Here is a 576,716-nt window from a genome sequence, read left to right as displayed (position 1 = left end):
GGTTCTGTGTCAGGTTCATCACGCTATTTTTAGGTTTCAGCGTGTGCTAAAGCGCAATTGTTTCCACTTGATTGATATCGCCGAAATTGCAGTGTTGGGTTTTAGAGACAAACAATTTTACGGTATAAAGCCGACCACAATGCCATCTCTAAAATTTTGTACGCCTGTGAGCCCTAGCTACGAAAAGTTAATCCTAGTTTTTGACTGAGATTTCTCGAAGATACTACTTCACAAGGCCACAAAAACCTTTCTAGTCACTCACTGTACCATTAGGCTGTGAATCCTATCCATAAAGTATAAATGAAAAATATTGTCACCTCATACTCATGTTTCAAGAAGCAAGAATAGACTTTCGCACCATATTTTTCCATATTCGAAGTTCACCGTCAGGTCATTTGAAGCGCTACTATAATTATCTACCTCCATATCATAACATGGGCAGTGTACTTCATATTTTGGTATTCTGGGGTTTCCAGGTGATTCACACTTGACATCAACGCAACGGAACGCAATATGGTGGTGTGTTCACACTATACCAAAGTGTATATGTCAATTAGCTTAGCCTGGTATCGAATGTTGAAAGTGAAGTTAACGTGCATCCACACGATACCTTTTTTCCTACATTTCCAGCAGTGCAAGCCCAACTAAACATCCCTATTTGTGCATGCACAATTTCTTGGAAACAGAGGTTGTGCGTAAGATTACGTTGCTTCCTGGGTTCTATGGGAATTTCATGTGCTGCTCAGCAGGTAACAGATCGCTGGGACCCTCGTTCGTTTCGTTGTGGAGTGTGTTGAGATTATGCTTTAAGGTGACTTGTTTGCAATGATGTATGATGACTGCAAAGGAAGCGTGGTAGAATTTAAGGTGTGTCCACAATTACCTGGAAGTGAAGATTGTGCATTAAGGGCATTACTTTCTACCGTTAATGGGAATCTTTATGCTTTTTAGCAGATGACACGTGGCTGGGGCCCATGTGTCTCTGATTGTGTAGTGTGTTGAGGTTATACTGTTAAGCGATTTATTTGCAATAATGTCTGTTCACATCAACAGACAAAGGAAGCAAGGTTAAATTTATAGGTGATTACAGGCAAAAAAAGGTATATAGAATGCTGCTTCTAAATACTATTTCAAAAAAAATTGAGATGTATGCCCTGAGTCTCAAGGATTAGATAAAAAGTTTGCACTTATCTTACTATAAAGAATTAGATTTTTGCAATTTTCGAAGTAGGAAAACAAAGAAGAATAAGTAAGAAATTTATGAAACGTGTGCATCAAAACTGTGAACAAATACTCATGCTGTGGCGAGTTAATAGTACAACTGAGTAGCCTTACATCTGAACAAAAGAAATGATGTGTCTATCCTCAACAGGCTACTAGAAGTAGAATACTGATTACGCAAAAAATACAAAATTGGAAAAACAACCTCTGATCTGATGTATTCTAGCGTCTAAGAAAATCCCAAATTTGTCGAGTCTGTGGATGTTACTCTACATATAATTTTTCGTAGTTAAAGTTGTATAAACAACTTTTTTTATAAAATAAAATACAAATGACACATTGGAAGTTACGTACACATTCCAACTAAGAACCAGCCTTACGCATTTCTCAGGGGCCTTAAGTATTTCTCAGTTTCAGGAATAGGGTAATCACTTAAATGTTTTATTTTGAAATACGAAATAAATAGTTCAAACTAGTATACAGGATGAACATTGATAAAACCGACAAACTGCAGGAACGGCTTCCAGACTGGTAATGGTGGAAATGTCCTATCAACATGTGTATGGAAATGTACCATTGCCACTGTAGATGGCGCTAACGATTGACAGTTCCTGTGACCATGTGCCACGTGTTCCTTTTATGTAGTAGGCTGTGTGACTGACACAGTGTACTGTGAGCAGCAGAATGGTCTAGTATTCATGTCAGGAACAAGCCGAGATGGTGTTTGTGTATGGCCAAGCAGACAGAAACAGTCGAGAGGCAGTACAGCTACACCTAAACAAGTACCCTCACAGACAACAACCACAACACACAACATTTCAAGCCCTTTTTGAGAGTTTGTGTGATCATGGGTTCTTTCTGACTGGTGAACATGCAATGAGGCACAGAATGTGCATACCCCAGATTCGGAGGACTATGTTCTATGTACAGGATATTTAGACAAACCCTAAAGCGAGTTTCATGCAAGTGGCCAACCAAGATAGTGGAAACCAAAGTAGGATTATGAGTATCATGCATAACATCCGCTAATATCCCTATCCCCTGAAATACATAAGGAACACACAGCACATGGTCAGAGGAACTGTCATTTGTCAGCACTATCTACCGTGGCAATGATATATTTCCATTCATAGGACCTTTTTTCTTGGTTGGCCGTCAGGAATCCATTCCTGCAGTTTGTTGGTTTTATTAATTTTCACCCTACATTAATTGTTTTAGTGTTGCATGTGTGAACTGTATATGTAAATCTTGATGATTCCTTGTGTTGTTTGAATGGACATTTTGTTTTTTTGAAGCAATCTTGCTGTTGTTATCTATGATTTTCCTTATAAACATTATTGTTTCTAAGATATAGAGGGATGGTAATGGAAGAATATGAAGCTTTTTTAATTTATGTTTTGCATGAAGATCGAGATGGTGTGCCTTCCATGGCTCTTATAATTTTTTTGTGCAATGAAACAGCTTTTGTTGGGTGGTGAATTTCCCCAGCAAATTGAACCATATGTTAATAGCGTTTCTACTTGGACATAGTACACATTTTTATGACTTGCATTGATGTTCATTCAGCAATAGTTTCAATACTATAACAAATGGCATTAAATTTACTACATATGTGTTGTGTGTGATTCTGCCATCTTAGGTCATCTTGCATCAAACTCATACAAATTTGGTGCTAGCTACAGTTTCAAGTCTTTTGCCTAACAGTTCTATGATTGCAGTTAGAGGATATTTATTCTGCACTGTGTGGTAGATGCATGGTGTTTCTTTGCTGTGTGTTTATTATTAAGTTGTTCATTGCGAACCATTCCGATATATGTAAAGTGCTCTTTTTTATGTCATTTTGGATCTCTTCTGGGGTCTTTCCTTTGATAAGAATATTTGTATCTTCAGCATATTTAATGTACTTATAGGTAGGGCTGGGTTGTTCCACATTATTTACAAACAGCAAGAATTACATTGGTTGGAGTACAGAACCCTCTGGCACACCATATTTAACACAGTGTTGCTCTGAATGATACGAAATTAGGTACGGCTTTATACACTCATGGGCTTGACCTCTGATACCAACATTGTGTTTGCTTTTTCTGTCACCTTTCGTTACACAGAACAAATTGTCAAGCAAAGCTATGGATGCATAGCAGACTTCTTGCACAGTGAGGCAATGTATAGACACATCAACATGCTTGGGTAAGTTTGTTGTTTCTACTAATTTTTGTGCTTGCACATTTGTTATCATGCATCAGCGATTGCATAGATGTAATGAGGCATCGTGTGGACATACCATAGAGTATAAATACTCCATTATACTATCCATGACACTAAATGTCAACTTGAGGTATTGTGTGGACATACCATAGAGTATAAATACTCCATCATACTATTCATGACACTAAATGTCAGCTTATACTTCATGTAGTATCAGAGTTAAGGAGTTAATAAAGCTTGAGTTTACTAATGGACAAAGCATGATACATAACAAACATTCTCGACAAAGCTTCTTTGGTAAGTTTCTACACTGCTGAGAGGTGAAAGAATAGAAAAAGAGACATACAAAAACCTCAAAACATCGGAGTTTATACATAAACACATCAGTCAATATATAGAAGGCAATACGTACGTTGTATACATACATAGTATACATGCCCAGATAGCTACATGTGTTAAACCACTGCAGCGAGGATGGAGAGATGTGTTGGCCCTGGATAAAATCTGCTCAGCAGATGAATGTTGCAGTTCAGTGTACCAGCCAGCTTGGATGTGGGTTTTGGGCTGTTTCCCACATCTCAGTAGGTGAATATTGTGCTGGTACCCAGGTCCTGCCTCAGTCACATGATTCACATACATCTAGAGAACTTCTGCTCACTTTCAAGTGAATAACACTACACTACATGCGAACCTGAGCAGTTATGGGGTGGCGACAGGATGGGCATCCAGCCACCTATTAAATTAACAATTTCAAATCCGTTGATATACATAATGATTTGGGACAAAGGCACACGAAAAAGAAGACTACAGAGCAATATAGATACTCTCTGATAGTCAATGTTAATTGAACAAAATGATATGCCATTACAATTCTTGCATGGGGGAATGTTATTTTATGTAATTCTTGCATGGGGGAATGTTATTTTATGTGTTCAGATTGAGCCCCTTTAGCAGCTTAACAATGCCGATGCTGCTGAACTGTTGACCAAACAACAGTTGTCAGCGTTTCCAGTGTGATAGTCACTCTGGATTCCTTGATGGTTTCTCATAGCTCGTTCAGTACAGCTGGCTTCTGTCGATGAACTCCATTTTTTAAGGTTCCTCATAAGTAGAAGTCAAGAGGTGTAAGGTCTGCAGACTGTGGTGGGTTCTCAACAACTCCCTTATGTCCTATACACCATCCAGGTAGATTTTCATCCCAGTGGGCTCTGACATCTCTGTGGTAGCGAGGTGGAGTGCCAGCCTGTTGTAGGTAAAATCTTTCATTTCCAAACGCATCTGAGACGGCAAGAAAAACCGGAGTTTGCAATATATTAAGATACACTTCACCAGTTACAAGACCTTCAAAGAAGAATGGGCCAATCAAACTGCATGGTGACAGACCACACCACGCATTAACACCAGGTATCGATTAACATGCTTGTCCATGTGAACATGAGGATTTTCGGGAGCCAAGTACATGCAGTTGTGGTGGTTTGCAGTTGTGGCGGTTTACAGTAACATACAGTTTGAATTGCACCTTGTCAGACCAGGTAACCATCCCTGCAAACCGTTCATCCTGGCGAAGCATGCCTTCAAACCATTTGCTGTACTCTATTCTTTCATCCGTGTAATTCTGGTTCATAGTGTGCAGCTATCGTGGAATGTACACTTTCCACTTTGCAGCCATCACAATTCGTCGTATGCTTAATCGGCTTACCTCGCTTTCATGTGCACCATGCTTCACAGAGTTTTGAGATGACCCAGAAAAATGTTGCAACACAGCAGCGCGCTGGAAGTTGGACTTGTTGATGTTTATAGTCAGCCAGGCTTTCCTTATGCACATCCTGAACAGTACCGTTGGCTTCAAATTTATCCCAAATACGATAAATTGTTGTACGTGTTGGTGGCTGAGAGCTGTACATATTGCTCCATTGCCGTTGTGCCTCCATTATGTTTTCATAGTTCCAATGCCACTTCAATATGGCCTTGCGTCGCTCAAACGACACTGGTCGCTCAAACGACACTCTTACTTGGGCGCTGATGACCACGCTGCTTAGCGCCCGAAAACCTCAAACCACACACACACACACTCTTACTACATTCATTGCTGCACTATCATCTGCTGGATAAAGTGCGCAGAGATCTGTTGAGAAAACAATTGGCTACGCTACCAACCTAAATTTCAATCAAAGACATTGTAAAAAATAATTATTTCAATTAAACGTCATTTCCATCCAAAGATATTAAATTTCAAAGAGTGTCTACATTTTCCTTGACCCCTATATGTGCTACTCATGCTAGTACTTGTTAGAGTTGGGCAACTCGATTCTTTTTCCCGATTCGATTCCTACGATTCAATCTCACATTGCGAATCGATTCCTGCGATTCGTTCACGATTCTTTCACGATTCATTCTAGTCTGCGATGGCACGATTCGTACGGAATGCAAAAAGTTCTACATCTTACTCGCAGGTGGCAGGACATGTCTGAAATTGTCAATGGGGTTAGAATCGAACTGTGTCATGATAAGATATGCCAGAAATAGTTTTACGAGATGGCGTTATAAAAAATGTGAAATAGCGTTTTTATAATATTAAATTGCTTTTTTACGAATGGAACTATGAAGTATATATATACTGTAAAACTTGACTTTTTACGAAAGAATGGAACTATGTAAGTGAACTCAAAAAGCAAAAACCAGTGTAAATACAAAATTTCATCCAAATCGTTGGGGCCGTTTTCGAGATACGCTAAATATAATACATAATTCAAGTGCTATTGCTCGTGTGTAAGAGAAGATGCGTTTGTTTTGCATTGCATCTGCAACAAATAAGAGGTACATATTTATTCATCATACTTGGATTTCTTGATTTTAATCGTGTGTATTGGGAGCTGTGTACTCGCGGTATATCGTTTGTGTCATCACTAGTTCGTGCATTACTCACGCAAACTAAGCTGACGTTGGCGTGGTAGCGATAGTAAATGGGAAATACCTTTAAGCTCATTCCTGTCAGCCACCGCCAAGTGTCAGCTTGGTTTTCACGAGTAATAGTGGTGGGCAGGAAATCGCGTATCTGTTAGAAATCACAGTGACTGAGAAGTCACAGATATCACAGTAGCAACTTTACAGAATCTAACTGCGATTTCAGTCACAGTTGGCAGTCGCAAATAGTATTTCACATTCAAAGACGTGAGCCATTTATTGGTCGAATTTAGCACTGCTTTCTGCGATTTCAGTGACAACTCGCAACTAAGAGTCGCAAGTAGCAACTAAAAAGCGCGGTTAACAGTGGCATCTGTTGGCCGAAGTTCGTACTACGTCCATCTCTGCGGTACGCTATGGAGTCCAACTGCGATGTCCGTGACAAGTCGCAACTATAGTTCAATTCATTTATCTTGGCGGCTCGCGCATGCCCGCCCAGACACGGGAGATTGCAGCGTTGCCAGTTGTACGCGCCAAGAGAAGCAGCGCCGTAGCAGTGTAGTTCTCAAACTTACGTTTAGGGGGGAGCGCGCAGTTTATGAAGTAAAGCCACCACGGCTGCATTAAACCTTTCGCTGCTACAGAGACGTGCTCCCCGCATTCCACGCCATGCGCGATTTTGTAACCACTGCACTGCTCGCCTGTGCAGACACATAGTGTTCCGACTGCTTTGACACACTTATCATTCGATTTCACAAAAACTATTTGGCCCAAAAATTTGATTTTGACACATCTTCTTGACTGATACCTTCCCCCCATAAATGACTTAATTTTGTTTCGATTTTCAATGCAGTTATATTGCAGCATTAAATGTAGTAAACCATTGCACGAAATTTTGAAGAGTTTGCAGAGGTAAAGTTCATAGCGTATACTTTCCGTATGTTCGATTGTAGTTATCACAATGTTGAGAATGAAATGTGGACAAGATACCTAAATTTCATATAAAATTTACTGTATAACAACATCTCATTTAATTTAAGTACCAGATTGATGTTGTATGTAATATTGAGAAATATTCCGTCTTTCGCGACTGTAATAAAAGTTTTATTTACACCGGGCGCGTTTGACTTTATTTTAAAGCACTTCAATCAATCAAAAGGAAGTACACAAAATACGTTAAACAAAACTGTAGACTTACAAAAACATTAGGACTTGAATATACTGTATATCAGTGCTCTGAGCTATGTCAAATATAATTTTTGTGTGTGGCACACACAAAAAGCATTTATTTGCTAAAACACTGATCGGCCGACACAAACGTTGAATATTGTGTTACCTCAGCACAAAACTACGAAAGGCGACTTGGCAATGGAGGAGACAAAATGCTGTCCAATGAAGATGCTTCAAAAGAGAAAAACGCGTCTGGTCTAAATAAGATGCTTATTACAGTTGCAGAAGAGGAATATATTTCAATACCATTGGTAAAATTGCAACTGTGGAACAAAAACAAGAAAGAGAACATGAGTATTATTGTGTATGTGCCTTACCCTTCATTGTTGTCAATCGCTGCGATAGTCTTCTGCATCGCTGTAGTCAGTGTCGCAGTCCGAATCATCAGGTCTTAGAGTTATGACGATGGGTTCAAGCAGATTGTAAATTACAATTTCCCTGTCCATGTCCCCCTCCTGTAGCCTTTGTGCATGCCGAACACATTCAGCCCATGCTGAAGAAGTAATTCTGTCAAGTGCTTCGTGCAGAAGCCTTTCTGTATCGGCAATTTTAAATGTCACGTTTCGTTCTGCGACATACCCTTTCACTTGTGCCCAATTTAACTCTATCGGATTGTATTGGCAATGGTACGGTGGCAAACGCAAAACTGTGTGTCCATGTTCCTGTGCAATACAATCGATTTCATAAACTTTTGTGCGAGGCTTATGAAGCACTACAAGATTCAACATTTCGGCACGAGTTTGGTTGGCAGTATGTGGAATATTTTTACTTGCAAGCCATAACATGATATCGGCTTTTTTTGTACTTGTTGTGGGTGTCTTGTCAACAACAACAGAGTGATAACTCGCATTGTCCATTACAATCACCGAGTTTGCAGGCAAGTAAGGGAGAAACTGATTCCTAAACCACAATTTAAATGTCTCAGAGTTCATTTCGGAATGATAATCCCCTGAATTTCTCTTTTTTGCCCGGAACACTAATTTGCTTTCTGGAATGAATCCAGAAGCAGAACCAGCGTGAAGCACAATTATTCGTCCACCTTTACCAACTGGTACTTTAAACCCACCCGAACCATCACTCATTTTCCAACACGCTTTCCTTGTGTGATTTTGGTTCACCCATGTTTCGTCCAAGAAAAAAATGTTCTTATTCCCGGATTTTCTTACTTCAATAATACGTCTTAAAAACTGTGCCCTTGAAGCAGCGATATCACTACGTTCCATTAAAAACTTTCTTCCGTCATTTGTATGTACATATTTGAATCCAATGTTTTAAGTATTCTATTCATTGAAGTCATGCTACCTTTAAAATTTATGGTTTCACGCATTTTCACAGTGATTTTTTTTACAGTAGGAAATTCGCCTGTGTTGTACATGTTGAGCACTTCTCGTCTTTGTCGAAATTATCTAAATTAGTTACAGTCCTCTCACGAGTGCGATATTTCCCTGGCGATCTGAAAAGTGGGCTTCCACAGGTCTCCGTAGATAACTTTCCTTCATTGGCAATCCGCTGAACGGTTCTCAAGCTAACGCCTGTCGCTTCTGCAGTGCGTTCCTGAGATCTGGCGACATCCGTGATAGGTCCACCGTTTTCTGCTTCGCGCTTGAAAAAAGCATGAATCCGGTAAATTATGTCCCTCGCCTGTTTATGGAGAGTTTGTCGCTTACCACCATTATCAGCCATGACAACTTGCAACAAATGCGATAAAAATTCACCAAAGAATAACTACAATCACATTTAACACTCGCACTCGCCAAGACATTCCCAGCAGACCGTTCAGAAAACTACTGAACACTCATTGGCTGTCAGCGGATGCGTGACGTCAGGTGCGTAGAACCGCAGTCGTTCATGGTTCCAGCTATACAGAGTGTTCATTTTAATTGGAGACATTGAAATATCCGCAAATCTACACATCGGATCAAACAAATTTATAACTAAATTTTTTTTGTCTCAGAGGGGGACATCCAATGATACCAAATTCGACGAATTTGTAGTCAAATTTGTTATAATTGGATGTCCCCTTCCGGGAGGAACTAATTTTCATTAGGATTTCTTTTGGCTCTGTGTGTCGTTTTCAAGAGATTTCAATGTCCCCATAAAATGAACACCCTTTATAACATAAACAGTGTTTATAAATTGGGAAATATTCTATCTTTAGCAACTGTAACAAAACTTTCTTTATACCAGAGTCATTTCGCTTTTTTCTAAAACGTTCTGATTAAAACGAAGTTGGCGAAGTACACAAAACTGAATTTTGGACGTAATAAAACATAAAACTAAAATATATTGCCAGTGAGGCACAGTGCGCAAACATTTTGTTTTTGTCACAACGGACAGCAAATACTTGCCAAAACACAGATCAGTCGACGAAACCATTGAATATGATGTTGCCAAAGCAGCGAAGCAAAGAATTCCGTCAGACAATCAAATAGCTCGGCAACGTACGAGCCGAAATTCTGCTCTAAGTAATACTTTTAATATTGCCGCAAAAGAATATATCTCAATATGAATAGTAAAACAGCGACTGCGGAAGAGGCGATATACAAACAAAACGGATAACATGAATATTGTATGTGTGCCTTTTCGTTGTTTTTAATTGCTGTGAAAAGAAATATTGGAGGAGAAAATTACAAAAACTGAAAACTTATTATGATTATAATGAAGCACAGGAAATTTCAAAACATTACATTCAAACGAATAAAATTCATTAAGTAAGACACTTCGCTATTGTTTTTAAATAAATAAATAAAATACTTAGTATGCAACAAGCCTTGAACTCAGAATCTTCCGATTAACTGCCCAACACCTTAACCATTACGCCAACGCAGCTACTCATTACTGGCATCTCCTGGAGCACTCTAAACGTTTGCAAAATACCGACAAACACTGTTGGGATGACTCTGAATTACTCACGTTGCGTCGAAGTACAATAGGAAATAAACAATTACCGCTGTTCTTTATTGCGAAAAAGCGGTTCGTGAGACTGATACAAACACCTTTCCTTGCTATCGCCTGAATTAGGAGGCTTATTGTTTGTTTGGTTTAATTAATTAATAGAATATGAAGCAATTGGTATAAAGAATGCTTTTTCCAAACTTTCTATAAAAGAAAGTCTGCTATCAAGACATTGCTTTTGTTCAATTACTTTATTTATGACTGAACGTTTCTAAAATTGAAGACACTCGTCCGTGCTCTGCACTGCAGTCGAGATCTGGCAACGTCGTTCTCTGTTCATTGGCTGACTGTGATTTGTGACGTCAAATCCTGACTTGTATCAATTTCTAACGTATGAAAAAACCGGACCTTGAAAAAACCTGTAGTGCAGTGTGCGCAATCAGTTGTCACGCGAACGGCTGTGAGCTGACAGACAGAAAAGAGTTGGACATGCCAGTACAATACAGTATCTCATCTTTTTTTCCCCTCGCAAGCAATGCGTTCGATATGGAATGTGAAGCCGAATTAACACAAGTACAGTGAAACTGAACGAGAAAAACCCCCTTTCGTAAAGGATCACAGTTTGTGATTGTATACCAGCCTTGTGCGTCCAGGAGTTGTACAGTGATAACACGTAATCGGTGTCACGGGGTAGATAACATGCTTTTAATGAACATGCGGCGCGTTAACGTCGCAGGATGCACTAATCTGTTAAGGAAGCTCGTTCAGCTGAGAACCATGATGGACAGCACGAAAGCAAGCGACGATCCGCATCTCTTGCATCTGTTCGATGGAGGGCCTGTTAATGTTTATTCTAAGGATCACGATAATTTGTCCGTTGGTGCTCCAGGCCCAGATCTCCTGAGGCTTTGTGTGGAAATCATGCAAAACGCGACACTACACAGAATGGTAAGACTTCTTGCAGCGAATGGTCTTTGTGCGGAAGATTTTTGTTTCACAGTTTTTTGTATTTATTTCTGTGTACATGGCAAAATGTAGCACTAGGTATGGCACCTTTTGCTGCCATTTGTTTGCTTGTTATTAAGGGTAAGGCAATACATATAAGAAAACTGTTGTCTCTTCAAGTGAAACAATGACAATAAGCATGACAACAGTCAGCTTGCAGGAGCAATTTCTAATACTTCAATCTGCTATGCCATTTTACCTAGTACTACTTTCAGATGTTCCGCATCAGTAACAGAGGTGTTTTTTTTTTTTTTTTCATGGAGAAATAAAACAGCAAAAATATCAGTCAGGCTAACATTAAATTTTCGACTTTACCGATTTCAAGAAACGAGCGTACTGTGTGTACTAACAAAGAAACGTGTACTGGTAATGTAAACGGCCAAATTAGTCTCATGCCAAATAATATAACGAGGAGTCCAGGTGAGATGGCTCATGATTAGTTCTTGGTTGATTGCATATTTAGGGTCTAGTGCAGCAGGGGATACAACCCGTCGGCTTTGGACAAGGACGTCACAAGCCGCCAGAGAGCAGTTTACCATTTTCGCTTTTGCTGTTACGTTTCAGTTTCGTTTTTTTACTGATTGCTTAATAAAGTGGATCTGTTTATTCTATCTCGTGAGATTTTTTTTTAAAAAGCCAAAAAACACTTATCAGCCACTGAAGGAAGCTACAACACTAAGAAGAATCGCTTCTCGATTGGCCACTTGTGACGTCATTGTCCAAAGCCGACGGGTTGTATCCCCTGCTGCACTAGTCCCCATATTTATGGCCAAGTTGCAAACATGTATCTTCAGCAGGCAGACACAAGATATTTGTGTTGTATCATTAGGCCTACTGATCAATATAACTCGCATTACTGCTAATAGTCTGCTGAGAACCCATTGAAGCATTATTATGAAATGAAAACATTTGCCACTTTGTTGCAGAAGAGGCTAAAAGGGTTCAAAAGGTTCCTTGAGCCCACCAACAAATTGCAGCTGATGATATTGGGGTTTGGGGGGGGGGCTAAGTTCCATAATTGACTAATAAATACATTAGCATTGTCTACATAATATATAGCATGTAGAATTATAATATATTTGCATTTGACAATGTAATTTTCCCTATTTAATCTAAAATCCACTCTGTTTGTTATCTCGGTGTTCACTGTTCGCCTGCTGTATGCTGACATAATTCGAACATTCTTGTGTATTTCATCTGCTGACTGTGCCAAAAATCCCATGTCACCACCAAACACAGTTTCCCCACTGTAATAATGCCACATTGTATTTACCATGGTTGTAGATGAGCATAATGTGCACCAGCTCGTGGGAGATAAGATCTCCATTATATAATACTTTCGCAGCTTATTCTGTTGTGGCAACTACTGTTTCCAAAGTTTTGTAATTTCTGAATTCATGACTAATGAACTGTACTGAGTAATTTCTTCATTGTGAATTTTGGTACTGTGCGCTAATACCAGGATACTGAAGTCTGTTAACACTGTTAGTGCAGCCCAATTGTGGTGACAAGTAGCACTTGGTTCATTAGTTGTGGGATTTGGAATGTGAAAACCATTAAGAAATACAAACAGTTTGAATAGCCAAAATCATCACAAGCTGTATACACTACCCTTCACTAAGCCACAGAATGGACGCTTATGCACCGTAGCAGTTTTGCGCCCTAAAACCATAATAAAAAATAATAAAGCTGTATACACACAACTCCACACCACTTTACCACAGAGCCATGGGGAAGCATGGTTGTTATACTGCATATCATACAGCTCGAGACAGAAAACTTCATGAGGAAACAGCAGCTGGTTTGTTCCAGCACATTTGTCGGAATTACAGCACACTGTTGAGTATCTACCATGCCCCTGCTGACATGCTAGTGTTGCTGTGTCCAGGCGGGCAGTGCATGGCATCTCTTTGACAGCAGCTTGATCTGACCTGCTATCATAGTAGCTATGCTGCAATAATAAAGTAATCTTATTTAATTGTCTATATAAGGGAAGATTGCTCACAGACTCATTAGAATATTTGTTTCTAATATAATAGAGGGAAACATTCCACGTGGGAAAAATATATCTAAAAACAAAGATGATGTGACTTACCAAACGAAAGCGCTGGCAGGTCGATAGACACACAAACAAACACAAACATACACACAAAATTCAAGCTTTTGCAACAAACTGTTGCCTCATCAGGAAAGAGGGCAGGAGAGGGAAAGACGAAAGGATGTGGGTTTTAAGGGAGAGGGTAAGGAGTCATTCCAATCCCGGGAGTGGAAAGACTTACCTTAGGGGGAAAAGAGGATTGTTTAATGCTTATTGTAACAAGGAAAAATATCAAGCAGCTTGTGTCTGAATTTCACAGCAGCAAGAGTGTGGCCTATCAGGATTGCAGTTTATCATTCTGCAATATTACTGTTTGTGCCGGTCAGTATCTCGTGACTCCCATGTAAGTATGAAATTCAAGGGGTTAAAAAGGGCCACACACAACAATGTGTGGGAATGTGCAGTCACACTACATACATAGATGTTTATCAAATCAGCTGTCAGGGATCTTATGACAGTGACTTGCCAATAGGATATGGTATTGTTTACAACAAAGGAAGTATTCACACAGACAATGTGATGTACTTGGAGTGCCAAGGGCTGTCAACACTGCAGTGATTGTTATGGCTTCCCTTGATGCAGCAGACACACCTGAGTGGTGCATTCACCAACAACATTGGACTCAGTCACAGAAGTATATCATCTTTTCAGCCAAATCTTGATTCCACATACAGCATCACAATGGACATAATCTGTGTGCAGGCTGTGAGGAGACTTAAACTTTCCGATTGTGTTCATAATTGTTGTATTCACCCAGGACTCTGCGTGATTATATTTGGTGCCATTTGACACACAACACAATCACCTGTGGTTCACTTAGCTGGCAATTTGGACAGCAGCTGTTAATACAAGATTGTATGTTACCTATGCTGACATGACTTGCAGTAATATAGAAGGCATTCAAGTATTGCCTCCAGATGTCTTGAAAACGTTTGTTGTCACTTCTCAACTGCTATGATCAGTGAACTCTGCCATTGAGTTGAAGCAGTATGGAATGACTTGCTTCTGTCATCCAAGATCAGTTTGACTCAATGCTCAGCTGTGATAGAGCCACTGTTGCTGCCAGGGATGGCAGCTCTGTCCAATAACTTTCACTACTTCCCCCTCCCTCCCCCCCCCCCCCCCCCCCACCGCCACACACATACACACACCATATACAAATTTAATTATGTGTTCTCCCTACTATATCATGTATGCACAGTGAGTAAAATTTTACCATTTGCTGTCTTTCTCAGCATTGTAATTTTAGTGGTAGCATACTACTACTAGTACTACTGTGTCTTGAAAAATTTTGATATTGGGGTTCATAATACTTCAGTTAAATTACTGAAATATTCTTCTGCAATCAGTGTAATGTTGTCACTTAGGTTATTCTAATACTACTGAGTGATGTGGTACATACTGAAGTCATTAGACAAGGATTTGAGAGGAATGCAGTTTTCGAAATACTGCTGTGAGCCCTGTAGTTGATATGCTGAGTGGCAGATTGCTCCCTGAAACTTAGTTCTTAATAAAAGCTAAGTGCTCAGTGGATCTGACTGATGCAATCAGGGGAAAAGGAAGTCAGTGGCACTGAATTACAAGTACAGGTAGTCCCATAATTTACTGTTAACTAACTTCTTGAAAGGGATTTACTAATTACAAATCAAAATCTTGGTCCAGATTAATCTTGGTGTGCACAAATTTATAAAGGACAGTAAAAGATTAAGATTAAAAATTAGATATGAAACAAGGTTATAATAAGCAGTGATACAGTTGGCAAAGATAATTTAATATGGAAACTGGCTTCAAGGTATGTTTAAGACCATACAGCATTTATACAGAATGAAACCAGTGATTGCCTGGTCATGCTGGAGAAATAACATAAAATTATATGGGTCATTCCATGTCAGTTCAACCAATTTGAGAAAATGTTCCAGCTGATAGTCTCAGATTTGGCTGAAATTTAGCACACCAATGCTACCAATTGTGGAACACTCGTGTACAAAATTTTAAGTTCCCCTGCCAATTAGTTCCAGAATTATGGCTTGTGAAAGAAGGTGGCGTGACCCGGAAATTACAACCTGCATCTGGTAATCTATCTTCAGACCTAACTTCAGGTCTTAATGACTTTGGAACTATTCCAAACAGTCCAGTGAAATTTTTACAACCCAGTAACATCCACTTAGAGAACACACTCTAGGAATCAAAACACTAACAACATATTTCTGAGGGAAAATAAAAAATTCCAAAATGTGATTAAAAAATGTAATATGTTAAAAGGTACATATTGTAGGTGCCCTCTGTGCCAAATTATAATTCACTCAAAAAAGGTATAATTTTGCAAATACGCTTCTCGGGTTTGCCGCCGCCTTGTAGCAGGCGCGCCTTGTAGCAGTGACAGCAGCAGCTACCACCACCTGATGATGTCGAGCAGTTGCATCGAGGAAATATTGTACGATTTACACAATACGATCCGGCGGCAAACCCGAGAAGCGTATTTGCAACAGATCCGTCGGGAAAGCATGAAAAGTCAGGTATAATTTTGTTTGTGGTAAGCTGAATGTGGCGTAAACACACACAGAACTCATCTTGCCCATATCAGTCACACAGACAGAGTTACAAAAATTTGAAAAATTACCTGAAAGACATGGGTTTTCTAAGTGTGGTAGCACAAAAGGGACAAGTGATATCCAAGCCAAATTTCAAACACTGCATAAGTAGACCATAATATATTATTTGCAAAATTTCAGCATGTTATTGCAAGGCATTTGTGTACAATAAAAGTTGACAGAGATGTATTTTGTTATGTTTCTTTTAACACGATTTAGCAAGTAATAGTGATTATGCAGACAGCTTGTTTCAGATAAAGCTGCAGCAATTGTTGGGAACCATTAGGCAACAGAAAGCTAAACAGTGGTAGTTTTCAGGGACAGAATGTGTCATTGTTTGGCAGGAACAATAAAGGAAACAAGCAACAATTACAGGTTACTCATGTTTTTAAGATTCTAGTTCAGACTGGTCAGTACTGTTGTGGAAAGTCAGTATGAAGGCAGAAGAGTGTACTAGTGGTGCTTTTGTTCAAACAAGTTGCAGTATTGGTAGAGCACAAGCATCTGAATGTCATAAAACAACATATGGAACAACATGTGGCATTCGCTTTGTACTGTATGATCTGGATGAATCGGACCAAGATTTGTTGCTATGGAGATCCGGGATACACCCTGTGGGCACAAGAAGTACAGTTTGAGGAAACTTGAGTGTTTGTTATCATCATATGAAAGTGTTTCTGGATAAGTATTCTTTCCTACAAAGAAGTTGTTTTGATCCATTTCGGATTCATAAGAAGACAGTGAAGTATAGCCTCAGAGAAATTGATATAAAATCAGTATTGAAAGTGAATCAGTGCATGGGACTTAACATGAAACCAGGACAAAAGTTATGTTCCAGGTGTGTTACACTGCTAAAAAATGAAGAATATTCTGATAATTTACATGACAGTGACAAAGAGTAACAGCCACCTACAACCACAGCGGATGAGCAATTAAACACTTCAGTGACTGGTTTTGGTTTGTCTCCCATGAAGACACACAAAGTTGGGAAAAGAGACAGGCCCAGCTATGGTAGAAGAAAACTACAAGAAGCTCAAATGGAATTAAAACACAAAATAGCCTACACACCAATGGTGGATGAGGAAGAACTATCTGCTCCAAAGGAACAGAAATCATACCAGAAATGCTCTGATTTGGACAAAATTTTGCATGATTTGAAAGAAAAATGTGCCATATTCACATGCCAGAAAAAAGTAGCTATTCTTACCCTTGCACCTTCCAGCTGGTATATTGACTATACTGCAAAGGAATTCAATGTTTCTACATATATGGTAAAGCAAGCTAGGAAAATGAAAGCAACCCAAGGAGTGCTTCCACAACTTCAGCAGGCTCAGGGTAAGCAATTGAGTTCAGAAATAAAGGTGCTAGTATATTTTAACTAAAGTTCAGTCTTGATCACAACACTTATGTCTCAATAACATAGGTGACTGAGGAGAGCTCCGCCTTCCATCCTCCAAGGAAGCCATGGGTCTGAAGATGGTTATATAAATATAACCGAAACCAGTCACCTATGTTATTGAGACATAAGTGTTGTGATCAAGACTGAACTTTAGTTAAAATATAATACTCTATTGATCACTGTTTCCAAAAAAGTTTACCAAAATTGTACAAAGGTGCTAGTGTCAGAGTTTTATGAAAATAATGACTACAGCCGAATAATGCCTGGAAAAAAAGACTATGTAATGGTGCAAATGGGAAATGTACATGTACAGATGCAAAAAAGACTTTTGCTATGAAACATATCAGAACTATATGTAGAATTCAAGGAAATATTAAGCTGATGTTTGCTGCTATAAAGAATTGTGGTCTGGATTACAAAGGTGCAATGAAGCTGCTAGTGTGCGACATCAGTTCCTACCAGTGCATAATACACAGTTGTGAAAAGTGTCCTGGTAAGGCAAATCTTGCAGAACACATGACTAACAAACTGTATGGTGAACTCCTTATGGATGACGATGAACTTGTTTCTTGCACAAATGTTGAAACAAAGCAAAGTACAGTGGAAGATTTTGTTGAAACGTGTTGTCAAAAAATGGACAAACTGACCATACACAGCTTCACAGCAACAGCACAATCGGCTTATCTCCAGTTTTGTAAGGATAATTTGAAACAAGATGAATTTATAGTAATACTAGACTTTTCTGAAAATTATGCATTTATAGTTCAAGACGCCATCCTAGGATATCATTGGGACAACAGTCAAGCAACTCTCCAGCCATTTGCGATTTACTATAGAGGTGAACCAGGTGATGTGTGTGTCATGAACCTGTGCGTTTTTAGTGACTATTTAATTCATGATGCCATTGCAGTTCATGCCCACATTTGCACTGTCATGGCATATGTGAAAAACAAGCTGCCTCACATACATTTTGTGTAATACTTCAGTAATGGGGCAACTAGTCAGTACAAAAACTGTAAAAATTTCAAAAATTGATGCATGCATTACCATGATTTTCAGATTCATGCAGAATGGAATTTTTTCGCAACAAGTCATGGTAAAAATGTGTGTGATGGTATTGGTGCTAATATTAAAAACGTGGCATCACGAGCTAGTCTGCAGCACCGTACAGTCTAACACCTCTTCAATTATTTACCTGGGTACAGAAAAATATCTCTGGTATACAATCATTCTTTGTTTCAAAAGATGAGGTGAAATCAGCTGAAGAGTTGCTAAAAAGCAGATTAGAACACGTTAAAACTGTTGCAGGCACAAGGAGCCATCATCACTTCTCTCCAGCAGACTCTGACAATGTGCAGATGAGCAAGACTGTCCGATTATAAATATAGGTTCATGCACAACATGTGTCTTCACAGTGTGTCTGACTCAGGATTCAGAAGCAAAAGCAGCAACATATGGCCAGGTTGCTATGTTATTGCTGTTTATGATGACAAATGGTACTTAGGATGTGTTGCAGAGTGCTGTGAAGCAGAAGGTGATGTATTTTGTGAACTTCATGGCACCAGCAAGATCATTTCATTGGCCACGTTTGGCAGACAGGTGTTGGATTCCTTTTGAACATATTCTTATGACAGTTCCAGTTCCTACCACAGTGTCAGGAAGACAGTACAATTTTCCACTCACTGTACAGACTACAGTAGCTGAAGTGTGGGAGAACTTCTGTTCGAAGCACAGTCAACTGGTTTTTAGCAGTTAAGGCGCAGTAAACATTAATGATAGGTTGTGTTAATCTGTCTATATGTTGTTGCTTAGTGATTAAACAGTTGTGGGAGAGGATAAGAAGAGGCAAAACAGTTTACGATATGTTTTTACAAAATTTTGTTGTGGAACAATGGCCACATCACCAAATACATCTCTCAACTTCCATTGTACACAAATGTCTTGCAATAACATGCTGAAATTTTGAGATATATATCATTATGGTCTACTTATGCAGTGTGTGAAATTTGTCTTGGATACCACTTGTCCCTTTTGTGCCACCACACTTCAAAAATCCATGTTTTTCAGGTAATTTTTCAAATTTTTGTATTTTCATGTTCATGTAACTCAGTTTTTGTGAGTGATATGGGCATGATGAGTTCTGTGTGTGTTTAGGCCACTTTAAGCTTACCACAAAAAAAAAAAAAAATAAAGAAATTATACCCTTTTTGAGTTAATTATATTTGGCATAGAGGGCACCTACAGTATGTACCTTTTAACATATTACATTTTTTAATCACATTTTGGAATTTTTTATTTTCCCTCAGAAATATGTTGTTGGTGTTTTGATTCATAGAGTGTGTTCTGTAAGTGGATGCTACTGGGTTGTAAAAATTTCACTGGACTGTGTGGAATAGTTCCAAAGTTATTAAGACCTGAAGTTGGATCTGAAGATAGATTGCCAGATGCAGGTTGCAATTTCCAGGTCACACCACCTTCTTTCACAGGTCATAATCCTGGACGTAATTGGCAGGGGAAACTAATACTTTGTACACGAGTGTTCCACACAAGGTAGAATTAGTGTACTGAATTTCAGTCAAATCTGAGACTGAGCTGAAGCCCCTGGTTGAACTGACATGGAATGACCCATATGCAGTTTGCCTGTTCACCTAGTCATGAAAAACTAATTTGAATTTACTGAAACATTAGTATATATTTAATTCCATTCCACCCTAAGTGGTCAGTGCTGCTAGATATTCTCGCTATTATGTGGATGTGTTTGATTGTTACTGATAGATTTCCACTCCAGTCTGCTTTACAAGTGAACTTCATCTCCCTACTTCTAACCCTGCAATCCAAGAGCAAGTCTGCCGTCAGAGAAAATAGCTGTTACTCAAATGAGTTGTAAGAAAAAGCCTCTACTAGATTGAAATCTGCCACAAGAATGTTACAACAGTAATCAGGCCACAAGTCTCGTAAGCTTGCTTTGCTCAGAGTTTCCTTCGATAAACATCACTCACCCCTGAGCTTGAAATTCACTTGGTGCTATCCTATTGTGTAATTTTTAATATTGTTAACTTTACCCACTATGGATTGCGTAAAAATCGTCCTCCACTCATCCATTCTCCCACTTTAACCATTTGGAGAATCACAGGGAAGCAGGCTTACGTCAGAGGCTCATGTCTTCAGTTACCAATATGTGGTCTCCTCTCAAAAAATATTTCGAAAATCAGTCTGTGACCTCAGTTTCTTAGCTGTCGTTTTGAGGACTTTCAAGACATCACTGTCAGGACTATAGGACAGAAGAGTTTTCCCTCGTCCCACCTGTCTTCTGCAAACTTGCCAGCCAAAGTGCAATGCCCTATGTTGAAAGCACTCAGCCAGAAAGGACAGATTGTAAAATGTCCATTAAGTGGGAGACAAGTGGCCACAGGCTATCTTTTCCGTGTATTTACCGAGTCTGTGTGCAGTTCTCTGCGTTCCAAATTTCACAGTAGATGACTGCTGCATCTGCCTGCAGGACAGCATGTTTCCAGTTACCTGCCTTAGGAAGGACCAGGAGGTCCTCTACTCTCATCTGGTGTCCAGCCTTTTAAGTTGCCAACTAGGGTCCATGTGAGAACAGCGTGGCAGGGAGTGCTCGATACTGCCCGTCATTTTCCGTTAGTGTTGGCTGTTCAGGGCTTTGGCTTGCAAGTGAACATTCTACACATGCACAAATTCCCAATTGCTAGATAGAAAATAGATTAATACAGATGTAACAGTATTATGAAAAGGATAGATGCTACTCACCATATAGTGGAGATGCTGAGTCACAGGTAGGCACAACAAGAAGACTGTCAGAAAGTGAGCTTTTGGCCAACAAGGACTTTGTCAGAAATAAACGCACATGCAAATGCAACCGCAACTCACACACACACATAACTGCAGTCTCTGACTGCTGTGGTTTTTGTGTGTGTGTGTGTGTGTGTGTGTGTGTGTGTGTGTGTGTGTGTGTGTGAACATGCGTGCACATGAAAGGTTGTGTATGCGTGAGTGAGTGACTCAATATCTTCACTATACGGTGAGTAGCAACTATCCTTGTAATAATGCTGTTACATTCAATCCTGGGTTTCCCACTGTTGATTAATAAAGATGGCTTGATCTACACAATCACTGCCTTAATCCCCATCATTTGAATCATAAATTATTAGTTGAGTGGCCTATAAGTGACTTAATTGGTGTCAGATGTGATTCACTTATGAGAAAAAGTGAAAAGAGATAAGTTGGAATGGTTTGGTGCTTTACAGGTTCAAATCCCCAACCAGCCATTTACTTGTAGGCTTCCCACTGGCACTTGACAGGGTCTGGTACTGATACTAGGCAGTTGAGTAGCATTTGCCTTCAGGTTAGTTTAATTCCTGTAAATACTCCAAACTGCATTTGTTTTATTCTTGACATTCTGAATTTTTGTGTATGATTTCTGCTTTTTTATAGCAAGATAAAGAATGATGTAGTGTTGTCTGTAGTGTACCTTTAGGGTTTGATTGCAGTTAGTCCTTTGTATTAAATAAAGGTTTCTCTTCTTGGTTCTAGATGCTTTGATCCCAAATAGTAGTAACTCTTTTTCTCAGATTCTGGTGTTAATTCTTCCTATCCTATTGAAAAAACTGCCTTCCTAGTGCTATTAAGCATATGCATATCTGTTGCCCTTGGTAAATTTCTTCCCATTGTCAAATGCTCTCAGAATAGTGTGACCAGTATTTCTTTATTTCTGAAAAGCATTTGGTTCAATACCACACCCACACTTATTGCCAAAAGTACAATCATATGAGGGTATCATGTGAAATTTGTGATTGGATTGAGGACTTTTTGTCAGGGAGGGCACAGCATGTTGTCTTAGATGCAGAGTCATGATCAGATGTAGAAGTAAGTTCGAGTGTGCCACAGGAAAGTGTATTGGGACCCTTGCTGGTCATATTGTATATTAATTACCTTGCAGACAATATTAATAGTAAAACTGGGCTTCTTGAAGATGATGAAGTTATCTATAATGAAGTAATATTTGAAAGAAGCTGCATAAATATTCAGTCAGATCCTGATAGTATTTCAACATGGTGCAGAGATTGGCAACTTTCTCTAAATGTTCAGAAATGTAAAACTGTGCACTTCACAAAACAAAACAAAAAAAGAACATGGTATTCTATGACTATAATATCAATGAGTCACTGTTGGAATCTGCCAACTCATGCAAATACCTGGGTGTAAAACTTCGTAGGGATATAAAATGGAATGATCACTTTGGCTCAGTTGTGGGTAAAGCAGGTGGTAGACTTTGGTTTATTGGTAGAATGCTGGGAAAATGCAAACAGTCTACAAAGGAAATTACTTACAAATCAGTTGTGTGATTTGCTCTAGAATATTACTCACGTGTGTGGGACCCATATCAGATAGGACTAACAGGGCATATTGAACGTATACAGAGGACAGCATTAATGGTCACAGGTTTGTCTGATCTGAGAATGTCACAGATATACTAAAGGAACTAAATTGGAAGACTTTTCAAGGCAAACGTAAACTATCCTGAGAAAGTCTATTAACAAAGTTTCAGGAACAGGCTTTAAATGATGGCTCTAGGAATATACTACAGCCCCCTACATATTGGTCACATAGGCATCTTGAGGATAAGATTAGAATAATTATTGCACGTACAGATGCATTCAATCAATCATTCTTCCTGTGCTCCATATGCAAATGGAACAGGAAGAAACCCTAATAAATGGTAGAATGGAACGTACTCTCTACTGTGCACCTCATAGTGGTTTGAAGAGTATAGATGTAGATGTAAACTAGATGTTGTGGAGTTACTGAAAATTTGAAAAGCTCCAATTAAAGACAGTTTTACAGTAAAGTAACAAACTGAAGTATTTTAAGCAGAGTTGAAAGTAGAGTACAAACAAAAGTAATGCATATGTGATGCTATAAAGTAGTAGTATTCCTTGCTCTGAAAGCTTAAAGACAAGGGAACAATTTATTATGTGTATAAGAGAATAATGTTAACTTTTTCTTTTCAATTTGTTTATCATGGTTTTTTTATGGGCTTCCTTCCACAATTTACCTGAACATTGTTTTGTTTGTTCTTTTTTTTTTTATTTGGTTTCTAGTGTGGCTTTGATTATAAAATCATTGACACGAAAGTCAAAGCCAAGTTATTAAAATAGTGTATTAACATTTCCCATTTTCTGTTTAATTGATTTCCTTTACTTTATGATTTATTTTAATTTTTATATGGTATCTCACATTTTTCAATGATTTTTCTCATTTTGACCTGAAATTCCAGTGAACTGATAATACACAGAGACAGAGCCAAAAATGTACTCTAAAACTGCTGCTAAATAAGTTTGTGCAGTGTGAATGCTTTTTGAAGGAGCAGTGTTGAAATCATCATCTAGCCATCCCCATGTAGATTTTCCATTATTTTGCTAACCTGCTTAAGCCTAGTGTCAGGGTGGTTCCTTTGAAGAGAACACGACCCATGTCGTGCCCCACCCTCATTTATTCTGTGTCTCTGTTACATCTCTAATAACCTTATCAACAGTGGGACTTTAATCCTTATTTTCCCTCCTTTCTGTCCTGTAATGATACTTTCTTAATGCTTGTATGAGTTGATAGACTTTGTGTGTGTGTGTGTATGTGTGTGTGTGTGTAAATTATCTTGAGAGCCTTAATGTGGTGTGCTGCCTTAATCTTACTGCAGTCTTCTGAACCTTCATGTTATATGAAATGTACTGTCCGTGGTTTTCTGAAGAAAGGCTTAGTTGTAGACCAGTTAGTTGAAAAAAAAAATCTTCAATTTTTCATAAAGTTACAGAGAACAAATAGGTAAATACATAAAGTTACAGAGAACAAATAAGTAAATAGTGCTGTTCTCCACAGTTATTGAAGGATTCAGTAGATTTTTGTAAAACTTGCATGGCATCATTTGGACTTGCTAAAGAGATTAATTTTACTAGTTGATTCTGCAACCTGAGTTTTCTTACTGACACAAGATCTCACAGTGCATGTGGTTCAAAAGTTCCCTTTTTTCATGTACAGGTTGAGCATAAAATCTTCCTCTAATTATAAACTTTTCTGGGGTTGCAGTAAGGATAAAGTATTTAGTTTGGCAGTTCCTGATGTACAGACTCCTAGAGCATGAATAAAAGATGCAGCAGAGGTGGTGATGGAAGAGATATTGGTAAAGTCATGAAGAGAAAGTGAGTATCTTTAGACATTCTGCAGACAACAGAGCACATGTGGAAGTGTATCCATAGAATCTTTGAATTAAGCTGCCGTCTGCAACAAAACACATAGCTTTCTCTTGCATAGCTCCTTATGGAAAAAAGTGGTCAGAGAAAATCTTAGTGCTCACACTGGACATAGTCGTACTGTTCAGTGTTTATTGTTGCATACCACTAGTCTGTCAGCTCTTTCACACACTAGCCATCTTAAAATGTTTTTTTGGCAAGCATTATATATTGCTTTGAACATATTCTAGTTTTGTCACTTTCAGAACATTTTTGTGTTCCAGGAAAGTGAGAAAGAAAATCCGTATCTTTTCCAATATGGTATTCCTTGTGGACTTTGGGAATTTAGAGAAGATCTTTCTCATTTTCTATCAGAACTTTATGGTGGAAATGTGAACAGGTATTTGATATTAATTGTATTTTAACAATTAAAAGTAAAAAAGCAAATAAAAGAAAAAAATAAGAGACTGGATGTTGATCTGAATGCAACATTCAGTATTATCTTGTCTTTATGGCATGTGGGATAGTATGTTAGAACAATACAACATATAATTTTACATATGTTTAAAAGGTGACAATTAGGTTTTTAATAATTTATATTTAAAAATGCAGAGTAATAAAGCTCCAAAAGCATTATGACCATTTTATACAAAACAGTAAAATTACTGAGATATATAATATCAATACTCATTGATCTGAAACAGGAAAGTGAATAGAATCAACACAAAATACAAGGGTTTGTTTATTGAGAAGTAAGTACAGGTATGGCTGAAAATGTCTCATGCCAACATTGCCACCATTATTCTGTTTTGGGAGTGTATTTCTTAAGTTGTTACCTGTAGGCTTCTGCAAATTTTTAATTTCTTGTGATTTTTAATGTACACTAGTTTTCTTGTAGTATCTCAAACTGGTGTTCATTAGGCCCCCGTATTATGAGAAAATAAGCAATCAATATGTGTGGTTCAATATTGAATCATCTAGTGAACCTTAGAGGGTATATTGTATGAATGTATTGTAAGTTACTTCTTTCAAAGGCAAGCTAGATCTCGTAGGAGTTTCCTGCAGAGGCAAAAGTGGACATCTATTTTTGCAAAAATTATAAGAATCATATGTACCCTATACCTGCTGTGTCATCTCCATTCCATGATTTCTTTCGACCTTACGCTTATTTTGAATTTGCACCTTGAGATGGCACCATATCAAAATAATATTAGCAATTGCTAAATATGTATACAAATTGGATACACATTCCAGTCTCCTTCTCCCCTCTCCCTTTGTACAGCTCCTCCTCTTCCACTGTCCCTTTGCCCATCTCCTTCTCCCCCTCCCTCTCTCTTTATCAGCCTCCTCTCCCCCTCCTTCCAACCACCCTCTCCCTGTTCATATGCTTCTCCCCCCCCCCTCTGCCCATCTCCTTCACACCTCACTCTGTCATTTCCTCCGATCCCTGTTTGTTGTTCTGGTTTTCCCGTCCTCTCTGTTGGTCTGCTCCTCCACCCCCCCCCCCTCTGTCGATCTCCTCCTCCTCCACCCCCCCCTCTGTCCGTCTCCTCCTCCTCCACCTCCCCTCTGTCGATCTCCTCCTCCTCCACCCTCCCTCTGCGGTCTCCTCCTCTTCCACCCTCCCTCTGTCGGTCTCCTCCTCTTCCACCCTCCCTCTGTCGGTCTCCTCCTCCTCCACACCCCTGTCAGTCTCCTCCTCCTCCACACTCCCTCTGTCAGTTTCCTCCTGCTCCACCCTCCCCCCGTCAGTCTCCTCCTCCTCCACCCCCCCTCTGTCGGTCTCCTCCTCCACCCTCCCCCTGTCAATCTCCTCCTCCTCCACCCTCCCTCTGTCGGTCTCCTCCTCCTCCTCCACCCTCCCTCTGTCGGTCTCCTCCTCCTCCTCCTCCACCCCCCTGTCAGTCTCCTCCTCCTCCACCCCCCCTCTGTTGATCTCCTCCTCCACCCCCCCTCTGTTGGTCTCCTCCTCCTCCTCCTCCACCCTCCCTCTATCAGTCTCCTCCTCCTCCACCCTCCCCCTGCCAGTCTCCTCCTCCTCCTCCACCCTCCCTCTGTCGGTCTCCTCCTCCTCCTCCACCCCCCCTGTCACTCTCCTCCTCCTCCTCCCCCGTCAGTCTCCTCCTCTTCCCCCCCTGTCGGTCTCCTCCTGTTCCACCCCCCCTCTGTTGGTCCCCTCCTCCTCTACCCCCCCACTATCGGTCTCCTCCTCCTCCACCCCCCTGTCAGTCTCCTTTTTCCTCCACCCCCCCCTGTCGGTCTGCTCCTCCTCCACTCCCCCCCCCCCCCGTCGGTCTGCTCCTCCTACACCCTCCACCCTCTGTCGGTCTGCTCCGCCACCCCCCCTGTAGATCTGCTCGTCCTCCACCCCCCTGTCTGTCTCCTTCTCCTCCTCCACCCCCCAGCCCCCTCTGTCGGTCTGCTCCTCCTCAACCCTACCCCCCTCCCAGGTCTGCTCCTCCTCCTCCTCCTCCTCCTCCTCCCCTCCCCCCCTCTGTTGGTCCACAGCTGCCCCTCTTCCACCCCCGCCCTCTGTCGGTTGCGCACCTCCTCCTCCTCCTCCTCCCCCCTCTGTCGGTTGGCGCACCTGCTCCTCCTCCCCCCTCTGTCGGTCCATTGCTGCTCCTCCCCCCGTCTGTCAGTCCACTACTGCTCCTCCTCCCTGCTCTCTGTCAGTCCGCTGCACCTCTTCCTACCTCCCCCCCCCCACAGTCAGTCACTGCTTCTCCTCCTCCTCCTCCTCCTTCTCTCCCCTGTTGATGTGCTGCTCCTCCTTCTCCCCCCTCCGCCGACCTCCTCCTCCTGCCCCCTTTTCGAAAGTGCTTCTCCTCCTCCCCCTCCTCCCCTCCCCCTTCTTCTCCGACCTGCCCCTCCTCCTCCCCCTCCTCTGATCAGCTCAGTCTCCCCCTCCTCCCCCTCCCCTCCCCCTTCTCTGTTGACCTCCTCCCCCCTCTCTGTCGACCTCCTACCCCTCCTCTCCCCCTCCTCCTCCCCTTCCTCTCCCCCTCATCTCCCCGTCCTCCTCCCTTGATCTACTCTTCCTCCTCCTTCCCCCCCCCCTCCTCTGTCGACCTGCTCCTCCCTCTTCTCTCTCTGTCCATCCCCTCCTTCTGCTTCGATGTCAATCCATGCCCTCCTCCCTCAATCTTACTGTGTGTTGTCATGCTCGCCCCAGTAGGAAGCTGGTGGTCCGAACCCCTTCTTCCAGATTGTAACTAATATGTGTATCTAATTTGGCTGTGATCATTCCAGGTTTAGGATGAGCTTTCAACCCAGTGGTATTGGTCGCATATGCACATGTTAGATATGTTTCACATATATTGATTATATGTCTCACAAATCACCAGCGAATTTTGCCTGTAGTTTCATTTTCACGCAGCTTAATGTTTATCATATTGTGTCTCCTGAACTATGTGGTTTATAATGATATAATATTGCAGGTGCATCCAATGGTATATGTGGCTACTGTCTGTTAAATGTGTTGTGAACAGAGTTACTAGTAAACAAGTAATAAAGTGCAGTGTCATACATGGTGCCACAAGTGTTTCAAGCATCTCAATGTTTGACATCATATCTCCTAAATTATATGTTGTACGGTGATATATTTTTGTAGGTACATTCAACAGCTGATGTAGATACTGTCTACAAAACGTGTTGCAAATAAAGTTGGTGGCACCTAAGTAATAAATTTAAACATTCTGCAAGATGCAGCAGTTTTTCACACATCTCTGTTCATAACTTCAATCTCCAGAACTGTGTGTCATACAGTCATATAATTCTGCTGGTACATTCAGTGGGATATGTGAATACTGGTTGCAGAATGTGTTGCAAACACAGTTAAAAAGTAAAGATTTAGTACATTGAAACATCATGCTTCATGGAGTGGTTTTACTAATTGGACATTGAAAGTGTAGCAAGCAATAATTTTTTTTTTTTTTTTTTCCTTTCAATATGGATTGGGGCTAAGAAATGAAAGAGGAAGCCGTCTGTTAGAATTTTGCACAGAGCATAACTTAATCATAGCTAACACTTGGTTCAAGAATCATAAAAGAAGGTTGTATACATGGAAGAATCCTGGAGATACTAGAAGGTATCAGATAGATTTTATAATGGTAAGACAGGGATTTAGGAACCAGGTTGTAAATTGTAGGACATTTCCAGGGGCAGATGTGGACTCTGACCACAACCTATTGGTTATGAACTGTAGATTAAAACTGAAGAAATTGCAAAAAGGTGGGAATTTAAGGAGATGGGACGTGGATAAACTGACTAAACCAGAGGTTGTACAGAGTTTCAGGGAGAGCATAAGGCAACAATTGACAGGAATGGGGGAAAGAAATACAGTAGAAGACGAAGGGGTGGCTCTGAGGGATGAAGTAGTGAAGGCAGCAGAGGATCAAGTAGCTAAAAAGACAAGGGCTAGCAGAAATCCTTGAGTAGCAGAAGAGATATTGAATTTAATTGATGAAAGGGAAAATATAAAAATGCAGTAAATGAAGCGAAAAGGAATACAAATGCATCAAAAATGAGATTGTTAGGAAGTGCAAAATGGCTAAGCAGGGATGGCTAGAGGTCAAATGTAAAGATGTAGAAGCATATATCACTAGGGGTAAGATAGATACTGCCTACAGGAAAATTAAAGAGACCTTTGGAAAAAAGGAACCACTTGTATGAATATCAAGAGTTCAGATGGAAACCCATTTCTAAGCAAAGAAGGGAAAGCAGAGAGGTGGAAGGAGTATATAGAAGGTCTGTACACGGGCAATGTACTTGAGGACAATATTATGGTATTGGAAGAGCGTGGAGATGAAGATTAAATGGGAGATATAATACTGCATGAAGAGTTTGACGGAGCACTGAAAGACCTAAGTCGAAACAACGCCTCGGGAGTGGACAACATACCATTAGAACTACTGATAGCCTCAGGAGACCCAGTCCTGACAAAACTCTACCATCCCGTGACCAAAATGTATGAGATGGGTGAAATACCCCCATATTTCAAGAATAATGTAATTATTCCAATTGCAAAGAAAGGAGGTGTTGACAGGTTTGAAAATTACCAAACAGTCAGTTTAATAAGTCACGGCTGCAAAATACTAACACAAATTTTTTACAGATGAATGGAAAAACTGGTAGAAGCCGACCTTGGGGAAGATCAGTTTGTATTCCGTAGATATGTTGGAACACATGAGGCAATACTGACCTTACGACTTATCTTAGAAGATAGATTAAGGAAAGGCAAACCTACATTTCTAGCATTTGTAGACTTAGAGAAAGCTTTTGACAATGTTGACTGGAATACTCTCTTTCAAATTTTGAAGGTGGCAGGGGTAAAATGCAGGGAGCGAAAGGCTATTTACAACTTGTACAGAAACCAGATGGCAGTAAGAAGAGTCGAGGGGCATGAAAGGGAAGCAGTGTCTGTATATTGAGCAAGCAGTAAAGGAAAGAAAAGAAAAATTTGGAGTAGGTATTGAAATCCATGGAGAAGAAATAAAAACTTTGAACTTCACCGATGACATTGTAATTCTGTCAGAGACAGCAAAGGACTTGGAAGAGCAGTTGAATGGAATGGACAGTGTCTTGAAAGGAGGATATAAGATGAACATCAACAAAAGCAAAACAAGGATAATGGAATGTAGTCAAATTAAGTCAGGTGATGCTGAGGGAATTAGATTAGGAAATGAGACACTTAAAGTAGTAAAGGAGTTTTGCTATTTGGGCAGCAAAATAACTGATGGTGGTCGAAGTAGAGAGGAAGTAAAGTGTAGACTGGCAATGGCAAGGAAAGCGTTTCTCAAGAAGAGAAATTTGCTAACATCGAGTATAGATTTAAGTGTCAGGAAGTCGTTTCTGAAAGTATTTGTATGGAGTGTAGCCATGTATGGAAGTGAAACATGGACAATAAATAGTTTGGACAAGAAGAGAATAGAAGCTTTCGAAATGTGGTGCTACAGAAGAATGTTGAAGATTAGATGGGTAGATCACATAACTAATGAGGAGGTATTGAATAGGATTGGGGAGAAGAGAAATTTGTGGCACAACTTGACTAGAAGAAGGGACCGGTTGGTAGGACATGTCTTGAGGCATCAAGGGATCACAAATTTAGCATTGGAGGGCAGCGTGGAGGGTAAAAATCGTAGAGGGAGACCAAGAGATGAATACACTAAGCAGATTCAGAAGGATGTAGGTTGCAGTGGGTACTGGGAGATGAAGGAGCTTGCACAGGATAGATTAGCATGGAGAGCTGCATCAAACCAGTCTCAGGACTGAAGACCGCAACAACAACATTTTGTAGGGGTTGTCAGTGAGAAAAAGTTTCATAGAGGTTCGAAATTGTGTGTAAAGTTTGTTGCATATCACTTAAGTGCTCTCATTCTCAAATACACATCATGGGCTACACTGCTTCTTCAGCCCCACCCCTTTGATAGATGGTTCTTACCAGCACAGTTATGATTTCCAGATGGTGATACATTTACCAAGTTTGTTTGAAATCTGTCCAGTGATTTAGGAGGAGATGTAGTGTGTACATAACATACATACACAAGTATGTACCTACATACATACATAATACATACATACATACAACAACTTTTATAAAATTTTAAAAAAGTGCTCTACTAGGTATATAAAAACATGCATAATCAAATGTGCACCATTGTATTAAAATTTCAAATCAGTCGATGAAGAACTGCCGCAGGTTTAACATTTTGAACAAACAAACATTTACATTTTTACCTATATAGATATAGAGTAACAGCCCAGCATAACGCGGTTATTTGGGGACTTGCTTTACTCGGACGGTATAGAGAGCCACTTGTATGAATATCAAGAGCTCAGATGGAAACCCAGTTCTAAACAAAGAAGGGAAAGCAGAAAGGTGGAAGGAGTGAAGAGTTTGACAGAGCACTGAAAGACCTAAGTCAAAACAAGGCCCCGGGAATAGACAACATTCCATTGGAACTACTGACGGCCTTGGGAGAGCCAGTCCTAACAAAACTCTACCATCTGGTGAGCAAGATGTATGAGACAGGCGAAATACCCTCAGACTTCAAGAAGAATATAATAATTCCATTCCCAAAGAAAGCAGGTGTTGACAGATGTGAAAATTACTGAACTATCAGATTAATAAGTCACAGCTGCAAAATACTAATGCGAATTCTTTACAGACGAATGGAAATACTGCTAGAAGCTGACCTCAGGGAAGATCAGTCTGGATTCCGTAGAGATGTTGGAACACGTGAGGCAATACTGACCCTATGACTTATCTTAGAAAATAGATTAAGGAAAGGCAAACCTACATTTCTAGCATTTGTGGACTTAGAGAAAGCTTTTGACAATGTTGACTGGAATACTCTTTCTCAAATTCTGAAGGTGGCAGGGGTAAAATACAGGGAGCGAAAGGCTATCTAGAATTTGTAGAGAAAGCAGATGGCAGTTATAAGAGTCGAGGGACGTGAAAGGGAAGCAGTGGTTGGGAAGGGAGTGAGACAAGGTTGTAGCTTCTCCCCGATGCTATTCAATCTGTATATTGAGCAAGCAGTAAAGGAAACAAAAGAACAGTTCGGAGTAGGTATTAAAATTCATGGAGAAGAAATAAAAACTTTGAGGTTCGCCGATGACATTGTAATTCTGTCAGAGACAGCAAAGGACTTGGAACAGCAGCTGAACGGAATGGACAGTGTCTTGAAAGGAGGATACAAGATGAACATCAACAAAAGCAAAACGAGGATAATGGAATGTAGTCGAATTAAGTCAGGTGATGCTGAGGGAATTAGATTAGGAAATGAGACACATAAAGTAGTAAAGGAGTTTTGCTATTTGGGGAGGAAAATAACTGATGATGGTCAAAGTAGAGAGGATATAAAACGTAGACTGACAATGGCAAGGAAAGCGTTTCTCAAGAAGAGAAATTTGTTAACATTGAGTATTGATTTAAGTGTCAGGAAGTTGTTTCTGAAAGTATTTGTATGGAGTGTAGCCATGTATGGAAGTGAAACATGGACAATAAATAGTTTAGACAAGAAGAGAACAGAAGCTTTCGAAATGTGGTGCTACAGAAGAATGCTGAAGATTAGATGGGTAGATCACATAACTAATGAGGAGGTATTGAATAGAATTGCGGAGAAGAGGAGTTTGTGGCACAACTTAACTAGAGGAAGGGATCGGTTGGTAGGGCATGTTCTGAGGCATCAAGGGATCACCAATTTAGTACTGGAGGGCAGCGTGGAGGGTAAAAATCGTGGAGGGAGACCAAGAGATGAATACACTAAGCAGATTCAGAAGGATGTAGGCTGCAGTAGGTACTGGGAGATGAAGGAGCTTGCACAGGATAGCATAGCAGGGAGAGCTGCATCAAACCTGTCTCAGGACTGAAGACCACAACAACAGCATAGAGAACCCGCAGTATATCGAGAGTGAGCCATGCAATGACAAACTAAGCATGGAAAGATAGGAAGAAAACACAGTGCAATATTCCAGAATAAAATTTTCACTCTGCAGTGGGGTGTGTGTTGATTTGAAACTTCCTGGCAGATTAAAACTGTGTGCTGGACCGAGACTCAAACTCGGGACCTTTGCCTTTCGCAGGCAACTGCTCTGCCAACTGAGCTGTCCAAGTATGACTCACGACTCGTCCTCACAATTTTACTTCCACCAGTGTAGTTGTGAAGATGAGTCGTGAGTCGTACTTGGACATCTCAGTTGGTAGAGCACTTGCCCATGAAAGGCAAGGGTCCCAAGTTCGAGTCTCGGTCCGGCACATACTTTTAATCTGCCAGAAGTTTCAAATCAGCGCACACTCAGCTGCAGAGTGAAAATTTCATTCTGGGAACATCACCCAGGATGTGGCCATGTCTCCGCAATATCCTTTCTTCCAGTAGTGCTAGTCCTGCAAGTTTCAGAGGAGAACTCCTGTGAAGTTTGGAATGTAGGAGATGAGGTACTGGTGAAAGCAAAATTGTGAGGGTGAGTCATGCTTGGTCAGCTCAGTTGGTAGAGCACTTCCCGCGAAAGGCAAAGGTCCCGAGTTCAAGTCTCAGTCCGGCTCACAGTCTTAATCTGCAATATTATACATACTGTGCTATGCTGTACTCAAATTTAAAGAACAGTAGAATTAAAGCACTTCAGAAACTTCCCAAATATGATACAGCAATTAGACAAACTTCACTCAATTGTCAACCAAACAATAACACAAATTTACACTGGCTGTAAGCTACAGTGCATCACTATTCTGTTGTTTTAAAGAAGTCAGTTAGCTTTATTTGGCATTTTATTTCTCACAGTTGCTTTAGTGTGTATTGTTTTAGAATTGGAATCAGAATTTTATTGTCCAACAACATACATACATAAATCATTGATGTAAAGTATAGTAGGCTCGTCAATATAGGTAATGTACTAGGGATACATGCAGTGTGTCAGACAAAGAACAAAGACTATTTTAATTTACAAAAATCATTACAAATTTGGTCAATACTCTACCAAAAACATTTTCATCATCATTTAAAAATTCCATGAATGAATAACATTTTTGCACTAGTTTGACACACAATCTTATCTTCCGTAAACTTAGTTCCATACTGTGAAAGTTTTTCATTTTTCACTAGTTTGACACACAATCTTATCTTCCGTAAACTTAGTTCCATACTGTGAAAGTTTTTCATTTTTAATTATAAACTTTCATAGCCATGTAATGAGGAGTTTGGGAGTAGAGCCTTAATCTATGAGACAGCAGCATGAAATTCTTTCCAGAATGAGATTTTCACTCTGCAGCAGAGTGTGCACTGATATGAAACTTCCTGGCAGATTAAAACTGTGTGCTGGACCGAGACCTGAACTCGGGACCTTTGCCTTTCGTGGGAAAGTGCTCTACCAACTGAGCTACCCAAGCGTGACTCACGACCTGTCCTCACAGCTTTACTTCTGCCAGTACCTCGTCTCCTACCTTGTTAGAGCACTTGCCCGCAAAAGGCAAAGGTTCCGAGTTCGAGTCTCAGTCCGGCACACAGTTTTAACCTACCAGTTTGTTCTTGGTCTTCTTTTGGTTTTTCAGTAATTATTTTCACCCATATACCTCTGTGGTCTGACAGGTAATTGACATTAAATAAGACTAGCTCAAAATCACACTTGTTTACGTTTGTTATTAGATTGTCAAGAAAGGAGAAATGCCTTGTAGGACTTTCATTAGCACAAAGGAGATTGTAAAACCTTAACATATTTACTAAATTAACATTTTTCGCTGTCATTTTCCTAATGTCTATGTTTAGATCCCCAAAAATTAATATTTTGTATTTAGCATACTTTTGTATACTGATTGCAAGTTTTTCTAAACATTTTATAAATTGTTGTACATTACTTCCAGGAGTGTGATATAAAGAAACAGTTATGAGCTGTATACTAGGTATAATCAAAGCAGCTGCTTCAAAAACACCTTTAATGCTTAGTAACTTCAAGAACAGAAAACTTTTAAGTCTGCATCATTGCTAACATATATGGATGAACCCCTGTAAGATTCACTGGGTCTGCAGTAGTATGTAGCTAATTTGAAGGCTGATGGTACATACAGTTTTTTATCTTCTTCCTTTAACCAATATTCGTTTGTACATAAAATCATTCTTTTGTTGCTTTTTAATAGTATACCAAGCTCATCAGCTTTGTTTTTCAGAGACCTGACATTTAAGTGCAGAAATAGAGTTTCTGTCACAGGAGGGGAGGAGTACAGTATTATGGGGCAATGGAGAACATTTAATTGTTTTTCCAGCCGTGGAATCTATGTAAGGTGGCAGTTGGACTTCCTTGGAATAATCCATAAAAAAGCTTCATTTCTCTTTGGTAATTTTTTGGGTTTGCTTGAAACACAGTTGGAAGTTTCACTTCATTGTCAACAAGTTTTATAAGAACATGTTTTCCCAAATCATTTGGTACCACTTCATCATGAGACAAAGATGATACTTTACTTACTGTGACTGGTCTATTCTTTTCTGCTACCTCTGAAGATGATGGGGGAGCAGCTGGTTCTGTTTCTGCTGGTGGAGTTGTAACTTCTGCTATTACTGGTAAAGGAGTTTGTTCTGCCACTGCTGGTGAAGGAGATGGTGTTGCTGCTGTAGGAGTTGGTTCTAATGCTGGAGGAGTTACTTCTGCTGTTACTGATGGTGGTTCTTCTAATGCTGCTGTTGATTCTACTGCTGTTAGTATTTCTGCTTTAGGTACTTCAGCTGTATTTTCTGTTACTTTATCTGATTCTGCATTAGTCATTCCTGGAGGTACTTTCTGTGGTGGTGATACAGGTACCCCTGATGATGATGTTGGTAAGTTGTTTGATGTAATAACATCCTATTTACACTACTTGCATGCCCCAAAAGATTATTCGATATCTTACAATGGCTTCAAAATAGCTGTGGTTAACCACTTTCCTAGTGTCAATGTCACTTGCGTAAGACAGTATTGTCATTGCAAATGCAAGACTGTTTAGTGTGCCAGGTAACTTATATGTGAAGACCAAGATAAGGTTCTTTTTCCTAGAAATAGCCCCAGGAATTTGATATATTCTGCTTCCTTAAGTTCCTGATTTTTATGGATAATTTTGAAATCTCTTAATTTTGACTGTTTGGTTTAAAAATTTGTAGTTTTTTTTTTAAATATAAAATCAGTGTTCAAAACTATATCAAATTCTTGTCAGGTTTCCAGACAGATCAAACTGTCATCTGAACACAATATTTCAGTGGTCCACCTGGCCGCCACCCTCAGGTGAGAAAAGCTGCACTGCTGTTGCCGATCAGTTATCGGCAAGAGCAGCATAGCTTTTCTCACTGATGATGATAGCCAGGTGGACGCTGAAATATTGTGTTCAGATGACAGTTTGATCCGGCTGGAAAACCAACAAGAATTTGATATACTAATACGCCGGGAAAGCCTACACAGTCACAGAGTTCAAAACTATTTGGGGTATCAACAACTCTTTGGGGAATTTGTTCTCTGGTCTCATTTTCAATAAGTACAAATGTATCATCTGCAAATAAAACTCAGTGTGATGTTATATTGAGCAGTAAATCATTTAACTAAAATAAAAACAGGATTGGGCCTAAGATGGAAGCTTGTGGGGTGCCCTGTGAAACAATTTTCCTTTCGGAAAATTTCCTTTACCTTACATTACAGCTACCCTTTGCTTTCTATCTGTTAAATATGATTTGAAACATTTCAAAGCATTACTATTTATTTTGTATATCTTTCTAATTTATGTAAACAGTAGAGAATGGTTTACACAGTCGCACACCATTGTAAGATTGAAAAAAATTCCTGTGACTTTTTGGGATTTGTCCAGAGATAAGCAAATTTTCTCAATATGTTTGATGATGGCATATCTTGTACTCGTGCCTTTCTGGAAGACGAACTGGTGATACTGTAACATTTTGCCATGAAATAAAATATTGAGATGAGACTTGCTGGTTGGTTGTGTACTACATCTTCCTTTGTGCCTTTCTTGATTAATGGCTTCACTATTGCCTACTTTAGAGCATATGGGAAACATTCTTTTTCAGATGACTGATTTATTGTTTCAGATAAGGGTGCTGATATTATACTAGAAACTGTATTAATTACTCTGGTGGGAATTTCATCGCATGAAGTGCAACAACTCAGTTTGGTTTCATTCACTTTGTTACTCCATCCACAAAATCATTTTATGTATGTTATCCTGTTTTTCACACATACTGGGAACCTCATTTATATTTTATTCTTCAGAGTCATCATCCTCATCCTCTACTGCTTCACTGTTCTCAGTCCAAACAACATCAATAATGACCTTGTCATCTGTGATCTCCAAAATTGGTTCTTCATTGACTCTACAAACCAGAGTAGTGGAAGAAGGGTTTATGCAGTAATTAATAATGGTATGCAGTCTTATGTGGAACTTAGATGGGTGTGGAGAATAGCTGTAAACAGTATGTACCTGAATATGTTGTTGTAACAGTGATATCCAAGAGATATAGCTTGATGTTTTGAAGCTGTTTCATTGTGTAGCATCAGATTATTTGTTTTGATTGACCCTAAAATACCACATGGCTTATGATAACATTTTAGGCTGTAGCATGGTTCCCCACACAATGGCACCAATTCGGAATCGAACCTTTCCCATATTGGGATGATAAGTCTTCTGTACATGAAATGCAGGCTATGGCATCATAATATGAAGAAAATTGAGTGGATCTGTTGAATTGGTGTGTTCAAAACTGCAACAACACATCTGCTGAAGGTCTTTGGGATAAAAGAGAAATCTGTCATGTGTCATGTCAGTTTGTCAAAAAGGTTGGCAGCTACTATGTCCAATGATTACAGAAAAATGAAAATTGGAATTTGTATGGAAAGCCTTTCCCTGTTTAAACACAACAACAGCTGCAAAAAAGATTTGCTGCTTGATGTGAGTTTTGGTAGAAGGCTGACAATTTTGGAAAGTACAACCACGTGCATCCGTGGATTTTTTTTTTTTTTTTTTTTTTTTTGTAATCACATAATGTAGTTCCCAAACGCGATAAACATATGTAGTTGTTTAAATTCTTCAGTAACTTTGTTGCTTATAAAGGCAATCTAAAACACAAGGGTTGCCTTTTTAAGTTTTTGTAAATGGCCACTAGATGTGAGATTACTGTTTTAAAAACTATCATTTGTTGTTAATAAAATAATGGCAGCTCAGGAATTTACCATGTAGTTTGTGTACTGCGAGTGTTTAAAGAGACAGCATAATGAAAAAAACTGAAATTTCACACACAAATTTTCATTAGAGGTTTTTTTACAATTTTTGTACCAAACTAAGTTCTTTCTGCAGAACTTCACCATAGTCTTGTCTCATAATGGTGAATTTCATTGTTCCAAAAAACATCAATGATGTGTGCAACATGACTGAAAAGGATCAGCAAATAACTTACCCTGATATGGAATCCTTAGATTTGTCAAAGACTGTAGCATATATGATTTTGTGTGAACATTTAAGTATGAAAAATATTTGCTCACATTGGATTCCACACAATTTGACTTTAGCTCAGAAACAAGCTTATCTCAATTGGTGTGAGGAAAAAATATTGACAGAGGAAAATTAAACTATGTATACAAACATTGTAATAGAGGATGAAACTTGGATATATTCACATGAGCAATAAATTAAGCAGCACTTCACTCTTTTAGTGTCCCAAGATGATCCAATCTGACAAAAGTTGTTTGTTCACAAAGCACTTGTGAAAAAATAATTGCTCATATTTTTAGTTACACCAGTCATGTCATGACCGTCGGTGTATAGGGTCGACAAACAGTTAATGCAGAATGGTATACAATAATTTATGCCACAGTTTTGTCAATAAAATGAGGTAAAATGCAGAAAATGTTGCATCATTCTTCATCAGGAAAACTGTCACACAACATGTCAAACAAATCATTATTTGATGGAGAAAAACATGGAATTAATATGTCAGTGTTCACCTGATCTTTTGCCTAATGACTTCTTTTTGTTCCCGATTTTTTTTTTTTTTTTTTTTTTTTTAAAGTGGACGGTGATTTTCATCACCAAAGCTGTTGAATCTTTACAAAACCTTGTTTTTTTAGGTTATAGCATCAGAGTGCATAATAAAATGTTTCTAGAATTTGTCTCAACACAAATACAAGTGTGTGAATTTAAAACCAAATATTTTGATACTGGTTAAAATGACTTCTTTCATTGCTTCTGTAAAAACATAAAAGATGGCCCTCATAGCTTGTGGCAGAGTAAGCAGAAAACTGGAAGCTGGTCTTTGAGCACCTGTTCCAACAAACCTAATTTAAAAATTTGTATACTATATAAAAATAAATTTCAGCCCAAGTTGTTGGGATTCCGAAAGTGACTTTAGGTCAAGCACTATTGATAATATGATTTTCCCAATGATAATAATATCAAACAATTGCATACTTTATGCTCCAAATGCATGATTTGAAAATTAACTTTGTCCATTTGATTAATTTTGTTCATATATTTTCAAACATTTTAAGTACACTTTAAACTCTTCAGCATGTAATGTCCATATTCCTGAGGAATCTAAGTACATTATTTTAGATTGTGTAATGTAATTTAAAATTTTAAAAAATTGTGAATTGCATAGCAAACCCCTTATGTAGTGATTACGTTGTTTCTTTTAGTTAATTTGTGACATGCTAATTTGATAATTTTAAGGAAAGATCTTGTGCTAACATGTGGGGCAACACATGGTCTTCAGCTGATACTGGGGACATTCCTGTCTCCAAATGCTGTTATATTTGTTGAGGAGGCTACATACATGATTGCATTGTCAGCTTTCAAACAGTATCCTTTGATGAAAATAGTTCCAGGTATTTATATAATGCTATACATTCTTGTTTTATGTACCACTTAAGTGTGTTGGCTGAAATTTGTCTTCAGGACAACTCACAGTATTCTTGTGTGCCCAAGAATTATTTTGTGCTATTTTTATATGGGCCATGCTTTGCGAGTGTCCCTGAAACTGTGGAAATCGTAATGAAGGATATAATTATAATATGAAGTTGTTCATTTGTTGTCTGTAGCATTAGATAATGTAGACATTACAGATGAAAGAATACTCTTTTTATACCCTAAGAATTCAGTGAGTGTATTTAAATTTAAATTCTTGTACAAAGGAAATTTATTGCATCATCTTAATCCAGTCCTTGATTGTGATTTATTTTATTCACCTGGTAAGGTGATTGCTTAATGCAGAAGTGCTCTGCTTGTTTGTTGATATGTATGGACAAGTAATTCGCATAGAACAGAATCAGGATTGACACTAAATTTGAGCTTTAGTAGTTTACTCAACTAAAATAATTCTGTTGTTGGCTCTAGTTAGAATAATAATTTACAGTTAGTTTAAGTGGCAAGCAACCTTTTTATGTTCTGCTTATATGGTGCAAGCCATTCCTGAGACTTGCCCTAGTCCCATATTTATATGATTTATAGAGAGCAAGGTGAGCTTCATTGACCGGATGCCTTAATATTAATAATAATAATAATAATAATAATAATAACAAGGTCGCTGCACTACGCATACATTGATTACCAAAAAGCTTTTGATAGTGTACCCCACTCATGGTTGCTACAGATATTGGAAACATACAAAGTAGATCCTAAATTGATACAGTTCCTAAACATAGTAATGAAAAATTGGAAAACCACACTTAATATCCAAACAAATTCAAATAATATCACATCACAGCCAATACAGATTAAGTGTGAAATATACCAAGGAGACTCATTAAGTCCTTTCTGGTTCTGTCTTGCTTTGAACCCACTATCCAACATGCTAAATAATACAAATTATGGATATAATATTACTGGAACATACCCACACAAAATCACACATTTGCTATACATGGATGATCTAAAACTACTGGCAGCAACCAATCAACAACTCAACCAATTACTAAAGATAACAGAAGTATTCAGCAATGATATAAGTATGGCTTTTGGAACAGACAAATGTAAGAAAAATAGCATAGTGAAGGGAAAACACACTAAACAAGAAGATTACATATTGGATAACCACAGCGACTCCATAGAAGTGATGGAAAAACCTATGCCTATAAATATCTAGGATACAGACAAAAAATAGGAATAGATAATACAAATATTAAAGAAGATCTAAAAGAAAAATATAGACAAAGACTAACAAAAATACTGAAAACAGAATTGACAGCAAGAAACAAGACAAAAGCTATAAATACGTATGCTATACCAATATTGACCTACTCATTTGGAGTAGTGAAATGGAGTAACACAGACCTAGAAGCACTCAATACACTTACACGATCACAATCCCACAAATATAGAATACATCACATACATTCAGCAACGGAAAGATTCACATTAAGCAGAAAGGAAGGAGGAAGGGGATTTATCGACATAAAAAACCTACATTATGGACAGGTAGACAGTTTAAGAAAATTCTTTATAGAACGAGCAGAAACTAGCAAAGTACACAAAGCAATCACTCATATAAATACATCGGCTACACCATTGCAATTTCATAACCACTTCTACAACCCTTTAGATCACATAACATCAACAGATATGAAGAAAGTAAATTGGAAAAAGAAAACACTACATGGCAAGCACCCGTATCATCCAACACAGCCACACATCGATCAAGACGCATCCAACACATGGCTAAGAAAAGGCAATATATACAGTGAGATGGAAGGATTCATGATGGCAATACAGGATCAAACAATAAACACCAGATATTACAGCAAGCATATTATTAAAGATCCCAATATCACAACAGATAAATGCAAACTTTGCAAACAACAAATAGAAACAGTAGATCACATCACAAGCGGATGTACAATACTAGCAAACACAGAATAACCCAGAAGACATGACAATGTAGCAAAAATAATCCATCAACAGCTTGCCATACAATATAAACTAATAAAACAACAAGTTCCCACATACAAGTATGCACCACAAAATGTACTGGAGAATGATGAATACAAATTATACTGTAACAGAACCATTATAACAGATATAACAAATCTGACATCATACTCACCAATAAAAAGAAGAAATTAACACAACTAATCAAAATATCCATACCCAATACAACAAATATACAGAAGAAAACAGGAGAAAAAATTGAAAAATACATCCAACTGGCTGAGGAAGTCAAGGACATGTGGCATCCGGATAAAGTTGACATTATACCAATTATACTATCAACTACAGGAGTCATACCACACAATATCCACCAGTACATCAACGTAATACAGCTACATCCAAACGTATATATACAACAGAAATCTGTAATTATTGATACATGTTCAATTACCCGAAAGTTCCTAAATGCAATGTAACATATACTGTACAGTTAAAAGGAAGTCACGCTTGATCAAAGTCTGCATCACTTACCATTTTTAACCAGACATAACGTCTGAGAAAGGAAAGAAATAATAATAATAATAATAATAGTAATTATAATAATAATAATAGTAGTAGTAGTATACTTTGCAGTATAATTTGTCATCTATATTCTCAGATACTTCCAATAAGAGTGAAATAATGGAAACAGAATGGCAGTTTATCATGTCCACCCTTTATCATTTCCCAAACAGATGTTTCACTTCTGCATAGATTAGATTAGACTAGATTAATTATTCATTCCATTGTCCCATAAAAGAGGGAATCCTCCCGGGTGTGGAACATGTCAGATAAACACATTACAAAAATGTAGTTAGAAAAACTTGAGTTTCATTTTTAATGATCCTCAGTCAGTAAACAGTAAAATTATGTATATGAATTAAATTTAAACTTCTAATATTTACAGGTTTAATACTTACATCTGCTTTCATTAAATCCATCATTCAGACATTTGCTAGTTTCTTGGCTATTACAACCATACTTTAACACAATGGGAAAGCATCTCTGTTTGAAAAGAATGCTTGATTATTAAAGTTGGCTGGGAGTGGGGTTGCCTGTGTTACACGTGGCTTCAATATCCTTTAGTGTGTATCCCATCCACCCCACCCTGCAAATGCCATCTTAGCGATTTAACATTTACGGCATCCTGTTTTATATTCTTTAAAACTGTTTGAGGCACTCAGGTTCTTGCTCAAGTCCAAAAGATATATTTAGCCCAGAGCATTTACTTTGAAATAGGACTTTGTGCAAAAATAATTGAAGAACTCTGGTGTATTTTTTTTTCCCACTGCCTTTGTCTTAAAATAATTCTGTTGTTTGCTATTTGTTTTGTTACCTTCACACCTTAAACATTTGACATTCAAAAATGTCCAAGCAACAACAACAACAGTAAACACAGAAAATGAGTTCAGTGTCCTGTATTTTGTATTTTATCACTTCTCAAGTGTCTAGGGCCGGTATTTCATGCAGATCCCAGTAGAATGGCTTTTTGTAGTGGGCATATGGATATTCTATCAATGCTAATGGTTTTTATGTGCCTTCTGAGATGTTTTGGCACTGCGTATGGTGTGAAAGAACCACTGGGACAACTTTAACTCGTTTTCATGAGAGTCACTGCAGTTAGATTTTCAAGTCTTTGTACCTGGTAAGTTTTTCTAGTTGTTTCTCTTTGATTCTGCTATCACTTAGGATGACAATGTCTGTGAGCCACGCTTTCTTTTTTCCACAATTGTTATTTGTGATGTATTACTTTGCAGCATTCAATCAATTTAAGTCTGAAGTCCCACATTAATTTGGCATATTAGTTTTCGACGATCTTTTCTGGCTTGTGATTCACCAATTCCTTGCCGCCCACAGGTGGTAATTTTGGTATAAGTTCCAGTGGATCTTTTGAGCCACATCTTTACATCCCTGCTTGCAATCGGTCTGAGTGATCATCATGCAACACATCAAGATATGGTCAGTTGTTTTGTCAGCTTCTGTTCAGTGTCTGTACTCTGGGATTTTGCGGATTTCTCGATTCTGGCTTTGATAGCATCAGTTGTGGTGGCTTTTTCCTATAGAGCAAAAATTAGGCCTCAGTTTCCTTTGTTGAGGTTCTGTTGGTCATCCAAGACCAGGACTTCTCTTTATCTATTTGCCTTCAGTGTTGTCCACACAATGCTTTATTGCGTACACTGTCAGTTCGATATTGGTGTACACTTTTTGGTATTTATTCTTGGTTTTCTACACCTTCAGAAGCTTTCTGTTGTTGATGTCAATCAGAGCTGATTCTTTGCTATCTTTCCTTAGTCTGTCAATGCGTATTTCTCTTATCCACTGTGTGCCTCACTTGCAAGAATCCTCTACTTCCTGCTTTTCTGGGAAAGAACAGTCTGTCAACATCACTGTGAAAGTGGAGTGCATGGTGAATGGGCATGATTTTCATATTTTCCTGTCTGTATTATTCACCTCTGCTTGTGTCCTGTTCACAATGCCTGCAATGATGGGCATGACCCATGTATTTATTGCCTTGATATTATTGTCACCATTCAGTTTGCCATACAAATTTGTTCAAATCCTTTGGGTGTACTCTTTGCTGGCCACTTTTGTACATGCCTGTACTTGCTGTTGCCCATCTGCAAAATGGGTAGGTGTTCGTAGGCTTGTGGCTAAAGGAACTTTCTGGTTTGTCCATTAGGCATTTTGATGGCTTCACTTTCATTGCCGAAGATTCAAACTGGATTTCAGTGTCAAATTTTCTCTAGATCTTCATCATTCATGTGCAGTAAGTGGGATGTTATCTTAGAATTTTTTGCTCTTTAATAGCCTAGGATTTTTTTGTGAAGATGATTGACAGTAGAATAAAGAAAATGAACAACAGTGGTGAAAATGAGTGCCCCTGGTAATTGTGTTTCTTGATGTTAGCTAGTCTGTAACTCTTTTTTAACAAATAATTCTGTTTTCCAGTGTTCCATTGCATTTTCTGAAAATTGATTCTGATGATTCTGCTGACCCCCAATAGTTCCCATGCACCTAATGATGCAACTGTGTGACAGTGAGTCAATCTTTTTTGCAATCAGTCCACTTCATATACAGATTAGTTTTCCAGTTTTTGCAATTTTACACAATCATTTTATTGACCAGGAGCTGGTCTTCTTTTCCCCTGCTGCTTCGTTTGCTACCTCTTTGTTATATTGGTATGATGTTATATTCTTCAAGAAAGTCCTGACTTCTGTTGGCTATGATGTCTGTCAGCAACTTGAACATGATAGTCAACAGTGTTATTGTCCCTTTAGCTGAGTCGTTCTGTAATTAAAACAGTTTGCCAGTTAGCCATTCACTGATGTTTTGTGTTCTCAGCACTGTGTTACAGATCAGTCATTTTCACATACAGACTGGCCAGGAGCTGTGCCATTAATCATTGGCAAGGGATGTCCAGTTCCTGACTTTCCTCACTCTTTCCTCAATCATTTCAGGTGTTACCTTGAGCTGTTACATTTTCTTAGAAAATTTATTTTCAAAGTCCTTTATCCACCCAACAGTTTTCTTGTGGTCTTTTTCAGTTTCCCAGAGATCTTTTCAGAACTTGGCTGTTGCATTTTCTCTGGGTTTTCAACTTTTCTTGCAGCTTGTCGATTCAGTTTCTGGTAGAACTGCGTGTGATTGGATTGGAAAGTATGATTTTGCCTGTGCTAGATGGTCCTTGTATCTTCTGATTGGACTGAGTGCCTGGCCTTGTATCTTTAAATTTTCTTTACTGTTGCTGTTATTGTTATTACATTATAGTTTATTGAGTATCATGACACTAGAAATTCTTATACTCAGAAGACAATTTGACCTCACTTGTTACTGAAGATGAGCAGTTCCTTGATTAAAGTTGCATTTTTTGTACATTAAATTTCTTTGCTTGGTTTTGGTAGTTCAAAAGTAATTAAGAGTGAAGTTATATACTGTATTAAATCAATGAATTTCCATATATCTCTCCCACTTTTGCTACAGAAATCAGCTGCTGTAGCAGGCTTTTCCTCTTTTCTTTATTGAGGTTTTCAAGCAGACATTGAAATTTAGTGAGGGAAATATCTTTCCTGAGAGTTTGTAAATCAAATCTGCTGTAATATTTAAATCTTTTAACCCTAACAAAACCAAGGAATTTTCCATAACATACATTCCCAGGGGAAAGGGGGAGATTCCTTAATGCTCACCTTCCAAAGAAATAAATAAATAGAATTTGTTAATTGTTGTTTAATTATATTTACAGCATTATTTTTAAAGAGGTACTGGAGTGAATGTACGGTCTGGAACCTGAAAATACCTTCTAGCACGCACTTGACAGTATCAACGCCCTTTCAGTAACAAGTACTATTGATTTTATGACCAGCACCTATAAAAATTTTTAAATGCAAATTTCATTCATTGTTGTTGACTTTTACTTTCAACATACCTTTTAAAGAGCTGCTGATGTGCAAGTAAGACCCTGAACTTAGAAATATTGAGTATGCCATTCAGTGGAAAAAGTGACATCTGCTACTGAGACTTAAATTTTCAGAATAAGTTTAACATATTTTTTCATTATTTTAAAATATAAAGTAAGTGACTAGATTACAATTTTCTCAAAATGTGGGCATAAAGTAAATCCCCCCTCCTCCACCCTTGGTATTGTGGGGGTTAACTCTGCACAGAGTCTCTCAGATATAAACACTCTGTCATTTCCCATGTCGTAATTAATATTTGAGTAAAGAAGTATGTCTGAAGCTATGTGTGATTTGTTTTATGTACAAAATCTGTTCACTACATTGGAGTTTTGAATTTTCCTAGTAATTTTAGTCATCTGTAATTTTTCCTCTGCAAATCAACATTCATTGAGACAAATAACTTACATGTTTATTCTCAAAAGAATAATTTAAAAATCATTACCTTATAACTCTTGTTTGAAAACACAGCATTTATACCATTAACATTCTAGTGCATAATATACATATTTAACTTGTTTTTATCATTCCAAATTCATTTTTTGTAGGTAACCTGTAAATCGTACTGTTTTTATGGCTGGAGTTTGTCAACCTTTTTGCTATGCAGTTGAGAATTTTGTTGCAGAAATATTACTTACAAAAGTTTCACATTGCATTAATGCACAAAAGAGAACCACAATGTATGGACATTTTCTTACAGGATGCACTAGTCAGACAGTCCTCCTCATATGAAAAATGGAAGAGGTCCATATTTAGAGTGAAAATGTTCTGCGGGTGAAATAAAATACTGAAAAGAAAATTGAATCATTACTTTATTGGAACATAAAAATACTGCAACAACAATGACTATTTGTACAAATGTAGTCCATGCACAATCAGTATTCACAAAGTGTTGCAAAGCAGTAGAAAAAAGAGTGTATTAACAAACTAAAAATGCTGGAAAAAAGAAATACAAAAGAAGCATGGATCAAAGACAGGAAAGATATGATAAAATCTGCAGGGAAGTACAATGAGCTTTAAGGTAGTGTAAAAAGAAATACCATAACAAACTATATGAAGCACGTTATAATATCAAGCAGATATATAAAAACTTGAGAGAAATCTCCTACAGATTGGAAAACCACTGTTATTTGTCCCATATTTTAAAACAATGATTCTCTTGTATGTGATAACACTAGAGTAATTGAATTACTCAGTGTTACTTCTAAAATCTTATTGATATGCCTTATGAGCAGACTTGTGCCCAAAATGGAAGAACTGATTGGGGATTACCAGCGTCGCTTATACAAAACCGGTTCCACAATGGATCATTCTACAGTCTGCCAAAGATAACTCAGAAGGCTCAGGAGTTTCATACAGATGTCCACACATTGTTATCCCCCCACATCATGAAATACTTTGAAAATTATTCAGATTAGTTAATATATGTATGGAAGAAACTCTATGCTAAATAAAGACACTGCTAGAAAAAGTGGTAAGCTTTACACTGGACTAAGTCAAGGAGACTCAATTTAACCTTATTTTAGAGAAGATTGGTATAATATTTGTGAAACCTGACCCCCCAAGGGAATCAGACTGCAGAATATAAAACTGTTACTAGACACCATCTATGCAGATGATATAGAGTTGATAAGAAGTTCAAGGCTAAAAGAAACAGAATGAAGTAAAATTGTCAAGGAAACAGAACTATGTACTAATGAGGAGAAGACAGAGTACTTGGTGAACCAAGACAACACTTTACTGTGTACCAAAATCTTAAGAAAAGAATGTTCAACAAAACTTCAAAATTCATTTTAATCCATTAATACTATAATGACAGCATAATTATATAGATTTGAAGCTATAATGATTAAGAAATGTTACTACAATTTGAAAATAAATATATAGAAAGATTTTTAGACCTGATGGATGGAATGAGGACATAGGCTCTGTTGTACTGGAGGCAGATGGCAGATTTCAGTTCTTTGGCAGGACACTGTAGTTGGTCTATGAAGGAGTCTACTGACGAAATACTTGAGTGTCCTATCTTAGAATAATGCTCAAATGTGTGGGACGCATACCAAATAAGTCGAATGGGGATATTGAACGTATAAACAGAAAGGCAGCACGAATGGTCACAAATCTGGAAATCTTGTATAATACAGTAAGGGTGAGTGTCAACACCAAATAATGTGCTAATGCATTAGACAGAAAGAAATGATAAAGGCTGTGGAGATGATGTGTGGCCGCTCTGAGAGCTGCACCGCATCTCATAACTATCATTCTGTGTGTGTGTGTGTGTGGGGGGGGGGGGGGGGGGGTATTAATATTGTAATGTTGTAAACTGAAACCTATTGTAGAAAAATGCATATGCAATTACGTATAATGTTAATATCTTTTATTCATAATGACATAGTAATTTTCTTACAGTTTCTTTCCTGAAAGTCATATGACATTTAACTTGAATTGTTAAAGTTCCTTTGAACAACGATGGTGTTGATACAGAGGCATTTAAGAAAATTGCTCTTGAAGAAAAAAGTAAAGGGAAATGGATGACAGATGAGCAAAGACCATTCTGGGCTGTGTTCTACACTATCCCTCTATTTCACAATCCTACTGGCATAACTATGTCGGAAGGTATGTAAAAGTTTTCTCTTTTTTTGTACCATTTGAGTGCCAAGTGTATTTGAAGTGATAAGGAGCATTAAATCTTAGAGTGTGGGATAAGATGATAAATTCTCCACAGTTGTTTTACATGTTGTTTTCTCTTAATTTGCATCTTAATCTCTTAGATAGTTCCCATTTTCATCCTTAACATTCTTTATATTTGAAATTTCCTACTTGTTGTGACAACAGTGAGCCAGTATTCTACAAAATTATTACATGTTAAGTGATTAATCCACAGTATTTATTTCAGAAACTACGTACTCATTTTTCTTGGTAGATATTGCTCACTCCTCCAGCTTTAAACAGCTTGCCAAGTGTAAGTTTTTAGGCTTTTGTGACTGTTGTCAGTTTCCACAAAATCCTTCACAGTCTGAAGTAACTTCTGCAGAGCAAATAAAATTTGATCATGTTCATTTTCTACCAGAGAGTGGTTAGGGAACTTGATTCATTATTTGATGATGCCTGCCTTATGCAATATGGTAGCTGTGTAAGATTCAGCATTGCCTTTATGGCACAATGGTGTAGGGACCAAGGCAAAAATAATTGGTCAACTGCTTGCATGAACTCCTCAAAAGCCGGCCGGTGTGGCCGAGTGGTTCTAGGCGCTACAGTCTGGAACTGCGCGACCACTACGGTCGCAGGTTCGAATCCTGCCTCGAGCATGGATGTGTGTGATGTCCTTAGGTTAGTTAGGTTTAAGTAATTCTAAGTTCTAGGGGACTGATGACCTCAGCAGTTAAGTCCCAGAGTGCTCAGAGCCATTTGAACTCCTCAAAATAGCACTATGCTGTGAAGAAACCCAAAATGAATGCCAGTAATGACACCCGTCACTGAGGTGGATCTCCAGTTCAACATTTGTGAGGAAACCGTCATTTGCTGTTGCACTGGGTCATTTGACCAGCCTCTGCCATAGGGGAGCGATCTTATAGACAGGATGAGCAACAGTATGTGACTGTTGATGACATTGTAGTGTATGGGGAAAGTTAAGTTGTTGAATGATTGTTGGGCAATACAGGATGATCTAGACAGGATTTTTACCTGGTATGAAGAGTGGCAGCGTTCTCCAACTGTGAGAAAATATACGTTAATGTAGATGAGTTGGAAAACCAATCTTGTAATGGTCAAATACAGAATTAGTGGTGTGCTGCTTGACAGTCATATCGATTAAATAACTAGACATAATGTTGCAAAGCAATATAAAATGGAACAAGCATGTAATGATTGTAGTAGGAAAGGCAAATGGTCGACTTCGGTTTGTTGGAAGAATTTTAGGAGAAAGAGCAGGCACATGGGAGGAGAGGTTTACTAGTTATCAGTAGCTCCAGTGTTCAGCACGTTGTGAGCCCTCTTAGGGAAAGAGTGTCAAGGACTGGAAAGAATTCCAATGTTCACCCAGTATGTCAGCCAAGGGAGATGGAGCTGGGAGCTTCATGTGAGATATGGAGGAGGCCTTGCCTGTGGCTACAGAGCTTGGAGGTTACAGTAGTTTGCAAGTTGTTGCTCATGTCAGTGCCAGTGACACCTATCACTTGGGTTCTGAGGACATATTCTGTTTCTATGGGTGGCTGGCAGAAGTGGTGAAGACTGCTGGTCTTGTTTGCGGGGTTCATGGTGCAAGCAGAACTTATATTTTGTAGCATTTTACCCAGAGTCAGTTGGAGTCCTCTGGTTTGGGGCTGAGTGGAGGCTCTCAACCAGGTCTCTGTTGATTTTGTGCATATTTCTGGACCTGAGTTATGGGGTGTAGATGATAGGTCTGGGGTGCATAATACAAAAGAAGCAGCTACTTAGGTAGTTGAGTACTTGTGGGGTGCGCATGGAGGCTTTTTGGGCAGAGACACTTAGCCTGTTAAAATTCTAACAGTAAATTGTCAAAGTATTCATAACAAAGTTCCAGAGCATACTGCCCTCCAGGAAATTTGTCGCACTCAAATTATTTTTGGAAATAAGAGCGGCAAAACCAGAAGTGGTTAACTCTGAAATACGAGGGTCACTCCAAAAGAAATGCACACTATTTTTTTGAAATCCATCTTTTATTCTACATGTTTGAAAGCTTTACAGTGTGTAGATACATCCTTTAGGAACAATATTTTCATTTCTCAACATATTTTCCATCCGTCTCAACTGCCTTACGCCATCTTGGAACCAGCGCCTGTATACCCACACGGTAAAATTCTGGACCAACCTGTTGGAGCCACTGTTCAGCACAAGGGAGTGCACAAGGGAGTCATGACCTTCAAACCTTGTTCCACGAAGAGAGTCTTTCAGTTTCCCAAAGAGATGATAGTTACATGGAGCCAGGTCAGGACTGTAAGGTGAGTGTTTCAGTGTTGTCCATCCGAGTTTTGTGATTGCTTCCATGGTTTTTTGACTGACATGTGGCCGTGCATTGTTGCACAACAGCAAAACATCCTACTTTTGCTGATGTGGTCGAACACGACTCAGTTGAGCTTGAAGTTTCTTCAGTGTCGTCACATATGCATCAGAATTTATGGTGGTTCCATTTGGCATGATGTCCACAAGCAAGAGTCCTTCAGAATTGAAAAACACTGTAGCCATAACTTTTCCAGCAGAAGGTGTGGTTTTGAATTTTTTTTGTTGGGTGAATTTTCATGATGCCACTCCATTGATTGCCTCTTCGTCTCTGGTGAAAAATGATGGAGCCATGTTTCATCACCTGTCACAATTCTTTCAAGGAATTCATCTCCACCATTCTCGTACTGTTCCAAAAGTTCGCTGCATACCGTTTTTCTTGTTTCTTTGTGAGCCACTGTCAACATCCTGGGAACCCACCTGGCACAAACCTTTTTCAACGCCAACACTTTCAGTATTCTGCAAACAATTCCTTCCTCTATCCCAACGTAGCGTGACAATTCGTTCACTGTGATGTGTCTGTCAGCAGTCACCAATTTGTTAACTCTCTGCACATTGTCTGGAGTGTGTGCAGTACGAGGTCTGCCGCTGCGAGGACAATCCTCAATATTGCCATGCCCGCTTTCATCAAGTAACCTGCTTGCCCACCGACTAACTGTGCTGCGATCAAAAGCAGCATCTCCATACACCTTTTTCAACCTCTTGTGAATGTTTCCTACTGTCTCGTTTTCACAGCACAGGAATTCTATAACAGCATGTTGCTTCTGACGAATGTCAAATGTAGCAGCCATCTTGAAGACATGCTGTGACGGCGCCACTCACAGGAACAGGTTGAACTAAGTTTGAAAACAAGCAGGAAGGATGTATCTAAACACTGTAAAACTTTCACTCATGCAGAATGAAAACTGTATTTTTACAAAAATAGTGTGCATTTCTTTTGGAGTGACCCTCGTATGTAGCAAGGTATGGAACTTACATTGGAAAGACAGGTTAGACATTATAAGAGGAGTGTTATAGCTGTCACCAAAGATATTGTATGCACTTAGTTTGAAATTGAATTGGACTTTGAAATTATCTGGACACCATTTACAGGCCTAGGTGAGCTCAAGTTAGTTATTTGATGTGTTTACTTGCCACGTGATTCCACCATAACAGTTGTAGAATCATTCGAGAAAAATCTATGCTCAGTAGTGTGTTAATACCCAGATCATGCAGTATTAGTTGCTGGTTACCGAATATAGACAGGCATGTCTATGGATTTACTGTAGGTGGTATGGAAAGACAGTCTTGTGAATTACTTTTGAACACATCTTCCAAAAACTGCCTTGAACAACTAGTTGGATGACACATACACAGACGTTTTGGCTGCAAACAGCTTGACACTATCAACAGTGTTAGTATAGACACAGGGATTAGTTATCAGGATGGAATCATAGTGATGATAGGTACTAAAAAATTAACAAATCTGTCAAGATAGCTAAGAGAGTATTTATGCCAGAAAAAACAGATAAGCAGTTATTAGCATCTCACTTAGACAACGAATTGACATCAGTTAGCTCCAATATGATCAGTTTAAACTGGTTGTACATCACACTCTGAAGACATACTCTATGACAAGTAAATGGATTACGGATGGAAAGGATCCTTTGTGATTTAATACTCAGATTCGGAAAATACTGACAAAATGGACATTGTTGCACTCTTGATTAAAAAAGAATGCACAAATGTTGATAGGCACAAATTTCTATTAAATTCTGCCTATGTAAGATAATGAAGGTGTGAAGTCTACACCATCTTCCACGATCATACCTTAGTGAAAGATCTTGCTGAGAAACCAATAAGATTCTGGGCACACATAAAATCACTAGGCAGGTTGAAGGCTTCTATCCAGTTGCTTGTCGACCAGTCTGTGGTGGCCACAGAAGACAGCAAAAAGAAAGGTGAAGTTTAAATTTCACATTTTAGAAATCATTTATGCAAGAGGATTGTACTGACATACCACTGTTTCATGGCCATACAGATTCTCACATGTAGGATGGATCTATATACGGGCATCCGTGGCATAGAGAAGCAACTGAAAGAGTTGAAAACTAATAAATAACAGGTCCAGATGAAATCCCTGTCAGATTTTGCAGAGAGCTCTGTGACACTGGCCCCTTACTTATCGTGAATATCTCACACAGCAAAAAGTTCCAAGTGAATGGAAAAATGGGCAGGTGACTCCTGCATATAAAAAAGGTAAAAGAATGGACCCACATTATTATAGACAAATATCCTTAACATCAGTTTGCTGCAGAATTCTCGAACACATCCTGAGTTCGAATATAATGCATTTCCTTGAGACGGAAAGCTTCTGTTAACAAATCAGCGTGAATTCAGAAAGTGTTGCTTATGTGAAACTTGACCGTGTTCGCTGTTGGTGAAGGTGCGAGCATTCAGTTTGGGTTCTAAGATATGAGAGTGGCTCGAAGACTTTTTAAGTTACAAAATCCAGTACATTGCCCTCGGTGGTGAGTACTCATTAGAGACGAGGAATCATCAAGAGTGCCCCAGGTAAGTTTGATAGAACTTGCTCTTATTCTCTATATACATAAAAGATCTGACGAACAGGGTGAGCAGTAATTTATAACTGTTTGCTGATGTATGGGAAGGTGTTGTCATTGAGTGATTTTAGGTGTGTACAGTATGACACAGTATTTCTAATTGGTGTGATGAATGGTAGCTTCCTGTAAATGTAGAAAAAAGTAAGTTAATGTTGATGAGGGGGGAAAACAATCCTATAATGTTCAAATATAGCATTAGCAGGATGCTGTGTGTGACAGTCACATCACTTAAATATCTAGGCGTTATGTTACAATGTGGTATGAAATGGAGTGCGCACATCAGGTTGGTAGTAGGGAGGGCAAATACTTGACTTCACTTTACTTGGCGAATTTTGGGAAAATGTAGCTCATCCATAAAGGTGTTGGCATACAGAACACCAGTGTGACCCAGTGTTGATTACTGCTCGAGTATTTGAGATCTGCACCAGGTCAGATTAAAGGAAGATATCAAATCAATTCAGAGACGTGCTGCTAGATTTGTTAACAGTTGTTTCAAGCAGCATGCAAGCATAACGGAGATGCTTCATGAACTCAAAAGAGAATTCCTGGAGAGAAGACGCTCTTTTCATAAGGCAGTAGTGCAGAAATTCAGAGGCCGAGGCTGGCTGCAGAACGATGCTGCTGCTTCCAGTGTGCATTTCTAATAAAGACCACGTAGATGAGATGTTAGAAATTAGAGCTCTTACAAAGGCTTTTAGACTGTCATTTTTTCTTCACTCTGTTTACAAATGGAACAAGAAAGGTAATGACTAGTAGTGATGCAAGGTGACCTCTGCCATGCACCACATGATGCCTTGTAGAATAAGTATGTAAATGTAGAGAAAAATGGATACATTAGTGAACACATACTACCAATGCGATTCTATTCTAGCAGTTTCTTACATTGCTAGTTAGACAGGGCAAGGTAATGTAAAGGCCAGTGGAGGAAAACTGTGAAAAGATATTTGAGAATGGTACAACAAGACATACAGTAGTCCATTATAGGTTACACAGGTCCCTTTTCCTTAAAGAAAGACAATGGTTTTTTCAGAGCCTGTTAGAAGTTTCAAGGTGTAGTCTGTTTAGGTTTCACACATATTTCATAAATAGAGTGAGGTTGTCTCATCTCCTGCTTTGGACATATACAGTGGTTGTATTATCTCCACTCACAAGTTCCACAACAAATCAAAAGGAGCTATAAATTTCATATGGGTCCATTGCAGACCTTTCCATTACTCACTTTATAGCTCCTAGTCTCACATGTTACCCTTTTCCTAGTAAAATACACATTCTGAAGCTGCTGCCACAATTAATGCAGGTGTAGCAGTAGCAGATCCATAATAAATGGACTTTTATAGCTTTCCAGACTAAATGAACATTGCAATGCACGAGACACTGAGGTGTCAGACATGGAAGTGGGTGTCCAGAATGGCTATTTTGGGAGGAGATTACAGGCTGGATGCCAGTCTAGGAGATTTGAACCAAAATACAATTGAATAGGAAGATGGAGATATGGTGTTTTACATAAAGTTCTGGTGGAGGCCGGCCATGGAACACAGAGCTGGAGGCTCTATCTCCTAAGAGTGTCATCTGTTCTACTTGAAAGCTGGATACTAAAAGAGAGTCACCTCTGTGCTTTGCTCTCCACAACCACCCAGTGATCGTATACATAACTCCCCTCACATCTCCCCATTGGCTAGTCAGTAGCATGGGTATGCAGTGTGTTCAGCAGAGGGCTGGAAGGGTGAAATGATTCTAACTTCAGCAACTAAAAAAATATGTGGCACAGTGCAGCATTACACAGTTCTTGGCATATAGACACTGTAGAGACTGGTGCTTGGAGTGTGTTTGATAGTCCTAATGGGAAGCAATAGTATGAAATAAAAAAAATAAAAAATAAAAAAATGTGACAAAGTCTCTAAAATATTTTTGACTGGCTGGCACACTGTATGATGATGACTCTATACTTTTCAAGTTTGTATCAGAGATATGAACTCCCAGTTCAGCAAACCAATAACATCTCAACTTTCCAAATATGATTTATGTATCTAAAAGTGTTGTGAAAGAACGTTAAGTTTTGGTACACATCTGCAGTGATGCAAACTTGAAGTTCCTGTGTAGGCTCATTCATGCTGAGTCTGGCCTTGAGTATTTCTCCATACAGACACCTTCTAAAAACAATTCACAAAATACTTATTTTTCTCCATACAATGTAGAACTGAATATTTATTTCTCATCATAATAACTCACAACAGAAGAGCTCTGCAAGACAAGAAAGTATCTGAAACAAGCAACAATCTTGTTGCATCCTTGAGACCTTGAGAAAAACTGAGATAACTGGCATGAAACAAGTTACTTACTTGTTGTGTATTTGACAGTTAACAAGCAACTGAGATACAGTCAGCACATATTTCAGACTTAACATACAGGTAAAGAATAAAGAAATTTAGTTGAAAATAAGAATGCAGACAAAGTTAGAATACCTAGAAGCTTCCAGTTTAAATGAAAATTTTATCGGAAAAACTAAAGCTGACTTTTTACATTCTTATTTTTAACTATATTTTTTTTACATGGATCATTTATATTAAAGTTTCCCACTTAATTGCCATCAACAAAATGAATACAAGATGGTGCACAATAAATTATCATTTTTATCTTTCAAATAAGATTTTTTTCATTTTGTGTGATTTTGAATTTTTCAGTCCCTGTGTCTTGGAAAGCATAAAACGAAAAGCCAAAGCTATTTAACAAGGTTAGAACATATTTCTTCCAATTGTTGTTGTTGTTGATTTATTAAAAAGTGAAAAATAAAATGATAGGCTTTAATGATAAATATGATGTTTACAGGTATTGGAAAACTAATAACTGAAAAGAATCAATTTTTGACAGACTAATTTAATTGGACAGATAAGAAATGTAGTCACCAAATGGTGGCAGAACACACACATAAAAGAAGGTTTTAATGAAGCAAGCTTTTGGAGGCAGTGGCTCCTTCTTCAGGCAGAAGGGTTGACAGGGAAGGAAGAGAGGTGAAGGAAAAGGACTAGAGGTCTAGGAAAAGGGGTAGATTTCAGGAAAGTCACCCAGAACCATGGGTCTGGGGAGACTTACCACATGGGATGAGTCTTTCTGGTTGACTTTCCCAAAATCCATCCGTTTTACTAGACCTCTCTAGTCCTTTTCCTTCACCCCTCTTCATTCCCCTTCAACCCTTCTTCGTGAAGAAGGAGCCACTGGCTCGAAAAGCTTGCTTGATTACAACCTTCCTTTATGTCTATGTTCTGCTGCCACTTGGTGAGTAGATTTTTTACCTATCCAGTTAAATTAATAATTGAAAAGTTTACTCTTGAATGAAGAGTAGTGTTGAGACAGCAATGTTCCAGATGTATTAAGCGATTCCTCAATAAAAACATATCATGAATTAAAAGTCTGAAACTGTAACAAATAGTGCCAGTTTTCAAACAGTTAGTCAGAAGTTTTGCTTAGCTGCTTTTTATGTCAAGGAGTGTCAGTGGTTATAGAATTTTGTCAATGAACTATAACAGATTTTGTCAACATAAGTGGAAAATTCTCTGTTCATAAATTACTGACAGGGAAGCAAAGCTTGATGAGAAGTTAGAATGGTGTTTTATATTTTCTGTTATATTTCTTTTGCGCAGGCTGCAGTCAATCCTTAATACATATGGCACGAGAACTGGACATACTTATTGCCTGTGATGATGTATATAACTTACTATATTATGGCAGTAAAGAGTATCCTCCTAAAAGATTGTTTGCTTATGATACTGAAATTGATGGTTATGGGGGAGGCCATGTTATATCAAACTGCAGTATTTCTAAGATTATGGCTCCAGCACTGAGAGTTGGCTGGCTTGAAGCTCCACCTAGACTGACAAACATCTTACGAGAATCGTAAGTTTCCACAGCATCTCATTTTATTTGGAATACAGTATGACATTTCTTTTGTTAGATTTAGCAGTTGAAACAATAAAAATGTGTTTGTGTTAACAGTTTATAAGCATTTAAAGCTTTCTTTACAGTATAGCTTGTTCCATGAAATCTTCAGAGGATTGCAAGATATCTGTAACTTGCTGCCCTAAAATGTCATTGTAGCAAAACAATATCCAGCTTCTCTATTTAATACCATGCAGGCACTTTTATGATGTAAAGTATTTGAAGACCATTGAGTAGTGTTACTTGAGCACCTGCACTTCCGTTGCAAGTCTCTGTTTCTCCAAGTGCATTCTGCTGTGAAGCTCATCTTATCAGTATCAGACTGATTATTTGTTTTTGTTAAAATCACTGAAAGATGATTACACAGAGCATTAAGTTTCCTAATGGCAGGTGGTACCCAGCCAGAAACCACCATTCAGATTGATCTGGTCCTCAGTAAGTGACATTTGCTTTTATTTTACAATTACAGAACACCAAAAGTTCATTTTATGAGCCACAATTTGCTTCTTAGCTGTGTCGTCTGTAAATATTACATCCTTTTGCCAATCACATTTTTTTGCTAAAATCTGTTTCTTCAAAAATTGTTTTAAATTAATTTGTAATCTAAATTAATAAAACTTCTGTAATTGAATTCAGACTGCATGTTCTTCGTTCATGTTTCTGGAAGCAAAGTTTTAAATACACTGTTGAAGTGTTAAAATTTCTTGTACTAAAGTTACTATGAAACTTCTGGTCACTAACCTCGCCCTTAGGTTCTTTATTATAAAACAAAAATGTCTGATAGTACAGCTTTATGAGCTTCTGAAATTAAAAATTTGTTAAGTCAGTTGTAAAATTTATTCTTCTAAGTGACTTCAAAATTCTAATGCTCAATTTCTGAGTTATCAGTTTCCAATAAATCTTTATGCACTTCATATATAACTGAAATAAATAAATTCTCTGCTGTTGTTTGATTGTGTGTTGCAATACAACTGAATGTATTATCTTGAAGTTGCATATGTAGTTTTCACAATATTGACTATAGCCAAGCTCAAAATATCCTGAATGCAAAATTATTTTGAGGTTGTTTAATGCTATGGATTGCAATGAAATTGTCATCTTCTCCGATTTCTTTAGTGGGTTTTCTGTGTCCACTGCTTCTGTCATTGCAAGCAATAATTATTTTCTTCTTCTTCTTCTTCTTCTTCTTCCCCAACTCAGCTTACCTCTATAGTGGTATTGGCTGTCTTTGGTGAAGTGATTTGTCACAGTTGTCCTAAACACATTGCCTCTGAAAAGTCATCAAAGCATCAGCCAATAAGTGTGTTTTCAATCACGTGGCCAAATCTTCATATTTAATGTTTTTTGAACTTTAATTACATAAAAATAACACATTTTGTGAGAATATTGACCATAAATGCTTTTTAAATGTTATAATCAATCAGAATAACAGTAATCTGAGCTATATTTGTAGCATAGGAAAATAGCCTTATTGTTTCAGTGAAACTGACTGGACTTTTCTTTCAGTTCTGAATTTCTCACTATCCTGATTAAGTCTGATTAAGTATTCTTCTGTATACTAATATTATCAAGGGATGTTCGTGCAGATTTTGTTGAAACTGAATGAAAATCTATCTCAGAATTGATGAAGCCCAAGTAGTGGTAATTTCAGTTGTGACTTACAAATGGTCCATTTTGTTATATCCTTATCTACAGTCAGCTTGCTCATTTGCTGGATTAATTTTTTTCATGTTGTTGTTGATAGATTACATGAATATGTTGAACACAATGGAGAAAAGGCTGTAGGGTCTGTAGTTTCTTAATGTCTTCTGCCTATCCTTTATTATGTAATTGGATAATTACAGCACTATTCCTATTTTGGGAATTTTCACTGTACAGGCATTCTGTAAATGATTTTGCAAGTTCCTCTAGTATTACATTGCCTGCAGCTTTAACTGTTTCTACTGAAACACTAACTCAAGGCTCAAATGCCTTATACACTCCATCTAGCATTATTTCCAGAATGTCTTATTATTATTATTGATTATCTTTGTTTCTGGTTCATATCTTGGATTAGTCAGACATTCAAAGAAATTTTGGAATGCTTGAACAATTTTCTCTCTGTTCTTAATTACTTAATTGAAGAAATGTTGACCACCCAACATGCAATCCTGTTTTGTCTTCACTATACTTTCATTGGTTTCAGTAATATTGTCTCATATTTGAATTGTCACTTCCACATCCTCTTGAAATATTTTTGAAGAGTTTTATTTGATTCAGTGTATTCTAGCTTGTTCTTACTATTATTTGGCAGAAAGCCTCTTTAGTAAGTGCCTTGTTCCATTTGACAGTTTTCTTTTCTTGTACTGTCTTTGCATCTGCAACATCTTTTATCTGCTTTTGCAAGATGCTGAACATGTTGTTTGATATAGTCCAGTATACCTTCATATTCATAAATTAATTTATATAATCGACATTTGTGATTTCCTGCATAATCAGTCTTTTTCTTTCTTGCTTTGTAAGTATCTTTTTTCTGCATCTTACAAGTCTTAAAATAACTCAGAGTACTATAGTGGTTTAAGACTGCCACATCCTATACAATTTATTAGATGGTAGAATATAGTTAGTTTCATTTTTAATTCCATTTGGTTCTCTCCAGGTCCAATTTTATATTTATCATCTGAAGAGCTAATTCTACAAATTGCATTAATTTGAGTTAAATATTGTGGAAGCATTCTTTAGCTTTTATCCTTCTTTTGCAATGAAATCGCCCCTCATCCTGTAGTGGGATTTTTGTGTCATTTATCACCATCTGTACATCTTCGCATATAGCTTCTGCCTACTCATCAAAACAAAGGAAAGGTGGTACATGTTCCCATGGTAGATCTTTTATTTATTTTTAAAATAGGTGTTGCTGTTTTATTAGATTCCTTCGATATCTGTGATATTGTTTACAATTTGACACTGAATTTCCTCAGTGCTCTGTTTATCTCTAATAAAACATGTGACCAGATTTCTACATATAATTTTATTGTACTAATGATAATCTCCCTATATTGCAGTTGATGTCATTTATCTCCTCTTGCCACTCCACTAACCGGACTGCAGATCCTAAAGTTCTGCAGTTTATTGTTAATAAATAAAATATAGTGAAAGCTGTTGGATTTCTGAGGTATGTGTTATGGTTTATTCCCCCAAATTCCATGTAGCAAGAGGCAGGCACAGTAATAGCTGGGCTTGTCCCATGGCTTGAAGCCATTGCCTGAATTCTCTCAGCCCACCACTTCAGATATTACTTCACCTGGGCTGAAATTATGATGACACAGAAACTTGTATGTCTTAGCAAGGTCTGTGACAGCCCTGCAAGCGATACTTTAACCTGCCAGTGCCCACAGAGTTTGATTAATGACACATGAGCAGTGTTAAAACTCAACACTGGTATCAGCTTGGGCCTGAGCGTTTCTGGAGATGAGCCTGGGATTAACGTGACCATTCCCTATACTGATTATGTATCTTGTCTATATTGTCATTTGGCATTGAGTCAACCTTTATGCCATACATAGTATATTTGATTGAGAAGGTTGCAAACTTTCGACTCAACACGTTTTCAAACTAAAGGCAGGAATTGTTTTGGAGTGTCTCAAAATGTGTTGTGAATACCTAAGTTGTAATTTTAATATGATATATGCACTCTTCACTATGTAAGGTGTTTCAAAAAGAATGATCTGATTTGGACAGTAATAAATATGAAACATGGGAAATGTGTCATCTCAGGTTGCAGTGAGAAGTTAGATAGCATCCACTCAACAGAAGGTGTTTTGTATGCTGCAGTTTGCGAAGAGTCTGTTTATTTCAGTCCAACGTGCTTCTCATCAGCATTTTGGCAGTGATCCACCTACACCCAAAAACATTCATCATTGTTATTGCCAATTTCAAGAGACAGCATGTTTGTGTAAAGGTAGTCCAGATTGACCTCACACTTCTGATGACATAGTAGAAAGAATTCAGCAAATGCGTAAGCAGAGTCCAGAAAGTATACTTGCCATGAAAGTGGGGAATTGACGATGCCTCGTACGACTATCTGGTGAGCATTAAGGTGTCGTTTGGTTTATAAACCATATGGACTACAGTTATAAGCTGAGGAATGTGCAGGGATGAGACGGTGAGAGGATAGGCCAGCTAGGTGCAGTCAGGAGGTTAGACGGAAGGCAGTGGAGATAATATTGTTACATTTCTGCCACAGTTACTTTTCAGTGACAAAGCAACATTTCATGTCAGCAGTTAAATAAACCTATGTAACATATGTATATGCAGACTCCAGAACCTTCGTGACATTATTGAGAACAAAAGAGACACCTAAAGGGATTTTTTTTGTGCCATTTCTCGTAGAAAAAGGATATGGTCCCTTCTTTTTTGAGGAAAACACAGTAACTGGGACGAGCTATCTTAACATGCTGCAGAATTGGCTTCTTCCATAACTTCAGGACTCTGACAACTTCTTTTTCCAAGAGGACAGAGTTCCTCCATACTGGCACAACAGCGTATGTCAATTTCTCATTGACACACTGCCCCAACACTGGATATTGCGCATGGGACCTCAAGACACTGCCTTGCTTTCTTAGCCTCCAAGGTCATCAGACGTGACCCCATGTGTTTTTTTCCTATGGGGATATGTGAAGGAAAGTGTGTTCATCTTCCCTTTACCTCATGACATAGAAGTAGTGAAGAACAGCCAGATGTTTGTGCTGCTGCTGCTGTTAGACACACAAAGTATTTGTAACAGCATAGCTAAAACTTTTAAGATGTTGTGAGTATTTTGCAATTTATTCCATGTTTATAGTATGTTTTTATCAGTAAATATGGAGGTTTGAAATCGGGCCATTCTTTGTGAAACACCCTCTATTTTATTATGACCATATCTTAGGACTCATTGATGTTTGATAATCCCAAAAAGTTTTTGTATGGGAAAGAAGAAAGGGAAATTTCAGTAAGAATTTACTCTAGTCAGTTGCAATATTATTATTTCATGTCTCTCTTCTGTTTTCAAGTGGTGTGTTAGTCAGTGGTGGAGGAGTCAATCAGTATATGGCGGGATTAATCACAAGTGCTATTAAACTTGGTACTCTAAAGAGTCATCTTAATGTACTGAAAAAGACATTTCAAGTAAGTATGTTCTCATCAGCCATCAGACATTAATATCTCATTACTAAAAGTATTTTTAAATTTTCAGAATGATATTTCTGCATGCCAAACATTTGTTAATGATCACTGCTTTTATTGAAAACATTTATCACAAATAAGATCACAAAAAATTTACTTCTTGAATAAAAATTATATAAAAATGTTGTGCTCATATTATGAAAAGGACAGTTGCTAACACACACACACACACACACACACACACACACACGCACACACACACACACACTCTTGCACGCGCTCTCACACAAATGCAACTTGCACACACATGACCACAGTCTCTGGCACCTGAAGCCAGACTGCAAGCAGCAGGAGCAATGCATGACGGGAGAGGCAAGTGGGTGGACATAAGGAGGAGGCTGGCGGGAGGGGGGGGGGGGATGCTGAAGTGTTGCTGGGGAATGTGCAGGTATGAGACGGAGAGAGAATAGGCCACCTAGGTGCAGTTGGGAGGTTAGACGGAGGGTAGGGGAGATAATATTGTTACAGTCCATCCTGGATTTTCCATTTTTCTCATATTAGTAATATAAAGCTTTTAAGTTGTTGCCCTATTACCCTTTCCTGTCGCTTGTGCCCCCCACCCCCCTCATTTTTTTAATGTGTGGGGTGCATAGGGAGTGAGCTCATAACCTTTGTTGGTAGAAGGCTATACTGCCAGATTCAGCAAGCTCTGTGTCTGTCACACGTTAACTCTGTAAGTAACATATACAGAACAGAGACTGAGTATTTTATTTGTTCTACAAAGCATCATTGTGACAATTATTAATTTCTTTAATGACTGTGTGCCACTGCTGTACACACAACCATGCACGCAATACATATCATACTACACAATAAACACTCCAGCATGCAAGACTTGTCCCACAGCGGCTCACTCTGACATGTACTACTGCACAACACTTGTTGCATGCTGACACATGCCAAACCATTATTGAGACCAGAAATAGAGCAATGCACTTCCACATAATTCATGAAATTGACACAAACCTGGAACACACATCGCACAAAACCCTGGAAATGTCAAGTGTGCTTTCCTTCTAGCATGTAATATTCAACAAAATTCCATTGGACAGCCAAGTGATAGCAGTGTTTTACTCTTAAAATTACTTTGCACTATTTACCAGAACTCAATTATTTTATGTTTTCTTACTGTTGATGTAATGAAAATTCTTTGTGCGCATTATGCCTGGCACCTTAGCAAAGACACCATCACAGTCAACAATGACACCAGAGTGGTATTCCATTTCTAAAACAATTGTAAATTGTGTCATTCTAATGAAGGTATATATTGGAATGAGTAAACTGTATAATTCAGGCTTAGTTACATTGTAATTTATTTGAACAGATTTAACTGAGTGAGGTTAGTTAATGACCATGTTACTGCTTTTGTAAGATCTGATGATGGCTGTAAAGCTGGAAACAGGCACATGTTCAAATAAACTGAAAAGTGATTGCACTTCAATTAAAATAACTTTGCAGTTAACAAATGTATTTGGTGGAGAGTGGGGCTTCTGGCTTGTACACATTGTGACACCTACCCATGTAGTCAACAGTTGTGCACAAACCATAAAACACTTTGGAGCATGTATCTACTGCCTGTTCTTGTTCAGAACAGGCAACACAGTGAAATGTGGAACCCAAGAGATGACTGTGATTGGCACATGCGCAGCCCCCACTGCTCAGTTCAGTGAAACGCAATCACAAAGTTGTTTCAGTGACACTATAAGACTGCAAATTCTACCATTTTTTCAGATACCAATGTTACAGGTCTCCTGCAAATGTAAAAGCAGCTCCATTTCATACTGGAATGAGTTTTCTAACACAAAATTTCATATTTAAGAAGTTGTTCATGTAGGAGGATCATACAGACATACTGTTGTTAGACCATCACAGAATCCCTTATGAGGACATGGTAATAGACATTCCTGGCACAGAAAGGCAACTGCAAGAGTTGAAAACAAATAAGTCATCAGGTCCGGATGGAATCCCAATTTGCTTTTCCAAAGTACTCCAAGACATTAGATTAGCCTCCCCCCCCCTCACTTAGCTCCTATTTATTATGAGTCTCTTGCCCAGCGCAAATTCCCAAGTGACTGAAAAAAGTACACAAGGCTGAGAGAGAGACTTGCAAAGTTACAGAAAAATATCCTTAATGTCAGTTTGTTGCAGAGTTCTTGAGCATATTCTCAGTTTGAATATATTAAATTTCCCTGAAACCGAAAAGGCAAAACTTGGCTTGCCCTTTTCTCACAAGATATACTGCGAACTATGAGTGAAGGGCAACAGGCAGATTCTGTATAGATTTCTGACAAGTGTTTGACTCAGTGCCCCACAGCAGACTGTTAACAAAGATATGAGCATACAGTGTAGGTTTCCAGATTTATGAGTGGTTCAAAAACTTAAGTAATAGAACCCATTATGTTGTCCTCAATTGTGAGTATTCGTCGGGTACAAGGGTATTGTCAGGAGAGCTCAGGGAAGTGTGATAGGACTGCTGTTATTCTCGATATAATGAATTACCTGATGAATAGGATGAGCAGCAGTGCGGGGCTGTTTGCTGATGATACTGTGATGTGCGAGAGGGTGTCATCATTGAGTGACTTCAGGAGAAGGCAAGATGACATAACTGTTTGCTGATGGTACTGTGATGTGCGGGAGGGTGTCATCATTGAGTGACTTCAGGAGGATGCAAGATGACAGACAAAATATCTAATTGATGTGATGAATGATAGGTAGTTCTAAATGTAGAAAAATGTGAGTTAATGCAGATGAGTAGAAAAAACAAACCTGTAAAGTTCAAACACAGTATTAGTAATGTACTGCTTGACACACTCATGTTGATTAAATAAGTAAGCGTCATGTCGCAAAGGTATATGAAATGGAATAAGCATGTAAGGGTTGTAGTAGGGAAGGTGAATGGTAGAGTTCAGTTTATTGGGGGAATTTTAGGAAAGTGTGATTCATTTGTGAAGGAGATCACATATAGAACACTAGTGTGACCCATTTTTGAATACAGCTAAAGTATAAACCAGGTCAGATTAATGAAAGACATTGAGACAATTCAGATGTGGGCTACTGGATTTGTTATTGGTAGGTTCGATCAACATACAAGTATTACAGAGATGCTTTGGGGACTCAAAAGAGAATCCCCAGAGGTAAGGCAATGTTTTTTTTTGAGGGGCAGTGTTGAGAAAATTTAGAGAACTGACATTTGAAGCTGACTGCAGAACAATTCTTCTGCCACCAACGTACATTTCATGTAAGGACCACAAAGATAAGATGTGAGAAATTGGGGCTTGTACAGATGCATATAGATAGTAATTTTTCCCTCGCTTTATTTGTGAGTGGAACAGGACAGGAAATGACTAGTTGTGGTACAAGGTACTCTCCACCACACCCTTTTGGTGGTTTGTGGAATATGTATATACAGGTGAATCAAAACGTTATCACCTGCTTTGTAGTGTTGATCCACCTTTTGAGTCCAGCATGGCATGGATTATGCAGAGAATGAACTTAGCAACTGTTGGTAGGTTTCTGGAGATATGTTGCACCTGATGTTTATGCACAGGCCACACAATTCCTGTAAATTATGAGTCAGTGGTTTCTGGGCATGGAGTTGGTGCCTAAATTGTGCCAGATGTGTTCTGTCTGGTTCATATTAGGTGAATTTAGTGGCCAAGACATACAAGAATTCACAATCGTACTACTTAAACCACTGTAGCACTATAACACAAAAATCTGTTGGAAGATGCCATTGCAGTTGGGGAAGATATCAAGCATGAAGGGATACGTACAGGTAGTTCAAAATACAAGGTGTACAACTTTGCTTCCACTGTTTTTTTCCCCAACATTTGGGGCTTTAATGAAACAGATTGGTTATACATGTATCATTCAAAGTATTTTCCATCGCTGACCACTACTTTCTCCCATCTTTCGGGCAGTGTACAAATCCCGCATTGAAAAAATTGTTCATCTTTTGAAGCGATCCATGAATCAATCCAATTTGTGACTTCTTCATGAGATCGGAAGTGTTGGTCAGCCAGGCCAAGCGCCATTGATGTAAGCAGGTAATAGTCAGAGGGAGCAATGTCTGGAGAATACGGTGGGTGGGGTAGGACTTTTCATTTTAACGTTTCCAAGTACATTTTGACCTCTTTTGCAACGTGGGGTCGAGCGTTGTTGTGCTGCAAAATCACTTTATCATGCCTCTCACTGTATTGTGGCCGTTTGTCTTTTAATGCTCTGCTCAAACACATTAATTGTGTTCGATAACAAGCACCTGTGATTGTTTCCCTTGGTTTTAACACCTCATACTACATGGCGCTGAGCTGGATCCACCAAATGCAGAGCATGATCTTGGAGCCGTGAATATTCGGTTTGGCTGTCGATGTGGAAGCATGGCCGGGATATCCCCATGATTTTTTGCATTTAAGGTTATTGTAATGAACTCATTTTTCATCCCCCGTCACAATACGATGCAGAAATCCCTTCTGTTTTTGCCTCTAAAGCAACTATTCACAAACACACAAATGCCGTTCAACGTCTCTTGGTTTCAGCTCACACGAGATCCAAGTTCCTTCTTTCTTAATATTGCCTATAGCCTTGAGACATTTTGAAATGGCTTACTGTGTAACTTCCACTAATCGTGCCCATTCTTCTTGAGTTTGATGCGAGTCTTCACTCGGCAATGTCTCCAATTCCGCAACTTCGAAAACATTCTCTCTTCCACCACTATGCTGGTCTATGACATTAAAATCACCATTCTTGAAGTGTTGACCATTCACAACACTCTCTTTCACTAATAGCGCCCTTACCATACGTATTTGGGAGCATTTGATGAGACTTGGCCACTGTTTTCTTCATATTAGAACAAAACAGTAACACTTCCCACAAATGATGAGAATTAGGCTCGTAAATTGACATTTTCAATTAATGATGCAGACACAAATCAACTAATGTTTGAATGAGGTTATGTTGACAGAGGTCCAAGCTAAATGCCTGACATCTGCGATCTGTTTCTTTCGACTGCTACTTACCGTTGTCGCCACCTATCGGCAAATGGCGGAAGCAAAGTTGTACACCTTGTAATATCCATGTAATCCACAGCTGTTGTTGCACATTTGATTACTACCACACATCCCATGGAAGCCCAAGTGAATGCCCCCCTAGCATAAAACTGTCCCCCATCAATTGGCATCCGTGATGTTGTGCATGTTTCGAGCAACAGTATACCCAGACATGACTGTCGACCTAGTGTAACAAGAAATAAGGCTTATCCAGACAGGTGACAAATTTCAATTTATCAACTGTCCCAACCTTGATGATCACATGCTCACTACAGTCACAATTGGCGATGTTGTTAGGTCATCGTGGAAACATGCAGGAGCCATCTGCTGCAAAGCTGCATTTTCAATCATAATTGTTGAATGGTGTGGATCCAAAATACTTACACCTGCTCCAGGGTTGCACCCTGTCAGATCCGCCAGTATCTCCAACTATCCTGCTTTACAAAGCATCCATACCTTTGTCCTCCACATTCTGTGATGAGATGTGGATATTTAAAACCTTGTCACCTATTTGTGGTTCCACCGTACTTCAACTTTATAGATGCACGCAAGTAGCATGGAAGCAGTCAATGAGGTCTGCTATTTCCAAGTTGCACATTTCCATGTATGGAGCCGTAATAATGTACCTTTTGTCAGAGCTGCTAATGTCAGTGCATTTCCCCATTTACCACCCCTATCATTGCTAGAATGATCCCCATTTCCTTACTGTGTCACGTACCTGTAACACCATCAGCTGGCATTCAATCTTATGGTGGGCATTGCTCATAATGTTATGGCTCATCTACATGTATAGATGCAACGCTAAATTGATGTGCTACCAGAACACTTTCTTAGTTGTAAATTACAAGTACAGGATTCAATGAGCGTAGATAAATATCCTTCTAGATTTATCATCAGTTGACAAGAGTTGCTAGACATCAATAAAGCATAGCTATGGTTTATCTAAGTGAATGGCAGACAAAAACATTCATTGACCAGAACAAATCATCAAAGATATTAAAATAAAAACTCAGAACTCCTATTTTTCACTCAGGTACAGTCGGTTTTTATTATATTATTATTATTATTATTATTATCTTCTTTCCTTTCTCAGACCTTAGGTCTGGTTAAAAATGGAAAGTGACATGGACCTTCATCAAGCGTGACTTCCTTTTAACTGTACGGTATATGTTACATTGCATTTAGGAACTTTCGGGTAATTGAACATGTATCAATAATTACAGATTTCTGTTGTATATATACGTTTGGATGTAGCTGTATTACGTTGATGTACTGGTGGATATTGTGTGGTATGACTCCTGTAGTTGATAGTATAATTGGTGTAATGTCAACTTTATCCGGATGCCACATGTCCTTGACTTCCTCAGCCACTTGGATGTATTTTTCAATTTTTTCTCCTGTTTTCTTCTGTATATTTGTTGTATTGGGTATGGATATTTCGATTAGTTGTGTTAATTTCTTCTTTTTATTGGTGAGTATGATGTCAGGTTTGTTATATCTGTTATAATGGTTCTGTTACAGTATAATTTGTATTCATCATTCTCCAGTACATTTTGTGGTGCATACTTGTATGTGGGAACTTGTTGTTTTATTAGTTTATATTGTATGGCAAGCTGTTGATGGATTATTTTTGCTACATTGTCATGTCTTCTGGGGTATTCTGTATTTGCTAGTATTGTACATCCGCTTGTGATGTGATCTACTGTTTCTACTTGTTGTTTGCAAAGTCTGCATTTATCTGTTGCGGTATTGGGATCTTTAATAATGTGCTTGCTGTAATATCTAGTGTTTATTGTTTGATCCTGTATTGCAATCATGAATCCTTCCGTCTCACTGTATATATTGCCTTTTCTTAGCCATGTGTTGGATGCGTCTTGATCTAGGTGTGGCTGTGTTAGATGATACGGGTGCTTGCCATGTAGTGTTTTCTTTTTCCAATTTACTTTCTTCGTATCTGTTGATGTTATGTGATCTAAAGGGTTGTAGAGGTGGTTATGAAATTGTAGTGGTGTAGCTGATGTATTTATATGAGTGAGTGCTTTGTGTATTTTGCTAGTTTCTGCTCGTTCTGTAAAGAATTTTCTTAAATTGTCTACCTGTCCATAATGTAGGTTTTTTATGTCGATAAATACCCTTCCTCCTTCCTTTCTGCTTAATGTGAATCTTTCACATTATCATTATTATTATTATTATTAGTATTATTATTATTATTTTAAATTGAGCAACCTTCCTTTCAGTGCAATGTGCAAAATTTCCATATAATGCCTGGTGTCCTACACAGAGTGCATTCCCATAGACATGTGCCTCAGAAACACTGGTTTCTTCTGCAAACACATGCGCTCCCTAAAACAGCTCAGATGATCGTCCTGTTCGGCCAATATAGTACTGGTCGCAATATTTGAAATTACCGTACATTATACCCTCCAGAATTGGGATACACGTTATACTAAAACTCTTTACTTAACAGCGTTAGTCAATGAAATTTGAGTGAAGTTGATTACCCTATCTTAGAACTTATTTCTCTTTCATCCTGCTGCGCTGTGTGTACAGATTGTAAATAGTTTCAAAACTTTTAGCCACACACTATTGAATATCTTGTATGACAAGATTAAGTTGATACTTGGTCGAGACACTACGAAATGTTGGCATTATGTGTGAAGCATCTGTCTTAAGCAAATCTTTAATTTTATGCAACTGTCATATTTGCATGTTCAAGTAACTGTTCACTTGTAGCTTCAACGGATTGTGCTGATAGGGAAGTATTGGAAATGTTAATTTTAGGATATGTGACAGTGATGCCCAGAGCTTTTATTAAAGGTAATTTTAATGTCTTCTTTAGAAAATATCTGTCCAATTTTCAGAAGATTACAAACATCTACATTTGTCTGAGACTGCATTTCATTTGCAAGCTAATACAGTGACATGAAATCCATAATCGTCTTGATCACAATATAAAGAAGCAGTTAGGCAACAGGGTTTGGTTGTTGACCAACCTTTTTCATATTTAAACTTTAAGACATGATAATGTGCCCTAATTCCTAATCCAAATTGTATCATAAAGCCCATTGTCAAACAAATAACAAATTGCAACACACTCAAAATGTGCCCAACGCACTGCCAGCTTGATAGAAAGCCACAACATGACTGGCCACTTTACTTCCCTGTACACCTCTAGCAAGAGTTTCCAAACTAAACCAAATTGCATGCTTAAAGTCATGCAGTTGCAATATAAGTATAATAGGAGAAAGAATAGTTAGTATAACAGTTTAAAAAAATACAGAAAAATCCAAGTAACAAAGACAGTATTTTTAAAATCCTAATGAAAACAACCTATCCGAAACTTGCATGTGAAGCCGCTCTTATTATGGTATGCAATAAAAATTTCTATAACTTAAATACCCAGAAGACAGTAAAACATGGAAATATAATTGTTCCATAAGTGAGGGAGTAAAAACATACCACCAAAGACACTTTTAGAACTCAAAATTAAAACTGACTGCAAACACTAAAGTACGTAAATGTAATTACAATTTTATTAAAATTTATGTGAGTGAGTGGAGGGAAGTTGCCGGCATGTGCTGAGTGCACAAACAGGTGGCGATAATGCCATGCCCACCTTAGTTCATGGTTGTTAGCTGGCCACCACACAAACATTCCTTGGCAGTAAATAAATGATAATACTGAACAGAGCAGTTAGATCAATGAATCTTTGACATGTACATGTACAGTGTAAGTGGAGCATCCCCAAAGGAATAATCATCACAGTCCTCTTTCTCAGGCCTGGAACTGGTTCTTCAGCTGACTGAAACGACCTTCTCTTCAATCTGTTCATCCAGCAGTCCTTCACGAATCCGTGTCTCCTCGACTACCTTCTTGATATGACAAACAGCTCAAGACCAGTCCTGTGGCTAACATTTGCAATGGCTTCTTTTGTCAGCAGTTAATCCTCACTGAGTGTAAACTACTTGTAGTTTTTTGCCACATTACATTTCGCCTGGGTCCGTACATTCTCAAGCAGAATTAAATGAACTTATTGAGTAAGACTGATGTCCTTTAGTGTTTAGCTAGTTTGTCATACAAGAAGTATGGAGTTTTTGGCTTTTACAGCGCTACAAGTTCCATTATCCCCACCTTATTCATGCCAGGTTCAACTTTATCCAATGGAACATTTCTTTATACCCAGAGCAAAATATCCGCTGTCTTCAACTGTATTGTCAGAGCTTTATTTATCATAACTGAATGGTATGGCACATTGTCCATTACTGTTGTTGAATTCAGAGGAATTTTTTTGCAGCAGAACATTAGAAAACCACTCCATAAAAACTTTGGCATTCATTTCCTCATGATATTCGCCTCGTTTCCTGGACTGAAACAGCAATAAAGAGTTTGGAATGAAGCCTCAAGTACAGGCAGCATGACAGATGATTACCCTGCGACCCATTCCCAACAGTGCTTTCATCATTCCTTGTGCTGTGCAGTCCACCCCATTGTCAATGTGTGACACACATTAACACACATCTTCTCCAGCCACGCAGTGTCATCAAACGAAATGCTCCTCACAGCCCACAGATATCGGCCTCCTCAGGCTACTATGTCAGTTCTCTTGGTGATAAATGTCAGAGACAAAAACTTTTCATGCCAGAAACCAAGTTCATGGAGACAATTTTGAAGTGACAACCTACTCCCATTGGAACAGCTCCACTTCTTTGAGGCTGAAAAAAGTTTATTTAAAGTTGGATATTCCATTTGCTGATAATAAGCATTTACATATCTGTGCATTGCATCATGCTGGAATGCGTCCATCATGGTTACCTGTCTTTCGTAACTTCTTTTCTTGCCTGGAGTTTCAGATAAAGAATGTGCTGGTGTCATTTCAGTTTTCATGTCTCTTTCCTGATATTCAGCAACATAGGTCAGTGAACATTAAGCATAGCAGCTGTTCTGTCCACCACTCTTGTAACATATGAAGTCAGATCACAACCAAGTTCAATAACTACACACAGAGTACACACATTTGTAGTCTTGTCCACAGACCAGAATTCCACCTCCTATACACTATATCCTCGCAGCCGGTGAATGTGTTCTTAGACAACCTATTTATTGCAAATCTTGTGTTCACGTATGCTGTAGTTTTGTTGTTAATTAATGTACAGCCAACACAAAATACTAGTTCACAATATCTGAAAAACTGCAGAACACTTAAATGCCAAAAGAATACCACTTCACAATGAGTGTGACAGACATAGATGCATTTAATGTGTGACACCATGCGATACTATTTACCCACCACTTGGCAGCAGGGATGTTCTACTAACTGAAATGCCAGTGGCACAATAGAGAAAGCTGGATTACCATTCGTATTACCTGATAAGCAGCATCATGTCTTCTCCAGTGAGCCAAACTTCAAAAGTTGCTACAAGTTTCAAATGCACTATAATGAGGAAAATTACATGGGAGGAAGTAAAATAGGAAAATAAAAATGCTCTAAGGTGCGAGACTAGCATCACAGAAGATGAAGATATTTAACTTTTGAATATTTACTATTAAAAACAGTCTTGATCACGATTTATTTATCAAGGTGACCGGTTTCGACCACTACTGTGGTCATCTTCAGACCTACAAGTTGTATACAAAGCTCTAATTAGAGGGCTACATACATTAAAGAAAATACATAAAGTTATAAAGCTATAAAACGTTGAATTACCATTGAGTAGGAGCCTCTTTCTGTTGGAAAATCACTACTGGAGAAACCAGTGCACGTCTTACTATATATAATGGAGGCTCCACCCACTTCTGACTGCATGATGTCATTACTAACCAATGAGTTATAAGTCGAATTACAGTTTAAAATTTCTTAGTTAAAAGAACATTGTCAAGAATTAGAAATAAGTACACACTAAACTTAACTTATTAAACAGCTATTGTCAATTAAGAAGCGTTAAAAATATTTAAATATGTAGGACAATGAACTTCGGTTTGGCGATACATGGGTTGCCCTCTCAAGCCCTGTCAGTGAACCATTTGGAACCATTTGGAACCATTGGTTGCCATGGTGAAGTTGGATGCCGTTGCAAAGATGAGGCAGCAGGCTTTTTTCACTGAAGTTGTTGTAAAGTCGATAGTCGAACTAGTGGTTGCCATGGTGAGGACAAACGCCAGTGCAAAGATGTGGCAGCAGGCTCCTTTCCAACGAAGTTGTTGTGAAGTGGAATGGCGAAAACTGTCGCGTCAGCCGATGTATTACTGAGCAGCAACATGTCTTCATTGAAACGATTTTTAAAGAGTAAGCTACAATAAACTGTAGCTGACATGTATACTACACGCTGCATAAATATGATACAAAGTAGTTGTCCGTATATATGAAATATTGTCTATGAAGTTGATATGTAGATTACATGTGCCAATTATTTTAAAGGCATTGCTATTCCTCAAGTTATATCCCAGTCTTATAAGCAAATAAAAATGAAAGAATTTAAAATTATAAGCCATAGTGTCAAAAATAAAAGGATGTGAATTAGCAATATGCAGTCTAAAAGCATATAAGCAAAAATTCTAAAACAGATAGTCAATCATAAAATAATGTTTTGTAAAATACAATTACAATGTAAAGGTAAAATATTTGCTAAAAGTCTTAATAATTAAAAAAAAAAAATTTTTAAGAAACCTTTTAAAACAAAACACAGAAGAGTAAACATTCTAAAGCAGATCATTGAAAAGCTCAAAGAAATGTTTGTCTTTGAACTGAAGTTGTTCGTTTAAAACAGATAATGGATTACTTTTATGAAGTGAAAAGATTTCAATTTCTTCTAAGGTATTTAGCAGTGGTCCTTTTGGCACAGTATGAAATATTTTCAAATTGCTAGAAATGCAACCCTCAGAATGATTGTATCCATCAAGATGTTGACCAAATATTGATTTGGTACATGCAGTACCAGTAGTATGTTCTTTGAAACGTGTTAAAAAGTTACGGCCAGTTTGGCCAATATACTGTTTCTCACAATCATTACATATTATTTTGTAAATGCCTGACTTTTGGTATATATTTGAGTCTCCAATTGTGTGTTTCAGTTTCATCTGTAGGGGGTTACTAGTTTTAAATTCTATTGTCACGCTTGTGTTCTTAAATAATTTATTTATTTTATCTGAGATAGGTCCCATGTATGTCATTTGTGTAAATCTCTTCTTGGAATTTATAACAGCATCATTTGTTTCTTGTAATTTTTGATATAACAGATCAACCTGATGGGAATTATAATTGTTAGCAAACTATTTTTTGTTATTTTTGACACTATGGCTTATAATTTTAAATTCTTTCATTTTTATTTGCTTATAAGACTGGCATATAACTTGAGGAATAGTAATGCCTTTAAAATAATTGGCACATGTAATCTACATATCAACTTCGTAGACAATATTTCATATATACGGACAACTACTTTGTATATCTAAAAACACAGATGATGTGACTTACCGAACGAAAGTGCTGGCAGGTCGGTAGACACACAAACATAAACACGAAATTCAAGCTTTCACAACAAACTGTTGCCTCATCAGGAAAGAGGGAAGGAGAGGGAAAGACGAAAGGATGTGGGTTTTAAGGGAGAGGGTAAGGAGTCATTCCAATCCCGGGAGCGGAAAGACTTACCTTAGGGGGAAAAAAGGACAGGTATACACTCGTGCACACACACACATATCCATCCGCACATACACAGACACAGACAGACTACAAATGTCTGCTTGTGTCTGTGTATGTGCGGATGGATATGTGTGTGTATGCACGAGTGTATACCTGTCCTTTTTTCCCCCTAAGGTAAGTCTTTCCGCTCCCGGGATTGGAATGACTCCTTACCCTCTCCCTTAAAGCCCACATCCTTACGTCTTTCCCTCTCCTTCCCTCTTTCCTGATGAGGCAACAGTTTGTTGCGAAAGCTTGAATTTCGTGTTTATGTTTGTGTTTGTTTGTGTGTCTACCGACCTGCCAGCACTTTCGTTCGGTAAGTCACATCATCTGTGTTTTTAGATATATTTTTCCCACATGGAATGTTTCCCTCTATTATATTCAACTACTTTGTATCATATTTATGCAGCATGTAGTATACATGTCAGCTACAGTTTATTGTAGCTTACTCTTTAAAAATCGTTTCAATGAAGACATGTTGCTGCTCAATAATACATCGGCTGATGCGACAGTCTTCGCCATTCCACTTCACAACAACTTCATTGGAAAGAAGCCTGGTGCCACATCTTTGCACTGGTGTTTGTCCTCACCATGGCAACCACTAGTTCGACTATCGACTTTACAACAACTTCAGTGAAAAAAGCCTGCTGCCTCATCTTTGCAACGGCGTCCAACTTCACCATGGCAACCAATGGTTCCAAATGGTTCACTGACAGGCCTTGAGAGGGCAACCCATGTGTTGCCAAACCGAAGTTCATTGTCCTACATATTTAAATATTTTTAATGCTTCTTAATTGACAATAGCTGTTTAATAAGCTAAGTTTAGTGTGTACTTATTTCTAATTCTTGACAAAGTTCTTTTAACTAAGAAATTTTAAACTGTAATTCGACTTATAACTCATTGGTTAGTAATGACATCATGCAGTCAGAAGTTGGTGGAGCCTCCATTATATACAGTAAGACGTGCACTGGTTTCTCCAGTAGTGATTCTCCAACAAAGAGGCTCCTACTCAATGGTAATTCAACGTTTTATAGCTTTATAACTTTATGTATTTTCTTTAATGTATGTAGCCCTCTAATTAGAGCTTTGTATACAACTTGTAGGTCTGAAGATGACCACAGTAGTGGTCGAAACCGGTCACCTTGATAAATAAATCGTGATCAAGACTGTTTTTAATAGTAAATATTTATAAGACATTGATCACTGCTGTTCCTGTAATGCATTCAAAAGTAATTCATTTAACTTTTGAATTTTAGTGGCACCTGCAGTCATGTGTTTTCATTGCTTTTCCTTACTGCATACATGTTACATCTGTTCTTACTGCTTTCCCTCATTACATACTTGCTAGTGAAATTGTGATTGTTGTAGTATTACATGTCACACAGTGCTTTATGACACCAGTTGCATTTAACTGTTGCTGCTTTATATTATAATCAACAAATTTATTGTGATATATTAACATGGTTATTGGTTGTCATGTTAATTAGAAAAAAATATGGGTCGTAGTGGTGTAATGAGTTGTAGAATGAAAGAAATGAAAGTAATGATTTGATCGTACTTAATAAAGTGCAACAGACTCATAATATTTGTTGATGGAAAAACTGGACAGAAAATTGGTTTATGGAATTTAGTTTTCTCTATATATTTACTCATTGTGGTCTTTCTTTTTTAGAGTAAGCAATTACCCTGAAGATAATTACAAAGGCAGAAAAGTGGTACATTTATTTTATAGTTTAAAAATTTGATGATGAGCAGTACGCAAACCAATATAGTTTTTCTCACTTTGTTCACAAGGGATTTTGAATATTTTCTTCCACCTTCCATATTATGTCTTCCCCTTTTCATTAACACTAGTTGAGTTAAGAGTAGCATTTCCAATGAGGAAGATATAAAATCCTGTTGCACGGTGCATCCATATCTATGTTCAGTTACTTTTATACTACAATATTGTAATTACTCTATTACGTTTATTTTGCAAGGATGCACAAATTTCAAAAGCTGGATTAACAAATGGTGGAATTATTTTACAGGATCGCATGTTTTCATTGTGCGAGGTGTTGTCCAAAAATCTTCCAGATGGTTGCAGTGCAAGAAGACCAGATGGAGGCTATTTTGTGTGGATTGTTTTGCCAGAAACTGTAGATGCAAATGATTTTCTTCCATGGTGTAAAGAAAATTACAAAGTTTCTGCTTTACCTGGGAACATATTTTCACCTGTAGGAAAATTCAGAAACTGTATAAGGCTTGCAATTTCTTTTCATGACAAAGAAAGATTAAGTGCAGCTGGATACAGACTTTGTCAAGCTCTTACAGAATACTTTAAAATCAATTCTATAGTTGTTTAGCATATTACAAAAAACATTATGTTGACTAACAATTTTGTCAAGTACTTAGTAACATCTGGTAAGACTTACTGGGAATGTTGTGAGTGGAAATTATAAGTGTGTCTGCATATATAATATACAACAGCATGGGCAGTACAAGGTAAAGGGTATCATATATAGAATAAAGAAAGCTACTAATATGCGTGTTTTATTTACCTTATCCTTTGAATCCTACAAAACCATTCACTTAGAACTTCATGTCTCTCACTGAATGAAAAGTATATGCAAAGTACATGGAAATAAAATAATAAATGAGAATAGCAGATTTGGCTTCTTGTCAAGTAAAAATGAACTGACCCACACATTACATTTTTCCACTATGATATGGTTACCCCCTATAATACTATTACAGTTTTGCATAAAGACATTCAGTGAACGTGGGTATTAAGTATGAGGTAATTTTAAGCTTTATGGGAACACCACAGGACAGTTTTTCAGATTACATTGCAAATGACAAGGACATAATCAGAACTTCATTTTTGTTCAGAGCTGTCCTGTTGTGTCATTTTTTTAACAATTATTTCTTGGTTTAGTTTATTATGTTCCTTGGACTGCGTCCATGATGATTGTTACATTGTAAATACATCAGTGACAGTTTCTAAGAATTTCTATGGCTACATGCCAGCCATTAACATATTTTTCCCATTATTATACAAGGTGTTTTGAAAAGTTTAATCAGATTTCACAAAACTGTCTGCTACATGTACAGTGTATGACCGAAGTATCCAGACACCCCTTTGTAATGTGGAATTGACCACTAGATGTCATAAGAGAGGGACCATTAGCACAAAAGAAGCTGGGGAGTGTTGTGTTGTCAGTAGAGAAGCAGTAACAACAGAATGGGTCAGTCAGGAGAGCTCAGAGATTTTAAATGTGGACTAGTCATTGGATGTCACCTGAGTAACAAATCAATCGGGGACTTTTCAACAGTTCTGAAGCTGGCTAAGGTGACTGTTGACATGACTGTGAAGTGGAAACATGAACAATCACAGCTAAGCAAAGACCAGCTGTACCTCATGTCCTGATGGACAGGAACTGTTGAGCATTGCAGGGGATGACTGTAAAAAAATCACATGAAATCAACGGAAGGAATCACTCACGAGCTCTATAGTCTACCAGCTGTCAAGCTGTCATAATAACTGTGCGTACGGAGTTAAAAAGAATGGGATACAGTGGCTGCACATATCTGTGCTTGAGCTGGAGTAAAAAGCTACACAACTGGACTGTGGAGTGGAAACAAGCCCTGTGGCACCTGATAGAAGGGTGTTGAGCTCACTAGTAGGTAGGTGTGAACACCACATTAAGAACTCTGCAGATTTCTTACGTCGATCGGAGGGATTGCGTTTGAATGACTCTGATATTTTAGTCAGTTTTGATGTGGTTTCTCTTTTCACTCATGTTCCTCTCTCTGATTCGTTGCAGCTAATTGAGGTTAAGTTTGGTGTCAAGTTAACAAATTTGTTTCGACATGTGCTGACTTCTTCCACTTACTTCTTATTCAATGGTCAGTACTACGAACAGACTGATGAAGTTGCAATGGGAAGCCCGTTGTCACCTATTGTGGCCAATTTGTTTATGGAGGACTTTGAGGAACGTGCATTTGAGTCAGCGACCTTGAAACCTGCGTGTTTTTTCAGATATGTAGACGATACTTTCGTTGTTTGGCCTCATGGTAGTGAGAATTTAAACCGGTTTTTGGAACATCTGAATTCAATCCACCCAAATATTCAGTTCACTTTGGAGGTGGAAAAGAATGGATGCCTTCCCTTCCTTGATGTGTTGGTCAAAAGGAAGACTGATGGTACGTTGGGACATTCTGTGTATAGGAAGCCCACCCTTACTGACTTGTATCTGCGAGCTGATAGTTGTCACCATCCAGCTCAGCGTGAAGGAGTACTTCGCACCTTGGTTCACAGGGCCCACATTATCTCAGACCCTGAAAGTTTGGCAGCTGAGCTAGCACATATCGAAGTCACCTTTTGTCAGAATGGTTATAGTGAGAGGCAGATCAAATGTGCATTGCGCCATCAGCCTTCTGTGCAACGGGTGAGTGACGGTAGCAACGAAGTGGCACCTAAGTCTACGGCCTTTTTGCCTTACGCAAGGAGCATTTCCATCAGGATTGGCCATATTTTGTGGAAATTTGATGTGAAATGTGGTTTTCGACCACCTTCTAAGATTAAGGCCCTGTTGGCGTCCATAAAAGATGATCTTGGTTTGCGTAAGGCTGGGGTCTATCGTATTCCCTGCAGTTGTGGCATGTCATATATTGGTCAGACAATCAGGACTGTGGAAGACCGGTGTATTGAACATAAGCGTCACACACACTTACAACAGCCGAGCAAATCTGCTATTGCAGAACATTGCTTTGACACCAGTCATCCTATGGAATACAACAACATGGAGATTCTGGCTTGCACGTCCAGCTATTGGGATAGTGTTATTAAGGAAGCTGTTGAAATCAGACTATCAAGCAACCTTATTAACAGAGATGGTGGATTTTGTTTAAATGCTGCTTGGAATCCGGCTCTGTCTCTCATCAAGAAACAGAAGGACAGAATTAGTGCTACCTCACCTGTTGATTAATAGTAACTATCGACATTTCTGATGTTGGTTATCTTTGGTTGTGTTGACACTTGTTCTGTGTGTGGTGTCTTTCTTGTTTCTCCTCTGTGAACCGAGGTATTAAATTTGCTTGCACATTTTTTCTTCCTTGCATTTGTGCCTTGAGAATGGCAGGGTGTGCTCCTATCGAAATATCGGCGGTGTTCGACGATGTCACCCGGCAGCAGTTCTAAATGACAGTGGTGCACTCTACACGCTAGATTAATCAACAAGTCAATATTTTCAGATTGCCACCACTTTGGAAGCAAGCACTGTGCCAAAGGGAGAATGTGCCAAAAGAGCTTACCACACCAGCCATCCATTTATGTGCCAGGAACGATTCTCTTATCAAACTTTACAGAGCTTTCTCATACAGAGCTTGGCTTACATGAAGAATTTCCAGGGCAGTTTTTGGTCACTATTGCTCAAAAACCACTCTTAGATGCAGATTTTTCTCTGTCACTTTCCTCTGTACCCAGATCTGACTAGAGAAATTCTTACACATACTAGTAACAGAGAATCTGTACCTGGCATCACAATTAGTTCACCACTATGTGTACACTCGCCTTCAGAGGGCATTCGGTGGGTGTCTTTCCACATGTCGTACAAATGAGACAGCAGCTGTCAAGGCATCAGCACACATACATCTGAGACAGAATGCAGTGGCTGATTCATGACAGACTTAAGTCAGTGCAATGAGTTTTTCACACAGTGTGCATATGTCGTCTGTGTGTGACCTCCCTGCCCCTCAGGACTCAAGTGTGATGAGTCAACAGTCAGGTATTCAACATGAACTGTATATAAAGTCAATACTGCAGTACATATAGCTGAGACAGAATGCAATTCCTGACCCAGCACAGACATAGCTCAGTACAAATACAGTTTTTCTCACAGTGTGCACACATACACTTCTTGTTGTATCTTCATTTTAAGCAATAGAATATGTGTGAATTCCGTTCATCTGCATTTCACTGTGAAAATTTCTCCAAGAAACTCCCGCATACAGAAAAGGTCCCATTTTTATGTAAGGTTGCAAAACTTTGTCCAGAAACTTTCCAGAATTTATGGCTGTTGTGTGCACATTCTGATGTTCTACTAATTTGTTTATGTTTTGATGGATTTGAGGAGCAAATTTGTCACTGAATTCTTCAAGACAAACAAAAACGGTTGGTAGCAGTTTTCCAGAAGGTGTTAATCCATATTAGTTTCGATGATAAAATCTATTTTTAAGCCTGCGGCAGGCGCGCTTAAGATTGTTGCGTCAGCGGGCACGTGTGGCACTCAGTGCCGCCTACATTTAAATACATAACAAAAGCAGATTTTATTTTTTTGGTGGAATTAATTATTTATTGTTTTATAACATCATTCTTAACAGCAACTTTTAATATGATCTGTATACATATATCTAAGGTGCATGGGAAAATTAAAATTGTTACAGAATATCTGACATATGTTTCCAGGATATTTCCTAAGTGCTACTGTAATAACAAATTCTAAATAAATTATAACCGTAGATATGATTTGATTGTTTACCATTGTTAAAGCAAGTTTTATAAAACATGTAATATGCACAAAAACATTGTAGTAATACCAAAGAATAAGGCAGTCAGTAAATACATATCAAGAATCACACGCTTTCTTCCTCCGGAGAAACTCTGCAATCGTTACATGTGACAACATTGTAGCAATGTTGCTTGCAAACGAATCTTTTGCAGCTATTGCAAGTGACAATAATCTTATTATTTTTTTTACCACGACATAGATGGCACCTCCCACACCTTCTTACAGTCTCATCGTGATTGGTGGGAATTGATTGTTGAGGTGACAGAAATCCTTGAATATCTCATGGTAGAGAGCTGAGCCCTTTCATTCAAATGGCAGTCCATCAGAGCCAAGGCCAGGTTTGTTAGGTAGTTTCTTCTTCTGAATCTTTTCTCTGGATTGTTTGCAAAAAACAAGACCTGGGAATTTATCCCAGCAATATCCATGGTCCTTCATGTAGAGTAGGATGTACATATATAATCCACAGTATCGACTCCACCTTTTGTTGCATTGTAGTCCAAATTTACAACAGGCTTGCCTGTAGCGGTGTCGATTTCAGCAGTTTCATGCATTGGTGACAGGAAAAGTACAGCCTTGTTCCTTTTTGTTTGGCACGAAACAAGACAGAAGTCATTTTGTAATCCGAAAAGACAATTTCCAATTTCTCGCGATCTGTTGGGCAAAAATTCTGGAGGAATTTCCTTCTTGTTCTTTTTCGATGTTCCAATGAACGTTTGCCCATTTTGTAAAAGATGCTGGGCTACAGGGTAACTACTGTAGTAGTTGTCCGTAGTTACGTTCCTGTGAGTTCCCTTGATTGGCTCAACCAATCTCTTCACAATATCCATTGGCTGCTTAGATGCAACATATGGTCCAGGATTCTGTCTGCTGCAGTATACTTCAAAATTAAAAGTATAAAATGTCTTGCTATCCCACAATGCATACAACTTCAATCCATATTAGCAGGCTTATTGGGCATGTACTGAACAAAACCACAATGTCCGCGAAATGGGACAAGCATTTCGTCTATGGTTTTGAACACCCCTGGACTGTACTTATTTCTGCAGTTGTTCAGAAATGCTGAGTGGAGATTGCGGATGGCAGCAAGTTTATCAGTTGCTAGTCGTTCTTTTCATGTAGAAGTATCATCAAATCCGAGTGACCGGAGCAAGAACAGAAAGCGCTTGTAGGTAAATGCTGCCCTTAGAATAATCATTCCTGTTCCATTTGATGCCTACAGTTCTAATACATTTGTGCGTCCTCCCTTTTGTACAGGAATGAGAAACAGTGCTCCTAAATGATCCGTTATTTCAGAAGCATAAGTAGTTTAGCAATCTCTAGCCCTTGAGTAATTCACAGATGATCTCTTGTTATTTATGTACTTGTATGTGCTTGCAATGACATAATCAATTATCTCAGGATCAAACAATTTGAGAAAACTTTCAATTTCAGTTTTAGCTTCTCTACCATTGCGTTTCGGGCCAGGTAGGACTGTGATTATATTCCTATGTTTTGGATTCCCTGGTAGTGTTAACAGATTATTTATCGACAAAGTTTCTTGGTCCTTACCAATATAAAAATGGCAGTCATAATGTGGCATTCCTTTTACTTCATTCCCATCAACGCATGACTCCTCAGAATCGCTGGAATGATCTGCAGTTTCAATTATTTTTGCTTCCTCATCACTGTCAGAGAAATCTGCGTAATCTTCTTCATCAGATGATTGCAGAAGACGACGCTCAATTTCTTCTGTTGTTAGTTCTTTCTTTTGTGCGGACCTGGGAGACAATAAAATAATTCTGATGCCAAAGTAATGTTAATAACTAAATCGTCATTCACCCACAGAGTTGTAAAACAAAGCTTCTAATCATCAAAACATTCGACAGTGGTACAGCTACATGTACTTACATTACCGGGCGGGTGCGGTACGCAGTGCCGTCTTGGTGCAGTCGCCCATTTCACAGGTGAGTCACAGCTGGTACGATGGGTATATTGATGGTGCATTAATTCAGTTTGGCACGTGACTAAACAATCAAAGCATATCTAGCACCACTGTTGTGTGCTCGGCGCGCTAACGTAATTATTGAACGAAAACAAAATTGGTGGCACTGTATGCCGCCACGCGCCCGCCGCAGGGTTAATAAGATTTGAAATCTTTATTTATTTTGGCATTAATTACATTGTATTTCATGTCATACAAAATATTAATGTCACATATTTCCGCAGGAAAGGAGGGGGGGATGGAGAGAGCGGGCAGGGGAGGGACCGCAAATAATGTTGGATTTGAACATGGGGTGCAACATTTTGAAAGTGTGCTCTTAGCCACTGCGCTGCCGAGTCACTTGGTTTTATACCATTCTGAATAGCCTGATGAAATCACATTGAAACTTTGACCATTTTCTCAGAAGCTTTTGCATGCTGACACCTAAGCCAAAATAAATGTCCCTTTATTTTTATCCTACTGTCACCCTTGCAGGCTTTGACTACATCAGAGAGCAACTTATAGCAGGTTCCCATTGTAAGTCATACTGCAGTAAAATATTCAGTTATCCATACCATTTGATTAGCAACATTTCCATCAAAACTACATACATTAGAAGAATCGGTACATTAAAAATAATAATCTGAACAATTAACCTGAGTGGAATTCAGCACACATAACATTTTCAAATATTTATGCATTAATTACAAGAGTAACTTTATTAATACAGAATAAAACTCAGAAAAGTAGTTATCATCAGAAGTTGAAATCACAAAAGATGGAGTAATTTTAACTTCCTGTTTCACACAATATTACCCCTCCTTTAACAGCTTGGAGAGTTATCAGTAGATTCCGCTCAACAAATGCAAAAACTTCCCTGTTTCCTAATTGAGGTTCAAGAATATATTTTCAACGTAACTGAATTGCCAATATTCCAACTGCTGACAAAGAGTTGCTTAGGCTGCTATATCCTCTGGCTAAAGATGGGTTCGGTCATGACATTTGTGACACTGCTGCAGTGGGGAGTAGTTTAGATCAATTCCATGATAAAGTACATGACTTTTATGCACCAAATAGGCTTGGGCATGAATTGATGGGTAAATACTACTCGAGCCTCCAAGGTGAAAAAGGGTCATTTTCTCATCATATGACAGAAATTCTGATGAGTGTAAAGCCCATTTGAATACACATTACAGAGGATCAGATTATCCACAACATTTTCGAAGGAATGAAACCTGCTGATCAGTCTAGGGTATTGTTCTTGCCTCAACTGCAAAGTATTAGTGAACTGGAGAAAGTGAAATCACATATAGAGAGCATTGTGTTCTGTGACACAAAGCAAAGAGGGTTTGGATCTTGGGGTTAAAGGCAATGGTAGTGACACACAGTTGGGGCAACACACATCAATTAGCACTGCTCACTTGGCTAGACAATGTAGAGGAAAAAGGCCAATTTCACATAAGGGTGAGTGACATTAACTGAGGCACACTCATGCAATGCAACTGTGTGGTGGTTTCGAATTTTCACATCTCCCCTTTGTTTGTGCTTGGGTCATTGAAGAGCCAATCTGCATTTAGTAGACTCCAGGAGTGGAGTGTCAGTTGTGGATGACCACTGGTATAACTGTTACAAGTCAATTTTTAGATTGCTGAGTAAGTGCCTACCAGTCAAGTATGCTTCACCTAACTCCCACTTGCAGCTGAAAGGTAGTTTGCACATAAAAATTCAAATACAAGGTTTTACGTGAAAGGTTCAAATTTTAGTGGCAAGTACTTTACTCATCCCTTTCATTTTGGGTTACAAATTCATCCAGGAAGAGGGTATATTGTTAGAATGGGCTGGTTGTAAATATTCCTTTAATTTTTGCCCTGATCAAAGTTTTGCCTTGCGTCTGCATAAGTTGCAATGGGTAGTCAATAATATTGTAGGTGATGTTGAAGAGACCCCAGAGGATGTTTCATGAAAGCATTTGCCAGAAGAACAAAAGCAAAGCTCTTGCATGATGTTTGCAAGTGGTACCCAGATGTTCTAACTAACAGTTTGGGCATGACTCACCGGATGGACTACTGGATACAGCTGAATGATCAACAATCATTTAGGCAGGTGCCTTATTTGCTATATCTGCTTCAGATGGAAGGCTTCAGCAGATTACAAATAAGCTCTTAGATCAGGATGTAACTAGACCATCAACTTCTCCCTATTCACTGTCCAGATTTCTTGTCCCTTAACCTAAAGGTAGTGGGTTCCTACCTGTGTTGACTTCCACACTTTAAACAAGAAGGTTGTTTCACAATTGGTCTCATTGCCTAATCTGCATACATGTTTCTCATGATTCGTGGAGCCCACTATTTCACTGTTTTGGATCTTGGGCTTATCACCAAATTTCTTTGGTCTAAGAATAGTCTGTACAGATAGACTGGAACCTCTATGAATTTAATCATGATGTGTTTGGTTTATCTATGGGAGCCACTGTATTATCACAGTTGTTATGTAATACGTTTGACTCTATGAATCTGAATTATTATATCATTCATAGCTGATGTAATATTTTTTAGGAAAACATCAAGGGACGTGTGAAGCATATCAGGGAAATATTGCAGCATTTATGGGAGGCCAAATAAATGGTGTGACCATCTAGAGTTAATTAAGCACATTGAGAAATTCAGGGTGAAAATTATTGAACTATATGAAAAAAAGTAAGTTAGTTACAATCTATGGCATGCACACACTTTATTCAACATGTAAACATCACAGATATTTGGATTTAGGTTATGACATGTTTGACATGCCTGCCATCATTGACGATGATATGGCGCAGACGAATAGTGAAATTCTGTTGGACCCGTTGAAGATGGGAACATCAATGCTGTCAATGACATCCTGTATGGCTGTTTTTAACTCAGCAATGGTTTTGGGGTTATTGTAGTACAGCTTGTGTTTAATAAGGCCCCCCCCCCAAAAAAAAAAGAGTCACATGTGTTCAGATCTGGAGAATATGGTGGCCAATTGAGGCCCATGCCAGTGGCTCCTGGATATCCCAGAGCCAGAATTCAGTCCCCAAAGTTCTCCTCCAGGACATAAAACACTCTCCTGCTTCAGTGGGATTGAGCTCCATCTTGTACGAACCATGTCTTGTCGAAATCAGGGTCACTTTGGCTAATGGGGATTAAATCATCTTCCAACATCTTCATGTACCTTTCACTAATCACTGTGTCATCAAGGAATATCACACCAATTATTCCGTGACTGGACACTGCACACCACACAGTAACCCATATAGGGTGAAGAGACTTCTTGATCATGAAATACAGATTCTCAGTCACCCAGATGCGCCAATTTTGCTTATTGATGACCCATCCAAATGAAAGTGGGCTTCGTTGCTAAACCAAACCATACAGAGCATACTAATTCCCATCATGCCCTATAGCCAACCATGCAGTTTGAACATCCTAACACAAATTGTTCAGGCAATATGATGATTTTGTTTCATATAGTTCAATGATAGTCACCTTGTATCTTTCATCCGCCATATCAGAAGATGGAAGAAGCCTGGAGATACTGACAGGTTTCAGATAGATTATGTAATGGTAAGACAGAGATTTAGGAATCAGGTTTTAAATTGTAAGACATTTCCAGGGGCAGATGTGGACTCTGACCACAATCTATTGGTTATGAACCGTAGATTAAAACTGAAGAAACTGCAGAAAGGTGGGAATTTAAGGAGATGGAACCTGGATGAACTGTAAGAACCAGAGGTTGTACAGAGTTTCAGGGAGAGCATAAGGGAACAATTGACAGGAATGGGGGACAGAAATACTGTAGAAGAAGAATGGGTAGCTTTAAGGGATGAAGTAGTGAAGTCAGCAGAGGATCAAGTAGGTAAAAAGACGAGGGCTAGTAGAACTCCTTGGGTAACAGAAGACATATTGAATTTAATTGATGAAAGGAGAAAATATAAAAATGCAGTAAATGAAGCAGGCAAAAAGGAATACAAACGTCTCAAAAATCAGATTGACAGGAAGTGCAAAGTAGCTAAGCAGGGATGGCTAGAGGACAAATGTAAGGATGTAGAGGCTTATCTCACTAGAGGTAAGATAGATACTGCCTACAGGAAAATTAAAGAGACCTTTGGAGAAAGGAGAACTACTTGCATGAGTATCAAGAGCTTTGATGGAAACCAGTTCTAAGCAAAGAAGGGAAAGCAGAAAAATGGAAGGAGGATATAGCGGGTCTATACAAGGGCGATGTACTTGAGGACAATATTATGGAAATGGAAGAGGATGTAGATGAAGATGAAATGGGAGATACAATACTGCGTGAAGAGTTTGACAGAGCACTGAAAGACCTGAGTCGAAACAAGGCCCCGGGAGTAGACAACATTCCATTAGAACTACTGACGGCCTTGGGAGAGCCAGTCCTGACAAAACTCTACCATCTGGTGAGCAAGATGTACGAGACAGGCGAAATACACTCAGACTTCAAGAAGAATATAATAATTCCAATCCCAAAGAAAGCAGGTGTTTACAGATGTGAAAATTACCGATTTATCAGTTTAATAAGCCACAGCTCCAAAATACTAACTCGAATTCTTTACAGACGAATGGAAAAACTAGTAGAAGCCGACCTCGGAGAAGATCAGTTTGGATTCCGTAGAAATATTGGAACACGTGAGGCAATACTGACCCTACGACTTATCTTAGAAGCTAGATTAAGGAAAGGCAAACCTACATTTCTAGTATTTTTAGACTTAGAGAAAGCGTTTGACAATGTTGACTGGAATACTCTCTTTTAAATTCTGAAGGTGGCAGGGGTAAAATACAGGGAGCGAAAGGCTATTTACAATTTGTACAAAAACCAGATGGCAGTTATAAGAGTCGAGGGACATGAAAGGGAAGCAATGGTTGGGAAGGGAGTGAGACAGGGTTGTAGCCTATCCCCGATGTTATTCAATCTTTATATTGAGCAAGCAGTGAAGGAAACAAAAGAAAAATTTGGAGTAGGTATTAAAATCCATGGAGAAGAAATAAAAACTTTAAGGTTCGCCGATGACATTGTAATTCTGTCAGAGACAGCAAAGGACTTGGAAGAGCAGTTGAACGGAATGGATAGTGTCTTGAAAGGAGGATATAAGATGAACATCAACAGAAGCAAAACGAGGATAATGGAATGTAGTCGAATTAAGTCGGGTGATGCTGAAGGAATTAGATTAGGAAATGAGACACTTAAAGTAGTAAAGGAGTTTTGCTATTTGGGGAGCAAAATAACTGATGATTGTCGAAGTAGAGAGGATATAAAATGTAGACTTGCAATGGCAAGGAAAGCGTTTCTGAAGAAGAGAAATTTGTTAACATCGAATATAGATTTAAGTGTCAGGAAGTCGTTTCTGAAAGTATTTGTATGGAGTGTGGCCATGTATGGAAGTGAAACATGGACGATAAATAGTTTGGCAAGAAGAGAATAGAAGCTTTTGAAATGTGGTGCTACAGAAGAATGCTGAAGATTAGATGGGTAGATCAAATAACTAATGAGGAGGTATTGAATAGGATTGGGAAAAAGAGAAGTTTGTGGCACAACTTGATTAGAAGAAGGGATGGTTGGTAGGACATGTTATGAAGCATCAAGGAATCACCAATTTAGTATTGGAGGGTTAAAACATAGAGGGAGACCAAGAGAGGAATACACTAAGCAGATTCAAAAGGATGTAGGTTGCAGTAGGTACTGGGAGATGAAGAAGCTTGCACAGGATAGAGTAGCTTGGAGAGCTGCAGCAAACCAGTCTCAGGACTGAAGACCACAACAACAACAACATCAGAACAAGGTGAGCATATACCTCCACCCACAAGCAGCAAAGGGGTCACAAAGCTTTTGCAATGAAGAATTTTTTTCACAAGTTCATTGTGAACTTTGTGCATATGGCAACCCCAGTGCTCCAGTACTCATGGTCTCAGATTTTTCCAAACCAGACATCTGCCAGCCAGACTGATGCGTCTACATCAGGGATTGCTGTAGTATTACTTCAGATGCATGATGGTGAGAGGAGCGCAGTGGTGTATGCCCCCTGGGCATTATTATAGCTTGAAAGAAAATATTATGTCTACTAGTTATAAACCTTAGGTGCTTATTCACACTGGAAAAATTCCATTTTTACTTAGAGCATAAGCCATTCAGTTTGGAATCATACAACCATGCTTTCAGCCGGTTTCTAGGTAGGCCACAGAAAACAGTTATAATAGCAAGGTAGGCTGTCAGATCTTAGCCTTTTAGTTTGATATAAAACATATTAAGTGAATTGAAAATGTCATTACTGATAACCGAGTCAGAAGTTCACTTGACAGGCATGCCCTCATGACCATAAAGAGGGTACTGACAGGTGTGTTAATGAGCAGTGTATCACTACTGCTTTGATTGGGTTGCCACCATTGTCTGGTGATTTGTTTACGTACCACATCTTTGCCATTAAGCAGAAATTAGGAAGTGGACAGCATTTAAAACCATATCTAATTAAAATCAGAATAGTATGCTACATGAATCAGAGGTGTGGGAAGCAGTCATTTTTAAGTAATACTATGAATCAGTAATCAGTGGCCATTCCAATGTTTTCAACACTAGGATGAAAACAGAGGAATATTTCAACTGGGAGGGATGAATGATATTCATCAGTCCCCTAGACTTAGAACTACTTAAACCTAACTAACCTAAGGACAACACACACATCCATGCCCGAGGCAGGATTCGAATCTGTGACCGTAGCAACAGCACGGTTCCAGACTGAGGTACCTAGAACTGCTCGGCCACAGCAGCCAGCGAATGAATGATAACATTAAGTGATTGATTAGTAACTGTGTTAATAAGCAACAAGAGTTGCTCACACCAACCAGAAAACCAGATCAATGGAACATCCATTTATTGACTTTCTGAGCCCCTTGCCAAAACTGAAGGAAAGAAGCAGGTACATATTTGTAGTGGTAGATGCCTTTTCTTGATTCATTTGGATACTGCCTATGATGGGACCAAGTCAGGACTGTATGGTGGTGTAAAGCATTGAAAGATCAGAGTCATTAAGTTAGTTAAAGATAGGTGTTTTGCAGTAATAAAGTTAGTTAGAATGTGAAGAATACTGGGAGCCAGAAATTGCCTGGATCATTCTTTTTATTCTTTTGGTATATTTTCTCTTTATTAATTATAGCAAATTTAAATGTAAATGTCAGATGACTAGGGCCTCCCGGCGGGTAGACCGCTAGCCGGGTGCAAGTCTTTCAATTTGACTCAACTTTGGCGACTTGCACATCGATGGGGATGAAGTGATGATGATTAGGACCACACAACACCCAGTCCCTGAGCAAAGAAAATCTCTGACACAGCCGGAAATCAAACCAGGGCCCTTAGAATTGACATTCTGAGATAGAGATAAATAAGCTCAAAGCAATGGAGAGGGATCAGTCACATCCCAACTCACCCACCCTTGATGGCATTGTTGCGGCATTGGTTACCCCATTTGCAGGGAGACATTGGGAAGATATTATTATCTTTTTTGACAATTTGGGTACGGTCACCAAATTTGGTGGGGGGGGGGGGGGGATGGAATAAGGAGCATTTATTAATTGTTGCTAGACTGAAGTTAATGGGAGATGCTAGAGCACGTGTAATGGGAATCTGAGGGAGGCTAAAACATTTGAGGACTTTCAGGAAAGGTTAATACAGAGATATCAGAAGAAGAACAATGCAAGATTTAGTTGGGAACAACTTACTAGGGTTTTTCATAAGCAGGATGAATTGATTGAAAGTTTCACTAACCATATTCGTAAAATCAATGTAGGTACCTATGAGCTCATGAGTGATGATAGGGTTTACTTGATAATTTTACAGGAAGCAGAGCAGAGGGCTCTTGATACATTTTTGAAGGGGGTTGCAACTGGAAATGTCAAGAAAGGTTTGTTTGGAAACTGCTAAGCATTTGAGTGAAGCAATGGATATTGCATTATTGTTAGAGGAAATTGAGTCATTTGCTAGGCCACATGAATGTAGGACAGTGTTTAGTATGGACATAAATTATTTTCAGTATGGGCAAAAGGGTCATGTATAAAGAGATTGCAGGCAGCAACGCTGCAGGTATTGTAGGAAATTTGGTCACTCAGATTGGCAATATCGTAGCAGGAATCAGCAACAACAGAAGTTTCAGTTGCAGGGTAGGTACTGAGGACAGCAGTTAAACAGTGCAGGGGGCAGAGTGTCCACTGAACCAGGCTCCCAGTTAGAATTAGCATAGTGTCAGACGTTTTTGTGACTGGCTATGAGGGGGAGATAAACTGTGTAAAATGTTGTTGGATATTGATTCTCAGGCATTGGTTGCAAGTAAGCAAGTATTTGGGACAAGCAGGTTAAGTGCACCATGCTGGACCTTAAGTGGCATAAGTGGAGGACGTGTAAATTCACTTGGTGCTGGAGTGTTGAAGTTGTGAGTGGGGGAGATTAGCTTACAAGTGGATGCTGAAGTTTTTCCTGTGGTTAGCAGTAGGTACAATGTGATTCTAGGACTCAATTTTCTGGTTGCACATCTGTCATAATTGACCTGGAATGGTATATAGTAGAACTGGATGGAACTTTGTTTCAGCTAGGCTCTGCAGCCGGAATACCTTCACTGTCGCAAGGTCTATCCCATGGCCAGGGAAACAAATTAAACTGCTTACAAGTTCCCTTCAGTTCAGTTCATGGGATCACATACCAAAAGGTACAGGAAAGATAGTCTGGGTTGATGCTGAATACTGACCTGCCAGAGAACTGATTGTTGAACCTTTGGCAGATAATGAATTATTAGATGCAGGTACTTGTTTTATATGATGCAGCATGACCTATGTTCAGGAGGCAGACGGCATGAGGGTAGTGCCTGTCAGTATTGATAATTTTGGCTCTAAGGAAGTAGAGTTATTGCAGGGTATCCTAGTTGTGAATTTAAAAGTGCTAGGTGAAAATGAACTAGATAGTGATTTTACAGAAAACTACACAATGCCGGGAGAGTCTGTTGATTGATCAGTGCTAAGAGTAAGGTAGCTCACCTGGAAGCACAGGATAGATCGTTAGTGGGAAAACTGTCAAGTGAGTATGTGGAATTATTTGATCTGTCGGGTCCTTTACCCACAACACCACTTGTTCAGCACCAAATTCCTATTGGAAGTAAAGCACCAGCTACAAATTACCGTATCAAGTTACAAGCTATTTTCAGCTGATTATGGAAGAGTTTATAGGTCAGCAACTTAGAGATGGCATCATAGAATCTAGTTGTAGTCCCTGGTCTGCTAACATTGTATTTGTAAGTAAAAAATCACCAAATGATGACAAAACATATTTTCCTGTTGTGACTACTGGTTCCTTAACCAGAAAATGGTGTCGGATGCATATCCTATGCCTAATATAACATAGACATTGGACAACTTGGCTCAGTGTCGGTAATTCACAACACTGGATTTGCATAGTGGCTACCACCAGCTGGAAGTAACACCGGAGGACCAATCGAAAACTGCATTCTCAATGCCAACTGGACATTTCCAATTTTGCTATACCTTTTGGACTTAAAAACACACTGGCAACCTTTCAGAATTTGTTGGATAGTGTGTTACATGGATTAAAACCAAAACAGTGCAAGGTATAACTGGATGACATAACTGTGTATTCAAACAATATTCCTAAACATCTGGAGCATTTGTGGGAAATGTTTGATCATCTGTACACAGCACGGTTAATGTTGAGGGTAGAGAAACATAATTTTGTATTGCAAGAAGTTCAGTATTTGGGTCACATTATAGGGCAGGATGGAATTTGTACCAATCCAAAACTAGATGAGGCCATTCAAAATTTTCCTACACCCACCAAGGTAAAGGAATTGCAATCTTATTTGGGGCTCATGAATTTTTACCAAAGGTATATTCCAAAAGTTGTAGAAATTGCAACGCTTCTCATGCAGTTACTACACAATGGAGTGAAGTTTTATCGGACAGTGAGTGTGAGGTGACAATCCAGAAATTAGAAGATTTGTTGACATCTAGTCCTGTCTTGGTCTATCTGGATACTGGAACACCATTTATTTTTTTCTTGTGATTCAAGCAGTTTTGTGCCACGAGTTATTTTGAGTCAGGAAGTAGATGGACAGGAGTACATTATTGTGTATGCTTCATGCAGCTCAATAATGCTGAAAATTATTTCACTATGGAGAACAAAATGCTCACAGTGATTTTAGAATTGGATACCTTCATTGTTACCTCTATGTTAGACAATTTAAAGTGGTGAGCAATCATGCTGTTCTTGAGTGGCTTTTAGGACATAAAGATTCAACATGTAGGTTGCCGAGATGGGCCTTGCAGTTAGGCAATTTCAATTACTAGGTAGTACATCAACCGGGAAGGTCCAATGCTAACACAGACAGACTCAGCCATAAGGTACACACTATGGAATGCACACACACTGATGAAAGTGAATGGTGGGCAGCACTAAGTGATGGCCCAGACTCTCAGCAATTGGCTTAACACCAGCACATAGGATGGAGTATTGTACTGCACAACACGAAATGGGCCACAGTTAGTAGTACCATAGAGCTCGTATGATGAAGTGTTGTGGCAAGCACATGATTTAATTTTAGGAGGACATTCAGGTCAAAGAGGAACAGAGAGAAGGGTAGCGCAGCATTATTGGTGGGTGACATGTAGGCAGGATGTGGACTGTTACATGAAAATCTGTGTTCTATGTGCTCAAAGAGCAAAGCTTAACCACCAGAAAATTAAACTACAAGGGTTACCAGAAGCTGATAAGCTCTGCGAAATGGTAGGACTGGACATCCTTGGATCTCTAGCACAAACACCAGCAAGGAATTGTTACATATTAACCATTACTGACCATTTTTCTCAGTACATTTCCATGAAAGTTTTACTTGACCAGCAAGCCATGACAGTGGCTCAGGCACTGTTGGCCAGTGGAGACTTCAGTTTGGGAGACCTAAAACCATAATCATGGATCAGAGGGCAAGTTGTATGTCAGAATTAATGCAGCAGCTGTGCAGGCTGTTGAAAATAAAAAACATTTACTGATGAGCACTCTGCATCCTCAAACTAATGGTCACACAGAATGAGTCCACAAGAAAATTGCAAAAATGTTAAGTTTTTACATACATTCCCAGCATAACACTTGGGAAATCCTACTGGCCTACGTCATCACTGCATACAACTCATAAGTTCACCAGAACACAGGGTTATCCCCACGTAAAGTAATTTTTGGACGAATGATGCCATTGCTCTTTGAGTTTTGCACAGTACTGCCACAAGGTGACATTTTGTCAGTGAAGTATGTCACTAGGAGAGTGAAACTTATCTGGAGACAAATACAAAAAATTACTATGAAGGCCTTAGAGAAACAGGAAAGGGCACATGATGTGAAGGCAGTGTTACCAAAGTACCACATGGGTCAGCGGGTTATTTTAACAAACACTTATGTGCCAAAGGGGAAAATGAAGAAGCCTGTGTCATGATATAATGGCCCTTACTAGGTAATAGAGATGATCCCACCAGTTAAAATCAAGTTGCAGCTTCCCCTTCCCTTCAATAGTCCATGTAAGCCAAATTCAGCCACTTAAGGGGGATACAGACACTTTGTCTCATGAGATCCCAGTTTCTGTAGAAGGGGGGAGAGGAACAGCAGTTGAAGAGGAGAAAAGAAAAAAAAACAAAGTGAAGGAAGCAGGATAATATGGTGAATCATCGGTATATGCTAAGACATAGAGCAGGGATGCAGGAGTGACATTAGGATTTTCTTTTCACTTACCAGCTACAGTAATGGGAACCATAGCTGTCAGTAGGGTCCATTCCTTAATTTATGTAACTGACCTTCCTTCTTCAGTTTTACTCCCTGAACACCTCTTGTTCTTAACGATACCATTGATGAGGACCTGCTCAGCTCTCTGGATCAGATGATTTCCACACAAATGGACATGTTACCATGGAACATCTTAGAGCATGTAAAAAGCTAAAGAAGTAAGCAGCAGCAGCAATTGGTAGTCACTATTTCATCAACATCAGCTGCTTGTGTATTTCTTGTGGTGATCAGAGTAAATGTAAATGACATGTGACTAAGGCCTCCCATCGGGTAGACCGTTCGCCAGGTGCAAGTCTTTGGATTTGACGCCACTTCGGCGACTTGCGTGTTGATGGGGATGAAATGATGATGATTAGGACAACACAACACCCGGTCCCTGAGCGGAGAAAATCTCTGACCCAGCTGGGAATCAAACCCGGGCCCTTAGAATTGACATTCTGTCATGCTGACCACTCAGCTACTGGGGACAGACAGAGTAATGTATTTCTTGTTCAATGAAAGAGTCGCCTGAATTCCACCTCTCCCAACCTTCAGCCTATGATTTCAAATCAGTCAGACAGAATAGCATGCCCCCCAAAAAGAGAGTGAAATGAGTGAATACTCATGAAGGCAAAGACTGAGTGTGCTCGGAGGACCCCCCCTCCCCCCCCCCCCCCCCCCTCTCTGTTTACACTGGTATCAGATGTGGCTGTTTATCGATGGCAGTAAACGCATGGTGTCGGATTGTTGCAAATCTTGCAGCACTCGTGTGATTTGGCATTGTCATGCTGAAAGAGAGGGTGCCCCATGTGGAGATTAACTCACTGAACTCATGTTTTCAGTTTTTTGAGGGTCTCACAATACTTTCAGAGTTTATAGTGGTGCCTTTAGGCATGAATTCCAAATGCACCACACTTTGAACATCCCCAGAATGTGTTGAGCATGACTCTGTACATTGATAGCATGGTCTTGAACTTTTTTCAATTGATTGTGATTGGAGCACATTTTCTGTGGTTAGAAACTGATTACATCATGGTGTTTCTCAAGCACTGACATAGCCACACAACCTTTTACAGGTTACACTTCAGAGCCTCTAGCTGCATAAGGTTGCAGCTTGAGTCAGCATAGCAAGAAAGTCCATGCTCCCTAGCATCTCAATATTGTTGTGTATACATTTTTAAAGTTCTATGTACTTGATGTGAATCTTCAGGTTTTGGCAGTGCAAAGACTGCTCCATTAAGTTTTGGGTGTGCAGTTGCAAGAATTCTCCTTCTTCTTCTAATATTTCGGCTGTATAACTATGTACTTGTATTTTTAAACTCACCCTTCAGTCAGCTGATTTGTGGAAACTTTTATGTTTGTTATTTGAAATATTTTCCTTCTTTCCACTTTCCGTTCAGGCTACTTTGATATAGTACATTTTATTATTTTTATATCAAGTGTATGTGCTTGTCATTTAGCCTATTCCCATCACACCAATGAAGATATATATTCTATGCATGGATTACATTTAATATTTATATATTTCATTGTTTCTGTATGGCTTTGTGCATGCACCCTTCGGGCAATGATTATGAAATGGATGTGAAATGTAATTTAAATGCAAGTAGTTGTAAACATGGCAGGTTTCTAAAATAACTTCAATGAAGTAATTTGACTAACTCTTCAAAGTAAACTAATGACTACATAAGATATTTTTTCCTTCCTTCTTTCATAGGAATGTTTTACTTTTACATATGCACACATACAAGCTGTTACATGTTATATTTTCAATGTGATGTTCAATGAATTTTACACCTAACAGACAGTAACACTGATTTATTTTTTAATGTTGGCATAGTACATAGTGACCATTTGTTTACAGTATAATCACACAATTTAAAATCAGTTTCCATAATAGGTGCGGTACTGTCTTCGTTCTTTGAAGTTAAGATTCTTTACACAGAATTTTTTTCTGAATGTAACTCTATCCACAAAACATTTAAAAATGTAGGAGACATATGGGAAAACACTACCTACTCATTGTGTTTATGTAAATACTTAACTAACTTTTTGATGGTGATGGACCACCACAGCAACTGAAGTGCACTTTGCTTGAATGTGGTGACTGCTATACTTCAATTAAAATAACCTTGAGATTGATATTTCAGTGCGTTGAGTGGTAGGTGCCAGCCAACAGCTAATCATAGTTCTTTCTTGAGTGTCTCATGGTCACTGTTTGCCTGTTCTGTAGCTACATGCATAATTTTCTTAAGCATGGCTGATTCCACACCAGCAATGTTGTGCCGCACTACTGCAGCATATCAAACACGCTTCTTTTTTTCAAGGTACATAACAGTTCAGTGTCAATATGGCTGTGATGTGGTTGATTGCTGTAGAATTTGTGAGACAACAAGTTCCTTAACATTTAGTTGCGGTCGAATATGAGGTATTAGACTGCAGTGATTAAGGTGGACTTACACAAGTTTTAATGTACATTGTGTGATCTGCCAAATCTGTATCTTCACACTTCGTTGTGAGACTGCGTTGTTCTTAAGGACTGCAGTAAATAGCTTTGTTGTTGTTGTGGTCTTCAGTCCTGAGACTGGTTTGATGCAGCTCTCCGTGCTACTCTATCCTGTGCAAGCTTCTTCATCTCCCAGTACCTACTGCAACCTACATCCTTCTGAATCTGTTTAGTGTATTCATCTCTTGGTCTCACTCTACGATTTTTACCCACCACGCTGCCCTCCAATACTAAATTGGTGATCCCTTGATGCCTCAGAACATGTCCTACCAACCGATCCCTTCTTCTAGTTAAGTTGTGCCACAAACTTCTCTTCTCCCCAGTCCTATTCAATACCTCCTCATTAGTTATTTGATCTACCCATCTAATCTTCAGCATTCTTCTGTAGCACCACATTTCGAAAGCTTCTATTCTCTTCTTGTCCAAACTAGTTATCGTCCATGTTTCACTTCCATACATGGCTACGCTCCATACAAATACTTTCAGAAACAACTTCCTGACACTTAAATCAATACTCGATGTTAACAAATTTCTCTTCTTCAGAAACACTTTCCTTGCCATTGCAAGTCTACATTTTATATCTTCTCTACTTCGACAATCATCAGTTATTTTACTCCCCAAATAGCAAAACTCCCTTACTACTTTAAGTGTCTCATTTCCTAATCTAATTCCTTCAGCATCACCCGACTTAATTCGACTACATTCCATTATCCTCGTTTTGCTTTTGTTGATGTTCATCTTATATCCTCCTTTCATGACACTGTCCATTCTGTCCAACTGCTCCTTCAAGTCCTTTGCTGTCTCTGACAGAATTACAATCATCGGTGAACCTCAAAGTTTTTATTTCTTCTCCATGGATTTTAATACCTACTCCGAATTTTTCTTTTGTTTCCTTCACTGCTTGCTTAATATAAAGATTGAATAACATCGGGGATAGGCTACAACCCTGTCTCACTCCCTTCCCAACCACTGCTGCCCTTTCATGTCCCTCGACTCTTATAACTGCCATCTGGTTTCTGTACAAATTGTAAATAGCCTTTCGCTCCCTGTATTTTACCCCTGCCACCTTCAGAATTTGAAAGAGAGTATTCCAGTCAACATTGTCAAAAGCTTTCTCTAAGTCTAAAAATACTAGAAACGTAGGTTTGCCTTTCCTTAATCTAGCTTCTAAGATAAGTCGTAGGGTCAGTATTGCCTCATGTGTTCCAATATTTCTACGGAATCCAAACTGATCTTCCCCGATGTCAGCTTCTACCAGTTTTTCCATTCGTCTGTAGAGAATATGCATTAGTATTTTGCATCTGTGACTTATTAAACTGATTGTTCGGTAATTTTCACATTACCGAACAACCAGTTTAATAAGTCATGAATGCAATAGTTTACAAATCACAAATTAATATTCAAAACTCCCCTGGTACCAGTATAAATGCAGACACAATAATAATGCTGGAAAATAGTGAGCATTTTGGAAATATTCAGTACCCAGCATGTGATGAGTTGCATGAAAGCACCACGTGAGGCACAACTACCATGTTGTCCACAGAAGGGAAACAGTTGATATTACTTTTTAAATCTATAAAAATGTTACCACTGAGTTGCTAGAATGAGTTAAAACTGTTCTTTGGCTCCATTAATTTTCCGGAAATAGGTGTCACAACATCAAAATAGTTAGGTCAGAGGTAGTTGCATTTAGAGACAGAATGGTACGTGATAAAGAACATAAAATTTTTGCATTAGATGAAGTCTTTTAGGATGTATCTGTCAGTAAATTAATGCATGTGTTATTAAGCACAAAACTTTGTTAGTCAATTTAGTAACATCTATTCTCACCTGAAACAATACTATAGGTGCATCAACCAATAATGACAAAATGTGGATTAGTTCTGAGATATGCTGTGAATAAAGCAGTTATTATCTTATAGGGTAATGTAGCACCATTTATTTTAGCTGACTTGACTTTTAGAGAAAAATAGTTTGGTACCACTAAGAACATTTCGGGCAATTGTATCTCAGCACTGAAGAAAATGTCAGAAAGTTTCATTTATAAAATGTAGATAAGCATATAAATTAAATAATTTTTAAATGATTTGTTTATTAAGTTTATTTTACATTTATCAAAAACCATAAAATGTGATGAGAGATAGTCTTTTCCACTCTTTGTATTAAGAAAGTGAAGGTTGCCTTTAAGGCTGCAGCTAATAATGATTGGGACAACACCATGGAATTTCCTATTACATATGCTCATTCTTATATATGCCATTAAATCCTTGATAGTAGTGTTAAGCTTCAGCTTTGTATCCAAGAAACAGGAAACTAAAATTACTACAAATGTTATGGCGTTTCTTAAGAATCATGTTGTTGTGTAATACTGAATGGTTTTTTATTAAATTCTATTTCCCATTAACAAATACTTCGCAATAAGGGAAAGTGATAATCTTTTTTCATTAAATAATAAAAGAGGCTCGATACAAGGGCACCGATTTCAAGTTTTTCACACTTATAATTTTCTCTCTTTGCCTTGCTTGAAACACACACAATTTTCTTTTGAAGCATGAATAATTTTGTGTATGAAGTATGCTGCCACCTCCTTAAAATCAGCCTATGTAACTGTTTGGGTATCTACACTCTGTCATAAATAAATTAGGAAGATTTCTTTGACATAGTGAATTATGCCAAAGAATAAGGCAACTCCGCATATAATAAAACAGCAGTAAATACTGCAAATCATTTCAATAACATATAAGGTCATTTATGGATTAAAAACAAATTTAATACTGCACTAGTTAGAAATCAAACAAGTAAACTAACACAAGTGAACTCAATGCAAGTCATAATAGAAAATGATATTTGGAAACACAGTTGGTTGAGAACCGTAATTATAGAGACTGTACTCACAAAATTCAGTAAAGTGAAAGGTCAAGCATTATTATAAAAATTCAGAATAGAGACAGTTAAATGCAGTTATATTAGATAACATAAAGTGTAAACTGCAGATGAAAAAGTTGTGCATCACAAAAGGAGACTATATTTTACCTCTCTTTACCCATAATAATGGTCTTTTTTGCACCCAGTTATAAATACTCATTTGTTTCAGCCATCTCTGTTATGTGAGTCCACTGTTATATTTGTTACAATTATGATTCATTAATGAAAATGAAGCTTTTTGTTTCTGTATTACATAAACATACATGATCAAGTTTGAAGAATGGTGGCTTTATCAGCTAAACCAACAAAAAGCTCATGTGTGATGAATAACACACAAATTTTGTGAAAAGCCAAATGTCCTGACAAAATTCTATGAATCAAAACTATCATGTGGCAGAGAAATATTCATCAGGCAAAGATTCAGTCTTCATATCAGACTTACTTCAGTTTATCACCCAGCAACTATGGTGCAAGATTCACCAGTTAGACAGCATAAACTTTTTCAACACAGGTTTCTGTCATTCGACTGCAACAATATCTGGAAAGTATGTGAATGTACAGCTTCAGTACTCAGATGTATCACTCTCTGACCTCATTTATTACTATATCTTAAACAAGTGTAACTATTATACATCACCCATTAGACTTTTATGGTAAGAGACTCAAATGCAATTTATTTTTCTGAACACATACAGGAACATTATACAGTTGCTGCCCATGTGATGATAAACTCTGCAAATCATCACAATCAAATTTAGTAGTACAGTGAACACACTCAACAAAGGGCCACACTCAAGGCACACGGTTTGGCAAACAAAAACATGCAAGAAATTATACAGGGCCTGAAATTCAGTGATTTTCCTCTTTCCCTTAATGCTTGCACAAAGTGTACAAAGCTCTTGAGATTCAGCATCACATTTTGGGTGTTGCTGCTCAACACATCACAATCTCCTAAAGTTTCAGTGTCATACCCATGCTTTTTCTGAGTCTTGGAGTAATTTTTCATATTTAACAAAAAAAGGTCTGTTTGGATAATTTTTTCAGTTATTTGTTCATTTAAACATATTAAACTTCTTTACACTGTGTGAAACATACAACACAAAAAGTGTCTCAGAAAATACTGTTTCTATCTTTACACAAAAATATTAATATAAATTTTAAAAATGAAGTACTTATGCTAACATCAGTGTGTTTATAATATTCAGCATATCAGACATTAAAATACTGGCCTGCATGTATGTATACAAAAGACTCCCTAAAACGGGCACTAGGTATGAAACATTTTTCAGTTTATGAAATTATCAATTATTTTCTACATAACTATGCACTTTAACATAAATTTTATTATACAGTTCTGTAAATTCTGCAGCAGAGCTGCCCTATGAAATGTACAACTACAAATTCTAAAATATCTTTAGGAACAGTATTTTTATGAGTATTGCATGAACATTTTGAAGGCTTGATAACTTAGTAAAATTTTATATTTTGCTTTCATTATGAGGCAATGAACTTGGTGATAAATTAGAACGATGTTTGTAATACATGTGAACACGTAAACAGCTTTGGTTTTTCACTTGTTTAAAGCAGATGAAACAGACTTGTGGACCTGACCCTTCACCATGTTTATCACGCACATGAATGTTGAGATTTGATTTATTAACAAACTTTTTTTCACATAAGGGGCATCTGAAGTCCTGTCGCCGCATTGGTTTCCATGCAAACATTGCTGGATTGTCTGAAAAACAATTAATTTTGTGATTGAGAAGCGGATAATTCACAAATATGACATTAACAAGTGTTTCTCAGTTTTCATATGATAAAGTGGGAATTATATCATGGCTATCCAGAAAGTAACAGATGTTTGTCTATGGAGGTGGTGGGTGGGGCTACAGCTGCCATCTTGGTGCCACAACATTCTTACACTCAGTATGCATCTAGAGGTGGTAGCAAGTGGTCTGTGTCTATGCCACTTTGTTTTCTGTGATGTATCAAAATGTGCACTGCCATAGTAAATCCCGTAACTTGTGAGATGCATTCTGCGATAAGGTTTCTGTCAGCAGAAAACTGCAAATCAATTGAAATTTATTGTGAACTTTGTGATGTGTACAAAAAAGGATAATGAGTGACAGCTGAGTGAGGCAATGGTGCATTGATTTTAAAAAGGGGCATACCAATGTCCATGATGAGCACCACAGTGGTAGGCCCGGCCCTGTGATTGACGAACTGGTGATGAAAATAACAACAAAACTTCATGAAAACCATTGTATCACAATTACAAAACTTTTGCAATCTTTTCTCCAAATTTCACGGAGTTTGGTGCATGAAACTGTGGCAAAGAAAGTGGGGTACCACAAATTTTGTGCTAGGTGGGTTCCCAAAATCCTAACAAAAGGCCACAAAAAACAAGCTTTCTTGAAGATTACGAGAAAGATGGTAACAGACGTATTGATCATATCGCAACTGGGCCTAGACTTAGGTGAAGCATGTCAGTTGTGTATCAAGTTGATGGAATGGGGATGCACAAATTCTCCAATGAAACCAAGGAAGTTTTTGCAAACACTTTCAGTGAGATAGATCATTCCAAGGGAGTGATTCTTGTTGATTTCCTTGAATGTGGCATAACAGTTAACTCTGAGAGGTAACACTGACAAAGTTAAGGCAGGTGATACAAATCAAGTATTGGGGAAAACCAGCACAAAAGTTTTGCTTTTTCACAACAATGCAGGTCCACACATGGCCAATTGTACCCAAGAGCTCCTATGGGGTTTTGGATGGCAGATGTTTTATCATCCACCATACAGCCCAGATTTGGCACCAAGTTACTACCATTTCTTCCCAGAAATGGATACAAGGCTTGCTACACAGTGCTCTGATACTGATGCCAAACTGCATGCCAGTATAAACCAGTGGTTGCAATTGCAGGTGGCAGAGTTCTACAGAGACAGTATTGAAAAACTTGTGCCACAGTATGATTACTGCCACAATTTGAATGGAAATTAAGTAGAAAAACTACTTAAGATGTAATAAAATTTGTTTTTTCAATATTGTTAATTTTTTAATCACAACAGTTGTTACTTTCTGGATACCAATGTCTAATATTAATATTTGAAATTACTTCACATAGACATAAATGTATTTCAAGCAATAACTAAATGGTAATAAGATATTAGTAACTCTCTGAAAACACAGCATTTGGCTGTGCATACATAGTTATCCATTGAATTATTACCTCTTTTTAAATATAGTTCAAAATGAAATTTCGGGCTGTTTAAAAACACACAAGCAGCTTTGTTTGTTAGGAGAGAATAGCAATCATTACTAAAATGTTCATATCTTAAGAGTCTGGTAACAGCTGTTCTTTTCTTCCCTTTAGGAAGCAGGAAAATGCAGAAGCTGAAAGAGGATGCAGACATTAAGAATTCCATCCAAAGAAAGTAATACAAGAATACTGAAACTGCATTACAAAACGGAATTCAGTAGATGAAATCAGTATATCTGAAATGTTAATGGAATGCTGGAAGAGAAAACTGTTGACAAGTCAGAGAAGTGATGGGATAGATAGTGAAAAAGATGTGAAGCTAGAATGTAAGAACAGAAAAGGATGAAAAATGAATGAGATAATGAATTAACAAAAAAATCAATTTTTGAAAATATAATGTAGCTGGATAGATTAAAAAACCAGTTCACCAAGTGGTGGCAGGAGAATACACATTTAAGAGTTAAGTAAATGTGCAAGCTTTTGGAGTCAGTGACTCCTTATTCTGGCAGAAGGATTGAAGGGGAAGGAAGAGGTATGAAGGAAAAGTACTGGTGAGATGATGATGTTGGTTTGTTGGGCGCTCAGCATCAAGGATGGTGAGGTTTAGGAAAATGGGAGGGACTGAAAAAGTCACCCAGAAACTGGTCAGGGAAATTTAATAGATGGGATGAGAAGGAAAGAATGATTGTTGGCAACTGTGCCACATGAGATGTGAAATCCTAGAGGTTAAAGGTGGAAGATAGGGTAATAAACAAGACAGAGATTACTGACAAGACATCTTTAAAAAATTAATAAGAGGAAACCACCACTATCTCGAGATCACCCCTTACAAGTCTTCCAAGAATTCCTAACATTTAGCATTGCTTCACAAGCCTTTCTCAGGTCCCTACAACCTGACCCTAATCTGTCTTCTGCAGAACTCCACACTCTTTGTTTCCTAAAAACTGATGACTCCGTCATTACCCCCCAAACACATAAGGGATCTACCACTGCAGTGCTTAACTGACAGGGGAATGTAAGTGAGGGTCTATGCCAGCTGTCTGACACCTTTATGTACAGCATATGCCATCAAGATCCCATTCCTGTGATACAAACTGACCTACAGCCCCTCCTTAAAATCTAAGACCCCTCACAAGGAGTGACATCTCAGTTCACAGAACTTCTTACCCCACTCAAACCATACACTCACCAAACATATATCTGCCTTAGTTGATCAACAGCTGCAATCTACTGTACAAAGACTTTCCTCCTCTGTTAAAGACATCAACCATTCCTTAGATCATATGAAATCTGGGTCCGTTACCCTCATTCACAGACCTTGGTTGTCATCATCGATACCACCTCCCTCTACACCAATATCCCCCCATGTACATGATCTGTGTGAGGCTGAACATTACCTTGACCAATGACCACCTGACTACAAATATCCTTCCTGCTCAATGACCACCTGACTACAAATATCCTTCCTGCTCATCTTAATCAACTTTTACTTAATGAAAAACTACTTTATCTTTGAGGGACAGACATATGAACAGATGAGGGGCATGCCCATAGCAACCAGGATGGCTCCTTCCTGTGCCAAACTTTTCATGGGTTGCTTGGTGTGAAATTTCCTGGGATTCATGAACCTTCAGCCCCTGGTTTGGTTTAGATACATTGAAGATATTGTTCCTATAGGGACTCAAGGTGGGACTGATGTGTTACAATTCTTGTACTCTAAATACATTCTTTGAATTAACTGTCACTAGATTCTAATCCAAGTCCTATCCCACTTTCTTTGATGTTGATCTCATCGTCACTGAGGGTGAGTGTTCACATAAAACCTACTAAAAAATGACAGTACTTTCATTTGCACAGTTGTCATCCTTTCCATGTCAAACGTTCCCTCCCTTATAGTCCTGGTATTTGTGGCAAACATATTTGTTCAGGTGTAGACATTTTACAAAAGTACACAACCATTCTCACCTCAGCCTTCATTGGACGTAATTACCTCATCAGCCTCCTTCAGAAGCAGATTTCACAGACCATCACATCCAGTCTTGGTACTTCTAATTCCTCCCAAAAACAGTTTAGAAATACACCTCGTCACACATTATTAGCGTATTTATCAGTCACTTCAACAAGGCAATGATTTCCTAAAATCATGCTGTGGAATGAGGTCCATTTGTCCCATATTTTGCTCCCCACACTTAGAACAGCTTTTTGTCACCTCCACCAATGTCCATAATATCCTGGTCAGGCCCTATACTCCTTCTGCATTCTTTTCCCTACCCTATGGATCCCGCCCCTATGGCTAATACTGCTATAAGACTTGCCTGTGACACTCCTATTACCTACTATACCAGCCCTGTAACTGGCAAAAGATGTACTATCAAAAGGAGAACCACCTGTGAAAAGACACATGTTGTAAACCAACTGTTGTGTAAACACTGTTCAGTTTTTACATAGGTATGACTACTACCAAGTTACCACTTAGGATAAATGGACAAAGACAGAGGGTCTATACTGGCAACACACAATATCATTTTCAAGAGCATGCTTTACAATATGGCAACTGTGATCTCAGTGCCTGTTTCAACACCTGTGCCATCCAAATTCTTCCTCCAGACACCAGTTTCTAAGAACTCCACAGGTGGGAAATGGCACTACAACATGTCTTTGGTTTTCACTATACACCTGGCATTAATTTACATTAATTTCTTTGGCCCTCACATTTCTCCTCCATAACTATCACTTTCTTCACTCAAATTAGATTTCTAAATCTTTTATTTCCTGTCCTGTCTACTTTTCCCCGCCCTTCACCTCTACCATATACAACACACGTAGTTTTCCAAACTTATTAACTCTTTCTTTATGTTCATGTGTAACCTTAATTATTACCCTATCTTCCACCTTTAAGCTCTCAGGTTTTGTGTGATTGTTACTATCTCCTATAAAAGATTTTTCAAAATATTTTTACCCATTCAAAATTGAAGGTGCAGTATTCTGTCAGAAAGCCATGATGAAAATTAGAAACAAACTTAACAGTTATGGTTATGGTATTCTAGTTGTGGATAAATAATTATAAAGTCACTATCATGGATGAGGTCTCTACATCATGACTGTTTAAAACACAAAACAGTTACAGTTAATGCTCAATCATGTCATGAATCATCCTCTACGTAACAACATTCGAAATAAGCAGGTAAATGGTCTGTAAAACACAACTTGGTTTAATGATATATTCAGAGAATGTCATGAAAATAATTATTGTTAGTATCTCCTATAAAAACTGTAAGGACACCAACATGGCAAAGAAAGGTCTGGTAGAATATAAATAATTTAAGAGTATAGTAGACCAGTCACTGAATAGTAGAAGAAATGAGTCATGAACAGGCACACAAGAAAAGAATGAAAATGTGCATGGACACTGGTAGAGAAAATGTAATACTTATTACATATCCATAAGAAGGGCTATGTGTGAAACAAGCAACAATTTACACAGTCAAATCCTGCATCAGAAAATCATGAGAACTTCTGCATGAAATCAACAGACAGATTCAGACTTCCAACTGGTTCCTTGTACATTAGTCTGAAGTCAAAATTGAAGACACCAGATAGAGAGCTAAAATATTAACTGCTGCATTTAAAACTGCTTGTATACATGAGAATCTCAATGCTTTTTGAAAGGCAAAGAACATACCACATTGCTCAGCATTCCTATCAATTTTACACTGAATTCACTGTGGAATTAACCCATTCACTAGCTCTACATCATTGAGGATATCTTCCACAACTAACAGTTCCAAATGAGTGGAAAAAGCAGAAGTCACTCCTGTCCATAAATAGTGTAAACTATGCATACATGGAATTACAAAAGAATACCACAAGTGTCCATTTGTTACAGAATCCTATTCTAAGTTTCACATTATGATGTTACTAGCAAAAATAAAGAATCTGCCGGAGATCATAAAGAAACTTTCATGTAAAACTAAGCTGAATTTTCACACAATCATATAGTAGAAACAGACAGACAGATAGACTCAGTTTTAACTGAATACCCAAAATGTACTGAGTGCTGTACCATACTGGTGACTGACAGCCAAGATATTATTATACAGAGCAGCTCCACAAATACATAACCATCCCTAAGTATTTTAGAGTAACAAAAAGCAGTACTTTATACGACAGACAGAAAGTTCAACAAAAATGACAATTACAGCTGCTGTGCCCCAAGTAAATGCAGTAGGGCAGTCCATGAGATAGGGTCAGCAGCAATACTGGATTGTTTGGAATTGCCCACAAGAAAGAATTATCACTGCATGATAAATGCAGAATTACTTAAGAAAGCATTTCTACTTGGTGTAATTTTTGGCAGTGCTCTTTAAATGTGAATAAGCATAAGGTAATACTAATAAGAAGTAGAAATAACCCTATAGCAGCTATCTAATTAAAAGATTAGTGGTGAACTTCCATTTAGATATTTTGGGGCAATATTACAAAGTAATGCAAAACATGATAAACATGTAGAATCTGTTGTAGGGGAGGAAAATATAAAACTTTTACAGTTGGGAAGATTGTGGGAAGTATGTGATATTTGTGATGAGACAAGATACTGGTGCAACAAATCCTGTAGTACCACTCAATGGAGTCCTTATCACGGAGGTATGACAGCAGATAGTTTACACTTTCAGAAATGCACTGCTGCTCTCATAACAGGTCCGTTGATCCCATAAAATTGTCTAGCAAACTTAATCATGGATCATAGATGGGAATCTTTGGAAGAAAGGTAACTTTGTTCTTGTGAAATCATACAGGGTAGATTTAGAGAAACCATAATCAAGAAATGCTACACAACAATTCTGCTGCCTCCACGATATATCTCATCTATGGATTATGAGAATAATATAGGAGAGATTACTGGATACACGAAGGCATGCAGACAATAATCTGTAATTCATCCTCACTCCACTAGAGAATGGAATAGGAGAGGTCATTAATACCAGTGTAAAGCACCCTCTTTGATTCACCATACAATTGTTTGCAGAGAGTATATGTAGATTAAGAGAAGAAAGGATTTAATGTTTCACAAATAAATTAACAATGGAAAGTTGAGGTTGAAAGATCAAATATATTAGGAAAAGAATAGATTTCTACACACAGGAAAGATGACCCATTGACTTGAAGACAGGCACAACAAAAAGACTGCTACACATTATGGCTTTTGGCCAAAGCCTCCTTCAGCAAATGAAACACTCACACCAGCAAGCATACCTCATGCACACATGATTGCTGCTACCAGCAGCTCAAACCAAGATGTGACTGTCTCATGAATTACAATCTGGAGTGATGTGGGGAAGGTGGTATGGGTGGATAAGGAGAAGAGCATTACTTGGGGGGACATGCAGGTGCAGCATTAGGAGGTTGGGTATAGGAGAAAAAATGTGACTGGAAAAGGAGGGGAGAAAGGAAGGGGAAAGGACAGGCAGATACATTGGCAGAGGATGGCACATAAAGAGGGTGAGGGAATGTGAAGGACAAGGTGGCAGAAACTGTTGGGAGGAGGGGTCAGAGAATGCGTTGTTAGGATAATGCCCATCTGGGCAGTTCAGAATAGCTAGTGTTTGAGGGAAGGATCCAGTTGGCGTTGATTGTGAAGCAACAATTAAAATCTAGCGTGTTACGTTGGATGCACATTGTGCCACAGGGTGGCTGTTAATCCTGGTGCGCACCTGGTTGATAGTCACACCAGTATAAAAACCTGTGCTGTGGCTACAGCAGAGCTGGTATACAACATGGTTACTTTCACAGGTGCCCTGGCCTTTGATGGGGTAAGATAAGATTGTGATAAGACTGGAATAGGAAGTACTGGGTAGGTGAATTGGACGGATATTGCACCTTGGTCTTCCACAGGGAAATAATCCCTGTGACAAGGGGTTGGTATTGTAAGTGGCATAGGGATGGATTGGGATGTTGTGGAGGTTGAGTGGGATATGGAACACCACTTTAGGAGGGGTGGGAAGGATCTTGGGTAGGATGTCCCTCATCTGAGGGCATCATGGTAGGTAATCAAACCCCTGATGAAGGATGTGGTTCAGTTGCTCCAGTCTGGGACGGTACTGGGTAACAAAATGGTCACCCTTTTTTAGCTAGCTCTTTGGGGTGGTGGGAAGATTGGGCATATGTGGGGAAATGGCACAGGAAGTCAGTTTGTGGATTAGCTCTGGGAGTAGTGCCTGTCTGTGAATATCTTGATGAGCCTTTGAGAACACTGGGAACGGAAATGCTTGACACTACATTTATGCTGTTCCTGAGTGGCAAGGCTATATGGGAGGGATTTTTTGGTGTGGAAGGGATGGTGGCTGTCAAAATCTATGTACTGTTGGTGGTTGTTGGGTTTAATGTGGACAGAGGTCCACATTAAAGAAGAGGAGGTCAATGTCTAGGAAGGTGGCATGCTAGGTTGAGAAGGACCAGTTGAAGAGGATGGGAAAGGTGTTGAGATTGTGAAGGAATAAGGATAGGATGCATTGGCTCTGAGCCCAGACCATGAAGATATCATCAATGAAACTGAAACAGACCACAGATTTTGAGTTTTGGGAGGCTAGCAAGGTTTCTGCTAGATGGCCCATATACAGATTGGCATAGGAGGTTGCTATGCGGGTGCCCATGGCTGTGCTGCAGATTTGTTGAGAGGAGAAATAGCTTTGTGTTAGGATAAAGTTAGTTAAGTGAATGAGGAATTAGGTAGTGGCTCTGGAGTCTGAAGGACATTGGGAAAAGCAGTGTATAATTGTGGCAAGACCATGGGCATGAGAAGTGTTGGTGTATAAGGAAGTGGCATCAACAGTTGTGACCTGTAGGGAACCAGGAGGTAAGGGGATGGGGATAGTGAAGAGTTGGTGAAGGAGCTGGTTGGTATTTTTGATGTGGAGAGCTAGACTATGTGCAACTGGTTGAAGGTGTTGGTCAATGAGGCTGAAATCCTTTCAGTGGGGGCACAATAATAAGCTGCAATGGCACATACAACATTGTTGGGTTTGTGAATTTTAGGGAGCATGTACACTCCTGGAAATGGAAAAAAGAACACATTGACACCGGTGTGTCAGACCCACCATACTTGCTCCGGACACTGCGAGAGGGCTGTACAAGCAATGATCACACGCACGGCACAGCGGACACACCAGGAACCGCGGTGTTGGCCGTCGAATGGCGCCAGCTGCGCAGCATTTGTGCACCGCCACCGTCAGTGTCAGCCAGTTTGCCGTGGCATACGGAGCTCCATCGCAGTATTTAACACTGGTAGCATGCCGCGACAGCGTGGACGTGAACCGTATGTGCAGTTGACGGACTTTGAGCGAGGGCTTATAGTGGGCATGCGGAAGGCCGGGTGGACGTACCACCGAATTGCTCAACACGTGGGGCATGAGGTCTCCACAGTACATCGATGTTGTCGCCAGTGGTCGGCGGAAGGTGCACGTGCCCGTCGACCTGGGACCGGACCGCAGCGACGCACGGATGCACGCCAAGACCGTAGGATCCTACGCAGCGCCGTAGGGGACCGCACCGCCACTTCCCAGCTAATTAGGGACACTGTTGCTCCTGGGGTATCGGCGAGGACCATTCGCAACCATCTCCATGAAGCTGGGCTACGGTCCCGCACACCGTTAGGCCGTCTTCCGCTCACGCCCCAACATCGTGCAGCCCGCCTCCAGTGGTGTCGCGACAGGCGTGAATGGAGGGACGAATGGAGACGTGTCATCTTCAGCGATGGGAGTCGCTTCTGCCTTGGTGCCAATGATGGCCGTATGTGTGTTTGGCGCTGTGCAGGTGAGCGCCACAATCAGGACTGCATACGACCGAGGCACACAGGGCCAACACCCAGCATCATGGTGTGGGGAGGGATCTCCTACACTGGCCGTACACCACTGGTGATCGTCGAGGGGACACTGAATAGTGCACGGTACATCCAAACCGTCATCGAACCCATCGTTCTACCATTCCTAGACCGGCAAGGGAACTTGCTGTTCCAACAGGACAATGCACGTCCGCATGTATCCCGTGCCACCCAATGTGCTCTAGAAGGTGTAAGTCAACTACCCTGGCCAGCAAGATCTCCGGATCTGTCCCCCATTGAGCATGTTTGGGACTGGATGAAGCGTCGTCTCACGCGGTCTGCACGTCCAGCACGAACGCTGGTCCAACTGAGGCGCCAGGTGGAAATGGCATGGCAAGCCGTTCCACAGGACTACATCCAGCATCTCTACGATCGTCTCCATGGGAGAATAGCAGCCTGCATTGCTGCGAAAGGTGGATATACACTGTACTAGTGCCGACATTGTGCATGCTCTGTTGACTGTGTCTATGTGCCTGTGGTTCTTCAGTGTGATCATGTGATGTATCTGACCCCAGGAAAGTGTCAATAAAGTTTCCCCTTCCTGGGACAATGAATTCACGGTGTTCTTATTTCAATTTCCAGGAGTGTAGATGGTGGATATGCAGGGTGTCATAGGGGTGAGGAGGGAAATGGATTCAGAGTATAGGTGTTCCACCTTGTCAACCCCTACATGGCACTCAGACCCTGCCTAGTGGACCTTTCAACTTGCTAGATCCACCAAAACTCCCTAGCAATGCTCCAAATCTAGAGCCTAAACAATGCTCCAAATCTAGAGCCTAAACAATCCTGGAACACTGTTCTTAACTTTTTCCACCAAATTCCTCAGTCCCACAGAAGTTTCCGTCCTAACCTAAGGCCCCACTTTTAGTCAAATTTAACCATGTTGGACTTGTCAAAGACCTTCTCTCCTTCACAGACCAGTCACTCTATTCTCATTACTTCACAACTTCAACACGTTGTCTCCCATTTGCTTCATGTCAAAACCATCAGCTACCAACAGTACCTGTGACCTGCATCTTGACAGCTGCTGTCCCTTCCACACCAAAAAATCTCTCCCATACAGCTTTGCCAACTGGGGACAGTGTATCTGCAGTGACAAGGCTCTCTTTCACAGCATGCTGAAAGTCTCATAAAGGCCTACACAGACTGGTACTAAGCCCGGACCTAGTCCACAGACAGATTTCTCATGGCATTTCCCCACATATCCCCAATCCTCTCACCATCCCCAAGAGTTAGCTACAAAAGAGTGACCCCTCCATCACCCAATACCTCCCCACACTGGAGCAACTGAACCACATCCTTCATCAGGGCTTTGATTACCTATCATGATGCCTCCTAAAGTGGTGTTCCATTGCCCACCTAACCTCCACAACATTCTAGTCCATCCCTACACCATTCCTAGCCCAAACCCCTACCACAGAGATCATTTCCCTGTGGAAGACCAAGGTACAAGACCTGTCCAATTCACCCACCCACCACTTCCCATTCCAGTCCTGTCACAGGCTTACCTTACCCCGTCAAAGTTTGGGCCACCTGTGAAAGCAACCACGTTGTATACCAGCTTTGCTGCAACTGTTGCACAGGTTTTTGCGTTGTTAAACCTGCCAACATGATGAATGGCCTCTGTCAAGCTGTAGTCAAGAGCAAATTGCCGGTAGACATCCTGTGGCACAACATGCAGCTGAACACAACATGCTAGATGTCAATGGCTGCTTCACAACACAGGGCATCTGAATCCTCCCCCTCCATAACCAGCTTTCCGGAACTGTGCAGAGAAGTTATCCTTACAATGTATTCTCTGCTCCTGAAATTATCTCGGCCTCAACCTATGATAAGCTATTGTCCCTACACCCTCCACCAAACAGTTTCCACCTCCTTGTACTAGCACCTCCTCCGTTTCCACATTTGCTCACTCTCTTTGTGTGGCACCTTATGCCGATGTACCTGCATGTCCTTTCCCTTCCCTGCTCATCTTGTTTAATGCTCCTCTTTTTCTCTGCTCCCTGTTTTTACCACCACACCCCATCTCCCACCACCTTTCAACGTTGCGCCCAGCAGTCTCTAATCCACGTGTGTCCCACCAGACAGTGCTCTTTTCTCTCCCCACCTGTGCCCTGCTCTTCCTCCCCCTTCCCCCGCCCCAATCCAGACTGCTATTCACCTGAAAGACACATTCTGGTCAGAGCTACATGCGGTAGTGGTCATGTTGTCTGAGGTGTGTATACTTATGTGAATATGAGGGTGTTTTCTTTGCTGAAGAATACTTTTGTTGAAAACTATAATGTGTAACAGTCTTTTCATTGTGCCTGTCTGCAGCTCACTGGGTCATCGGGTCATCTTTAGAGCGAGTAGCAATCTATCCATTTCCTAAGACTGTTCTCAAACATAGAGATTTTAAGTGCACAGTACTCATATTTACTGTCTAACAGTCAACATATGCAGAACTGATATCATCAAAGTAAACCGAGCGAGGTGGCGTAGTGGTTAGACACTGGACTCGAATTCGAGAGGACGACAGTTCAATCCCGCGTCCAGCCATCCTGATTTAGGTTTTCCGTGATTTGCCTAAATCGCTCCAGGCAAATGCCGGGATGGTTCCTTTGAAAGGGCACGGCCTACTTCCTTCCCCGCCCTTCCCTAATCCAATGAGACCGATGACCTCGCTGTCTGGTCTCCTTCGCCAAACAACCAACCAACCAAAGTAATAAAAATGAGAAATGAAAAGAAACACATGCATAATGGTAAAATTAAATTGGTTGTATGCAGCTCTCCATGCTACTCTATCCTGTGCAAGCTTCTTCATCTCTGAGTAACTACTGCAACCTACATCCTTTTGAATCTGCTTAGTGTATTCATCTCTTGGTCTTCCTCTACAATTTTTACCCTCCACGCTTCCCTCCAGTGCTAAATTGGTGATCCCTCAGGATGTATAATTAAATTACTTACAAGATTAAACAAGCTATGTTATAGACACTGACTAGTAACAAGTGTACCTAGAACAAGTTTTCCTAATCCTCAAAACTGTTTTGTCATTTGCCACTCTTCATTTTAGAACTGTAAATGCCAGATGGCTCTAAATGCTGCCACTAGCATTTTACCTTAAGCTTGTTGTATTTTTCTGGTGTTACTAGCCAATGTCAAAAACTACTAAAATATGAATGCAGAAAGTATTCACATGTATATGGACATTACCTTCCCGATAGTAAAATGATATATACAAACTTGCTATAAACTATACTCTCTCAGTTAAATACAGTGTAGGTAATAGGTACCTATTGTAAAGTGTTAGTATTTTTGGTGAATTCTCCCCCCCCCCCCCCCCCCCCCCGCCCCCCACCCCCGTCCTCTCACATACAGACCTCTTCCTCACACTGTTCACATTGGTAGATATTAGGCTAAAATGAGAAGGAATTTGGTGCTCTGTTATGTTCACTGGTTCTGGATTGTAATGAAACAAAGAGTCTGAAATGCTATAATAATATTCATTTATAAAAGTGGAGGTAAACAACTGACCTTTAGTTATAGACCCTTCCCGTCATTCATGTGTTTCTAAAATTTTTTAAGAAGGTAATTGACAACAGAATATTGAACCATTTCTCTGCAAATAACCTTTTCACAACTGTTCAATTTAGCTTCTGTAAAGGCTACTTTTGCTGTGTCATCCGAACAAGACACAGCCAGGGCAAAAGTACCACAGGTGCAAAGATGCGAGCTGGTGCCAGTGTCATAGAGACTCGCCACTTACGCAAGTTCCACCAACAGAATGGGCGGTGCAATTGCCGGCCGATGACGATCCACCAATGACCAGACAACAGCAAACAGAAGCCCACTCAGAAGCTCACTCACTTGGTTACAAATCATCATCCAGGGCTGACTTAGACAGGGTACGTCATTTAGTGAACTCTTAAAAGTGAAGAGACAGTTGTTGTAAACTGCAATTGCTATGTACTGTGAAGTTTACCTATGATTATTTGTACTTAGCCATTGAGGGCGTTTTTGTGTTATATTACAAGTAGTGTTGCAGACCTCTTACTCATCAAAAAACAAAGATAAGTGAACATATTTAACTCATTTGTGTGACTCTGTTACTAATCTATTGGATTGTTGTAGAACCTTCATTCTCCTAGCCTGTTACCTGACCCTGGGGCATAGTTGATTAATAGTGGCAGTGAGAAATTTCACGAACTCACAGACTTGGCCTACTGTAGCAGTGGCAACTCAGCCTGCACAGCAATAGTGATAAGGCCTTTACAAGACTGATGACAAGGGTTTACACAAGCTCTGCTGAATAGGCAGTATACGATCTCACGAACTCAATCCTGATACAACTAAACAAGAAACAATTAACTGCTGATATCTTCTGTGAATATAACATTCTTCTAGACTAACTACAATGACATAGCATTAAATGTGTTTTCATTGTATAGGTAGGGCCATACCTTAACAGCAGAAAATGTGAGGTCACATTAACAAACAATACTACTATGATAAGACTAACCATGGAGTTGGAAACACTAAATATGATGTCAGGCAAGGTTCAGTGCTTGGCCAACTCCCATTCTTCACGTGCATAAATGATTTATGTAGGACGCTGAATAACTCTTCACAAAATATGATCCTTGCTGAGTACACAGGTATACTGATCATGTGCAGGCACAGCCAGAATAATGGAACAAGCTTATAACTAGCTCTCAGCAAAATTCCAAACAGATGAAAATGACTTACAGGAACCAGACGATCAATGACTACACTGGGCTGACACTGTACGTGTAGACTTCCTTGACATCCGTGTAGACATAAACTGAGTTGGCACCAGAATGTGGATAAGTTAACAAAGAAGCTTGGTTCTGCCTGCTTTGCACTTAGAAATATCTCTCATTGTTATGACCTGCAAATTTGACTGCTAGCACAATTTGACTGTCCTATAGCACAGTTATCTGGAGAGTACAGCTGCTGTCAAAAAAGTATTTATTCCTCAAATGCAAGCAATATGGAATTGTGAAATATTGAAACTGAATGACTTACAGGAACATTTTCAAGGACCTATCAATTTTTACACTTACATTCCAAAACAAGCACTCCCCTGCCTGTATATATGGTTAATACCAAGAGTGAATTTAGGACGAAGTCTGTAATTCACAACCAAAACATAAAAAATAAAACTTTTGAACATACTATACATTTCTGTCTAGGGTTCAGAAATAAGTTTCTTCCAGTGCAAATATTATAACAGGTTGCCCATAGACATCAGATAGGAGGCTGATACAGCAAGATATTCAAAAACAAAATAAAAAAGTATTATTATTCACTACCTCTAGAGTTAATTGAAACATCTGGACCTTGGCTCTCTTTTCATTATCTGTGTGACTCAATTAATGCTACTCATTATTTGTCCTTAGTGAGCTCCACAGAAGTAGCCTGCAAAGGCTCTTTCTGCTTGCTAACGTATAACTTCAGTAGTTCGACAAACCCCAAAGGCTTTCCTTCATGAAGAGATTTACAGAACCCAATGTATTAATCAATGAATGAATAAATAAATGAACGATGGCAAACAAAACAATGCTGCAATAATGAATTTTTAAGATAAGAGACACTGGTCACAATAAATTATGGTTTCAAATGTCTATCACAGAATCCTGTACAATGAGGGAAAGGACAAAAGTAAGGCATTACATGCATCATTATACTAGAAGTGCAAGCCTCTCCATCTCCATATAACTATTGCAACTTATGTCCTTTTGAATATGCTTACTGTATTCATCTCTTGACCTTTTTCTGCAATTTTACCCCACCTCCCACCCCCCCTCCCCCCCACCCCTCCACACACACTTCCCTCCTACATTAAATTGATGATCCCTTTATGTCTCAGAATGTGTCCTATCAATCAGTCCCTTCTTCTAGTCATTATGCCACAAATTCTTTTCTCCTCAATTCCATTAATTACTTCTTCATTGGTTACATGATCTACTCATCTAATGTTAAGCATTCTTCTGTAGCACCACATTTCAAAAGCTTCTATTCTCTTCTTCTATGAACAGTTTATCACCCACATTTCCCTTACAAACAAGACTACACTTCAGACAAATACATTTAGAAAAGACTTCTTAATACTTATATCAATATTTGATGTTAACAATATTATACTACTCACCAAATAGCAGAGATACTGAAATGAAGATAGGCACAACAAAAAGACTGTCGAAAGTAAGCAACTATCCTTTTCATAATATTGTCATTATTCCATCCTGGATTTTTCATCGTCTGATTCTAACAAATTTTTCTTCTTCAGAAAACTTTTTTTGCCATTGTCAGTCTACATTTTACATCCTCCCTACTTCTCCCATCACCAGTTATTTTACTGTCCAAATAGGAAACTCATCTACTACTTTTAGAGTCTCATTTCCTAATTTTATTCCATCAGCATTGCCTGAATTAATTTGACTACATTCCACTACTGATGTTCTGCTTTTGTTAATGTTCATCTTTTATCCTCCTTTCAAGTGGCTGCTCATTCCATTCACTTATTCTTCCAAGTCCTTTGCTGTCTCTGACAGAATTCTAATGACCTTGGCAAACTTCAAAGTTGTAATTTCTTCACCTTGTTCTTGAATCAATTCTCCAATTTTTTCTTTGGTTTCCTTTATTGCTTGTTCAAAGTACAAATTGAATAACATTGCTGATAGGCTACAAACCTGTTTCAGACCCTTCTCAAACACAGCTTCTCTGCCATTTCCCTTAAATTGTATAACTGCCATCTGCTTTTTGTACAAGTTATATAAATCCTTCCACTCCCTGTACTTTCATCCTCATACCTTCAGAATTTCAGAAAGCATAATGCAGTCAACACTGTCAAAGGCTTTCTCCAAAGCTACAAAGGTATTAACCTAGGTCTATGTTTCAGTCTTTATTGCCTCATGCATTCCTACATTTCTCCAGAATCCAAACTATTATTCCCAAAGGTCAGCTTCTACCAGTTTTTCTGTTCTTCTGTACATAATTCATGTTAGTAATTTGCAACCATGACTTATTAAACTGACAGTTCAGTAATATTCAATTTGTCAGTACCTGTTTTCTTTGGAATAGGCATGATTACACTCTTCTTGAAGTCTGAGGTGTTTCACCTGTTTCATACATCTTGCACACCAGGTGGAATAGTTTTATTATGGGTGCCTTCACCCAGAATATCAGAAGTTCTGAGGGACATATAATCTAGGTGCCTTGTTTTGACTTAGGTCTTTCAGTGCCCTATCAGATTCTTCTTGCAAATCATATCTCATTTCCCATCATCATCATCATCATCATCTATGTCCTCTTCCCTTTTTATAAAACTGTCTTCAAGGTTGTTTCCCTTGTATACATCCTCTATATATTCCTTCCACCTTTCAGCAGTCCCTTCATTGCTTAGTCCTGGTTTTTTATTTGAGCTCTTGATATTCATAATCTGCTTTTCTTTTCTCCAAAAGCCTCTTTAATTTTCATGTAGACGATATATCTCTTTTCCTAGTCACAGCTGCTTTTTTATCATTACATTTGTCTCAAGCCATCACTGCTTACCCATTTTTCACTTCCTGTCACTCTCATTTTTTAAACATTTGTATTACCTCTTGCCTGTTTCATTTGCTACATTTTCATATTTTATCTGTTCAACACTTAGATTCAATATCTCCTGTGATATCCAAGGATTTCTAGTATTCCTTGTCTTTTTACCTCTTTGGTCCTACACTTTTTCATCTCTAAAATTTAGCCATTCTTCTTCTACTGTATTCCTTTCTCCTGTTTCAGACAGATGTTGTCTAACACTCCTTCCAAAACTCTCAACAACCACTAGTTCTTTCAACTTGTCCAGGTCCCATCAACTTAATTTCCTACCTTTTTGCAATTTTTTCAGTTTTAACCTACAGTTCATCACCAATAATTTGTGGTCAGAGTGAAAACCTGTCCTTGGAAGTGTCTTATCATTATATAATCAATCTGAAACCTTCTGGTGTCTCCAGGTCTCTTCCACATACACAATATGTGTTCATGACTCCTGAACCAAGTATTATTGATGATTAAATTATGCACTGTGCAAAATTGTACCAGGTGGCTTCCTCTTTCATTCCATAATCCAAATTTGCCTACTACTTTTTCTTCTCTTCCTTGTCCTACTGCTGAATTCCAGTCCCCCATTACAATTAACTTTTTCTCCCCTTTAACTATATGAATAATTTATTTTACCATACATTTTTTTCAATCTCTTCATCATCTGTAGGGCTAGTTGACATATAAACTTACACCTATTGTGGGGGTGTTGGCTTTGTGTCTGTCTTGGCTACAATAAAGCAATCATTATACTGCTCATAGAAGCTTACATGCATTACTATTTTCTTATTCATTATTAGATCTACTCCCACATTACCCTTTTTTGTTTTTTATTCTTAACACTGAACTCATGAGCCCAGAAGTCCTGTTCATCCTGCCACTGAACTTCACTAATCCCCACTATATCTAACTACAACCTTTCCATTTCCGTTATCAAATTTGCTAACCTACCTATCCAATTAAGGGATCTACCATTCTACACTCTGACGTGTTGATTGCCAGTTTTGTTTTTCCTGTTGAAAACATCCTCCTGAGGGCTATTTTAACTCTGAAATATTTTACTAAATAGGATGCCATCATCTTTTAACCATACAGCAGAACTGGATGCCATTGAGAATAATAACTGCTGTAATTTGCCCTTGCTTTCAGCTGTTTGCAGTACTAACACAGCAAGGCCACATTGTTGATGTTACAGGGCCAGATCAGTCATCCAGACTGTTGCCCCTGCAATTAGTGAAAAGACAGCTGTGCATCTTTAAGAACCACACATTTCACTGGGCTCTCAGCAGATACTCCTCCATTACGATTGCACCTACAGTACGACTGTCTGTATGACTGAGGCATGCAAGCCACCTGACCACACCGAGGTCCATACTCATTGATGTTGTAGTCACACAATATTATGTTTTTCCATTTTGTGAAGAGCATAATTTTACATTTATTAGTATTTAAAACAAGTTGCCAACATTTGAACCAGTTAGAAATCTTATCAACATCTGACAGAATACTGGCGGCAACACTTTTAAAACGTTACTTCATTATAGATATCTGCATCATCTGCAAAAAGTTTGAGGTTACTGTTAAGTGTCAACCAAGTCACTAAAATTAAACATAAATGGTAAGGGTCCCCACAGACTTTCCTGGGGCTTACTGAAATTACTTCCACTTACATTGATGACTCTCCATCTGATGTAACATTCTCCATTTTCTCTACCAATAAATCACCAATCCTGGCAATCTTGCTAAAACTTGGTGGGTGTGTAAAGGAGACAAAATAATTAAATACATATATTTATTTGTTTGTACCAAATGTAACTTTTAAGGGATAACACATCCCGAAAGCTAATTGACATACTATGTTTGAAGCAAATAGCTTTGAAAAGATGATACTTAGAAAATGTTTCCGATATAAAAGTTGATATGTAATTAACATTCTTGAAAATTGTACACTCAAATTTTGTAATAATTTGAAAATTTGCGAAATATCTCACTACCATTAATTAATTTTGAAAAATGAAAACTTTTGTTACAACATAAATTAAAGAGGCTTTCAAGTTACATACATCCTTGTGTAAAAAGTTGGTTTCTGAAATATCATTTTTGGAAAATAAGCTGTACGCAATGTGCTGTCAGAGTATTTTCAACGTATCTAATTAAAATATCTAAACATTCATTACTAAGATAGTTATTTTCTTTGCTTGTATTTGTTTTATGTTTTGAACTGTTATTTTACATTTTTAAACTCTTTCACATATGTACATTTTGTTAATTGGAAATAATAACTAACTCATTATTATGATACAAAATCATGACAATAATGACAGTCTGTAAATAAATGTTTAAAACATAACAATTTCTTACACCATGCATGTTAAATGTATGAAATTTCTTCACGTAACATACAAGACAGAGAACACAATATAAAACAAAATTCGGCAGGATTTCAAACTGTCATGGGTGATCCTCTAAATATCCTGATTTGTATCAGGCATATTTCAGTACATTGGTAAGCTGTGGTGAAAAGAATTGATTATGTACTAGTGACTGCATTTTAATTGTATTGTTTCTCAAGTGGAGGTAAATGTCATATTCATTTAGCAGAACTAGATCTGAAATTTTTCTCACAAGGTTCTTTCAACATTGAAAGCCATATACGTACCATGTCTGCACCTGTGCTGTCAAGTGTTTCGGGGTCACCAGATGAATAAGTTTCCTGTTCTCATTCTCAGGCATGATGGTTAAACCATTCCTCCCTCAACCTCCACTACCCCCCCCCCCCCCCCCCCCCCCCAACACACACACACACACACACACTGACCACCCGCATTTTCATAGTTTTAAAATAAATTAATGGTGCATTTGGACTGAGAATTTTAGGATCTCAATTTGAAGCCCCAAATGTATATGTACAGCATTGAAATCTGGCAAACAAATGTCAAACTGGGTCAAAAGATAACTGAAAGAAATTTACCTTTATTGTTAGATTCTTAGGGCTGTCTATGTGAAAAAAACACATAGAGCATGTAACACCTATTTTCAACCTATGTTGTATCTGTATCAAAATACCTATGTCAATTTGTAGTGTTGCTTATGTAGAATGCTGTAACTATCATGGAAATTCTTGGATGTCTACAAATTTCAGTTATGTGAACTTTTGAACAATGTTGTCTAAAATGTACTTGTGAATTTAAATAACTACTGGAATTATTTTTTTGTAATGTACTGTAAGTGACTTGGTCCATAGTTAGGGAATGTAGGGTTGAATGTGAATATGTGGGGAAGCCCTGCAGCTACGGAAATAGCCTGGCGGAGTGAAAAAGGTGTGGTTGTCGTGCAAGTGGCAATTTGTCCTTTGTGACAGGTAAGGAGTCTGGGCTGAGCAGTGCTGTGGTTAACACTTTGCTAGCAGTAGCGGATCATTGTGGTTCATATTCCTGGAGTTTTGAGGCCAGATCTTAAGGGCAGTATTTATGGGCCTCAGATGCTGCATTTGGTGATACCGTTATCATGGCATGGTTTTTGGCCCTAAAGATATAATTCTGACGTCAAGGAGATATGTAACGGGTGAGGCCAACAGTATTGCTATGACTGCATCACTGCCAGGTTAATAGCCACTGCAAATTATGCCACCAGTACCATCAGCCTTCCACTAAATTGTCTATATTAGTCACTCTGTAAGTGGATCAGGTATTTGTGAAATTTGGTTGATTTTTAATAATAATAGGGGTGTTGCTAAAAACCCTATCTTACAGTTGTGATTATCCCAAATCACAAACCTGGACAGAAATACTATCCTAGTGAATTTAATTCCAAGTGTCCTAATTTATTATAAGAAAGTGGTTGAACTTGAATTTAATGTTATGTTGTCATTTGCACAACCAATTATATTTTTGAGTAGTTCAAAAGACTGCTTATCAAAGCACATTTGTTATTTAAAGAGTTATAGTTTGTTGTGCTTTACTTCTTTAATAATTAATGGGAAGAATATTTACCATTTCTCATCATACTGGAATAGTTTTGTTAATGAGCATAGTTCTTCAAATGATGAAAGCTTAAGGGCCCTCATGTACCAGGCTAGTTTGTTAATGAAGCAATGCAAAGACTCTTTCAGATCCAGTGTAGTTAGACTTGCATTCTGTTTAATCACTTCAAACTGAATTTAAGAAAGAAATATTTACTGTGTTAGCTATTTTAATGAAAGTTGTTTAATGCACAGGTGTAGAGACTCTGTAGTAAGCAATGAAATTGTGGAGTATGGTCATTAACAGACCCCCTAATTTAAATCAGAATCATTTCAAGCTTCTTTCTTGTTTAGTATTGCTACTTGCTTCATGTGTGTTGGTGACTGGTTCTGTTAACTGCTGCATCTAGTTCATTTAAAGTACGTGTTGTTGAGAGGTGTATGTTACTGTTTACCATCTAACTGGCCATTTGTTTGTCTGACTTACAAGTTAGTAGCACATTTATCTGCAAGTATAGGTTACTGTGTTGTAGTGTGAACAGATATAAGGAAAGAGTTTAGTGTGGCTGTCAAGGAAGGTTAGGTAAGCCTTAGTACTGCCTACATATCATTTTGCTTGACACAAGAATGCCTAATTAGGCTGCCAACCAGTTTAAATATGTAATTTTACAACTTACTTTTGTGCTGGGAGAACGTCTGTTCCTGACCCACTGTTTACTGTTGGTTATATTTTGCTGGAGTGTTTGGAAACAAATTCCAGTTTGATTGTTCTGTTTCCATTAGGTTATATCACAGTCACAATTACTTAAAAATTCCTTGCAGAGGTACAGTGAAACCCCTATACAACATTTTTCAAGGGACCACAAATTCTGAATACTGTATAGAGAAAAACACTATAAAGAGGGAGGCTTTCAAATAATAATTGTAGGGCATTACTGAAGATTAGGATACCACTAATCAGCTTTGACAAATGGTGCCATAGATGACATTTTAAATTTTCACAACACCGTAATATGATATTCATCGCAAATGATCAATGTATCAAATGATTAGTTTTTTGTAATTAAAACATGGGGCCCGGTGGATGGGTGAAAGTAAATGGATCAGTTTGTACTGTAAAAAGTGATAACAGATTCTTAAGATATAACATCATTGCCCAAAGCTGACAGGTCGTATCCTGTTCTTCAGTTGACCCAATTATAGAATATGAGCCACATTTTGTTTATGATATACTGCACATATTACATAAAAACACAGTAAGTGGTATGGATTAAAAAAGAATTAGTTACCAAAAAAAAAATACTTTAAAAATTAAATTATGAAATTGAACTTAAATTTGCACAAAACTCTAGGAACCTATGCAATCTGAAAATCACATGCCTAGGATTTTTTTTTAAATATTCAAGTAAGCATGTTTGTTTTCTATTTCTCCTTGACTCTATGACAATCATTTCTTGCTCATTCTGTCCTCAAGTCTGTGGGCCATCACATATCTCCTGAATGTTACAAAGGCTTCAGCTGCCTTAGTATATGAGGGCACAGGATCATCTTCCTTGTCACTGTCACTTTCACTACCACTATTATTCTCCAAGTTTCTCTCTGCAGTCAGCTCCTCAATACTTCCTACTCCTGTGGTTGCCACAGTGTCATCCACAGCCACAAAGTCCTCAAAAGTGACAGAATCACTCCCTATTAATTCCTGAAACTCTTGCAAATCACTTGCAACATCTTCCACAGGAGCTGCCATCTCATTCTCACAGAATCCGCTTTTGTGTAACAGTTTTTAATAGTTTCAGCAATGGCTTCCCTCCACGAGTACATAATTAAATTCATTGCCTGTAAAATATTCAGCTTCAGTTGTGAGCTCTGCTGGCTACCCAGTTTTCTTTGGTCCATCAAATTCAAGGCGTTATTTTACAAGGGCTGTCCTATATTTAACCTTAAGGGTGTGTATTATTCCCAAGTCCATAGGTTGCAGGTGGCTGGTTCAGTTGGGTGGCAGGAAAATTACTTTCACATTTCTCAGAAAGGATACATCTGGTGCATGTGCCACACATCCATCCACAAACAGCAGCACTCCCCATTTTGGTATCAAATTCTCTGAGAAAACGTAAAAATATATCACTCGTCATCCATGCCTTGGCATTGTTTGTATATTTGCACAGAAACATGGAAATGTTTTTGAAGCACCTCGGATTTTTTGGCTTCCTGATAACCAAAGGTTTCAGTTTTTTCACTGCCATCGGCGTTTGTACACAACAAAATGGTAAGATGTTCCTTGCTCTTCTTACTGCCATGGCAATTTTCCCCACGAAAAGTAAATGTCTTATCCAGCATTAAATTGAAAAACATGCCGGTTTTGTCAGCTTTATAAATGTCACGCAGTCTGTAGCCATGTATCAGATTAGGGAGAGTCTGCATCCCCCGAGTTACAGTTGGTTCGTCCACACTTTTACTTTCTCCACATTCCGCTTTGTATACGATACCATGACGCTGTCAAAATTTATCAATCCATCCATTGGACGCCTTAAAATTTTCCATTCCTAACTGCAGTGATATTTGAAGCTCCTTCTCCTTCAGAATAGTTCACTTTATAGGAATGTTTGCAGCACATGCTTGCTGAAACCAAGTTAATAAAACTTCCTCCATTTTGTCATAAATCGATGGTTTCAAACGCATACATTTCGAATTTCCACAATTCTCAAACCCTTCCATTATTAACGATCTGTTTTTCATAGTAGTGTTGAGGGGGCCAATTCAAATTGCTTCGCTAGCTCCACGCGACATAACAAACCTTCTCTTCCAGAGAAATGTTCTTCCGCTTTTCACTCATGTCCTCTGATAAAATCTTAAAAAAAAGTTATATTGAAGACACTCTATCACGAGACACACAAACTGTTTGCTGCTCAGCTCACACAACACGCTATGAAAACAAATCATTAACTGAAATGGTGCCAAAAAGATTGCAAGCAGAATGTGCGTCACATGTCATGTGACCGGGTTCTGCCATTGACATATGAAACATGCTGAGTGCAGGCTTTAAGAGCTATGCAAACTGTGAATCCACAGAACACGCACGCACACAGTTAGCGTTGAGATGTCGGAGCGAGAGGATGTCCGTACAGCGAAGGGTGTGGCGGATTGCCGTCCGGCAAAGCCCGCTTTGCCTGCGGCCCCATCCGGCCCCCCACCTATGACGACCATGGCAATGAATATGGATACGGAAGTGGCATACGTTTCGGATGCACTGCAAGTTCCACTGCCCGATTCGGATGACGAGTCGACAGCAAGAACTGATGTTCCCGTTGCCGCCAGGACAACGAAAAGGCGCGGGACTACTACCACAGGAACCACCAGCGCCCCTCCTAAGGGCAACAAGGCAAAACAGACCGATGTCGCCGTCAATGACGAAGGGTTTCAACTCATGAAACGGTCAGCCAGGAAGGCTCAGCTCTCCTCAGTGCCGCCGGTCCAGACGGCGAACGCCTTTGAGGAGCTCGCTGACGGTGTGGAGATGCCTGCTCAGATGAGAGAACCCAAACCGCTGCCCATTGTGGTCCAACACAAGGAGGACTACGACGCCCTCTACAGGATGCTACTTCGCCTTGTCGGCCAAGATGACATCATTATCAAGCCGGCTGGCGCCAACCTCTATAAGGCCACCTTAAAATCGGCGGAAGATTACAGAAAAGCTAAGGCTATGTTCGGGGAACACGAGAAGCCATTCTATACTTACCCATCTGCAACGGACAAGACAATCAAGATCATCTTTCAGGGCCTCCCTCGAAACTACAGCCTGGATCACGTCCGGCGACAACTGGAGGATATGGGCTATGGATTTGGCCTCCAGTCCATAACCTGTCTACCCTCTCGTCGCACCCGAAAGGAGACTCCGCTGGTCCTCGTGGTCACCTGTGATATCCCACACAACTGCAGGCTACGGCATGTCACGAAGATCACGGCGACACCTGTCACTACGGAAAAACTGTGCTCGAAGAGGGGCGAACCGCAATGCTTCAACTGTCAAATGGTTGGGCATGTGGCACGGTTCTGCACGCTGCCCCCACGCTGTGTTAAGTGTGCGGGGGAGCACGCTAGTCGAGACTGCACATGGCAGAGGACGGATGGACCGGCCAAATGCACTGGCTGTGGTGGGGAACATGTGGCCTCCTACCGCGGCTGTTCCAGCTTCCAACGGGCTGCGGCACGGACCCGTGGTCAACGACCCGGCTCCATAAAGCGGCCTGCACCAGTCCGACCAGGCATCAGTTTTGCTGCTGCTACTACCTCTGGCTCCTCACCGCAGGCCTCCGTACCTGCGCCGAAGCCGGCCACTGTTGCAACAGCTCCCAACACCATGATGGACTGCCGTCCACGGGCTGCAGCGCGACCATCGGCGTGGCACTCTGCACAGCAGCAGGGTGAAGACCAGGGCCAACATGACCACTCCCAACAGGGACGACAGGCTGACGTCGTGGCGACCCCGGCTCAACGCTCACGAGCTGCAACTGCCCCATCCCAGGCGGCCGATTCCAGCATGGCCGAAATGAAGCTCCTCTTGCAAGAACTTCGGGAGCTTCTCACAGATATCCCACGGCAACTCATTGCCGCTGTCAGTGCAGCCGTTCCCCCTAAGTCAACGAGGCATCACTGTCTGCGTGTGGAATGCCCAGGGCATCCGCACCCAAGATGGCGAATTTCGACAGCTGGTGCGGGATGAGGTCGTCGACATTTGCCTGGTTTCCGAGACTTTTCTCAAGCCTGGTGTCCATGTCCGGGCTGCCAACTACGTGTGTTATCAGACTGACAGGCCAACTCATGGCGGTGGCACTGAAGTCTACGTCTGGACTTCCCTGGTGCACCATCAAGTTCCTCTTCCACAACTACAAGCAATGGAGGGGCCACTGCTGTAGCTGTCAACACCTCGCATGGGCGCATCACGTTTGTTGCTGTCTATCGTCCGCCTGGCTGACAGTTACTCCTCCAGGACGTTGAAGCTTTGCTGGCATTACCTGGACAGGTCTTTGCTGGTGGTGACTTTAACGCTAAGCACACCGAATGGCATTCCCGTGTCACGAACAACCACGCACCAAACTTCTCCGAGCGGCCCAGCGGTGGAACGCCGTCATCCTCAGACCTCATGAACCCACCCACTTTCCCAACAACGGTGGGCCTCCGGACGTGCTCGACATTGCGGTGGCCAAGGGGGTGCCCTATGTTATATCCGCCAGCACCCGCACTGCCTTATCTTCGGATCACGTCCCAGTTCTATTTGACATCGACGTTGATGCCCAGCCAGTGACGCAGAGAGGCATCCCAACCAGGAACACAAACTGGAACCAGTATCAGGCGCTGTTGGAAGAGGGTCTCCATGACGCACCTGATGCAGACAATGTTGAAGTTGATGGCTGTGCCCGATTCCTCCATGACTGTACTCTCCACGCGGTACTCCGAGCCACGCCGCGGCAGCGATCTGACCCCCCTGACCGATCCCGGCAACTACCACCGCATCTCATGGAGGCGATAACTGCCAAAAACCGCCTCTTTCGTGAATGGCAGCTGACGCGCAACGCAGCGACGAAGAGGGCTCTCAACAGGATGAGGAGGGACATAAAAGTTGCCATTGCAAACCACCGCCATCAGGAATGGTCCAACCACCTGGCCCCTCTTCGGGTTGACGATGGTACCGCCTGGAAAGCCACACAGCTCTTCCTCTGCCGGTGTCAGAAGATTCCGCCGTTACAAGTTGGTTGAAACATCGTCAGCAGCCCAGTGGACAAAGCCAACGCCATTGCTGACGTTTTTGAACAAAATTTCCAGCCCGTCATGGACCCCATGGATCCGGTTCATGTTCGCCTGGTTGCTCAACGTCTCCCGGTGTTCCTTGCTGCCCCTACGGGTGACGAACGTATCAACGAGGTGGATGCTGATGAAGTCTCCGATCAACTTCGCCGGCTCAACAAGCGCAAGGCAGGCAGCCCTGACCAGATTACAAATGAAATGCTGCGACGAATTCCACCGGCAGCCGCTGAACACCTGGCTCGCCTTTTCAACAGCATCCTCCGCACTGGCTGCTATCCTCAGGATTGGAAACATGCCTAGGTCATCCCCATTCGCAAGCCTGGGAAGGACCCTCGTCTCCTGAGCAGCTACAGGCCCATCAGTTTGGTGCCAGCTGTCAGCAAAGTCTTTGAAAAGCTGTATCTCTGCCGCCTCCTGCGTCACATCAGGGAAGACGTCTCCTGCAGGACAAACAATGTGGTTTTCGCCCTGGACACGCAACAACGCACCAACTGCTTTGCCTTGTTGAAGAGGCCCTTGATGCCATCGAACTGCGGGAATATTTCGGAGCCATCTGCCTGGATGTTACACGGGCGTTCGATTCTGTATGGCATGAGGGGCTTCTCTACAAGCTTCTGGACCTCGGTGTGCCCCTGCCACATGTCCGTATCTTAAAATCTTACCTCGCCGACAGAAGCTTTCATGTACGCACGAAGGACATGTCGACGCGCCGCCGGGTTTGGGCTGGAGTTCCCCAAGGCTCCGTCCTCGGCCCCATACTGTACATCCTGTATACTGCAGACATGCCGCGAATAGACAGGGTCAACCTCACCCTCTACGCAGATGATACGGTGATGTACATGCGCAGAATGAATGTAGCTCTGCTCCAACGACACATGCAGGCAGCGGCTGACACACTTAGTCAGTGGGCCAGGAGGTGGCGCCTCAGCTTCAATGGGGCTAAGACACAAGCCCTCCTCATCACCAGGAAGCATATTGCAGCCGATCTCCTGCAGATCACCATCAGGGGAACCGCTGTACCTTGGGGCAATACCGCTAAGTACCTGGGTGTGATGCTGGATAGAGGGCTCACGTGGAGGCACCATATCGACAACACCGTCAAAAAGGTCAGGGGTAGAATGTCTCAACTCTACCCCTTTCTCAATCTGACACCTGCGCTCCCACCAGAACTGGGTGTTGCGCTCTATCTTACGCTTATACGTCCGCTTATCGACTACGCCGCTGTGGTTTGGGGCAATGCTGCAGCGACCCACGTCGATCGCCTGCAACGCCTTCAGAACCGGATTCTACGTCTGGCATTGCACCTCCCTCGGGACTTCCCGTCGGACAACCTTACCCAAATCTCGAACATCCCTACTGTTCGAGAAAGGTTTCGTCAGGCTGCACGGCTCTTTTACGAGAAGTCCGCGCAGTCCGAAAACCCGCTCCTTCGAGCCCTAGGCCACCGGGTGCAGCGTCTTAACGCAACCAGATGGCCCCACCTGCTTCGGAACCACTGAATTGCCAGCACGTCCAGAACACCGTCTCAGCAGACTGACAGGACATCACACATAAAGTCAGGCCACTCACACGCTCCATCAGTTTGGAGGAATAGCCTTCCGGTTTAGACTCCACCGACCCACAGGGGCTCATCTGTCCCTGTCAGGCAGCAGCAGCAGCAGCAATTCACACAACAGAAAACGATGTGTCTACATCCAGTCACTGAAACGTTATAAAGAGGTAAATAATTGACCAGGGTTCCAAAAATATGAGCGTTACATGGAGGAAATTGTAATATAGAGGAAATGCAGTAAAGAGGAAAATTTAACATTGTTTATATGGGCTTTTAGACGGGACCGAAGAAAACAGACGTAATATAGAGGAAAACATTATATGGAGGAATGTTATAAAGAGGTTTCACTGTATAACATTAACATCAATTGCCATTTAAGGTGGTTGGTGATACCATTACAAGCACTGTATCCAAAGAGCTTAACAGCACAGGTACAGTCGTGAAATGTGTATGGCTTTCAATGCTGGAAGAACTTTGTGAGAAGATTTTCATATCTGGTTCTGCTGAATGATTTTGACACCAATCTCTACATGAGAAATAATATAACCAAGCTGGAGTCACTAGTACATAATCAGTCCTTAGCTTACCAATTTACTGAAATATGCCTGACGCAAATCAGGATACTTAGAGGATCACCCATTATAGTTTGAAATCCTCCAGAATTTTATTTTATATTGTTTTCTCTGTTGTGTACATTACATGCAGAAATTCCTTTCATTTAATGTGTGTGGTGTAAGGAAATATTATGTTTTAAACATTTCTTTACATACTATCATTATTGCAATGATTTAGTAGCATAATAATGAGTTAGTTACTATTTTCAAGTAACAGAATATACATATGTGAAACAGTTTAAAAAATGTAAAATAACTGTTCAAAATATAAATCAAATACAAGTAAAATAAATAACTAGGCTAGTAATGACTGTTTAGATATTTTAATTAGGCATGTTGAAAATACTCTGACAGCACATTATGTAAAGTTTATTTTTTTTAATGATATTTCAGAAACCAGCTTTGCTACACACAGAAGTGTGTAGCTTGAAAGCTTCTTTAATTTATGTTGTAACACATGTCTTCATTTTTTTAAATTAATTAATGGTGGTGGGGTATTTTGCAAAATTTCAAGTTATTTCAAAATTTTATTAGACAGTTTTCGAGACTGTTAATTACATATCGACCTTTATTTGAGAAACATTTTTATATGTCATTATTTTGAAGACATTCCTTCCAATCCTAATATGTCAAATTACCTTTATGGGTGTGTTTTCCCCTTAAAAGTGAAATTGAAATAGGGCACAAGCAAAGAAATATATATTGCATTATTTTTCCCCTTCTACACACGCACCAGGTTTCATCACGATTGTTCATTGACACTTGTGAATGTTCCCTAGTAAGTTGTAAATAAAATTGCCATTGCTCAGGAGTAGATTTACACATTACTTAAACTATAACATCGAATCAGCAAAGTATGACAGAACAATGATTTAAAAAATGTTTTAAGTTAGTAACTTATGCTACTGTTTATAAAATAAAAGCAGACATTTCTGATATACAATAGGGAAAAATAAATTTTTCTTTATAACTGAAAATGATAAACTGTTAAATTACAAATCATGAAATTTTTCTGTTGAAGCAACTTTAGTGGAGGTTAACCTACAGTAACCATCCTCCATTGCTTATAGGCATCTGTCACCAAAGTAGCCCAACCTCCAGCATGTTAACCACTACTGCACTTATGTTATTGAGGGGTCAACACATGGTCCGTAAACAAGCCAACCTTCCATGACTAAGAGGACAGTCAGTGGAGCCTGTCCACTAGGGTGGTTCTGGCACAAAGAAACAGCCCTGTGGATGACTGTAGCTTCATCACCACATTGCCATTTATGTAGAGCTACCTACAGGGGCTGACTATGTGGAACTCAGCCACTTGGCACTTACCCGTTTAGCAATAAACATATTGGTTGATATATTTTGTACAGGTGATGTCTCACAGCTTCTAAGTATTTGAAAACATCACATTTCAAATTTTCCCAGAACTGCTGACAAAATATTTCTTTATTTGCAACTGATTCCAATCTTCTGATCATTTTACAAGTTTAATAAAACATGAATTAGCATAGAGTGCTACTCCAACACAGGCAGTTGGATGACACGGACTAGTGAAGGTTGAGGCCAGGGAAGTTACAGGAATGAAGGATATGTTGCAGAGATAGTTCCCAATTATGCAATTTAGAAAATTTTGTGCTAGTGAGAAGAATCCCAATGACATGGGCTTTGAAGCACTTGCATGCTCAGCAATTTAGTCATACAGCTGTCTCTTGGCTGTAGTATGGTGGTAACCATTCATGTGCATAGACAGCTTGTCAGTGATAATGCCCATGCAGACATCCATCTTAGATCTTTGTCATAGATTGTTAGGTATCATAAAGTTATTTACAAAGGTCTATACAAAAAAGGTGCTGTCAAATAGGATTAAAGTCATACTGTATCATCAAAAGTGACTATTTTCTAATGGTTTTAGAAGAGAGTACAACCACAATCAGATTACATCTGGTACAAAACTCTTGGAGCCTTGTATCCTGTTATTTTTTTTTTTCTATCTGTATTCTGCAGTAATTCTAGTCTCTCCCTTACTATAGTGTTTCATTCATCCAAGAATATCTAAAAACAGTTTTTCACATATACTATCAATGCTTCCAAAATTTTTCTCTCTGTTTAGTAATCAAGGAAATTAATTCATTTTATCTAGCTGTGTCTCTCATGAGCTGCTGTATTTGGTGACTTTTCTTTTTAATACTTGCAAATTCTTACTTAATGTAACGAGGTTCTGAAAGAGCATGAAAGCATCACAATCATGCAATATTATTGAGCGGTAACTGTATCCAACTGAGTACTGCTGACAATATTATCTTTGGTTTCGCCTGACGTGGGAAACAGCAGGCTTCCCAACAGATGATGTGTTTTGCACTGTTTCAGTTTCAGTGACAGACAGCACCTAACCTTTGTTCTTTGGGAGAATGGGTGTAGTACTTGTAATTCGCCCTAATACAGGGTAATTACACCTACCAATGATACACCACTCACAGACAACTCATGAATGGGGGTAGGTTTTGTATTTCCTGGAGAGGAGATAGTATCCAAGGAAAATTATAGTAGTTGGGGTACGATTGGTACTTTTGTTTCATGTTTTTTGGTACACCACCAAACATATCTACCTGTAGCAACTTCTAATCACTTGGCAGCAATCAGGTCAATATCCAGCTGTTTACAAAAAAAGTATATAACTCATCTTGTGAATGAGAACACCATTCACAATGAAGCTGCATTGTGGATGGTGCAATGTTCTTTGCAAATTAAACAAATAACTTTAAATTTGCTGATTATAATTTATGCTTCTAGGATTACAAGTTCCCTATAACAACTGAAGTGATAATAACTAAAAAAGAAATTGAGATAAAACTTATGATTCTCCCAAGCTACATGGAACACTGAGACTTGAAACTGTGTTTTGATATATGGTTCACTAATAAATTCATGTAACAAACTCAAAATTAGCGATAGTTTATGACAAATGCAGACAATACCATATGCATGGGACAGGAGTCAGCTTGATAAAGACCTATGTTTGGGTCACAGTTATAAACTTCTCAATGCTTCCTTAGAACAAACTGGTCAGTGTACAGAAAAAAGTAGAAATACTGATCATACATATCTAAACTACAGTTAAGGGGAACTTATATTCTAAACCAGATACTACTGCCAACATTTGTAAAATGCACAAATGTAGCTTGCAATTGTCAGTTTATTATGAAATATGTAATGTACAACACTTGTAAAACACCTGAAAGTTCTCAAAAATATGCCTTTATACAAGTAAATGTACACTGAAATTAGTGATGTTAGTTCTGGGTGTTAGTATTTTGGATGCCTTCTTGAATAACACTTACAACAGATTATGGACTCCATTATGATCAAAAGATACAACTTTGGTTGTGTTACCATTAATGTAATATATTTAAAGCTATGTTTCAGAATGTAAAGCACTGCACTGTATGATTGGGAGTTGGAAACATGCGAGTGACCTAGGCTGACAGCATAAATATTCATTGCATGTCAAAGTAGTGGTATTAAAAAAGGTAGTTTCTTCCTAAATCAGAAAGTAAGTGCAGTACAAGTGTTAGTCAAAAAGTATCTGGACTTTTTATATACTATATGTGTACATAGATACCAGCTTCATGCACACATGCATGATGAAGTTTGGTAGTACTGTTGTCACTCTATAAAAGTTTGTTCTCAGTATGTTCACTTGCTGCTGTAGCAACATAACACTGTTTGCCCCACTATCTGTCTGCACAAAGGAAGATCAAAGAGCATTCATTCAATTTCTGTGTTTGGAAGCGCTGTTGCTATCTGTCAACACAGCATGATAATAATGTTCTCTCATGTAATAGTGTACAAATGGAACAAAAAGTTTAAAAATGGTTGACAAACCTTTTGTACAAAGAGGGGAATAGGTGCCTGTCAATGTTCATGGAAGCCAAGAATGTGCAACAACTAGAGAGATAGTACTGGCAAGTAAATATCACTAAGACAGTGAGACGACTGCTGTTTAGTCAGAGTTTTGCCAGTCAAATTAGCAACAATGGGTTTGGTTTCTGTAATTTTTGTTTAATGATGGTGGGAAACAGATCTTACTGCAAAGTGCAAGTGCAAATATGTTATATCTGCTTGCACTTGGTCAACCATAGCAACAATCTAGACGAAGCCCTTCTAAGTGAGACAGATATGGGACATTAACATCGATCCAACACCAATCATAACACCAGAGGATGCAGGGAACACTTTTGGAAGTGCCAACCAGTCATGTTATCCACAATGGGATTGGTTTCTGTAAATCTGTTTCATGATAATGGGTTACAGAGGTTACACTGTAAAGTACAAGTGCAAATATGATGTCTGCCTGCATTTAATCAAACACAACAATAATCTAGATGAAACCTTTCTAAGTGAGACAGCTATAGGACATTGAACATGGATCCAACACCATGTATGATTTCAGACTATGCAGGGAAAACACTTGGAACTGCCAATCGAGGAAACATTGAAAACAAAGCCTTTTGCAGGACTCAAATGACCTATTGGGCTACTGAAAGATAACATTGACAATGGTGATTGTGAAGGGCCCAAGACAATAATATATTCAATGAAATGTAGCTGTGGCTTATACACTTTAACTTTTCTTATTAAAGCATGTGAACTGTATTGAAAACTTACATTATTTGTGAAGGAGAAAAATGCTGTCAGAATATTAAAACCACTGTAAGTATGAAGTAACCACTAATAGTGTTGATTAATCAATGGTTACAGATGCAAACTGTAGTAAAAGATAAAATAGTCTCAATGTTCAGTTGCTATCAAATTTCCAGCAACATGTTTGAGATATCTGATCAATCATAAATGGTTATTCAGAAAAAAGTTTCCTTCTAGTGTAATACCGTATAAAAGTTTGATGGACTTATAGGAGGATGCTAAGCGTCTGGCAATTCTAAAACAATGAAGGAAGCATTGCCAAAGTTCTTAGAACTGGTGTGTTATGGACCACTAGTGGAACAGCAGTTAATCTTAAAATATTCAATTACAAGGAAAACAATGGTGAAGTTCCAAAATTACGTGTGAAATTGTGAAGCAGTGCTTCATTGCTTAGGTGTTCATTTATTCATTCATTCATTCTTCCATTATATTCTATAGATGCCCCCAAGATGAAGAACCCACAGGAATGTGGAATGAGCCAAGGTATTAGATAAAGTGATATTCATGCTACAGTCATCTTCTGGGTATAGCAGCTCTTCATGCAATACATATGAATGATCAGTGTGTATGTATTTTTAGATGATATTAGCTTAACTGAAATCAGTTTGTTATTATGTGGGTAATTCATTTTATTATTAATTCCTGGCTTCAGCATCCATAAGAATGTAAAACTATATGTGGAATGCTATTCTTAAACAATCATAGTCACATTGATATTATGCCATTTCTAAAAGATCCTCAAAGCAACTGCATTTCAAAGCCATCAATTCAGTCAGATTGTTGGTGTGTATTATATAAAATAAATAAAACATGCAGTAGCGTAGAAATGAACACCACACGTGTACTGGTTGACTCACCATTGAAACCACTAATCATTTGGGTTTAGAACTGTTGGACCACCTGGCCAAGTTCATTAAAAGACAGAGACTTTTAAAGAAGGTACTTAGGAAATTCCAGCTTTTGTGTACATAAACAAAAAAGTCCAGATAATTTTTGACTTACCTTCATAGATGTTCATCTGAAAGACAGTCAAAAGAAAGAGAACTCCTACCACCTTTATACACCTGGCTGCCATACACTGCTTTACTGTATCCCTGTGTTTGCTTTCTTGTACTGTGATCTGTGGTAAACTGATAGATGACTCTGCAAACTGTTCTCTGTGCGGAACACTCTATTGCAGTACTGACATTCACGTGCTTCATTTGGCAAATGACGGTCCTTAATGTGTCTACTGAGGTTGTTTTTGTGTATCCTCTTGCCACAGAAACGACACACTGTGTACACTGTAAAAGTATGAGATTTGTCTACAAACACATTGCAATGCAGTGCAGCAGCTGTTACGTCTAATGTCAATGTAAAAGGTGCAATGCAGAAGCAGATACAGAAAAATAATACAGAAAATTATTTTCAGCATTGTAAGAAATCTTTAATTTCATAAATAACAAATAACAAGCAACAACAAACAATGGCGAATCCAGGATGGAATAATGATGATAGTATGAAAAGGATAGATTGCTACTTACCATATAGAGGAGATTCTGAGTTACAGACAGGCATAACAAGAAGACTGTTAAACAGCTGAGCTTACAGCTAACAGGCCTTCTTCAAAAGTAAAGTAAACAACACACACACATTCGCACAAGCAAAGCTCAGACATATGTGACCACTGTCTCTGGCTACTGAGGCCAGACTGCAAGCAACTGTATATAATGGGAGAAGCAATCTGGGTGATGGTGGTAAGGAGGAGGCTGGGGCAGGAAGAGGAATGGATGTTAAGGTAGGGGTTGGGGAAGGCAAAGTGGGTAGGGCAGGGTAGGGCAGTTAGATGCAGTCAGGAGGTTAGACAGGAGTGGAAAAGGGGTGGGGGGTGGCAACAGGTGACTAAGAAAGAGGTTATAGGTTTCTAATCAATCAGGCCTTGGGCAAGGTAGTGTTCAATGGCAGCAAGGCAATGTACATTAGGGATGTTTGCGTAAAGAGAGATGGCATCATTAGCAACGAGTGAAGTGCCATGTGGTAAAGAACAGGAACTGTGAAAAGTCGATGAAGGAAATGGTTGGTGTCTTTTATATAGGAGGATAGGTTAAGGCAATAGGATGAAAGTGTTGGTCTACAACAGCAGAGATTCTCTCAGTGGTGGCACAGTAACCAGCTACAATGGGGCATCCTAGGTGGTTGGGTTTATGGACTTTAGGAAGCACATAGAAGGTTGGAGAGTAGGGAGTGATAGGAGTGAGGAGGGAGACAGGCTTGGAGGAGAAGTTATAGGATGGGCCTAAGAATTTGAGGAGAGACTGGAGATCCTATTAAATTTCTGGAATGGGGTCACTGTTGCAGGGGTTGTAGGTGGATGAATCTGCCAGCTGGCAGAGTCCTTCTACCTGGTAATCCCTGCGGTTCAGAACCAGAGTGGTGGGGCCTTTGTTGGCAGGTAGGATTATAAGGTCAGGATCAGTTTTTAGATGGTATATTGCAGTTCTTTCTGCAGATGTATGATTAGGTTCCATGTTGAGGAATTTATGGAATGATGGTAAGGCAAGGTAAGAAATTGAGAAATGTTAACTGGGGGTGATTTGGGGGCAGTGGGGGTGGATCACAGTTGGAAGGAGGAGTGAAGGGGTTCAAACATTGGTTTTAGGTTGAGTCTGATTGGTAGAGTTGGTGATGAAAAAGTGTTTTCACTGTAGGGACTGGGAGAAGTAGTGAATAAGTCCAGTATGATGAACTTGGTAATGGAGCAAAAGGTAAGGCCTTTGGAAAGGACAGAGACTTCTGTGGGACTTCAGCTTTAGGAGGAAAGGTTCATGATTGTGTTGTGGATCTATTTAGGTTCTGGATTCTGTATGGTGGTGTGAGGGAGATTCTGAGGGGTGTGTAAATGTAGTAGGTCTGCAAGGCAGTCTTTGACTGCTATGGAGGTTGTGGGGGAGGTTTGGAGGCTGTTGTAGAGGTGGTGGATAGTGGTAGCCCAAGGTAACCAAGGTAAGAGTTGCTGCCACAAGCAGCATGTTACTGTTCCCCACCCCCATCTTTCTTTCCCTCCCCTTCCCCACCCCAGCCTCCTCCTTAGCCCCACCACCCTGACTGCTTCTCCCATTGTGCACAGTTGCTCGCAGTCTGTCCTCATTGGCCTGAGACAGTGGGCCTGTATGGGTGAATTGAGCTTGCATGAATGCATGTGTGTTGTCTACGTTGTCTACTTTAGAAAAAGGCCTTTTGACTGAAAGCTCACATGTTTAATAGTCTTCTTGTTATATCTGTTTGTGACTCAACATCTCCTCTATATTATGAGTAGCAGTATACCTTTTTCACAACACTGCCATTAAATGACAAGCACCACATATCTACTTAATAAATTAAAACTTTTCTGCAGTATCTTGTAGCCCAATGATGCATGGTACAGAGATTGTTAAAATATTTTATATTAAAATACAGAAAATAATACACAGAGAAACTTACTATCATCAGGTTCAAGACTGAATAATGCCATAATATACACAAGCGGACAGTCATTCTCCAACTACACAGTCTTGCAGTTTCCAGCTGTATTGTAATTTCAATAATGGACTAAAGCTAGTCATCTGTATTACTCAATCAAATTAAAATCATACATATTCTTAAAGATATTTGTAGAAAACATATATGTGACTGAAGATTTGCCACAGAGATTCAATGCAAGTCTCACTGGGGCCTTCACTCCTTGCCCAATATTCTCCTGTCCTGAAACATATTTGCTATTGTTATGAATTTCTGAAGTCACTGTGCTAAATGAGGATTGCACTACCCTCACTTTTCCCATAGTATCCAGTGTAAGTTTCATTGCTCATCACTGATGATGGCACATTAAAGACAGAATGTCAAATCAAACACCTTTCAGCCATCTAATTTCCAAACTGTCATTTTATTGGGATTTAGTTTTGATGATATATTACACCATCTTCAGGCCTCCTGACTGATGTGTAGGAAGATTCCAACCTCATTTCCGGCCAAAATAGGGGGCAGCATTCAAAGAATGGTATCTGCAGATTTCTGCTTGATGCAGCAATCACTTCAAACATCATGTGCTAACTGTTAAACTCCAGTCTTCCTTCATTGTCCACATAATCTCTGGAGCAGTCTGGCCAAGTACCCTTCTAGGTATTTTCTTACCACATCACTCATATTTTTCTAACTTTTTCCATTTGGGGTCTTTCCTAAAATACACTTCTATCATTGTTTGCCCCCATTCAATCATTGGTAAAACCTAATTCATGAAAATTAGATCAATTTCTGTAAGGAGAAACTGACACCTTTGGATAATAGTCTGAATGTATAACTGATGGTAACTGACTAAAAATGCATGTTGCAGTCCTCTGAAAAAAAATCTTGTGATTGTGATTGTCAGTATTTCTGTTCATTAAATGATATGCAGCATCTTCAGTAATTCTTAATAGAGACACTATGCATATGACATACAGATGGTGTTGAGTTGCAGACAGGCCCAATGGAAAAGAATGCTAGAGATATTAACATATTGGATTAAGTCATCCATCAGATGTAGGAAACTTGCACACATTCACACAACTTACACATATTCAGATGTGGCCAGTGTCACATCTGAGCACTAGCTCCTGACTGCTACTATGCCTGAGATAAGCAGCAATCTGTGCTGGGGTGAGTATCGGGAGCACAGAAAAGGTTTGCAGTAAGGATGGAACAGAACAGTAGGGTACAGGGCTAGTGCTGCCTGTGGATACATAGGGGGATATGGTGCAGACAGTTTAAGGACTGATGGGGACAGCATCAGGGGTGACTGTGTTTGTGAAGAGGAGGGGAAGGGCAGGGGAACAGAAAGGCAGAGGAGAGGTGTGGACAAAGGGAAAAGACTATATAGGTGCACAGGATAGATAGAAGGCACTGGAGTAGGATGAGAGAGAGGGATAAACAGAGGCAGGACAGGAACTTGTTAAGGATGAGGCCATGGGGTTTATGAGAATGAAGGATGCATTGCAGAGAGCTTTCACACCATTGTGGTTCAGCAAAGTTGCTGCTTGTGAGAAGAGCCCAGATGGGATGAGAAGGAGCTGCTGAAGTCAAATAGGCTGTGCTGCAAGCATTCTCAGCAACTGGTTTTCCAGCTGTCTCTTGGCTATAATTCGGTGGTTGCCAGTGATATGTGTAGACAGCTTGTTGATGGTCATATCTTTGTGGAAGCCCATCTCAGATTTTCCACTGAATGAGCACAAATTATTTGAGCATTGCTCTTACTGTAGCATCAAATAAGGTAAAAGCCATCTTGCATCATCAAATGTTAATCAGTATTCTTAACCGTTGATATGCCCTTGTCGGTTATGACAAGTATTACTCACAGTATATGAAGATTGATAAACTGTTAGTGCAGGATCTTTTATTTTATTTGGCAATAAAGTAAGAACTTTGCCATGTAGCCAATTGTAAATAATTTTATGATACCTGAAGATGATCAGAAGCTTGGAACTGGAGGCCAATATTGAATTATTTCATCAATAGCTCTTGATAATTTTAGAATATGATATTTTTCAAATACTTATCAGCTGTGGGGCACCAACTGGATGAAATGTATTTTCTTTTGCCTAGACAAGCCAAACATGCCATCCTAGTATATCAGTGGATGAAAGTAAAATTAACAGGATATGAAAACTGATTAATTATTGATGCAGGAAGCTTTTATTTTATTTTATTTGACACAAAAGTAAGAATGTTGCCTTGTACACAGTTGTAAATAATTTTAGCTGAAATCAGAAGATCAAAACGAGTAGTAAATAAAGATCATTTTGTTAGTAGCTCTTGATGGTTTTGAAATATGACATTTGTCATTTATTGATTGGGTTTATAGTGAGTTTGATAGTTGGACTCTGATACTCTATGTCACTGCTTTGCTACTGCAACACATAGTTGCCATCCACTCTGAGCCGACCAATTTTGGAATACACCGCTGCTCTCCTGCTTCCTTCCAGACAAGTAGGCTTTTCTGCTCCCTTCTGGGCAGGTAGCTATCCTGACAACAATTATAACCAAGAGAGTGGTGTTAGTAGTGGGAATGGACTTTTGAATGAGCATCTAGTGCAGGAAACAATCCCTGACAAATGGAACATCACTAATCCAGGAATAGCAAGAAACCATAGAGAACTGACTGGACTCCATCATAATCAATGAAACTTATAGATGGAAAGGCCTATTAACAATGTAAAACATAGGGCACTAGAACATCTCATGAGTGTAGCATCTTGCTACTCTCTAGGAGTGATGATAAACATCTGGGGAGCTTCAAATCATTTGTAGTGGCTCTCCCTTTTCACCAGGCTCAGGAATTCGAGATTTCTGAGATTTATTTATTTGAGCTTGCTAAATTTCTGCATAACCCAGAAGGTACAGTGAACCACCCAAGCATTAGCATGAAGAAACATAACTAAGTGATGCTGAAGCGGATCCAACTATGGGTCTACCTTTTGGGAGATAATGACAGAGCCCCTTCTTGAACTATAGGAAACAAGTCAAGAAATTATTATAATTAAGGGATATGCAGATGACTTGCAGCTGTTATTCCCAAGTGCAGATGAAATGGAAATGTAATGAAGCTTTAGCCCTGGTGCTGAGCCAGTGCTTGCTCAACAAGCTGCAAGTGACAGTAAATAAACAACTTTTACACTCCTGACATTTGTTGAAGGCCTAGCATTGAAATCTGCAATATTTGCGGAAGGGTTGCACTTCTGTCATATTGAAATATTCTCTTCAGTCTTCATTGGTCCCATTCTTGTAGTATCTTTTTCTGGCTGCAGTGATGTCAGAGATTTGATGTTTTACTAGATTCCTGATATTCACGGTACACTCGTGAAATGGTCATATCAGAAAATCCCCATTTCATTGCTACATCAGAGATGCTGTATCCCATCACTAGTGCACTGACTATAACACCACATTCAAATTCATTTAAATCTTGATAACCTGCCATTGTAGCAGCAGTAACCAATCTAACAACTGTGTCAGACACTTGTTGTCTTATATACGCATTGCTGACCATAGTGCTGCATTCTGTCTGTTTACATATCTCTGTAATTGGATACACATGCGTATACCAGTTTCTTTGGCGGTTCAGTGAATATTCTATCAACAAAAATAATCAATTTTTGAAAATATAATGTAAATGGGTAGATAAAATATCCACTCACCAAGTGGTGACAGCAGAAACCCCCCCCCACATATATATATATATATATATATATATATATATATATATATATATATATATATATATATATATATACATTTTTTTTTTTTTTTTTTTTTTTTTTTTTTTTTTTTTTTTTTTTTTTTACTGCTGAGTTTTAGGAAAAGGGACACAGTCTTGGAAATTCAAACAGAACTCCTGGTTAGGGGGGACATACCAGATGGGACGAGAAGAAAAGACTGACTGTTAGGGCTGCACTGGACCAGATTTGAAAACCTGAGAGCTTAAAGGTGGAAGCTAGGGTAATACACAAGACAGAGATTACTACCAAAGCACCATGTGCAAATAGATAAGAGTGAAAAGCTAAGTGCATTGTATGTGATAGAGATGAGACAGGTCAGAAAATGAAAGATGTAGAAAACAGAAAGGGAGTGAAGAAAGGAATACTTATTGGGAAGAAATGCTGAGACTAAAGAAATCAATGTAAATTAAGGCTAAGTGGGTTGGGAAAACCAAGGAAACATTGTAGCACCAGTTCCCATCTTCAGAGTTCAGAGAAACTGGTGTCTAGGTCAGAGTTCAGAGAAACTGGTGTCTAGGTGGAGAATCCAGATGGCGCATGTGCTTAAACAGGCACTGAAGCCACAACTGTAACGTTGTAGAACATACCCTGCAACAGGATACTGTGTGTCAGCAGTACACACTCTCTGCCTGTGCCCATTCATCCTAGCTGATAACTTGGTTGTAGTCATGTCGATGTAAAAGGCTGAACGGTGTTCACATAACAGCTGGTATACAACATACATCATTTTGCAGGTGTCTCTCCCTTTGCTAGTATATGTTTGTCCAGTTATAGGGCTGATATAGGTCGTGGTAGGAGAGTGCACAGGGCAGGTCTTGCAGAGGGGAATGTCGCAGTGGTAGGAGCTATAGGGTAGGGAGATAGGTGCCTGAAGGAGCACAGGTTCTCACAAGTATGTTGTGGTGATTGGGAGGGTGATGAAAAGCTATTCTAGGTGTGCTGGGCAAAAAGTGAGGAAGAATGGTCCTCATTTTGAACCTTGTTAAAGTAATTGTTTGATACATTCATGACCAGGATAATACTGAGTGACAAATGCTGTATTCCTAAGTTGTTTTTTTGGAGGGATCAGCAGTACCAGGATTGGATGTGATAGCCCAAGAAATTTGCTCTTGAACTAGGCTGCTGGGGTAATACAGTGAAGGCCGAGGTGAGAATGGTGGTGTATTGCTGAAAAAAGAGACTGCATCAGAACTAACACATTTGCCTCAAATGCCAAGGCTGTTTGTGAAGGAACAATTGATGTGGGAGGTATGGCAACTGTCAAAATGTAAGTACTGTTGTTTATTAGTAGATTTAATGTGAACAGAAGTAAGTTGCTGACCTATGACGAAGATGAGATCAGTGTCAAAGAAAGTGGCATAGGATTCAGAATAGGATCATGTGAAACTTAATCAGGACAATGTATTTAGAGATTCTAAGAATTTTAACAGATCAGGATCACTTCCATATGGCAAAGATGTCATCAATGTATCTGGACCAAAGCAGGGGCTGATAGCTTATGGATCCCAGGAAATCCACCTCTGAGTGACCCATGGAAAGATTAGCATAGAAAGAAGCGATCATAGTTCCCATGGCTGTAGCCCTGACCTGCTTGTATGTCTGCCTCTCAAAAGTAAAGTAGTTGCTGGTAAGTATAAAGTTGATTATGGTGAGCAGTAAGAATGTCACAGATTTGGAATCAGGTGAGCACTGACTGAGGAAATGTTCAACAGCAGACAGACCATGTACATGGGAGGTGTTGGTATCAAGGGAGATCAATGGTGACAAGTAAAGCGTGTGGAGACGGTGGCACGAGCACAGATTTCAGGTGGTCTAGGAAATGGTTTGTGTCTTTAATATAGGAGGGTAGTCTTTGTACTATGGGCTACAGGTGCTAATCAACTAAGGGAGACACATGTTCGGTGGGTGCTTAGAAGCCAGGTTGATTGAGTTTGTGGAACTTCGGGAAAAGGTAATAGGCAGTGGGGGGTCTTTGGGTGGCATAATTCTCACCTCAACCTTCACTGGACAGAATTTCCTCAGCAGCCTAGCTCATAAGCAGATTTCTTGGGCCATCACATCCAATCCTGGTACTGCTGATCCCTTCAAAAACCAACTTGTCTCTCAGTATTATCCTGGTCTTGAATGTATTAATCAGCTAGTCTGGCAAGGCATTGACTTCTAAAATCATGCCCTGCAATGAGGTCCATTATGTCCAATGTTTTGCTGTGCACCCTCCTACCACCACCTGTATCAGCCCTATAACTGGCAAAACATATACTAACAAAGGGAGAGCCACCTATGAAACAACACATGTTGTGTACTAGCTGTTATCTAAACACTGTTCAATCTTTTATATCATCTTGAGTACAACCACATTATCAGTTAGGATGAATGGGCATATGTAGAGTGTGTGTGCTGGCAACACACATTATCCTGTTGCAGAGCATGCTCTACAACATGACGGTTGTGATCTCAGTGCCTGTTTCACCACTTGTGCCATTTAGATTCTTCTCCCAGATACTGTTTCTCAGAACTCTGCAGGTGGGAGCTGGAACTGTGAGATGTTCTTGGTTCTCCCACCCACCTAGCCTTAATTTATGTTAATTTCTTTGGTCTCAGCATTTCTTCCCCGTAAGTATCCCTTTCTTCACTCCCTTTTAGTTTTCTACATCTTTCATTTTCTGACCTGCCTATTTTTTGCTGTCCCCTCGCATCTCTGTCACATATAATGCACTTAGCTTTCCACTCATATTAACTTTTGCACAATGTTTTTGCAGTAATCTCTGTCTTGCATATTATCTTATCTTCCACCTTTAAGCTCTCTGGTTTTCAAATCTTGTCCAATGCAGTCCCCAATAGTTAGTCTCTCCTTCTCATCCCATCTGGTAAGTCTCTCCTTGACCCACAGTCCTTTTCCTTCACCCTTATTCCTTCCCCTTCAACCCTTCTGTTAGAAGAAGGAGCCACTGTCTTCAAAAGCTTGCACACTTTGATACCTTTAATACGTGTGTTCTCCTGCCACCAATTAAAGAGTAGATTTTTTATCTATCCAAAATAATATTTTCTGCCATAAAGGTAATAAAAATTATCTTTAGGTATCAGATATAGTGATTAGCAGACACAAGGTAAAGGAAACTCCATGTATGACGTTTCTAGGCATACAGATGGGTAACAAACTGGGGTGGCACTAGTACTTGGACAAAGTTTACAGAAGGGCTTAGGTCTACCTGCCCTGCATTTAGAAATCTGTATTGTTAAGTTGACTTGCAGATTGGATTGTTAGCATATTTATATTCAGTAGCGTCCTTGAAAAAGTATCTTTTTTAAGGAAGCTTGTAGTAACAACTTTATGTAAACTTGATAACTGAACATTTTGCAGACCTTTTTTGGGGACTTTGGGATTCTCATATTTATGTGCCAATCCATTTACATGTAACGCTATTTGACATTAATAATAAGAAGAAATTTTGGATGAATTGAGAGATTCACAACTACAATAGTAGAAGTAAAACAATTTCTATACAGACTATACACCCCTGTCAGGGGTTCAGAACTGAATTTTATATTCTGGTACAAAAGTAATTAACAGGTTGCTGGCTAACACCAGGCAAGACACTGGAAATCCCCAAATATTCCAATAAAGCAAAAAAGTACCTTATTAAGAATTATGGCAATATTTGGACTCAAAGATGTAAAGTCCAAATAACACCGGCATCAATATGAAAAGGATTTTGCCTTTATAAGTACATAAACAGCTGATAGTGTTATGTGTAAAGTTAAAAAAAATGCTTATTTTGAAAGATTTGGTAAAAACATCAGCTGAGTATTGTAATGGGAAGAGCAGTATCCTTTATCTACGTAACATCTTTTTAATTAATTACTATAATTATCAATGTGAGTAGATTAGTACTAGTCGTAAATAGGTGTTTGCATGCTTTACAGAAGTGGCTGTTCCTTCCAAATAATGTCTAACTTGACTTGTTCCACATCACTGAAGGCTCTCCTCTTTGGTGGTGTTTACAGAATATGATGTGTGAATGAATGTTCTGTGCTAATCTTTTCATCCCAACATTCCCAATTATCTGTTTTGAATATTCCAATATTTGACTGATCCTACAATTTTCTTCTCCACTTCTCTTTTGAGAGCCAAATTCATTACTGCCAGATGACAACAGATGCCTTACTAATTTCTCCCTTCCTTCTTTAACACATAAACTAAACTCTTGATGAACAGGCACTGGAAGGCCCAATGGTACAGACTGGTCGCACTGTCGTCCTCAGCCCACAGGCAAAACTAAATGTGGATATGGAGGGGCATGTGGTCAGTACACCGCTCTCCCGACCGTATGTCAGTTTACAAGACCGGAGCTGCTACTTCTCAATCAAGTAGCTCCTCAATTTGCATCACAAGGGCTGAGTGCACCCCGCTTGCCAACAGTGCTCAGCAGATCGGATGGTTAACCATTCTTTAACACATAGGCTAAACAATAATGCTGATAAGCAGCAACCCTATCTTACACAGAGAGAAATTAAACAAAGTGGCAATATTATAGAGAAACCCAAAATAGTTGCAGAAATATTGAACAAACATTTTCCATCAACAGCAGAGAAGTCAATAAAGGAGCTGTGGATGAAGCAAAGATTCTTCTGCAGAAACAGAACCCCACAGATATCCTTACCTCTGGTTACATTAAATGATATTGAAAAAATAATCAAGTCATTAAAAATATAAAGTCTGTTGGTGCGGACAATATTTCTAGTAAAATATTGAAATATTGTTATAAATATATATATGTCCAGTATTATGTAACATATGCAACACATCTCTGCAAAAAGAAATTGTCCCTGACAGACTAAAACTGGCTGTAGTGATACCTCTATTTAAAAAAGGTGACAAAACAGTGTCACAAACTATTGTCCAACTTCCCTTTTAACAATCTTTTCTAAAATCCTTGAAAAACTTGTGCACAGATTGATCATCAACCATCTCAACTTCCACAATATCCTCAGCAATAGTCAGTATGGGTTTTGTTCTGGTTTTCGTACTGAACAAGCAATATTCTCCTTTAATAATGAAGTTTTGGAAGCCATTAACAAAAGAAAATGTATCCAGTGGGTGTTCTTCATGATCTCTCAAAAGCCTTCGACTGTGTAAACCACCAATTTCTTTTGAAAAAGGCAGAACATTATGGCACTGTTGGTTTGTGACATCAGTCATATCTAAAGGACCAAAAGCAGGCCATAATGCTGAATGGCTCTTCTGGAGAATCTTCCTCATTAGAGTGGGGTACCTTAAGATGTGGTGTGCCCCAAGGCTCAATTTGAGTCCACTATTATTCGTTATTTTCATTAATGACCTCCTCTTTGTCCCTATACAAGAAGTAATTTTACTCTTTTTGCAGATGATGCATTGATTCTCACTAATGAACTGTCTGACAACAAAGTTGAACAAACTACAAACAAAGTTTTCTTTGAAGTTTTAAAGTTGTTTTTTGCAAATGGTTTCTCGCGCAACACAGATAAAACCCATTATATGTGGTTCCACATGCCACAAAGAACCCTGAAGAAATTAACATAAAGTGTAGAGATCAAAGTTGAAGATATGAAGTTCCTAAATGTAGTTGGTCTACCCACATCCTTCATCTCTATAAAACACTTAGCTCAGCAATACATACACTATGAATTATTGTTTCTGCGACCGAAATGGATACCATTCAGGCTTCCTACTTTGATTCAGTAATGTCTTATGCTATTATATTATGGGGAAACCAACCTACTACAAAAAAAATTTTCACGGCTCAAAAAAAGATCATCAGTGTTCATAATAGACACTCTTAAAGGAACTTGTTTCGAAAGATGGGGATCCTTACCACCTCCTCACAGTATATTTTTTGCTTGTTGACCTTCGTCTGTAAAAACTTTTGTCTACACATAGACAACAGTGAATATCATGACTATAATATAAGAACCAAAAATAATGTACACATTGAATTGAAAAGTCTAAATCTGGTGCAAAAGGAGTTTATTACTCCAAAGTTAAGCTGTTTAAAGCACTACCACCACATATCAAATGTCTGCATAAACAATTACCAAAATTCTAACAAATTCTAAAGGAGTACCTCATAGAGAAATCATTTTAGATGGTCAATGAATTTATGAGAGAAAATGAATACCACCAATAAATCTACAATTGTTTTACAAATACTTTTAATCTCACTATCATAGATATATAATAATTTGGTTTTCTGTATTCATGTATGTATTTATTGTATTATTTGGCTTACTGTTGCTTCCCCCTTGTATTACAGGTCCTTCCTAAGTGTAACTCAATATTCTGTTAATTGAATGTATGTTCTTTACTTGATATCTTAGGTACATTGTATCTTTTATTGTATTTATGTAAATTAGCCTCCTGCCTCAGTGTACCACAACATTCTGCTAACTGAATATATGATCCTTATTTGACACCTTATTTACATAATACCTTTCATAGTATTTATGTAAGCTATATCTGAAATATGTTCAATCTGACACATTCCATATCCTTGTGGTTTATTCAGTACCTGGAACTATGGAACACAAAATAAATAAATATGTAAAAAAAAATACACTCTGCTTAATATAAATGACTATTTTATGACCTGTCACTGTCATTATGTCGACTTGTTCTTTACAGACATTGTAGATTAATAGTCTGTCTTTGTACTTTTGCCCCACTCATCTCAGGAATATGTACATCCAATTTAAACTTATCATCCAATTTAAACTTATATTGTTAAAGGTATTTTCTTAATGCACAAATGCTAAAAAGACATTCTTATTTTTCTTTATTTGGCTTTGTCTTATTAAACATTTCACTGAAAAATTGCCTTGTTTGAAACCAAAACAAACTGTCCATAATCAGGCTACTCTTCAAATATTAGCTCTAGTCTTTCATATACTGATATCAACAACAGCTTAGATGCATGACATAACAGATCCATTATTCAACAGTTTTCTTATTTAAGCCTTTTTGGTAAAGTGATGATAGTACTTTTCTGTTTTCATGGATTTTTGACAACAGCTTAAATAACTTTCCAGATCCTATAATTCCTACAGGTTTCAGTATACCTTAAGATATAAAAATCACTGCCACTGACTTTCTTCAATTCCTACAGATTTCAGTATACCTGAAGATATAAAAATCACTGCCACTGACTTATTTGAGGTCAGATAATTCAGCACTCTAAAAAAACTCTCTCCATATTATTAAATCATCTGTTTCTTCACAACATTCCCCTTTTCTCCAGTATACAGGCTTTCAGTGTCATTCTATCAACTATATTCTTATGACTTTTTTGGCAATTAATATTTTCAGCTCACAGATTAACACATTCACTTCTGGCTTTCATAAAGTTGGAGTTCGTTTTTAAATGCAAGTGTGGTGGTGGCCTCGGGAGAATCCCATTCTTCCAATAATTTGGAGAGGCATAGTGTTATTATTCCTGGCATTAAGGTGTGGGGAGCCACCGGGTATGATTCAGGCAGACAGTGACTGATGGAACTCATATGGGACAATGGTATGTCAGAGACATCCTGCTTCCTCATGTTTTATGTCTCATGTGACAGTATCAGTGGTGCCATTTTTCAACTGGCTAGTGTTCAGCCACACAATACACGTGTTTCTGTGAACTGCCTGCATGATATTGAGCTACTCACATGGACAGCATAGTCCCCAGATCTATTCCCGATAGAACATGTGAGGGATCAGCTTGGACATCAAACTCTCTACAAGTGACAGTATCTAGGGTACGAAAGACCTGTTACAACAGCTGTGGCCCAGCATGCTTCAGGAGAGGGTACAAAAACTTTGTAACACCCTTTCCAACTGAATCACTGCATGCACCCCGGCCAGAGGACACACAAAGTCATTGATAACTGGGTTCTTACGGCCAAGTTCTTTGTAAATCTGACTTGACTTTGTGATCAGCAAAATAAAATAACATACCCATGAACCCATAAAGTTTAATTTTATTTCCTCCTTCCCTCCTGGGCGCTTCACTTTCTGTCTACCAGGTAGTGTATTTTCTTTTTCCATCTGTGCCCATTGTTCTCGTATCCTCCAGTTTTGCTGTAATTATGGTGTCCTATCCAGCACTACTTATTTCTTTCTTTATTACATTTCCCTTGTCTTCTCCTGACCTAGTCTTGACACTTTTACCTAGACAATTGATCCATGCCTCTGAGAATTTCCATTTCATTTCATCTTGAATTTTAGCATACTTTTCATTTCTACGTGGCTGCAATCTGACTCTGGACCTGGGAATGCTCTGTACTACAGTATTAGACTACTAACTTCTGTCTAACAATGACACTATACAGTTCACAGCTGTTAGCATTTTTTAAGTATGTCTTATTTTCTTGAGGTTTCAGAAGAGAGTATTGCCACAATCAGATTACTTCTGGCACAGAACTCTTGAAGCTTATCTATCCTCTTGTTTCTTTTTTCTATCCACATTATGTAGTAATTCTGTCTCCCAGTCTCTCCTTTACAAGTGTTACATTCACATAAAATGATCTAATAAACATCTTTTCACATTTACTATCAATTCTTCTATTTACAAATCTATTCTCTCTGTTTACTTACTATGGAAATTAACTCATTTTATCAAGCTGTGTCACTCATTTGGTACAGATGGTGACTTTCCTGTTTAACACTTGCCAAGTTTCACTTGGTGCAACCTTATAACCAGGTTTAAAAGCAAATTAAAAGAATTTCTGAATGACAACTCCTACTGAATTCTTAGATATGAAGTAGTAACTGTAAAACAAAAAAAAAAAAAAAAAAAAAACAAAAAACAAAAAAAATTAAATAATTAAATATTTTGTGTAAAGAAAATTTAAGTTAAAGTGGCACATTCCACATCATTATGAAATGTCATATTCATGATGTATGGAACAAGGATTTATGTATGTATGTATGAAAGAGCATGGACATACCACCATCATGCATTATTCCAGAATGAGATTTTCACGCTGCAGCGGAGAGTGCGCTGATATGAAACTTCCTGGCAGATTAAAACTGTGTGCCGGAAGGTAGGAGGCGAGGTACTGGCTGAAGTGAAGCTGTGAGGATGGAGCGTGAGTCGTACTTAGGTAGCTCAGTTGGTAGAGCACTTGCCCACGAAAGGCAAAGGTCCTGAGTTCGAGTCTTGGTCCGGCACACAGTTTTAATCTGCCAGGAAGTTTCATCATGCATTATTAGTTGTAGGCAACTTTGACTTGCTGAATATAGACTAGGACATCTGTGAATTCATAGCAAGCAGTACAGTCAGTCAGTCTAGTGAAGTAGCTCTGAACACATTTTTTGAAAACTGTCTTCAACAGCTAGTTCAACAATCCACATACAATGGAGATATTCTAGATTTTGTAGCTGCTACAAACAGCCATGGCCTTGCCAACAGTGTCAATATAGAGACCAGGACTGGGGATCATGATGCCATCATAGCAATAATGGTTTCTAAAGATAATAAGTCAATCAAGAAAGCTAGGAGAATTTTAATGCTGGAGAAAGCAAATAGGCCGTTACTAGCATCTACTTAGAGAAAAATAAAAATAATGGCCATCATTTAGTTCCAGTATGATGGGTGTAGAGGAATTACAATCTCATTGTAAATTGCACTATACAGAAGTATGTTTTGAGTAAGTAGATTAAGGAGTAAAAGGCCCACCAATGCAACTAAAAAATATTTTGTGGTTATTGTTTAAGAATACTATTTCATTTATTTTCATGCTAAAACTGTCATCTAAAAGAATTGTAGTTATATCAAAAGTTTCCTTTGGTCTTACAAAATATTTCGTTGTAGCAAACTTTTTATGAAAAGTTAGTTTTCTACTGTGACTTCATTTATGTAACGGTCCTAATAACTGTTAATACATCATAAATGGTTACATGACATAGATTACACAGGAAGTTTTTGGACATTGTTCTGTTGGAGAGTGTTTGTGTGAGCAGTTCTTTTAGGGTAGCATTTGAGTCTTGGATGATTTTGATTATACCTTCAAACATATAAATCACTGTGGTCAATGGATCATGTAATTGACCATTTTCAACAAGGTTTTGTATTTCTTTGACAGAAAAACAAAAACGCTAATTGGAATTTGCATGTGAAAAACTCAGCTTTCCCTTTTCTCTCGTGATTTTTTTGTATCTTGGATGAAGGGCATCAGACAAATCCCATATTCCTAGATTTCGAGGAACTGTTTGACATGGTACTCCACTGCAGACTGTTAGCGAAAATCCAAGCGTATGGAATAGTTTCTCAGGTATGTGAGTGGCTGAAGACTTCTTAAGTAATAAACCCAGTACATTGTCCTGGAGGGCAAGTGTTCATCAGAGACAAGGGTATCATCAGGTGTCCTCCACGGAATTGTGATAGGATCACTCTTGTTCTCCTTATACATTAATGTTCTTACAGATAGGGTGAACAGCAATCTGTCTTTCTTTCCTGATGATGCTGTCGTGTAAGGGAAAGTGTGATCACTGAGTGAGTATAGGGAGTTATAGGATGACATAACAGAATTTTTATTTGGTGTGATGAATGATAGCATTCTCTAAATGTAGAAAAATGTATGTTAATGCAGATGAGTAGGAAAAAATCCTGTCATGTTTGAATAAAATATAGTGGTGTGCTGCTTGACACAGTCACGTCAATTAAATATCCAGGCATAGCACTGCAAAGGAATATGAAGTAGAATGAGGATGTAAGTTTGGTAGAAAGGAAGGTGATTGATCAACTTCAGTATTTGAAGAATTCTAGACAAAGGCTATAGAGGTTACCGCATCTAGAACACTAGAGCTACCCATTCTCCTGTACTGCTCAAATGTTCAGGATCCCAACCAGGCTGTTATGTTATGATTTTTTATGTTGTTATGATTTGTTTCTTGCAGGTTATGTCAACATGTGAATATAATGGGAATACCTTCTTAACTCAAATGGGGATCCCTGGAGAGAAGATGATGCTCTTTTCACAAAACAGTGTTGAGAAAATTGAGAAAACTGGGATCTGACTGCAGAACAATTCTACTGCTACCAACATACATTTCACATAAGAACTGTGCAGACAAGGTGCGAGAAATTATGGCTCATACAGAGACATATAGGCAGTCATATTTTCCTTGCTCCATCTGTGGGTAGTACAGCAAAGAGAATGACTAGCAGTGGTACTAGGTACATTCCACCATGCCCCATATGGTAGCTTCTGGATTACCGTATTTACTCGAATTTTCCGGTTTTTGTAATCCAAAAAACCGCCTGCGGCTTAGAATCGAGTGCAAAGTAAGCGGAAGTTCTGTAAAATGTTGGTAGGTGCCACCACAACTAACTTTTGCCGTCGAATATATGTAGCGCTACACAGGCATGCTTTGCAGGCACAAAGATAAATACTGGTGCCAAAACCTCTGCGTCAGTAAATAAATTTAAAAAAAAGGTGGAAGACGAGGTTTTTTCTGTGCCTTGAGTTTCGACCACTGCATTTTCATACATTATCCAACGAAGTAAATCCAAATTCCGTATTGTTCATCTTCGAATGTAGCAACCTTTCAATGTACTACGAAAATCCGACTGGCAAGACTGTTTGGGAAGTATGTCAATATGGCCAACTCTACGTACTGAATTTTTTCCTACCTGTGACAAGAGATGGTTGCTAATAGGAACTTTTATGAATTGTGAATCACATGCAGTATTCTCTTCACCATAAGAATAATACGAATGTAAACATTTTGCCATGTATTCCTTTGTGTTTCATGCTATCTCATTTAAATCCTATCTGCCTAATAAACTATGAAACTACAGTAAGACAACAGCAAACACGGAAGAATATACATATCATGTCATGTTTATATTCATATTATTCTTTGCTGAATAGTGATACAGTCAGAAATGAAGCACGGCAACTGACTAGATTTTCAAATCTAAGTTGACTAATTTCTGTGCAGAATGTAATGTACTAAAGAGGCGTCTGCAGATTTTCAAACGGAGAAAAATTTTTCGCTAAACTTTCCTTCACATTACCTTCTATCATATGCAGTCTATTATTTGGTTCTTGTTGATCATTATCAAAGAAAGCAGCAGTGTAAGTAACAACAAATAGCAGTCTCTTGCCATTATTTCACTAATAAGACGATTCCTCTTTCTTATTTTAATTGGAAGCGGCGATAGCGCATACAAAAGCAAGCCATGCCACGAGTGGCGACAGGTCGTAAACACTCATTATCAGAATGCGACAAACAATGCATGACACAGTACAATAATGCATTTTCAACTTAGAGCAATGTAAACACCTGTAACAAAGAGAACGGCACTGTGAAGGAGGTCAATATAAATGTGCCGGCCAAAAATTGTGTCGAAGTGTGTGATAAAACAATTCAAAACGATTCGCAAATTGTGAACTCCAATAACAGGAAACTGTTTGTGTTTTCAGACAGCCATGGCCGTGGACTTCCTAGTAAACTAAAAGAAACAACTGAAACATTTTCGTGTGGTATAGTGAAACCGGGAGCCCCACTTAGCGAAATTAAAAAAATGACCGAATCCGCAGAGGCAAAAAATCTGCATGATAAAGACTTCGTTGTACTTATGGGAGGCGCAAACGATGTCTACAAAAATGAAACATTGAATGCAACGCGCGATCTTAAACAGTGTCTGAGGAACCTCACTCACACTAACGTAATACTTGTCAATATTCCGCATCGCTATGATCTTGTAAGATGGTCATGTGTTAACAGGGAAATAGAAAGTGCCAACAGTCAGTTTGCAAAAATCTGCAAACATTTTAAAAACGTGAAATGCGTTGATATAAGCAGTATTGGACGTAGATTCCACACGCAACACGGACTTCACCTGAATGGCTTGGGGAAAGAATATCTGACAAGCCTGATAACCAGGGTAATAAAAAACCACCAAAACAAATTCAAAACCAAAACGATAATTGCATTGCCATCGCCTGACTCCATTACTAAAACACTTCAAAAAAATTCATTAGAAACTTCATCAGCAGCAGCAAAACATGTAAAAAAAGACCAAATTTTAACAGAAAGAACAGTGGACATCTATTTCAACAACAAAAGAACTACTGTTCCTCATCAGCCAAGTATTATTTTAGACGAAAATAACAAAAACGAGAAGACTCCAAGTTCACAAGGAAACACAACAGTAGTGGTAGAACCAACATTTGAAGTGTCAGAAATAGCACCACCATCAACAACAACAAATAGAAGGCTGTTGGACAGAAGAAATGCTGAGCCTCCTTCTCATCTCAACGATTTTTTATGTGTGGGCCTGAAGAAAAAGAAGGGACAACAGTAGGTAGTGTCAGGTGTCTCCTCTCTCCTGTCTCAAGGCAGACTCCAATGGATTCTCAGTCAGGTAACAGCACTAATAGAATGAAAAAGCAAGAGGAAGGCATCTCTTTCTTTCATCAAAATATAAGGGGCCTCTTAAACAAAATAGATCAACTCCTTATTAACATTAGTGAAAAGGACAGTATAAATAATGCCCAGATTTTGTGCTTAACTGAGCACCATGTTACTGATAAATGTGCCTTGCCATCTATAGCAAGTTATACTTTAGTAACATACTACTGTAGGGAAAGTAAAGATAAAGGTGGAGTAGCAATTTATGTTAAGGATAGTGTAGCATACAGAGCTATAGATATTAAGAAATATTGTGTGGAACAACAATTTGAGGCATGTGCCACAGAAATAACAACTAAATTCTATCCAATAATAGTGTTGGCTGTCTACAGGGCTCCTTCAGGTGACATAAAAACTTTTCTGCATTCAATGGAACTCCTTCTGTCATGGTTACTTTCAAAAGCGAAGGATATTGTAGTATTAGGTGATTTTAATATAAACTTTTTGACAGAAAATAAGAATAAAATAGACTTTGAGATTGTGATGAACTTACTCAATCTGACTTCAGTAATAAATTTCCCAACAAGAATTACATCCGAGTGCCAAACTATGATAGATAACGTTTTTTTAGATGTAAATAGACATCAGAACTATATTGTCAGGCAGGTTATAAGTGGGCTTTCAGATCATGATGGACAAATTCTCACTATTTATGACGTTAATCTGTTCAAAAACGAATTTCCTCGATGGAAAGTCATAAGAGTAATTAATGAAAAGGCGAAAGGAACTTTCAACCACAGGTTGCAGCAAATGGATTGGTCTTTAGTATATAGCCATGATGATGTTGATACTAAATTTAACTGTTTTATAAATGAATTCTGTGCTCTTTTTGAAGAAATATTTCCCAAGAAATGGGTCAGAAACAGTGCTTCCAATTCTGTAAGCAAGCCTTGGATTACAAAAGGTATAAAACAGTCATGTAAAACCAAAAGGGAAACTTATGCTGCAATAAGATTCTGTAAAGATGTAGAAAAATGGGAACACTATAGAATATACTGTAAAATTTTGAAGAAACTAATACAGAAATCAAAAGCCCTTTATTATGAGAAGAAAATAGATAATTCTAATAATAAAATAAAAGCAATTTGGAGCATTGTAAAAAAAGAAACTGGAAGAGATGCAACAAGTAAAGAAGATATAAATAATATCAGATATGAAGGTATCCTAATAGATAACCCCAAAAGGGTGGCTGAGATTTTTAATAAACACTTCCTATCAGTATCTCAACAGATTGGTTGCAAGCCCGATGTTGATGAAGCTGTAACTCTTTGTCAAGCTGTATATTCTAACACAATTTCAGAAATGCACCTTAATCCTGTCACTGTAGAAGAAATTCAAAAAATCATCATGTCTCTAAAAAGTACGAATTCTGCAGGGGTTGATAATATATCTTGTAACTTATTGAAATATTCTTGTGTGTGGATAAGGGACATTCTCTGTCATATTTTCAATGCTTCCCTTCAGAAAGGTGTTGTTCCCAGTAGACTTAAGTATGCCATTGTGAAGCCCCTGTACAAAAAGGAGGATAAAGCTGAACTAACTAACTATCGACCTATCTCTTTGCTGACAGCTTTCTCCAAAATTCTAGAAAAGCTAATACATGTAAGAATTACTGATCATCTCATGAAGAATGGAGTTCTCAGCAAAAGCCAGTTTGGCTTTCAAAAGGGCCGTTCAACAGAAGACGCAGTCTACGCACTTGCAAATGAAGTTCTAGAAACCCTTAATGAAAAAATGCTAGCACTTGGTGTCTTCTGCGATTTATCCAAAGCGTTTGACTGTGTTGATCACCAGATTCTCTTGCAAAAAGCAAAATTAGTAGGAATAAGTGGTGTTGCAGGCAATTGGCTACAGTCGTACCTCCAAGACAGAAAACAAAAAGTTGTGTTGAATAGCTCGGGTGGAGTATGTGACACTTCCTCAGATTCTGAATGGAGTTCCATTACATGTGGAGTGCCCCAGGGCTCAATTCTTGGGCCACTATTATTCCTGATTTTTATAAATGATCTACCATCATGTACAAGCCTGCCGTGTAAATTTACATTATTTGCTGATGATACCACAATTTTTATGAGCAGTAGAACAGTCAACAATCTTGAGGAACTCAGTAATCACATACTCTCAGATATGGTTAATTGGTTCAAGGTGAATGGTCTCTCATTAAATTCCAGTAAGACCAGCTTTATTCAATTCTGTACAAAAACAGAAAAAGAGAGAGAGATAAGTGTGACATGTGGTAATCAACCAATAGTCAGAATGGAAACAACAAAATTTCTTGGAGTGCACATTGACAAGAAAATGAACTGGTCTTCACATATTATTGATCTCTGTAAGAGGCTTAGCTCTGCTACCTATGCCTTACGGGTTGTCACTACATGTGTTGAACCTAACACTGCAAAAGTGGCCTATTATGGCTATTTTCATTGTCTCATTGAGTACGGAATTATTTTTTGGGGCAACCAGCCATTAGCAAGGAAAGTGTTCATTGCACAGAAGCGAGCTTTAAGAATTATATGTAGATTGCGCCCAAGAGACTCTTGTAGAAATAGTTTTCGTAATCTTAAAATATACACAACTACATGCCAATATATTTTTTCTCTCATGTGTTTTGTTTGTAAAAATATAGATATATTTCAACCAAATAGTAATTATCATGAGCATAACACACGGAGGAAGAATGACATACACAGTGAACTCAGAAATTTGAGCTTGGCACAAAAGGGTGTCCATTACACTGGAGCAAAACTCTTCAATGCTCTTCCTCCCGAAATAAAGACAAAGATTCATAACAATAGCGAGTTTAAGAAAGCACTAAAAATATTTCTGCTAGAAAAAGCTTTTTACAGTCTAGATGAATTTTTAACTAAATAAATTGTAATATTTTAATATTATATAATACAAGTTGACATAATGCCACTACGAATTTTATTTAACCTGAGATCTGTATCTGTGTGTGCTCCGTATCTGTTTTCTGTAGTGTTTTAATAATTCTAAGAAAATATGTATTTTCTTTTTCTATATTGCTGCCCAAAGAATTTACTGTATAAGTTTTTATATAATTATGTACTCAAATTTCTGTATATGCTATAAGATTATCAGACTGTATTTGTAAAAAACTGACTCGTTCCACGTCCTTGTGTATTCAACACAGTTGACCTATGGAACACGAAATAAATCAAATCAAATCAAATCAAATTATCAGATCAAAGAAAAATAAGCAATCAATTCAAACCAGACGAAGCACGTGAAAAAGGAAGGGTACCCTTATAAATAAGGACGGAGCGCCTGACGCATAGCAATGGCTACCTGGTAAAGCTTAACTGCTAAGCTTTTTTATTTATTTATTTATTTATTCATCCGTGGAACAATAAATATTGTATGGATGTCGTCAGATTACAACACATGAGCACACATTTACATTTACAATTAAACAGGTTTCTCATATTTTGTGTAGTTTTTATAACTAGTCATACACATATTTATAATTACATAATATTTTGGTGATAATGTCATATGTTGCTAATAATCTACATCTATGTTAAATATTCTTTTACAGTATAACAACTTTTACTTACTAAAAAGGTTTTAAGCTTTTGTCTGAAAGTGAGGGGCTCATTTATTTCTTTAATTTCTTGTGGTAATTTGTTGTACAGTTTTATCCCATTGTAAAATATACTTTTTTGCGTCTTTGCCTTGTTCTTTCTATCTAGATGGATGTGGTGACAAGCTCTTGTTTCATGGTCATATATTAGGCTGTTTGTGTTGTACATGTTAAGATTTTTCTTAATGAACATTATGTTCTGAAAGATATACTCACAAGAAACAGTTAGAATTCCTAGCTTTCTAAATAATTCTAGACAGTGGGCCCTGTTGTTGCTATTTGTTATTATCCTTATGGCTCTTTTTTGTACTTTGAACACAGTTTGTATGTTACTGGCACTTGTTCCCCAAAACATGATTCCATAGCTGAGGACTGAGTGTAGATATCCGTAATATGTTATTTTAAGGCAGGTATTATTGCATACCGGTGCAAGGATTCTCGACTCGAAACAAACTACTGTAGCTGTATCGTCATTCATTCGACCTAAATTGTGTCTCATATTACAATGGACCAACTTTGTTTCGATTTGGAGGTGCGGCCTAAAACTTCTGTCTCCCCTTGAATTTCGAGTCTTAAATTTCAGGTGCGGCTTAGATTCGGGAATTTTTTTTTCAAGTCTCATTTTTCAGGTGTGGCTTAAATTCGAGTAAATACGGTATGTATGTAGATGTAGACGTAGATTTGAATAACATAAATTCTTTATGTTTTTCCTGGTATGCTAATAGGATTGAGTCAGACTGATAGCTATTGTAAGTATGGCGATCAAAATATTCTAAGTACAGTCTAATTGCAATTTCTTGTTACTTGATGCTCACCACGTTTCACTACAGTATCCCTACATGGGCTCTCAACTACCTTCCATTAAGACTCAGTCAAATAATAAGCAGGCTATCAATTTAGCCACAATTTATTGACCTCCACTATGACTAATAGTCACAGATTGCACACACATTCTGTACTGCTAAAACGTTACAGCTGATGGTTTTTTGTGGTGCATTGGCAACATAAGAGAGTAGATAAACGACACTGGCAGCTCTGGTTCAAGGACATTAATTCCACAGCCTGCTAAGTAAACTGACTAATAATTTTAATCTGAGTATAGTACATTTTGCCATTTATTTTATTACTGGGGCTTGATTTTTCTCATTTCCAACTACCAGGCTGATAATTCTACTGTTATTCAAATTATGGCTATGACTAGGGACCGGAAAAAATTGCATTTTGTGATAAATACGAAATAGATGCTAATTCTGTCTCAAAATGCAAAAGCACAAAGTTGTTTAATAGACACTCTTTCATAGCAAATTGTATACACATGAGCTATTATCAGTGATAGTCTCAAACAGATTTATTTTCTGCATACAATGTCGAAAATGTAAGTAGTTACTGTCATTGTACAACATCAGGCAAAGCCCAATTTGGAAAGATATGTGCACCAGAGCCTATTTGCAAAATAAAGTGTATGAACACAATGGTGTATCAGTGTGCTCAGTGGTCTGGTGCCATATGAATGGTTGAATGGTCTGTTTAAGTTACACATTGCATAATGCAACGTAATAGTTAGCCATAGGAGCTAGCATTTTATAAGAAGGAAATGCATATGTTTGTTTCCGGGGACAGTTTTAACAAGCAAAATTAGGTAGCTGATGTTTTGAACTGTAGTCACATTGAATACTGCTAGAGATCGGGTCTGAACTATGTCGTTAACAATACTCTGCTAACTTCAACAAGGAATTGCGCAGCAGCCACCCAAATGCTATGTGTTGTGCATTGCTCATTGTTTTCTTTTCTTCTTTTGAAATAAGTGAAGTGACTAGTCCTGGTCCATCATGCATTTTGATTACAACTCTTACAACACCAGAAGAGATCAATGATCCCTGTGACATCGTGTCAGTTCTGCTGTAGGCTGCTGACCAGTGAAATGAAATTAGGGTTGTTTGTGTGCACCACTCTTTCCCCTGTGGTCAAAATTCTAGTCTGTTTATGCTCGTGGCCATTGGTGACTATAGACTGTAGCACCCACCCTCTCTGCTACAGCAATTGGGAAACAAAATTGCAACATTTTTCAATGGCACCAAAATTCTTCCCCCAATGTTAAAATCAAGTTGCCGTACATTCAGTTCTACTTCTCCTCTAAGTGCCATATCAGTTCTATCTGTATTGTTGTCAAGCATAGATTGTAGGGCTATGGATGCCTATGAAGGGTCAAACATAGTAGGAATCCGCAGATTTTTTAATCTCCAAATTTGGCAGGAAAAGACAAATAATGACCAGAAATACCTTATATCAGAGATGCATTCACTTAACTGGTGGAAAAATGCTGCTGCTTTCCAACAGAAAAATCATTTTTGAATGCTTAAATGCAGCCAAACGAAGAAAAGAAAGGCCATTTTGGAAGGAAAAGGTGTTGAAGTTTTTGCAGAAGCAAACATTCCAGTCAAAAAGTTCCCAATCAACACTTTTTTTAACAATCCGTTCCAAAGAACTAATAATTTGTTTGTCTTCTCTCAAGTAGCGTGACAAACTTTTAAAATTGTGAGTCTAATCATTTACAAACAAAGAAAATAGATGCGAATTTTGCCAAAAATAGACGCTACATTTTCCAGTCCCTACCTTTGACTGACTTAGTCATCTTTTTTAGGTATTTGGTATTGGTATCAGATACACCATCCAGTCTGTTTGGAGCATAAGAAGGGAGACTTCAGCTTGGTTGTGTGACCTAAAAAGACCTGTATGAGAATATATACTGATGAAGTGGAAAAAAAATAAATCATGTGGACATTAGAGTTATTTGACAATGATAGGGAAAGCAAGAACTCACCACACAGAGGAGAAGCTGAGTCACAGAGGAGTACAATGAAATGGAATACTAGAAATGTTCAGCTTTTGACTGTGACCTTCATCAGAAGTAGACAAGTGATGCACATTCATAGTAGAACAATTCATCCACAACCCCACATATGGCCACTCTCGTCTATGGGGGCAAAGGTCCAACTCAAAAGAAAGAGGGGGTCCTTATATAACAATATTTGTTTATGGTTCATCTAAATTTTGTAACATTTTTCATTAAAATATTATGCTATATTGATACTATATTTTCCTTATATGTAAAGTAGTGTGCTGTACTGGAGTTTGAAGTTCTTTGCATTATATGTGAGTAATGTATGCAAAATACTATGTAAATTGTTTATCACATTAAATAATTTTCTTATGAAATTTTGTATTTAAAGTATTTGTGTGCATAAACTGTTCATGTAGATGTAAATTTGCAAATTGTAAGAAATGGTCACACTTAGGAACAATGTAAGAAAGAGGTGTTCTGTAAAAGCCAGTGTGCTTTTGTTTGAAATGAAAGTGGCTTTGTGGAGTGGAAGAGGTGGCAAGAGTGAAGTGGCATGCTACCTAGAGCAAGTGTGGGAAGTAAGTCATGCAGTCTGTAGGCAGCAGTGATTGAGGCAACACCTTTGTGGAGAAGGAGAAGCTTTGCCTGCAAATTTGCACAAAAATGCCATGGATGAAGACTGCATATGGCTTACGGCATAGCTGCAAGTTGTTGGGCTACTGAATGTAAAACTGAATGATGCCAAGAAGAAAAATTGAGCCCATACAGCAAGACACTTGCAGTCCATATTGTGGATAGTGTAGCTGTCATAATTGTTCATCACACCCAAGCCTACAGCCACCAGATGAGATTTTTTATTTTTATTTTTACTTTTGTACAGGATGAACCATTAATTTAAACTATGTTCTAATAATCATTCTTGAACTTTAAAGAAACTGGTTCACTTGTTATTTCATCCTAATCATACACCAATATAGGGTTCCTTCCTGGTGTTTGATTAATCCGAGTATCCTGTTTTATAGACTTATGAAGTGCCAAGTTAATATAAAGAGGAACCATTTAAATTGTTTTCTTATCTATTGCAAAGTGTTATAGTAAAAGTTTGCTTACATAAAATTCGATCAGAGTGAAGCCAAGTTACTACAAACTGTTAAATGACTATACAGAATTAGTTCAAAGAGTAATGGCTTTTAAAAGTAAATTCCAGTATGAAAAAGGTTTTCTTGAAGTGAAATATACAATATAAAAAGTGTATGCTTTAGTATTTAAGTATTTTAGTATTTAAGTTTGTTGATTATGGAAAGTGCTTTCTAAAGATCCCCTGTGGCCAAATAAACTGGAAAAAGGAGTTAGTCAAGAGGAAACAAAATTTTTAAATGACAAGACCTGTGAAGAAGCAGTAAACTGGTACTTGTTAAAGCTCAGGGAAAAATCTAGTGAGGTAAATCACGATCATTCAAAATTTAAATATGTTTACTATGGTGATTTTGAAATTCAAGTAAAACCACACCCTAATGCATGCTTTCTGGTTTATCCTACGTCCAGAAAACCACTAGGAACAAGAAACATTGTTGACCTAAAGAAGTATATAGCCAGAAATGTGTAAAAATTTGTAAATATTATTATTATCCAATGTCTGTATTATGTATAAATTTTATTGCAACCATATTAATATCTGCCAAGTTTCTAGTTCTGAAATACTTTTGAATAAATGTGCAGTGATGGAAAATTGAAGCAAATGTGTCACTTAGAGTACTGTTAAGTGAAATAATGCAGCCTAAGGGGCAAAACAAACCAATGGGTTTTGACAAAAAAAAAAAGAACTGCCAAAAATTACGTCAAAATAAATGGGGCAGCCTACAAGGAAGAATGCACAAAGTGTTCTCGAAAAAAATGTAAAATGGATTGCTTGTGATCTCATAAAGAGGCAGCCAAAAGGAAAGAGTATGCTATTGGTTTGCAGGAGCCAAGAAGGACTGCCATAATATCCATACTGGGGGCAGCAAATTGTTCTATTAAAATGTAGTAATTTTGTATTATTAATGTTAAAATGTTTATGTGTAAAGTGTGTTTTTATGATGTAACTTGTAACAGACTTAAGCGTATAGTGTTTGTTCAGGAATACAATGCTTTAATGTAAACGAACCTATGAAATCTATTATTTTTGTGTATTTCAATCATGCATACATGTAGGGACACATAATTGAAACAGGGGCATATATAAGAATATTTGTTTATGGTTCATCTAAATTTTGTAATATTTTGCTTCAAAATTTTCACATATTGATACTATATTTTCTGTATATGTAAAGTAAAGTGAGCTATACTGGAGTTTGAAGTTCTTTGCATTATATGTGAGTAATGTACGCAAAATACTATGTAAAATGTTTATTACATTAAATATTTTTCTGATGAAATTTTGTACTCAAAATATTTGTGTGTATAAAATGTTCATGTTGATGTAAATTTGACAATTGTAAGAAATAGTCACACTTAGGAACAATGTAAGAAATAGGTGTTATGTAAAAGCCAGTGTGTTTTTGTTTGAAATGAAAAGTGGCTCTGGGGCGTGGAAAAGGTGGCAAGGGTGAATTGGCACATTATCTAGAGAAAGTGCGAGAAGTAAGTCACACAGTCTGTAGGCAGCAGTGTTTGAGGCAACACCTTTGTGGAGCAGGAGAAGCTTTGCCTGCAAATTTGCGCAAAAATGCCACGGATGAAGACTGCAGATGACTTAAATTGAATGATGCTAAGAAGAGAAATTGAGCCCATACAGCAAGATACTTGTAGGGCACACTGTGTGTAGTGTAGCCATCATAATTGTTCGCCACACCCAAGCCTACAGCCACCCGATAAGGTTCCCCATAAGGTGAATAGTGATTACACGGGAAGAAATGGAAAAAGCTGTGAAGAAGATGAATGGGGGGAAAGCCCCAGGACCTGATGAAGTATCAGTGGACATGATAAGAGCAGCAGGTCCAGTGGGAATGCAGTGGCTATATAGAGTACTAGCAAGAGTGTGGAGAAATAGTACAATACCTGATGACTGGAGAACAGGAGACATTGTTCCCATCTTCAAGAATGGCAATAAAAGACTTTGTAAAAACTACAGAGGAATAACCCTTATGAGTCATACAGCCAAGATTTTTGAAAGAATTTTACTAAATCGAATAAGTGAAAAGATAGAAAAGGAGCTGAGTGAAGAACAGCATGGATTTAGGAAAGGAAGAACCACGGTCGACCTGATATTTTCTATCCACCAACTGATGGAAAAAAGTTGGGAGTATAACAAAAGGGTGATAATGGTTTTTATAGACGTAGAAAAGGCATATGACTCAGTTGACATGGAAAGACTCTGGGAAGAAATGAAGAAGATAGATATAGAAGATGGATACATTAATGTTATAAAGACAATGTACAGAGGACACAATTGCAGAATTAGAACACCATTGGGGAACTCTGAATACTTCGAAATAAGACAGGGACTTAAGCAAGGAAGTATTCTATCTCCTGCACTTTTTAATGTTGTGATGGAGGGAATGATTAGGGCAGTTAAAGATATAGTAAAAGAAAAAGACAAAAAGATGATTTTTGCAGATGATATGGTAATATGGGGTGATAAAGAGGTAGATGCACAGTCACAGCTTGATGCGTGGAAGGAAATAATGAAAAGGTATGGATTAAAAATAAGTAAAGATAAGAGTGAAGTAATGGTATTTGGAAGAGAGAAAGGGATCAACGGAAATATTACCTTGAATGGAGAACCCCTCAAAGTGGTAGAAAGTTTCACTTATTTAGGGAGTGAAATATCTAGGGATGGAAAAATAACTAACAAAATTAATAGGAGGTTACAGAAGGGAGGCAATTTCTACCAAACAGTAAAACACCTGATTTGGAATGGGGGGAATGAATAGGGCAGTTAAAGATATAGTAAAAGAAAAAGACAAAAAGATGATTTTTTGCAGATGATATGGTAATATGGGGTGATAAAGAGGTAGATGTACAGTTACAGCTTGATGCGTGGAAGGAAATAATGAAATGGTATGGATTAAAAATAAGTAAAGATAAGAGTGAAGTAATGGTATTTGGAAGAGAGAAAGGGATCAACGGAAATGTTACCTTGAATGGAGAACTCCTCAAAGTGGTAGAAAGTTTCACTTATTTAGGGAGTGAAATATCTAGGGATGGAAGAATAACTAACAAAATTAATAGGCGGTTACAGAAGGGAGGCAATTTCTACCAAACAGTAAAACACCTGTTTTGGAATATGGAAGTTTCAGAAAGAGCAAAACCCCTTATGTATAAGAATTATTACTTCCCTATTGTCACCTATCGTGGAGAAACATGGACAATGACAGAAAGGGACTGGAGCAGACTGCAAGCAGGGGAAATGAAATTTCTCAGAGCAGTTAGGGGAAAAACAAGAATGGACAGAGTAAGGAATGTAGAGATTAGAAATGACCTTAAACAAGAAAGTATGAGAGAAGAAATTGAAAGAAAGAGATTAAGATGGTATGGGCATGTTAAGAGGATGCATGGACAGAGACTCCCCAAAATTATGGAAGAACTAAAGATGGATGGGAAAAGACCTAGAGGGTGTCCAAGAACATGGTGGAAAATGGGAGTGAGAATATCTGTAGAAAGGAGAGGTGTGACCTGGCAGCAAGTGGAGGAAGAAAAGTGGTGGGAGGGCCGAGCCAAATGGAGAGGACTCGTCAACACCCAGACCCGGCAGTAGCTGGAGCGGGATTCGGATATAGATAGATGGGAGTTTGTGGCACAACTTGACAAGAAGAAGGGACCGGATGGTAGGACATGTTCTGAGGCATCAAGGGATCACAAGTTTAGCATTGGAGGGCAGCGTGGAGGGTAAAAATCGTAGAGGGAGACCAAGAGATGAATACACTAAGCAGATTCAAAAGGATGTAAGTTGCAGTAAGTACTGGGAGATGAAGAAGCTTGCACAGGATAGAGTAGCATACAGAGCTGCATAAAACCAGTCTCAGGACTGAAGACCACAACACAACAACAACAATAGTCATAAGAAGGAGAAACAATCCTATAGTAGCTATCTAATTAGAAGTGTAGTGGTGAACTACCATTTAGATATTTTGAGGCAATATTGCAGAGCAATGCAAAACATAATAAACATGTAGAATCCTTTGCAGGGAAGGAGAACATAAAACTTTTATAATTGAGAAGATTGTGGGAAGTATTAGGTATCTGTAAGATGCCCATGTGCAAGACATTGGTGGAACTAATTCTGAAGTGATGCACTGGGTGATTATGACTAAAGTTAAACTTTCAAAATGCTGTAGAAATAACCACTGCTCATAATGATGTCAAATTGCAATGATATATTAGCACAAAAGGGGGAAAACATATGGTAGAAGAAAAAAATAGTGTGAAAATTGATCAATAGATGGTGCTGTATGTGTCAGAATATGTAAATGAAAACACCTGTCATGTGCATGACCCATTGAAGTTGGTATAAACATGCCAGGTACACAGCTTTTCCTCTTTCGCATCTGTGATATCCCTCACGACTGTCTCAATGCAGGATCGAACTCTGTTTGTAAAGCTGTATTAAAGGAATGATGACTGTGCACTTGTTGCTCTGCAGAAGTTCTGGACACTGATGGGTTTGAAAAAAGGCATTGGTTCTATGACTGCCATGGGTCTGGAGAAAATGATTTGGAAAGACGGGTTCTTTTGGTGTGCAACCTGGTAGTATGGAGGAAACGAATTGATTTGATGTCAGTGGAAGCAGTTGCCACAGCAATGCAGGAGGAGATGAGTGGTGGTGTGCAAACATGTAGCGCATAGAGAATTGCCCGAACATTGGACATACTCGTGAGCACTGTGCATAAAATCGTACAAAACATCCTTCTTTGCTATCCATTCAAAATTACCCATGTGCACGAGTTGCTTCCTGTTGACCTGCCAACAAGAGAGTCCTTTGCTTTTGAATTTCTTGCCCGCATGGAAGTGGACAATGATTGGCCATGGAAGATTTTGTGGACAGACAAAGCCCACTTCCATCTGACAGGATATGCCAATAGACAGACCTGTCAAACATGGGCAATGGAAAATCCACACACAAATCAACCATTACCACTTCATCCTGAAAAGGCCACTGGGTGGTGTGGGTTTACGGCATCATTTATCATAAGGCCATATTTTTTTCAAAGAGACAGGTACTTCCGGTACTGTTACCTGTAACGTCACTGGTAAGCGCTATGAGTGCCTTTTGTGCACCACATTATTCTAGCTCTCCAGCATTTTTATGCAAGATGGTGCACGTCTGCACATTGCTAATTCAGTTAAACAGCTGCTGAAGTGTCATTTCAGAAATGCTAAAATTATCAGCCGCCATTTCCCTACAGTCTGTGTGACTTATGGCTGTGGAGCTATCTGGAAGATGTCATGATCAGTGTTCCGATTGCAAACTTATCTGCATTGAAAGTATGCAGTGCACAACTTATTCTGAATGTGACCCCAGAAACACTTTGATCAGCTGTGGAACATGCTGTTTCTCAATTTAAACTTGTAGAAAATGGTGGACAGCATATTGAACATGTTTTGCACCAGTCACATAGAAATTAATAATCTGATTTGATTTTGATACATGCTTTTTATGTAGTTTTTGGCTTCAGGACAATTAAAACCGATTTTTCCCATGCAACATGATATGACCTTGCCGTGTTGGATGGACTTATGAAGCTAATAGTATCACAGCTGTACACCCATGCACACTGGGTAGTACAGTTTGTTTAGTGTCAAACATACACCTTAGGCATTGTAGTATGATTCATTTGTCATTTGTTGTCGATCACTATTAAATTATGATGATTACAGCTTTTATTTTTAAACTTTATTATTCTCCTGCCATATGTTTCCCCCTTCTCTGATAATATTCCATTGCAATTTGACATCATTCTGACTATTGGTGTTATTTCTACAGTGGTTTGAATGTTTAACTTTAATTATAATCACCCCATATATATGCAGACTGAAGTACCAAATGAAAATGTTGTACCAAGGCTGGGATTTGAACCTGGGTCTCCTGCTCACTAGGTGGATGTGGTAACCACTATGCCACACTGGCACAGTGGCATTGTAAAATTGCACAGACTACCCTAGCATGCCTCCCTCCTCAATCCAAATTACCATTCATGCATCAATCCACTTGGTATTGCCCCTAAACTTGAACAGCATTCCAGAGGTTCACTAAATGTATTGCAGTAGTATTTCAACATCGAACAAAAGAGGGGATCCTGCCTGAAATCTTTTATTAGGTGCTTTATCAATGAAGCTATATTCTTCCAGAGACCTTGTCAAGTCTCAAACACCTATGATGAACACAAGCATATTGAAGTGATGATGATGATGATGAAGTCCCATACTCCGTGACGGAGTGTGAACGAAAATTTGTACAAAGGGCACGTTTCAAACTTAGATCTCTTGCTCAGTAGAAAGATGCACTAACCACTACACCACCCTGACATAGTGGCTTTGCACAACTGTACAGACTACCCAAGCAACTTCCTCAGTTCAAATTCCCATTCATGTCTTAGTCCCCTTGGTATTCCCCCTTAACTTAAACAGCACTGCAGAGGCTCTCCAATACATTGGAATAGTACCTCAGCCAGGAGAGGGGCATGCTAGGGTAGTTTGTGCACTTGTGCAAATCTACAGTGCCAGGGAGGCAAAGTGGTTAGCATATCTGCCTGGTGCAGGAGACGTACATTCAAATCCTATCTTTGGTACAAATTTTCATTTGTCACTTCAGTCTGCATATACACATCACAGATGTCTGAGACTTGGAAATGTCTCTGAAATCATATAGCTTCATTTGATTACAGAAACTACACCTGGGTTTGAGGTTGGATATGCTCTTTCATTCAATGCTGAGGTGCTATTCTAATACCATCGGAGAGCATCTGGAATGCTGTTCGATTTTAGGGGGAATGCCAAGTGGGCTGATACAAGAATGGAAATTTGGATTGAGGAGGACAGTGTGCTAGGGTTGTCTGTGCAACTGTGCAAAGCCACTGTCAGGATGGCATAGTATTTGGTGCATCTGTCTAGTGAGCAGGTGATCCAGATTCAAATCGCGGCCTAGGTACAAATTTTCATTCGATGCTTCAATCTGCTTACACACATCAGAGATATTTGAGACCTGAAAAGGTCTCTGCAGCCATATAGTTTCACTTAATTCTGAAGTACGGTATTGCTCAAACATTTGAAGTCCTTATCGTGGAGGCATGATGGCAGATAGTGAACAAATTCAGAAATGCGCTGTACCCTCATAACAGGTCAGCAGATGCCATAAAATTGTCTAGCAAACACAATTATTGAACTTGATGGGAATCTTTGGAAGAAAGGTGACTTTGTTCTCATGAAAAAATTCTGGGTAGATTTAGAGAACCAGTATTCAAGGAAAGCTATGCAAGAATTCTACTGCCTCCATTATATACCTCATTTTGGGAACAACAGAATAATATGGGGGAGATTATGGATATACCAAGGTATGCAGACAATAATTTGTAATTCATTCCTCTACTCTTATGAGAAAGGAATAGAAGAGAAATCATTAATACTGGCATAAATCACCTTCTCTAATTCATTGTACGATGACTTGCAGAAAGTATACGTAGATTAATAGAAAAAAGGGTATTATGTTTCACAAATAAATAATAGCTTTTAAGTGAACAGTGCTTATGTTTACTGTCTAACAGTCATCATATGCAAAACTGAGTCCATCAAAAGTGCAGTCAGCATATGCAGAACTGAGTTCATTGAAAGCGATGATGAGAAAAATGAAAAGAAACACATGCATAATGGTAAAATTAAAGAAATTATAAGATTAAACAGATACCTACAATCATTTGTCCTAAGTCTGAAAACTATTTTATCATTTTCTCCTCTTCACCCTAGAAGTGTAAATGCCAGTTGGTCTAAATGCTGCAGCAGCAATTTACCTTAAGTATGTGGTGTTTTTCTTGTGTTACTAGAATCTAGTATAAAGTGAATATAGAATGTATTCATCTCTTTCTGTATGTTACCTGCCTGACTGTAAAATATATGACCTTATGTACTCAACTCTGATAGAAGTAAACAAGAAAAAGTACCTGCTGAAATATTCTGTGATCACAGCATTTTTACATATTAACTATATGAATATAATGGAGGGAAACATTCCACGTGAGAAAAATATATCTAAAAACAAAGATGCTGTAACTTACCAAACAAAAGCGTTGGTATGTTGATAGAGACAATAAACACACAAACACACACACAAATTTCAAGCTTTCGCAACCCAAGGTTGCTTCATCAGGAAAGAGGGAAAGAGAGGGAAAGACGAAAGGATGTGGATTTTAAGGGAGAGGGTAAGGAGTCATCCCAATCCCAGGAGCGGAAAGACTACCTTAGGGGGAAAAAAGGACAGGTATACACTCGCGCACACACACACACACACACACACACACACACACACACACACACACACACACACACACACACACACATATCCATCCACACATATACAGACACAGGCAGACATATCTAAATTATTTACATACGTCTGCATGTGTCTGTATATGTGCGGATGGATATGTGTTTGTGTGCGAGTGTATACCTGTCCTTTTTTCCCACTAAGGTAGTCTTTCCGCTCCCGGTATTGGGATGACTCCTTACCCTCTCCCTTAAAACCCAAATCCTTTTGTCTTTCCCTCTCCTTCCCTCTTTCCTGATGAAGCAACCTTGGATTGTGAAAGCTTGAAATTTGTGTGTGTGTTTGTGTGTTTATTGTCTCTATCAACATACCAACACTTTCGTTTGGTGAGTTACAGCATCTTTGTTGTTACATATTAACTAAAATGATAAATGATTAAATGCACTCCCATTGCACAGGTAGGGTCATATCTTAACAGCAGAAAAGATGAGGTTGCATTTAACAATGATACCACTGAGATAAGACTAAACCTGGAGCTGAAAACAATAAGATGTCCTGCAAGGTTCACTGTTTGGCCCACATGCATTCTTCACCTGCACAACTGATTTATGGAGGATATTGGATGACTCTTCAAAAAATATGATCCTCCTTGATGATACAAATACATCGAAAATGTCCAATTACTTAGATGTCAGACACAGTGTGAGTAACGGAACATGCTTACAACTAGCTCTCAGTAAAATGCAAAACAAATTAAAATGGCTTCTAGGTACCAGGAGATCAATGGATACACAATGGCTGAAACTACATGTGCAAAATTCCTTGGCATCTGAGTAGATAATAAACTGAATTGGCACCAGAATGTGGATAAGTTATCAAAGAGGCTCAATTCTTTCTGATTTGCATTTAGAAATATCTCTCTTTGTGATGATCTGCAAATGAAATTGCTAGCATACTTTGACTCACTACTGTACTATGTATGGCACATATATGCAAGTAAGATGAAAAAGTTTTTACTCTAGAAAATTGTGCGGTATGAACATCACATAAAATTAAAACAACCTTCTTCAAGGACTTACACATCCCTAGATTTACATATCAAGACATGTATTCCCCTAATAGCATATTTTGTTAATAGCAAGAGTGAATTTAGAACAAAGGCTGCAATTCACAACCAAAACATGAGAAATAAAAATAATTTTCATATATTCTATATATTTTAGTCTAGCGTTCAGAGTGGAGTTTCTTCAGTGCAAATATCCATAACAGGTTGCCTATAGGCATCAAATAGGAACTTGATAGCCCAAGATATTCAAAATTAAAGTAAAAAAAGTCTTATCATTCACTACTTGTACAGTTAACTGAAACATTTGGATCTGGGGAAGTACATTACACTTACATCTAAGGTATGTATTAAGCAAAGCTGGACTTTGTTTATATACAGGGTGAGCACAAAGTCTTGCCCTGATTGTGTCCTTGGAGTGTTTCGTGATGGTACACATGAATAAAACATTCTCGGTTTTCAAGCTGCGTCAATCCGAATAAAATCCTCAAGCTTTTGATGGTCATCTCCGCCATTGTCGTGAGGAGTTCTCTGACTGCCGGGGCTGATACCGTTTCTCACTTATATAGGCATGATGACAGCGTCAGAAGCCAATCAGACAGACCCAATGTGGCATGCATGGTAAGTCAACCGGGACAGCTAGCGGACCTATTGCCCATGGCAGCACAGGTGATGTCAGGTGGTGCCAGGGCAGGCACCATGTTTGAAACTGCCGCTCCCCCGTCGCACATCTGTCTTTGCTTTCTTTCGATGTGCAGTGCCTGCCCCCATGCCCTACTAAGTGTGTACCCCTGGTCTCTGTTGAAATTGTTGTTGTTCAAATGAACCTCGGCCCCTTCCTTTATAATGGAGTCCCAATATGTAGAGGCATGAGCCAACACTTTTGTATTTTTGAACTGTATTTTATGTCCATTTTCTAGGCAATGCTCTGCTATGGCTGACTTGTCAAGCTCCCTTTGTTTTATATGGCGCTTGTGCTCAGTACAACGCTCCGCAACCATTTGGATTGTTTGTCCGATATACAAGCTGCCACATTCACAGGGTTCACCATACACACCAGACACTCGAAGAGCAATGTCGTCTTTAACAGGGGCCAACATATCTCATATCTTGGGGGCAGGCCGGAACACTGGTCTTAGCCCACGTTTCTGCAGCAGATGTCCTAACTTGCTGCTAGTCGCTCCGCAGTATGGCAGGAATACAGTCTGTTTGGCCTCTTCTACTGATTCACCAGGTGAGTGTACAGGGTGATGGAAACTATTGGCATTCAAGTACCGATCAGTGTGTATTGGTTTCCGGTACACTGAATGACCAAGCTGGCCTCCTGCCTTCTGCTCAACCAAATCTTCCAAGAATGGTAGCTTGCCGTACTTCTCCATCTCCACAGTAAATTTAATCTTGGGATGGACACCATTTATATGATGGACGAACTGCTGTAGGTATCTTCACCATGAGGCCACATCAGGAATGTGTCATCAACGTATCATAAAAAGCAAGACAGCCCTAATGTCACAGTTTGTAGAGCCTGCTCCTCAAAGTGCTCCATGAAGAAATTTGCAACTGGTGCAGACAGTGGTGATCTCATGACTGTGCCGTCCATCATCTCATAATATTCAAAGACAGATGCGTGATGAGGGAGTGGCAGTTTCAAATGTGGTGCCTGCTCCTGGCACCACCTGACGTCACCGGTGTTGCCACGGGCAATAGCTCCACTTGCTGTCCAGGTCGACTTATGCGCAGGTGACACATTGATTCTATCTGATTGGCTGCTGATGATGTCATCATGCCTACATAAGCAAGAAACCATAGCAGCCCTGGCAGTCAGTGAACTCCTGACGACGATGGTGGGGACGGCCATCGAAAGCTCGAGGATTTTATTCGAACTGACACGGCTTGAAAACCGAGAACATTTTATTCTTGCCCTGATTATAACGATTTATAACAGAAAAACTGTTTGACATAATAATTTACATTTGATACCATTACATAGGTTAGTGTTACTAGTTTTTTTTAAGATCACTTACATTAGTAAACCACAAAAAAGTGTGCTCCCTTGATAGCTCAGAGAATGTCAAAGCGATATTCCAGTTCCCGCCAGGTGTTTCGAAACATGTGTTCTGTCACAGTATCCACAGCAGCTTGTGTCCTTGTCTTCAGTTCATCGACAGCAGCAACTCGTGTGTCGAAGACTCTGTCCTTGATATAGAGGCAGCTTTGGGGTGATGTCATAAGCGCGTGACTGCGTGTGAGATCGCTCTCTAAGTTTTCATCTATTTTTAGGTTGGAGATATATATTTTAACGGTTTTTGTGATAATATTTACTATATAAGTGACTTATTAGTGGTTTCTTCATTCACCTCTGCCTTTCTTGTGTTGTGACCTGATATTTGTGAGTGTTTCGTATCGAGCAACTTAACCTCTTACCCGTGTTTACATTCCGCGCTGACCAGTTGCAGCTGTAGCGGCACATCGAAAGCTAAGTACTAATTAATTGTTTGTGTATAGTAGTTTATTTAGGAACTTTAGTAGTCTTCAACCGGTGTTCTTGGTGTTTTCCGGCGAAATAACTTCAGAAGAAATTTTTGCGAACTGCTTTCAGTTTCGTTACTGTCATTAGACATTTGATTTTCTTCTGTGTTAGTATTTTGTTATATTCTCATTTGTTGTTGATTAATACTGTCAATAATAGTAGTTACTTTCCTTGTAGAGCAAGTTTGTGATTATTGTAGTCAGTTTTTAACATCTTCTTATTGTAGTAGCGGAACTTAGATAAAGTTGTTTTCTTGTTTCAATAACTGTAAAATTTTACCATGAGTGAGAAGTGTGGGCTTTGCCGTAGGTTCATGAGTAGTGGATTGCGGTGTGAGACTTGTTCGAAGTATTTTCACTGGGGGGAATGCAGTGGGGAAGCCAGTGGGCATTCTGGTGAGATCTTCTCCTGGAACTGCAGGTTATGTAGCAAGAGTAAGTTGATAGAGGAGCAGAAGCGTAAGATCTGTGCCCTTCAGGTGCAGTTGAAAAATGCACAGGAGGAGCTAGACAGGATGAGGAGGGAGAAGGGGGTTGGGGAATGGGAGCTGGTTGTTGGCAAGAGATCTGCTAGGAGAAGGAGATTTTCAGATAGTTTTACTATTGGTGTTTGTAATAGATATTACCAACTGTTAGAGTCTAGTGGAGAGGAATCTCTAGTACCTGTAGATGTAGGAAGTATGCAGCAGACCTCAGCAGTTATGGTGGCTAGGACAGTTGCAAAGTCTAAGAGAAAGAAGAAGGTTCTGCTGTTAGGTAGTTCTCATGGTAGAGGTGTAGGCCAGCAGTTGCAGGAAGTTTTGGGGAGTGAGTACCGGGTCACCAGCATTGTGAAGCCTAATGCAGGATTGGCTCAGGTGACTTTTAACATAGGGGGGTTATGTAGGGATTTTACAAAAGAGGATCAGGTAGTGATTGTGGGTGGGGCTGGTAATAGTATTGATAGGGATGGGGAGTATGACATAGATGGTGACCTGTAAAAGATTGCCACTCAGACTGGCAACACGAATGTGCATTTCATGGAACTGTTTCAGCGCCACGATCGGCCTCATCTTAATACAGCCATCAGGCGTAATAACATGAGACTTGGGGGTGCGCTAATGACAGAAGGCATGAGTCACATTTCAGTGGTGTCAGTGGAGTCTATCAGCAGGACGGGTTTCACTAGACATGGCCTGCACCTCAACAGGTATAGAAAGGGGGGGTTGGCAAAGCTTATAGGTGACAGCATAGGTGGGGGTGGTGGGATGACTCATGGGAAAATTCCGGTAGTTGTGGGTGTTAGAGCTGTACCTTTTTTAGATTGAAGTCAGCTGACAGGTATTCCTGCTTAAGGGAAGTCTCTCTAACAAAGAAACAACTTTCGACAAAGCTTAGGTATCCGATTAATGAGGGAATTAGTATATTTCATCAAAACATACAAGGCATTAGAGATAAAGTTAGTGAACTGCTTATAGATGTTGACTCTGAAATTATTGGTATATCTGAACACTTCCTAAATAAGGAGATAATTCAGAGGCTTCCTTTACCAGGATACAGGTTGGCTGGCAGCTTTTATAGGAGCTCTTGCAGTGTGGGGGAGTAGCCATGTATGTGAAAAACGGTATCCCATTTGAGTCAATTGATGTTTCAAAGTACTGCACTGAAGAGGTGTTTGAATGTTGTGCAGGTGTGGTTAAATTTAGTGGAGATAAACTTCTTACTGTTGTTATTTATAGATCCCCAGACTCCGATTTCACAACATTTTTGCTAAAGCTAGAGGAAGTTCTTGGTTCACTTTATAGGAAATACAAGAAGTTAGTAGTATGTGGTGACTTCAATATAAATTGTATAAGTGATTGTGCAACGAAAAGGATGCTGGTAGACCTCCTTAATTCATATAATCTTATGCAAACCATATTCTTTCCAACGAGAGTGCAAGGGAACAGTAGAACAACCATAGACAATATTTTTGTTCATTCATTATTACTAGAAGGGCATTCTGTTAGCAAAATGGTGAATGGCCTTTCAGATCATGATGCACAAATTTTAAGTCTAAAAGATTTTAGTGCTGCAACGCATGTTAAATATAGTTACCAACTTTTTAGGAAAGCTGATCCAGTTGCTGTAGAGACTTTTGTAAACCTTATCAAGGAACAAGAGTGGCAAGATGTTTATAGAGCTGATACAGTAGACGATAAATATAATGCTTTCCTCAAGACTTTTCTCGTGCTCTTTGAAAGTTGCTTTTCTTTAGAACGTTCAAAACAGGGTACTAGCACAAACAGGCAGCCTGGGTGGCTGACTAAAGGTATAAGAATATCTTGTAGAACAAAGTGGCAATTATATCAAAATGTTAGAAACAGTCACAATCTAAATGCAATAGCCCATTACAAACAGTATTGTAAGGTGCTTAAAAAAGTTATTAGGAAGGCAAAAAGTATGTGGTATGCAGATAGAATAGCTAAGTCTCAGGATAAAATTAAAACCATATGGTCAGTCGTAAAGGAAGTGGCTGGTCTGCAGAGACAATTCGAGGATATAGAATCAGTGCGTAGTGGGAAAGTCCATGTTACTGATAAGTCGCATATATGTACAGTTAATAATCACTTTCTGAATATAGCAGGTGAACTAAATAGAAACCTAGTCCCAACAGGGAATCATATAGCGCTCGTAGAAAAAGGTGTTCCGAGACTGTTTCCTGAAATGCTCCTCCATGATACTGACAAGAGTGAGATTGAGTTAATAATTAAATCACTGAAGACCAAGAACTCTCTTGGATATGACGGGGTACCTAGCAGAATACTGAAGTATTGTTCCATGTATGTTAGCCCAGTACTTAGCCATATCTGTAACTTTTCCTTTAGGAGTGGTCGGTTTCCTGAACGATTAAAGTACTCGGTAGTGAAGCCACTTTATAAAAAGGGAGACAGGGATAATGTTGATAATTATAGACCTATTTCTATGCCAATCGGTGTTTGCTAAAGTTATCGAGAGGGTTATATATACAAGGTTAGTGCAGCATTTAAATTCACATAATTTGCTGTCAAATGTACAGTTTGGTTTTAGAAATGGCTATAGTCTCTTTTCTCTGTGAGGTTTTGGACGGATTAAATAAAAGGTTGCAAACATTAGGAGTTTTCTTTGATTTAACGAAGGCTTTTGACTGTGTTGACCACAAAATATTACTGCAGAAGTTGGAACATTATGGAGTAAGGGGAGTAGCTTACAATTGCTTTGCCTCTTCCTTTAAGAACAGAAAGCAGAAGGTAATTCTCCGCAATATTGAGAGTGGTAATGATGTTCAGTCCCAATGGGGCACTGTTAAATGGGGCGTTCCCCAAGGATCGGTGCTGGGGCCACTGCTGTTTCTTATTTATATAAATGATATGCCTTCTAGTATTACAGGTGATTCAAAAATATTTCTGTTTGCTGATGACACCAGCTTGGTAGTGAAGGATCTTGTGTGTAATATTGAAACATTATCAAATAATGTAGTTCATGAAATAAGTTGGTGGCTTGTGGAAAAGAATTTGATGCTAAATCACAGTAAGACTCAGTTTTTACAGTTTCTAACCCACAATTCAACAAGAACTGACATTTTAATCAGACAGAATGGGCATGTTATAAGCGAGACGGAACAGTTCAAGTTCCTAGGCGTACGGATAGATAGTAAGCTGTTGTGGAAAGCCCATGTTCAGGATCTTGTTCAGAAACTAAATGCCGCTTTATTTACCATTAGAACAGTATCTGAAATAAGTGACATTTCAACACGATAAGTAGTATACTTCGCATATTTTCATACGCTTATGTCATATGGTATTATTTTTTGGGGTAATTCTTCTGATTCAAAAAGGGTATGTTTGGCTCAAAAACAGGCTGTTCGAGCTGTGTGTGGTGTAAGTTCGAAAACCTCTTGTCGACCCCTATTCAATAGTCTGGGAATTTTGACATTGCCCTCACAGTATATATTTTCCTTAATGTCATTTGTTGTTAGCAATATTAGCTTATTCCCAAGAGGTAGTAGCTTTCACTCAGTTAATACTAGGCAGAAATCAAATCTGCATGGGGAATGCACTTCCTTGACGCTTGTGCAGAAAGGAGTGCAGTATTCTGCTGCATCCATTTTCAATAAGCTACCACAAGAACTCAAAAATCTTAGCAGTAGCCCAAACACTTTTAAGTCCAAACTGAAGAATTTCCTCATGGCTCACTCCTTCTACTCTGTCGAGGAGCTCCTGGAAGAGCTAAAAAATTAAGCAAATTCCAGTGTTACATTCTTGATTTTCTTTATTTAAACTAAAGACGTGTCACCTGAATATGTTTCTTATATTTCATTTTATCTGTTTCTACAATCTACAACTGAATATGTTTCTTATATTTCATTTTATCTGTTTCTACAATCGTGTTGTAATTTCATGTATTGACTCGTTCCATGACCATGGGGACTTCTCCTTAATGTGGTCCCACAGAACAATAAATAAATAAATAAATAAAAGTCAATGGGCCTAATGTCTGGAGAAGGGAGTAATGTCTGGATCAGTGGATTGGAAGGAATGGTCCAATACCCTAGCCACCCTGCTCTCCAGACATTATGACCCTTGACTTTTTTTCTGGGGTGATATCAAGGACAGAGTCTTCATCACACCAGTTGCTGATGTCGATGAACTGAAGGCTAGGATACAAGCTGCTATGGGTAATGTGACAGAACACATGTTACGAAACACCTGGCGGGAAATGGAATACCGCCTCGACATTTTCCGAGCTACCTAGGGAGCACATGTTGAGGTTTACTAATGTAAGTGGTCTTATAAAAATATAGTAACACTAACCTATGTAATGGCATCAAATGTAACTTATTATGTTCTGTTATAAATTTTTATAATCAGGGCAAGAGTTTGTGCTCACCCTGTATATCTGGTAGTGTTCTGTGAGCAGGAGTAGTCTTTTTTCTCTAAAGAACTACTTTTCTCTCAACATACATCAACCTACATAAACAAACATAATCTAGAAGGAATACTCTTAATTATGTATGTGACTCGATTAGTGCCACTCATTATTTGTTCTTAGTAAACCCCACAGAAGTAACCTGCAATGGCTGTTTCTGCTTGCTAATGTGTAACCTCAACCCCAAAAGCTCTTCTTCATGATAAGATTTACAGAGCCCAATGTATTAATGAGTGAATGAATAAGTGAATAAATGATGACAAATAAAACAGTGCTGCAATAATGAATTTATAAGATAAGCGACACTGCCCACAATAAATTGGGACCTTGATAAACTGACTAAACCAGAGGTTGTACAGAGTTTCAGGGAAATCAGAAGGGAATGGGGGAAAGAAATACAGTAGAAGAAGAATGAATAGCTTTGAGGGATGAAATAGTGAAGGCAGCAGAGGATCAAGTAGGTAAAAAGACGAGGGCTAGTAGAAATCCTTGGGTGACAGAAGAAATATTGAATTTAATTGATGAAAGGAGAAAATATAAAAATGCAGTTAATGTAAATGAAGCAGGTAAAAAGGAATACAAACATCTCAAAAATGAGATCAACAGGAAGTGCAAAATGGCTAAGCATGGATGGCTAGAGGACAAATGTAAGGATGTAGAGGCTTATCTCACTAGGGGTAAGATAGATACTGCCTACATGAAAATTAAAGAGACCTTTGGAGAAAAGAGGACCACTTGTATGAATATCAAGAGCTCAGATGGAAACCCAGTTCTAAGCAAAGAAGGGAAAGCAGAAAGGTGGAAGGATTATATAGAGGGTCTATACAAGGGCGATGTACTTAAGGACAATATTATGGAAATGGAAGAATATGCAGCTGAAGATGAAACGGGAGACATGATACTGGGTGAAGAGTCTGACAGAGCACTGAAAGACCTAAGTCAAAACAAGGCCCCATGAGTAGACAATGTTCCATTAGAACTACTGACAGCCTTGGGAGAGTCAGTCCTGACAAAACTCTACCATCTGGTGAGCAAGATGTATGAGACAGGCGAAATACCCTCAGGCTTCAAGAAGAATATAATAATTCCAATACCAAAGAAAGCAGGTGTTGACAGATGTGAAAATTACAGATCTAACAGTTCAATAAGTCATGGCTGCAAAATACTAACACGAATTCTTTACAGACGAATGGAAAAACTGGTAGAAGCCAGCCTCGGGGAAGATCAGTTTGGATTCCGCAGAAATATTGGAACATGTGAGGCAGTACTGACTCTATGACTTATCTTAGAAAATAGATTAAGGAAAGGCATTTGTAGACTTAGAGAAAGCTTTTGACAATGTTGACTGGAATACTCTCTCTCAAACTCTAAAGGTGGCAGGGGTAAAATACAGAGAGTGAAAGGCTATTTACAATTTGTACAGAAACAAGGTGGCAGTTACAAGAGTCGAGGGACATGAAATGGAAGGAGTGGTTGGGAAGGGAGTGAGACAGGGTTGTAGCCTCTCCCCGATGTTATTCAATCTGTATATTGAGCAAGCAGTAAAGGAAACAAAAGAAAAATTCGGAGTAGATATTAAAATCCATGGAGAAGAAACAAAAACTTTGAGGTTTGCTGATGACATTGTAATTCTGTCAGAGACAGCAAAGGACTTGGAAGAGCAGCTGAACAGAATGGACAATGTCTTCAAAGGAGGACATAAGATGAACTTCAACAAAAGCAAGATGAGGATAATGGAATGTAGCCGAATTAAGTCGGGCGATGCTGAGGGAATATGATTAGGAAATGAGACACTTAAAGTAGTAAAGGAGTTTTGCTATTTGGGGAGCAAAATAACTGATGATGGTCGAAGTAGAGAGGGTATAAAATGTAGACTGGCAATGGCAAGGAAAGCGTTTCTGAAGAAGAGAAATTTGTTAACATCGAGTATAGATTTAAGTGTCAGGAAGTCGTTTCTGAAAGTATTTGTATGGAGTGTAGCTATGTATGGAAGTGAAACATGGATGATAAATAGTTTGTACAAGAAGAGAATAGAAGCTTTCGAAATGTGGTGCTACAGAAGAATGCTGAAGATTAGATGGGTAGATCACATAACTAATGAGGAGGTATTGAATAGAATTGGGGGGAAGAGAAGTTTGTGGCACAACTTGACAAGAAGAAGGGACTGGTTGGTAGGACATGTTCTGAGGCATCAAGGGATCACCAATTTAGTATTCGAGGGTAGTGTGGAGGGTAAAAATCATAGAGGGAGACCAAGAGATGAATACACTAAGCAGATTCAAAAGGATGTAGGTTGCAGTAAGTACTGGGAGATGAAGAAGCTTGCACAGGATAGAGTAGCATGGAGGGCTGCAGCAAACCAGTCTCAGGACTAATGACCGCAACAACAACAGCAACAAATTATACTTATAAGTGTGTATCACAGAATCGTGTATAAAGTGGTAAAGAACAAAAGTAAGGCATTACAAGCATCATTATACTAGAAGTTTTACAATGATTTCCATCTTTTACATTTAAATAAGTTAAATTTGTTTTCACAGTATTCTTCAAAATGATGTGATCTGACAGGATTATTAGTTCTATTTCAAAAGTTTATCTTCATCCATACGCTGCAAACTACTATGAAGTATATAACAGAGAGTAATTTGCATTTTACCATGTATTATGTTTTCTTCTTGTTCTGTTTGTGTAAGAAGTGCAAGAAGAATGACTGCTTAGATGCCTCTGTGGCCCTAGTATATTTGTAGATTCTTCACTTAATTATGGTTGCTGAAATTGTGAAGTGGGCTTTTATGGGAGAGCTGACGATCATCTTGAAGTGCCAGTTCAGGTCCTTGAGCACCTTTGAGATGCCCTCCCATAGATCAAACAAACCTGTAACCATTCGTACTGCCCTTCCTGTATATGATCAATATTCCCTGTTAGTCCTAATTGGTTTGTGTCTAACAAATTTAAACAACATATTCAGATGCATCACATGTCTGGTTTGTAAGCAATATCCTTGAAGACTGTTTACATTGAAACCAAGCCTAAATGATGAAGTTACATTAGATCCCCACAAAACAGTAAATGGTTTAATGACTATTTTAGCAAAATAGCAGAAAACCTGATAAAGAAAAACTGCCACAGACCAAATTCTCAACACCGAACACTAATGGAAACCACACCAGTACAGGCATCAATGTTTCTTCACAAAGTCACCAATACTGAAGTACTTACAGCTATAAAAGGACTAAAGAATAAGTACTCCAGTGGCAGTGACAACATTCCTGATTTAATTGTAAAGAAATGTGGAGAATCCATTGTAGAACCCCTAACCCACATAATAAATGCATCCTTTACAAATGGAGTTTTTCCTGACCTACTAAAGACTTCTAAAATTACCCCACGTCACAAAAATGGCCCTAAAAATGATGTAGTCAATTACAGGCCCATAGCACAACTCAGCTCATTCTCAAAAATATTTGAAAAATTATTTTACACCAGATTGGAAGACTTTACTATTAAACTATTCTTATTAACAAAACACCAGCATGGTTTTAGAAAACAAAAGACGACTACCACAGCTATTTATGAGTATCTCAACAAAACCTTAAAAGCACTAGATAATAAGGAAATCTCTACTGGTATCTTTTTAGATTTATCCAAAGCCTTTGATGTAATTGACCATACCATACTCTGTAAAAAGCTAGCAAATAAAGGTATAAGAGGAACTGCAAACAAATGGTTAGAATCTTACCTGTCAAACAGATTAGAAAAAGTTGAAATTAATTTTGAAAAAAAGAATACAACCAATCATCAATGTACTGTCCACTCCTCTGAAACAATGCCTATTAGATATGGTGTGCCACAAGGCTCAATCCTGGGACCCATACTGCTTCTGCTATACATTGATGACATAAGCATGAAGCTTGCTACAGGACATACCACACTATTTGCCGATGACATGAGTATACTAATAACAGGTACTGATACATGGGACCACAACCAAAAAATTAAACCGCTTATATCGTCACTCGGCAAATGGTTCAACGAGAACAAACTGATTATAAATATACAGAAAACAACGTACATCAACTTCAGACTCTCATCACAAAAACAAGAAATGCCCAATGTGATTCTAAATAACCAAGAGCTTACGTGTGTGGACTCTGTCAAGTTTCTTGGCATATGGTTTGAAGAAAATCTTCAGTGGGAGACACACACAAATCATATCTCAAAAAAGCTATCAACGTCTGTAACATTTTAAGGATACTCAAAAAATCAGTCACAAAATCTGTTCTCATACATGTACATTATGCTTACTTCCACTCTACATTACAGTATGGAATCATATTTTGGGGGAACTCTTCTGGGGGTAGATATATTTTCAAAATGCAAAAAAAAAGGCAATACACATAATATGTGGCCTAAGACATAACGAATCATGCAGACAACATTTCAAAAGAAATGGCATTATGACACTGCCCTCTGCTTACATTTATAATACCGTCTCATTTGTCAACTCATACCTGTTAAACAATGACTGCACATTAAAATTCAATGGAGACATTCATAACTATGCAACAAGGCAGCAATCTGACCTACATATGATTCAGGCCAGAACTAACTGCTACCAAACAAGTGTTTTAAATGTTGGGATACAAATGGATAATAATTTACCAAATGAAATTAAAGCAACAAAGAACCCAAGAGCCTTCACACATAAGTTAAAAAAATATCTCTTGGACCAATGCTTTTATGCAGTTGATCATTTTTTTGAAAGGGGTTAAAATTGTAAACAATTTTATAATAAATGTTCAATTAGGTCTGAAAATTATATACTGTGCACGTTTATGAAATATACTGGATTATTATATACTGTGCATGTCTATGAAATATATCGGATTATTTTACTATTACATTTGTATTGGCTGTTTGTATTTTACTATACAACATTTGTATTTACTGTTTTGTTAAAGATAGATAACTTCCTCATTACAAAATAATGTAAATTCAATTTATTAAAAATTACTTGCAAATACGTTCTTTTGACCTGTCCAATATCATATGTACAACCGTACAATTCTAAGATTTGTATTGACTGTTTTGTTTAAGATAGATAATTTCCTCACTACAAAATAACGTAAAAATCAATTTGTAAAAATTACTTGTAAACATGCTGTCTTGACCTGTCCAATGTCATATGTACAACTGTACAATACTATGATAGCATGGATCAATACAACACAATACAGTACAATACAATACATTTTGTTGTTACCTTACCAATGGAACAAAACAGTCTGTCACCTGCTTTACCTATGACTGACCATGTATGATCACTTCATTTCATATCCACACAGACTGTTGCACCCAAATTTTCACTCATTGATGTCGTCGTGATCTTCAGTCCAAAGACTGGTTTCATGCAGCTCTCCATGCTACTCTATACTGTGCAAGCCTCTTCATTTCCAAATAACCCATGTCCTTTCAAACCTGCTCAGTGTATCAATCTCTTCTCCTTTTTCTACAATTGTTATCCCCCAAACTTCGCTCCTATACTAAATTTATGGTATCTTGACGTTTCAGAATGCATCCTGTTGACTGATCACTTTTTTTAGTCAAGTTATGCAATAAATTTCTTTTTTCTCCTCAATTCTGTTCAGTACCTGCTCATTGGTTACTCGATCTACCCATCTAATCTTAAGTATTCTCCTGTAGCACCACATTAAAAAAGCCTCTGTTCTCTTCTTGTCTGAACAGTTTATCATCCATACTTCAGTTTCATACAAGGCTATACTCCAGATAGATACATTTAGGAATGACTACGTAACACATAAATGTACGAGGGTTGTAACTTAAATAGTGGCAACTATTTATTCACAACCGATACAAAAGAGTTACAAGTTGGCACCTGTTACTGTCCTTCAGAGTAGTCAGCAGCATTGTGTAGAAAACATTGCCAGTGATGTGGAAGGCCTATTCTGTTGATGGTGTGAATGGAGCAGTCTACTGCCTGTCGAATCTCTGGAACAGTTCTAAAGCGAATGCCACGAAGTGGTTCCTTCATCTTCAGAATAAAATCAAAGTCACAAGGACTTAAGTCTGGGGATCTTGGCTACGATATTGCATACATTATGCAGCCCATAGTAGTTTACATTCATTCCCATTTTCTTATTCATTATTAGATCTTATCCTGAATTAATCTTTTTGTTTTGTATTTATAAACGTGAACGCACCTGACCAGAGGTGCTGTTCATTCTGCCATCAAACTTCACTAATCCCCACTATGTCTAACTTCAACTTATCTATTTCCCTTTTTAATTTTTTTAACCATCCGCCCAGTTATGGGATCTAACATACCACACTCTAACTGTAGGTTTCAAGTTTTGATTTTCCTGAATATCAACATCCTCATGAGTAGTCCACCCCCTCCCTTTGGGGAACAGTATGTCGGAATACTGCCAGAATATTTTGCCCATGAGGGTGCCATCATCCATGCAGTAGAGCTGCATGCCCTCAAGAAAATAGCTGCTGTTGTTTCCTCTTACTTTCAGCCATTTGCAGTACAAGTACAACAAGGCTATGTTAGTTGATGTTGCAAGGCCAGAAGAGTCAGTCTTCCAGACTGTTGCCACTGCAACTACTGACAAGGCTGCTGCCCCTCTTCAGGAATAACCCATTTTTCTGGCCTCTCTACAGATACCCTTCCATTGTGGTTGCATCAGTACTGCAGAGGCAAGCAAGCAACTCCACCTAATCAAGGTCCACAATTCACGAAAGGGCAGTCATTGATATTATAGTCACACAACATTATGTTTCTCCATTTTGTCAAGAGCATTATTTTAGATTCCTGAATATTTACAACTTGTTGTCAGTATTTTTATCACTTTGAAATCTTATCAAGACCTGATGGAATATTGGTGGCAACACCTTTTAGACACTACTTCATTACAAATAACTGCATCATCTACAAAAAGTCTAAGGTTACTGTTAAGGGTACCTGTAAGCCACGGCCTGTAGTTTTTATTAGTATTTTGAAATTTAATAATTCAAAAACTGTAATAGATATTGCATTGAAACTTTAACCAAGTACTTAGTATATTGTGAACACTATGGGAAAAAATTTAAAAACTGTGGATTACATAGTGGAGTGAATATTGATTTTTATCTTGCATACTAAATTATGTGTAATTTTTATTTTAGGTATACTGTACTTTCATACTATTCCAAATAAAAGGTCAAATTAAATTTTATTTTTTAAATTATTAACTTGTTGAACCAGGAATATTTACTAGTTTGTAGTTATGTGTATCTTAAAAAATTTTTTTAGAAGTCAATTCTTTTTTCTCCTATTAATTTAAGAATAAATGACATGCTCAAGCTTAAAATATTTAATATATTGTTGAATTATGTGGTTCACTTTGCAGGCAAGCACTATATCATTATACATGAAAAATTCTGTTTTTGTACCTAACCCCCCCCCCCCCCCCCCCCAAAAACCTTGCCATTGGTGGGTGGCTTGTGTGCCTTCATGATACAGATAGACATACAATACGTGCAACCTCAACAGGGGGTATCTGTTGAGAGGTCAGACAAACATTTGGTTGCTGAAGAGGGGCAGCTGCTTTTTCAGTAGTTGCAGGGGCAACAGTCCGGATGATTGACTGATCTGTTCTTATAACATCAACCCAAACAGCCTTACTGTGCTGGTACTGTGAAAGACTAAAAGCAAGGGGAAACTATAGCCATGATTTTACCCTGAGCATGTTGCTTTACCGTATGGTTAAAAGATGATGGCATCCTCTTGTGTGGAATATTCTGGAGATAAAACAGTCCCCCGTTGGATCTCCAGGCAGGGACTATTTAGGAGGTGGTGGTGGTTAGTGTTTAACGTCCCGTCGACAACGAGGTCATTAGAGACGGAGCACAAGCTCGGGTTAGGGAAGGATTGGGAAGGAAATTGACTGTGCCCTTTCAAAAGAACCATCCCGGCATTTGCCTGAAACGATTTAGGGAAATCACGGAAAACCTAAATCAGGATGGCCGGAGACGGGATTGAACCGTCGTCCTCCCGAATGCGAGTCCAGTGTGCTAACCACTGCGCCACCTCACTTGGTGGACTATTTAGGAGAATGTCATCATGAGGAGAAACAAAACTGGTGTTCTACAGATCAGAGTGAGGAATGTTAGATCCCCTAACTGGGTGGGTAGCTTAGCAAATTTAAAAAGGGAAATTGATAGGTTGAAGTTAGATATATTGGGGATTAATGAAGTTCAGTGGCAAGAGGAACAGGACTTGTGGTCAGGTGAATGCAGCTTTATAAATACAAAATCAAATAGGGGTAATGCAGGAGTAGGTTTAATAATAAATAAGAAAATAGGAATGGGAGTAATCTAGTATGAAAAGCACAGTGAACACTTTTATCGTAGCCAAGATAGACAGAAGCCCACACCCACTACAGTAGTACAAGTTCATATGCCAACTATCTCTTCAGGTAATGAAGAGATTAAAGAAATATAAGCTGAGATAACAGAAATTATTCAGATAATTAAGGGAGATGAAAATTTAATGGTGATGGGGAATTGGAATTCAATAGTAGGAAAAGGAAGAGAATGAAGTACAGTAGGTGAATATGGACTGGGGGAATGAATGAAAGAGGAAATCACCTGATAGAATTTGGCACAGAACATAATTTAAGCATTTCCAACACTTAGTTTAAGAATCACGAAAGAAGGTTAGGTATGTGGAAAAGACCTAGAGAAACCAGTAGGTTTCTAACTGATTATATAATAGTAAGACAGAGATTTCAGACAAGATTTTAAATTGTCAGACATTTCCAGGGGCAGATGTGGATTCAGGCCACAATTTATTGATTATGAACTGTGGATTCAAACTGAAGAAACTGCAATTAAGGAGATGGGACCTGGATAAGTTGACTGAGTCAGAGCTTGTTGAGAGGTTTGGAGGAAGCATTAGGCAGCAGTTGTCTGAAACTAGATAAAGGAATACAGTAGAAGAAGAATGGCTAACTTCAAGAGATGAAATAGTGTAGGCAGCAGAGGGTCAAATAGGTAAAACGACAAGGAGTAGTAGAAATCCTTCGGCATCACAAGAAATATTGAATTTAACTGATGAAAGGAGAAAATACAAAAATGCAGCAAATCAAGCAGGCAAAAAGTAATACAAATATCTAAAAAATGAATTTGACAGAGAGTGCAAAATGACTAAGCAGGATGGCTAGAGGACAAATGTTAGGATGTAGAAGCATCTATAACTAGTAAAAAGATGCATACCATCACAGGAAAATTAAAGAGGCTTTTGGAGAAAGGGAATAGATGTATGAACATCAAGGGTGCAAATAGAAAGCCAGCACTAAGCAAAGAAGGGAAAGCTGAATGGTGAAAGGAGTGTATAGAGGGTGTCTACAAGGCAAATGAACTAGAAGGCAATATTATAGATAGGGTAGTGGATGTCGATGAAGATGAGATAGACGAATTTGACTGGGTACTGAAACACATAAGTTGAAACAAGCCCCAGGAGTGGTGTGCAAGATTTACAAGACTGGTGAAATACCCTCAGACTTGAAGAGGAATGTAGTAAGTCCTGTTCAAAGAAAGCAGGTGCTGACAAGTTGAATAAAACTGTACTGTCAGTTTAATAAGTCATGGCTGCAAAGTACTAAAAGGAATTGTTTACAGAAGAGTATAAAAACTGTTAGAAGCCAACCTTGGGGAAGATCAGTTTGGATTCCAGAGAAATGTAGGAACGTGTGAGGCAATACTGTTCCTATGAGTTTTCTTAGAAGATAGATTGCGGAAAAGAAAACCTATATTTACAGCATCTGTAGACTTAGAAAAAGCTTTTGACGTTGTCTGGAGTACTCTCCTTGAAATTCTGAAGGTATCAGCAGTAAAATACAGGGAGCAAAATGCTTGAACAGAAACCAGATGGCAGTTATAAGAGTTGAGGGGTGTGAAAGGGCAACAGTGGTTGAGAAGGGAGTGAGACAGGGCTGTAGCCTACACTAAAAATTTGAGGACTGCAAGTGACATTTTAATTCTATCAAAGACAGCAAAAGACTTGGAAAAGCAGTGTCTTGAAAGGAGGATAAAAGATGAACATCAACAAAAGCAAAAAAGAATAATGGAATGTAGACTAATTAAATCAGGTGGTGCTGAGGGATTAGATCAGGAAATGAGGCACTTAAAGTAGTAAATGAGTTTTGTTATTTGGGCACTAAAATAACTGATGATGGCCAAAGCAGGGAGGGTACAAAATGTACACTGGCAGTGGCAAGGAAAGGGTTTCTGAAGAAGAGAAATTTGTTGACCTCAAATATTAATTTAAGAGTTATTTATTCTTTTTTTGGAAGTATTTGTATGGAGTGTAACCATATATCATGGATGATAAACATTTTAAATAAGAAGTGAATAGAAGCTTTTGAAATGCAGTGCTATAAAAAATACTGAAGATCAGATGGGTAGATCACTTAATTAATGAGGAGGTACTGAATAGAATTGGGGTGGAAAGGAATTTGTGGCACAATCTGACTAGAAGAAGGGATCAATTGATAGGCCACATTCAAAGATCTCAAGAGATCACAGTTTAGCATTGGAGGGAAGTGTTGGGTTAAAAATTGTAGGGGAATAACCAGAGATGAATAAACGAAGCAGATTCAAAAGGACATAAGCTGTAATAGTTGTTTGGAGATAAAGAGGCTTGCACAGGTTAGAGAGGCATGGAAAGCGGCATCAAACAAGCCTTTGGACTGAAGATCAGAACAAGAACAAATTGATACCTAAGTATGCAAAAAAGTTGATTACAGGAAATTGAAATTAAAGATTTGCATGTCATTTTCTTCTCAATGGTAACATGTCAAAATATTCCATTTCCATAATCTCATTTATTCTGAGTGTCCTTTTCATCTTCTTTAGTTTTCCTTCTTTTCCTAGTTATTCTGGCCTTCTCTGTTATGCTCCCAGCAGCTTTTTCAGCTTTGGTGACATGCTGCCTGTTCATTCACAGCAGCCCATTTTTCATGCTGCCCCCAGTTTAGATGCCTAGTCTGCTCATGGTTTTTAATCTAAATGTCATTCCATGATTAAGACATATTACAGCATCCATCACACCAATATGAAAAGTTGACAAGTTTTTGGCAAGAGTTGCCAAATACAACTATTAAAGCTATCATTCGGAGTCTGTGTTTTGCCATGTAAATATTTTTCCAGCAGTTTAGCATCTGGCCTTAGTTCTGCCTTAATAGTTCCTGGCATCGGGTGTGCATTTGTATACTTTTGTCCTTTTGCTTCACACCTATTATACCTGCACCATGAAGTGTTCATTTTGGGCAGTGGGCATGCTGTGGATCCTCATCAATGGATACTCTGTGAAACATAGTTGCCCAAATTGCTCTTCTGATGTCATTGACATTTTCACTGTCCTTCCTGACAGCTAGAACATAATATTGTGTGATGTTTTCTATTTCTGATTTGGCAAGTGACTTGTAAACCAATTACTTCCTGTCATGTTCTTGCAGAGTTTCCTAAGCCCTGCTCCCATTCTCTTCTGTATATGTCCTATACATCTCTTTTTTTTAAGTCAATTTCACCATACGGCTTAGCAGTCACAGTGCCACTGAAGCCTTTCGAGTCACCATCACCAAGGTAGTGAGTGTATCACCCAACTTGTCTCACAACTGACCTGCCAAAAATAGAGACTGCCCCCATGCTTTCCATACCATCACTGAAACCTGAAAAGTTTTTGTCACATTTGTGTTCATTTACCCTGTAGGCACACCATGGCAATGTTTTGTCAGACAATCATAGTCCAGCACCTTGCCTGTATCTACAGAAGTAACTGTGACAGCTCCATTCAGCGATCTATGACCTCCCTTCAGTCAGGAACTGTCCAATGCAGCAAAAATGACAGTATATTGACAAATATCTACAGTTTCTTTTGCTGCCTTTTCATAGATGCTTCTGTTAGGGCATTATGCAAATGTTCATAATACCTCTCAAATTTGACAGGTGGTGGTGGGAGATCCATCATAGTGCAGATTATCTGGGCTGCTTTTCTTCCCTTCCCAACACACCTCATGGCATACGCAAGGCAAATGTTCTCTTCACTATATTTTGTGCATGTTACAGGAGATGTCTCCAGATATTTTGTTACTTAACACAGTTGACATTCCACTACAATTTTGCTAGACAGGCCTGTTCTCTTACTTGTCTCCTCACTAAACATAAATGGTTTTTCACAATTACAGTATTTACATTTAGAAACAGCAAAAACAATTCTGAAAGCTTGCACTTACTAATTAAAACTTAACCACTATTTTGACTATTTACAACACCAACACCTTTTTCATTTTCAGTAACATATTGCAACTTGCATTTTGAAGCATTGCCTTATGAGCTTTTAGGCCTAAACTCACTTCACCCTGGTGTAATAATTTATTCACTTTTTAAATGATTTCCAACAACAAGCTTGTGTTGATTACTGTAAAATTTACAACTGTAATCAAACTTTTTGTGTCTGGCATTTTACAATGTAAATGGTTGAAATATGTAGTCACAAGAACACAGGAACACACTTAAAAACATAGGTAAACTCAAATAATATACTTATAATGACAGAAAGATCGAATTCATACATCCCTGCTCATGCAACAGTCAAAATGTTCTTCAAGGATATTACACAAATGATTTGCAGCACTGCCAAAATTAAATAATGAAGCACTGTGGGCATGGTTTTGTGTTTGGCAGTAGTGTGACAGCTAGGTATTCACATGCAGCATCTGCTTTAGGAAGGCATTTAAACACAGAAATGATGTGGTACTATACATAAATTATATATTTTTAGAATAAGGAAGAATCACAGAATTGCATTAAAAAAAAGTTGCCATTTTCTTGGGCCCTCATGGCATCCCAGCCCCCTTAACATTGTATACCTGGTCAATGATATGCAACATAAAAGGGTCCCAACAGACATTCCTGGGGCCTGCCTGAAGTTATCTGCACTTGTGTTGATGACTCTCCATTTTGCATTCTCACTACCAATAAACCATCAGTCTTGTCAAAAAATATTTTTTGCTATTCAAACTTTTGATTTTTGGAAATCAAGGAATACAGTAGCCAACTAATGGACTTGATCCATGGCTTCCAGAGTGCCACATTTGAGGAAAGTGTGAGTTAGGTTTTGCATGATCAGTGTTAATGGCAAGAATGTCATTCTGTTTAAGATTCTCCATCACGTTTGAGCTCAGAATACATTATAAGATTGGACAACACCTGCATGTCAGTGATATTGGATCGTAATTCTCAACATCACTCCAATACTCCTCTCATTTATAGATGATAGCTCTGCTTTCTTCCAGCTATTAGGCAAAGTAAAGTATTCAACAAACATTAATACTAACTGTTTCCTCTACATATTCAGTGTGTGGCTTTCCTCAGCTATGATTGAATGAATATATTTTAAAAGCTCACCCTCAGCAATTAAGAATAAACTATTAAGTGTTACCACACACGAATGCATATGAAAATACTGTTAACTATTGCACACATTAATGCATACTCTTTTATGTGAACACAGAAGAGTTCTACATCTATCGACTTCCTCTATCTCTGCAATTAAGTTATAAATCTGAACAGCTATTGCTTAGCCCACATTATTTGTAACTGTGATGTCATATGAACAAAACATAACAATGATAGAAAAAGTTTTAAGTCAACAACTTATGATATTGTTTATAAAATTACATAATACATTTTTGTTGTGCAACAGGGAAAAAATAAATCACAAATTTTTCTGTTGAAACAAGTTAAGTGGAGGTGAAATTACTGTCTGTAACCATCCTACATTGTTTATGTGCATGTGTCACCAAACTAGGTAAGCCATCATCATATTAACCATACACAACTGCACTTATGTGTTGCTGAAGGGTCAACACATGGTCCATTCCATAAACAGGCCAACCTTCCATGACCAAGAGGACAGTCAATGGAGCCTGCCCACTAGGGTGGTTCTGGCACAAAGAAATAGGCCTTTTGGATGACTGTAGCTCCACCATCAACTTGCCATTTACATAGAGCTGACTACAAAGGCTGACTAATGCAACTCGGCCACCTGACACTTGCACTTTTGGCAATAAACGTATTGGGTGATATACAGTGTATTTCTAAATGAATATTGGCGTTTTAATGCTTTATAACATTTATTACATTAAACTTATAGTTATAAATGATATGTCAAATGAAAGAGCAACTCAAACAGTTGTCTTTGTCACTAGTGCACAAGCGCAGTGCACAATGGCGACTAGTGAACAGAAAGCGTTTTGTGTTTTGCAGACTGAATCTGTAGTTGTGATCCTCCAAGTGAAAATAACATTGCAGATGGTATCATCAATTTGAAGATACTGCTTTTGTAAAGGGAAGAGCACAGGATGACCAAGAGTTAGCGAAGAAACTGTTGAGTGAGTGAGAGAGTCATTCACTCACAGCCCAAAGAAATCAGTCCGGAAGGCCAGTCGTGAATTATAAGTTCCCGTGTCGACTGTTTGGAAAGTTTTAAGAAAACACGTACAACTATGTCCTTACCATTTACAGTTATTACAGGCTCTAAAGCTGACAGATCATGGAATACGTGCCAACTTCACAAATGAAATGTTGTTTCATGACAATGAAAATTTTCTGGATCATGTTGTCTTCAGTGATAAATCAACCTTTGACTTTAATGGACATGTTAACATTCATAATGTGTGCATCTAGGGCTCAGAAAATCCTCACGAGGTAGAAATGCAACAATATTCCCCTAAAGTGACTGTTTTTTGTGCCATATCTCAGCAGAAAGTTTATGGGTCTTTCTTTTTTGGTGAACCTACTGTAACTGGCACTTCTTACCTTGATACACTAGAGCAATGGCGCTTCCCTCAGTTGGAAAAAGATGAGCCAGAGAACTTATTTTCCAGCAAGCTGGTGCACCACCTCACTGGCATAGCGACGTACGCGATTGGTTGATCTTCACTGTACCCAAGCACTGGACAGGCCGCAAGGGGCCCAACGACAGGGCTTGCTTTGAATGGCCTCCATGTTCACCCGGCCTAACACTATGTGATTTTTTTCCTTTGGGGCTTCGTCAAGGATCATGTGTAAGGGCCTCCACTACCAGCAGACCCCCCTGAATTAAGAAACCAGACTGAAGCAGCTGTTGCTACAATCACTGAAGACACACATATCAATGTTTGAGAAGACCTCGGCTATAGACTTGATGTGTGCCATGTGACAAATGGTGCTCACATTGAACATTTATAAGGTTCTTAGTAAAACTGTTTGAGTTGCTCTTTCATTTGACATATCATTTATAACTGTAAGTTTAATACGAGGGCTACGCTGAAAGTTGTTAGCAGCCCGTAAACCATAAGGCGGAGGACAATGGGGTTGTTTTCATTCGAAAGAGCGATGTTTTTCGATCTTGGGACGTGCGCGTGCAGCCCCTGGCTGGCGGTGATCCCCCCACAGCGCGGTAAGAAAGCACAGGCAGTGCTGAGTCAGAGACGGCGCAGGAGTGAGCTGTCGCACCGCGACTTTCGTGCCATGATTTTTTACGATTATAAAAAGGGTTTAAGTGCCAAAGAATTCCATTCCTCTTTGCTGTGTGTTTTTGGTGAAGCTCTCCTTCTAGGGTCACAGTTGGAAATTGGTTTCGCGAGTTTTCGAGGGGTCGGCAGTCACTTGAAGATGAACCTCGTCCCAGTTGTCCAGCAACAGCTGTGACTCCTGAAAACTGCTGTGAGGAAATTGATCAAAGAAGATCCACATCTTACATTTTGTGACATTGAAGGGACCCTAAATATTGGATCAACAGCAGCATAGACCATCGTTCATAGTCACTTAGGCCTTACTAAGAGATGTGGCCGTTGGGTGCCACATTCCCTGACAGAAAGGAAAAATTCAATGGAGGGAAGTCCCAGACACCTACAATATCATCACAGGTGATGAAACGTGGGTCTACCGTTATGACTCTGAAACAAAGAGACAGTCTTCTGTATGGTGCTTTCCAAGGGAGGAACCACCCACAAAAGCTCGACGAAGTCGGAGCTCTGGAAAAAAAGATGGTGGCAACTTTTTTCAGAAAAATCGGGCATCTCACTTCTGTGACCTTGGACACACGTCGTACAGTCAATGCTGAATGGTACATGAATGACTGAATTCCAAAAGTCATCATCACATGGAAGTCACAGCATCCAAAGTCCAAGAGTGGGGACTTTCTGCTGCATCACGACAGTGCATCTGCACACAGGGCTGTCAGAACGATGGACTTTCTGGAGAAGGAAAAAGTGCGAGTGTTACCCCATCCCCCCCTATTCACCTGACCTGGCCCCCTGTGACTTCTTTTTGTTCCCTAAAACTAAGGAAAAAATTCGATGGCAGCGGTTTTCATCAGATGAAGAGACCATTGCAGCATACGAGAGTGCACTAAGTGACATCCCAAAAGAAGCTTGGACTGACACATTTTCTAAGTGGTTTCAGAGAATGGAAAAATGTGTACATGCAAATGGAGTGTATTTTGAAAAGTTGTAAACATTTATTTGCAAATAAATTTTTTTCACACATTCTGCTAAAAACTTTTGGCATAGCCCTCGTATAATAAATATTATAAAGCATTAAAACCCTGATATTCATTTATAAACACCCTGTACTTTGTACAGGTGATGCCTCACAGCTTCTAAGTATTTGAAAATGTCACATTTCAAAATGCCAAGAACTGTTGACAAAATAATTCTTTATTTATAAGTGGTTTCAATCTTCTGATCATTTTACAAGTATAATAAAGGATGAATTAGCATAGATGGCTACTCATCACATATAGAAGATGATGAGAGGCAAACAGACAAATTCAGACTTAGCCTATGCTATTGGGTAAAGTATTCCTTCACAGATTAAACACACACACACACACACACACACACACACACACACACACACACACACACACACACAAAGCCACTGTCCACTCTGGTGGGGGTGCTGAGGCCTGATTGGTAGGTGTTGATTTGGGAGATACAGGAGGTGGGGGAAGCAGAGAAGGGAAACTATGACAGAAGATGTGTGAGTGGCTGGAGTGGGAGCAAAGAAGGGCACAGAGCCAGGTGGAAGACAAGGACTAGTGAAGGTTGAGGCCAAGGCAATTACAGGAATGAAGAATACATTGCAGAGATAGTTCGCATTCACACATTTCAGAAAGTTGGTGTTGGTGAGATGAATCCAGATGGCATGGGCTTTGAAGCAGTTGTGAAGCGAAGTCAAGCACAGCATGTTCAGTAACTCATCCATCCAGCCATAGCATGATGGTGGCCAGTCATGTGGACAGACAGCTTGTTAGTGATAATGCCCATGCAGATGTCCATCTTAAATTTTTAATCATAGATTGTTAGGTATCATTAAGTTATTTTCCATGGTCGATATGAAAACACTCTTAATGTGGTGTCAAATAAGATAAAAGCCATATCATGTCGTCAAACATTAAAACTTTCTTATGGTTTTAGAAGAGAATATCACCAAATCAGATAACATCTGGTACAAAACTCTTCGAGCCATGTGTTCTGTTATTTCTTTTTTCTATACATGTTCTTCTATAATTCTGATATCCAGCTTCTTCCTGACTATAGTGCTCCATTCACCCAAGAATATCTAATTAATAGTTTTTCACATTTACCATCAATACTTCCACAAATATTTTCTCTGTTTAGGTTCAAGGAAATTAATTCATTTTATCTAGCTATGTCTCATAATCTGCAGAATTTGGTGACTTTTCTGTTTAATACTTGCAAAGTCTTACGTAATGCAACCAGGTTCCGAAAGAGCATGGAGGCACCACAATCATGCAATATTACTTGGAGGTAATCTTATTCAACTGAGTACTGCTGACAATTTTATCTTTGGTTTGACCTGACATTGGACATGGCAGGCTTCCCAACAGATGAAGTATGTTGCTCTGTTTCAGTTTCAGGGCAAGACATCACCTAAAACCTATTATTTAGGAGGATGGATGTAGTACCTGTAATTCTTCCTGACACAGGGCCATCACACCTATCACTGATACACCACTCAAAGACAAGCCGATGAATGGGGATAGGTTCTGTATTTCCTGAAGAGGAGATCCAAGGAAGATGACAGTATGATTGGTACTTCTGGTTGGTATCTTTTGGTAGCCCACCCAACATACCTATCTGCAGTAATTTGCAATTGGTGACAGCAATCAGGGCAATTTCCTAGTGTTTATGAAAAGCATGTAACTCACCCTGTACCTGAGAACACCAATTACACTGAAATAACTTTATAAGTTCTAGATTCTTTTTTATGCTTCTAGAATTACAAGTTCCCAATAATAACCAAAGTGATACATAACCAAGAAAGAGATTTCGTGTTATAACAACAGTAAAACTGGAGGTAACATTTAAGGTTTCTCCCAAGATATATGAAACACTAAGATTTGAAATTTTTCTTCAAGATAATGCTCGCTAATAAATTTGTGTAACACATAATTAGTGTAAATTTATGACAAATTCACACAATAACACTGCTATTAAGGGGAAAAATAAATGGAACATAACGTGACAATTACAATATGCGTGGGATACACCATTAAGCTACAAAGTTGACTTCATAAAGACCTATATTGAGATCACAATCATAATTTTTCCAACACTTCCTTACAATTAACTGGTCAATGTACAGAAAAAACGTAAATATTGATCATAAGTATCTAAACTGCAGTAAAGGGTAAATGATATTCTACACCAGATATTACAGCCAAAATTTGTAAAATGCACACCTGTAGCTTGCAGTTGTAAATTTATTCAGAAATGTGTTGTGTACAACATTTATAAACCACATAAAATTCTCAAATATGTATTTTTACACATATTGATGTGTACAATATTTGTAAACCACATAAAATTCTCAAATATATGTATTTACACATATTTATGTGTGTAAAAATACATATTTGAGAATTTTATGTGGTTTACAAATGTTGTGCACAACACATTTCAGAATAAATTTACAACTGCAAGGCTATAGTTGTGCATAGATACACAATGAAATTAGGGATGTTAATTCGGTGTGTTAATACTACAGATACCTTCTTGAGTAACAATCAAAACAGACTAAGGGTAGTATTATTATAAAAAGATGCAACTTTGGTTGTTTGTTTATTTATTTATTTAGCACCCGTATTATCACATTCATGTTAATGGACTTGTCACAGTACAAATCAGTATAAAACATTATATATTTACATCTTGTACAAAATCTTATCATTTGTATCAACACATCTTTAGAACAAAAACATTATTCTGCTTAATTAGATTATAAAATTATATACATACAGACAGATAAAATAGAAGCTAGCAAAATACATTGGTTGATTTTACTAAAACTATTAAATACCGTTACTTTAGGTAACAAGGCATACTAATAGATGACAGACAAGTTAGGTGCATAATTAGATACATACATGGATAAAAGAAGTTTAGTTTTACCTAGGAATGGTTTGATAATAATGAATTTTTGTTTAGAGAGTTATGAAGCAGACCTACAGATTTGAGCAAAATTCCAGTTATTCATTAATGCTCTAGAGGCTGTTGTTTATTTGTAGATTTTTAGTTCTTTCTTAAATGTATTAATATTTGGTATTTTTTTATGTTATCTGTCAATGCACTGTAAAGAATTTTTGGTTTGTGGACAGTGCTGTCCTGATATATTGATTTTCTGTGCGCACCCCTATGATAGTCATCCCTGTTTGATAATTGTGGATCTCACTATTCAAAGCTGAAACTTGATGGTTTTTAATGTAGCAGATACTTTCATATATAAATATAAGACTATGATTTTTAATTCCTTAAAGATATCTCTATATGATGCTCTGTAAGCAACATTACTTATTAATCTTACAGCTTTCTTTTGAAGCTTGAAAGACTTCTTTGCAAAAGAGGTATTTCCCCAGAATACTATACTATACCTCAGTAGACTATGCATGTATGCATGTTGTTGTCATTGTTGTTGTTGTTGTGGTCTTCAGTCCTGAGACTGATTTGATGCAGTTCTCCATGCTACCCTATCCTGTGCAAGCTTCTTCATCTCCCAGTACTTACTGCAACCTACATCCTTCTGAATCTGCTTAGTGTATTCATCTCTTGGTCTCCCTCTATGATTTTTACCCTCCACGCTACCCTCCAATACTAAATTGGTGATCCCTTGATGCCTCAGAACATGTCCTACCAACTGGTCCCTTCTTCTTGTCAAGTTGTGCCACAAACTCCTCTTCTCCCCAATCCTATTCAATACCTCCTCATTAGTTACGTGATCTACCCATCTAATCTTCAGCATTCTTCTGTAGCACCACATTTCGAAAGCTTCTATTCTCTTCTTGTACAAACTATTTATCATCCATGTTTCACTTCCATACATAGCTACACTCCATACAAATACTTTCAGAAACGACTTTCTGACACTTAAATCTATACTCGATGTTAACAAATTTCTCTACTTCAGAAACGCTTTCCTTGCCATTGCCAGTCTACATTTTATATCTTCTCTACTTCCACCATCATCAGTTATTTTGCTCCCGAAATAGCAAAACTCCATTACTACTTTAAGCGTCTCATTTCCTAATCATATTCCCTCAGCATCACCCGACTTAATTCGACTACATTCCATTATCCTCGTTTTGCTTTTGTTGATGTTCATCTTACATCCTCCTTTCAAGACACTGTCTATTCCGTTCAACTGCTCTTCCAAGGCCTTTGCTGTCTCTGACAGAATTACAATGTCATCGGCGAACCTCAAAGTTTTTATTTCTTCTCCATGGGTTTTAATATCTACTCCGAATTTTTCTTTCGTTTCCTTTACTGCTTGCTCAATATACAGATTGAATAACATCAGGGAGACACTACAACCCTGTCTCACTCCCTTACCAACCGCTGCTTCCCTTTCATGCCCCTCGACTCTTTATAACTGCCATCTGGTTTCTGTACAAATTGTAAATAGCCTTTCACTCCCTGTATTTTGCCCCTGCCACCTTTAGAATTTGAAAGAGAGTATTCCAGTCAACATTGTCAAAAGCTTTCTCTAAGTCTACAAATACTAGAAATATAGGTTTGCCTTTCATTAATCTTTCTTCTAAGATAAGTCGTAAGGTCAGTATTGACTCACGTGTTCCCATATTTCTACGAAATCCAAACTGATCTTCCCCGAGGTCGAATTCATTCTACCAGTTTTTCTATTCAACTGTAAAGAATTTGTGTTAGTATTTTGCAGCCGTGAATTATTGAACTGTTAGATCGGTAATTTTCACATATGTCAACACCTGCTTTCTTTTGGATTGGAATTATTATATTCTTCTTGAAGTCTGAGGGCATTTCGCCTGTCTCATACATCTTGCTCACCAGATGGTAGAGTTTTGTCAGGACTGGCTGTCCCAAGGCCGTCAGTAGTTCTAATGGAATGTTGTCTACTCCCGGGGCCCTGTTTCGACTCATGTCTTTCAGTGCTCTGTCAAACTCTTCACGCAGTATCGTATCTCCCATTTCATCTTCATCTATATTCTCTTCCATTTCCATAATATTGTCCTCAAGTACATTGCCCTTGTATAGACCCTCTATATACTCCTTCCACTTTTCTGCTTTCCCTTCTTTGCTTAGAACTGGGTTTCCATCTGAGCTCTTGATATTCATACAAGTGGTTCTCTTTTCTACAAAGGTCTCTTTAATTGTCCTGTAGGCAGTATCTATGTTACCCCTAGTGAGATAAGCCTCTACATCCTTACATTTGTCCTCTAGCCATCCATGCTTAGCCATTTTGCACTTCCTATCGATCTCATTTTTGAGACGTTTGTGTTCCTTTTTGCCTGCTTCATTTACTGCATTTTTATATTTTCTCCTTTCATAAATTAAATTCAATATTCCTTCTGCTACCTAAGGATTTCTACTAGCCCTCGTCTTTTTACCTACTTGATCCTCTGCCGCCTCCACTACTTCATCCCTCAGAGCTACCCATTCTTCTTCTACTGTATTTCTTTCCCCCATTCCTGTCAATTGTTCCTTTATGCTCTCCCTGAAACTCTGTACAACCTTTGGTTTAGTCAGTTTATCCAGGTCCCATCTCCTTAAATTCCCACCTTTTGGCAGTTTCTTCATGTATGAATAATAAGCACTTAACACTGTTTTGGTATTACAGCAATCTTTAACCATTCTTAATATGTAACAGTACTTGCCTAATTTTTTGTTAAGCATTTCTACATGTATTTCCCATCTTAGATGCTCATCCACCCCTAATCCTATAAATATTATGTGATTCTTTTGCTGGATTTGGCTATTCAAAAATGTGAATTTTACATCCTATTTTTGTTCCTTATATGGTTGAAATTCATCCATACAGTTTTCTTGTCATTGACAAATAGACAGTTATCTTTAAACCATTTTTCTGCCACTTCTGCTGTTTTGTTGATTTTTTGCTGCATCTCATAATTATTCTTCCCTTTTATAATGAAGCTGGTATCATCAGCAAATAATATAGTATCAGCAGTTGTAAACTGTTGTGGTAAGTCATTAATAAAAACCAGGAATAACAATGGTCCCAATACTGAGTCCTAGGGCACCCCATAATTAATTCTTTTATATGCAGAATGGTACACAATTCCAGCCTGAGAAATTTGCACTTTTTGTTTCTTATCAGTTAAATTTGACTTGAACCACTTGTAGGAAACATCACAGACAAATAGTTATGTAGTTTTAACACCAGTAGATTATGATATATAAGATCAAATGCTTTGGGAAGCTCCAAAAACAACTCAAAGATCAGTTCCCTGTCCTCAAGAGCTTTGTAAACAAGTTCTAGGAAATTGAAGAGAGCCGTTTGTGTAGATTTGCATTTTCTGAAACTATTCTGTGCATTTACAAGAATTTTATTTTTGTTTAGGAAGTCTATCAATCTGTCATACATTATTCTTTCAATTATTTTCGAAAATACAGATAATAATGATACTGGTCCAAAATTTTTAATGTCGAACTTGTCATCACTTTTATAAACTGGTATTACTGTTGACTGCTTAAGTTTACATGGAAACACATCAGTTTCAAAGGAATTACTGATTATGTCCATAAGTTGAGAGACAACATTATGAGTACTATATTTAATAATTTTGTCAGGGTTACCATCAAATTTGCAGGTAATTTTACTCTTTATTTCACTGATACCAATTTGTACTTCTTTAGGTTTCACAGGATATAGATACATTGGCCATTAACTTAATATATTTGAAACTATGCTTCAGAATGGAAAGGGTCGCATTGTGTGATTGGGAGTTGGAAACATGAGAGTGACCTAGGCTGTAGGCATAAAAATAACACTGAATGTGAAAACAATGATGGTAAAAAGTATGGTAGTTTCTTTCTAAATCAGAAAGCAAGTGCACTGCAAGAGTTAGTCAAAAAGTATCTGGACTTTTTATATAATACATATGTATATTAGTAACAGCTTCATGCACACATACACAATGAAAGTTGGTAGTACTATTGCCACTTCAAAAAAGTTTGACCTTAATTACATCCATTTGCTGTTGTAGCAACATAAAATTGGCTGCCTGACTATCTGTTTGCACAAGGGAAGATCAAAAATCACTCATCCAATTTCTGTGTGTTGCTTGCTTTCAACACAGAATGAAAATAATATTCTACCATGTAGTACTGTACAAGTGGAACAATATGTTTAAAAATAGTTGACAGGAACAATAAGTTTAATGGGTTTAGTTTCTGTAAAGTTTGTTTCATGATGGTGGATAACAAAGCTTACTGCAAAGAACAAGTGCAAATATGTTAATACCAGCCTCCACTTGTTCAACCAGAAGAACAGTCTAGATGAAGCCTATCTATGTGAGACAGCTACAGGACATTAAACATGGATCCAACATGAAGTATAACTTCAGTGTACACATGGGAAACACTTGGAGCTCTCAACCAGGGAAAAATTAAATACAAAGTCTTTTGCAGCACTCAAAGAACCTGTACTGAAAGGTAACCTCGAGAAGGGGAGTATGTGAACAATGCAAGAAAATATATATAATGATAATTATGGAGCTGTGGCTTATGCACTTTAACTTTTATTATTTATTAAGGCACAATAACTATATACGGGAGAATGCTACATGTTTGATAATTTTGAAATTATGAAGAAACATTGCAAAATATATAGAACTGATGAGCTGAGGACCACTTGAGGAATACTAGTTCATCTTAATATATTGAATGACAAAGAAAATGGTGATGAAGATTCAAAAACAAGTGTGAAGTTGTAAAGCAGTACTTCATTGTTTTGGTATTCATACATTTGTTCATCCTTCCACCATGTTCTGTGGATCTTACCAAAAAGGAGAACCTACAGGGATGTGGAAAATGTCATGGTGTTCTGGAGAATGAACACAATAGTATTTGAAACTTCCTGGCAGATTAAAACTGTGTGCCCACCAAGATTCGAACTTGGGACCTTTGCTTTTCGCGGGCAAGTGCTCTACCATCTGAGCTACCGAAGCACGACTCACTGGCAGAAGTAAAGCTGTGAGTACCGGGCATGAGTCGTGCTTTGGTAGCTCAGATGGTAGAGCACTTGCCCACGAAAGACAAAGGTCCCGAGTTTGAGTCTCGGTCGGGCACACAGTTTTAATCTGCCAGGAAGTTTCATATCAGCGCACACTCCGCTGCAGAGTGAAAATCTCATTCTGGAGACAATAGTATTTCATAAAGTGATGCTACAATCATTTTTTGGATGTGGTAGCTGTTCATGAGGCACACATGAATGATTGTAGTGCATGTAATTGTAGTGAAGTCTAATAACTTTTACGGCCAGTAACCATATTTTTCTGTGCTTTGATCAGCTACAGTATATTAATTTAACTGTAATCAATTTATTAGTATATGGGTAGCTCATTTTACTCTATATCCAGGCTTCAGCATTGATGAGAATGAAACACTTTATTTGGAATGCTATTCATAAACAGTTATAATCACATTTCCAAAAGATCCTAAAAGAAATTCCATTTCAAACCAAACAATGGAAAATCCAGGATGGAATGTAACAATATTATGAAAAGGAAAGTTGCTACTCATCACATAGTGGAGATGCTGAGTCACAGACAGGCACAACCAAAAAACTGTCACACGTAAAGCTTTTGGCCAGTAGGGCCTTTGTCAAAACTATGACACACACACACACACACACACACACACACACACACACACACACACAAAAAAAGCGCGCATGCGTGCGCGCGGGAAAACGCAACTTACACATGCGACTGAAGTCTCAAGCAACTGTGCTGTGTGGCTACAGTTGCCTGGGACTGCAGTTGTGTGTGTGTGTGTGTGTGTGTGTGTGTGTTGTCTATTTTTGATGAATCCTTACTTGCTGAACACTTTATTTGTGACAGTCTTCTTGTTGTGCCTGTCTGCGACTCAGCATCTCTACTATATGGTGAGTAGCAATGTTCCTTTTGATAATACCATTTCAAACCCATCAATTCAGTCTCATTGTTGGTGTTTGTTATATAAAATAAATAAAACATGCTGTAGCATAGAAATGTACACCAGTCTATGTACCATTCAAATCATTATTCAGTTGGGTTTAGAGCTGTTGGACCATTTGATGAAGTGCATAAAAAGAAGGTCCTTAGGCAAATACAGCTTTTATTTACACAAATAAAAAAGTCCAGATAATTATTGACTTACCTTCATAGGTGCTCATCTGAAAGACAATCAAAAGAAAGACATTGCCTATCATCCTTATACACCTAGTTTCAAGCTCAGAAGGCTGTAATATACTGCTTTATTGTAGTCCTGTGTTTATTTTCTTGTACTGTGATCTGTGGTAAACTGATATATGATTATGCAAACTGTTCTCTGTGCAGAACATTCTATTGCAGTACTGACATTCACGTTCTTCATTTGGTAAATGTCGGTCCTTAACGTGTCTTGTGAGGCTGTTTTTGTGTAGCCTCTTGCCACAGAAACGACACATTCTGTATGCTGTAAAAGTATGAGATTTGTCTGCAAACAGAGTGTAACACATTACAACAGCTGTCAAGCTTATGTAAATGAGCAAGACAGATGCAACAGCAGACAAAAAAATATTACAGAAAATTATTTTTGGCATTATAAGAGATCTTCAATTGAACGAATAACAAACAACACATTTCTACTAAATAAAATAATGATTTGCTGCAGTACCTTGAAGCCCAATGATGCATGGTACATTGCCTGCTAAAATATTTTATATGAAAATACAATTCATCAAAGGCCTTATTATACATATTCTTACAGATTTTTGTAGAAAATGTAAATGACCTTCAATCACTGCAGTTAACCTGCCAGTTTAATTTATAAGAAAATTTTTCACATTCCCTCTGCCAGCCCCACATCTACTGACTGTGGTACATAACAACAAATAAATATGTCGTTTTCATCCAATATTTTTCTGTCCAGAAACAGCTTAATCATCCTGCTTGCCACAGCTATGAATTTCTGAGGTCATTATACATAAAGAGGATTGTTCTACCTTCACTTCTCCCTATACTACCCAGCATAGGTTTTATTGCTCATTGATGTCGATGCTATGTTAAGCTCTAATCTTCCTTTCTGTCCTCTTCACTTCTAGAACATCCTGGCGAAAATTCATGCTCCCCCTGTAGGTATTTTCTTGACAAATGACTTATATTATATCCATTTTAGTTCATAAACACACTTCTATCACTGTTCACTCCCACTCACTCATTGGTAAAATCTAATTGACACAAATTAGATCAGTTTACTGCAAGGAAAAACTGACACCCCTGAATAATAGTCTGAATATAAAACTGATACTGACTGACAATAAAGGCATGTTGTACCCTTCTGAAATAACTTGTGATTCTTATTATCAGTGATTCTTTTCATTTTTTAATGCAGAATCTTGTTACTAGGTAATGCATACTGAAGACACTTCATGTGTCATGTGAATACATATTTTATGTTAAACAATGCAAAATCCAGGATGGAAAATAGCAACCATGTGGAAAGTATAGATCACTACTCACAGTGTGGAGAAGTTGCACAATGGTCCAGTGAAAAAGAATGCTGGGGGTATTAACCTATTGAACTAAGTCTTCCATCAGATGTAGAAAACTCAGACAGATTCACCCAACACACACACACATGGCCAGTGTCACCTCTGAGTGCTAGTGCCTGACTGTGACTGCATCTGAGAGAAGCAGTAATCTTTGCTGGGGTTACTCGTGGGGGCACAGAAAAGATGTGGGGTGGGGACGAGAAGAAACAGTAGAGTACAGAGATTAGGGGATTACAGCATCAGGTGCAGCTTAGAAAGCATGTATAGCATTGGAGTGGGAGGAGAGAGTGGATAGATGGACGGAGGACAGGGAATTGTGAAGGATGAGGCCACAGGGGTTATTAGAATGTAGGATGTGTTGCATAGAGAGTTCACACCAGCACAGTCCAGAAAAGTTACTGCTGGTGGGAAGAATCCAGATGGCATGGTATGTGAAGGAGCTATTGAAGTCAAATGGACTTTGCTGCATGGCATCCTCAGCAATTGCTTTTCCAGCTATCTCTTAGCCATGATTTGGAGGTTGCTACTCCCATTCTCAGAGTTTCCATTAATTGTTTACAATGACCTATATGGTAATGTCCTTAATGTAGCATAAAATAAGACAAAAGTCATCGTGAATGCTCAAAAGCTAATCCATATTCATATATTGTCAATATGCCCTTGTCAGTTATGACAAGTATTATTCACAGTATATGAAGTAAATGCATAGATAAAAAGTCTTAGGTGTTACTTACAGTACCTGAAGGTTGATGAATTGTTGGTGTAGGGTGACTTTTATCTCATTTGACAATACAGTAAGAACTTTGACATGTATGCTGTTGTAAATAATTTATGATACTTGAAGATGATCAGAAGATTGAAACTGATAGCCAATACACAATTACTCTTTCGTCAGTAGTTCTTGGTGATTTTGGAATATGACATTTTTCAAATACTTATCAGCTATGGAGCATCAGCTGCATGAAATATGTTTTTATTTGCCTTGGAAGTCAAATATGCCACCCTAGTACATCAATGGATGAAATTAAAATTAACATTACATGAATCCTGGTTGTCGATTGATGCAGGATAGCGTCTATTTTATTTGACACCACAGTAAGAACATTGCCTCATATGTTGTTATAAATAATTTTATAATAGCTGAATTCAGATCCATTGATAGTCCTATCTTTTAGAACATAGTAACAGAGCTTCTTCTTGAACTACTTAAAGCAAGTAAATAATTTACTATAACTGTAGCATATGCAGATGACCTGCCAGATTTCATTCACAAGCAAAGATGGAGAGGCAATCTAAAGAAGTTTTCCTCCTTGTGCTGAGCAAGTCCTTGCACAACAAGCTGCAAGTTTCAGTAAATAAAACAATGTACATGAGGTGTGTGAGCAAAGTAATGACATTGACAACGCTGCGGGCAATCTGGCAAAGCTTGTTGTTCTACTTGTGTAGACCAGTGTGTTCATTCTTTCCACATTCTCAGCTGCGTACAGACATAATGTGATTTTGAGACTGCCACCAGTGAATTTGAGTTTCTGTTGTGTGTTAGGAAAATGGAACAGTGGAATTTAGAGCAACATTATGCAATCAATTATTGTATTAAACTTGAGGAATCCTCGAGTGTGATCCTTGAAAAGTTGAAACAGGCCTATGGGAGACATTCTTTAGCAAGACGACAAGTTTTGTGCTGCCACAAATCATTTTTGGAAGAACAAGAATATGTTGAAGATGAACCTCACTTGGGGAGACTTCAACTTCAAAACCTAACGAAAACATCTCTTCAGAGACCTGTCTACATCCGTATTCTGCAAGCCACCATGAGGTGCATAGCTATGGGTACATCCCATTGTACCAGTTATTAGGGTTTGTTCCCATTCTCATATGAGTGTGGGAAGGATGGCTGCTTGAATGCCTCTGTGCATGAGGTAACTATTCTAATTGTATCCTGATGATCCGATGTCAGCAACGCATAGAGGATTGTAGTATATTCCTAGAATCATCATTTCTTGTGACAGTTTTTGTCTATGTTCAAGAGTCTTCCAGTTCAGTTCCTTCAGTATCTCTGCCCCTTCATGTTGCACTTCTCTGAATACACACCTGAGAAATTTTTTAGAACCTGTCACACAAGTGATTTGTAAGCAATCTCCTTTGTAGACTGGCTGCAGTTCTCCAGTATTCTACCAATAAACTGAGTCTACCACCTGCTTTACCCATGACTTTGCATATGTGACCATTTCATTTCATACCCCTACGAAGTGTTCACCAGGTATTTGTATGAGTGGTTCAATTCTGATGGTGATTCAGTGATATTATGGTCATAGCATGCTACATTTTGTTTTGTTTTGTGAAGTGCACAATTTTGCATTTCTGAATATTTAAAGCAAATTGCCAATCTTTGCACCACTTTGAAACCTTATCATGATCCGACTGAACATTTATACAGCTTCTTTAATATAGTAAGTACTTCATTATAGATAATCGCATCATCTGCAAAAAGTCTTAGGTTAGTACTAATATTGTCTGCAAGGTCATCAATATACAGTGTGAACAGCAAGAATCCCAATACACTCCCCTGGGGTACATCTGAAGTTACTTCTACATATGATGATGACCCTCCATCAGAGATAACACGCTGCATCGTCCCTAGCAAAAATTCCTCAATCCGGTCACAAATTTCACTTGTTCCCCCATATTATTGTATTTTTGACAATAGGCATTGATGTTTCCAGCATACGTGCTTGTTGACATTGAGGAAGTCATTCTGTTCAGGGTACCTCGTTATGTTTGAGCTCAGAATATGTTCTAAGGTCCTATGACAAATCAATGTCAAAGATATTGGACGGTAGTGTTATGGATCACTTCAGTTTTTCATTTAATGGATCTAACTTGGCCACAAATTCAGTACAGAATGTGACAGGGGTCCCATTGGACCCTGCAGCTTTGTCCAGTTTTAATGATTTGAGCTATTTCCCAACTCCATTGAGACTAATACTTATTTAATTCATCTTTTCAGTAGTACAAGGATTAAATTGGGGCAATTCTCCTGAGTCTTCCTTTGTAAAGTAACATATGTAACTTTATTCATCCATGAATCATCTAACAATGATATAGGAGTCATCAAGATAATACAGTGCGAATCAGTGGGCCAAAATATACAACACACAGCATATGTAACATGCTTTAAGAGGATATGATAGGTAACCTGAGGGGACAGGACAGCATAGATAGAAACTTACACCTAAAAACAAAATAAAAATAGAAGCATATCTACTTACCACATTGTACCATATTTGACAGATACATACACTTTCAGAGCATGGGATTGCTTAGGACGGTTGACTAACACAAGAAAGTCATAAAGTTGATAAATGAGGGATTACAGCCCCCATAAAAAAAAAATGGGGGAGCTTCCAATATGGCACTGATCAAGTGACACACAGAAGATTAGAACAAGAAAAAAATTCTATTTGTTCTAGACAATCAAGCTTTCAACAGATTCAGTGCTCTCCTTCAGCAAACAGCTTAACTCTTAATGTTTGAAAAATACATATTTCACTATTCTAATGAAATAAAAACTACCTATAGATATCAAATATAGAGATCAGAGGGCACATCTCCATGTATGAAATTTCTAGGCATAAAGACAGATTACAAACTGAGGTGGCACTAACACTTGAAAAAGGTTACTGAGAAGCTTAGTTGCACCTGCTTTGCATTTACAAATTTGTCTCACAGAGTTGACCTGTAAATTGGATTATTAGCATATTTATATTCAGTAGTGTCCTATGGTATCAACACCTGAAGAAATGTAGCTATGTTCAAAAAAGTATTGTAAAGATTCTTGCAGTAACCATATAATGTAAACTTAATAACGGAACATTTTGCAGAACTTCTTTAGGGACTTGGGATTTTTACATTTATGTCACAATCCATTTACATTTGATGGTATTTGTAATTAATAATAATAATAATAAGTGTGGTATTGATAGCTAGGATGCCACAACGTAGGTGCGCTCTGCTAGGTTGGCACTACAACACCAATGACAGCGCCCTCTAGCCAGCGCTGTGCAGCTCTACAAGCGCTGTTCCAGATTCTGCCCAGTTGATGCCGAGCAGACGACCAAGTAACATTGTTTCTATTTCATAGTGGGCAAGCCACTACTTGTAACTTTGTAACTTTATGTACAGCTTTGCACCTACATGCTCTTCTCAGCCAAAGTTAAGTACATAGCAAAACCACTTTCAATTGGGGTACCACGTGTTCTACTTCACCTGCTCCTCCTAGCTTCCTACATTCGGCCTACCCTTCAAGTATTCAGGAGCAAACCCACGTGCTGGCTATCCAGGCAGGATACAAAAATAAGAATAATTTTAGATAAGTTGTGAAATTTGCAACTACAATAGTAGAAGCAAAATAATTTATCTACAAACTATGCATTCCTGTCTAGGGTTTTCAGTGGAGTTTCATATTCTGGTACAAAAGTAATTAACAGGTTGCTAGCTGACACTATGCTAAAAACTGTAAATTCCCAAATATTCCAATAAAGCAATTGATTACATTATTAAGAATTATTGCAATATTTGGACTCAGAGATGTAAATTCTGCTTAGCACTCATCTCCATATTAAAAGAGTTTCATCTTCATCAGTATATAAATAGCTGATGGTACTGCGTGTTAATTTAAAAAAAAAAAATGCTTACTTTGAAGTATTTGATAGAAACAACAGCCGAGTATTGTAACAAGAAAAGCAGTACCTTTTATCTAAGTAGCTGCTTTTCAAGTAAATGCTATAATTATAAACCTGTGTAGCTTAGTACTAGTCATAACTGGTTGTTAGTATAAGTTACATAAGTGCCCTCCAGTGGGTGCTTCTTCCAAATAATGTGTAAACCGACTTGTTCTACTTCACTGAAGGCTCTCTGCCATGATGGTATATATGGAATTGTGATGTATGAATGACTGAATGAATATTCTGTGCTAATCTGTTCATCCCTACATAACTAATACGCTCAAAATTCCCAATTATCTATTTTGAATATCCCAGTATTTGTCTGACCCTTAATTTTCCTCTCCATTTTTCTTTCATTATCACCAGATGACAGTAGATGCCACACTAATTTGTCCCATCCTACATGCTCTTTTAACATATGTATTAAACAATAATGTTGATAAGCAACAATCCTGTCTCACATTCTTCTTAACATAAACTACACTTTTATGAACTGTCACTTTCATTACTCTCACTTGCTCTTTGTAGACATAACTGATTAACAGTCACTCTTTGTACTTTCACCCAATTCATCTCAGGAATATGAATATCCAATTTGAACTTATATTGTTAAATGCATTTTCCAGATGCACGCATGCTAGAAAGACAGTCTCATTTTCCTTTATTTGCATATGCATTACTAAGCACATCTAAGGAAAATTGCCTTTTTTGAAACCAAAAGAAACTGACCATAACCAGGCTACTCTTCAAATTTTATTTCTATTCTTTCATACATTATTATCAGCAACAGGTATCATGCATGACAAACCAGACAAATTAGTCACAGTTTTCTCATTTGAATCTGTTTAGTAAAACGATGCTAATACTTTTCTGTTCACATAAATTTTTGATGCCAGATTAAACAACTTTCTAGACCCTATAGTTCCTACAGATTTCAGGATGCCTCAAGATATATTAACAGTTGCCACTAATTTATTTGTTTCTGTTTCTTCACTATATTTCCCTCTTCCCATACTATCATGCTTCAAGGCAGTTCTTCTCCACTGTGCAGCCTTTCAGTGTGCTTCTATCCATGTCATAGATGAACACCTTTACTTTTGGCTTCCACAAAGTTGGATTTCATTTCCGAATGACCATTGTCAGCAAGTATTGTGGTGACCTTGGGAGGGATCCCATTCTTCCAATGACTTGACAAGGTATCGAGGTGTGGGGAGCTATTGGGTATGATCCAGGTGATGGCAGGTAGTGACTGATGGAACTCTAATGGCACAATGGTACATGCTCATGAGTCGTCTCTCATGTGATAGTACTGGCGGTGCCATTTTTCAGCAGGACAATGTTCATTCATGTATACATGTTTCTATGAACTGTTGGTGAGATGTTGAGCTACTCCTTTGAGCATGATCCCCAGATCTGTTCCTGATAGAACACACGAGGGATCAGCTTGGACATCAAACTCCATACCAGTGACAGTATCTAGGATATGAAAGACCAGTTACAACAGGTGTGGGCCAGCATGCTTCAGTTGAGGATACAAACACCCTTACCAAGTGAATCAATGTTTGCACCTAAGCCAGAGGGCATGCAAAGTCGTGTGATATCTGGGTTCATGCTGCCAATTTCTTTGTAAATTTGACTTAACTTTGTAATCAGCAAAACGAAACAACATCCCCTTAGAACATATGAAGTTTAATTTCATTTCTTCCTCCCCTTATCTGCACTTCACTTTTTTTTCCTTCTTTTTTTGTCCATAAATTAGAGGGCAGTGATTGATGAGTTGTCCGTTGCTTTTGTGTCTTCTGGTTTTGCTGTACTTATGGTTTCCTATCCTGCATTACTTATTTCTTTCTTTATTACAGTCCCTTTGCTTCTCCCAACCTACTCTTTACACCTTTACTTAGGCTATTGAGCAATGCCAGTGAGAATTTCCATTTAACCTCATCTTGAATTTTGGCATACTGTTCATTTCTACAAGGTTATAATCTGACTCTGAACCCTGATATACTCAGCAGTACAGTATTAGATTACTAACTCCACTCATTTACTAAGAATATCTAATTAATAACTGTCAACATATACTATAAATTCTTCAATTTACAAATATATTTTCTCTGGGTTCCATGAAAATTAATTCATTTTATCTATCTGTGTCACTCATCACGGGCAGATTTTGGCGCCTTTTCTGTGTAACACTTGCACAGTTTCACTTAGTGCAACCTTATATCCTGGTTTTAAAAGAGCATGGAAGTACCGTGATCATGCAATATTAGGTTGGTTGGTTGAGTTGGGGAAAGGGACCAAACAGAGAGGCCATCAGTCCCATCAGATTGGGGAAGGATGGGGAAGGAAGTTGGCTGTGCCCTTTAAAAGGAACCAACATGGCATTTGGATGAAACAATTTAGTGAAAGTACAGAAAACCTAAATCAGGATGGCTGGATGCAGGTTTGAACCATTGTCTTTGCAAATGTGAGTCCAGTGTGCTAACCACTGCGCCACGTCGCTCAGTCGTGGAATGTTAGTTGGAGGCACTACTGAATATAGATTATGGATTTCTTGCAGGTGGTACAGAGAGTCAGTCTTTTTAAGTAGTTCTGAACACATTTACTGAAAATTGTCTTGAGCAGCTAGTTCGGCAACCCACACACAGTGGAAATCTTTTAGATTGTACTTTGTCAACAGTGTTAATATTGAGATGCAATTAATAATAATGATGTTATCATAGCAATGATAGGTACTAAAGTTAGTTAGTTAGTTAGTTAGTTTCATTTTCTAGGGATCACTTCGCATAATAAATCATATTGACATGGAATGAGTCAATTCACATTCACATCACAAAGCTAGGAGAATTTTTATAGCAGAGGGAGCTGATAAGCAGTTGCTAGCATTCTACTTTGAAAAAGAATGGACATCATTTAGTTCCAATGTTACGGGCATAGAGGAATTATGAGCAGAGCTTAAGCTGATTAAGGATGAGAAAGACCAACCAAGATTTAATAATATAATTCATACAATACAGAGGGAATACATATTGTTGCATTCTCAGAACAACCCTAAATAACGAAAAGTGTGAGGTCATCCACATGAGTGCTATAAGGAATTCATTAAACTTCAGTTACATGATAAATCAGTCTAATCTAAAAGCTGTAAATTCAATTAAATACTTAGGAATTACAATTATGAACAACTTAAATCTGAAGGAACATATAGAAAATGTTGTGGTGAAGGCTACCCAAAGACTGTGTTTTATTGGGAGGACACTTAGAAAATGTAACAGATCTACTTAGGAGACTGCCTACACTATGCTTGTCCGTCCTCTTTTAGAATACTGCTGCATGGTGTGGGATCCTTATCAGATAGGACTGACGAGTACATCAAAAAAGTTCAAAGAAGGGCAGCACATTTTGTGAGAGAGTGTCACAGAAATGATACAGGATTTGGGCTGGACATCATTAAAAGAAAGGCATTTTTCGTTGCGATAGAATCTTCTCACGAAATTTCAATCACCAACTTTCTCCTCTGAATGCGATAATATTTTGTTGGCACTGACCTACATAGGGAGAAATGATCACCACGATAAAATAAGTAAAATAAGGGAAATCAGAGCTCATACAGAAAGATATAGATGTTTGTTCTTTCCACGTGCTATACGAGATTGGAATAATAGAGAATTGTGAAGGTGGTTCGGTGAACCCTCTGCCAGGCACTTAAATGTGATTTGCAGAGTATCCACGTAGATGTAGAACAGACATGTTGACAGATAAACATTAATAGAAACTGGTGTGTCTATAAGAAGATTGATGCTTGAAGCATACAACTTCTACCATAATATTTTAGTGAAAGATCTTGCCCGTAACTTGAGAAAATTTTGGTCCAACTGTAATTTCGCAAACTGGGAGACATCACGACATTACTGATACCAGAAGAAATGACCAACATGATCTATCAAGAATGTATTGACCTCTACTGTGACCGATAATCACAGATTATACGTATGTTCCGTACTATTAAAGCGCTACAAGTGACCTGATGGTTTGTTGTGGTGTATTGGCAACACTGGAGAGTAGGTAAATGACACCAACAAGTCTGGTTAGAGGTTCTTAATTGCACACCATGCAAAATAAACTGACTAATAATTTTAGTTGAGTGTGGTACACTTTGTCATTTATTTTATTCCTGGGTTATTAGGATCTGAGTAAAAATTTTATTTTTACTTCCAACTAGCAGGCTGATAATTCCACTTTATACACATTATGCCCATGACTGACCTAGTCATGTTTCTTAGGTTTGCACATCATGGTCGCAGATATACTAGCCAGTCATATCAGAACATAAGAATAAAGACATCAGTCTGGTTGAGCAACCTAGAAAAACTATTTGCCAAGAGTTTTTCTTAAAAGGCATGGAATATAATTTTAGATCTAAATCTAGAATACAAGAGAGCAAGAAGAATATAGTGTGTTAAAGCACCTATAATTTACAAACAATTAATTCTGAATAAGAATAATGATAAGAACAATGGTTTATGGATAATGAAGAAGTGGGTCATTCTTTCACATTTGCAGTTGATCAACAGAATAGTGTATTTAATTCCCAACCAGTGTTGCTGTCCCAGTTCCTGGCCTAACAGGCAACAAGAAAGTGAGGTGCATGACAACATCATTTCATTTGAGTATTAATATTCATGTCAATTTCATTGCTAACAAATTCAAATAGATATGATATTCTTACAAGAAACCCACATTGCAGTGCAGACATTCTGCTTTCCCTTTCACTCCCTGTATCATAATGTTTTTACGTCACAGAATATCACATTTTACATCACAGAATACCACATTTTTACATTTTGTGAGATGTATGATTTTAAATTTATGAACATTTACAGTAAGTTTCTAATATTGTCACAACTTTAAAAATTTATTAAGATCTGACTGAATACTTGAGGCAGCTATTTCCAGATAGCATTTCATTGTGAATAACTGGATTATCTGCTAACAAGTCTGACGTTACTATCAATAGAGCCTACAAGGTCAGTGATATACAACATGAACACAACACACCTCAATGGAGCTCTCAGTTCTTAACCCCGTAGCACAAGCCTAGAACATCATAGCTTACCTTGTCCAAGGACCATCAAAGTCACTGTTTCAAACCTTTCACTTCACTCTGAATGAGGGTGGCACAATCAGTTCTGGAAACAACAGTAAGGATTTGGAGCTTTCATGAAATTCTTCGAGCAAAACTGGCCTTCTCAACCTACTCTGCCAGTCACCAGAACGGCATAAGTATGAACTTGCAGCCCAAATTATAGGCTTCACTCATTCCAAAGTGTGCCAAAATCTGTAATTTGTTGCACCCTTTCCACTAAATAGCTGCCAAAACAGCCTCTTTAACATATAGAGGGCCACAGACATGCGAACTGATTGCACAAGGCCAACATTATCATCCTCTGCTGCCATTATTCTTGAAGGTACCATTATTCACCATATGTTCAAATTACTGTCAATTTTTCCCTTGCTTTCACTGACATGGGAACAGCAGACTTCCCAACAGATGATATGTTTTGCACTGTTTCAGTTTCAGTGCGAGGCAGTACCTAAAACTCGTTGTTAAGGAGAATGGCCATAGTACCAACAATCCTCTCTAATACATGGCCATTACACCTACCACTGATACATCACTCACAGACAAGGCATGAATGGGGGTAGTTTCTATATTTCAAGGAGAGGAGATGGTACCTAAGGGAGACAATACTAATTGAGGTACAATTGGTATCTCTGTAATGTGTATTTTGGTAGCCTACCCAACAAACTCATATGCAGCAACTTGCAATCACTTGATAGTAATCAGTGCAATTTCCAGTTGTTAACAAAAAGCATATAACTCATCCTGTGCCTGAGAACACCATTCACATTGAGACTGCATTGTGGATGATGCAATGTTTTTCTGCACAGTAAACAAATAACTTTAAGTCTGCTGATTCCATTTCATGCTTCCAGAATTACAAGTTCCCTTTAATAACCGAAACAATAAATAACCAAAAAAGAAATTTTGTATTATAACAAGAGTAAAACCTGGGATAAAATTTAATGATTCTCTCAGGGTACATAGATATTTGAGATTTGTAACTTTGTTTTGAGGCAATGCTCACTAATTAATTTGTGTCACAAATTTAAAATTAGCCAAAATTTATGACAAGTGCAGACAATTAAAACTACTGTTAAGGGGAAAACTAAATGGAACACAATATGAAAACTACAATATGCACAAGACTCATTATTAAACCACTGCTGTCAACTTCATAAAGACCTATGTTTAGGTCACAATCAAAAGTTTTCCAGTGCTTCCTTACAACAAACTGGAGCCCAATTTTCATACACAGTCCAGTCTAACCACAGTCACAAATGATGATGATGATGATGAAGAAGAAGAAGAAATGATGAGGACAACACAGACACCCAGTCCCCAGGCAGAGAAAATCCCCAACCCGGCTGGGAATTGAGCCCAGTACCCCGTAATCCAGAGGTAGCAACTCTAGCCACTAAACCAGGAGCTATGGACTCAGTGTATAGAAAAAAACAGAAATATTGATCATAAGTATCTAAACTGCAGTTAAGGGGAAATGATTTTACAAACCAGATATTAGTGTCAAGATTTGTAAAATGCACAACCTTAGCACACAGTTGGCAATTAATTGTGAAATGTGTTACATAAAATAGTTGTAAATCACCCGAAAGTTCTCAAAAATATGCCTTTATACATAAAAATATAATGAAATTAGGGGTGTTAATTCAGGTGTGTTAATATCCTGGATACCTTCTCGAGTAACACATACAACAGGTTATTATCAAAAGAAACATCTTTGGCTGTATTGTCATTAATGTAATATATTTAAAGTATGGTTAAGAATGCAAAGGGCTGCATTTTATGACTGAGAGTTGGAAACATGAGAGTGACCAAGACTGCTAGCATAAAAATACACTGAATGTGGAAGCAATGGTTGCAATGAATATGGTTGATTCTACCTAAATCAGAAAGCAAGAGCAATACAAGAATTTGTCAAAAACTATCTGGACTTTTTATATAATATTTGTGTAGATCGGTAACAGCTTCATGCATACATGGATGGTGGAGGTTGGTAGTACTGTTGTCAATGTTGCCAAAGTACATATAATTGATGAGCTGTGAATCACTAGTCGAACAACAGTTCATCTTAAAATACTGGATGATAAAGAATATGATGGTGAGAAGACAAAATTAAGTGTGAAGTTGTAAAGCAGTGCTTCATTGCTTTGGTATTCATTCATTCATGCATCCATCCATTCATCATGTTCAGTGGATGTCACCAAAAAGGAGAACCTTCACAGATGTGGAACAAGTCAAGGTATTCTGGAGAACAAACCATGATTATATTCTGTAATATGATGTTCATACTACAATCTTCTTTTGATGTAGTAGTTCTTCTTGCAATCTGCATTATTGATTGTTGTGCATGTAATTTTGTGAAGTCCAATAACTTTTATGACCAGTAACCTCTTCCCATTCTAATGTTCTGTGCTTTCATCAGTCATATTATGATAATTAGTTTATTTTTGTATGAACAGTTCATTTCAATTTGGCAATCTTGGCTCCAATATCAGTAAGAATGAAAATCTATGTATGAAATGCTATTTTTAAACAAACATAGTCTCATTTATATTATGTAATTTTCCAATGGTTCTCAAAACAATTACATTTTAAAGCCATTAGTTCAATCAAATTGTTGATGTGCATTATACGAAATAAATAACTAAATAAAAGATGCTATAGAGTAGATACGTATACCATACACCACTCTGCACTTCATTCAAACCATTACTCAACTGGATTTAAGAGTGTTGGACCACCCAACTAAGTGCATCAAAAATTTTTAAAGGAGGTACTCAGGCAGTTCTAGCTTTTCTGTACACAAATAAAAAAAGTCCAGATAATTTTTGACTTACCTGTACAGGTACTCATCTGAAAGACAGTCAAAAGAAAGACAACTCCTATCATCTTTGTACACTTGGTTTAAAGTTTTAATTGGTTCAACACACTGCTTTACTGTAGCTCTATGTTTACTTTCTTGAACTGTGACCTGTTGTAAACTGATAGGTGATTCTGCAAACTCTTTTCTGTGTGGAAACCATTATTGCAGTACTGACAGTCACATGCTTCATTTGGTAAATGGAGGTCCTCAATGGGTATTTGAGGCTGCTTTTGTGTATGATCTTGCCACAGAAGGGACAGATTACATACACAGTGAAAGTATTACATTTGTCTGGAGAGTGTAGTGCATCATAACTGCTATTAAGTCTAATGTAAATCTACATGATGGAATGCAAATTCAGACACAGAAAAATAACATAGAAAATTATTTTCATCATTTTAAGAGATTTTAATTAAATAAATAGCAAATAACAAGCAACACATTTTTACTTAATAAACTAAAAATTTGCTGCTGCATTATGAGGTCCAGTGATGTATAGTACTGTGATTGTTAAAATATCTTATATTAAAATACAGCTAACAATACATAGAGCACCTCACTACCAACTGATGCAAGACTGCATAAAGCCATAATACTCACACGTGGAGAGCCACTTTCCCATAATATAAAGCCTTGCAGTTTGCAGCTCTACTGCAGTTTCAATAATGAACTGAAGCTCCTGAATTGTACTGAGCTTGAACTGAAGCTCCTGAATTGTACTGAGCTTCAACATCAAAGACCTAATTATACATATTCTTAAATATTTTTGTAGAAAACATACTGTGAATGAAGATTTGCTACATAGATTCGATGCCAATCTCGCTATGGCCTTCACTCACTGCAACTAACCTACTAATTTACTTCACAAGAAAGTTTCTCATGCTCCCTCAGTTGGCCCCAAATCTACTGACTTTCCTACATAAAAACAAATAACTATGTCCTTTTTGTCCAGCATTATCCTGTCCTGAAGAATCTTAATTTTTATATTTGATATGGCTATGAATTTCTGAAGTCACTGAACAAAATGAGGATTGCCCTAACCTCACGTCTCCCTGCACTACCCAGTGTGGGCTTCATTGCCCATTTAATCCCTGCAACATCCTGGCCAAAACCCCAAAACTATTCTCTAGATATTTTGTTGCTACATGATTCAAATTTTCATAACTGTATCCACTTTCAATCTTTCCTAAATACATTTCTGCCACTGTTTACCCCCACTCAATCATTGGTAAAAATCTAAGTCAGAAGATTAGGACCAGTTTTCTTGCAGGAAAAAATTGAAAGCCCTGAATAATAGCCTGAGTGTATAACTGATACCAACTAACTGACTACAAAGTCATGCTGCACTCTCTTGGAATAACCTTGAGACTATGATTGTCAGTGATTCTGTTCACTAAATGCTATGCAGCATCTTGTTACTAATATAATTCTTAATAGATACCTCTTTAATGTGTTTGATGTAACACAGCAATGTGGGCTCATTCTATCTTTTTTTGTACTGTCCCTGATATTATTTCCTTCTGTATTTGATCTAGTTTTATGAATAGCACATTTATGACAGTCACACAAATTAACTATTTTCTAATTCAAGTAGGGAATATTAAACTTTTATTGTTCACAGCATCCAGATTGCTGATGCTTATACCCTAATTGTTTTATCTAGAAATAGTTTTAATGAGTAAATATCCATAATTTAAGACTCTCTACGAATATATTGTGATAAAACTTGGAGTGAGCTAATGAGTAGTTCTGAGTGGAAAGTTGTTCCTCACATAAAAACCGTCATGCACACCTTCTCAGTGAACATCTTCCTTTTTCCAGAAACTTCCTACTTCAACAGTTATTTGTAATCAAGATTCTCATCTTCTGGAATGCTTCATTTTTCAGTGGTGCTTATTTCCAAAATTCAGTCACACTGTTTTGTAGCTGTAATTTTTCTGATTACAAAAATGCCCTCTTGTACTGGGGGAACATATTCGTTTGCTAATTACATGATCTAAAAAATCCCATATTTTTTCGACTTTTGTCAGGAATTGTAAATCCTCACAGACGTATATGTAATATTCACAACATCCATACATATTATAAAAGTGGATGTATGTATGTGTGTATGTTCCACACCTCCTCCTGAATTACAGGACTAAATTCAACAAAACTTGGTATACGTATCCCTTACTGTCACGCAACAATTGCTGTGGGGGTAAGAACCCACTACCTTTCAGAGTTCAGGGAATATGACACCATAAACAATGAAATGTTCAGGAGATGTGACGCCATAAACAATGAGATGCCTGAAAAACTGCCACATCATGCATGACATTTAAATTTATTACTTCTGTGCTACTAACTACATTCACAATAAATTTCATATACAGTATCCACATATGTTGCTAAATGAACTTACACAGTTATAGCATTGTGCCATGCATAGTTCATAAGATACAACATCATAAAGACTGAGATGTGTGAGAAACTGCCACACTGTGCTTGATGTTTAAATTTATTACTTCTTTGCTGCTAACTCTACTCACAACAAATTTTGCACACAGTATCCACATACGCCACTGAATGTACTCATACAAATATACCTCTTTATGACTTATAGCTCAAGAGATATCATGCAGTAAACACCAAGATGTGTGAAGAAATGCTGCATCATCCACGAAGTTTTAATACATTTATTCCTTACTACTAAGACACTTGTACTGTTGAGTCAACTTAACGAAATCCTTGACACCTGGAGCACTTTAGACAGCTTTCAACTGCAAAGCTCAAATGGAGGTAGGTGAAAACAATAGCTGTCTATAGAGCTATGAAGAGACAAAGTCACAGAAAAGTTTACAATATCGCTTTGTAAAAACACGAAGCAGCTGTGCTCAGTGTACAGAAATTGCCCAGGATGCTGTACTTCTACATTTGTACATTATGCATATTTCTCTGTACGACTGTTTCATAATTTCGAAAGTCTTTTCATAAATACACGAAAATGAAATTTTTTCGATATTATGCTACAAATACAGTTCTTGTTTCGTTTTCTAATAGAAAACCTGCAAAATGTGTACCAGGGCAATGCCTTGTTTGTCATCTAGTAATCACTATAACTTTGCATGTTTCCAGTTACTCTATTAACACATAATCCAGATTACTCCTTGTAATCCCATATCAACTAATTTTGGTAGCTTTCCTGTCATAAAGTAAAATGCAATGACAAATTTGGAGTTTTATTCATACATACTTCTATAAATGTTGTACTGAAAAATCAGGCAGACCATTTTAAGCCACCAACATGTGAAAAACCGGGCGTGAGTCATGCTTCGGTAGCTCAGATGGTAGAGCACTTGCCCGCGAAAGGCAAAGGTGCCGAGTTCGAGTCTCGGTCGGGCACACAGTTTAATCCACCAGGAAGTTTCATATCAGTGCACACTCCGCTGCAGAGTGAAAATTTCATTCTGGAAACGTCCCCCAGGCTGTGGCTAAGCCATGTCTCCGCAGTATCCTTTCTTTCAGGAGTGCTAGTTCTGCAAGGTTCGCAGGAGAACTTCTGTAAAGTTTGGAAGGTAGGAGACGAGATACTGGCAGAAGTAAAGCTGTGAGTACCGGGCGTGAGTCGTGCTTCGGTAGCTCAGATGGTAGAGCACTTGCCCACGAAAGTCAAAGGTCCCGAGTTCGAGTCTCGGTCGGGCACACAGTTTAATCCACCAGGAAGTTTCATATCAGTGCACACTCCGCTGCAGAGTGAAAATTTCATTCTGGAAACGTCCCCCAGGCTGTGGCTAAGCCATGTCTCCGCAGTATCCTTTCTTTCAGGAGTGCTAGTTCTGCAAGGTTCGCAGGAGAACTTCTGTAAAGTTTGGAAGGTAGGAGACGAGATACTGGCAGAAGTAAAGCTGTGAGTACCGGGCGTGAGTCGTGCTTCGGTAGCTCAGATGGTAGAGCACTTGCCCACGAAAGTCAAAGGTCCCGAGTTCGAGTCTCGGTCGGGCACACAGTTTAATCCACCAGGAAGTTTCATATCAGTGCACACTCCGCTGCAGAGTGAAAATTTCATTCTGGAAACGTCCCCCAGGCTGTGGCTAAGCCATGTCTCCGCAGTTTCCTTTCTTTCAGGAGTGCTAGTTCTGCAAGGTTCGCAGGAGAGCTTCTGTAAAGTTTGGAAGGTAGGAGACGAGATACTGGCAGAGATAAAACTGTGAGTACTGGGTGTGAGTCATGCTTCGGTAGCTCAGATGGTAGAGCACTTGCCCACGAAAGGCAAAGGTGCCGAGTTCGAGTCTCGGTCGGGCACACAGTTTAATCCACCAGGAAGTTTCATATCAGTGCACACTCCGCTGCAGAGTGAAAATTTCATTCTGAAAACCTCCCCCAAGCTGTGGCTAAGCCATGTCTCCGCAGTATCCTTTCTTTCAGGAGTGCTAGTTCTGCAAGGTTCGCAGGAGAACTTCTGTAAAGTTTGGAAGGTAGGAGACGAGATACTGGCAGAAGTAAAGCTGTGAGTACCGGGCGTGAGTCGTGCTTCGGTAGCTCAGATGGTAGAGCACTTGCCCGCGAAAGGCAAAGGTCCCAAGTTCGAGTCTCGGTCGGGCACACAGTTTAATCTGCCAGGAAGTTTCATGTGAAAAACTAACTGTCAAAGTCACACCATTCCCTATAGCCAATGATTAACACCTAATGGTCACGCCTAATTGAAAATGTATTGTCGGTCAGCTAAATGATTCCAAGCAACTGTATTATTACTTTGTGACCCTTTCAGCAATTAGTTATGATGATTAATTATGAACTGACAAGCATCATATAAAACTACTACCCCAGAAATATCGACCAGTTGTGCGTCAATATTCTCAAAAATATTTGAATCATTCATGTACATTCAGTTAAGTAATTACTTTGAAAAAAAAAAGCCCTTTTATGCAACAGTCACTATGGATTTCGGCTAGGTAAAAATACCACTGCAGCTGTTCTAGAAATTGTTGACCAAACTTTAACTGCTTTTGAAAACAAGGACGATGGTGTCATCTGTATTATGTGATTCAAGTAAAGGTTTTGACTGCATTCCTTTTAAAATATTACTAACAAAACTGGAGTATTATCATCTACAGAAATCTGCACTGGCAGTAATCTCTTCCTAATTGACCAATAGAAGACAGTTCGTCACAATTAGAAACAGACATTCCCCCTTAGTAGAAATTGGCACAGGCATACCACAGGGCTCGGTCCTTGACCCCTTCTTTTTTTATGTGGCTATCAATGACTTGCCCCCATTGTGAATCACAGTCTGTAATCTATTATGCTGATGGTACAACTTTACTTTCTTTGCATCATGACATCCCAAGCCTTAATAAGAACTCACAACAAACTCTTGACTCTGCATTGAACTGGTTTGCAGCCAATAAACTTGTCTGTAATCCAGAAAAAACTCCAAAGCTTATGTTAGGATTGACTAAGGAGATACAAAATAAATATGTCAAGCTTTTAGGAATTCATATTGATGTGAAACTCAGTTGGGAAGAAAATATTAATAAAGCCTGTAAAAAAATCTCACAAGTGTCCTACCTCATACGGAAATTGAGAGAGATGGTCAGTAATAATTATCTCCAAATTGCATATTTTTGGCTCTTTCAGTCAAACTTCTCATATGGGACATTCTCCTCCTATCAGCAATATCATACCAAAGTCCAAAAAAAAGTTGTCTGCATATTATGCAAGGCTTGTCCTAAAGAGCACTGTCACCCTCTTTTCACCTGGGTTAAGCTACCAACACTTGTGAAACTGTACATCCATAAATCTCCACTCTTTGTCAAGAACAGCATTAAGGAATGTGTTTTATGGGAAACAATAAACAAACATGATATCAGAAATATGGTAAACATTGATACTCCAAGGTACAAATTAACTATAGCAGTAAACTCCCATAAAATAAATAGTCTCAAAATTTTTAACAAGCTGCCTCTCAGTGCTCGATCTCTGCCATTCAAAAAATTCAAAACAAAATTGTGTGACTGGCTGACAAGAAAACCCATTACACAATATGAAAGAGCTCTATGACATGGACAATATTGACATTAATATTTAAAATTATAGCTGTATATAAGATAGTTAATCTGTACATGAATTGTAAAAGTTAATTGTAATAATTTAAGTACAACAGTAACTTGATATTATTAAGATATTAAATGATATTATCAAGGAAGTCTATTCTGCTGTATGTAGTCAATGGCAGTGAAAGATTCTGATTCTGATTCAGTATTCTACAAATAAACTCTCTGTGTGAAAATCTAATACATGCAGTGACTCTGGTACTACATTTCTTGATGAAATCGTTGAGTGAATATTTTGCTACTGTTAAGATACATGAAACGTAAGCACTGGTCTGCAATCTGGGAACTATATGAATTCATTACCAAAAGCTATGCAGCATTTTGTGTGGGGATGAATACTAAAAAGCTATATGTTCACATGAATGGCTACTGTCAAGCTGTGTTTGACAGATGGCTGGGCCACCCGATTGCCAAGAATGCCTTATAACATGATGTGCTTGACTTCAATAACTGCTTCACAGCTTGTGCCAACTGGATTCTTCCCACTAACAACAAAGTTGTTGAATAACTGGGGTAGTTTAGGGACACAAAATTTGCTGAAGTGGTTTCCTATTGAAAGATTTTCTCCAAACCATTGAGTCGTACAAAATTTAAAAAAAATTACAATTGGTTCGTAAGACATTGTTGTGGTTATGTTTCTGTCAGCAATGAATTTCATGAAGGCTGGCCAAAATCAGTTGTTGTACCAGAAAACATCACTGCTGTGTAGAATAAAATTCAAGAGGGTCAGATTTTGACTTGCACTGTCACATAGGCATCCTTAGGCATTGAAAGGCTACAGTACATTTGATTTTGCATGAATGTTTAGCTGTTTAAAACATCTGTTCCTGATGGATTGTACACAGTTATACAACACTGAAACAGGAGACAGAATTTGGGTATATTGATACGAGATTGAAATTTAGCAGAAATATACTGTTTGGGTGTTTTAAGATTAAGTGAAACCAGGAAAAGTGATTCATACATGAAGCACTGCCAAGGAAATGATTGCTCATTTCTGTGGCTACACTGGACATGTCATGATCATTGCCATCAACAACTCATTGATAAAATTAGGAAAAACAACACAAAATGATTCATTTTCTTCAAGATGACAGGGCTACACATAGCATGATATGTCAAACAACTGATTATATGACAGAGGGAAAACATCAGCTTAATTTCTCGTTGCCTGTATTCATCTGATTTATTGCCTAATGACTTCTTTTGTTCTCTTGTACCAAACAAAACAGGCGTGGACAATGGTTTTCAACTCCTAAGGAAGTTGCTGAATTCTTCTTAAACATGTGCTTCTGAGGTACACAACATCAAAGTGGTAAAATGATTCCAGAACTGATTTGACAGCGCGTGAAAATGTATAAATTTAGAAGCAAATATTTTGAGAAATGATAACATAGCTTGTGCTAAAAAATGTTTTTCCTTCATTGCTCATGTATAATTTTAAAAAGACAACCCTCATATCTTGACTTGTGTGACACCCCTGAAAGTTCTTCTTCATGATGGAATCTAGGGAACATGACAGATGAGTAGATGAATACATAATATAAAATATAATTCATATTCTAAGCTTACTGAACTGTGTTTTCTTGATTTTGGTAACTGTTCTTTTTGATGTCACTCTTACTGTAAATATTTGGGTTAGTAACCTAATTGTTAAACAATAAACACAACACTGTGGAGGTTAACTTGAAATCTGGAGCGCCTAGACTGCTCGGCTAATCCCGCGCAGCCAGTCATTACTCAGAACAGTTGAATTTTGTTAAAGAAAAGAAAAGACACTTACTTATATGCTTACTTATTCACTTACTTTCGTGAGATCCAGATGGTGGACTTGTTAGAGCTTTCTAGATTGTCTTTGTTATAAAGTATGTAATAATATCTGTCGGACCAGTGATTGTTGGGCTTACAAAAAAATGAATCATTTATATGGTGTCTTGTTTGAAGAAGTGAAAATACAGTGAGATTGGTTTAAAAGTATCCTGAGTGTATGGAGTTATTTTAAGAGCATAAAAATTTCTCCAAAACAGCATCTTATCTTCGGAGAAGAAGTTGGGCAGACAATCACAGCCGGATATCCTGAAAAGAAGATCGGTGAAGCACCTCCAAGTAAGTCCAATGATGAAAGGGACATGTGAGTCTTGCTCACCATCACCACATTGCTTCCTCTAGTCACCAGAAACCTGACAGAACATGGCGACCAAAGTGATCAGGATTCGAAAAGGAAGAATTATTTTGGAGTAAATGGAGACAAGAAAAACTGAGAGTTGCCAAAGCAATCCTTAATAACAAGATGGAGAAATTGGTTTGATTAAGAAGATTTGGGTGTGGGAAGGAAGCAATCCTCACACACGCAGTAACCAGCCAATGATGACGCAGTAACCAGCCTATGTCGATGCAGTAACCAGCCACTGCCACTGTCGATGACACAGTAACCCACCACCATTTCAGTTGCTGACTTCGTGCCTGCCGATGTCGTGACCAACGTTCGATGCTACCGCTACCCGTGTTATTCACTGGTGCCGATTCTACACCTCACTGATGCAGCTTAGAACTCTTAGAACTTAGAGCTCACCTGTGAGCTAAAGACAATACCTATTTGAATGTAAAGTAGTGTGGTTATTATTCACAGAGGTGATTTTTTTAATGCTCACAAGGTCAAAAAAAGAATAAAAATATGGAGCAGGAACAACAACCTACAGAAACTTCTGATCCTGTCATGGCCATAAGAATTAGTAGAGAGATACCAGATTGGGCTAAATTAGCAAATTTAATAACTGCTCAAATTTCCTCTCTAAGTGAAAAATTAGATGCAGATTCAGCTTCTTTAAGACAAGAACCAAATGCTCAAAATGCTTCATTAAGGGAAAAAGTAGAGGGACAAAGTGTAGCTGCAACTGCTCAAATTGACTCCTTGAGAAATGAAATAAGTACAACTTCAATTGAAAAACTAGAACTAAATTCTAAATTTGAAGTGTTAAAAGATAAAGTGGAAAATTTATGAGTAGATTTAAAAAATGAATTAAGTAATACTTTAACTATACAAATACATCAAATGTTTACGGACTTTAACCAAAAGCAGGATGATCAATTTCAGCAGTTGACCCAGAAATTAAAATCTGATATTGAAGACAAGTGTAACAATATAGACTCTGAATTTAACGAAAAATTAGGATCCTTTCAAAATGTATGTAATATTACATTCAATGCAGTGAAACAAAGACTACACACCTTAAAAGATAGCATAAAAAGACAGGATAAACTGATCCCTATTGTCCAATTGCAAATTGCAGGTGTCAACACTCGAGTACATGATGTGGAGAGAAATTTTAAGGAAAAGCTAGCAACCTCAGACAGCATAAATATAAGCGGTCTGGAGGAACAGGTAGAGGAGTTGATCGAGCGAGAAGTTACCAAGAATATAATATCCGGAAATGTTTCGACTGTTGCTTTTTCCAAACTTAACAATAATAACAGTGTTAGAGACAACTCATGGAAAGAATTCAAATTTGTCCAGGACAGATTAAAACATAGAATAACTTTACTTCATCTATATCTACATGATTACTCTGAAATTCACATTTAAGTGCTTGGCAGAGGGTTCATCGAACCACAATAATTCTATCTCTCTACCATTCCACTCCCAAACAGCGTGCGGGAAAAAAGAACACCTAAACCTTTCTGTTCGAGCTCTGATTTCTCTTATTTTATTTTGATGATCATTCCTACCTATGTAGGTTGGGCTCAACAAAATATTTTCGCATTCGGAAGATAAAGTTGGCGACTGAAATTCGGTAAATAGATCTCGCCGCGACGAAAAAAGTCTTTGCTTTAATGACTTCCATCCCAACTCGCGTATCATATATGCCACACTCTCTCCCCTATTAAGTTATAATACAAAATTAGCTGCCCTTTTTTGCACCTTTTCGATGTCCTCTGTCAATCCCACCTGGTAAGGATATCACACAGCGCAGCAATATTCTAACAGAGGACGAACGAGTGTAGTGTAAGCTGTCTCTTTAGTGGACTTGTTGCATCTTCTAAGTGTCCTGCCAATGAAACGCAACCTTTGGCTCGCCTTCCCAACAATATTATCTATGTGGTCTTTCCAACTGAAGTTGTTTGTAATTTTAACACCTAGGTACTTAGTTGAATTGACAGTCTTGAGAATTCTACTATTTATCGAGTAATCGAATTCCAATGGATTTCTTTTGGAACTCGTGGATCACCTCACACACTTTGTTATTTAGCGTCAACTGCCACCTGCCACACCATACAGCAATCTTTTCTAAATCGCTTTGCAACTGATACTGGTCTTCGGATGACCTTACTAGACGGTAAATTACAGCATCATCTATGAACAACCTAAGAGAACTGCTCAGATTGTCACCCAGGTTATTTATATAGATCAGGAACAGCAGAGGTCCCAGGACACTTTACTGGGGAACACCTGATATCACTTCAGTTTTACTCGATGATTTGCCGTCTATTACTACGAACTTTGACCTTCCTGACAGGAAATCACGAATCCAGTCGCACAACTGAGACGATACCCCATAGGCCCACAGCTTGATTAGAAGTCGCTTGTGAGGAACGGTGTCAAAAGCTTTCCGGAAATCTAGAAATACGGAATCAACTTGAGATCCCCTGTCGATAGTGGCCATTACTTCGTGCGAATAAAGAACTAGCTGTGTTGCACAAGAACGATGTTTTCTGAAACCATGCTGATTACGTATCAATAGATTGTTCCCTTCGAGGTGATTCATAATGTTTGAAGACAGTATATGCTCCAAAACCCTACTGCAAACTGACGTCAATGATATAGGTCTGTAGTTCGATGGATTACTCCTACTACCCTTCTTAAATACTGGTGTGACCTGCGCAATTTTCCAATCTGTAGGTACAGATCTATCGGTGAGTGAGCGGTTGTATATGATTGCTAAGTAGGGAGCTATTGTATCAGCGTAATCTGAAAGGAACCTAATCGGTATACAATCTGGACCTGAAGACTTGCCCATATCAAGCGATTTGAGTTGCTTCGCAACACCTAAGGCATCTACTTCTAAGAAACTCATGCCAGCAGCTGTTCGTGTTTCAAATTCTGGAATATTCCATTCGCCTTCCCTGGTGAAGGAATTTCGGAAAACTGCATTCAATAACTCAGCTTTAGCGGCACTGTCGTCAATAACAGTACCATCGGCACTGCGCAGCGGAGGTATTGACTGCGTCTTGCCGCTTGTGTACTTTACATACGAGCAGAATTTCTTCAGATTTTCTACCAAATTTTGAGACAATGTTTCGTTGTGGAACCTATTAAAGGCATCTCGCATTGAAGTCTGTGCCAAATTTCGCGCGTCTGTAAATTTTAGCCAGTCTTCGGGATTTTGCGTTCTTCTGAACTTCGCATGCTTTTTCCGTTGCCTCTGCAACAGCGTTCAGACCTGTTTTGTGTACCATGGGGGATCAGTTCCATCTCTTACCAGTTTATGAGGTTGCTGTTGCTACTATATCTTTGGATTTGAGCCACATCTTTTCTACATTTGCATAGTCAGTTCGGAAGGAATGGAGATTGTCTCTTAGGACGGCTTCTAGTGACACTTTATCCGCTTTTTTAAATAAAATTATTTTGCGTCTGTTTCTGGTGGATTTGGAAGAAATGGTATTGAGCCTAGCTACAACGACCTTGTGATCACTAATCCCTGTATCAGTCATGATGCTCCCTATTAGCTCTGGATTGTTTGTGGTTAAGAGGTCAAGTGTGTTCTCACAACCATTTACAATTTGCGTGGGTTCGTGGACTAACTGATCGAAATAATTTTCGGAGAAAGCATTTAGGACAATCTCGGAAGATGTTTTCTGCCTACCACTGGTTTTGAACAGGTATTTTTGCCAACATATGGAGGGAAGGTTGAAGTCCCCACCAACTATAACCGTATGAGTGGGGTATTTATTTGTTACAAGACTCAAATTTTCTCTGAACTGTTCAGCAACTATATCATCGGAGTCTGGGGGTTGGTAGAAGGAGCCAATTATTAACTTAGTTCGGCTGTTAAATATAACCTCCACCCATACCAATTTGCATGGAGTATCTACTTCAACTTCACTACAAGATAAACTGCTACTGACAGACACAAACACTCCACCACCAATTCTACCTAATCTATCTTTCCTGAACACTGTTTGAGACTTCATAAAAATTCCTGCATAACTTATTTCAGGCTTTAGCCAGCTTTCTGTACCTATAACTATTTCAGCTTCTGTGGTTTCTATTAGCGCTTGAAGCTCAAGGACTTTCCCAGCAGAACTACAACAATTTACAATTACAATTCCAATTGTTCCTTGATCCAAGCATGTCCTGTATTTGCCATGCACCCTTTGAGATTGTAGCCCACCCTGTACTTTCCCTTCTAACCTAAAAAACCACCCAGTCCACGACACACAGCCTCCACTACCCGTCATGCTACACAGTGAAAGGGTAATTGTTTTGCTGTGGGGAGACTTTCACACAAAATTTAACGAGAAGTTAATATCAGATCCATGGGATCCGGGCAGAGTCACATCGATTCCCCAGGGATGTTAATTTTCTGTATTAATGGGTGGAGCGATGACTGTCGGATCCCAAGTTGGGTTCGGTGTTACTTCCATATTCGTTTTCCCACCTGAATTCTCTTCAAGTCTTATAGAGGGTGTTTATAAATGAATATCGAGGTATTAACGCCTTATAATATTTATTACATTAAACTTACAGTTATAAATGATATGTCAAATGAAAGAGCAACTCAAACAGTTGTGTTTGACACCAGTGCGCATGTGCAGCGCACAATGTTTCTGCCGCAATCCATTGTACCCAAGCACTGGATAGGCCGCAAGAAGCCCAATGACAGGGATTGCTTTGCATGACCTCCACATTCAGCCAACCTAATGCCATGCAATTTTTTCCTTTGGGGTTTCATCAAGGATCGTGTGTATGTGCCTTTGCTACCAGCAGACCTCCCTGAATTAAGAAACCAGATAGAAACAGCTGTTGCTAGAATCACTGTAGACACACTTATCAATGTTTGGGAAGAACTCAACTATAGACTTGATGTGTGCTGTGTGACAAATGGTGCTCACATTGAACATTTATAAGGTTCTTGGTAAAACTGTTTAAGTTGCTCTTTTATTTGACATATCATTTATAATGTATGTTTAATATACTGAAGCATTTATAAACACCCTGTACCATCCTGTATTCTGTTCTCATCCTCTTTTAATGTGATATAGTTTAGTACTTCAGCATACTCGTCTTGATGTGGCGGACAAGCAAGAGTTGCAGCAAATCACTGATATCAAGGTCATACTGCTTCTTGTGGAGGTAGCAGTAAGTTATCTTGTCATTATATGCAGTCTTACTTGTTTTACGAGCACTAGAATCCCCAGTTATATAATCACCTTGATGGATTTGTTGTTATATCGAGTCAAGACTGAAGCATTAGGTAATGCATTGTAATATGTAAGTCAAACGCATGCTCCACTTCAATCTCGATGTAAAAGTGAATTGACAGCATGCTCCGCTCTAGTCTCGATGTAAAGGTGAGTTGACAGCATGCACCACTCTAGTCATCAAGGATCTCGAATCCGATCATAGTTAGGTTTTATTTTCACTGAAAGTAGTCTTTGAACATAATTCTTCACCAGTTTTCCATAAGAACCTGTGTGCAGAGGTATTCATGGATGGCAATGGGAAAGAAAATAATTATACCCGCTGGAACATTTTATGACGTCCTCCTCAGTTATTCCAGGGGCGCCACTGCGGTCTTCATGACTTGTCCTGGGGTCTCGATTGTAGTGTTGACAGCAGCCGACGCAGGCTCCATGGATTGTTAGGTCATATTTTTGCCTAACCAGCCAGTCTCTCCCGGCATCTGTGTATAGATAGGTAATATTTTTGCCTAGCCAACTACTGGTAATGTATCGTTAGGTCTGATTCAGGCCTAAACTAATGGAGGATACGTTGTAATATGAACATTTATATATTTGTGATAATATGATAATTACTACGGAATATTTTATACCCTTTGTGAGAAATGATGTGAATGATACGATACGATGTAATATGAATAATTATATATTTGTGATGATATGATACGTAGTTTTCCACTTACTACTGAATATTTTATACCTTTTGTGAGATGTGATGTGAATGGGGAGAGTTTATATAAATTTTGAAAGAGGTGAGTAGTGTAGGCACAAACATGACTAACAGTACACACACACCCCACGTTTCAGACAACCCTCACAGACAAGTGTGACTGATTGTTCACCATTTGGCATTCCATAGGAGTTGCTAAGATCTTTCTTTGAGGACTTCAAAGGCAAAGGTGAGAATGTCCGTTCTGCACGAGACGTTTAACATCATACCTCCTCCGGCTTCTCACTCAAGTACCGACGAAGTAGGGATCCTGGGGAAGGGGGGGTGTGAAGGGTTTCCTGTCTTTGGGGCTATCTTCTTTCACTTCTTCAATCTTAGCAACCATTTATATTTTTTTACTTTCTTACTTCTCATCTGAGTACCAGTCTATCTTTCCCTCGTTCCACATGCATACACTTCTATCTCTGAGTCCTTCTTAATTTCTGTGGTTTTGTATAATCTTCAACTTATTTTACATAAGCAGGCCAAAGAATCAGGCTACACGACTACCCATACATATACACACAATGAAACACAAAGACCCAAACAGAAAAGACAATGTGAGAACCGTCATGTGTTGGAGGGAGAAAATTGTGCACATAACGATGGGTATGCGTACATGGTTATGACTTTCAGGAAACATTCCTCACACACAAAGAAAGAAAACATGTTATGTGGACATGTGTCCGGAAATGCTTACTTTCCATGTTAGAGCTCATTTTATTTCTTCTCTTCAAATCACATTAATCATGGAATGGAAACACACAGCAACAGAACGTACCAGCATGACTTCAAACACTTTGTTACAGGAAATGTTCAAAATGTCCTCCGTTAGCAAGGATACATGCATCCACCCTCCGTCGCATGGAATCCCTGATGCGCTGATGCAGCCCTGGAGAATGGCGTATTGTATCACAGCCGTCCACAATACGAGCACGAAGAGTCTCTACATTTGGTACCGGGGTTGCGTAGACAAGAGCTTTTAAATGCCCCCATAAATGAAAGTCAAGAGGGTTGAGGTCAGCAGGGCATGGAGGCCATGGAATTGGTCCGCCTCTACCAATCCATCGGTCACCGAAGCTGTTGGTGAGAAGCGTACGAACACTTCAGCTGAAATGTGCAGGAGCTCAATCGTGGATGAACCACATGCTGTGTCGTACTTGTAAAGGCACATGTTCTACGTGCAGGAGCTCAATCGTGGATGAACCACATGCTGTGTCGTACTTGTAAAGGCACATGTTCTACCAGCACAGGTAGAGTATCCTGTATGAAATCATGATAACGTGCTCCATTGAGCGTAGGTGGAAGAACATGGGGCCCAATCAAGACATCACCAACAATGCCTGCCCAAACGTTCACAGATCTGTGTTGATGACGTGATTGTACAATTGCGTGCGGATTTTCGTCAGCCAACACATGTTGATTGTGAAAATTTACAATTTGATCACGTTGGAATGAAGCCTCATCCGTAAAGAGAACATTTGCATTGAAATGAGGATTGACACATTGTTGGATGAACCATTCGCAGAAGTGTACCCGTGGAGGCCAATCAGCTGCTGATAGTGCCTGCACACGCTGTACATGGTACGGAAACAACTGATTCTCTCGTAGCACTCTCCATACAGTGACATGGTCAACGTTACCTTGTACAGCAGCAACTTCTCTGACACTGACATTAGGGTTATCGTCAACTGCACGAAGAATTGCCTCGTCCATTGCAGGTGTCCTCGTCGTTCTAGGTCATCCCCAGTTGTGAGTCATAGGCTGGAGTGTTCCGTGCTCCCTAAGACGCCGATCAATTGCTTCGAACGTCTTCCTGTCGGGACACCTTTGTTCTGGAGATCTGTCTCGATACAAACGTACCACACCACGGCTATTGCCCTGTGCTAATCCATACATCAAATGGGCATCTGCCAACTCCGCATTTGTAAACATTGCACTGACTGCAAAACCACGTTCGTGATGAACACTAACATGTTGATGCTACGTACTGATGTGCTTGATGCTAGTACTGTAGAGCAATGAGTAGCATGTCAACACACGCACCGAAGTCAACATTACCTTCCTTCAACTGGGTCAAATGGCGCTGAATCGAGAAAGTACAGTACATACTGGCGAAACTAAAATGAGCTATAACATGGAAATTAAGCGTTTCCGGACACATGTCCACATAACATCTTTTCTTTATTTGTGTGTGAGGAATGTTTCCTGAAAGTTTAGCCGTACCTTTTTGTAACACCCTGTATATAAAAAAAAAAAAGGGCTGGCATGTTGATAGACACACAAACAAGCACAAACATACACACGGGGAAAAAAGGACAGGTAAACACTCGCGCGCGCCCACACACACACACACACACACACACACACACACACACACACACACACACACACATCCATCCGCACATACACAGATACAGCTGCTGTATCTGGGTATGTGCGGATGGATATGTGTGTGTGTGTGTGCGCGAGTGTATACCTGTCCTTTTTCCCCCCCAAGGTAAGTCTTTCCGCTCCCAGGACTGGAATGGCTCCTTACCCTCTCCTTTAAAACCCACATCCTTTCGTCTTTCCCTCTCCTTCCCTCTTTCCTGATGAAGCAACCCGGGGTTGCAAAAGCTTGAATTTTGTGTGTGTGTTTGTGTTTGTTCGTGTCTCTATCAACATACCAACGCTTTCGTTTGGTAAGTTACATCATCTTTGTTTTTAGATATATTTTTCCCACGTGGAATGTTTCCCTCTATTATATATATATATATATTAAATAATATTTCCAAGTGTGGTATCTATTGGGAACTTAGGACTGGAAGAGTAAGGAAGGACTCTAAGGGATTAAAGAAAGTATTGCGAAGCGAGTGGGAAGGGTAAAGTAGAGTTTTAGGTTTTCTAGAAGGTAGTTTTGAATTATAGTGTACATAAAGACGTATACTAGGGAAATGGACTATGAAGCCTACTCAGGAAGGCGAAGGAGGCCGCACCCAGCATTGATTTGATGGAAAGGGGAAGGTAGACAGACCCAGGAAGGGCTAACCTATGCTGTGCGGGCAGGGACACCACGAAGGGGATTGATCTATACAGTAGTATATTAGGAATTTGTTTAAAGGGGCATACCTACCAAAACGGAAGGAGGGAGTGCATTCATGGTATCAATACGTATGTAAGGTATAGGTACTGTGCCTAAAAGGAAAAGGACAGTATTGTGACAAAAGTCACACATTTTGTAGAGATTATTCTGGTAAGTTTGAATTCTCTTTTCCACTCGCATTGTTATGTGCTGTGTGAAGTTACAAGGGTCGAAAAGAGCACCTTTATTTACCCAGAGTTCCTTCAGATTGTAATAAGTAGGGAATAAAAACATACTTAGAAGAGGTGGAAGCAAAGTAAGAGCAAACAACAGAATTATGTTGGTTTAAAAGTATCCTGAGTGTACGGAGTTATTTTAAGAGTATAAAAAATTCCTCCAAAACAGCATCTTATCTTCAGAGAAGAATTTGGGCAGACAATCACAGCCGGCTATCCTGAAAAGAAGATTGGCAAAGCACCTCCAAATAAGTCCAATGATGAAGGGGACATGTGAGTCTTGCACCACATTGCTTCCTCTAGTTGCCAGAAACCACCAGAGTAGGTTTGATGTGTGTGCAGATAATGATGGAGCCATCTATGAGTTGGAGGTCAACATCAAGAAACTTGGCTCTTTGCGTTGAGGACAACTAGTTGAACTGCATGGGGAAAAGGTATCGAGATTTTGGAGAAATGTGGATAGGTTATCCTCATCTTTGATCCACATCATGAAGACATCATCAATGAATATGAACCAGGCGAGAGGTTTGGGACGCTGGGTGGTTAGGAATGATTCCTCCAGATTGCCCATGAATAGGTTGGTATACAGGGTGGAATGTTTGTGCAAATGGCCATATGGTGGATTTTTTGTAGCGGATGGCATCAAAGGAGAAGTTATTATAATTGACGATACAGTTGGTCCTGGTTACCAGGAAGGAGGTTATGAGTTTGTAGTCAGATGAGCATTGGAAAAGGTAGTGTTCATTGGTTGCAATGACATGATGTAACCTCTCGTTACATATCTGGTCTTTTTTGAAACTAAAAACTGGCCATGAAAAATTCCCATATCTCATATAAAATCACAAATTCTCATTTTATGGCAGAAAAATTAAATACAAGAATAATAAGAGCCCATGGAATAGAGGATCACATGCAAAATAGCAAGAGGCTTTATTCAAAGAGTTTCTAACAAATGTCCCTTTTCTTTCATAACTATTATATACACCTAATGCACATATCATTAAGGTCTTTCATGTTTGTTAGTCTCTAGCATCTGTGAGTCTTTGTGTTTAAGATTTTAGCATAGTAGTTCTGAATATTCGTGACTCTTAAATTCATGCACTTCTGCGTGAAATAGTTAACCTCATTGGAAGGCATGCTAATTAAAAGTAAATTTCTTTGACTTTTGATTATCAACCCAGCTTGGACATTTATTATCGGGCTTATGTATGACCGTTCGTCATCATAAATCATATCAAATAAACTATGTTAAATAAATCATGTGACTTTTGAAGGAACTAATTCAGTGTACATGTGCTATGCAACATCAAATATATCAATTCATTTTGAAACACAAATTGGCTGCCTAGTACCTGTTAACGAGCATCTTTGATGGCAACTGCTAAACAGTGCACCTACCTGATGGTAGCAGTTTGAATTTGAAGTTATTGATCAACAAATATTAACTGCAATGGCAGAGTTGTGTCGCTTTACTTTCATAAATTTCAACGAGGTGAAGAATATTGGCTGGGCATAGGAAAAGGACATTACACCTTCATTGATCATGGAAGTGGCAGTAGGCAGCAATAGGAGGCATCACAAATGGCACCCGGCATGGGGCTCAAAGGTAACAATACAACAATATACAGTTTATACGTGTGATTTTGTAAATTATTTAGTAACTGTATACAAACGAAATAACCATTCCTGTAAACTTACTCGTGTTACATGCTTGCATACACAAAACCGAAGTACAAATTGAAATAATTGACATGATGAGCTCGTCATAATAATTGATATTTAAAGTTTGAGACACAACTCATTGTGCTTCAATTAAATATAACGTAACAGCTTGTAGATGACTGCAGCAAGTTTGTAATGTTGTCAAATTGGTATTGTAGCCTAGGGAGAATTTGTGTGTTGTGTATCTGTCATTGTATTAGTGTTGACTGGTAGTAATCTGTAGTATTTGACCATGTCAAAGAAGTTTTATAGATTGTGAGCTAACGTAGAGGATGCGAATGTAGATGTGACTAAGGAGGAGGGAACAGAGATGGATGATAATACAGCAGAATATTATTTCCTGAACAGATGAATGGGACAGGAGAATTAGAAGCACTGAATGCAACCGGAACAGACTCATGGTTTGTGACTGAAACGACTGAAAGTACCAATGTTGGAATGTTGATACCCAATAGTGATTCCACTGTACGACCTAGCACAAAGAGTGAACCTACAAATGAAATGGGGTGGATGCTCTGTTTGATTTTTTAATTAAATTTAAAGAGGACATATTACAGGCTAATAAGAATGAGATTGAGAGGATCAAGAATTTAAAAACGAAATATTAGAGGCTAATAAAGAACAGGATCAAAGTGGTTGAGAATTTAAAGGGGAAGTCAAACAGGTGATTAAATCAGTATAGGTTCAAAATAAGGAAAGAGATGATAGGTTGGATAAGAACTCGAGAAACTGAGATGGGACTTAAAGTCAGCAAGAAGTAAACATGATACATTACAGGGATCAGTAAATACTTTAGCAAAGTATGTGAAAGAGATACATAAAGAGCAGTCTACCATGTTGGATGGAAAAGATATTGATCAAAGTAGAAGACCTGCAGGTAACAAGCCAAGAGTATATTGATGATTATTTAATTGGTCAGATGAAAAAGATTGAGAAAGAAATGTCTAAATGGATAGGGACCAAATCAGAGGAGGCACGATCTGAAGTACAGAGTTCTGTAGAGTCAGTTAATAAATTGATCAAGCAGGAATCATCAATACCCAGAAACACCAAAATCACAGAACAATTTAAAGCCAAGTTTCAGAATATTAAAGAAAAGGTAATCTCAGAAGTTCCCACCTGGGAGAGTCAAGTTAACAACCAATTATCATGTATGAAGGCGAGTCAGCTGAGCTAAAATCGCTGGATAGATTGTCCAGTCAGTGTTCACTGATCAATCCAGAGTTTAAGAAAAAGAGATGGCACAATTGTCAGGAGAAAATGGTTAGCAATAGCAAAGGTTCAGATTACGGGAATTGACATTTTGACAATCAAAGTGCAACTTCATCAGCAAAGGTCAAAAATAGTATATTTAAAGCCAGGCAATTCCATATGTTTCCAACAAAGAAAAATTCTGTTCACCTTATGGTGTTCATAAAAAGTTTTCCAAATGTGTTTTGTAAATCCTTGTTTCGTAAATCCTTGAATGAGCAGAGCAAAATTCAGTTTATAGTGTCAAAAACCGGTGGCGAAGTCTCGTTATGAGTTAGCAAAAAAATTTATTCTGAAATGCTGGTCGAAGAGTGAACAAAATAGGCTTAGAAATGAGATTTACAGTCCAGAATTTTACAACCTGGAAAAGGACGCAGTTCAAAAGTATTTCAAAAGGTACATAAATACGACCCGGTACTCAGATGAACCCATCATCTAAAGGGAGGTTTTAAGAATTCTGAAAGGGAAATTACCAAGTCACCTATAAGAGGAACTAATTAATGTACCCGATGATGCCTTAGATCAATTCCTGTCAGTAATAGACTTGCTAGATGTAATCCAAGAGGATGCTTGGCAGTTCGGAAATCAAACATATAATGCGAATCTGTACAATGTATGCCACGGTAATTGTTGCAATGAAAACCTTCACAACAGAAAATCGCAGTATAACAACAATAAGATGAAGAATCAAAATTACCATAATAATAATCAGTGTAATGGCGATATTGTTCCTATTCTATGTAAATGACTTACCCACAAATATCAATTCCCCATCAGTTCTGTTTGCAGATGATACTTCTGTTTTAATTGAAGATGGTGATGCAAAAAAAAAAAATTCCCAGCTTCAGTGTGAGCATCCAAGGCTGACTAATATGCAAGCTAAATTAAACTTGCTGAAAGAAGAAGCAGAGATTGCTGGCCTCAAGATAAATATAGGCAAAACAAAGGAAATGAGAGTTAATTCAGGGAACATGGAGGTGCCACTGTTAATAGGTGAGCAGCAGGTGGAGACTGTCAACTCATTACTGTACCTGGGTAGTATAGTGGTGGAAGATGGTGGAGCTGGAGATGACATGAAAAACCGCATTAAAAAGGCAAATGCTGCCTTCATACAATTGTATCCAATATGGAAAAATAGAAATATCACGTACAAAACAAAAATCCGTATTTTTAATACAAATGTGAAGGCTGTCCTGTACGCCAGTGAAAGCTGGAAAATGGATAAAAAGATAACATTCCAGTTACAAAGCTTCATAAACAGATGTCTTCGATGCATCATAAATATCTGGTGGCCAGAAAAAATATGTAATGAGGAGCTCTGGCGAGTAACAAACCAGATACCTATAGAAGACCAGATATGAGAGAGAAAGTGGGGATGGTTGGGGCACACCTTAAGAAAACCAGATGGAGCCATCGAGAAAAAAGCATTGGAATGGAATCCCCAGGGAACAAGGAAGAGAGGAAAACCAAGGGGAATATGGAAGAAGACAGTGGAAGGGGAAGCAAAAAGAGTTGGCACGACGAGGGCAGAATTGAGGCAAATGGCCAAAGACAGAGACGGATGGCGAGTTTTCCTGGATGCCCTATGCCCCCATAGCGGCCAAAGGAATTAAGTCAAGTAAGTCAATTGCAAGCACACTGAATACCCTAGAAAACTGGTTCCAGTTAAATGGGTTGAAACTGAACATTGCAAAAACCTACATGGTAAATTTCCAAACCAAACAATGAAAACATGCAGAGCTTAAAATACAATGCAATAATCAAATTATGGAAGAAGTTGACACTGTCAGATTCCTAGGACTAAATATGGACAATAACTTGAACTGGAACATGCATATTGACTCCTTATCAAATAAAATAAGCACTTTTGCATTTGCAATGCAGATACTTGCAAATTCTCCCGACATGAGTACACGAAAAATAGCATACCGTAGTTATTTTGAAACTGCCATTAGGTATGGTATAATTTTCTGGGGAAGTTCAAGTAGAGTATCAAGTATACTGAAACTTCAGAAAAAAATTATCAGATACATGTGTACTGCGCAGAAAACAGAATCTTGTCGCCCATTATTTCGACAACTGCAAATCCTAACTGTACCCTCCATATACATTTACGAAATTATTATCTTCCTACACAGCAGGCAAAAATTATTTGAGGTAGATCGTTTTAACCACACATACAACACAAGAAATAAAAATAATTTTATGCTTCCTACACACAAATTGAAATTATATGAACGGGCTCCACAGTATATGGGGATGACAATATATAACAAACTAATGGGCAAAAATATATTTAATGTTAAGCCAGGCTACATAAGATTCTGGAGGAGAAATGCTACTCTTCGACAGAAGAATTTTTAGAGGAGGACATGATAATTTGAGCTAGGGTAATCTAGTGTTGAACTTTTAGATACTATTTTTATTATTGTTATTATTATTATCTCTGCCTTTTGTGTATATAAAACAAAATTGTATTCTTATTATTATGCTGTATGTAAACATCAGCTTTCTATGTTTATGGTAAATTTTACCAAGCTTTTGACTTGTCTCGTGTACCTGAATCAAATGATTTTGACTATGTATGTTATGAGACTAATAATTCACCATTCATTTGAGAAACAGAGGGTCCAATCCACATGATCACCACCCAGGTAATGACAGTGCTATGCACAGTAATAATAGTAATATGTATTATGGACAGAGACCAAACATCAGTGATAGCAGTTCATTCAACTACACACAGAGGCAAACATATAAAGGTCATAATATGTCAATGGAGAATAATAACATGACACATGTCCGATGGGGTAACCCACCGGCCATTCCATGGACAGCATCTGCAAACATAAGAGAGACAACAGGGCAATACATGCAAACTGAAATGATAAACAAAACTGAAAATAGTCTGTGAAATCAAGACTATGGCTGGTTGGCTCAGAACCATGAAGTACAAGTGGTAGTTGTAGAGGAAGGGAATAATGAGTGGACAACTGAATCAATAACCAAGAGCCAGCCTCTTTACACCTTCCAGAGGTGGCTGGTCCTAAAAAGGAAGGCAAAACATCATGAGAAGTAAGAGGGCTTAGATAAAACAATGGGATGGACATTCCAGAAGATTTAGTAGAAAATCCCAGTGGACGTAGAATAAAACCTACTGAAATGATACAGGCAATGGCCAAAGTTTTAATAAATAATGAACCTGTAAATAACCTGCTCGATACTGGAGCACCTTTTTAGTGTGATGAGCGATAGTCTGTTTAAACAGTTGAATAGTAAGCAAAAATTGCCTGTGTTGTCAGTTTCAAACTGTACGCTGTCAGGTACACTGAGTGCTCATCCCATTCCTGTGGAGTCTCAGGTGCAAGTAGAAGTAGTTGCACAAGGGAAAGGCTGTTAGGCATGTTATTGTTAGCTCCTGCATCATCTTATCCATGCATCTGGGGCTGGGATTCTCTAAGGGACAAAAATTCAGTAATTGACATCTTAAAAGGGATATGCACTCTAGCCAATGATGGGCAAAGTAATGTTTTGAACTTGATGAGGAAATTGGAATTTCACGGAAGATTCTGCCAGAGAATAAAGATTAATTATTTAGGTGCTAACATATTGTATTTAAATGACAATTGTGGACTAAGTGGTTTATCAACAGGCAACTCATCGGACATTGAAAAAACGTTATCCAAAATAAAAGTTGAATCTGAATACTTAACTGAGGTACAGTGGAATGAATTAGCTAGCCAGTTAAAAGAATATTTGGAAGTGTTTGATCAGTAAACTGGTGTGATTAAGGATTATGTTTATGAGATGAATGTCTATCCACATCAAATTTATCGTAAAGCCTCGTACTCCATTACCGTTGAAATGAGGTGGGTCTGAATTCAGAGTATATGTGGTTCTGGAGATGACAATAAAACACAATAAAATAGCAAAACAAACAGACAGGCACGTGAGTAATGTAATGCAATAAAAATAGTAACAAAGCAATCAGCACTGGAATGTGGGATAGAAGGGAGCCATTAGCCATACAAACTATGGAAAGTTCAGGATGGAATAACAACAGTATGGAAAGAACAGATTGCTACTTACCACATAGAGGATGCATTGAGGCACAGACAGACACAATGAAAATGAATAGTAGAAATATTCCAGACTGCAGACAAAATCTTTCTTCAGAAGTAGAAAACACTCACACTCACGCCACAGTCTGGGCAAGAGCAGCCACTCAGTGCGTGTGAAAACCAATGCTGCTAAGGGTGGATCAGAGATTCGGCTTGCCAAATGTGCCAATCTGGAGCACCAAAAGAAGAGACAAGAAGAAGATGATGGAGAGACACCACATGGACAGTGCTGTATGATGTCATCACCTGCTGCTGCAAGCAAGAGGTGGGTTTTACTGCCATAGGTAACACCACTATTGAGCTCAGGCGGTGAACATGGCTGGCCACAGAGCACTCAAGAGTGCTCTGTGACAGCCTACATCATGGAGGAAATACCTCCAGTGAAGAAGAAAGCACCCAAGTCATGTGAGAAGCAAACCAGATTGCTCCTCAGGGTGATGACATGGGTTCTAGACAAGCTTGCAGTCAAAGAAGGACAGTGATGGGCAGGGTTTGTTGATGCGGCAGTTAAACTGCATAAACAGACTGACCACAAGAAGCCACCGCTATTCATTGTTGCCATGCACGAAGTTGACAATGCATATGACATCTTTGAGCTGCGGAAGCTACTAGGCTTCCCTGACAAGTTCGAAGCCCTCCTGCCTGATCTGGACATGAAACCACTGTGTTTCAGGTGCCAAGAAGTCGGGCAAACCACCAAATACCGCCATAACCATGGAAAGTGTGTCAAGTGCTCCAGAGAACACAACAGTTGGGCTTGCGGCAGGAGCAAGCAAGATACTCTGACATGCATTCAATGAGAGGGGGCCCATGTTACCAACTTGCGGGGCTGGCACTGCCCTAAAACCACTACCTTTGATTTGCTCTTCATCCACTATCTATCTCCTCAATGTGACCATATTAGTTGGTAACCTTACTGAGGTGTAACAAATAGGAGGTGACAGTAAAGCTTTTGAGATGGTAGCCACATTGGTGCGGGTGTCGAGGGGCTTCCCCCTAAAAAACACCCTCCTGCTCATCACTGTTGATGCTAACTCCCTATACAGTGCTGTGGCCTTGTCACTATTGCACTGTTGAACACAACCTTTCTCATCACCCAACTTATTCCATTCCTACAACTTCCTTCCTGGTCACCATGACTTCTACCCATAATTACTTCTCCCACGAAAGCATTGCCTACAAACATGGTACACCAATGGGCATCTGCAAGGAACCATTCTGCGCTAACCTATTCATGGCCCATCCAGAAGAATTATTCCAAACCACCCAGAATCCCAAACCCCACATCTCGTTCAGTTTCACTGATGACATGTTCGTGACCTGGACTGAGAGTGAGGACACCCTATCCACATTCCTCCAGAACCTCAGCACCTTCTCCCCCCTTCGCTTGACCTGATCCTCCACAACCCAACAAGTCACCTTCATCGACTTCAATCTCCACGTCAAAGATGGCTACATCAATACTTCCGTCTGCATCAAAAGTACTCAACCTTACTCCACTTCGACAGCTGAAATCAGTCCACATCAGTAAGTCCCTTCCGCACAGCCTAGCTACACATGGTTATTGCATTTGCCGCAATGAGGAGTCCTCTCCAAATATGCCAAGGGTCTCACTGAGGCCTTTAGAAACAGAAATTATTGTCAAAATCTTGCCCAGAAACAGATCTCCCATGTCTTGACTTTCCAGTCACCCACCGTCCACACATATCCACCATTCAGCCATGAAAGTGCATTCCTCTCATGACTCAGTACTACTCAGGACTGGAGCAACTGAATGATATTCCCCGTCAGTGTTTTGATTACCTCTCATAATGTCCTGACATGAAAAGTAGCTTCCCCACCATCCTCCTCACCCCTCCCACATTGTTATTCCACCACTCACCAGTCTATGTAATATCGTTGTCTGTCTGTATCCAACCCCTGCTCCCAACACTTGCCTCATGGCTCCCATCCTTGCATTAGATCTAGATGTACGACCTGTACCATATATACTTCAACTATCATGTACTCCAATCCTATCACAGGCATCTCCTACCCTGCCAAAGGCAGGACCACATGTGAAAGCAGCCATCTGATCTACAAGCTTAGTGGAACCATTATGCCATGTTCTACATCGGCACAACAAATAAGAAGTTATCTGTCTAATGAATGGCCACTCCCAAACTATGGCCAAGAGACAGATGGACCACCCAGTTGCTGAACATACTTCCCAACACGATGTGCTTTACTCGAATGCCTCTTTTACAGCCTGTGCCATCTAGAATCTTCCCTATAACACCAGCTTTTTTGATTTGCACAGGTGAGAACTCTCCCTACAACATATCCTTCATTCTCATAACCCCCCTGACCTCACCCTTCGCCAGTCCCTGTAGTCTACCTATCTGTGCCCTTCCCTGCTCCCATTTCAGTACTAAACATGACTTCTATCTCACCAACACATTTACTTTCCCTTTCCTCCCTCTCTACTTTTCCTCTCTCTTCATTCTCTTACTGCCTCACCCTATCACGCAGCCTCCAAAGCTGCACCTGTTGTTGTTGTTGTGATTTTCAGTCCAAAGACTGGTTTGATGCAATTATCCATGCTACTCTATCCTGTGCAAGCCTCTTCATCTCCAAGTAATGACTGCACACAACATCCTTCTGAATCTGCTTACTGTATTCATCTCTTGGTCTCCCTCTACAATTTTTACCCTCCACACTTCCCTCCAATACTAAACTGGTGATTCCTTGATGTCTCAGAATGTGTCCTACCAACCAGTTCCTTCTTCTTTTAGTCAGGTTGTACCACAAATTTCTCTTCTCCTCAGTTCTATTCACTACCTCCTCATTAGTTATGTGATATACCCATCTAATCTTCAGCATTCTTCTGTAGCACCACATTTCAAATGTTTCTCTTCTCTTCTTGTCTAAACTGTTTATCATCTATGTTTCACTTCCATTCGTAGCTACACTCCATGCAAACACATTCAGAAAGGACTTTCTGCACTTAAATCTATATGCATTGTTAACAAATTTCCCTCCTTCAGAAAATTTTTTTTTGCCGTTACCAGTCTGCATTTCTTATCCTCCCTACGTTGACCATCATCAGTTATTTTGCTCCCCAAATAGCAAAACTCCTTTACTACTTCAATTGTCTCATTTCCTAATTCAATTCCCTCGGCATCATCTGATTTAATTAGACAACACTCCATTATTCTCATTTTGCTTTTGTTGATGTTCATCTAACATTCTCCTTTTAAGACACTGTCCATTCTGTTCACCCGTTCTTCCAAGTCGTTTTCTGTCTCTCACAAAAGTACAATGTCATCGGTAAACCTCAAAGTTTTTGTTTCTTCTCACTGGACTTTAATTCCGACTCCAAATTTTTTTTTGTTTCCTTTAGTGCTTTCTTAATATACATACTGAATATCATTAGGAATAGGCTGCAATCCTGTCTCATTCCCTTCTCAACCACTGCTTCACTTTCGTGCCCCTCAACTCTTGTAACTGCCATCTGTTTTTTGTACAAATTGTAAACAGCCTTTCACTCCCTGTATTTTACCTCTGACACCTTTATAATGTGAAAGAGAGTATTCCAGTCAACATTGACAAAAGCTTTCTCCAAGTCTACAAATGCCATAAACATAGGCTTGCCTTTCCTTAACCTATCTTCTTTGAAAAGTCGTAGGGTCTGTATTGTCTCGCGATTTCTCTGGAATCCAAACTGGTCTTCCCCGAGATCAGCTTCTACCAGTTTTTCCATTCTTCTGTAATTGATTCATATTAGTATTTTGCTGCCATGACTAATTAAATAGCCTATTCACTAATATTCAAATTGTCCGCATCTGCTTTCTTTGGAATGGAATTATCATATTCTTCTTGAAGTCTGAGGGTATTTCACTTGTTTCATACATCTTGCTCATCAGAAGGAAGAGTTTTGTCATGGCTGGCTCTCTCAAGGCTATCAGTAGTTCTAACAGAATGCTGTCTGCTCCTGGGACTTAAGTCTTTCAGTGCTTTGTCAAATTCTTCACACAATGTTATATCTTTCTTTTTTTCTACATCTATGTCCTCTTCCATTTACATAATATTGCCCTCAAGTACATCTCCATTGTATAGACTCTCTTTATACTCCTTCCACTTTTCTGCTTTCCCTTCTTTGCTTAGGACTGGTTTTCCATCTGAGCTCTTGATATTCACAATGGTGGTTCTCTTTTCTCCAAAGGTCTCTTTAATTTTCCTGTATGTAGCATCTGTCTTAACCCTAGTGATTTATGCTTCTACACCAATGCACTTGTCCTCTAGCCATTCCTGCTTAGCCTTTTTGCACCTCCTGTCGATTTCATTTTTAGACGTTTGTATTGTCTCTCACCTGCTTCATTTATTGCATTTTTATATATTCTCCTTTCATTTATTAAATTCAATATCTATTGTGTTACCCAAGTATTTCTACTAGCCCTCATCTTTTTACCTACTTGATCCTCTGCTGCCTTCACTATTTCACCTCTCAAGGCTATCCATGCTTCTTCTACTGTATAGCTTTCCTCAGTTCTTGTCAGGTGTTCCCTAATGTTCCCTCTGAAACTATCTAGAACCTCTGGTTCTTTCAGTTTATCCCAGTCCCATCTCCTTACATTCCGGACTTTTTACAATTTCTTCAGTTTTAATTTGCAATTCATAAAAAATAAATTGTGGCCAGAGTCCACATCTGCCCCTGGGAATGTCATACAATTTAAAATCTGGTTTTGAAATCTCTGTCTTACCATAATATAATCAACCTGAAACCTTCTGCTGTCTCCAGGTCTCTTCCACATATACAACCTTCTTTCATGATTCTTAAACAAAGTGTTAGCTGAGATTAATTGTACTCTGTGCAGAATTCTACCAGGTGGGTTTCTCTTTCATTCCTTTCTCCCAGTCCATATTCAACCAACTACTCTTCCTTCACTTCCTTTTCCTACTATTGAATTCCAGTCTCCCATGACGATTAAATTTTCATCTCAACTATCTAAATAATTTCTTTTATTTCATCATACATTATCTCTATGTCCTCCTCATCTGCAGAGCTAGTTGGCATATAAACTCGTACTACTGTGATGGGCATGGGCTTTGTGTCTATCATGGCTACAGAAATGTGTTCAGTATGCTTTTCATAGTATATTATCTGCATTCCTATTTTTTTATTCATTACTAAATACACTTCTGCATTGCTCCTATTTGATTTTGTATTTATAACCTTGTATTCACCTGACCAGAAATTCTGTTCCTCCTGCCACTGAACTTCACTAATTCCCATTACACCTAACATTAACCTAACCATTTCCCTTTTTATATTTTCTAACCTACCTGACCAATTCAGGGATCTGACATTCTATGCTCCAATGTGTAGAATGCCAGTTTTGTTTCTCCTGATAACAGTGTCTTCCTGAGTAGTCCCCACCCAGAGATCTGAATGGGGGAATATATTACTTAAGAGGATGTTAATATAATAGAGGGAAACATTCCACGTTGGAAAAATATATCTAAAAACACAGATGATGTGACTTACCGAACGAAAGTGCTGGCAGGTCGATAGACACACAAACAAACACAAACATACACATGAAATTCAAGCTTTCGCAACAAACTGTTGCCTCATCAGGAAAGAGGGAAGGAGAGGGAAAGACGAAAGGATGTGGGTTTTAAGGGAGAGGGTAAGGAGTCATTCCAATCCCGGGAGCGGAAAGACTTACCTTAGGGGGAAAGAAGGGGTATACACTCGCACACACACACATATCCATCCACACATACACAGACACAAGCACAACCCACATCCTTTCATCTTTCCGTCTCCTTCCCTCTTTTCTGATGAGGCAACAGTTTGTTGCGAAAGCTTGAATTTCATGTGTATGTTTTTGTTTGTTTGTGTGTCTATCGACCTGCCAGCACTTTCGTTCGGTAAGTCACATCATCTGTGTTTTTAGATATATTAAGAGGATGTTATCATCATTTAACCATACTTTAGAGCTAATGCCCTTGGGAAAAATTATGACTGCAGTTTCCTCTTGCTTTCAGTTGTTCGCAGTATCATCACAGGCAAGGCCGCTTTGGTTGATGTTAAAAGGCCAGATCAGTCAATCATTGACACTGTTGGCCCTCTAGCTACTGAAGAGGTTGCTGCCCCTCTTCAGGAACCGCACGTTTGTCTGGCCTCTGCACCTAAGTACCCCTGTTCTCTCCCCACCATGTCCCTGGATACTCCTTCATGCAGTCCTAGCATCTTACACCACCCCTATTCTGCTACCCCTCCCCCATTCCGCTCCACTTCTCTTCCTTACCCACACTACCCCTCCCAGTTAGACAGTTTGTCACACCAGCTGCAGTTGCAAGTGGGCCTTAATACCCGGTGACAATAACCGTGTGTGTGAGTTTTCTTCTTCTGAAGAAGAACTTTATCCAAAAGCTGAAATATTCCTAGCATTCTTTTTCATTGTGCCTGTCAGTGACACACTGAAAACGTCAAATACTTTAAAACAATCATCTGGAGCAAGCTAAAGTTTAATGACCACATAAAACCAACTGTAGGAAAAGCAAATGAGAGGCTTGGATTCATAGGGGGGAAATCTTAAGCAAAATTAATTAATCCATGTAAGAAATGTCTGATGCGGTACTTTTCCAAACATTTCTTGAGTATTTGTCATCAGCCTGTGGCTCTTACCAGGTTGGATTAATAGAAGAGAGAGAAAAGGCAGAGTGAAGGGCGATACATGACATCATGTATCATGCACAAGAATGTTACTGGCATACTCAATAAACTCCAGTGCAACACACTACAAGAGATATGGTGCACCATGGTAAGGTTCACTGCTGAAATTCTGAGGGCATACAGTCCAAGAAGATTCGGTCAACAAATTACATGACCCCATGCATGTATTACAAAATTACCACAATGTGAAAATTAGATCATATGGTTGCTTACCAACAGTTGTTCTTCTTGAGAACAATTTTTGAGGTACCAGGGGAGGGTTAAGTGGTAGTCATGTCAGAAGTACCATCTGCCAAACACCCATCATGTGACTCGTACAGTATAGATGTAAATAATGTCATTATAAGTTTTTCCATGTGCTGATTCTGCAACAGTTTGTTCTCCAACTACAGCTGAAAGCTTTAATGAACCCACTACTGGTTTCAGTCTTTATATTAGTTCATTTTCAAGTGGTTCTTGAAACTTTTCTGAATTGCAATACATCCTGCATTCCCATACCACTCCTGACCTCAACCTTTGTTAGTCATAGCCCTCTCCCATCCAGCCCCGTCTCTGTTTCTATTCCAGCACTACATGGCCCTCATTCCTCCATCACATCCAGTCCTTTTATTTCTCTCCTTTTCTGATATCCATCCCCCCCTCCCCCACCTCTCCACTTCCTCCGTCTAACCTCCCGACTGCACATAGCTGCCCTACCCTCTTCCCACTTCGCCCCTCTGCACCTCCCAACAGCACATCACTGTCCACCACCACCTACCCTACTATTCCTCCCCCTCCCCACCCCAGCCTCCACCTTACCCCCACCCAGTTGCTGCTCCCATAATCGCTGCTCACAGTGTGGCCTCAGTTGCCTGAGACTGCACTGTGTGTGTGAGTTGTGTTTATGTGAGTGTGTATGCGTGTGTTCGCTGCCTAATTCTGACAAAGGCCTTCCTGGCCGCAAGCTATATATTTGTGATAGTCTTTTTGTTGTGCCTATCTGCAACTTAGCATCTCCGTTATATGGTGAGTAGCAACTTTCCTTTTCACAATATTGCTACATCCCATCCTGGATTTTGCATTGTTTGACTGTATTATACATAAGCTTCATTTTTTCCATCTTTTAGTCTGAACAATATTTATATATTTATCACATTTATGGCAGTTTTCAGAACCAATTCAAAATGGCCTAATATATGGCCCTAGCCAGAAATCAACTCACTGAAATTCTGGACAGGAACTGGGGCAGTTTTTCATTAAATAAGATGTCATTATAGCACATTCAGATAGGGGGATTGTATATACCTACCATCGTTTTATTGCTGCATAAACTGTCAAATCGATGACATAAAAGCAAGCGTCTCATGCATCTCTGAGTGCTGAAAAACTATTGAACTAGCTGACAATGAATAAGGTGCCATGACCTGATGGAATTCCAATTTGGTTTTTTAGCTCACATTTATTGTGAATCTTTCACATGGCAATCCCTAGCAAATAACTGAAAACAAAACTATGGTTCTTCCTGTATATAAGAAGGGGAAAAGAATAGATATGCAAAACAACAGACCAGTATCCTTAAAGTTGGTCTGCTACATGTTCTAAGGTTGAATATAATGAGTTTCCTTGGGAAAGAAAAGTGTATGACCATAAATCAGCATGGATATAGGAAGTATAGATCATGCAAAATACAGCTGGCCCTTTTCACACACAATATCCTGCAAATATGATACTGTCAAAAGGGCAGATTCTCCATTCCTAGAGTTCCAAAAACTGTTCAGGCCTGAACCACACTGTAGATTGCTTACAAAGATCTGATCATTCAAAACAGGTCATGAAATATGTGATTGGCTTGTCTAGAAGACTTTGAAGGTATCAGGAACCAAAACATTGTCCTGGATGTTGAGTATCTATCAGAACAAACATAGCATCAAGAATGCTCCAGGGAAGTGTGATAGAACAGCTCTTGTTTTCCATGTAGATAAATCATATGTTGGAGAGGACAACCAGTAATATGAGACTGTTTGTTGGTGACAACTGTTGTGCATGGAATGTGTCATCTTTGAGTTACTGAAGAGGATTCAGGATGACTTGGGCAGAATATCTATTTGGTGCAATGCATGGCAGCTTGTTTTAAATGAGGGTAAATGTAGGTTAGTACAGAGACAATGGGGAAACAGTCCTCTTTATTAGTAGTGTACTGCTTGACTTGGGTGTAACGCTGTGGAGTGGAGTGAAATGGAACAAACACATACAGTCAGCTGTAGGGAATGTAAATAGCTGACTGCAGTTTATTTGGAGGGTTACAAGAAAGTGTGGCATACCTATGAAAGAGGCTACATACAGAACACTTGTGCAAACCATTCTTCTGTGTTATCTGAGTCTTAGGAATCCCAACCAGATGGATTAAAGAAGCACAGCAAATCAATTCAGAGATGTGCAACTAGATTTGTCACTGGTTGGCTCAGTCTTTGCAAGATTAACACTTAAAGGGGACGAATATCAATGGTGCGAAGTACCCTGTGCCATGCAGTATACAGTGGCTCACATAGTATGTACATAGATGTATAGCTGGCAATCAAAAGGTTTCCATTTGAGGGCTTGGTGAAGCATACCTGCAACATAGTGCAACTACAATGTGGGTTTATAAGCACTGACTTGTAGGCAAAGGATTAGTGTGTTATTTGTGTCTTTCCAATGTGTGTGTGGTAAATGCAGAAACACACAATATCCTATACACAATATATTCAGTAACTATGGCAGAATTATTACCAAATGCAGCTGAACAGTACCAATATGCTGTTATTCTTTTCTTGGCTGCTGAAGGACAAACATCGGTAGACAACCATCAGACAATAAAGAATGTATATGGGGCAGCATGTCTGTCGAAAACCACCATCATGGAATGATGTGCTAAGGGGTGCTGCTGCTTCCTGATAAAATGTGTACCCATATCACAACTGTCATAATGCAGATGTTACGCCAACTCAAGTTGGAGACATTCAAGCACCCACTCTACAGTCCTGATCTCTCCCCATGTGATTATCACACCTTCAGTCCCTTAAAAAAGGACTTGAGGAGACGATGATTGCTGTTGGATGAGGGTATGCAGCAGCCAGTTATAGACTTCTCCATGCAGCAGGACACGAAATTTTACAAAACGGGTATCTTCAGCCAGGTGCATCAGTGGGACGATTGCCTCAGTGCTCATGGTGACTTTGCCTGATTGGCATACCGATTCTTTACTGTGCAGCCTTCAAATGGAAACTTTTTGATCACACCTTATAGGAAATATGAAATTGTGAGCTTGTAACTTCACAAAAATTTAAAGTATGCTCCTGTTTGGTTATGAATTTCTCTGATTCAAGTAAGATGAGTCTACTATTCTTTTTTCCATGCACTCAGATGACTCAGAATATTTTCTTTACAGAATGTGTAAAACTTTCACACTATTCTAAATCCAGAAATGTCCAAGAATAATATTACATTCTATTTATTTTATTCAGTACATATTTAGAATTAATTTTTGAATACCAATTAGATTCCACTCTAAGTTTTCAGTGTCTTGTTCTTTTCCTACAATTAGTCTCCCTTTCTTTTATTTTCCTATCAAAATATTGTTCAAAGTGTGCAGACAACCTTATCATCTCTGCTTATCAAAACATGCACTACTCAGTATGTTGGACAGACAGCTAGCATTATAAAGACCACATAAGAAGTTATTGGCCTAAAACAGTGATGACACTGATGTCAACAATATGTTATGTTGTTACATGTTCTGCAATAATGAAAGTACAGAGTTCCATTGCTGTGCAGAACAGTCTTGTGTATGAGAATTTTTAAAGTGGTGTGACAATAGATGTTGCTTTCAAGGGGACAGACCACAATACTCTGCTGTTACAAAATACACTGTTTTGCACAGTTTATTACCAACAGCAGTTCATTTAGAGTTGATTGTGAATCTGTGCCTCTAGCTTCCATGTCCTAGGAAATAAGCAACTAAATTTACTGTGGGCATACTTCTCTCAGAAGATGAGTCATGCAATGAATGATTCAAAATTTCAGTCAATAAATAAAACACTGAGAAAGTGCACAATACACTATTGGATGGCTGACTATTAAAAGTGTGGTAAATAACTGACTCAGTGTGTATTGCAAAACATTACAATATATTTTGCTTGTAAAAAAAAATGATAAATCATATTTACACAAGAATATTGTTGTATTGGTGAACCTTGACTAAAAGCAAATGTGGAAATGAATATCTCGGTAGTGTTTAGATGATTTCAGAAAGCTTCAAACTGTTATGGTGTTTTTAGTGTAGATGAGGATTAGGTTCACCATTCCATCTGTGAAATGCAACAACAATGAAAACAATATAGAGTCACAGGTGCTCTGTACAATAAAAAAAGGATAGCTGACAAGCAATGAAACTTTGCAAAGATTATGACCAATCTTTTCTCTCGTGCAAAATGAATTGTTCTTGATTGCCTTCCAAATGGTAAGACAATACTGTTGAACACTTAAAAATTCTTGTATACCAACTGGATAAAAATCTGTTATTAACACTTATCCAAAAACATTCTTTGGTAGTGCAAAAGTGATGTAATCTGAAGTGTCAGTTGTTGGAACATTGGCCCCATTCACATGATGTGGCACGCTTTGCTTTTAACCAAGCCACACATTTAAAGAAATGTAGTGTTCAAAAACATTTTGAATGTAACAAAGAGGTTGTGGTCACTGTAAATTAGTACATCTGTACCTTGCTGAATTTCTCTTACAGGGTGGAATGTATTCACTAAAAAGTACTGGGCAAACTGCATTGACCTTAAATGGATATCCATTGATAAATCAGTGCATTTTGATCTAAAAATAGTCTTTCACTGCTGCATGATAACTTTTTATCATGCTCTCGCCCCAGGAATTCTGATGACAATTTGTAGAGGAAAATATTTTTCAGTAGCTCTATGAACAAAAAAGTTATGGGCTACCAAATCTGCCCATAACAGAAATTCTGATTTTAATTTAATAAATTCATGCATCTAGTCACCATAAATCCACCCTTAGGTAAGCTACAGAAACACTAGTAATATTTTCAAGCAAAATATCACTACAAAAATAATATACTTGTTCACAGTTCAAAAAACAATTTATTTATTTTTTAATGAAGGCCAACAAGAATTTCCCATTCTATTTTGAATATTCACACTTATTTCCATTCACACTGTGCATTTTAGACATCAAGAAAATAATGATTCCATTACTTTACTTCAAAACCTTCCACAAGTAAGTTCTATAGTTAAATCAGACACACTTTTTCCAGTTTGTGATTTACAGTTGACAAACAATGACTGCATTTTTCACATTATTTTTCTTAATATGAGAGATGATTATGGGTAGACTGTATAGATTCTATTTCATTATTTACTGTAACACATCGGCCACGACAGCCCCTCTGATATTTCACGCATCTCCAAGACACTCTGTCTCCTCTCTGAGAATCAGCATTATAAATAAAGCCATTGTAGACTAGCTGTGTTCTACCTTTAGCACTTATGGTGTATTGCAGTGGACCTACAAAAAAGCAGGAAACTGTTACTTGTTGTTGTCCGCTGAAATACCGGCCTAGATAGTTTTGTAAGAAGTTAAATACGTAACTATCTCAGAGCAAAACTAACTCTTCATTTACATTTCATGTCTAAAATAAAATCAAAATGCAAAAATCAGCTATAAAATAAATGACAGAATGATGATAAACATAATTTTTAGCAGACAAGCCAAGATAAAGTTTTATGATAACTTAGTTGTACCTAAAAATACAAAAGAAATCATAAGTGAACTTGGTTAACAGATCAAGTTCCACAAGGAGTTTGTAATACATTTCATTTCACAAGAGATGTAATATAAACAATCTGAAGAATAACTGAGAATCTAAGAAACTGCTTCACACAGTTCCTGGTGAAGAAATGTGATAAGTTTTCCCCTGTGTAAGACGTATCAGCTTTTTTTACACTTGAAGTTTCTGATAAAAAATATATTTCATAAACTATGGTATACTGTAATGTGTCTTTTCATAAAAAAATAATTATACATTGTCAGAAATGATGGCCTCTATTATTAACAGATATACCATCTGACAATATGATATAGCATTTACAGAAGAAGTGAAATGCTTACAAAGTAATTACAGACAGGAGTGATTTTTCTCAAAAATCATTTCTGCAGACTGAACAATGAGTTATCTGCACCACACAATGGAGAAAAATTAAATCTTGTTAGAGCAACATATGGGAACTTCTTACCACATTTCTGTAATTGAAAACTGAAAACACACATGGCAAAGTGTGTCTCATTGGCTGAATACATTTTGTTAAGAAATGATCTAGAAAAAACAACATTTAATACCTGTGTTGCAAGAAATCATATGTATGACATCTATCACCAAAAAACTTAAATATAAATGAAAAATGTATGACATAATAAAAGTCTTTGTTGCTTACAAGTGAATTAAACAACAGGAACACACTATAACAAGAATGACAGGCACATATCTTCATTCTAAAGAGGTGTTGGCATAATGGAGATTTCACTATATGAGAGGAATACAATAGGATATGCCACTATAAATAACAATTAGGCATTTGACTAACTGTTTTTGTTTGACATACGCTTCACATTCCCTATTTCACTTAATTCTTAGAACAAGTCAATAAAATGCACATCAAAAACCAAAATAGTGAGCAGTATGCAAGACTCAGAAAGATTAGTTTACCAGTTAAACAGAAATAAATTATTTTATTAAATGATCACTGAACATGCTTTAAAGCATTCTGCTATTCTTATGCAGTTTGAGTATCAATAACAGAAATAATACAAATATAAATTCAGTACTCTCATCAGCAAAAATTTTTATGCATTGAATAGCACCAAAATTATTGGTGGACATCTCACCAATTATATACTTTTCTGTGCAAAGTTTTTAACACAAGAAATGACATTTGTGAATGGTAAGAAACTGAGCCAGGTATGAAATGTAAACAATTAGCACAAATTTATGTGAAGTATAGGGCCTGAACAGCAGTTCCTGAATGGCCACATTAGGCCTCTACATAAGGGACTGTGGAGGGTTGTTGAATGTCGTGCATAATTGTCAGATAGCAGTAAACTTTTTGTTAGGGATTACTTCAATGGCACCTATGGACACCAAATGACAAAATTGCAAAATGAAGATAGTTTGTAACCTTGTGAAAACACAGCCTGTACACAGCAGCACATGTGAAGAAGATATTTGTCAAAGAGAATGTGACAAGACAAAAGCCCCACAATGAATTATGAAATGTGACTTTGTCATATGATGACTTACATCTAATTCCATTTCCAATTATGGGCTGCAGAACTTCATTATGAACATGGTGTCTGAGGTAGCATCATAAGTAGTTAGCAGTGGTTTGGTTGTTTCTTCTGATGTTTTGTTTTGCCAGAAAAAGTGGCTGGTGAAACATAAGAAAAATGAAAAACTGCTGGTCAAAGAACCTGAGAATACCTAGAGCACATCATCAAGTGATCATAAAAGCCTTGGAAATGCCATATATCTTCACTGTTGGCTCGACAATTAGGTAAATCTTTACTTTCTGCCAAACCAAAGACATTTTCTGTAATAAACACTGTTGTCAACTGGTAACACATGATATTTTATGCAGGACTAGTTACCTGGCATTGCCCTGGTACGTATTTATTTCAATTTTATTAGTGCATCTCCTCCTTCCTCTCTCACTGTTCACCCCTATCTATCTGCTTCTTCCTCTTCTCTGTGTCCGTCTCTTCCTGCCCCTCTCTTTATCCACCTCCTCCCCTCTCTGTATCCACATGCTCCTTTTTTCTTCCTATGTCCATCTCATGTTTCCCATCCTTCTCCCTGTCCACCTCCTCCTCTACCCTTTCTCTGGCCATCTCCTCCTCCCCCTCTTTCTGTCCAACTTCTTTTTCCCTCTAATCTCCTGAACTATGTGTCATACAATGTAATAATTCTCCACATACATTTAGCAGCGTATGCAGGTACTGTCTGCTAAATTTGTTGCGAAGAGAGTTAGTATCACATAAGCAATACATGGAAATGTAATGACATCATGCCTGATGCAACAGTTTTACTGCATGACCAGCGAAAATGTATTGAATGATAAACTTCTTTCCTTTCATCATTTTGTGGGGTTGTCTGAGAGAAAAGGTTTTACAAAGTTTTGACATTATGTGTAAAGTTTGTTGCAAGTCACTACCCTCTTTCATCCTCAAATACTGGATTATGCACATAAGTAGCACTACATTATACCGCAAGTAGTGTGGAAGACTCGAATAAACACAGTGGAAATTGTATAAGTATTGTATTCATTACTTTAAAATGTATCACATAGCACATACCAACCAAGAAAAACATTTTCACAAATATGACAAATCTCATAAGTCAAAGAGCAGGCATAAATAACTCTTTGAAAGAGTAAATATTTTTTCTGTAATTCACATAATATTCATCAAATGAATAAGTATCATATACTACATACTTTCTAAAGTAGCCTGTGTTCTTTCTCAGGGGTTAACCTATTACCGTACCAAATTTCATCAAAATTGAATCATTTGGTTTGTAATAATAGTAATTTAAATGTCACGCATGATGCAGTTTTTCAAGCATCTCAGTGTTTATGACATCATATATCCTGAACTGTGTGTCATACATAGGTATAATTTTGCAGGTACATTCAGATGTATGTGAACACAGTCTGCAAAGTTTGTCTACATCTACATTGATACTCCGCAAGCCACCCAACGGCGTGTGGCGGAGGGCACTTTACGTGCCACTGTCATTACCTCCCTTTCCTGTTCCAGTCGCGTATGGTTCGCGAGAAGAATGACTGTCTGAAAGCCTCTGTGTGCGCTCTAATCTCTCTAATTTTACATTCGTGATCTCCTCGGGAGGTATAAGTAGGGGGAAGCAATATATTCGATACCTCATCCAGAAACGCACCCTCTCGAAACCTGGCGAGCAAGCTACACCGCGATGCAGAGCGCCTCTCTTGCAGAGTCTGCCACTTGAGTTTATTAAACATCTCCGTAACGCTATCACGGTTACCAAATAACCCTGTGACGAAATGCGCCGCTCTTCTTTGGATCTTCTCTATCTCCTCCGTCAGACCGATCTGGTACGGATCCCACACTAATGAGCAATACTCAAGTATAGGTCGAACGAGTGTTTTGTAAGCCACCTCCTTTGTTGATGGACTACATTTTCTAAGCACTCTCCCAATGAATCTCAACCTGGTACCCGCCTTACCAACAATTAATTTTATATGATCATTCCACTTCAAATCGTTCCGCACGCATACTCCCAGATATTTTACAGAAGTAACTGCTACCAGTGTTTGTTCCGCTATCATATAATCATACAATAAAGGATCCTTCTTTCTATGTATTCGCAATACATTACATTTGTCTATGTTAAGGGTCAGTTGCCACTCCCTGCACCAAGTGCCTATCCGCTGCAGATCTTCCTGCATTTCGCTACAATTTTCTAATGCTGCAACTTCTCTGTATACTACAGCATCATCCGCGAAAAGCCGCATGGAACTTCCGACACTATCTACTAAGTCATTTATATATATTGTGAAAAGCAATGGTCCCATAACACTCCCCTGTGGCACGCCAGAGGTTACTTTAGCGGTTGTAGACGTCTCTCCATTGATAACAACATGCTGTGTTCTGTTTGCTAAAAACTCTTCAATCCAGCCACACAGCTGGTCTGATATTCCGTAGGCTCTTACTTTGTTTATCAGGCGACAGTGCGGAACTGTATCGAACGCCTTCCGGAAGTCAAGAAAAATAGCATCTACCTGGGAGCCTGTATCTAATATTTTCTGGGCCTCATGAACAAATAAGGCGAGTTGGGTCTCACACGATTGCTGTTTCCGGAATCCATGTTGATTCCTACATAGTAGATTCTGGGTTTCCAGAAATGACATGATACGCGAGCAAAAAACATGTTCTAAAATTCTACAAGAGATCGACGTAAGAGATATAGGTCTATAGTTTTGCGCATCTGCTCGACGACCCTTCTTGAAGACTGGGACTATCTGTGCTCTTTTCCAATCATTTGGAACTCTCCGTTCCTCTAGAGACTTGCGGTACACGGCTGTTAGAAGGGGGGCAAGTTCTTTCGCGTACTCTGTGTAGAATCGAATTGGTATCCCGTCAGGTCCAGTGGACTTTCCCCTATTGAGTCATTCCAGTTGCTTTTCTATTCCTTGGACACTTATTTCGATGTCAGCCATTTTTTCGTTTGTGCGAGGATTTAGAGAAGGAACTGCAGTGCGGTCTTCCTCTGTGAAACAGCTTTGGAAAAAGGTGTTTAGTATTTCAGCTTTACGCGTGTCATCCTCTGTTTCAATGCCATCATCATCCCGTAGTGTCTGGATATGCTGTTTCGAGCCACTTACTGATTTAACGTAAGACCAGAACTTCCTAGGATTTTCTGTCAAGTCGGTACATAGAATTTTACTTTCGAATTCACTGAACGCTTCACGCATAGCCCTCCTTACGCTAACTTTGACATCATTTAGCTTCTGTTTGTCTGAGAGGTTTTGGCTGCGTTTAAACTTGGAGTGGAGCTCTCTTTGCTTTCGCAGTAGTTTCCTAACATTGTTGTTGTACCACGGTGGGTTTTTCCCGTCCCTCACAGTTTTACTCGGCACGTACCTGTCTAAAACGCATTTTACGATTGCCTTGAACTTTTTCCATAAACACTCAACATTGTCAGTGTCAGAACAGAAATTTTCGTTTTGATCTGTTAGGTAGTCTGAAATCTGCCTTCTATTACTCTTGCTAAACAGATAAACCTTCCTCCCTTTTTTTATATTCCTATTTACTTCCATACTCAGGGATGCTGCAACGGCCTTATGATCACTGATTCCCTGTTCTGTACATACAGAGTCGAAAAGTTCGGGTCTGTTTGTTATCAGTAGGTCCAAGATGTTATCTCCACGAGTCGGTTCTCTGTTTAATTGCTCGAGGTAATTTTCGGATAGTGCACTCAGTATAATGTCACTCGATGCTCTGTCCCTACCACCTGTCCTAAACATCTGAGTGCCCCAGTCTATATCTGGTAAATTGAAATCTCCACCTAAGACTATAACATACAGTTAGCAGGAAGAAGCAGTAAATTAAAATATCATCCCTGACGTGAAAATGAGCATCCAAAATGTAGTAAGTGCGGTGTCACCGCCAGACACCACACTTGGTAGGTGGTAGCCTTTAAATCGGCCGCTGTCCGTTAGTATACGTCAGACCTGCGTGTCGCCACTATCAGTGATTGCAGACCGAGCGCCGCCACACGGCAGGTCTAGAGAGACTTCCTAGCACTCGCCCTAGTTGTACAGCCGACTTTGCTAGCGATGGTTCACTGACAAATTACGCTCTCATTTGCCGAGACGATAGTTAGCATAGCCTTCAGCTACGTCATTTTCCACGACCTAGCAAGGCGCCATTACCAGTTACTATTGATGCTGTAAAACATGTACCATCAAGAGCGATGTTCACCATTTACTGATTAAAGTTAAGTATTCCACAGCTACGTCCTTTTTTGCTAGTCTCATTTCCTTAACCTGTTCCAGACCTCACGCCAGCCTGCGTGAGCTAAAATGCGTGCCTTTTGGCTTCCTCTCATAGTGGGTTGGCTCTCTTGCCAATCCACAACAGTAAGTGATCAACTTTTTTCTTTCCATCATTTTTTTTGGGGGGGGGGGGGGCGGGGGGGGGGGGGAGAAAAAGTTTTGTAAAGGACTGAAATTATATTTAAAGTTTGCTGCAAGTAACTAAGTGCTCTAAACTTAAATACTGGATGAATGAAATCTGGGTATTCATGCGTCCTAGCTACACTGCTTTTTCACTTCATCCCTTTGATAGGTGAGTGGTTCTTAGCCTTCCCAGACAGTAGGTGATATGTGTACCAAGTTTATTTAAAACGAGTCTAGTGATTTCAGAGGGGATGTGGAACATTCATTCATTCATATATACCTACATTTTTATAATATGTATGAATATCATTTTTTCCATAATTTGGTTTTGATGAAATATATGCTCTCTGGTGACCCTATGTATGCTGAAGTTACGAATGAAAACCCAATAAAACCTGCCTAGCCGAATTGGAGATTAGCGTGTTCAAAGACAAAGAGACAGACACAATGGTTTTACAGATTTATTATTAATATAAATGGCAATTAAATCACTCTGACTTTCTCAAAAATAAAATTTTTCTTCAGTTTCTTTAATTGATGGATCAAGAGAAAATTACCAATCAATTCCAACTAACCAAAAAATCAAATGAAAAGGATGTTGGGGGACTTGTTGTCATTTACTTTTTTATGACTGAGGTACATAGCCATATAAAACTTTTTGAAATCCATCTTTCTCACCTTTTACTGTTAAAACAATTTATTCATAAAAATGTACTATTGCAGTTTTGTCCATTCAGCCATTATGAAGTGGAGAGAAGTGAAAATATTGTGCTTTATGACATGTCAACATTTTAAAAATAGCTGACAAATCTACATGTCAATAACAGAAGGAATAAGGGAACTCACCGAATGTTACGGCACTGAGTCATCAATAGGCACATAAACAAAATGGGAAAGATTTCTAGCTTCCAAGTCAAGTCTTCATCAGAGACATAACTCTCTCTCTCTCTCTCTCTCTCTCTCTCTCTCTCTCTCTCTCTCTCTCTCTCTCTCACACACACACACACACACACACACACACACACAAAGCACATACACACAGTTACATTGTCCTAGGTGATTACGTTGTGCTGGTACTGCAGATTGAGATTGAGTGGGCTTGAGCTGCAGTTCTAGCACAATGTAGTTAGCCAGGACAATGTTACACACACACACACACACAAAGCACATACACAGTTACATTGTCCTAGGTGATTACGTTGTGCTGGTACTGCAGATTGAGATTGAGTGGGCTTGAGCTGCAGTTCTAGCACAATGTAGTTAGCCAGGACAATGTTTTTACAGTGAATGTGTATGTATGTAGGTTGTGTGAGGATATGTGCTTGATAGCTCTGATGAAGGCTTTTTCAGAAAGCTACTAACATTCTATCTTATTTATGTTCCACAATGACTCAGCACCTCAACTATTCAATGAGTTGTTACTTCTACTCCTTCCATTACTTATATTCCATCTAGGATTTTACATTAAATATATATACATCTTAGATATTTTAAAAATTTTTACATTTGCTAAGTTACCAAAGTTTTGCTGTACTCCTCTTCAAAGTGGCTAAACTGCTGAATGTGCAATAATGGATTTTATGACTAAACTGTAACCAATGTTTGCCAAATCAGAACCAACTGATGACCCCACAGGATTTGTGATTTCAACATCCCAACCATGGCAGTATGTTATATAAATGTATATAAGACAACAGGCAAAAAAATACATATTGGATTCCTGAAAAGCATATTATCACAAACCAACCTTTGCCTTCAGTAAACATCACTGGATTGGTACTATAGTTACCCAGATGCAGTCAAAACAACAACTGACTAAAAATTTAAAAACACTACTGCACTTATACAGTTTACCATGTATGTCAGTATTTTAGATTTGTAGTTATGAAGACACCTACACATGACACTTGGTAACCACTATTGAGTACTCCCAAGACTTGGGAACCTATTTAAAGAACCTAAACAAGACATGGAAACCTCTATTAACTGACTCACTAACAGGCTTGGTGACTTGGAAAAAGTATTCTACACAAAGCCCGACTTGCCTTAATCCTTAAGTGCTGGGGAGGGGAAGTGGACTTTACTGCATTAGAAATGACTCCACCTGTGGGGACAGCCTTTGACCTCCACTCCCTCCCCCTATTCCCCCAACCCCACTATGAGAATGGTGTGATGATTCTTTGTTGAGTGCCCTTATATTCAAAATAATAATGATAATAATAATAATAATAATAATAATAATAACAATAACAGTAACAATAATAATCATCATCATCATGTAACTTGCTGGCTGTGCTCTCTTGGTGACATGAATACCTGTTTTTTATTAATTGGCAACAGCAGAAGCCATGGCAGACCAATGCAAGCTATTAATTTCATTGTGATTGACATCTACTTTACAAAATCCTCTATTTGACGATGCTTCAAAATATTCATATGGATGGTAAACCTTACTGGGCAATAAGAGACCATCCGAGACAAAAGCCATCATGGAAACTTGATATTTTTAGTGAAAAAAAAATATCTTTCATATTGTATGGACCAAGTTTCCCTTTATATGTACAAGACTTTAAAAGGCTTCTGCATTTTTTCCAGTCAACTTCAACCAAATATATCTCAAGAACTACATATTGGAGCACATCCACATGCATCAACTACCATCCAGAAGCTGTCAACCACACAGGTGGAGGAATTGAATGCCATACCACTACAACTCCTTGCCAACCCTTGTGGTCAGCATGGGAGCACATTGCAGAGCATGCACTGTCATCTGTGGTGATCACACAGCCTACTAAGAACCATGTCCCCCTTCCGTAATGCCTAGGGGACCATCATAAATCACAGTGACTTTCATATAATTCCTGTTGGTCTCGTTGCATATTCTTTCAGTTAGCTTCCATCCCAGTGGTCAACTCAGGAGCATGACATATCTGATACACCCTTCTATCACATCTCACTCCTGTTCCGTCACAACCTATTCTACCCTATCTACATTACTAAGCAACTATCTCAGACCTGGTACCCAATACCAATTGCAGTTTTCCAATCTAACAGCTTCCAGGGTCACCACAAATTTATTTTCAATTCTTCACATAATTATTGACCAATTTAAGAAATTAATATGCTGTCATAATCCATTCATTAAGAGATACAATCTTACATTCGAAGTTTAACACAATAAGACAAGTATAACAGTTGTAAACTATGAGTTTGTGTTGAGGCACCATAACTGAAGGCGTGAAAATACTTGGATTTTACCTACTCATATTTGAGAACGAGAGAACTTAGCTGCTTTCAACAAACTTCACACACTATTTCCAACCTTTACAGCCTTTGCTGACAAACCCACAAAATGACAAAAAGAAAAAAAATCAATAAAAAAAGAAAAAAAAAAAAAAATCACTTGCTACGTTTTTCCTTTTCAGGTAGTAAAACTTAAGCATTAGTCACGATATTTAAATTTATTACTTCTTTACTACTGACTCTATTCATAACGCTGTTTGCATACAGTATCTCATAATGCAGTTTGCATACAGTATCCACATACACCTTTGAATGTATCTGCACAATTATATCATTACACTACACATAGTTCAGGAGATATGACATCATAGACATTTAGATACATGAAAAACTACACTCTGGTTAAAATGGCGCACAGTAAAACTTCAACATCAGGCATGAATTGTTAATCACCACTTCCTTACTTCTAACTCTATTCGCAACACTTTTTGCAGACAGTATCTACTTACATCACTTAACGTACCTGCCTAAATATATCACTGTAATACACACAGTTTCGGAGATTGGCATCATAAATATTGAGATATATTAAAAACTTGATTTTGCTTAAAGTGGAGCACAAATTACCAAGACTACATTCATACATTGTTTCATAATGAGAGCACTTAGCGACTTCCAACACACTTTTTACGCTTAATTTCAGACCTCTTATAAACTTTTTCTTTCTTTCATGCTCAATGTCAAATATTTAACACATTTGTAAAGTAATCAGACATCTGACACTGTTTTATGCATGGAAGTGTGATTCTTTAAGGAATCAGAGTTTGCTAGTCCTATCTTATGTGTGAAGGAAGTCATGTTTTATACCATCACTGCTGTAAATATTGCACTGCACTTTGTGATGGTGTGACCGCCAAACTGCAGTTGACTCAGATGAGTAGCCACTGCCACACTAAGGCCAGCTACACAGCTGAACATGCAGTGGCAGACCGTATTGTTACACATAAAATTCTTGATTTCAATGGCTGCTTCACAACTTATCTGGATTCTCCGCTGACATCAGCTTCTTTGAATAATGCAGATGAGAGTTGTCCTAATTTGATCTCATAACCTTTCTGGTCTCAGTTGGTACTAGCCCTGTCCCACACCTACCTCCACCCCTCCTAACTGACTCATTCTGCACTCGTACCAACAGTTCCCCTTTCCTCTGTTTTATCAACTCCTTCCATTCCACTCCTTCATGTCATTGTGGACTGCTCAAAACTCCCTCTGCCATCAGTCAGAACAAGCTCAATCTGTGCCATCTTCGTATCCCATGTGCCTGTTGCCTTTCCCCAGCAGCCTTCAGCTACCCTTCTCCCCAGCCCTTCCTCCTGTTCACCCTCCTTTCTCCCTTGCCTACTGCAACTCTGACACTCCACCCCCCCCCCCCCCCCCAAAAAAAAATCCTTTGTTGAAATGATGTCATGAAAATGTAGCCACACAACTGTGTGTGTGTGTGTGTGTGTGTATGTGTGTGTGTGCGCACACGTGTGTGTGTGCGCGTACGCACTAAGCCTCTGACAATTCTGTAATAGAAAATGCAGCAGGTTTTTAAAAATTAATGGCATTTCAGATGTCACTATTTGTAGCTATTTTATTAGCTATTTATTTGACATGCGACATATGTTTTCTATTACTGATGGCAGTGCACTGTTAATGCAATCTCTACAATCTCTAGAAACATTTAAGATGATAAATGAAAAGCATTTGTTAATTCAGCAGTTCTGAATTCAACAAAACTCTGGTACTGTGTGTAGAGGAAGAAACAGTAATTTTCATTCTCTGGAAGGTATTCAGGTCCCCTTGATGTATTAGTGTCTCCATACTGGCATACAGTCTTCTACAGCCTGCTGCAGCCTTTACTTTGAAAGAATATGTGGTTGTCAAAAACAGAAATTATATCCCACAGTATTAAATACTGTCTGGGAAGTAATATTTATAAACAGTATACTAGGAAGTCTGAATGCAATAGCCAAATCTTGATTTGTAAATCACATGATGATACTTTTCATTTCACAATTTGTTAAATGCACAATCACACTTAAATTGCCACAGATAAATGAATCTTACTTTATGTCAATAAATTTCTCTCCAAAAATCAGTGTATGTAAGAGTCTGTGAAGAGAGAGAACTACCTCAGTTTTGACAAAATGGAAAAATATTTGGCTGTCGAAGCCTGGGAAAACAAGATCAATATGATATATTGGAATTTAAATATGATTTCTCCAATAACATTTAACTGTAACAACTGTTGTGGTTAACTATAATCGCTGTTGTGAAGTCAAAAGGACACCAGTAGTTGTACTAGTTGTGTGACACATAGTAATTTAGTTTAGTTTCTGTGTCTCTCATATTTCCACGAGGAAGTGAAATGTACTTGTGTATTTTAATGTGTACACCAGTGTTTACTAGCTTACTCTTAAGTAATACTGTGTAAATCTTAATGCATATCTGTGTGAGGCAATCCCAGGTCTGAAGAGCCACGTCAAGTGATTCCATTTAAATCTCGTGTTAGTACATAGTACGTAATAGTTTAGATCAGTGCTTTAGAGCTAGCATATTTATTTTCTGCAGTAGCTTTCGTGTAAGCAGAATTTCTAGAAAAAGTAAATGTTGATACACCCTTTTCAGTAAAGAAACTTGTTTCTGTTCAAAGACCTAGCAGATCTTTCATTCTTATGCTTTAGTGAGAACTCTGCACAGCAGCTTTTAGTATTTGTTCACCTGGCATTTATATTTTGCCCACATTCCCATCTAAGTAATTCCACAGTCAGGTAATTTTCTCTTTTTTAGTGGCTGTTTGTACTTCCTCAGTTACAACTCACTGTTTTTTTCTTGTATTTTTGAGATCCTATTCAGATCTTTTTTACATTTTTTACGATGTGGGTAGGGACTGTCCTTATTGTGAACAGACACAATGAAAACTGGCTGCTGTCCGTAAACAGCTGGAAGCTATGTTGGCCATGGTCAACAGGCTTCTGGCGACTGCTCTAGGCAGCTGCTCGGGGTGCCTGCGACAAGACCTTCAATAGCATTGGAATCCCCTGGTGACCAGGTTGTTGCTGTGTCTTCTGAAATGTAACATAGGATAATTATGTCTTCACTCAAGCGTGAATGATGGACAGTGGTGCGTTTGCATGTCACTGGGCGGAAAGCAAAAGAGGGAACAGGCTGCATGGCTGGCTCCTCATACCTTAGCAACAGGTACGAGGCGCTACCTAGAGTACTTCACTTCTCAGTCAGCATGGGATAACTCTACTGTTGGGCCAGTGGCCAATTTTCCTGCCCAGTCTGGACAAGTGCAGAGGGCAGGTTTGCTAGTCATTGAGAGCTCCAATGAATATGTGCAGCACAAATGGATAAAATTCAGAAGCATTGTTCAATATGTCTTTGACAAATATTCTGAGCATAGTCTTAAGGCACAGGAAAGATCCATTGTGGTTTAGCAGCCTTGTTAGAATACTGCTATGTAAGCAAAGAGAGCTTCATCACAGATTCAGGAGAAGTCAAAATCTAGCACACAAACAAAAGCTGAATAAAGTGAAAATGAGAGTAATGAGAGAAGCATTCAATGGCTTTGAAAGTAAGATTTTGTCAATTGGTCTGAATAAGAATCCTAAGAGGTTTTGGTCTTATGTAAAATCAGTAAGTGGTTTGAAATCCTCTATTCATTCACTTAGTGACTGTACTGTCATAGCTTGCGGAGTATGACGTAGGATATAGAAATAATTATGGTATTATGAATCACTGCTACGTCATTGTTGTTACATAATTTGATGTTGTTAGATAATATTTTTCCCACTGAAACTGCAAGATGCATTCCAGCCTGAGCTGCCAGAGTTGGCGGTCATGTGTGTTTGATATGTGCTTGCTTGTGTGTATGAATGGTGTGTGTTTTCTGTTTCTCCTTGCTGATGGAGGTTGTGGCTGGAAGCTCAATGGAAGTGCCTTTTAAGTGTGCCTGTCTGCAATCTAACATGTCTTCTTTACAGTAAGTAGGATTTTATCTTTTCCTACACTGTAGATGCAACTAAGAACTTCTTAAATCTTGAAATTTTCCAGCATGGAGAGTGCCAATAACCTAGTTCCTTAACTCTTGATAAAAATAAGCACACACCATATTTTATTCACTGACCATCCACAGCGCATCAGTTAACATGTGATTGCCTAACCAACAGCTCAATTATCTCCTATACTATGATACTGTCCCACATCATATTTATCATTCCCACAAAAATCTATCATGGATTCTCAGCAACCAGATACATTTTCAGCATATATTTGTGGTTTAGTACATGTGCACTCATGTTTAGCTAACTTTTCACATAGGACACAGTAATTCTCACTACAGAAAAGTGAAATGTGATACATGTATAAACGTTTTAAACTTTCATTAAAAAGTGTTTGGTATTTACTCCAATTATGTGACCAAGTATTGAGGACCCTCTAAAGTTTTGTCACATATTCTGTAATATAAATTAAAAATCTGGAGTGTGTTACACTTGAACACTATTAAATTTAACTCAGAATTACTCAACATTAATTCCTCTTATCATGCTAGTGTCAAAACAAACACAAACACAAACACACACACACACACACACACACACACACACACACACACACACACACACATGATTCTGGTGGAAGAAGTGGAGGAGTGTTCATAGAAAGCTATGAGAAAAACTCAGGTTCTTTCCACAGTGAACCCTCTTTCTTCACTTCTTTCTCTATCAAATTATCCAATGATTCAATTGTTTGCCACTTTGACTCTTGAGGTATTAACCTCATCACTTAACATGTTCATCTGCTTTAGTATGTGTCCCCTCTATATTCGAAAATTACATTATTGCTATTTCAGGTTAATCTATTGATTGTTATAGTCACTTTCTAGTTATACATAGGATCTCAAAAATACCTACAAGAAAATACATAAAATACCTACAAATAAGGGAAGAGCAAATGAGATTAACAGTATTTCTGTAAATGCCACAATATTGGCCCCTTTGATGTTGTTCAAAGCCGTATTTTGCTAGCAAAAACTCTGTTGCCTCTCATAGCTATTATTGTCGTTCCGTTTATAGTTTTCAAGTTCAGTAGTATCTCATCAAAGCTATAGTATGATATAGATTCCCTTTTTCATGTTGAACCTACCTCTGAATTTTATGTACAAAGATTCCACTAAAGTCTACATCAATATTTCAGTATTAGTGCAAGTTTGTACACTAAATGATTTTCTGTGTTTGTAAAAGACAAAGTGCAACAGCTTTTACATTTCTAATTTAATATATGATCTACCATAATTAAAGAATGTTATATACACAACTGTAATGGAAATCTTAAGTAAATGAACTTGAAAGAAGTCAGTTTATATGCTTAAAATGAAATCTAAGTTTTGGAAATGATGGGTAGAGTTCAGTCCTCAAAAATAAACATACAGTTACGTTTAGTCTAAAGACCACAAACAAATTATGATACAGGATTACATCTCCCACAATGAAGAACATGCAAAAATAATACTGATCTGATGTGGTAAGCAGTAAGAAGTTTTTCCATGGGTTTACTGGTGGTGTTCAAAAGTGACACTTCAGCCAAAATTATATCTCAATGAACATAACATGTTTCAGATATCCGTCACATACCAAATGTCACATTCATTGGAGCTTATAGTGGGCCAACTTTAATACTGTTTCTACTGTAGCAAGAAAAATCTATGGATAGAACCTCTCAAACTTTCAAAACTTGTTTACACTTTTGGCCTGAAAAGCAAACATTACACAACTTTAAAAGATAACTGAGAAATCAGTAACCTGTTATGGGGTACAACAATGAAGTGGAGTGACTGAGCAGTTTCTTGAACAATTACAACAAAAAATCTTCTTTATGGAATTATTTAAAGAAATAAAAATATTAATATAATGCAGATTTTTCATCAAGTGTTTATTTTATTGATGTAATTGTTTTCTGGGATTTTCATTGTGTTTCAAGTCACGTTCTTGAACCTGACATTTTGACTACAGATGTTATGTAGATGTTCCAGAATGAATCAGCTGCCACCATAAGTTTTGAAAACGTTTGCAGCAGCTGGAGATGAAATGTTGGGCAGAAAAATATGGCTTTGGCCATGACCATGACGGCAAAACACGGAAAATCAAAATGTATTTGTATTCCCATTTTGCCACATTACAGCTGAGTTCCAAGTACTATTTTATGATGATTGCACTGCTCAGTTACCAGAACTGGGAAATAAATGAATACATAAATAAATAAATTATAATCAATGCATGTCATATTTACAAACTGGCCACTAAACTCATTAACCCCCATATAAAAAGTTAAGAAATTTGATGACATATTCATCAAATGATACTGAACTATAGTGAGAGAATTTTCCTTTCCACTGTGAAGAAAATTAAAATAATTTGTTGAACACAAAATATTTATTGATTGAAATACTGATAAACTGCAGCAATGGAATCACAGAACAGAAAGGCCAGTACATAAATGACATTTACATCATGGAGGAAGAAGGAAGAAATAGAAAAATCTGTAACACATCTGTTACAAATAGTGTCATTCTCTGCTTCATTCTGTGCTACAAACTTAGATAACAGACACACTTCACACTTTCAGATAAGGATAGCACAAAAGAGATTTTTATCATCACTACAAGAAACTTATGATAAAGTGTATTTGTCAATAATAAAAACCATGAGTCATTAAGTAGAATAGAAAAGAATGATATGGTACTGCTGGCTGGGGGATCCCAAAGGATAGGTTTGTCTGCCTCATTGGAAAGGGTTTTCTTCCCCTGTACGCAACAACCCCTTTACTCATGGTGAGTGGGAACTGTTTCTTAAGTGTGACTGTTGGGTGCAAGTGACTGTAATGTGTGTATAGTTTGGCATCAAGTTTGTGTTGTATAATGATGACCAAAGGGAAGTATAAAGCTAGGTGCTGGCACATACCCTACTCCCAAATACCGTCAGATTACATTTTCCAATCTGATGGATGGATCATAAACAACAGTGCCATATGCCTTCACTCCATGAGGCACTGCAAAGATGTTTGAAATTTAATCCACAACATTTTCATAAAGTCTGTTGATCAGGGAGTTTATATCACCACTTTTCCTCCATTTGCCAGCTAATTACTGGCAGTGAAAATGTCTTCCACAATCAAGATTTGAAATGGGTACCTCTGAGGCAGGCACCCCCCACAGTTGTCTGTGAGCTACCTCAGCTTTGGAGGTGTGTCTTTAAGTAGAGGATCAACAGCTACACAGAGAAAATACAATATTTCACAGTGTACGAGACAATGCCATGAAGTTGATGAGATTTTTGAAGAAGCAAAGGTATTGAAGCTTTAGCAGCTGTAATTGGTCAGGGGAAAGTCAACAATTGTGTAAACTATTTGGAACTAATTTGTGTTATTGCCATTGTAATGGCCCAATGTCTTCTGCAAGAAATAGGTTAATCACATTTGCTCTTCCCTTATTTGTAGGTATTTTATGTATAATTTTGTATGGACATATCTTCTCTAATGCCCTTTTCAAGCAATCACTAGCACAAAGGGAAAATATTCATAATGGTTTCCATTCACCAAGGGTATATTTATGTTCCAGTACAAGGCAACATACATGCGCCAGTACAAAATCTTTGCCTAAATGGCATCTTGTACACAAATAATAGAAAATACTTCATTTTTCAGTTTCCTTCCCTCTTCAGAGTGTCCTTAGTGTGCTGCTTTATAAAGTATATATCTTCTCTCAGAGTTCTGGCTATGGAAATGATCCTGCATAGAAATTAAATTTACTATTGGAATGGACAATGTGGCAGATAACTACATGTAAATCAATCACAGTGGCAGTGGGAACCCATTGTAAGAGACATGACCAATACGAACAAAAGACATTTTTAACTTTAACTAGCTTGAGGAACTGTATGCTGATTTACTGTGTGATAAAAATGTAATATTTCTTAAGGTTGATTTATTCAAAGTGGTTCTATTTACCATTTACATACAGGTAACAATAACACTGTGGCAGACTAAGAAAGCTGTAGTGTGGGTGGTCAAGGCAGAAAATGTGCAAATCTGAGGAATTAATGCAAAGTTGTCTGTTTAAAGAAGTTTTGGTTGATTGACAGTTGCTAAACAAAAGGAGAGTTACAGGTATTATTATTGCACTGGAATGTTTTTGTGGTTAACCATGGGGGTGGTGGTTGGGAGGGGAAAGGGGGAGACGGACCACAGCAGGATGGAAGGAGGTCTGGCTGTTAGTCCACACGCTGCCTGTCTATTTCGCCTGCTGATTCCACTGCTTCCATATCAGGGCATTTCTGATGTTTCTCTGCTAACACAACAGCCCATGTGGAGCTCAGTTGGCAACCACTGTCCCAATTGACAAAATTATTGTGTACTCTTATTTCCTCTGCCTCTTTGATGACCAAATCCCAAACCCATTAGTACAGCACAGCACCTCCGTGTGTTCAAAAACAAACATGTGGCCTTCATTGATGCTGTGCTCTGCCATTGCAGTCTTATTGGTTTGGCCAAGTGGACACTCCTCACATGTTCTGAACAGCTCTGTAACTGATGCTACAGACGTCAGGTGTTGGCCCTGTGGTTCCTTGACTGACCCAAGCATAATCTTGATTTTTAACCACTGAACAGAAAATGGTTTTTTGTTGCACTTCTCCACTATCTGCTTTTGTGCTTAACCATGGTGGTGGTGGTTGAGAGGGGGGAGGGGGAGACGGACCACAGCAGGTTAGGGTGAGTCAAAACAGTTTCACTGTGCTACTGTCAAAACTACTCTCTAGTAATACTGTGGCATCACCTAGTGGTTACCATGTGAAGAGTGATATGATATCAAAGCTGTCTAGGATAGCATACTTATCTAGACATATCCTTTGAAGCACTTTCATAAACTCTGCCGAGTGTTGGATGTTGTATGACCAGAGACCCATGACAGGTTTTAGTAGCCCAGCCAGGTGTTTGGTTATGCCGTATGTTGATGAATTTATAGTGTTCACTCTCAGATGTAGCAGAACTCCATCTTTGCATGTTTTTAGGAAGTCATAAAGCCAAGCTGGTACCGGTGCTCTGGGGCACAGCATTCTGACCATATCCTTATCCAGTCCTGAGTTGTTAAGTCCTCATTGTGTTGATGGGATGTCACAAATAAACACACTGCAGCATTATCTCCTTATCCTAACACTGCTGTAAGAAAGTAAGTCTGACTGGCAGACTGAGCAGACTCACTTTTTAGATTTGCAGCTTTTGCAGCATCTTGAAGTTATGCTGGATCTTCTCCCATAGAGGTTTGCTACAGAGGAATGCAGGCTTTCTTGGTGATTTTCTTGGCTTATCAACTGAGTCATGCTGCCATGTTCTCTGCACAACCAAAGATGAGTAGAGTCAGAAGTTGATGAACTGTATTAATAATAACCAACAGGTGAGGAGATAGCATTAACTCTGTCTTCCCGTCATTTGAGCTGGGAGAGGGCATGAGTCCATGCAGTAATTAAGCAATAACCTCCATTAGCCAACTGCTAATTTAGTTTCAACTGCTTCTGTATTAATGTTATTGCACTAGTTGGAAGTGCATTCTATAATCTCTGTGTTTTTATATTCCATGGGATGACAAGTGTCAAGGCAGTGCTCTACAATAGCAGATTTCCTCAGCTGTGTGTGTGTGTGTGTGTGTGTTTTCTTTTTATCTAGTTTCGTAGAACCAAACTGAGCAGCAAATCTCCAAGGTCATGAAGCATGTCAGTACATGAAATCACAACAGAAAAGTAATAACAGATAATTTTATTTTTGGTAAACGTGTGAGAGACTTATGCCCATTACATTGGTCCTCCATGGTCCTGATGGTCTGATCAACAGTCATGATGGTTTCCCCAACATATAACATCCCACAACTGCAAGGAATACAATAGGCATCTGCCAACATCATGCTTTATAGGTACTTGTAAGTTATTTGAACATTTTATATGCTGGAAGAAACTCAAGTTTCAGAATTCAAACTATAGTCAAGAGTTGAAATATTCCACAAACTTTGTTATTTTTATTAAGAATACCAAGTTTTGGAACAAACATGAGAAAATGGTCAAAGCAAATAAAATTTTCATTTGATGGAAATATGTTATTAAGTCATAAAATGCTGTTAATATACTTTTCAATGAAGTGATTTCTTTCTTCCCAATTTGTTAATCTTTATTTCACTTTATGTCTGCTACCTTTCCAATTGCTAGAGCAAATTTATCCAATTTAAACTGTCTCTCTTCACCACTCTTCAGTGCATCAGTGGATTTTATATGATTTGCAGCATAATCTTCATCAAACACAGTTGTTTTTAACTTACTGAGCATATTATAACAATTTTACCTGGTGATTTTTCTGTTTGGACACTCAAATGGTAGTATCTAGGGAGTCATTGCCATACAACAACAAAATAACATGACAGATCTCTTCGTTTGAGGTGAACTGCAGGTTTTAGTTCTCTGTAGAGCATCACACTGTACTGTATTGTTTACTTTTACATTCTTCACCAGGTAATATTCATGTATTGACTCCTGTAAATCTCAGAACAATGTCAGCAGACCATGTGGAAGGTTTTGTTTTGAATTATTTCTTAACTGGAGGTTGCAACTGTTCCTACTCCACATTCGGAAATTTACTTTTAGTTTTGAAATGGTAGCTCCATATTTCATTTTAATTCAACATTCATCAAGTACTTTTTAGAATATTCTTCACTATCCCTTATTCATCATAAGTACAATACTGATGTAAAGAAACACATGCACAGTGATTGGTCAGTGATCATGGCACATGTAGGTTACTGGGAATAGACCCTAATTATGTTTTGATATTTTATGTTATACTACCGCTAATGAAACTTTAAGACGTTCTAAAGCATTTACAGCCTGCAACGGTTTTGCTGATCAGAATGCTAAATGCTCACACCTTGTATTCCTCATTTCAAATAATATTTTACCATTGCTTTCTCTGAAAAACTGTGTTATGGCTAGTTTTGATTGGTACATGTCAACTTGGTTTGTAAACATTCTTTCAGTTTCTACTTTGAAAATGAAATGCTGAAACCTTAAATTTTCACCTTTTTTTTAAAAATAAATTTGAGAAACGTGGTAGAGTATCATTATAAAAATATCACCAAACTTATGGTCATGTAGTAGATACAGTAGATGACCTGTATACTCAGGGCTGTCGGTTGAATTCCACTCTAAGTTTTTCTTTTTCTTTTTTTCCAGAATGTCATCCTGTGGTGTACACTAGAAAGTGAATGGAGTGTGTGGAGGAAAATCAACCTCCATATGTGACAATTCACTGCTCAGCAGACCTCAATCCATAACTGGTGATCTTCTCGTACAGGAGCGTTCAGTTATATATATCATTCTGAAGAAACATCAAGAAGATGTGAATACTGATGAAAATAGCAGAAAGGGCCCCCACCCTCCCGCAAATATGCCTCTCAATAATAATGTGGGTGGTCATGGTGGTAATTCACACTCATTTGTGTTTTTCCAATGTGTATGGTGAAAATGACTGAAATTGCACCATGTTCTTTTGTGAAACATAGAAGACAAATGCTGTTAAAAAGTGGTGAAAAATTTATAGTTCTCAGTGATCTTGAGAAAAACATCAGTCGCTACTGGTAAAGGACTTTGCAATAATAGTATCTGATTTTACCGGTGTTTCTGTGACAAGCATAATATGTGCATTTGAAGAAAGAAGCAACTCCAGGAAAGACAGGAAAACATCAGTCATGTATTTTAGGAAAATGTGACGATTTTGTTAAAAATGCCATGTGGTCAACAGTGGGTGCATTTTTCTTCAATAACAAAGAACCTACAATAAACAGGGTACTTTAAGCAATAAATAATGACAACGACATGCCTTCTTCTAAAACAATGATATTTTATAAACTGATAAAAGAAATTGGTTCTCAATTCGAAAGCAGGAAATGAAATAGCGTAAGTCCACACACACACAGATATTCCTTTCTGCAGAGTGTTATCTCCACAAGATTCAGCAGTTCAGATGTGAGAAACAGAAGATTTACTACCTCAGTGAAACATTAGTTAATGTGTGAGGTGTTGCAGAAAAACTGTGGACCTAAAATACACTGATTGATAAGAGACAAGCCTTTGTTGCAGGTCTATCAAAGAGTTTAAAAAATCTGATGGGAAAAGGCACAAGGCTAATTATAGTGCATATAGAAAGCAACTGTGATTTTATTGAAGGTGTCAAATTGATTTTTGAATTAAAAAAGATTGGAGATTATCATGAAGACATGAATGATGAAGTATTCCTAAAATGGTTCAAAGATATTCTACCCAAATTAGAGCTTACAAAAATCTTGGACAGAAGTAGACATTGCAAATTGCCTGATGGGAAAGGAGGCACAAGTTGATCCTACTGTGATTCAGCTTGACTTACTGAAATAAGTTGAAGTTTATGATGCAGTCTGTGGGTCACATTGTCATTCGGTTACCGCCATACCACTACACTTTGAACCCCACAGAAGTTATTTGAAGCCAAGTTAAAGGGTTACAAGAAATAATATAACATTTAAGCTTCTGGACCTGCTTAAATTAATGTGTGAAGCTCTGTTTCCCATCACTACCAAATGCTAGTGGGGTACAGAACAACATGTAATAAAAGAATAAGACGAAATGTGGCATATGGATGGTTTCATAGATTATGTTGTTCATCAGCTACTTAGTATGTTCGAAGATGGCAGTTCTACTAACGAAATATCTTCTTCAGATTCAGATTCAGAGATGGAAGGAGTTCAGACGTTATCAAATGCCTGAGGTGAGTAATACCTTAACTGACCTCAGTATTTATTTCATTATACAGCAAAATCTCTATAATACACTTTTAAAATCACTGAGTATACTCAAGTATTTTTTGATGCTCTTTGTCTAACCTAAAATACAATTCTCTTTGGTCCCTTAAGAAGTGTATTACAGGAGTATTAATGGATATTAATTTACCCCTTTTAAAATTTGAATGGCATTTCAAGTTTTAGTATTTGTCTGCTGTTTGTTGATTTTATTAACTATCTGAAGGAATAATGTTTGGTCTACTCTGCTTCTTCTTCTTCTTTCAAATGGGCCACCTAAGGACCACAATATTCAACTTTTCAGCCTGGAGAGGGACTCGATGTTTGCCCAGTAATCCCACATTCTCTGGTTATGTTTCTCCTTTCTCTCCTTTGTCCAAAGGGAAATGATCTTTTTACAGAGTGATCTGTCCTGAAACTTCTTTTCTTTTAGTATCCTTCTGAGAAGTGCTCAGTTTATCTCCATAGCAATACATTCCTCCCCCTCCAACAACAATGTTCCTGCCCCCAGACCACACAGAAGCATCCCCCTTGTCACCCAGTATTATCCTGGCCTCGAATACATCAACAAATTACTCCGCCAGGGATATGACTTTCTCAAGTCAAGCCCTGAAATGAGATCATCCCTTGACAATATTTTCCCCACACCACCCAGATTTGCCTTTCATCGCCACCCCACATCCTTGTCAAACTCTACAATATTCCCAGACCACCATCTCTACCCATCGGTTCCTACCCCTGTAACTGACCCCGCTGCAAAACCTGCCCCATGCATCCCCCCCACAACCACCTACTCCAGCCCCGCTACTGGTAAAACATACACAATTCAAGGCAGGGCCACATGTGAAACAACACATGTCATTTATCAGCCGATATGCCTGCACTGCACAGCCTTTTACATTGGTATGATGACAACTAAACTGGCTGAGCACACAAACGGGCACAGATGAACTGTCCACCTAGGAGATGTCCAATACCCAATAGCAGAGCATGCCCTCCAGCATAATTCTAGGGACCTAGGAACCTGCTACACCAGGCTGTTCCAACCGAGCTCCAGGGAGCTGGAGTGCTCCGGAGCGTTCACTGCGGCAGCTCGGAGCCCGTGTGGAGGGGGAAAGCGAACTGACTGCCCGCTGGCCACATGCAGCCGCAACTGACGCAATAATCTGTGTTCTATGACTAGCCGTGGGAGCCCTGTACCTCTATTGGAGGATACCTTTCCATTCATTGAGAGGGATGGTTGTCCGCAGTGTCTTGTAAGTCATAAAGTATTTAATTCTGCGAAGAGGTACAATGTACAATGACATTATACACGTCTTCACGCAGTGCACTACAATCAGATAGAAGGCGTTGCACACAGAGAACTGGTAGCCAGGCTTAATAACGACATACCACGAGATGTAAGTTTAAAAACGGTTTCGTAATACGTAGGTTATCGAAACATGCAACATAGTTTGTGTTCTGTAATTAGTTTATAATTTTCAGGTGAATGAGAGCGGAGAAAACACTACTGAATCTGCAATTTGAGCAAGCTACAGGGTCGCTCACATCATTGCGAAGAGTGGCAAGCCGTTTTCGGTGGGACCACTCGTAAAATCGTGCATGGTAGCAGTTGCAGAATGTTTGTTTCCAAGGGAGGTGCAGGCAGTTGAAGGGGTTTGCCTGTCAAAGCAAACAATGTCTCGTCGAATCCTGGACATGGCAGCGGATTTAGAGACACAGGTCAGGAAAAAGGCGGCGAGCTTTGTTGCATTTTCGCTAGCACTTGACAAAAGCACCAATATATCGGACTGTGCTCAGCTTGCAGTCTTTGTGCGTGATGTCGACATGGAGCTGCAAGTAACTGAAGAACTCTTGGATGTGATACCACTTGATTACACCACAACAGGATGTGACATTTTTGAAGCTGTTTGTAAATCAGTGGACAATATGAATTTCCCGTGGGATAAGCTCCATTCTGTAGCGACAGACGATGCACCACAAATGATCGGGTGTCACCAAGGTTTTGCTTCTCGTTTGAAAAGTAAACTCAGGGACGAATTCGAGAAAGACATTTTGACTCTTCATTGTTTTATTCACCAAGAGGCACTGTGTGCTGAAACAGTAGAGCTAGTTGGTGTAATGAAAGATGTGAAGTGTGTGAATTTTGTGCGATGTCACAGTATGAATCATTGCCAATTCAAAGGATTCCTGAAAGATATGGAAGCGGAGTATGGGGATATACCGTACCGCAGTACAGTTCGTTGGCTGAGTCGGGGAAAAGTTCTTGATGTTTTCTTTGCCATTCATGAGGAAATATCCCTTTTTCTCGAAATGAAATGCGAAGAAATGCGTAGTCTGAAAGATATAAAATGGATATCAGACCTGGCGTTCCTAGCTGACATAACTATACATCAGAATAATTTAAATCTGTCATTGCAGGGCAAAGGGCAGCTAATCGTTGCAATGCACGACCAGATCAAAGCGTTCATGGAAAAGTTACGTTTCTTTGAGAGGGAGATGAGTAATGGACATTTAACGTTCTTCAATCATCTTGCTTCTTTAAAACTACCTGAAGGTACTACTTTTGGCGATTACCAAGCAAAGTTAAAGCAGCTCATCACGTCGTTTGAAACACTATTCCGAGACCTCACTAGTTTGGAAATGGAACTTAAGGTGTTCAGCACTCCTTTTTCAGTTTCCCCTGATGACTTGTCATCGTCACTTCAATTGGAGATTATTGATTTGCAAAATTCAACTTTGTTGAAAGAGAAGTGCTACAACACGTTGGACTTGCCCCAAGCTTCACAACAATGCCACTTACATCATGTGCATGTTTGGATCTACGTATTTTTGTGAGCAGCTTTTTTCAGCAATGAAAAGAGTAAAAAGTAAGGAACGATCGTTTCTTCATGATGCAACAATGAAGGCCATCCTCCGCATTAATGCTGCGAGCACTTTGAAACCTGATATTTCCAATCTTGTAATGAAAAGAAAATGTCAAGCTACAGAGGCCCAATAAATGTAGTATGCAATGTCTTGTAAAACAGTTGTTTCTTATTTATTTCCTGAACATCAAATTACCTGGTGTAGCATGTCACCACGTCTTAGCAGCTAAGAGTATGAGGTTGCTGATCTTGTAAGACGCAGCTGGCACATCAAAACGCTTGCCTTGCCACCTGCTTCAGCCAGCCATGTCATGTGCCGGCGTGCCGGCCCACTTGAATTGTCACAGCGAGCGACACGGCTCCCTGGAGCAGGGGAGCGCTCCGCGGCTCACAATGGAGCCGACGAGCTGGAACAGCCTGTGCTACACTGTACATGCCATTCAGCTTCTCCCACCCACCACCAGTGCCTCGGAACTGAGGAGACGGGAACTTGCACTCCAACACATCCTTTCATCCCGCCATCCACCTGGACTGAATCTACATTAACCAACCTCACTCCCATTTACTCTTCAGTCTTCTCCTCTTTCCCTTTCCTCTTTAGCCATTCACGCATATTTTCATCCTACATAGTTGTGTTTATCTTTATACTATATACCTCTTTACTTCTGTATGCATCCTCTTTGGTTTGAAGCTGGCACAGTACTTACAGTAGAATATCTTTGGCTTCCCTCTGACACCCAAGCCTCCCTGTTTACCTTTCCCCAGTTGCTTCATAACCTTGGTTGTGAGTAACTGAATTCACTTTCTCTTCTTCCCCTTTTTCCCCTCTCTCCTCCCTGACAAAGGAACAAAGTTCCGAAAGCTAGGATACGTAAATTTTCTGTTCTGTTTTGTGTATCTATCGGCTGTACTGAGCTGAGGTAAGTACTGGCCAGCCCCTCTATCTCTTTGTTAGTATTTGTTTCATATCTTTATATGGGATTTTCCATTAATCATTAAGTGTAAAAATAAAGCAACTGGAAGCAGATTACATGAAATATAATTGGGGAATGCAAACAGAAACAAATAAGCTGCAGTAGTTCATGTCATTGGTAAAGTGTTATGCATTTAGCTATCCTGTGGGCAAGCTTCACTTCTATGTAAAACATAAGGTTATTATTATACCCAACTATATACAGCTGAAGCTCTGTGGGAAATGAAATCCAATAATGTAATAGCAAACAGGGAAGAATATGCAGCATAATGTTTACATCACGACTGTTCTTATGTTGAATAGACTATAGGTCTTGGCAGAGGGTATCTATTTTAACATAAATATTACACTCAGTTGCCCAGCAGTAGGTATGCAAACATGTACTAACCCTGCCTCATTATCCACATATGATTATACTCAACTGAACTTCTCCAGTGTCTTACATACACTTTTTACAGTGGATTCGTATCACATTTGCCTGTCAGACAATTTGAATAACAGTCTCTGCAACACCTTACAGCTAAAGAAATCAAATTAAACTGCACTAGTCTTCTGACTTGATAACAATGGAGCAGTGTTTGCAGAGAAGTAGCTGCAAAAAGCCACTGGGACAAAGCTTGAACATGCAAAAGAGGGACATCATACTGACAGAAAGTTGCCAATAGCAGCACAGGCAGTTACATTAATAGTGTACATGCTTATTAACTTATCCTCAAGAAAGATTCACTTTTCATCAGCAGTGAGCTAAATTCCAGAATTAAGGTACAGATGTGTGTCTGATAGCAGGAACTGTAATTTATTAATAACATACTAGGAAATACCTAGCTAAATGCATAAAGAAAATAAACAAGAATGAAGAAAAATAGCCACTCACCTGCTGCTGATTAACATATGGCTAGTACAGAAACAAATATGATTATTACTATCATTATTATTACATTGTAGCCTATTACCTATAATTTAAACATAAACAGTATCCATTCTAACTCAAATTACTACTATCAACAATTAATTTTCTTCCCTATACATTGGCAATTCATCTATTTTGGCATAAACATTGCACTTAATTGCCTAGCATTAGATAGTGATGTAAGTGGTAGAAAGTCAAATGTCTTCAGCATGTACAGTCCAAATTAATAAGAAAGAGGTAAAGCTACAGTGTTTGACTGTTATTCCGTACATTGATCCATAGGCACAAATTGATATTAGTTTTGAACTACAGCCTTTTGTTTTACTCTAAGCACATGTCTCATACCCACAATCACAAAGACACCCAAATGCAATGATTGCAGCCACATTAAGACTGGCTGTTATGAAAGAATGATCAGGCTGCAGCAACTGGGAGAAGGTAAAGTGTGTATGGCGAGGAGGGAATGGAGACAATGAGATGAGTGATAGGGGAAAGACAGGTAGCTCTCAGCCCTTATCTCTCTTCCATGTATTCTCATTCTCCCCCCCCCCCCCCCTTTCATCCATGACTTTGTTACATTGTCTTATATGCCCTCTTTCTCCATTTTATGAATGCTACCTTTTCACTCCTTACTTTGCTGAAAGCCATCTTTCTATAGCCGATACCAGCCATTACCTCTCAACGTCCTCCTCCTTGTCATACACATTTTAGCCTCTACCATTCCTTCACTACCAACACAGATGACATAAACCTTTTGTTCCCCTACAATTTTAGTGATGTGGGCATCCACTAACTAAGAATCAGTCTCGCTACAACCAATTGCCTTTCATCATCTTCAATTTTCTTTTTTCTTTTCATCATGAAATTTCTGTCACTGTAGAAATGTATAAGGAATAAGACTAAAGACAGATAATAAAGGACTTAAATTTTAAACTGTGATCCAGCAAACAGTGATACATTAAGAAAAATTTCTTTTGCAAACTAAAGCAGTGAACAAATAAGGGAGCAACACAGAGACAGAAAGAATAAGTTGCATCAAATCTTCATCAGTCAGAAGTGATGAAAAGAACACCAAGAATAGCCAGAGCATACGTATTCTATACATCTAAGTAAGTGACTTACCCTGCAGGTGAAGCTACGAGTGTTATTCACTACATTAGATCACAATCATTTTGTACGCGACTTCTCGCTGATATTTTCAGTAGATACACACACTCAAGGATATCAGTAAATGGATAGTCTGGTACAGCATAAATTTTGCACAAAAACGTGGAGCACCAAGAAGACATGTTCGGATGTCAATGCACCTTCATACATGTATACACCACTGTGGGGGTGTGTAAATGATTACTACTGCAATTTTTTGTGACAGATGGAACAGCCAGCAGAGTTTTTAGTGATGTTTGTGTTTAGTGTTGTTACCAGGCTGGTACGGATATAAGATGTGTGAACAGCATATGATGTTGAGTGGTTATTGTGAAGGACATGGAGATGCCACATACTTATGTGAGACAGCATTATCAGTACCTGACAGAGTTTGAAGGGGATCTCATTGTGGGGTTCAAATTGGCTGGCAGTTTGAATTGTACAGGTGAATTTGATGTGGCAGTGACTCAGTGTTGAGATGCATGGGAACACGAAGACAGCCGCATTCTTTGGCATGGTTATTGTTGGCCACTTCATATCACCACACAGGAGAATTGTAGTATTGTGCACCATGCACATCATAGGCCCTTCACATCTGCACCTGCCATCCGAGAACATGTGACGGACTTCCTGCAATAGTCGCTGTCATCTCACAACATTGGTCGGAGACTAGCACCAGCTGGACTAGGGAATTATCGATGCATGTGTAGACCTTCATTAACGCCACAACACAAATGGCTGAATGTGGAGCGATTGAGTGAATCATAAATGTGGACTGCCAATGAATGGTGTCACATTACATTCAGCAATGAATCACAGTTCTGCACTACCCCAGATGAACATCATTTAGTGAGTATGGTTGGGGATTTGTTGGGAGGTCCCATTTTTCCAATGTTTTGGCATCACGGTACGGGGAGCCATTTGGGTATGACTTCAGGTCATGACCGGCAATAGCTGAGCAAGCTCTGAAAGCACAACAATATGTACAGACATTTTGCACCCTTGTGTGTTATCTCTCATGAGACAGTATCATGGTGCCATTTTTCAACAGGACAATGCTCATTCACACACGATACGTGTTCCTGATGTTGACATACTCCCATTGCCAGTAAGATCTCCAGATCTGTCGCCAATAGAACGTGTGTGGGACCAGCTTGGATGTCAACTATGCCCCAGTGCCAGTATCCAGGATATCAAGAACCAGTTAAACAGCTGTGGCCCAGCATGCCTCAGGAAAGGATACAATGTCTTCATGACACTCTTCCCAACTGAAACTATGCATCATCTGAGCCAGAGGGGGTTGCAACATCATACTGATAAGTGTGCTCACACTGCCAAGTTCTTTACAAATTTGATTAAATTTTGTAATCACTGATATCGCATACCCTCTCAGCCAGTGAAGTTTCATTCCATTTTTTGACTTGCTTCCGAGTGCTTCAATTTTTGTGTCAGTTGTCATAGTACAAACAAAACTGATCATCATCAGATTCGCTCGTGAGAACAAATTCGTATGACAAAAACAACATTTCTAGTAATCATCAATGAATAAAATTCATAAGCATGGGGAGTTTCAGCCTGTCTTTGGTGCATTACCTCCACTTTGTTATCCATCACAAAAAGATTGAATTTGGAGTCATCTGTCAGAGTAAGTTTGAGGCAGAAGAAATGAAAATCACCGAGGCTTTGATTCTAATACTCACAGTGTTAAGATAATTGATAGTAAAGTACTCTTTTCCCCCGTGTGTAATTTTATAGTTTCAGTGCACTACTCTTTATTTCAGTTCTGCTTCTTAGTAATCTATTTAACTTTTAGAACCAACTCAGCTTCTTTTATATGGTCCACAACATAATTCTACAATCATCATTGCATGGGGTTACTTTTAACTTTATATAATTGTTATTTCTGGCAATTAATAATACATAAAAAAATAAAAAAAATAAAATAAAAAAATGCATAATGAAGGAGTTATCCAAATTGAATGGAAATTGGTAGATGTGATGTACATATACAGACAAAGAAAGGGCAACAATTTCAGCTAAATTGGATGATTTATTCAAGACAAAGAACTTCACAAACTGAGCAAGTCAATAATGCATTGGTCCATCTATGGCCATTGTGCAATCAATTATTTGGCTTGTCATTAATTTTGTTGATGTAATGTGCCAATTGGACAGAATTTGGCACAAAAACCTTCAAGCAGACATTCAATAACTTAGCCAGCATGGCCAATAATAGTAGTAATAATAATAATAATAGCTGTAACAGGATTTTGTGGGAATAATACTAACACTCAAAACCAAATATATGCCATCCAAAACCACAGGATTTAAGATTCCATGATAAATATCTTATATTCTCTTTCTCTCTCCATAAACCATATACGGGTCCATAACTGCAGTGAATGCTACATTTGGATTTATCTCTAGTACACTCTGTGCCTTTAATATTTGGCTGCTGTGCCCAGATATATTTTTATATGTCACTTATTTCCAGTTTCCACTACTTATGACTATATTAATTGTTGAACTCACATTCTTCCAATAACACAGTAGATTTTGGATGTAGGAATTATGAATTACCACTAACTATCATGCAAACTTCTTTTATTAAGTCTTGTAATTGTTACTTTTCAATGAACAACAAGTGCTCAATGCATAAGCACATTTCCAATATTGCTCATATTTTAAGAAAACAAAATCATAATACAGTTTATAATGGCAACATTCAGAATTTTATAGCCTATGCTTACTTGTTAAACTAGGCTTAACAATTTTGGGCAGCAACCTTTGTCCCACTGGATTTGAGAAGTTTAATGTTTTAAAATACCAGACCAGTTACTACGATGATTGTTAAACAAAACAATGTAACTACTGGATGGCCAATAATCCAGCACTGATATTAGATTAAGATTTAAATCAACACAAATCCTCTTCACACAGTATATCATAATAAGCAACAATGATATTTCACTGTATAGTAGGTAGGGGTAAATTACATCATTAGAGTATTTTTTAAACCAATTTTAAAATAACAATTAGAAAAGCACAAATAATTTTCTAACAGAAATTTTTTAAACATTCTCTTTTGACAAAAAAAAAAGTCATTAGAATAATTATATATAATATTTACATTACTTTAAAGCTCTTAGACTACAAACACCGACATTATCTATCTTACTACTAAAGTCGAATTTTATAAGTCAAATTATAAAGTTCATTGTTCAAGTGTGATAGCTGCTCCTTCTCACGTATCTCATCAAAACGCTGAGCATGAGTATGTGACACAACATACATAATTTTATCATTATCCATAGTACAACGACCAAAACAACCTCTGCTATATTCAATGCATCTCCAATATTTCTTCTGACCTCTATACCAGTGTAAGTGATATATGTATCCATCATGAACAAGCTGCTTTTTACCTCGAAAACTTGTGATGTATCTTGGTTTACCTACAAAGAACACATCTACATTACATTCAATGTTATGGGGAAAATGAACAATAAACTAATTTAACTGTTATGCTTCCCTTTTAAATAGTGCGAAAATTATACTGCACCAATGATTAAAATGAAGTTTAGGCAAAACGTGTCTCAATAGACTTTTCTGAAAATACTGCACAATTAACAGTAGCTAATGAACACACTTAGCTACTTCTTCGAAGGGCCACATTTTCAGTACATATTAATGTCATTTCATTTTTTTCCCTAAAAAAGTACTTTCATTTTATTAATCTGTACACATAGATGCACCATAATTGATTAACATAAGCTTACACCATTCTTAGATGTAATTTTAAAACAGCATTGATTAATTATAATCAAAATAAACCTCACCAACAGTTTTACGATTTTAATGCAACAATTTCCTGTTGTAGCACAAACTGCATACTATACCCTATATACTTCAGACTAACTAGAACAAAGAAAAATTTAGAAGTACAATCAAAGTTAATTGAGTGTGTCCACTCAAAACAGAAAATTTGCCTTTGACAGGGGATACACTGAATGAGAATTTCCACGCTGCAGTGGAGTGAGAGCTGATATGAAACTTCCTGGCAGATTAAAACTGTGTGCCAGACTGAGACTTGAACTCAGGACCTTTGCCTTTCATGGGCAAGTGCTCCACCATCTAAGCTACCCAAGCACGACTCATGCTCCATGTTCCACCATTGCATTGTCAACTCCGTTCTTGACCACAAGGCGGTGATCACTCTTTTTGGTGGACAGCTATTTGATTCCCATATACACAGAAATTGCAGCAGGGGTGGTTAATGACATGACTTCTTTCACAGGTGACTCTGCCTGTAATGGAATAAGGTAGGCCAGTGATGGGACTGGAGTAAGATATGTTGGGTGAGTATATTGGACAGATTCTGGAGGTATGACACATGTGCAAGTGGTTGGTAGTGGATGCTGCACAGAGATGGACCAGGACATTGTGTGGATTGGGAGGGCAGCGGAATACCAATTTTCATGGATGGGAAGGCTTGCGGGTAGGATGTTTCTCATATCTGGACAAAATGATAAATAGTCAAAGCCATAGCACTTGTTCAGTTGTTCCAGTATCTGTACTCAAGCTTGAAAAAGGATTTATCTAAAAGCTAGCTAAAATTTCAGACTTGTTAACTCATTGTGCACTGTAGCTCGACCCCTCTCTGAACGGTAAAAGTTGACTGACATCATTCTGTGCAGTAAGATTCCATTTCAGATTATTCAGACATTAAAGTGATGCTTACTTTCACATCACTTCTGTGATGCATTAACCCATCACACATTTGTTTGTTTTATAATCTGTAAGCTGGCTGCTCTGAGAGAAGCAGGTGGGGCTTGTCCCTGAAGCCAATGCACTCTGAGCTGATTGCACACTTTCACTCCCAGCATCCTCCACAAATGGGCCAAGTTAAAGTGTGTGATCTGTGTGTGCCTGCCAACAATATTTTGTGTGTTGTAACTTAAACTCTCAAATTATTTACATTACTATATATTTGTTATATTGACACGCGTGCATGTGTGAGGAGCAGTAGTAATTGTACATCAGTTTTGCTTTGTGTCGAGATGATCAGATAATGGAGAATGGCTGTAACCTAGTCATTTGTGAAATGTATGAACCTCTAGATCATCAATAGTCAGCACTAGTGCCTTTTGTGCCATGCAGCTGAGTTCGTTCTTACCATCTCAATAATAGTGACACCCAAGGAGCCAAGATCACTATTAATTTCACACATTATGAAAACAAGTCTAGAAAGGAGACATTCATCAAGATCATAAGTCAGATTGTGACAGGTCACTCTCATCGTTAGTTTCTCATTATGATAGGTTTGGGATTGTTGGTTGGGGGGGGGGGGGGGGCAGGGTGGAAAAGGGGCAGAGTTTGTGTGTATTTGGCTAATATATATGTGGTGTCACCACCAGACATCACACTTGCTAGGTGATAGCCTTTAAATCGGCCGCGGTCCGTTAGTATACGTCGGACCCACGTGTCGCCACTATCAGTGACTGCAGACCGAGCGCCGCCACACGGCAGGTCTAGAGAGACTTCCTAGCACTCGCCCCAGTTGTACAACTGACTTTGCTAGCGATGGTTCACTGACAAAATACGCTCTCATTTGCCGAGACGATAGTTAGCATAGCCTTCAGCTACGTCATTTGCTACGACCTAGCAAGGCGCCATGTTCAGTTACTATTGATATTGTGAATAATGTACAGTCAAGAGTGACGTTCACCATTTATGGATTAAAATTAAGTATTCCACCAGCTATGTCTGTTTTTCTAAATTCTAATTTCCTTGACCTGTTCCAAACCTCACGCCAGCCTGCGTGAGCTAAAACGCGTGCCTTTCAGCTTTATCTAATAACACGGTGTTGGCTCTCCTGCCAACCCACAACAATATATAAATTGAAAATATTCATTTATATGAGATAAGAAATTTTGTCCTGTCCAGAGGCCAAGAAAGCCTTAGCTACCAAACAAAACAAACATGTATCATGCTCCAGGATCCTTAGCATGTAAACTATTCAAAGGATCAACTAAAAATTTGGAGATGGCGTCACCATTCTCCCTAAACCTGACAATGTCAATTCTGCTGCTATTGTGAACATTGAACTTCAAATTATTACAACTTTCTATAGAATGTGGCATCTCATGAATTAATAAAATCCCACCAATATATTCCAAACACAGCTGATATTGATCTTCAAAAAATATACTTTCTTAGTAAATACATATATCACTCTCTAGGACAAAGATAACCTTCAATCAAAGATTCAGTAGGAGCGCAGTCTAATTATGCTTACTATCAATTAAAGATATAGTCACAGTCATGAAAACATCTAGGTGGTCATTCAAATCTTGGAGAACATAAACACAAATACGCTCAATTATTTGAAACAAAACAGTAAGAAACTAAATGAAAAAATGAAAGGCGTTGCTGTTCTCATCAAACTTTAACTGATGTCTGTGACATCACCAACTTATATGCAGACATATTTATCTAAGAATCTGGTAAAGGAAAGTCATAGCAGAATGTAAGTAATTCAAGGAGTAGGTACATTAACAAGAGGGAGAACGTTGCTAGCTTTCAAATGAATTCTTTTCCTTTTTTTTCTTTTAATAGAGGCTTTCACTAGTGAAGACCACAGTATATTTGCAAATAATATGGAATTAGATGCAATGCATTCAGTCAGTTTCAGTCTCATCTAAGAAGCATGAAGTAGAAGGTTGCCTTACATTTTCACATAACAGGAAGTGCCTGGATAATTGATTGATCTGGCCTTGCACAAGTAGCCCCCCCCCCCCCCCCCCCCCCCCATATATGGTTTGCTACATTGGCAATTAGACTCCCCACCTGTGCAGTTCCATATCATTCTTCACAGTTCCTAACAAAATAGAGATGTTGGGAGGTGGGCAGAACATTGTTCAACATATCACTCACATAAGAGAAGTACATTGTTGCCCGAGTAGCCTCCTGCTCATCCCACTTTTGTGTTGCCACTGGCTGCCATTAAGAGTGCCTTATTTGTTGGTCATTTTATCTATGTCTCTTGAATGTGGTCTTTAGGCGTCAGAGCTCTGGGGGTAAGCTCTCTTCCTTGGAGATTATTCTTGTTCTACGGCCTAAAGCACACAAGACACTTTCACATTGTGAGTTGTGGTGACAACTGAAAGTGTGTAGCTGTAAAGATAAACTGGTGTGAGCAACATTTCTGTAGACAATGTGGCTCAGCATACTGTTACATTTCTGTCTCACTAGGAAATCCAAGCATCATAGCACCATCATGTTCCACCACAACAATGAACTATTATACTATAATAGAGGCATTTCAGATGTTGCAGGAACTCATCATGTTTTCCACCCATGGGGCATCATGACAAAAGTGTCATCCACAAAATGGTAGAAGCATATCAGTTTTAGTGGCCACTGCTGAAGAGAGTGGGTGGCAAACAGAGTGTAAACGGAGAGTCTGGTGGACCAACCAATCAATCCTCAGCAGTCACTGGAAGGTGGCAGCAACTTTGACTGCAGAAAATTGTGCAGAATCAATAACTTCATGCAACTAGATCACCAAGAAGAATTTAAATTATATATTCACTGGGAAAATCTCTGATGGACAATCGATTATGATGTACTCAATTACATTCCTGAAGTTGGCTTATGCACTACAATAATTTCATTGACTGTAAATATTACACTCAATTGTATTAATTCAATTAATTTAATTGCAATTTGCTACACTTACATCATTTCCTTAACTAAGAAATGTAACTAACAAAAATTTGTTTCATGAGGTATTGGATTGGTGCATAAGCTCGTAGCATTTTTCCATAATTTAATACATACACAGGGTGTACATAACAGATACTTTAGCATCCATAAAATATTCACCTTCACTAATTACAACACTGTCAATGCTAGGATAATTTTTCAATTCCACGACAATAGAAATCATGTGGTTTTGAGGTGAAGAATTAATTGAGCCATGTTCAGAGAGTATTTTCATTATTATTATTCAGTATTATATTTTCATTCAGAGAGGAAGATCCTTGAAGGTTGTTCAATAGTGAGCAGAAGAAGTGAAATTCTGAAGGCACAAGGTCAGCTGAATGATTTGTGTGTGGAATGATTTCCCAACACATCTCCTGTATACTGTTTTCTGTCAATCTAGCAGCATGCAAATGCGCATTATTGTGGAGTCGCATCACTTCATACAATCTACCTGGTCATTGTTCTTGGATTGTCTCTGCAAGATGTCTCAATTGTTGAAAGTAAATGTCAGCATTTATGCTTACACTTTGGGGAAGCAATTCATAGTGCACCACACCATCACTGTTTCACCGGGTGCATAATATTATGTTTTGTGCATGTGTGCAGGTCTTTGTATGGAGAGTTGCTACTTTTTTTGGGTTCAGCCATTCATAGGAATGGTCAGTGTTATTTATGAACCAATTGATGATCAGCATGCAGAGATGCTCATACAGCCACCTGATGATTATTGCGATTTTGGCTTAGAGCATGCAGAACCCATACACCTGAATTTTGAACCCACCCCATTCCATGCAAACATTGCACGATGGTGGAATGATCACATTTCCTCACATTTGGCAGTTCTTGATTACACTGACGTGGACCAGTGTGGATTACTGCATTTAAATGATTCTTCTTAAAATGAGAATACCATTTTCTTGCAATTCTATGTCCAATGGTAATATCCCCATACACAGCTTAAACTGTTTCTGGCTGCCTCCACTGATGTCATCCCTCTATTGAATTTAAACAGAAGAATGCATCAGAAACACTCCTATTTCTCACCCTGGCACTCCATTTTCTAGTATACACAGCTCCACTCACTATTGCCAAATGACAAAATGACGATATATCAGTTCAAATAGCAACAGTGAACTACAAATAACAAACAAAAAATGGCAATCAATAAATAAAGCCAAAGCAACCAGAATACCAAATGCAAAACAAAAAATGCTATGAAGTTATGCACCAGCCTAATAAATTGAATTAATAATCCATCACTACATGAAGAGATTGACCAAACCCATCATAGCCTCTAGAGACCTGAAGTCACAGTTAATACAGTAAATTGAGAAAAAAAAGCTTTAATGTGTTGGTGGGCACCACTGATTGTAAAATATTCATAAATAATTTTGTTTTATACGTACACATTGTTGCAGGCCATGTATTATATACATCGGGTTGCTAACAAACCAATCAGTGAAGAAATAAATATCACTTTATTTTTGCTTATTTGCATGACATACATCCCTCCTCACGCCAGAAAATGCACAAAATTGTTACAATTGTCTCATTACATGATCTTGTTGAAATATAAATTGTTAAAAATATAATAATAAAAAATTACAAAATCTTCTTACAAATTTTTCAAAATGTTGTGTGTAGTATGAAACTTTCTGAAACAGTTTCTTCCCGAAGTAAAGCACAAAAACACCATACATTCCGAACATCTCACATTTGTTAGCTTTGAACAACCCATTCCTCTGCATCTTGATCTGTTCTTTTTTTCGGTACCCATTTCTGGCATGTGCAAAGCACATTTGTATCTTTTGGCCATTGGTGGTATTGGCTGAACTAATCTTCTCTTCTTTTAGTGAGCTCTACCCTTTCTTCACTTTCCTCTTCATCACCTTCCTTTTCATATCTATCTGGGTTGTTTGTGTTCCTTTCGGTGGTGCTGAACATAAGATTTTCAGCAATATTAGTGTCAAAGACCTCATCCAGATGCTGAGCTATTTCTGAATCAGACAGACCTGCCAATAATATTTAGATTTTCATTTGTAAATCACGTTTGCAAAGTTTTATTTGTATAGAAAGCATTAGAAATGCCCATCCCATTATTAAACTTATCAAATGCGCACTAAAAATAATAAAATAACGTTGAAACAACGAATGAACAATACAAAATGCAGCCGACTGCCATTTGCTCATAGGCACATGAAATGTAGTCACAGATACCCAATGTATCAAATATGATACATCTACTAAAATATGATTTTTCAGAAGTAAAATCGTCTTTCATGTCACTTTCTTTGATTGAATTATAGTCGGGGGAACTGTTAACAATATGTTAGTACTGCTTTAGAAGTAAATTATCGATGAATTAACAATAATAATCTTTCTTTCTTGAAGCCCTGTTTACTCATCCAAAACACACTTGTTACTTAATGCTCCTGACACCTAGTGATCATTCTAACGAGCAGGCTGCAAGCTTGTTCTGCAGAGTGTATTGAATACAATACAATCAGCACTTTTACAAAAATGGCACACATTGTGTAGGAACATCATTTGAACAGATGTATCATACATGATTCAAGGGGTCTCTAGAGGTTAACAGAAGGATACTGTATAAACTAAATTCCTCAAGTGTCCTTAACAAAAGTGTCACTAAAACTTATATAGACTCATATTAGAAAATGAATAATATAATCAATCATGTTGTGGAGAGAAGGGACTCTTGCTTCACTCTTAAGTGCAATAAAACTTGGTACAAATAGATCTTTTACGCAAATTATTTGCATCAACATTTGGCTCACAATGATGCATGATTAGTGAAGCAGACAATATCAGTCCTCTGGGACTGAGGTTCACTGTTAAACTTTTGTGGAAGGTTCGTATGCAAATCTCCAGTATAATCAGGAGTCTGCAACCAGTACAATTACAATATTTCTCACAATCAGTGACAGTTTGGTTCATATATTTTCACTCCTTGGTGTAAAATGACCAAATATCTCAGGGAACACCGTTTGAGTGGAAAAAAGGTCACAAAGCTCATGCAGGCTTTTGCTGGGATTCTTACATATACATTGCAGTACATCTACGCACTTACAGGATTTATGGCTGACAACACAAACTTGTTCAAAATGAATAGCATAATCTATTCAGTGAACACTGTACAGGGTAATGATATTTTGTTGCAAGAAAGCCCATAAAAAGTCCAAAACAATTAGCTTTCTGCAACACAAATTTTCAATGGGCTTCTACAAGAGTTGAAGGTCATATTATCTATTTGAAATTCACTGAAATGAATTAAATATGAAATTATCTTCTTCTCCACCCTTCTTTCCTCAATCACAAAACTGATAGCCAAAATGCAGTGTAACGACAATCTTACTTTAGCTAGTCATCTTATTTGCCAATAAGGGGAACAGAGACTTTAAGAACACTATTCTTGGCCTTCTCTGTTTAGATCTTCCTTCCATTTTACTTTCAATTATTATCACTACAGTATGTTCCTCTCCTGCATTTCTCAGTACGAATTTTTTCTGCCTCCTACTTGTCCTGGGTATGAGCCACATTTTATGCCAAGAGCAAATCTCTAATGCCTCTCTCAGCAAGGTCCAGGTCACTGGTCCATATGTTCCCCAATGCTGTCTTCAAAATTTGTTTCACTTTCATATATCAGCACTTCAGTGTTGTGTACATGTCTTTACAATTGTAAGTCACTAAAATATGAAGTATGAAAGCTGTGGAGACAGTCAGTTGCTCCTGATGATGACAACGGAGGCTATTGTCGAAAGCGAGAGATTTTATACCGAATTGAAACGGCGAGAAAACAGAGAATGTATTACATGTAAGTATAAAAGCTGTTATTATTATTAATATTATTATTATTGGTTGGTTGGTTGTTCCGGGGAAGGAGACCAGACAGCGAGGTCATCGGTCTCATCAGATTAGGGAAGGAGGGGGAAGGAAGTCGGCCGTGCCCTTTGAAAGGAACCATCCCGGCATTTGCCTGGAGCGATTTAGGGAAATCACGGAAAACCTAAATCAGGATGGCCGGACGCGGGATTGAACCGTCGTCCTCCCGAATGCGAGTCCAGTGTCTAACCACTGCGCCACCTCGCTCGGTATTATTATTATTATTATTACTATCATCATTATTACTATCATCATCATCATCATCATTTCATGAACAGCACTTTTTTTAATGTTATTTTCATTCTAGAACTTTGTATTCTTCTATTTTATTATTACAAGTTAGTGCATATTATGATATTGTCACTGGCACAGATGCCCAAATGAATAAAAATGAATAGATAAATATTATATTATGTCTCTACCATCATCCTTGGAGTTTGTATTAGCATGGAATTTTTATTTTCCTTTCAAATAATTGTTCTTTTTCATCAGCATAGCATTTGAGTTTGACCAACATAAAAAATGGCAAGTGTTTTGGGAGCATGCTGTTACCCTAAGATAAGTACAAGTGTATCAGCAGCACCAAAATTTTTTCCACTCCTCCAACCCAGGTCCAGTTACATGTGTATTGTATTGCAATAAATGTTCTCAGCACAGATATTTTGTTTTTAACGACAATGATTCTGACACAAGTCTCACATCCAAAACAGGCTGTCATTCTGCAAAATTATCTTCAGGACCTATGCAGATATGTATAACAAAGCATTTCTTCAAAACAAGTGAGTGATCAGTATATTACGTAAAATAGGTAACTATACATCTGTACTGCTCTACAATTTTCCTAAATCCAGTTTTCCCAAGTTTTTAACTTATTTATGAAATTTTTACTTCCATCTATAGCTTTACAGTTGCATTCTTTGCCATTTATAAGTTTTCTAACCTATTCCTGAGAAAACAGTATACTGATCCTGTCTCTCAAGTCTCCCTCAATCCAGGTTCTTCATGACTTTTCCTGTATGCTTAAACCTTATCACCCAATTCCAATTCAATTCTTTCATACCTTTTGCCAGAATAAGCGGCAGCTGGTTCCAAATGTCTCCAATCTTATAATAATATGTCTTTATAAGGGTTTCTGCCTGCTGCCACTTCAAGCAGACAATTTTCCATTCATATTACAAACATTTTCAATCATGAGCATCGAAAACATAAAGAGATAGACGTGCTTTATTAGCAGGAATGAACAAAAAAACACATTATTTATGATAATGATCTTCTTCCTGCATCACAATGTAAAGCAATGTGGATGAGCAAATTATATTCAACAACAATAAAAAATTAAATAAACATAATGAAATAAAGTAGTTTATAAATGAATGACAGCCCAACTGATTTGTTTCTCAATTATAAAATGATGACTCGATAAAATAGTTCTTTTTTAAACTGAACTCATTTCAAAAGAAGATTCTAGTGATGTTGGAATTATTGTGTATATTAGACTATCTGCACAACCTACACATAACAACAAAATTGATGAAATCAATAAATTTTGGTCTATACCCCTCAGGACAAGATGTAGTTTTGGAATTCAGTCACATCATGGCTGATGACAATGACATCTTGTGATTTAGATTAATATAACTGAGGTATGCAACCACACATAAAATCAAATATTATTCAGAAATGTGTAACAAACAAAGGTTATTTCAATAAAAGACATTTATATGTAAAATTTCGTTTTAAAACAAGTCTCTTAACCCTACAATTAATTTGAAAATCCAGTTTACTGTAGAAATGGAACATGTACAACAGAAACAAATTCATTCCTCTCTTTCCCCTTGTGTCATACTTGACTTTTACATGTATGTAATAAGCATGTACATCTACATCAAGAGTAAGAAGTAAGTGTCAGGAGATAAACAGCATTTAATTGGTTTTATTCAGTTTTTTGTCTCTACTGCACAACTAGGAAATATGGAAATATTGCATTTCTGCAGTAAGTTGTTCATATATACTCTGCACGCCAGCATACCTGTGAATGTACAAAGGACTCCATACCAATATTAATGACTTTCTTTCCTATTTCATTCATACAGAAAGTGAAAAATGATGGTCACTATGCCTTCTAACCTTCCTCGTTTTATTCTGGTGGGCCCTTTGTGATGTATATGGATGAGACAAAACTTTTCTCAAATCCCGGTTCTCTATATATACCCAACAGGATTTCACAAAAACAACAGCACAAATCATGCAAAGTATCCAAAGTACCCTCTTCCATATCTTGATCCACTTTGTCCTTCAGTGTCAGATCTTGCAACAGTACCAAGCATTAAAATTTCTGCTTCAAAGTTTCCATAAGGCCTTCGAAACATGTGGTTCTGAAATGCTCAGCTCTTTGCTTGATCTACCTGTTGATTTATGTAAGCTATATGAGAATTCTACTGGCTGTATTCTATTGCTCCTTCACTCACTACCCACTGACCCTTTCAACTCCCTTTGCAGTGGCACACTGTGGCTGTAAACTGTGTGTACAACCCTCAAATAAAATTTGAATTTGGTAAACATTTGTAACCTATTAATTTGAAATGTTGTTAGTACTCATTCGAGTGAAATTCAAGCGTGACATAAAATTTCTACATGATTATCGCTATTTTACTGCCAGCTACTGTGCACTCAAAGAGAGGTTGAAAACATACAACTGACGAAAACCTTTTGAGTTTTTCAGTACAACTGCAATGTTCTGAAGTATGTTAAAAAACACACATCAGAGCATTGGTGTAAGTGCTTTGCACTTGCACTTGTAATAACTAAGAATAAATTAACTTTTGAATAAATAAAAAATAAAATTTTATTTTAGGAATATTGCTTGTCAACTGACTCAGTGATATTCAAATAGATGAGATGATGCAGAGATAGATATGGTAGGCCACTAAAGAGTCATTTATTTCATTAGGTTCAAGCAGTAAATAGTTCAAAATTGTAAGTGTACTTAGCAAATCCTTGATAGAAAAACAACACAGTTAGAAACTTGTGGCCTAAGGAAATGTATGTACAGGATGTCTGACAGTCTGGGAACAGTTTAGGATTTTTATACAAAATTTTATTCTGATTTTTTTCGTATAGCTTTCAATCAAGTTGCCAGTGTGAGTTCCCATAGTATCTATGTGCCTAGTTGAACTGGGGCATCAGCTTGATGCCACACTTTCCAGTACTTTGCTGACAAAATCAACCCCATGCATCTGTAGACAGTCTTTAGGAGGTGCAAGAAAAGAGTCACATGGTAGTTGCTGAGGGCATCTTCAAGGACACAGCACATTCTGATCACACTTCTGTGATCTAGCTTTGCAACAGAGCAGACTGCTTTGTGCCATCTGAATCTGTTTCTCGCGTACTCCAGCTCTTCGGCTACCAGCTCATGTGAATTACCTTCTCTCCATTTTCCTATTCCCTTATTCCAGCTATCATTGAGACAGATGGACAGCCTCACAGTTCACCCTGCAAGAGCCCTTCTGCATTCTCAGTACCTAGAATCTATCTGAAGTTCTGTTTATTCAATAGTTTTACTGCTAAACTCCCTTCTGACACCCATCTTGACCACACTAAGATTTCTGCATCTGTGCATGCATTAGCAACCTATGTGTTCTGTGGCTTAGACTATAAGCAAACATATGACCACTATGTATATACCATAGCAGCAACAGAAAGTGTGTGGGGAGATACATATGATGATGGATTTAATCTAAACCTTATTTTAAAAAACTGCTCATAAAATTATTATTATTTTTTTTTTTAAATTTACCCTCAAAAACATTTTATCATTAAAATGATACTTTGTAACATCCCACCCTGAAGAAAGTAGATTGCAAGTGAATTCCACTGTAGCACTGTCCCTAAAATGCGATACTCACAATTTACATCTGAACAGTTGAAACAAATGATAATTACAGCGTGATTAATCAGCAATATGAGAAAGGATATCCAAGCTTCTTCAGCAACTTCCTTTAGTAAAGAATGTCATTGCAGCAATTTGGAACACTACATCATCATACAACAGTAGTACATTGTGAACCAGTTGCACATGTTTAGCATGAAGAGTAGTTTCTACTTAATTCAAAATGCTGCAGTAAATCCAGCATTAATTTTCCTTCATTGGAAGCCTATAAATGAACGTCAATATTGAGAAATCCCACATATCCACAAAAAACTTTTCAGGAGACACAAAAAGCATTTCAGGTTTTGAAATTGTGCCAAAATTCTGTTTTTCTTCTAATTTTTTGTTAAAATGAATCTATAGAGATGAATGCTAATAATCTGCAGGCAATCCTAATATATCCAGAATGAGATTTTCACTCTGCAGTGGAGTGTGCGCTGATATGAAACTTCCTGGCAGATTAAAACTGTGTGCCCGACCGAGACTCGAACTCGGGACCTTTGCTTTCGCGGGCAAGTGCTCTACCATCTGAGCTACCGAAGCACGACTCATGTCCGGTACTCACAGCTTTACTTCTGCCAGTACCTCGTCTCCTACCTTCCAAACTTTACAGAAGCTCTCCTGTGAACCTTGCAGAACTAGCACTCCTGAAAGAAAGGATATTGCGGAGACATGGCTTAGCCACAGCCTGGGAGATGTTTCCAGAATGAGATTTTCACTCTGCAGCAGAGTGTGCGCTGATACGAAACTTCCTGGCAGATTAAAACTTTGTGCCCGACCGAAACTCGAACTCGGGACCTTTGCCTTTCGCGGGCAAGTGCTCTACCAACTGAGCTACCGAAGTACGACTCACGTCCAGTACTCACAGCTTTACTTCTGCCAGTACCTCGTCTCCTACCTTCCAAACTTTACAGAAGCTCTCCTGCGAACCTTGCAGAACTAGCACTCCTGAAAGAAAGGATATTGCGGAGACATGGCTTAGCCACAGCCTGGGGGATGTTTCCAAAATGAGATTTTCACTCTGCAGCGGAGTGTGCGCTGATATGAAACTTCCAGGCAGATTAAAACTGTGTGCCCGACCAAGACTCGAACTCGGGACCTTTGCCTTTCGCGGGCAAGTGCTTCGAGTCTCGGTCGGGCACACAGTTTTAATCTGCCAGGAAGTTTCATATCAGCGCATACTCCGCTGCAGAGTGAAAATCTCATTCTGGAAACATCCCCCAGGCTGTGGCTAAGCCATGTCTCCGCAATATCCTTTCTTTCAGGAGTGCTAGTTCTGCAAGGTTCGCAGGAGAGCTTCTGTAAAGTTTGGAAGGTAGGAGACGAGGTACTCGCAGAAGTAAAGCTGTGAGTACCGGACGTGAGTCGTGCTTCAGTAGCTCAGTTGGTAGAGCACTTGCCCGCGAAAGGCAAAGGTCCCGAGTTCGAGTCTCAGTCGGGCACACAGTTTTAATCTGCCAGGAAGTTTCATATCAGCGCACACTCCACTGCAGAGTGAAAATCTCATTCTGGAAACATCCCTCAGGCTGTGGCTAAGCCATGTCTTCGCAATATCCTTTCTTTCAGGAGTGCTAGTTCTGCAAGGTTCGCAGGAGAGCTTCTGTAAAGTTTGGAAGGTAGGAGACAAGGTACTGGCAGAAGTACAGCTGTGAGTACCGGACGTGAGTCGTGCTTTGGTAGCTCAGTGGTAGAGCACTCGCCCGTGAAAGGCAAAGGTCCCGAGTTCGAGTCTCGGTCGGGCACACAGTTTTAATCTGCCAGGAAGTTTCAATCCTAATACATTTTTTGAAGTTATGTTAAAATTTATTTAGTGAACATGTGGGCTTTCTCAATATTTTATAATAAATAAATGTAAATCAATACCTAACTCATATTTTATTGCTAATATATTCAAAAATCAAACAAATTATGGCGGTTTTCCATTCCCTTTGGCATTATACTCCATACATGGTTCATTCTATGGCACATGTTGGCCAATTGTATATGTCAGAACAGAAGCTGCTGATTTCTTCTTTTGGTGGGAATGGTAGAAATCACATTAGGTCATGCATTTTCTTCTCATTTATGGGCACACAAAATTGATAAGCCTCACTTACAAGGCTAAGTGGAATTACAGTTCGATCAGCCAGTTGGAATATGTGTTGTTCTGTCCCAATAATGAATGGCCTAACTTTAACAGCACCAAGTGTTTCATGTGCATAGCAGAACTGCATTAATTGTGTTACATGAAAGTGCTGTTTGTTATTTCTATGTGTAGCCCTTTGTAAAGTTTCAATGGAAATAGCGTTCTTTTGGTATAACTTTGGCCACAATTTCTTAAAACTTAGCACTTCTTCTGTTTTTGGTATTTTCACTTCAAATTTATCTTTGTGCTTGAGTCTATTATTAATTCTGTGTATTCTTTCTGCAAATATATTCTTTCCATCTTTGTAATTTTCTTTTTCACCATGCTGAAATTTGTCACAAGGAAAGTAAGATTGGCCTCTTATTGGAAAGTAATGGTTGATGAACTAAAATCCTACCTGGCCATAAGCAATAAACAAAATCTCACCATTGTATGACTTTTAATTTGGTATCCACAAGAGTTGGAGAACAAGAAAAGTATTAACATGTTGTCCAACATTTTCATTTATATAATAAAAAAGAAATGAACAGACTTCATTGGGACTTTTTTCTGCTATTCCTTCATGATAGAGATAAAGCCTGCCTCCCACATTCCTTAAGTTATGTATATTAAAGATATTTACTGAAAGCTGACACAAGTAAAATGTATCTTGTATTGGTATCTGAGGCAATTGCAAGTTCTGCATAAAATCAAATGAGAGGCCTACAATCGTAGAATCAGTTTTAGTTTTCATTTTAACAGTAAGTAATTTCTTGAAGAATTTATCAGCGTGCCTCTTGTACACTATTACCTCAGCTATTGCCGCCCTTTTGGCACCATCATTTAGAGATGGACTTCTGATTTTTACACCAAGCTCTTCACATGTGCAACACGTATCCACTTATCCATGTGCGGGTTGCACAAATTTTAAATTAAAATGCCCACAGAAAATTTTCGAATTAAATTGATGGTCAACTTGAATATCCAGTTTAATGTTTTTAAGCATCTGTCGTATAATCTTCATGTTAAATTTAGGGTCAAGATAATTGTATTCTCCATTGGTATGACATGCTTTCCTGAGTGGAAATGAATTAATGTGATTTTTTATTTGCACTATTAAAGCCACTGGTTTTGCATTTCCAGGATGACATTTTCCCCTCTTATCTTGCAGAGATTTACCTTCTTTCAACAGATTGCACAGGTGCCTTATTCGGTTACTGCTGACACCAAAAACACTTTGGAAGGCTGTTTTACAAACATGAAGCTTATCTTCAGACCCTGATAACCAATAAATGTAAGACTGTTCTTTTGGTTTCTTACTTATCACTTTTAGGCTTCTTTCTTGCCAATGGTTTTACTTCTATGAGGCTTTGAAGGAATACATCATGTTCATTTTTTGTTTGGAAGTCAATAAATTTAGTGTATAACTCTTATATTGCTGCCCTACCTTGGTTGTCACACATTTCATCCGACAACTGGAAGCAACATTATGTATTCAATTGAATTTCATGTTTTAGATTATTATGTTCATTGTGTAATTAGACCTTAATTTTGAAGCAATACTAACTTTCAGGTTAGAACTCACCTGCAGTCATATCCATGATGTTTTGATTGAAATCTATTCTCTTTCCAATTTGTATATGCTTCATTTTTCACCCTTGCCCATTTGCGGGCTATGTTTTGGAAACTCCACTGCATTCCTTTTTTACCCTCAATAACAAAATAAATCAACTACCAAACAGTAAGAGGTAACATCGGCTATTCTCTCTGTTTTAAACAGAGCTGACAACTTAAAATTTTCAGAAACCCTTATCTTTTGTAGTTTTGGGGTTTCCCTTTAATTAAGGTGACACAATGGCCGCATAACAATACAAAAAGTGCCAAAACATATGGAATTGCTCTATACCATTATTGGGCTATATGTTTAAAGTACAAAATCATAGGTAACTCAATTTTGTCGTAAGTGGATATGTGGAGTTTCTCAATATTCCCACTCAAACGTAAACTAATAGGGGGTAGGGTTAAGTGTGAGGTGACCAGATGCATATTTTTATTGCCAAACAGTAAACCTTTTCTTTTGTTTCACCAATACTTTCCCTGCTTTATTAATTAGCAGTAGCAGTGAACTCATACTTCTTCAAAAACCATAGTACAATTCAATAAAATCTTCTAATTTCTCCTACAAGTAAACCCTAATTATCAGAAAAATTTTGTGCTAATAATAATTTTGTTCTTCAGTAAGCAGATGTACACAATTTCCTGCAAAGGCAGGTCTCCCTGCTAACAGCTAGTTCACTCCCATAGCTTATTACTGCTATTGTGCCAGTTTTTGAATTATCACGGGGTAACTAGAACTAATAAAGTCCTTAAAATGACCCATATTTCTTTGTTGTAGCTCTTCAGTGTGGTGAACAGCAACAGACAACATAAAAATAATACACAAACTCCCCTTCCTCATATCGGTTTTAAAGTGGTGTTCTGTCCTCTGACTCATAAAGTAGTGTTCTGCACTCTGACTCAGAGGTCCACAACTGAGTAGCATCAGACATAAAGCAAGATGTAAAAAAATTCTTGTAAATTCAAAAAAACTAAAATCATGCCTCACAAGCCATTCCTAGCAATTAACTGATTATCTAGACTCAAGTAAGGAAGTAGGAATAAAAAGAAATGTAGGAATATCTTTCTGCTTAGCAAGTGACACACAAAAGGTTTCAGATTATATGAGCAGTCAACATGGAAATCATATCTCCAGCTCTCACAATATTGAGTACCAACTGGCAAAGTCCAAAAGTATTGTAAATATGCTTTAGAAAGGCAAGTGCCTAGTCACATTGCGATGGATGGATAAGACCCGCCGTGGTTTGATAGCCATGTTCAAAAGTTACTACAAAAGCAAAGAGAGCTTCACTGCAAATTTAAACACAGCCAAAGCCTCACAGACAAACAAAAATGAAAAAAAGCCAAAATTAGCATAAGGAGATCCATGCATGTAGCATTCAATGAACTCAAAAGCAAAATTCTATCAATCCACTTGACAGAAAATCCTGTGAAGTTGATGTTTTATGTTAATCAGTAAATGGATTGAAGCCATCTGTCAAGACAAACTGTGACCATAATGGTATCAAAATAAAGGATGACACAGATTAGGCCAAAATACTAAATGTCTTTTTCCAAAACTCTTTCACTGAGCAAGATCACATTGTAGTTTCTCCTCTAAATCATTGCAGGAATGTCAAAATGACATTTACTTAAATAAGTGACTATTAAATAGAAAAGCAACTGAAATTACTCAACAGAGAAAAGGCCACTAGACTTGATGGGATACCAATATAATTCTACATAGAGTATGCAAAAGAAATTGTTCCTCTTCTACCAGCATTGTACCGTCAGTTTCTGGTTTCAAGGAGCGTCATCAAACAGGCTCATAAAACCGTAGGCACCAAATCCCTGATGGTAATATGTTGTAGGATTATGGAACATGTTTTATGCTCACATATTATAACATATCTGGAAATAGAAATTCTTCTTGTCAGGAATCAACCTGGGTTCCACAAACAACAATCATGTGAAACCCAGCTCGCTCTGTTTGTCCATGAGACAAGAAAGTAGCAGAAACTGACACCCAGGTTAATGCTGTATTTCTTGACTTCCAGAAGGCAATCACTATGACTCCATACTAGTGCCCAAGATGAGCCTTGGATAATCAGACCAGCTGTGTGATTGGACTGAACAGTTTCTAGTAAAGAGAAACCAGCATATCATTCTCAACTGAGAGAAATCTTCAGATGTAAAAGTAACTTTGGGCATGCCCTAAGAACCATTGCTTTTCAAAGCATATTTAAATGGGCTAGTGGATAACAACAGAGATTCCATGAGGCTTTTTGTGGATGTTGCTGCTGTATAATGAGAAACAGTAACACACGAAAACTGCAGCGAAGAAAGACCTGCAGGGAATCAATGTTCGATGCAGCGAGTGGCAGTTCATCTTCAAGATAAACAAATGTAACTGTAGTACTCCCAAAAAGGACAAAGTTTACAAAACCCTTGCTTAACCAATACTTGTATATTGCCCATCAGTCTGAGATTCGTACCACATAGGATTGATTGAAGAAATAGAGAAGATCGAAAGAAGAGCCATGCATTTCGTTACTGGTTTATTTAATATGCATGAAAGCATCATGGAAATACTGAACCAATTCCAGTGGCAGACACTGTGAGAAACACATTCTGCATCACAATGTGGTTTACCGTTAGTTTTGTGAGTGTACATTTCTACAAGAGTGAACCAATACACTGATTCCTTCTACATATACCACGCAAAAAGACCATGAAGGTAAATTTAAAGAGACCTTAGCCCACATGAAGTTTTTCCAGCAATCGTTCTTCTTATGAACCACTCATAACTGGAACGGAAAATGGGGAAGTGACAGACATACACAAGATACTCCCACCACACAATGTAAGGTGCCTTGTAAAATACAGTATGGATGCAGAAAAACTGAAGACAACTGTAAGTTATGCACATGTGAGAAATTTCATTATAAACAGATCAGTGTGGTCATATAGGTACTAAGATAGCAGGTGTAGGTGAACCATGCCACTTAATATAAATAATATAACAACAGTTTTCTTCAAAGTAGAGGCTTTCCTGATAATTTTATTATATCAGATTTAGCCTGAGTAAGCAGATGTGGTTTATAGTACTTTAATTATAATTAATTATCAATGCAGTTTCTAACAGTTATTCCTTTGTTATTGCAGATAATTCTGTCCACTCTGCTGATAACAGTTAAAATTCACTCCCATTAAATATACATTCAAGCGATTCGTTAATGCTAGAAAAATTTTGATCTAACCCCTTATGTAAATGCATGACTCAGTGCAAGTAGCTCACAACGAATTGTGGAATTGAACTAAATGAATTTTCAGACTGGTCAGAGCCAATGCAATGAGGAAACTAGGCCTTAAGACTCTCAGCCGCATGATGGATCTTTCTCATGCCATTTGGTGTTTGTCACAAACCAACAGAATATTTGTATATCTGACCAACGTATTGCATTCATAGAGACTGAGTTTCTCTGATAATTACTGCATGTGGGTGAAATGGGGAACTGTCATACCTAAATTCCATTATGCATATCCAGAGATGATTTAGTTATATGGGGCTTCAGAAAAAATAGTAAACTGCAACTCAATGTGTTGTTTACATCAGCCAAATTTCAAGTAGTTTCATTGGTCTAGCCATTCAGTCATGATCTGCTCTCTCAATTGGCCACAAAATTCATGGTAAAGAAGCTTCAGGTAGAGCTTCAACCTGATTCATCTTCTTCATTCTCAGTTGTCTGCACTGGATTTCAATCCAATAAATGGTTCTATTTCATTATCCCTTTAAGATTTTATTACTTCTATTATTATTATTATTTCTTTCCTTTCTCAGACGTTATGTCTGGTTAAAAATGGAAAGTGACGTGGACCTTGATCAAGCGTGACTTCCTTTTAACTGTACAGTATATGTTACATTGCATTTAGGAACTTTCGTGTAATTGAACATGTATCAGTAATTACAGATTTTTGTAGTTGTATATACATGTTTGGAAGTAGCTGTATTGCGTTGATGTACTGGTGGATATTGTGTGGTATGACTCCTGTAGTTGATAGTATAATTGGTATAATGTCAACTTTATCCTGATGCCACATGTCTTTGACTTCCTCAGCCAGCTGGATGTATTTTTCAATTTTTTCTCTTGTTTTCTTCTGTATATTTGTTGTATTGGGTATGGATATTTTGATTAGTTGTGTTAATTTCTTCTTTTTATTGATGAGTATGATGTCAGGTTTGTTATGTGGTGGTGTTTTATCTGTTATAATGGTTCTGTTCCAGTATAATTTGTATTCATCATTCTCCAATACATTTTGTGGTGCATACTTGTATGTGGGAACGTGTTGTTTTATTAGTTTAAGTTGTTGATTTATTATTTTTGCTACGTTGTCATGTCTTCTGGGGAATTCTGTATTTGCTAGTATTGTACATCCGCTTGTGATGTGATCTACTGTTTCTGTTTGTTGTTTGCAAAGTCTGCATTTATCTGTTGTGGTATTGGGATCTATAATAATATGCTTGCTGTAATATCTGGTGTTTATTGTTTGATCCTGTATTGCAATCATGAATCCTTCCATCTCACTGTATATATTGCCTTTTCTTAGCCATGTGTTGGATGCGTTTTGATCGATGTGTGCCTGTGTTAGACGATACGGTGCTTGCCATGTAGTGTTTTCCTTTTCCAATTTACTTTCTTCGTATCTGTTATTATTACTATTTTAATGTTAAAATAATTTTCATTGTTGATCTGACACACACACACACACACACACACAAGATGGCACAAAAAAGCCTTAATTTTGTAATAGCCAGAGAAACCTTAAAACATTAATCAAAATTTTCCTAACAATCATTGGACACCTGATTGCACAAACTATGTAGCTTCCTTTTTCACTTGATTCTTCTGTGTAGATTGAGAAATAGTCTGTTTTCCTATTGCACAACAAAGCCATAATTTTGGAGTAGCCAGAGAAACCTTAAATTCAATAAATTTGATTATGTAATTCAAAACTTAAGAAGTTGAAACTATATAATGACTTCCTTACATTAATTTAGATCTCAGTCACACAATTGATTCTATTAGAGGGCTTACTCTCCAAATAATGATAATATAATTCTACTGGGATTTATTTTCAGCTCTTTGTCATAGTTAAAAATTTTTGAATTTTTAAGTATGCTGAATGGCCCACAACTAACAGCTTAGAAAGAAATATTTACTAGAAAACCATCATATTGTCTTAGGCTAAAGGAGTTCTGTAATGTCTGTATTAACCATGTTTTCATTACTGCATTCTTTGTTCCTCCAAGTAATTTTATAATATAGCTATAATCAAATATGCCTAGCTATAAGAAAGTTTTGAAGTCCCTATCTCATTTAGAATATATTAGAGCCATATCTTTATTAACACAATCTCAGTACCAATTGGCATTGTACAAGCATTTCTAATCAAGTAGGAACAGAAAACTGGGCAAAAAAAGTCAGGTCACATGACATTAAGTATTAGTTGAAAACATCTATAACATTACTGATACAGGACATCAAATTGGAGTGGGTGCTGAGAGTTAAACTTGCAAATCATTCAGGACTGAGACCCATGTCATAGAGGGTAGTATTAGCTGAAGGTCAGATGTGTGAATTACACAAACTACAGGGCTTCAGTAAAACTCCTTGATGCAGTCTCTCTGTGACTGAGCAGCATCCAATAGATTTAAATTAGTAATTGAGAAAGGCTTTTCTTTCTGCTTTAAAACAGTGTATGCTTCAAATAAATTTCTGAGGGTTTAAATGTCCTTCGAAATTTCCAACCAAATGTACACTTCATCACTGTCTGTAATGTACAGAGTGGCAGCTTGTACGACTTGTTTATATTGGGAGGTAGAAGTCATAACCAGGCTTAACATGACTAAATTACCAGTGGTTCCTACACCTTTCCTACTTCAATACTTTGATCTGCAAGCAAATTTAGGATACCAAACATCATGCCAGTCTTGGTGTAACTCATCTGTCTGGGCTCTTTCCAGTGCAAGATGGGGGTGCTACTGGACATTATGCAGTATGTTTGGAAAGATCTTTCTCTAGTTTTTATAAAGGGAGAATAACTTGAGTTTTCCAATTTTTTGTTACCCCTATTTGTATGACATACTACTAAAATTTTGTTTCAAGATGTGTGAAGTAGAATCTGGTAATTTATTGATCACTGAACACTGGACAATGTCAACCACTGGCATTGTGTTAGGACTTGCTTTTACAACTTTCTGGAGCTTCTCCACTGAAAATGGTGTAAGAAAGAAGTACATGTATTTGCTAATCATCTTTCAACATTCTACAGCTGAAGAGAGATATTTTTTGACAAAGACATTTAACTTTATGCCAAATCTTGTAGACGTATGTGCCCCTTTTCATAGAGTTGTGGAGTTATTTCCAGTTGGCTTTATTTGCCAGCTGCAATATTTTCTTTACTTGCACACAAATATTGTTATTAATGAGAGAGTTCTCTGATGTTTTTCTTTATATATACAGCCAACTGTCACTAAACAAAGCTTCCAAACATGTTTGTTTCCATGTGAGTGGGCAATTACACTCAATATTACTTCCACATGAATCCAACACTTTATTATTAACTGCAACAATGTAAGATCATCTAAAGACCACTGGGAAAAAAGGTGACTCATAACATTCTGACCAAGAAGGGTTCTTTACTTTCCTTGTTGTTGCAATATATTCTCCTCATTTGTTTTGCCATAATGTTCAGATGCGTTATTCAATGAAAATGTGAAAAGAAACTAAAGAGTCAGGGTACAGTCACAGTAAATTTTCCGACTTGTAACGAATAGAAAGTAGATGTACTGCTGACTTCCTCCTATATGTTGATCCTAGCAGCAAACCCAGTATTGAGCAGAGATAGATTGTTATTTCTTATGACAATCCCAATCATTAACAACAGTTTCCCCAGGCCACACAGTTCAAGTTGCCTACACCTACATTCATACTCTGCAAAGCATTGTGAGGCACTTGGCACAAAGGACTTTCCATTGTACCGGTTATAAGCACTTTCTCCAATTCTATTCACATACGGAATGCAGAAAGAATTATTGCTTAAATGTCTTTGTGCACAGTGTAACTGGTTTACTCTAATCTTTGCCATCACTATGGGAGTTGTACTTAGAGGTTCATCAGTTAAAATTTTTTATCTAAACTTACTAAGCAGGCTTTCATGGGACAGTTTGTATTTATCTTTAGGTGTCTGCCAGTTCAGTTTTTTTTTGTTTCTCCATGTTGCTCACACATGGGTCGAACAAATCTGTGACCATTTGTGACACTCTTCTATGTATACATTCATTATCTGCTGTTAGTCCTATCTGGTAAGGGTTCTACATACTTGAAAAATGTTCTTGGATTTTTTGCATGAGTGTTTTGTACATAATCTCCTTTCTACATGGATTGTATCTTCCTATAATTTTGCCAATGAACTAATGTCTACCAACAGCTTTACATATGACTGAGCCTTTATGGTTGTACTATATTGTATTCCAACAAATTCTTAAACCCAGGCATTTGTGTCAGTTTATCAACTCCAACTGTGATAGACTAATATTGTACTCACTGGGTACTACATTATTTTGTTATGTAAAGTGCAAAATTCTACATTTTTGAACATTAAAAGCAAACTGCCAATCTTTGCATCACTTTGAAACCTTATTAAGGTCTGACTGGATATTTGTGGAACTTTCTTCAGACAGTACTTCACTACAGATATCTGCATCATCTGTGAAAAGTATAAAGTTACTATTAATATTGCCTTTAACATCATTAATATACACAACATGAACAGCAAGGATCTCCACACACTTTTCTGAAGCACATATGTAGTTGCTTCTACATCTGTTGATGACTCTCCATACAAGGTACGATGTGTCCTCCATACCAAGAAATCCTCAGTCCATTTACAAATTTCACTTTATACTCCACTTAATTGTACTTTCAATAAGTATATGTGTGGTACAAAGTGTGTGTGTGGTACAGAGTCAAATGCTTTTCAGTGTCAACCTTTTTGACTGTCTTGATTTATGGCTTTCAGGATGTGACGTGAGAAAAGCCGATTTGGGTTTCATAAGATCAATGTTTTTGCAGTCCATGCTGGTTAGAATGGAGGACTTCATAATGTTTGAAATCTCTCACTGCTTTTGTGCTCAGAACATGTTCTGAAATTCAGCAACAAATGAAATCTGCTGCCCCTCTGTAGATGTTTGCTCCCTGTGCTTTCTTCCAACCAATGGGCAAATTTTTTGGTTTGAGGAATCTACAGCATATTAAGGTTAAAAGAGGGGCTGACTCAGCTGCAAATTATGTATAGAATATGATAGAAGTTTCATTGGTTCCTGGTGCTTTGTTCAATTTTAACAAATTCAGCTGTTTCTCAGTGCAACTGATGGTAATATGTATTTCACTAATCCCTGCCCTGGCATGAGACTAAATTGGGGCAATACCCCTGGATTTTCATTTTAAAGGAACATCTGAAAACAAAAGTTCAGCATTTTTGCTTTGGTACCCTCAGTGTTTCTGTACCTGTCTCATCTATGGGTGACCAGACTATAACTACGGCACCACTAACAGCCTTTACTTATGACCAGAATGTCACTGGATTTTGTGAGAGACCTTTTGATAATAGACCTCAAGCTTACTGAGAAGGAGACTTGACTCTTAATTAATGCCCAAGGCTTCATAATTCTGCTGTGATATCAGAGATGGAAGGAAATATTTCTGAGTCATATACACCTCACATGACTTTTGTGAAACTGAAAGATGCATGTTAGTTTTGTAAAGATTACTTTATCTGGAGTGTATTAAAAGATTGTGCACAGTTGTGCAGCTTGCTTGTACAGTGTCATTTTTCCTTGCAATAGTCTGCACTTGCTTTCTGAAAGCAAAATTTTTATAGGTTCTGTCAGTTGCTTCAAGTTGGCCAGTTTAATGAACACATATTACTTTATTACTCTAATATAACTATCTGGAATGCTGACCTATGTATATATTGCAATGACAAGTGAAATATCTGCACCATTTCATACTTATATTGTCAGACTGCAAACAATGTAAGAACTATTTTATTGCTGGTACATGTGGCAACATCTCACGCTTTTCAGTTTCACTCAGAGTGAGCTCACAGACACAAGTGCATACACGCACAAGTGCACGCAAATACACTTGCACACACACACACGCATGCACCCACACTTCTTCCCAGACTACATTTTACTAGACATTGGATGCCCTCCAAGGTCTTCTACATAAACACAAAATGACTTGAGATCTGACATTTTCTTCAACACATTTGCCTCAAATATTTTATTTTTTTTCCACAAATAGGTTCCGAAGAAATTCACACTTGAACACAGTATTTGGGAATAGTGCTTCAGCTTGGTGCAGTTGACAGAGATTCAGCCATTTACCACTTAGATCTTCTGTTGTAATGTAATCATTTCCTTCTGTCAATAATGTGATGTATGTCCAGAATGAGATTTTCACTCTGCAGCGGAGTGTGCACTGATATGAAACTTCCTGGCAGATTAAAACTGTGTGCCCGACCGAGACTCGAACTCGGGACCTTTGCCTTTCGCGGGCAAGTGCTCTACCATCTGAGCTACCGAAGCACGACTCACGCCCGGTCCTCACAGCTTTACTTCTGCCAGTATCTCATCTCCTACCTTCCAAACTTCACAGAAGCTCTCCTGCGAACCTTGCAGAACTAGCACTCCTGAAAGAAAGGATACTGCGGAGACATGGCTTAGCCACAGCCTGGGGGATGTTTCCAGAATGAGATTTTCACTCTGCAGCGGAGTGTGTGCTGATATGAAACTTCCTGGCAAATTAAAACTGTGCGCCCCACCGAGACTCGAACTCGGGACCTTTGCCTGTGAGTACCAGGCGTGAATCGTGCTTCGGTAGCTCAGATGGTAGAGCACTTGCCCGCGAAAGGCAAAGGTCCCAAGTTCGAGTCTCGGTCGGGCACACAGTTTTAATCTGCCAGGAAGTTTCATATCAGCGCACACTCTGCTGCAGAGTGAAAATCTCATTCTGGAAACATACCCCTGGCTGTGGCTAAGCCATGTGTCTGCAGTATCCTTTCTTTCAGGAGTGCTAGTTCTGCAAGGTTCGCATGAGAGCTTATGTAAAGTTTGGAAGGTAGGAGACGAGATACTGGCAGAAGTAAAGCTGTGAGGACTGGGCATGAGTCGTGCTTCGGTAGCTCAGATGGTAGAGCACTTGCCCGCGAAAGGCAAAGGTCCCGAGTTCGAGTCTCGGTCGGGCACACAGTTTTAATCTGCCAGGAAGTTTCTTGATGTATGTCCATGCTGAAACCCACATTTTTCCTTTTCAAATGACCGAAGTTTGTATAATAGTCACTGATATACACATGCACAACTACATGCTAGAGTCCACACAGGATACGGTGGCTGATGTGCAGTGACCAGTTTTTGCCCAAAGCACTGGATGAGTTCATTCATTTGTTTGGAACGGATGCCAACATTGTCTGTCACCTTTCGCCTGGTCAGTAATGAGCTCCAACAACAGAATCAAAGTGCACACCCTGCAATATTTCTTAAACAATTTTACGTAACAGTTTGGTAAAAAATTACATTTCTGCTTTCCTTATAGCTTTGTATGTCAACTTCATGATGATGTGCCCATTGTTTTGTTAATGGTCAAAGTTATTGTGGTATGTGCATTTAAGTAAGACACTGTGTGAAATCTGATAAACTTTGCAATGAAAAATAGGGGTCACTATGATTTTGCATTTGGTGCATATTACATAATAAGTTGCTTCATATGAAATTTAGCTAAATTTTTTGTGTAGACTTGGATAGAGGTCTCCATCTGTCATCAGTCTCACGAAAATTGATCTGATCTAGCATACCCATTAGTGATTGAACACACCAGTGATAAAGCCAGAATGAAATATCCACAAAATTACTCATATTTCATAAATGGTTTGAGATACTGAAATGTAATTTTTGACAAATGACAGCACACAAAGAGCAGAGTAGTTTGCAATATGGTTATTACACAAAACTTCATTATCTACTGTGTTGTTCCCCTAACTATAGACTTTTTTTTTATTTCAGAATGTAATATTTATGGGTCATCAATAGCTGCTGAAATAAGAAATGCTGTAGGTCTTGGAACAGCATAAGTGAAGACATTGCACAGTTTTTTATGTTCTGAGGCTGTGTATTTTTGTAAGCTATTGACCTTGCTTTTCCCACAGTTTCAGAATTCTCCCACAACTGCATCTGCATAACATTTTAGTGAGGTGACACTGTGTAAACTCCACTGTGTTTTGGCAAAATAAACACATTTTAACATGGCAACAAGAGAAATGTAGGTTTTACTCAAAATTCGCCAAACATAATGCTTCTCTCAAAGTTACAAATGGGTAAAAAGCAAGGCGAAAATAAACTGCTAGATTTATTGCATTTTCAGAGTAATTCTTTCTAGATACTTACCAATGCAGAGGCGAATGTAAATCTGTTTGAATGGTCACCGTGCAGGGAGGGGGGATATGGGTGTGAAGGTGATCCACTTACTGTTAACAAAAAATATGAGCACAGGCTTCAGTTTTTTGTTCTTTTTTTTTCCTCCTTTATTCGAGGATCCACTATTTTACACAGCTCCAAGACGTCTCGAATGTAGGATGCTGTTGTTTCTCCTGGACATTGTGCCCTGCACTATAATTTATCTTCAGCCTTGCACTTCTGTTGTTGTGTGCCGCCGAAATACTTGTGCAGTTCCGTCTGGAATACTTCCCAGCTTGTGAACTTCTCCTTGTTGTTCTCATACCATTGCTTAGCAGTGCCCTCCAAGTAGAAAAACACATTAGCCAAACACATGATGTCACCCCATTTGTTAAATTTGGCTATATGCCCATATACCTTCAGCTACTTGTATGGATCTTGGCCATCGTCACCAGAGAACCTGGAAGGATGTCTCATGTGGTGGCACACAGTTGCTGTCATCGTGATGTCCTGTTCTTCTTCTGTCTCTGATAGATTGCGATCTGTTGAATATGTTTCGAACTTGGGTTTCTCACCAAGCAAACAGCGGCTCTGTCGTGGCCTGATGGGAGTCACTGTGTCATCGATAATGTGCGGTATCACAAGTTCCAATACCCAGCGCCTCCACCACAATAATGTCATGTAGAGGAAGGTGTAATTAAATGAATGACGAACACTAACTTCACTTAATGAAGGTTTATTCAGCACTTGCACACACAAGAGCGCAGAGCGAACTGCCTCCGGCCAGAACACATGCGGTATATATACAGCTACAAAACATTCTAGTACAATGATTCTTGCCATTTGTGGATACTTCTAGAATGTACTCGAACCCAATATAGAAATTAAAATTTTTCATTTCAGGTGAGTTTTGAGCTCACGACCCTCCATGCAACAATCTAGTATCATAACCACTACACTACGGCGACTGCACTACTCAGCTTCTTCTGCAACATTACTACTGCCTTCCTTTCATGTCTTTTGATTTTTAGAAGTGCACTCTGGTTTCTATAAAAGTAGTACATAATCACTTGTTCCCTGTATTTGATCCATGATGACTTTAGAAATAAAAAAGAATATTCCAGGAAAATATCAGCAGAAGAATATTAGGTTGAATAGCAATAATTCTCTGTTTATGTAATTCAGCTAGAAAAAAAAAAAAATTGCAATCAGAAACACTGTCTTCTGTTGCACATTCCCCACATTAACAATTGCCAGAGAGAACATAGCTGGAATATTGGGAATGAAACAAAGTCAGAGAGCAATGCTGGTGGAGCCATCAAGTACTTGTTTCATAAAATGCGTCACACATGCACAAATTCACACTTGTAGATCACTCTAATATTCCTTCATCACAGACATCAACATAATCTGTGGTATTGTATGTAAATTCTTTGAATTCCATATGATATCACTGTGATGTATCTTGGCAAACTATAAAAGACCATAACACTGTCAGTTATGACAGTTCCAGATTATAATGATGGAGGAAGTCATCAAGTGCTTGACTTTCATTCATGTGACAAAGGAACTACGAAACTGTATCAAAGAATGTTGTTGTAGGAGTCTGTGTTCCACATTATCGTAAGAGGCTACATATCTCCTGATAGCAATGTAAGTGAAGAAAACATCCTGATAGTTGCATGGGGAAGTGAACAAATATTGCAAAATCAGTGGGTCTATGGTGAGAGTTTTATGCCAGTTTTTAATAAAACATAATACTTCTACAAACAACTTCTCAAATAGCACTGAAACAAACAACAAGTGTGCCACAATTTGATGCCAAAAACTAAAACATGGTTGCTTACTTTAATTAGGTTTGTGTAAATACGATACCTACATTTGTTTAATTCAGCACTAAGTACCAAGACCACTTATCACATAAGAGGACTATGGCCAAATATCACATCACTCTCAAAGGAAGAAAAAATATTATTGATGAAAGGAATTATAAGAAGTAAAATGAAATAGTTTCAGTATCTGTAGCAGTTTCAGTATTACCACATTGCTACAAAACTTCTTAAACACTTTCAAGTTTAGCTTTGAAATAGAATTTGATCTACATCTATGTAAGTACTCTACAATTCTCATTTAAATGTCTGGCACTGGGTTCTTTGAAACATCTTCAGACTATTTCTCTATGGTTCCACTCTCTAAGAGAGCATGGGGAAAAACAATCATTTCTCTCTACGTAGATGGTCGGGAGGGGGGAATTTAAATTCAGAGGAGATTGAATTCAGAGGAGAAAGTTGGTGATTGAAATTTTGTGAAAATGCTCGTCACAACGAAAAATGCCTTTGTTTTAGTGATTGCCACCCCACCTCGCTTTTCATATCCATGATGCTCTCTCCCTATTTCACAATAATAAAAAATGAGCTGGCCTTCTTTGTACATTTTCAATGTGCTCCATCAATTCTATCTGGTAAGAATCCCATACCACATAGCAGAGGATGGACAAGCACAGTGCAAGCAGTCTCTCTAACAGACCTGTTGCATCTTCTAAATGTTCTGCAAATAAAACAAAGTCCCTGGTTTGCCTTCCCCACAAGACTATCTATGTGATCATTTCAGTTTAAGTTATTCATAGTCGTAATTACTAAGTATTAGGTTGAACTGACAGCATTTGAATCTGTGAAATTCATTCTGTCCCTGAAATTTTACGGATTATTTTGGTACTCACATAGATGACCTCATACTTCTCCTTATTTTGCGCCATGAAGATACCACGTCTAAATCATTTTGCGATTGGTTGTTATCATCTGATGACTTTACTATGCAGTAAATGACCGTATCAACTGCAAACATTCTAAGAGGGAAGCGAAGCTCACATTGTCTCCTAAATTGTTTATATATGAGGGGCATTAAATAAGTAATGAAACACTTTTTTTTTCTAGGTCAATCATGGAATATTCCTGCTTCAGACCCTATAATTTCATGAAGTTCTAGTAGGTGGCAGTGCTATACTTAGCCTTCAAAACAGCATCTGTAACAGAGGTGCATTCCAATCAGAGAGTTGTCATTGAGTTTTGGCAGAAAGCCACAGCCATATATTCATAGGTGCTTGCAAATGTCTATGGAGACCTGGCAATGAACAAAAGCATTGTGAGTCATCGAGTGAGGCATCTTTCATCAATGCAACAAGGTCATGCAAACCTGTTTAATCTTCCATATGCCAGCCAGCTACACACAGCTGTAACTCCAACAGTGTTGGAATATGTGGACATTCCCATTCAAGGTGACTGATGGATCACAATCAAACACCTTGTTGCACAACTGGATGTGTCATCCACCTGTTGGGATACTCAAAGATGTTTGCCCATTGTGTTCCTCGACACCTAACAGAAGACTATAAAGGGCAATGACTGTGATAATTTTTTGCTGAAAACGTTTCATCACATCGAACTGGAAACAAAATGGGAATCCATGGAGTGGTGCCATACCACCTCCCCTCAGAAGAAAAACTTCAAAGCTGCATCCTCAGCTGCTAAAGTCATGGCGATGGTCTTCTGAGACTCTGAAGGGGTTATTGTGTTTGATGTTCACCCTCACTGTGCAACAATAAACTCTGAAATGTATTGTGCTAGACTCAGGAAATTGAAGAAACGACTTCAGCGTATTTGTCGGCACAAAAAAGGCAGGCGAACTTCTCCTTCTCCGTGATAATGAGAGGCCTCACACAAGTCTGCACATCTGAGAAGAACTCACAAAACTCCACTGGACTGTACTTCCTCATTCATCCCACAGTCCGTATCCCGCAGCTTCTGACTTCTGTTACATACTATGAAAGATGTACTCCTTGGGAAGCAGTACATGAGTGATGGGGTGATTATTGATGCAGCAAGATGCTGTCTCTGACACTGACCTGTAGAATGGTACCATGTGAGCACACACGCCCTCCCGGTAAGATGGCATAAGGCCATAACACAGAATGGAGATTATGTTGAAAAATAGGATTTTGTAGCCAAGAGATGGGGAGATAACATGAAGTATTGGAATGCTGAGCAAAACCAGCCTGCTTTCAGAAAAAATGTGTTGCATTACTTATTGAACATCCTTGTAGATTAGGAAGAGCAGAGGGCCTACAATACTTCCTTGGGGACCCAAGATATCACTTCAGTTTTACTTCAAGACTTTTGTCGATTACAATGTACTATGATATTTCTAACAGGAAATCATGATCCAGTTACACAACTAAAACAATTCTCCATAGGCACACAATTTGATTAGAAGCCTCTAGTGATGAATGGTGTCAAAAGCATTCTGGAAATCAGAAATATGGAATCCATCTGACATCTCATGTTGACAGCACTCATTACTTCATGCAAATAAAGAGCAAGTTGTGTTTCAAGATGCTATTATTTTTTGAAACCTTGCTGACTACGTGTCAAGAAACCATAACCTTTATGGAAATTCATAATGTTCAAACACAGTACATGTTCCAAAAATCTGCTGCAAATTGATATCAGTAACACGGGTCTGTAATTCATTGGATTTCTCTGATTTCCATTCTTGAGTATTGGTGTGATCGAAGAAATTTTTCAGTCTTTAGGTATGGATCTTTCATTGAGTGATTGATTGTAAATGATTGCTAAGTATTGGCTATTGTATCAGCACACTCTGAAAGGAACCTAATTGGTATACTATTCAGACCAGAAGACTTGCCTTTATTAAGTGATTTATGCTGCTTTGCAATACCAAGGATATCTACTTCCAAGTTATTCCTACTGGAAACTGCTTTTCATTCTAGAATGCTACTTCATCTTTTCTGGTGAAGAAATTTTGCAAAACTGTGTGTAGATACATACAGTAAAGGTACTTGAGTGTGTCTTGCTGCTGGTATAATGTAATTTCACAAAGAACAAACATATTCAGAAATGGATTACTTCATGGCTTAAGATCTCTGGTATAAGAAAGTCGAATATTTCTGTTCATTTATATTCTGTAACAAACAGCAGATCAGTTTTCCTAAATTACTTAAAAAATATGAGTTGTGGGATACAATGGGAAAAACTAAGAAACATGGTAATTCTATAACTGAGTCATGAAATAAAACAAAGAGGATAAAGGAAGCTGTGCAGTAGCTTACTGGGAAGAAAGTAGCTCACAAATCTGATTACCGTAAGTTATTAACAATGTGTTTGTTACTGAGACAGCAACACACCATTTCAGCTTTTTTACGAATGTGAGGTGTGTTACTGAAGAAAAAACTTGTCAATGCATACAACAACAACAACATTCCAAAACCTCTTAGAGCATGAAGTGAACAAATACATAATTTTTCCTGAAGCCAAAGACATAAAAAATTGCAAAGATTAAAAATTCAATGAGGAATAAACTTCCAGTTGGTGTCCGTGGGTTGCATAGCATATTGCAAAAACATCACCAGACTATGTACATCACTGCTAGATACATTATGGAGCAAAAACCTTAGGAGAGCTATAGATGCTCATTCAAAAGATATGTAATAGCATGTAGGATGTCATTTTGATGCTAGTACTGATACCCTGGAGGGAAAAACTGCATTCCTTCATTCTGAAATACAAAGGTTTCCTGAAGAAATGATCTGCTCTGCAACAAATTTCTTAGTTTGTTCCAATTATGTCTGATGGGGTTCAGGTGGGTGCTTTGAGAAATTCATAGACTTTCACTATCTTCATGAAGCATACAGGTAACTATTGTTTACCTTTCATTTCTCAGCTCCACATATGTCCACTTAAGTGCTACATCATGTGTTGTGGCTCATCGCATCACATATGTGCTTTCGCTGGTCTAGAGCCCAATGGTGGCATTGTTTTCACAGCATGAGGCTACATCATACATTTGTCCTTGTAACTCTCTGCTTCTGTGCAGTAAACAACCCTGAAAATACAGTCCTGTCAAAAGTTCTCTACAGTAATCAACAAGGACGTGTGACATCTGATGCAAGACTTGAGCATGTATTAATCCAGTGACAAATGTTGAATCTTGCAAATCCCTGTAACTGAGCATCATTCAGACTCAATCACTTCTCTACATTGACTTATTCTACTAGAAAAAATAATAATATGTCAACAGCACCAACACTTTCTGCCTTGCAGTTACGTACCCTACAACATAGAATGTAGTGCTACTTAGTGTGTGCTCAGCGAGGTGTCTGGGGCTTAGAAAAATTGTGTATTTGCAATTCATCCTTAGCAAATGATCCCTTTCCATAGCAACTAAGAATTGCAGAAATAGCACTGTTAAATAGGATGAGTGTCCAACACTATATCTTAGCTCCAAACCTGTATACTGTGAAGAGTGTTCAGAAATAAGCAATTTTGGTGCTTGGTGCTCTGCAGGTTGCATATATTTGATAACAAACACTTGAAAAGAAGGGGAAAAAAAATGTTGAAAATGCATACCCGTTATATGAATGCAGCTTAAAGGTGTTGTTTTCAAAAACATATTATCCAGTGTTGAAAAATTAACAGAAAACAATTTTCGACATGAATGATTGAGACCCTTCTTAAAATCATTATTATCAAAGACCAACATTGGTTAATATCACCTACACTACACTACACTACAAAAACGGTGACTTTCAAACAAATAAATTACATTTTAAATGTACAGGAACATAACGAAAAGATATATGAGTAATACTTTTAAACCTAATAAAATGGAACAGATTACAAGGTTCGCTTTAAATAGCTTGGGGTATTACAAATAAGAAATATACTTAAAGTGTGTATTACATCTTACATAGAAAATCAATCTCCCATGTGAAGTATATAAAAAACAATTAATTCCAGGCTTGTCTTTCAGAACAATGCCATAAAAGTTGCATATTATATCACTGTCTTCCTCAGAGTATAATATCAGATTTATTTTTTATGCACATGTGAAGAACTTTCCTTGAAATTTGAGAAACTCTGAATTAGTACTATAATCAATTGATGCCAGAGTTACTGAGCACAGAGTGAAAAATTTCTTCTTACCCTTGCTGCAGAAGAGGTCACAGATGTAATTGCTGATGCAATTTGTTAGAAACAGAGTAACGGTAAATTCTCAGCATACTGTTTTTATATATCCCTACATGTAGTAGAATAAAAATGCAATGAACCAACAATATGCATGGTTAATTGAATGACAGATAGTGCTACTGAAATCAATTTCCTTGGTATTCATATTCAAGATAAAGTAAATGGGTTACATTCTTAAGTTAAAAACAGTCAAGAACAGTGTATGCTGCAACCAAAGTACTGACATGATCATAACTATGTTTATTCCTTAAATATATTTCCGCCTGAGAACTAGTATCACATTCTGTGAAAAAAATCAGTGTAAGATAGCTTTTGGAAACAAAAATACTATTGTACAGATAATGGATAACGCAAGCATCAGAACCCAAACCAAATTATTTCAACGTATTTAATATGCTACCCCTTTATAACATTTTTGTACCAGTTGTTGTTTACAGGTCAAGATAAGCATGCTTCTTTTTTCTTTCTTTTTTTTTAAATTCAGAATAGAGGTCTAGAGGATTACATTACAGGGATACATCATGACATATATACTATCACCTTCAATATTTCCTTAGGTAAGAAGTTGCATACATCTTGGGGGAATCAAATGAATAACAGATTTATTTTGCAGGAAAGTTTTGGTAGAATTTTAAATACTTTAGAAGTATAGGAGACAACTCACTAAAAAGCACTAGTGATGATTCATCAATAGGCACACATAAAAAATAAAGGACATTTGCTAGCTTTCAGAGTAACCCTTTTTCAAGCTACAATACACACATGGAGGAAACAGGTTTGCCAGCTAGGAATGGGGGAGGGAGGGATGGTATGTGTACATTATGTACAATCTTCACAGCAGATTAAGAGTTACCCTTGCAACACATCTTTTGGTGCCATAACCATCCTGGCCTCAATCTTCAGTAACCCATTGTCTCCACACCTCCACCCAAGTTTCTCTCCCTCTGTCTTGACACCCCTCCCAATTCACAACAACTTTAGTGTGTGCCACTCTCCACCTGTTCTGATGACCATGCAAACTCGCCCCTCTGCCAACCCTCCCTCCCACACATCTAGCCAGCAAACAGGCTGCCTCCCTCTGAGCTGCTAGTCACCCACCCCAAACCCTCTTCCTGTCTCCTGTCTCGTTCTCCCTCTATCCACCCTACCCAACATGAATCCCACCACACCCTAGTCCACCTGCCTAAATGCAGCACTGCTATTGTGTGTCCAACCAGTGCCATGAAGTGGCATAGGTGTGTGTTGTAGTGCCTCGAGAATTTCGGTGTAAGTTCTAGAGACACTTGGGTTTCCACCATCTTGAACACCTACGAGGGTGAGAGAATGGAGATGTGTATACCTCGCTGTCGGTTTCTGTGTGTGCAGGATGGACTTGTATTGGGAGAATACGGCAACAGTGTGGGCTGATTGGTGTGGACAAGTGTTTGCAGCACACACCTGAGAAGCTGTATGTCCAATACAAGGAGCAAGCACACACTATTCCTTGACAGTGTAATGACTGTATTGTTGTGAACAAATGAATTATGAATGGAACAAAAGACATTTACATCTGACTTTCTGGTGTTGGACTTCCAAGAAGCAAGAACTGGCTTTATAGTGGTTATTAAACCAAACATAATGTAATTGTATTTATTAGTTTCTAATGGTCCAAGATGTGGTTGACTCATGAGAGTTGAATGCTTGTGTGAAACTTGTGAAGTTGTTTTATTGTGGAGATGAAAATATAACAGAGTTGAACAAAAGTATCCTGAGAGTATAGAATCATTTCAAGAGTAGAAAAGATGTCTATTTCGAAATTCCCTTAAAAAGCTACAGTCTTCAGATAAGAACAGTTTGTGAAGATCGTCTCAGCCGTCTGACCCTAGAAGAAGATCAGCTGCACTCAATACGTGAGTCAACTGCAAGAGACGTGTGAGTCTTGCACCCCAATACCACAGTGTCTCTTGATGTCATCTGGAGACTGTTAGAATGTGGCGACCGTGACAGGACCCGAAGAAAACGGGAATTTAAAGACAGAAATGGAAAGAAGATAGTAGGCGTTGCCATAGCAACTAGGCCTAACAAGATACAAGAACTGTTTCCAGAAATCGTATTGAGTTCAATAAACAAATGGAAGAAAGTTGTGTGTACAACGCTGTAAAAGACATGAGAAAGTAATAGTGGAGAAAACTGGAGAGAAGACCTCAACTCTTCAACTAAGGATATTGGGTGTGGAGAGTAAGCAGTTTTCACACCCTTACATCAAGCTGACACCGATACCTTAACGCCACTGACACCGACTGCACCAGTTGCTGCTCACCGGTGCTGATTACGCATCTGCTCGCCGACACTGATGCTGATACCAACATCCGACATCACCGACACCAGAGCTGTCCACCGGCGTTGATTACACATCCGCTCACCATCGCCTCATTCATCAACACAGCTAGAACTCTATGCCGAGTGAGCAAAAACCAATAATTATTTGGTAAAGTTGAATGGACTGTTGAAGGATAAACTGTTATTAATATGTAGAGGTGATTTCTTTGAATGATAATAAGAACTAAGAGTAAAATGAATAGGGATCAAGAACAAAAACTAGCAGAACCAGTCACAGCTATCAGGGTGACTAGGGAAACGCCAGACTTGTCTGAATTAGTAAATTTACTTAAAGCCCAGAGTGAAACTCTAAGGAGAGAAATAGGTTTAGTACATCTAAGTTAGATGATCAAAGAACAGAGTTAAATGCTCAAGATGCTGCCTTGAAACAAGAACTAAATGCTGGATTAGATGAGCAAAGTGCAAAGTTGGATGACCAGAAGACTGATTCAGCCACTCTAAATGAAAAATTAGATGCTCAGAGTGAAATTTTAAGTAATCAGAGCGAAACCTTGAACAGTCAAGCAGCAAATACAGTTTTATTAAAGACTGAATTTGACTCTTTAAATAATAAGGTAGAAATCTGAAGTTAGATTTAAAGAGTGAACTCATTAGTTCTTTGAATACTTAATGTTAATCAACTATTTACTGAATTTAAGCAGAAACAGGATTAGCAACTTCAAGATTTAACTAAAAAACTAGAATTTGACATTGAGGATAAATGTAATAATGTAGAATCTGAATTTAGTGGAAAATTAAAATTTTGTGAAAATGTATGTAACGTTAAATTTAATTCTGTAAGACAGGAAATGAATATCTTGAAAGAGAGCACAGATTGATCTATGGAAGTAATATCGATTATTCAATCAAAAATTTCAGGTGTCAGTATACAAGCTGTTACTACACGAGCTGTCAGTGTGTGAGTAAATAGTGTAGAACCAAATTTTAAAGAAAAAATAGTCAACTTTGACATTATAAATGTAAGTGGTCTTTGAGATAATAATAGGTCGAGAAATAACCAAGAGTATAATCTCCGGAAACATTGTGACTGTTGCTTTTACCAAACCTAATGATACTAACAAGATTATAGACAACTTTTGGAAAGAATTCAAACTTTTCCATGACAAAGTAGAAAGTAGGATAGCTTTACCTGCTGTCGGGTTACGTAGTAAGGTGGTGATTGTTTTGTTGTGGGGAGACTTTCACACAAAATTTAATGAGAGGTACTGGTATACACTTCCTCAAGCGAGGTTAATGTCAGATCCATAGGATCCGGGTGGAGTCACATCTGTCCCCCAGAGACATTAACGTTCTGTGTTAACGGGCCGAGTGACGACCATCGGATCCCTAGTTGTTTTCAGTGTTCCTTCTGTACTATTTTTTCCTGCAGCAAATTCCCTTCAAGTATTAAACTATTCTGTAATCTATTCTTGAATTCTTAAACTATCCTATAATTTTAGTATGCAGGAAACCAGATACGACTACAGATTAGGACCAATTTAAGAGAATCACAGATGAACAGTGATCTCTAGACATGAGATGAAACGAATATAATATTATTTGAGTGAAAAGTATAATATTATGGTACTATTCAAACAAAGTGATATCTAGACGTGATAAACTGAACAGAGTGCTTTATGTGTGTATGAAATATAGTGTAAACTGAATAACTAGACAAGTGATTGTAGTGTATCATTTTCTATTTTTATAGAATATTATATGCCTTTTACTTAATGTGGTGTAAATGGAGGGGGAGTGGGTTATGGATTTTGAAAGGGGTGGGTAGTGTAGTGGTGTTGGTGGTTGGTAGTGTAGTGCCTTGAGAATTTCAGTGTAAGTTCTAGAGACACTTGGCTTACCACCATCTCGACACTTGATATTTTAAGTAAGAGGGTGAGAGAGTGGAGATATGCGTACCTCGCCGCCGGTTTCTGTGTGTCCAAGATGGACGTGTATCGGGAGAATACGGCAACAGTGTCAGTTGATTGGTGTGGACAAACGTTTGCAGCACACGCCTGAGGAGCTGTATGTCCAGTACAAGGAGGAAGCACGCTCTTTTCCTTGATGGTGTAACGACTGTATTGTTGTGAACAAATGAATTATGTATGGAACAAAAGACATTTACATTTGACTTTCTGGTGTTGGACTTCCAAGAAGCAAGAACTGCCTTTATAGTGGTTATTAAACCAAACATAATATAATTGTATTTGTTAGTTTCTAATGGTCCAAGACGGGGTTGACTCATGTGAGTTGAATGCTTGTGTGAAACTTGTGAAGTTGTTTTATTGTGGAGATGAAAATATAACAGAGTTGAACAAAAGTATTCTGAGAGTACAGAATAATTTCAAGAGTAGAAAAGAAGTCTATTTCGAAATTCCCTTAAACAGCTACAGTCTTCAGATAAGAACATTTTGTGAAGATCGACTCAGCCGTCTGACCCTAGAAGAAGATCAGCTGCACTCAATACGTGAGTCAACTGCAAGAGACGTGTGAGTCTTGCACCCCAGTACCACACTGTCTCTTGATGTCATCAGGAGAGAGACAGAGAGAGAGAGAGAGAGAGAGAGAGAGAGAGAGAGAGAGAGAAGTTTTCTACTCTAGGTCAAAAAAGAACTGCTCTGAAAGCTAGCAAAGTTTCTTTCTTTTTTGCGTGTGCCGGTTGAGGACTCAAGGCTTCCGTTTTTGCAGTGAGTGGTCTTCCTTTCCCAACTAAAGTATTTGTGTAACATGTTGCCAAGACATGTTAAATTTTATTTTGACCCCCCTTTTTTTATCTGGGCCTATCACTCACTTCAGAACTGATCTTATAGAATGTCAGATTGTCACAGTACCTTGATCATGAAACTGTGTAAACAGCTTGTGAGTCTGCAATACAAGTCAAGCAATGCCTCTTTATAAAATATTCACTGTTATAATCTAATTCTACTCTAATGTAGACATTTTTTGTGCAATATTGGTTTTACAATATATCTCATGGAAAGATTTTACTGAGAAAATAAATAAATAAATCTTAGAAGTTTATTTTCCTCAAAAGGTCAATGGAAAAAGCCATTATTATTATTATTATTATTATTATTATTATTATATTATTATTATTTTATAGCTACAGCAAGTTTACCAGCACTTGTACCTTTCATACAAAGAAAGAAACTTTCCACAAATTATAATAGGAAGCAGAGCCTTAGGATTACAGCTACCGTACTTTCAACACTGTTCTTTGGCACCGTACTGCCTCCACACTTTTTCATAATGATTATCATGATTATGAGGAACACTTTTACTTATAAAGATATTATTTTCCATTACACAACGTCCTGGGCACAGTTTATCAATGTAATTAATACATCTCCAATACTTTTTGCTTCCAACAGTTCTCTGCAGCTGATGTAAGAATCCTTGATGCAGCAGTTGTTTTGCACCACGAGGACTTTCCACATATGCAATACGACCTACAAACAACACATTTTCGATAATCATGACAAAGGAGTAATTTTATGTTGCAGGTACTCTACTACATGAAAATCTAATCCGCCAAGAGATTTAATGGAAACAGTAATAACATAAAAATCTGCTAATTAATATAATGACAGAAGACTTTAAGTCACCAAGACATAAGCTGATGATTGACTGGTTGTTGTTCTTGTTGCTCGCATAAGGTGCAAAACAACATGGTCATTAGCACCTTTGCACAAATAAATAAAATACAGCAACTAAACAAACTGTACACAAAGTAATTTAAATAAATCATAAAAATCAAAACAGAAAGGAAATGGCAGTGCTAAAAAATGGAGGGTACGCCAAGAATAAACAAGAAAGGCAACTGAATATTGGCTTGAATAACATAGTGCTTTACTACGCATGATCTTATTGGATGTGATATGCATGTCCCTTCTTCCTTTTGGTACGGTGCTAAAATACAAAAGATGCTCCAAAGTGATACAAATTACATGCTTAGCAGTTAGAAGCATCCACCTGAAGAGAATTTAAATCCTACTCTCTAAAAGTTTGGGAAAGAGTTGGGAGATCCACCAAAAATTTAGATACCACTTGACACTTTATATAAAATAGAGGGCAAGTTCCCAGACAAACATGTGCTGCCTTCTAGCCAGCAAAGAAATTATATTACATCAAAACATGGCACACTGATACGAGTCTGAAACATACAGCACAGGCTGGTGGTTTCTCTCACCAGCAAAAGAAGGGCAGACTATGAGTTCAACATCCCATTGTTTGATGATGATGATGTCAATAAGACACTGAACGCAAGCCTAGACTGGATAAGGATAGAAGCTTACCAAAGGAACCATCCCAGTAGTGAGTCTTAGTGTGACTTTGGGGGAAAGAATTAACTCTGGTTTATCAGATGGACATCTGAACTGTGTCTCTCCTGAAAAACAATCCACTATGAAACCACTCTACAACTTCACTTTCTCTCTCATCTGAAAGGGAGCCTGTGCATCAAAAGATGGCACTTCAACTTGCCTGAGTGGCAGGAAGAACATATGAAATGGTGATGATGGGATGATGGTAACATTGTAAACCACCACTTGTTGTTGCTCACTTCTAGCCCAGCATGATCTAAATGATCCCTGAAGCCTATATCTCTAAAGAAATGTAACAAGATGTTGCCAAGTTGGTACACATTATGTAAACTTCCATGACTAAATTGTTCCTGAATTTCATTGTGCTCTTTAGTGAGTGATTTGTTCCTTCCAAGAACGTTATTTTGTATGATCCAGTATTATTTCTCTACTGGGTAAATGAACTAGTTGATCTGAAATACCAATATCCACACAGTCTTTACACACAAAAGGCTTTCACTACGTAAAAATGATTCACCTATTCCAGTGACCTCAAAGTCATATGTTCATTCTGTATCAAACATACTGATTACATTTACAAGTGGATTTTGAGGCCACAGTCAGTAGCCAAGGTTCTCTCCTGTTTATATCTATACACAAATACTTACAAAGAGATAGAGGGGCTGGCCAGTACTTACCTCAGCTCAGTACAGCCGATAGATACACATAAAACAGAACTGAAAATTTACATTCCTAGCTTTCGGAACTTTGTTCCTTCATCAGGGAGGAGAGATGGGAAAAAAGGGAAGAAGGGAAAGTGGATTCAGTTACTCACAACCCAGGTTATGAAGCAACAGGGAAAGGTAAACAGGGAGGGTAGCAAGGATGGAGGCATGGTTGTCAGAGGGAAGCCAAAGATATTCTACTGTAAGTACTGTGCCAGCTTCAAACCAAAGAGGATGCATACAGAAGTAAAGAGGTATATACTATAAAGATAAACACAACTATGTAAGATGAAGAGATGCGTGAATGGCTAAAGAGGAAAGGGAAAGAGGAGAAGACTGAAGAGTGAATGGGAGTGAGGTTGTTTAACGTAGGTTCAGTCCAGGGGGATGGCGGGATGAAAGGATGTGTTGGAGTGCAAGTTCCCATCTCCGCAGTTCAGAGGGACTGGTGTTGGGTGGGAGAAGCCAAATGGCAGATACGGTGTAGCAGGTTCCTAGGTCCCTAGAATTATGCTGGAGGGCATGCTCCGCTACTGGGTATTGGGCATCTCCTAGGCGGACAGTTCATCTGTGTCCGTTCATGCGCTCAGCCAGTTTGGTTGTTGTCATGCCGATGTAAAAGGCTGTGCAGTGCAGGCATGTCAGTTGATAAATGACATGTGTAGTTTCACACGTAGCCCTGCCTTGAATTGTGTATGTTTTACCAGTAGCGGGGCTGGAGTAGGTGGTTGTGGGGGGGATGCATGGGGCAGGTTTTGCAGCGGGGTCGGTTACAGGGGTAGGAACCGCTGGGTAGAGAAGGTAGTCTGGGAATATTGTAGGGTTTAACAAGGATGTTACGGAGGTTAGGGGGGTGACGAAAGGCAACTCTGGGTGGTGTGGGGAGAATTTTGTCAAGGGATGATCTCATTTCAGGGGTTGACTTGAGAAAGTCATATCCCTGGCGGAGTAATTTGTTGATGTTTTCGAGGCCAGGATAATATTGAGTGACAAGGGGGATGCTTCTGTGTGGTCTGGGGGTAGGAACATTGTTGTTGGACGGGGAGTAATGTATTGCTCGAGAAATCTGTTTGTGGACAAGGTCTGCAGGATAGTTGCGGGAGAGGAAAGCACTGGTCAGGTTATTGGTGTAGTTGTTGAGGGATTCGTCACTGGAGCAGATACGTTTGCCACGAATACCTAGGCTGTAGGGAAGGGAGCGTTTGATGTGGAAAGGATGGCAGCTATCAAAGTGAAGGTACTGTTGTTTGTTTGTGGGTTTGATATGGACAGAGGTGTGGATGTGAGCTTCAACAAGATGAAGGTCAACATCCAGGAAGGTGGCTTGGGTTTTGGAGAAGGACCAGGTGAAATTCAGATTCGAAAAGGAGTTGAAGTTATGGAGGAAATTAAGTAATTATGGGTGAGGATGAAGTTGGTAAGTGTGATACTTTACTTCACTTTTGAAGGCCAGACCTACAAACAAATCAGGGGAACGGCCATGGGAACCAGGATGGCTCCCTCCTATGCCAACCTCTTCATGGGCCGCATGGAGGAGGATTTCCTGAAGACCCAACAACTGCTTCCCCTGGCCTGGTATAGGTTTATAGATGACATCTTTGTGGTCTGGACTCATGGTGAAGAAACACTCCTTAATTTCCTCCATAACCTCAATTCCTTTTCGAATCTGAATTTCACCTGGTCCTTCTCCAAAACCCAAGCCACCTTCCTGGATGTTGACGTTCATCTTGTTGAAGCTCACATCCACACCTCTGTCCATATCAAACCCACAAACAAACAACAGTACCTTCACTTTGATAGCTGCCATCCTTTCCACATCAAACGCTCCCTTCCCTACAGCCTAGGTATTAGTGGCAAACGTATCTGCTCCAGTGACGAATCCCTCAACAACTACACCAATAACCTGACCAGTGCTTTCCTCTCCCGCAACTATCCTGCAGACCTTGTCCACAAACAGATTTCCGAGCAATACATTCCTCCCCGTCCAACAACAATGTTCCTACCCCCAGACCACACAGAAGCATCCCCCTTGTCACCCAATATTATCCTGGCCTCGAAAACATCAACAAATTACTCCGCCAGGGATATGACTTTCTCAAGTCAACCCCTGAAATGAGATCATCCCTTGACAAAATTCTCCCCACACCACCCAGAGTTGCCTTTCGTCGCCCCCCTAACCTCCGTAACATCCTTGTTAAACCCTACAATATTTCCAGACTACCTTCTCTACCCAGCGGTTCCTACCCCTGTAACCGACCCCACTGCAAAACCTGCCCCATGCATCCCCCCCACAACCACCTACTCCAGCCCCGCTACTGGTAAAACATACACAATTCAAGGCAGGGCTACGTGTGAAATTACACATGTCATTTATCAACTAACATGCCTGCACTGCACAGCCTTTTACATCGGCATGACAACAACCAAACTGGCTGAGCGCATGAACGGACACAGATGAACTGTCCGCCTAGGAGATGCCCAATACCCAGTAGCGGAGCATGCCCTCCAGCATAATTCTAGGGACCTAGGAACCTGCTACACCATAGGTGCCATTTGGCTTCTCCCACCTAACACCAGTCCCTCTGAACTGCGGAGATGGGAGCTTGCTCTCCAACAAATCCTTTCATCCCGCCATCCCCCTGGACTGAACCTACGTTAAACAACCTCACTCCCATTCACTCTTCAGTCTTCTCCTCTTTCCCTTTCCTCTTTAGCCATTCACGCATCTTTTCATCCTACATAGTTGTGTTTATCTTTATACTATATACCTCTTTACTTCTGTATGCATCCTCTTTGGTTTGAAGCTGGCACAGTACTTACAGTAGAATATCTTTGGCTTCCCTCTGACAACAATGCCTCCATCCTTGCTACCCTCCCTGTTTACCTTTCCCTGTTGCTTCATAACCTGGGTTGTGAGTAACTGAATCCACTTTCCCTTCTTCCCTTTTTTCCCCTCTCTCCTCCCTGATGAAGGAACAAAGTTCCGAAAGCTAGGAATGTAAATTTTCAGTTCTGTTTTATGTGTATCTATCGGCTGTACTGAGCTGAGGTAAGTACTGGCCAGCCCCTCTATCTCTTTGTTAGTATTTGTTTCACATCTTATATGAAATTTTCCATTAATCATTTATATCTATACACACCGTTTTCGACATATTGTGTTGCACTGCTCATGCAAAATTTTAGGAAACAGTGCTTGGAAAAGTTATTCTGGTAAACAGTCCTTTCTGTATTTCAGCAACTTCAGTATAACTCTGACTCTCTCAGGCAGCCAGTCCACACATAAGTAACTATTTATATTTGTTGGAAACCAACTGCCATTTGGTCATTATTTACGTGAATCCAAAATGGATACATACAACAGGTGATTTACAAAAGCCATATCCATTGTATAGTAAGTATAGAATACTGATGATAACAAGATAGAGAAGATCCTGTAATTCTCATGCTCCTTGGGGTATTGCCAGAGGATGACAGTATGGTACCTCCACATCCTCTGCATAGAAAGGCCAGCACTTCTCCCAATCATAAATACTATCAACTATACCCATAAATGTAGGTCTTAAAGGTGCATGCACTGAACACCTAAAGTTACAGCCAGGAATTTGGAAAAGCTTTTTAAAAGAGGAGCAGAGATGCTCTTATGAAATATGTAAGGCAATGGTGTGACTTGACCTTGTAAACAGAAAGCCTATTAATAATAATAAAAAAACAGTTTTGTGGAACATTCACAATGCTTGTTTTCATTCATTTAAATGGCTAATATTCTCAGTTACTGGGAATCAGAATGGCTTAGAATGGAAAAAACCTAAGAACAGTGTCCCTCATTTGTGAGCTAGCGATGTAAATGTGACAACAGGTTAAAGATCCAGTCATAAGTACTTCTTTGGGAAAACCTGAAACCAGTATGTGCTGTCTAGTTGCTCAGTCTTCTATTCATTAATTACAAATAGTGACTCATAGTTGCGAGTTTGGTGGAGAAGTCAGTGGCTATAAAGAGACTGGTCTCCACACAAATGTAGCTTGTGGTATTTTCTGCGACCTCTCTAAGGCATTTAGTAGTGTGAATCACAGTATTTCCCTTGATAAATTGAAGTTTTATGGGACTAATGGTATACCCAACCAATGGATAATGTCCTATCTGTCCAAAACAATGTAGGAAGGTGTACTTAGTAATTCAACCAATATAGACTAAGGATGTATTCTGGGTTCCCAAAAGTTCAGTCTTAGGTCCACTATTGTTCACCATATATATAAATGATCTTTTGTCTATTATACCAGAAGCAGAATTAATTCTTTTCACACATGACACTAATATTATAATCAATCCAAGTGTACATAGAGAAACAAGAAATTCTAAAACAATGTTCTTAAAAGTATCATTGACTGGTTTTCTCTGAATGGTCTCAACCCTCAATTTTAAAGTGATACAACATATTCAGTTCTGCATATCTCGGGGTACTACACCAGTAATAAATCTAACACATGGTGAGGACACAATAAATAGGGTGGAAACTTCAAAATTCTTATGTATCTATACTGATCAGAATTTAAACTGGGGAAAAAGAAAATTTGGAACGCCAAAAACAACTTAGTTTAGCCACAGTTTCACTGAGAATCATTAAAAATCTTTAAAGGAGCAAATCGGTAAGGTGACATGTTTTGTATATTTTCATTCAATAATATAATTTGGTGTAATGTTCTTGAGTAAATCATCTTTAAGAAAGAAGGTCTTCATTGCTCAAGAATGTTATGTAAAAATAAGATGTGGTGCTCATCTAAGTGTAGAAGAATTGCAGTGTGACAGCATCTGTGCCTTGTATCTCCCATTAAATGATATCTGTTTGAATTGCCAATAGATCAGAGCGTTCTGCAGTGTCTCAGGAGAAAGTATCATCAGTGACTACTACACTCAATCTTGCATTTAAAAGGCAGTGAAAACACTGTAGGATCTTTAAAGAAAGTGACTGTGAAGTATGTTGTGTACTGGATCGATAAGTCCAAGGGTGAGATAAAGTCAGATAAAATTTCTAAGTCACGGAAAAAATTCTACACAAAAGTAGGCCTGACACAGAAACTGAAGATTTTGGTAATGTGGACAATCACCCATTGCGTAATTCAATTGGAAGGTTGCAAGGCTGTGAAGACGCAGAAAATGTGGAAATAATTGAGTGATTAAATTCAGACAAACAGTTGGTGGTTACAGACTCTTCTGTAATATACATGGTTAACACTCCAATGCAGTATGAGTGTGATGAGGACGACGAGGCCAAGATCGTACCAATGATGAGCCACACCAATGGCTATGTCGCACTTGAGGTCGCCATGCGCTACGTGGAACAACAGTCTGAAGTGACGCCAACTGACATCTTGGTATTCGGATGGTGGTGTGATATCACCATACAGAAATGTTGCAGCTTCACCAAACAAAAGACACTCTTCCAACATTTCTTGAAGTGAACCGTTACTAGACTTAATTTGAAACCATTATTTTGCCTATATAAACGCCTGCAATAATACTGTTTTAATAAAGTTCATACTTTGATGTCTATGTTCTTTTCAACATTGTTTTATTTCTTTTTCTGATATCAATTTTGAGAGTCTGAGTTTTCAACAGTTCAAGCTGGTCCCAGTCCCATTCACCTCGAACCATCAAGGCTCTGCTTAACTGGTTTTTGCACCAATCTTTGTGGTCTCTGTCTGTGTTGTAATATTAGCTTTAAATTTACTTACTTCTTGGACGTAGAAAATGAAGTAATAAGGCTTGTAGGTTGCAATACTTAGAATTCATACCACTTGAATCTTATTTCACCGGATTAGGTGGGACTGGATGTCATCCAGATTATCAAATATGCAGTAATCCAGAAAAAAATTAGAATGACATGGGCTTAATGACACAAACATACACACTAGGTTTATTTTCACGTAAACATGTAAATTATACATTATTTCCACATAAAGTCTGATGAGATATTGGAGAAAACAGAGTGATTCTTATAACCCGAAATAATCAGTAAGCTCTTTTTTAACCAGATTCGTATGTAACTTATGTGCAGCATAAGCATACAGATGTTTCACCAGCATTACTTTGCCAGAAGTTAAATGTACCTGGCATTCAAAATAAACTATTATTTTGTCCAGCTGTGTTGTTGCCTCTGTATGTGTCATAATGTTTTCATATTGAGAATCAACTTCGTCTGCTTATCAGTTGTCACTATCACCACTGTCTGCATATGAACAATAACAACAATAACTTCATCATAAAGAGTTATAATAAAACAAACAGCATCACTGTCATTTCAAGCCTGAGCATCCTGGAATGTTTGTAAATGCTTTAATGAATTCCAATGGATTGACAATGTTCAAAGTGTGACAGTGGAGTCACAAATAGCTGTTCATGTTCATGGATTTATTCAGGACGTCATGATAGTTGACTCAGTAAAATTACCATGCGCAGATGCAATAAGATAAATGGTATCATTCACGTTTTTTGTTGTGATCTTCAGTCCGAAAAAAAGGTTTGATGCAACTCTTCACAACGATCTACACTGTGCAAGTCTCTTCATCTCTGCATAGCTGCTGCAGCCAACATCCATTTGAACCTGTTTACTGTGTTTGAGCATTGGTCCCCCTCTACAACCCCGCTCCCCCTCTCCACCTTCCCAATACTTCCCTCCATTACCAAATTAACAATTCCTTGTTGCCTTGGGATACATCGTATCAGCCAATACCTCCTTTTAAACAAGTTGTGCCATAAATGTCTTTTTCTCCCAATTCATTTTAGTACCTCCTCATTTGATTCACCTGTCTAATCACTGTAATTCTTCACCACATTTCAAAAGTTCTAAACTCTTCTTGTCTGAACTGTTTATTGTCCATGTTTCCCTTCCATACAAGGCTACACTCCAGAAAAATACCAGCAGAAAAAACTTCCTTACATTTAAATTAATAAAAAATGTTAACAGATTTCTCTTCTTCAGAAATGCTTTCCATGCTATTGCAGTCTGCATTTTATATCTTCTCTACTTAGGATATTATCAGTTATACTGGTGCCCAAACAGCAGAACTCATTTTATTCCCTCCACATCACCTGGTTTAATTCAACTACTCTCTCTTATCCTTGTTTTACTTTTGTTGATGTTCATCTTCCACACTCCTTTCTTTTCATGATTCTATCCATTCTGTTAAACTGCTCTTCGAAGCTTTGACTTCTATAGATTACAAAAGCATTATCACACTATTTTCCCACTGCTAGCCAACAAATTTATCCAGTATCCGTCTGTCATACACACACAGACTACTTGCTCTATTGTCTGCAACAGTTCCATTATGTTAAGCAGTAATTCCCCCACTCCACCTCCCCCTTCATTTTTATGCCGTCAGTGACCAGTTCTTCTACACTCAGATGCATGTAGAACTGTCAGTCAACAGACATATGGAATCCTTTTGTTTCCCCCATTACTATGAGAGAAATTTTATGTACATAGACTGAAGCAGTGAGAGAAAATTTGTACCAAGGTTGGGGATCAAACCCCGGTTCCCTGATAAGTCACTAAGCCACCTTGGCACAGCGGGTCACACAACAGCACGGATTACTCTGGCATGCCTTCCTCTTTGATGCAAATTCTCACTGAACCCCCCCCCAGTCTACTTTAAACTATCCATTACACATGAACAGAATCGCCAAGACTTTCCATGTTCTGCAATAGCACCTCAGCACTGAACATAAATGGGGGATCCAGCCTGAAACCCAGGTGCAGGTATTTACTGCAACAGAAAGCAAATGGCCACATTGGAGCAAACAAACCAGTAAAGTCTCTGAAATTGTGCCATTTCACTTGTAGAGAAACTTTATGTTTCCCAGATACATTGCTGCAAACCCTTATTGTAATTCTGTCCTTATTCCTTTTATACTCTTCTTCAGAGTATTGTAATCTGAAAGGTAATGTCTCACTGGGTAGCATCCAATAAATAGACCAGATTAAATTGCATTATAAACTTGACAGAAGCAGTCAATGCATGTTAATTTTGCAAAGTGTACTAACAACAAATTATGTGTATTGCTAATCTACAAATATTGATAGTTATGGAAATTACATCTAAGCTACTTTGTGTATACTTAAGTACGTTAGGAGGAAAAGAGAAACCAATGCTCTTCCTGTTACACGACTCAGCTGCGGTTTTTATCCAATACTTTGAACAGAGTATTTATTTTACTTCTATCATCTAATGCTATCAGCTGTGTATATACTGGCAAAATCAAGGTTTCTTAAATGCAAACATTATAATTTATGAGGAATTTACATCTCCAAGTACAATATCATTTGTAGTTGCCAAGTGGTGCATGTGTTGTGCCTATCTCGACACTGTCTGAAGAATTCTTTGTGAACAAGAACTATAGCCACACAACATGCAGAATGCTCATCCAGACAATGTTAATGGAGAACACCCATGTTCAATACAGTTTCGGCAATGGTATTTACAGTGCTCCATACCCCAACTTAAATTCCCAACTGTGATGTTATTTACTGGTGAAAGAATATTCCCTCGAGATGTGAACTTGTAGAGCTCTCATATTTGGGCAGACAAAGGTTCACATGCACAAGTGATAGAAGTAACCCCATAAAACTCATTGTGAAGATATGAACTGAGATAATTTATAATCAGTTTGTTGTGCTGTATCTAATGCCAACTAGACTAACAGAACTGATCTAACTCTTTTTCTCAGAGATGTCCCCCCTATCCCATTGGAGGAGTTGCTACTACAGGTGAATCAGGTAGTGTGGTTACAAAGCCACAGTACACTTTGATGCAAATATGTGTCACCACCCAGATGTCATAAAAACAAATTGTTGAACAGGTAGAAGGGGAGAGGGGAAGAAGGGAAGAGATGGAACTGATCCCCCATGGTACACAAAACAGGTCCGAACGCTGTTGCAGAGGCAACGGAAAAAGCATGCGAAGTCCAAAAGAACGCGAAATCCCGAAGATTGGCTAAAATTTACAGACGCGCGAAATTTGGCACAGACTTCAATACGAGATGCCTTTAATAGGTTCCACAACGAAACATTGTCTAGAAATTTGGTAGAAAATCTGAAGAAATTCTGGTCATACGTAAAGTACACAAGCGGCAAGACGCAGTCAATACCTTCGCTGCACAGTGCCGATGGTACTGTTACCGACGACTGTGCCGCTAAAGTGGAATTATTGAACGCAGTTTTCCGAAATTCCTTCACCAGGGAAGACGAATAGAATATTCCAGAATTTGAAACACAAACAGCTGCTAGCATGAGTTTCTTAGAAGTAGATACCTTAGGGGTTGCGAAGCAACTCAAATCGCTTGATACGGGCAAGTCTTCAGGTCCAGATTGTATAACAATTAGGTTCCTTTCAGATTACGCTGATACAATAGCTCCCTACTTAGCAATCATATACAACCGCTTGCTCACCGATAGATCTGTACCTGCAGATTGGAAAATTGCGCAGGTCACACCAGTGTTTAAGAAGGGTAGTAGGAGTAATCCATAGAATTACAGACCTATATCATTGACGTCGGTTTGCTGTAGGGTTTTGGAGCATATACTGTATTCAAACATTATGAATCACCTCGAAGGTAATGATCTATTGATACGTAATCAGCATGGTTTTAGAAAACATCGTTTTTGTGCAACGCAGCTAGCTCTTCATTCGCACGAAGTAATGGCCGCTATCGACAGGGGATCTCAAGTTGATTCCGTATTTCTAGATTTCCGGAAAGCTTTTGACACCGTTCCTCACAAGCGACTTCTAATCAAGCTGCGGGCCTATGGGGTATCGTCTCAGTTGTGCGACTGGATTTGTGATTTCCTGTCAGGAAGGTCGCAGTTTGTAGTAATAGACGGCAAATCATCGAGTAAAACTGAAGTGATAACAGGTGTTCCCCAAGGAAGCGTCCTGGGACCTCTGCTATTCCTGATCTATATAAATGACCTGGGTGACAATCTGAGCAGTTCTCTTAGGTTGTTCGCAGATGATGCTGTAATTTACCGTTTAGTAAGGTCATCCGGTGACCAGTATCAGTTGCAAAGCGATTTAGAAAAGATTGCTGTATGGTGTGGCAGGCGGCAGTTGACGCTAAATAACGAAAAGTGTGAGGTGATCCACATGAGTTCCAAAAGAAATCTGTTGGAATTTGATTACTCGATAAACAGTATAATTCTCAAGGCTGTCAATTCAACTAAGTACCTGGGTGTAAAAATTACGAACAACTTCAGTTGGAAAGACCACATAGATAATATTGTGGGGAAGGCGAGCCAAAGGTTTCGTTTCATTGGCAGGACACTTAGAAGATGCAACAAGTCCACTAAAGAGACAGCTTACACTACACTTGTTCGTCCTCTGTTAGAATATTGTTGAGCAGTGTGGGATCCTTACCGGGTGGGATTGACGGAGGACATTGAAAGGGTGCAAAAATGGGCAGCTCGTTTTGTATTATCACGTAATAGGGGAGAAAGTGTGGCAGATATGATACGCGAGTTGGGATGGAAGTCATTAAAGCAAAGACGTTTTTCGTCGCGGCGAGATCTATTTATGAAATTTCAGTCACCAACTTTCTCTTCCGAATGCGAAAATATTTTGCTGAGTCCAACCTGCATAGGTAGGAATGATCATCAAAATAAAATAAGAGAAATCAGAGCTCGAACAGAAAGGTTTAGGTGTTCGTTTCTCCCGCACGCTGTTCGGGAGTGGAATGGGAGGGAGATAGTATGATTGTGGTTCGATGAACCCTCTGCCAAGCACTTAAATGTTAATTGCAGAGTAATCATGTAGATGTAGATGAAGGGGATCTGTTACATGGCCACTACATCTTACACTTCTCTGCTATTTTCTAAGGGGTACTATGAAGAGCATGTATGGTGTATGCTTCTCTGACAATCAGAGAAGGTACTTACTGCATCAATCCATGTTATCACTGAAATCTTGAATGCCCTCTCACATTTATCGTAATGTGTGCACCAATCTCTATACCAGCTATGTACACTCTGCAATAAAGTTGGAAATCAAAATTTTGAATCCCTTTTGTAATGTACTACATGGAGTTACATTTCTTGTGAAATGCTGATTCATCATCATATCTGAACCATTCTACCTAACATGACAACCCGTAGTGCCAATTTTCATTCTTGAAAGGTTAAGCAGTTTATTGTCCTCTAAACATACTAAATGCTCTACTCCTGCAAACCAAGTATAAACTTTACACAAATGGGTGTGTAAAGTATTAATGAAACCCAGTCCAAGCAACAAACCAAACCACTAAAGCTCATCTCTGTAAAAATATGAGCTTTCTACCTAAAGAAGAACTAAGAAACAAGGAAACTTCCAAGTGGTGTGGGAGAGGGATAACTACAAAGCTCCAAAATATCTAGAAGTAGCTTTTTACAGACTACTAACAAATGAGAAAAATTATGTGCATTTCAAATATGAAGTATCAGCAATAAACTGTAAGCCTTCATAGACTCTAATTATGGTACTATGCAGCAGAACACGTATGCCTTGATGAGTGCAGGTCATGCCATGCTTAACAAGTAGACTATGCATTAAAAAAAACAGATGGGCTATTTATTCCCTGCCTAACACCAAAGCACTATGATTAACACTATTTTTCAGCTGGCATAACACCTCAAGACTGTATGTGAGATATTGCTGACAGATATGAGAGGACTAAGGTACATATGTGGCGTACAGATGCACTGAGTTGACATCAGCCAGCCCACTCATTACTGCAATCCTCATGAAGCTTTTCACATTCCACTGAAAGCCTATGTGATCCACCATAATTTCAGACAATAGTGTACTCGAAGACCAGATGCTACTACTTTCCTGGTGGCTGGCCTCAACAGGTCTCCAATCAGGACATGACGCAGCACAGAACATTGGTAACGTCTTAGACAGGTTCAGTTCTAGAGTTAAGAGATCCATCTTAAACTTCAAAAAATGGTTATTTCCTTGAGATATGACTGTATATGATAGAGAAGAAGAACAAGCTATGGTTCAACTGTTACCACACATCACACCCCCTACAGTTCACCAGGGAGAATCTAATTACAACACCACCTTTTTTATCATGACCTTACTATATAACAGTCTAATATTTTTTCCACAATGTCACTCATTTGAGGGTTATAATTGTTTGTTTTGAAAGTAATTACTGTAAGATATTTTATTTGGTTGGAGTAAATTTGTAGTCAAAATCCTATTACTTCTCAAATGGAATAAACAAATAAATTAATAAAGCTAAAGCCACTAGATGTTGTACAAATAGTATTTGATGCTACACTACCTACAGATACTTTAACATGGTGGGTTTTTAATGCCTCAGGTGTTCTACACGGTCTTCCTCATACTTGAGCATAAAACACAAACATTCATACAAAATTATGAAATTGTGAGATAAGTCCTTCTTTAGGATGTTGTTCAACTCGTGCATCTCATTGGTTTGAATGTCAGTTATGTCATCAAAGTATTGTCTCTTCATGTGAATTTCTGCCTTCGTCGTTTTGTGGTAGGTTCATATTGATCAGACTAAGTATTGCCACCCATGAAGATTTTTTCCAGAAAGGAAATACCTGTGTTTTGCATTTCACTCAAGTCGCAACAGGTGCCCTCATGTCATCTTTTTATTCAAGATTCTAGGTGTGGGGGCAAACTTTGCACACACTTTTCTCTTCTTCAAAGCATCCTCCAGAATATCTTAAATACTTGATTTGGAGATGCTGATCAATTGAAATTTGTGTCAGAACAATGCTCAACACACTACAGCCACATGCCTGCTAATGGACACTGCCTGCTTACAGTTAAAATGCACTTACAGTATTGCCGGCTCTTCCAATGTGTGCTGCTGTTGGGAATTTGTTTCCGCTGGTCACTGCCAATCAGGTGACAGTATACACAAGCCTATGAGAATCACTAAATCTAATGACTTGTTTTGTGGAAGACTTGAATTGGTTATCCACATAGATAGTGCAAGACAGATGATTATTGATCTGGCTATTATAAATTATAAAGTTATTATAAATTTAGTTGCTGGGTTTTGTATGTATTTCTTGTACTTACTCTATGTTTCTCAGAAAATGTCAAGATTTTTTGAAATCTTGTTTCCTATTACAAAGTTACAGTTTTGCTGTGAGTTGGTGAATCCAACGGTTGTGAGTCGAGGAAAACAGACTGTTCTGTAGTGTAGCCTGAGGTCTAGGTTAGGTTGAAATGTTACAGTTTGGTTGTGAGTTGGCAAAGTCAAATGTGACTGGAGGAAAACTGTCTGTGGTGACAAACTGATCTGTACTGTAGACCAAACTTCGTGGGGTATTTTGAAGGTGCCCAGACTTTAATCGTTGTAGTTACACGGGGACATAAAGAGTACTGTTTAAATTTCATGGAATATTCTGTTTAATATGATAACATTCCACACAATATATTCCACTATGTCACAAAGTAATTTGATACACTTCACACCATGAAAACCTTTATCAGACATTGGTTTCACCATCTTGCCTAATCATCCGACTCATTATTCATCGTGTTTAGTTTCGACATTTACCATACAAACAGTTACCAAGTGGAGTACGCAATACAAAAGCCACTGGCACAATACATGCGCTTTTACCCCAGTTCACGAATGACTAGTCAAATGCACACTTGTTGCATACAGTTGTTCATTATGGTGTAAACCAAGAAAAATTTGTTGTTGCCTGGCAGGCAAACATTATGATAATTTCTCATCTGTGCCCTATCACTTGTCAATAATGAATGAACTGACTAGAACTGATAGTCAATCAAGTGCAGCAATGTATCTTTTTGGATTTACTTCATTAAAAAATTATAGGCTTCTCCTTGTATTCAAAACAGATGCTGTGCTTACGCTGCATTATTCTCATGCGTAATTTAGTTTTAGTATCTATGGCCACAAAGCGTACTACCTACAGTATCCATGACATTTTTTCTTCCTTTTATTTACGTCACATTCATTTTGATTATCTTTGCTCAGGTTGTCACGTAAGAATTACATCAAATCAATCCCACAACAACAATATTATGAAAAGGAAAGTTGTCACTCACGATACAGCAAAGATGCTGAGTCGCAGATGGGCACAACAAAAAGACTATCAGAAATAAGCTTTCGGCCAACGAGGCCTTTGTTGTCTATTTCTGACAAAGGCTTTGTTGGCTGAAAGCTTATTTGTGACAGTCTTTTTGTTGTGCCTCTCTGCAACTCAGCATCTCTGCTACATGATGAGTGGCAACTTTCCTTTCATAACATTGTTACATTCCATCATAGATTTTCCTATCTCACAATAATTTAGCCAACATATTTTGGTATTGTTTTACTTCCATAAATTTCAACAGGCTACAGATACAAGTGTGTGCGAGCATTAAGCCCAACAAAACTACGAAAAACCTGTTCACTGGACAAAGTGTACAAGAAAAACAATTTTAAGATGTCAAAGCAGAATTCTAGGCATACCAAGGATGAAATTTGAAAATTTTTAATACAGCTTCCACACTTAACAGGTATATGTCTAGTTATCACTTTGTGTTTTTTTTCCAACACAAGAAAATGCAAAACATTATTCCTGCAAGAGAACAAAAAATTGTAAATACGGAAGGTGAAGTAACTTAAACAGGCCACCCAAAATATATCCAGAATGAGTAAATACTGAGTGTTTCAAAATGAATACTATGGTCTTAAGGGTTTGTAGCATTTATTATGTTCACTTTCCAATTATAAATAATACATCAAATGAAAGAGCAACAGGAACAGTTTTGCATGTAGATGCACTGCTTCTCGTGAGTCATCTTTGCACACTAAATGTTGCTGCATGACAATGAAGATTTTCTGGATTGTGCTGCCTTCAGTGACGAATCAATATTTCAAGTAAGTGGAAATGTGACCTCACATAATGTGCACACCTATGGCTCAGCAAATCCCCATAAGATAATACAGTAGCAACAAGACTTCCTTAAACTACAGCTCTTTCCTCAATTGGAGGAAGCCGAACCTCAGAACTTCACTTGGCAGCAAGATGGTATGATGCCCCACTGGCATAATTCAGTAACAATTGGTTCCTTTGATGTCATATCCAACTGCTGGATTGGCCGCAAGGGGCCGGATGACACAGCTTGCTTTGCATGGCCTCCATGTCCACTCACAAGGGGAGGCCGCCAATTGTGAAATTCAGATTCGATTCATACTGTGCATCATAAAAGCTCATGGCCAGAGGTGTAATGTGGCAAAGCACCAAGATGCACTTCTTAGCCATTGTCGAGAAAATCGACAGTTAAAAGAAACCGTTGCGGTGAAATACTCTCTACGATTAATGATTTTCTACAGCGTCGTGGCGCAGCGGTAAGCGCTGGAGTTCGTAATCCGAAGGTTGCCGGATCGAATCTCGCGCCATGCAATTTTTATATATATATTACTCCAGACACGGCGATTAGGGTTCAGGAAGAACCAACATGAGAAACTCACCTATCGATTTGAAGTGTGCCATGTGATGAATGGTACTCGCATTGAACACCTGCGAGAAAAACTGCTTTAGTTGCTCTCTCATTTGATGTATTGTTCATAATTGTAAGTTGAATGTAAAGAATGCTACAAAGTGCTAAAACCCCGATGTTCATTTAGAAACATCCAATACATCGAAGTGCACTTTTCACTAACTTGTAGCAATCAATTTCATGAATTTTCTGAATACGGAATTATTTTTTTTTACATTTACAGCTGCTGAATCATGACACTATCTGTTAGTCCATCTATATGAGTTTCTTTTGGCACAGAAAAGAACCTCTAAAGAGGGCTTCAATGACATAAAATATGAGGAACTTGATGAAACAGCAAAAAGATCAACAGTGCCACAAAGCACATAACTCGTGTACAGCTCATGTGTTGTTTATTATTATGACTCTAAATCAAGTGCTCAAAATGTTAACCTGCAGTACTGATACATGCTATAAAGCAATTATGGATAGACAATACTGTATGTTGAATTTCATTTGGACTGATCGCAGCACGAGCCTGTGTTAGATGTCACTTCATGTCTTTAGAAGGCATCAGTGTTTCCTTGTAGCCCTCTTATTTTAATTTTCACCACAGATAAAAGTCCAGAGCTGTAAGTCAATTTGGGTGCAGGCCATTATGTATTCCCAAATGACTGAGTAGTTTGTTAAGAAGGTCTGTAATTATTGAAATTGGCAGGACATCCACCATCTTGGTATCATATAGATTACTTTAGATCTTGTGGGATGCCTTCCAATAACTGTGACAGCATACATGTTTGGGACTAGATACTTACGGAATATTTACAGTCCCATCAATAAAACAGGAACTAAAGAAGTGATGCTTGAGTTGGCCACACCACAAATTGAAAGACCAGGATAGATGTTTATCCACATCACTCAGTGTGTATTTTCAACTGACCAGTAGTGCATAGTGTGATGAATGACTTTTCCATAGTTTGTCAATGATGCTTCACATGTAGAGAAAGAAAATTTGCATAGAAAGGTTGCATAACTTTTCAGTTTTCACAGACACCATTTGGAGAACTGAAATCTATTTCAAAAGTCATTGCCAAGAAACTGTTGATGAAACAAAATGTAGAAAGGATAATAGTGCATTGGAATATAGTATTCACACAATAATTCTTTGTCGAGTCCCACTCGCGCATTCAAGACGTCTTGTAGTGGTGTGTGGATTGTGTGCTACCACTTCTAAAATGCTGTATTTCTCCCATCAGATTACATTCCTTTTTGTTGGCATATTTTATATTTTACACTTGCAGCATCATGAATTTTTTTACAATGTTTGCAAAGACTGATTGTGATGGCTTGTCACTAGTGTCTCTGGCTACGAGAAGTGAACAGTAACCTCCCATGTCCAATGGGCAAATCTGCCAGCATTACCAGCCCAGTCAACTACTGGGAACACTAAGCTGCAGTTTCTGGTGGATACCAGATCCAACGTGTGTGGGTTTCCTAGGAAACTGCTGTGACAATTGTGACCTCGTGGGTATTACAGCTTAGCAGATGCAAATGGTTTGTTCTAAGCTGCATAAAGGTTCATAGTCAGCACTGGCGGAGCTGCTAAACAAGTTTTCATCAGTTACAGGACCTGCCTGAGTGCTGTCATTGTTCCACCACTCAACAATGCTTTGCATCCAGACCATTCATCCCATTTTATTGCTGTTCAGACAGCTAGCCCCCAACAAACTCCGCATTATGAGCAGAACAATTGAATGATCCAAGCAGGAAGAGCATGGCAATCAGAAAGCAACTGTGCTTCCCCCCTTTATCTATACCATAGAAAGCAGTTGGGTGACATCCCTGTGGCAACTATGGAGGACTCAACACATGGACAGTTGCCGACTGGTACCCTGCTTGCCACTGCTGTCCGAGGCGTCTCTAGACAAGTCTTCAGTGGTCATTGGGTCTCACTTCAAAGGAGGACTCATCACTGAAGACAATTCTTCTCCAGTCAATGAGATTCCAGGCTGAAGACATGTCCGGAGACGTCATGGACAGCAGTGGGATGCCAATCTGACTGTCGCCCATCATACAGCCTGACAACCAGGAGTGACGGTCTGGGCCACTTTGGTTGTCATCCATTGCACCCTTATAGCACAGAGTAAGTCAACGATAGTCTATGCCTTACTTTGTTGCACTTCATGGCAAGCAGTCCTGAGCTTATATTTCAGCAAGACAATGTCCACCCTCATACCGTGAGTTTCTACTGCTTGTTATCTTACTTGGCAAATCCTACTTTGGCCAGTATGGTCACTGGATCTCTCCCCAATTGAAAACATTTGGAGCATTGAGGGCAGAGCCCTACAATCTGATTGGGATTTTGATGATCTAACACACTAACTGGACAGAATTTGGCACGGCATCTCTCAGGACATCAAACAACTCTATCAATCAATGCCAATATGAATAATTGCTTGCATAAGAGCCAAACGAGGGCAAGCATGTTACGGACTTGCCCAATTTGTGAAGATCTTTCTCTTGAACAATCATTCAGTTTTTCTGAAATTGTAACCATTTGTTTGTCTGTACATGCATGTCACATCTAATGATTTCCACCACACTAGGATAACTTCCTCGTGGTGCATCCTCCAACCCCCCCCCCCTCCCCCAATCTAAAGTGTGTATGCGTAATAAAATAGGTTGAAATCATTCCAGGGGTTTAGCATGAGCTTTTTACCCATGCCTTTGCCACATATGTGGATTTCAAATTTATTTCACATATTTCACACAAATGTGTACATATATTTCACATGTATCTCTAGCTAATTTTGCCATGGAGTTTCAGTTTCGAACAGGTCAATGTTTATGACATCATATTTCTTGAACTATGTGTTGTATGACGATACAATATTGCAAGTATTTGACATCATATCACCTAAACTATTTGTTATGCAATGATGTGTGTTTGTAGGTACATTCCCTAACATATGATGTTTGCAAAATGTGTTGTGAATAGAGTCGGTTACAAAAAATTAATAAATGTAAACATCATATATGGTGCAGTGCTTTTTCCCACATCTCAAGAGTTTATGATGTCATATATACGGAACTATGTGCTGTACAATGATATTATTTTGCTGGTACATTCAGTGGTACACGTGAACACTGTCTGCAAAATGTTTCACAAAAACAGTTAGTTATAAAGAAGTAATAACTTAAAACATCAGGCTTCATAAGGTACTCTTGTTGTATGATCATGGAAAATTTATTAACCAATGAACTCTTTCCCCTTCATCATCTTATGGGGTTTGTCAGCGAGAAAAAGTTTTTCACACATTTGATATTATGCATAAAGTTTGTTGCACATCTCTAAGCTCTCTCATTCTTAAATAGTGTATGAAGAAAGTATGGATATCTGTGTGTTGTGGTCTACACATTTTTTCACCCCCTCCATGAGCTCTGCTTGTGGGTTTCAACAATCCACAGGCACAATTCTCATATGTCAACCTAGACTTGGTATGATCACCACCTGTCACACATAGCTGTCGGTAGTGCCTCACAGTGATAGACAGATAACCATGTGCCCAGAGGTATTCCCACTGGAACTGAGAATGTGGCATGTGCATTTTGGATTTTACGTTTTGGCTGTCCTCCCCAGTGGAGCTGGAGTATGACGAACCTCTGCTTCAACCAGGAGAGTTTTTCAACAATAACAACAATAACAACAAAAACAATAACAATAACAACAACAACAATCCGACCCCCATGCTCTGCTCCAGATTTCTTTGTGCATCTCCAGAGTCAAATGGAAACCATGCACCCCGAGTGGGACGTGCAACTACACAGCTGCTTTTGTTTTCAAAGACCTGACGGTAGCAAAGCAATTTTCCTGAGATGTGACCCACTGAGCAGATCACTGGAGCCAGATTAACCAAGGACCATAAACACTTACACGGCCATATAATAGGACATTCACTCTCCACACTAAAGGAGTAGGCAGTGTGTGTTCATCAACTAGTGCAAGCTAGCCAACCTAAGTGCTGAAGATGTCGCTGAAATGCATGCCACCACCAGACGCAGAACACTCGCCACACTGCAGCTACCTACACTGCTACAACATACAGAGCTATGCTGCCCATATGGAAACTGAACGGCCACCGCTTGCCCAAAGGCAATAGTCAGTTCACAACACCAACTGACCCACCAGCATACAGCTACAACAGATACTCGTTACTGTCTAAAAAGTTCGATTTCATTTTGATACAATGGACATTTAATAGCTCAAGTATAACCCCCCCCCCCCCGCGCCCCTTTCCCATGTGGGGATGCAGTGTAGTGATCTCAGCTCACATCACTCCACACCTATCCACTGGTTATGTCACAAATGACCCATGTAGGAAAAACCATGCTCTCCAGTAGATAATACGTCGCTACTTATATGGCACGAGGATTGAGGCACGTACGGTTGTCAAATGGGTTTACAGAAAAATAACTGGCAAGATGAAAATAGTATATCATACAATAATAGTTCATTATTTTGTTGTTGTGCATACAAACGGAGAGTGTAATCTTTATGTAAAGTGTATTGTTTATAAAGTACTTACATATTTATAAATTTCCTCAAGCATATAGTAACTTCAGTCCCAGTAGTTCTGCCTCACTTTTTACTAATCAGTGATTTACATCTATCCTGTGTATTGATTGACTCTTTTCAATCTTCTCTAAAACATTTCCTTTCTCTAATTGTCTTCTGTTCGTAGAGAAAAATCAACTCTTTCAAATAGTCTCTTTAGGTACTTTGGTTAAATCTATCACAACATTTATGTTGAATGGTGTTTCATGTTTTTGTTTCTTTAATATAATATTTTTACATAAACCCACAAAGTCCCATTTCATTCACAGGCAGAGAGGGGTCATTTAACAACAATGAAACTGGACACAGCAGTGACCATTTCTGCAAAACTATTACGCAATTATTTGAATTTAATGTTTTCAAAGTGTCATATAAAGGGTTCTTGCCTCCAATGAGATAACCCAAAACAACAATGGCACTTTCACTATCAAATTCTGTCACATTTGAAAAATTCTAGAACGATAAATCTTTTCAATTGATACACAAAAGAAAAGGAATTCATTTTCACCTGAGATAAATGAATCTTATTCTATTAAGTGTGCTGATGCTGTACAGGTTTGAAAACATGACTACGACAAGCCACACATTCCAATGCAACTAGCAACTAAATTTGTTTTAGGAGAGCACAATTAAATTTTGAGACATGCTGTCAAGTGCATGCAATTCGAATGCATATTTACTATACACACAATTAAAAGAAAGCTCCTTCAGATTGCTGGAAAGCGTTTTGGTTTTGCAGCCAGCTACTAATTTCTGGTTGGTATTGTATTTTGATGATGAGGAGAATAAACCTATGTACTGTGTTGTTAAACCCCACAGAAAACAATGTATTGTGCTACAAATTGTAGAAATCACACACATCAACACTCACTTTGCAAAATTAAAGATGTCTTTTATTAAAAGCTTTCTAGGAAAATATAATCTTAGTGCTGTATGTGAGTGTTTTCAGCCATATCTTTCTCTGAGTGATGGAACCTAAAATACCCAGTTAACTTCACACAATAATTACCAGATTTTTTTTTTTTTAAATCAAGACACTCCATGCCATTATGTAATTACATTTCTTTTACCAGATTACTTTAAAAATACATAAACAAGAACCATACAATACAAATGTTTTCAAATGTGCAGTTAAAGTTTGTAAGAGTTAAGATTATTATAAAATCTTGACAAATAAAAGAACAGAACAATTCTAAAAAAAGAGATATATTAATTTATTATGAAAAAACTGCACAAAATGGAGAGACACATTTTACAAAATTATCATTAATACAGTGCCAGCATATTTCATCCATAAAAACAGTTACATTTAATAGCATTCATCACTCTTTACAGAAATATTTATTTAGTATATAATCTGCTTAGAAATAATAAAATACTTCAACACACAAAAATTGCTAAATTTTTGTGTCAAACCATTTCTCAGTTTTATCTTAAGAGTTTAAATTTCTTTGCAAGAAACAAACATACATTTCAAGCCTCCAACTATTCCACTGTCTTTTATTTAAGTAGACATCACTAAAAAATTTCTCTTTATTTATACTTTTTAGTGGAATAAATCCATATTTTGACCAACATCTTATTGCTGATAACCTTCACATTTTGTACATACTTATCATATTGTTCCTCACATGCAACTGGGGGGACAGAAATCAAATAAAAATCTTGTCCAAATGCTTCTTGCAATAACTTCAGTAAGATATTTCCTGTTGTTGGCTAATAGCTGTCTATCACAGTAGAATATAGCTAAGCAACCTGTGCATAGTTCAAATGTAAACGCTTAAAATATTGCTCCACCACAACCAGCACTTTTCAGAAAAAGAAGCAGCAATTTTTTTGCCAACTTCCAGACACCAACTTTACTCATTAATTGATAGTTTGCTCTGTATAATCAAGTTTCAACAGCTAGATATCCCACATCAGAAACTGAGCACCTCAATCAAGATACATTACATGAACATAGACATATTTCTTGTATGTTTTGAGCACTTCAGAAAGAATACCAATCCAAACCCCCTATTGATATTAGATGACAACATCTCCCTGCAAGCAATCACCTGACTGAAATGTAATTACATTTAAACACTCAGCTTGAGACATTATAACAGTAATAAATGGTAACAAAACTTAGAATTGTGTGAGCACTGGACAATGTCACACACTGATCAGGCATTACATTCTGGTCTGAGCTGCTGAGAGCTGGCGATCATGTGTATGTGATTTGTGCTTGCTTGTGTGAATGAAGGATGTCATTCTCTTTCTTTTCCTGATGAAGGCTGTGGCTGAAAGCTAATGTGTAAGTGTTTCAATTCCACCTGTCCGCAACTTGTGGTATTTAATGTTAAGCTGAGGTCTAATAATGCCTGAAAAAAACAATCTGAGCTTCTGTTTCATAATTAACCATCACTGTTATAGGTCCTTACCTGCCTTTTTGACTTCCAACGGCCATTTTAGACTTCTTCTGCTGGACTTTGAAATAATATTTGACAACCTACAATTTATGTTCCACCAGGTGATATCAAATCAGATCCAAAGTGTATCAGACAGAACTGAAAATACTGGCAGGGGTGTCAAATCTATGTGCTTCACATCCACACAAAATACAGAGACTATACGAAGAGGCAGCAGAAAACAGCAATTGAGAAGAAGAAGAAGAATATATGAAGGAAGGTCAGACAAGCCTTTTCCAATCAAATGTGTGGCTTCAAAAAAGGACTGTGGAACACATCTCTAGTGAATCAGATTACAGAGTGTTATTTGATGACAGAAATGACCATTCAGCAAACATATCTGAAAGCAGAATCGACAGTGACAGGACACACGCTGCTGTCTTTGCTCTGGTTTAAGTCTATGGATATACTACAACCACCTACTGCCTTTACATTAGCAAATGGCAGTCACTACAGCGATGGATTGGGTGTATACTTTACTGGAGGACTCCACAGCAATATGATTCTCACCAACAGATGAAGAATCTTTCTTCAATGTATCAAACATTGCAAAGGAAGTTATCAAAACCAGTTCAAAGCAATTTGGGACTTTTCAATACTAATTACTTCTTACAGTCGGAGTGAACTTGCCCAATGTTTTCACTAATGTGAAATGTGCTATTGTTTGTGATCATATTTTTTTTATACAATATCCTGTCACATGAATTTACTGTGTTTTCAGGCAATGTCCGAAGAGTGAGGAAAATGTCTGCACTGTAGATACTTGATCATCTTATGGGGCCATCATCCTTGCTGATCAATGTTTTATCTTTGTCCACAGAGTATCCCACTTCTCAGCACAAGTCCGCAGCTTGTGGTCTAGTGGGTAGCAGAGCTGCCTCTGGATCATGAGGTCCCGGGTTCGATTCCTGGCCAGGTTGGGCATTTTCTCCGTCCAGGGACTGGGTGTTTGTGTTGTCACCATCATCTCACCATCATTCGAGACAAGGCGAAACTGGAAATGGAAAGATTGGGAGCTTGTACGGGTGCTGATGACCGCGATGTTGAGCACCCCACAACCGACATCATCATCATCATCATCATCATCATCTCAGCACAACCTTTCTTTATGACATGCATAAAAGTAAAGGTAAAGAATCTTTGACCTGAAGGTTGGTTTGGACACCACAGTGCTTTACTAGGCATTGTCTTGTACAACGTAGTATATCCTTGCCTTTCTCTGGCCTATGGACTGACTTATCAAGACAATACAAAAGGACCTATAGTTTAACATAGCTTTTGAGATAAAAACAACTTGAAGTTTTCCACATTAACAAATCAGTGACACAACTGAAATAAGGACAAGTGACAGAAAAATATCCGGGACTAACTGGGGATCTAATCCCATAAACTTTAATTTGCAGTCTGGCATTAAGTCACTGAGCCATGAAAGATACATAGACTACTTATTTACAGCCCTTTTTGTATGGATACGTAGCACCTTATGTTACAAAAATATCAATTGAGTAAAATGTGGATCTTTGCCCAACCCACCAATCACCCCGTACACCTTATATGTAACTTTTGAAAATGTCTTTGAATGTGTAGCTAATAAACATTACTAGTACAGAAACCAATGCATCTACAAAGTGTAGGCAATCACCTCTTATTACAATGAGCCGTTCCCTAAATCCTCACATGACACAATCATTTTAAGTACATGCTTCATGTACGAAAACTATTTTATGAGTAAGGTATGTCGATTTCTTTAATTTCAGAAACACAAAGAAATTCAGCATGTGGCATACCATGGACAGTGCTTGCTGAAAAAGGTAACTGTGAAAGAAGGAAGAGCAACAGCATCCAATCACTTGGTGTAGGTAAGGTAGTATGGTGGTTAAAACACTTGTCTCATATTTTGGAGGACTATAATTTCCCTAGATCACTTTGTGGGAATAGCAAGATGGTTTTTCTTTTTTCTCCAATGAGACTATGGCTGATTTCCTTCTCTATTCTTCTCTAGCCTGAGTATGTAGTCCACATTTTTAAAGATGTTGATTTCAACCATAAATTGTACTTCATTTTCCCTTGATTTTGGTGAGGCAATTATTTAATTTTGATGTAATAAACAAAATGAAATTAATTTGGAGAAATAAAAATAATTCAATGTAGTTTAGCATTGGTCTTTAGCATTTTTCTGCTTTGAGGAATATTCCGTCAGTTACAACAGAAGAGCTATTTTGCAACACATGAGAAGCTAGACTTTAACTAATTTAATACAATAACAGAAAATAACTTATGGGAGACCAAAAAAGCACAAAAAAGTCAACTTCTCACCCTACAGAAGACATAGCAGTGGATAGCTAAAGACAAAAAGGTGTTGATCAATGTAACTCAACTATGAAACTAGCTTGCTTCAATAGTGCATATGGGAGTGCGCACGCACGCGCGCGCGCACACACACACACACACACACACACACACACACACACACACACACACACACACACGTCTCTCACTGGTAAACTCTGCTGTTTCAGTTTTGATTACACACAGCAGTACTTGGCAGGGGCAATGAGTGGGAAGGTATGCGTGCTTACCATTAACTTTGCCCACTGCAGTAGATGTCCCTTTTTGAGCACCTTCTGCAGAGAATAACTGTCTTTCCTCAGACAATTTTTACTCTTTGACACACAAACTTTCTGAATGGTAAGTCTGCCACATTGCCTGTTTCTACCTGAATTGATTTATCCTTTTATTTTGAATTCTCGACTACAGTACGGTTTCAGATGTGTCACCATTTTCAAGTGAGTGTAGTTTAACCCACCATTTGGACATATTTGGATCAGAGACCAATTGGTCGTCTTGTCAGACATTCCTGAATGAAATTTTCACTCTGCAGCAGTGTGTCCACTGATATGAAACTTACTGGCAGATTAAAACTGTGTGCTGGCTGAGACTTGAACTCAGAATTGTTGCCTTTTGTGCGTAAGTGCTCTATCAACTAAGCTACCCAAGCATGACACATACCCCATCTTCACAGCTTTACTTCCATCAGTAGCTTATCTCCTATCATCCAAAATTCACAGAAGCTTTCCTGCAATGCTTAAAGGCCTACCATTCATGGAAGAAAGGATATTGCAGAGACATGGGTTAGCCACAAAAAAATGGCTCTGAGCACTATGGGACTTAACATCTGTGGTCATCAGTCCCCTAGAACTTAGAACTACTTAAACCTAACTAACCTAAGGACATCACACACATCCATGCCCGAGGCAGGATTCGAACCTGCGACCGTAGCAGTCGCGCAGTTCCAGACTGCGCGCCTAGAACCGCTAGACCACCGCGGCCGGCGGTTAGCCACAATCTGGGGGCTGTTTGTAGAATGAAATTTTCACTCTGGAGGGAAAATGAACTGATATAGACTACCCGGCAGATTAAAAATGTGTGCCAGACAAGAACTAGAACCTGGGACCTTTGCCAAAAGATCCAGAGTTTGAGTGTTGGTCTGGCACACAGTTATGGGGAAAAAGTCAGTTTTAGAACTATAGTACACTTCGTCAGTGGAATATATGTCAATATGCTGACCATATACAGGATGGTCTTAAGTTATACTGTTTCAATATATAGTAATTTCTTACCTAATTGTGTTCAATGTGCTGCTGGCCCCTCCCCCCCCTCCCCTCTCTCTCTCTCTCTCCATAAAGTTTTCAATAGAGTAGAATGAGCTGTCAGTACATTTTCACTTAGTGTTTGAAGTTAATTGCATTATTTATTAAATATCACTGGGAAGCTGATCAAAGATTTTTATTAATGAATACCTCATGGCTTTCTATATGGATAATGTAAGACATTTCTCCATAAATTATCATATTTATGAGTGTTATTCCTGTAGTTCTGAACTGTGATGGCTGGAAGGCAAGTAGTTCCTAAACGGTAGTCACATAACATTCTACCTACAAGTGCACAAGCTTTTCAATTGTAAGCTGAACATTGTTTCATGGGTTATACTATTGCTTCTACATACTATGAGGAACTTGAGTGCGAGACTGAAGAGACTCGTAGTTTTAAGATAAATCATTACAAAATTGTGAGTGTGTATTGTGTGTGTGTGTGCATGTGTGTGTGGTGTCTATTTTCGACAAAGGCCTTGTCGGACAAAAGCTCAGTCTTTTTGTTGTGCCTATCTGCGACTCAGCATCTCCCCGCTATATGGTGCATAGCAACTACCCTTTTAAAAATTTGTGAGACATGACACATGTATAATAAGGGAGTAACCGCTGACATACATCATTACAGACTAATTTCATTGACTCAGACACTTGTCAAGCTATTGAAAAAGTAATTTTAGACCAAATGTAATCTTTATACTGTAAACACAACTTATTAAACATATGCAACTTGGATTCCAAAAAGGGGAATCCGTAATAACACCAGTAGCATTTCTTTTTTTTTCCACAAATTGCTACACAGACTGGATAAAGGAAACACATTCATTGGGATTTCCCTACGTTTGCCTATGGCCTTTGATTCTGTGGATCATACAGTACTTTTATCCGAGTCATAAACTTATAAGAGGAGCAGAGCATATTATTACCCACCTTGATTGCATTATGTTAGGTTTTTTTTAAGACCAGTTTCAGTTCTACACGAACCACCATTTAATAGACAAAAATAAAAAGTAATCAGCTCTGTTCTATGAAAGTACAGAATGTTATCATACCATGTCATAAACAAACATCAAGTGCACCAGAACATACCTGATTGTATTGGCCAAAAATTGTTGTCTGGGACATGTAATTTATTGTAGTATTCACCCCAAATTCATTAGAAACTCTGTTATTGAGTAGCAAGTTGATACGTGAAAAAGTGTCTCTGAAAACCATACACAGCAGGGAAAAATATTCGATATCACAACCAATGTTGCAGAGTGTAATTGTGACACAAGCCTAACAGGTATTATGGAAATTACGAACGTGCTCAAACTTGAGATCAGACCAGTCCATTACAACTTTTGCGCAAAATCGGACGAAAAGTGTATTGAGAGAGCAGAGCAGCAGATGAAAGAAGATGCCGAAGAGGCCTGCAGGACCACCATGGTCATAAAGAATATGGAGGAGGACTTCCTTTTGGATCTGGAAGCATTGCTGTATGGTCTAGTGATTGCTGATTGGAGGTATGTTTAGTTTCACTACCCAAAAAGTAACCAAAAACTTTAAACTTTTTTTCTCAAAACTGTATTTTTCAAACTGGTAGAATGTGTAACCTAACAGTACATACAATTTTGATTGTAATTAATATTTTTTTCAATTGTCCTAAGTATGATAGTCAAAAATATATTGAAAATGGGTTACACAAAGTAATATTGTTGCAGGTCCAATAGGAAGGCTTCAAGAATTGCCCCATACGAACAAGGCTCTGATTGCAAGGGGTCCTTCCACTTGTTGCAACAGTGGCAGGGAGTATCTGATGTGGACACCAAAATAATTTCTCAAAGACAAAAGTGTAAGGAATAAAACTATCATCAGATTTAGCATTACTTTTTATTTTACTTAGGAGAAAGGAATCATGAAAAATTATCTATTTTTCAAGCATCCAAACAGGGCTATCCCCCTTAATACAGCCCACAGCTGGCATCTGGTATGTTTGTCACATTTGAATAAAACATTTAGAACCGCACTGAATTAATATCATTTTTTGTATGGTAACAATACTGTTCTTGAAAGTACTAATATAAAATCTGTGGTTAATCAAGGTTAAAGGCCATTATAAACGTATCATTAAATTTTAATAAGTGAAAGAATGGCAGCATCTGTGTCCATGGTATTGCTACAGGCCTGTCTTCATCATGACAGCAGTCAATGCATTTCATCCTATAACACCTGAATCCTGGAACTTATTCCTACTATTACGGATTTTATAGGAGAGCCTGAATTTGTAAGGAAACCTATTTTAATATGTGCTTTATGAAAACATCTATCAACTTTGTCAAATATATTGCCACTGTATATTAAAACTAAATATTTTCTGTTGTTATCTTTCTTAGCAGCAATGTGACTCCAACTAACTTGTTCCAGTTCCTTTTTCTTCTGCCTCCTGGTAATTTTAGTAAACTGTACGCCACTGAACTGAAATATAGCCACTTGTAGAGTAGAGGGTGACATGACTGCTCATTAATGACAAAATTTTTACATGTAAGTATTCTGAATATGCTAAATTCAAGTTCACTGTCTTTCTTTATTATTGTTAAATCTAACTAATTTATGCAGTTGTCTTCTTCCATGCCAGAGTAAATTTAATCTTTGGGTGCTTAGAACTCATTTTATATGCGACTTCCTCAATGTCATTTTTGCCTCCTTTCTACAATAAAATTAAATCATTTACACAATATGTAATTTTCAATGTAACATCAGAATTTTCATCAAAGATTTTATTTTCCAACTAATTTATAAAAATATTGGCCAAAGTTTTAACTACTCTGTTAGCCATTGCCAACCCATTCTCCTACTGGTAAATTTTGTCATTTAATGAAAAGTAATTGAACAACAATATCAGTTGCAACATTTGCACTAGTGCAATCACTTCTTCTACTGCTGCTTGTTTGTTTGTTGTCTCTTCCATGGGAATATTCGTATATAAGTTAGTGATGTCCAATGACGGTAGTGATGAACCCTCTGGTGTTATTATGTCCTTAATTTCTGCTTGGATCTTATATTCTGTTGTCAGTAAAAAAAACTTCTTGATTTTCTTGATGTAATTCATATCATACACTATGACCACCATGGAGCCCTTAGCCTTAGTTATGAGAGCCGTTTGAGATTCTAATTTCTTATTCAAACCATTACGTTTCTGCAATTCCTTTCTGTTCTCAAGAGAAGTGTGCAGTTCACCTATGACTGACTTCCTTATTTTAAGCGATGTGTTGGTTTGTTCTTATTTATTCATTTTTGCAAAAATACAAACCACCTTCATTTCCATGACAGTCCTTTCCACTGCGTTTGAGTCAACTGGGATTCAGGTTATATTGCAGACCTTTGTTTAAAAATTTCTGCTCATTCCTCATCTATTCTGTCTCAGTTAAATTCATAGTTCTAGTAATACCTGTGTCTGAACAATTTTGGTAAATTATATTTTCATGTTTTCTTTCATTACTTTTGCCAGATATTTATGGGATCAAATGCAGTGACTGTAGTAAAAGTACAAAGGGTAAACAGGGAGGAACTTTGAATCCACATTCAGGCAGCACACTTACTCTCAGAACAAAACAGTGTTTGGGGTGTATATGGCAACCTTAAAGCATTCAGTCACAAACATTGAGCAAAATTTGGACATCTTAGAGAGAGCTAAAAAGGTATGATTCCTTAATTTCCTGGAGGAGCTTGGAATACAATTTATAACGCAATTTAACCTTGACAAACCACAGATTTTAATTAGGTATCTCCAAGAACAGTATTTTCACCATACAAACAATAACTGTTTAAAAAATTCTACTCATCCCTTGTCAATTCTATTTCAATTAAATTCATAACTCTAGTACTACCTGTGTTTGAACAAGAAAGTTTGTTTTGATCGGGGATTTCATGACAACTGAAATATTGTCACAGAGACTGGCTTGCAGTGAATAAGTGATGGAAGAATTTTAATATGATGGTGCTACTGCTCTATTTCATTTATCATTTGCCCAGTGTCAAGATATACCAAGTTCAAAGAGACTTTTCAATGAAGAATTGCAGCCACAAATTCCAAAGAAGCACAAGTCCACATTTTGACACTCTGTAAGTTGTGGTTATCACTGGAATCATGTCATTATGAGCTTACACAGCAGTAAAAAATATTTATTTCACTAACATGTATTTTTAGCAATGCTGATCAAAACATCACAAGAGCATGAACAACTGACAAACTGCCTATTGGCTTCTGTCTCGGGTTCTTCGGCCGACGTTCATCTAACGATTTTTCTGACGTTTCGCCAGCACGAGTGGCTGGCATTGTCAAAGCTTCACCCTCCATTGCCGGTGGTGAACTGGAGCCGAGCTCGCGGCCGCAGACTATATGTACCTGGCGCGCCAACGTCCGAGGGCTTCTCCGTGGTCATTTCCGGTGTGGTTCTCCTCTTGCTACCTGCGACGGTCGTTCGCTTCAGTACGGGAAGCCAGGATCCGTTTACCTTAAGGCTTTCCTCTTTCTTGTTGAAACTGTTCGCGTGTTTTTGTACTTCTACAGCTTCTCTGAACAAGCGTGTGTGATAGTGCTTCTCTACAGCCAGAACTTCCGTGTCGGCGAATTTTATTACGTGGTCGGTCTCATTCAGTGCGTGCTCTGCCACGGCCGATTTCTCCACCTGCCCCAACCTGCAATGTCGCTAATGCTCTTTGATCCTGGTGTTAAATGATCGTCCAGTCATTCCGACATAAACTTTTCCGCATGTGCATGGTATACGGTATATTCCCGACATTGCAAGTGGGTCTCTTTTCTCCTTCACTGATCTAAGACACTCTTTGATCTTCCTTGTCGGTTTGAAAATCGTCTTTACGCCATGTTTGCGCAATATACGGCCGATTCTGTCCCTCACTCTGGGAATGTATGGCAGAAAGGCCGTACCCGACATTACTTTTTCTGGTTCCTTACTTCGCCTAGTGTTTGGATCCGAAGACGTACCGAAAACTAAGCGCAGATCCGACGCAGCGTATCACTTGGAATACGAATCGATTAATCAAGGCGTCTTCTCTGCCGGCGGACATACAGAGAAACCTGCGCAACACGGAAGCCCTACCGCCTCGGCTGTATGGATTACCCAAGATCCATAAGAACAACATTCCACTGAGACCGATCGTTAGCGCTCCTGGCTCACCAACGTATAAACTGGCAAAACACTTGGCCTCTCTGCTCCAGCCACACGTGGGGAAGACCGACACATACATTAGGGACTCAGGACATTTCATTGAGAAGCTGAAGAAACTGAAACTTGCACCAAACGACATCCTGGTCAGCTTTGACGTTGTTTCATTATTTACGAAAGTGCCACTCAGTGACGCTCTGGAGCACATCGGTTCCATGTTCCCGCAAGACGTCAAAAAGCTCTTCCATGCATGTCTCACCACGAGCAATTTCACGTGGAATGGTGATTTCTACGAACAGCTGGAAGGCGTCGCCATGGGTAGTCCTCTCAGTCCAGTGGTGGCCAACTTCTTCAAGGAACAATTCGAAGCACAGGCACTGGACTCGGCGACTTGCAAACCTAAGGTGTGGTACAGGTACGTAGATGATACTTTCGTGGTGTGGAGCCATGGTGAAGAACAGCTCGGTGACTTCCTAAGACACTTGAACAGCCTCCATGCCAACATAACATTTACCATGGAAGTAGAAAAGGACAAGAAACTGCCATTTCTAGATGTGCTGGTCACAAGGGAAGGCGAAAACCTGGGACACAGCGTGTATCGAAAACCGACACACATGGACCGATACCTGCACAAACTGTCAAACCACCACCCGAGCCAGAAAAGAGGCATGATTAGTACGCTCGTAATGAGAGCAGAACGAATATGTGAGCCGCAACACCTCAAACGAGAAATGCAACACCTGGAAACTGTTCTGAGGAGCAATGGGTACTCCACAAATTACATTAGAAGTGTAACAGAGCCAAACACTCGGCGAAGTAAGGAACCAGAAAAAGAAATGTCGGGTATGGCCTTTCTGCCATACATTCCCAGAGTGACGGACAGAATCGGCCGTATATTGCGCAAACATGGCGTAAAGACAATTTTCAAACCGACAAGGAAGATCAAAGAGTGTCTTAGATCGGCGAAGGAGAAAAGAGACCCACTTGCAATGTCGGGAATATACCGTATACCATGCAAATGCGGAAAAGTTTATGTCGAAATGACTGGACGATCATTCAACACCAGGATCAAAGAGCATAAGCGACATTGCAGGTTGGGGCAGGTGGAGAAATCGGCCGTGGCAGAGCACACACTGAATGAGACCGACCACGTAATAAAATTCGCCGACACGGAAGTTCTGGCTGTAGAGAAGCACTATCACACGCCCTTGTTCAGAGAAGCTGTAGAAGTACAAAAACACGCGAACAGTTTCAACAAGAAAGAGGAAAGCCTTAAGGTAAACGGATCCTGGCTTCCCGTACTGCAGCAAACGACCGTCGCAGGTAGCAAGAGGAGAACCGCACCGGAAATGACCGCGGAGAAGCCCTCGGACGTTGGCGCGCCAGGTACATATAGTCTGCGGCCGCGAGCTCAGCTCCAGTTCACCACCGGCAATGGAGGGTGAAGCTTTGACAATGCCAGCCACTCGTGCTGGTGAAACGTCAGAAAAATCGTTAGATGAACGTCGGCCGAAGAACCCGGGACAAAAGCCAATAGGCAGTTTGTCAACAAGTTGCCCACGAAAGCCTTAACAATTTTGTAGCATGAACAACTGCTGTTTTGATTCTATATATATAAATACATGTTATAAGTGCAGCTGACTTCCAAAGCAGCAAACTTCCGTACTTCCTCTTCCTCTCGCTAGGCAGAGTAGCCTACTGAATAGATATTATGTTGTGGAGAGTTAATACTGACAATAAAGGTGGATTTTGTGTAGCATTTTATGAAACAGAATTGGGAAATTAGTTACACAACTAGCTTCTTTCAAATGGTATACCAGTTCCTATATGGAAATGTTGTCCCCAAAATTCGAAGACACACATTCTGAAAAAGAAGAGAGTGCCTGACTGAAAAACAGGAGAGGACTGCAAGTAAATAAAAACTATAGTTTCAAAACCACAGTCGCAATAACATAACATACTTTACACAGGCATTTTAATATTTGTGTTATATGTTTTAGATGCAGAAGACAAGGCATGTCAGATCTGTCACGGGCTACAAAGTTCACTAATATGAAGTTTAAAAGTGGACGATAAAGGTATTTTGTTGGACTAGCAAGTGTGACCCTACCAAAAAGAAAAACGGTCTTGGCTTCATGAGCCTACAAAGCCTCATTCAGCTGTTTTTCAATGAGAGAGAGTGATTTCAACATATTTTAGATGTAAAACATAGCCTACTCTAATGTCAGTAATATGATATTGCCTACCAAAAACCATTAGTGATGTTTTCCCCTTCAGCCATTTTAGAAATGTTTCCAAGTAGTAATAAATCTCTCTTTTCTTCAGGTGAAAGTAGAAGATTCTGAGAAGATAATGTATAACTAAGTCTTTATTTCATTACACAAGATCACTGCATCACACTTATGACAAATAATGTCCCTGGTGTGTGAAGGGTACTATCTCCTGTTACTGAACACAGAGGACATCGTTGAACTTTCTGCAAACCAGAAAATTACACAGACCAAATGAAGACAAATTCCTATCCCTTCTGGGTGGCACATAACAACAAGAGTAACAAGAAAATTAGGTATTTAGTTTGAGACCTGAATCTTAAAGCAAATGTGAAACTGAGGTATATCTATGTTTCGATACAAACAAATTCAAGCCTCCAAATAAATTATGAGTATTTTTTCTGCTTCTGTTAACAAACTTTTAACTATACTTTTGGACCTCCAAGAACAGACATCTCTGCACAGTGTGAACAGTTAAAACTTCAAATACAGTGTGAAAATGTTGCTGCAGTGCTGGAGGGTTTAAAGAAAGAGCTTGAATTACATAAACATAAAGCTAAAAGTTTTTACACTGAAATGAAATAATGTGAAATTTTAGTCAGAGAGGAAGGAGAGGGACATATCAAGTCAGAATGTGTAGTATTTGATTTTACGCACAAAATCACTTCCAATTCATGTCTATAACTGAGATTTTATATCCAAGGGAGATTTGATTATATGTTACAGGATTCCAATGAATGTCTGATAATTCAGCTTTCAATTTTCTGTAGACAGAACTTACTGGAAGAAAAACACCAAATGAAACTGTTCCTTTTTTTGGATCATTTCATCATATACTGTATTGTCCAGAGTGCGAAAAACCTTTCTATTTTCACAGAAGCACATGCAGATCAAAACTGAAAAAACACTGAAACTTCCTGTCAGATTAAAGCTGTGTGCCGGACCGAGACTCAAATTCGGAACCTTTGCCTTTTGCACGCTAGTGCTCTACCATCTGAGCTACCCAAGCACAACTCACGACCCATCCTCACAGCTTCAGTTCTGCCAGTACATCTCCTACCTTCTAAACTTCACAGAAGCTCTTCTGCGAACCTTGCAGAACTCTTTCTGAAACAACACTGTTGTCAAATATTATTCTGATTACATAACACACATTTAACAGACAAATGACAAATACTATCTTCCATGTGGCAGATAGTTTGCTCACATACTGTTAAAGAAGCGAAATCAGAGCACAGTGTACATTCTCAACAATGGAGCATTTGGGAGGGTGACAGTTCAAACCCCCATCTGGCCATCCAGATTTAGTTTTTCCATGATTTCTCTACATTGCTCCAAGCAAATGCCAGGATGGTTCCTTTGAAAGGGCATGGCCAATTTCCTTTCCCATCATGGGCACAATCCAAGCTTATGCTCTGCCTGTAATGACCTCGACATTGATGGGATGTTAAACCCAATTCTCCTTTCTTAAACAATGGATTGACATAATGGAGAAGACTGCAAGTAATATACACATGGTTCATGTCAATTAGTCCACAATCCTGGATTATAAAACCTTCTTTGAAAAAGATGATTTCTGTTCTGATTCTACTGCAGCAATGATGTGACAGTTAGCACATCAGCTAGCGGACTAGTGACACAGACATTTCAGTTTAAAAAAAAACATGTTCCTAATTTGGCAGTTTTAAAGATTGTCTCCAACAGTGAAATCAGTTTGAAATCTGTGAAAGCAAGAGACATTTCAAAGACCATACTATCCATTGGTCATACTTTGTGTGTATACTTCATTATGTAACCTCAGACAATGACAATGATGCCTCAGAGAGTCAAGCCTGAGATTCAGCCTGAAAACTGTTAGTGTCATATGTCTCTGGATGCCTTTGTGAACACAAGTTTTTTCACATATCTGTATGCAACTAAACAAAAGTTAATGAAAGTAATGTTAAAAAGAATTCAAATAATTTCCAGAACACCACAAAAACCCCGTTTTTTGCTTTGAAACCATTCATAATTCTGATGTAATATTTTGCAAAACACAAATGTCTTGTAACATCTATCAACACAAAACAAAGTAGCTTTGATATGTGGATCCATGCTGTTTTGGAACCATCATGGCTTCAATTAGCAATGCCATTTACATTTATCATAAATGAGAATGCACATTATTTCGTACAGCCAAATGGAGTGATAAATTATGACAGATTTCTGTTATAAAGTGATTAAAGATTTATAAAAAAATTCCTGAGGTAGCTATGCTTTAGTAGTTGCACTTGTAATTTTAAGCAGAATAAGCCTGACCCTCTGAACCTCTCACCAAGGCTGAACACAAGTCACAGAGTGTAATACCAAGTGTTGAAACAGAAGCTCTGATGTGTACTGTCCAGTTTTTCTTTCATAATATGAAGAGTTATTCTGACTTTACTAAAAGAAACTGTCCTTATATTAAAATTAGAAGTTTTTGCTTTTCTTTTATCCTGCCTTTACCCTGTCCTCTAACTTTCTATACCATTCTCTGAGTCCTCTACTTCATCTGAAAAGAAGCATTCCCAGGTCACACATTTTTGAGCATTAAAACCTCACTTTACTTAAGTACTAATCAGTTATCATTGGACTAAGGTTCCCAATTTACAAAAATAATACTTTGAGATGATTCTCTGGCATGAACAAAATCCAAGTGATAAAGCAGCAAAAAGGAGTTTGTGTTTCTCTTGTGCAAAATGCTAATACTGTTGTATACAATTTTATGAAGAGGGTACATTGCTACTCCAAATATGGAAGAGATGCTGAGTCACAGTCAGTCACTACAAAAAGACTGCTATTCACATAAGCTTTCGGTCAAAACGCCTTCTTCCAAAGTAAAATACACACACTCCCACACAAACACGACTCTCTCTCTCTCTCTCTCTCTCTCTCTCTCTCTCTCTCTCACACACACACACACACACACACACACACAGAGAGAGAGAGAGAGAGAGAGAGAGAGAGAGAGAGAGAGAGAGAGAGAGAGAGAGAGGGAGGGAGGGAGGGAGGGAGGGAGAGATGCTGTGGCTGAACTGCAGACAGCAACTGCAACTGATGAGAGTATGAACATGGTGTGGATCATGGGGTAAGGTGGATACAGGGGGTGGGATAGCAGGGTAGGGGTGGGGAGCATGCAAGGTCATCCTGGAGACAGGGTTGCTAGGTGTAGTTCAGAAGTTTGGTAAAGGACAGAGGGGAGGGGGGAAGAAGGGTAAAAAGACTGGTGGGTGTGTTGGTGGATAATAGAAGGCTGTGTGGTCCTAGAGTGGAAGCAGGGAAGGGGATAGGTAGGTGGAGGACGGGTACTAGTAAAGATTATAGCCATGAGGGGCTATAAGAATGTGGGATATACAGCAGGGAGAGTTCCCCCACCTATGCAATCCAGAAAAGCTGGCTTTCGTAGGAAGCATCCAGATGGCACAAGCTGTGAAACAGTCACTGAAGTGAAGCACACCACATTGGGCAGTATATGCACCAAATGGGTTGTCCAGCTGTCTCTTGGCCACAGTCTGGTAGTAGCCATTCAAGTGGACAGACAGCTTGTTATTTGCCATGCTCATGTAGAAGCAGCACAGTGGTTGCAGTTAGTTTGTAAATCACATGCATGTTTTCACAGGTAGCCCTACCTTTGACAGGATAAGAAGTATCTGTGACTGGAATAGAGAAGGTGGTGGTGGTGGGAGGAGGACGTATAGGACAGGTCTTGCATCTAGGTCAATTGCAAGGGTACGAGCCATGAGACAAGGGGCTGGGAGCAGCGATGGAGTAGGGATAGCCAAGAATATTGTATAAGTTTGAATGGTGGTGGAATACCAGTGCAGGATGGGTAGGAAGAATAGTCGGTAGGAAGTCCTAGCAGAGTATGTGATTCAGTTGCTACAAGTCCAGGGTGGTACTGAGTCCAGAGAGAAGTGTTCCTTTGTGAGTATGGTACAGAAATGGGCATCCACATGGCACCATTATACGCAAAAATATTCCTGGGCTGTCTGTCTAGAGGAATCGTCCCTAACTCCCACAACCCTCACGTGGGTTACATTCAGTGATGGTGTCTTCGAGATCTGAACCGAGGATGTGGACACCCTACCCACATTTCTCCAGAACCTGAGCAACTTCTCCCCCATACACGTCACTTGGTCCTATTCAATCTAACAAGCCACCTTCCTTGATGTTGGCCTCCACTTCAAGAATAGCTACATCATATCTCCATCCATACCAAATCGACGAACAACCAACGATACCTCAACTTTTACAGCTGCCACCAGATCTATACCAAGGAGGCCATTCCATACTATCTAGCCACCCTTGTTCATCTTATCTGTAGTGATAACCAGACCTCCAAATATACCAAGGGTCTCACTGTGACCTTCACACATGTCCCACACACTCACCATCCATCCACAGAAACACTCCTCTCGTCATCCATTACCAATCAGAAATGGAGCAACAGAATTACATTCTTCACCACGGTTTCAACTACCTTTCATTGTGCCTTGAAATGAGGAATATCTTACCGACTATCATTTCTGCCCCTCCCATAGTGGTATTCTGGCAACAACTGAGCCTGCGCAATATCCTTGTCAATCCCTACCCCACCCCTGCTCCCAAACCCTTGCCTCATGACTTATGTCCCTGCAACAGATCCAGATGCAAGACCCGTCCCATATGTCCTCCCAACACCATCTACTCCAGTCCAGTCACAGACATCTCCTATCCTTCACTACCTGTGAAAATATCCATGTGATCTAAAATTAAGTTGCAGTCACTATGCTGCTTTCTATGTGGACATGGCAATGAAGCTGTCTGTCTGCATGAATGGCCACTGCCAAACTGTGGCCAACACACATCTGGACCATCCAGTTGCTGAATATGCTGCTCACCATGATTTGCTTTACTTCAATGGCTGCTCCATAGTCTGTACCATCTACAGAACCAGCTTTTCGGAACTGTGCAGGTGGGAAGTTTACCTACCTATAATATATTCTATGTTTCCATAACCCCCTTTGGCCTCAACCTTTGTTTTCCACTTTGGAAGAAGGCCTTTTGTCCATAAGCTTAAATGTAGAGCTATCTTTCCACTGTTCCTGTCTCCAATTCATCTCCACTATTTGGTGAGAAGCAATCTGTCCTTTTCATAATATTGTTGTTATTCCTTTCTGGACTTTTCATTGTTTAATACTATTGTTTTTATATGTTTGGCTACTAAGAAAGTAAAGCAACTGCTGCACCATTCCACCTTATTCACAGTCTTCATTTGTGAATTTTTCTGTGAAACCTCACCCATTGGGTTGACTGATTTATGTGTCAAAATTCAATTAGTCCCTAAATATGTTTCTGATAATAACATAAGTTTTCAATTCAGTGTTAACTAGCATACTAGGTACCAATGAAATACCCATTAATCTTCCAATATTCCTTGATCAGTGCATCAAAATGTTACTCATTTTTATAATAACTACGCAAGTATCAATGTATGTCCAATACAAACATCCAGTTGAAATGAAATTATACTGGTAATTATCAAGGTACAATCAAAATCTCTATAAAATTACATGAATCACAGATATACACTACTGAATAAACCTAGCAGACCCAAATTCTGCTACAAAACCAGCAAACATAAACACACATTTGGCAAACAAAATCAATAAAATCATTTCAAGTCACATAATCTTACTTGTGTGTATCAAAACTGGGTTTAGTTGATAGCAATATGCCTTTTGTGATGTGCAAAGACCAGCAGTTACACATTTTGCTATTCATTCATTTTTCATATGTTGATTCTCATACTCAACTGGTCACTTTCAATTGGCAGTGAACCGAACAATGCAATGAACACACACAGCAAACTTTTCTATAGAAGAAAAAGTTTCTTGCCATTTAGTAAAATGTTATTTTACCACCTATTAAGGGTAGCCAAGTACATCAAGTGGCTTAATCTCCCGTGGTGAGACCTGAGTTTGACATAAATGGTTACGTGAAATATTTGTAGAAGTTCTTTTATTTTCATATGACTCCCACTGTAAGAACTGAGTCTGACTTAAATGGTTATGTGCAATATTTGTGGAAGTTATTTTATTGTCATGCATTGTACAACGTCCAAAGCAGCCCTTCCTGTATTCTGTGCATCTCCAATATTTCTTTGACCCAAAATCACTGTGTAAGTGATACACGTACCCTCCATAGACCAGCTTCTTCTTACCTCGTGAACTTTCCACGTAACGAGGGATACCTACAAACAACACAGGTCAGTTATGTTCTAATAATATGCAGTACCTATGTCAACAGAAAGAAAAGAGGAATATAACTGTGCCTGATGATACTCTTTCAGCAATGTTTTTGTGTCCTGCTTAGAAAGTAAAACAGGGTCATTATTTTTTGAGTCCTATAAGAGATCATTTTAACCCATCTCTAGCTTTAGTTGATGTCCCTAGTTCATAAATAACACTTAACAGATTACAATACTCTCAAAGAATGAGCATCATCATTATCTGAAGATAAAATTAGGAAATGTTATGATATAAAGGTATACACTTATCTCTTAAAAATATTACGGTTTTCAAAATCATGACACGGGAGAACAAGAGAATAAAGGAAACATCAGGAATGGCTCTACAAATTACTGTAAAGTAAAGATAAAATGGAAAGTTCCTGTTTTGTATTATACACTCAGAAAATTTGTTGCCAAAAGAATGGCTATCACTGTTGGAAAGATACTACTATGATCAGATAATATTAGAAGATGAGGAGAAGCAGGTATCAGTAAGGTTATGTGTTGTAAATGCTGAATAAAAATAATAAAATTAATGATAAATAAAAAAATGAAACACTGAACATAGAAGATTAAAACATTACAAAAATTTAAATTACACAGCAACAGAGAATAAAGTGTCAGTGTCAGAAAAATCAGTAAAAACATATAAAAATGGTAGTCTTATTAGATGACATGTTTCTCTGTGGACTTACACTGAAGTGACAAAAGCTGGGGGATAGCAAAATACACATTTACACATGCTGGTAGTATTGCGTACACATAGTATAAAAGGGAGTGCACTAGCAGAGCTGTCATTTACACTCAGGTGACACATGTGAAAAGTTTCCGATGTGATTATAGCCTCATGACAAGAATTAACAGACTCTGAATGTGAAATGATAGTAGGAGTTAGATGCACAGGACATTCCATTTTGGAAATCGTTGGGGAAGTCAATATTCCGAGATTCACTGTGTCAAGGGTGCGCCAATAATACCAAATTTCAGGCATTATCTCTCAGCAGCGACAAGGCAGTGCCCTGTGGCCTTCACTTAAAGACTGAGAGCAGTGGCATCTCCATAGAGTTGTCATTGCTAACAGACAAGCAACACTGCATGAAATAACTGCAGAAACCAATGAGGGATGTATGACAAATGTATCCATTAGGAAATTGCAGTGAAATTTGGCATTAATGGACTATGGCAGTAGATGACAGGTGCAAGTGTCTTTGCTAACAGCATGACCTCGCTTGCAATGCCTCTCCTGGACTCGTGATCATATCAATAGGACCCTAGATGACTGGAAAACTGTGGCCTGATCAGATGAAACCTCATTTCAGTTGATAAGAGCTGATCGTAGCGTACAAAGTGTGGTGCGCAGCCCACGAAGCCATGAACCCAAGTTGTCAACAAGGTACTGTGCAAACTGGTGGTGGCTCCATAATGGTGTAGGCTGTGTTTATATAGAACAGACTGGGTCCTCTGGTCCAACTGAATTGACCAGTTATGGTTATGTTCAGGTACTTGGAGACCATGATTCCAAACAACGATGAAATTTTTATGGATGAAAATGTCCCATGTCACTGGGCCACAACTGTTTGTGATTAGTTTGAAGAACATTCTGGACAATTCAAAAGAATGATTTGGCCATCCAGATTGCCCAACATCAATCCAATCATACATCAATGGAGTATAATCGAGAGGTCAGTTCACGCACAAAATTCTGCACCGGCAACACTTGTGCTATTACGGACAGCTATGGAAGCAGCATTGCTCAATATTTCTGCAGAGGACTTCCAAAGACTTGTTGAGTCTGTGCCACATTGAGCTGCTAAACTACACTGCGCAAAAGGAGGTCCAACTCAATATTAGGAGGTATTCCATGACTTCTGTCACCTCAGTGTAAAGTTACTCACAAAAAAGATGGAAAAATAGAAAAAGGAAAATATTTATGTATTAGAGTTGTGATGATTTACACTACAAAAAACTATTGCTTTCATATCTTATATACATATTAGGCAATAACATCAGTAATATATGAAAATTTTAGGAGATAACTGAAGCTGAGTGCCTAACTTGGAAATCATTTTACATTTCTCATGTGTATTAATTTTGAGCATAACAGTACTTCAGCAATGGAAACAAGTAGGAACCATAAAAAATTACATATTAAAATCTCTGAGGAAGATCTTGTAACATCCACTGTAACCATATAACAAGATGACTATGTCTTTCACCAGAGGAAAACTAGTCATCTTAAAATGTTTTCACTACCACTGTATCGAAGACTTGCAGTGATACCCCAGTCTTTACTATTTCCAGTATTACTCAATAAGAAATACTACAGATATCACCTTACAAAAATAAAACAACAACAAACTAAGAACTGTAAATTATTCCCAGTACAATACTCACAAATTTAAATTCATGCAGTGACAAATAACCTCTGTGTATGAATATATGATCTGGTTAAGCAAAATAAAAAATAAAAAAAAATAAAAAAACAATCGTACTTTGATTATTATTTGTAACATTAGTCATAAATTCATCCAGCTCCTTGCTGGAGAAAATGCCAAGTTCTACACAATCAAGGGTTGCAAATATTCTTCCACAATCTTAACATACACCATTTTTAGGATATTTGTTCCAGTGATCACAAATTAACTATGGGAAAGAGGATACTTAAACTAACTGTATCACATTTCAGAAACAAGGAAGTAAGTTCCTATAACATTCTTTTGGGTGGGTATAGGTTCCAATAACATGTGTGTGGTTGCATCATTATACAAATAAAACAACAAAAATTTTGTTTACACATGAAATGTATTCACTGCTGCAAATATGTATCACCTCCAGCTGTATAATGGAATAAGAAAAATGAAACTTTGTGGCAAATCAGGAATTGAAAACCTATTTCCTGCTTTATGCAGGTGGTCACCTTAATCGCTTTGGTTGTTTGAGCAAGATTCACAATCAGATCCAAATGTCCATATGTCATCATCAATGTGCCACTCCTGTACACGTACATCTCATTAATATTATTCCCATACAGCAAAGATTTTATTTGTAAGTTGCAGGCTCGGTATTAGGTGATGAACACAAAATTTCAGTGCTCACATTGTGAAGAAGTACGATGCAGTGTTCCTTTGGATATGTATGCAACTGTCAATATCCCATTATACAGCTGGAGGTGATTCATATTCCTAACTGTGAATACCTTTCATGTCTTTCATAGCAGCTGTAGTCGCCACAGTGCCTGTTCCTACAGACATGCATGCATGTCTGAAGGAAAACTGCACCGTACTTCTTCACAAAATAGGCACTGTCATTTTGTAAAATTCTATTTAGTTCTACAGACAGAGTTCTTCAAAATGATCACTTGTGAGATTTTTTCGCAACTGTGTATGTGCTGAATTACCAATTGCCACATGGTAGGGGTCTCTAGGTATCTAATGTCAACAGAATGAAGAGGAAACAGCAAAATCACTAAACGTAAACACAAGTCACGTGGAGACTACCCACCTCCCCACTACAGCTCAGACTGCTCAGTGCATCAGTCCCGGACCTACGATATTTCTGAACCAGGGCAATATTACAAAGTGGCGCCCAGCCACACATCTGTAGCCAGAAGTGGGAGAAGGTACTCCTCAAACACAACTCAACTGCATATGCACAAGAGCCTGCCTGCAACTGCTCAAACGAATCTAATGTAAACAGCTGTAACATCATGCTCATCAGAGGCAATTTGTTTTTAGGAAGCATTGCATAGTCCTCCTAAAGCCTTTGACACTCTTTGCAGATGGCAGACGCTTGTATGAGCACTGTTTTTTGTCGTTGTATATGGCGCATTTCTTTGTGACTTAAGTTTTATTTCCTTTTTTTTCTCCTGTTGGATACAATAATATCCTTTGTTGGAGAATTGGTTCTTACCACTCAAAATCACAAAAATTTAACTGAAAACTAAAAAAATGAAAAATTTCCGGGATTCTAAAAAATTCCCGGTTTTTTCCCGATGAAAAAATTCCCCCCTTTTTGCCGGATCTCTGGGTTGTCCCAGGTCGTATACACCCTGTTTGCCATTATCTGACACGCACAGAATAGATACAGGGAGATAAGAACTACTAATGGAGGAAGAAGAAACATTTCTGTTCACTGTTGCCAATAGTGTCCTAGGTGTATTTAATAAAAATATCAGGAGACCATAGTAGCTAAAGTAATCACTAAAAACTGACATCCCAACTTTCTCTCCCTCCTATCCCCCCTCCATTTCTCCCTCCCTAACAAACATTAATTAAGTCATCGTGTTCTGTAGATCCCATTAAGAAGTATTACCTACAGGGATATGAAACAAACCAAGGTACACTTTAACAAAAGACAACCAAGTCATAGATACCTAACCTGTTCACATTATTAACAATAAACTATCATTATGCTGATTAGTACTGTTGGGAGCTTGTTTCAGTTAAATTTAATATAGTAAATTACAAGGGAAGCGCGTGTGCGCACGCGCGCCCACACACACACACACACACACACACACACACACACACAGAGAGAGAGAGAGAGAGAGAGAGAGAGAGAGAGAGAGAGAGAGGAATCATTAATTGAAAAAGAAAGGAGAGAGGAAAAATAAAGCAAACTAAAATACTTGGGTACAGTACATCTATGGGCCTAGTTGATGACCAGGCTAGTATAGAAAGATCCAGCCACTCTGCAATACATTACAACATCCCACTTAAGTATGTACTACATTCATCTAAAATAGATGATAATCCCCTGTGTAAATCAATAGTGCCCCTCCTGTCATCATATAAAGAAATTAGCAGTATTGGATGGAGGGGAAGATGCAACACTTTATGAAATAAAAAGTCAAATACAAAGTCCCAGTCGGTCCTGGAACGAGAAAACTGAAGTCTAAACACAACCATGAACCGAGCTGTGATACACCACTAGAATGCTTGAACAGTCTTTGTCACATCATAGAAGCAAAAAAGCAGCTTTTACAGTTATCTGTAATGGCCAAGCTAAGAAATGTTTTGTAAGTCACACCGTAAGTAGGAAATGCATGAAGAAAATGAAACATTAAAGTAAACACGACATGTATTAGTTTGGTGCATAAGTTTGTAGTGCTTTTGTTTTGCATGTTGGTATTATGACTGCTATGGATTTATTTATTTATTGATTGTCTTTTTGATTTGCAGCTCACTGTTGCTATTTGAGTTTACATATTAAGCTTTCATCATTTGGAAATAGATAGTGGAGCTGTGGACATTAGAAAATGGAGTGCCAAGTAGCAGAGGCAGGGGTGATAGTAGCAGAGGCAGCAAGAAACATTTGTGCTGTGTTTGGGGATAATGCCATTTGGCGGAGTATGGTACAGATTGTGAACAACACCAACCACTCCTATCCTGTATCATTAGTGGTGACAAGAAATGGTGTCTTTATGCTAAAATAAGGAAAATAAAGGAACGGTTGGGTCCAAACTCTCCATACAAAGACCAGCACATATCCACAAAAGAGCATGGTATGCACTGGGTGGAACAGCGATAGTGTTTTGTACTATGAATTGCTTCCCTGAGGTGTAACCATCACTGCTGACATTTATTGTCAAAAACTGAAATGTCTAGCAGACACAGTGCAAGAACAATGACTGGGAAGACTGCATGAGGAGATGCTACCTCATGATAACACCCATCTGCATTCTGCTATACTGACAAAAAATGCTACACAGGAGCTGAGTTGTGTAGTCACTCCACACCCAACTTATTCACCTGATGTTGCGTCCTCCTCGGATATTCAGCTTTTCCACAACCACTTTCAAGGATCTTCCTTTCCATATGAAAATGCATTCTGAACATGGCTCGAAGAGTTCTTCAGCTCAAAATCACATGATTTTTACAGTTGTGGCATTGAAAAGTTACCCCAGCATTGTCAGACTGTTGTAAATAGTGAAGGAGAATACATTATTGATGACTACAGTCTCTGTTATGAATATCTGTTGTGTTTATTAAACTTATGGAAAATGGTATGAACTTGTGCACCAACTCAGTGTATTCTGCTGAACATGACAGCAGATGGATCAGATAAAAACAACTCTGCAGGTGTAACTTCAGTTATCTCCTAAAAATGGATTTCCTCTGTTAGAAATTAAGAGCTCTGAATCAATACTTTTTAGCAACATGTATACTTGTGATCAGGGCAACTAGACTGAAGATTTCTTTTTAATCGTAGATTTATAACTATAACTGCAATAAGCCTGAATTAGATGCCATGAAACATTCTAACCTGGTCTACCTGTTCATAAGAATGTTATAAGGTACTACACATAGCAGATGCACCAACTATTTTACTGAATCACATATTTATATCAACAAGAACTTTGTACAAACCGTTCTTACACATAATATGCCTTGGTGTGGTATGCTTTGAAACACTCAGGCATACAAAGAGCGATATCACAATCGGCACACCACCAGGATGTTTCTTTACGGCACACTTTTCCCATCTGGCTCTTACTGACATCTGCACACACTTTGCAGACACGTGTTGGGTGTAATTTTCTCTCGGTAGGAGGTATCTTTTCAGCAAAATGTCTGCCACTAAGTCTGTTTGGGACAACACCTGGAGAAGAAACAATTCCTTTATATTTGTTGCCCTGTGCAGCCAAAGGGTTCCCTAACTGTGTATAAACTGGGAGAGGGTAACCTTTCTTCTTTTGCCCATATCACTTGTCTCCTGACTAAAGCAGAAACTTCATTCGTGATTCTTATTACAAATTTACAAAGGAACAGCCATTTCCACCATTTGAATTGCTTTCTTTTGAAAGGATAGTAAGCAATCATTTGATCTGACTTCTCTACTCCTATTATTAGAATATTATTAGCCAAACCTAAGTGCGAAAAGTCACTAATCTCCTTCACAAACACACAGTCATCACTGTTACCAAAGAAGTGTGCTGTGTTGAGAACATCAAAATAATCCTCATGTCTTTGTCTTTTGAATACATACAGCTCATAAAACTCATTCCCCTTTTTAATTTTGGGGTGGAAGCTGTACATTAGGGAACACCCTTTCTGTCTACTGCTTAGTCATGCACTCCTATAAATAATGTATACAGGATGGCCAGGAACAGTCTGAAAAGCTTGTAAGGGTGTTACTGGGTAGTTTGTGCTTAGAAATAATTGTTAAGAAAATAATTTGATATGTTGCACTGTTTCCGCAATAATTAGCATTGAAGCTAGCCAATCAGGCCATTTCCTTTTCAAATTCAAGCAGCCCGCCAGATACAATTAGTGTCAGTTGCTCTCATGGAGTAGGCGATATTACATGAGACTTCTCATCCTTTGGCTCATGTTTGATTATTATACCACCCCAAGACCAATTTTTTGCATAGTTCTCTTGTCTGGTTTTAGGAAACCAAGCAAAGAACACATTTGGTGACACTGTCTCTTGCAGGCCACTTGAACTTCAATGTGCAACCGCCTGAGTGGCTAACTTCAGTGCTAATTAACTCTGAATGATGCAACATATATAATTCTTTTCTTAACAATTTCTCAGCACAACCTACCCTGCAACACCCTTTTAAGCTTTTCAGACTGTTTTTGGTCACCCTGCATAAAGTGAATCACATATATGAAATACACATGTTGAAATATTTTTTGAGCAATCAGTGATAAAGTACCTCGACATGTGATACCAGACAACTTTTCCCAAAAATACTGCACCGAGCGAGGTGGCGCAGTGGTTAGACACTGGACTCGCATTCGGGAGGACGACGGTTCAATCCCGCGTCCGGCCATCCTGATTTAGGTTTTCCGTGATTTCCCTAAATCACTCCAGCCAAATGCCGGGATGGTTCCTCTGAAAGGGCACGGCCGACTTCCTTCCCCATCCTTCCCTAATCCGATGAGACCGATGACCACGCTGTCTGGTCTCCTTCCCCAAACCAACCAACCAACCCAAAAATACTCCATCTTACGTACAGACTGTACAAATTTTTTTGGGTGCCATTAGAGTGTCTAGACAACAGAAGAAACAAACTGTATCCTGCTTATGGAAGTAGTGCAAAAGGAACAGGCTTTGCTTCCCCCAAGCTGTGCAGCCACTATAAATACACTTTGTGCTTCATACTGAGCATCTATCCTCACTGTGGAAAACATGATTTATATTCTAGGAAGGTGTCATATGTAGAGCTTCTGATGAACCAGGAACTGCTTTATCATCCTAGCACAAACAGCCCAGATATGACTAAATGAAATGCAGCGGTTGATAACAGTTGCTACACTGTAGCAGTGGATGGACACAAAACACTTCTTGGCCCAACTCTTCCTACTTTTGGCTCTTTGCAATGAGGGAGTCATGCACTCTAAAAGTAGTTCACATACTGTACACACAAAGGCAAAGAATCATAAAAGACTTTATGCTATAATTGCATGGCTTGTTTTACATGTACACACAACACTACATTCGTCCTTTTTGAGCAATCAGTGATAATGTACCTCAACACGAGATACCAGACAACTTTTCCCAAAAATACCCTACCTTAAGCACAGACTGTAAAAATTTTCTTGGGTGCCATTAGAGAGTCCAGACAATGGAAGAAAAAACTGTACCCTGCATAAAGGCTACCATGAGGAAATGGAAGTAGTGCAAAGGAACTGGCTTTGCCTCCCTCAAGCTGTGCAGCCACTACAAATACACATTGTTCTTCATACTGAGCATCTAACCTCACTGTGGAAAACGTGATTTATATTCTATGAAGGTGTCATATGCAGAGCTTCCTATGTGTGCTCCCTGCCGCCGTTGGATAAGCAGCTGCAGCAGCAAGTCGTATACTCTTAGCTCACTTATTTGTTACATAGTTTAATTATTAATTTCTTTGCGTGTTTATGGTATTTGCATTGTTTAATTCATAAATTTTGGGCGTATTATAGTATTTGAGAGTTGTAGCATCGCGTTTTAATACCTGAATAGTGTAAAATCGCGTAGTCTCCTTCCGCCGCCGAGCAGTGTGTCAGCAGTACGCAAGTAGCAGCATTACTGCATTTACTAGGCAATCTTGTATTTTAATAACCATTTAAATTTTGTGTCAAATTGTTTGTGCTGTCTGTAGATTAGTTCAGACGTTCTTTGCACAACAATTTTTAGCATGGATAGGGACTGCAACTGCTGTGTTCGGATGCAGGCTGAGTTGACATCCCTTTGCTCCCAGCTTCACGCAGTGTTGGCTTCGGTCACACAGCTTGAGGCTGTTGCCAATGGGCATCACTGTGGGGGTCCGGATGGGGGTTTGTCGGGGACGGCCAGCTCGTCCCACGCATCCCCCGAACGGACTATGACTGTGGCTGCCCGGGATACTGCCCACACTGAGGCTGATCCCTCACCTGTGGTAGAGTGGGAGGTCATCTTGAGGTGTGGCAGGGGGCGAATGACATTCTGGAGGGCTGAACGGAAGGCCTCTCCAGTTTGTCTGATGAACCAGTTTCAGGCTCTGTCACAGGCTGATACTGACCTTCGGCCGGACATGGCTGCTTGTCCTGTTCCAGAGGTTGCCCCTCAGTCTGCAAGATCCGGGTGGTCGCAGAGGGTGGGCTTACTGGTAGTTGGGAGCTCCAACGTCAGGCGCGTAATGGGGCCCTTTAGGGATATGGCAGCAAGAGAGGGGAAGAAAACCAATGTGCACTCCATGTGCATACCGGGGGGAGTCATTCCAGATGTGGAAAGGGTCCTTCTGGATGCCATGAAGGGTACAGGGTGCACCCATCTGCACATCGTCGCTCATGTCGGCACCAATGATGTGTGTCGCTATGAATCGGAGGAAATCCTCTCTGGCTTCCGGCGGCTATCTGATTTGGTGAAGACTGCCAGTCTCGCTAGCGGGATGAAAGCAGAGCTCACCATCTGCAGCATCGTCGACAGGACTGACTGCGGACCTTTGGTACAGAGCCGAGTGGAGGGTCTGAATCAGAGGCTGAGATGGTTCTGCGACCGTGTGGGCTGCAGATTCCTCGACTTGCGCCATAGGGTGGTGGGGTTCCGGGTTCCGCTGGATAGGTCAGGAGTCCACTACACGCAGCAAGTGGCTACACGGGTAGCAGGGGTTGTGTGGCGTGGACTGGGCAGTTTTTTAGGTTAGATGGCCTCGGGCAAGTACAGAAAGGGTAGCAGCCTCAAAGGGTGCGGGGCAAAGTCAGGACATGCGGGGGCCAAGCAGCAATCGGTATTGTAATTGTAAACTGTCGAAGCTGCATTGGTAAAGTACCAGAACTTCAAGCACTGATAGAAAGCAACGAAGCTGAAATCGTTATAAATTCTGCCGAAATTTTTACAAAGGCACAGACGGTGTTTAGAAAGGATAGATTGCATGCAACCGGTGGTGGCGTGTTTCTCGCTGTTAGTAGTAGTTTATCCTGTAGTGAAGCAGAAGTGGATAGTTCCTGTGAATTATTATGGGTGGAGGTTACACTCAACAACTGAGCTAGGTTAATAGTTGGCTCCTTTTACCGACCTCCCGACTCAGCAGCATTAGTGGCAGAACAACTGGAGAGAAAATCTGGAATACATTTCACATAAATTTTCTCAGCATGTTATAGTCTTAGGTGGAGATTTCAATTTACCAGATATAGACTGGGACACTCAGATGTTTAGGACGGGTGGTAGAGACAGAGCATCGAGTGACATTATACTGAGTGCACTATCTGAAAAATACCTCGAGCAATTAAACAGAGAACCAACTCGTGGAGATAACATCTTGGACCTACTGATAACAAACAGACCCGAACTTTTCGACTCTGTAAGTGCAGAACAGGGAATCAGTGATCATAAGGCCGTTGCAGCATCCGTGAATGTGGAAGTTAATAGGAATATAAAAAAAGGGAGGAAGGTTTATCTGTTTAGCAAGAGTAATAGAAGGCAGATTTCAGACTAGCTAACAGATCAAAACAAAAATTTCTGTTCCAACACTGACAATGTTGAGTGTTTATGGAAAAAATTCAAGGCAATCGTAAAATACGTTTTAGACAGGTATGTGCCGAGTAAAACTGTGAGGGACGGGAAAAACCCACTGTGGTTCAATAACAAAGTTAGGAATCTACTGTGAAAGCAAAGAGAGCTTCACTCCAAGTGTAAACGCAGCCAAAACCACGCAGCCAAAACCTCTCAGACAAACAGAAGCTAAACGATGTCAAAGTTAGCGTAAGGAGGGCTACGCGTGAAGCGTTAAGTGAATTCGGAAGTAAAATTCTATGAACCGACTTGACAGAAAATCCTAGGAAGTTCTGCTCTTATGTTAAATCAGTAAGTGGCTCGAAACAGCATATCCAGATACTCTGGGATGATGATGGCATTGAAACAGAGGATGACACGCATAAAGCTGAAATACTAAACACCTTTTTCCAAAGCTGTTTCACAGAGGAAGACCGCACTGCAGTTCCTTCTCTAAATCCTCGCACAAACGAAAAAATGGCTGACATCGAAATAAGTGTCCAAGGAATAGAAAAGCAACTGGAATCACTCAACAGAGGAAAGTCCACTGGACCTGATGGGATACCAATTCGATTCTACAAAGAGTATGCGAAAGATCTTGCCCCCTTTCTAACAGCCGTGTACCGCAAGTATCTAGAGGAACGGAAGGTTCCAAATGATTGGAAAAGAGCACAGGTAGTCCCAGTCTTCAAGAAGGGTTGTCAAGCAGATGCGCAAAACTATAGACCTATACCTCTGACGTCGATCTGTTGTAGAATTTTAGAACATGTTTTTTGCTTGCGTATCATGTTGTTTTTGGAAATCCAGAATCTACTCTGTAGGAATCAACATGGATTCCGGAAACAGCAATCATGTGAGACCCAACTCGCTTTATTTGTTCATGAGACCCAGAAAATATTAGATACAGGCACCCAGGTAGATGCTATTTTCCTTGACTTCCGGAAGGCGTTCGATACAGTTCCGCACTGTCGCCTGATAAACAAAGTAAGAGCCTACGGAATATCAGACCAGCTGTGTGGCTGGATTGAAGAGTTTTTAGCAAACAGAACACAGCATGTTGTTATCAATGGAGAGACGTCTACAGACGTTAAAGTAACCTCTGGCGTGCCACAGGGGAGTGTTATGGGACCATTGCTTTTTACAAGATATATACATGACCTAGTAGATAGTGTCGGAAGTTCCATGCGGCTTTTTGCGGATGATGCTGTAGTATACAGAGAAGTTGCAGCATTAGAAAATTGTAGCGAAATGCAGGAAGATCTGCAGCAGATAGGCACTTGGTGCAGGGAGTGGCAACTGACCCTTAACATAGACAAATGTAATGTATTGCGAATACATAGAAAGGAGGATCCTTTATTGTATGATTATATGATAGCGGAACAAACACTGGTAGCAGTTACTTCTGTAAAATATCTGGGAGTATGCGTGCGGAACGATTTGAAGTGGAATGATCGTATGAAATTAATTGTTGGTAAGGCGGGTACCAGGTTGAGATTCATTGGGAGAGTCCTTAGAAAATGTAGTCCATCAACAAAGGAGGTGGCTTACAAAACACTCGTTCGACCTATACTTGAGTATTGCTCATCAGTGTGGGATCCGTACCAGATTGGGTTGACGGAGGAGATAGAGAAGATCCAAAGAAGAGCGGCGTGTTTCGTCACAGGGTTATTTGGTAACCGTGATAGCGTTACGGAGATGTTTATCAAACTCAAGTGGTAGACTCTGCCGCTCTGCATCGCGGTGTAGCTTGCTCGCCAGGTTTCGAGAGGGTGCATTTCTGGATGAGGTATCGAATGTATTGCTTCCCCCTACTTATACCTCCCGCGGAGATCACGAATGTAAAATTAGAGAGATTCGAGCATGCACGGAGGCTTTCAGACAGTCGTTCTTCCCGCGAACCATACGCGACTGGAACAGAAAAGGGAGGTAATGACAGTGGCACATAAAGTGCCCTCCGCCACACACTGTTGGGTGGCTTGCGGAGTATAAATGTAGACGTAGATGTAGATGTAGAAACAGAAACTGCTTTACCATTCTAGCACAAACAGCCCAGATACGACTAAATGAAACACAGCAATTGATAATAGTCACTACACTGCAGTAGTGGACGGACACAAAACACTTCTTGCCCAAACTCTTCCTATTTTTAGCTCTTTGCAATGAGGGAGCTGTGCACTCTAGAAGTAGCTCACATACACACTAAGGCAAAGAATCGTAAATGGTTTATGCTATAATTGCACAGCTTCTTTTACATGTACACACAACACTACATTTGTTCTTGAAAACCACACATACCTTCACGATTCCCACAATATCGATTGGGAAGAAGTGAGAAAGACAGTTCTGAATTTAAATGGTCAAAAGAAGGGTAAATTTCGAAATGCTGGTGATTACGAAGTTGGCTACAAGGAATAGTCTTTACAACATCGATGGACGTTCACGGATTTTTTTCCAAGAGGTGGTAATAATCTAAAATTACTAATATTTGATACATCTGAAATTGTGTTGTGCCTCAAGAGTTAAATTTCACAAAAACTATTGATAATTATCTACTAAGTTTTTGTGGATAAGCTTAATACCTAAGCATATATCAATAGTTTATACAAAGTGCATCCTTTTATGTTATTCATATCAAAAGCGGCAATTTGTTTTGATTTAATGACATGAAATTATATCACCATATGATTAAATCCCGACCACTAAAAATTATAAATCTGAAACAGAAAAAAAGACAAAATGGTTCACAAAACAATAGCCAACAAGAAAGTCACTTTGCTTATTCAACTTTGATGTCCTCTACAACACTTTGTTTATTTACAAAGCTTTACACCTTAATGTATTTATTGCGTTATTTCCATGCTTTCTAATTTTAAAATGTGGCTACCACAACTTGAACTGAACAAAATGTGTTTTTGAAGCACTGGATGAGTCACTGGTGTGTTTAACTCTATTGGTTCCTTGTGTATGTCGTGTTGGTAATCCACATGGTAGGGTACTGGACTGGTGCCTTTCTGTAGCTTGATGTGGGCTGTATGAAAGGAAGGAAGGAATATTAGCATTTAACACCTTGTCAGTTTTGAGGTCATTAGCGACAGATGAGAAGCTCAGGCTGTTTCAAGGATGGGGAAGAAAATCGGCCATGCTCTTTGAAATAGAGTAATACTGGGATTTGGCTGGAGCGATTTAGGGAAATTACAGCTGTATGAGTAAGAGAGAGACAGAACATTAATGATTCTTTTTCATCAAAGATTAACTTCTCATAGCTGAGTTTACAGTAGTGTTTAACATTTGTATACTATATCATGGTTGCCTTTTGCTTGTAAGATTTTTATTTGTAAAACCCGCTATTGCAATTTCAGCCATGTGACCATAATCAAATGGAAATAACTGTGCTTTAGCACATGTCAAAACTTAGAAATCATCTGACATATATACATATCACCATCACATCCGTAAGTTGGGTCATTAACATTGCTGTTCTCAGCATCTATTACATTAATCACATCAAACAGTTACTCATGTCCACTGTATTCATGATAGTGTCATGATTAAAGAGTAAATTAGCAATGATTTGATGTGATTCAAGTAAAAGGTGTTAACAATGGTAAAATTAAAGATCCAACTTACAGATGTGATGATGATAGATGTATAAGAAGATGACTTTTAGGTACTGAGGTGTGCTAAAGCACAAGTATTTCCAGCTTATCATGACCACACAGCTAAAATTGCAGTATTGAGCTGTACAAATAAATAATTTAACAGTCAAATAGGGACCGTGATGTCATTTACAATGTTTCAACACTGTTCTGTGAAGATATGCAACCATCTTGACCACAGTATAGAACCATAAACAATGCCACACTAAGAAATTAGCAAATTTTCTAGTGAAGAGTGTTACAACTAAAAAAAACCAATAAATACATACTGGTTGCTGGAGCTGTGGATGCTCCCACCATGTTCATCAACATTAAATCTGAAATCTAGTGAAGTGCCAGACATCCATTGCGAGAAAAGTGTGACAGTTTCTAAATGAATGGGAAGTTTATATTCCAGATTTCAGGAGGGTGCTGCGGCCGCTCATGACCCCCCCCCCCCCCAAATCCCCCTTGCAGATGTCTATGTTTTCGTAATTGTTGAGGTGTGGACAAAATTGCTCACAATGGCTGCAGGAAATGGTAAGAAATATTTACACCTTTTGGAACATTCAGTGATTTTTTCATAAGAAATATGGATAATTGCCATGAAACCTGAGTAAATATCCTTAATTTTTTCCACAGATCACATTCCCCAAATACTGTTTCATTTTAATTTTGTTTTTACCTCTTTGCTGACCAATATTGTCTCAGGATACCAATTATTATTTGTATAATTGACATAAACAAGCACAAGCATTAATCAGCATGGAAGATGTGCCATATCTTGAATACAGAAATGTCAAGTCAACTTAAGCTGAATCACTTCAACAACAGTGCTCTGCCATTTTTGGAAAGCAGTAGTTTGATGAGTTTGTATACTTGCAACAAAATCCATGTGGTGGTGATGATGTTGGTTTGTGGGCCACTCAACATCTTGGTCATCAGCACGCGTACAAGTTCCAATCTTTCCGTTCCAGTCTTGCCACTACCTGAATGATGATGAGATGATGAGGACAACACAAATACCCAGTCCCTGGGCGGACAAAATCTCCAACCAGGTCGGGAATCCAACCCAGGACCGCGTGATCCAGAGGCAGCAACGCTAGCCACTAGACCATGAGCTACAGACAAATCCACATGGTGGCAGCCAGACTTAATGTTTGTACAATAGCGTGGTTCCTGGATAGCAGACATAAAATCTAGTTTGTGAGTTTACTTCTACTGATGAGAAATGTAACTACTGCTATGTGAAGATGGGGTCACTCAGTTCACACATGACGACGACTTCTAGTTTAGGTCGCCCGACATGGCAGTTATCAGCACTCACACTAAAAATTTCAGAGAACAATAGGGTTAAAATGTTTATAACTTGGAAATTGAGTCCATATAGTTTTTGTTAAAAACTCATTCTCTGTTAAAAACTCATTCACTCACTCCCATACATTCTCCTATAAGGGCACCCTTCATACATATATGCATACATTCACTTGCACACACAACCTAAAAATGCCAATTTGTCATTTTCTCAAAATATTGTTAAGACAAGACAGACCTAAATTAATAAGACAGCATATTCAGATCTGCTGATTACTTGCATAATGGATGAGCCAATCATCCCGAGAACACAGTAAACTCTCCTACTTAATGATTAGGTAGAAGGTCTGAAACAACAGAACCTTAAAATATTTACTACATTCAACAGTGTGTCATCTAAAATGTAGAGGATATCAGCCATGCTGCACACTGGTGTGTCCTCTCAACAGAGAATGTACCAATACATCATAGGATAATAGCATATCTGGAAGTGTGTTAACATTGCTTCCTCTCACTTCAATGAACAGAAGAAAGAACACTGTGGTTGTTTGCATGATCGATATCAGGCTGTTATTCTTTACTTTCAGCCACTCTTCCTTGGATTGAAGCATGATTTTGTATCTCAGTAGTAAGACAACGGTACACAGGGGTATGGCACATTTGTCTACATTTGGTCCTTTGCAGACGTCCTTAGTTGCTTAATTTGTGGTCTCACTTCCCTGAATTACCCGCTTTCCCCAGCGCTCATTAGAATGGTATCTGCTTCCCCTGCTTCTGCAGCCATAGAAAGGAATCATGGGTGGTCTGTACTCACTTGTCTGCAAGTTAAAATAGCTGAATAAATAGACGGCACTTACAGAATTGGAGATGATGACAAATTTCATAGTTTGAATACGTCTCATCTGCTACAGCACCCCAGATGCCACAGACCCAAGCTTAACAGTGTGAGGGAAGGGTGTATAAGACAATGCCCAGCAGCAGGCAACTCAGTCATAAGAACCACCTAAAGCTGGCAAGCAGTCAGCTTGTTGAAATGCTCCACCATTTGGATAGACCACCCAGATGAACAGCAGGAAAATTTCGAAATCATGGAACCCTAAAATCACATATCAGAACTAGTAAAGTTTTCTACCACTCGTATATTACATGGGAATCATAATGGGTTCCACAAAAATAAATCCACTATTTCATCGGTGCAAGAACAAGCTTTTAACAGGGAAGCCTGAGCAACTGAGATATTTTTTATTTAGTAAATCGTGAGATACTTATGGCAAAGCAAGTTCTGTTCATTGAGAGACAACACAAACAAACTGACTAAGGCCTTACCTGACTGACAGATACTGAGCAGCAGAAACATCAGTTGAAAGGAGTAATAAACACTTCTCAGACATTGAGAAGATCCATCATGTTGTGCCAGAAGGAAGTGAACTGGGCCCGCTACCCTTCCTGGTGTATATTAATGACCTTGCTGACAATATCAACAAGAAATATGTCCTATTTGCAGATGACTCGTATATTTTAAGCACAGGGGAAAAATGTGGATCTGTTTTAAGGTACTGGAAGAGTTCTAAGCCAAGTACATAAATGGTTTGACAATAACAAACTGACATAAAAAAAGCAAATATGCTGTTTTACTGCCAAAAACCAATGACTAAAAAGCTGAGCAAGTGGCAAATATAAAACTTTTTGATTTCCATATTGCTGGAAAATTAACTTGGACAGAAAACATCAGCAGAAAACGTCATTCATTAAATTCAATTTGCTGTGTGGTACGGAAAAGGTCCAAATTGTTGGTATAAAGTTCTCAAATTATGTAAATTGTATGTTAACATATACACTGTGTCTTCTCAGGGCATAAAATTGTTAAGTAAAACTTTTATAAATGGTTCCTTGAAAGCAGAACAAAAGAGCTCTGCAAGACCTGCTCCAAGGCTCTTTCATCGCTGATAATGAAAGAGTGAGCTAGGAACAGATAGTACTTGCCACTAGGTGTGGAGTGCATTGGAATAGCTGTCAATCAGACAACATTCACAGTAAAAGACGTCGCCATGAACGGCAGCAAGCTAAGTGCCATCTCGTAAAAGTTTCAGGCAGCATTACTGTTAGCTAGGTACACAGGAACACACTGGATTGTTGAATCTGACACAATCATAGTTAATATGTTGGCAATTTGTAAGGAATATAAACATTATGAAAAGGACAGTTGCTATTCACCTTATAGCTGCGATGCTGAGTTGCAGATAGGTACAACAAAAAGACTGTTGGAAATAGGGAACACACACGTGTGTGTGTGTGTTTGTGTGTGTGTGTGCACATGTGTGTGTGTTATTTTTGACAAAGGCCTCATTGGCTGAAAGTTCACTTTCTGACAATCTTTTTGTTGTGCCTATCTGCAACTCAGCATCTCCACTATATGGAGAGTTGCAACTATTCCTTTCATAATATTGTTAAATTCCATCCTGGATTTTCCATCGTTTACACAAACTCTCTGGCAGATTAAAGCATCATGTCGGACAGGGACTTGAACTTGGAATCTTTGTGTTTCACAAGCAAGTACTCTAAAACCGAGATATCCAAGCATGACTCATGTCTGTAGTGAGCTGGTGACCATATTGTTTTGAAGTAATTAATTTTCTTTTAATATTTTGTAAATACTGAACACTTCTGCCATTTTGGGCTAATCATGATTTGTACAACATTTATCCACATTACCAAGTATTTTTAACTGAACTGAACAGGAGAGGAGAGATCCATTTTTGGGAGTAGATGTACAATTCCTCATGTCATGCAGTTCTACTTCAGAATTGGTTGCCTTCATTTCTCAACAGTTAGGCTTACAATCACATGGTCATTGTGACTGAACCGGCTGGCATGTGAAACTGTCACAGTATGTGAACTTTAATTAAAATAGCCATAATTTGTAAAAAAAATAATTGTACTGCTAAAGTCATGTTTCTTATTCTGTATTTAGTTATGTATATACATGAACTAGTGAACCTGACAATGTTTTGGAATTGCTAAATATGTATAGGAATTGGATATATGTACTAATGTCCTCTTCTCCCCCCCTTTTTGTCAATCTCCTCCTTCAGCCTCACCCTCTGTCCATTACTTCCTCCCCTCTCTCTATCCATCTTCTCCTTCCCATCCCCCCACTCTCCATCACTCCTTTTTCTGCCCATGTCCTCCCCTCCCTGTCCATTTCCTCTCTCCCTCCCTGTCCATTTCCTCTCTCCCTCCCTGTCCATCTTCTCTCTCCCTCCCTGTCCATCTTCTCTCCCCCCTCCCCCCTCCTCTCTCTCTCTCTCTCTCTCTCTCTCTCTCTCTCTCTCTCTCTCTGATGTTGAGCCTTGCATACAGGCACTCCAAACAAAAGTTTGATTAGGAATTGAAATCACATCAAACAAATGGGACATTGGTTGGGATCATTGGTGTACTGAGTATGAGAGAGACCTCTCCGGCTGATGGTCTGTCAGGATAGTAGCTTCAATGAGATTTTACATAATTTTAATCTACGAATGAGCAGTTTCAGACAATTCAGATTCCATAATAGTATTCTAATCATTAGCCAATAAGCCATAAATACAACTTTCCTGTTGTCTGTTAAAACCGATTGCAAGGAAGAAAACAAAACAGTGCACTGTTGTGTATTCAACTTTTGTGTGTAGAATCTACATGGGAGAAACAGTTTATCTAATGGTTTAAATGCTCAACTTTTGAAGTGAAAACTGACTGCAAGAAAGAAAATGAATTGGCACATTTTCACAGCAAAGTACAGTGTTTTCATTCCCATAGTTGGTTTTAACAGAAAACCTATACATTGTTGTTTAAAAGGATATATAGCCTATGTCTATTTAAATGTTTGTTAGAATATCATATAACAATTTCAAATAAATCAGTCAAGAACTTTTCAAGATTTTTGGAAACAATGTTTCCCCTTTGTGTGCGTGTGCGTATGTGTGTGTGTGTGTGTGTGTGTGTGTGTACATTATATGTCCATCCAAGTGTTTAGTAGAGCACCGTGTAAAATTAAACTGCTCAAGAATATTCCAAGATTTTTGAAAACAACGGTAAAAACTCTCTGTTCTTCATATAGTCGTATATATAATAAATATATAAAATTGTACAATGACAATGTCCATACATAATGATGCATCGTGTATCAACTAATTACATCTAAGGGCTGACAGATAAATAAATAAATACACAACTAACCTGTGGTACAGCTATGGGCATACACATGACACCCTCATATACAAACCTGTTTATATGCAATTTAGAGGAGACGTTTATAGCCAATCAAGATCCTAAACGACCTGATAGCTTTAGGTACATGCATTATATTTTCATGATCTGGACCCAGGACAAAGACAGTCTCATTCCTTCACAGACCTAACACCTTCTTTATTATCCTTTTCACTTGAGCCTCCTAATCCCAGCAGCCTACCTGTCTGGTTGTATATGGATATTCAAGACATTTCTGCAGGAAGGAATTGTCCCTGATGGACTATAACTGAGGTGAGTTGGCCACCAACTGGCAGAACAAACGGATGAGTACAATGTGATTTACCACTGAATTATGTAGAGGGAAATTGTCCTTACAACACATCCTTTGATATTCTTCCCTCCTGTTGAATTTAATGAGACTGAAAGAATAATTAATATGTTACACTAAAAAATAAAACATCTGTTGATGGGTAAAATACGTCTTAAAAAAAAATAATAAAAAAAAAAAAAAAGAAAGAAAGAACGAATGATTTTGTGGCATCATTGGCCGGGAGGCCCCATTCAGGGAAGTTCGGCCGCCAAGTGCAAGTCTTATTTCAGTCAACGCAACACATAGACAACTTGCGTGCTGGTGATGAGGATGCAATGATGATGATGACAACACAGCACCCAGTCCACGAGCGGAGAAAATCTCCAACCTGGCCAGGAATCGAACCCGGGCCCACTGCATGGGAGGCAAGCAAGTTACCACTCAGCTATGCCCTATAAATACTATTTTCTAATATATACAAGTTCAGTCTTGTGCAACATATTCAATACATTTCCCCAAGAAGGAATGGCACCTGATGGATTAAAATAGGCTGCAGTGATAAACCTCTTTAAAAAAAGGTGATAAAACTAACACCCAACCCCCTTTTAACTATGGTTCCAAAATACCTGGAAAATTTTTTGAAAATACATCAAAAACTCATTCACATAATGACTGTCAATCATCATAATTTCCACAATATCCTGAACAAAAGGCAATTGGGTTTCATGTGGATCTTTCTACTGAGCAAGCAATGCCCTCTTTTAACAGTCAAGTTTTGGAAACAACCAAAAAGAACTCCAGTAGGTAACTTCTGCGATCTCTCATAAGATTGTGTAAATCAAATTCTTTTGAAAAATTCAGAATATTATGGTTTAAGTGCTACTGCCAGTTCATTGCTTCAGTCATACGTAAAGGACTGACAGTAATGCTGAATGGTTCATCTGGAGTACCCACCTCATGTGAGAGGGGCATTTTTTCTGCAGTGTGCCATAAGGCTTTATTCTAGGTCCACTCATATTTCTCTGTTCCAACACAGAGAGTAAATTTACACTTCTTGCAGATAATATTAAAATTCTTACTGATGAATTATCAAATAACAATCTTGAAGCAACAGTGAAATCCTATACTGGTTTTCTTTAAATGCTCTCCCACTCAACAGCAAAATATTTTTATGCTACTAACAAATTACTGAAAATAACTATATACCTCTACCAAAACTTTTACAATTGTTTTGGAACTAGTTTTAATTACTTTTACATCAGGATATCTGATGTAAATGTGGTTGCAATGCATCACTTAGGAACAATGTAAATTACACTGTCTGAATCATACTTTTCATCTTCTTAAGTATATGTGAGAGGTGTTCAAAATGAAAGGTACAAAACACCATGGCGAGTATAATTGATGTCTTTATTCAAAAGTAATCACCTTAGGCTTGAGCACAACTATCCCACTGTTTCATGGACTGAAGGATTCCCTGTTCCCAGAATTCCTGTGGCTGTGACAGGAGCCAGTCCTCCATTGTGTCCTTCAGTTTGTCATCTGAGTTGAAGCGCTTCCCTCTGAGATGGTTTTTTGGCAGAACAAACACATCGAAGTCACAGGGTGAAATGTCCAGCTGTATGGCAGATGCTAAAGCTGCTCCCATTTGAACTTGGTCACTACACTTTGTATGACCTTGGACACCTGTGGGTGCATATTATCATGGAGCAGAATCACTTCTTCTGTGAGCAGCGCAGGTCATTTGCTCTTGATGGACTTGCACAGGCTACGGAGTGTCTCACAGTACATATCACTGTCGATGGTTTTTCATGCTCAATGAATTTGATGACCATAGGACCGCGGACATAAAAAATACAGTGAGCATCATCTTCCCTGCTGAGGGCGCAGCTTTCAGCTTTTTAGGGGGGGGGGTGACAATACATGCTTCCATTACCTAGATGTCTCACTATGTTATTCCAAAGCAGCACGTGCAAATTTCAAACATTTGGTTGTTAGGACATTTCGAACCTTTTTGTTTGAACATACTTTATATTTAATTTGTACTTTCACCATTCTCATATTATTTTGAACACAGTCATAGACATTTGAAGATTTTTTTTTTCCTTCCTGAATATTTTTCTTGTGCCTCAACATTGAAACATAATTTTCTGTCAACTGAATATATGTTCTTTATTTGAGATACTATTTACACTGTATCTTTCATTGGCACGTAAGTTATACTTTGACTTTGCACAATTTGACACGTTCCATACGCTTGCAATTCACTCATTACCTTGATCTATGGAACACAAAATAAATAAAACATGGAAAGTCCAGTATGGAATAGCAATGATATGTATAGGATATAATGCTACTCACCACATAGAGGAGGTGTTCAGCTGCTGACAGACACAATGAAAAACATTGCTACACTTTAGCTATCAGACAAAAAAGTCCTCCTCCTTCAGAGGCTGAAAACACACACACACACACACACACACACACACACAGCTACTATCTATGGCCCCTCGTGCCTGACTGCAGACTATTCCTATGTCTGACATGAACAGCAGTTCATGGTGGGTGGTGAGCATGAGATGAGAACGAGGTAGGATAGCAAAGTGAGGTGGGGAGGAGGAAGGGATAGCAGGGTGAGGTGGAGGAAAATGAAGTGTTATTGTGGGGGTGAGCAGAGACATGGTAGGGATGGGATAGGGCTGCTAGGTGCAGTGTCAGCAAACTTCGGTGGGGGAGGGAAAATGGGAGAGGGAAAGGGAGAGACATAGACAAGACCAACAGGTGCACTGGTGCAATAGAAGGTGTGAGTACTGCTAGAGCAGGAGCACGAAAGTGGATGAAAGACAGGTACTAGTGAAGGTTGATGCCAGGGGGGATTACGAGAACGAAGGATATGTTGTAGGGAGAGTCCCCACCTGTGTAATTCAGAAAAGCTGGTATGGTAGGAAGGCTTCAGACGGTACAGCTCTGTTGCAGTCACTGAAGTGAAGCACGTCATGTTGAGCAGGTTGTTCAGCAACTGGGTGGTCCAGCTAAATCTCAGCCACAGTTTGGCAGTTGCCAATCATATGGACAGACAGCTTGTTACTTGTCATGCCCATTTGGCAAGCAGCTTCGTTGGTAGATCACCTCGCCTGTTTTCACAGGTAGCCCTGCCTCTGATGGGACAGGACATGCCTGTCACCACACTGGAGTCGATGGTGGTGGGAAGATGTATGGGACAGGTCTTGCATCGAGGTCTAGTGCAGGAATATGAGCCTTGAACAAGGGGTTTGGAGAAGGGCTGGACAAGAAATTGTGTATGTTTGGTGGGTGGTGGAACACCACTGTGGGAAAGGTGGGAGGGATAGTCGGTAGGATATTCCTCACTACAGTGTACAATGAGAGGTAGTTAAAACACAGGCAGAGAATGTGTGTCGAATAAAGTCCTGGGTGTTACTGAATTACAAGAGGAGTGTTCCTTTGTGGCCAGACTGTGGGCATGTGGGAGGTGGTTGTTGACTGGAGAGGTGGAACAAGAGAGACCTGTTTTTGGGCAAAATTAGGAGGGTAATTTCTGTCTGTGACGGACTCAGACTGACTTTTGGCATGTCTGGAGAGGGCCTGCTCATCACCACAGATGTGATGACCATAGGTGGTTAGTCTGTATGGAAGGGTGGTCTTGATATGTAGTGGGTAGCAGCTGTTGAAGAGGAGGTACTGTTGATGCTTGAGAGGTTTGATGTGGACAAAGGTGCTGATGTAACCATGCTTGAGGTGGAGGTCAACATCAAGGAAAATGGGTTCTTACATACTCTTGCCCTCAATCTCTGCTAGCCCCTGATCTACGTTTGCCTTGATACATGACTCCATACCATCTCAATTCACCAAAGCAAAAGGTGTACTGCACCTTCTTCCTTTCACAATATATTTCCAATCCATGTTCCATGTCACATTCAAGTGCTAATTTCTATCTTGAACCCAGTTCTTTTTGAAAATTTTTAGTACAGATGCATTTTTTAGACTTCATTGTGAATGCTTCAGGAGTTAGGTAGTTGCATCTCTCTGTACTTTACATTTGTACAGCTTGTGATCTGGTCTTATAAAATTCATTTGTAAAGTCGTCTTCATTAACAAATCTCACAATTTGGCATTCATTAAGAACTCCCAATGTACATAGCACGCGCGCGCGCGCGCGCACACACACACACACACACACACACACACACACACACACACACACACACACACACACACTCTACCATCACTGCTTCCACTATGTAGTGTGCACAATGACCTCTTCAAGACAAACTCACAAGTCTCAATCCTATAACAACAGTCGAATAAAGTGCATCTAAAAATGATACAGAACCAAATAAAACGCCATTGTACACATCCCAGCTGGCTCTAGACAGAGGGTAATACTCAGTTTGGTGGATTCCACAGCAGAATAATGGTCGTGTTGAGAAAAAAAGGACATTACAGACAGAGCAAAAAAATGAGTAGATTAAAGACAAAGCAACTAAGGATATGTAAAATTTTCACCCAAATGTCACGACAACTGGATCATGTTTTCTCAAACTATTGCTGTTACTGTGATTTTTTTTTTTTTTTTTTTTTTTTTTTCAATTTATGGAAACGATTAATACTTGTACTGGTACTTAGTTACTACATTTTTTAACAACAGACCACGAGTTCATATAAACAGGGACGAGAACGGGAACTGTCTGTGCACTGTTAGAGGTGCTACTCAGGTACTCATTGAAGGGATTCAGGGAAATTTAAAACACTACAGTGGATGGATAGTGTCTGAAACTACAGTGTTTCCAATTAAGTGTTTGATGTTTTGTTGTTGCACTATTGTATGTATCTACATGAAATACACAAAACATCCAGATTCACTGACAGTGTTCATATAAATCAGATTTTTGTAAAGTGAACCAATGCTGTTGATTGAGAGAGTGTGTAAATGTATTATCTAGTACAAGCTATACTTCAAGAGAAAATTTCACTGCAAGATATGACTACAAAAAGGATTACTAACTAAAATTTAATTAGAAACTAGAATTAAATTCTAGCAGTGCACATGCTCCAAGAATGACCTTCCTTAGACACTTGCCAGGGAGCTTTACTCCTCAACCCACTCTTTCCGAGTTTATGCATTTATCAGTCTCATTTTAATTCTCAATATTTATACTACTGGTAGATATGTGTTCCTCTTCTGTCTCAATATAATGAAAGGTTGCACTAGTTCCCTGAAAGAGAATGGACCTTACCTAAATGTCACTGGTGAAGCACTTTACTTTCTGGATGTTCCAGAATTTTAAAGTTAAATTCATATACCACCAAAAAACAGCATCACAAGTTATTTATTAACCAATAAAAGCAGAATAAACAAGTTCATAAACCATGATAATATCTTTAACAAAAGGTGGATTTCTTTTTTATGTATTTTATACACAGAACTGCAACTGTTCTTCCAGTTATGAGCGACATTTTTATCACCACTGAACAAGTCTGCTTCAAGCTGAACACTAACAAAATTGCCTGTGAACCTACAGGTACTGACAAATAAATATTATTTACTGGTGAGTTTTATTATTTTTGTATACTATCATGTGAAGAATATCTTCTTTTTTTTCTGGTCTTATCCCACGACAGTGCTTGTGCCTAGTGTTACCCTTGTGAAAATGTGAGAACATTTTCAATATATGTTTGTGAATCGTGTAGTAGAGGCAGGACATGGGTACCAACACAGTATTCACTTAGGGCAATTGGGGAAACTGCCTAAAAAGCACATCCAGGGTGACTGTTCACCTGACCTCATCATTAATCTGTCAAGTGGAGTCAATCTGGGGACAGCACACTTCCTTGAATCCCAGAATTGTTATGCTTACACCTGTGCCTATCAGGGCTGGTCTATCATGTGAAGAATTTAATAAATTAAATTAAAATTGAAAGTTTTCTGCAGAACCAAAATACTTTTGACAATATCGGTGTCACCAGACTTCATGTGGAAGATAAAGGTACTACTATATTATTTAGACAATTAAATCAAACAAGGTTTTTCCCCACCCAAACAGTGACATTTTCACTTTGTTCCTTCTCTAAGTGAGTATCTATCAGCAAATGGCTGTCCTTTATTGAAATACATTATAAAACTATATAATCTATAATCACATAAATTACATGTGCTGCAGCTGGGATAAATCTATGATTAAAGGTACATAACACAGCCTTTGACATGTTCCAAGTAGTCACCAGAAAAAAAATTAACTTGTATCTGGTGATGTTACTAAACTTATGCTCTGAGAACATACATTTCATCACTGATAAATCTCTTCTGTGTATGAATATGTGTGCATCATGTCACTCTCCCCCCTCCATCCACACACACACACACACACACACACACACACACACACACACACACAGCACGTGAGTGCATTTGATTCAATGTGAAGTAATCAAAGTAATAATAAATTCACATCTTACGAATTTGGTATACATTCGGTCTGAAGAATATATGCTGATTTATTTATTTATTTATATACTTGTTCCATAGATCTGAACATGTGAGCAAGTCACTCAGATGTGGAACATGTCAATGTACATAATAAAATACATAGAATAAAGACATTGTTACCGTATTAATAACAGTGCACAAAAGTCACTTATTAGGTTAAAAACTAGTCAACATAAATGTGAAGATAGCAGTTTCATATTTAGGGCATTATTGCATCTATTTTAACCTTGAACAGTAATCAAAACTCCCCACTTTGGGTTTAAAAGTGACCCAAAAATGGAAATGAGAAAAACAGGAATTTTTACATTAGGGCATTATTACATTAGTTTAACAGTAAACAGTGTCAAAAAATTTAAAAACATCTTTCCAATCTGGGTTTTACTTATTTCTCTGAAAGAATTCCTCTAGTGAATAAAGTGAGGTCTCAAGTAAATAATTTCTCAAGCTACGTTTAAATACTGATGTACTACTCCTTATACTTTTGATGCTGTTGGGTAGGGAATTGAAAATTTTCGTTCCAGAGTACTTTACCCCTTTCTGAATAAGTGTCAAGTTCTTTAACTCACAATGGAAATCCTCTTTTCTTCTGGTGTTATGTTCATGATGTAGGCAATTCGTTTCATACAGAGTGGGGTTATTTATTATGAAGCACATCAGTGAATATATGTACTGAGATGTTGCTGCCAGTATTTCAAGTCGTTTAAAACGATTTCGACATGAGGTTCGTGGGGGTACACCACAAATGATTCTTATTGCTCTTTTTTGTGCTGTGAGGATTTTCTTTGCGGCAGGTGTATTGCCCCAGAAGATGATGCCATAACACATGACTGAATGAAAATAGCCAAAGTAAGCTGACTTTGAGATGGTAATGTCATTGAAGCGTGACAAAATTCGTAAAGCAAATGTTGCCAACGTCAGCCGTTTTAGTGTTTGTAGATCATGATGTTCCCAGTTCAGCCTACTGTCCATGTATACGCCTAGGAATTTTGATAAGTACACTTGCTTTATCATCTGATCATTCTGTGTGATAACTATTTCTTTTGGGTTTTTGTGGGTTGTCTGGAACTGGATAAAATTGGTTTTTTTCAGGTTTATTGAAAGGGAGTTAATACTAAACCAACCCAGAATTTCTTTAAGGATATCATTGACCTTGGATTCTAAGTCAGTAGCTGACACATTATCCACCACAATGCTCGTATCACCAGCGAACATTGTAAATTTACACTTCTTATTGATGGATAAAGGCAGGTCATTAACATATATGAGGAACAGCAAGGGCCCAAGCACTGATCCCTGTGGCACTCCATGCTGCACAATTCCCCATTCAGAGTCCACTGTATATTGTGATACACTATCTGAAACATCTAGAATAATCTTCTGCTTCCTATTTTCAAGGTACAATTTTAATCAGTTCCCTACAGGTCCTGTAATTCCAAATTGACAGGCCTTCTTGAAGAGTATCTGGTGATCTACACAGTCGAACGCCTTTGATAGGTCGCATAAGACACCAATTGGCAGCCTCTTGCTGTTTATAGACTCTAGAACATCATTTGTGAATGAGAAAATTGCGTTATCTATTGAAACTCCCTTTTGAAAACCAAACTGCTGACTGTTAATGATGTTCAGGTCACCAAGGTGTGCCACAATCCTGTTGCACAGAGCTTTTTCTAGGACTTTTGAAAATGTTGTTAATAGAGAGATAGGGCGATAGTTTGACACATTTGTAGCATCCCCTGCTTTGTACAGGGGCCTGACAACAGAGTATTTCATTCTATCTGGAAACACTCCTTGTTGCATGGATGTGTTGCAGATGTGAGACAAAACTTCGGTCACTTCACTACAGCAAGCCTTCAACAGCTTGCTTGAAATATCGTCGATACCAGCAGAATGTTTATTTTTCAAAGACTGTATGATTTTTTTGATTTCATTGGCAGTAATGGGAAGCACACTTATTTGACTGAAAGGTTCTGGAAAATTATTTTTCATTATACGGGCAGCTTTATCTACAGAACCATGGCAACCTATCTGTGTTGGGACAGTTAAAAAATGTTGGTTAAAGATTTCAGCAATTTCCTCACTATTAGTTATCTCTGAGTTGTCAACAGTTAAAACAATATTTTTGTCTTTGGTGTAGTTTACAGTCCCTGTTTCTCTCTTTATCACATTCCAGATTATTTAATTTCATTTTCAGAATTAGTAATTTCAGAGTTTTTAATTACTTTGGCAAGAATTTTACAGTAGAGTTTATAATTTTTTAGCTGAGCAGGGTTGTTAGAAGTCTTTGATGCTATGTAGAGTTGTCTTTTTCTCTGACAGGAAGTTATGATGCCCTTAGTGAGCCATGGTTTTTTCGCAGCCCTTGCAGGTTGGACTCTGTATGACTTTTTTGGAAATACACTTTCAAAGATACCTGCTATCTCATTTGTGAATAAATTGTACTTTGAATTAGCAGTTTCTGCTAGATAAACAGATGTCCAGTCAGTATGCTGAAGACATGATCTGAACGTTTGAATAGCTTCCTCACTTATTTTCCTTACTGTTTTCCATCTAAGTGAGGTGTCACTCAGAGGAATTCACAAGCTGTTGAAAGTAACTCGTTGTCCGTCATGGTCAGACAGATCATTTATAACCATTTCAATATTAATATGGTTGACTTTACTCTGATCAACAAAAACGTTATCAATGAGAGTACTGGAAGAGGTTGTGGTTCTGGTGGGCGAGCTAACCACGGGAACAAGGTTGTACGTGCACATGAGATTTTCAAACTCCACCTTGCAGGGAGAATTAACCAAGAAATCTATGTTAAAATCCCCAACAACTACCATGCCCCTATTTTTTCTACTTAAGTACAACAAAAGAGTATCTAATTGTTTAACAAACACTTTAAAATTTCCAGATGGTGCCCTGTAAACTGCCATAACTGTTAATCTGGAGACAGTGTCTGGCACCTCTATAGCACATACTTCAAAATGTAGCTCAAAGCAGAATCTTTGTACATCTATTGCCGTGAACAAGACATTGTTTTTTACATATACAGCTACTCCTCCTTTGTCCATATAGTTCCTGCAATAAGACGTTGCCAAAACATAGTTGGGAATAGGGACCACTTCAATACCAGCAGTGATGTGGTGTTCTGTTAGACACAGAATGTGGGCACTGTTTATACCTTTTGTGTCTTCTATATTTGCTGTGAACTGATCCAGCTTGCAGTATAGGCCTCTTATGTTCTGATGAAACACTGTTAACTTTTGTTTGTCTTTAATTGTATTGCTGTTTGAGTGAACTTTCGTTTGTGTATTAATTACTTGTTGCAGATTTTTGTTATTACTGGACCAAATCCTGCTAGAGTTGGCCCAGCTCACTAGTTTCCCTCGTTAGTTAGGGCTATGACTGGTCTGCTTTCATGATCGTTATTGTTTAGGCCTATTATTTCATGAAAAGCTTTTCCAATGTCTGCTGCTAGTTTATTTTTGCCAAACTGATTTAGATGTAGTCCATGCTTTGTGAAGCAGTGTCTCTCATACCTGTCTGTATCCAGTAGTGTCACATTCGTAAACTTAGTGCAAAAGTGTTTCAGTTTACTATTCGTTAGGCGAATTTCTCTGTTCACACAAGACCAGTCTGCCAGGTCATATCTCGTGGGCACAGTCGTTAGTATTATGTTTGTATGCTGTAATAACTGCAGCAATACGAGTAGCTTTTTAATGAAAGTGCTGGCCTCGTTGCAATAAACATCGTTTGCTGCTTCGATTATCGCAACACAGTCTTTAGCTACTGAAACTCTTCAGTGTGCGTGACTGCATGGGTGGGTGCATGGGAAGCTGCATGCGCGGCCGTATGTTTGATGCAAATGCATGTACATACTCATTTCACATTTTCACACCATTATTTTATTTTCACCATCAAAGTGGAGTTGTTTTCTACTTAATAATTACCTAATTTCCACTGTCATTGACAACTGCACTCTACTTTTGTCTTGTTTATGAGATCTACTTTACGAAATGTGTGATTACTCTTCCCCGTAAGAAACTACTGCATTAAATCAGTAAATTTTTTTATCACATTTTGGGTCTGTTTTGTGCATCCAACAGTTTGATAAAAGTATTAAAACTGAAGAAGAAGAAAAAATAACATCTGCAGTGGTGTTTTGCATAATCAGAAGACTTCTCGAAGGCTTCATGCAACTATTTTCACTAAAAGCATTGCTCAAATAAATGCCAAAAAGGAATAACTAACAGTCTACAAATTTCTGTTACTTAATCTTTTTTAATCTAAGGGATTCCAAACTCAGAGTTATCCAAAGAAATTCCAAAAGCTCAAAGACAGTAAGATACTACATAAACACTAGTATAGTAGGTAATGCTACAAATGGATGAATGTAATCACCACTGCATGTAAAGTAAAATACTCAATTTCTAGAAGCAATAAAGTAATTTAAAACAAGCTAGATATAGACAGTTTCTTTATGGTCTGCAGCATTAATTATCTTACTTCAACTTTCTTTTCACAAAGTTATTAACAAAAGTCAGGGCTGTATGTCAGCAAGTTGCAATTACCAAAAGAACAAGAACTACTGCTTCAGAAAATGTAAATTAAACCATCTCAGTTTGTACTACAGTGGTGTACACTTACCTTTACGTGTTATGGGACTTTCAAATAAGTAAATAAAGGTGTTGTGCCAAATCAGTATTGTGCCTGCTAATGTGTAGCAGGACAGTAAGGACACATGTAATAGTGTATGAGATTACTTAATTTGCTTACAACTGATACTGAGTAGTCAGATATATGTATTGTATTTAACAATAACTTTCTGAATACAGCAGGTGAGTTAAACAAAAACTTAGTTTCACAGGCAATCATACAATTCTCTCGGAAAATGGCTTTCCATGATTGCTATTTGAAAAACACCTCTGTGGTACCAACACAGGATGAAACTGAGTCAATAATTAAATCGCTGAAGACTAAGGTCTGTAACAGATATGATGGGGTTTGTAGCAGGATACTAAAGCATTGTGCTGCATATGTTAGCTGAGTCTTAGTCACATGTGTAATTCTACTTGTAGGAATGGTTAGTTTCTTAAATGATTAAAACACTCAACAGCGAAACTGCTTTCTAAAAAGATGAGAATGGGATAATGTTCACAGTTTTTGACTTATTAATGCCATTGGTGCTTGTAAAAGCTATTGAAAAGGGTGTATACATAAGGGTAACTGATCATTTCTGTTCAAATAATTTGATGTGAAGCATACAGTTTGGTTTTTGAGGTGTTATAATGACTGAAAATGATATATTCTACTTTCTTGGTGAGGCACTGGATAGATTAAACAAAAAAATGTGAACATAGTCATCTTCCTTGTTTCAACTAGGGCATTTGATTGTGTTGGTCACAAAACATTACTGCAGAAATTGGGCCATTTTGGAATAAAAGTAGCAGCATACGATTGGTTCTCTTATACATTAAGAACAGACAGCAAGAGGTCGTTCTCAGCAGTAATGAGAGCACTCAGATGTGGTACCTGATTGGGGCGAAGTTATGTGGGGGATGCCTCAGGGATCAGTGCTGGGATCATAATATACAGTCATTGAATATTAATAAAACTGACAAACTGCAGGACATTTTCCTGGCTAGAAATGGAGGAAAAGAGATCCTATGAATATATGTCCAAAAATACATCAATGCCATGGTAAATGGCACAGATGAATGACAGTTCCTCTGACCAGATGCCTTGTTTTCTTTGTGCATTGCAGGCCGTGTCATTAATGAAGTGTGCTGTAAGCAGCAGAATGGTCCGATATTCATGTTGGGAACAAGCAGAGATGGTGTTTGTGTATGAACAAACAGATTGAAAAAGTCGAGAGGCAGCACGGCTATAGCAAAACAAGTACCCTCACAGAGACAAACCACAATACACAATGTTCCGAACCCTTTTTGGGCATTTGTGTGATCATGGGACCTTTCTGACAGACAAACGTGCAGGGTGGCAGCAGACTGTATGTACATAAGTTTTGGGGGGCCTAATTCTGCAGGATATCGAGAGAAAGCCTAGTAAAGGCTCCAAGCAAGTGGCCCGCCAGCATGGTGTAGGCCAAAGTACGATTATGTGTATCCTGTGTGACAACCACTACTATCCCTATCATCTGCAACATGTTGAACATCTATTGTGATGTGGATGTGATGCAGCTCTGTACGATGTTCTGGGACGATTTGTAGTCATTCCACGCACACCATCCATTTCTGGACATGTGTTTGCAGACCTTTTTTTCCCAGTCACGAATCCATCCCTGCAGTTTGTCAGTGTTTTTAATGTTCACCCTGATGGTTGCGTGCAACATTAAAACTGAAATTCTGATTGCACAGAATGGGCTTATTGTTAGTGATTCTAAACAATTAAAATAGTTAGCTGTTCTAATAAGGTGTTTCAGAAACTATCAAGGAAAATTCTCATTCAGGATCTTGATCAAAAATGATCTTGATCAAAAACTGAATGCTGCTGTATTTACCTAAATTCAATTTGTATGTTGTTACACCAGTTGTTCATGTGCAAATTTACGCACTGTGCAACAGTGTATCTTGTCTATACAAACTAAGCTGCAGACAGGGTATTAAAACTTAATAATGCAATTCTTTGTATCAGATTTCCAGTTCTTTTCTCTTTCCCTTTTAATTTAATTTAATTTATATATTCTTTTGCACACTGTTCATGCACAAATCAACAATCTAGAACTAGTGTATCTTGTGATCTCAAACAGGACATTCCTGTACATGGAATTGCATTAATCATGGTATCTATTTTGTCATCAGTAACGATTAGTTCGCTTAGTAATTACAACAAAAACATATAGCACTGCTACTGAAAATTTATGTATTACAGATGCGTTTCTTTTTCTATGCAGTTCTGACAGAGCCATTTTATTGTAGTTACTGTTAAAAAGCTTTCATTGTTTTAGTTCACAAATAACAACACCTTCCAAACGTTTCACACTCATTATGGCCATAGAAGCATGGTATTTTCCGAATGTACTTCCGACCAAAAAACCATTCTGGAAGCTGGAGTCAGAGGTTTTTGTTATATCTTCATTTGAGTTTTTGTGTTGATATTTCCATAGAAATTTTCGTCCCAACACATTTGTCTTTATTTCTAACTGAGAAGTCAAATACCAATTTTCATAGATTTAGATTTAAAAAATTTTAATGTAACAAAAACTATTAAGAAAAGGATAGTTGCTACTGACCATATAGTGGAGTTGCTGACAAGGGAACCTCCCCATTGCACCCCCCTCAGATTTAGTTATAAGTTGGCACAGTGGATAGGCCTTGAAAAACTGAACACACATCAATCGAGAAAACAGGAAGAAGTTGTGTGGAACTATGAAAAAATAAACAAAATATACAAACTGAGTAGTCCATGTGCAAGATAGGCAACATCAAGGCCAATACACGGTCAGGAGTGCCATGGTCCCGTGGTTAGCGTGAGCAGCTGCGGAACGAGAGGTCCTTGGTTCAAGTCTTACCTCGAGTGTAAAGTTTACTTTCTTTATTTTCGCAAAGTTATGATCTATCGTTCGTTCATTGACGTCTCTGTTCACCGTATTAAGTTTAGTGTCTGAATTTTGCGACCGCACCGCAAAACTGTGCAATTAGTAGACATAAGGACGTGCCTCTCCAATGGGAACCAAAAACATTTGATCGAAAGGTCATAGGTCAACCGATTCCTCCACAGGAAAACACGTCTGATATATTCTATACGACACTGGTGGCGGCATGTGCGTCACATGACAGGAATATGTTGTCAACCCACCTAACTTGTACACTTGGCGAATGGGTAAAAAGATTCTTCTAGTTTGCCCGATTTAGGTTTTCTCGTGGATGTGATAATTACTCCCAAAAAAGTGATGAAAACATAAGAGTTTGTCACATAAACTGCAACAAATGAATGCAACAGTTTCACAGTCGCACAGTTTTCTCCGTGCTCTGTCAAAACATGATTTTAACATTTTCAAATTTTTCCGTGTGTAGACCGTCAAATTCTGCATATATCCAAGCAAATCTGAGCATGTCCTGGAATTTTGGAGAGCGAAGTTGATTATGTGTGAGTGCTTGAACTTTGATAATTGTCTGAAAATAAAAAAATAAACTTTTCACTCGAGGGAAGACTTGAACCAAGGCCTCTCATTCCGCAGTTGCTCACGCTAACCACGAGACCACAGTGCTCCTCAGCTCATATTATACTTGATGTTGCTTATCTTGCGCATGGACTACTCAGTTTTTTATATTTTGCTTATTTTTTTCATAGTTCCACACAACTTCTTCCTGTTTTCTCGATTGATGTGTGTTCAGTTTTTCAAGGCCTATCCACTGTGCCAACTTATAACTAAATCTGAGGGGGGTGCAATGTGGAGGTTCCCTTGTGAGTCACAGATAGGCACGACTAAAAGACTGTCAGAAAATGAGCTTTCAGCCAAAGAAGGTGTGGGAACAGCAGGTTCTCGTAGTTTGAGACCAGAATGATTTCAGGAGCTGAGAATGTGTTGTACAGATAACTCCCATCTGTGCAGTTCAGAAAAGCTGGTGATGGAGGGGAGGTTCCAAATGGCCCGGAGTGTGGAGCTACCACTGAAATCAAGCATGTTATGTACAGCTGCATGTTTGGCCACAGGGTGATCAACTTTGCTCTTGGCCACAGTTTGACAGTGGCCACTCATCTTTGTGGGCAGCTGGTTGGTAGCCATACCAATATACAAAGGTGAACAATGATTGCAACAGAGATAGTACATAACAAGGCTGCCTTCACAGGTGGCCATGCCTCTGATAGGATATGACAAGCCTGTTATAGGATTAAAATAGGAAGTGTTGGGTGGATAGCAATATCTTACAGAGGGAGCAGAAGTCATTCTGGGATGCCTATGCCATGGAGATGTGTTTCGTCAGAACCAGGTTTGCGAGTGCAAGGACTGGTGGAATCTGTAAAGGTGAAGGTCATTGTTAAAGAAGAGGTGGGGTACAGGGGAAGGAATTTTTATGGTTAGGCCGGGCTTTGGAGGGGGTGGGGAAAGAAGATTCCTCGGTTTAGGCGGCATTCAAGGAACAAGATGAGGGACTACAAAGGAGTGCCCCCTTTGTCACCCAGTACTCCCACAAGACTGGAACAACTGAACCACATCCTTCAATTGGACTCTGATTATCCATCATCATCATGTCCTTAAATCAGGGAAAGTCATCCCAAGATCCATCCCAGGCCTCCTACAGTGGCGTTCTGTTGCCCACCCAACCCTCACAACATCCTATGCCAATCCCAGCTCCTTATCACAAGGATCATATCACTGTGGAAGACCCAGGTGTAAGACCTGACCAATCCACCCACCCAGCACTTCCTACTCTAGTCCTGACATAGGCTTGTCCCATCACAGACTGGCCCACTTGTGAAAGCAGCCATGTTATATACTCACTCATATACAAGCTCTATTGCAATCACTGTTCAGCTTTTTAATTGGTATGACTACCAACCAGGTGTCCACAAGGATGAATCGCCATCCCCAAACTGTGGCCGAGAGCAAAGTGGCCCACCCATTGGTGCAACATGCAGCTGTATATAACATGCTTTATTTCAATGGCTGCTTCAAATAAATTCTGGGCTATCTGGATCCTCCCCTCCACTATCAGCTTTGCTGAACTGTGAAGATGGGAGTTATTCTTACAACATGTTCGCAACACCCAAAATCATCCATGTCTCAACCTACAGTAACCCACTGCGACCAAAGCCTCCACACAACTTCTTCTGCCACATCTGTTCTCTCACCACCTTACAATTCACCTCCCTTCACCCACATTGTGTGCTACTCTCTGCTGGCGCACCAACCTGTGTTTTCCCCTTCTCTGCTCCTCTACTTTCCTTTCCCTGCTTTCCCCCTCCTCTCCCTTCCCCACAGCCTCCCAACACTGCACCTGTCAGCCCTGTCCCGCCACATTTAGTCCCTGTATGCTCCACCAGGCTGTGCCTACTACTCTTCCCCCACCCATACCCTGCCATCCCTCTCCCTTTCCCTGACCCACTGTGGATTGTTGCTCCCATTCGACGCGCTGCTTTGCAGTCTGGGCGAAGTGACCGGAGACAGCAGTCACGGGTGTATGACGTGTGTTTGCTTGTGACAATGTGTGTACATTTTTGTGTCCTGAAGAACACTTTGCCAAGAAGCTTATACATACCAGTCTTTTCATCTTGTCTGTCTGCAAATCAATGTGTCATCTTTAAGGTGAGTAGCAATCTATCCTTTGCATAATACTGTTTACATCTCAACCTGGACTTCCCCTTGTTTGGCTATAAATTTATCCAGGACACTTCAATGAAAGCAATGACAACATTTAAAAAGAAAATAAACAAAATAAAATAAGAATGAACAAAAGGTATAATAACTGGAGACAACATTTTGATGTTCACCCCTCCAAGGTGAAGCTCACTGTATAAATATATATCAAAATTATTAAAAAAGCCATGTTGGTTGGCTCAAGATATTCAAGTGCTAATGTTTACCAAGTCATTTGCATTTTAGCTGTCATGGGAGAGTTTAATTACAGCTATCATCATTTAAAGTACAAAGTTCATAATTTTCACATTTTTGTTATTTTAAGAGTAGCTTTGTGCAGCATGCAATGTCACAGCCATGTAACCTGATCTATTGTTACAGCTGTCTTACTGTAGTCTTCAGTTTGTCTTTGTTAGGGTCAGTACTTCCTTCTATGTTCTTAACAGCAGTTCACAGTGCAAGATCTCTGGATGGTAATCAAATGGGGAGGGTACATAACTGTCCCCTTATGCCTTAGCAACAGACAGAAGGTGCTGCTCATTGCTGAGAATACATCTGACCCAGCATGAAACACCTCATATGTTAGAGTGAGAACCAATTTTCCTAAAAGCACAGTGGGTTTGTTGTTTACTGGGAGATCCAACACTAGGCATATAATGGAGTCCACCAGAAAAACTGCTGGCATAAGGGAAAGGAAGGCCAGAGTGCACTTGTAGGACGGAAGGAGGGGCAAGCTTGTTTGAGATGTGGACCCTCGACAATAAATTGTTAAGAATACTGGTTGCAGCTAGCTACAAATTGTAACACATGTCAACTCGGATTGAGAGAACATCATTGTTTCCTCAGAAAAATTATAATGGAGTACCAGTACATTTTTCAATAAATAGACAAATGCCTAAATGACAGACATTGTGATAAGAGAGCACACAATAAAAAATAAACTAAAATCAACCAATATCAAAGAAGAATCTGGATATGATAAGATAAATGTATGAGTCTACATGGATTATGTGAAACAACTTTAAAAATAAATAAATGAGAGAGAGAGGGAGAGAGGGAGAGAGAGAGAGAGAGAGAGAGAGAGAGAGAGAGAGAGAGAGCATATGTTCCTAGAAGACTCAAGCAACATATTACATCCTCCCACAAATATCACTCAAAATAACAATCGAATAAAATAAGAGAATTTTGAGCTCATACAGAGACTTACTAACAGTCATTCTTCCTGCACACCATTTATGAACAGAACAGAAAGGGGGAAATGTTAGTGATTCCTGAAGTAACCGATGCCACAGATTCTAGAATGGCTTACTGAAGAAAAATACAGGTAAAGTTCTGCTTAACTTTAACACCACAGTGCTTTACTACAGTTGAGTTGAAGTACGCTGATCCCTGACACTGGCAGTGGGCTGGTTACAGCAGCTTCACAGGCCTACCTAAACCAATAACGGGGGGGGGGGGGGGGGGGGGGGGGGGGGGGGGGGGGGGGGAGATGCTGAAAGTATAGTGTGGAAGAAGATACACAGACTGAAAGACCTGATGTTAGAGAGACTGTGCCTGCCTTCACAACTCCGAGAAACTGTTGTTGGATGCTCTGCCTCTGAGTGACCAACCCTGCCCTGTCCACTCTCTGCCAAACCTATGTGGCCAAGAAATTGAAGTAGGGCTGTCATGATGATGGACCAGGATATTTTATAAGTTAGGTGGACAGCAGAATATTACTTTGGGATGAATCAGAAGGATTTTGGAGAGGATATTCCTCAATACAGAAAATGATGCAAAGTATTCAAAGTCTTGATGGAATCCTTTCTGCAACTTCTGTGTGGCCTTTTATGTGAGAAGAATCACCACTTACTTGTTATCACCCACATGAATGGCCATTATTAAGTTGTATCCAAGGTCAGTTTAAGCTGCGATTTTTGCTCTATGGTCTCCACACTTCAGTTCGTTACACAGGTCTATGGGTCCTCATCTACGCTATTCTCTAAACAGTCTCCTTCTCTTCTCTCCTGCCCCCCCCCCCCCCTCACACACACACATACACAGTTCTTTTTTCTTATTTAATTAAATATTACACACCACTACCACTGCTTGCACAAGAGCGAGCTGTCTACAATGTTTTATTACTAAAATTCTCCCGTCACTCTTCCTCCTAGTGCTTTCCCTTCTCCTTCCACATGACACACCACAAATGCTCAGTTCAGTTGATCCGCCATGCAGTGACAATGCAGCTTTGTTTTACTGCCTTTTGGCTTTCATCTCAGAATCTTAGGCTGATTTCAGTTTACACACACACACACACACACACACACACACACACACACACACACACATCACCAGTGTGATTGGCTAGTATAGTCAAAGATTCACCCTGCATTGCTGGTGACAGACTGCAACCTGGGTGGATTTTTGACAACACTAACCACTTTTGCCGGTGAAACATCAGAAAAATCATTAAACAAGTATAATCTAAAGGTGCCGAGACAAACAGGCAATGTGTCAATGCATACATTAAGCTGCCCTGTTCAAGTTCTTATTTTTATGCCTACCTACCTCCGAACTACTCCACTTTATGGAGAGTGGATATGTTTAATCATTTCGTAGTTAGTAACTCCATTTTAATTGTTAAAATCCTTAACCCGAATACTCTTCACCATACAGCATTGTTATAAAAGATAAACATCTATTCCACAGTCAAGCCTCTCTCCAACAATATCAATAACCTCATCTCTGGATTCACATTCCAAATCATCTCACAAACCTACTCCTATTGCTGTCATGGCAACTTCTGCATTTACTAACTATTCAACTTTTAAATGGCCAGTGTCGGTTGGTCACAGTCAGTGTGCTCCCTGCCGCCGTTGGATAAGCAGCTGCAGCAGCAAGTCGTATACTCCTAGCTCACTCATTTGTTACATAGTTTAATTCTTAATTTCTTTGCGTGTTTTTGGTACTTGCATTGTTTAATTCATAAATTTCGGGCGTATTATAGTATTTGAGAGTTGTAGCATCGCGTTTTAGTACCTGAATAGTGTAAATTCGCGTAGTCGTTTGTCTTCTGTTTTTGTTTTGAACGGCCAGTGTCAGTTGGTCACAGTCAGTGTGCTCCCTGCCGCCGTTGGATAAGCAGCTGCAGCAGCAAGTCGTATACTCCTAGCTCACTCATTTGTTACATAGTTTAATTATTAATTTCTTTGCGTGTTTTTGGTACTTGCATTGTTTAATTCATAAATTTTGGACGTATTATAGTATTTGAGAGTTGTAGCATCGCGTTTTAGTACCTGAATAGTGTAAATTCGCGTAGTCTCCTTCTGCCGCCGAGCAGTGTCAGCAGCGCGCAAGTAGCAGCATTACTGCATTTACTAGGCAATCTTGTATTTTAATAACCGTTTAAATTTTGTTGATTTCTTTGCGCTCTCTGTAGATTAGTTCAGACGTTCTTTGCAAAACAGTTTTTAGCATGGATAGGGACTGCAACTGCTGTGTTCGGATGCAGGCTGAGTTGGCATCCCTTTGCTCCCAGCTTCAGGCAGTGTTGCTTTCGGTCACACAGCTTGAGGCTATTGCCAATGGGCATCACTGTGGGGGTCCGGATGGGGGTTTGTCGGGGACGGCCAGCTCGTCCCACGCATCCCCTGATCGGACTACGACTGTGGTTGCCCGGGGTACTGCCCACATTGAGGGTGATCCCTCACCTGTGGTAGAGTGGGAGGTCGTCTCAAGGTGTGGCAGGGGGCGAAAGACATTCCGGAGGGCTGAACGGAAAGCCTCTCCAGTTTGTCTGACGAACCGGTTTCAGGCTCTGTCTCAGGCTGATACTGATCTTCGGCCTGACATGGCTGCTTGTCCTGTTCCAGAGGTTGCCCCTCAGTCTGCAAGATCCAGGCAGTCGCAGAGGGTGGGCTTACTGGTAGTTGGGAGCTCCAACGTCAGGCGCGTAATGGGGCCCCTTAGGGAAATGGCAGCAAGAGAGGGGAAGAAAACCAATGCGCACTCCGTGTGCATACCGGGGGGAGTCATTCCAGATGTGGAAAGGGTCCTTCCGGATGCCATGAAGGGTACAGGGTGCACCCATCTGCAGGTGGTCGTTCATGTCGGCACCAATGATGTGTGTCGCTATGGATCGGAGGAAATCCTCTCTGGCTTCTGGCGGCTATCTGATTTGGTGAAGACTGCCAGTCTCGCTAGCGGGATGAAAGCAGAGCTCACCATCTGCAGCATCGTCGACAGGACTGACTGCGGACCTTTGGTACAGAGCCGAGTGGAGGGTCTGAATCAGAGGCTGAGACGGTTCTGTGACCGTGTGGGCTGCAGATTCCTCGACTTGCGCCATAGGGTGGTGGGGTTTCGGGTTCCGCTGGATAGGTCAGGAGTCCACTACACGCAACAAGCGGCTACACGGGTAGCAGGGGTTGTGTGGCGTGGGCTGGGCGGTTTTTTAGGTTAGATGGCCTTGGGCAAGTACAGAAAGGGTAGCAGCCTCAAAGGGTGCGGGGCAAAGTCAGGACATGCGGGGAACAAGCAGCAATCGGTATTGTAATTGTCAACTGTCGAAGCTGCGTTGGTAAAGTACCAGAACTTCAAGCGCTGATAGAAAGCACCGAAGCTGAAATCGTTATAGGTACAGAAAGCTGGCTTAAGCCAGAGATAAATTCTGCCGAAATTTTTACAAAGGTACAGACGGTGTTTAGAAAGGATAGATTGCATGCAACCGGTGGTGGAGTGTTCGTCGCTGTTAGTAGTAGTTTATCCTGTAGTGAAGTAGAAGTGGATAGTTCCTGTGAATTATTATGGGTGGAGGTTACACTCAACAACCGATCTAGGTTAAAAATTGGCTCCCTTTACCGACCTCCCGACTCAGCAGCATTAGTGGCAGAACAACTGAGAGAAAATTTGGAATACATTTCACATAAATTTTCTCAGCATGTTATAGTCTTAGGTGGAGATTTCAATTTACCAGATATAGACTGGGACACTCAGATGTTTAGGACGGGTGGCAGGGACAGAGCATCGAGTGACATTATACTGAGTGCACTATCCGAAAATTACCTCGAGCAATTAAATAGAGAACCGACTCGTGGAGATAACATCTTGGACCTACTGATAACAAACAGACCTGAACTTTTTGACTCTGTATGTACAGAACAGGGAATCAGTGATCATAAGGCCGTTGCAGCATCCCTGAATATGGAAGTTAATAGGAATATAAAAAAAGGGAGGAAGGTTTATCTGTTTAGCAAGAGTAATAGAAGGCAGATTTCAGACTACATAACAGATCAAAACGAAAATTTCTGTTCCGACACTGACAATGTTGAGTGTTTATGGAAAAAGTTCAAGGCAATCGTAAAATGCGTTTTAGACAGGTACGTGCCGAGTAAAACTTTGAGGGACGGGAAAAACCCACCGTGGTACAACAACAAAGTTAGAAAACTACTGCGAAAGCAAAGAGAGCTCCACTCCAAGTTTAAACGCAACCAAAACCTCTCAGACAAACAGAAGCTAAATGATGTCAAAGTTAGTGTAAGGAGGGCTATGCGTGAAGCGTTCAGTGAATTCGAAAGTAAAATTCTATGTACCGACTTGACAGAAAATCCTAGGAAGTTCTGGTCTTACGTTAAATCAGTAAGTGGCTCGAAACAGCATATCCAGACACTACGGGATGATGATGGCATTGAAACAGAGGATGACACGCATAAAGCTGAAATACTAAACACCTTTTTCCAAAGCTGTTTCACAGAGGAAGACCGCACTGCAGTTCCTTCTCTAAATCCTCGCACAAACGAAAAAATGGCTGACATCGAAATAAGTGTCCAAGGAATAGAAAAGCAACTGGAATCACTCAACAGAGGAAAGTCCACTGGACCTGATGGGATACCAATTCGATTCTACACAGAGTACGCGAAAGAACTTGCCCCCCTTCTAACAGCCATGTACCGCAAGTCTCTAGAGGGACGGAGGGTTCCAAATCATTGGAAAAGAGCACAGGTAGTCCCAGTCTTCAAGAAGGGTCGTCGAGCAGATGCGCAAAACTATAGACCTATATCTCTGACGTCGATCTGTTGTAGAATTTTAGAACATGTTTTTTGCTCGAGTATCATGTCGTTTTTGGAAACCCAGAATCTACTATGTAGGAATCAACATGGATTCCGGAAACAGCGATCGTGTGAGACCCAACTCGCTTTATTTGTTCATGAGACCCAGAAAATATTAGATACAGGCACCCAGGTAGATGCTATTTTTCTTGACTTCCGGAAGGCGTTCGATACAGTTCCGCACTGTCGCCTGATAAACAAAGTAAGAGCCTACGGAATATCAGACCAGCTGTGTGGCTGGATTGAAGAGTTTTTAGCAAACAGAACACAGCATGTTGTTATCAATGGAGAGACATCTACAGACGTTAAAGTAACCTCTGGCGTGCCACAGGGGAGTGTTATGGGACCATTGCTTTTCACAATATATATAAATGACCTAGTAGATAGCGTCGGAAGTTCCATGTGGTTTTTCGCGGATGATGCTGTAGTATACAGAGAAGTTGCAGCATTAGAAAATTGTAGCGAAATGCAGGAAGATCTGCAGCGGATAGGCACTTGGTGCAGGGAGTGGCAACTGACCCTTAACATAGACAAATGTAATGTATTGCGAATACATAGAAAGAAGGATCCTTTATTGTATGATTATATGATAGCGGAACAAACACTGGTAGCAGTTACTTCTGTAAAATATCTGGGAGTATGCGTGCAGAACGATTTGAAGTGGAATGATCATATAAAATTAATTGTTGGTAAGGCGGGTACCAGGATGAGATTAATTGGGAGAGTGCTTAGAAAATGTAGTCCATCAACAAAGGAGGTGGCTTACAAAACACTCGTTCGACCTATACTTGAGTATTGCTCATCAGTGTGGGATCCGTACCAGATCGGTCTGACGGAGGAGATAGAGAAGATCCAAAGAAGAGCGGCGCGTTTCGTCACAGGGTTATTTGGTAACCGTGATAGCGTTACGGAGATGTTTAATAAACTCAAGTGGCAGACTCTGCAAGAGAGGCGCTCTGCATCGCAGTGTAGCTTGCTGTCCAGGTTTCGAGAAGGTGCGTTTCTGGATGAGGTATCGAATCTATTGCTTCCCCCTACTTATACCCCCCCCGAGGAGATCACGAATGTAAAATTAGAGAGATTAGAGCGCGCACGGAGGCTTTCAGACAGTCGTTCTTCCCCCGAACCATACGCGACTGGAGCAGGAAAGGGAGGTAATGACAGTGGCACGTAAAGTGCCCTCCGCCACACACCGTTGGGTGGCTTGCGGAGTATAAATGTAGATGTAGATGTAGATAACACTTTTCTTCCATTGCACAAAACTAATCTTGCCTATCTACACAGGTCAATGCCTATAACAATGAAGTGATTATTTCATGTGTACTTTATGTGCACAAAAATAAAATATAAATAAAATTATCTACAGTCCATTCAGCACAGTAGTTCAGTGCAGTAATTGATCATGTATCCTTTTTCCCCTAAACATCATAGAAAGTAGTTGTATATGGGGCCACATACACCTTGCCAATCGGACAAAGGTTACACTTCAGCAATTTGGTTGAGAAACACTGCAGCATGCTCCACACAGCCCAGATCTTTCAACATGTCATTTTAACATCTCTGACGGCATAAAGAGAGAGATGTGTAGGCGTAGGTTTCAGTTGGAGAATGAAGTTTAAGAGTGGGTGCAGTTGTGTATTCATCAGTGGCTGATGACGTTCTACAAAACAGGGACTGATGGTCTCATCTCCCAGTGAGCTCAATGTCTTAAAGTGTCTGGTGATAACTTTTGAATGGAACCATTCCCAGGACCTGTTGCAGTGAGTGTTCAGTTTCATTTGGCTTCCCTTCATAATAAAGAACACCAATCATGTATGTTGAAAGATCTCATAAAAAACAATGAAAATTTAACAATTATGAAGATATTACATGGTATCTGTATAAGAGCAAAGAGGAAAAAAAATTTTCAGAGGGAATGAGAGCTGAGTTGATGTACTGAATTAATATTTAAACAAGGTAGACTATGATTAACAAGTTTAGAGACTAAAAGCAAAGAATGGGAGAAAGAAAGCTGACAGAGAGAATTTATTATAGGCTTATGACATACAATTTAACATGTTTGTTCAAATGGTGGTGCTAGAACACCTTGTCTAAAATCTATTCAAAACTAATCAAATAATGAAGTATTTTCTGTTACCCTGTTCTCTTTTGGTTAAAAAGTTATCAACAAATGGGGAAAAAAAGAAAAGATCTTGTTTTCTAAGCTGCACTAATTTAGTAAGAAAATGCACAATAGCAATCATGACTTGGAAACATTTCAGCTGTGGTCATAAAACATTTACATTCAACTCTAAGCAATCAAAATTGGACACAAAAGGCAAGTACCTAGACAAACCAAAATAGTTGGAAATAAATCATCTTATCTTCCTTCCTCCTGCTACCCTTCACTCCCATCCTCCATAATTGATGCACCACTCTTATTCACCTCAAAAGATATACATTAGAGAACATACTGTCACAAAACTAATACCTCTCATTTATTTTGTTGTAGTAGTTACAAGAAAAGACCTGTCTCCAGAAATCTGTGATATTAAATAATCTGTGATATTTAATACGGCATTTTAAAAGATTCAACTGTTTTAATGCATGGAGGATGAAGATGCTGCATAAGATCAGAGCAATGTCTACCTCTATTAGGCAGTCGCTATGAACAAATTTAATAAGAACTAACCAGTGAAGTCAGAAAATGTAGAAGTAATTCTTCTGGTACTAACAAGCAAGCTTTCTTACTGTGAACCTAAATTTATCCATAAGAAATTATGTCATAAGAAAATTTAAAAAACAAGCCATTACTTCACAATGACAGTTGGAAGAATACTATGTACTTTGCATTTTGTTGCAGAATGAGTGATTTTTTAATGACTACAATATCAAAAACACTGGGAACTTCACTTCAAAAAATTTTCGCAAGATCTTTCCACTCCAACCCTTCCATTCCTCCCCCACTCCTCCATCACCAACACCATCTCTCTCTCTCTCTCAGCACACACACACACACACACACACACACACACACACACACCACTGCACTGTATTTCTGATCCATCTGCAATTCTTTATAGCAACATTGTTTCTGTTAGCATAACATGTGTCTGAGAATGTACATTCTTGTATCTATCTGTTTCCCTAAGGGAGCAGAATACGGAAATTTGAGAGAGTCAGTCAATTTTTAGTTTGAACATCCACTTGTGTATATGAAGACAACACAATTATCTTTGAAACTGTCATAAACTACCGTCTTTCTTGAGGATATATCCCACACCCAGATAATCTCAACAATGTTTGCGTTGACCCTTTATCTTCAATATGCCCTCTCCTATGTTCATAAAATAATCCCATTACATACTCTTTCCAGTTATAGTCCTCTATGTACAACACAATGGTTGTTCCATCATGCACAGACATCACCATTTAAAAATGTCTCAAACTGCCCCAATTGCGAACAAAATAATGAACAGTATCTCCAATTATTTCTCTGGTCTATTTTTTAACAAAAGTGTTCACACTCTTTCTCTTAGGCAACCTTATGCATATAATCCCATTAATTTAGATGTCATGAAACTGCAATAGCGCACACACACCCTTTCCTCAATTCAGCACTGCACAATATTATGTTTGAAAGTGACGCCTCCACAGTATTACTGAAATTCTGCATGGCAAGTAACACTTTACATGTAGAGAAATTAACTTCAGAGCCAACCATGACAACATTGCTTACTTTTAGATAATATTTAACTGAACAATTTTTCCCTGTCAGTAATGAAGACTGTACTTATCTACCCAATTTTTGACTTTTTACCAAACTGTCCCACTACCTTCTTCTTATTAGTCTTTAAAGAGAATCTGTTCATCTTTCCTCTTGAGCTCTATTTATTATTATTATTATTATTAAATACCACCTCTTTCCTATGTAAGATGGAGATTAGTTGTCTACATCTTTATGCCATTATCTGCTGTACTGTGTATTTCACTGATACGAGCCTAATATGATTTTTATGAATATTTCATGGAAAATTTCTTCCACTTTTTTGATGACAATATAGTGTTGTAGACAGTGGTTTAAGTCCCCATTACCACAGCTATTAGTAGAATACTCAACAAAGCTTTTCATCCTACCTTGACTCGCACTCTGCACTGAAACAACTGAAGTTTCAGACACCTGTCCATGGCGTGAGATGGAAGAAGGGTGAATCAACTGACTCTGTGCTATTGCTGGGGTACTGTTTCCATTTCCACCTATTAAGTGTGATAAGCAAATATTAATTAAAAGAAATATTCCAATAAGTAGAATGCAAATGCGTACTTCTAAGCAATACATAGATACTGTACAATTACTCATATTGTATTTCAAGGTGCAATAAAAATGCCATAAAATGGAAGTTCAATCAACCCTCTGTCAGAATTTTCTAACCGCTATATTCTTTTGTAAGCAATATGGTTTCACTGCGACAAGCAAACTGGAAGTTACAACTTTTTCTCACCAAGCTCACAAGTAGAGATGACTCCATGAATATTTTATAGTAGCATATTTTATAGTATATCATGCTCTTTGGAACCTAAGTAAGGAAGATCAATGCTTTAAAGTCCCTTCAAAGGAAACATCATGAGGACAGAGCGTATGCTCAGATTAGGGAAATGTTGGGGAAAGAAACTGGCAGTTTCCATTTCAAGGGAACTGACCCATAATTTGCCTTAAGCAATTTATGGAAACCACAGAAGCCTATCTCTGGATGGCTGGGCAGGGTCTTGAATCATTGTCATCCCAAAGATGAGTCCAGTGTCTTCACTGATGACACACACCACATCACTCAGTCTTGAAAATCTGAACATCAGTTTCTATCCCAGGTGATGATAAAAAATATTATGACTGTAATAATACTAAATATATATTGCATTTTCTAATGAAAAAATAATTTCTAAAGATCAAATTTTTTATCCAGTATCTTACCTACAATAAGCACTGTAAAGTATTTCAGAATAGTAGTTATACGTCTACATCTATTCCTCTTGGAGTATACATTCCCAGTATTTGTTCAGAATCCTGTAGCACTATTGTGCCTGCAAAATGAATCCTTGATGAAACTGTTGTCCTTCTTTTCATCTTCTTTATCACTTTAACTGAGAACGTGTAGTATTACTCGAACTAATGTACTGTAAGCCATTCCTTATATAAATGCATTATGCTTCCTTAGAATTCTTCAAAATAATCTCAATCTGGCATTTTCCCCACAGCTGGTTTTATGTGGCCACTGCACTGACATTTTCCGCCTTACATAGTGTCACTTTCAGTTACTCTAGTAAGTTACTCCAAGATATTTTATGCCTACTACTGTTTGCAGTGATTTTTGTCAATAGTGTAATCAAAACACAACTGGTCCTCTGCCTATCTATGTGCAATATTTTACATTGATTTACATTGGGGATCAACCACCTGTCTCTGCATGTGATAGTATAAATCTGCATTGAATGCCTTCTAGAAACCTGGAAATACATCATCAACCTTAATATTTCTATCTACTACCTTCTGGATCTCACAGGCAAACAGAGGAAATGAGTTTTGCACATTTGCTGTTAGTAATGTCCGTGTTGAATCTGAGAAGTTTTGATCCCTAAACAGGCCATAATACAGGAGAATAAAATGTATTCCATAATTTTACAATGGATTGAATATATCAGCCTATAATCATGTATATAATCATACGCATCCATCTGACCCTTCTTGAAAACAGGAACACATTGCACCTCTTTCCGATTGCTTCGTACCGTTTACTGCTCCAGCATATAGTGTCTTACAGGTATCTCTACAGATTTGGATAACTTTCCTTTGATGAGCAATTTTGGTTCAGTATTTGTTCTGTGTTTAATTATTTAAAAACAGGAATATCAGTGTTTGCCCAATTATTGAACAGAAGAACTGTATTACAATTTTCTTCAATGAAACAGTTTCAAAAGACTGAACTCTCAATATTTTAGTCTTTGTACATCATCTTCTCTTTCTGTGCCAGTATGATCACTGAACGACTGAACAAATGATTTTGATCTGGTTACCAACTTTACACAAGACCAAAATTGCTTAGGATTTTTAATCAGAACTGTCAGCAACATAAAGCATGGCAGGTCATTCCCAGCCCTCATAACTTTGCTCAGCACATACATGTCTATGGTGCTTTAAATTTTATCCATTTATACTCTGCACCACCATCTCCAAAGACGAATAATAGTGTTCAGTACATAGATAATTTACAATACGTTTCCTGTCACATTTGCTAAGCAAAACTATTTTCCTAGCTTTCCTAACATCTTATCATCTCTTTTAATATACCTATGATGGTAAGCATCACACAGATTATTTTGCATTCAAAATCTGTAATAAGTTCATTAAACATTATTGAGTTCATAAATACACCACCACCTTTGGCGTCGAGCCTATTCTTGCAACATATACACCACCTGAATTTAAGATTCTGATGCTGTTCACTTCAGATTTCAGTTAGTTTTCTGTTTCTACTACAAGTTGTCTTCACTACCTCTGATAAGTGAGGCTATTTGTGGAAATTTTGTTAGGGATGCTCTGCTGTAGACCAATACAACATTAACACTTTTTCTTTCCACTCTACAAGGATGAATGTTTTTGTCTGTGATTAGCATGGCTGATCAACTCCTTTCTCTGATTACAGCATATAATTAATCATCAAGCCCAAGCAAGGTCTCCTAAACTAAAACCTAACTCCAAACATATTCTGCTACCTTTTTAACAGCTTCCTTCATGCAGTTCATGCCTAATTTATTGAAAAGGACTCTATTATTCAGCACCCAATAGCAGAGGTTGAGAAATCTGCAGCTGAGATTGTCTGAGTGTCCCTGGCTTAACCCTTGGCTCCAAACCAGAGGACGTCAGTCAGTTCTGGCCCTGATATAGTAAACAGTGAATCGTGCTTCCACCTTGAGGGTAAGGCTAACTGTCTGTACCAATTCAGCCATGCATCTAAAGAAGCCAAGAATAGCCTGAGAACCCAGATTGTAGGTGTTGTCTGAGCTAAAATGGGCTATGATTCACAGTCTGTTCCTTTCAGTGCATTCACTAGGTGCCAAAAGAGTCTCTCCCACATCTCAGAGGCAAACACACAGCAAACATATCAAGTGTAAAATTGCCTTCCTTCCTGACCTGACTACTACTTCCCTAAGAGCCTCCATTATCTGCATATCGCTGGAGTTCACAATAACCAAACTATTACTCCCTCCATTATTGTATGGACTTGCAGAAAAATTTGCCACAGGTCCAATATATGAGATATCCCAAGCTGGCTTGGATGTGACATCAACACTGAATAGTACTGCTCAATGGGACAGTTGTAGAGCAAGTACCTATGTTTTCCATCTGGCCAGAGAGATGTGAACCCACAACAGTTCACTAGTTGATATCAGGTGAGAACTACTTGGTCAGATTGTGTGCATCAGACGGTGCAGCAACATCAGAGTACTGGGGCATCAGAGGTGCCACAGCTTCTGATGCAGGTACCCCAACATTACTCCTGCCCAGGGAAGCCACCAGAAGCCTGCTGACTGTGGCCTATGCTGTTTCTGGACAGAAATTGCCCTTGTGTTCACACACTAGGCAGCTCTAATCAACACGACATTATACACACATTAAGTAGCAGCATAAGGTGCTAAAAACCCAGAATGAAATGCTAATAACAATAGTATGGCACGAGGTCTTGCAGAAGTACACTATATCTCCACAGCTTCATTTGAATAGAGTGATGGTTAAAAAGCATCAAGTATATGGTCATATCACAGCCACATACTCACAAAAGTAATGTGTGCAGAACTGGGTAAATGAAGCTTAGAGCCATGTAGATTGAAGACTGTCATATCCACTAATATGGAGTACATGATGGCCCCACAGTAATTAACCATCCAACACACTGGTTGAATTTGTAAACTGAGAGTAGATGACGACATTTCAGTTAGTTAAAAACTCTGTTCAAAAACTTCTGTTTGTTTAAAAGCATAGTTGTAAACATTGCCTACTAGCATTAATTCAAAACTATCACATCTACAAGTCAGAAAAGAACAGCGTGGTGCTGCTAGATCATCTCTTGACTACTTATATTTACTTCCACATGAAGTCTCAAAGCTTATAGTGTTATTAAAGGAAGTGTCACTCATCATTCATAAGCAGCAGTTGGTGACAGCACATACAAGAAGTAGGAATGTGTTTAACATAATCACTGAATTACCATGTATTATTACTGTCAATGTCAGAAGGCCTAAACAATTTAAGATAAATAGAATTTTGTATCAGGACTATGTCCTTCAGTTCAGACACCTCTACAATGAATGAGAAAGACGTTACAAGTTGAAATCCCACTTTCAGCATTCCAAAACTTTGAGGTAACTACAAGAGAAGATGATATTCAAATTCATACAAATTCAACAAGCACCCAAAAAAATTAAATACAGCCACTTCAATGTGATCACTAGTAGTATGAATTCATACAAGAAAATAATGTGCAATTCATGGTTTTGTTCTTGTTCATATACGGAAAGGCAAGCAACTAATGTCAATAATTATGAATTGTTTGATGCTTGATATGACTTCTTTGGTGAAGATAAACGATTTCATTTATCAGTTTCTGAACTAGAAACAGTACATACTTATAGCAAATTATTCTTGTTACACATAAAGGTGGTGGTGGGGGGGAGTCTGTGACACATGTAAGTCATTTCAATATATCTTGCCATAATTGGCAAATAATGATGAAAGGTTGTTGGAAAAGTTCACTAAATTCAACTCACTCCTAATTTTGTAAAAATCCATTGTGTTTTACTTGAAAAAACAACCAACATAATAAAGCATAGAATTAATTCATATAAAAAAGTCTGAATTCATATTTTTTCTTTATTTCTCTTCACACAACCTAAAATGTTCTATCTTCAGCAGAAACAGATGATGTTAATGATGATCACAATCAAGATCACGTTTAAAATCATAATTGTACCTACAAACAACACAATAAATGGTAACACAGGCTTCACACTGTCAATATATCAGGGTTGGTTAGAGAACACTTTTCTACATAAGTGATGGAATCTACCTCATTCCAACTCCTTGGCACATTCATGAGGTGAGAAGTTCTCTCAGAATGTGCTCGTACAACTGGCAATTCATAAACAAATACTTCAACAAGGCACATCCTTTGGAAGAACTACTACAGGGAGATGCCAAACTTCCCTTGAATAATGAGATGCAAGAAAGATACCTTGTCCTTGAGGGGGCACCAACATATTTCTAGTCCTAGCATTATATGACAAGAATGCCAAGACAGAACTTCACACTGACCTAGTGATTATGGGAGGGGTGCAGTTCTAGTGCAAATTCGGGAAGGTGCTAAAAAGGTGAAAGCTTATGCTTACAGAGTACACTCCAAGTCTGAAATCAACTACTCTACAACTGAGAAAGAGTGCATTGTAGTTGTCTGGGCTGTTAACAAGTTCCAGCCATATTTATCTGGCAAAATATTCACCATTGTGACATATCCCTATTCTCTATGCTGGCTGATTAGCTTGAGGGCCCATCAGTTCGACTGGTGTGAGAGCCCAGAAGCCTCTGGATTACGGCGTTATGGAGGTGTACAAAATCAGATGCAAAGGCAAGCATGCCAACTGCCTTTAAAGGAATCCTTTAGCAGAACACAGCAGAATACATGAAATCACAGTCGTCACAGTATTAAATGACATTGCTGGTGAAGAGAGGGGTGACCCAGCACTGCTGAAAACTGTAGAAGCTTTGGAGGAGGAGAATCAAATCAATGGAGAATTCCAATTAATGAATGGAACAATGTACAAGAGGAACTATTACACAATGGGGCAAAACGATTGCTCGTCATCCCAGCTCATCTACGGCCAGCTATCCTGGAGTATTACACGATGCTCCAAAATCTGGTCACATGAGATTCATGTAAAATCTACACACAATGAGACACAGTTGTCTCTGGGGAGGTCTCTATCAATCCGTTAGACATTATGTGAGCCACTGCAGGGAATTCCAGCGATGGAAGCATGTGCCGCACTTTCCTCTGGGGCATCTGGCACCAATTCAGCCTGCGGCAGTGCCTTTCCACCAAACTGGAATCGACCTCTTTGGGGAGGTTTCCAAAGTCGATAAATGGGAATTGGTGGATAACAGTCTGCACTTGCTACCTCATCCACTATGATGTTATCAAAACTGTGAAGACTGCTGATGCTCTGGAAATTGCAAAACTCCTTGTAGAATACATAATTTTGAAGCACAGAGCAACCCGTCATGTCCTGGAAAAATTTTCCACTTGAAATTAGTATCACAGGTAATTTCACTTTGTGACATCACCCACAAGATGACAACGGCCTACCAAACACAAGCGTATGGCCTTAAGGTGATGTTGGCTGACATGCTCTTGATATATATTGATACCAAACAGAGAGACTTGGTATGGATTTTTATGGTTGCGTGGAGAGTGGGACTAACAGAAAAGTTACTAAAGCACTCCTTTGGGCCATATCATGTCCTATGTAACTTGTTGCATGTCACATATGAAGTCAAGGATTACGATCTTTCATCAAGAAGAAAAAACAGAAGCACAGAGACATCGTCCATGTCCTCCACATGAAAACCTACTATAGTCCTGAGGAAGATAACAATGATGGGGGCCTCTTGTTCTAGAAAACTAAAGACCTGCTCAATGACCACAAGGTTTTGGTGCATAATAGTGAAGAGGATGTGACAACACAACTACAGTGCAAGAATGTATTAGGCAGGACTAATGGCCATATCAGGAACCAAGTTGCTATAGTCGGATCCAATGAGAACATCTGAAACAGCATGTTACTTTTTCCCCAAGAGAGATAGCAATGCCTTGAGCTGTGGTGCCCACAGTGTGGCATAGCAGTTAGCACCAATGGCTGGTGTGCTGCTTGTCACCAGTTCATTGATTTTTTGTAGGGCTAGAATTTTCTCAGGTTTTCAGCAAGATCTTTCGCTACAGTATGATGGTGGAAATTGTTGTACGCTTTGCACATTAATCTTTTTACAGATGCAGGAATTTCTACAAAATTTTGCCTGTCACCATTTCTGGAACCTTTTTTGAACCGGGAATGCAACAGCCTCTGCTTTCTGAGCATTTTCTGAATTTTGATTAAACTACGGTGGTCTTTTCTGCCTTTAATTTACTTACTCAGCATATACCTCTCCAGAGGTTATAATTCCTCCACATCTATCATATCAGAACTAAATGATGTCCATGCAATGTCTAAATAGGATGCTAATAACTGCTTTCTGATCATTGAAGCATAAAAACTCTCCTAGCCTTCATGATGGATTTATTAAATTCAGTAATCATCGTGGTGGTGGTGATATCATGACCAATAATATTCTGAATCTCTACTGACTCTGTCGATAAGATCAAGCCTGTTTGTTGCTACAAAATCTAAAATATTTCCATTACATATGAATTGTCAAACTAGCTGCTCAAGATAGCTTTCAGGAAATGTGTTCTGGACTACTTCACAAGACACTCTGCCTCTACTATCTGCAATGAAACCATATATATCCCAGTCTATACTCATAAGGTTAACGTTGCCTCCAACTAATACTGTATGATGATGGTACTTCCAGGTTACTGAGCATAAACTTTCTTCGAATGATTCTACAACTGTTACAGCAGAATTGGGTTGGTACTAAAAACATCTGATAATTAACTTGAATTCACCAAAGTTGGTTACTTGTTCCTAGATGACTTCATAGATTCGCTTTTAACCTCTGCAGACACAATATTTTTGTTGACTGCAATGAATGCTCTTCCCTTCTACAAAACCTTTCCTGTCTTTTCAATAGGAGTTTCTTGAGAGCAGTAAACTCATGAACTTGGTTATGAATACTTCAGCAGTTTACTGTTAACTTTTTACATTTGAAGTGTCTCCACTTTGTACACAATCTAACTACACTTCTCTCTCTGCATCTCAGTGAGAACTCTGCTACATGAACAGTTGCTTTCAATGTGTAATGCACTCCTGACCTATTCCGCAGCCACATGTACAAACTGAGGATGGCCTCAGAACCCATACAGCAGCTATATTGGTGCCTACATGAGCCACAGCTTGAGGATGACTGCAGCCTGCACTCTCAATATCCACAGGCAGGGCCTTCTCGGACAAGTTAAGGCCACAGCAGCATACTGAGTGCAAACTGGACTTCCTTCCAGCCCTGCATATTATTTCCTTAAGGGGCTCCCTACTGTATCTAACAAAGGAGCTGCTGATAACTAGCAAACCCGTCACCTGTTTGCTTGCTCGGACCCTGCTAAAGGAGTGGCCACTTGTCCACTCACAGGGTGAATGGGTGATGCCAGATGGCCAGTCCCCACATTGATTCTTCCCCTAACATGGTGGGAATGCTTTACTTACAACCTGCAATTCATCCTCCGGTGTGTGCAAACTCCTGCATCAGATATGCTGCTACACCCTGAGGCAGCAGCCTGTGGACCACCGACCATGGCCAACAGTGTCTTAGGGCATTTGAGAACTGCAGCCAGGTCGTCCTGCATTCGCACATGGCATGCAAGTTCCCTATCCAACCTAAGACCATTATTTGAATGAAAATGATAGGTAAGAAAAAAAGAAGAAAATGAGTGTCCTGGAATTGTATTAAGTAATAAACAAATTCACGGTAATTTCTTAAAAAGGGGGGGGGGGGGGGGGGGTCACACATAAAATGTCAATGTGGTGTGTGTGTGTGTGTGTGTGTGTGTGTGTGTGTGTGTTTCCCTACAAGCTTAAAAAATGGAGTGCATACCGAAGGCTACCAAAGCTCTGTACATTCTAGAGGATTCACATGAGCATGCACACACGTGCAAGCGCACGTGCCCACATGTACACACACACACACACACACACACACACACACACACACACACACACACACACACACACACAACCTAAAAAAAATTATATATTTGAGTCTATCAATTTCAAAATATTTTCAAATGTTTTGATGTGGTTAAAGTTGAAAGACAAGTGCTGAAATGGAGAGAAACTGGCTCCAAACCCTGGCTCATGAAAGACGTAGAGATATATTGAGATATAGAGACAGACTGATGAAAGTAATTGAGTAACAGTAAACAGGATACAGGGTGCATGTTAACAGTGAAGCAACCTTTATTTACTACCCATGTCACATCACTCCATACCAAAATTCCATGTGGCCACTGCTGAACACTTCTTCCCCCATCACCCTTTGACTCCAAGTCCAAGAAACAGTTTTTTATTACACACAAACTTTATTCTAATTAATATTTACATCACTCTTATGGCTCAAAATTCTAAGTAGATCAGAGGTACAGCCACAGGAACAAAAACAATTCTTCTTTTTTAAGAGATATTTTTCATGCCCATGTCCCAAGACTGAGTCTCTGATTTCAGACCAACTCACTGATGATACCACTGCTTTATGGGCTGTTTTTCCTGACACTGTAATCCTTTTCTGGGTGATCCTGTGCATCTACCAGACTGTCAATGCTGCACTTTGAATTTAAAAATGTGACAAACAGGATATGTTCAACATAACAGACACCACATATATAATACTAAGGTGAAGATGACCAGTTGACCACTTCAATGCATATGCACAACATGCTGAAATTCTTAAAGGAATCAGTGAAATGCTGTGAGTAATGAGGATAATGGGCAATGCGCACAACATCTGTAGTGTGTGGATAACTTGAGAATTTGGGTCTGACGGGACGAGCACTACAACGGTACTCTGTGCAGTTGCAAAGACCCATGTGTACGGACGGTGAAATGCTCAGTGCAATGTGGTTCTCCAAACTGATACAGGAATATCAGACAAATGTTGATTGGGAAGTATATAGCCACCTGGTCCCTCCTCCACTTCAGGCATCCCTCGAACAACTCAAGAGCTACAGCAATGACACTGTGATGGGCAATTTACAGCCCAGTGATGGTGGTGGTGATAACAATGTTTTGTGAGCGCACGAAGGCTAGGTCTTTAGCGCCTGTACTAAAATGAGAACTGTGAATAAAAATGTAATGAAAGTCCTGTAAAAAAGTGCCCACGTACTTGCAAAAATCATGTTCTCAAATCCAACACACAACACATTCTGCAACACACTACAACGTCCAGCCTACAAACTAAGGCCAGAGTCCAGACATGTCACAAGATTTTAAAAGTCTGACTACACTCATCTCATCATCAGATAAAATAGAGGGCAGATCCTCACCTAAATTCATTTCTGCCTGCATGTCATGAAATAAAATGCACTGGGCTAAAACGTGGCATATACTGAGTTCACCCCACAGGCTTCACAGACGGGGAGGGCCTCTCACCAGACTAAAAAGCCACATGTGAGGAGACAGTGTACAGTGTGGTGATGGGTCAGGGTTGCCTCATCTCTCTGGAGAGACTGGCAAGAGGATCGCCTCAGCCAGATAGTTGCCTTCACCAACTGCAGCTAATTGTCCGTCACTGCCAGCCACTCCTCCTCTAATAACTCCATGGATCTGTGGTCCACCAGCGAAATGACGTCCTGCAGGGGACTGACACGTCTGTAAAAGTATGTTCCCTGCAGGCTGGTGCAAGCTTTGTCAACCTGTTCATTTCTTCAAACTCCGGTGTGCTCTAGTACCCACCAGAATGAGACCTCCTTCCCTCACCACTATTGGAAGGACAGTTGTTCATGTATGACCCAGGTCAATTTCTCCACTAGATACATGTGCTGCAATGATTGTAGTAGGGGTATTAATGAAAACAGAGCACATGGGAAAGTGTTTGTCCTGAAGACGCCTTATCTGCTTCAATGCCTTCAGGATCACATGGAGCTCTGCAGAAAATACAGTATGGCTATGGGAAGGCAAATAGTAAATGGTAAATTCTGATGACACAGTCAGGTAATATTTCTGTATAGCCAACGGAGACCCCTTGTTGGAGCCATCTGGTATACCCGACAGTAAAACTGTGATGCCTATCTCAAATTTAAAACTGCAATCTTTCTTAAAATTAATTCTGGGCCTCTGAAGGAGTCTAGGTGGAGATCTGCTCCAGCCTTGGTGTAAAACATTAAAACCAGCCACACTCATCTCTAAAAAGCAATCCTATATGTGAATCCCACATGACCTAGTTGCTGTGTGTCAAAAATGAAAGAGTCTTTCCTTTGGTGGCTGAGTAACAGTGTGGTATGCAAAGGTGTATGGTGTGGACAGTGTTTTATAGGCCTATCCCACCATAAGGAGTCGAGACTGGGTGTGAAGAGGTGACTCACCAGCCTGAGCATAGAGGCTCAGTATGGACCTGGTGTCAGAGGCCCCAGTGACTAGCCAAAGTCCTTCATGGTGCATCACGCCTAACATCTTTAAATAACATGTTGTGCAGCTGCACAAACCATGCACCCACAATGAAACTGAGATTGCACGAAAGGCCCCATAAAACCAGAGCAGACAAGTTCAGTCTGTTCCCAATGAATTGTGGCTAAGATATTTTAAAATATCTGAGGGCTTTCAGGGAGTGTCTTTTCAGTTCCTGAAAGTGTGGCAACCATGTAAGCTTTGAGCCAAATTTGTGGCCCAGAAACCTAACCATGTCTTTTATATTATGAACAGTTTCTCTCATCTGCAACTCAGGAATGTTTAAAACTACATAGGAATGGTTAAATAGGATGCACACAAACTCTACAGTTGAGAATTTAAAAACACTCTTTCCCAGTCATTCATCCAACTGACAAAGAGTCAGCTGCAACTGACGAGTAGTTGTTGCAGGTCTAGAAGAGTACAAGAGGCAGAGAAGTCCTCTTGGGTGACATGTTCTCTGCTCAACATGGTCTAAGGGAACAACACTGATTCAATATCCAAAATAGCAGGGCAAAAGGAAGGACCGTATAAAGATGGGAAGTCATCCTCGAAAACCCCATTTACGGAGCTATCAAAGGATAATGTGATGCAAGTAGTATTGAAGCCTTCTTGATGTCACAAAATATAACAAGGAGGTGATGGCAGCACAGGAAAGGTTGATGTACAGCTGCTTCACGCAAAGGCAGGTTATCAAATGTGGAGCAATACCTCCTGAACCCAGACTGAAAGAGCCAGACAAAGCAGCAGTTGGCCATCCACTCCAAGGAGTTTCCCACATAATTTCTGTGGGCAATACTGTGATAACTACTTGGATATGTTCTGTCCTCCCCAGGTAGTTAAAGTGGAATTAAAATGGCTTCTTGCCACAAATCAGGAAAGTGACCTGACACCCAAATGAGGTTAAAAAGGATGAGGAAGATTGCTACACCCTGTAAGTTGCTGTAACATACTACAACGGATCCTGTCATGGCCAGGTGATGAGTCACAAGCTGCAGCTAATGTAGAATACAGCTCCCACATGCAGACAGGACAACTGTATTTTTCATCAGTGGTGGAACTGAAGTCCCGACTGCCCCTCTCAGCACCCACTCTGCAGTGATGGGAAGCTGAATCCTACTGGCAGTGGCAGTAACTGTGACAAAACAGGACACCACAGACCAGGCAGTATGTCTCAGAGTGGTCTGGAGACTTCCATTCCGCATTACATTTAACCCTCACTAACTGAAAGGCTGAGAAGTTCTCTCCAGTTGGTCAGCACTTGAAGCTATGCAGTGCCATCCACCTGGACCCAATCGCAGTGCAGCATTCATTGCACTACCATTGGACAGGTTGCCTTTTCTGATGGCCTGAAGACTACAGAATGAGTGCTTCAATGACATGGTGGATCATTTGGGTAACATGATCCAGCCATTTCCTGGATGCTATCACAGTATTCAAACAAATCAAGCTGGTTGTAAAGCATCAAACTGCCCTAGAAAGCATCCATTGGGGAGGACATCTTTTGGGCACCACTCCGTCTTACAGGTGAATCCAGAAACACTCCGTCTGACAGGTGAATCCAGATTGGAAAGTGGTCACCTAAGTGCAAGCCATTGACAATTTCCCACTGAGCAGTGTGTGCAAGGGCTGGGGAGCATATTAAGAGATCGGTGGCAGTGAATGACCCGGAAGCACTTCTGAAGTGCATGTTCTGCCCCATGTTTAACAAACAAACACATTAGAAGAAGAGAAACCTCTCAATTGCTCTACACCTATAGCAGGTGGTTGCAGAGTATTATGTTCATTAAAATCACCATACTGAACAAAGGCATTGGGGACCACAGTAAAGTCATGGAGAGCCTCTTCACCTAGCAGCTCATGTGGGACAGGCAAAGTGAACATATCATCAACTGATGATGCACATGTACCGATACAGTGACTCCTAGTACACTGATTGTGAGGGGGAGAAGTGAGGAGTGGCAAGCATCATTGATGAAAATAGCCACTCCTCCTTTAGCTCTCTCTCCACTAAGGTCTCCGTTCATGTGGAGAATGTACCCATGTAGCATCTTCTCAGAAAGTTTAAAATGTCTCTTGAAAACAGACACACTTTGGTCCCTCCTGAGTTAACATGTGCAGTTCCTCCACATGTCCTCAAACCATTCAAGTTCCACTGCAGTATGGAAGCCACTTTAACAGTGACATTTTCCTTTGTCTTTCGCCTTGCAATTCCTCGGTGGTGAGGAGATTGTGTTAGGACAGGGCTGTGGCAGACCTGAGGGACTCGCCAGCTCCCTCTTCCATCTGGAAGAAGTCAATGTCCATACCACCAAAACATGATCATCGTCTGATCCATCAGACAGGACCAAGGTTGCACAGACTGATCGCTTCAGACATGAATGTTTTGCCTTGATGGTTTTTGGTCTCAGCTTGGATTTTGGGGACAATGGCAAGACCGTTTTGACAGAAATAGGTTGCTGGGTCTCATCTACTGTCTGTCTGTAATGAAGGTCCGTTATCTTTCCTGACACTAGGCTCTGAAGTCAATACTACTGCTGAGATGGATGGGCTGGACTGTTGAACCACTGATGCAGGCCTACAGCTGCATTTACACGTGCAGCCAGAGGTCCCCTGATCAACTGCCAAGTTCTGGGTGCCAACACTAGTTTTCTGCACAAGGTGCTTCAATGTTGAGGCAAATGACTGCACGAAAGTTGGTGGCTGCAAGGCCTTAGATGCCTTCTTCACATCAGAGTATGAGAGGTGTTGTATCGCTCTAATCTCCTGGGTTTTCTTCTCTTTTGTGAAGACATGACATTTTTTGCTCCAAATGGGATGAGCTTGGGAGTAATTGACACGTATGGGCAGGCAGTACATTGAATGCTGGGTTCACTGGCAATGGAGTTGCATCTTCCACACATAACCTGATCATTACAACCCATGGTGGTATGACCAAAGCATTGATATTTAAAGCAGTACATTGGGTTAGATAGTGGAGAAAAACATATGCAATATATGCAGGAGGCTTTGGTAAACTGAAAGTCAGAATAAAAGATGCAGACTTCTGGAGTTCACCGTTAATCCATTTTATAACATGCTATTCTTCAGTACCCCTTATGCTCATCCACTCCGGGTGCAGTTCTTTGGTACCCATATCCATAATGTCCTAGCACATCACAACTCCTTTGCAACAATTGAGCACAGTGTGGAGCTTATTGTTGACAGGATGTTCTCCAAATAATTTAGCATTCAATAACTTGTTTACTTGATTAGCCAGCTGTGTCTTGCTCTGAAGCAAGCCATTATGGAGCCTATTGATAGAGTTAAGGCACCACACCAGTCCCTACAGAGCTTTATAGATGTAGAATGATGACAGCTTTTCAAACAAACCTTCTATATGCTTTAAAACAATAAATAAATTATTAAGCACAGAACGTGGTCTGTTACTAAGATTGCTGCATTCAAAGGCGTCTCTGGCAGACTAGCCACATGAGGTCTCTTTGACGTTTGGGTGTAGAAGAAACTGATTTAGGCTTCATGGAAGTGCCACAAGCAGCTAGGGAATTAAATGTCCACCCACACAGAGCACCGCTGCCTGGGTAAGCCTTATACAACTTAGGTGTCAAGGTTTCCCAGAGGTCGCCAGCTAACAAATGTTCTGCCTCAACGGGCACTTATCTCATCGATATGCAGCATACCGTGTTCTTTATAGATGTTTTTACTATCCTCATGATCAGGCAGTCAAGCCAAGATACCTGTTCCCTGTGGCATACAACATTCGACTGCTGCATCAAACAGTCGTAACTGAGGCAAGAGGACTGGCAGTGCTTATCAGCTCAAGAACCCCAGGGTTACCAAGCCCGAACCCATAAAATGAATTCTGAACCCCTGAGGGCTTTACTGTGCAAGACCAGCACCAGAGAGCCTCACTTAGAGCATGCTACCTTGTGGTTGATGCAGCATGAGCTATGAGCAATCTTGGGTTTGATCTTTCTAATGCCCTGGGGTTTACTGCCAGTATCTAACTGTCACACCTAGCTCATACCTGTGGGGTCTTTATTCCAAATATGAATCAGTTTTCTCACGCACCCCAACCAGTGTCACAGGATTTGAGGCACATGTCGCATTCTTCCCCTTGGCTATGCCCCCCTTCTTTACAGCACACAATGTTCAATGTTCCTTTTGTGCTGCAAGATAAGCTTCCGTGCAAGCTCCAATGCTTGCAGGATGAGGGCATGTTGACCCCAGTTCCAACAGTCAGTGGAAAACGGAAGGGTCAGCTAAGGATTTTTGGAGACTTCAAAACCATGACTGACATCCAGTCCCTCACTGATGCCTACCCTATACCTAAAGTAGAAGGCATCATGGCACACCTTGCCAGCAGCAAGATCTTCACAAAACTTGATTAGTGAGGTATGTGATGCGTATCTCCAAACTCCTACTAGATGAGATGTCAGAAAACATTGTGGTCATCAAACATTCCATTTTGACTTTTCTGATATAATTGGCTCCTCTTTGGCATTGCAAGTGCAGCAGCTATCTTTCAACACTACTTAGAGCATCTTAGGTGAGAGGTGATGGGGACAGCCAACTACTTACATCAGATTGTTGTTAGTCATTAAAATGCTCAAGATTTAGGCGCCTACCTCAAGTGCTTATTTGATGTTCTCCAGTGGGAAAAGTGTAACAAGGACAAATGCTGTTTTTTTTTTTATCAAAAGTAGAGGATATGTACGCGTATGAAGTGTGTCAGGGATGCAGCTCACACCGCATTACATCCAGGCCATCCAGCCCCCAACAATGCCAAAAAAATAAAATCCAGGCTTGGACAACTCAGCTAATATAGAAAATTCACTCCTCACATGGCAGACATCGCTCAACCATTTCACCAGCTGCTGCAGAAAAATGTTAAGTGGAAGTGGATTCCTGCATGAGACATGGCTTTCTGGGATCTCAAACAAGCTCTTCTTCGCTCAACATGTCTCACAGCCTATGACCTTTCCAAGTCCTTAATTGTGGCAGAAAAATGCATCAGTCTATGGCTTGAAGTCCACATGGATGACCAAGAAGATGTGGTGGCCAGCTTCCCCTCAAATTCGTCAGTCATAACCCACTGATCTTTAGATGACCGAATTATCTGGGAATTAATTTGATTAACGGACTATGGTTGGCCATCAGACCACAAACAAATGGACCACCTGGAAGTTTCAGGGGGACAATGGCCACACCTGAGTGGTGACTCTACAAGCCCTCAGACAATGCATGCTTACTTTCCTCCACGAAGGTCACCTGGGAATAGTCCTGATCAAACTACTGGCTCACCAACATGTATATTGACATGTGGAACAATCGGGTCTACTGCCGGATGTTTGTGTCACTCTGGCATAATATTTCGGCCACGTAACTCGTTGCCTTCTTCAGGTACTACCTGAGACTGCCGTGTTGGAGGATCTTCTCCAGTTTTTATGCCCAGAGGGCGCTGGGTGCTCTCTTTGCCGTCCGCGCCCACCTGGCGCTGCTTGTACTGTGTTGTCTCTTCCACGGTGTTCCCTCGGACGTCTGTGCCCGACTTGGGCGCCATCTGTGCCAGCTCTCTGAGGCCTGTCCTGTGTCGGGCATTCCGTTCGCCATCCGTGCTCGCCAAGTGCTGCTCCTGAGGTTTTTACCACTCCCTTGTGCTCCCACGCACGTCCGCGCCCGGCTCGTCCACCATCTGTGGTCGTGGCAGTTGTCTGGGGCCGGACCCGCATGTGGCGTTCTGTTCGTGGTCCGCGCCCACTTGGCGCTGCTCCCGAGGTGTTGGCACTTCCCTGGTGCTCTGACGGACGTCCACGCCTGCCTAGTCCACCATCTGCAGTTGTGGCAGCTGTCTGAGGCCCGTCTCACGTCGGGGGCTCTGTTCGCGGTCCACGCCCGCCTGGCGCTGCTTGTAAGATGTTGTTTCTTCCCCGGTGCTCCCTCGGACGTCCGCGCCCGACTTGGTCTCCATCTGTGGCAGCTCTCTGAGGCCTGTCCTTTGTTGGGTGCTCCATTCGCGGTCCACGCCCGCCTGGCGCTGATCCTGCGGTGTTGGCACTTCCCTGGTGCTCCGACGGTCGTCCGTGCTCGGCTCGTCCATCATCTGCGGTCGTGGCGACTGTCAGAGGCCCGTCCTGCGTCGGGAGTTGCGTACGCGGTCCGCACCCGCCTGGCGATACTCCTGCAGTGTTACTACTTCTTGAGGAGTTTGTTGGTTCATTTCGTTGAGCCCTGATAAGCTCCAGGGCTGGACTCCACGCCGAGCTGAGCTGGTAACTGCTGTCTCGGTTTATTAGGTTGTCTGTGACCTTGATCTCGATGGCCTCCTTTATGACACTGTCCCAAAATCTTGGCGTCTGTGTCACAATTTTGGTGTTGTTATAGTCCATTGAGTGGCCGAGCTCCAGACAGTGCTCCGCTATGGCAGATTTTGTTGCCTGTCCGAGTCTGGTGTGCCTCTGGTGTTCTTTTCACCTGATGTCCACCGTCCTGGTTGTCTGGCCAATGTATGACTTTCCACAGTGGCACAGGATGTTGTAAATGCCTGGTTTACATAGCCCCAGGTCGTCCTTCATACTCCCTAGCATGGTCCCAATTTTGGAGGGTGGACAGAAGATACTCTTTATATCATATTTTGAAAGAATGATCTTTGCAGAAATAGGTCCAGCATATGGCAGGTATGCCACCTTCTTCGCCTCCTCTGGCTCCTCTTGTGTACCCTGTGGTTGACTGGTAGTACGAAGTGCCCTTTCGATGTCTGTGGAGAAGTATCCATTTCTGCTGAACACCAGCTGTAGATGTTCTATCTCTGTGGCCAGACTTTCCGTATCTGACAGAGCTCGAGCCCTGTGAACTAATGTTTTCAAGACTCCATTCTTCTGTGCGAGGTGGTGGCAGCTACTGGCTTGAAGGTATAAGTCAGTGTGGGTGTGCTTACGATACACACTGTGCCCCAAAGTGCCATCTGCCTTCCTCTTGACCAGGACATCCAGGAATGGGAGTTGTCCATCCTTCTCTAGCTCCACAGTAAATTTTATACTTGGGTGGTGTGAATTTAGATGTTCCAAAAAGTCATCTAGCTTCTCCCTACCATGGGGCCAAATGACAAAAGTGTCATCAACGTACCTAAGAAAGCACTTGGGTTGGTAAGTGGCTGATGCAAGTGCCTCCTCTTCATACCTTTCCATGAAAAGGTTGGCTACCACAGGTGATAAAGGGCTGCCCATTGCCACTCCTTCCGTTTGCTCATAAAATTGACCCCCATAAAGAAAATATGTTGAGGTCAGTACATGCTTGCACAGGTCGAGCAGGGCACCATCGAACTTCTCTCCAATGATATTGAGTGAATCGGTGAGTGGCACTCGTGTGAAGAGCGACACCACATCGAAACTGACCATGATGTCAGAGTCCACGATGTGTAGCTGCCTTAGCCATTGTAGGAAGTCCTCCAAGTTCCGAATGTGGTGTGCACATTTGCCCACATATGGTGCCAATATCTTCTTCAGGTATTGTGCAGTGAGGTATGTCGCTGCGCCGATGTTACTGACAGTAGGTCGAAGAGGGACCCCCTCCTTATGGACCTTGGGGAGTCCATAGAGTCTGGGTGGTACAGGTGCTTTGGGATAAAGCTTCTTGGTGACCTGTTCAGGTAGACCTGTCTCCTTCAGCAACTTCCAGGTCTTCTTGTCCACCTTGTCAGTGGGGTCACCATCTAGTGGTTTGTAAGCAGTGTCTTCCAGAAGTTGTTGCACCTTCCTATCATACTCCATCTTGTTTAAGATGACCGTGGAGTTACCCTTATCAGCTGGCAGAACTACAATGCTGTCATCCTCCCTTAGCTGCCTGAGTGGCACCCTCTCCTGGCTCGAGATGTTGGATTTGGGGGGCTTCGTCCTGGTGAGTGCCCTGCAGGTCTCCCTGCGGATCTCTTCAGACACATTGGAAGGTAGCGTGTTGACGACTTGCTCAACCGAACTGATGAAGGCTGCAACAGGTATGATTCTGAGGCCCTTGCTGAGTGCTTTTGAGGTGGCCCGACACAGGACAGGCCTCAGAGAGCTGCCACAGATGGCGCCCAAGTCGGGCGCGGAAGTCCGAGGGAACACCGGGGAAGAGACAACACATTACAAGCAGCGCCAGGCGGGCGTGGACAGCAAAGAGAGCACCCAGCGCCCTCTGGGTGTAAATACTGGACAAGATCCTCCAACACAGCAGTCTCAGGTAGTACTTGAAGAAGGCAACGAGTTACGTGGCCGAAATATTATGCCAGAGCGACACAAACATCCGGCAGTAGACCCGATTGTTCCACATGTCAAGATCTTGCCGGGAAAGCCTGAAGAGTTACAACATGTATATTGTTGCAGCATGCACCATCTGTCTGACTAAACAGGCAATTCCACCTCAGCTACATTTTTCCTGGGGGAGGGCACTTCATCACTATGGCCTCACCTCCACTTAAGCCTTTGCAGGCCCTCTCTTTGGATACCCCTCTTTAAATGTCGCTGATGGAGACAGTAGTTTCCCATATGTGTCTTGAAGGTCTTTGACATCTTCAATGAAAACAAACTAATCACAGGCTCACATTGTTTCCATAAAGAGGCTCTCAGAAACCATGTTGACTGATAATGGCCCAAGTTTAAATCTGCTGAATTTGCACTTTTTGTTCAGAAAATGCCATCACCTGAGTGACACAGAACTCTTCCATCCAGTGCCCAATGGTCTTCTAGAAAGGTTTATCTGCACAAGACACAAATGACCAAGCTACACCAGCAACATGCATTAGATGAGGTGCTCACATTGTTCTTAGCATCCTAATGTTCCTCCCCACAAAATGGATCTGTTGTTGTTGTGGTCTTCAGTCCTGAGACTGGTTTGATGCAGCTCTCCATGCTACTCTATCCTGTGCAAGCTTTTTCATCTCCCAGTACCTACTGCAACCTACATCCTTCTGAATCTGCTTAGTGTATTCATCTCTTGGTCTCCCTCTACGATTTTTACCCTCCACGCTGCCCTCCAATACTAAATTGGTGATCCCTTGATGCCTCAGAACATGTCCTACCAACCGATCCCTTCTTCTGGTCAAGTTGTGCCACAAACTTCTCTTCTCCCCAATCCTATTCAATACTTCCTCATTAGTTATGTGATCTACCCATCTAATCTTCAGCATTCTTCTGTAGCACCACATTTCGAAAGCTTCTATTCTCTTCTTGTCCAAACTATTTATCGTCCATGTTTCACTTCCATACATGGCTACACTCCATACGAATACTTTCAGAAATGACTTCCTGACACTTAAATCTATACTCAATGTTAACAAATTTCTCTTCTTCAGAAACGCTTTCCTTGCCATTGCCAGCCTACATTTTATATCCTCTCTACTTCGACCATCATCAGTTATTTTGCTCCCCAAATAGCAAAACTCCTTTACTACTTTAAGTGCCTCATTTCCTAATCTAATTCCCTCAGCATCACCCGACTTAATTCGACTACATTCCATTATCCTTGTTTTGCTTTTGTTGATGTTCATCTTATATCCTCCTTTCAAGACACTGTCCATTCCATTCAACTGCTCTTCCAAGTCCTTTGCTGTCTCCGACAGAATTACAATGTCATCGGCGAACCTCAAAGTTTTTATTTCTTCTCCATGAATTTTAATACCTACTCCGAATTTTTCTTTTGTTTCCTTTACTGCTTGCTCAATATACAGATTGAACAACATCGGGGAGAGGCTACAACCCTGTCTTACTCCCTTCCCAACCACTGCTTCCCTTTCATGTCCCTCGACTCTTATAACTGCCATCTGGTTTCTGTACAAATTGTAAATAGCCTTTCGCTCCCTGTATTTTACCCCTGCCACCTTTAGAATTTGAAAGAGAGTATTCCAGTCAACATTGTCAAAAGCTTTCTCTAAGTCTACAAATGCTAGAAACGTAGGTTTGCCTTTCCTTAATCTTTCTTCTAAGATAAGTCGTAAGGTCAGTATTGCCTCACGTGTTCCAGTGTTTCTACGGAATCCAAACTGATCTTCCCCGAGGTTGGCTTCTACTAGTTTTTCCATTCGTCTGTAAAGAAGTCCAGTCAAAAAACTGCACAGCAGCTCTCACTGATCACAACTCTCGATTATTCACCCAACTGTCCTTCGGCCCCCTCCCAGCAACTGAACCACCACCAATACTCCACCAACCCACCCTACAGGTTGTGGTCTGGGTACTCATCTTCTCCAAAGGCCACCAACAATGGACTCTGGTGATTGTAACACATTTTTTAGGTCAGGCAATGGTCAAAGTGTAAGTGCAACACTCACTTTCTGATTTTAATTTATATTTAGCATCACAATCAAACTATCATGCAGATTGTAAAACTGATAACCAAGTATACTGTTCTCAAACCTCCTAAAAAGCTTAGAGTAACTATCCATTTTGGCAACTCGAAAGAATTTACTCCAATAATTTATAAAGAAGATGAAACTGTCCACAACAACACACCACAATTGTCTCCTTATCAGCTAAAATAAAGGAGAAACCATGCATCTGGGTAACCAGCCTCTGGGAAACAGGCCAGTTAACCAGATACACTCTCCTATCTTTCAGCTAATATACAGAAAAAATGTGGTGTACAGAAAACTATATGGCAAAAGCTACAAGCATCAGAAGATCCTCTTGCCAGAGCAGAGTGCCATGTACAAGTATCACTGGACTGGTCTCTATTCATGAACTAGGGAAATGGATTAAATGGATGGAATGAGTACAACATCGTCAATTAATTAGTTTCACTAGATGCAGCTTTTTCCCTGTCATTTCCTTACACACTTCTTCTTAGTCACACATAGTCTTGTACTCCAACACTGAGGAGAAAGCATTAAACAAGACAGTACATTGAACTGAGGGGTTTTAGGACATGTTACCTTGGCTACCACATCCATCCCTAAATTGTCATGTGTCCAATAGCCAGCATACTGCCATTATTTCTGCATATTTTATTTGAAGACAGTAATGCCTTGGACAATCTGGACTAATTCATCTACTAATTTTAAGCACATTATTGCTTCATAAGTACTCATTACTTGGACTAGGGGTGAAGGTTCCAGAGAGTATTAACGTTGGTGTCACCAGATAGCACCACAAGTCAATGGAAAGTGTTCTTTACAAACATAATGTACACCAGTGAAAAATGGTCATACCAGAGCACAAAAAATGCAAATATGTTCCTGTTTATTTAAAAGACTCTGGCTGAAAAGAAGAATACCAGCTGCCTCATTCTACCTTCCCCAGCACCTTTAAAAATTTTCCCAAAATCTTTGATATGTGAACATATTCACTATATATCACCTTGAACTCCCACAACTGTGACTGTGATTGTGACTGTGACACACACACACACACACACACACACACACACACACTAGGCCATCGCTGTAAGTTGCTCATACCCATCCACTCCCAGTTGCCCTTTCTCACTCACTCATTCAGCCCAAATCATTGTCATTATCTCTTTGCAACTCTGTCATTGTCTTCTGTGCCATAGCCACAAGCCCTTTGTTATATCCTACAGCTACAGTCTCCTCTCACTATCACTGTCTCCCTCTCTTACTGCTAATATTTCCTTCCTTCCTTCCTTCCTTCCTTCTTCCAACGGCCTTACTGCAATGGTAACACTGGTTCCCGTCAGATCAGCAAAGTTAAGCACTGTCGGGCTGGGCTAGCACCTGGATGGGTGACCATCTGGTCTACCGAGCGCTGTTGGCAAGCGAGTTGCACTTAAGCCCTTGTCAGGCAAACTGGGGAGCTGCTTAACTGAGAAGTAGCAGCTCCGGTCACATAAACTGACATGCGGCTAGGAGAGCGATGTGCTGACCACATGCCTGTCCATATCGGCATCCAGTGATGTCTGTGGGCTGAGGATGATAAGACAACTGGTCAGAACCGTTGGGCCTTCATGTCCTGTTTGGGTGGAGTTTAGTCTTTTTTTTTTCCCTTCCTTCCTATTGCTGCTGCCTCTTCTCACTGTCACTATCACTCTCTTCCTCATTGTCACTGTCATATACTCTGCCTCTTATTATCACTGGCTCTCACCCCCTTCCACTTTCTCTCACAATTTTGTCCTCCTCCTCTGGCACTGTCTCCACTCTTTTCCTAGCACTGTTCTGCCACTGTCAACTATGTCTCACTGTCACTGTCTCTCTCTCTCTTTCTCTCACACTGCCATTGTCTCCTTTGCTATTTCCATAAAACAATCACTGCGCATTATCTTCCAGTGTTTATTACTTTTCTGTTCCTTTGCCACTGTCACCGTCTTCTTCACCCCCAAGATAAAAAAGGGCTAATATTTTGCACACTAAAATTTTTGAGAAAATTTTTAAAGGTGGTGAGGAAGGTAGAACAGGGTGTATACGCAGACAAGGGAAAAAAATTTCCAGATTTTTCCCGGATTTCCCGGTTAAAAATACACTTTCTCCCAGACGAAAACACACTTTTCCGTGTTATTAAGTGACAGTATATTTTCCCTTGGAACTGAAAAACTTATCAATCCTTTGAGTGGTTGTATTTTTATACATGCGCATAGAATTTACCGGCGTTTTGGAAAACAAAATCAGCGAAGAAAACTCCTTTTAGAAAGATTTTTGATGTGCAGCAACATGTACACTGCATATTTCGTGTAACAAAAGTATAAATTCAAATTCCACCAAAAACCACATGTTACTTTCCGAACCATTGTAATCGAGATTGCGATGAGCTTCTGTAAGCCAGTCATAGCTCATGTCACGTGATCCCGTCAGCCGATGACAGTGGATATTGAGACCGCAGGACACGTGATGTAGTCACCTAATAGCAACATCACTATTAAGTAGCGCGGATACACAAACAGGAAAAGTTGATGTTTTAAATTAATATACATAGTGTTGCTACAAGAAAAGCAAAGCTTTCCCATATAATATTGGTCTCTAAGGTTAATAAACTGCAAGAGAAGCTGAGCTTTCACATATAATGTTATTTTTTGTGCGTTTTACACTTTAAGATATAACACATAAATGTGACAGTAAAAATTTTAGCTGAGTCCAGTGACTTGTCCTCAGAGTTTTACAAAAATAAATTAGCTACTGCAGAGGAGAAAGAGATTCCCATAGCACTACATCATTTTGCTCATAATAATGATGTGAATGTCTGATCTTCTGGGCTTGAAATATGTCTAAAATGGCTCGTCATCAAACTCTCTGTGATTTAAGTACCTAATTCATCATACATTCTCGCACATAGTTCAACTTGCGTGAAAGTAAATTTACTTTGAAAGTAACACTTTTCAAACCACCATTCACAATATTTTCCAGTGACCTCTAAGAAATAGGTTCGTTTCAGTAGCTGTCAGAGAGCGCTAGGTAACAGGCGCCACCGCACTTTAGCAGCTGCTGTGATGCAGGAAGCCAGTATATTGGTACATATAAAACATTAAAAGTTCTTACATTATGTCATCAAAGAAAAAAAAACACATCAGAGGATACTCCAAGAGCATCGGAATTCGTGAACCATACTAAAATGGCACATTTACAGTGCATACTTAAAGAGCACATTCGTATGTCCAGATTCCCAATGAAGTAGGCCTTGATCTTATATTAAGCTTTTCAGTGTGGGTTTCAGTATGTAAATTTTCTTGGACTACCAATACTGTATTAACTCATTTTTGATTCTTTATTATGGCATAATGCCATATGTGCTAGAAGATGAAAACGTACACTTGAAATGCAGCGAGTAGTTGAAATTAGCCAATAGTGTGGAACTAAGCACTTTGTTTCAAACACATTGACTGCCTCAGCATAAAAGATTAATAAAAACCAAATTTCTTTAGAAAACAGACAAAAAGAACTTCATTGTTCTACAGGCGATTAATGCATGGCTGTCAGAAAAGTGGAAATAAAATAAAATCTGAAACTAATAACGTATATTAGCTTTCTGTAATTATGTGAATGTATTTTAATTCACTTGATAACTCCCGGCCACAGAAGTCCATTTTGTTTTCATTTGATGTGAAAGCAGTAAATGAAGAGGAAACAGCAAAATCACTACATGTAAACACGGGTCACGTTGAGATTACACACTTCCCCACTATAACTCAGACTGCTCGGTGCATCAGCCTCGGATCTACGATATTTCTGAACCGGGGCAATACTAAGATAGTATTGCCCTGGTAACCCAAACAAACACATAATCAGACAGCGATTGGCATTCACTCGTTCGGCTTTACTCCATTCAGCTTGTAGAGCCCGGTCCCCTTTTGCCTGCAGGAAAGTTTATTTCTAGATGCGACGAGGATTCCCCTGACAGAGACATCACATAACACTATGCACGCATTCAAAAGTCAACTTACGATTTATTTATTTATTTATTTATTTATTTATTTTACCATGGGACGAAACTGCTGATGTCATTGGACCCTAGGCTTACACACTAGTTAATCTAACTTAAACTAACTTACGCTAAAGACAACACTTACACCCATGCCCGAGGGAGGATTCGAACCTCTGATGAGGAGAGCCGCGCGAACCGTGACAAGTCGCCTCAGCCTGCATGGCTACCCTGCGCAGCTGATGATTCATTCAGAAATCAAGCTGCAGTGTGTGTTCAAAAACGAACAGGGATGCACATCAAAATCATATGAGTAATCGATGGACCGAAGTGCGCTGGGTGCTAGGCGCTTTGTGAGACAAGGTTTTTTCTCATCAAGAATATGAATTTGGCGCCCCCCCTCCCTCCCTCATAGATTCGGACTCGCTCTCCATGCGTGACTCTGGCAGCTTGGGCGCAGCAGTAAAAATTTTCCAGGTTGCATCTAGCTGCTTGCTGGGACTGCTTACACAGCCAACAGCCACATTTCTGTAGCCAGAAAAGGGAGAAGGTACTATTCATATGCCACTCAACTGTGCGTGCACATGAGCCCGCTCGTAACTGCTAAAACGAATCTAATGTGAACAGTTGTGACGTCACGCTCACAGGAGGCAATTTCTTGTTATGAAGTATTGCATTGTCTTCCTAAAGCCTTTGACACATTTTGCTGTTGGAAACACTTGTATGAACACTGTGTTTTGTTGTTGTATATGGCACATTTCCTTTGCAATTTATGTTTTATATTTTCGTTTCTTTTTCCTCGTTCACGCTTTATTGTTGCAGTATCATTCTGCAGTAGCGAGATACAGTGATATCCTTTGTTAGTGTATCAATTCTTACCAGTCAAAATTTAAAAAAATTAACTGAAAACTAAAACAACAAAAAATTCCCAGATTTCTAAAAAATTCCCGGGTTTTTCCCAGATCTCCTGGTTGTCCCGGGTCGTATACACCCTGTAGAATGAGGAAGATGGTACCGTTCTTTTCACTAAGAGTCTTTTAAATAATCAGGAACATATTCACATTTTTGCTGGTTCCCTTTCTTTCTCTACTGCAGCACGGTGTGTAACTCATATGAAAAGAAATGTGTCAGTGAGTAAAACTTGGATAGTTTACTTATGTGAAACTGAAATGTTGCAAAATTAATTTTACACCTCAGACCAGATTTTATGTGCAAAAAGTTTTGCATGTGCTTCAGTACTATAACCTGCAGTTCCCAGCTGATAACAGAGACACTTTACAGTGTATTTCTCCATGCTACCTTACTCTAGAAACTACATTTCTGCCCACACCAGATTTGACAAGGGTATTTTAGATGTACAAGTAGGTTAACTTTGAGCCTCTGTATCTCAGAATCAGATAAAGATACGAAGAACTTTTCAAAGTTGTTAGAGGTCAGGATCTTAAGAATAAACTGTAAAAATTAGAGCCATCTGTTGTGCGTAGTTGTCTTGAAACCTGCAGCTGGGTTTTGGTAACAAAAAAAAAAAACAAGTTTTTTTGACTATTTCTCGATAACAGATAAAGATTTTTGAAAATGAGGAGATGGCTCTTCTAGATAAATGCCTAGAGACTATACTGTTAAAATTTGAGCAGTTCGCTGCAATTATTTATTATTTAGATTTTGCTCATACCAGATTTTTGTGTATTCAAGTAAGGTATCTTGGAAATGGTTGTTAGAGATTGGAATCTTAGGAATATATCATAAATATTTCTGCCATTTGCTGTGCATAGTCGTCTTGGAATCCTCGGTTGGGTTTTGGTCTGCTGGTGATGGCGAGTGAGAAAAATACTTTTCGTGGGTTTTCCTAAAGAACTGCCCATGAACTAATGGTACCTTCATAAGTCCCACCAAGACAACCATGGACCACATCAAATGCAAAAAGAGCTAACTGATTTGCTCCATTTGCCTAAGCTGTAGGAAGCGTGAAATATTTGTACTTTGACTCACTACTGTGGGATAGTGACACTAAGATGATCATTCTGTAGAGTATACAAATGGTCCCTATCCCACGGGCTATCTAAAATAATTGATCCTACCTTTTTATCAGCAACAGAGCCAATGTATGCTATCATCCACAAGAGGTCTAGAGTGTCAGGAGAAAAATGAAGAGGGAGCTTATAAAGCGATAGCATCATCAATGACCTGGAATGCAATCACGGACTCAGTATTGGGACATGAAAAGAAATTGTTCTACATGAAACTTGAAAATTCTCATAGAAAAAGAGTTGTTTTTGTTCCTGTGGCTATAAGTCTGATCCATTTAGAAGTGCGGCCCTTAAAAGTAAATAAATATTTGTTAGAATGAAATTTATGTGTAATAAAAAACAATTTCTTCGATTTGAGTGAGTGTGTGGCAGGGAGAAAGAAGTGTCCAGTAGTGACCATATGAGATACGGATTTGAGTGATGTGGCACCAGTAGTAAATAAATGTTGCTTCACTATAGACACGTATTCTGTATCCCACTGACTATTACGCAATTGTGATCATCAGTCTTTCCCTATGCATTTTCATAAAGGTGTTTCATGATCCAGGATTTGCAGCCAGTTTCTCTTCCCTTCAGCACTTGTTTCCCAGCTTCAGCCTCATGAAGAAATTTTAAAATGTTTTCAAACTGACACATTCAAATGAATTACTTTTTAGGTGTAGGTGTGTGTGTGTGTGTGTGTGTGTGTGTGTGTGTGTGTGTGTGTGTGTGTGTGGCCATTAACAATGTATATTGTTATTCAGAATGTATACTCTAAAATTACATGTGACCATATTCTTTATGAAATTAGTATGAATTTGTTTATAACTGAAGATACTTCTATAATTAATGCATTATATAACATAAATATTTAAGTTTCAGCTTAAGGAAAGATGAATGATTCATAATTTTAAGTCGCCATATTCTATTGTCAACAGCTCCATGGACTTTCTGTTAGTTCCACTGTCCTTGCTATTATATGTGGTCTTTGTTGATGAAGGCTACAGTCATCTTTAACAAATATTGCTGTATCTAAATGCATTGTACACATGCTTCAGGTATGCTTCAGTGATGAATCTGCACTCACTGTGATAGAAGAAAGCAGCCAGTATGTTCATCACAGACCTGGAGAACAATTCAAAGCTGAGTGTGTGCAGCAATGTACGAAGCATCCTACTTCCGTTATGGTCTGGAGTGTGATATCTGTGGAGTGTGATATCTGTGAAAGATCCTAGCAGATTACACACTGTTGAAGGGTCAATGAGGCATGAACAATACAAAGAAATCCTTGAAAAGAAACTTTTCCCCCAAATAAATGAGTGGTTTCCTAATAAAGATGTCATTTTTATGCATGATGGGGCAGTGTGCTGCAAAGTCAAAAGTGTTTCCAAGTACTTGGAAGAAAGGCAACTGAAAGTGTTGCACTGGCCAGGGAATAGCCCTGATATGAACCCAATTGAAAATTTATGGGCTATTATGAAAGAGAGGATAAGGAAATTTACAATTACCACCAAACAAGATCTCATGGAGAAACTAGAGGAAATCTGGTACCATGACAATGATATTAAAAGGCATGTGAAAAAATAAAGTATTGAATGTACAAATATAATCTGCATGTGGATGTCAATGTGTAATAAATGCCAAGTTTTGGAAAAAAATGTTTTAAGTCTAATAATTTAAACATGTCTGTGGTTTGACAACTCCCACACAATGGATATATTTTAGACTCCGTAGCTACAAACAAGTGTGACATTACTGACAACGTCAGTACTGAGACAGGGATTAGGATTATACTGATGACAGTGACAGAATTTAATAAATCCATCATGAGAGCTAGACGAGTTTTTATGCTGCAAAGATCAGAAAGCAGTAGTTAGTATCCTACTTCGACAATGAATGGACATAATTTAGTTCCAATATAATGGACATATCGATGGTGTTGAACATCAATCTCGAGGAAAAAAAATTCAGTTTTACAGAAAAGTGAAAAAACATTATTATTATCCTGATTCTAACAAATGTAAAATTATCATCGTTATAATACATTTCAATAATAAAATATTCGATGAAAAACTATTTGAAAATAAATTTCAAGCCATGTGTTAAATAAAAATTGACACAGATTATTGTTGTATGAACAATCTGGCATACGAGGTTCAATACCATTATGGGAAAAGTTTTAACTGATTTTAAATCACACACTGGTGAAGTTTGTGCCAAGTAAGTGGACTTAGGATGGAAAAGATCCACCACGTTTGAATATCAAAATTCTCAAAATTCTGAGGAAGCAGAGATGGTCACTATCTTTGGTTTTTAAAAAAATAAAAAATTTAAAAAAAAATTAAAAAAAAAAAAAAAACAGAAACACCAACAAGCAAAAGTTAATATTAATTTGGGTGTCCATAAAAAGCTCAATGCATAAAGCATTCAACTTCCACTGTCATACCTTAGTGAAAGATCTTGTTGAACAAACCAGAAAAATCTGGTCCTGAAATCACTAAGCAGCTCAAAGGCTTACATCCAGTCACTCATCGACCATTCTGATGTGGCAATAGAAGCAGCAAAACGAAAACATGAGTTTCAAATTTCATGCTTAAAAAATCATTTAGACAGGAGATTGTACAGACATACCATTATCTGACCATCACACAAACTCCTGTATGAAGGATACACAAAGCCATCCCAGTTGTTGAGAAGAAACTCCAAATGTTGAAAGTCACCAGGTCCAGACGGGTTTGGTTTCTTCAGAATTGGGCCCTTACTTAGCTTACATTTATCGAGAATCTCTTGCCAAGCACAAAGTCTTGAACAATGGGAAAATAGCATAAATGACTCTTTGTATATAATAAGGCTAAAAGAATGGACCCATGAAATTACAGATCTATCTATTTAACATTGGTCTGCTGAAGAATTCTTGAGCATATTCTAAGTTTGAAACACAGGAAGACAATTATTGAACTACATGACATAAAATAATCATAACTTCTGAACGGTTTGCATTAAGACATTTAAACTGTACAGTTGGCCTTGGGGCATCATGGTACAGCATGCCTGAGTGAATAGCGCTTGTGAAGGCCTTCTAGGCAAGCAACAACAGCCCAACTGCAGCTCAAAGGAAGTTTGCAACCGAATTCAAGCTGAAGACAATTGGTCCAAGATGCTAACAATCATAAATTTGATTCACAAGTTTGAGAGAATGGGCAGTGTTCATGATGACAGTGTTGGCAATGTCGCTAGTCAGAAAGAGTGGAAATGCCTGAAAACATCGAGAAGACATGCACTGCGTTTCAAACCACCCCCAGAAAATCAACTGATCAAACGGGCTGCACAACAGGTGGGAATCAACCGGGTGACACTACGACAAATTGTTGAAGTCCTGCATCTCTTTCCATACAAAATTCAAACTCATCGGCCATCAAGCCCCAGGGCCACAGAACAACAGTTGTGTTTTGCCAACACTGTTGTCCAACGAATTGATGAACAGGTCTGTGACGTGAATATGGCTTGGTTGAGCGACGAAGCCCATTTTCATTTGGACGGGTTCATCAATAAGCAAAACTGGCACATTTGGGGGACTGGGAATCCACATTTTGTGATCGAAAAGTCTCTACACCCTCAACAGGTGACTGCTTGGTGTGCAATGTCTAATCACGGAATAATCAGTATGATATTACTTGAAGGCACAGTGACTACCGAATGGTTCGTGAAGGTTTTGGAAGATGATTTCATCCTCACTATACACAGTGACCCTGATTTCGACAAGAAGTGGTTCATGCAAGACAAGAGCTCAACCCCATCAAAGTAGGAGAGTGTTTGATGTCCTGGAGGAGCACTTTGGGGACTGCATTCTGACTCTGGGCTACCCAGAGACCACTGGCATGGGCCTCAATTGGCCACCATATTCTCTGGATCTGAACACATGCGACCCTGCAATAGCCCGAAAACCATTGCTGGGCTGAAAACAGCCACTGAGGAGGTCATAGGCAGCATCAATGTTCCGACACTTCAGCGGGTCATGCAGAATTTTGCTACTCATCTGTGCCACATCATCGCCAATGATGGGAGGCATATCGAACATGTCTCAATCTAAATCAAAATATCTGTAGTGATGTTTACATGTTGAATGAAGTGTGTCCACGCCATAGTTTGTAACTAATTTATGTTTTACTTTTTCCTTTCTTTTTATCATATAGTTCAATAATTTTCACCCTGTCTAATAAGTTTCCTCGTAACAGAAAAGTTCCACACATAAATCAACACAGAATGGGAAAGCACTGCTCTTGCCAAACTCCACTTCTCCTTTTTTTTGCATGATATCCTGCAAACCATGGATGAAGCGTAATAGTCAGATTCCGTATTCCTGGATTTTCAGAAAGTATTTGACACAGTGCCCCAATGAAGACTGTTAACCAAAGTCCAAGCATACGGAATAGATTACCAGATATGTGAGTGACTCAAACACTTCTTAAGTAGCTGAACACAGTGAAGGTTTAAAAGCAAGGGTATTGTCATGAGGATCCCAGAAAGTGTGACAAGAAAGCTATTGGTCTCTATGTACATAAATGATCTGATGGATAGGGTGAACAGCAATCTACGATGGTTTGCTAGTAACGCTGTAGTGTATGGGAAAGCACGGTCATTGAGTGATTGTACGAGGATACAGGAGGTCTTACACAGAATTTCTAGTTGATGTGATGAATGGCATCTTACTTTAAATGGAGAAAAATATAAGTTACTGCAGATAAGCAGAAAAATAATCCTGTAATATTCAAATACAGGATTATTAGTGTGCTGCTTGACAGAGTTGCAGGAATTAAATATCTCATCTGCAAAGCGATATGACATGGAATGAGCACATAAGTGGTAGTAGGCGAATGCTCTACTTCGATTTATTGGGAGAATCCTCATAAAATATACCTCTTCTATAAAGGAGACAGCATATAGAACAATGTGCGACCCATTCTTGAATACCGCTCGAGTGTTTGGAGATCAAGTTGTATTAAATAAAGATACTGAAACAATTCAGAGGTGCTTCATGAACTCAAATGGGAATCCCTTGTTGGAAAGACAACACTCTTCCTGTAAAACCCTGTTTAGAAAATTGAGGGACAAGATAAGAGAAATTAGGGCTTTTATGGAGGTGTATAGACAGTAGTTTTCCCCATGCTCCATTTGTAACAGAAACAGGAAAGGGAATGACTAGCATTGGTATAATGTGCCGTTCACCATGCACTGTATGGTGGCTTCCAAAGTATGTATATAACTGTAGATGTAAACAATTGTACGATTTACACTTGACTTTACTAACAATATATTTCTCTTTTAAATCACACACAAATCTGTGTCTTCCTTTTCACCTCAGTTCATTAGATGGAACATTCTTATTGAAGTTAGACCAATCGACATGTCTAGTTCTTTCTGCTTTCACTAAGAACTTTTAAAGATCTTAGTAAAGTACCTTAAATGGAAATGAATTGTTTTGTCTTTCAATATTTAGCACTGAAATAAGATTCAGAAATTTCTATCTATTAAAGAGTGGTGTCTATGTAACACCAGTACTTCTTAAAATAACATTCACACAATCTCCATGTTTGGATTTATTTTTAAATCTCTTGCCAATGCTCGAAGAAATGGTAACTCAAGTTGTGGTAAATGATATGTTGCATAAATGGAAAAATGTTCTCAAGCCGACTTTGGCTGGAGGATTGTAATTTTGAATCAAGCCCATACATTTTTGCTAAGAAATCATATAGGTTGATGATGTGGAAGAATGTGTGTCGGATAGGCCTAACACAAACAGATATAGTAAGTGTTCAATAGTACACACACACACACACACACACACACACACACACACACACACACACACACACACACACACACACACACACGAATTCTTCTCTTCAACAATTATCCATTCTGTTGTTTTTGGCATTTGTCTTCAACATAGAGTTTTATATTTACTAATCCCAATGTGAGCATAAGACCATCGATAATGGGAGAGTCTTTCAGGCAATTATTTTCATTAGATATTACAAACATACATTTTGTTCAATTAATTTCATCCAAAAGTGTTCATATTTTTAAAATGATTGTGATTAGAAGAGATTCATTAAGTTATAATAGCTCTGATGATACAAGAATAATTAGGAAACACCTGTCCAGAACAACCCCCATAAAATGCTTAGACTTTAATTTATACTTCATCTGTTATACACTCCATCTTGTAACTGATCCTTAAACAAATAAATTTAAAAAATGACATTACTTTGAGCATGTGTAAAATGTATCATATTGAGAAATGTTTCATGAAGCATACCTGCTGAAATATTTTGTTGTGGATGTGTACTCTTTCCAGAATTTGTAAGGAATTGCTGGAGCCCTTCAGGAGAGATTTGATCACTTGTTATTTCTGCATCCAAGTCAAGATCGATGGGTTCAACCTTGGGGATTTTCTGAACAAATTCTTCCTCCTTTTGTTCCTTCCTATGTGATAATGTGCTTGAGCTAACAGATGCATCACTATGCAGCCGTTTGGTTGGTCGAGCTGGAGATGCACTTTCCTCACTCACAGCAGAAGCCAGATCGATATTGGCATCATTTCCAGAAGGATATCCTTGTGACACCTGTGTAGCAACAAGAGAGTGTTTAAGAACATACACCTGATTACAATAAATTCTTTTGCCATTATTTTTAAACATAAATGTCCATGTGGTGGAATGTAACACTAAAACTTGAATCAGAAGCAATATCCCCAAACAATTGTAATATAAAATATGAATAATAAGATGTACTTGTGAAAATATTTCCCCTGAAAGTAAATACTGGTCAGCAATTCTGTCTCACTCTTGTAGTTTTCTCAAAATAATTTTTCTTCTGGTACAACAAATTGATCACAATTTGTTTTGTTTAGAGTTAGTGTACCACACAGTATAAACTTCATGCATATACATTCTGAATACACATTTTGCATCAAAACCATTTTGGAACAAAAACTTATAATATTTCATCACTGTGCACCCAGAAAATTGTAAAAACAAATGGAAAAAGCAATATTATTATATAAAACATGTTATCAAACTGTGAAGTCATTTAAGATGGTCTGAAAAATTACAAGCACTAAGAAATGAAGTCTTATATTTACAGGCAAATAGCCAAAAGTACATGAAGTCAGAATGGTTAAAAGTGAAGAGGAAGTATGAACAGAATGACTGTCTTCTGAGGTTACTAACAAATTTGTAACAGACACTCGTGGGGCAAAGATCATTAGATCTAAATATCTTTCTCATTCCTGGATCATGTATTTGTTAACTACTATGATTAAACGTTTTATATGTCACTTGTACTTTTTGGGTTAGTACTACATCTGATACTACTTATGAAATGTATTAGCCTACAGATTGCGCAACTTTTCAATATTTTACTAAACTAATTTCCTATATATTATTTTACATATCTGAGGGTGGATTTCTTCCTTAGTTTATATTAACATCAATAAAATGTTCTGCATAGTTTATATCACCCCTTCAAATAATTGTTTCCCAACATCTGCAATTTTCTGCCCACTATGAACAGTTTACATATACAATGGAGTGCCAAAGAAACTGGTATAGGCATACATACTCAAATACAGAGATATGTAAACAGGCAGAATAGGGTGCTTTGGTCGGCAATGCCTATATAAGACAACAAGTGTCTGACGCAATTGTTAGATCGGTTACTGCTGCTACAATGGAAGGTTATCAAGAGTTTGAACATTATATTGTAGTCAGTGCACGAGTGATGGAACACAGCATCTACAAGGTAGCGATGAACTGTGGATTTTCCTGTACGAGCATTTCATGAATGTACAGCGAATATCAGGAATCTGGTAAAACATCAAATCGCAGACATTGCAGCAGCCTGAAAAAGATCCTGCAAGTATGGGACCAACGACGTCTGAAAAGAATCATTCAACATGACAGAAGTGCAACCTTTCCACAAATTGCTGCACATTTCAATGCCGGGCCATCAGCAAGTGTCAGCGTGCAAACCATTCAACAAAACATCATCAATATGGGCTTTTGAAGCCAAAGGTCCACTCGTGTACCCTGATGACTGCACAAACAATGCTTTATGCCTCGCCTGGGCACATCAACACTGACACTGGAATGTTGATGACTCAAAATAAGCTGCCTGGTTAGACGAGTCTCGTTTCAAATTGTATTGAGCAGATGGATGTGTATGGGTATGGAGACGACCTCATGAATCCATGGACTGTGCATGTCAGCAGGGGACTTTTCAAGCTGGTGGGAGCTCTGTAATTGTGTGGGGCGTGTGCAGTTGGAGTGATATAGGACACCTGATACATCTAGACATGGCCCTGACACGTGAACATACGTAAGCATCCTGTCTGATCACCTGCATCCATTCATGTCCATTGTGCATTCCAACAGACTTGGGCAATTCCAGCAGAACAATGTGACATCCCACACATCCAGATTTGCAACAGAGTGGCTCTAGGAACTCTTCTGTGTTTAAACACTTCCGCTGGCCACCAAACTCCCCAGACATTAACATAATTCAGCATATCTGCGATGCCTTGCATGCTGTTCAGAAGAAATTCCAACCCCTCGTACTCTTACGGATTTATGGACAGCCTTGCAGAATTCATGGTGTCAGTTCCCTCCAGAACTACTTGAGACATTAGTCGAGTCCATGCCATGTCGTGTTGCGGCACCTCTGCGTGCTCGGAGGGGCCCTACACAATATTAGGCAGGTGTACCAGTTTCTTTTGCTCTTCAGTGTATACAGGGTATACATGAAGTCCAGAAACACTTTCAATTATTTATTGCACAACAACTAAACATTGTACAGATGTCATACATATTGCATTTTGAAGAGAAACTCTGAAAGTATTTTTTACAAACATTCGACCATGAGTAAACCAGCAGACGCCGGTATGGTAATCGAATTCTTGCCTTACCCGCCACAGGATGGCATCGTCGACTGTGGCAGTTACTTCCTGTATTCTCTCCTGGAGTTCTGCTAAATCATGTGGTAGGGGAAGTACATACACCAGATCTTTAATGTGTCCCCACAGAAAAAAGTCACATGGAGTGAGATCTGGTGACTGGGGAGGCCATTTCATGAAACAGCTGCCCCCTTTTGTAGCAAGACTGATCCATCGATGTGGCAGCTCTGTGATCAGGTACCCACGCTTCTCTTTGCCGGGCAAATGCAACACATCGTAACGAGCTTGTGTGCCAGTAGTAAATGGCCTTCCTTGTTGGTGGCTTCTTACTGTACTTGGTTCTAAACATCCACTGAACAGCTGTAACAAACTTGTTTTTGTCAAACTCCAACACAAAGAAAGCTCTCTCCGCACCTGAACTCGCCATGTTTGCGACTAGCGCTATTGACAAATTATCAAACTATGTTGTGGTGGTATACATGAAAAAAACTTTCAGGATTTCTCTTCAAAACGACATATGTATGATATCTGTACAATGTTTGGTTCTTGCGCAATAAATAATTGAAAATGTTCCCAGACTTCATGTACACCCTGTATTTAGTAGGCATTTATTCCACGATTTAAAGTGCTTTGTATACTTGTTCCCAAATGTTCATTATATGTCCTTGTTAAAGTACATTGGTGATGGTTCATTTAATGATGAAATAACAAAAAGAAGTACTCCCATACTCAGAGACTGAGTGTATGAGAGCAGATGCAGGTATCCTGCACTACCATTGTAGGCAAGGGCCCAGTGGAGGTGGTTTGCTGTTACCTTTCTCCAGACTGTTTTGAAATCTCAAGTGTATATCTGTGACATTTTGAGGACTGTAATGAAGGAAACGGGAATGGTGAAACCCAATGCCAGCACAGCCTACTCCTCTCAAATAGCATCAAGTCGGCCGCCAAGTTTAAATTTTCCATCTCGTGGACAGATCACCACCATCAATGTCGCATGCCCTCACTTCATGAGACACTATAGAGAAAAGTCGAATTTATCCGTGAGATTGGAGCAAAGACCAGTGATCGGGAACTTCATCCCAACACTTCTCCTTGTCTTACCGGCCAAATACTGGCAGCGAAAATTTGCCATCAATGGGATTTGAAACAGTTTTCTTCCAAATTGAGCACCATCGCACAGGCATGTGTTAGTGCCCTCCATTATGGATGTGGGTGATGAAATAATAGTCACAGAAATTTTATACAGAACTAAAATGTTTCTTAATGTAACTGTCCTCTGTAAATTGTTAGCTTTCAAATACTGTTTAAACAAATGTTTATTTTTATGTTTTTATAGAGAAAATTGTGTCACTTGATAGTACCAATATAAAGAAGTTATTTGTCAAGTTGTTTGGATCTGATAAACATTGGACCACTTGTATTTGTTACAAATTTGTATGTAATTTCACAAGACAAGTCATTTCTTTTATGCTTTCTTTTTGCTTTTAACCAGCCCAACTTAGTATGGGACATAGCTTCTGGCTATTTATGTGTAAGCATGTCAAATAATTTCCTAGAGCTTGTTATTTGTCAGAACATTTTCTGGCTTTACATTTTGATAATACATTTTCAATATTATTATTTCTATTTCATTTGTTACAGATCTTTTTGGATGCATAATGGAGGATTGTAATTGAACTCCAAAAAATGATCTGATGCGCAATTCATGTATGACACTTTTTCACAATGTATGTATAAAAATTTACACCAGTCACCATAAGCCAAACACTTTTTATGTATTTTGGTAAATTTAATTCTCTAATTGTTTATGTAGATATGTTGATGAAGATCAGTGACCAAAGCTAGTCGTAACACAAAAAATACTCATACAACTGTATGCTATGAATGTTACTGGGGACTGAGCACTTCTCCAAATTGACCAAACCTGGAGAAGGAAATTGGTCACATCCTTTTTAAAGGAACCTTCCCAGCATTCACCTTAAGAAATTTAGGGAAGCTATGGAAAACAAAATTGTGAATGGCCAAATTTGAGTTCAATATCTAAGCCAGTGTGCCACCTCACTTAGTGTGAACAAAGAGGACTGCTGAAATAATACACAAGTCAAGTGAGCAAGGCATGACGAAATACCAATTTATTGTAAACTTTAACATTACAACAAATTTCAAGTAGTATAATGGTTTCAAATAAATCACAATTATTTGTTTTGAGAGATTCAGAGTCTCAGCTATCCCACAAATGCCTACTAAAGAAGTTTCGGTACCCATCATTAAGGGAAAAAATCTAGGAATATACTACAGCTTCCTACATATTCCTCCCACAGGGAGCATGAAGATAAAGTTTGACTAATTACAGCATGGACAGGTGCCATTAAGCACTCATTCTTCTCACATTCTGTACATAAACACAACAGGAAGTAACCCTAATATATGGTAAAATGGGAACCAGCCTCTACCATACTTTGTCCAGTTGTTTGCAGAGTAAAGATGTAGCAGCAAAAATCCTCATAATAAAGCATAATACTTGAAATGATATTGCCGAAAACAGTGCACAGTTGCTGCATACCTCTGCTAGAATTCTGGCCTCTTATCTTCTAATATAATGTAAACTGAATTTAGTGTTCAGGACCCCCAACCTCTCCTAAACATCAGTCGATTAGCTTGACAACTTGCAAACTTTTTCCTTCTTTCAAACGTAATGTCATCTAAGCTGACAGCAGTTCTTAAGTTTGTTCAGATGATATTCTCTTTATATGTTGAACTTTGCACTCAGTCTTCTTGAAACAGTTTATTAACACCAAAACAGAGGACTGATCATGCTATATCTGACTAGCTTTGACAGTAATAAACAGCAAATGCACGATAATTTTATCCCATTCCTTATTCTGCATTTCTGTAAAATTAGTGTAGATGGCACTAGTAATGCAGTTTTGGACTTTCTTCTGTCTTGAACTTGGTTTATTTTACCTATATAAACACAACTGAAACTTTCTGTAAGATTAAAACTGTGTACTACCAGACAAAGACTCGAACTCAGGGCCTTTGCCTTTGCAGGCAAGTGCTCTACCAACTGAAGTATCCAAGCATGGCTCATGACCCATCCTCACAACTTACTTCCCCAAGTACCTCATCTCTCACCGTCAAAAATTCACAGTTCTCCTGCAAAAGTTGCAGTACTAAAATTCCTGGAAGAAGGATATGGTAGAGACATGGCTTAGCCACAGCCTTGGGGTGTCTCCAAAACACTTTTGCTGTGGAGTGAAAATTTCATTCTGGGTAAATGTAATTGCTAAGTAAAATTAAAAAATAAAATAAAATACAATCTACTGTTATAAATAGTTTAGAATGACTTCATCAGTGGTTTTTCCATACCACATGTCTCTGTGGCCTGGTCTAAGCTGTAGGAGCCTTGCCCCCACCCCCACCCCCAACACCCCACACCAAGCAAAAACGAAGTAGTGTCAAAAATGGTGAAAGACGTTAACATGCTCCAGAGGCTTTATACAGTACTAGGTATTTCATCGACCATAGAAAACTAGCCAACCAACAATGTTTTACATAGTTTTTCATCAGTTTTATAACTGAAAAACTTTTAAATAAACACAAATTTACTTGTTTATTTAAATAACAAATAAATTATTGTCAATAGTAATTATGATGATAATAATAATACACTGTAACACAAAGAATTCCAACTGTATTCACAACTCTGTGAGTTACACTTGTGCACAGTGTGCCTACAAGCTTCTATGCACTGTCTGTGGCCATGCCACTGCTCACAGCATATCTACACACGATACCTACCATGTTTTCTACTAACTATGAGTTCAGCTATGCACAAATTCATTGCGCTTGCATAAGGAATTTTGATAAGTATGTCATAAATGGGAAAACTGTAACATGAATTTTCATGTACAGATAAAAATGAGCAGCAGCAGCAGTAATTTGATACCTTGTCCATGTTGATGCAAACTGCTCTACATTGTCTCAAAACAAACAGAGTCTGTGCAAACAGACTGAGGTAATAATGGATTCCTGGAATGTATGTAGCTTTCAAGTTACTTTTTTCATCAACATTATGTTTCATCTACTTCTTCTCCTATTTAAATATGGCGGTAACCAAAAATTCTAACAGAAAAATTTCTCTGCACTGTTAATATCTACATCTACATGACTACTCTACAGTTCACACTTAACTGCTTAGCAGAGGTTTCACAGGATCACTTTCAGTAGGATTTCTTGACCATTCCACTCTCAAATAGGATGTCGGCAAAATGAACACCTAAATCTTTCTATGAGAGCTCAGATTTCTCTTATGTTATCATGATGGTCATTTCTCACTGCGCGAGAGTTAGTGAACTAAATATTTTATCTTTCAGCGGAGAAAGTTGGTGATTGAAATTTCATGAAAAGATCTTATTGGCACGAAGAACACCTGTGTTTTAATTATTCCTTCCCCAATCTCACTCATCATATCCATAACACAATTTACCCTATTTCACAATAATATAAAACAAACTGTTCTTCTTCAAACTTGTTTTGTCAACCCTATTTGTTATGGATCCCACACCGCACAGCAACACTCCAGTCCGTCGGTCCTTTCTGGTATGTAACCCACACCACACAGGAATACTCCAGAAGAGGATGGACATGCAAAGTGGAGGTAACCTATTTAGTATATTTGTTGTATCTTTTACGTGATATGCCAATAAAACACAGTATTTGGTTCACCTTCCCAACAATATTTTTTATGTAATGGTTCCAATTTTGTAGAATCAACAACCTTCAAATTTTGCAATTTAATGCATAACTGAAATTTAGCAATTTTGTTATTTTTTTTAATACTGATGTAGAAGACCTCATCCTCTTCATTGTTTAAGATCAAGTATCAATTATCACATCACACAGATATCTTGCCTAAATTATTTTAAAATAATTTTGACCTTCTGATGGCTTTATTAAATGGTAAACAATATCATCATCTGCAAACAATCTAAGAGGGTTATTCAGGTTGTTTTTTCAATTGTTTATATAGATTAGGAACAGCAGAGGATCTATAACACCTCCTTGGGGAACGCCAGATACAGCTTCTGTTTCACGCAATGACTTCCCTTCAGTTACTATGAACTGTGACCATTCTGACAGGAAATCACGAATCCAGTTGCACAACTAAGGTGATAGTCCATAGGCACACAGTTCGATTAGGAGTCACTTGTAAGGAATAGTGTCAAAAGTGTTCCTGAGATACAGTAATATGGAATAAACTTGAGCCCTCCCTGTCAATATTTTCTGAATCCATGCTGACTCTGTGTAAACATATCACTTTCTTTGTAGTATTTTGTAATATCTGAACACAGTATACGTTGCAAAATCTTACTCATACAATCCTTATAAGTAATATTATCGAACATTAATGTCTGAACGTTAACATTTTGCATGAGATAAATGTAGATCTCATTAAATGTAACAAATATCCATCATTTGAAGCCCTAAAACTGTGCCTTATACAATTTTCAACAGTTTGTCTTCAGTATAGTCATGTGACAAGGATAAAATAATGAACATAACCCTTATGTATACACTCTGATAGTAAATCAGTTCCTTGGACTGTTCCACTACATCAATGTAGAGAAATGCATGGGAAATGATCATGATGTGCTCTTCCCAACATCACACATTTTCAACAGCAATTTCACTACCACAAACTTAAGATTCTGGCAGGCTTCATAGTTCTGATTCAATTACCAAATGGTAATTGTAATGCCAAATCACTCACCTATAAACCACTATGTTCAGCAAATTCATAAAGTGTGAGAATCATGCAGCAATCGGTTTTCTGATTTAAAAAACACCACAACACCATACGATAGTGACCAGCTACAGTGTCACCCTCTAATGGTATCACCTGGATACTGCAGGGAGGGATATTAGGTCAACACAATGTGCTCCCAACTGTTGTCAGCTTTTCAGATCTTAGAAGCACTTCTCCTTGCTAAAGAAGTTCCTCAGTTCACCTCACAAGAAAGAGTGCACCCCAAACCACTCAGTCTGCAACTGAAAAATTCTTGGCAATACCAAAAATTGTAATTGGCTCCTCCGCTTGGCAGTCAGGCATGCTGATCACTCAACATGCAGGTAGACGTAGTTCTCTGATGCCCTGAACTAATTTTTTAGATATTAAGAGATCACATTAACTCAAACTTGCAATTATCGACCAATATTATGATAAGGATAGTTGCTACTCACACAATAAGCTTTCGGCCAACGAGGCTTTTGTCAAAAATAGAATAAATAATGACTAACTGAAACCCTCAGCTGCCGACAGGTGTTGTTGATATACCTCGATGTGGACAGCTGAAAATGTGTGCCCCGACCGGGTGCATTGGTGGAATAGAGAGCTGGGTAGAGCTGGAATGATGGGAACAGGAAAGGAGCTAGATGGGTAAAGACAATGACTAACGAATATTGAGGCCAGGAGGATTACAGGAATGTAGGATATATTGCAGGGACAGTTCGCACCTGGGTAATTCAGAAAAGCTGGTGTTGGTGGGAATGATCCATATGGCACAAGCTGTGAAGCAGTCAATGAAATGAAGAGCATCATGTTGGGTGGCGTGCTCAGCAACAGAGTAGTTCCTTTAAATTGATCACTCTCCCTGCATCACTCTCCCGTATTTTCCCACATCTTTTCTGTGCCACACTATCTTGTATCCCATCTTACTATCATCTCAACACCAATGCTCCATCCCTGTCCTCTCTATCCCAATTCGCACTTAGTAATTTCACCTAATCCAGTCACAATTACTGTTCCCCTTCTTCATACTTATCCACCTACAGAACCACAACCCACAGTAAAATATTTTTTATTTATATTTTTTCTGTGATCTCTTTGTGACTTCACACCAATATCAGTTACTCTTCACTTTTCAGCATCGACATACTCTCTCAGAGTTTATCTTGTTTCCCATTATTTAACCCATTTCTTCCTTTTTGTGATTTTTTTCTCATATTTGGATGTTTTTTACGAATTTTTTCGGATTTAATTCTATGCTATTTACATATTTTTTCATGTTTTTTCACCATCAAGGCTCCTTGCTCCTTCCACATGTGTCAATACAGAAAAGTTTCCTTATCCTTAGCCAGAACACAGCAGTCCCATATACTGTTCCTACGTTGTTGCTTGGCTCATGGAATCCCCACAAATGGCCTTACCATCAAATTACCCATATCTGGCTGCCACCCTTCCTTCCACAATGACCCCCATCTGTTCAGAGTCAATCTATCCTTAGCCCTCATTAACATAGTCCTGCAAAACCATATCAATCAAGCCCTAACCACCTTGCAGTACAGTAAAATTCTCCTGCTATGCAATCCCAAATTCCTGTATCCCATGATACACACTGAAACCCTTGCCCTCCAGAAACTGGAGCAACATGCACAAGGCTACCTCAAAAAAACTCTCCACCGTGCTCACTTCCTACTCCCACCTGGGACTACCACTATCCACAACCTCCAAACCTCCACCATGTCCCCTCACAGCTCAAAAGCTCAGTGTATCACAGATCTATTATATTTATCCCACCATCCAAAACTCCCGCAAACCACCACACAGCATCCAGAACCTACACAGACCCAAACCACAGTCATGAACATTTCTTCCAAAAGCCTTAGCTCCATAGGAATATCAGATCTGACCAAAAGTCTCACCCACTTCCAAATTCAGTCATACAGAACTTGTTAAAGACCTTATCTCCTTCTCACGGTCCCCACAGTGGAAACACTTTTTTGCCATCTATCCTACCAATCAGACTCAACCAAAGATCAATGTTGTACCCTGCCTAACTCAGTTCACTCCTTCATCCAAATGTGATCCAACCCCACTGCCCCCAAAGCACACTCTATTAACTTTCCAGAATTTCTTAACCTCGAACCTTGTCCCACCATCACTCCTCAAATCCCTCTACATGCAAACTAACCTTACATCTGCAGAAAGAACGGCAATCCATGAATTTAAAAAACTTATCCCAACTTTATAATCCTACCTGCTGACAAAGGCTCCACCACTGCTGTCTTGAACCACAAGGATTACCTGGGAGAAGGACTCCTTCAGCTGGCAGATTCATCCACATACAGACCCTGTCACAGCAACCTCATTCCAGAAATCCAGCAGGATCTCCAGTCCCTCCTAAAATCCTTAGACCAATCCCAGAACCTCTTCCAGGAGTCCATCTCTCTCCTCATACCTATCACTCCTCACACTCCTACCTTCTAAATGATTCCTAAAGTCTGTAAACCCAAGCACCCAGGATGCCCCATTGTGGCCGATTACTGTGCCCCGACTGAGAGGCTCTCTACTCTCATAGACCAACACCTTCAGCCTATTACATGCAACCAGCTGCCCTATACAAAAGATACCAACTCTCCACAGTACCTCTTCCTTTGCCACATGGTAGTCCCCTTGACCAACTATATTCTCACCCACAATTACTTCTCCTTTGAAGGCATTACCTACAAACAAATCTGGGGTATGGCTATGGGCAACTTCATGGTGCCATCCTATGCCAACATATTCAAGAGCCATCTACAGGAATCCTTCCTAAACACCCAAAATATTAAACACCTCACCTGGTTCAGATTCACTGATTACGTCTTCGTGATTTGGATCAAGGGTGAGGAAATCCTATCCACAGTCCTCCAGAATCTCAACACCTTCTCCTCCATTCATGTCGCCTGGTCCTACTCAACTCAACAAACCACCTTCCTAGTTGTTGACCTACACCTCAAAGATGGCTGCCTCAGTACCTCTGTCCATACCACACTTACGAACCACCAGTAATCACCAGTCATGTGATCTACAAGCTAAGCTGAAAACATTGTGTTGCATTCTCCGTCGGCATAACAGCCTGTCTACATGATTGGTCACTGACAAACTGTGGCCAAAAAACAACTGGAACACCCTGTTGCTGAGCATGCCACTCAACACGACGTTATTCATTTCAATGACTGCTTCACAACCTGTGCCATCTGGAAACTTCCCACTAACACCAGTTTTTCTGAACTGCACAGGTGGGATTTGTCCCTGAAATACATCCTATGTTCCCATAACCCTCCTCCTGGCCTCAACCTTCATTAGTCATTGTCCTTACCGATCTAGCTCCATCCCCGTTCCTATCCCACCACTACACAGCCCTTTACTCCACCAACACACCCAGTCTTTTTTTGTATCTCCTTTTACACTAACCCCCCCTCCCCCCCCCCCCCCCCCACACACACACACACACTTTCTCCCCCCTGTCCTTCATCTAACCTCTTGACTGCACCTGGCTGCCCTACCTTCTCTCCACATCGTCCCTGCATGCTCCCGCAGCATCCTTCCCTTGCTCTCTCTCTCCCTGTCCCTGCCACAGCCTCTTCCTTACCCCCACCTGATTGCCTCTCTCATCATGCACTGTTGTTCGTAGTCTGGCTTCTACTGCCAGAGACTGTGGTCATGTGTGTGTGAGTTGCGGTTGCATGAGTGAGTGTGTGTGTATCTGCTGTCTATTTTTGACAAAGGCCTTGTTGGCCAAAAGCTTATTGTGAGGCAGTCTTTTTGTTGTGCCTATCTGTGACTCAGCATGTCCACTATATGGTGAGTAGCAACTATCCTCTTCATAATACTGTTACATTCAATCCTGGATTTTCCATTGTGTGATAATGGCCCAATAATATTCATACCTAAAATTGTATTGTAGAACACAGATAGTGAGGAGTTTGCTCGTTAATGAGTTATATTTCACATACAGTTTTGGCCTATCCTGTTGTGAGAAAAACAGAAATTTTCAACAAACAGTGTTAAGAGCAGGGCTATGACAGTGTACAGTATGCTTTGTGACAAAGTCATAATTTATTTCTTTTTTTTTTTTTTTTACATGAAGTCAAGCACATACCAGGACTTCAATCACTGATGATCTTTGGACGTGGAGGCAGAAGTCAAAAAAATTCTGTGAGTCTGTAACTAACACATAGCATTAGCTTGACTGAAGTTGTGGTATGATGATGTGGCAGAATGCACAAAGCAGAACAGAATACTGAACTATGGTTAGAAGAAAATGAGGAAAAGTATTTAAACAGTGACTAGTCATAGTAACACAATAGGCAGCAATTGATTACAAATACAGAAAAAATAAGATGGCTAGTGTAGAGGAAAATTTTGCTTGATTACTGGCAGCTATTGGCAGAAAGTAATTTAAATATAGGTAAATCATCAATAGATTCCATTTTCCAAAATTAGAATAGTTAATGAAACAGGAATTCTAATCATTGCTTCAACACTGCAGATACAAATATAAGTGCGTAGTCACTGAGCTAACAGTTATTAGTTAGGAAAGACTGTACGCCATTTAGGAAAGCCTGAAAGAACAACAGAAATCACAAAATAAAATTTGTCACAAGCTGCAGGAACTATAATTCAAAATGCACGAGGAACAGCTGGAAAAACAAATTAAAATGATTTAGGAGAATAATTGAGATTTACAGAGACACACAGCCAAACTTGTAACCAAGATCCAGACAATTAAAGACACACGCAGAAACAAACTTTTGAAAATTACTGAAGATTCTTTAGATCAGTTAAAGGAAATAGAAAGTAAAATTGAAGGCACAAAATTAGTTGCAAAACCAAGAAAGTTTAAATTAATTGAAGGTATAATTCTAATAACATAAATACAGAAAATGTGAGCTGGATGATCCAACTTCAGGATGAGTCACAATTTAATTTCTTTCTGACACACTGTGCAAAATCTGGGAAGACAAACAAAAATTTAGTACATGTCTGACGAGTTGCGTGTCATTATATAAAATAAATGACACGTTCCTCGCCAAAATATGGACTGCCTTCTAATGTGTTAAGCTGGATACACCACAAACACATTGGTGAGCTCTCCCCTAATTGGGAAAGGAATCTGTGGTTTCATGAAAGCACTTTGTTATTCCAGCCACTTATCCTGTCACTGACAAGTAACCTGTGTCTCAATAGTGAGGGCACTGAATGCTGGGTGATGGCTGATGCATCTGCCAATTCATTATTGCTCTTGATTGCCATATACCACGGCAGACTATCACCTCCTTGCCTACATATTGCGAGTGAAGGGTGGTGTCCTGAATGGATTTCACAACATTATCTGCTGGTTACATGCAATTATGGCTAGCAGTTCACTCAGGGAATTGGAAGAGATGATGAAATTTGTCACATAAATACATCTCAACAGTTCCAGTATCCTCAATATTTTGTGCACTCCAGCATCATAAACAATGAATTTGTTCAGTGTAAGAAGCTTGAGGCCACTATTAGGGAACACTACAGAACAGCCACAGGTATTTCCTCGCTTAGTTCTGTCGGTGACGAATGTCTTAAAATTACTGTGTAGGTCTTCTTCTTATGTCTCCAACCATCATGCTGACTAGCAGTAGCTCACCATACTTTTATGTCTTCGGCCTTCCTCTAGAAAACAGTGTAGATGGTGTAGCTGGCATCTTCCATGTTCTGGCCGATGTATTCCAGTCTCTTGCATCCTTCGCTTTCATGTCCCCCCAATGATGCTTTTAATGACACCATCATGTCTCAGAAAATGGTCAACCTATGTATCCCTTCTGTGTTGGGTAAGTGGTGGTTTCTCTTCCTCCACTCTGTGGAGCAGCTCCTTATCTTATACCTAGTCAACCCAGGAAATGCATCACATCTCAAATGCTACTATTTCATGTTTTCCTGCTACTCTTGAGTGTCCATGTTTCCTTTTCAAACAGAAGCATGCTCCAAACAAAAGTCTTTATGAGGTGTTCTCTGAGATGTTTGTCTATGCAGCTGGATGTAAAAAGATTTCTTCCCTTGTAAAATCAGCTTTTGCATGATGGATTTGGCTTGTAATATCCTTATTAGATTTTCAATCTGATGTAATGTAACTCTCTTGGTAGGCAAAGAACTCAATGGTCTCTAGTCACTCACTGTTAAGTGAGCAATGGACAACAGTGTTTTGTCTACTTGCTACTGAGACTTCTGTTTTAGCTTCATTAATTTTCATATTATGGGAAGAGTTGAGGGTGATCATCATCTGAGCCAGGATAGCTTCTAATTGTTCTATGCCCACAGCAATATCATCAGTATGTCTAAACCATTCTATTTTCTTATCATAGATTTTAATTTGTACTATAGATCCTAGTTTCTCCCTGACTTCATCAATTGCCTTCTGAATGTGCCCACTGACAAAGACAGGAGGGAGGAAACAGTCTGCCATACCCTTTGCTTAACCGTTTCGCTGCTGCAGACGTGCTTGTTGCATTTAGTGCTGATGTAACTTTTGTTACGGCAGTACTGTTCACCACATACTAGTGCCTGTGATTAGAGAAAGTATTGTAGTCAACATGAAATACTTATTACCTTACTTTTTGAAAACTATTGGCAAAAAAAAAAAATTTTTACACATCTTAAAGTCCACTTGATACAGAACTGAATTTATTTTCATTAACTGTCATGCTTACCAAATCAAGTAAAACATTGCACACAATTTTAAAGAGCTCGCAGAGGTAAAAACACATTGCATAAACTTTGCGAACAGTTGATTTTAGCTCATATATTACAGTAATCAAATGTAGATAAGATTCCTAAATTTTATTTAAAATTGAGAGCAGAAAGATACCTCATTTCATTCTCGAGTTATTGGATTTTATATCCAAAAGGCAGTTGAGCAAGATGCACCCATTCACATCCTTGTGCATCGCAAATAATGTGGTCATAACAATCATCATATCTCTCAAACAATTAAAGATACTGAAAAATGATTTTTTTGGGTTTCTTTGCAAATGATAGTACACAATGAGGCATATACACTGGTGGGCCAAAACATTATGACTACCTGGTTAATAGCTCATTTGTCCGTCTTTGGAATTAAATAAATCACTGATTCTACATATCAAGGATCCAAAAGTTTGTTGGTAGGTTTGTGGAAGTATGTGGCATTAGATGTCTATACACACACATCACGTAATTCGCATAAATAACAGGCCACTGATATGCGTACATGGCGATAGCACCTGATAGTGACCCAGAAGGGTTCTATAGGGTTTACATCAGTCGAATTAGGTCACTGAGCCATTAATGTGACTTCACTATGCTCCTCAGACCACAGTAGCACAGTGCTGGCTCCGAGGCATGGTCAATTGTACTGCTGAGAGATAACATCACCACTGGAGAAGACATTAAGCAAGAAGGGATGCAAGTGGTTCGCAGCTGTCAGCATGTCTTCGATTACTACCACACACCCCTTGCAAATGCAGAATACCAACCTCCATAACATAATGCTGTTCCCACCAGCCTGTGTCCGTGACGTACTACACATTTCGAGCCACCATTCACCTTGATGGCGGCATTTGTGGAGACAACCACTGACTTAGTGTAGCAAAAATGTGATTCACTCGAACTGCCTACAAATTTCCATTGATTGACAGCTGAATCCTGATGGTCCAATCATAATTGACGATGTCGTTGAGTCAACATGTGAACATCAACAAGTACGGGTGGTCTACTGCGGAGCTCCATATTCAACAATGTACAATGAACAGTGTGTTCTGAAACACTTGTGCGTGCACCAACATTATGCTCTTTTGCCAGAAATGCCACAGATCACCATCTATCCTACTTCACAGACAGACAAGCCTCTGAACCCCACATTCCATGAAGAGTCATGAACATCCAATCATGTAGCGCCTAGGGGTAATTTTAGTGTCCTTCTACCTCTTCCTGTAGATGCTCACGATAGTAGCACATCAACATTTCACCAGCTTCACCATTTTCAAGATACTCGTTCAAAGGCTCTGTGTAATAATAATCTGCTCTTTGTCAAAGTCATTTATCTCAATGGATTTCCCCATTTGCAGCCCATTTCTTCGCTAGGGTGATCCCCCATCCATGTCTGCTCCATTTACATACTTTTGTTACTGCATCATGTGCCCACAATGTCACCAAATGGCATCCAATGTCATGGTGGGCAGTGGTCATAATGCTTTGGCTCATCAGTGTGTGTTGTATGATGAATACTCGAATTTTTTTTATTCACCAGTATAAGTAATTGACTCGTCGGCAATTCTGGATGCATTCAGATGTCCACAGCACTAAAAAAAATCAACAGTGTGCACATATAATGTCCACAACATCTGATGAATGGCATAGCACAACATGTATACATGCCCACAGCAGCGAGAGTGTTAATAGTACCTCTTTCTTTATGTGCTCCATATTTTATCAAAGCCACCTCTTCTCTACATGGTCTCTGCACTATTCTTCTGTCCTTGTGACCTGAGCCTTCTTTCAAGAATTAATCATAAATGGAGTATTGCTCCTCATATGCTCACACCTCTTCTAAAGCCAAATTGGTCATCCATGATCACTCCATATAACCTACCTTTGATCCTCCTTAGAATGATAGGTGCCCAGATCTGGGAGCCACGTGTTACCTAACTGAGGGTCCTATATGGTTCAAATCTATCTGCAGATGCTTTCTTTGGTACTGGAATGGTAACACATTTTTTTCAGTCTGTTGGGAGCTTTCTGGTTTCATATATAACTTGTACGAGATGGAGCAATTCTTCATGTAGCCATTCTAAAGCATTCTTGATGGGTTCTGTTGGTATATTATCAACTTCTGTGGCTTCCCAGGTTTTAGCTACCAAATTGCAATGTTTCTTGTCTTCCAAATTGACTTCCTTTGTTCTCCAGTAGCAGATCTCCAATATTTGCTGCACACAGCTTTTCCAGGTACTGTTCCCACCTTTCTACTCATATAATATCTACTCAAATAATACTATTCCAACTTCATTTTTTACTCCACTTCATTTTACTTGTCTATTCTCAAAGGACTGTTTTAACTGCTTTATAGGCACATTCCAGCTTCCATACATTGATCATTTCATTCAGCTCGTTGCACTGTTCCTCCAAGAACTATTGTTCAGTCCTTTTGACTCTTGATTTATTTTACTCTTCAACACTATATATAGACTTTGTTTTTCCTGAGTTGTCTTGTTACAGATTACATCTTAAATTTATTTTTGTTATTATGCTTCAGTGATCAATTCTTTTTTATGCTTTGCCCTCTGTCTTCCAACAACTTTATTTGCTGTTTTGCTGTTCAGATAATACTTTTCAAGGATTCCCATCATCCTTCAACATGTCCGATGTTTTTCGTAACTGTAGCCATGTTTGTTTGTTCCTTGTACACCAAACTAATCATACCATTCTTTAGTTTATTCAGATCCCATTCCTCAAAGTTTTTTCCTTCAGTTTTTTTTAAGTTTCAGATCACATGCACCTATCACTATGTTATACTCACTATTGATGTCTGGACCTGGGTAGCTTTTACAGTTTCTTTCTTGATTCTGGAACCTACATCCAACTAGAATGAAGTTTATCTGGTATCTTGTATCTCCTCCTATCACCCAGAGCCTTCCATGTATACCTTCCCCATGGATGGTGTTGAAACCACAAACTGATTGGGGTTGCACAGTGAGTAGCATGCTGGACTCACAGCTGGGGAGGATGTTTGTTCAAATTCCTGTCCTGCAATCCAGATTTATGTTTTCCATGATTTTCCTAAATCACTACAGGCAAATGCTGGGACAGTTCCTTTGAAATGGGCACAACTTTTCTTCACTATTCTTTTATAATCTGAGCTTGTGCTCTGTCTCTAATGACCACACGGTGGATAGTATGTTAAACTCTACTCCTGATTCCTTCCTTCAACCATGTTTTACATCTCAGTATTCTACACATCTTAGTATTCTACTAATCTATCTCCCCATTCATTTCTTTCCCCAATTCCTCTTCCTTCTCCAACTGATGCATTCCAATTTCCAGTAATGATAAGGTCGTCTTGTCCTTCAACTCTATTTACAGCATTTTTTATCTCATTCCTCTTTTTCATCACAAGTTGATGTCTGCATGTACACTTGAACTGTAAATTCTTTCTCTCTTGTTTGGTTTAGTCCCCTCCTGAAGATCCAAATGGAGGACTATCCCAGAATCTTTAACAAAAATATGCTTCATATTAATTATTCAAGCGAAACTAAACAGTTGTTTCTTGGGATATCCTGCAGATCTTTAATGTAGTGATTTCCCCTTGCCTTCCCCATCCCATGCTGTTGACTTGAGAAGAATTCTTCAGCCTGCAGGAAGGATTTCTCCTTTCAATACCTAGCAGGAGACCTAGGTCTCTACTGGCTCATCCACCCATCAACGTGGCTGTTGGCACTTGGTCAGTAGGATTCCTTATCCCAGGAATCTTTCAGTCCCTGTGCTCGTTAGCCATTTGTTTTCACAAACGTTGTCCATCCCCCTCTAGGTCGTGGAAGTGAGCATCAGGGTTTTCCTTTCATCGAGCCTAGGATCAAGATGCATTTCCCAGTCTCTCCAACACTTTTAGAGCATATTAAAATAAAATTTTATAAAATAACAGCCTGAAAACAGCACTCCTGTATCCAGGTACATTTAGAATTACTTTTGGTTTCCTAATTAAGTAGAGAGGCAGCTGGATCCAACAAGGATAAGAACATTAGATGGTACCAACTACCTCTAGGTTGTGTTTTACACAAATTTCAAATGTCTTTGTAGAACGTGGGCGATTGGCAAAAGCCATTTTAATGGATGAAAAGTTAACTTGACACAATACAAACAATAAATCAGATGGAATATTGGTAATCGCAGGTAATATAAGAACTAGTACACTCGGGACACCATGAAGAGTGCAGCGCATTCTGAAGGAATTACAGGTCAGTTTCAAGAAAAGTAAATACAAAATTTATTGGTAAACATCAAGGCAAAGCAGGATGTTGATCCAATCTCGAAGCTTTACACAGTACCTAAAAGAGCAGGATGTCTGGATTTGAAGAGTCATTCCCATGTCAGACCATAGGAGTTCATGTATCCCAAAGAAGGAATTGGAAGAACTGATCAAATAACATAAGCTATTCTCACTTTGGACCAAAGGAATGTTTTAGAAGCTACACGAATACTGCATGTTCAATGGCATAGCCAAAATGTGTGAGCAGTGATGAAAACTTGTGATTTATGTCCAAAAACAATGGGCACAAAGATTTGACACACAGTATTGTAGTAGCAAAACTAGGAGAAATGGTTGCTTACACTTCCTACTGTCAAGGTTAAATGGGATTTTACACAGGATTTGAGCATCAAAGAACCATTATGAAAACCCTGTATTCACTAAGAAAGGCCAAAAGCAGTATCACACTAAAGAAGTTACAGCTAAATTATTTAAAAACTATTATTAAACTTGACAGTTTGTAGACTGGTAACTGGACTTGATTAAAATAAAAAGTTTATGAGCAGTTAGTTGAAATTAACAACAGAGAGCAAACTCCTGTTGTTAATCATTGTTGAGCTTCCAACCAGCAGAATGTGTTAGAAAGAATTAAGGAGATTGCAATAGGCAACAAAAATTTGGAGTAGAATCTATGCCAGATTTTGAGAATGTAATGAACAGTTTAATCCACAAAAGCATATGAGTGGCAACAAGTAAATGAATCTTAGGAATGAAATCATTAATCTTATTCACCTACTACATAAAATCCCATCCCAGTAGACAGCTTATGACACATTACATTCAAAGGCCACTTCCTTAAACGTACTAGAGAGGCAAATGGGTTTAGTGTTGCTGACACTGCCATTTCACACTAACAATCTGATCATGGAAATAGACACATGCAGTTACTAATATCTTTTGTGAAATTCCTTTCCACAAATATGTCTGTTTATTACCACAAAATGAAAACTAAGTTCTGACCATGTCATATCCTACAAGCACTATGCAACTGAATGAAGTGTTGGTTCCTTGATTGGAACTGCTCATAATCTTTATTTAACAGATACATCCTGTATTTGTAGCCCACAAAAAATAAAATATATGATCTTAATATAGATTTTTGTGATATGCTGCACTCACTTCTGATAAGTGTGCCTCAGATCTGACATCTGATACACGAATGTGAGATCCTGGTTGCCGATGAGGTGATGGTTGAGGAGTTGTGCAAGGTGTTCTATCTGGCTCTCGATTCTGAAACAAACACCAAATACAAAAACTAGCAGAAAACTGACATTTATGGTATGAATCTACTTCTGCACGTATGTCTACATCTACATACATACTCCACAACTCACCATATTGTGTATGGCAGAGGTACCTCATTATTACTGCTCGTCATTCCCTTTCCTGTTCCACATGCAAATGGAGCGAGGGAAATAATGACTACATATTCTTTTTTGTATGAGCCCTGATTCCTCTTACGTCTTTGCAGTCCTTACATTAAATATGCTGGCGGCAGTATGACGATTCTGCAGTCTGTTGCAAATCTCAGTTCCCTTAACTTTCTCAATAGTGTTTCATAAAAAAGGAATGTTTTCTTCCCTCCAGGAATTCCAGTTTAAGTTCGCATAGCATTTACGTAACATTCATGTGTTGACTGAACCTACTGGCAACAAATCTAGCAGTACATCTTCCTTTAAATCAACCTCGTGGGGGTCTCAAACATGCAAATTGTACTCAAGAATGGGTCACACACAAGTTTTCTATACATGGCCTCCTTTATAGATGTGCTGTACTTTTTCTAGAATTCTTTTAATAAACTGAATTCCAACATTCACCTTCCCTACAACTGATCTCACATACTCGTTCCATTTCATGTCACTTTGCAACTTTACACCTACCTATTTAATTGAAGTAATTGTGTCAAGCAGGAAGAAACTGTGACTGATTTATTTCCTACAACATAAGCGACTTCAGCGCAGCAACTACAGTTGCGGCTTGAACTAACAACTGCACACTCAGCCAGTGAATTGTGAGTAAGCAGTGTTAAACAGCAGATGTGGGGCTTTAGTGTGTCAACACTGTTGTTGTGCTACAAATCACAATGTAGCAACATCTCTAAATTAAGTGTTCAGAACCTTCTTCAGAATGTTTTGAAGGAGAGAAAAATGTGTGCAAAGTTTGTCCTGCATGCCCTGACTTATCAAACAAAAAAAAACCACGCAAGTAGATTTCAGCTGTGACTTGATTGAAATGGAAAACACGGACATTTATTTTCTGGAAAAAATGACAAGTTCTGGTGTTATCAGCACAAACCTAGCAAAAAAGCAATAAATGTACAAAAATTCAAAAGGCTTTGATGACATAACTACATAACTGACATTCAAGCCAATGTGACATGCAAGTTGAACAACATCCCAAAGAAAGGCTTTTCTGATTGTATGAAGATTCTGTGTGTTGTACTCAAGTGGTGGAGACTACATAGAGTGGCCAAAGCATTAAAACCATCACCTTCACTTTTCTCTAGTTTTTATTAATCCAGTATTGTAACTATTTGGACTGTCACACTATATTTCTGACTCCCTTCATAACAGGTGTGCTTCTTCCTAAGTTTGTATCTGTTTTCACTCTCCATATTACTAGTCTATGGTCACTTGAAATTAAATCAGTTTACAACCTTTACATGCTATTCTAATTCTCTCCACAGCATGCCTTAAGCTGTATATGTCCCCTGAATGGTTTCAAATGAGTCACAACAATACAGGCACCAGACAATCCTAATGATCTCCTGATATACGTCATATCATATCATCTCACACAAGGCTGATACAAATAGGCAGAGCAATGGCTCTTTTAAGAGCCACTTGTGCATAAAATTCAATACCAGTGTCAAAGTGTGCCAACTGACCACCAAAGGCATTAACAGAGCCAAATGCCAAATGCCAAATGCAACATAAGATCCTACATGCGAACAAAATTGTTTTGGTAGTCATCCAGGAAACTCATGTAGAAATTGAAGAGTTGACTTATTTCAAGAGGTAAAATACCTAGACTTGATTTACTTGGAGCTACATACAACAAGGTTTATGGTGTAGTGACGTACATATGTAACAATATAGATAAAGCCTGCAGTGTCTTTATCAGTACCATAAATAACACAATGAAGTCATCATCAGAATTAGGGAAGTAACTGTTGTGAATGCACATGTACTAAAAACTCAAGACAACCCTATGGTGTACTTGGGGGGGGGGGGGGGGGGGGGGGGGTGTTTAGACAGCAGTCATGGACTATATGGAAATACAAATTTAATGATGAAACTGGGGCCACACTGCTTGGCTGATCTGAAGGACACAACCTCCATCTGCTTTTTGATGCTAAAGATCAGTGTACATCCTATCCAGTGCCTACAAAACAGATCACAACCCTGATTTATGTTTTTGTTTCGTGTCTTCTGACAATAAAGGCCTGCCATTACCAGTATCAAGGAAAGTCCCAGACAACTTACATAGGAATCATTGTTCAGTTACAGGAATATCTGTTGTAAGATCATTCCCCAGACCTAGATCGAACCGGCCCGCAATTCCTGAAAATCTGGACTAACGTGTGAGATGGATCCCACCAGTAACCACAAACTAGAAGAGGTTCACTGGAGCTGTGCTCTGCATAGCAAAGAAATGTATACCAAGAGACTTCCGTAAGAAATATGTATCTCGGTGGACAAAAAAGTGCAAAACTCTATACAAAAAGATTTCTGACTACAATGACTGTGAAACAGCTGATGAACTCTTGCACAGCATCGAAGCAGCTTGCCACTTGCAGGCGACTGAAATAGTAGAGGCCTTAGACTTCCTCATCTCAACTAGAAAAGCCTGGTCCTTGCCGAGAAAGCTTGGAGGTGGTAACCCATCAGACTGCACAAAGGAGACTGTTATCATCAAGCAAGTAGCAAATAACATTGTGTCCACCTCCAAAACTAATCAGATTCAAGCAAACAGAATTAAAGTCAAGGCTCTCAAATTAGCCGGTAATTCTGAACGGTATTACTCCAGGCCATTCAGCAGCAACGAAATAATAACAGCTCTCAAAGAGATGGAAGCAGGCAAGGCGCCTGGTTTTGATGGCATCCACTCAGAATTTCTAATCCACAGTGGAAATTATGTCCAACAGTGGCTAGTGGAATTCTTTACTGATATTCTCCAAACTGGTAACATACACCATGGTTTGAAAACTAGGTGAACCAGATGAAAAACAACAGAAAGACTGAACCACTGCTTTACTTAGCACAGTATATACACATTTGGAAAGAATAATGTATACTGGATTCAGCCACAAAATTTTCCAAAACCTTCCTGCTGAAGAGGAAGGATTCCATCTGAACTGCAGCTGCACTGAGCAACTTCTCTTGATGGAAACTTTTATTGCAGCAGGATTTCAAAACAAACAAAAGTGCTCAACAGTGTTTATAGATCTGACAGTGGCTTATGGTACTGTGTGAAGGTGAGGGGTAATGTTCAAACTTTTATGAATCATATCGCGTCTTAAAACTGGAAACCTCGTCAACACTATGTTAAGCAACAGAAGCTTCCAATTCCTAGTGAGTAATGAGTCATATAATGAAGTTTAATAATGACCTTTCACAAAGATCAATGCTAGTTCCTGTTAAGTTTTCCCTGAATATAGTAGACAGCAGTCATGCAACATCAAGGAAAAAAAATGGCTCTGAGCACTATGGGACTTAATATATGAGGTCATCAGTCCCCTAGAACTTACAACTACTTAAACCTAACTAACCTAAGGACATCACACACATCCATGCCTGAGGCAGGATTTGAACCTGCGATCGTAGCGGTCGCGCGGTTCCAGACTGAAGCGCCTAGAACCGCTCGGCCACACCGGCCGGCTACGTCAAGGAAATTTGGATTGTTCACAACTGGGCTCTTGCTGCAAGCCACAGAGACCTGGTCATTATTGAGTCTGTCTTGACTGGAGATCTACAAATTGTTGGCTAATACTTCTGTAACTGGAAGTTACAGGCAACTGCTGCCAAAACAAAGTCACCAGTTTCTACCTTAACAATAAGTTCGCCAACAGGGAAATAAAGGTATATTTTGAAGAAAAACAGCTGAGGCGTAACAGAAGTCCACATTTTGTAGGGATCACTCTTACATGACACTCAGTTTTCAAGTGCTGCTAAGATGAAGACAAGAAATAACATCCTGAAGAAACTTTGTGGCACAATATGGGCTACATCAGCTCCAACATTAAAAACTTCTGCTACATCATTTCCAACATTAAGAGCTTATGCTCTTACAGTGGCCGTGTTGCAGAATATTGTGCTGCAGTCAGGATCATCAACATGTAGCTCAACCAGACTATGGGCATTGTCACAGGAACAACGAGAAATACTCCAACTTTCTGGCTGCACATCCTCAGTAATATAACATCTCCATTTTTATGGTGAGAATCTGCTCTGTAAACCATCTGGTCATCTTTATCTCCCTGCATCTGAGGACGGTCATGCACTCAATAAAAGCAGACTTCACTTGTCATACACCTCTACAATGCGCAAAATATTTCATGGACAATGGAGTAACAGTTACAGGCCGATGGGCAGGATTATGGCAGAACAATGATACCCCAGAACAGCTAAGATGCCAAGCATCTTGCCCAAGCCATCAGATTTTGAAGAGCATCAAATGATCTGGTCTGCACTCAACAGATTAAGGAAAATGTGTCGACTCAATGTACAAATGGGGATTACCAACATCATACAGCTCTGACTGATGCAGAATGACAAACTATTTAGCATATCAGATGTGCATGCCCAAAACGATCATTTCCTGGCAACCTGAAGGAGTTCCTGATGGCAACGAAGACATCAACTGAATGTACTCAGCTGTTGGATATATGCCTATGCCCTTCTCTGCTTTGTAAATACTGCAAATTTAATTAACTAATAATTATGGATTTTCTGTGTGTTAAATATTTGTATATGTACTGTTAAAAATGTTTTCTTGTGTAATATTATACTAGACATATATTAAATACCACTTGATAAGATTCACTTAATTTCATTTTTAGTTCAACTGGTCCTTGCTAAGTCAATTTTCTAATAGTTTCCTTCTGGATGAATCTGTAAAGGACAAACTGTTCTTTTCAGAAAATTGTGCTAACATATGAGCCATGTGATTTCTAGTACAAATTATAAGTTTCCTACCAAAGAATCAGTCTTTACATTTTGTCTTATTTTTGCATAAAAATCCATTACCTTGTACTGAGATTTGCTGTTATTTATCAGATTCTGTAATTCTTTTGTAGCAGCAGGGCATATTAAATACGTTGACTTCATTTTTCAAAAAATGAGAAAGACGGCTCATAAAAGTTGTGTTTTGCTTGAAAACTGTCTTCTTTCAAGAAGCGTCTTATTATTATTATTATTATTATTATTATTTCTGTCTGTACGTCTGCTCTCATGATAACTATAAAGTCTGAAAACTTTTTTATCCCACTCATAAAAGCTTTTAAAGTATTAGTACTCACTTGCAACAGATTGTGTTTTTATTAATATCATACAAATGGCGACATTTTCTCGCCTTTCTTTTTCCAGGCACAAATAGTTTCTTGCACTTGCTAAATACAAAAATTTGGAACCATGGCTAGTAAACGGAAGACAAGACTGGCAACTACCTTCAGTGGAACTGATCGATAAATGCTGCCTTCTGAACTCCCAACTCTGTGTTCTGTTCTAAGATATGGGCTTCTGCTAAGAAAGCAGAGTGGAGAGAATATCAGAAATTACCCAGCAGTCACTTTTGCAACTGATATGTATCCAAAAGTGCTTGAAACATGGGGGCTAGCAAACAGTAGTTTTGCAGTGGCATTTTTAATTCAACAGTCACAGACCTGAAGAAAACTGGGAAAAGGTCATAGGTATATCACTTGACAGAGGAAAACTAGAATCAAAAGAGCCTTTCATAGAAACGCTAGACAATCTCTTTGACATCCTCAATTGCAAGTGTGGGATTAAGCTATGTTCAGAATTTGGGGGCCCATGTCCATGTGGTTCTGGCTGTAAACAAGAAGTGCACATCTCCTGTTATTGCTGTTCTTGTTCTACTGATATGAAGATCCCTGTCAAATTACTAATGTCTATTAAAGGTCCAAGAGAGAAGGGTGAGTCTGTTGGTCAGCATCAAATTGGATTACTGGATCTATATAAGCACAGAAGACGAATTAATAATCAGAAGAGACAAGAAGATGAATTAAGAAGAATTTCTGAATATATCCAGAATTGGAAGGAAGAGTTAACATTACAACCAAAAGAAATTATTTTCTCTGAAGAAGATGAAGAGACAACTGATTTTAAAGATGAAGATTCTGAAGATCCTATGCAGATATCACATGATGATTCTGCACAAGAAGTACAATTCAGTATAACACATTACAACTGTGTAATGTTGCACTGCAAAGTATTACGTATGGTGTCAGTCTATGCGCTACAGCTGACATAGGAAGAGATGCACATTTGGATGCTGGATTAATTACTGATGGAAACAGGAAGCTTGTGGTTGATCACAATAAAGTAAAAAGAGCCCAAAAAAGTCATGAAATCACTTGATGAAGAATGTCATGCTCAGTGTGGGATAGGCAAGATTGAATGTGTCTTCTTTGATTGACGCCAAGATTCCACTAAAGTTGGTTACAATCAGATACTTTAAGTCATCTGTTTCCAAGTACTATGAAAGAAGAGCATTACACTGTTTGCAGTGAGCCAGGTGGAAGGTACCTTTGACACTCTATTCCAGAGAAGGAAAATGAAAAGGTAACCTGCTGAAGTTATACCTAAGTATGTTGTGGATTTTTTAAAGAAACCAGCATTGATAAAAGTTTTTCAGGCTATTGGTGGTGGTTCAATGAATTTTAACACTGGTTGGGAAGGAACTGTCATGCACTGGGTTAGAACAATGCTGAATGGTAAACTCATCTGGTTGGTTTGTGCTCTTCATGCTAATGGGCTACCATTGCTTTACTTGATCAAACAGTTGGATGAAAAAACTTTGATTAATAACAAGTGGAGTAGTAACAGTCAATAGTTGCTACTCACAATATATTTGAGATGCTGAGTCACAGATAGGCACAACAAAAAGACTGTTACATTCCATACTGGATTTTCCATTGTTTGAAGTGGAGTAGCAAGATTAGCAACATGCTTTATGGTGCAACAGAACTTGAAATCAATCCCTCATTTATCAGAATATCCTTTTCAGAGCCTTTGGCTCAAAGATCAAAGATACGAGGCGTGTTTCTTAAGTAAGTACCATTTTGAAATTAAAAAAAGACGTTCTAAGATATTTTATTTTTACATGAAAGCCTGTACCTTAATCTACGCACTGACGCCATTACAGTGCGATTCTTCCTTTTTTACGTTGTGTACTGAGTGTTTAAGATGCCTCCGATAATTGTGAGTCCCGCCGACTGTGAAATACGGGTTGTTATAAGATTTCTTAGTGCTAAAGGCCTAAAAGCGATCAATATTCATAGTGAGATCTGTGCAGTTTACGGAGAAAACAGTATGAGTGATGGAATGGTAAGAAAGTGGGTGAGAGCCTTTAAAGATGGCTGCACAAACGTGCATGATGAACAACGGAGTGGGCGTCCTTCGGTCATTAATGAAAGTTTGGTGCAGGAAGTGGACAATAAGGTGAGAGAAAACAGATGCTTTACAATTTCCTCCTTGCGGAATGACTTTCCTAATGTTTCTCGTAGTGTTTTGTATGGCATTGTAACCGAGCACTTGAATTAGCGAAAATTGTGCGCACATTGGGTACCGAAAATGTTGACGGATGTGCACAAAACCAAACATTTAGACAGTGCATTGACTTTCCTTGAGTGGTACCACAACGACGGTGATGATTTCTTAAGCTAAACTGTTATGGGCGATGAAACATGGGTGGCCTACGTCACACCAGAATCAAAGCAACAGTCCATGGGGGTTGAGCAAGGGCATCTTTTGCTGCAAGACAATGCCTGTCTGCATGTGGCGAGTCAGACCAAAGATCTCATCACATTTTTTTGATGGTAAACTCTAGATCATCCTCCGTACAGCCCCGATCTTGCACCCAGTGACTACCATCTGTTCCTGCACTTGAAGAAACACCTGGGCGGTCAGCGTCTTCAAGATGATGATGATGAAGTCAAAACAGTGGTGATGCAGTGGTTAACAAGTCAGGCGGCAGACTTCTATAAGGGGGGTATTCAAAAACTGGTACAATGTTATGACAAGTGCCTCAATATTGACGGAAATTATGTAGAAAAGTAGATTAATGTACAGTCTTTCATGTAAAAATAAAATTATTGAGATATCTTAGCACGTCTTTTTTTAATTTCAAAACGGTACTTACTTAAAAAAACACGCTTCATATGTCTACGGATCAGGATTATGGTTTCAGGAAAGGTTGTCTGGTTGGTTTGGAGTGAAAGGGACTAATCTGCAAAGTCATCAGTCCCTTTATCCAATAAGTGGGAAACCACAAGTGGTCATCAAACGAAGGAGGCAAGAAGCAAATCCTGGAAAGTCTAGGCGTAAGTAGCATAATTAAAAAGAAACAGAGATAAAAGCCCAGAAAAAAAAGACAGCACAGACAAGACATTAAAAGACCAGTCAAGAAAAAACATTAAAATCAAGAAATGAAAAAAAGAATAAAGAGAATAAAAAGGAGGGAAGGGTAGATGCCAGGCTGAGCCTCCAAACGAGGGCTGCGAAGGTGTGGGGGTGGGGGTGGGGGTGGGGGTGGGGGTGGGGGTGGGGGTGGGGATGGGGTGGGGGTCCAACACAAGATGGGTGCTTCACCAACCCCTCAAGCGGCCAATGAAGTCAAAACGCCCTACCTTACATGAATGAACAGAAAACACTTTCGTGGGCAAAATGTAACACCTGGTCAGCCACTTTGGCATCATCTGCTAGCACCACAGGTAGTGTGTCAAGAAGATTAGGATACCAGGACAGATTAGGACAGTCTAGGAGAAAGTGGGCCACCGTCAGGCAGGCTCCATGACAGTAGTGAGGGGAATTCTCACGTCACAGAATGTGACTATGGGTCAGCCAACTGTGGCCAATGCAGAGTCGACAGAAGTTAGTGCCTTCCCTGAGAAAAGCACACAGGGAAGAATGCCACGTAGCTGTGTTCTCCGTAATTGTCCTTGGTTTGTTTGGGAAGATCAAGGCAGGCTAACAACAGAAGGTCTAGTTCTGGGATAGAATTGGTATCCTGGTGGCCAGCTTGGCCAACCCGTCAGCTCGTTCATTTCCTGAAACCCCAACATGACCGAGGGTCCAAACGAAAACGACCGGTCATCCAGATTGATGGAGGTCAAAGACTAGATCCTGGATAGCTGTAACCAGTGGGTGAGGAGCAAAGCATTAGTCTACATCCTGAAGACTGCTAAGGGAATCACTACAGATTAGGATATTCTTGCCCTTGCAAGAACAAACATGACTAAGGGTTAGTTTAATGGACATTGGCTGTTGAGCCATTCGTGAATACCACTTCCAAACCCAGACACGTCTCAAGGGCAGCCAAGAACAGGTGGCGAAAAACTATGGGGTCAGCGGAATCTTTTGTACTAAAGGAGACTTCGGGACAAATCCGAGGTCTGGGCATAAGCCAGGGGGCAGATGTGATGTTTCCCTGACAAGAGGTGACAGTAGAGGAAGCTGCAGTTCAGAGCAGGCACACTAGGGGTGTGCAGCAATTATAAGCCCACTTCTGGGTTGCTGGGTTATGGGAGGTGGAGATCCCTTCCAGGAAAAAGGACATGGTAGTTGGGGTTTCCTGGGAAGCTACGAACATGTATAGCATAATCCAGCACTATTGTTGGTGCCTGGTAGACAATGGAGGGATTCCAGCCCCAACTAGTGGGATATTCACAGGGTTAGTTCGATAGGTTCCTGTCACAAGTCAGACCCCACAATGATGAATGGTGCCCAGCATCTACAATGCTGAGGGTGACACTGAACCATATGCAAGAATCCCATAATCAAAATGGGACAGAATCAGGGTTTTGTAAAGCTGCAGAAGGGTAGAGTGATCTGCACCCCAGCTAGTGTTACTGAAGAAGCCAAGTATACTGAGGTGTTGCCAGCACTTTCACTTAAGTTGGCAAATGTGGGGAAGCCACATCAGCTGGGAATTGAAGACCAGTCCCAAAAAGCGGTACGTCTCAATTACAAGAAGTAACAGAATGTCTAGGTAAAGCTTTGGATGTGGGTGGGCAGTACAGTGGCAACAGAAGTGCATGACACACATCTTGGCAGCTGAAAATCGAAACCATAGGTGAGAGCCCATGACTGTGCCTTTCGTATGGTGCCTGTAGGTGACACTCATCAACACCCATACTAGAGGAGCAGTAATAAAACCAAAAATCACTGGCATATAAGGAGAGTGCTACCGAAGACCCCACAACTGCTGATGGCTACCAGACAGAGCAGGACACTCAGTACACAGCCCTGCAGGACCCCAATCTCTGGGAGATTGGGGGAGGGGGGTCTTACTGAGTGAAGAAGCGCCCACTTGAACCTGGAATGCACGGTGCAACAAGAAGTTCTTGACAAAAATCAGGAGTGGACCCCAGACAGCCCACTCAAGTAACGTAGTAAGGATTTTGTGATGCCATGTCATATCATAAGCCTTCTGTTGGTCTAGAAAGACAGCACTGAGGTGCTGACGACAAGCAAATACTGTCCGGATGATGAAATCCAGGTGAACCAAATTATCAGTAGAGGAGCAATTATAAGGACAGGCACGCTTCCAATTGATTAGCCATTATTAGAAACTGGCCCTGTAAAACACTCGGTTGTTAACAATAACAGCAAATAGGATTTGGCACATATGGGTTTCCATACACGGCCTTCCAGGCAACAAGACGATGTTACAACAGCTTGTGGGATATAATAATGATGTTTGCAATACCTGCTGGTTTACAATCAAATTGAAATTCTCTTGGGTGGAAGAATACTGCCACATTCTTTATCAAGAGAAGCTCCTAAAACACCAGAGGAAGGCATTAGCATATATTGTTTTGTCAACAATCCAACATTCATTGTGGTTGGCATTTAGTGTTTCAGACACTTATGTGCTCAGTAAACCCTGAAGAAAAGAAAGAAGGAGTCCAGAAGATAACTGCAATGATGAATGAAGACGATGATACACGAGGAAACCTATCTGTTCGGCTTAGTTAAGTACCTGTAGTAAATCCAAATGCAACTTCACTTTTCGAACTGACAGACTGCTCATTAAAAGTATATGAAGCTCCATTTGTAAACTCTAAATACAGAAATAAGGAAATTCCTTCAAGAGCCAATGCAAGTTCCACAGTGGCCATGTCATAGACAGTCCATACCGAGATATGTGAAACAAGTAACAGAGGTTGGTTTAAAACAGGGGCCGGGACCAAAATGCTAGATCATCGGTCCCTCATTCTGATTAAAACAATTCCACAAGGGTGGGAGTAAAATAATCGAGACATACAAAACACAGCTGGAAGAAAGGAGAAAGCCACAAGAATGACAGAAGGGCAACAAACACTAAAATGGACAAAATCAGACAAGAAAACCACAGGGAGACGCAAGAAACATGTAGAAGAGATCAAAACAAGAGAGCAGATTACCACAGCTGGCTGACCATGAGAATAAAAAGGAGAAGCCACCCACTCTGCTACACATTACAACCTCCACCCTAAAAGCACTAGGGTGGAGGACACAGAGGAACGAAGGACATGCACTAAAACTTAGATCAAATGATAAAACCCACCCTCACAAAGAAAATGTAAAACTAAAGCTACTGTTGAGGCATTGTCACCTAACACCGAAGGTCGGGTGCTGGGACAATTAAAAGTCTGCCGCAGAGCAGCTAAAAGTGGGCAGCCCAGCAAGAGGTAGACGACCATCATTTGTGAGCCACATCAACACTGAGGTGAGCCCTTGCGATGGAAGAGCTAACCATGTGTTAGCCACGTATGGTCAATGCGGAGCCAACAAAGGACCACTCATTTCCTGCGACAGGATCGCATGGAAGCCTTCCACACATTCGAAATCCCCTTAATAACATGCAGTTTGTTGTGCATACTGTTATACCATTCTGTCTCCCAAAGCCAAAGAACCTAGCGGCGTAAGACAGAATGTAGGTCAGTTTCAGAGATGCCCATCTCCAGGAGCGGTTTCCACAGAGCCTGTTTGGCCAGCATGTCGGCATGTTCGTTGCCTGGGATTCCAACGTGTCCTGGGGTGCACACAAACACCACTGAACGACGGAATCGTTCCAGGGCATAGATGGACTCCTGAATGGGAACTACAAAAGGATGGCGAGGGTAGCACTGGTCGACAGCTTGTAGGCTGCTCAAGGAGTCAGTACACTGGAGAAATGACTCACCAGAGCATCAGCGGATGTGCTCAAGAGCACGAGATATGGCCACCAGCTCTGCAGTGAAAACACTGCAGCCCTCTGGCAAGGAGTGCCGTTCAATATATCCTCCACAAACATAGGCAAAGCCTACATTACCAACAGCCATGGAGCAGTCAGTGTAAACCACTTCATGGCCCCGGTACATGTCGAGAATCAAGAGGAAGCGACAGTGGAAAGCCGCAGGGTTAATGGAGTCCTTAGGACCATGCGAAAGGTCCAAAAGAATCTGTGGCCTACATGTACACCATCGAGGTGTATGTGAATTGACCTCGAGGAGAGGTGCTAACAGGAAGGACTCTAGTTCAGACAGAAAGGACCAGACGCGAACCGCAATCGTAAACCCTGACCTGGGCCACTGATGCGGGAGATGAACCGCCATGGTTGGCAAAAAGAGACGGTAATTCAGATGCGCAGGAGAACTACAAATGTGTGCAACATAACTGGCGAGCAGTTGTGCACATCTAACCTTCAACAGAGGGACTTGGCCTCCACCAGGTCACCGGAATTGTTCTAAAAGCTCCCATCACAAGGCAAATGCCACAGTGGTGCACTGGGTCGAGTAAATGCAACACTGAGGGCGCCACCAAACTGTAAACCAGACTCCCATAATCAAGGCAGGATTGAACAAGGGCTCTGTAGAGCTCCAGCAGTGTGTTGCTCAGCCAGCAGAGGGAATTGAGAAAGTTGTGGTTCTGGATGAACGGCGTGATGCCGACAGAAATGCATGACACATGACTCACGGCTGAAAACGGGAAGCCGTGGGCTAGAGCCCATGACTGCACCTTGTCACTGGCTCCCTGTAGGTGCCGCTCAGCAGCACCAGTACTGAAGGAGCAGTACGAAATGCAGAAGTCATCCGCATACAGAGAAGGTAAGACCAACGGCCTTACAGCTGCTTCTAGACCATTAATAGACACTAAAAGTAGAGAGACACTCAAAACGGAGCCTTGCGGAACGCCATCCACCTGAATACGGGGTGAACTATCGGAGGCACCGACTGTGACATGGGAAGTATGGAGCGACAGGAAGGTTTGGATAAAAATCGGGGGCAGGCCCTGGAGACCCCACTGATACAATGCGGCGAGGATATGATGTTGCCAGGTTGTGTTGTATGCTTTACATAATTCAAAAAGGATGTCAAAAAGATGTTGGCATCTGGAAAAGGCTGTTCAGATGGCAGACTCGAGGGGGACAAGATTATCAGTGGTAGAGCGACTCAGGCGGAAGCCGCCCTGACATGGGACCAGTAGGCAACATGACTCCAAAACCCAACCCAACCCAACCCAACCGCTGACACACCATACATTCCAGCAGCTTACAAAGAAAGTTGGTGAGGCTGATGGGGCGGTAGATATCCACATCAAGTGGGTTTTGACCGGGTTTGAGCACTGGAATTATGGTACTCTCCCACCAATGGGATGGAACGATGCCATCACACTAGATCCGGTTGAAGATGATGAGGAGTGTCACTTGTAGTCAGATGAGAGACGTTCAATCATCTGACTGTGGATCCGATACGGCCCAGGAGCTGTGTTGGGGCAATGTGCAAGGGCGCTGAGGAGCTCCCACTCTGTAAATGGGGCGTTATAGATTTCACTGTGGCCTACAGTGAACGAGATGATTTTCCTTTCCATCTGCCATTTGAGGGTGCAAAAGGCTGGGGGGTAGTTCTCCGACGCTGAGGCTCGAGCATAGTGCTCATCAATCGCATTTGTGTCAGTAAATAACACGCCACTGATATTAATGCCAGGGAGACCTGCTGGATTCTGGTACCCAAAAAGACATCTGATCTTCGTCCAGACTTGGGAAGGTGACATATGGCACCCAATGGTCGACAAGTAACTCTCCCAACACTCCTGTTTCCGTCGTTTTATAAGCTGGCAAACGTGGGCACAGAGGCGCTTAAAGGCTATTAGGTGCTATAGGGAAGGGTGCCACTTATGTCGCTACAGAGCTCACCAACACTCTTTAATTGCCTCAGTGACTTCCAGCGACAACCAAGGGACTGTCTTTCACCGGGGACATCCTAAAGAATGAGGGATCATATTTTCCGCCGCAGAAACAATCATTGGAGTGACCTGCTCAACAAAAACATCGATGGCACCATGTGAGGGAGGCTCAGCGGTGACAGCAGAGGTGAAGGTTTCCCAGTCTGCCTTGTTTAAAGCTCATCTGGGTAGGCATCTGTGGGCATGATGCCGGGGGCGTGACAGGAAGATGGGGAAGTGGTCACTACCACACAGGTCGTCATGTGCTCTCTAGTCGTTAGACAGGGGAAAGCCAGGACTGCAAACCGATATCAATGGCCGAATATGTGCCATGTGCCACACTTAAATGTGTGGGGGCACCTGTATTTAAGATGCAGAGGTCGAGTTGTGACAGTAAATTTTCGACCTCCCTACCTCAGCCAGTAAGCATGGCGCCACCCTACAAGTGCTTATGCGGGTTAAAATCTCCCAAAAGTAGGAAAGGTTTAGGGGTTTGATCAATCAGTGCAGCCAATACATTCAGGGGTAATGCACCATCTGGAGGAAGATATACATTGCAGACAGTTATTTTCTGCGTCATCCTTATCCTGACAGCCACAGCTTCAAAAGGGATTTGAAGGGGCACAGCTTCATTACATACTGAGTTCAGGACATAGACACAAACTTCACCTGACGCTCTATTATAGTCGCTACGGTTCCTGTAATATCCCTTATAGCTGCGGAGGGCAGGGATCCGCATTGCCAGGAACCAGGTTTCCTGGAGGGCAATGCAGAAAACAGGTGTAAAGCTTAACAGTTGCCGTGGCTCAGCCAGGTGGTGGAAAACACTGCCGCAATTCCCCTGGAGGATTATGTGATCATGAGACAGGGAAGGGATGAAACATTCAATGAGGCAGTCTATGCCTCTGCTGCCACCAAATGTGTACCTTTGCGATCAGCATCCATTGTATCTGAGGGTCCAGTGAGATCTAGGTCCTCAGCGGACGCCAGAATCTCTACCTCATCCTCAGACACAGAGCTTGTAGGTACTGGTGGTGTGGGTGCCATCGTACTGCCTTGGTTCTTGGGGGGTCTTTTTCATTTTCGGCTTCTCTCCCTGCTTCTTAGGTTTGTCCGGCTGGGAGGGCTTCACAGATTCAGTATCAGGGACAGAGGAGGACCATGAAGCCCTACGACCAACTACCTGTGGTTGCTTCAGCCAATGCAGGTGTCACCTCTGCCACTGGTAGGAACCTGGGAAGGGAGTGACCCAAGGGATCACTTTGTGGTGAGAGGAGCTGAAGAAGACTTACGCTTCTCTGGCTGAGAAGTGGGGACTGATGTCCCTGATGATTGGGGGGGGGGGGGGGGGGGGGGACATTGATCGATTGATCCTTAAGTAGGTTGTACAGGAGCAACAGGGGGGAAGTGCCCCCCACCATCAAGGGGGCAGGTGGAGTCTGACAGCTCTGAGAGCCAACTGTATGCGGCGGAACGGAAGATGGTAGAATCACTGTCGTAGCGGCGACATAGGTTGATGTCATATGCACAGAATGTAGCCTCTCATATTTTCTCTTAGCCTCAGTGTAGGTCAGTTGGTACAGGATTCTCCAGGTATCTGGAGAATCCTGCAGTCTGGTGAGCAAGGTGAATGATGCTCTCTCCGTGGTTGATACAGATGAGAGGCGGGACACAGGGAGTATTGGGATGTGAAGGACGTCAACAATCCCGATAGGCGACACTGGAAGTACAGTAGGAAGACAGCTTTATCTCACAGTGGTAGACCATTAACTTGACCTTCTCGGGTAATGTGTCAGCCCCAAAGACCAAGATGAAGGCACCGAAGGCAACCTGATTATCCCTCGGACCCCGGTGGATGCGCAGGATGAAATGGACACCTCGCAACTCTAAACTGGCATGCAGCTCATTGTCAGACTGCAAAAACGGTCCCACTGAAATATGATACCCTGGACCATACTTAAGCTCTTATGGGGCGTGATGGAAACAGAAACATCCCCCAGCTTGTCACAGGCAAGTAGTGCCCATGACTCAGCAGAGGATGCTGTTTTGATCAAGACAAGGGACAAGACTTATGAGAACTGAGAAGGATACATTAGATTCCATGAGGTGCAAGCAGAAGAATGATGTCTAGGAATGAATCAAATCAAGATTTGATGAATATTGTTGGTTGTCCTCTAAACACTCCACAAAAAAGTGGCCGTGGGAGGGCGGGAGGGGGACATGATTTGGGGTTGTATTTCTTAGCATTGAAGTTAGACCTTGACCACTTAGAGACTGCTGGTGTTTCGCCACCAGCAGCAGATGACATACTACACTTCATGGCATGTCATCTCACCTGATGCCACCCACTCCAACCAGAAGCCCACCCCCATGGGTGCCACCCAGCCACAGAATAGGCCACCTGGCACTATGGCCATTGCCAGAAGTCTCGATGCCCCACGGTGATGAGCATCTACTCCTTGGCATATGTGGGGAGTTAACTGTGCAGGCATCGGCAGAGTGAGCCCTGTGTGGTCAGGAGGCTACAACCAACAGGGTACATGGCGACCCCACCACAACGGACTGGCTACTGTGCTGGATATCAGGTGCATACGAGGTAAGAAGTCCATTATCATCGACAGCACAGAAAGCAATATTACACAGAGGATCGAGGAAAACAGCTGGAGAATGAGCAGAAGTGCAGATCCATGGAGACGAAGGACACGAGAGGTCCCAGCGCATGATGGATGCTACGCACCATGTAAGGCGTCCTTCCCCAACTGGCTCAATCTTTGGGAAAATTTTGAAAAATGGAGGGGAAACCCTACAGGGGACCATCACATAAAGGCCAAAACGTGTGAGACTCCTTTTCGTTGCCTCTTATGACAGGCAGGAATACCTCGGGCTTATTGTAACCTCCAGACCCACAGGGGGGAAGTAATGGAGGCTTCTGGCAAGTGTATACTTATGAGAACTGAGAAGGATACATTAGATCCCATGAGGTGCAAGCAGAAGAATGATGTCTAGGAATGAATCAAATCAAGATTTGATGAATATTGTTGGTTGAAGCTTGCTACTTTTTTACAGTGAGTTTTCATTGTTTGATAAGAGACACAGAATATAAAGAAAAATGAGTTCATTAAACCACTTTTTGAGCAAATTTTGTAGGATTTTATATTATTTTATGCCCTTTCACCAGAAATTTCTATTCAAATTGTAATCAAATGCAATTTTATAGAAACGTTTATGAATAAAGAAAAAAGGCTATTACACTTCAAAAGACATTTTTTTGGTCCCACACATTCACAACAAAACATAATTTTATTTTTTCCCTGTACATCCTTATAAAAATGTTAGCACATTGGTCAATAGACTTGAATGATTTCCATAGTATGTCTATTGCTTATTTTTAAAACAGGTCTGGCAATTCTGGCTGCGAGTCCTTCAATATCTACAACACAATCTTTCATTTTCATGTTTACAGTTAAGTCTACAATTCGATTTCCTGTTTGCTCTGTTCTGCTTTAACAAAACTTATTTCCTGATTTTAATTCTATTTGTTCTTCCTCCTTTTGCTGCACTTCTCATAATCTAAATATATCTCATTTCATATAATTTTATGTAATTCATCTTCCAGCTCCACTTACCTACCTTTGAATCCTACAGTTCAGAAATTTATTGTCCCTGAATGAAGAGTCGTGTAAAGAGTTAGTTTGTATGACCCACATTACTATCTCCTTAAGAAAACTCTAGTGTAGTAAACTGCAAGCATAGATATAGCTAGAGTGTCCACATCCTAAGGCCACTGACTGAGTTTTCTCATCCTCTTCCACTGTGGTTGGAATATCAACATTCCAGGAACTCCTATCATAAAGTAAATTTCAGCAGTGTTATGCTAACAGTAGTCTTAACTCAGACAAGAGTGTTTCTGTGAGCCTGGGATCAACACAAATAGTGTGCATGCTGATCATGTGCTACCAGAGATCTTATGTGTCACCACAGATTCCAAGTCACCAGTCAAAATCAACATTTAACATTCAGTCAGTCTCTCTGCACCCGTAATACATTTAATCTAAAGAGGGTATCAGACTGATACACGGTGCTCACTGCAGTGAGTGTTGGTGAGCATCCCATCCATATTTATTCCACATAAAGTGATACATTAAGTTTGTTACTTTATGGGTACTAACAGCTTCATGTGATGAAACACTGGGACATGGTGTTCAAACTTACCCTGGCTAGATGCCTTTATCCTCACTACGCAGTAATTAAGAGCTCTTGCACCAGTTCTCAGTAAAGTCGCCTTTTGCAACCAAGTGAAATAAGTCACTGCATAGTAAGTGAATGATCCTGGAAAAAATGTCAAGTTATGGACAGGAAGATAATTTACTACACATTCCTGGAGGAGAGAACCACTGCAAAAAAAATTATTCAGCTCCTTTATTTCCATAGTTTTGGCGTGACTGTATATTCATTCACTAATATGCTGAGGTAAGTAGGAAAAAGGCTCTAGAGTACATTAATATGTCGAGGTAGGTAAGGAAAAGGGCACTATACATCTTCTACTAGTGATTACTTTGGTCTAAATGCTTTCATTAACTTGCATTTTCCATGCCATATCGCTCTCATTCACACACTGTTTTCCATAAATCCCACCACAAAGGAGAGGCTTTGATGTTGTTATACATCAACAGGCAGAAGAAGGCACTGCTGGTTACTTCTGCAATGTATACTAACTACAAATTATAACTAGTATTAATCCACTCACACTTATAATTATGGGAATTACTTCTAGATTACTTTATATATGTATACTACAAAAAAAACAGCTACATTGAAAAAGATATCCATTTCTCCTTCTATTACACTACTCAGCTGCTGCTTTTATCTAGAACTTCAAACAAAGAATTTGTTTTATCCAGATTACTATTAGCTGTCTATATACGACAACGTCGAGATCAGTTTAATACAAATACAAACATTGGAGTCATGTGGAAATTTCTACCCTGAGTTAAAATATTTTCATCAATTGAAGGAGAACCTAGTGAGCCTTGAGCAGCTGCTGGTGAAGTATCAGTGCAGCAGCAGTGCAGTAGCGAGTCGCATATTTAGCTTTCATATTTGTTTTGTAGTTTGATTCTTAATTTCTTTCAGAGTGTTTGTGCACTTGCATATTTAATTACATAAAATCATTGCGTATTCTCGTATTTGAGAGGAGAAATATTGCTTATTGATAGCCATAGATTACAAATTCGCGGAGTCGTTAGATATTAGCAGTAGGATGGATAGGGTGTGTGCTTGCTGTGTGCAGGTGCAGGAGGAACTGGCCACAGTTCGCGAGCAGCTGAGCGTGCTGTTGGCCATGGTCAGTCGCCTTCAGGCTGCTGCCTCGAGGTGCAGCGAAGGCGGAGGGTCTGGCGCGTCGCTAGAGAAATGTGTCACTTGCTGCGTCTGCTGACTCAGCCACCGAGGCACTTTCTAGTGTACCCGGCGCATTGGGGCCGCCCTCACCTCAGGGTGAGTGGCGGACTGCAACGCATTCGCGTCACTCGAGGCAGAGGGTCAATGCGGAGGCTATCCGGCTGGCCTCGCCCGTTCGTCCTGTCAGTGGGCAGGTGGCCACTCTTTCAGCAGGGCCCAAGCAGGCACGCAAGGGCAAAGGCATGCTGGTTATTGGGAGCTCTAATGTTAGGCAGGTGATGGAGCCCCTTAGGCAAATAGCGTACAGGGCTGGAAAGAATTCCAACGTGCACTCAGTTTGTCTGCCAGGGGGCCTCATCCAAGATGTGGAGGCGGCCTTGCCTGCAGCTATCGAGTGTACGGGGAGCAGTCTTCTGCAAGTAGTTGCTCACGTCAGCACCAATGATGCCTGTCGCTTGGGTTCTGAGGCAATCCTCAGTTCGTACAGGCAGCTGGCGGATTTGGTGAAGACCGCTGGCCTTGCACGCAGGGTGCAAGCAGAGCACTCTATTTGCAGCATCGTTCCCAGAGTGGATCGGGGTCCTTTGGTTTGGAGGCGAGTGGAGGGTCTCAACCAGAGGCTTCGTCGACTTTGTGACAGTCTTGGCTGCAGATTTCTAGACTTGGACTATTGGGTGGGGAATTGTAGGACGCCCCTAGATAGGTCAGGGGTGCACTACACAAAGGAAGCAGCTACTCGGGTAGCAGAGTACTTGTGGCATGCACATGGGGGTTTTTTAGGCTAGGCAGTAGTGTGAAGTGTCCCGATGAACACTCACCAGTCGATGTGCAGGCAGGGAAATCAGGATGTGCTCAGTGTAAAGACACTTCAGCTATCAAGATATTAGCAGTAAATTTTCAGAGTGTTCGGAATAAAGTTCCTGAATTTACTACCCTCCAGGAAGCGTGTGGCGCGCAAATTATTCTCGGGACTGAGACCTGGCTGAACCCTGTGATAGGTAGTTCTGAAATATTTAGTGAGGGTTGGAACGTGTATCGGAAAGACAGATTAGACACCGTAGGAGGTGGTGTCTTCATTGCAGTTGACAAAAATATTGTGTCTACTGAGGTCGAAGTAGAGTGTGATTGTGAAGTTATCTGGATACATTTAACAGGGCTAGGAAAATAAAGTTAATTGTGGGTTGTTATTACCGGCCACCAGGTTCCACTGTGGCAGTTCTAGAATCATTCAAAGGGAGTCTACATTCTGTATCGCAGAAGGACTCGGACCATGCTGTATTAGTCGGAGGCGACTTCAACCTACCTAGTATGAGGTGCATTCAAGTTCTAAGGCCTCCGATTTTTTTTCTAATCAACTACTCACCCGAAATCAATGAAACTGGCGTTACTTCTCGACGTAATCGCCCGGCAGACATACACATTTTTCACAACGCTGACGCCATGGTTCCATGGCAGCGGCGAAGGCTTCTTTAGGAGTCTGTTTTGACCACTGGAAAATCGCTGAGGCAATAGCAGCACGGCTGGTGAGTGTGTGGCCACAGAGAGTGTCTTTCATTGTTGGAAAAAGGCAAAAGTCATTAGGAGCCAGGTCAGGTGAGTAGGGAGAATGAGGAATCACTTCAAAGTTGTTATCACGAAGAAACTGTTGCGTAACGTTAGCTCGATGTGCGGCTGCGTTGTCTTGGTGAAACAGCACACGCGCAGCCCTTCCCGGGCGTTTTTGTCGCAGTGCAGGAAGGAATTTGTTCTTCAAAACATTTTCGTAGGATGCACCTGTTACCGTAGTGCCCTTTGGAATGCAATGGGTAAGGATTACGCCCTCGCTCTCCCAGAACATGGACACCATCATTTTTGCAGCACTGGCGGTTACCCGAAATTTTTTTGGTGGTGGTGATCCTGTGTGCTTCCATTGAAGCTGACTGGCGCTTTGTTTCTGGATTGAAAAATGGCATTCACGTCTCATCCATTGTCACAACCGACAAAAAGAAAGTCCCATTCATGCTGTCATTGCGCGTCAACATTGCTTGGCAACATGCCACACGGGCAGCCATGTGGTCGTCCGTCAGCATTCGTGGCACCCACCTGGATGACACTTTTCGCATTTTCAGGTCGTCATGCAGGATTGTGTAAACAGAACCCACAGAAATGCCAATTCTGGAGGCGATCTGTTCAACAGTCATTCGGCAATCCCCCAAAACAATTCTCTCCACTTTCTCGATAATGTCGTCAGACCGGCTTGTGCGAGCCCGAGGTTGTTTCGGTTTGTTGTCACACGATGTTCTGCCTTCATTAAACTGTCACACCCACGAACGCACTTTCGACACATCCATAACTCCATCACCACATGTCTCCTTCAACTGTCGATGAATTTCAATTGGTTTCACATGATTGCACGCTGTTCAAGTAAGGAAAACGTCGCCATTTTAGGTATTTAAAACAGTTCTCATTCTCGTCGCTGGCGGTAAAATTCCATCTGCCATACAGTGCTGCCATCTCTGGAACAAATTGACAATGAGCGCGGCCTCATTTTAAAACAATGTGCATGTTTCTATCTCTTTCCAGTCCGGAGAAAAAAAATCAGAGGCCTTAGAACTTGAATGCACCTCGTATAGGCTGGGATATCTATGGATTCATTACAGGTGGTAGAGACAAGCCGTCGTGTGAATTACTTTTGAACACATTATCTGAAAACTGTCTTGAGCAGCTAAATCGACAGCCAACGCATAATGGAAATATTTCAGATCTGGTAGCCACGAACAGACCAGACCTCATCGAGGGTGTCAGTGTTGAGACAGGGATTAGTGATCATGATGTTGTCATTACGACTATGGTTAGGAGAGTATTCTCACTAGAAAGAGCAGATAAGCAGTTGTTAGCATCCCACTTAGTAAATGAATCGACTTCATTTGCTTCCGGTACGATGGATGTGGAAGAATTATGGGCAAATTTTAAACACATTGTAAATCACGCATTGGACAAGTATGTGCCAAAAAAGTGGGTTACGGACGGAAAAGACCCACTGTGGTTTAACAGCGCAATTTGGAGAATGCTAAGGAAGAAAAGGCACTTGCACTCATGGTACAAGAAAGGTTGGGAGAATGAGAACAGGCAAAAGTTAGTAGAGATTCGTGCTGCTGTAAGAAGAGCGATGTACACAGCATTCAACCACTACCACCGTTATACCTTAGCAAAATATCTTCCTGAAAACCCAAGGAAATTCTGGTCTTACGTAAAATCGGTAAGCGGGTCGCAGGCTTCCATCCAGTCACTCCTGATCAGTCTCGCCTGGCTACGGAAAACAGCAAAACGAAAGCTGAAATTTTAAATTTAGCATTTGAGAAATCTTTCACGCAGGAGGATCGTACAAACATACCGCCGTTCAAGTCTCGTACTGATTCCCATATGAAGGACATAGTGATAGACATCCCTGGGGTTGTGAAGCAGCTGAATGGGTTGAAAATAAATAAATCGCCAGGTCCTGATGGAATTCCAATTCGGTTTTACAGAGAGTACTCTACTGCAGTGTCTCCTTACTTAGCTTGCATTTATCGCAAATCTCTTGCCCAACGTAAAGTCCCAAGTGACTGGGAAAAAGTGCAGGTGATGCCTGTATATAATAAGGGTAGAAGGACGGATCCTCAAAATTACAGACCAATATCCTTAACATCGGTTTGTTGCAGGATTCTCGAACATATTCTCAGTTTGAATATAATGAATTTCCTTGAGACAGAGAAGTTGCTGTCCATGCATCAGCACGGCTTTAGAAAGCATCGCTCCTGTGAAACACAACTCGTCCTTTTTTCACATGATATCTTGCGAACCATGGATGAAGGGTATCAGACGGATGCCATATTCCTTGACTTCTGGAAAGCGTTTGATTCGGTGCCCCACTGCAGACTCCTGACTAAGGTACGAGCATATGGGATTGGTTCCCAAGTATGTGAGTGGCTCGAAGACTTCTTAAATAATAGAACCCAGTACATTGTCCTCGATGGTGAGTGTTCATTGGAGGTGAGGATATCATCTGGAGTGTCCCAGGGAAGTGTGGTAGGTCTGCTGTTGTTTTCTATCTACATAAATGATCTTTTGGATAGGGTGGATAGCAATGTGCGGCTGTTTGCTGATGATGCTGTGGTGTACGGGAAGGTGTCGTCGTTGAGTGACTGTAGGAGGATACAAGATGACTTGGACAGGATTTATGATTGGTGTAAAGAATGGCAGCTAACTCTAAATATAGATAAATGTACATTAATGCAGATGAATAGGAAAAAGAATCGTGTACTGTTTGAATACTCCATTAGTAGTGTAGCGCTTGACACAGTTACGTCGATTAAATATTTGGGCATAACATTGCAGAACGATTTGAAGTGGGACAAGCATGTAATGGCAGTTGTGGGGAACGTGGATAGTCGTCTTCGGTTCATAGGTAGAATTTTGGGAAGATGTGGTTCATCTGTAAAGGAGACCGCTTATAAAACACTAATAAGACCTATTCTTGAGTACTGCTCGAGCGTTTGGGATCCCTATCAGGTCAGATTGAGGGAGCACATAGAAGCAATTCAGAGGCGGGCTGCTAGATTTGTTACTGGTAGGTTTGATCATCACGCGAGTGTTACGGAAATGCTTCAGGAACTCGCGTGGGAGTCTCTAGAGGAAAGGAGGTGTTCTTTTTGTGAGTCGCTACTGAGGAAATTTAGAGAACCAGCATTTGAGGCTGACTGCAGTACAATTTTACTGCTGCCAACTTACATTTCGATGAAAGACCACAAAGATAAGAGAAGAGAGATTAGGGCCTGTACAGAGGCATATAGGCAGTCATTTTTCTCTCATTCTGTTTGGGAGGGGAACAGGGAGAGAAGATGCTAGTTGTGGTACGAGGTACCCTCTGCCATGCACCGTATGGTGGATTGCGGAGTATGTATGTAGATGTAGACGTAGAAGTATATTTTGTTGTTTAATATTTGGCACTTTTGAATTTCCTGCCTGATGTCTACTGGCATCTTGCTATCGATTTTTTGCACTACAGTATAAAACTCAATTTCTCATCCTGCTGCACCCCCCCCCCCCCTCCCTGCACCAACCAGTTCCAATAAATAAAATCTTGATGTATAAATGTGGTTACGTAATCTTTTTTATTATCTTTCCTTTCTTGTCTAAATCTGATTTAAACATACTTTGTTTCTTCTTATTTCAATTTTTTCCCTCTTCTCTATCATAATTATGCCATATGTAAAGATAACTATCACCTATTGTCATGCAGTCTGAACACCCATGGTTGCAACAGCTAATCATGTAAATGTCTGCTCTCTTGGTGATAGAACTTATTTGCACCCTAGATCTATTTCCTCCAGTATAATAAGTTTCTATTTATTTTCAACTGTAATATTTTACTTCTTCCTGTCAATGTGTACTGCACAATATATTGACATCCCTAAATGCCACCAGCTTCTCACCTCCGCATATTTAAACATGTTCAACTACTCTTCTATTTAGTGTGTGCATCTTCTACATAGCTTTCTCAACTTTATTAACAATAATCCCTTCTCTCTTTATAATCCAAACAATAATTTCCATCAAACATGCTTTCTGGAACTGCACCCTTTTTTTTATCTCTTTATTAATTGCATTTGGTCTGCAGCTGGTCCTACTATGGACCCTTGTTCCTCCTCCTGTTGCCAGCTGAGAAAACTCATCACCACCCTATCTGTACATTGTCTCATATACCATTCATGAGCCACGCAACACTCCTTGGAATCCTTCCCATTGTATTAATCATAGAAACTGTCATTTCTGGTAGCCACTCATCCTTTCACAAAGACATTTACCACTTTCAATCCTATCAGTCTTTAACCCTCACTGCTATAATCCTACACAATTACTCCATTCAAGCATAAATTTTCCTTCTGCCTCTACTTCTTTTGCAAGATACTTTTATTTTGTGATGATTTTCTGCACTTTTTCTCTGACGTCAAAGCATGTGCCCTCTGACAGGCAGAGAAACATTTTCAGCAGAACATAAAGATACAATCTAACACGTTTCTCCCTTACTTACATTTGGGAGTACCACTGCCCACCAACCGAGCGAGGTTAGCACACTGGCCTCGTGTTCGGGAGGACAACAGTTCAAATTTGTGTCCAGCCATCCTCATTCAGGTTTCCCATTATTTCAATAAATTGCTTCAGGCAAATGCCGGGATGGTTCCCTTGAAAGGGCATAGCGGACTTCCTTCCACACCCTTCCCTAACATGATGGGACTGATCTGGATGATCTGTTTGGTCCTCTCCCCTAAATCAACCAACTGCCCACCACAAACCTTCCAACAAACCCCTTATAAGTCTCCATACGTTGTTTCCTTGCTGATCTATCTGACATCCAACATTCCCAGAAACTATCTCATACCCTATCAAACACCCACTCTAGACTACCAAGAAAGATGTCAACTTGTCTTCTAAAAAGTTTAATCCCCGAAGAAGTCTCTGTTTGCATCTACAATCCACGTGATAAAGAGGACAGGATTCTTTCAATCACTCTCAGACTGGCAACTGTTTTCCCTGCAGCTGGTTCCACAATAAGTTGTGCAGGAGAATAATTCCCAGGTATTTTATGACCGTTGCTGTTTCTAGTGACTAAATCACCATTAGTGTGATTGGACAATAATGAATATTTAAGGATGACCAGGCACAATATAGTACATTTTCTTAGACTTAATGTCAAGAGCTAATCCCTGCACCAAACAGAGATTCTCTGCAGGTCGTCTGGAATTTCACAACAACAATTTTCTGGTATGCCAATTTTCCATACAACAGCTTCATTCATGAACAGACTAACAGACCTCCTGAAGTTACCCACCAGATTATTTATGTAAATCATGAATAGTAACAACGTTGCAACATTTGGGTTAGGTGTTTTACTTTTACATTCGTTGGCTTTGCTTTGTTAAGAACAAAACATTGACTTCTAACTGCTACAAAGTCCTGAATACAGTAAAAAAAAAACATATGCTCATATTTTTTTCAATAGATGACAGTATGGAACAGTAATGAATGCCTTACAGAAATAAGGGAACATTACATCAACCTGAGCACCACTATCTACAAAACATTGTATCTCGTGCACAAACAAAGTGGGTGGAGTTTCACAAAATTACTGTGTGTGGAATTTATGTGGATACCTACAGACAAGGTTTTCATTTTACCAAAAGATGTGAGTATAAAAAAGTTCCATATTCTATAACAGCTTAAGATCAGCAATTTAGCCCTGTTGTGTGGAGCTGCCCAACATCTCTTCCTGAAAATAGGATGACCTTAACTTCTTCCAAATGTTTGGAACCCTTCACTGGTCAAGCAACCTATGATTATATGATGTTAGAAGGGAAGCAAGTTTTTCACATATCTACACTGAATACGTATCCTATGATGTCCAGACGTCTCTCTTCTGTTGATTGATTTTAACAATATCCTGGATTATCCACTGGCTGGTTGATTTTAGTTATTCTGTGATCAGTTATCCCAAAATCTGTCATGTCAGTATACATGTAATGTTTGAAAAGAGGAATGGTATTGCCACCTTCCACAACAAAACAGTCTAGAAAAACGGAATTCAGTATTTCAATATTGTCTCTGTCATTTTCTGTTTTGGTGTTAGCAAGTACATAAACAATTTAGATCTGTTTTCTAGCTTTACATGACATCAAAACTTCTTAAGGTTTTTCAGATGTTTGATTGCCAAAATTTTACTTCCAACTTCACTGAACTCTTGTCACATTGTTCTCCTCTGATTAAATTTGGTTTCTTTTAGCTTCTGTTTGTCAAAAACACCTTAAACTTGTTTAACACTCGTAAGGCTCTCTTTGCTTTCATAGCGACTTTCTAACACAGCCATTAAAATACTGTAGGTCTTTCCCAACTCTCATTACCTTGTTCATTGTATCAAAGGCTACAGTGCTTTGTATGTTACTTATGAATTTTATCCATTCATAGTCCTTACATTTGACCCCAGAGGAGTATGTCTGCTGTTGATCACTCAGATAATCTCTAAATCTGCTGCCTATTGTACTCTCTAGTAAAACTAATTTCCCTACCTTTCTTATGAATCCTTTTAGCATATGTAGTCATCAATGCTGTTTTTAACAGCCATGTTTATTGATTCCCTCCTTACTTAACTGAAAAATTTGGGTCAACTAATTACAAGGAAACATTACATGTTGCCCTCAAGACTCAGTTCTCTAACTGCTCTAGGTACTTTTCAGAAAGGACATTTAGAAAAATGTCAAATGAATCTCCATTCCTGGCACCTTGTTCATTTGTATGATCTCAGTCTATAGGTGGCAAGTTTAAATATTGCTCTATAGCACTGGCATAATCAGGAAATTCAACCACTGTATTCTTCACGTATTCTTTGAAGTATACCACCACTCAGCTCTTGTGGTAGGTTTGTCTAAAAAAAGAATACAATTATCGTGATTCACTCAACTTTGACACCCATGTCTGCCCAGATTATTTCACATTTATATCTGTAATAACTTCACTACATATTATCAAGTCTTTCACAGCAATAAACAACTTGCCATCTTTGGTTTGCAGTCTATCCTTGTGATTTTTGCTGCTCTTTATGTTTGGCTTCAGTCAGCATTCTTTTTCTAGTACTACAGGAGCATTTTTCACTATTAATAAGTGAAACCAACCCTGGGACCCTAGTATGGATGCTCTTGTAGTTAATTAATACCGCATGAACATTCTCTCCCTTTTGATCTGCAAGAATGAACATTCTCTCTTATTAATGTGGCATACATACTACAGTCAAAAGGTCTTACTTTCCGTCAGAAACCCAGGTTTAACAATGATGAACTTGTCAAGTACATATTTTTATTTAACTGTTCCCTTCAATGAAAGCATTTCTTCACCACTCACTTTACTGGTCACTCTCAGCCTTGGTTTATCTCATTCCAAACTCCCTCCAACTACAATTTTGCTTCCTTCGACATAACCACAATTTCATAACCTTATAGCCGTCCCTCACCTCCAAACTATCTCCATCTCCCATCTGCAAATCCCTCCCATATGACTTCAACATCACAGTTGCACACAATTACAAGACAACCAGATAATCTTGACCAAAAAAGTAATCTTTGGCTTACCATTATTCCCATTAACAAGAACTACATACACTGTGGACACAAATTGCTGGAACTATATAACTAGGGGTGTCTGACAGCTTTCCAACACCTCCACTTAAGTCCATCCCAAAACCAGTTAACTGAATTCATCACACTCCTCACATTTACAAAGCCAAATACCCACTACTTCTTCTCTGCACTTAAAGTCAGTAAACTTACTTCCAATGGACTCCCTGCAATCCTCTGTGACTGGTTATACTAATCTCAAAGAAAGAGTTTCTGCTTTTATGACCATAACAACCAACCAGTTGTCCAGCTTCTCTTACTAATTTCTTCCTCTGTCAATCTCCCACAGTTCTGGTTCATTATCATCAGACTGCTTGTCGTTATGGATGCAACGTCCTAAGACACAAACATCCCAAGCCCTTGGCCTTTCTGCCTTCGAACACTATCCTTCCTAGCGTCCTACTGATATTAAATCTGACAACCTTCCCTGATATTTTTGTTAACTTTAATGTCATCCATTATTTCTTGTGTGGAGTCCAAATATAGAAATAAATGTACAGAATAGCCACGGGTATCTCACATGGTGCACCTTCCTAACCCAACATCCTTACAACATACCTCGGGGATTCTTCCTATCCATTCAAAATATTAAACCATTTATATGGTTCAGATTGATCAATGACAGCCTCACAATCTGGCCCATGACAATGACAGACTCTGCTCTTTACTATTGAACTTCACCATCTACTTCTGAATCCACTAATTCTGTTCTTCTCAATTGAACAAATAGATCTCCTCTTCTTGGAGCATTTCTTCCAGCAACCTCTAAATACCATTGCCACAAAAAACTTACTACAAATGAGTACTTCCCTATCACCAGGATTTTTGAAAGTTCAATCACACACTAAACCAAGATTTTGATGACCTCTGATTTTTACCCTGAAATGAAGGATATCTTATATGGAGTCCTACCTTCAAGTGCCAAATTGGTACTCCATCACTCATCAAACTTAACTGATTCCTGTTCCCAACAGATCATTCCCCTGTGAACAACTTTTGTGTGTGTTGTGTGTGTGTGTGTGTGTGTGTGTGTGTGTGTGTGTTTGTTGCCTACCTTCCACCCACCCTCTCCATTTCATGACTATTAACAGAATTCATCAACACTTTAATAATTAATAATGGTGGTGATTATTTCATAATTAAAGCCATGTCTAATGAAACCATGATTTCAGTTGTCATAATGAATGTTAAACAAATTATGTTCTTATGACTACTAACAAACTGCACCTTGCAGCACAAGAATAAAACAAATAGTTATCCATATGGTGTTTTTAATTCATTGATGATGATGATGATGATGATGTGTGTTGGCATCCTCAATAGCATGGTTATTAGCACCCTTCCTGATTATGAACACATGCATTTAGTGAGGCAAACAAAGTGTTTTCTTGTAAGAAAATTTCTTTTTAGAATCTCCTATAGATACTTGCAGGGTGTTTGGAGGCTGTCTGGTCCCGTCAATGTTTAGGAAAGCAAGTAATGCCAGTTCCTCAAGGCCAGGACAGTGGCTAAAGTTGAACCCCTCCCTGACTGCACCCCCTCCAGCCCCAACCAGTGCAAAGGTCAACAACAGCTTTCCTACTGCTCTCTCACATTGGCGCATTCCACAAAATTCCCTAATTACACTGGAAAGTTGAAATATAGAGGCAAATGCCATTGCAGTTTATGAATGACAAATTCAGTTAATGCAATACGGAATGGTTTTCACAAGTCAGCGCTCTACTAAGCATGCCAGGCCATACAAAAATCTAGGATAACTAGAAAGGTCACTCCTTTGGACCCAGAGCTCCAGTGTGAGCTGACGCTCCCAACCCAGACCAATGTCAACATCGCCTACACTCTTTTTTAAAAAAAAGCTGGGGCCATTTCATGAAGTTCCCTTTCATTGATGGGAAGCTAACACTTAAATAAACTGATACTATAAATAATGGTGCAATAATTAATAAAATATCATACTAGAGGGAAAATTAAACAAACTGTGTCTTAGGAGGAGTTTTTAAATAAGTTCTCTCAATTGCCTCTTTACAAAAGAACAAAACTCAGTAAAATTGCTACAATTATACGATGTGTGGTTGGTTGCTCAAATCAAACTGATTAGCCACTTCGTAAGGTATCAAAATCATCCAGACTTTCAGAAAGCAAACAAAATGACTCATTAAGCAATATAAAACCTAAAACATTAGTAGCACTATTACCACAATAGACACTTTCTCCTGATGCAACAAAATTGTCTGTTTAAAAAACAAACATGTCCTTCATTGATACAGTGCTCTGGCATTGCAGACTTGTTGGTCTGTTCAATGTCAACATTCCTCACATGCTCTGAACAGCACTGTGAGATACCTGGCTAATGTACTGTGTGCCACACTTGCAACTGATGCAGTTGGTCTTTGACTGACCCATGCATATTCTTGATATTAACCATTGAGTGTAAAATGGCTTTTATGTTGTGTTTTTTCATTACCCTGGCAATTTTGTTTGTGGGCAGTGCTGCGAATGGAAGGAATGCCAGGTGTTTGGTTTCTTCTCCTCGATCATTTTCTTTCTTCTTCTTCTTGATGAAAACACAATTGTATCATCCAGATGTCTGAGTAGAAAACTTGTCAAAATGTTGTGATAACATGACATCATGACTTGGCCTGTACTCCAAAAAAGATTTCATCAATTAAATTCAGTGATAAAGCCTGCATTTCCATATGGGGTTTCTTCCTGTTTGATTTACATATGGAGAGCAGTAAGAAAGACTGCTTAAAAGCCTCTCTGTACACAGCAGTTAGTGTAATCTTGTCTTTTGCATGCCTAAAGGCTTGATATGTAGCAGGCCGTAGTGTATTCCTAAATCCCTCACTATTTCTAAATCCCTCGCCGAAACTTTGTAAGTATGCTTTTGCAGCCTAGTTGGCATCTTTGTCTTCTAATGTCTTCCTATTCATCATTTTCAGCATTTCCATAACGCTGTCCCTTTGGTCACCAAATCTGTGACTATTCACATCGCTCTTCTTTGAATAGTCAATATCCCCTCTTAGATCTATTGGCATGGGTCCCACACACTTGAGCAATATTTCACGATGGGTGACATCAGTCTTTTGTAGGCAATCACTTTTGTATGCTTCCAATGAAATGAAGTTTTCCACCTTCTTTACCTATCACTGAGCTTATGTGATTGTTTCCTTTCATATCCTTATAAATTCTTACACCCAAGTATTTTTTATGAAATGATTGATACCAATTGTGACTCACTGACATTGTAGTCACATGACTCTACATTTTTATCGTTTAGTGAACTAAACAGGTATTGAACATTTAAAGCAAAGCTGCCAATGTTTGCGCCACTTCAAAATCTCTGCCAATGTTTGCGCCACTTCAAAATCTTTCCATGACCTGGCTGAATATTGTACAGTTTATTTCACATAGTGCTGCATTGTAAGCAGCTGGATAACCTGCAATGAGTCTGAGATGACTATAAATAATGTATGATAGGTCATTAATATACAATATACACAGCAAGTGTCCGAACATTATTCACTGCGGACTCCTGAAGTTAACTCTACATCTGCCAATGACTCTACATGCAAGATAACATGCTATGTACTCCCTACCAATAAATCCTCAATTTAGTCGCAAATTTCATCTGATATCTCATATGGCTGCACTTTTGTTAATAAGCATTGGTGTGGTGCAGAGTTAAATTCTTTTGGGAATTTAAGAATATTACATCCACCTGCTTGCCTTTATCCGTTACTTTCAGTTATCATGTGTGAGAAGGGAGAGCTGAATTACCCACAACCAATGTTTTTGGAATACCTGCTGGTTCACATGAAGATGGCCATTCTGTCCTAGTTACTTAAATATATTTGAGCTCAGAATGTGTTCTAACACCCACACCTCCACATGTCAGACACTCACATCGGTACTAAACTTTGCATGTAGATAGAGTACCAACCAAAACACTGATTTAGTTCATGCTATGTGCTGTCATCCAGTAGAACATGTGTAAACATTAATTAAAAGTAACACTAGAACTGCAGAGCATAGGAAATGTGTGTCTGTGAGTGAGTGTTTTGTAGATCTTGTGTGGTTGAACTGGTAGAGTGTGAGGTCATCATGCATTCAAACTCCACTGATGACAATTTGTTTTAACTGTTTACATCTGAAACTGTTATATGAGAGAACATTTTCCTGACATGCAAAACGAATTTCCGGAGTTTGTAGAAATGTTCTTTTGGCAGTCTGCTTTTGCTTTGTTAGTTGAAAGTAGCAAACCTATAGAGCACATTTGTATAGATAGGTGTGGTGTTCTGTAGGATTATGTGCAGACAGACACCACTCGTGATGAAGCAGCTAGTGCATTTGTAGTTTCACCGAGTAAACATAAACAACTGGAAGAGTTGAATAAAGAAACAACTGCTTCACACATTCAGAAGACTAGTCCCATATAACACTTTCACGTATAATACAGTAACAAAAAACTGTCACTATTGGGGTATGACGATCAACGCTCTACCAGCTTCCCCTCCAAAAGCTCTAGACATTAGTCACTCACAGTTATGCTTTTCCTGTGCTCCATAGTTCTGGTGTTACTTTTAATTAATGTTTATGCTCATTATGCAGGATGACAGCACATAGTACGAACTAAATCAGAGTTTTGGTTGATACTCAATCGACATACAATGTTTGGTACCAATCTGAGTGTCTGACATCTGGAGGTTTGGGTATAAGATTCTACAACAGATGGATGTCAATGCTAAATGATAGATATGTGGCTCACTACTGCTATCTTTTATTGCTGCTGAATGACAGATTTGTGGCTCACTACTGCTACCTTTTTTATAGATGGGTGTGACCTGTCTCATGCTGGAACTACTAGGCACAATTTTCTTGTTTGAGGGATCTATGGAATACTACAGTTGAAAGAGAGGCTAACTCAGTCACAAATTCTATACAGAATCTCGCAGCGATTCTACTGGGCTCTGGGGCCTTGTTCAATTTTCTTGATTTCTATTGTATATACTCATGCACTTTTACACAGGCCTGTCAAAACTGCTTGAATAAAAACCTCAGTCTAAGTTAAAACCAAATAAATTAATAGGTAAATGGGCAATCAGTTAAAATTGTAAAATATGATTTAAATAAACATGGTCACTTTTATCAATGACTAAAAGAAGATGAATCATTAACACAAAGAAACATTAAAATATCCTGTCGGGTAACTGACATGAAATCAAACACCACACTTAACCCCAAAACATTTTCCACACTATTATTTAAAACAAAAGAGAAATAATTATCAATAAAAACTGTCACCCTCTTGTCAGAAAAATAAAATGCAATCGCATAAAATATGGCAAACTGACACTGGTATGCCACAAGCACTAGTCACTGTGGGTCCCACTCCCAGAGGAGGTGCTCATTTAGTATAGGATAATGCCACATTCTCGACTATTCGTTGCACCTGTGAAAATTGAAGGATGTTCATCACACAGTAGAACCATGGGCTTTACCCCGCCTTACCTTCATATTTTGTCCCTATGGCAGCCACCCATCTCCCAAAGACACACAGCTTCTCTCCTCTTAAAGAACGTAACAGGATGGTGGTCAGCTGTAATACACTACTTTTTTTTGCAAGTGTCCCTTGCTGCCATGTCCGCTTCTTCACTTTGCTGGACTCCCATGCAGTCTGGGACCCAGGAAAACAGTATATCTTTCCCTTGTCATTGTAGAGTGTCAAGGCCATTTTGTATCCAACAGACAAAATACAAAACACAATTGTCGAATGGTCTGTACAGCACTTAAGGAATGAGAGCAGATGAAAGAATAATTACATCAATTATAATTCATTTGCTCTATGCCTTTTAGGACAGCACAGAACTCTGCATCATTGTTGTTGTTGTTGTTGTGGTATTCAGTCCAGAGTCTGGTTTGATGCAGCTCTCCATGCTACTCTACCCTGTGCAAGCTTCTTCATCTCCCAGTACCTACTGCAACCTACATCCTTCTGAATCTGCTTATGTATTCATCTCTTGGTGTCCCTCTACGATTTTTACCCTCCACGCCGCCCTCCAATACTAAATTGGTGGTCCCTTGATGCCTCAGAATATGTCCTACCAACCGATCCCATCTTCTAGTCGAGTTGAGCCACAAATTTCTCTTCTCCCCAATTCTATTCAATAACTCCTCATAAGTTATGTGATCAACCCATCTAATCTTCAGTATTCTTCTGTGGCACCACATTTCGAAAGCTTCTATTCTCTTCTTGTCTAAGCTATTTATCGTCCACATTTCACTTCTATACATGGCTACACTCCATACAAATACTTTCAGGAACAACTTCCTGACACTTAAATCTATACTCTACGTTAACAAATTTCTCTTCTTCAGACGTGCTTTCCTTGCCATTGCCAGTCTACATTTTATGTCCTCTCTACTTTGACCATCATCAGTTATTTTGCTCCCCAAATAGCAAAACTCCTTTACTACTTTAAGTGTCTCATTTCCTAATCTAATTCCCTCAGCATCACCCGACTTAATTCGACTACATTCCATTATCCTTGTTTTGCTTTTGTTGATGTTCATCTTATATCCTCCTGTCAAGACACTGTCCATTCCGTTCAGCTGCTCTTCCAGGTCCTTTTCTGTCTCTGACAGAATTACAATGTCATCGGCAAACCTCAAAGTATTTATTTCTTCTCCATGGATTTTAATTCCTACTCCGAATTTTTCTTTTGTTTCCTTTACTGCTTGCTCAATATACAGATTGAATAACATCGGGGATAGGCTACAACCCTGTCTCACTCCCTTCCCAACCACTGCTTCCCTTTCATGCCCCTTGATTTTTATAACTGCCATCTGGTTTTTGTGCAAATTGTAAATAGCCTTTCGCTCTCTGTAGTTTACCCGTCACCTTCAGAATTTCAAAGAGAGTATTCCAGTCAACATTGTCAAATGCTAGAAATGTAGGTTGCCTTTCCTTAATCTATTTTCTAAGATAAGTGATAGGGTCAGTATTGCCTCACCTGTTCCAACATTTCTATGGAATCCAAACTGATCTTCCCAGAGGTCGGCTTCTACCAGTTTTTCCATTCATCTGTAAAGAATTCATGTTAGTATTTTGCAGCTGTGGCTTATTAAACTGATAGTTTAGTAATTTTCACATCTGTCAACACCTGCTTTCTTTGGGATTGGAATTATTAATTCTTCTTGAAGTCTGAGGGTATTTCACCTGTCTCATATACCTTGCTCACCAGATGATAGAGTTTTGTCAGGGCTGGCTCTCTCAAGGCTGTCAGTAGTTCTAATGGAATGTTGTCTACTCCCGGGGCCTTGTTTCGGCTTAGCTCTTCCAGTGCTCTGCCAAACTCTTCACGCAGTATCATACCTCCCATTTCATCTTCATCTACATCCTCTTCCATTTCCATAATATTGTCCTCAAGAACATCGCCCTTGTATAGACCCTCTATATACTCCTTCCACCTTTTTGCTTTCCCTTCTTTGCTTAGAACTGGGTTTCCATCTGAGCTCTTGATATTCATGCAAGTGGTTCTCTTTTCTCCAAAGGTCTCTTAATTTTCCTGTAGGCAGTATCTATCTTACCCCTAGTGATATACGCCTCTACATCCTTACATTTGTCCTCTACCCATGCCTGCTTAGCCATTTTGCACTTCCTGTTGATCTCATTTTTGAGATGTTTGTATTCCTTTTTGCCTGCTTCATTTACTGCATTTTTGTATCTTCTCCTTTCATCAATTAAATTCAATATCTCTTCTGTTACCCAAGGATTTTTATTAGCCCTCATCTTTTTACCTACTTGATCCTCTGCTGCTTTCACTACTTCATCCCTCAAAGCTACCCATTCTTCTTCTACTGTATTTCTTTCCCCCATTCCTGTCAATTGTTCCCTTATGCTCTCCCTGGAACTCTGTACAACCTCTGGTTTAGTCAGTTTATCCAGATACCATCTCCTTAAATTCCCACCTTTTTGCAGTTTCCTCAGTGTTAATCTACAGTTCATAACCAACAGATTGTGGTCAGAGTCCAAGTCCACATCTGCCCCTGGAAATGTCTTACAATTTAAAACCTGGTTCGTAAATCTCTGTCTTGCCATCATATAATCTATCTGAAACCTTCCAGTATCTCCAGGCTTCTTCCATGTATACAACCTATACACCCTTCTTTCACGATTCTTGAACCAAGTGTTCGTTATGATTAAGTTATGCTCTGTGCAAAATTCTACCAGGCGGCTTCCCCTTTCATTCCTTACCCCCATTCCATATTCACCTACTACGTTTCATTCTCTTCCTTTTCCTACTATCGATTTCCAGTCACCCATGACTATTAAATTTTCATCTCCCTTCACTATCTGAATAATTTCTTTCATCTCATCATACATTTCATCAATCTCTTCGTCATCTGTGGAGCTAGTTGGCATATAAACTTGTGCTACTGTGGTAGGTGTGGGCTTCATACCTATCTTGGCCACAATAATGCATTCACTGTGCTGTTTGTAGTAGCTTACCTGCATTCCCATGTTTTTATTCCTTATTAAACCTACTCCTGCATTACCCCTATTTGATTTTGTATTTATAATCCTGTATTCACATGACCAGAAGTCTTGTTCCTACAGCCATCGAACTCTGCATCAAAAACTACAAATTATCTAGAAATCAAAGGGGTACAGATTTTTGAATTTGAGTGGTAGCTTACTGAAAATGGATGCAGCAGTATGCTGCACACCGTTTTGCACAAGAGTTAAGGAAGTCCGATCCAAATGCAGGTTTGTTTTCTGCCGAGTATTAACCTAGTGAAAGCTGCTTATTCTTGGGAATAAGCTAATATTGTTAACAAGAAATGACAGTAAGGAATATATATGAGAGGTCAATGTCAAAACACCGAGACTCGTGAACAGGGGTCGACAAGAGGTTCGTGAACTTACACCAATTATTGCCCGAACCGCCCATTTCTGTGCCAAAAATATCCTTTTAGAATGGGAAGAGTTACTCCAAAATATAATACGATGCAACAAAAGCAAATGAAAATAAGCAAAGTAGACTAATTTACCGTTTGAGCAGTAAAAATGGCAGTATTAAGTCTTTGAAAAAGATCCTGAACGTGGGATTTCCATGACAGCTTACTATCTATCTGAACACCTAGAAATTTGAACTGCTCAGTTTCACTAATCATATGCACATTTTGTGAAATTAGAATGTCACATTTTGTTGAATTGTGTGTTAGAAACTGTAAAAACTGAGTCTTACTGTGATTTAGCGTTAGTTTACTTTCTACAAGCCATGAACTTAGGTCATGTACTGCACTATCTGAAACCGAGCACACAACATCCTTTACTACCAAGCTAGTGTCATCAGCAAACAGAAATATTTTATTAGAGTTACCCGTAATATTAGAGGGCATATCATTTATATAAATAAGGAACAGGAGTGGCCCCAACACTGATCCCTGGGGCACCCCCCCCCCCCCCCCCCCCACTTGAGAGTACCCCACTCAGACCCAACATCACAGCCGTTATCAACATTGTGAATAATGACCTTTTGGTGTCTGTCGCTGAAGTAAGAGGTGAACCAAATGTGAGCTACTCCCCATATTCCGTAGGCTAATGGTCCAACTTCTGGAGCAATATTTTGTGGTCAACACAATCAAATGCCTTAGTTAAATAAAAAAAATATGCCAAAAGTGTTTGAAACCTTTTGTTTAGCCCATCCAGTACCTCACAGAGAAAAGAGAATATAGCATTTTCAGTTGTTAAACGACTTCTAAAGTCGAACTGTACATTTGATAGCAAATCATATGAGATAAAATGATCAATCATCCTTACGTACACAGCCTTTTCAATAACTTTTGCAAACACTAATAGCATAGAAATAGGTCCAAAATTATCTATTTATCCCCTTCTCCCTTTTTATAAAGCGGCTTTACTACTAAGTACTTTAATCGTTCAGGATACTGACCACTCCTAAAGGAAAAATTACAAATATGGCTAAATACAGGGCTAACATGTGCAGCACAGTACTTTAACATTCTGCTAGACACGCCATCATAACAATGAGAGTCCTTAGTCTTCAGTGATTTCATTATTGACTCAATCTCCCTCTTGTCTGTATCACAGAGGAGTATTTCAGACATCAATCTCGGAAAGTCATTTGCCAAGAAAGTTATACAATTTCCTGTAGAAACTAAATTTTTATTTAATTCACCAGCAATGCTCAGAAAAGGATTGTTAAATACTGTATATATCTGATTTATCAGTAAGGAAATATTTTTGCTGTGAACTGACTTTATATCGTCGACCTCGTGCTGCTGGCCAGACACTTCCTCCACAACTGACCATTTGGTTTTAATTTTATCCTGTGAATTAGCTATTCTATTTGCATACCACATATTCTTTGCATTCCTAATAAAATTTTTAAGCACCTTACAATGCTGTTTGTAATGGGCTACTGTAGCTTGATTGTGACTACTATCATTTTGATATAATTCCCACTTTGTTCTAAAGATATCTTTATCCTACTAGTCAGCCACCCCACCCGGGCTGCCTATTACTGCTAGTACCCTGTTTAGAACATTCTAACGAAAAGCAACTCTCAAAGAGCATGAGAAAGCTTTGTATTTATCATCTATGTTATCGGCACTATAAACATCCTGCCACTCTTGTTCCTTGACAATGTTTTAAAAAACTCTCTATTGCTGTTGGATTAACTTTCCTACATAGTTTGTAATTAAATATGACATTGGTTAGAGTACAAAAGCCTTTTAGTGTTAAAATTTGTGCGTCATGGTCTGAAAGGCCATTCACGCTTTTCCTAACAGAATGCCTATCTAGTAATGAAGAATGAATAAAAATATTGTCTATGACTGTGCTACTGTTCCCCTGCACCTCTAGTTGGAAAAAAAAACAACCCACAATCTACATTAGATCATATGAATTTCGGTGATCTACCAACATCTTTTTCTTGCATTATCACATACAAAATTAATATTAAATTCACCACATATAACTAATTTCTGGCACTTCCTTCAAAGTGAATCAAGAACCCTCTCTAGCTTGAGCAGAAATGCTCTGAGTCGGAGTTGTGGACAGACATGGCACTGGGAAAATTTCAAAGCTAGCACACCTGGCAGGAGAGGCCCATGAAAGATAATGGCATTTACATGTTCACTCACCAAATTTTATAAGCATTAAGTAATAAAATAGTGCTGGTTGGTATTTTCTGTGACCTATCTCAGGCCTTTGACTATGTGAATCACAATATTCTCCTACATATACTGAATTTTTGTGGGATTGATGGTACTGTCATATCCAGCCAAAATAACACAGAAAGTTGTATTTAGTAATACAACCAATGTAGTCCACGGACATTATTATGACTGGGGAGAAATCACTTAAGGGGTTACTCAAGGCTCAATCTTAGGCCCACTACTGTTCCTCATATATGTAAACAACCTTCCATCTAACATATGACAAGCAGAATTGGATCTTTTTTGCAGATGACAGTAGTATTGTAATCAATCCAAGAATATATACAAAACCAGAAGAAATAGTAAACAATGTTCTTAGAAGTATAATTGACTGGTTTTCTGTGAATAGTCTCACCCTCCATTTAAAAAAAAGACACAACATATTCAGTTCTGCTCATCCCGGGGTACTACACCAATGAAAAGCTTAACACATTGTGCGGAAATAATAAATAAGGTAGAAACTTCAAACTTCTTTGGTGTCCATATCGATGAGAATTTAAGCCAGAAAAAGCACATTCTGGAACTCCTAAAACAACTTAGTTCATCCACATTTGCACACAGAACCATTGCAAATCTTGGGAAGAGACAAATCAGTAATCTGATGTATTTTGTAGATTTTCGTTCAATAATGTCATATGGAATGACGTTCTTGGGTAACTAATCTTCAAGAAAAAAAGTCTTCACAGCTCAAAATTGTACTATAAGAGTAATATGTTGCACACATCCCTGATCCTCTTTTAGACATCTGTATCAGGTGTTGGCCATTCAGACTACTGCTAGTATATTTATTTTCTCATGAAGTTTGTTGTAAATAATCCAATCCAGTTCAAAAGGAAAAATAATGTACATAATTACAATACTAAAAGGAAAAATGGCATTCATTTCTCTGTATTCAGATTGTCTTCAGCATAAAAGGGGGTGCACAATACTGCAACTAAAATTTTTGATAACTTACCCATTGATATAAAATGTATGGCAGGTAGCAAAGTAATTTGAAAACAAACTGAAAAAGTTTCTCCTTGACAGCTAATTCTATTCCGTAGAATAATTTTTATTACTGTAATGTGTAATAGGTGATTGGTGGGAATTACTACTCACTTCCGCATATAATTAATACAAAAAAACTTTATAAATTTTCAGCATGTGGCCATATTTAAAAACTAATTTGCAATATGTAAGTAAAACGAATCATCCCACTTCATTACAAATTATCATGCAAATGATCCATGGAACATGACACTAACTAACTATACTTGTAAAAAATTTATAAGTCAACTTTAAATCCATGCATTAGGCTTCATCATTATCCTTCAGAATCCAGTACCTCATTTCATTTTTATTTATCAACATGATTTTAAATGTGTATGCTTAATCATATTAATATTTCACTAACTGTTTTGCTAAGCCACATTAATTATTACATTTTTGGGGTCCAAAGTAAGCAGTTCACAGCCAATCCTTTGATAGTCGAACCAGAATTATTGCAGTTTGTATGCACAGCACTTCAGTGAACACAGAACTGATTTGCGAATACTTAATAGCTCAACAACCTGGATTTTCCATTGTTTAATAATAGCTCAGTGAGCTCTCACAAGCATATACAGAAAGAAAGCACTGCAGACAAACTTCATTACTGAACAACTGGAAATGGTCAAAAATAAGCCAAGACCTCTCGGTAAACCTGGTCTAATAGGAGCTCAAACATACTCCAATCAGAATTTTCATTATAAAGCATTTATGACCTTTAAATAATTAAAGGATATACTCACATTATCGTTTCCAGTTAAGCCTTTGATCTGCAGGAGTTCAGCAGTTTTTAAGAAATCGGCAAGTTCTTCCTGACGAACGTTAACTTCTCCCTGGTACATGAACTGCAGAATTGCAATCAGTTCTTTGTGACCCACATCCTTCAAGATAACAATTGGATGTTTGCATGGGTTTACCTGGAATAAACAACTTATAGTTTTTATTCAAGAAGATGTAACCACACCATGTATTCAGTTCTAAATTGCCATTTCTGGTCCTCAACTTTTATCTTACCTGCTGTCATAAAAATTGGGTTATAAAAGGCTCACATTTAATTTCAACTACTATATATTTCTGATATGTGTGACACACACACACACACACACACACACACACACACACACACACTAAGACACACACACACTACTCTACTCTACTCTGATCAGTTTCAAAGCTCATTCATCCATGATGGTTTTTTGTGGGCAGCAGCTACCATGATGCGGAGCACATTAAACCAGAAACAGAAACAGCAGTAGCAGTACCACCACCACCACCACCACCACCACCACCACCACCACCACCACTACCTGCTCTCCAACCACCTTTCACATCAAATCCACACCCAAGTTCATTTCTGAAATATGGGTCATTAATGAAGTATGGCACTTAGAAATGAAAGCAAGTTCATTACGAACACTGGTGAACAGCCATAATAGAACCGACATCTTGGATGGACACTGTAGCTACTTACACAAACAGAATATTACACATACATTGAATATTCCAGAATGTACAAGCCTTACAAACATAAGATATTCTAAAAACCTACCCAACTGATAAATACTAAATAACAAATAATTGCTGGTGGTCAAGTTTGAACTGACGACCAGCAACATACCAGCTAGAGATGCTAATCACTAGAAAACATTGCACGCACCACATCTCATAGTATTGTTCCATCTCCTGAAGAAATGGCAACCTGCTGTTTCAAATGTTCTCACTGGAGCAGACTAAAGTACCCTGGATCTAGGTCTTGTCAATGATGCACTGTATGGTAGCAGTGGCAGATCTTCCCATTCTGGTCATGTTTTTACAGTCTCTTCCCTATGACAAGCATCAAACGTAGCCACCTACCATCGATGCTTCGCAACTGTCAGGAGTGTCTTCAGTTTCCTTGAACCTTCTATTGTGGATGTGCAACCCTCGATTGTAGTATAGCTTCATGCAAAGGAAATGGACATCATCTCTGTACTTTTGTCTTCTTGATGGAAGGTCATAATCCTCGACTACATGTGTATGCTCCGACAACTGACAAAGGATACAATATGGCCTAAAGTATTGCTTTAATACTTATTCTGATAATTCCACTTTCTACACAGGCATAAAAATCCATAACAAGTCACCCAGGCTGTATGTCACTGGCCACTTTTTGGCATTATAGTGCTCTCAGTCTTTCTCTTAAGCATCCAGGATCCATATGTGAGCCAGCTGTCTTGCTTTTTCAGTCCTGGTGATGAGTTGTTTCACATAGTCATCCTGAGTATAATCTGATTGGAATAGGAATAATATATCCATTGCTGTTTCAACCTTGTGACTGTGGAGCAAAAAGAATAGTGTGAAGCCTGTGTTTCCTTGCTTCACTGTGTTGTATGAAAATGTCAGGAGAGGCAGTAATGTATCCCAATCTCTCCGTTTGAAAGCCCTGGCTATCATACACTGTTGTGCCATGTAGCCCCTCAGCTGCCATCACCAGTGTGGGCAAACACCTTGTTATCTGCCTCCACTTGGTTGGGTAGGCATTGTTGCTGACAGCTACCTCCTCAACAATGGGTCTATGTCTCAATACCTGTGCACCTCAATGTGCCCAGCCCAGACTCATGTAGCTGTCTCTAGCCCATGCAGCTACCGTGGCAGGCTGCCACCTGCTGCCAGAATCAGCGTCCTTCCTGAGTTGCTGCTATCATCATTTCACCGGCCAAGTAAAGCCGTGTGTGGCCAGACACCAGCGCATCTCCCCAACTATATTTTAATAGGACTTAATTCCTCATCACTGGCTGCAAGGAGGGAAGAAACTTGGTAGCTCCTCTGCCTCGCCAGTTAGGTCACTCCATGGAGGAGGACTTTATACTGTGCCACAGTAACTACTGCTTGCAGTACCTTGGCTACCGCATCAGCCAGTTCATTGCCCCATAACTCATTTTCCCTGGATGCCCAAGAGAATATCACCTCCTTCCCTATATGATACGTGCATAGGAGGGCATCCTTCGAAGGTTTATAACACAGAACATGAATTGAATAGCTTGTAGTGCACTCCAGGGAGTCTCGAGTAGATGAGGAATTTTGTAGCTGTAACACATCTCATCTGCACTAAAGTCCCCTACAACAAGTGGATAAATTCACCTTGAAGTGAATGTTGACTCAGAGTGAATACCAGAGCAGTCAAGACCGTCCAACTATTTAAGACTCACCAGCGTAAACAGATGTTTTCAGAAAAAAATGTATTTGGGGGGGGATTACAGAATATTGCTGATACACTTGTTGATTATTTTCCCAAATAATCACCGTCCCATTCAATGTATGTGATAATCTGTGGTACAATCTTCTTTCACCTTCCTTGGAGAACTCTTCCATCAGATCCTCCCACCAGCGCAGAATCTCTTTTTGCATCTGCTCATTAGTTGAAAATTTAATTCCACTCATTTATACCTTTAAGTAGGTGAAAATATGATAATCTGAAGGAGCCAAGTCAGGGGAATACATCCCAACCAAAAGAGTCCAAGAACAGCTTGGTACAAAGGCTGTGTGAGGACACGTGCAACAAGCACCCTTGTCTCGTCAGCATTCCCCTCCTTTTATTTTGAATGCTCTTTCTGAGTTTTTTCTTTTTGTTTCACAATACCATTGTGCATTGATGGTCTCCCCCAAAGGCACAAATTTGACCAAAATCGAGCCTTTTCAGTCCCAAAACACTGAGGCCATGATTTTTTGCCTATAATTATGGTTTTGAACATTTTGGCATATGAGGAATTGATGTGACATCACTGTGACAAGTGTACTTTAGTCTCAGATGTGTAATGAGCCACCCATATCTCACTGTAGTCACAACAAAGCCCAGACAATCCTCGCCTTCCAATTCACATCATCAAGAATCTCATGGACGTTACTGACCCGATTTTTCTTCTGTTGCTCTGTCACCTGTTTTGGAACCCATCTTACACACAGTTCCCAGTATCCCAGTGTCTCTGAGAGTGTATCGAATAAGTGAGTTCTGGAGAGTTGGCAAAATATCGCAGACATATCATCCACTGTCAATCACCGGTTTTCATGAACAGTTTCTTTGATTTTTTGCACAAACTCATTAGTCAATAAGGAAGGGTTCCCATTCCTACATTCGTTATGAACGGTTGTTCTTCCTCCACTAAACTCTGCATTTGGGAAGTAGATCAAAGCACACGACTTGCACTTTGCGAGATTTCTTGCTGACACCATTGATGAAACTGGACACTATGTGAGTTTACATACTACTGCGTTCCCACAAGGCTCACTCTGGTGAAGGGATCCCCCCTTAGATGCTTCACAGTAGCAGTGCCAGTTTAAAAAGTTATAAAATAATATTCTAAAAATTAAATTTATATTATAATTCCTCCTGTACTTCACTAAATTTAAACCATGGATACTAGAATACACGGTAGGGGTCACACACAGGCAAGCTGTGAGCTATGACATCAACAAGAACCCTCTCACCTTGCTGCACTGCATTGAAGCTTATCAGCACATGGCACACATGTTTAAATCATATGCAGGTATGAATGGAACTGAGATTTTCCATGTTTTAATGTATTATTGTTATTATTATTAAGCTTTATATCAGACTACTATTTTCTATGGTCAGTGAGATCCTAATGTGAAGCATGCAAAGGATATCAACTATCTCAGAGAAGAGGCTCACACAGGCTTAGACTACATAGACCTGTAGTACGAAGAAACCCCCTATAATGTCATTTTAAACTCTTTACCTGTATTAACGTGTTTTCTTTTCTATTCTGGAAAGTTATTTTAATTTTTTTTTTTTCATTTTTCCATTTTTGTATTCTCTCAGTTCACTTTCTAACTTTGCTTTTTTTTTCCTTTTTGATGATTTTCATTCTGAAGAAGTGCATGTCCTCACGAAACATACTACAGCAAAGTCCAGAGGAAAGATAATGCTTTATAAGATAGGCAACATAAATTCGCAGCCTTTGCAATATCTTCAGACGACCAGTTATCTACACCATCCTTTCATAACCACTTGTTGTGACTGTCAGAAAAAGAACACTGAATCACTTTCTGAACATGTTTTAATTTTTGTAAATCAGCATTACATCATGAGACACAGCTCTCTAAATCTGCATTCTTTTGACAAAGGTCTTTTATTTCTCTTTCCATAATTTCTAATCATTGGGGTAAGTACGCACTGTTGCATTGACAGCAGTTTTTCAGTGTTTGTTTTCATGGTCAACATATAGTCTAGCCTTAATTTGCTCATTAGCTGGTAATACACTTACATGTACAATATCTTCTACTTATTTATTGTAGCTTCATTTTTGTGCCACTATATTTATCTCATTATTAGGCTCATTACTATGCCCTAAATCGGCACTATAGAATGATAGATTTAGAATTGGAGCACCATCAATCTTCAGCTTGAGTTTTGCAGGAGTATTCAACAGTTCTTTTCAAATCCCTTTCATAAGCTGAAGCAGACACGAGCTATCCTATTGAAAACAAATCTGCAAGTTGATAAACATTTATCCATTTTCTTTTCATCTCACAGTTTTTAGGATGTGCAGTGAATCATTAATTTTCACTTAGAAATTGATTCTAAAAATCTCTCATTACACTGATAATTATGGCATAACACTGTACTCAATTACCAGTCACTAATAAAATTTCAAACTGCTGTAGGTAACCTAGCTTTCACTTGTAAATGCAATTACAACACAATACATTGGGGCAGTTCTGGGCTAGTGAGCACTGGCTCGGTTCACTCTGATGTCAGCTGTGTGGCTCCTTGCTGCGCATGCTCCTCATGATCCTTACTGTGTATTCTAGTATCCATGATTTAAATTATGCAAGAATCTCATTAGCAATTATGACACCATCTGTTTCCAGCCCTGGTTTAAGAACTGTAATTTGGCCCAAACTAAGCATCACCAACCCTGATTTTACGTGTATCCTAAATGGATTTGCGAATTCCATTTCCATGCCTTATCTATTAGCTACATCGAATATGGGTGACTGTTGATCAGACAAGAATCTGTATCATTGGCTTAGGATGAAAACCTCTGTTCTCAAAAATAAAACAACAATATTTTTATTGAATTTTTACACAGAAAACCATGTATCTCAACCATCCATAAGCCAATGAGAGGTAATGACCTACACAAATTGTAATCACGGCTCTTCAGGATTTAAATCTTTTGTGTGTGGTAAACATGTCACATTTTCATCAAACATGAGACCTGGGAACTTCAGCAGCTCTTTCATGCCTGGATGTGTGTATATACAGTGGAATTGCTACAGTTGCAGGGTTGATGAAAATGCGCAAGATATAGTGAAATTGTCAGCAAGTACAGACTGTACTGGCTTCCTTATCAAGGATGTTATGTTATTAAAGACTACACAAAGATGGTAACACTTTGGATGCTTCATTGGATACACCATACTGGTCAAACTGGTCTTATACATAATCATACCTGGAAGCGCCATTGATGGTGTTGTCTGAGGATGTAGTTCCACTAACTGTTACCGTAGACCACCTTAACATTGAAAAAGATTCCTACGAGATTTTGCCTACTTAGGTATGCTTGATATATAGTCACTTCCAGCAGGGTAGCTTCTCAATGGTGAAATGATATTCCTAAAACCCCATCAGAAGCAACTAAGGAGCCATTAGGGCTCAAGACCCTGACCAAATATTAGTTCTACTACATGCTCCATGGTCTTTCGCACATAGTTTGTGAGACTACACAACATCGAATACACAACAAGTGGAGTACCTCCCTTGATTCACAAGGGGAATTAAGATTTTATTCCACCAAGAGCCATGGAATTCTCCTGGTTCTGTAAGTAGTTGAATTCCACTGCACTCAATAAGAGACACCACAATATGGTGCAATGCACCTTATTGATACCAAGTGATATGTTATGAGCCATAAACAGTGTAACAGTGTAACCCACAACAAATGTGGTTGGAGATGCATACCCCGAGCATACAGTTACAGAGGACTTCTGATACTGGCCAGCCCTCAATTTAGAAAGTCAAGGTTTGTCAAACTCAAATTCATCCTACACTAACCTAGTTCACTGTGGTGCTCACCACTTGGCATGAGCCAAGAGATATTTGCAACTTATTGAACACCATGGATGTAGTGTGCACTGTCGCTCAAGTACGAAAAGGACCACAGGACAGAAGGGAATAGACAAAGAGCAATAAAAGCAACATGTGCTAAGAGCTCATTTACTTACCTGAAATAGTTGCTTGAAATATGGACTGCAAACTGAAAGCACAATTTTATGTGCTTGAATGAACTGTCCCTCAGCTGCAAGGGTAACATCCACCAGTTCTACTTCTTGCAGGAGAGCATGGAAGCCTGATACAAGATTGCTGTGAAAGTTGTTCCATCTCAGAGAGAACTGCTCAGCATCAGAACCTGCCATTTTCTAACTTATGATGCAGGAGGAGCTGAAACAACATTTTGTATAACGGGAGTTGACACAAAGTTACTGAGTGCAGGAGATTCAATATAACATATAATTAAAAAAAAAAATTCTTAAAATAACAACACAAACCAAAAGGCATGTTTTGACATGTCAAATTCTCAGTATCTAACATGCCTCTTTGTATTGTAATTAACCTATTACCTAGCAATACAATGAAATGGAAAACTTTAAATTTTTCCATAACTCGCATTTGTGTGCAAGGTGGTAGTGAACAAACAGGAAGTACAATAACAACACATTTAGTCACAAACCAAGAGGAGGATTCTTTGAAGTTATTTTACATAATATGAAGTTATATTAGCTAATATGAAATTATTTTACCCAAATTCTCTGGAACTCACTTTTCTATGATTTCATTTAACTCAAGAGCACGAGAAATAATGAAAGAAACAAATCACACCTGAAAATGAACCCACAGAGACCAAAATGCATCATAAAACACAATAAAGCAAGAATATTTGTGACTGCAGGTGTATGCTATCATACTTCATCTTCTATCCTTTTCTTCTTTCCTTCTTCTTCTATAATATATAATCTGAAGTTCATCTTTATACTAGTCATAGTAATGATAAGAGATATCAGTGAGTAATTGTCACCGTATATCTGACATTCCACAGTAATCTGCATCCCATTCACCTATGTGCGCAGGTATCTCTAAGGAGGCCAGGTGCACTGCCCCCCTCCCCTCTCCCTCTCTTGGAATTTGGAATACTGAGTTTCTATTCACAGTATTGAGTGGATATCCATCAATTTTTTGGGCTGCAATAAGTCTTTAGTGTCACATACAAAATTTAGTTCTTATTGTATGACTTGCCTCGAAACTGATCAACTCATTTATATCAAAAATGGTAATTTTAGAGAGCTGCTCCCACACCCCCTCCCCCCCCCCCCCCCTGCCCCCTCCCCCTCCTCCTCCAAAAGATTTCTGTGGACCCCTGTGCACATATGGCCACCAACAATGACTAAAATTGAATGGGGCAATGGGCAACAGCAAATTATAACTGATTATGAATCCCATCAACTAAAGCTTCCCACAACTTTCCCCATACGAACTCTATCACTTCTACAGTTGTTAAAATTGTGACATGATAACTCATTACTGGGCCATCGCAATACAATATACCAGTTTTTTTTATTAGTGGACCCAGAAGAAGGCCACTGCAGTAAGTGAGGAAATACTCCTCCCTGTCTGCACTTTGAACTAGACAGTCATGCCTAGCAACATGTCTAGTTAGGTTCAGCCATATTTGTATGCACACAAGAAACCAAAGTTACAGTAGCAGTGTTGAAGTTGGCCATTAAATGCATTCTGTAGACTTACTTAATCAGCATGGAATAAGAGACTCAAATGTACACTCCCTGTTCCTTTAATGTTTCATTTTATACTGTTCAAGTAGAACAGTTCTGCAAAGAATGGAAAAACAAAGACAGTACGCATTTTACACTTCACATTAAAGTATGTATTATATTCTTGACTTGAAATCAGTACATTTATAAAGACTATCCACAGAATATATGTATTCTTAAAAGATATGTGAGAGTTCTCACTTGGCTTTAGTGCAAAGTTAAAACAGAAAGAACATGTGAATGTTGTGTTAAAATGTGGATGTGTCAACTTCATAAATAAAACAAAAAAAAATATGCCCAATGAACCCATGAGATATGAAAGAAAAGAAATCTAATATGATATTTTACAATGAAGTTCAATGTCCAAAATTTTAACACATGCAGAGTAATGCCGTCATACTTGAAAACCTACTGAATGGACAAGAAGTGTTCATAGTGGAAAGAAGAGAAGTAAATGTCAGAAGAAAGAAGTTACATTTAAATGGTCGCCAAACCAAGAATGTGCATAAGATATTGCTTCACACGCAATATTGTTATTGTTATTATTATTATTATCATCATGATCATCATCATCTCTGCAAAAAGCAGAAATTAAAGATGAAGAGAGCAAAAAACTCATTTCTACAACTTTTTTTTCTCTTGTATGTTTTTGGCACATAACAGTTTTAGTGAACTACATCATGTCTGATTAGTCCATGGAAATTCTAAAGAGAAGTAACTGGTCTTGAAAGAAAAAAAAAAGACAGTGGGGACACAAGGGTGAACCAAACCACATTGAATTATTCAATGAAAGTTTATTTAATGTGAAAAACAAGCAAAAAAGTGAAGTTTTCACAGCATCAGTGAGGCAGTAGCAGGAGAACAGGCTGTCAACTGTGCTGCTGCCTAAGTCTACTCTTACTGTTTCAATGTTGCTTACAGCTGTGTGTAAACAAGTCTGTATCAACTAATAAATGTAAATGGTGACTGCATTAGTGAAGATACATCATTCATTCCCACTGGAAACCTATTAAAAATGGAATCTAAAGACTAGTGCACATCTTTCTATACAGCTTATATTTAAGGATGTGAAGTTACTTTTACTGTCAAATATTAACTGACTGTTACTAACAAGGGAACCTCCCCATTGCACCCCCCTCAGATTTAGTTATAAGTTGGCACAGCGGATAGGCCTTGAAAAGCTCAACACAGATCAATCGAGAAAACAGGAAGAAGTTGTGTGGAACTATGAAAAAAATAAGCAAAATATACGAACTGAGTAGTTCATGTGCAAGATAGGCAACATCAAGGATAGTGCAAGCTCAGTAGCGCTGTGGTCCCGTGGTTAGCATAAGCAGCTGCAGAATGAGAGGACCTTGGTTCAAGTCTTCCCTCAAGTGAAAAGTTTACTTTCTTTATTTTCGCAAAGTTATGATCTGTCCATTCGTTCATTGACATCTCTGTTCACTGTAATAAGTTTAGTGTCTGTGTTTTGCGACCGCACCGCAAAACCGTGCAATTAGTAGACGAAAGGACGTGCCTCTCCAATGGGAACCGAAAACATTTGATCGCAAGGTCATAGGTCAACCGATTCCTCCATAGGAAAACACGTCTGATATATTCTATACGACACTGGTGATTGCATGTGTGTCACACAACAGGAATATGTTGTCGACCCACCTAACTTGTACACTTGGCGAATGGGTAAAAAGATTCTTCTACCTTGCCCAATTTAGGTTTTCTTGTGGACGTGATAATCATAAATAAAATAAAATAAATTAAACTTTTCACTCAAGGGAAGACCTAACCAAGGACCTCTCATTCCGCATCTGCTCATGCTAACCACGGGACCACGGCGCTCCTAAGCTCACACACTCCTTGATGTTGCTTATATTGCGCATGGACTACTGAGTTTGTATATTTTGCCTATTTTTTTTTCATAGTTCCACAGAACTTCTTCCTGTTTTCTCGATTGATCTGAGTTCAGTTTTTCAAGGCCTATCCACTGTGCCAACTTATAACTAAATCTGAGGGTGGTGCGATGGGGAGGTTCCCTTGTAAGCTCCAGAGTTCCTTCTGAATCAATATGTTTAACAAACATAAATCCCATGAAGAAGAACAGGAACAGGAATGGCACAGTGAGAATTCTGGGATTCTTGAACAACAGCTAACATAGTTCATGAACTGGCTTCACATGATGGTTCAACTGTTCTTTGCTAGGTGAAGGATATCATTTCTGCAGTCCTGAACTGACACAAAATAAAATGGGTGCCTTTGATAACAGCATGACATTGCCTGCAGTGCCTCTCTTGGGCTCGTGACCGTATCAGTTGGATCCTAGATGACAGGAAAATCATGGCCTAGTCAGATAAGTTCTGATTTCAGTTGGTAAGAGCTGATGGTAGGGTTTGAGTGTGGCTCATATCGCACAAAGCCATGATCCCAAGTTGTCAACAAAGCACTGAGCAAGCTGATGGTGGCTTCATAATGGTGTGGTCTGCGTTTACTTGGAATGGACTAGGTCCTCTGGTCCAACTGAACCGATCATTGACTAGAAATGGTTATGTTCAACTACTTGGAGATCGTTTGCAGCCACTCATGGACTTCATGTTCCCAAATAACAATGGAATTTTTATGGATGACAATGCGCCATATCACTGGGCCACAATTATTCATGATTGGTTTGAAGAACATTCCACACAATTTGAGTGAATGATTTGGCCACTCATATCACCTCACACAACGCAGCTACCCGGATTGTAGCACTAGAAGATTTTATTAGCATTATGCACCATGAAAATCTGCATTCACATATAAACTTAATATAACTTAACACAGCTCAGCTGATAGCTGAACAGCCTGCAACCTTAATCTTACAAAGACTCTATTACACAACTTCAAACAAGCAAGTATGAGCTGATAACACCAGGAATAGACATTAATGATCATATGCACTAATTAAAACACACTGTTTATACTTTCATGAGGTCCAACAAGATAATAAATTCAAATGGACTCAACACATCAATAAACTAATGAAGAATCTCAGATCAGCATGTTTTACCATTAAAAGTATCTGTTTGTCTTGCCCTTACGGCAAGTTTTCGCTCCCTGATGTATTATACAGTGATAGTATGAGTTAGGGTACCTAAAGGAAATAAAGTATCTATTCAACAGAAGTGAGCTTCACACTTAGCCAGATCACGAAAACTATCAGCCTGAAGACACAAATCAGTGTGAGATGGTTTCCTATAAATGGCATGTCCTGACATACCACCATGACCCTTCCTTGTGCCCAACACATCAAGTAAGGAAAGGCAACCATACTTTTCCACCTCTGATTGTGAAGCGAGTATTCTGGTGAATTGAGTTCAGATAGTCTAAAAAGTTGTTTTAATTCTCATATTCATAAGGCCAGACAACAAAAGTGTCATCCACATATCTGAAAAATGCACATGTTTCAATACTGCTGATTCTGGGGCACAATCCTTTAAATCTATACTAATAAAAAATCCATAAAACTGTCATGGTTGTCTGTTTGCCTCTTTGAACGCTCTCCTCCAAAATTACTAGAAACATTTTCATGTGGATTTCACAGGTAACTTGAGCATAGCATCTACATATACTAAATGTACATGATTACTCTGCCATTCACAATTAAGTACCTGGCAGACAGTTTATCGAGCTACCTTCAAGCTGCTTCTCTGTTGTTCCACTCTCAAATAGTGCATGGGAAAAACAAACGCTTAAATCTTTCCATGCGAACTCGTATTTCTTGTATTTTATTCTGTTGATTATTTCTCCATATGTAGGTGGACATGAACAAAATATTTTCACGCTCTGAGGAGAAAGCTGGCAAATGAAATTTCTTGAGAAGGGGTTCATTTCATCAAAATCGGATCACAGAAAAAAATAGCTATTGTTATTGAAAGTTTTATAGAAACTAAAATTATAAATGTGAAAGTAATTCTGCCTGTTACATTTTCACAACTAAATTGTTGAACCAATTTTGACAAAAACTGTTACAGTTGTAGCTAAAACCCTGAGGGAGAACATGGGCTACTTTATTTATTTTTATTTTATTCATCTAGTTCTGTAGGGCTGAATTGAGACGCAAATCTCCAAGGTCATGGAACATGTCAGTACATGAAATTACAACTAAAAGTAGTAACAGATAAAATAAAACGCTTATGAACCCAAAAAAAAAAAGACAGGCCATTTTAAGTTTATGTAAATGCAGTCAGCAATATAACACAGGAATCAGCTCAATTTTTCAAGGAACTCCTTGAGAGAATAGAAGGAGTGACCCATGAGGAAACTCTTCAGTTTTGATTTGAAAGCACATGGATTACTGCAAAGATTTTTGAATTCTTGTGGTAGCTTATTGAAACGGATGCAGCAGTATACTGCACAAGAGCTAAGGAAGTGCAGTCCAAATGCATATTGTATTTCTGTGTAGTATTATCTGAGTGAAAGCTTCTACTTCTTGGGAATAAGCTAATACTGTTAACAAGAAATGGCAGTAAAAAATATTTGTGTTGAGAAAGTGTGTAGCACAAGATACTTATTGATTTGAATAACATTACGAGAATAGGGGAAAAATATTTACTCTTTGATGTTTGATCAGTATTGTATTGTGAAAATGCTGTTATTAATTGATGTGTGCTATGCGATAAAGCTCAAAGTAATGATTACAATGCTTACAAGATCTTCAGTGTGTTTAATCTGTACTTCCACACTATTTGTTGCATAATGTACACATTGTGTAATTTATAGCTACTTCAGTAGCAAGGTGGACAGATGCGTGTTCCTGCTCATACCCTTTCGTACGCACTGCTTGGAAATGACAATGCACATGCCAATGCATTGTGCATTGGGACAGCTTGGGAGGGGGAAGGGTGGGGCACACATCACAAACTATGTCTACCCAAATAGGCAGCTGACGTTATTGCATGTACAGTAGCTTACTTACTGACATCATGCATCATAACATCATGATATGCGAGCACGGCCACAGGTAACTGCCGGTGTTTTAATAAGTTTTATGTTAAATTAATTATTAGAATCAGTGAGTGCATAAAATGACCTGTATGATGTAGACTGTAAAGTTTTACATACTACTTATAAAAGCAGAGAGATTTATCATTCTCATGTCAGGAGCATACAGATATCAACAAACATTACATTACATAAAATATTACTGAAACTTGGCTGCTTCTAGCGCATTCTCTGAGGTCTGATGCAAGTCATCTTCCATGCACAATTTTGGACTCTGTCGACACTGTCCCCAATATTTTTGGAAACAAGCTGGACAAATCACAAAATCTTAAAACTCTCATGACTTTCATCTGAATGTTACTTAAAATAGAGGGCAGAGCTGTCAGCAAATCTGTTCCTGCCCACAGGATGGAAAATGAAGCAGTCTTGCAAAATGTGGCCAAAGGCAAGTAAGGAGAACCTCATCCCATCTGCATGGCTGGATGGAGGTACACTGCGGCTGCACTGTGAGCTTAAATGGGTGGAGCTTGTCCGTTATTTCCCGCCACTCATCTTGCTATTGACACAGGACTGTGCACCTCAATTGCAAGATGATAGCATGTAGGGGGGTGGCACATTGAACTAACTGAGGAACACAACAAACACACCTTCTTGGCTGTTCCATCCACCCTTTCATTTCCTGCAATACCCATAAGCCCTGCCACCCATCAGAAGGACCCTCTTTGCTGAGGCTTTGTAGCTGGAGGAAAGTGTCCTGGATATCCCAGACTACTTTATCAGCTGGATACAAGCATTACAGAGCCTGAAGGGCACTCAAGGAGTTGGAACAATGAAGAATTTAGCAGGATGACACATCTCATCTGCTCCTGCACCCTCATGATCACGGATAGATCGGCTTTGAATACAGTGAACTCTGGAGGCAACATAATCTTGAGGACATGATCTGAGAAAACAAAAGAGCAATAAACAGAGCCCCTGTTTAGACCGGTCCATGAATAAAGCTACATATAGTGCATTTAAAATTATTTATGACTTTTGACGTTTAGCTTACCAGAGGGGACGTGATGCTGTTGCCCAGGTAACACCAATGACGAACCGTCTTTCCCTACCATGCCGCCAGCGGTACAGTTGGTAAAGAGTCACTGTTGCCACACCATAGATAAATAGTACCATGTGGTGTCACGCATTAGAGGCACCTATGTTCATTAGCTCTCGATGCAAAGTGATATTCTCTGGAGGTGAACTGTTCAACAGTCATCAAGTATTGTGCACGAGTGTTTCGTGTTGGCATTGCATTAATAACAGTGGAGCATGTCTGAACAAGAGGTTCCCAGTAAAAATGGTCATCCAAGAACAAGTTCACTGGGAATAAGGCTCCAAAAATGCAGCGAAGGAACACTACTATTTTTCTCTGGGTACAACATAATGTTCAATTGGATAAAGTTGTGTAAAGCAAAGTTAATGGAATTTGTAGTATTGCACAAACTAAAAGTCTACACTTAACAAGTCATCAAAATGGCTACAGTTTAATCAGTCCTCCTCCATATTACGCTCATTTAAATCCGACTGAGAATACATAGGCCTAGATCAGAAGTAATGTGGCAAAAAACAACATGAAATTTATGCTAAGGTGAAATGCTGACAAAAAAATGTCACTGCAAATGTTACATCAAAGGCGACATGGATTCATGAAGGACTTTGTTGAGTTTTGAGTAATATGTTACTTCTCTTGTTGCTGTGTTAGCATTTCTTCTTTTGCCTAAACACAGCAGACTTAACAGGTATACATCTCACTAATATTCTAATGCAATGGAAATTGTGGCAGAATCCTAAAACGGCGTATTATTAACCTAGCAACTGAGTCCGAGACATAATAGTTATGAGAAAACCCATTCCCAGTATACGAATAAATGTGCAGCATCTTCACTCCTATTGTTGCAAAAACCCATGGCAATTCTCGTTTCACAGACTACTGAAGGTCCTTAAAAATTACATTATTTCATGTAAAAAGATCTACAGTTGCATGAATATTGCGGTAGGTACGGAAATTTCGCATATTAATCATATGGCAAAATACTCTTCACTTTGTGTGCTACCATTTGCCAAAATTTTTTTTCGCTATCTCAGACCATTCATGAGACCTGTGGGATTGATGATTATTTCATTCTGGCTTTTTCACTGGTGAGTGCACTCATTATGGAGCCCTTTACATACATTCCATATTTTGGACACTGGAGACAGATAGTGATATCCTTCAAAGTTTAAAGAATAATTTAATATGTTAGCTAAATTTCATATGCAGTAACATATGACCTAACACACACCAAACGCAAATTCACAGTGACCCCCATTTTTCACTGCAAATTTTAAGAATTTTTTACAGTAGTTTAACTAATACCGAAATATCACAATAACTATGACCATTAACAAAATGGTAGGTAATTCATCATGAAGCTGACCAATGAAGCCATAAGAGGTGTGAGCCTCAGAGTTTATTACCATACAATTTCTGTAAAATCGATTGAGAAAGACTGCAGATCAGCCAGCTTGCGCGACTGACAGGTTACACACTGGGCAGGCACAGAGCCTGAGTATGGGGTTGGTCCTGCAAGCACCCGTGGCCAACCTGGTACCCTCATGGTGTACAGTGGCAATGATCTTCATGTATGAAGGCCTCACTGACCCATACAGCATGCACCATGCACCCACAGTCCAACCGCGATCGCTTGAAAGTCCCGTGAAACTGGAGCAGACGCACCCTGTCCACTTCCCAAGACCTGTGGCTAAGGTACTTCAAAATGTTCAGTGCCTTCTGGGATCTTGCCTTCAAGTCCCTCACATGTGGTAGCTAAAACAGTTTGGAGTCAAAACAGGGCCCAAAAACAGTGCAGAGTCTTTAAAAAGGAGGATGGTGGTCCATATATGCAATTCAGATACATTAAAAGTATGATGAGAATGATTAAAATGGATACACACACACACACACACACACACACACACACACACACAACTTCTCTGCAGAAAATGTAAAACCAGTCTTTGCAGCCCACTCCTCCAGCCTCTTTACTATACATTGCAACTGATGAGCTGCTGTTGAAGTACTGGAGTACAAATTCATCCACAAATAAGAAGCATTTTACAGGACTCCTTACCACAAACATGATATTGTTTATATCTACAGCAAAGAGGGTAACACTTGGAACACTGCCCTGAGAAAGGCCATTCTCTTGCTTGAAACTATTGTACAGCACATCACCAACTCGGTACTGAAAAAAGCGCTTTGATATGTAGGGCTGAATAAAAATGGCCGTGGAAACCCCACTGGTGGAGCAGCCCTAGAATATTGTGTCACCAACCAGTATCATACACCTTCCTGATATTGTCGCAAAAGACACCGAGTAGCACAGTCACTGTAGTGTAGTGGTTACGATACTAGATTGTTGCATGGAGGGTCACCTGAACTGTAAAATTTTAATTTCTATATTCGGTTCAAGTACATTCTAGAAGTACCCACAAATGTCAAGACTCATTGTACTCGAATGTTATGTAACTGTATATATACCGTATGTGTTCTGGCTGAAGGAAGTTCACTTCACGCTCTTGTATGCGCAAGTGCTGAATAAACTTTCGTGAAGTGAAGTTAGTGTTCGTCATTCACCTACTTACATCTTCTTCTACATGACATTATTCTGATGGAGGCACCGGGTATTAGAATTTATGACAGTGCACATTATCAACGACACAGTGGCTCCCATCAGGCCATGACAGAGCCGCTGTTTACGTGGCGAGAAACCCGAGTTCGAGCCATATTCAACAGATCGCAATCTATTGGTGACAGAAGAAGAAGAAGAGGACATTACAATGACAACAATTGTGTGCCACCACATGAGACATTCTTCCAGGTTCTCTGGTGACAATGGCAAAGATATAAACAAGTGGCTGAAGGCATATGAGCGTATAGACAAATTTAGCAAATGCAATGACACCGTGTGTTTGGCTGATGTATTTTCTACCTGGAGGGCACTGCCAAGCAACGGTATGAGAACAATGAGAAGATCACAAGCTGGGAAGTATTCCACGTGGAAATGCACAAGTATTTTGGTGACACACAACAGCAGAAGTGCAAGGCTAAGGATAAATTATAGTGCAGGGCATAGCGAGCAGAAGAAACGACAGCATCCTACATTCAAGATGTCTTGGAGCTGTGTAAAATAGTGGATCCTAGAATGAAGGAGAAAGATAAGGTTGCACATCTCATGAAGGGTGTTGCTGAGGACATGTATCAAGCCCTACTCCTGAAGGTGGTTTCGACAGCAGACAACTTCATAAAATGGTGCCAGTATATCGAGACAATATATCAAAAAAGAATTACACGCAAGAAGTTTGAACAGCTTACAAACATCGTATGATGTGTGTCATGGAGGAAGAAACTGATTTCACAAGTGTTCTTCATCAGATAGTGAGAGAGGAAGTTCAGAAGACACTTGGATTGCACGGTGAGAAAAAAACCAAGACGCTTCAAGAGGTCATAAAGGAGGAAGTGGAACAGACGTTGAACCCAATCTCTAGTCATTCATTTCCCTTTAAAACGGTAACAAAGTCAAGACCCATGCAAAGTTACATTCCTACAATGCCGCATGAGGAACCTGTCTGGGCACCAAGCAAGACTGGAGGACCCAGGATAACCAACCAGTATGTTTCCACTGCGGACGACCGGGACATGTGGTGCGCTATTGTTGAGAAAGGCAGCGGATATTTGATGACGCCCATGCCAGAAGACAGCAGACTGATCTTAGCCGATGCCAACTCCAGGATGACAAAGATGAACAAGAAGATATGGGTGCAGAATGATGCAGCTCACCATTGCCGCTGGAGAGGACACTCCCAAACACACCAATCAAGGTCTCCATCGCCATTATAGAAGCTCCAGCCGATCACCCAGCTGGCACAACCTGGAAAACTAAAGGGTGCGACCTTTCTTGGAGCTGAGGCCGCTGAAGAGATAAAACCTCCACCATCGATCACTACAAAAATGATAGGAAACTACGTCGATATCCCCATGGATAGCCGACCAGCCCAAGCTCTTGTGGACTCCGGAGCATCATATTCAGTCATTTCGGAGAAGCACCATAGCCAGTTGCAGAAAACCATATTCGTTGACAACAAACCACCTCTGCTGAAGGTGGCTAATGGGAAGTATGTACAACCTACAGGAAGATGTACCACTCGTGTGGGTACAAGTGGCCATACACAGCCCCTAGAATTCATTGTCTTACAAGAGTGTAGTCATGACGTCATTCTTGGATGGGACTTTCTGAAAGCTTCTCAGGCAATTATAGATTGTGGTTGCTCGAAGATTATGCTAGACGAGATGAGATACTGTGGACAGGAAGATGCGCATTCAAGTGTGTGGAGACTATGTTTGCTGGATGAAGTGCTCATTCCTGCAGTCAGCACTAGAAAGTTAACTGTCATGTGTCATGCCATGCATCAACCCATGGATCTTGTAGTGGAATGTAAGAGAAGCATACCACTGAAGAATAACTTGGTCATCCCAGCCTCTGTCGTCTCGTTTAAGAATGGATTCGGTGAACTGTGGATAGTTAACTGTCGCTGAGAACCGCAGATCATTCCAAAACGCATGTGCGTAGCAAACAGTGAGCCATTAATTGCTGAACAGCTGAGCGTCATAGAAACCTCCCATGCCAAGTCTGTGGGTACAATTAGCACTACCACTACGAGACAAGATCTTCTAGCTATACTATCACCAGATCTTACTAAGGAAAAACAGAAGAAGCTACTTGCCATTCTTCAAGAGTTCTCCGAATGCTTCAATCCACAGGTGAAGAGTAAATTAGACAAATTGACAGTGAAGCACCGGATTAGCACTGAAGACCATCAACCAATAAGCCAGAGAGCATACCGTGTGTCAGCAACTGCACGTCAAATAATTTGCGACAAGGTAGAGGAAATGATGAAGAATTACATCATTCAGCCTTCGCAAAGCCCATGGCTGTCACCAGTGGTTCTCATCAGGAAGAAGGATGGCAGTTGGTGCTTTTGTGTTGCTTACAGGAAGCTTAATAAGATCACTAAAAAGAACATTTACCCTCTTCCACGAATTGACGATACATTAGATTGTCTGAAGGGGGCTAAGTTTTTCTCAACCGTGGACATATACACGGGATACTGGCAAATCGAAGTAGATGAGGCTGATTGTGAGACAGTTATTACAGACCATCATTCACTTTGTTGGTTGACAGGTCTTAAGGATCCAACAGGACGACTCGCCAGGTGGGCACTACATCTTCAAGAGTATGACATTACCATAGCGTACAAAAGTGGAAGAAAACACCAAGATGCCAACTATTTCTCAAGAAACCCTGTGCAAGACCATCAAAAGACTTTGATAAAGATAGTGATTGTCTCACTGCACTCCAAGATGTGTCTGCTGAGCAGAAGGAGGACGCCAAGATACCTCAAATTATGATTGCCTTACATCAGTCGGAGGATGTGAAAGGACAACTTAAGGTAGTTCATGGATTATTTTGCAAGGAAAAACTTTGATCTGTTTGGAAAGAGGTGGCTACCAGTGATTCCTAACACATGGTCTTAGATATTCTACAGAAATTCCGTGACATACCTGAGGCCAGACATTACGATTTATTAAGACTTACGATAGGATCCACAAGAGATTTTTCTGGCCAGGTTTATTTAGGAAAGTCCGTCACTATGCATCACACTGTCGAGAGTGCCAGAGGAGAAAGGCAGTTCCTCAGAAACCACCCAGCTGACTCATACCAATTCCCTCCTCAGACGATTTCCAAGGTCTGCTAGTGGCAATAGATGGATTATTGTTTGCACTGATTATCTGACATGCTATGCCATTACAAAAGCCGTGAAAACAGCCAAAGCATTCGAGGTAGCCAAATTCAACGTAGAAGACATTGTATTAAAACATGGTGCTTCATGGTCATTAATTACGGATCGAGGGAAGGTTTTTAAATCAAATCTTGTGGCAGAGATAAACTGTTGGTGCAACATTAATCATCACATGACAACTTCCTACCATCCACAAAATGAAGCCCTGTAAGGATCCTGCAACCCAGGGTAAATTCGAAGCTCCAGCGACAGGCAACAAGTGGAAAGGTGACGAAGAGCATAGCGGCAAGGGAAGTTCTAAGAAGATCACCGCCGGGGTGAACATCAGTCATCGGGAGTCAGAGAATGCAGGACCGATGACTCGTTCCCAAACTAGGACAACATAACACCAAGACGCTGTTCTCTTAAGAAGGGAGCAATGTCGCAAAAGAAGCTGAGTAGAACAGTCACTGTAGTGTAGTGGTTATGATACTAGACTGTGGCATGGAGGGTCGTATTTCCATATTCGGTTGAAGTACATTCTATAAGTATCCACAAATATCAAGAACCATTCTACTGGAATATTCTGTAACTGTATATATACCGTATGTGTTCTGGCCGGAGGCAGCTCACTCCGCACCCTTATATGTGCAAGTGCTGAATAAACCTTTGTTACATGAAGTTAGTGTTCATCATTCATCTAATTACACCTCCTTTTTTTTGTTTTTTATATATATATATATATATATATATATATATATATATATATATATATATAAAAAGGAGGTGTATATATATATATATATATATATATATAAAAAACTAAAGCGTTTAACAAACACAAACTTCAAGCTTTCACAACCCATGGTTGCTTCATCAGGAAAGAGGGAAGGAGAGGGAAAGACGAAAGGATGTGGGTTTTAAGGGAGAGGGTAAGGAGTCATTCCAATCCCGGGAGCGGAAAGACTTACCTTAGGGGGGAAAAAAGGGGCAGGTATACACTCGCACACACACATAACCATCCGCACATATACCAAAATATATATACACACAATGCTGTTGACACTGGAAAGCCTGCTGAATAGCCACCCCTGACAGGGCCAGGTTGTCGACAAAAAATCGAAATCTCTTGAATCCACATGGAGAGTGGTTAAGGAGCTTTCTGGTCTATTAACATCCAGACGAGACAACTGGTAATCATTCAGTCCAAGGTCTTTCCTGCACAGCTTATTAATGCGAGGCTCCAGTAAGTACTGGGACATATCCGGTCCTTTGACAGTTTGTGCAGAGGTAGCAAAATTACTTCCATCCATTAGTTGGGAAAATTGCCTGTCTGCTTTATTGGATTAATAAATCATTACAAGGATTTCCTTTGACACTGGTGTCAAGTTTCACAGCATGCTGTATCAGATTTGATTGAGACTGAGTGCAGTATCACAAAATGCAGACAGTGCCAAATCCAGCTCCCACATGGGGAACAGGCAATTGTAGGACTCCAATCAGATCTTAAGCCCAACTCACACCTCTCCATGGTGGCATTGTAAAGAAGGAACCCTGGGTCCTGGCTGGCAGGGGCAGTAGTCAGTGCAAAATGCTCTGTCATTGTCTGTGCAGTGTCTCCAGCTTTTGTTTGGAGATGCCCCTGATGCTGCTGTAGGTAACCAACTGCCTTTACTGGAAATTCTCCTGATGGCTAACCCATATTGTAGTAGAAAAAGTGGAATCACCGATAGATTCCAGGAACACTTGTCATGATCTTTTCTTGCTCTCCTTGATGATGCATTTGCTAATCGAAAAGACTGTGAGATTATCCACAATTGGGCAGCTCGTAAATTGTCACAGAAGTGCATGCCTTACACGAATGACCAAACAGCACCCATCAGTCCACCAAGGGACAGGTGGCCTCATCATATGATGAGAGGACTTTGGGATGGAGACATCAGTGGCACAGTGGATTACTCGTACGACATGATGCACCCACTCCTGGATGCTGTCACAGCACTCAAACAGAGCCACTTGGCTGAACAGCGTCCAGTTCTCTCTTCTGATCTTCCATTATTGTTGCATCCCTTCAGGGAGAACTCCATACAGTAGGTGGATATGGAGTGGGAAGTGGTCACCAGAATCAATGTCAGTGACTTCCTACTGAACTGAGTCCACAAGGGCTGGACAGCAGAAAGAGGTCGATAGCTGAGAATGACCCAGTGGCAGCGCAGAAATTGGCAGGAGTGTTGGTATTGAGAGTGCACAGCTCATGGGACATCATGAGAATCTCGAAAACTCAACCCCAAAGGCAAGCAGAGGTTGAACCCCACAATATGTAATGGGTATTGAAGTCTCCTAGTAAGAGAAATGGTTGGGGTTGTTCTATAAGATCCATTAGAGCCTCAGACTCAATTGGATTGTGTGGAGCTAAGTGTATAGCAAACAAACTGTGATCCTGTGACATACATGAACTGCAACTGTCAGCAGGTCAGTAGCTAGGGGGAGAACAGAGTAGTGGTGCATTACTAATGAAAAAAGCGGCTCCTCCCTTGGCCCTTTCCTTAGTCAGGTCATCTTTGCAATAGAGTGTATAGCCCCACAGGAGAGGGGTATCAGACACTTTATAAAATGTGTTTCTTGCAAACACAAGCACAGGGGGTATACCTGTGTTAGCAGTTTCAGTTCCCCCACATGTCCTGACCGCATTAAGTTCCACTGCAGAATGGGTACCGTCTATCATGGGGGTAGCACTTTTATTCTGACTTCCTGCCAGGAAGGAGCATCTGCAATGGGTGGATCCCTATCTTGGGGCAAGATGATTGGCCCTGTCCCACATCAAAGTCCATCGCCTCTAAAGAAGTATCTAGAGAGACGTCAGAGAGCATGACGTTGACATAGCCGGACTTTTTACTTCCGAACTCCATCAGTGGTAGATGCTTTGCCTTTGATTTTTTCCCTGGGTAGGCTTCAGAGCCATATCCATGGCTTTGGTGATGGTTGTTGCAGCACTGGATGGTATGTCAGACTGAATCATTGGAGGGGTAGGAAACTCTGCAACCATAGCCTTTTCTGGAGTTCTGGGGCAAGGTACAAGCATCAAAATAACTGCAGCAGCACAAGTGCATTGACAAACGCTGGTACTAGTGCTGACACTAGCAACCTCTATTTGTGTAGTAACAACAGCTTTCCCCACTGGCTGTTTAAGAACCAAAGCAAAGAAGGTAGTGAATGCTGGGGGCAGCATGGCTTTATACATATTTTTGGCCTCATCATAAGGAATGCGCTTCACCGTCTTAAGCTCTCGTATCTCCTGTTCTTCCACATATACACTGCAGTCCTCACTACAGACAGGGTTAGCCTCAGAGCAATTCACACACCTCAACAGAGATGAGCAGACTTCTCCTTTGTGGGCAGCCTTACCACATGTGCCACAAGCAGTTTCTCCGTGACACACAGGAGTAGTATACCCACATCACTGGCATTTGAAACAGCACATTGAGTTGGCAAGATAAGGCTGCATGCTTAGGTGAAGCAACCTGCCTTAATGTGCTCACGAAGTTTCGTGCTTTTAAACGTCAGAATAAAGAAGTCAAATTTTACAAGATACCCATTCAGCCTCTTCATGTTTTGCATGTTGACTATACCTTTCTGAACCACTCACCTTTCAGTTTCTCCTTGGGAAAGTCCACCAGATCTCTGCACATCACAACACCTTTGCTGTAATTCAAAGCGGTGTGCAGCTCCATTTCGGTGGTATATTTCCCGAGGCACTGAGCTTTCTGGAGGTTCTCAATTTGGTGGGAAATAGAAGTTTCTACCAACAATGTCCCATTATATAACAGCTAAACTGATCTTAAAGTGTCAACAATGCCCTCTATGCCTAACCGGATGTAGGATAGGGAAACTTTCTCGAAGCACAGAGATCATCATCTCTGAATTAAGTGCAGTCAGTGTCTAGTGAACAAACAGCTGAATGAAGCCAAAATGAGCACAAGGAGAGCAATGCGAGGAGCACTCATTGAATTTGAAAGTAATATTTTATCACTGTGACTAAAAATCCTAAGATTTGGTCTTACAAAACGTCAGTGACTGGATCAAAATTGTCTCTTCAGATGCTCAGTGACCATACTAACACAGAACAGTGACTGTAAGTGAGAAGACCGAAATACTGAATTCGGTCTTCTAAAAATGTTGCACACTGGAAAATTACTAAACAGTGTAAAGGCAACAGGACTCAAAGAGGTTCTTTACAGATATGTGAAAAAACTCTCCTTCTAGCAGTAGGTTATTATACGTGCAATGAAGGCTACCTAGCAATTGGAAAAATATGCAGGTTATTCCAATTTTGAAGGAGGATAATCAGACAATCATCATAGTTACAGGCCTTTATCACTGATGTCAATCTGTTGTAGAATTATAGAACATATTTTATGCTCACTTATGACATTTTTGGAAAAGAAAAACCTCTTCTATAAAAGTCAACACGGGTACGACAAACAGAAATGATGCAAAACGCATATCTCTCTGTTCACGAATGAGACTCAAGAGTGCCATAGACTAAGAAACCCAGGTCGATGCCATGTTCCTCGACTTCTGGAAAGCACTTGATACAGCCCCACACTGGTATTTAGTGAAGGGAAAAAAAATTGACCTACTAAGTATCATACCAGATATGTGGGGTCAACTGAAGTATGTAGTACCATCGTCAGCTTTGATTTATGGTGGGTTGGTTGAATGGTTGGTTTGTTTAAAAGAAAGGGGGGGGGGGGGACCAAACTGCTACATCAACATCATTGGTCCCTCGTTCTCATTAAAATAATTCCACAAGGTTAGGAGTAAAATAATCGAGACATACAAAACATAGCTGGAAGAAAGGAGAAAACCACAAGAATGACAGAAGGGCAACAAACACTAAAATGGACAAAATCGGACAAGAAAACAACAGAGAGACGCAAGAAACCTGTAGAAGAGATCAAAACAAGAGAGCAGATTACCATGGCTGGCTGACTATGAGAATAAAAAGGAGATGCCAGCCACTCTGCAACACATTAAAACCTCCACCCAAAAAGCAAAAGGGTGGAGGACACAGAGGGACAAAGGACATGCACTAAAACTTAGATTAAATGATAAAACACACCCTCAGAAATAAAATGTAAAACTAAAGCTGCTGTTGAGGCATTGTTACCCAACATCAAAGGTAGGGCGCTGGGAAAGTTACAAGTCCGCAGCAAGAGCTGGGCGACCATCATTTGTGAGCCACAGCGACACTGAGGTGGGTCCTCCCGATGAAGGAGATAATCGTGCGTTAGGCAATATGGCCAATGTGGATCTGGCAGAGGACAACTGATTCCCTGTGAGAGGACTACACGGAAGACTTCCAAACATTCGTAGTCTTCTCAATGACACGCAGTTTGTCGTGTGTACTGTTATGCCGTGCCATATCCCAAAGCCGAAAAACCCTGTGGTGTAAGAGAGAACACAGGTCTGTTTCGGAGATGCCCATCTCCAGAAGCAGTTTCCACGTAGCCTGTTTGGCAAGCCTGTCAGTAAGTTCATTGCTTGGGATTCCGACGTGTCCTGGGGTCCATACAAACACCAGTGATCGATGGGACAGTTCCAGGGCATAGATAGACTCCTAAATAAACGCTACCAAAGGATGGTGAGGGTAGCACTGGTCGATGGCTCGTAGGCTGCTCGAGGAGTCAGTACACAAGAGAAATGACTCGCCAGGGCACGAGTGGATGTGCTCGAGAGCATGAGGTATGGCCGGCAGCTCTGCAGTGAAAACACTGCAGCCATCTGGGAAGGATTGCTGTTCAGTGCCACGAACATACGCAAAGCCTGCGTGACCAGCCACCGAACAGTCAGTGTAAATCGCTGCACGGCCCTAGTATGTGTAGAGAATCGAGAGGAAGTGATAGCGGAGAGCCGCAGGATTAATGGATTCCTTAGGGCCGTGTGAAAGGTCCAAAAGAACTGTGGCCTAGGTGTACACCATTGAGGTGTACGTGAATGGACCTCGAGAATAGGTGGTAACGGGAAAGACTCTAGTTCAGACAGAAGGGATCGGACGCGAATAGCAATTGTAAGCCCTGACCTGGACCAGCGATGCGGGAGATGGACCGTGGTGGTTGGGAAAAGGAGACGGCAATTCGGATGTGCAGGAGAACTATGAATGTGTGCACCATAACTGGCGAGCAGTTGTGCACACCTAACCTTCAATGGAGGGACTCTTGCCTCCACCAGGACACTGGTCAGCGGACTCATTCTAAAAGCACCCATCACTAGGCAAACGCCACAGTGGTGCACTGGGTCAAGTAAACACAATGCTGAGGGCGCCACCGAACCATAAACCAGACTCCCGTAGTCAGGCGGGATTTAACTAGGGCTCTGTAGAGCTGCAGCAACGTAGAGCGATCTGCACCCCAGCTGGTGTTGCTCAGGCAGCGGAGGGCATTGACGTGCTGCCCGTACTTGCGCTTAAGCTGATGAAGGTGAGGTAGCCAAGTCAATTGGGTGTTGAAAACCAGTCCTAAGAATCAATATGTCTCCACTACAGTGAGTGGTTTGTCATTAAGGTAAAGTTCTGGTTCAGGATGAACGGTGTGATGCCAAAAGAAATGCATGACACACGACTTCACGGCTGAAAACTGGAAGCTGTGGGATAGAGCCCATGACTGTGCCTTGTGAATGGCTCCCTGTAGGCACTGCTCAGCAACACCAGTACTGGAGGAGCAGTATGAAATGCCGAAGTCACCCGCATACAGAGAAGGTGAGACTGACGGCCCTACAGCTCAGGGACACAAGATTATCAGTGGTAGAGCAACCCTGGTGGAAGCCGCACTGACTTGGAGCCAGTAGGCCACGATTCCAGGACCCGAACCACCCCCCAATACACCACATGTTCCAGCAGCTTACAAAGAAAGTTGGTGAGGCTGATAGGCTGGTAGCTGTCCACATCAAGCGGGCTCTGACTGGGTTTGAGCAACAGAACTATGGTGCTCTCCCACATCGCAATGGAAAGATGCCATCGCACCAGATCCGGTTGAAGGTGATGAGGAGATGTCACTTGTAGTCAGATGAGAGATGTTTAATCATCTGAATGTGGATCTGATCCATCCCAGGAGCTGTGTTGGGGCAATGTGCAAGGGCTGTGAGGAGCTCCCACTCTGTAAATGGGGCGTTATAGGGTTCACGTTGGCACGTAGTGAACGAGAGGACTTTCCTTTCTGTCCACCATTTAAGGGTGTGAAAGGCGGGTGGTAGTTCTCCGATGCTGAGTCTCAAGCATAGTGCTCAGGAAAGTGCTTGGCAATCAAATTTGCGTCGGCAAATAACACGCCATTGATGTTAATGCCAGGGACACCTGTTAGGGTCTGGTACCCAAAAAGATGTCTGATCTTCGTCCAGACTTGGAAAGGTGACGTATGGTCACCACTTACCTATCCCAACACTCCTGTATACATTGTTTTATAAGATGGCAAAGATGGGCACAGAGGTGCTTAAAGGCTATTAAGTGCTCTAGGGAAAGGTGCCGCTTATGTCGCTGTAGAGCTTGCCGATGCTCTTTAATTGCTCAGTGACTTCCAGCGACCACCAAGGAACTGTCTTTCGCCGGGGGCACCCCAAAGAACAAGGGATTGCATTTTCCGCCGCTATAACGATCATTGTTGTGACCTGTTCAACGACAACATCGAAGGCACCATGTGGGAGAGATTCAGCAGAGATAACAGAGGTAAAGGCTTCCCAGTCTGCCTTGTTTAAAGCCCATCTGGGTAGGTGTCCGTGGGCATGATGCCAGAGGAGTGACAGGAAGATGGGGAAGTGGCCACTAACACACACGTCGTCATGTGCTCTCCAGTGGATAGATGGGAGAAGGCCAGGACTGCAAACTGAGAGATCAATGGCAGAGTATGTGCCATGTGCCAGACTGAAATGTGTGGGGGGAACCCGTATTTAAGAGGCAGAGGTCGAGTTGTGACAGTAAATTTTCAACCTCCCTACATCGGCCAGTAGGCATGGCACCACCCCACAAGGGGTTATGCATGTTAAAATCTCCCACAAGTAGGAAAGGTTTAGGGAGTTGATCAATCAGTGTAGCCAATACATTCAGGGGCACTGCATCATCCGGAGGAAGATATATGTTGCAAACAGTTATTTCCTGGGTCGTCCATATCTTGACAGCCACAGCTTCAAGAGGGGTTTGAAGGGACACAGGTTTAATGCATACTGAGTTCAGGACATAGACACAAACTCTACCTGATACACTATTATACTCACTACGGTTCTTGTAATATCCCCTGTAACCGCGAACGGCTGGGGTCCGCGTTGCCAGGAACCAGGTTTCCTTGAGGGCAATGCGGAAAGCAGGTGTAAAGTGTAACAATTGCAGTAGCTCAGGCAGGTGGTGGAAATAACTGCAGCAGTTCCAATGGAGTATTACGTGATCATGAGACTGGGAAGGCATGAAACACTGAATGAGGCAGTCTACGCCTCAGGGTCACCTGCTGCCACTAGACGAGCAACTGTGCGATCGACACCTATTGTGTCTGAGGGCCCAGCGAGATCTAGGTCCTCAGCGGACACCAGAATCTCCACCTCATCCTCAGACACAGAGCTTGTAGGTAGTGGAGGTGTGGGTGCCACCACCGTGTCTTGGTTCTTGGGGGGTCTTTTTCTTTTTATGTTTCTCTCGCTGCTCCTTAGGTTTGTCTGTCTGGGAGGGCTTCACTGATTCAGTCTCAGGGACTGAGGAGGACCAGGAAACACTACGACCAGCTACTTGTGGTTCCTCCAGCCACTGGGGGGTGTCAGCTTTGTCACTGGTATGAACCTGGCGAGAGAAGCTGAAGAAGACTTATGCTTACCCGGCTGAAAAGTGGGGACTGATGTCCTCGATGGTTGGGGGGACGTTGATCCTAAAGTAAGTTGTACAAGAGCAACAAGGAGGGAAGTGCTAGCCACCATCAAGGGGGCAGGTAGATTCTGTCGGCTCTGAGAGCCAACTGTACGTGGCAGAACGGAAGATGGTAGAATCGTTGTCCTAACAGCGGCATAGGTTGACATCATATGCAAAGGATATAGCCTCTCATATTTTCTCTTAGCCTCAGTGAAGGTCAATCGGTCCATGGTCTTGTATTCCATTATTTTTCTTTCTTTCTGGAGAATCCTGTAGTCTGGCAAGCAAAGAGAATGGTGCTCTCTGCAGTTGACACAGATGGGAGGCAGGGCACAGGGAGTATAGGGATGTGAAGGACGTCCACAGTCCCAACCAGTGACATTGGAAGTACAGCAGGAATACATACGGCCGAAATTCCAGCACTTAAAGCACTGCGTCGGGGGAGTGCTATATGGCTATACATGGTAGTAGACCATCACTTTCACCTTCTCAGGTAATGTTTCACCCTCGAAGGCCAAGATGAGCATCCTTAGCATGGCGTTCCTCCCATGGTGTGGCCGGGGGGGGGGGGGGATTTAGGGTCATATTTCTTAGCATTGAAGTTAGAACTTGACCCCTCAGAGAATGCTGGTGTTTGACCACCAGCAAGACATGACGTACTACACTTCATGGCGTGAAATCTGCCCTGATGCCACCCACTCCGACCAGGGGCCCTCCCCAAAGGCACCACCCAGCCTCAGCAAAGGCCACCTGGCAGGATGGCCATTGCCAGGAGTCCCAATGCCCCAGAGCGACGAGCATCTACTCCTTGGCATGTGTGAGGAGTTAACAGCGCAGGGGGCTACAACAAACAGGGTACATGATGGCCCCACCACAATAGACTAGCTACCGTGCTGGATATCAGGCACAAACAAGCTAAGAAGTCCATTATCATCGACAGGGCAGAAAATGATAGTGCACAGAGGATGGAGGAGAATGCACCCAGGAGGGTGACCTCGCCCAACAGCTGGAGAATGAGCAGAAGTGCAGATTCACGTCGACAAAGGATGAGAGAGATCTCAGTGCATGATGGACACTATGCACTTTGTAAGCCACCTTTCCCCAATTGGCTCGCTTTTTGGGAAAAATCTTGAAAAATGGAGGGGAAACCCAACAGGGGTCCATCACATGAAGTTACCGAATCATGTGAGACTCATTTTATTCACCTGTTACAACAGGCAGGAATACCTTGGTCCTATTCTAACCCCTGGACCCACTGAGTTACATGATGTCATTGCAGCACGGTATCTTCGAAATGGATCAAGTTTGCAGGAGGCATGTTGGAATCAGCAGTGGCACACTCTTGTGTGGGATGTTCGTCTTTTTAATATGTTTGTTAATGATGTTGCTATGGCAATGAACTTAGTTACTGAGTGGTTTGGGGGTTTGTTTTTATTTGCTTGTCAGGGGGTCATTTCGAAGTAGTAGTCATTGGTTACTGATTCGTTTTCAGTTTTGCAATTGTTAGTTAATCACACTATTATTAGTTTGAAATTTAATGGTTTTGTTTTTCATTTGGTATTTAGTATGGATATTAGACAAAATTTGTTAGTCGTTTGTTAGTTGCTACTATGGGCAATGATATGGCCGAAACAATCAATTTTTTCTAGTTATGATTGTGTATGATGTGCCAGCCTACATTTATTTGTCAGGTGACAGAGTGATAAGCAAATTTTTATGGTTTATTTTGTCTTTATTGTAAAATGTATGGTATGTTTGTTTCTATGTGATTTTCTTTGAGTCAGGGGTATTGAAATTAATATTAGAGTAGTTTTCTTATTTATTTCATTGGTTGCGTTGGGTTGGTAGCTGATGTCTGTATTTAATAGTTTATAGTGGTGGGTATTGTGGATGCGTCGTAGGTACTTTGGTCTGGTTAGGTTTTGAGAACAGTTCTGTCAGTTGTGGTTTTATGATATTGTTGTGGGCTTTGCTTGAGCTATATAGGTCAAGTGAAATTTCAAGTACCGGGTTCTGGATTTATGTGTAGGTTCATGGTATCATGTATTATGTTTGAGCTGTATTGCTAATGCAAAATTTCTGGTACCTATGTTCTTGTAGGTTTTTGTTAGTGTGTGGTGTCATGGATTTCATTTAAGCTACACAGATAAAGCGACATTTCCAATACTTGTTTTTCCAGTTTTTTGGTTATTATGCCTTTTATTGACTGCTGATGTTTTCAAAGTGTTGTTTTTTGCTTTAGTATTTGTATTGGCATGTCTTCATTATTAGAATTCTCAAGCATTTAGGTTGTTCCCAACCAAAAACTCCTAATTACTGCACCTGTCCCATTAGTTTCACGTCATTTTTGCAATTAAATATTTTTCATGTTCTTTGTGTCTGTTTACTGATTAATGTGTGATGTCATAGTATAAGCTTTAAATACAGATATCCGTCACCTCGATTACATTATGGATCTAAGCCAACCTGTGGTCCCACATCTTCAATATTTCTGATTTGTGATTGGAATCAGGATTTCCTTGCAGATACGATTCAACACTTTGTTTTTAATAGAACAAAATATGTAAATGTAAAAGTGAATTCAGAAATTCCATGAAGGAGTGCCATAGAGCTGTAACTGCTCATAATTTGTATTAACCATTCAGTGGATAGTGTCAGATAGTCCATGAGGCTACTCATGGATGATATTATTGTCTATAGGAAGTAACAATGCCAAAAGATTTCAGGGAACTGCAGGAAGGCCCGCATAAGTTTTACGATTGGAGCTGATAATAGCAGTTGACTCTGAACATAAATAAATTTAATATATTGCATCTAAATAGGTGGAGAGATACACTACCGTCCAGTAACACAACTGCCAATAAATCAAAGAAATAGTAACTCCCATAATGTACCTAGGAGTAATCAGCCACAATCACCACATAACACAAACAGTAGTAAAATCAGATGCCACGCAGAGATTCACTGGGAGAATCTTAAGTAAACATAATTCATTCATGAAAGAAGTGGCTTACAAAACACTCGTTTGACTGGTTCTTGAGTACTGTTCATCAGTTTAGGATCCTCACCATGTAGGATTAACAGACGAGATGTAAAAGATTCGATAAAGAGCAGCGTGTTTCATCACAGGATCTTTTACTTGGCATGAGAGCATATTGAGGAGCTCAATAAACTCCAGGGGCAGACACTACAAGTGAAGTGTTGAACATTACAGAGAAGCCTACAGTTGAAATTTTGCCCAAAGAAGTCACACAATACATTACTCCCTCCCATATACATTTCATAAAATCACCACTATCACAGAATCAGACGATTTACAGCTCATGTGGAGCTCTACCAATAATAATTCTTCCCACATGTAATTCCTAAATGGAATAGGAAAAGGGGTAAAGGATTTTGGTTCCAGAAGCACCCTTTGCCGCAAACCATAATGTGGCTTGAGGAGTGTAGATGTACATCTAGAGTGCTCACAAAGAATTATTAAAATGTTGCTCCATGACTGGATGATCACTGACTTAAAGATATTAGTATCAAATTCCTTTACAGCTTCCCTAGTTCCAACATGCTGGACTCAATTTAATACCTTTAAGTATGACAGTTTATCAGATTCATACAGCACCAACCAAGTAGAGAATGAGGGTACACAGAACAATGCACTAATTTGTAGAAAAAGCACATTGCAAATTCCTGTCTTTCCAGAATTTATATAGTTTGCAGACTCACCCCAAACAAATGGCAGTGTAGTTCCGGCAATAAGGTATGGCCGATTCCCTACCTCATTTTTATATAGCTGAATATGCGACCCTCTTCTAACGAATTCAACATTTCTAAAGTTAAGTGTCGGCAGCTCCTGCATTACACGCTGATGTTGGTAATTTGTTGATGATGTTCTTTTTATCTGATTTATATTTTGGTGATGTTTTCTGAGACTGTCAGTCCCATTAAATGAAACTTTTTGAACAATTTACAGCACAGTACCAAATATAGTGTGTTTACGTATGTCACAAGGATTACTAGAAAAGATGCAGATATGTAACAATAGCAATGAAAACTGTCACCACTACAGATTCAATATTACCTTTCCAATTTTCTGGAATGAAGGTTATTCAGGAAAAGAGGGATTTTACATCATAGTACAGTCTACTCTAGATTGCAGGGTGTTTCATGAGAACAAGTTCAGCAGCTGTTAATGAACAGTTTAAGCAATGTTTATATTGTTGTCAGGTGCCAGCTGGTTGCACACAGCTAGACACCCAACAACAGTACAAACAGATTCACTGGCAAAGCCTAAAATCACACACTTTAAGTAATTATTTAAAAAGCAGTCAGCTATTATAAATTACACATGTCTCACAACACTACACACTGTAACTTTGACTCTGTTATGTACCACAGAATCGTATTTAACAAAGTCGCTGTGTTCGATAAGTATCGGGACTTTTTTTTTCCCCAGCCAATGGGAAGGGGTGAACAGCAGCCTCTCTGGATAAGATTGGCACTGGAGGTGTTAGGTGAGCTAGGAGACTCCACTTAATCGTCTCCAAGCCTTTGTACTGCACATATTCCACCAGAAGTGTCAAGAATGAAGATGCAAAAAATCATCAAGCAGCTTTCTGAGATCAAATTTTTTGTTAAATTGAACAAATCTATTACTGTGACATTTCATATTATAAGGGTGAAGCAAAGTCCAGAACATCAAATTTTTGAATGGCACACAAAATTCTAATCATGGCTAGTAAAGACATCAGAAACTGACAACTTATTATATACCAATCTAAACCTAGGAATATGTGATCCAAAAGCGAGAACTTTTGAACTTTTAATTCCATTAAGCGTTCATTTGACAACAGATGAGGAAAATTTAGTGAAAACTACTGTGCAATTAACTGTGATTGATGATTTGCAAATGCAGTAACTGTATATGAAGTTAGTATTGAACATATTTTCAGAGGAGCATTATGTAAAGACTTCTTTTGAATGTGGAGACTCGTCAAAATATTCTGGCAGAGTAACACCTGGTGATAAAACTTGGGCATGATTCCATGTAAAACTAAGCCTGAGATTCTGTAAAATGTTATTTTTAATTAAATTTATTTTGTAGTTTTCTGAATATACAAAAGTAAAATTTTACTGTCCTTTTGTAGATTAGATTGGTTTAAAAGTTTGCTCTTTATATTGGCAGCTATTTAAATTTAGATTGCAGTCACTGTTATTGTTCCGAATGTTAAGGTTTCAAGAGCAGAACCTTATCTTTCAGATGAACTTCACTTTTTAAGAAAGATAAGAGATTAAGAATGCAGCTAATTTACCAAAAAAGAGCTATGTCTATGACAAAAAAAACAGGAGAAAGTTTCCTCTGCAACTCAGAAATTGTAGTAAGTAAGTTTATTTTTCATTATGAGTGAGAAAAATTGACAAAAACATTTAGTGACCAAAAAGCAGTGTTTAATATGTACATGATCATGACAAATGCTGAAAGTAATTCTACCCCTATCTATGACAGTTTTTTGGATTGTTACTAAAACCTAACCATTCATCACTTCTTGTCATCTTTAAGTGATATTTGTTGGTGTATATAGTGTGTTAATAGTTTACAATAATAATGAATTCTTAATGTCGCCAAGCATATGAGAAATATCAAGAAAAGTTGCAGAAAGATGTCAGCAAATGCAGTACAAAGAAAGGGGAAGGAGGAGGGGAAGGGGGAGGAGGAGGAGGGGAACGGAGGGGATAGAAGAAAATTAAGATAAAGGTAGCCTCTTGTCAAACACTTTTAACTGAAGCATACAAAGGTAGCTGAAAGAAAAAGAAAGTACAGGCTTGAACTAAAATCTGTACTGACTGAAAATAGGCCTGAGACTTAGGGATTGCTAGAGACTGAGATGCAATTAGTCTGCTTTCATCAATGACGTCATCACCATGCTGAAAACCCCTGTTTCTAGCATATCCAACATACTGGCTAAAACATCATACATAACAGCTGCAAATATACAGATGCCATCGAAGCAATACAGTGACTACACCCAAAGAAATTAGCAGGACAACCACAGGAAAAAATGGGGTTCTGGGTGGGGACAAATTAAAAATTCAATAATAAAATCAACACTATTCAAGATACAACACTCAGGGTGGGGGCTCGAACATGCCAAAAAATAAATGCCAACAAAATCATACAAAACACACCATATCCCAATCTCCAGATAACCTGTATTGTTCAACCCTAGACCAGGATAGCTATAAATCCTCCCCACAACTACAAAAGACGGTATCCCAATCTCCAGTTCACCCTTACAGCTCAACCCTAGACCAGGATACCAATAACACCCCTTCTCCAGTTCACCTATATAGCTCAAACATAGAGTAAAAGTCGACTTACAGTGAAGGTGTCTTTTCCAATGTGTTGCAGTTGCTAACTGTATGTGCAGTGAGTAATGGGAAGTGAACATGACAAATGAGGAGTTGGATAGGACAAGATGTTGGAAACCATGAGAAAACAGTTTTCAATAAATGTCGTAAGTGGGTCAAGTTTTTAATCACACAACACATTGGTCATAGTGCAATTACGTCACGGATCAAAGCAGACAGGCAGCATCCCACAACAAAGTATGCCCAAAATCTACTTTGCTACCTTTTTAGGCAAGCTTCCCCCATACAAGCTGTTGCTAGGTATACTTGGTTGTACGATACTACCGTCCGCTTTAACCCGTGACGCAGATGTGCTGTGCCCTGATGTGTTGGGTGATGTCATCAAGCTGTGGTATTTTATTTTGGAGGGGCAGTGAAATGTCGTAGAGAGCACAGTGTATGATGAGGCAGCATGCTTTAGCAGTTTAATTATGTGGTGGTGATGTGTTTGTGAGTTATGTTATTGTGCCATTTAGCGTTATATAGTCATCATAATGTGGAGCATACAAAATTATGTGGTGGCACACTGGAATATTTTGTACAGAATGTTGTAACATAAAATAGAACCTGTCTTAAAATTTAAACTGTGTTCTCAGATGCCTGCATAACGACTGATTAAGTGGATCAGTGCTTTTAAGTAAATCATGGGAGAATATAGGTGGATCAATGCTTATTAATATATCGAACATGTGACTGTTATTAATAAACATTGACCCATTTACCTTCTCCCATCAAAACAATGTTCCACCTACCTTGTCCAATGATGTAATTAACAAACATTGATCCATGTACCTTCTCCCATCATTTACTTAAAATCATTGAGCCACTTACCATCTCGCATTCCATTAAAAAACATTGATTCACCTACCTTCCCCCATGATTTCATTTAAAAACACTGATCTACTTACAATGTTCATCAAAAACTAATTTCTCAAGAGTTCCGCCATCTTGTCCTATCTGACTCATCATTAAACATTTTCACTTCCCATCACTCATTGCACTCATAGCTACCAAGTGAAACACACGACAGAAAACCACCGACACCATAAGTGGATTTGACTCTAGGGTTGACTTACATAGGTGCACTGGAAAAGGAGATACCAGCTTTTGTAGATGGGGGGTGGGGTTATTGGTATACTGTCTAGGGTCGAGCTGTACAGATGAACTGGAGATTAAGATACCGGCTTTTGTAGTAGTGGGGAGGGTTTATTGGTATCCTGGTCTTAGGTTGAGCCAGACAGGTGAACTGGAGGCTGGGATGCCAGCTTTTGTAGTTGTGGGGTTTCCTGGATCAGGATTGATCTACATAGATGAGCTGGAGACTGGGGTACTGGCTTCCTTTAGTTGTGAGGAGGGGGAGGAGGGGAGGGGATGGTACCACAGTCTAGGGTTGAGAGATTGGAGACTGGGATACCATAATCTTATAGTGTGTTTTGTATGGTCTTGTTCTGTTTTATTTTTTGGCACTATTGAGTGCTTCTGACCATCAAAAAGCATAGTGCAACTGTCCCAACTGTGACAATAAAATCCCCCTTGGATTTTTGGGTATGGCCCAAAAATCAAATTGTAAAATACAGAGTGGTACAAAAGTTCTCCACATGATCAAAAAAAAAAGGCTTGCATAAGCACATCAAGACAGAAACTGGCCTCGACTTCTCGCAAAAAGTGTGGTCCACAAAAGTAAAAGTGTAAAAATGTTTGGGTATTTGAGGATAAGATAGATCCTTAACAACAAGCTGCCCCATCTTCACAATGTACCTACTCAAATATTACTAGTTGTGAGAGAGGCACTGCAACATATACAGGATGACAAAACTATCCCAACAATGTTACAGCCCAGATTTGTCTCCCCTGACTTTCTTTTATTCTATTAGATATAAAGAACCCTGACAAAATTGTTCTGGGATGGCTGAAGTAGTACAACAGTGATTTCATCTCTAAATCATACAGATCATGTCAATTCGTGGTAACGAACTTCACTGTAAAAAATTGATATTAGACCTCTATATCACAAGTGTTAAGAAGTAAAATATTTTCATTTTATCTCAGTTTTCATAAACGGTGTGGTCCTTTGAAAAATGTATATTTTGTAAATAACTTTTAAAACAGTAGAGAACAAAAGAAACTATAACTAATAAACCACAAGTACTGGAGACCTGGCAGATGTTTTGCGTTAAAGCTCCCTCCTAGTGCATTGAAATGTAGTCAACATGTGCACACTTATGGGCTTCCATTAACTCACAAATTGAAGAACAAAATTTAAGTAAATTTTTTCACTTAAAATTTTTTTTTTTCTAATTTGGAAAGTCACAGAATACTATATTTTTTCATATTACCAGATGCTACTGATGTAATTTTAAACAGTATCTTCTCTGCTCACTATCTGTATTATGTGAACATTTAATACCAAAAATGTAAAAAAATTGCATTTTTAGGAGATTTTACGAATTATTTACTCGAAAACCCCCATCCAAAAACTTTTGAGAATTACACAAAATATTGATTGGTTGGATGTTAGTTGTTAAGTGCAAACACAGTGGGAAATATTTTTCTGTGAACATTGTTAAAAAATTTTCTACATTCTGCACATTTCGCATCACTGAATTTCTAGTGTAAAATATGCTTGTTGGCAATACTGTTTGCAGTGCCCTTCCATTTATAACAAACAAGTGAGAACTTGCAAATAAACCATTGTGCATCGAGCTTTGTGTTTGGTTTGAACTTTTTGTTAGATACCATGTCAGTGAAGAAATACAGTAGTGAGAGTGAGGTGTGTGTGTGGACTATGAAAAAAAAGACAAAAGAAGGTGGTGTTTAAGGAAAGTGAAAAACACTTCACAGTTTTTAGAAATGTGTCAAGAGGTATTGCAAAAATATCTTGGTCCTCAAGTAATGGTATCCATTGTGATGGTATCCACTGTGCAGGAATTGCTGCACTCACTACAAGAAGAAATTTAGTGGCAACCCGTCTGAATGAACACCACCACCCAAATGTGAAACTGAAGAAGATATTGAAGATGTTTATACTTGAATGTTAGGCCTAGCATTTCTGCTGTAGCCCCTGCTACAACCCCCCCTCCCCCCATTTAAATGCCCAGGAAAGGTACGTGGCACAAGAAGAAAACAGTATGTAAAAAGAAAAGTGAATTAAATTGAAACAAGTTTTACAGAAGAAACATTTTCAATATCTCGTGAACTGTATAATGTAGATGGACTTGGCGCAGAATCTGAAGATTGTGATATGTGCACAAAAAGTGATGTGTGGTTTCAAGACCTAAATACTGCTGTCTGTACTGAGAAGGTACAGTTACTGACACTGATAACCGGAAGCTACTCTAAGGAGCAGATACAGAAATACATGTACCCATTTCCACATTTTACTTGATTTGAAAAGCTCATAAAATAAAGAAGGAAAGGTATTTGGGCACCCTCATATTCTTACTGTGGACAACTGTTGCAAGATGATAAAGCTAATGTTGCTCCGGAATATTACCTAGGTGATAACAAAGATTGCAGCATGCAAAGTCTGAAAAAGTATAAAAGTAGACAGATATATGACAAGATGAATAAGAAAAGCATATCTCCTAACGAAAAACAAAAACCTGAATTTAAAAACTGGTCCCACAAATTCTGCTCCGTACAACCAAAAGGGGTACAATGCCAGTCAGTGATGGATTCACACCAAAACGTTGAATTTCTACTGCAGCAGCAAAAAATGGAACTGCTAAGTAACAAAGCTTTTAGGTGTGAAGTCTAACCAAAATGTTTAATGCAATTTTTAATTACTATATTTATAAAAGAAAAAGTCTAAGCACTTATTAGGCACACAGAGGTTATCAAATTGGGTACAGAATGTATTATCACAGTTATTTATTTCAAATTTTACTGTATTCTTGTTATGATAATTTCCTCATGTGTATTAATAGTAGTAGTAGTTTGCAGCTATAATGGAGGTGTGTTGGAAGCAGGAGATATATGTAACCAAGTGCATGAATGATAGATCAAGCAATGAAATTCCACTGCTCTAATTATCATGACATTCTGTCGCAGCAGCAGCAATAATAGTAATAGTTTTATTCATATGCAGATCATTTTTACAAGGGTATTGGGCATATCTTGGTATTACAATTTAGGAACAGCCAAAATAATGCAATTCATATATACATGCATTTACATACTTCGTTTAGTTTGACAATAATGGGGCACGAAGTCGGCCGCGGCCCGTCAGTAGTAACCATCCCAGCATTTGCCTAAAGTAATTTCGAGAAATCACGGTAAACCTAAATCAGGATTGCCAGATGAAGACTGAAGCCTCCACCCAGCCCAAAATTAAAACCAGTCTCTTTAAACCAGTGTCCTTCATTCGTTTTATCTCTAGTGTACAACAATTTTTGCCAAGACGTTGTTTAATAATATAAAATGCTTAGAAAATTAGTTCGAAATACTTATTTAGCTACATCTCTTTCACTACGTGAAACAATTACATCAAAAACTTGCACTTAAATAGGAAAATGATGTCTCAACATTCCATTGGTCTTCATCACATCATCAAAAGTTGTTAGTTGAATTATGAATCCATTCTGTTGATACGTCGTTTTGAGAAAAAATAGAATAAAATGATACCGGCGTCGAAACGTCAAAAACATCTTCTGTTCAATGCTGAAACTTCTCAACCCAGCCCTTTCTGTGATCGTACTGGCTACGTACACATATGTAAACAAACAAGGCAAAGAGTGGTCAAAATAAGGATACATCACCAAAAACAATACTACTAACGACATTAATGTTATATGTACCTCGAACTACCAATCGAACTCTCCCACCTATAAACACACGGAGTGGCAATCGGTACAACCACATAAACAATCGAAAATATCGATTGTTCCATGGGATCGAACATCATAAAATTGAATAGTACATGTTCGTTTGAGCAGTTGCCAGAGAGCGCCAGAAAACGGGCATTACTGCGCATGCGTAGCTACGATGACGTAGAAGCTTGTGCTCCGTGTTTGCTCTGCTCGTACGCTTTTCGTCGCGTTTATGTTTAGAATTTCGTGCGTACTGGGGCATCAAGTGACAATGTGCCGCACTGTGGCACGTTGTTCGTCTGGGACATATGGAGTTATTGATCTTGGGGCAATTATTTTATCATATCTTATCCAGATAACGAATGCAAAATAAGGAATCAGTCCTTGGCAAAATATTGATTTCAAAACTAGACTCTACAGCTCTAAGTTCCCTAATAATTTGATATCTGGTGGCCTTAACATAGATTTTTTTTGTTTGTATTATTTTATGCTATTATGTAAAATTTGCAATCAGATCTACATTTACTCAATACTATACTGAAAAAAGCTAGTAAGAAGGAATATAAATTTCTTACAAAAATAAAACAATTTGAGTTGCTTGAATAGACCAGAACTAAGAGCAACAAGTTACTTCATACGAACAATAAATTTCTTATATGAATGTGCGTGCGGCAAAGTGTGCTGCACGAAGTGTAATAACACCTCTATGACTTTGCTTTGTATACTCTGTGGCATTATTCTGCAACGTGTTGAGGTTATGCTGTGAAACGAGTTCTGTGCAACAATGTATGTCGATTGAAGGAAGTAAGCTGAAATTTCTATGTGATACAGGCAAAGAAAAAAGTCGCGTGGTATATTGCTTCTGAAGATTATTTGAACAACAATTCGAGATGTGTTGCTCTGAGCGACACGTATTGGATAATAGGTCTCCGATCATGTTTCTGTAACGAAAAAGATACCGTAAATTTCGGAGTACGAAAGCAGAACAATAAGCCAAAAATTTTTGAAAAGTGTATATGAAAACTATGAACGAATATTCATCTTGCTTGAAAACACAAGAAGTGAAAGCCTTAAGTGTGAACAAAAGAAGTGATGGGGTATGTGTAGCACCTCAGCAACTACTAAAAATAGAATTAAAGCACACTCACTACGTTTACATGCGTAAAGACGAACACCGAATTTCGGAAAACGTTTTTCGCTGTCGTCTTTACATGTTAAACTCTAAAGCGGATTTGCTAGCCTAGCTTGACCCATTTCCTGATTCAGTCAAAACAGACGTTATTTCTCTTTGTTGGAATTGTGTGAAAAATATATTTCGCGTCATACTGTGGCGAAGTGCATCATGTGGAATATAATAGACTGTCTGGTATTATTGTACCCTTTGAGTTTTACGTGTGTAATTAAATGTTCCTTGGTTGTTGTGTTCAATGTATTTTACCTGGAAGTGCAAATATAGTTACTGGCACTAACTGTGTTTTACTCACTATTTCTTATTCACCTTTGTCGACTTCAATAGGTTATGGGCCCAGCGATGCATTTGGAATAAGTACATATGTAATATAAAAGTGAGAAAGTATTTGAAAAGTTCGAAGTAGTGCACTTGTGTGAAGTACGAGCTATCCTTACAAGATGAACGCAACTCTTTTGTATTAGTCTCCGGTATTATTCTTTTCGTCAAGAAAGATGAAAGGTACCGTTAAAGAAACGCGGCACAAATTCTGCTGATTGAAAGACTTATGCATCGCGAAAACTATGCAACGAGGAAATTAGCAGCAGAAGAGTATTTACGTTTAGACGACCTATGGGATGTGGTGGATGGGACAATGAAATCCACAGATCAGAATTATTCAAGTGAGGATAGCAAAGCAAAATCAAAGTTGGTATTACTAGCTGCCCAGTGAATTATTTCACGATGAAAAAGCTGAAATGGCGAAAGACGTCTGGGAAAAATTATAAGTGCATTTGAAGATGGAGGTCTTACAAGGAAAGTATGATTTTTAAGTGAGTTAATTATGACTCATCTGGACAAATGCAAGAATGTAGACGAGTATGTCAACAAAATAAATGCCACGTGGAACCGACTGAGAAACATTGGGTTTCAGATCGCTGACGAATGGATAGGGAGACTATTGTTGACAGGACTGCCTGAAAAGTACATGCCTATGATTATGGGGCTGGAAAGCTCAGGTATACCGATCATAGGTGACAGTGTTAAATCGTACAGGATATAAAGAGTACTTGAAGCTGTCATGTATTGGAGAAAGAAACTGCATGTGCTCTATATTCAAAAAACAAAAATAAGAAATCAATGAGGCGCTATAGATGTCAGAAGAAGGGGCATATTGCATCTCAGTGCAGAAAAAAGTGAACCTAAGGTCAGACATGCAGCAAAAGAGATATGTTGCTGATAGCCCAGAGAGAGGGACCAATAAGAAAGGTAAGACACTTTCATGTTTTTATTCTTTTGGAGATGTGGGTAATCATCAACTGGAATTGATTTTAGACTCAGGTGCATCTGTGAATTCGCTGGGAAACTAGACATACATGTAAGTGTAAATGGTGAACCCAATATGGTTACAGCACATAATGTTCATTATGTAAAAAATGTTGCAACTAACCTACTGTCTGTAGGGGAAATTGTCAAGAAGGGAAATACAGTCATTTTTGACATGCATGGAGCAAGAGTAATCACTGAAAATGCTGAAGTTATAACTACAGCAAGTAATAAAAGGGGTATTTTTTAAATTGGATACCATTGACAGTAAACATAGAAATGTTGGTCATTAAATATACTCAGCAGAAGGTTTTTTATGGCACCACAGACTTCAACATCTAAATAGAAAGAGTATGTCTTTATTGAGGGATATGGTGAACGGAATACAAAATTATAGTGTAACCAAGGACCCTTGTGAGATATGCATAAAAGGAAAACGAGCGAGACTACCTTTCAAGACTAGTAAAAGTAAATCTACAGATGTCTTACAGTTAATCCATACAGATGTATGTGGCTTGATGGAGTTCAAATCTATAGGTGGGAGCCATTATTTTCCTCCTTTTTTGATGATTATTCACTATATGTTCATGTTTATTTTTTTAGTTCCAAAGACCAAGTGAGTGACATTTTTGAGGAATATTGTAATATGGTCGAAAGGTGGACGGGAAAGAAGGTTAAGATCATGAGGTCTGATAATGGCAGAGAATATCTTAACCAGATATGAAAGACACTTCTGGCAAAAACGGGAATCAGGCATCAAACTACCATAAGATACAGCCCATCTCAAAATGGGGTTGCTGAGATGGCTAATAGGACCATTGTCGAAAAAGCAAGGAGTATAATAACTGATGCTGGATTTTTGGGCAGAGGCAGTATCAACAGTTGTACATTTGAACAATAGATCACCTACAAAAGCATTAAGGAATAAAAACCCCTACGAGATATGGGTAGGAAGGAAACCTGACCTAATCTTTATAAGGGTTTTGTGAGAATTCAAAGGACTACCGATTAATGGATCTATTGAATAAAAGGATTGTTACAAGCAGGGATGTAGTATTCTTTGAAAATAGAAAGGACTCTGAAGAGCGCAAGACTACTAAGTTAACTGCACCTCATTCCAAGGGTGAAACCTTACGTGAAGAAAGAGAAAGTGAAGAACAGGAAGAGGACAGTCAAAGGCAAATGGAGACTATTTATGATGACAATGAGTTTGAGGACGAACAAAATGAAGAGAACAATGCAAGGTGTTCTTCTCGTGTACCAAAACCAAAAAAATATCTGGATTTTGAAATGTATGCAACTCAGTCTTTTAATGATGAGCCAGCAACAGCAAAAGAAGGAATGAGCGGCCCGACCTCTCAAGAATCGAAAGAAGGGATGAAGAGAGAATTGGAATCTTTATCTCAGAACAAAACCTTTGATCGGGTAAATATACCAGCAGATAAAAAGCCACTACAGGCAAGATGGATATTCACTTCGAGAGCTCCGAAAATTCATCACCAAGATATAAAGCACGACTTGTGATAAAAGGATTTTCGCAAAAACAGGGGGTAGATTACAAAAACCTTTTCACCCGTAGTCAAGTATGCCTCATTGAGATATCTTTTAGCCTTGGCAGAAAAACGAAATTTAACAATTCATCTCATGGATGTAAAAATATCACATTTAAATGGGAAATTGGAGGAGGAGATATACGTCATTCCACCAAGAGAAGCTATGAAAACCAGATCGGAAAAGGAAAGAATTCGGCGTTTGCAAAAAAGTATTTATGGACTTAGAGTGGACATTGCTGGAATCGATGTCTACATAAAACTCTAATAATATGAATATGAAGCAGTCTAAGGCAGATCCCAGTGTATACAAGAAAAGTGAAGGAGAAAGGATAATAATAATGGCAATATGGGTGGACGACTTCTTTATCCTGGCTGAAAACGAAAGTCGAATGAGAATTTTTAAAAAACATCTGCAAACCAAGTTTAAGGTCCATGATTTGGGGGAAGTTAAACGTTATTTAGGTATGCAGATTACTAAGGATGAGCAGAGACAAGAATTGAGAATAAATCAATCATCATATACAGAAAAAATCTTAAAGAAATTTGGAATGAGGGATTGTAAACCCATAACTAATCCAATGGAAGTAGGAACGAAATTAAATATAAATGAGATAGATGTGGAATGTGATACAATTGTTCCATATTTAGAAGCGGTAGGGAGTCTGTTAGATTTGTCTCAAATGTCATGACCTGACATTGCTTTTGCCACTAATGCGGTGATCAGATATTGCAGAGACCCGGAGAAAAACCCCTTTAAAGCTGTGAAAAGGATATTATGATACCTAAGAGGAACTTCAAACACGAATTAAGATACCATAGAGAAGGTAATACAAAACTAAAAGGCTACAGCGATGCAGACTGGGGATGTGAATTGGGAGATAGGCACTCCACTACTGGCTGCTGCTTTAAATTAATGGCAGGCCTCATTTCATGGTCCTGTCAAAAGCAAAAGACTGTTGCATTGAGTACTGTAGAGGCTGATTATATGGCGCTGTCTTACACCACACAGGAAGCATGGTGGCTAAGAACATTAATATGTGAAATAGAACCCAATTTAATAGTTGAACCCATAACGATCTTCTGTGACAATAAGGGAGTCATTAACCTAACCAAAATGATATCACTAGTGCTAGAACAAAACATATTGACATAAGGCACCATTTTATTCGGGAACACATAGAGCGACAGAACATCGCCGTGGATTACCTGCACACGGAAGAGATGTTAGCTGACCTTCTGACAAAACTCTTGGACAAAGGGAAGTTTGAGGGATTATATGGTTTATATTGTGAAGGCAAAACACAAAATATATGTTGAAAGGGGGTTGTTGGAATTGTGTGAACAATGTATTTCGTGTGAAACGGCGGCATAGTACATCTGTTACTATTGTATGCTCAGAGTTTTACGTATGTAATTAAATGTTCCTTGGTTGTTGTGTTCAATGTATTTTACCTGGAAGTGCAAATATAGTTACTGGCACCAAATGTGTTTTACTCACTATTACTTATTCACCTGTGTCGACTCTAATACTCTTCACTTAGACATTACAGGTGGACAGCTTCATGGTCAGTCTAATATTTCTACTTCTCCTTCACTGCACAATAAGCCCTTATTAAGTGAATATTCAGAAAACAAGACGTAATTTGACAACCTAAGCACATTAGAAAACCAGTTGCGTTTACATAGGAGCGAAAATCGATTGCAGAAATGGAAAATTGTCAACTATAGCTCTTTTCATATATTTCATAGAAGCGGATTTCCAGAATCGATTCTGAAATGTTTACATGACCACCCAGAAACTGTATTGGAAAATTGTTTTACGAAATCTGGTTTTGGGAGCCCCACGTAAACAGGTTGAAAGACGATGCAAAAAATACGAAACTTATAAAAACAATCTCTGTTCCAGTAGATTCTGATGTCTATGATATCCCCAAATTTGTAGAGTCCGAGGATGATTTCATGATTAAATATAAATGAAGCAGTGAAAGGAAATTAATTTTCTCATAACGACTAAGAACCTCCCTTATTTTTTTCCTCAGTTTCTGGAATAATCACCTTTATTTTTATTTATTTATTTGTGTTCCGTTGATCCAGTATGCAAGAGAATTGTATGAATATGGAATTAGTCATAATTATAGATGACAACAGTAATTATAGATGCTATAGATGTGTCCACATGATGCCTCTTTCGGCGTGCACAGTTGCAGCCATACAGTAATAAACGGGCAAGCACACAAATTTGTCGAAAGAATGCATTTACACAAACGTGTTCTTGTGTCCACGCATTACCTCAGTACGTGCAGGCAGTACGCTACATATCCCCTTATTTGCTTGGGAGCTTGTGTTGCGTTTATTGTGATGAAAAGATGACAAAAAATCAAAACTCAAAAGTATGTAAGGCACGAGAAATACAAGTGATAACTACATTTTGTCAGAAAATTTCAGGAGGACATCACAACGAGATTTTAGATTTTCTGCTTGGGAAACTGCAGTGATAAGGCTGCCAATAAAAGTTTGTTAGCTAGTACTTGGCAACTTACATACTCATTTGAATGATTGATTCCTCATTTCAGAGTAAAGGATTTCAATTCTGTCAAAGTTGTAGTTGGCAATGTGGAAGAATAGTAATTTATTATTGATTGTTTTATACCTGTTTTCACTGCAGGAGATGCCTGAGCGTCTAATGATTAGCGTATTTTGTTCCTGTACAGTAATAAACGTTGTACCTATCAGCATCTATAAGTACTGTTCCCGTGTATAATTATGACTCGTACCATATCCATGCAATTAACTCTCACGATGGATCAACAGAATACGATAAAATAAATAAAAATAAAAGTGATGTTTCCTGAAACTGAAAAATACTTATGGGAGGTTCGTATTCGTTGTGTGAAGGTTAATTTACTTTCAATGCATCATTTGTATTTAATCATTAAATATGATATGAAGATTGACATCCTCAGACTTGACAAATTCGGGAATTTCAGGGACACAAGAACCCACTAGAACAGAAGTTGTGTTATTCAGTTTCTTACTTTTTGTACCGTCAATGTGCTACCTTTCTACGTTTAGTAGTTTTTGAGGAGCAACACATATCCTGTCACTTCTTTTCTTCAGATATCAGGCTCCTAAGTTGTGCATTTAAGTCGCCATAGCATGAATATTCACCCACAGTTTTCATATACACTATTCATAAATTTTTGACTTATTCTTCTCAGTTTTCCTACTTAGAAACTTACTGTGTCTTATTCTTTACAGAAATATGATTTTTATCTAATAAGTGATACTCAGAGCACTGTATCTCGAATTTTCATCAAAACCATCTTCAGAAGTGGCATTCCACACAACTTTTTTCTTTGTCTAGAACCATCTATAAATTTAAGCATAGTTCCTTTGGAGTCAACAGACATTATTGCACATAAATGCCTTACAGAATAAACTCAACAAACTACACAATCAAACATAAATGAGCTCCAACAGCCTGTCTGCTAAAAAGCGCAATGATTCCCTCTGAAGGCAGGTAGAAATTCGTCTTTTCTCATGGACGCCATTTGTAGGAAATCACACATGCACAAATGCACATGCATAGTTGTGCTGTTGTAAATTAATGCACATGTGCAAGTTAAACGCAAAAGGCATTGTGTGGAAGCATCTTTACCTTAACAATGTACTGTAATGCGCTGTTCTATATAATTAATGATGTTAAAATATAGCTTGCCTTATTCCTGCATTTTTTTTGTATTCATAATTATTTCTTTCACAGTGCTGGTTCCACCACTTCATTGCAGTACAAAAAATTAACAAGTTTACCTGTGAAGCTAAGAAACAACTGGCATTTTATATTCTATTCTAGTAGTAAATATAAAGTCACATACAGAGTTACAATGATAATAGCCAATGTTAAAAGAATGGTTTGCTGTCAGTCTATAATTTACCAAAGAATGCTGCTCTGTAATTTTAAGACATAACCAAAACAAATTAAGGAATAATGTCAAGCCTTGAGGAGGTACCAGACAAGTGTTGAAACATATCTTGTGATTGAAAATATGTGTTTTACAAGATGCAGATTTGTAAAATTATTGTAGAGGACAAGGGGTTATTTTTAGGAAATATGGTGCGAAATTGTAATGTAGTGTGCGTCAGTGCACGATGTGACAGCCTCATGGCAGACAGCAGACGAAGTCTGGCCGGCGCGTTATGCAGGTGACACAGTTTTGCAACGAGCGTCATTATGTGTGTACCTGCACGGCAGCCATCAACAGCCAGAGCGCAGCATTAGCAGAATTACGCAGGCACAGGCTGCTAGTGGCGCAGTTGCGTTAACCAATTCATCAAGAACATCCTAATAAATATGGCGCCGCGTAACCGGCGGATTCAGCAGTGGTCTGCACTATTTATGGGCATCAGAGGTGGGCGTCGCATCGATTCGACCGATTGGGCGTTCGGTCGCTATTACGTCGTCGTCATCAATGACGACCTGTCCCTGAGGACCGGCTGGCGGAGGGCGTTGCCCGGTGCTGCACTGGCGACTCCCGGCGTCGTCACGAGCCACAGGGTCTGCAGGAGGCGAGCTACAACGGGCTTCTTGCTGCTAACCTCCTACTGCCTGCACAGCCGCTGACCAAGCATGGCGTCACGTTCCTCGGGCTGCGTGCATCATCACGTCTCCACCACGACACGAATGGTGGGGCTGAGCTACCGGAAAATGTATTGGAAGAACTAAGTATGAAGAGGAAGATTGCTAAAAACAGCCACCTTCTTCTACCCAGCCATGCTACAACCCTGACCACATCAACCGCTCTGGTCATCCTATTACAAGTGGTGTCAGTAGGGCAACCTGTGCATCACACTCTCATGTTACAATTCGTGACAGTAGTGGTCTTCTCCCTGGATTTGGAGGAAACTGTGGCTGGTAATCGACGAGGATATGTGGCACCTGAGACGGGCAACAATGGATCAGCAACTCCTGCAACATGACAAGTAAGTGCCAATTTTTAGTTTCGTGGTTTGTCTGAACCTTTAGCATACTCCATCTTCCCTTCCTGTTCTTTCTGGGCTTACTGTAGTCTTGAATCGATAGCTGATAGTGATGGAGCAGTCTGTGTCAGCTGAGGTGGCTATTCAGCAGCTACTGGAGCGAGTGTCGGAATTAGAGATAGAGCTTGCTTGGTCTAAAGAAGTGAGCAAGGAATGGTTTCCTGTTAATGCAGTAATTCTTGACACTAACGCTGCGTCTTTGGTCACCCCAGTCTCGGGATAATCTGGGGAGTATGTTATGATTTTTTTTGAGAACCTTAGCACGGCCGCTAAATTGGGAAATTGGGGTGCAGAAACACTTTTGCATGTGGATAAGTTGAAATAACTTGGGATGCCAGAGCGTACGTTACATGCCATGAAGAATTAAGAGATGCTTGGACATTTGAAATATTCAAAAAAGGGTTGCTGGAAAGGTATCGGAGGAAAAATACGTCTAGATATCATCGGGAACAATTGAATAGAATGTATCAAAGGAATGGGGAATCAATAGAAGCTTTTGTAGATCGAATTCAAAAAATTAATGATAGTACCTATGAGCTAATGGATTCCGATAGGGTTAATGAAGCCATTCTGCAGGAAGTTGAGCAGAGGGCACTAGACGCATTTTTGTGGGGAATACAACCCGAAACCTCCCACAAGATTAGGATGGAATTCTCTAAGACTCTCAATGAGGCAGTCGGAATCACTGTGGCGTTAGAGGAAGTTAAAGCAGTAATAAAGATGCGGGACAGGATAGCAGTGTTCAATGCAGAAATAAAATGTTTCAGATGTGGTCAGATGGGACACATTAGACGCGATTGCAAGGAAGTGCAATGCAGGAAATGCAGACGTTGGGGTCATTAGGAGTGTATTTCAATGGGTCCTGCAGAAACATGATAGGAAAACGCAAGATAAATGGGGCAGGGAGTGGTGTGTCCACTGTGCAACACCCCTGGTAAGGATTAATGTTAGTGCAGAATCAGTAGCAGACTTTTTCTGACTGGCTTGGTGAGGAGCAGAGCATGCAAATTTTTATTGTCTACCGGGTCTCAGCTGGCTGCGGTGGTCTAGCGGTTCTAGGCGCTCAGCCCGGAGCCACGCGACTGCTACGGTCGCAGGTTCGAATCCTGCCTCGGGCATGGATGTGTGTGATGTCCTTAGGTTAGTTAGGTTTAAGTAGTTCTAAGTTCTAGGGGACTGATGACCATAGATGTTAAGTCCCATAGTGCTCAGAGCCATTTGAACCATTTGAACCGGGTCTCAGATATCTGTGGCGAGTAAAAATGCACTCGGTAAAGTAGAATTAACACCACCATGCTGTGCGTTAAGTGGCGTGGGTGGGGGACAGATGAAGTCACTCGGATCAGTGGTGTTAAACTTCCGAGTGGAAATGAGGAACTTCCAGGTGAAGGTAGAAGTTCTTCCAGTTGTTGGCAGCAGCTATGATGTCATACTCGGATTGGATTTCCTGGTTGCGCATCACACAGAAGTTAACCTGGAGCAGCGTACAGTAGGACTGGATGGAATACAATTTCGCCTAGGTTCAGCAGCCGAAAAACCATTACTGTCACAAGTAACCGCCCAGACGTTGGGTAGGCCACTTAAACTGCATACAAGGTCCCTTAGGGTTAACTCGTGCGGTACTATACCAAAGAGTACAGGGAAAATAATCTGGGCAGTTGTTGGAGCTAGTGTGCCAGTAAATTCGTTGTGTGTCGTTGAACCTCTGTCTGAGAATGAGCCACTGAATAAAATTAAGTGTTTTACGCGCCATACGTGTCCTACGTGCGGGAGATAGAAGGAAAAAAGGTTGTGCCAGTCAGTACTGATAATTTTGGCCTTGAAGAGGTGCAGTTAACATAGGGTACCCTAATAGCGAATCTGGAGATAATAGGGGAAGATGAACTAGATAAGGATTTCACAGCAGATTACACAATGCCGGGAGAGTCTGTCAGCCGGTCCACACTGAGGGATAAAGTAGCACATTTAGAAGAGCAAGGCAGAGAAGTCATGGAGAACCTTTTGACGGAATATAAAAAGTTATTTAATTCTCATGGTCCACTGCCTGCCACACCATTAGTTCAGCATTGCATCCCCACTGGGAATGAACCACCGCTGTATAGACGCCCATATCATGCTTCAAAAAGTTTAAAGCCTGTCATGGAAGAATTTATTAATCAACAGCTTAGGGATGGGATAATAGAAACCAGTAGTAGTCCCTGGTCCGCTCCTGTCGTAATAGTGGGTAAAAAATCACCCTATGGGGCCAAGGCATATATTTTTTTGTGATTCTCGTTTCCTGAATTAAAAAACTGTATCGGATGCATAGCCAATGCCTAATATCACTGAAACTCTGGATAATTTGGGTCAGTGTCGGTACTTCACGACCTTGGATCTTCGAAGCGGGTACCACCAGTTGGAGGTTGCCCCAGAAGACCTACAGGTCATTTTCAGTATCGGCGAATGCCTTTCAGACTCAAAAATGCTCCGACAACCTTCCAACGGTTACTAGATAGCGTGTTATGAGGGCTGAAACCTAATCAGTGTATGGCATATTTGGATGACATAATTGTTTTCTCAAAGGACGTGCAAGAACATGTGCGCCATTTGCGCGAAGTTTTCGATCGTATGAAAGCAGCGCGGTTAACTCTTCATATGGAAAAATGTCATTTTTTGTTCCAAGAAGTCCATTATTTAGGTCATATTATAGGACAGGAGGGTCTCCACACGGATCCAAAACTTGTAGAGGTGGTAATGAATTTTCCGACACCTACAAAAGTAAAAGAGTTGCAGTCTTATTTAGGTCTCGCTAATTTTTACAGGAGGTATATTCCAAAATTTGCGGAAATTGCAAGGCCCCTCACGCAGTTGTTGAAGAAGGGAGCAAAATTTCACTGGTCAGCAGAATGCGAAGAGGCTTTTCAAAAGTTAAAAAATTTGTTAGCATCTATTCCGGGTTTGGCTTTTCCAGATTTTAGTAAACAGTTTATATTATCTTGTGACCCTAGCAATTGTGCTTTGGGTATTGTATTATCTCAGGAACTGGATGGGCGGGAACACCCGATAGCATATGCTTCCAGACAGCTAAACAATGCAGAAAAAATTACTCAACAACCGCGAAGGAGTTATTGGCATTAATTTTCAGAATAAACTATTTCCGGTCTTATTTGTATGGATTACTGACCATGCAGCACTTAAGTGGTTGTTAGGGCTTAAAGACCCAATGAGCAGATTTGTGGAGGAGGAGGATATTAGTGTTTAACGTCCCGTCGACAACGAGGTCATTAGAGACGGAGCACAAGCTCGTGTTAGGGAAGGATGGGGAAGGAAATCGGCCGTGCCCTTTCAAAGGAACCATCCTGGCATTTGCCTGAAGCGATTTAGGGAAATCACGGAAAACCTAAATCAGGATGGCCGGAGACGGGATTGAACTGTCGTCCTCCCGAATGCGAGTCCAGTGTGCTAACCACTGCGCCACCTCGCTCGGTCAGATTAGTGGGCTTTGCGTCTTAGTGAGTATGATTTTGAAGTGATTCATGGACCGGGTAAATCCCACTGAAACGCGGATAGTCTGAGTCGTAAAGTATGCACCATGGAATGCACAGGAATAAATGAGAACGAATGGTAGGAGGCACAAACCGCCGACACAGATTGTCAACTATTTACCTTGCAGCAACAGTTCATTGTGGAAGATGGGATATTGTACTGTAAAACTAGGAACAACCCACGCATAGTCATACCAGAAAAATTGCGAAGCGAAATTTTAAGGCAAGCACATGATTCAATGTTTTCTGGTCATTCGGGTCTAAGAGCAAACAGAAAGGAGGGTAGCACAGAGTTATTGGTGGTCAACGCGTAGGCAAGATGTCAGTCAGCACGTAAAGAATTGCATTCCGTGTGCTCAATGGGCGGAATTAAGTCATCAGATAATTGTGTTGCAATGACTACTGGAGGCGGATAGACCTTTTCAATTACTTGGCTTAAAAGTCTTAGATCCATTTGTGCAGACACCAGCGGGTAATCGCTATGTTTTAACAATAACAGATCATTTTTCGCGCTATGTGTCTATGGCAGCTATTCTGGACCAGTGAGCCGAAACAGTGGCTCACACCATGGTACAGCAATGGATATTGAAATTTGGAACACCTGAAACTATAATTACAAAATAAAATGGCTCTGAGCACTATGCGACTTAACTTCTGAGGTCATCAGTCGCCTAGAACTTAGAACTAATTAAACCTAACTAACCTAAGGACATCAGACATATCCATGCCCGAGGCAGGATTCGAACCTGTGATCATAGAAGTCGCTCGGTTCCAGACTGTAGTGCCTAGAACCACACGGCCACTCTGGCCGGCTATAATTACAGATCAAGGGACAAACTATAATTACAAAAAAAAAAATGTTTCTGAGCACTATGCGACTTTGCATTTGTTACGAGCAGGGTAAGCAAGGGAGTACGCAAAGAATAGAATTGCAGGGGCAGGGACTGTAAATTAACGGCACACAGTGTGACATTTCAGGGCCAACTTTCCATTTACCAGCCATGATTACTGGAGCTACAATCATGAACATAACATACACATTGATCTATGTGCAATTCGTCACAAAAGAAAATCTCACTCTTTTGAATAGCACATTAGACCCGAATTTGCTCACCTCTTTGGACTGAATGCTAGCAGCTCAGGATGGACGTATAACTATGGAACATCTTTTTCAACAAGCATATGAGTACCGTAATGAGCATAAGCAACGCTTACTAGTTATTGGATCATCAACCACCGCCACCTGTATTTTTATCTTTATATTAGGATTAGTGCACTATCGCCCCTTCCAACCTTTAACCTAAGGGTCCAGACAAAATCACTGAACATTTGTGAGGCATTGCAGCAGAACACTGAGTAATGTTTGTGAACAAAGATTAGACTGAGGACAGAAGTGAATGAACACAGCGTAAATAGTGAATCAATCGCATTTTTTAGTGTTTGTGAAGTGAACTGTAGTTGTTTTGACTTTTTGGTTGAATTCAGGGACGAATTCTTTTTGTACGAGGGAGGAATTGTAGAGGACAAGGGGTTACTTTTAGGAAATATGGTGCGAAATTGTGATTTAGTGTGTTTCAGTGCGCGATGCGCCAGCCTCATGGCAGACAGCGGACGAAGGGTGGCCAGCGCGTTATGCAGGTGACACAGTTTTGCAACGAGCGTCGGTATGTGTGTACGTGCGCGGCAGCCATCAACAGCCAGAACGCAGCATTAGCAGAATTAAGCAGGCGCAGTCCGCGTGTGGCGCAGTTGCGTTAGCCAACTCATCGAGAACATTCTATTAAATGCGTCGCCGCGTAACCGGTGGATTCAGCAGTGGTCTGCACTATTTAAGGGCATCAGAGGTGGGCGTTGCATCGATTCGACCGATTGGGCGTTCGGTCGCTGTTACGTCGTCGTCATCAGTGACGCTGTCCCCAAGGACCTGCTGGCGGAGGGTGTCGCCCGCTGCTGCACCGGCGACTCCCAGCATCGTCACGAGCTGCAGCGTCTGCAGGAGGCGAGCTACGCCAGGCCTCGTGCTGCTAACCTCCTACTGCCTGCACAGCCACTGACCAAGCATCGCGTCACGTTCCCCAGGCTGCGCGCATCAGCATGTCTCCACCACGACACGAGTGGTGGGGCTGAGCTACCTGAAAATGTATTGGAAGAACCAACAATGAAGAGGAATATTGCTCAAAACAGCCACCTTCTTCTACCCAGCCACGTCCTACAACCTCAACCACGTCATCTGCTCAGGTCATCCTACTACATTATGCTGGAAGTGTCAATATATTTAAAACAAAACGTTTTGTTCAGTATTACTGATCAAACGTGCCTGCTTAATCATTTACGTTTGTTTGTACATATGTAGCACTAAGAGGTCTTACACTAAATCATAAAAGAAACATGACATTAGTGAAAAATCCAAGAGCATCAAAATTTCGTGAACAATACGAAAATGCATAATTCTGCTTAAAGTGCATAATCATATGTCCAGATGAACAATAAAGTACCTAATATTAAGCTTTATAGTATGGTTCTCAGGACACCAATTTTCTTGGTGCACCACTACTGTATTATCTTATGTTTGGTTCTTAATTATGACATAGTATCATATGTGCTAGAAAATGAAAATTTACTATGAAAGTTGAGTGAACCGCTGAAACTAGCTAACAGTGTGGAATGAAACTCTTTGTTTCAAATAAGTTGATTGACTCTGCGGGAATTTTATAATGTTGCTTTGGTTTTATGTAACATTACAAATGTTCCAAGACGACCTGAATATTTCCTGCATTGATTTCTACAAGAAAGCATGATAAACTCTCTTCCACCATTTAGTACTGGTCTAAACAAGGTGACATTGTGTTGACATTCCATTTAAAGGCCAATTCAAGCTACCCATCGCATCATGTCATACTGCATCAGGTCAAAGTATTCGACAATACATTTCAAATGGTAGTATGTAGACAGACCATCAGTGAATAGCCATATCTCTTTCAAGGTCAATTGACACTGGCCATCATGTCATGACTCATCAAAATATTCCACAATGCATCTCTAATGGTGGCATTCATATTGGTCATCACATCACATCATGTCACATCATGGTACCATAAAGGTATCTCGGGGCCAAAGTTTAGACAGCTGAATCATTGTCCATTTTTGATCATATGACCCTCAGCTCATTTCCTCCTGATACACAGCTGTGCTCTCACTGTCCATACTTTGTTGCATCATGCTTTCCTTAGGTTGTAGTCCTCATGGTTGCTATCAGTTTATTATACATCTTTGGTATTGGTTCTTTGTTAGATTTTGTTATTTGTTATTCCTTGGAAACAATAGAGGACAGTCGTGTGTTGACACCATGTTACTTGAATTGATGTGACATGACATGGCAGGCAGTGTGAATACACCCTGACATGACGGTGCTACGACAGCCAGTGTGAATTGGACTTCAGATTTCTTGAGACAAAAGTTTTGACAGTGTCATCATCCATTAACATCAGAAGTTAAACTATGGTAAACAGACTCCATTATTCCCTTATAAATATTGTTTGATGTACTTGTATATATGTATTTTCATTAGCAAATAATGTCAATGTTCTGAAATTTTGTTTCACTTTTCAGCACTCTACTGCACAAAATTGATCAAGAACATGAAATTTGCTTGCCCAAATAATAAATTTTATCATTGTTAGTTCCTCAAATCCCATACTATATTCCGACTTTTAATATCAAGGATGGTATCCCATAATCTCACTGTCATCATTTAGTACTGGGCTTCAGCAAATTGATGTAAGCTGATGATATGTTATAAGACATACAGTGTGAATACACCCTGACCTGACATAATATGCTCCATTGACATCCAGTGTGAATTGGCCTTTGTGAAAACAATATTACTTGATGGTGACATCACCTGCCATTCCACACTATTCTGTTGATGTCTGTACCCTTAACATTTGCATAATTTCTTTTCTTTACTCAAAAAAATAAATTAAGAGGACATTCTGAAGGAAATTTTCTAAAAAGTTGTCTAAAAATACTTGAGAAAAGAAAACAGAAAAATTAAAATAAAAGAAGGCTTTTATCAATAATGGACACGACTTCTATAAGAGGAAGAAATTTTTATTCACAACTTTTACAGAATCAAGACGTTATATTAGGGAACTGTAACTAAAGTTTTTTTTCACTGATGTTTAGAAAGCAGTTGGGTTTTTTTATGCTCTTCAATAACCATTTGTGAACTACTTTTATCTCAGTTTAATTTTTGTGAGAATATTGTTGTAATCTTAAAAAAGCTAGATATATGTTTCTGCAACATCATTCACAAGAACAGTCGTTCCAATTTTTTCATTTCTGTTTTTGCAACCAGAATTATCTTTCCATGTTGAAGGGTTGTTTGTCAAAGTCAGTGCTGATTTAAAATGTCCAGAGGGCGGTATTGTACAAGCTAGTTAGTTAGTTATTTTAATGTCCCATGGATTATTTTGCATGATAAATCGTAATGATGTGGAATGATTCATTTTACATTCACATCGCCAAATGTTTTGTAAATATTGCTGCAGTCTGAACATTTGCAAAGGCTTTTTTTTAAAAAAAAAAAAGAGAGAGAGAGAGGTGTCAGTAATTGCTGCCCACCACCTTTTACACATTAGAGTAACAGAAATTCTTCTAAGGAAGAGAAGGAGTTGTCAAGGAGAAACTTTTTCAGTTTGTCCCTCACACATTTTATATTCACAGATAAGTGATCAAAAAATTTAGTTGCCAGCTGTGTGCACCCATGTTTGTGTATATATACATACATACATTAATGCTTGTTCCATAGATCATGAATAATGACTACAACATTTCGTAATGATGTGGTATGTGTCACTTTAAAATAAGTTTTCCTTACACAATACAATTAATTTTTTTATTTTTTTACAGTTACTACTTCATAGCTAAGAATTCATCTATTGAGTAGAAGGAGTTGTCATTCAGAAATTCTTTTAATTTGCTTTTAAATGTTGGTTGGCTGTCAGACTTTTAATACTATTTGGCAAATGGCCAAAGATTTTTGTCGCACCATAATTCACCCCTTGCTGTGCCAAAGTGAGATTTAATACAGAATAGTGAAGATCATCCTTTCTTCTAGTGTTGTAGCTATGCACTTCACTGTTATTTTTAAACTGGGATGGGTTATTAATGACAAATTTCATAAGTGAATATATGTATTGCGAGGGTATTGTGAATATCTTGAGTTCCTTAAATAAATGTCTGCAAGGTGAGCTTGGGTGGGCTCCAGCTATAATTCTGATTACACACTTTTGTGCAATGAATACTTTCTCTCTTAATGACGAATAGCCCCAAAATATGATGCCATATGAAAGCAGTGAATGAAAATAGGCATAGTAGACTAATTTACTGATATGTTTATCACCAAAATTTGCAATACCCCAAATAGCATAAGTAGCTGAACCTAATCGTTTCTTTCATTTCAATTTCTCATCAATGCACACATCCAGAAATTTTGAGAATTGTGCCTTAGCAACAGACTTCTGTTCATAGTCTATATTTATCAATGCTGTTATACCACTTACTGTGAAGAATTGTATAAAATGTGTTTCCTCAAAATTTAGTGAGTCCATTTGCAGAGAACCACATAATAATTTTCTGAAAGACATTATTTGCAATTTCCTCTCCTGGTTCTTGCTTGTTGGGTATGATTACTGCACTTGTATCATCAGCAAAAAGAACTAGCTTTGCATCTTCATGAATATAGAGTGACAAGTCGTTAATATATATTAAGAACAATAAGGGACCTAAGACTGAACCATGTGGGATATAGTTCTTGATACCTCCCCATTTAGAGGACTCTGTACTGTTAATTTCAATCTTCTGCATTCTTCCAGTTAAATATGAATTAAACTATTCGTGCACTGTCCCACTCATACCACAGTACATAAACTTATCTACAAGAATTTCTTGATTCACACAATCAAAAGCCTTTGAGAGATCACAAAATATCTCAGTGGGTGATGTTCAGTTATTCAGTTCATTTAATATTTGATCAATGGAAGCATATATAAGATTTTCTGTTGATAAGCCTTTCTGAAGACCAAATTGACATTTTGTTAGTACTTCATTTTTACAAATATCTGATGCTACTCTTAAATACATGACTTTCCAAGAATTTTGGATAGAGCTGTCAGAAGCGAGATTGGGCGGTAGTTATTAGCAGCAGATCTATCCCCTTTTTTATGAATTGCTTTAACAGTAGCATATTTCATTCTATCTGGGAAAATGCGGTGATTCAGTGAGCTACTACATATGTGGCTGAGAATCCTACTTATTTGTTGGAAACAAGCTTTTCGTACTCTGTTGGAAATGCCATCAATTCCATGTGAGCTTTTACTTTGAATCAATTTACTATTTTCCTAATTTCAGTAGGAGAGATGGCTTGAATTCCAATTTTATCAAATTGGATAGGTACTGCCTCTTCCATATACTGCCTTGCATTTTCTAATGAATAGCTGGATCGTATTTTCTCTACACCACTTAAAAATGATTATTAAAAATGTTTTCTACTTCTGACTTCTTGTTAACAAACTTTTCATTGTGTTTGATAGAAATACAGTCTTCCTGTGCTCTCAGTTACCCTGTTTCCCTTTTAACAATATTCCAAATTGTTTTAGTTTTATTATCATATGTGGTAATCTCAGAAATAATGCACATACTTCTGGACTTTTTAATAAATTTTTTAATACAGTGCAGTAGTTTCTATGTTTCACTGTTTCAGGATCATTACTTCTCCTAGCTATAAGATACATTTCCCTTTTCTGTTTACAAGATATTTTTATCCCTTTAGTAAGCCATGGCTTTTTACATGGTTTCTTACAATTATATTTCACTGTTTTCTTAGAGAAACTGTTTTCAAATATACTCAGAAAGATATCATGAAATAGGTTAAATTTTAAATTAGCATCTTGTTCCCTGTACACCTCAGCACAGTCTAACTGTTGCAAGCTTTCCCTAAAATTTTGAATTATTAAATCGTTAATTGCGTGCACTACTCTGGAGGATTGTTTTGCATTACTGTATGGGGCTACATCATATACTGGAACTAGCTGTGCATCATGATCAGACAGACCATTCTTAGAAGAAAAGGTTTATTTGATTAAATTTATCTTGGTTTATGGAAACATTATCTATCAGTGTGCTGCTTTCCTGTACCACCTGAGTAGGAAAATCAGTAACTGATGTCAAATTGAAAGAACCAAGTAATACTTCAAGGTCAAATTTTCTATCGAACTCTTTCAGAAACTCTACATTGAAATACCAGAAAGCAATAATTTGCTTTCCTCTGTCTGACAGATAACACAACAAAGAATCTAAGTATTTCAAAAGTAGTTGAAAATTTCCCAATGGGGAACTATATATGGTTACAATTATACAAGTGCCATTATTTAGTTTAAGCTCACATGCACGTGCTGCTATATGTTGCTCTATGCATTATTTTTTAGTTTCCAAATTTTTCACATTCTGACAGATTTTAACATACATG

At 39.3% G+C, this 576,716-nt stretch overlaps 3 protein-coding genes and 1 pseudogene across 21 annotated transcripts; 2 read left to right on the top strand and 2 right to left on the bottom strand.

Moving 5' to 3' along the window:
* The first annotated feature begins 10,871 nt into the window (after positions 1 to 10,871).
* Positions 10,872 to 78,668, top strand: LOC126483452 (2-aminoadipate transaminase). Its single transcript, XM_050106622.1, has 7 exons — positions 10,872 to 11,403; positions 25,077 to 25,192; positions 39,986 to 40,140; positions 49,123 to 49,284; positions 57,929 to 58,181; positions 63,251 to 63,365; positions 78,177 to 78,668. The coding sequence occupies exons 1-7, from the start codon at positions 11,155 to 11,157 to the stop codon at positions 78,489 to 78,491; spliced, it is 1,365 nt and encodes a 454-aa protein (XP_049962579.1). The 5' UTR covers positions 10,872 to 11,154; the 3' UTR covers positions 78,492 to 78,668.
* Positions 78,669 to 83,128: 4,460 nt separating this feature from the next.
* Positions 83,129 to 83,524, bottom strand: LOC126432343 (uncharacterized). Its single transcript, XM_050090441.1, has one exon. It carries the CDS (start codon positions 83,522 to 83,524, stop codon positions 83,129 to 83,131), a length of 396 nt encoding a protein of 131 aa, XP_049946398.1.
* An 18,976-nt stretch (positions 83,525 to 102,500) lies between these two features.
* On the bottom strand, positions 102,501 to 556,709 carry LOC126483260 (longitudinals lacking protein, isoforms H/M/V-like). Of its 19 annotated transcripts, none has more exons than XM_050106609.1 (8): positions 556,569 to 556,709; positions 523,044 to 523,260; positions 516,560 to 516,733; positions 474,653 to 474,763; positions 454,038 to 454,344; positions 420,100 to 420,219; positions 372,570 to 372,599; positions 102,501 to 103,658 (listed from the first exon to the last, which is right to left on the bottom strand). In XM_050106609.1, the coding sequence occupies exons 2-8, from the start codon at positions 523,233 to 523,235 to the stop codon at positions 103,402 to 103,404; spliced, it is 1,191 nt and encodes a 396-aa protein (XP_049962566.1). In that variant the 5' UTR covers positions 523,236 to 523,260; positions 556,569 to 556,709; the 3' UTR covers positions 102,501 to 103,401. The 19 variants fall into 19 exon arrangements, 18 of the variants coding, with proteins under 18 accessions (XP_049962566.1, XP_049962568.1, XP_049962576.1 ...); XM_050106619.1 differs by having other exon boundaries at positions 103,463 to 103,658; positions 372,545 to 372,599; XM_050106614.1 differs by lacking the exon at positions 372,570 to 372,599 and adding an exon at positions 138,321 to 138,549 and having other exon boundaries at positions 103,524 to 103,658.
* Positions 443,003 to 443,120, top strand: LOC126424962 (5S ribosomal RNA; annotated as a pseudogene).
* Positions 556,710 to 576,716: the final 20,007 nt, after the last annotated feature.

Source organism: Schistocerca serialis, chromosome 1 (assembly GCF_023864345.2).
Source record: "Schistocerca serialis cubense isolate TAMUIC-IGC-003099 chromosome 1, iqSchSeri2.2, whole genome shotgun sequence".
NCBI classification, from domain to species: domain Eukaryota; kingdom Metazoa; phylum Arthropoda; class Insecta; order Orthoptera; family Acrididae; genus Schistocerca; species Schistocerca serialis.
Note: the sequence above shows the minus strand (reverse complement) of the source record. Positions and strands in the feature narration are given on the sequence as shown.

Coding starts and splice junctions, on each gene's coding strand:
- LOC126483452 (XM_050106622.1), top strand. CDS start 11,155: ATGCTTTTAATGAACATGCGGCGCGTTAACGTCGCAGGATGCACTAAT. Junction 58,182..63,250: donor ACAAACATCTTACGAGAATC/GTAAGTTTCCAC, acceptor TCTGTTTTCAAG/TGGTGTGTTAGTCAGTGGTG. Junction 63,366..78,176: donor TACTGAAAAAGACATTTCAA/GTAAGTATGTTC, acceptor ATTATTTTACAG/GATCGCATGTTTTCATTGTG.
- LOC126432343 (XM_050090441.1), bottom strand. CDS start 83,524: ATGGATATTGTGAAGAGATTGGTTGAGCCAATCAAGGGAACTCACAGG.
- LOC126483260 (XM_050106603.1), bottom strand. CDS start 523,235: ATGGCAGGTTCTGATGCTGAGCAGTTCTCTCTGAGATGGAACAACTTT. Junction 474,764..516,559: donor GCTTAACTGGAAACGATAAT/GTGAGTATATCC, acceptor TGTTTGTTTCAG/AATCGAGAGCCAGATAGAAC. Junction 454,345..474,652: donor CTGAGGCACACTTATCAGAA/GTGAGTGCAGCA, acceptor GTTGCTACACAG/GTGTCACAAGGATATCCTTC.